Source organism: Rhinolophus hipposideros (genome assembly GCF_964194185.1).
Source record: "Rhinolophus hipposideros genome assembly, chromosome: 13".
In the NCBI taxonomy this organism is placed as follows: Eukaryota; Metazoa; Chordata; class Mammalia; order Chiroptera; family Rhinolophidae; genus Rhinolophus; species Rhinolophus hipposideros.
The window spans coordinates 7741731-8318446 of NC_138059.1; the positions used below are offsets into that span (position 1 = coordinate 7741731).

Here is a 576716-nt window from a genome sequence, read left to right on the forward strand (position 1 = left end):
AGTGCCCGTCACACCGTAAATGTTCAGTAAATGTTAAGTTGCTGATGGGTTGAGCAGACCAGAACATGATCTGAAAACCGTTTGCAGGAGCATTGCTCGGGGTGTGTGGCCCATGTCATTTTTCCAGTTCTGTTACCTACTTTACCTCCCTTCTTTTCTCCCACTGTCCAGTTCCCGTCTTTTCCCTGTGTGCCCTTGGCGGCTACTTGAAATGTTTTGCAACTCAATTTTCCCAACTGTAAAATGGGTGTAATCGACTTGACAGAGCTGCTGAGCAAATGAGACAAGGGAGACAGTCCAGAGATTGGATTTGCCAAGTGCCACGCCCTATGCACATGTTACTCGTGACTCGTAACATCTTGGAAGCAAACAGACTTGTGTGTTGAACGGTGCCCCCCCACCCCCCAAAAAAGACATATTCAAGCCCAACCCTCACTACCTGTGAATGCAATCTTATTTAGAAATAGGGTCCTTGTGGATGTCATCAGGTTTAAGATGAGGTCATACTGGATTAGGGTGCATTGACTGGTGTCCTTATAAGAAGAGGGAAATTTGGACACAGAGACAGAGAAGGTCACATGACATGGGACGTCGAGCTGGAGGGATGCAGTTATAAGCTAAGGAGCACCAAGGATTGCCAGCAACCATCGCAGGCCAGTAAGAGACCAGGAAGGATTCTTCCCTAGAGCGATCAGAGGAAGCACTGCCCTGCAGACAACTTTTGGACTTTGACCCTCAGGAACTATGAGGGAATAAATTTCTATTGTCATAAGCCCCCAAGTGTGTGGTTATTTGTTATGGCGGTCCTGGGAAACTACCGTGTTTCCCCAAAAATAAGACCTAGCTGGACAATCAGCTCTAATGCATCTTTTTGAGCAAAAATTAATATAAGATTGGTCATATTTTACTATAATATAAGACCCTGTATAATATAATATAAAGTAACGTAACGTAACGTAACATAATGTAATATATATAATATAATATAATATACCAGGTTTTATATTCATTTTTGCTCCACAAGATGCATTAGAGCTGATTGTCTGGCTCGGTCTTATTTTCAGGGAAACGGTAAAATGGAGGGCAAGGCAGCTCTTACTAGTGAAGCCGCCCAGAGAACCCACGGTGGTGCACGTGCTGTTGACTAGGCCCCTCCTTGCCGGGCTCCCCATCACATGAGCCCCGGACTACACTTCGGCCAGCAGCAGCACACCGGGTCATATTTTTCCTTCGGTGCTGTGTCTGTCACACCGTCACTGGCATGACAAGCACGAGGCAGCGTGCCACACCAGGACCTCAGCACAGCAGATGCCAGACGGCACAGTTGCTGACGTCGCGGGCTCTGTGCCAGGGGTTGTGTGTGAGCAAGTTTAGTGGCTGGTGCCCTTTGTTTAGTTGCAAAGGACAAAAATGGAAGAGAACCCATCCCCAATAGAGCCGAGTCTCTGCATGGTGCTTAGAGTTCCTCAAGCCTCAATGAAAATGAAAAATTACCTCTGATGTCATCAGGGCTGGAGTTTCATCTGTGATTAATGAAACCCATCCCAAAATCAAGCTCAGAGGAAGGAGACTTACACAGTCTTTTTTTTTTTTAATAGTAAAAGAAATTATCCTACTTTCCCTGGGTGTGCTTGCCCACCTCCCTGCCTATGTCATTCTATTCCTTTTCCTGAAAAGGTCCGTCCCCAGGCCCAGATTTAATCCAGTTCAAATGCTGCCTCCTCCGTGAAGCTTTCCAGGATCCACTCCACCCAGAGCCAGCTCATAGATTTGTGACACAGCTCCCTGCCCGCAGAAGAACCCATGTTTGGGTTAATGCTCTACTATCCTCATCTTCAAATTTTTAATCATTTTGAACAAGCAGACTTGCAGTTTTTATTTTGCACTGGGCCCCCAAAATTGTATAGCTGATCTTGATTCTGACTTTCTCCAGCCAACCAGAGCCATCCTCGCCCCTCTGGACCCTCAGAATGCTTTGTGTCTGGGGAAATCTCTTCATTGCTCATTCAATGAATTATTGTCAAGCACCAGTTAGGGTGTCAGATACCGTTCTAGGCAATGAAGATTCAGCCACGAAAAGAACAGGTCTGCTCCCTACTCTTAAGTAGCTGACAATCTGGGGTGAGGGAGACACAAGAAACCAAATTAAATACAATAATGGCAGGTTCAAAATTCCTTATTTTTTTGAAGTAACCATCAATTTCTGCTTGTAATTAATTTCTATACACTTGCCACTCGTCTACTAGTAATATTTCAATAGCACCTGCAACAAAGGCCAAAATCCCTAATTTGGCTTGCGGGTGGGGTCTGTGGGCCCTAACTCCCCCACCCTCCGCCTTATCTCTTTCTGCCCTCTCTGGGTCTCTCCAGACCTCTGGAGAGTGTGTTTCTGCTAGGGCTGCCATAACAAAATACACAGCCTGGGTGGCTTAAACAACAGACATTTATTTTCTCACGGTCCTGGAGGCTGGAAGTCCAAGGTCAAGGTGTGAGTGGGTTTGCTGTCTCCTGAGGCCCCTCTCCTTGGCTTGCAGATGGTCTCCTTCTTTCTGTGTCTCACACGGTTGTTGCTGGTGTGTCTATGTACTCCTGTAGTCCCTAGCTGTTCTTCTAAGGACACCGGCCCTATCTGATTAGGACCCCACCCTTATGACTCATTTAAAGCCCCTGCCTCCAAGTCATACTGGGGACCAGGACTTCAGCATATGAATAAGGCCTTGATTTTGGCTCAATGACACTGATTTGAGGTTTCTGGTCTCCAGAACGATGAGAGAATACATTTCTGTTGTGTTAAGCCACTGATATTGTGATTATTTGTCACAGCAGCAATAGGAAACGAGTACACCTTCTAATACCCACCTACCCTGGGGCTGGGTACCGTCAGACTCGCTTATGACCCCATACAACCTCAGTTGTTGTTTTGGTTTTTTGTGAAAGGCAGACTGCCACGTGCAGCACCTCATTTGGATGTGTCTGGAGTCTTGGAAGCTTGACTACCCTACGTTCTCCTACAAATGGACCTTGAGAGCTTGTTTGGAGGTTCTAGCAGGGGAGTGCAGCTACTCGTATACCCTTGACCGAGAAGAACGGTCCTCTGCCCTATCGGGGAAGATCGTCCTCTTCGACCCAGCTCACAGCTTCGGGAGGGACACACATGGAGCGGTGAGGGAGGAAGGGGACACCTGCCTAGCCAGCCAGATCAGCCGAATCAACCCTGGCGATCAGTGGGGTGACATGTCACAGACAGACCGCCCTCACGTCCACAACCTCAGTTTTGGCACATGGGTAGGAGGAGTCTTCTTGAAAGCCATTCCTACACCTGGGCAGCCGGTGATTAATTTACTACATAGGGAAGTTACCACATAAATACACCCCAGCAAATGAAAATTCATGCCCTACTACTCATGGATGCCCAAGACTTTGTCAGATTCCCACAATTCTCCCAGCTTCTCTTCAACACTATCTATCGGAAGGGTAAGGGAGAGAAATCAGAATGGAAAGAGACCGCTGTCTTAGCGGATGGCCATTTCAAGCTCTTCCTTTTGTAGATTTTATAAAAATATATGAGCATAGGATGTTGCCACACCCCAGAACTTTGCAATGGGTCCTGAGGCTGAGGCTTCCATAGGTACAGGGTGAATTCACCCCCACCTGCCGTATCTGTCACACGTCTCTTTGGTTATGTGCCAGGACCTTGTCTAGAGGCACAAGGGTAGAAATGGGACCTGCCAGGGCATCCTTTCACTAACCCAGGTGAGAGGTGATGCAGTGGGGTGGGGAAAAGCTCTGTGTCTCACACGGTCAGGCCCTGGACGTTATTTTGAAGGTCACGCCAATAGGATTTCCTGAGGGAGTGAATGTAGGATGTGAGACAACAAGTCAGGGATGATTGCACATTTTTGGTCTGAGCAGCTGGAAGGATGTGTTGCTATGAGCTAAGATAAGGAGGGTTTAACGACAACAACAAAAGTGTCATCCAGTGTCCTACTTTCCTAGCACGCCCATAACAGGAAAGCCCTCTACATTCTGAGGCCCAGGGGAGAGTCCATGATTTGACAGGAGATGGAATCGTGTCTGTATTTCTTCTTCTCTGTGTTTCTTCTTTTCCTTCTTCTTTTCCTGGAGGCCTTTCTTTTCCCTGCTTCTTCTGTTTTCCCCAAGGAAACACCTGTTTCTCGCCACTCCAGAGGTGATACTCTCACCTCACACATGATTCCTTGCCCGTTCCCTGGCTTCTACCTTTAAGCACCCAGTGCTTAATCAAGGCTGCAAACTGTTCTGCTGTGTCCCCATGGAGTGGTGTAGGGGAACTTGGAGGAGGCATCCCAGCACTGAGTATGCTAATTAAGTGGCTCAATCCTCACCCACAACCTCGCCCCCCTCCTTCTGTGCCACTGACAGCCGGCTCCTCCCACAGACTGCGGGAAAATGAGCTGAAAGCTCGAGGGCCTGAAATGCCAAAATCTGCACTCTCTCTGCCGTGGAGTCTGGGAGCTGAAATCCTACAACCACAGCAGCAATCCCATGTGGATACTGTGTGTGCGTGTGCACATGTACCTGTGTAAGGATGTGTGTACATGCGTGCATGTGTGTAAGCCTAGCATCATTGCCAGTTCCTGGGGCTAAACCGTATTCTCCACTGAAACTCACAATATATGATTAGTGCATCTGTTTCCTAGACTGGCTGAAAGCGCTTGCTTTGTTGAAGCTACTTCTGAACTGAACGATAATAATAATCTTGACCATGATATCTACATCCCCTGCCTGAGTGGGTGCCAGTGTCACCATTTTACAGATGAGAAAACTGAGGCTGAGGTTGCCAGCTGACTCTTTCCTGGCTCTGGTTTTTGCACCTGGCTATTTGCTCTGCCTGGAATTCTCCCAAATGTCTTCTGCAGCTGGAGCCCTCATCCTTCTCATCTCTCTCATCCTTATCCTTCATGGCTCAGCTCAAATGTCACCTCCTCCAGGAAGCCTTCCTTGACCACACTCTACAGTAGCTCTCCCACCACTCCTACAGTAACTTGATAGTAATTTCTCTATCAAATTACTCTACTTTCTCTATCAAATTACTCTATTTTCTTAACAAAATTCAACATGATCTGTATTGTCATTTGTTCATTTGTCTACCTGATTAGGGTATATCCTTCCCCTCCTGGAAATAAGGTCCTTGATGGCAGAGGGCAGCTCAGGCAAAAATTGACCAAATGCACTTAGACCAGAGCCGGTTGTCAAAATACTGCAACACTTCCGCACCATTTGATAAATTTACCCACTGTCTCAGCCTCCTGAGCACTCTTCCTCCCCCAGAGCCCCAGGGACTTCCTCAGGGTCCAGCCGCTAAAGTGTTAGCACTGCCTAACCAGCAGTTAAAAGATTTAATCCCTGGAGACATGCCTGAACTGGGAGGAAGCTGAGAAAAGACCCTGCAGGGTAGAGTCCGGTTCTTTCTTATCTAGGAGCCTGAAAAGGTAGAGCTGAGAAGGCACTGGGAGCAGCAGCTGTGACCCAGGAGCAGCGTTTTCTGTTTCACAGAGATGAAGGTGATGTGGAGTAGGGTGTTAGCTCCAAAATGGAAACAAGGGGCCCCATTGCAGGTGTACTTGGGAGGTCAAATAGGACAAATCTACGAGAGAGGAAAGTGTCCAGGAGGACTTGGAGATGTCTGATTCGTAGAACCAGAGAGATGGAGAGAGGAAATTCCAGAGGGGCAGCTTCGGGGTCCCTGAAAGCAGATCTGTCTTTCTGCTGATGAACTAATGGCTGCTGTTAATACGTAAAAGAGAAACAGGTACCATGTGCCTCAGTGGGACATTCACAGCACCGCCTATGAAATAGTGTCCCCCAAAAAAAATTAAATTTAAAGTTAAGTGTCCAGTAGAAGGTTTGGCAGTGATGGATATGTTCTATAGTCTGTACGTTATTACTCACTGCGGCAACAATACCACAGGGGGCTACCGAGCACCTGAAATTGAATTTAATTATTGTGTGGCTACTGGCAACTGTATTGGAAAGTGCAGCTCTCGCTCAAACACCAATTTATGGGAAATACGGAGGAAATAAACGAAACCATGGGCAGGCAACCAGCGAACTCCAGACAGGAGAAATTCCACAGAAGCAAAACAAAAGCACGCTTTCTTCTACAAATAAATTGCAGTGGGTAAAAAGGAGAGAGGCTGAGGGGGAATCTTGGGATGTAAAAGACAGTTAAAAAGACGTATCAACCAATCACAATGTTCGGTCTTATCTAGATCTGATTCAAACAAAAGAATTAGAAACAAAAATACAACATTTGCTAAACAATGACAATCGGAACCCCACCTGTATAATTGATGATATTAAGAAAATATGACTCCTCCCTTTTTAGTGTGACAATGGCCTGGCGGTTGTGTTTATTAAAAGTTTTTATGTTAAAGCGATACATACTGAAATATTTATGGGTGATAGAATATGATGCCTGGCGTTGGCTTTAAAATACTAAGGGAGGGGATGTGGATGGTGGTGGGAATAAGACATAAGTTCATGGCCAAGAGGCTGCGATGGGTTCGTGGAGGTTTAAGAGACCATTCTGCCTTCTTTTACGTATGTTAGAACTTCCCCATATTATAAAATTAAATTAACAAAACTATCCTACCCCCACATAAAACATGTTTTAGGCATCATCTTGCCCAGCCCCAGGGGCCCCCTACGGCTGTGCGGCCACAATTGCCATTGTCCCATCCCTGAGCGCAATAGCACAACATTTGAGAGACAGCCCTTCCCTCCAACTCCTTTCGGTCTTGTGAAGGCAAAATAAAGCTTAAGGGAAGGCACTCTTATTTTGACCGGTCAAAAAACCCCCACTTTTACCTTCCCCGCAGCGCCACCCTCTCTCTTGCCTCTTGCATGTTCATCTGGAACACCCTGTCCCATGACCAGGCCGAGGGGAAGAGCAGGTCAAGCGAAACACAAACTGAGCTTAAGCAAATTCAATAAACAGAGTTACTGAGATTCCCTCCCATGCAACTTAATGAGGGGCATAGACTTGTCACCTTTCCCCTGCAGTGATGCCTGGCCATATGTCCCTAAAGTACTAATTAGGATACTGACTAACACTCTTCAGCCACATAATCAGTGGCTTAAACAAGACAAGAGTTTGTCTATCTCTCACTTGGCAGGAGGCTGTCAGGGAAGGTGGGTTTGTCTGCTCCACGATTTGGTCCAGCTACCTGGACCAAATTTGGTCACCTACCAGGTAGGAAGCACAGTTTGGTAAAAGCTGCTCTAAAGTCCTGCGTCAAAGGGACACATATGACTGGGGGCTGTCAGTTTCCACTCATCCGTGGATCTCAGTATTTAACATATTGCAATCGTTTCCTGGCAAACCCCTTGTCTGGGACATGCTGTGCTTTGCACATAATCAGGACTCAGAAACTATTAATTTATTTAAGTATATGTGTGTCTGCAAATATATAAGTGTATAGACACATAAACGTGTTTACGGAGAGATCCCTTTCAAAACAGCATATGGGAATCTGTGTAACATACCTAAGAATCTGAAACAAGGGAAGTGCAACTGAAAACTGCTCCACTGTTAAAGTTATTCCTCCTCCAATTACACGTGGAACAGAAGCTCTCCACATCTCCAGCGACTGGTGTCAGGGTTTCAGTTTGTAGCCCTCATGGAAGAGTTGTCACACTCTCTGACCATCCTTTTTAAGTCTTCATGCTCCTGTTTCTCAAACAGTGATGTCCCTGGGCTCCCAGCCCTAACTTCTTGCCTCCTCACCACACACACTCTTTGTAGGTTCAGCCACTCCTGGGGCCTTGCTTACTCAGCCCCTGCATGCCCACGTCTCCCCAGGGCATGTCCTGAACCCAGACCATTCCCCCAGAGTTCTCTCGTCCTGCACATACAACTGCCACGGTCATCTCCACACGTGGGAGGTCTTTCCTCAGAGTGCTTCCCTCCTTGGGGAGACCTGCTTAGCTCTAACCTCATTTAACCCTGGCCCCGCTGTTGTGGCTGCTCGTGGTCGCTTGCGGGTCGTGAAAGAATGCACGAGGCAGGTCGAAATACAGAAGGAAGATTTATTAAAGTCAAAGGAGGGTCGGCTGAGCAGAGTCTGCTGGAAACTACTGCCGAGTCTTTGTTTGGTCTCAAGTTTTATACTTTCTAACCAGGATGTAAAGTGCTGAGGTCGGCTTTGTCTGTTGGGGTGGGGGGCGCAGTTAAACTGGTTATCTGCAACCTTTGCACATGTTATGTAGATTTAAGTTGGAGCCAGGAGTGGATGTCCCACAGGTGCAAAATCTCTCCCAAGTCACAGGGCCAGCATGGCCGAAGTAAACAGAACCATTCAGGCGTGGTGGGAGGGGAGGCAAGCAAAGAAAAGAAAGAAAACTTTCTACAAGTCCCAAGCTAAATTACCCTTGTTAAGTCCAATTATACCAGAGGTCCAAATCTCAAAAAAGATTTAGTGCCACCATTACAATCCCCTTGTCTTCACACCCTTGTTGTTTCCCCACAGCCTCTTGGGTCTGGGGTTCTGTGGTACTTGCAGCACAGCTCAAGCTCTGCTATCTTCTGGGTTGTCCACTTGGCTCTGGAGAAACTCATGCATTCTTGATGCTGGAAAGGCCGCCGCTCAGCTCCGCTCCCCCACTCCGAAAGGTGGAGGGATTGGAGGAGGCAGGCTGCACCATGAGCAGGTGGTCAATGAGGGAAGGAGATTTCAGGCTCATCACCTGGCAGCCCCCTCCCCACTTTGTGAACACCTCCACTTTGGCTTGGGAACCCAACACCCCACGTTCCAGGTGGAGCCGCAGAAAAGGCTCAAGCACTGCAGCTCGCCGGGCAACAGTTGCAATCGTTAGGCCGGCCACTTTCCAGACGTGGGACTTTGGGCAAGTTACTTCATGTTTCCATACCTCAGTTTCCCTATCTGTGAAATAAGGATAATATTACACTAACTACCACATGGGGTTGTAGTGAGGCCTGAATGAGTCAATGTTTGTAAAGCGTTTAGAACTGTGCCTGGCACATAGTGAGTTCTTCATTTATGTTCGTTAAGTACACAACAACAAAAACAAAGCAAGCAGGTGTTGGTGGAATGAACAAAAGAGTGAATAAATGAAAGAATGAATGCAGCCTCACAGACCTGGGTTCTCATCGCAGCACAGCCATGGTTTATGCTGTGTGACCTAAACCCTTGATCCTCAAAGTGTGGTCTGTGGACCAGCACCTTCCCTGGGAGCAGAATCTCAGGCGACAGCCCAGACCTACTGATCAGAATCTGTATTCCAGCAAGATGCCCAGCAAATCTGCAGGCATGATAAAGACAGAGAGGGAAGTTCTGATGCCCAATAGTGCTCCTCACGGGCGCCCCCACTTCCCTGTACTGTGGAAGGGGCGGGTAGAGCTCCATGGCTCCGGGGGGCCCTTCCGGGTAAGAAAGGCTGTGGGCTACAGAAGCTGAGACCACCATAAGCCTTTGCCCCTCGCCCTTGCTTTCCCATCATCCCAGTGGAGGGTTTCAAGGGAGTTGGTCTGCTTGAAATAGACACAGCCCCGAGCATGGGCATAGCTCACTCTGTGGGAGTCACTCCCACGTGCTCCGTGGAGAATCAGCTCTTCTCTGAGCGCAAAGCCTGGGAGCAAAGGGAGCCAACCCTCTGGAGCATTGGCTTCCCAACTGGTCCTTGAGTCTTTGGTCTTGACCTTCAATCCATTCTCCACACTGACCCCAGAGTAAACTGTCTACGGCAAGTCTGACTGTTGTCTCTGCTCATCTCCCTCCAGGGGCTCCCCATGGCGCTTAGGCTCGAGTTCAAATCCCTAGCCCACCAGTTCTTTCCCAACCTGACTCCAACCTACCTCATAGCCTCCTTCCCTCCACTGCCTCACTGAGACCTACTAGGTGGCCACGTGGAACCATTGCTATGCCCCTTCTGGGCTATGGCCTTCCAAGGATAAGATTTGAAGAGCAAGGAGGAGGGAGGAGTTCTAGGAGGGACAAAGGCAGCAGAATCATGAGGCTGCAATATGGTGGGTGTATTCAGGACTCCACACCTTGGATGTGCAGTGCTGATGGCCCTTCCTTCTGTGTTTCTGACTGACAAGCTCAGTTACATCCTTAAGATCCAGCCCTGCTATCCTCTCCTCTCCGAAGCCCTTCTTGATCCATCCAGGGAGAGGTAAAGCTCCCTCCTTCCTCTGGGACCAGGAACATTTTGTGGTACATGGCAGTGTCATTTATTTACACGTGGCTCTTTCCTTCACTGGACTATTGAGGCAGAGACTGGATCCTCAGATTCTACACTGGTACTTAGCATGGTGTGGGTGCCCGATGTTTGCTGATGTAATGAATGACTCCATCATTTCCTTCTTTTGTATCTAAAAATTCTATATGCCCCAGGAGATAGGAGTTAACTCAAAGCACGACTCTGGACAATTGGCATATCTAAGAGGCCAGGGCCTAAGATTCATCTAGACCAGCATTATTATATAACAGATGTGAAAAAAGAGTCCAGTGACATGAAGCAACTTGCCCACCATCACACAGGCCTTTCACGCTACACCCTGAACCCAACTCTGCTCTCAGGTTTTTTCCCCTATTCAGTGTCTTAAATATATATTTTTTTAAAGCAACATATTCCCATGGTTTTAAAAAGTAAAATACTCTCAAAATGCGTATAGTAAAATCAAATTCTTGCTCCTTTCCCTGATTCTCAGTAACCCATTTTTTTTCCTTTAAACAGGTCATGGCTGATTGTTAATATTCGTATACATTTACATATATTGTACATCTATTTGTACAGACATTCTGCTCACATATATGATATTTACCACCTTTTACTCACAATAACAATAACAACTATCGACCAGAGTTTTTCAAATCAGGGATCATGGTGCCGGAACAGGTTGTGACATCAATCGATTTGGTCACTAGACGTGTGATCTTGTTTTGTTTTGTTTTTTGTTGTTGTTGTAATGACAAAGAATGAAATAGAATGAAGTCGAGGGGAGGACATCTCATATAGGAAGATGAACTATTGTTTCATGAGGCGTAATTCGCTTATAATAAAAATTCACTCAAATTTTTAAGTTTAAAATGTGATCGTTTCAATAAATACATTAAGTCATGTTAACCACATCACAATCTAGAGATGAAACATTTCCACTACTTCAGAAAATACCCGGACATCCCTTTAAAGCCAGTCTCTTCCCCCACCTTTAGCCCTGGCAACCGCTGTTTTGCTTTCTGTCATGAGAGTTTTGCTTGTTCTTGTTTTCCTACCTATCTGTAAATTCCATGGTAGCAGGGATTTTTTAAATCTGTTTTATTCACTGTTGTCTCTTCAGTATGTAATTCAGAGTTTGAAAACATACACATTACTTAATACTTGTTGGAAGAAGATGAATGAATGAATGAATGAATGAATGAATGAATGAATGAACGAACCAATTTGTGATGTAAAATATAATTCTCATGGTGGGTTATGACCGAAACGTTGGAAGTCCCGGTTGTAGATGATACCAGAGAGTGAGTATATTTGGGAGCTTGTTCCATGTCATTATAGAGCTGTCACGTTGCTTTTAAAGACTGCAGAGTATTTGTCTGTAAGAGTGTATGCATGGTACTTCCTTTAACCGGTCCTCTGTTGATATACATGTGTGAGTTATTTCCAATCTTTTTCTGCTAATAACATCCTTGTACATGTGTCACTAAGCAAGTGTGTGAATGTGTGTGGAAGATAAATTCTGAGACGTGATATTGCTAGGTCAGTGGTTAGTGCATTTTTTATTTTGAGAGACGTCGCTAAATGGCCCTGCAAAGAGGTTATGACAATTGCACGCGCACAGCAATGTGGGAAATTGATTTTCCACCCTTAATGTAAGCAAATGTCTTCATTTTTGCCAGTTTAGCAGGTGAATGTGGCATCTCACAGCAGTTTTAGTCTGTGTCTCTCTTTAGCAGTGAGACGGAGTACGACCATTATCTATTCTCCTATGAAGTTGGAACTCTCTGCTCATGCCCTTCGCTTTTCTTGGGGGGAGCGGGGCTATTATTAGTCTTTCCTTATTCATCTGTAGGAGTTTATGTCAGTTTTCAGAAATTAGCTCTCACGTGTTTGAAACATTTTTTTCCCAACCAAGTTTGTTGCTTATCTTTTGACTTCACACGGAATTCTATGGTTGATCATGTTTTTTTAAGTGAATATCCTGGGTGTTGTGAGTACAGAGTCATATTTATATATAAGAGCAGCCTCCTCTTCAATGTTGACTTATTTCTTCCTCCTTCTAATCACATATATAGCTAAGCCTTGTGACAGTTGTCTAATAGTGACAAATGTCATGTTCCCAACTTCAAGGGGACTCTTTATGGGGTCATGGTTAAGCACGTGTATGTGTGTGCCCTGTTGTTTTTACAGCTGGGATGGAGGGGGGGGTCGGTGATCCCAAGGAACAGAGGAAAAGCAGCATTGAGCAAAGTAGTGGTGAAGCTTGTGGCTCCAGCCCAAGTACCCATAGAAATCTTCCCATTCGCAGGCTGTCCCCCTTTCCGCACCATGGCTGCTCACGCCCAGGACATCACCTCTCATCATGAAGGCTCGCTGGGGCTCTGAATCTAGTCCCAGCCCTGCCTCTGTCATCCTGAGCCTCACGTTTCTCATCCGCAAAGTAAACTAACACAAGCCTGCTCTGCCTACCTCCTGGTATGGGCGTGGAAACCACGTTCTGTAAAGAGCAACACAGCCTGGAGGAGTTCAGGCAGCTGATGGCACTCCAGTCCCACACATTGTACTTGACATGCTGACTTCAGCTCTCCAGCCAGTGGGACCTGAATGGAGTTCTGTGCATGGAGAGAATTACTGTAGCACTGTTTTCCTTTCCGCCGTATCCAGGAGTTACACAACAGGCTCCGAGGACCGGGGTGAACCTCCCTGATTCTGTAAGGTCTTGGCTCTCAGCCCCTGACGCAGAGCCCTGCACTTCCCAGGAAAGGAAAATAAATGGTCATAGAATTTGTGATGGGCGCACTGGGGCCGCCAAGGGCAGAATTGCTTTTTCCAGGTCAAGCTGGTTGAAAAGAGCCTTGACAGTTGTGGGCAAACACTTGCTGCAGCCCATGTCAAGGCCTGTCTGCCAGGGAGGTAGTTCCCATACCGTGAACGGGTATCTGCAGGGCAAAGGACAAGTCTGTGAAAATCTAGGCAGCCAATTCCAACTACCAGATGCATTTTTCAAAATGCAGTAACAAACCCCATCTATTGGGAGGGGGAAGAGATGTGGACCACCGTTAAGAGTGCAAAGGTCACTGTCCTTTAGCAAATTGATAAGGAAATTATGAAAGTCATTCATGGATTCATGGACAAGGACGTGAACAATTTCCAGAGGACACAGCCAAGAAACATACGAGTTTTGTTTTGTTTTTTCCCTACCTTCCTTTTACGTATTCACAGTTGCTCAGTATTCTGCAAAGAGCATTGCTACGACTTTGGCAGTCAGAGGAGAATTATTTTATTAATCTAGACAGCTATTTCGAAAAAGACCTCAGGCATCTCCCTTGCCGTCGTGTTCTCCAACCAAACAGCACCGGTTGTGCATTCCCACGTCAGAAGCCGACAGATACTTGGCACGTAGACTAGGAGCCACCCTGGGCATGGAGGGGAGGGCCGTGATGGGGGCACAGGAGGAGACAGAGATGCTGTGAGAGAAAAGAATGGCGGTTATGGGCCGTGAGTCTGCTGTCAGATGCCCAAGGTTTATGTACCAGCTCGACTTGTCCTGTATCTTGTGTTCTACAAACATTCAGCCAGGCCGTCTGAGGGTCATTACCTTGTCTATCAACTGGGGGCAGGTTTGTTGTGAGAAGTCACCACGATGATGAAGTGACCATGGAAAGGACCCAGCACAGTGCCCAGCACATGGTAAGCCTTCATTACATGGAAGCCGCAATTTGCATGGTTATGCTGATGGCAGAAGGCTCCTTCTGGAGTAGGAAAGACCACCATCCGACGGGATTTTCATCCTCATCTCCAGGATTTGCTGTGTGGCCTTGGGCAAGTCACGTCACGCCTGGGTCCCAGGTGGTCTCTGAAGCCTCTTCCAACCTGAACATTCTGAATCTTGTTCTGAGACCGTCCCGGTTGGCCTGCTCTGGACTCCACGGGGTCACTTCTCCCTCCTTCCCAGTCACTACCCTCTCTCTCCCAGATGAGATGCCAGTAACATGGCACCTTGCGAAGATGCGTAGCTCATAACTGAGACTCTGAGGGTAGGAAGCTCTCACCGATGGGTCCTCCCTCTCTTCCCCAAGGAAGCCAACTTCTTGTTTGGGCCTCTCTGCCATTTCCATGGAGACAAGGGACAGAGCACGGTATTGAAAAGTCCTTCCTTCCGGAAAAAGCTCCACCCTTCCCCTGGGAGCCCACACTCCAGTGACTCAGTTTCCTGGACCCACTGAAACCAAAAGGGATTTTCCAACTCAGAGGCCTGTGGGCCATTCTGGAGAAAGGAAACAGGGCCAGGTGACCCTTTGAGGTGACGCCCTGGGGACCCAGTCCAACCCAAGTGTGTCTCTGCCTGCACCCAGCAGTCTTTGCCTGGATGACTACAGATCCCTCCTCTCCTGCAGGTACCTGCTAGTTCTTTAGCTACAGGAGGAATTTTCCATAATCCCTGCTCTGGGAGCGAAGCCCTCAGGCGCCAGAGGACAAAACGTCACAAATAAGTCCTGGAATGGATTGTCTCTTCTGTTGGCGGAGCTCAGACTATTAGTGGCACACACACCCGCTGGACAAGGCAGGCCTCGTGTCTGTGGTGCTGTTTCCAACGCCCCATCCTGACTCAGCAGCCGTGCCCACCTTTGGCCTGTCCCCAGGCCAGCATCGTCATCTAGTTGGACGCTCTCCTTGCTTCTCCGCTCTGCACTGCTGGGCCTTCCCTTAGTGTCAGCCCCTCAGATGCCTAGGGCCACTGTATCACCACTGGGAAAGGGAAAGTGTGGGTATTGGGATCTTTGGTTCCAGTGTCAGTTCTGTCACTTACTGTCTGGGTGATATTAGGCAAGTCATTTAATCATTTGAGTCTCCATTTTCTCACCTGTAAAATGGGAGTAATACAAACTGCATCAGAGTTGCATGTATTCAACAAATGCTTCCTGAGCACTTCCTGAAATGCCCAGCCTAATTCCAGGTGCTGGAGATACCATCAGGAGCAAAAATTACCTGAATTCTTGAGCATCAACGGAGATGACCCTTGAAAAGTACCTTGTGGACTTTCCTCTCTAGCTATAATGGAGTATTTTGTATCACACCAATACTCCTTCGGAGAATAGCTATACAATCTGTGTTAAAATACCAAAAAAAAACAAAAAAAACAAACAGTTGTTTGACAGAATAGAACAATGTTTCTTCAACTTTAATGGACATAAGAGAGCTTGTTAAACCAGTTTCCTGGGCTTCAACCCCAGAGATTCTGACTCAGTAGGTCAGGTTCAGGCTCATGAATTTGCTTTTCTAACAAGTTCACAGACCATGCCAGTGCTGCTTTCTAAGGACCACTCTGAATTACGCTGGCAGAGGAGAACCACCCAGGTACCCAGGATTCAAGAGGCCGAGAGGCTGGAGAGATGCATCTATCCTGTGACGAGCCTGACATTCTCCAGGGCTTTTCCCTTTGAGGTGTCAGCCCATTTTAAAGCCCTGAGATGCTGAAAGATCAAGCGGAATGCAGCTGATGAGAGCATTCACCAGAGTTATGGAACTTAGGAGAAAATAATTGGAGATCCATGCTACATAGATAGTCAGACTTTGAGGAACCAATATCCTGGAGAAAAATTAACTGCACGGAAGGGAGCCCAATGTTTCCAGGTGGACCTGGAAAGAGTCCACCTTCTCCCTGGGGACACTTTCCAGGTCCAGTTTCTTGCTGCCCAGGCCCTCTGCCTCCTGCATCCTGTCTGAGGATCCCTCACTCAGGGTCCCATCCATCTGTGCACAACCCTGAAGTGGAGGGGACTTGCTGCCCCATGGGGTGACACTTTAGACAGAAGTTTCTGGATAAATATGCCCCCAAGGAAGGGTCCTGTAATGCAGCCTACGTGTTTCTTTAGGGCCCAGTCCTGGGAATTGAGCAAACAGTTTCACTGACGGGTGATTAGTATAACGTTGCCGTCTTTTGTGTCCTTTCCAGAATGCTCGCAGATTTCTGGTATGCTTGGTGGAAAAGTAAGACTTCCTCGCTGCTATCACCATCAAAATCCGCCTGTTTCACATAACAGTAACAGCAAATGGCGACTTAGTTCTTACTCTGTTCTAATTTATATTATTAGTGCTTTGCACATACTCACCCATGGACTCTTCACAATAAGCTTACGAGGTACCCATACTACTCATTTTAAACATAGGGAAACGGAGGCACAAAGAAGTTGAAGAATTTCCCCAAGGTATCACAGTTGGTAAGCGGTGGATCTAGGATTCGAACTGCAGAGTCGGCTTTCTGAACATCGACGGAGCTTCTCTGAGAATCTCTTCTTTATTATCACTGTTAAGGAAGAGTTTTCACATCTATTTCATTATCTGAGCCTAAACAGTATTCCTGTGACATATACGTGGGGGACATAGTGATACCTCATTTTACAGATGGGAGCATTGAGACCCAGAGAATATTAGGGAGCGTCCCAAAGTCCCAAAAGCTAGCAAGCAGCAGAAGTGGTACCAGTAAACACAAAACAACTTTATTACCATGTGTCATGCACTCTGCTGAAAGCTTCATATGAGTCATTCATTTTAACTTTCACATGCGTGGTCCATTTACAGGAATCCTATAAGGTAGTTCTTAGGTCCCTCGTGTTAGAGAGGGCAATGCCAAAATGCAGAGAGACTTAGCAAGGTGACAACTAAGGTGACGGCTTTAATGAGATACAATTCAAACACCATCTAATTCACCCATTCAAATGTGTGCTTTCCTGGTTTTTGATATATTCACAGAATTGTGCAATCATCACCACAATTAAATTTAGAATGTTTTCATCACTGGAGCTCTGATTTGAACCCAGATCCACCTAGGTCCAAAGCTTATGGCCTTAATCGCCACATTGTATTGCCACCAAAATGCCAGGTCAAAGCTGCATCCATGATACAACCTGTCTCTCAGATTGTAAGCAACCGCTCCAAGGTCTAGGCATTGATCAAGACTGGCACAATTGCCCATTACCATTCTTCCTGACTTCCACAGTAAGACTACATTTCCCAGCATCCTATCAGCTAGTTGTGGCCATGTGACCAAGTTCTGGCCAATAGGAAGCAGAATGGCCAATGGTACAAGAAGTGATGTGTGCAATCTCCAGGTTATGACTTTAAAGGGAGGGGGCATGGCCCTTCTTCCTCCATCTCTTCTGCCATTCCCCTGCTGAATGTGAACATGGCTGCAAGCCGTAATGGATGCCGCAGACAAGCAGTACCCTGGAGGTGACAGAGCCACAAGAGAGGAGGAGCCTGCGTCTCAGTACTGTGGAGTTGCCACATTCGCCTTGAACTGCTTACACCTGAGAGGAGCACATCTCTTCTTTAAACCATTCACATACTGGTTTCTGTTTAGAAGTCAACCGTATATTCTGTCATGAAGAAAACACAGCCCCCACTCCACAAGGCAGAGTGTGGAAGGGAAAAATAAAGAGCTTGTGTCTGAGAGGAAAGGAGGAAAGCAACGTGATTAGCAGGAATAAACCAAGATCCACTCACGTCCCAACAAGGAAACTGATGGAACCCTGAAGGGAGGAGTTTGCAGTGTAGAGAATATGATCAACTGAATGGCCCATACATGTCTCCTTGACCCTTTCCCGGGCTGGTTGGAATACTCAGGACCCCCAGAACATTATACCCATTACAATATGTTCAGCTGCAAGTAAGAGAAAAACTTAAGAGGAACTAAAATATGAGCATATCCACTGCTTACTAAAAAATTCTAGAGATAGAAAGTCCAGGGATGGTTTAGCCGTTGACATCACCAAAGATCAGGATGATTTTCATCCTTCCACTTACTAAGGTCATTGTTCATTCTTAAGCTTGCCACCTCGTGGTGGCAGAATGGCTGCCAAAGCTCCAGTCACCATGTTCTCATTGGGCACCAAGGCTCAAATTGGGGGAAGGGAGAGGCTAGGGGACAAGGCAGCAGGAAAGGACTTTCTTATTTATTCTTTCGCAGAAGTCTCTTCCCAGCAGATATTTTCTTACATATTAATGGTCGGAACTGGGTCTTATGGCCATTGTTATTTATAAAGGTAGTGGGGAAAGTGAGTATGTAGCTGGCTTTTTAAGTCTCCATGGAGATTATGGGCAAGGGAGAAAGTTTTGACATATCGTAACACTTAAGGAAATCACAGATGGATATTTTTAAGTCCCTGTCTGGAGTCCCTTTCTCCTTCTGGGTCATCCTGGTTAAGAATGAGGCCTGGGAACCAACCAGATATTTTTAAAAACAGTTAATTTATTGAGATACAATTCACATGCCATCCAATTCACTTATTTCAAGTGGACAAGTCAGTGGTTTTAAGTATACTCACAAGCAAGTGTATTTTTTTTTACTCTGTGTGAATGTGTGTGTGTGTGTGTGCGTGTGTGTGTGCACTGATGGTGTTTGTGAGGAAGGCAGGAATTACATGCCCAGGGCTCATACTGCCCCATGACCTCGGGGCTGCTGGTGTAAATCCACTGCATATCTCAAAAGCCCTGGGGATGCTGAGCATTTCTGTAGACGACATGCTTACCGAGATGAAATGACTTGCAGATGATCGGTTTGCAACAGAGACAGGATCTCCAGAATCTAAAGAATGAATTCCTTTCTGGTTATGACTCTCAGGGCCAAAGGCCAAACAATAGTCACTCAAAGTTCTCCTTGATCTGGCCCTGGTATGGCTCCCAATATGTTTGTCTAAAATGGCGTCTTCACATGCTCCCAAATGGGACTTGTCCCTCTACCTGTAATGAGCCCCCTTTTCATCTTCATACGACGAACTCACCCACCCCCTGGCTAACCCTCACGTCGCCTCCTTTTCCACTTGCAGTATAATCCAGACTCCCTCCTGTGTCCATGGGCCCCTGTGTGCTGTGGCCCCACCTGCCTCATCGACCACATCTCCTTCCACTCTGCCTTCTCTTCTCTCCAGCCACACACACCCAACGCTCATTCGTCCCTCAGGGCCATTGCACTCGCCACTCCCTCTACCTCAAACTCCGTTCCTCCAAAGCATGGCAAGCTTGACTCTTTCTTAAACTTCAGACCTGTCCTGATCACAGATCTAAAGTAACCCCCTCTGCGCTACGCATGATGGGTGGAGTCAACCTGGTACATTTTCTTCATGGCGCTTATTTTAGCCAAAATTTCCTGTTCATTACTGGTTGCATTTGTTTTTTCATCTGCCCCCCTCCCCACTCCTAGAATATAAACGCCATGAGGGCACCCTTTTCTGCCTTATTCAGTGTTACCTGTGTGTCTCTAGCATCTGGCAGAATTCGTATTCCCCTAACAGGCATGTATTTGCTGAGTAAATGACTGAGAAGCTCGGTTTAGGTGCTGTCCACAAAGCCTTCGCCAATTCTCTGAGCTGGAATGAATCGCCCTCCCATGAAAGGCAAAGCCACAATCTCTGTCTCTCTTGGTCCTTAGCACCTTCCCCCTGTGAATAGCCTGGGCAGGGATTTATGGGTGTTTTTCTCCTGCCGTGACCTTGACTCCATCTAGTGCCATGCCCGATTCATCTCTATCTCCTGCCTCCTCCCAGCCCTTAGCAAAGCGCCTGTACACAATCCATGCCCCATCAAAGCCGAGTGAGCAGTGTTCATTGTTGTCATGGACACCGAAGGATAATTGGGAATTCTGTGTCTGTACATATCAAGCTTGTCACTCCATTCAAAATTACTATGCATTTATGCAAATATGATTTCCAAAGATGAATATTGCTGGGCAATAGAATTAAGTAAACACAGGGCTCGGCTGGCAGGTTGTTCTGATGATAATTTTCTCCCCACATTCAGCATAATTGGATGGCTGCATCTGGGTAGTTTTGCACCAGCTCTCCCCAAAGGAGGGTGATTAAATGCAGAGAAGGTGAAAATTAAATGCAACAATCATGTTAGAGGAATGGGAAAATGACAGATGTCACAGGGTCCCTATGAGAAAGCAACGCAGAGAGGGACTTTTTCGGTGTTGATTGGAACTTGAGTTTAAGGCGCTTTAAGGACAGTGACTTCGTTTCCCGTCTTGTAGGTTTCCACAGCCTTGAGGTTGCATTTAGCTGGTCTGCATTTTGCCAGTGTTCCGTGGTGCTTTCCTGGTATATGGAGATCTCACCACTTATTACTTAGCAGTGGATGGACTGCGAGAATGTTTTTGCTTCACAGGAGAAACACAGCTCCCTCTGGCACCCACTGTCCGCTGAAGTCTCAATTCCCACTCTTCCCTGACCCGCACGGGCATGTTTCTGCCAGACCACGGTACAGTTTCCCAAACTTGCCGTCTTGCGTGATGGGGCCATTTGGCCATTTGCACTCCAGGCTTCTTCCCCTGGGGATGCTCTCTGCCTACCGCCACCTCCCCCATGCTTCCACCAGGTGACTTCATACTTACCCGGCCAGGCCAACTCCAGCCACCCCTCCTGAGTGAGGCTCTCCCTGAGTGATCGGCCCCTCTTTTGTGCCTTCATTAGATCTTACTCTTGTCTCCGTCACAGAAATTGTCACCTTGAGTTGTGTGAGTCTATCAGCCTCCCCCACCAGACTCTGAGGTCCCGGAGGCAGGGACTTAGTTATATCCGTAGCCCTCATGCCTAGCACAGCGCCTGGCACACAGTAGATTCTCACTGGATGTTTGTAGAACACAAGATATAGGACACGGGTCAAGGTGTCGGCTGCCGCCCAGGAGAGCAGAGTGGGCTCAAGTCCTCATAGTTTCCCTGGATCAGTATCCTTCTCTAGCATCTCTCTGTCTCCTAGGGTCTTCTCTATGCTTGGTCCATCGCCGTATGCCTGCCAAATCCTGGGTCTAACAAATGTGCACTGAATGAATGCGCCTGTTTCTTTAAAGACCCAAATAATAAGGCAAAGGCATGGTTGGCATTTCTTGGAGACAAGTTGGAGTGAGGATGAGGTCTGAACGTTTAGAAAAAAGAAACACTCCAATCAGTGACGGGGAGCTCTTGGGAGCTCTGAAACCTGCGGGAAAAGGAGGAAGCCCCCCTGCCTTAGGGACCTCGCTGATCACTTAAGGAATTCCTGCCCCAATGTCCTATAAGTGTTCTGTTCCGCAGGGCTCAGAGTTGTATGTGAACCTCTCCCCTGCTAAACAGGGAGCTCTGTGAGGGCAGGGACCATGTCTCAGCCAGTCTGTCCATCCTCACTGCTTACTTAGCACAGTATGGAGATGCCAAATAAAAGCTGGCTGAATTAAATTGCTGAACTCAGGTGCTTAGTGATTCTGCCTCACCTGTCTCCAGACAGGGCCTTCTCTGCCAAAGCCAGCAAGATCCTTGTCACACATCCAAGGTCTGAACACATCCCTACGTGGTTTGCAAGCAAGCAGGATAATTTGTTGCTTGTTAGGAGATCTTGTCAGCCTCTTCTCTATGGAGGTGCTGTTAAAAAAAAAAAAAATCTTGGCAGAAAACAAACCCAATTGGAAGGAGCTTAAGCTAGAGTCCAACAACTTCTTACCTATATCTCCAAAAATTCAGTGTAACAACAGTTGCAGGTCACTGCCATCTGCCCTTGCCAATAGTATAATTAAATTAGCTTTGTCAGTGACTACTGGCCCCGATGGACCTTGCAGAAGGAAAGCCATTCAATCGAGTAAGTTTAGCACAGGATCCTGTCATTTGCAGCCACCACCCGGGCTTTTCTTTTTTTGTTTTTTGTTGTTTGTTGTTTTCACTATCATTTCATGAGTACCGTGTGCTGTAGTTATAAGGTGGATGCTTTAGTAATCCTCATTTTGAAGCTGCAGGATGAGGCCCAGAGAAGTCAAGTAACTTGCCCAAGGTCACACAGCAGTCCTCACAGTCAGCATTCACAATGTGCATGGTCAGGGTCCCTAACCATTACATGCACTCCCCAAGCTCCACCCTGACTACTAGGCTTCCCAAGTTCTGATCCCTTTCTTCCTGGTAAGAGGTCATGGTCTTCAGAGGAAGGGGTGCTCTAAGAACATACGGGTGGAAAAACATCCCCCAAACCATGGAACATGTAACAGAGCAGACATTAGGGTTTCCAATCAGACACTCTTTGCCACTGCCAAGGAGTAATACAAACAGAGAGCATTTATTGCACGCTGAGCAGGTGCTGTTCTATTATTCTCCATAATTCAGTGAAGTGGGTAACATTATTATCCGATTATACAGATGAGGAAACTGAGACATGAAGAGGTTAAGTAGCTTGTAGGATTTCAGTAATTGAGCAATTCTTTACTGAGCGCTTTCCATGTGCAGGCGTTTTTCCAGGAGCTGGGGAAACAGTGAACAAGACAGTCGGGAACGTTCCATACCCATGCTCTTTGTATTATAAGCCCACATGCCTGGGATGATGATGACGGTGATGACTACAAGTACTGCTGTTTATTGAGTACCTACTATGTGCCAGGCCTCAGTCTGCTCAACTATAACATGGGGCAGGTATTGCCTACCCCATGACATAGAGTAGGAGGAGGGTATTATCTCTTTTAATCCTTAGACAAAGTCCGTAAAATAGGATGGTGCCCATTTTACAGTTCACCAGATCGCAGAGTCGAGTTTAGTCACTTGTCCCTCCCTGACCCATGAGTCCCAGGGCTCCCATGCTCCAGGGCCCAGTTGAAATCACATCTCACCTGAGATGCCTTCCGTGATTCCCCCAGCCTGGCAACCTCGGGTGCTTCTAGATTCTTAGAGTGACAACTCTGTGAACAATCAGGCACCTGAAACCAGAGGAATGTAAAAATGTATGAGCCCATCCTTGTGAGAGCGGGCAGAAGGTGTAGGTAACAGCTGCAGCTCGTTTTCACAGCCCCCTCCCCAAACCCCCACCAACTGGAAGAGGCTTTAGGGTTTCAGAGCTGCAGTTTCTCTAAACTTCAGGGCCTTCATTCTTCGAATGACAATAAATCCTTTATCTGGCTGGATATGCAGAGCCAAACCCAGGTGAGATTACTTTCTTGGGAAGGTAACTTCACTGCATGACATTGTTTGTCACCAGAAAGGAATTGGGTGTAGCCATCACTGAGAACACGGCCCATTGTGACAAACTCGGGGCTGTTCTCATCTACCCTGACACACCAGAGAACCAAGTACTTAGGCATGCCCAGACCAAGATAAACTTCAGGAGAGCCACACAGCCCATCCACGGGACCCAGGGACTGGAGCCTTCTGCCTAGACGGATGCCTTTCCTCACAGTCTTTCCCTGGGAAACTCCTATGCTTCCTTCAGATCCCAGATTAAGGATCACGTCCCCTGTGAATTTTCCCTGACTCTCAGAGGCAGATTCAGTCCCTCCTTCCCTTGTGTTCCCAGGGTACCTTATTCATATGCTCATTAGAACGCAATCCATATTATATCTGAACGGCAACATGTATATACTACTCATAGTTATATTTCTTTTTAGACTGTGAATTTCACAAGGAGTTAGACCTCCTCCCCCTGTGGTAAACGTCCCCTTCCAGGCCCAACTCAAATGGCACCTCCTCTATGAAGCCTTCCTTGATTTCCCCCACTGCACTTTGTACAACTTTCCACCACAGCATTGGAGCCTTGGTGCGTGCGTGTGTGTGTGTGTGTGTGTGTGTGTGTGTGTGTGTGTGTGTGTGTGTAAAATGTGGTGCTCCCTCTAGGTTTTGAGTTCCTCAAGGGCATGATTGTTTTATGATTTATTTCTGTGTCCTTGGTTCCTCATCCAGTTCCTGGCATGTAGCTCCTTATTTGTTTAAGGCTACTAAATCCTGGGGCCCATATGGCTGGTTTCTGGGTCTAGATAAATTGAAAGAACCACAGTCCAGCAACCAATGTAATGAAAAGGAATCACATTCTTTGCCAAACTACCTTCAGGAACATGAAAGAGGGTACAATATACAAGTATAACATTCAAAACTCCTTTCCTCTCCTCCCCAGTTCTCTCCTATTCTGGATTGTTCTGGAGCCTTTGCTTGCCAACCCCACGTCCCCTTTCCCCCCACCACACACACACAAGCGTAATGTCTAACGTCGGCCTGTGCAGCTGGTTCTCCCTTTTTACCTCCTCAGCCTTCTCCTCACCCCACTTCTCTCTCCCCATTCTTCAGTACATAGGTCAGCTTAGCTTTCCTGCCTGCTTTTTGTTCCCTCTCCACTTCAAGCAACAATCCTTTCTCCTGTTCCTTCATATCTTTGGTATTCTGCCTCTCTGTACGCATGCTCCCATTTTTATACTGTTCCCCAAGTCGAGGGAAGAGGCTGGCAAAATCCTCCCTGGGAAGAAGGGAAAAGGACTCAACATGAATGAGCAGGTAGCTGGGGGGCCACGCCAGGGACCACATGTGTTTATTGACTGGATGCATGGGCTAATCTACTCATTTATCCATTTAACACCTATCCATAGATTACCTACTGTAAACCAGATACAGGCACAGGGAACAGACCTTGACCGGAGGAATGGGTGGAAATCTAATGTGATAAGGTACACTCATCACATGTTCTTTTTCCTGGGAACAGGCTCACTGTATATTCCCAACCCTCTGGGTTGTGGGTTATTCTCTTTTAAGCAAAAATCCCAGTGCTGAGAGCCCCCATCTCCATTTATTAGATAGGGAACTGAACTCAGAAAAGTCAGGTAAATTACTTAATGTCTTTCAGCGAGAAAATAGGGGGAGTGACCAGATGGCTCAGTTAATTACAGCGCAAGCTCTGAACAACAAGGTTGCTGGTTCAATACCCGCATGGGATGGTGGGCTGTGCCCCCTGCAACTAAAGGTTGAAAAGGGCAACTGGACTTGGAGCTGAGCTGCGCCCTCAACCACTAGATTGAAGGACATTGACTTAGAGCTGATGGGCCCTAGAAAAACACACTGTTCCCAATATTTCCCAATAAAATATTTTTTAAAAATCCCTCACTACAATATTAGAAAAAAAAGAAGAAAGAAAATAGGGGATCCTGGGCCTCTGATTTTTACCTTAGGTTTCAGTGAAGAGATTGTTCTGCTTGGAAATTCACGATGGAGCCCTTCGGCCCATTAACTGCTCAGTGCAGTTATTTTAGGAGCTGGTTTGAGCCAAAAGGCCAAAATTGAGTCATAATGTGAATATATGAATATAATTATAACAACAACGATAGCGACTATTCACTAAGCGTTTGCTATGTGCTAGGCGCAATGCTATACCCTCTACAATGCATGACCTCATTTAATTCTTTCAACAGTCCTGCAAGATAGATATTATAGACAAGGAGACTGAAACTGCAGGGAGATTGAATAACTTGTCCAAGGTCACACAGGATAAGTGCCAGAGTGAAAGTTCAAACCGAGGCCTGTGGGATTCAAACTACTGGGCTCGTGCCCACAAGAGTGAACTACTCTCCATCATCCAAGGTCCCCATTGCCGCTCAGGGGAGGTTCCAGGGTGCTGTGAACCAGGGTAATCTTTCTGGTCCATAGTTTATTCCCTTCTCTACTTCCTACCACCAATTGCTCCGCTCTCAAACACACACACACACACACACACACACACACACACACACACACACTAAAGGTGGTGACTTAGAGAGGAGTTGGAGGTAAAAGAAAAGATGCTAGCCATTGGTGACTGAGAAGCCACAAGCTCCCATACCGGAAGATACATGTTTTAACCTCAGCACCCTGAACAGCTCCTTCCCACCCCTGTGTGTCATCCGTGCCCTGGGAAGCCCCTGCAGTAGGCTCCACAGCCAGGGGACATCTCCGGGGCCTCCTAGGACCCCACTCCATTCTGAACCAGCCTGCCCTTCACTTCATAGCCTCTGCCCCAGTTTCCACCTCGCGCCCAGCCTCTGGATGGACGCTCATCCATGCCTAGGCTATTGCCTTTGAAATGCTGCTTTTCAGCCAGAGCTGGATAGAAACAAGTGGGGCCTCAGGCAGGCAAAGCATCTCGTGCAACTTCAGGTAGATATTCTTTAAGTATTCATTCAGCATTTATGTAAAGAAAAGGGGTGGTGGGCGAAAAGGGCTGCTGGAAGCTACCCCAGCCTGTCCCCCATTCTCACAGCGATTTGGCTTTGAGCGTGCACAGCCCACTTTACAAAACCAGAGCCCCCACAATGGACCCAGTCTCAGCCTCCTTGGAGGGCAGTTAGCAGCCCGATTAGCTTTTGGGAGGCTCACCCCCCATAAGCATCTTGTTGAAATACTTCTAACACTCATGCACTGTATTCTTCTTCGAAGGCGTGCTGGAATCATTGTTTCCTCCATCTTCTTATATCTCCAGCATTGGCTAGTTACGATTTGGTGTCTGGCCAGTGGATTCCCTCCTGCCTTCTCAGCTCTATACTGGGCCCCTAAGCTGGTCCTGCCCACCCCTAGGCTGAGCACAGACTTTTGGGGTCCTCACCCAGGTGTAGGAGATCCCAGGTTTAGCAGAAAGGGGGTTCAGACAGTGTTAGTCTCACACTGTTCACGTTCCTATAATGCATCTTCTAAGCAGTGTGACCATGCAGTGTGGCAATACTTCTGATTTTTAACCCCAAACGGTTACTGAATCAGAGAACAGCTTACAATCAATGGTGTCTTGGAAACATTTGTAGCCTCAACTCATAGATGTCACTGCACGACACACACCCCCAAATGGAATTATTTTGTCTCAGCTCCTTCCCCCCAGCACTTTCTGTCTGCCTCTTTTGTAACCCTTGTCAGGGGGCATCGTCATTGTGTGTTCCTTTGTGTCTCCCCCACGAGACAGCGGGCTCCTCAAGGGCAAAGGCTGTCGAGTTCATTGTCATCCTCTACGGCCAGCCAGTGCTGTGCCCAGTGCCCAGGAGACACCGAATGCAATTTGGTTAAGTTGGAGAGAGAGTGAATTCAGATGAGTCATCTAGGGGAAACACTTCAGTCCAGAGGCTGTTGTTACCCCACCCCCACTCCCACTAATCAGGGTAGGTAGCAATGTCTCTCTCTCTACTGGGGTTCAATGCATCTGCCTTGGAGTGAGATGGCCCAAGCAGATGATGGGTTTCCAGGGAAACTCCCAACCCTGAGATTCTGCTGCCCTCAAGGGTCCCTTTGCTAAGGCCTTGGAGCTCCCTGTCTGGCCCCTGCATCAAGCTCAAGGTCAAGAAACCCAATGGGGGACTCATACTGGAAACCGAAAGGTACAAGATGTGCTATGGAGCCCTTGCTGGCAATTCTGTCATTGATTATTCCGCGTCAGGTTTTCGGTAAGGTCTTTGGGGACTTTACTCCAGCCAGATGACCTCATGGGGAGTGAGATTTATGGCCTCTGGAGTGAGAAGTAAGGCTATGAGGTAAGGAGGGAAGAGAGACCTATAATTATGCATGAAACTGTAAATTATGCATGCATGTCTCATCCCCATGCCCCCTAATGAATCAGGCTGAGGAGGAGATGTGACAGTTGCCATTTTGAAGAAAAAAAAGGTATGAGAAAATTCGCCCGCCAACTTGTCTCTTGTTGATAATTATCCTGTTCACCAACATATGCGTCTGTGTCAGATACAGTGAGTGGCATAGAGGAGGCACTCAACACATTTTTGTGGACAGAATGAATGACTGACGATTTTCCCACATATATTATCTCTTTTGACGCACATAACTCTTTGAGGTAGACACTAATATATTAGTTCTCTAGGGCTGCCATAGCAAAGTACCACAAACCGAGTGGCCTAAACAACTGACGTTTATTTCCACACCATTTTGGAAGCCGAGAGTCTGAGATCAAGTTGTCGGCAGGGTGGTTTTGTCTGAGGCCTCTTTCCTCGGCTGGTGATGGCCGTCTCCTCCATGATCTTTCTCTGTGTGTCATGTCATAAATTCCTCCGTAGAAAGGCTCAGTTAGACTGGATGAGGGCCTACCCTAGCACCCACATTGGGACCACTGTCACCTACTGGTGCAAGACTTCATTAAGCACCTGGAGAGTTTCAAACGTTTCTCAGTTGGTCTCCCCGTCAACCATGGTTTCCTCCCTTTTTCCCCAGGTCTGACTGGCCAGGTTGGTTTGGACTAGATTATGAAACACTTTGACCATGAATACTAAAAGGTTTGGCTCTTACCTTACGGCAACAGGGGGATCTTGTCAGGTTTTAAGAAGGGCTAAGTTGTTTTTCTAGGGACATAACATCAGGAAGCGGAAAGATGGAATAATCTAATCAGAAAGACCAATAATGAGAACTTTTCTTTTCTTTTTTTGGACACATGATCATCTGTCGGTGGTTTCCTCATTTGCCAAAAAAAAAAAAAAGAAAAAAAGAAAGAAAGGAAAACCTGGGGGACGGGGCTGAAAACAATATTTAGCCCTAGTCTGGTTGGGAGTCTCAAATGAGACAGTTTAGGTACGAACTGTAAAACTGTTTCCTCTCCAACGAATGAATTGGCCACCTTTTGGGTGACGGATGTGTCTGCCCAAGATTGATGCCGACTGGAACAGCTGAACAAAGGCGGCAGGAGAAAAGGTAGGAAAGCCAGTCTGATTCCAGAGACAACACATCAGCCGGACAAGCTGACACAGAATGCAGTCGGCCCTGGAGACAAGGGCCCTTCCCATAAACCCCACTAAGTCTAGGAGCAGCTCCCACAGTGCACTACTGACGTGGCCACTCAGGCACCTCCAGGCTGCAGAGGCAATGGGACATGAGTTCTCAAGGACACCTAGACTTCAGGGAAAGGTGAGCAAAGACAGAACTGCCCCCCTGACGTCCGCATTTCCAAACTAAGAGGAAACATTTGCACCCACCAGGTCATCAACAAATCACAAATTGCTATCTGGAAAACAAAACAAAACAAAACAAAAACAACCCAATGTCAATGTCTCATTAATATATTTCAATGAGAAGCGCCAGGAAGAAATGCTTTGTTTGCTCCTGTCTAATTTCTTCCATTTTATGTTTAAATTGAAATACCTAATTATACAATTATGAATCATCCTGATTCAAATAAAGTTCACCGAAATAATTTCCTTAGTAACATTATCCTCCCATATACCTGCTATCTTCATTTCATTACGTGTTCTTCTTCTGCTAGAGTCTAAAGATCTAATTGTATTTTTAACGTGTCCCATTAAACCAAAATAACAATTCTGCTACAATAACCATCATGAGCTAGTCAGTCCTGACTTATATTCCATTTTGAAATGTCATGCTTTTTTTATGGTTGTTGTCCCAACAGAGTTTATAGCTTTTGCAATTAGGCAGCCTTGTAAAAGCATGGTTTTAAATGATTTTAATGTTTCAAACTAACTGAGCATTTCATACACCAATTTCCTTTGCCTTTTTAAAAGTAATAATATTGCCTTTCATGTAACTTGGTTCTGTACCATTGACAAAATACAATCACATTTGTTGTTTTATTTGATCCTACTTTCCAGACCTAGGTCACACGCTAAGAAGGGGCTTAGGTCATCAAAAAAGTGTGAAACTCAACCAAACGCGACTCAGGCTAACATGATGCAAAAAGAATTTATTGGCAGGAGAGCAGACCGCTCAAGGACCAACAGGTAGGCTCGTAAACATGGCTCCAACAGCGGGTTGGGACCAAGAGAGCCTGCACAGCTAAGAGCACAGGTATGAGCTTGTCACAGCCAAAGACTAACTATAGTAGAGCCCCCAGGACTGCCAACCCGGGACGGAACCCAGGCTGCAGGGTTTTGTTTTCTTTTTAATTCAGGTACAACTTAGAGTTAAGGACACAGCGCTTACGTGTACATCTCAAATACGTCCACACTTGTGTAGCCACCCACCACCCTGTTCCAAAAATAGAATAGTTCTAATACCTCAGAAGACTTCCTCATGCCCCTCCCAGTCCATCCATATCCCCCCTAAAAGGTAATCACTTTTATGACCTCTATTATTATTGATTAGTTTTGCCTGTTTTTGAACTTTATATACATAGAACCGTACAATATCTACTCTTTTGTTCTCTCTCTCTCTCTCTCTCTCTCTCTCTCTCTCTCTCTCTCTCTCTCTCTCTCTCTCTCTGGTTACTTACAGTAATAGTTCAGTTGTTCTATTTTTTCTTTAATTGCAGTGTAAGTACTCAGTTGTATGATTTTACCAAAATGTTTTGTCCATTCCATTTTTTTATGAACACTTGGGTTATTTCTAGTTTTTGGCTATGGCCAGTTATGCATTTGTGTTTCTCTAAATTTGTGTTGCATATGGCTCCAACAACTCTGTTTTCGATCAGTGGAAAACAAAGTCATGATCAGGGTTTCAAACTATAATGAGAGGCCAGTTCTCATATCTTGGTATTAAGCACATACCCACACAGACCAAATATATCAATAATTACATTAAATGTAACCGGACTAAATAATCTAATTAAAATGTAAAGGTTATCAGGCTGGATTTTAAAAAAAGCAACTATGTACATGCTACTTTCAAGAGATACACTTTAAAGAGACAGAGAAATGGAAAATAACAAGATAGAAAAAGTTCTCTAATGTAAACAACTCACCAAAAGAAAGCTGGCATATCTCTATTAGAATCAGAAAATATAGATTTTAGGTCAAGAAGCATTTCCAAGAGATAAAAAAGGGATGTTTCATAATGAAAAAAATTAAATCCACCAGGAAGCTATAACAATTCTAAATTTAGAAGCTTCTAATAACATAGCCTCAAATATATATAAAGTGAAAATTGACAGAACTAAAATGAGAAAGAGACAAATCTGTTATCATTGTGGGAGACTTTAACATATACACAGACACACATATCTTTCCTTACTATGCGTTTCTTCCTCATTATGAAAAGATTTCACGATTATTTACATTTCAAAGGTGATCCTAAAATTTTTAAAGAAAACTAGAAATGTAAACACTTATACATAGTATTTATCACATTTTAAAGAATTAAGCAAAAATGAATACAAGCTATAATATACCATAACCCAATGGTCAGCTGAGGTCATCTGTCTTTTGAGATGAGCTAAAATCGGCCCAAGTCCCCATCCCATATGTGGTGAGAAACCCCATGTCCCTCCCAGTAAATCCAGGGCTTGTGGGGGGCAGCATTCCACTCTGATGGCCCAAATCTGCTGAACAAACCCCCTCCTATCTCATCTATATTCCCTGATCCTTGCTCACCATCTTGTGTTGTATAGTTGTAATGAAGCCCTTTCCTTAATAAATTTGGACCTCAGTTTCCCTCTCTGTAAAGGAGGAAATTGAACAAAACATCCAGTAACAATGAATTGTTGGTGTCATACTCAGGCAATGAGACCTCACCACACATGTGCTTCTAGGAGGAAAGAGCATAAAATGAGCCCAGGGCTCTGAGGGACTGTCCACAAGCCAGGGAGCTTCAATGAGGGAAGCAAGAAGAAAAGGTCTGGGGTATGGAGGGGGGTGGGTGAGATAGGAAAGGGGTCATTGGTAGCTTGCAATGCCCACCATACACACCTTTTTGTTCTGTTGCATTTAAACATGAAATCATTTTGCAAGTGAGTTTTTATGTGTGATTCTAATAATCTATTCCTTGCTCCTAAGATGCCATTGATTGTAAAATCTACCATTAATGTAGACATCCCAGTTTTCCTGATCTCCTCTTACCCTGCTCTACTGTTTTTCTTTTTTTTTCTGCTCCATGGACCTCATCAGCTCTAATCTATTATGACACTAATTTTCTATGCTTATTTTTCCCTACTAGGATGTAAGCTCCACAAGGACAGGATTTTTGTCTCTTTTGTTTATTTTATTTTATTTTCTGTTCATTAAGATATTCTAAGCACGAAGGATGGGGGCCTGGCACATAGTTGGTGCTCAGTAAATATTTGTTGAATGAGTGAACCTAGGTGTTGTTCAATAAATCCTGGATTAATATAAGAATCAGTGGAGGAATGGATGGATGGAATGATGCTGTCACCTGGCTTACTGGGTACCACTTTCCAATTAGAGGTACCATGGAAGCTCATTCTACACTTAAGTAAAGTGAGGCACAAATGGGAGTTGATTTTGCCAGAGTTCAAGAAGACTGACTCAGAGACCACATTCAGAGAAAATAGCAAATCCAGTAGGAAAGGAACCATGTCTCTCAATCTGAAAAAAATATGAGATTCACCTGCTAATCTTTTTTTAGCATTTGCCCTCAAGGAAAACCTTGTTCAACTTACAGTTCAAAAAAAAAAAAGACTTCATGTTTTCTACCAATATCTGTTGGATTTATTTTCCTAACTGAAATCTGGTTCATATATAATGGAAAGGAACAGTAAAAGATAGGGGTGAATGGAGAGCAGTGGGTTGGGTGAACTACTGGGGTTTAATACAAAACATAATTTCTTAATGACTTGTCAAAAAAGATATTTTGAAGTGTCCAGATACATTTCATGAAGCTGCCTAACTTTGTTAGGAATTTTTTGGGGGGTATCTCAGGAGATTGGATTTATTCCTGGTTTTAATAGCTTAACACCATATCTCTGCTTAAGCAGGTTTTTCCCTATTGGGTCTCAGCTTTCTCATCTGATCAGAATGGGGGTTGGGAGCACAGGAAACATGTTAGATGATCTCTAGGGTTTCAGAGCTGTGCTTGGATGGCGATCACACTGGTCTGACTTAGTTTGTGTCTTAGAGATCAAAAATGGCAAAGAATTCTAAAGAGGCTTCTTCTGTTCATGCTTGACGGCCTGTGTTTGGATTTGGGGTGACTGATGAAGAATGAACGGACAGGAACCGCTTGAAGCCATTTCTTGCGGCCAGCCCTGCAGAAGGGGCCTGCAGCAGGAGGGACTTGGTGAGATAAAGGCATGAACAGAACTGCGTGTTCAGTTTGCGGCTTTGGGGGGCCACAGACATTCGTCTGGGCAGGGCTCTGTGTTTTGATACCTGGTACTGGGAGCCGTGGCAAGGCCAGGTACTAGGGGGGAGGACTTCAAGGGCAGAGGACGGCCACAAAGGGCCCGGAGTGGACAAACCTGAGAGGCCTGTTTAGAGCCTACACGAGACCCCCCTTGGGGATCCCAGAAATAACTGGGTCAGATTCTAAAGGGAAGGAGGTGAGATCTGGCCAGTGAGAGCAACCAGCCTGTGAAATCTGAGACTCCACTATAAATGCAGTGAGGACTAGACAAATTCCACATGCAAATTATCGTTTCAAATGAACGAAAAGATATGAAAACAATTGAAATAGCTCAGTGGCCGCTCAACGTGTAGTAGCACACATAGGTATTTCAGACAATCTGAAGTTTTAACTTCATTTGTTGATTGCACTTTGGGCTGACGTAGGAAGTATGTGGTTAAACAGGCTGACTTTGGTTTATAGCTAAGTTTAAAAACATAATGGATATTTGGATTCATTTCAGAATTCAGCAAATTTGGGCCTACATTATGGAAATAATAACCCTGCTCTTCTCTGCAACTGGTCAGATGCCATCTGGAGAATTTATTTACTTCTAAGAGCCATGTTTTCAGAGGACATTAATAAACTGCCATGGAGTCAGACAAGGGCAACTGTGTGGAGAGAAGGATCTAGAAATCTGTTATCTGAGAAATTGAAGAAGATCTGGGGAACACTTGGGAAGGATTATCAGAACTGTGTCTGAATGTCTGAAGAGCTGCTAGATGGCAAAAGGGGCCGGGCTTGGCCCTGTATTGTTCCAGAAGGTAGAACTTTAACCGTAGGAAGGAAAGTTAAAAGGACAGAGGCCTTGGCTCTATTTAACAAAGAACTTTTAATCTGATTCTTTCCTCCAAGGAGGCTGGAGTAAGCGGGGAGCTGAGTCCTGTGGGTCTGTCTGGGGCAGGGTCTATTAGATGTGGAAGTCTGGGGCAGACACAGCCACGGGGGCAGAGCCACGCCCAGTGTTCAAGTGAGAACAGTGCCAAGACCACAGGCCGAAATGGAGAAGGAAATGGGAGAGGGGCCAAGCCTCAGGAGCCAGGCAGAGATAGATGGGGAGCTAGCAGCGTTGGCCCAACCTCAGCTGGCCGTCACCCGTCAGTGGCTTTATGAAATATATGTGAAGCCATTATCTTAAAGAATCCAAGTTATAATGGAGACCATGAGCTGGTCCCTGGCGAAGCCGTTGTGTCAGGAAACGCTCGGATCCTAGACGTTTTCAACAAATGCCTAGTGACCGTCCATCCTTTCACTGGTTCCATTTTTAAATTTTTTTTCACTGGTGGTAAAATACACATGACATAAAATTTACCATCTTAAATTTTCTTATGCTGTACCATTTTTAAGTCTCCATTTCAGGGGTATGGAGTCCATTCACATTGTTGTGCAACGATTACCACCATCCATCTCCAGAACTCTTTTTACCTTGTACAGCTGAGACTCGGTCCCCATTAAACAATAACTCCCCATTCCTCATTCCCCCGAGCCCCTGGCAACCTCCATCCTACTTTTTGTCTCTTATCAATTTGACTTCTCTAGATACTCATGTAAGTGGAATCATACAGTGTTTGTCTTTTTGTGGCTGGCTGATTTCACTTAGCGTAACGTCCTCAAGGTTCATCCACGTTATGGCATGTGTCAGGATTTCCTTCCATTTTATGGCTGAATAATACATACATATATGTGTGTGTGTGTGTGTGTGTGTGTGTGTGTGTGTGTGTGTGTGTGTGTGTATACCATGTTTTTTTTTATCCACTCGTCTACCAATGGATACTTGGATCGCTTGGATTGGACCTGCTGATCCCAAATTGGCTCAGTTTTGCACCGGGCTCTCTGGTAGACACTGAAGTTAATATGATGACTTATAATTCCCGAGAACCTCACAGTTACTTAGGAGTGGGGGAAAGGGGTGGGGAGGGTAGTGTGAACATGGCAGATATGTAAACAGACTTTAATAACAGCTTTTGAATAATAATAATATGATAAAAAGTCTGTGCAAGACATAGTGGGAACAGAGTGAAGGGAGACATAGGTTCTGAGCATGGCGCAGAGACTAGGCTGGGTCTTAACGAGGAGGTGTCTGAGCTGATGAGGTCGATAATGACTAGAGAAGCTGTTTGGAAAAACGTGTGTTTGAAGTACCTTGTAGCCAGTGGTTTCCCAAAGCTGGAACAGTTGCATCTAACTCCTTGGGGCAGCTTTTAAAAAAGATTGGTCCCATTTCCTAAGGCCAGAAATTCTGATTCGGTGAATCTAGGGTGGCGGGCAGGAATCTGTGTTTTAAACAGCGTCTCCTGGTGATTTTGATGTATCATAAGGCTTGGCAGGCTCTGGGACAGCAATAAAGGTCATTTGGTCAGGTTTGCATTGTAGATAAACCGCTCTGACCTCACTGTGGAGGGGGCAGGGGCAAGGGCAAGGAGTCAGAAAGAAGCCAGTGCCAGGAAAGTAGTTCCAGACCATTAGCACAATATCCCATGGACTGGAGATGCTGAAGACAGGCATCTAACAAACAGTGTGTTCCTTCTATTCATTCAAGTCACATTTGGTTATTTGTTACTTGGACTAGACTATTTGTTACCTGGACTAGACTCCACTGAAAATCCCTTCCATTTCTAAGATTCAATAGTCTGTTGGTCGTGTTGGGGGATGCTTTGACCAATAGAATGTGGCAGAAATGAGGTTGAGCCTAAGCTGTAAAATGCCTCGCCGCTTCCTCTGTTGTTCCTCTCAAAACTCTGCTGCTATGTCAACAAACCTGCCACAGGATGAGCAACCACATAAGACAGAGCTAAGCCATTTCGGCTCACCTGGAGATGAACACAAGGGTATGAGGTCAGGGGAAATGTGCCCAGCTGATTCCAGCCAAATTGCCAGATCTACAGAACTAAGGGCCAAATGGTTGTTGTTTAAGCCACTACGTTTTGGAGTGCTTTGTTATGCAGCAAAAGCTAACTGATACATTCTCTTTGGCCCTAGGGATTTTATGCGGCTGTTCCCTCTGGTTAAAAAACTCCCCTCCCCCTTAATCTAATTAACTCTTATTCATCCTGGCTCAGAAAAGTTTTTCCTGATGGTGATTAGAGAAAATCCCTCTGTTTTGGGCTCACATTGCACTTTTCAGCTCTCTGGTAGCATGGCGGTAGTGGAATTTTACATTTATCTGTGCATATTATTTGATTATCGTCTTTCTCCCTGGCTAGAGTCCAGGAACAGTGTCTGTTTTGTCCACCATTACATTCCAGCACCTAGTACAGTTCCTAGCACATAGTAGGTGCTTACCAAAGATTGGTTGAATGAAAGACTATGTTATAACTCTGGAGGAAACGAGCCATTGGAGGTTCTTTAAAATAATAACCCTCACACCAGTCCTCTCCTCCCACTGCCATGGGAATTAAAAACTAAGCTGCTGTATGACAATGTGTTTTGTAGTTTCTAAAGGACTGTACCAATGTTAGTTCTTCATTGTGAGTGTTATTATTCTGGGTGGCAACCACTGGCTTTGGGGGAATCCTCTTGATTTCTCATTTCCCTGAAATGGCCCCAGGCAGTTTTCTAGCAGCTACCATCAGCTAGATAAGCAATTTATAGTCTGAAAGTCGTGCCAAGATTTAAAACATGGATATGTAAATATCTGTCACTGCAACCTAGCAAGTAATCTCCAGGCTTGTTGGTTAATTGCAGAATTTGGTGGTAGTGACAGTAAAGTTGAGTTCAGTTAAGGACTATTTATGAGACTACCAAGGGAGGATTTTCGGCTTTCTCTGAAACAATCGGCGCCAACTAGAGGAACTTTTATTTTACAGAATAAATCTATGGCTCAGATACACCATAAGCTCCATAGATTGGGAGTCTGCAAACTCCTTGCCCTATTTTGATCCCCAGAGCTCACTTTGCAGCCAGAGGGCATGTGGCTAATGGTGAATCGCTCCAAAGACAGAACCTCCATGTGCAACTTTTCTGAGCCTCAGTGTCTTCATCTGTAAAATGTACATTATTAATAATCCTACCTCGTAAGTTGCTTTTGAAATTAAATGAGATAATCACTGGAATGTGCCTTTGGAATCATTAGAACAGTGTCAGGCATACAGTAAGCACTCAATGCCTTTTAGCTCTTTATTGGTTATTATCATTGTTACTGTTATTAACCCGCACCCTGGACAAGGTACCAGCTTGAGAAGCCTGCTCTGAAATCCTCCTTGCCCAATTCGGCTTACGCAGGAAGCGCGTGGGTTTTGTCACATAGCTTATGAGTGATGATGTTCCACAGTGTACAAACATTCATCCATGAGACATGGGTTGAGCACACAGTGTGCAGTGGCACCCTGATAGGTGCTGGGTATGTGGAGGTGAATAAGAGAGGCCCTGCCTTCCGGGTCTGCAAGGGGAGAGAGGCAGTGCACTGCAGTAACCGCTCCAGCAGCATTCATCCCTGGATGCTATGGGAACATAGGTGAGGGGCCGACCCTACCCCAAAAGGTCCGGAAGGCTTGCTCTGGGCTGCTGAGCATCCCGGGTGAAAAAGAGGGTAAAGCCCTTATTAATTTCACACAAAAGGGAAAAGGGCCTTTTTTCCTTTAGAGATTGTTGCAATGACTCACTCGTCTGACCCTTTTATCACAAAGCTCCATTATAGCTGTAAATGAAGCTTTTAAAATTAATAACGTAAGGACGGAAAGCATTTTCACTGATGCTCAGCATCTCCGGAGGAAATGCCATTGAGTGTGCTTCTTACAGGACCCTGGCAGGTTCAGCCTTTGCAAAGAGGGGGTTTCATTAACACTGTGATGGGAAAGACCTCATCACATCTCACATTCTTGTGACCTGGGCTCAAGTATGGTGGCTCCAGGATTGACAATGACTAGATATAGTATGGTGGCCAGGTTTTCAGGGAAGAACACCTCCCTGAGCATTAGGAAAGCTGGATTCTGTCCCTGCCCTTGCTGGCCAGGCATGTGCCCCCTGCTCCAGTCATTCACTTTTCTGTGAATTGGCAAGGTCAACTTGAGAACATTGAACGGCTATTCACAACTCAGGCAGGGAATCACGGCTTACCACCACATACTTCTGTCTGCTTCTCTTCACTGCCTCCTTCTCTGGCTCTCCCAACTGGAAAAACAAACACAAACAAACCCAAATCCTCTAAGCTTCGTGTCCCTAGGCCATCTCTCTCGCCTCCATTATTCTGTAGCTTGAAAAATAATAATAAAAAATGCTGATACTACAATTAAAAGAAAAAAGTGAATATTATGTTCAAGCACTTTTCTGTGGCTTAATTCATTTCATCCTTACAGCTTTATCATATGTGTACTTTTATTATCCCTATTTTATAGCCAGAAAATTGAGGCTTAACACTTTTAAGTTACCAGGCAAAAGTTACACTGTTAGTAAGTAAGCCAGATTCAACCCAGGCTACCAACTGCAGTGAGTGTTGGTGTGAGCAGACCGTACCTCCCTTTCTTACCTTCCCTCCTCTTCCCATTCTCCTTCCACATCTTCTCTGCACCAAGTGTCTCCAGGTGGCCTGATGAGGAACCTCTCGTGGTAGACATTTGTTTGGTTTTGGGGCCTAGTGTCCATTTCCTCTTCCTAAAAGCATTCGGTTTCCTGTGGAATTACCTCTTCCCCTTTGGCTCTTGTCCTGTGGGACTGAAATTAGGATCCTTGCCTTCTCCTGGCTAAGGGACAGGGGAGTGACGCAGGCTGGAATGTGGATTGTAAGCAACAAGGTCATGGAGGCTGGAAGAGTTGGACATTGTGTTCAGTCCATCCAAGCAGGTGCCAACAAATTCAGTAACCAAGGTAAAAAAAAAAAAAAAAAAAGATTTAAGTGCAGTATTTTTAAAAAAGAAAAATTAATGTCAAAATTCCAAGATAAAAACATATCACAGTTTTAAATAAGGACAGGGTCGGTATTGCTTGATTTCCCTTTTGCCGTGGGCTCCAATGTGGCTCCACCTGGCTCTGCTGAACATTCCCTGTCGTGGGCCCCCTGTGTCTCGCCTTCCAGCCGTCACATCCTTGTCCCCTGACACTGATGGATGCACGAGGGTGTGTAGGCTGTGCATTTGCTCATGTGGCCCTCTCTTTATGAAAGGCCCTTTCTTCTTCCATCCTACCTTGCTGCCGAACTCCCCCTCCTTCATTTAAACCTCCCTTCTTTCTAGCTACCCTCTCCACTGGCCAGGTCGTCGATGTCCACAGCCTGTTGTCTATGACGCATTTGTGACATCCATGTCTCCAGGCCCCAAATTCCAAATGCTTGCTGGATTTCACCTGGGCCAACAGAACCCCATGAATATTACTAACTATAGTAAGTGACGATTGGGTGCTGACTAGGTGCTCCATACTGAGTCAAGAACTTCACATGGATTAATTCTTTTTATCCTCTCCAAAGCCTCATTTTACAGAGAAACAAAACAAAACAACTATAAAACCAGCAGAGTGACCAGGATGTGAACCCAGGCCATCTGACTCTGCAACTGGAAATAGGTGCGTCTCCTAAAAAAAAGAGTCGTACCTTTTAAGCAACAATATTAAAGTGATGCGATGTGAGGAAAAGGTATTAGGGCAGCAGTTCTCAACTGGGGTGATTTTGCCCCCCCCTCCCCAGGGAACATTTTGCCATGTGTAGGGACATTTTGGTTGTCACAGCTGGGAGATTGCTACTGGTATACAGTGGGCAGAGGCAGGATGCTATGAAACATCCTACAAAGCACCAGAGGTCCCCACAACAAAGACTTACCCGGTCCAAATTGTTGAGAGGACCAAGGATGAGCAACCCTGCATTCGAGAAACTGCTATAAAGCAAGACTGTGGGAAGGTAGCAGAGGTCTTTGGCTTTTTAGGTGTCCACTCCCCCACTCACCAACTGTGCAGATCCCTCTGTCTCCCCCTTCCCACCACCCTCAAGCCTACCACCCCCTCCTCCCCAGCCCAGGAAAGCCATAGACTCCTACCTGCCACCCACACTGCCTTCACAGCACAAAGCAAAAACAGGAACTCATTCTCTTCCTCCTCAAAACCCTGCTCTCCCCTGCTCTTTTTCACGGTTAAAAATACCACCCTCCTCTTCGTCCTCCTCACAGGTGAACGCCATTGTCCCCACCTGGCATGTTCTCACCGCCGCCCCCCACTCTCGCTCCAAGCATCAGTCACCCAACTGTGTCTGCTCTGGTTCCCAAGTCTCTCCTGCTCACCTTCCTCCTTCCTCCTTCCCTAAACTGCTTGGGGCCAAAACAGCTTCTTATGCTGTTTCTTGTCCAGTGATGAGGCTGAAGTCACTTCTTATTCATCCACATTGCCATGAATGCATTTCACCCTGAGGATGAATGTCCTGAGGAAATAAAGTAGGGGGATGTTAGGAGCCCACCTAACTCCCAGCCTGTACCTCAAGGACAAGTTCATGCTGGAACTAGAGAGCTGTGTACCTCTCCGTCTGGTCCTCTACTCCCATGAAAGAGCCTTCCTCTAGGCCAGGGCTTGTCCCTTCCCACACCATTCCAGATCCCCTCACCTCTCACTCTCAGGACCCATTCCATCAGTGACCTGGCCCTTCGTCTTCATCCTCTCTCACTCTCCTGGGACCTGACATCAACCACAGATGCTCATTCGCCCACCCTCTTTAAAGAACCCCCCACCTTTACCTCCCACTAGCTAGATGGCCACGTGTCTGAAGAGAGTTGTCTACACTTGCTGTCTCCCACTCACTTGTCAGCCCACTGCAATCTGGCTTCCAATCCCTCCACTCCATTGAAACAGCTCTGGCAAAAGTTATCAGCTTCCTAACTGTCAGATAAAATGACACCTGCTTTCCAATCCTTATTTGATTGAATTTGCTGGGGGCATTAAAGTGTGTTGGCCATCGGTTCCTTGTAGAAGCAGTTTCGTCCCTTGATCCAGGTTTTCCCTCCACTCCCCTTTGCTGACCACTCCCTCTCAGCCTTCTTTGTAGGTACCTCTTCCTCTGCTACCTGTGGTGTCCCTCAGGGTCCAATCCTGATCCTGGTACCTTCTCACTCTCCACATTCCCTATGGGGGTTCACCAGCAGCCTGCACCCATAGCTTTGACTCCCAAGAAAGGCAGCAGGGTGATGATTAAGGGTCTGGACTCCAATGCATAAAGCTCCTCTATGCAATGTTTGGCCTTGGACCAGTGACTCAACACTCCTATGCCTCAGTTTCCTCAACTGTAAAATGGTACAAAGCTTTTTAGTCTCATCACTTTCCATTTCTAATCATACACCATTTTTTCAGATCATGCTGAACCTTGTAGCGTTACCCAAACCTATTATGTTGTCATACTCGGTCTTAGCTCAGGCACTTAGGGGTGCCTGGTCAATATCTGTGGATAAATGAGTAAATGGTATCCTGGATTGGATTTCTCCAGAAGGAAATCTTGAGGAAAGGAATTGGGTGCAGTTAGGTTATTTGGGAGGTGATTGATCCCAGGAAGAACAAATAAGGGAGGGGGAAAGTGAAGCAGGGAAGAGAGGAAAAGCATAGGGAGTTAAGGAAAACGTTGCTGCTAGGGGCGGCTGGACTCAGTTCCACTGGGGATCTCAGAGGAACTGTGTTGGAAACACTTTAGAACTGTTCCCCCATAAGGATGGGAGGTGGGGACATTTATCCACTGAGTGTTTGGGGGCTGCCCCAGAGCTGCTGGGCACTCGCAGTGTGGGCACGGTCCCATAGCCCTGGAGAAAGGTCCCAGGCAGAGAGGACGAGAGGTGTGCACTTCAGGTAGACAGTTCCTTGGTCAGATAACACAAATCGCAGCTGCAGATGAGCTCAGAGGAGGGTGCAGGGGACACAGAGCTGAGCTTCACCAGCACACGACGCTTTTTGCTCTGACTGGCAGGCCTGTGCCCCCTCACCTAGCTAGCTAAGCCCCACTTCTTCCTTGAAACTTAGTTCAAGGGCATCCATTTCTTGGCTGTGGTTTCTAGGCACCTGCTACAGGTCAAATGCTTGTGCCCCCGCCCCTGTTATGTGTTAAGATGCTAGTCCTCAAAGTGACGGTCTTAGGAGGTGGGGCCTTTGAAAGGTGATGAGGTCACGAGGGTGGAGCCCTCGTGAATGGGGTTAGTGCCTTTATAAGACCCTGGGGAGCGCCCTTCCCCTCACCCCTTCTACCACGTGAGGACACAGTGAGAAGATGGCCATCTGTGAAGTAGGGTCCTCACCAGACACCAAATCTGGCCACACCTATGTCGGACTTCCCTGCTTCCAGACCTGTGAGAAATAAGTGTGTGTTGTTTAGAAGTCACTCAGTCTATGGTATTCTGTTACAGCAGCACAGTCGGACTAAGACACCCCCCACAGTGCTGACTTCGAAAAGCTTCCCATGCTCCGTGCAGCCCCAGGACGCCCTGGACAGACGTCTATCCGAGTTAGCAGCCTCTCTGTCTGCTGTCTCTCTTCTTGTCTGTCTTTCTTAGAGAGCAAAACCAGTTTAGCTTTGCCAGTCTAGTGCCCAGAAGGTTTCTGAGCACACATAGGCACTTAACCAAGGCCTTTCCATGAATTCAAATCCACCTTGCCCAGGGCCCCGCTGAGAGTAAGTGGTCAATAAATGTAGGCTCCTTTCCTTCCCCTGCCACTCAAAAGAGTTCACCATCTGACTTAGGAGAACACTCACGGATGAAGCATACAATGCAATAAATAGGTTCTTTAAATGAGCAGAAGTGCTGGGGGAGCACAAAGGAGGGAGCAATTAACTGGGACTGTACCAATGAGACTGTAGTTATGCCGTCTGACAGTCTTAATTACTTGTAGTTTCCACTTTCCAGAACCACTAATAGAGTCGTCTGGTGCTCCCTCCATTACACTGGCCTTTCCCATTGGAGAGCCTCTCTGCCAAAGCAGAAGATACAGGGAGCTAAGGGGTTGAGTGAACCTGCAACCTGCATCTCGTTCACCCCTGTCATTCACTTGACGTGTCTTTACTGAGTCTCCTATGAGCCAGCACTGTCTTTGGCACTGGGATCCAGGAGTGATGGAGACACTCTAATGCAGCTTTCCCATGCAAGGGGAGACATGATAAATCGGCAACCAGATCAACAGGAATGCATTAATAGTGACAAGGGCTATGAAGCTATGAAACAGGGCACGTGATGTGCGGGAGAGCTGGGGAAGGAAGTATAGCTGCAAAAGGCAAATAGATCAAATGGCTGGGGAACCATTTGATCAGCTGGCTTTTGAGCTGTGAGCCGAATGCCAGTAACAGCCAAGCAGAGATTCTTCTAGGCTGGGGGAACAGCTGCTGCAAAGGGCCTGGGGCAGGACCCTGGACTCCTGTTGCCAAGTCCCAAGCTTGTTCCGCCGCTTCTGACCCCTGAGAAAGAGTTGCAGAAAAGAGACAAGACTGGTCCTAAAATTGATGTCTGGTCCTTGGAATAGGGGAACTGATACCTACCTTTGGGTTCTCAGCAGGTTCATTTCAAGCTTTGGTTTTCACTCAGGGACATGTTGTTCCCTCTTCAAAGTCTGATTGGGTTTCAAAGGAATTTGAAATACTTACAGCAAAACCACCACGCTGCATCCTCCAGGTAAAAAAACCCCAAATGTGGCATTTCTGTGGGAAACCACAATGAATCACTCCCACTGGCCGCCTAGCCCAGGCCTGACTGGACAGAGGTTTACTTTGGTTTTCTCAAACTCTGTAAAGTCTCTCCAGACTTTTTCACAAACCCCCACAGTGTCCTGACTCTTAGGTTAAGAGCAAAATTCTCAGTTCTGTGAGGTTTGCTGAGTTTCAGATTTCTCCAGGACGGGGTCTGCCATAGCCACTAACCTTTTCCTCTGCAGAGAGCGGTTTCTGAAATGCTGCAAAGAAAAATAAGCACTTGGTGATCAGGAGGGAAATGAAGTTCTAAGGCTTTGTAAGTAGGCATAGATGTGCAGGGTACACACTCCACGTGTTAAAAACCCTCCTTTCTCTGATGTCACTTACGGGAATAAGGACAATCACGGCTATCATTTACTGGAGCATGTACAATATGTCCGTCCCCGCCTCAACTTTGGGTTTCCCAATGAAACCCACGAGGGTGGTTACTACTACCGCATTTCACACGAGGAAGCATAGACTCGGAGAAGTTAAGTGACTTACCCCAAGGTAACAGCTAGAAAAAGGCCAAAGCCAGATTCCAACCTGAGTCACTGTCCTAGTCCTATACTACCCTGACCAGAAAACTCCTGGCCCCTGGCACTTGGGCAAATTTTGAGGAAATGAGCAGAGCGTTAGCAGTGAAAGGGGGCAGCCAGGTAAAGGCATTTCTTTTATTGAAAATGCGGGAAAGGGCTTGGTGCATGCAAGTTCATCCTCTACTGGATGGGAGAGAGGCAAAGGCCCTTTGCTAAAGTTGGGGGCCGCAGAAAGGCACCTCCCAAGGCCAGCCAAGAAAGGGGGCAGCCAGGTAAAGTCATTTCTTTCATTGGAAATGCGGGAAACGGCTTGGTGCATGCAAGTTCATCCTCTACTGGATGGGAGAGAGGCAAAGGCCCTTTGCTAAAGTTGGGGGCCGCAGAAAGGCACCTCCCAAGGCCGGCCAAGGATTTACCCGGACAGACCCCGCCGCTTCCCCCCCTGGGCAAGGAGCAGGCAGGCCGCAGGGGGAGGAGGGCGCGGACCCCGGCCCGGCCTGCTCACGCGCGGCCTCGGGGCCCCGCCGGGTGTGGGAGCCCCCGCCTGCGCGCCGGCCGGCCAAGGGTTAAGCGAGGCGGGAGCCCCCCGGCGGAGCCGCGGCCGGACGGGAATGCTCAGCCAGGCTCCCGATTTCCTGCCGAAGGGTTTGGGTTTCCTGCAGCCCGCGCCCTCCGCCGCGGAGCGGGATCGCCCGAGCCGCGCGCGCCGCTGCGGCCTCCGCCCCCCGGCACATGGTCGCCCGCCCCTTCCTGCGCCGCGCTCGCCGCCCGCGCCTCGCCGGGCCTCCGCCGCCGCCGCCGCGGGCGGGCACTGAGCGCTCGGCACCCCGGCCCGCGCCCCGCGCCGCGCCCGCCTCTCCCCGCCTTCCTCTCCGGGAGCCGCGGTCGCCGGGCTGCAGGAGCCCGGGCGCGGCGTGTGCGCCGTCGCCGGGGAGCTGGCGCCCAGCCCGCGATGGAATAATGCCCAGCGGCCCGCCCGATGCCGGTGAGTGGCGGGGTCTCTCCGGGTCGTCGGCGTCCCCGGCCCGGGCCCCTCGCGCAGGGCTGGGCGGGCTCCCGGCTGCATTCCCGGGGAGGGTCCCTGTCCGCGGGGAGCGCGCGGGCCCCGGCCAGCAGGGCCCCGGGAGCCCCATCCCACGCGGAGGCGCCCAGGCGGGGCGGGGGGACCGGGCAGCTCCGCGCGCCCTCCGGAGAGGGCCCGGGACGGCGCTCCGAGGGGCCTGGCCCCAAACGATGGGCGCCCTCCTTGCGCGGCGCGCGGGCGCTCGCATTGTCTCCCTGGCGCCGCGGAGGAAAGTTCCCCGCCGCGCCTGGGGGGGCCGGCCGGCCCCGGCCTGGATGGGGCGCTGCCCCTGCAGGCCCCAGGCCACTGGCTTAAAGCAAATGAAAGGAAAGAGGAGGGAAAAGAAAAGAAAGATTCCCACTGGCGGCTTGGCGTTTGCTCCGGGGAAGACGGGGAAGTGGCTTGTGTGTGAACGCTGGTACCGTTTGGGGACCTGCTGCATTTTCTGAGAGCGACCCGAAGTTGAAAAGAAAAAAACAAGAAACTCGCCGGTGTCTGGTGTTCTGCGTGCGGTTTCATACATCCCGAGAGTTCTGGGGCATTCCTGAAGGGGTTTCCTTTACGAATTTATTCTTCCACCAGGCAGGGGGATGGAGAGCTAAGTCCAGGCTTTCGTTTACGTGACCCCAGCTTTACCTGCACTAATCAGAAAGAACAAGAACTTTCTCTCCCGTTTCCCATAGACTCCGTTGTGCTGTCTTGGCGAACTTGATTCTGGAATGACAGCAAGGTTGGGGTGCTGAGGCACGTTTGGGACTGTAAAACTTAATTCAGCATTGGGGCCAGTGTTATCTCGATTGCAACCTTTCCCCCAAGGCCTTTCCATTTTGCAATTGGAGGGCCAATGTGAAGCAAGAAGATGCAGCTCTTTTGGAAGCATCAAATCGTAACAGTTTAGAAAGAAAAAGGATCTCTGGGAACAACTGTTTCAGTCCCTTCTTGTACAAATGAGGCTGGGAGAGGGGCAGGACTTACCCAAGGTCACTTGGCCAGTCTTCAGACCCCGGATTCAGTGCTCCCCTCACTATGTCAGCTTATGGTTTGTCAGCCATGAAACATTGGGAAATATGTCTTCTTTGCATTTTAAGCACACCCGTTTTAGTGCCTTCTGCGGTCTGTCTTATCTGTTATTGCTGCTATTTTTGAGATATGCAGTTACCTCCAATTGCATATTTAGAGATAAAGAGTTAAAATAAATTTCCTAACCCTTGCTGCTGTTCAGCCACTGAAAGGATTTGGAATATAAAATGGGTGGCTTATTACATAGAGAATTACTTTTCTCCCTCCCATTCTTTTGTGAAAAATAGAAACTTCCGAGTCCAAAAAAAGGGCAGCATCTTAGCACATAATGTGCCGTATGATGTTCTCCAGACTTGATTTTCAGCCCTCCTGTATCTTGTGAGCTAAGCAGCCCATCTATTTTCCTCCTTATGAGAGCTTCGAATGGCTGGTTTTTCATTTTTAGTATGTGATCATGTTGGAAAGGACTTTTTCGCAAGCTTGCCATTTGGTGAAGGAAATTGAAATTCTCTCCACCTCCCCAGTGCTTACCAGCTACAGTGAGCCAGATTCTCAAAATCAGTCGGAGCTTTGCAGGCCCCAAAATGAATGTGTGCATTCAAATGGGGCCCTCCCTCAGCCCCTCAGGAGGACCCACCTCCCAGCTGGCATTTCCACACTGCGTCCAGGCTGCTCAAGTCTAGAGGAAAGAAGGGAACCCATGTTACTTGGAACAGTGCTGTTCTTGCATTTTTCCTCCAAGTTCTCAGTTATGTTTGACGGATCATGACACTCATTCTTGTTTTTCCCTCCTGTGTTTCGTTCTCCCTCTTCTCTCCCAGCCACTATATCTGGCATGGGACCCAGAACAAGCCTTTTGTATGGGATGCAGGAATGATCCCCAGGTAAAAAGTAATGACGATGACAGCTAACATTTACTGAGCACTTGTTGTGTACCCCAGACATGTTACCTCCTAAGAAGTCTCAAGGAAGAGAGGGAACTCCTTTGGCAGCCTTGCCCAGAAAGGAGGGCACTTTTCAGATTCATCTGTAATTGAGTCATGCTTTCATTCATCCAGTACACGTTTGCTAAGTGGCTTCTCTGTGGGAGGTGCCAATCCTGCAAAGATGAATAGGACTCTGTGTCCAAGGCTTTCTATTTCCAGCCTCATCTTTTAGTGTCAGCCTCACACTTTTCTCTTTTAATTAGTCACTTCAGCAAACCTGGGTTGAGCACCTGCTCCATGCTACGCACTGTGAAGTACCAAGGAATGAGATAGGCCAGGCCCCGCCCTCATGGACCCAGGAACTAGGCAAAAACAAAGAAGCAGGTAACTTCCAACAAATGAAGGTTGTGATTCTTATTATCAAGGAAACACCCAAGGGATCAACATCATGACCAAAGTGAAGCGGGGTGGCGCTGGGGGTAGTCCTAGTTTTGCTACGGAAAAGGCCTCTCTGAGACTGAAGAGTTCAGAAGGAGCTGGCCGGGCAGAGAGGTTGCAGGGGAGTGCCTCAGGCAGGCGGATCAGAATGTGCAAAGTCCTCTGCACAAAAGAGCTTGATGTGTTCCTGGGAGTAAGGGAAATCAGAGGGGTCAGAGTGTAAGGGAGCGATGGGGAGAGTGGCACAAGGTGAGGTTTCAGAGGGAGGCAGGGGCCAGGTCACACAGTGGGTTCTAGGTCATGTTCGGGAGGGTCCCCCACCAGTACAAAGAGAAGCATTGGTGACTGTAGGCACAGGAGTGGGATTAGATTGACTTTTTAAAAAACATTTTTTAATTGGAGAATATTGGGGAACAATGTGTTTCTCCAGGGCCCATCAGCTCCAAGTTGTTGTCCTTCAATCTAGTTGTGGAGGGTGCAGCTCAGCTCCAAGTCCAGTTGCCATTTTTTCAATCTTAATTGCAGGGGCTTAACCCACCACCCCCTGAAGGAATTGAATCGGCAACTTTGTTGTTGAGAGCTGGTGCTCTAACCAACTGAGCCATCCAGCCGCAGCTAGATTGACATTTTTAAGAGATTACTTTTACTGCTTTTACTGATCCTAGGGGGCAAAGAATGGAAAGCAGGGAGACCAGTTGGAAGACTATGGCACTAATCCAGCAGAGGTGATGGGAGCTTAGAACAGGTTGTTAGCAGTGGAGGTAGAGAGAAGTGAGTGTAACCTGGTTAGATCTTGGAGATAGAATTGATGAGATTTGGTGATGGATTAAGTGGGAACAAAGAAGGAGGAACGACTATGGTGACACCTGGGTCCCAGCTTGAACAGCTGGGTATTATTTAGGAAACAGGGAAGAAGACTAAAGGAAGAACATGTCCCTGGAGACAATCAGGTTCCATATTGGCCATGCTAAGTTTGAATGTCTACGTGGCATCCGGATGGAGATTGCAGGCAGAGCTGGACCTCAGAGGAGAGTTACGGGATGGAGACACTAATTCAGAAATTATCCATAGGAAGTGGAGCCACCAAAGTGCTTTGCGGCACACATCCTGCCATCTCATTTCTCTGAGGGTCTGCTTAAGTGCTTCCCCCTGCCTGGGACATTTCCAGGCTCACTTCTACTCATCTCTTAAAATATACCTGTGTTCCTATTTCCTTGAAGATGCCTCTAGCTCTCTCCCCCACTCTCAGATCCCTGTGTTTACCTCCATGCTAGTGTTCAATTGATGTTAACCTTTTTAGAGTACCTTGCACCTATGAAGAACTTGGTGTGCACCCTGCCACATGGTAAGTGCTCAACAAATGTGAGCTGCGATTATTATTATCATCAGTGATGGGAGTAGTAGACAGGCGTATAAATAAAAATCACTTAATATTAGAAGTATAGTGATAAATGGTGTATTAGTTTCTTCTTGCTGCTGTGACAAATTACCACAAAATTAGTGGCTTCAGCAACACATTTATTCTCTTATAGTGCTGAAGGGTAACAGTCTGAAATGAGTCTCACTGGGCTAGAATCAAGGTGTCGACAAGACTCTGTTCCTTCTGGAGGCTGTAAGAAAGGCTGTTTCCTTGCCTTCTGTAGCTTCTAGAGACCTCTTGCATTCCTTGGCTCATGGTCTCCTTCCTCCACATTCAAAGCCCATAGTATTGGTCTTCACCTTAGTCTTTCTTATGCTGCCGTCTCTCTAATTCTCCCTCCTGGCTCCCTGTTCCACTTTTAAAGACCCTTTTGATTACATTGGGCCATCTGAATAATTGAGAATACTCTCCGTGGTCACTTTAAGGTCAGCTGATTAGGAACGTTACTTCCATCTTTAGCCTTAATTTCCCATTGCCATGTAGCCTAACACATCCCCAGTTCCCAGGGATTAGAACATGGACATCTTTGGGGACTGGTAAGGGAAGGTGTTATGGGAGCTCTGGGAAAGACCCCCTCACCCAGTTGGGGAGAGGAGGCCAGGGAAATCTTCCCAAATGTAGTGATGCCTGCGTTGAGCTCAGTCTCCACTTGTGTCCTAACTTTCCTCCCCAAATGTATTCCTTCATTGAGTTTTAGTCATTCCTTCATTCATGCTCTTCTCCACGCCCGGCCGTACATGAGGTATTGGAGCTGAGGATTCATTTCACTGTGCATTCTTTGGGCTGCAGGCCAAATTGTGTACTTTCAACTGAGGGACACTAACTTGCCTTGCCCTGTCTCATGAATAAATGAAATTCACCCGTGAAAACCCTCTTCCAGCCCACTCCCCTGCATGTACCCCCAGGAAACGGTACGAGCACGAGGGCTCGTATTCGCTTTAAAAGTCTACTGTGGTTGATTTCCCACACATCATGAATCCCAACACATATGCTGTTTGTATAGCTCAGACTTTGGTTCCAGAGCCACAGCTAGTGTCCCCAGCCTCAGCCAGCCCTGTTCCCAAAGCAGGCCACAAGAGAAGTCAGGAAAGAGCCTGTGGTTCGATCAGGACCACAAATTCCTCTGAACCATTAGAGGGAAAAAAATAACTCAAGGGCCTGGCCAAGTGGTGTGTGGCAGGTGGCCCCATCTTCTGGGAGTCAGGGAAACACACCATGATGTGTGTAGCCATGTCACCGAGAGGGGGTAATTAAGACCAGGTTTCGAACATCCTCTCCATTATGTGGAGAAAATGGGCTTCTGTCTCAGCTACTCCCCAGAAACAGACAGCACCCCAAGACCTTAAGCACTACCGAGAGCCTCGTGAGCTCTGTTGGCCACCAGCGTGCTGGGTGCAAAGAGACAGAGGTCCCTTGCTTCCTGAGGTCCCACTGCCACCCTGTTCAGTGTCCATCCCTTGGAAGTACCACGAGCTAGCTCATCCTGTAATATTTTTGGCGTTTCCTCTTCCTTTCCCGCTCTAAGGCAGGAAATGCAAAAGTGCACGGTTAGAAAAACAGAGAAGTGAGCAAGCAACATCTCTCCAATGGAGGGATCTCAGTTGGAGTCAGGTTAGACTCGGGATAAAGAAGATGGCCCTTCAGTGTTTCCCCCGGATGTGGTGGGGAATTCTGGAGAATCCAGCTGGGTGCAGAGGTGCAGGCCACCCGTGGGCAGAAGCCGGCCTGCGCCTGCTTCTGGGGAATAGCTTGCATTTCCCTCCCGGGTAATCATGAGTTTCCCACCAAGGCTTCTGCCTGTAGAAAACCCTGCCGGTGTGTAGCAATACGGGGTGCTTGTTTCATTGTAGTTTTGCATCTAAATAATTATCCTTTCGCATAGAAATGCAGCACGTGATCGAGCAAAAGACCATGATATGTGCAACTTGCCCTCAAATGGTTCAGAAAAGAAATGATACAAAAATTATATATGTGAGTGAGAATAAAAAGAGAAAGCAAATGGAATAAAATAGTAGGTGAACTTGGCCTAGGGGGCTTCTTTGTACTATTCTTATTCTTGAAGTTATTCCCAAATAAAAAGATTTTTGCAAATTCCAAAAAAAAAAAAAAAAAGTGCCTTTGTCATTGTGACCTTGATAAATCCAAGATGGTTGAGTGGAATGGTCGGTGGACAGGAAGCCAGAAGATTCTGGGGTCTACTATGGACCCCACCTGACCTTCTGTTCTTGCAGTTTCTGTACTGAACTGAGGTAATGTAGGAAAAACATCCCACTCAAGTTCCATAAATGGGAGCATTATTACGACTGTCTTGTATGGAAATGTGTTTGCTCAGATGGTTGCCTCACCTGCACACTGAGCATCTTGAAGGGGTTGGGTGGGGGGCGGGGGCTCTCTATGTCATTCCTCTCTCACCCTTGTGCCCTCCACATACAAATGGCAGGCATGGTCCAAGTGCACTGGCTTCTGCTGCTCGGTTGGATTGCCACGTTTGTTGAATATTTTCATCGTGGGGCTTTTGTTTTTAAGGACGACATTTCACCTCTCGAAATTCTCTTTGGTTCTCTTTCAAATCCTCCTGGCCTTTAATCCTTGAGTCTTATTCTTTTGTTAGAGTTTCTCATTCTTACTTCATGTCTTTGTTTTAAACAGGCTGACATTCTCTTTCAGATTGCCCTGTGATGTTAATTCTAGAGATGCCAAATCTATTTCCTGCACGTTCCCGTTTTTTTGGGGGTGTGCTGGTTCTGACCCCAGGGAGTCTCACCTCTCCTGGGGAGCAGAAGTGGCTCTGCAGAGTGGTTTTATTTAGCAACAGCTGAGGCCCCAAGCGTTTCCTGGGTCCTGGACAAGTTTGTGTGGTACTTTCTAGGTCAGACTTTTAATCCCAGACCAGCCGTGTATGTTTGGCCCCTACACCTATACCTAGGGCTTTAAAGTTTGCATAGGCGCTTTTTTCTCCCCCATCTAGACCCCGAGGCAGGCAGAAGCTTTCTTGCCATTTCTCTGGACTGATGGGAAGAATAGTTCAGGCCCTCTTTCAGAAGAGAATGGGGTCCCTTTGGGGTCCTGGCTTTGTAGAGGGAGGAGCTCTTCTGTTATTCGGGTAGACACCAAGTGGAGACCAGCCAGCCCAATACATTCAGTCTTGTTTTCCAGACTAGGGATAGAAAGAACATCTACAAAAATGTAAAAATTGCTGTTTTGAGACTAGAAACCAGAACCAGTACCAGAACAGTAGCGATAAAAAGGTATGATTCAGATCAGCAAGCATTTACTGGACGCCTTCTGTGTGTTCACCATGCAGAACGGGGGTGGGAGGGGGGGTGGGGTGGGGTGGGCTGGGGTGAGGAGGATGAGGGTGGACATGGGGTAAGTATTAATAAGAGCCGGGCCTTCAAATGCCTGTTCATTTTTGTAACCCCCAGCACAGAGAAGACAATAAATGTTTAGGAAGAAAGGACAGGAGAAAGGAAATTTATATGCATAAAGAAGACAAATACTGAAGTACGAGACAGAATACGATGATGAAAAGTAGTACTGAGCTAAGATTCAGAAATCCAGAGGTCTAGTCCAGGAATTGGTAATTGACTGGTTATGCGACATTTACTTGTAGCTACGTATAGTAAAATAAGACCAGGTCTTATATTAATTTTTGTTCCAAAATACTCATTAGAGCTGATTGTCCAGCTAGGTCTTATTTTTGGGGAAACACGGTATTTGACTTGGAGCTGACGGGTCCTGGAAAAACACACTTAAATAAAAATAAAAAGTAAAAAAAAGAGTTGGGCATTTGGGAGCTGAGCTGGCTCCTGTCTCAAGTGATGTTCTTTCCTCTAGAAGTTCCCCGCTGGCACCCCACAAATGAGGGCTGAGGACCATCGTGGGATGGGATTTGTACATGGCATTGTCTTCCTGACCTGTGACCCGCTGTCCTCTGAGGCTGCTCCTCTGGATCTCTCCAGGGGTCTGTCCTTTGGCCAGGCCACTCTTTCTTTCCTGAGGTGATTTGGTGGGTGGCAGGGACATTTGTCATGATGCAATGGGAAAACCACTGGTCTTGGAATTCATAATAATAGTTAGTATTTATTGTGCATTAATACATGTCAAAAGCAGTTTCCTATATGAGCTCATTTAATCCTCATAATGTTTATGTAATAGGCATTATTTTTATCCTCATTTTATACGTGAGGAAACAGAGATGCAGAGAGGCTAACTTCCCCAAGGTCATATAGCTCATAGGTGGCAAGATTTTAAGTAAGGCGATCTGTGTTCAGCGCCCACACCCTTGACCATGAGGCAATATTTCCTCTAAAGACTTGAATTTGAATTCCATGCCCTAATTCATCTTGTGTCCTTGGGAAGAGGCTGCCCTTAGCCTTTCTCTTAGCCTTTCTCCTGAGCTTCCATCTCCTCTTCTGTCAATTTTGTAAACACATGCGGGTTTTCTAAAAAGGTGTTAAATAAGCGATATACACAGAAAGTGGCCAAGTACCGGGCACATAATTGAGATTGAACAAAAGTGAGTGGGTTCCAAATGGGATAAGGGTTCTCATTTGATGATCAACAGGGAGAGGAAACAGGAAAGAACTAATTCAATTTAAAGAGGCTTCATTGCACAGACTTGCCTGCCCATCCCGCTCTATGCCAGGCACTAAGGATGCGAAGACGAAAAATGAAGGTTCATGCACTAGAGTTTCATTGGTTAGTGGAGAAAGATGTGTAACTGTTTATAGTTTTGGACCAATGTCCACACCATAGGAAAGTTAGAGAGGAATAGCCATGAGTGTGCAGGGAAGGGAGAGAGTGACCCCAGCGCGATGGTCAGAGAGTTTTGTGGAAAGAGGTGCCTTTTCCAGGAGGGGCAGGATTTCAGTAAATGGAGAGAGTGGGGAAGGGTCATCAAGACCGAGAATAGCTGGATCAAAGTCTCTGTGGTAGGAATGTGCTGATTATTTTATTTTATTTTTTTTGGAGGTGTCAGGAAAACTCTGAGTTAAAATAGGGCGGCATCTGGGGTTTCTCTGGAACGCAGCCATCCCTGCTCTTTCCTACCCCACCGCTGTCACAGAGCTCCAGACCTAGAAGAGCCAACTGCGGTATTGTTTATAGGTGTTCCCATAATAGCCTTTAGCGAGTTTCCTGTCCTAGGACAGCTACTTCCTCAGACCTAAATAGACCAGCAGAAGGGCGGGGATGTGGGATCTTTGCGTGTTATACTCTGAACGGTGTACTTGGGAGGCGAATGGGTGAGGAGGTGTCGCAGACTGTTGGTTGCATATCAAACACTATTTCCCCTTCTTCCTTGAGGACAGAACGCTGCTCTTCAGAAGTCTACCTTCCAGGGGCTTTCTAGAAGGTCAGTCCCTACCCCAGGGGTGAATCACTGTGGTCCTGTCCCTCTTGACAGTGAGTGACTGGTTTAGGCGTAAGCATGTGACACAGTTCTAGCTATGAAGTATGAAGGGAGGGACATTTGCTGAAGGGGGATAGGGAAAGGTTTCTCTCCATCTTCGAAAGAGATATTTGGAAAGAACCAGCCTCTCTTCTGCTATGGGCCGAGTAGGGTTGGCACGTGATACCCGGTGCTATGGCAGCCATCATGGGAACCTGAGGGGGCCTTGCTTAGAAGCAACACGTTGAGGAGGTCAGAGCGGAAAGATGAAAGGAACGAGACACTGAACACCCTACCTCAGACTATTTTGCGTTGAGTTTTCTGTTACTTGTAGCCCAAAAAACATCTTACCTAATAATACACGATGGGACGGCCACCTCACATGACGTCTGATGATTCTGGGTCCCCTGCACCCTTCCCCACTGCCTTTATGCATTAGCCCAGCACCCTGTTTAGTCCACCACCACCAAATCACACACTTGGACTTTTGCAGTCTTGACATTTTTTCCGACCTGAATTGCCCTTCAACCACCTTTCCCACCTACCAAAAATCCACCTTATTTAAAGTATGGCTCAAATGCCCCTTCTCTGTGAAGCCTTTCCTGTTGTAATTAACTACTTTATTCTTGGAGTACCCATAACATGTGTTGCCCTTCCCTTCCTCTCTTCCATCCTCCCTTTTCATTCTTTATTAAGTGCCTACTGTGTGCCAGCTGTTGTGTTGCACACTGACACCACCCTTTATGAATAGGGGCAGACGTGCACAGCAAATTGTGAGCCAGTGTGTTTTGTGTGGTCATATGGGACCATAAGCTATCACCAGGAGCTTCTGCAGAGGTGCCTGACCCCACCTGCAGGGAGAGTCAGAGACTTGTTGTAGGGTGCAATCCCTGAGCTGAATCCTAAATAACGAATAGGAATTAGACCTAAAAAGAGGGAAGGGAAAGGAAGGAACTTCTAGGTATAGGGAATTGCCTACACAGGGATGTGGATGGTAGAAATAGCATGGTTTGTGATGGAAACCAAGTGACTCATGTGCCTGGAGCCTAGGGTTTGAGGTGGGAGGGATGCAGCAATGCTGGAGGGGAAGGCAGGGGCTGTATTCTGAAGCTTGGACTTGGAGGCCACTGAGCCACTGAAGACTGAAGACGGGGGAGTGACGTGACATTTGTCCTTTAGAAAGATGGTTCTGGCTGCGTTGCACGGAATAGACTAGGTGGATGAGGACGAGCCCTGGAAACAGGAAGGCCATTTCGGATGGTCTTGTAGGCGCCTGGGAGTGAGTGGCCCCGGAAATGGAGAGGGAAGATATATGGGTGGTAAGGTGGGCTGGCGTGGGGGTTGATCGGATGAGGGGCACGGGGAAGGGGGAGAGCTGGTGATGACGCCGAGCTTTCTGGTTTGTTCATGAGGCTGAGTCATGTCTGTGTCAGGCAAGACCCCTACTTCCTGGGGGGTCTGGACAGCCCCTAGAGTGCTGGGTTCCAAGCTTCAGTGCAAGATGGGGACAGGAAGAAGCAGGTGTCCTGCTCTTCTTTCTTCTTTCTCCTCCCACAACTTCAGCTCCACTGGTTTCTGTTTAAGTGGAACAGGAAGTGCCGCTGTGATGGGCTTTTCCTGGTGTCCTAGGTCTGAGCCTTGAGGAGATGGAACACTTTCTGAATGCCTGTTGTTCATTGTTTTCCTTCGTTGTTCTCTCCCAAACCAGACCAGTCGTGAACGAGACTATCCCACCATCTCTAGTCCAGCCCCGCTGTGTGTCCCCACAGTTCCTGCCTCATGCTTCCTCCTCCATGGGATCTCCCGAGTCACCTGGCCTTGTCCTAACTCACTGCCCTCCCCTTAGTCTGTTCCCCACGCTGATGCCAGGGGAGCCTCCTGAAAACTTCAGGTGGGGTCACCGTCCTGCTTAACAAGCTTCTGACCTCGCCTAAGCCTGGGTGGTCAGATGAAGCAAGCAGCCTGGACTCATCAGCTGCTGGCACCTGGGGTCAGCCTTGGCTCCCAGTTTACCGGCCGAGTGCCCTTGGACAAGTCACTTCACTTGCTGAGCCTGCATTTCTCCACCTGTGAAATGGGGATGAACTGAGTGATACATGAGTCAATACATTAAAGTGCCTGCCTGATACACACAGACAGACAGACACACACACACACACACACACATACACACACACATTTTCTTTTCCCCTGCAGTCTTATTCATCTCAGTGAATCCTTAGTGCCCGCTCCACAGTAGACCAGATGCGTATTCTCTTTTAGCTCAGAGTTGGACAATTTCTTCTTTGGACAAATTTGAGAAACTCTTTCCAGTTGTCCTATGAGGACCAAAAGGAGTGGGGCCCTGATGCTCCGGGAGGCCACGTGGAGGAGGAAACGGAAATCAAGACCCCAGCGTGGCGTCCTGACTCCATGCCCTGTGCTCTTTGCATTGGTCACCCCCGGCCTTCTGGGCAACCATGGGGCAGGTCCCAGGGTTCCGGAACGTATCGTTCTGCAAAAGGGTGGGGGCCCGCCACACAACTGTCATAGACAGCAGCAAAGTCAAGCGTTTGCATAAGCAGGGCCACATGCATCAGTCGGCGAAGTCTATATGTGTTTTCCCGAAAGAATCTTAATGTCCATAACATATGTATGTGTGGGGTGTTCCCATCCTGGAACACGTTGGGAGCTGGCTGGGGTAAGTTGAGTTCAGCGATGATATTTTAAACTTCCAGTTTGAAGGAAGTAACAGTGCTGAGCATTTGCAGATGGGGATCGTGTTGGAGCTGAAATAGAAAGCCTGCAGAGCGTAGTCGTCTCATCCATCACAAACAGAGCTTCTGCGGTGTAGACGACTGGGTCAGAGTTTCGATCCTGGATTGAGGTTGCGTCCTGACTCCGCCTTTCGGTGGCTGACCTTGGATCTTGCTGACCTCGCGCAAGTTCCCAGCCTCTCTGAGCATCAGTTTTGCTACTTGTCAAATGGAGAGACGTAGACTCCTGTCTCCTAGGGTTGTGGGGACAACTCCATGCGGTGGTGGTGTGTGGGGAGCAGTGAGGATGGCACCTGGCACACGGTAACCAGCAGTGGAAATGATTTTAGGGGGGGAACTGTGTCCTCCAAAAATGCTGTGTTGAAGTCCTCACCCCAGTGCTTTGGAATGGGACCTTATTTAACACTAAGGTCTCTACAGACATATTCAAGTTAAAATGAGGTCACTACGGGGGGCCCTAATCCAGTCTGACTGGTGTCCTTATAAAAAGGGGGCATCTGGACACAAGAGACCAACATGCACAGAGGGAAGGTGATGTGAAGACACAGAGAGGCAGTGGCCAGGTGACTGGAGTTGTGCGTCTCCAAGCCAAGGAACGCCGAGGAATGCCGGCAACCACCACAAGCTAGGAGGAGGCCAGGACGGATTCTGCCCAGGGACCGCAGAGAGCCCATGGCCCTGCTGACACCTTCATGTCAGACTTGCAGCCTCCAGAACTGAGAGGGCATACAATTCTGTTGCTGTAAGCCACCTAGTTGTTGGTAATTTGTTATGGCAGCCTTTGCTAAGGTGATGAAGGAGAAGGAAAAGAAGAAAAAGCATCATCTGACCTAATCACTGACCAAACAGCTGGCCACACGTGTTGGACCGTAGGTGGGCTTGTGGCATTGAGTCAGCTGACACGAGCCCGGGTATGCCTTTCAATGCTGTATTCTGGCCGTGCTTCCAAGGGACATTTGTGGAAAACGTCCTTGATGTTAACCTAGGAGCCAGAGATTAGAAGTCAGGGCTCCAGTCTCACGGGAGAGGTACATTGAAGGAGCCGTCCTCAGGAAGTGAAGTGACTTTCGATCTGTTGCATGCGTGTGTTGAGAAGGGGACCCAGAGAGCAGACAAGGGACGGGGCACTTTGGGGCTGAGGGCAGAGACTGGCACAGCCCAGAACAGTAGCCACAGCCACCGGTTTGTGCTTGGGGTTGGAGAAGCGTGTGATGTGGTAGGATGGTGGGGAGGGGGCGGGTGGCCGGGGGCCTGGAAACTGGAAGCACCTCGAACCTGGAGGAGTGCACAGGGATAAGATGGGGAAGCACGTGAGCCTTGATCCTGCCACCAGGAAGGTGGGATGTGTAGCTCTGTGGCTCTGATGCTCCTCCTTTATATCTGACCTGCTGTCAGCCTCCCTGTGCAATGCCTCGTGAGAAAATTCAAACCTTAGGGGAGAAACCCCAGGTTTTAAGGATGGAAAGAGCAACAGGCTGAGCCCGTTCACATCATAGAGACAATGTGTTGTGGTAGAAAGAACATCAGCTTGGGCATGAGCTAGTCCTGGGTCAGAATCCTGGGTGGGAATCTGTGTCTCTTGCTTTGGGACTTTGGGCAGCGTACTTTCTCTGAGCCTCAGTTTCCCCACCTTTCCGTTGGCACTGTTAACATCCACTGCAGGGTGGAGATTAGCATGAGATCATATTGGACAAGTTTGTGGCACCTGGGAGGCCCCAAATAAAAATCAGTTCTTCCCCCACTTAACCCTGTTTACACATGCCACTCAGAATAAGGCTCTGTGACGCTTGTCAAACCCAATCATCCGAGTGGGAAAGAGAGAATTGCCATCTGGAAAGGCCTGCTTTTCATGGGAGCAAATACGCTGTCGCTAACAAGAGGTGCTGGGTCCCTGGGAGGAAAGGGTGAGTGGCTGGGGCTCCTGGGAGGCCGTGGTAACTCTTACCGGCAGGAATAACCCTGAGGTCATCAATGTTCTTTAGTCACTTAAAACATCGCCAAAAGCATGTAAAGGTTTCTGAGCTCCAGGTGGCTTAAAAACAGCCCCTGCGCACAGCATAGCCAAGCTGTTGTCCCCGTGACCTGCTCAGCTGACGTGCCCCGTCCCCACCCGATCCTCTGCTCCCAGGCATTCTCCTCGTGACCTCCTCTGCATCGAGCTGGCTAGAAACGTGGATATTTATGCCACTCATATTTGAGTTCCCATTGCATATCAGCATTATTCTAGGGGCTGGGCGGCAGCTGTGAACACAACAGAGAAATATCCCTGTCCTCATGGAGCGTAATTCCAATTGGGGTCACAGACAACAAACATTAAATGTGTGGAGAAAAATTCACCAAAAAGGAGCCTGGGGAGGGCTGAGGGGCTGTGTACTGTCAGAGGGGGTGTTCAAGGAGGCTTTCCCTGAAGAGGTGACATTTGAGTAAAGATACAAAAGAGCTGAGGGAGTGAGCTTGTGGCAGTCTGGGGTAGAACAGAGGGAATAGCGAGTGCAAGGGCCCTGGGGTAGCTGCCAGTGTGACTTATTTAAGGAACCATAAGGAGGCCAGGGAGGCTGGAGTGGAGTGAGTGATGGAGAGTCATTGATAAGGGGAAAAGGTGATGGGGTGGGGATGAGGGCATGGTCTTGCTGGGCATTTTGAAGACTTTGGCTTTTACTCTGAGTGAGCACAAAAGCTCACGGAGGGTTTTGAGCAGAGGCGTGATATGATCTTGGCTTACCTTTTTACCAGGATCCTGACGTCTGCTTTATAGAGAATTGGTTCAAGGGGTCGAGACGAGAAGCAGGGAGATGCTTGGTAGGCTGCAGCAATAATGCAGACAAAAAGTCCAAAGATGTACTTAGGACAAATTCCTAGAGGTAAAATTGTGGGGACAAAGGGTAGGCACATTTTAGTGTCACCGATATTACCAAACTGCCTTTCAGAAAGGCTTATCAATTTAATGGCTAAGAGTAGTTTTTTGAGAGTGCACATTTCCTCAAACCCATGCTGGTCCTGCACATTTTCATTTTTAGTAATCTTTGCATAGCTGATGGGCTGAAGATAAGTGTTGCTTTGGTTTGCCTTTTCTTAGTATTGAAAATATTTTCATCTCATTATTGGCTATTGGTTTTCTTCACTTATTAATTGTGTACATCTTTTGCTCATACCTTTACTTAGTATATTTATTTTTCTTGCTGATTTGTGATAGTTCTTTTTTTTTTTGTTAGCAGTTGTTTTATTTTATTTTTTTATTATTTTTATTTTTTTAAATTAAATTTATTGGGGTGACAATTGTTAGTAAATTTACATAGATTTCAGGTGTACAATTCTGTATTACATCGTCTATAAATCCCATTGTGTGTTCACCACCCAGAGTCAGTTCTCCTTCCATCACCATATATTTGATCCCCTTTACCCTCATCACCCACCCCCCACCCCCTTACCCTCTGATAACCACTAAATTATTGTCTGTGTCTATGAGTTTTTGTTTCTCATTTGTTTGTCTTGTTCTTTTTGGTTTATATACCACATATCAGTGAAATCATAGGGTTCTCTGCTTTTTCTGTCTGACTTATTTCACTTAGCATTATACTCTCAAGATCCATCCATGTTGTCACAAATGCTCCTATATCATCTTTCCTTAACGCCGAATAGTATTCCATTGTGTATATGTACCACAACTTCTTTATCCATTCATCTATCGAAGGACATTTTGGTTGTTTCCATGTCTTGGCCACCGTAAACAAAGCTGCAATGAACATTGGAGCACACGTGTCTCTATAGAGAAATGCTTTTATATTTTTGGGGTAGATACCCAGGAGAGCGATTGCTGGGTCATATGGTAATTCTATTCGTAATTTCTTGAGGAACCTCCACACTGCCTTCCATAGCGGCTGCACCAGTCTGCATTCCCACCAACAGTGTATGAGAGTTCCTTTTTCGCCACAGCCTCTCCAACACTTGTTACTATTTGTCTTGTTGATGAAAGCCATTCTGACTGGGGTGAGGTGATATCTCATTGTGGTTTTCATTTGCATTTCTCTGATGATTAGCGATGTTGAGCATTTTTTCATATGTCTATTTGCCATTTGTATATCCTCTTTGGAGAAATGTCTCCTCAGGTCCTCTGTCCAATTTTCAATTGGGTTGTTTGTTTTTTTGTTGTTGAGTTTCTCTGATAAGGGGCTAATATCCAAAATATACAAGGAACTCATGAAACTCAACAACGATAGTTCTTTATATATATGAATGTTGCCATATATACCTCTTCGATATCTTATTCTGGTACATATTTCTATTGGAGATATTCTGAATTATTTGGAGAGAACGAGCAGCTTATATGTTGTTAGACTGAATATTGTGGAAAAAACTGTGACTGAAAACAAAAAACTTAGGTTCACATCGCAATGTTAGCCCAAACCAAGTATGTACCCTTCGGACCACTATTTTCCCCTCTCAGAACCTCGGTTCTCCCATCTGTATAATGACAGGGTTGGCTAATGGTATCAAAATAAGAAGAATGCTGCGATTTTATGATAATTGCAGCACTCGTGCTCAACCTGTATTTATTTAGTATCACTGGATTTTAGATATTATGCAATGCTTTTATAAATATCCAAAGGTCATAAACTAAATAGAAAGTGGCATAGCTATGGATTATAATCATGTTGCAAACTGACGTAAGCCAGTTGGCAGTTTAGTTCTGCTTAACGTACTTTCTCACATAGACTTGGGTTCTAGACTCGACGTTGGTGACAGTTATGACCTCAAGCCACTTCTGGACCACTTTCCTCATCTGTAAAATGAGGGAGGGGAAGCAAGGGACAGTGAGGTCGTCTCCAGCTCCATCTTTATTATTCCTCCTTAAGCGTAATAGAAAGACGCGGTTGTGAGGAAATGGAGGCGTCAGCCTACTACCGGACCTGCTTGAGGCCCCAGGTTTATCTGTGGATTGGAACCCAGGCTCAGTGCCTCCAAGCTGCTGGCTCTTTCCCTGTGTCCAAGCCGCTTTATGGACAAGGAACTGCATCTGCCATGATGATTGTCTGTCACCGGGCCCTACGTCAACAGTGCTGTGATTCCCCTCCATGAGGCTGGTCTGTGGGAGAGAGTGTTGGGGACACCGGGAAGGAGGAAGGATGAAGGTTACAAGGGAAATGTCTGGATTTCTGAGGACAATGGGTGACTCTGGGCAGAAAGAATTTAGAAGTCTCAGAGAAGCCTAAGGTAAGTGAGAAGGCAGGAAAACATACTGTGGAAGAGAGAAACTCGGGCCGGGGTGCAGGGCCCAGGAAGTGCCTCGGCCAGGAATCAGATCCTCCAGGTTACCTTTGTAAATTAGTCTGTAAAAAGCCATGTTTCGAATCCTCATTTATGCTACTTCCTGTGTAGTTATGACATTCTCATATTTAAAGAAACATTGCCTAATATCTGAAATTCAATGATGCTAGATAAATATAGGGGGGTCAACCCTACCACCATTATCATGAAATCATAGGATTCTTTTCTTTTTTTACTTTGATATCATTAGCCAACCCTCTCATTACACGGATGGGAAAACTGAGGTCCAGAGAAGGAAAATGATGTATTTGTTTAAGCTATTGAATTTGTGCATTTTATTCTTAAATACCAAAGCTCAAGGGAGGCTGAGCTGGTCAGTATGTAAGAGGAACCAGCAGCACATCCTCCCCTTGAATGAGAAAACCAGGCCTCATGTGGAAAGTGCTAGCCCAGGTCATGTGAATTTTTCCGTATAGTCAACAGTTATCCACAGCTGAACAAGGCCGGCTGTCACGGTCCGACTCCATGTTCCTCTTTGACTACTCCTTTCACACTTGCTCTCTCCTCCTACCCCACCCTCCCTCTTCCTCCGCTTTCTCCCTTCCTCCTCCTCCTGCCCGCTTCCTCTTTCTCCTCCTCTTCCTCTTCCCTGCAGCTTTTGTTCCAGCTTTTGTGCCACCCTCCTCACACTTCACTTCCTGTTTCAAGCCCTCACACCTTTGCTCAGGTTGATCTCACTGCCCCGAATGCCTGTAACGTTCACCTGCCTGAACACCTTCTGAACTTGAGTGTCTCACTCTATCTTGTACAGGCAGCATTTGAATGACTTCTTGTGTATATACGAGCTGTGATCAAACAATACGGTGAATGTTTAAATAAAAAAATGTATTACGGTAAAAGACACGTTACCATTAATTCCCCTCAAAATACTCCCCCTTGCTTCGAACACACGTATCCCATTGTTCTGCCACTTTCTGAAGCAGTTCTGGACGTCCTTTTGCATGAGTGTCTTTAGTTGCACTGTCGTGGCTGCCTTGATGTCCTGAATCATTTTGACTTTGGGGAAGAGCCAGAAGTCACATGGCGCCAGATGTGGTGACTAAGGTGGGTGAGGACGCACCGTAATGTTTTCATCTGACAGAAATTGCCACATACCAGAAGCGATCTGTGACACGGAGCGATGTCATGATGGAGGATGATTTAGGGCACACTTTAAAACACACCTTCTCTTGACCATCGCTCACGCCCGACTGACTGCACAGAACAAGTTGAAACTTGTCACACGCTGTTCCTAAGGTTCGATGCGCCACCTCCCGTGGTGAAGACCCCTGCCTTTCCCTTGGATGGCACTGGGCAGCATTCACTGTAGTTTTTGATCACATCTCGTAGGTACATATTGGTATAATAGCTGTAATGATAGTAGTAGCTAACTTAGTCCAGCACTTGCTATGTGCCAAGAACTGTGTGGAGCGCTTTATGTTTAATCCTCACTTATATTTATCCTTGTCTTGTAGATGAGTCACTGAATCTCAGAGAAGTCACTTGCCCAAGGCCACACAGCTGGTAAGGGGCGGAGCTGAGATTCAGGCTGTGGCAAGCTGGTGACAGAGGCTGTGTGCTCAACCGCTGCATTGGATGTCCCTCCTTTGGGGCTGATAGCAATTCTCCCAGGGAGAGATTATTGCCGCTGAGGGAGAGTCATCATGTGGTGTTAAGAGGAGTGAATGAAATCAACCCTTTGAGCTCCACCTGATGTTCTCGACACGTCTTACACATTCTCCTAAGTTAATATCGCAATAATCCTACCTCAACCCAATGAAGTTGGTATTTTTAGCCCTATTTTACGGACGCGGAAACTAAGACTCCGAGAAGCTTAGACGCTTGCCCGAGGACACCCAGCTGGCATGGGGTTGAGTAGGTATGTCAGTGAGGAAACATCCTGCTGTAAAGAACAAGATTGGAGTCAGTGAAACAAACAGTGAGGAAATGCACTGACTCACATAACTAGCCGTCCACGAGCTGGGGGGAGTGGACGGTCCTCGTCCCCACAGGACACACCGCGCTCTTGACTTACGATAATTCCAGGAGAATTTCATACAGGGATGTTTCTAAAATTGAGGTCAAATTGACATAAAACTAACCATTAACCATGTAAAGCATACAATTCAGTGGCGTTTAGGACATTTCCAACGTTGTTCAATCTCACTGCATCCCCCAAAGGAAAGGTAGTCCCCATTAAACAGTCACTCCCCTTCTCCCCACCTCCGAGCCCCTGGCAACCACTAGTCTGCTTTCTGCCTCTATGGGTTTAGCTGTCCTGGACATTTCATATACGTGGAATCATACAATATGGGACCTTTTGTGTCTGGCTTTCACTAAGCATAAGGGTTTTCAAGTTCATCCGTATTGTAGCAGGCATCATGACTTCATTCGTTCCTTTTCGTGACTACATACTATTCCATTGGATGGGTAGACCACATTTTGTTGATCCATCCATGTGTTGATAGACGTTTTAGATAGATCACATTTCGTTGATCCATCCGTTGATAGACGTGGATTGTTTCCATCTTCTGGCTGTTGTGAACAGTTCCGCTGTGAACATTTGTGTGAAAACCTGTTTCCAATTCTTTGGGGCTATGTACCTATGGATGGAATTGATGAGTCACCTGGTAACTCTATGTTGAACTTTTTGAGGACCTGCCAGACTTTTCCAAAGTGTCTGAACCATTTTATATGCCCCCCCCCCCGGGCCCCCTAGCAATGTAAAAGGGTTCTGATTTCTCCGCATCCTCACCAACACTTTTAGTGTGTGTGTGTGTGTGTGTGTGTGCGCGCGTGTGTGTTGTGGCCCACCTAGTGAGTATGGAGTGATACGTCATTGTGGTTTTGATTCGCATTTCCCTCATGACTAATGCCTCTGAGCATCTTTCCCTGCATTTGTGGGCCACAAAAGGTATATTTGGGAAGGTGTGGGCATGTGTGGGGAATCTTCAGGGATGATACGTGGCCTAGCGGCTCCTGTATCAATCCTAGTTTGAGGGCTGGGGAGGGAACAGTTACGGGAACCTGGAGACAGCAAAGGTTGTATGTGCAGGGGCCGTGAGCAGAACTGAAACTTCAGTTGAGGGTGGCAGCCAGTTTGCAGTGGTCTGCAGAGGGAGTGGTAGGGGGATGGAGCCCTCATTTTTCCCTCTCTCCCATCTCCCTGTTGGCTAAAACCACCTTGCAAACCAGATTCCTACCCAGGAATCTCCTGCATTCTTAGTCCCCAAGGGTCAATTTGAGGGGACATGGTGGGATCCAGACGTAACTTCTGTCCTGGGAGCCCCAGCTCCATTTTCCTGAAGTTCTTCGGATCTGTTCTTTGTGTGGCTTCTCCCTGAGACTGGCAGTGAGACCAGCTGCGGTCTTCTGGGTTTTACCTCTCCATTGTAACATCTGGAGGAAGAGTGAACACAGCATTTCCAGAAGCTCTCCTAGCAGATGGAGAAAGAGCTTTCCCAGAAATCTCCAGCTTCAAGTTTCATCGACCCAGCTTGGGTCACATCGTGCCCTCCTCAACTAATTTACTGGCCAATTACTTGGATGGTTTTGAACCAGTTGGGCCCACACCGGAAACTGCAGGAATGTGCGCTTCCTGGGAGAAGGGGAATCCCGTGTGAAATCAAGAATGAGGAAGGATGCCTGGCAGAAACCCACAGCGGCCTTCCCTAGGGCTTCCTTGGAACATCTGTTCAACTAAAGCCCACGCTTTTTCTGCTCCACCGCCCACCATGCCCAGGGCAAGACCTAAAGTGTGGACTCAGGCTCCCTGGGGTTGTGTGTCCCTGGCTGCTGCAGGGCTGGGTCATGTGGGCAGCGAGCCATCTCTCGGTGGTGTGGCCCCCTCATCCCTCCTCTGAGCCTCATCCATAATAGCCATTCTAGGGAGTGAGGCCCGATTCCATCAGAGCCTGAGGCCTGAGTTCAACGAGGAGTTCAGGAAACAGGATCTTTTTGTCGATTTTGACACAAAAGACAGAATTTTAAAAACTTACCTTGTTATAGGATACCATATACAGAGGGTGCCAAAAAAAAGGTATACACGGTTTAAGAAAGGGCAAAACTATCAAAATTGTAATACTCAACATACACCGATAACAAAAGAGGAATACAAGTCACGTTTGACTTCTGCAATGACAAGAGGTGCTCACAGTGGTTCCCATCAGCGTCCAGACACTTCTGATGACGGCAAACTGCTGCTTGAGCAACGTTGACCAATGTGTCCACTTGTATACATGTTTTTGGCTCCCCCAGTATATGAAATCTTCAGCATCGGCAAATCTACAGGGACAGAAAGTTCACTGTTCCTTGTCAAGAGTGGGTAGAGGTGAAATGGGGAGTAACTGTTGATGGTATGGGGTTTCTTTGGGGGGCGATGAAAATATTCTAAAGTTGATTGTAGTGATGGTTGCATGACTGTGTGAATTAGATTAAAACCATTGGACTGTACGCTTTAAATTGGTAAATTGTATGGTATGTGATTTATACCTCAACAAAGCTGTTACAGGGGAAAAAGGACATAAAAGCTTGGTCGCTTCTGTTCTCTTTGTTTTATTTAAAGTTGAAGATGATTGGTACTGTAGCCGCTAATAGTAAAAATGATCTGTAGTTTACACCGTGTTTTCTTTTTCTTCCTTCCTTCCAGTCTCCTTCCCTCCCTTCTCTCCCTCCTTCCTTCCCTCCCTCCCTCCCTCTCTCCCTCCCTCCCTCCCTCCTTACTTCCCTCCCTCTCTCCCTCCACCCTCTCTTCCTCCTATTCTCCCTCCCTCCCTCCCTCTCTCCCTCCCTGCCTCCTGCCTTCCTTCCTTTTCTCCCTCCCTCCCCCACCGGCTTCCTGTGGATATGTACCCCCCTCTCTGTAACCTGTATAGATCTTGTGGATGTGACCCAGCCCTGTACCCATATGGGCATGTGAGCAAGGCCTGGCCAGCCGAGTGCTCCAGCATCCCCCCCGCCCCCCAGGTTGGTTCAAGGATGTGCATGCAGTCAGAGTCAACCCTGAGCCTTTTATTAGACCTGCTGAGAAAGAGGCTTTCCTTCTGCAGGGATTGCTGAACCTGAGGGCTAGTGGCCCCCTTGGGGCAAGCCCGCTTGAAATATCACCCTGCACCCCTCCAGGGACGCAGAGCCAAGAGTTGGGGAGTAGCCCCTCCCTGACTACAGCCTTTGAGCCCCAGAATCTAGCCACTACATTCCTGCCTGGACTTTTCCTTTTTGTCAGCCCGTGGATTCTCCCCACCTTTTTATCCTTAAGCCGGTATTTGTTGGATTTGCTTTCTCACAAAGTAAGTCTAGGCGTGGCGTCTGCAGACTTGAGCTGTCTTGGCTCCCACGATTTAGTTGATCCCCCTTTTCCACCCCGATCCCAGAACCGTGAGAGGGCACCAGTCTTTCCTCTCCTATCTCTTGTATCAGAACAAGCCAAGAAAACTGCTTCCACAGAGGAAACAGACTGACGCTGGAATGTCCTGACCCAGTACATGAAGTCTTTGTAACGGCCCAGGACGGGCATCTGGGGACCGCCCAGTGGCCTTTCCGTGCGCCCACAGGGAAGGGCCTGGAGGCCTCCTGTTTGTGTGCAAGTGTGTGTGCTGGACAGGCATGTGTACTGGGAGCTGCGGCCTTTGTTTCTGGCATGAGGTCCCCTCTTTTCTTTCTTTCCATTTTGGCTACATATTGTAAACCATTTGAGTCATTCTCATGCAGGATTTTACATGTTTGTAACAAGGGGGAGGGGCCCATGTCAGCTCAGGCTGCCATGTGGCCAGAGCCAGAAGTTGCTGATGCCTTTTCTGTTTTGTCTTCCCGGCTCCCAGGAAATAGGGTGGTTGTGGGACCGGGGTGTTGGGATTCTTGTGTCGCCACTGAGCCTGTAAGGAGCCAGTTGGACTTTCCATTAGGTGGTTTTGTCTCCAAAGCCAGTAACCACGGTCCAATGGGACACTGATATTCCCCGCTCAGACTAGTTCTTGTGGTTCTTTGTCCTTCGGGGAAGAGAGGGTTGGGCAAGGTGGGAAGCTTGGACTTCTAAGACAAGTTTGGTTCACACCTGGCCCTACACAAGGCTCAGGACAACCTATATTTAAGACACTTGCAAAGCAAAAGGCTTCAGGAAGTTCCATGCCCTCTAGCTGGTGTTGCCTGCTTGCCAATTGGACTCCGATAGGAAATGAATGCGTGCCTGGAAAGTCTCCGCGTGACGGTGTTTGTTTAGGCGGTCATTAATGAATTCATTCAACACACATTTGCTGAGCCAGACACTGCTCGCTGCAGGACCTTCTGGTATATCCCAAGTCGTCTTCCGAAGAGTAGGGATGGGAGGTGGGGCTGCTTGGCTTTGCGTACAACTCTGTCGTGCCCGAGTGCGAGATTTTCCAGGGACCTTCCACTTTAATGGGCATCCTAAATTTGGGGACACTGAGTGACGAAGGAAGTGAACTCAAGCCTCCACTGAGTCACCGGCATCCAGGCTTAGCGCCCACCACACCTGGGAGACAAACCGCTGTGGTATAGAATAGATTCAAGTCTGACTCTGGAGAAACTTTCTTTTCAAAAGGAGTCTTGGTGACATTGTCTGATCCTTCTAGGTTCACAGGCACTATCATTGCTAAGAAGGAGGACTGAGATTGCCCCAATAGGTGTGTCCCCTGGTCACAAGGCTTCCTAGGGTAGGGCTCAAAGATAGTTTCTCTAGGGCTTCCTGTTCAACTGGCGGTGATAGAGGGAGAAAGGTGAGGTTAGAGCCCATGAATGTCTCCCTATAGTTTCAAAGGGACCCCAGTTTCCCATTTTGATAACTCCAGTAGAAATCTTCATGATGTTTCCCGTGTTTGTTTTTATCTCATTTTCATCATGTATTCAGTCCACAGATATTTATTGGGCATCTGTGAAGCCTGTTTCTTCGACATGTCAAGTGACTATTATTGTGAGTCTTAGGTGCAAACTGCCTCTGCCTTCAGGAAGGAGGTGAAGCTAGTGAGTCAGACACTGTTCTTCCTTTTCTGTGGCACACTGGCCTCTCCCTCTTGCAAAGCCATCTTCTTCCAGGGAGCCTTCTTTGACCGCACCTGCCGCTCTGTAACCATTTAGCAAATACTGCTGGGTGCCTGCTTTACATCAGCCCCAGCACCAGGGCCTGGGGGCTCAAGATGGGAGATTAGAGGAGAGTCAGTCCTGGAGGAACTTCTGGTACTGAGTGTGGCCGTGGGAGCAACGTTAGCCTTTGTACATGGACGTTTCAGTATGTGCCTGCGGTTGTATCAGTGTGGCATTTGCTCTTATTTCTTATTCTTGGGTATACTTACTGAGACTGTAAGTCACCTGAAGGGAAGTGTCAGCCCATCAAAAGGTATTTATTGTGTTCATTCAACAAATATGTCATTCATTTTATTCTTCAACTACACATCCTGTCCTAGAAATTGGAACCCCTGCGCCCTGTTGGTGGGATTGTGGAATGGTGGAAAACAGGATGGCAGGTCTTCAGAAGTTGAAAATAGAACGACCACATGATCTAACCGTTCCACTTCTGGGTATATATCCCAAAGCATTGAAAGCAGGATCTCAGATTGGTATTTGTGCACCCCTGTTCACAACAGCCAGGAGCTGGGAGCAACCCAAATGTCTGTCGATGGATGAATAAAGTAAATGTGGTCCATACACACAATGGAATATTATGTAGCTTTAAAAAGGAAGGAAGTTATGACACATGCTGCAATGTTAACCTTGAGGACATTTGGCTAAATGAAAAAAGCCAGTCACAAAAACACAACTACTGTATGATTCCACTTACCGGAGGTATTTAGAGTAGTCAAAGTCAGAGAAACAGAAAATAGAATGGTGGATGCCAGGGCCTGGGAGAAGGGAACATGGACAATTGTTTAATGGGTATAGTTGTAGTTTTGCGTGACGAAAAAGTGCCGGCGATCTGTTTTTATTACAATGTGAATATACTACTGATTTGTACACCTGAAAATGGTTGAGTTGGTAAATTCCATGTTATGGGGTCTTCTTAACTACAGTTAAAAATCTGTAGAAGTACATGCATCTGGTTCTTTAGTGCAGACTTATTCTAAGTACTGAGAATTTTCTGGTGAACAAGCCAGACAAGGTCTCTCGCCTCATGAACCGTCTACTACAGTTAGCACCTACCACATGCCAGGAATTGCACAATGGCCCCAGGACTTAGCTGCTGACTATCCTGTCTGCGTGGATGAGGAAGTGGAAACTGAGAGGTGAAACAACTTGGCCAAATCCCCAGAATGAAAACCATATCCAGGGATGGGAGGCCTGAGAACCTGGAGCAGGAGACCAGTCTGCCTGGCTGGGCTGGCAGCAGTTCAGAGACACTGGGCAGGGCCTGGCTGGTGCAGGGCGTCTGGCTGGTGCAGGGCGCCTGGGAGCTCAGTGCAGCAGACACTGTAACAAAAGTATCAGGACATGGTAGGCGGGGTCAGCGAGCATTGGCCCAATGAAAGCTCTCTTTTTTCAGGCTGTGGCTTTGAACTTGTTGTTCTGTGCGCTCCCTCCGAAGTCCCTGGTCCTGTCTTTTCCTTCTAGTGTTGCCCCATTCATCCCTCAAAACCTGATGTGTACCACCTCTCCGTGAAACCACTCTGTGTCCGATCCTCTACTGTTTCTGTACTTTGTCCAACGTCCATTGTTGCAGGGACCAGCAGCTACTGATTCACCTTTCTGCCTTACACTGCAGGAAGGTGCCCTGTGACATCTGTTGAACTGTTGTAGGAATGAATAAATGAATGAATGAATGAATGGAAGGCAAAATAGAAGAGAGAGTCAAATATGTACTTCATAGTTGTATAACTTAATGGACATCCATTAGCTTTTGTTGCCTGTGGAATGCCACGTGAGGAAGTCCCTTCCTTTTCTTATCAGAAGTACAAATACGCACGATTCCAAGCCTGGGCTTTCTGAGCCACAGACAGATGGAAGACTGTGGGGTGAAACCTCATCGGGGGGGTCTGTGTGCTTTGATGGATTCTTTGGGTGGTCTGAAGAATACTTAGGCTTCTCATTGCTCACATTTATAGCCTTCTGAGGACCAGAGGCAGTCCTAGGCTTTTAATAGGTGAGATTTGAACATTCCCGAACTATACTTTCTTCCCTTTGATTCTAAGATACCTGTGATTGCACCATACCTTCTTGCCATCACAGCATTGGAGGCGAAAACAGAAGTTCTGCCACATTAAATTTCGTTGATAGTAAGACCCAGTGTGTCTCAGAAATGGCAAAATGTGAAACTGTGGCTGTCACCGAGCGGAAGGAATAATGTGATTACAAAGAGTGTTGTCACGTTGGGCTGCTGGGTGGGTGATGCTGATTGGACCTTCTCCAGGGAGTCAGGAGTGAGCTTGAGTGGCGAGGCTGGTCTTGCTAGCTTGTCACAGGTTGGTTTTTGTTTTTCTTTTTTTAGTTCTAGCACTAGAGGAGAAATCCATACAGCAGAGGCCTCTCTCCTGAGGCGGCCGTCGCTCCGAAAGGCTGATGGGATTTGTAAGAAAGAGGAGTCTTCTGTTATCAGACAGACCCAGGTTCCACTTACTAGCTGTGAAAACGGGCAAGAGGCTCATCCTTAGAGCCTCAGTTTCCTTCTATATAAAATGGGTCAATAATAAGACCTATCTCCTAGGGTTGTTAAGGGGATTACAGAAATTATTCCCTGCATGGTGTCTGATACAGCAAGCATGCAATATATGCTCGCTATATTTTCCTTTTTCAGTTATTTACTCTATCAGAGTTGTCTCCTCTGTAAAATGGGGTTCATAGTGACAGCTGTGCTTCCCACTGCTTGGGGCTGGGGGAAGAGTCAGGGTAACTGAAGGTGGCATGGTGGCTGGTGACTGCAAAGGACTTGTGTTTCCCAGCAGCGGGGGCTTCCTGCAGGGGGGTGAATAGCTTTCCGTGCAAAGCCCTTTCCATCCTGGTACCCTTTCCCTTGGATGGGGTGGGGGCTGGGACATCGAGTGAGGTGCTGCTCCTGGAAGGTGACTTACAGGATCGGTTCTGTACTCCCTGACTATCCCTGGGGCAGTGGCAGTGGACGACATGATGACCAGTTACAGGAACCATGTCCACAGTGCTGGCTTTGCTGAGAGGCTGCGGCACCAGGACCTTAGGCTGCTGACGTCCTTCCTAGTTGTAGGTTGTCACAGCGGTGGCAGTTGTCCACCACACCTCTGCTGTATGCTAGCACTTTTCACATGCTCATCTGGGGGCCGCACTTGGGAATAGCAGTTCCCTGGTACTTCCAGCCTGCCCCTTGGTGGCCGAGAGCGAGCTCTCAGGCCGCAAGTCTCCGGGGTTACTTCAGTCAGATGCACTGGGCATTTCATAGATGTGTGGCCGTCATAGTCTATGGCCTTCCCCATTTTCCAGAAGACGCAGGCTCAGAGAAGTGACGTCCGTCGCCCATGGATCACACAGCAGTTAGGACGGAGAGCCAATGAAGGAGTGTCAGGCTCCCTGCTCCAAAAGCTCTCCTCTTTCCGTGACTTGGGAAATTCCCCCGGCACTGGGCTGCCTGCAGCTCCCTTTTCCTACTCAGCGAGCTCAGGGGAGCAGCCGCACAGATGGGTGTGCCCTCAGCGTGCTCGCTGAGAGTAAACACTTAAAAGGACCTCGATCGTACTGGGAAAACAATTGTTAGCACAGCAAACCCTAGGCACCTGCAGATTTCACATTCCCCACTTGCACAGCTTCCCAGGGGACCCTGAAGGAAACGTGTAATTTTGGACCCTGCAGAAGCAGACGGGGTTGAGTCTGCTTCTGTGGCTTGAGGCGCAGGTCACGGTGGCTGGTGGATGAGCCTCACTGGCCTCCCAGCACACGGCTGCCAAGGTGACTTCGGTTGTTGTCTCCTTGGGTCACTGAGGCTGTTTCTCTGCTATTCACTTATTTTAAGATGCACAAAATTCTCGGGATGCAACTTTTGTAAATGCTGAGGATTTACTCGTCCCCTGTAATACGCAGGTTCCTATGGAACCCAGTATGTTGCCTTTTCCTCATCACCCGTGAGGGTGTTTGATTAAAGGTCTGATTCTCTTCACCAGCAGTAAGCAGAGCCCTGGCCTTTCGCTAACCATTGTTATATCCTTCACATGCAGCCTAACAAATATTTTCTCAGTGAATGAATGGAAGAATGGATGCATTTCCCCAACAGAGGCGTCACATTCCAGGACACCTGTCGCTGAGGGAGGGGAGGAGCATGCAGTATGCACGTACTCCATGTTGATGAGGCAGGTCCTGTGACTCTGTGTTCACACCCAGGTTAGATCACCTCGGAGGGGTCATCCTGTCCGTTGTGTGTCAACCTGCCCTCCCACCCCACTGGACTATCAGCTCCACCTACGCCCTTTCACTTCCGCCCTGCCTGGCCCAGCGTGCAGTCCACTCAGGGAATAGGGTGTAAGGCCTGCGATCCCAGTCATCGTGAATTCATCATCCAGCAAGGCAGTGGTTCTGGTGTTTCTGCTCACGAGCCCTTCATATGACCTCTTCCTGGGAGAGGAGAGGCCCAAACCATCTTTGATGGGTGTTTTAACCAAGGACTGAGGCAAGAGGACAGAGCAAAGGTTCAGAGGCGTAGGCATTGTTAGGTAGACCACCTCAACCTTTCTTGGCTTTCTTGGGGGTGGGCTTCTGCAGGGTCCTATCTGCTTCCTTCTATATTGCACCTTAAATTGGGTCATTCTGAGAGGATAGAGTCGTAGGATCCGCCTGTCCCAAACACTTGCTGGTACACAGGGGCTAGAGTGATTTGGAGATTTAACCTGGCCACAGGTGCACAACTGGGGGCTCCTCTGGGCAGGGAGGGACGTAGCACTTGTTGCTTGCTAGTGGATATGAACACTGAGAGACCTAGTAATTGGTAGGGAATTCCCCACGACCAACTCAGATGATCCTGGCTTTCACCATTCGACAATTGCCGCAGGAGAGGTTTGACTTAACCTGCTTGAAACACTCAGACAGTAATGCAGAACAGGATGGAGTCAATGCTAATCCTTACTGCTTTGCTTAGTGTAGTGAGTAGAGAGCCTTGAATGCTGAAGTCAAGCCATTCCAAGTTTGAATCCTGAACCCGCCACCCCCAACGAGCTGTGTGACTTGGGAAATGTCACATCACTTCTGTGAGCCTCAGTTTACTTCTTTGTCAAATTCAGAGGATCACAGTTCCTCGCAGGGTTATGGTGAGGATTGAATGCGATATTGCATGTGCCAAGAATGGGTCTGGAACGTAGAAAGTGCTCCAAAGGGGATCAGTGTTGTTATTGTTCTTATGACTGCTGGTAGTTGTAGTTCTGTAAGAGGTCAGAGCTGCATAGATTGTTGGGCTGGGAAAGTTGGAGGACGCTTCCTGGACGAGGGGGAATTTCAAGTGGGACTAGACAAGTGGGGCTTTGACTAGCTAAGAGGAAGATTGGCATAAATAGATGTCAGGCTGTCTTCTTTAGGTCCCTGATTTTCTGAAGCACAGCTTCCATAGAACAGGAAAGAATCGCATCAGGAAACAGGAAAAGTGTTTGCTGTGATATTATGGGACTAACGAAATCGTCCAAGCTGTAGCCAGCCTCGGCTGACTCAAGAGTTCGTAACGTCGGCTATAAAAGAACGCAAATCCCAACATCTGTGAAGTCTCTTCTATTGAACGAAACTCACCTCCTATTGGGGGATTGGCAGGAAAGAAGGGCTTACGTGCCACACGGTTGATGTCTCTTATTCCCGCCCGGCACGCTGGAATTGCTATCCTGACTGACATAGTGGAAGTCACAGAAGAGCATTTCAATGGAAAAGCAGAAATGTGGGTGGGTAAAAGAAATGCGATGCTTGACGGTCATGAATTCCCGCTCACTCTAGCAGGTAGACACTTGAAAGCATCCGTCACTGGTGACAGCGGGAAATGAGAGGTTGCAGAGGAGAACACAGGTGTTGGTGTCACACGTCCACTCCTCTGACATTTTTATTGAGCACTTATTTACAGATGCTGTGTGTTCCTACCCGTACTGTGTGTGAGAGCATGGCCAACGACGCACAGATGCCCCAGCTGCCTTACCCCCCGGGACGCGCAATTCTGCGGTGTGTTCTCCACTCTCAGAGGGTCCCCAGTAGTGGGGTGCTCCAGGCTCCCGAGCTCCAGGCTCCCGAGCTCCAGGAGCTCCAGGCTCCAGGCTCTTCTCCAGGCTCCCGAGCGGTAACGAGCTCCTTCGCCTCTGAGTTTCAGCTTCTTGTGGGATGGTTGTGTGGATGAAATGAGACAGTGTCACTACCACCAGAGCTAGTTACCATGGATTCACCGAGCCCTGGGACGCAAGCATTTTGCTCAGGGCTTTAACTATGTGATCCTACTCATTCTCGCAGGCGACTGTAGGAGGCAAGTACTTCACTTCTCCCGATTTTAAAGATGAGGAAAGTGAAACATGAAAGGATCAATAACTCACCCAAGAGCCATAATCTGAGTTCTAAGCCAGGTGCCTTTGTTCTAAGGGCCAATAGTAAGCCAAACTGTTAGAGTACAGGATCTAGCAAGGAAGTGGTTGTAGCTATTATTACCACTACTTTTATTACTATTATTACTATTATAATTATTGTTATAATGCAAGCTGCTCCCTATTTGTTGAATTAAAAAAAAAAAAAACAACGAATGGGTGACTGATAGTTCCTTGAGATCAGGAACAGTCCCTGTCACATGGCTGGCACAAAACAGATATCTGTTGAATGAGTGAATGAATGCAAAATGGAACTTTTCGTAGTTACTGGTAATTCCCTGGTTCTAAGAAAATCTTGTTAATTGAACGGCGTTATTTGGTTCGCCCTTAACGAAAACCCGTCGCCGAAAGGAAATCGCCTTAAAATCCTAACGGTATTTGTCCCTGGATGTTGGGATAATAGGAGATTTTAGTGTCATGTCTCAATACTTTTTGTGATGGACCTGAATTACATTTGTAACTGGAAAGAAATTATCTATGTTTGAACAAATGGCAGTCTCAGAGCCTAGGTGGGTCCTGAGCTGACGCAGTGTGGGTGAGATACCAACTGGTACGTAGATACTAACCTAATTTGAGTGGGCTCACAGTCGAGGGAGCAGGATGTGAGCTGCCTTGGGGGTCACCCCTCACACAGCTCTTTCACATACCAGCCTGGAGGTTCATCGAGTGACATAGGCCAGGCTAAGATTAGCAGCTTCGTTTCACAAACCAAGGGACCTAAGAGCCAAAGGACTCACAGACCAGGGCGGGGCTCTGCTTAGGGACAGAGCTGGGTTGGAACTCGGGGCATGCGTTTGACACAAAGCCCAGGGGCCTTTCCACTCCATCCTGGAAGCCTCTGATGCAGACCCATTAAAGGAAGTGGAACCCGGTGCAGGTGAGTTGGTGGATCGGGGACGTAGGTGACAGCTGGGTCTGAGTATCTGCAAGACCCTCTTTTAGAGGGAAAGCCTGTCTTGGACTTTCTGAGTCGGACAACCTGAGTTGGAGTCCCAGTTCTGCCACACACTCTCTGGGACACATCATAGCATTTCTCTGAGCCTTGATTTTCTCATCTGTAAAGCTGACCCAGAAAGCTGACCCAGAATCTCGCAGCACTATTGTGAGCGTCAGATTGGCACCAAGTAGGTGGATATTCTGCAAGAGGTAGCTTTGCCGAGTGTCATCGCACCTCTGCTGTGTGCTGCATGGCTTTCATTTGTCCAACCCTTGTTGATGCTCATTGGTGTCCATCAGTTAGTGTTCCCGAGCGTGTTTGCCACGTAACAGAAATCTCAGAATTGCAGTGACTCGCTTGACAGCAGAGACTTCTTTTCGTGCTCATGGGTCTATGGGTCAGCTGTGGGTCAGCTGATCTAAGTTGGTCTAGGCTGGTTCAGGCTGGACTTCCGGTGGGGCTCAGATCTGCCTCGTATGTCTTCCATCCGTCTGGGTGCAGACTGAGAGGCAGCAGCGGGCTAGGGAGACACACCCTCCTCGTGGCGCATCACAGGAGTGCAAGAGGGAGGGACTTGGGACCCACCCGTTGTCACGTGCATCCACATTCCATTGGCTGAACAAGTCCGTGGGCCAGTCCAGAATTGAGTGGGACAGGGAAATAACCAGCACTCACTGTAGTGGGAAGTGCTACATAGTCACATGACAAATTCAGGTCGAGAGGGAAGAGTGGGGAGCAGCAATCCAGCCTATAGCCTGTCGCAGCTTGTATAACACACTTGGGATGATGCAGGCAAGTTGAAGAATGGCCTGAGAGAAGCATTGATTACGCAAGGAACAGGGCCTAACTTTTCATAGACGTGTGACATAGAAGTTGTGACCAGGAGGCGAATGTTACAGGAAGATCGTGCTCCGATGCTGAGGGAGAGCACATGTTTATTCCTTAATGCCAGTATCACACTGTCCTGATTACTGTAGCTTTGCAGCAGGTTTGGAAATCGGGAAACGCGAGTCCTCCCACATTGTCCTTTTTCCAGGATCGTGTTGGCACTCCTGAGTCCATGACGTTTTCATAGGAACTTCAGGAGACGGTTGTCAATTCCCCATCTAATTGAAGTGTGTGATTCAAACTTCCGAATGATTCAGTCCATTTGAAGGAAACGGTTCAGCCATTTATCCGACAAATATTCATGGATATTGTGCTGGGTGGGCCCTGTGTGATTGACGCTGGGAGACCCCAGCGAGCAAATCCAAACACCGCACTCTTCTCATAGGTTATAATGGAATCAAATCAACAGATGTGATGCATTGTTCACATTAATGAATATACAGTGAAAACCTCAGCTCTAGTGTGTGATCTAATCGGGAGAAGCAGGAAGAGTTTCCCTGAGGAAGGAAGATTTAAGGAAGTACAGGAGTTAACTAGGCAAAGTGGGTGAGTAAGGAAGCCTGCCAGGCAGAGGGAACAGCATGGGCAAAGGCCCTGAGGCAGAAGGACCATAGCAAGTTCCAGGACCTGAAAGAAGGTCTGTAGCAGCGAGCTTGGGGGGACCAGAAGAGGCCAGGGAGGTGGGCATGAGTCGGACTATGTCAAATGATTTGGGTTTTTATCCTAAAGCACTAAAATGGAAAGATGGGGGGGGGGGTGAAACAACCAGATATTTGTTTTAAAATTTTCATTCTGCATATTAGCCCATTGTAAGATGTGGACACCATTTGGATCTGGATTTTTTAAAAAAACTATGGTTAACTTTTTTTTAAACATTTATGAGACTATTAGAAATGTGAACATTGGATTTTTGGTGACTTTGAGGAATTTTATTTTTTGGTATGGCAATGATATTGCACTTACATTTTTATAAAAGGTCTTATCCTAGGGATACATGCTGTCCTACTTACGACTAACACGATAAGATGCCTGGAATTTGCTTTGAAATAATAATATCGGAGGGAAAGAATGAGGGTGTGTAGGGGGTAGAATTGATTATGAATTGATGATTGGGGCTGAGTGATGGGGACATTTGTTCATGACACTCTTCTCTATTTTTGTGTCTATAGAATTCTCCATAATAAAACATAGAAAAAGTAAAAGGTTATTTGTAGCTTTAGTATGGGGGACCAGATTTCAGAGGGAGAAATGATGATGAAGGGAGACCGGTTAGGAGGCAGTTGCAGTGGCCCAGCTGAGAATGATGGAGGCATGGTCCAGGCCGGTGTCAGGGGAGACGGAGAGAGAGAGATGGATTGAGAGATCATTAGGAAATAAGGGAGATAAGAAGGCGATGGATTGGATACAGGCTTGAGCGAAACCGTGGTTCAAGAACGTCCCTCATGGTGAACACACAATGTGATTTATAGATGACGTAATACAGAATTGTACACCTGAAATCTATGTAACTTTACTAACAGTTGTCACCCCGATAAACTTTAATTGAAAAAAAAATATGCTTCAGTTTCTGGCCTCAGATGTAAGTGCTACTCTGAGCTAGGGATCCCTGGAGAAGTACCAAGCATGTCCCTTAGCTCATCTTGTTTTCACAGCCCCGCCTCTGTTTCCCCTCCGTTCTGCAAATATTGAAGCTGTTCCCTTACATAATACCTTTCATCCAAGACGTCCTGCGCTCTGTGCACTCAGCAATTAATTAAGCTTTGATATGCAGGAATTAATTAAAATCCTCTCTCAGGTTCAGAGGGGCTGGCCTGAAATTTTCACATACATCTCCCTCTTTCCTGAGGCTGCTGGGGGAACACCTCTGCTTTCCATTGGACACACCACGGCAGGTGTCTGTCTGTCTGCCTATCACACTTGTCAGCACACTTTAATTTCACGTTTCAGAGCCCAGGTCTAGGGAAGTTAATGACTTGTAAATTGCTCCCCAAATCGAGCTAGACATAGAAGGCAAGAGGATTCCTGAGCCCTTGCACAGATGCAGCGATGGAGATAGCAGCCCCAAAGTGGGTTGCTGAAATAGTGGCTCTCTGGCTTTATCCCATCACATGCCTGGACAGCCACCCTGGGGTGTAAGAACATTCCTGACGAGGGTGCCGGCCTCCAAAGGCAATCACGTGTTGGTCTGAGACAGTGTTTTCTGCCCAGTCCCACTGGATGACTCTTGTCACCTTTCTTCCCGCCCCTGCCCCCATCCAGGTAATTTTCTGATGACGGCTAAGACATGAGATCTTCAGCCTCCAGGCTCTCCAGTTTTTCGTCAAGAGATTCACTATGGAATCGGTGAGTGGTCTTAGCCCATCTTGTGCAGAGAGCCCAGTCCGGGAAATGTGAGGGGATTCTTGTGGGGGTGGAAATGCACAATTTGACAAAACGCAAGCCCTCGTATCTGACCAAAACACCGTGGCTGTGAGTATTAGGGGGGAACAGATCGCTGGCATTTGTGGAACTGTAGAGTTTTCAGAAGTGACCTGTCTCCTTTATGCAGAAGGAAAGGTGGCGGGTGGTGACACCAGAATAAAGTCAGGAATAGCAGCAACTGTGACACCGCCAACAATAATAGGCCTTATTCTGGCCGAATGGCTTTGTAGGAATACTCTTCCTTCAATCCACCCCAGGTAGAAATTACCACCTTCATTTTATAGATAAAGAACTGGCCCAGCTGGATTTGAAGTAAATTTTTCCTGATTCCAGGTCTCCTGCCTTTTCCCCTGATACTGTCTTGCCTCTTGGTAGGAGTCTGATTTGTCCCATTTTGCAGGTGGGAATACTGAGGCCTAGTATAGGGGCACATGATGGAGTCTAAGGAGTCTGCCCTCAGTGGGTGGAGGTTTGTGTTAGAGGACTATACAAAATTAGACTGGGCAGGAAGAGCCATGAAAATTAGGCAGAGGAAATGCATAGAGTCTGCGACTCTTGAGGTTGCCAGGGTGATTGTCACAGGGTTGACGTGCTGTGGCTGGCATTTCCCGGAAGTCAGCTGTGTGGCAGAAAGAGTGGGGGTGCGGGAGGGGGTGGTTGACTCTTAGCTGTGCCACCGACTTTCGGTCTGACCTCAGGCAAGCCATTAACCTTCTCTATGTCTTCTGTCTTCTTATCTTTGAAAGGGGGGCGGTGTGTGTGTGCGTAATGTTTATGTTTCAGGTTCTTTTGTGGAGATCCGAAAAAAATGCATATGGTATCTTCTATAAAGTAGGCACATAGAACACTGTAATTATTCCAAATTTCAGGGTAAAAGTAATTTTTAGGGATAATTAGAACAGCAAAAACGTGCAGAATGTGTGGGAGAGCCGAGAGGCTGGGAGCAGGGAGACAATCCTGACAGGCTTTGGTGTGACCCAGACACGAGGTGACAGGGGACTGTTACGACCTTCCAGGATAAAGGAGGCTGTGCCTGCTCGTTTTCATAATTTGACGGTTACCTGAAATCCTGTTTTATTTTGTTTTGTTTTTAAAATCAGGAGTCCGACACAAAGGTGTCTTTAGGTGGTAGGAATTATAACTGCAATAACTCTGTGTATCACTTAGGGTGAGGTTTTGCTATGAATGATATAAAATCTGAAAGAACATTGGCTTAAAGAAGATAGACGTATATTTCTCTCTTAGCGAAAAGTTCAAACACACAGATGGTCCAGAGCTGCTACAGCTAGCTGTCTGTTAGAGACCTCGGCTTTCCTCACGGGTGGGTGGAGGGACGGCACTGGGAGGGAGCATGCAGCGGGCTCCTGAGGTTCTGCAAAGGTTCTGTTTCCTGACCTGGGTGCTGGTTTCGTGGGTGTCCACCTTCTTTGAGTGGCACCCTGTGACACAGACAATTTTAAAAATATTAAGTCCTCACTGAACGTCATCAATAGGGTTTGCGATTTTCAGGAAAGCGACGGAGAATGAAACCAGTTTTACCGCAAAGCTAGTTGATCTAAAGAGTTCAGTGTCTACAGCATCTCCTCCGTGTTATACGGAATGACATTATTTGGGGACCGGCTGTATTTACATTATATTTCAATAAAACCATGTGGAATGAGGAGGTGGTACAGCCAGAGTGAAACCTATCCTCCTGGGGCTTTCTGTCTAGAGCAAAAGGAAAGACGTGACCAGCCACTGGGTGAGGCTCAGTGTGGGACACCCTGGGGCCACAGGAGAGTCACGTAAATCCAATCACAGAAATGACAGAGATGACCATCTCTCCACCGACTCTTGGTAGGGAGAAGAGTTGCAACATCCCTAGGTAAGCTGGTAGGTCCCATACGGGCTACACGGGAAAACAGAAAGCTATTTCCTGTTCGCTGTTAACCAGCACTGAGAAGGGGTCAGCTTTTTTTTTCCATGTGTGTCACTGTGACGGATGTCAACTTCCACCTAGTGTCCATGGAGCAGACAGGAGTTGGGACTTGGAGTTCAGTAGACGAGAAAGAGCACAGCAGCAGAGACTTGCTACATTTTTCAAGACATTAGTCCAGGGACCTCTGTTTAGTTATTAAAATGAATGAATGAATGAATGAATGAATGAATGAATGAATGAATGAATGAATGAAATCACACACACATACACCCCTAACAATGCAGTTGTCACCCTTAGGAAATCTCAAGTCCGGGGGCTTTAAGAACAAGACTTTTCCCTTTTTTCACCCCAAATGCCACCAGGACAGCGGGCGGGGGTGGGGGTGGGGATAACAAATGGAAGCTGAATTGAACTCTGAGCCAGCGGTAGAAATCAGCTGGCCTTGTTCTCAGGGTTTTTCTCCATACATAGAAACGAACTGACCTAAACCTCAGACCCTCCTACACCAAGCCCAAGAGAAACCTCTGTGATTGCTGGCCCCCTGCCTTTGCAAAGGTCAAGGCAGACGCCCTGTCATTATCATGCCGCCAGCTGTCATCCCAAATTGAATTTCCCTGAGCACAGCTGATGTCCCTTTTTGGCTGCAGGACAGGGGTCAGGAATGAGTGCTGCACACGGACGGGAAATGTGTCCCTTGAGCTGAACACAGAAGCGCTGACCTCTCACCTCTGAGCTGCATTTCTAACATTGTTGGAAGGGTTGGAAAGCCTTATGATTTCTGGATGTAAAAGGAAATGTGTTTTAGAAAAACACTCATATCCAAGTTCTACCGTGAAAGCCCTTTTAATATAATTGAAGCTGTTTAAAATTCAACAGGTTATTCCAGAGCATCAGCCATTCCTCAGTTAAATACATAAAATTAGGAAGTTTCTACCTGGACCGAGAGTCGGGAAATTGTGATCCTTTTCCTTCCCTCCCTCCCTCCATTTATTTTTTTCCTTCCTTCCTTCCTTCAAAATTTATCAAGCGGCTACTGTGTATCATGCCCTGTGCAGAATCCTGAGGTAATAGCTGCGTAAGACTCATTACAAAGCCTTCCTGAGTTTATCGTCCATTCATTTTAAAAAGTTTATTCTACACATGTTTACTGAGCACCTAATTTGCCCCAGTCTTTTAGTAGAAATGAAAGACATAGTTCCTCCTCCTACTGAGTTTATACTCTATTTATTTTTCACTTGCTCGCTCAACAGACTCCTACTATGTGCCAGGGACTGTCAGCTTCTGGGATACCAAGAAGAACAATACATAGCTTCTGTCTTGGTGCTAAAAGATTAGACAATATTGTGTTTGTCTCCTAGAGCTCCACAAGCTCAGTGGCTTAATAGGAATTCATTGTCTCATAATTCTGGAGGCTGGCAGTCAGGTACTGTTGTTATTTCCATTGTAAAGATGAGCTCAGGCAGGATTGGAAAGTTAGTAAGGCCACGCTGCTGGTAAACGGCAGACGTGAGATTCAGTACCAGGGAGTCTGGCCCTGGAACCTGGAATTTTTTACTCATTGCATTATTCTCTCTTCCCTAGGCTGTAAGGAAAGCCTTTTAAGATAAGCCCTCCCCCAGCATACCCCCAAATCTCAAAGCTTGGGAATTATTCTACAATCAACTTAGCTTCCAGGAGGCATTTGATCCAGCTGACCACTCCTTCCCTCTAAAAACCCTGTTTTCTTTTGGCTCCCATGGCAGCCAGCCTGCCTGGATTTCTTCTTGTGATTCTATCCTCTTTCTTGGTCTCTCAACAGGGCACCCCTCATCCCAACCAACCTCAAATGTTTTTGCTGTATGCTGACTGCTTCCAAATTCTATCTCCAACCTGTCCTCTGATATCCAGACTTGATTATCCCAAATACCTAATGAATGTCTCCATTTGGAAGGATAGCAGGCACCTCAGACTTAATATAGCCAACACGGATTTTTCTCCCCACTTCTCCTTCATAAGATGTTATGCCTGTGCTTAAAACACCCCCTGCCCACGGGAGTCCACATTCCTTACTATGGACTGTACCGGCCAACTCACTCGAGCCGCTGCGTCCTCGTCTGCCCGCACCCCGTTCCCTCACCAGGCTGCAGCCGCTGGCTTCTTCCTGTGCCCACGCTCGGCAAGCACTGGCCGGGCTCAGGACTCCGCCTCATGCTTCTGTGTCTGCAGGGCCCCTGCCTCTCCTGCCCCCCAACCCTCTGCTCTTCACACGAGTCCTGGAGTCTCAGCTTAAATACTGTTTCCGCCGACAGATCTTTTCTCACCACCTCATTCTTTCTGTGTTTTCTTCCTACCCCTTGGAATGATCTGGAATTACTTGTGTGTTCCTGTGTGCATGTCTGCCACCCCCACAAGACCACATGCTCCTGGCAGACAGTGGTGATGGCCGTTGGTCCACTAATGTTACCCCCGTGCGTGGTACACAGTAGATGTTGAGTAAATACGTGTTGTGGTTGAAACCAAATCAGTGGCCCCTGCTAAGTCAATCATGAACATGAAATGGCCAATTCCAGGCCATTACTCATTGAATCCTTTCACGGATGGGCAAGGCGGTCCTCATATGTGTATACAAGTATTGAAAATTGGATGGAAATTAATCAACAAAACAAAAACAAACTCATGGATACAGAAAACAGATTGGTGGTTACCAGAAGGGTAGGGGGGCGAGGAGAGGGTGAAATGGTAAAGGGGGTCGAATGTATGACGACGGATAGAAACTAGACTTTTGGTGTTGAATACCCTGTAGTGTATACAGATATCAAATTATAACGTTGTACACCTGACACTTATATAATGTTATTAACCAATATTACCTGAATTAAAAAAGCAGAAAGAAAAAAAGAAGGAGGAAGGGAAGGAGGGAGGGAGGAGGGGAGGGAAGAAAATTGGATGGGACCTGGGCTTTTTTATAGACCTTGGTCTCTGTTTTCACATTTCTCCTTGCCGGGTCATCCAAAATGTCAGGACTCACAAAGATGAGGGAAAACAGCAGCCTTGGATACCCCGTCCATGTTAAAGTTGATTTGATTTGGGTTTAAAATGGAAACTATGAGCTAATGGGTTTTACAGAATTGAGTAGAGAACAATTTTCTCTGTTAAAGAAAAAAACAACAAAAAACAATGAGAGGTGGACCGCTGTATGTGGGTGATCACGGTGCCAAAAGCTCCCGAAAGGGGTTCTTTGCAAATATTTGGGGTTTTGTGCTCTAAGACAACTACGCAGGCCTTCCTGAGATCTGATAGCCACCATGGCAGTGACCTTGCGTCCAAAGTGAGACTGTAGCCCCTGAAGTGCCAGATGACTGGTTTTGACTGAGCCGCAGAACTGGAAACAGAGCTTTGCAAAATCACTGCAGACAGGTCATGAGCACGACGCCACGGTCTCCGCTGCTGCTGATGTTTCATCAGCAGCGAGGTAATTGACGGGTCGATTTCCCGAGCCACAGACCATGGCTGAGGTGAGTCTGCTTTGAGTTGCTTCTCCAGCGTGAGGTCTGGCTGTCAGAAGTTTCCAAACAGTGTGAACTGGGTGAGTGGGGAGATTGGAAATAGAGTTTGCACCTGTAAACGTGCGAGTGGGTGTGTGTCTGCCGGGGGCGAGGCTCTGTGCTCAGGCGTGTGGCGGGCGTGCTGGCTGAGGCTGCTGTCTGAATTTCCTGGTGGCTCCCCCTCCACCCACCCACCCATTCTCATCACCGGGTGAGGGGGGGCAGGCAGGGACTCGGCGCTGTGGATCACATCATGAGGGCGTGTGTTTCCTGTATGTGCCAGCACAAGTTCAGGTTTGGGTGCTAGAAACCCAACTCAGGTTGGCTTAAGCAGGAAAGGGATTGACTTGCTCACGTGGCAGAGGAGGTAGGGGATGGGGGGGGCGCGGTAAAACCTGACCCCAGGAATGATGGGATGCAGAGATTTGGTCTCTTTCTTTTCCTATCTGCCTTCCCACTGAGTCTGTCTCCTGCTGCCTCCTCTCAGCCTTGTGTTCCCCCTGCACTGGCTTTCTTCTGAGGTTCTTTCTCCATGTTGTGGCTTCGAGAAGCACCCGTCCTCCAACTGCCTGTCTGACAACCCCAATAGATAAAGAGCTTTTCTTCCTGGGAGTTCTAGCAGACGGTCTGCATTGATTCCCATTGGTCCCACTTGGGTCATGGGTCCTAGTCACGGTGGACAAGGTGCTTCTGACTGGACAGGCCTGTGTGACCACAACCGTGGGGGGTGGGGGGATGGGGGTAGAAGGTCGGCACCGTGGGAACCACAGGACTGAGAGCCCAAAAGGGGACTTTTCCCAGTGGGAACTTGGAGTCCAGTCAGCAGAAGAAGGGGCCCTGATGCTGGGAAGGCAAACACGCTGTGCCCAGGCCACTAGCCAAGTAGCTGGAGCTGAGGAGAGCCGGTGGCTCAAGTTTCAGTCAGCTTCCTTAGGGGGGTTCAAGAGTCTCTGTCCTGCTTCGGTTCTTTTTTTTTTAAGTTTCAGATGTACAAAACAATGTAATAGTTAGACATTTACACCCTTTTACACCCCTCACAAAGTGATAGCCCCCTCCCCCAATTTATTACCCCTGTGACATCGTATACAGCTGTTACAATTCCACTGACTGTATTCCCTCTACTGTACTCCACATTCTATGACTATATATATATGTATATTAAATTATAGTTGACATTCCACTTCGCTTCAGGTGTACAGTGCAGTGAGCAGGCATCTACACCGCCCGTGGAGTGGTCTCCCTAATAAGACAAGTGTCCATCAGATACCCTACAAAAGCTTTACAACATGGCTGGTTGTATTCCCCAAACTGTCTTTCATATCCCGGTGGCAATCTTGTGGTTACCGATTGGGCTTTCTAATCTCCTCACCTTCCCCCTTATCCCCACCGCCCTCCCAGCTAGCAACCCTCAGTTTTTCCTCTATGTCTCTGAGACTGTTTCTGATTACTTAGTTCATTTATTCAGTTCTTTGGATTCCACATATAAGTGAGATCGTATGGCATTTGTCTTTCTCCATCTGACTTATTTCACTTGACGTAATGCTCTCTAGGTCCGTCTATATTGTTGCAAATGGTAAGAGTTCCTTCTTCTTTATGGCCGAGTAATACTCCATTGTATAAAGGTACCAGTTTCTTAATCTAGTCGTCTGTCGATGGGTATTTCGTTCTTTTAAAGGAGCCTCCAGCACGCCTCCGTCGCCAGCAGCACTGGCTCACCTCTGGGATCACTCCAGGCCACGCGCGAGTGTGCCCGTAGTTGGCCTCATGTGTCCTTTCCTCTCCCCTGACCATCTTTGGTCAGCTCATCCCACTGGATCAAGGACATAATTTGGCCCCCGAGCCCCTGCCTTAACCGCCAACCTCCTCTGAAATGTAGGCCTGGGTCTCTGCCCCCAGGGGTTGGGCACAGCAGCCCTATATCCTGTACCTTTATTCATTGGAGCAGCATCTGTCTGGCAGGCAGGGGTTTGGTCGGTTGAGAGGTGGATCCAGGAGCAGGTCACTTGCTGCTTCCCGGGCAAGTGCTGTGACACTGGGGATATCCCTGCCCTCGGCTTCCCTGTCCTCAGAGAATTGTTACACACACACACACACACACACACACACACACACGCACACGCACTCGCACACACACGTCTGGCCTACCACTGCTTCACTGCATCTCCACCGCCGCTCACCTCCCCTCCAGCCAGACTTGAGTTCTGTTGGTGCCTTAAAGAACTCCATTCTCTCCATTCCTGGGGCCTTTCCATACACTGTCCCTTGGCAAGAGCACACTCGGAGTCCCCCTTCCTGTTCTTTTTCCTAGTTAACTTCTACTCATCTGAGTCTCACTCAAAGGGCTCTTCCCCCGGGAAGCCTTCCCCGACACCTCCTCCCAACTCAGCCAGCTTCCTGACTGTGCGCGTCCTTAAACCCTTGAGCAGGTCCCCATGTTCCGTGTGTGTGTGTGTGTGTGTGTGTGTGTGTGTATGTGTATGTGTGTCAGAGCAAGAGAGACAGAGAGAGAGAGAGAGAGAGATTATAACTTCCATGAGGGTGGGGACCATCTCAGCCTTCCTCACCACTATCCATAGCTTCTGGAATAGTGCCAAGCACATAGTAGGCAATCAGTAAATGTTGTTGAATGAATAAATGACCAGGCAATGGGGAGCTATTGCGGGATGTGACAAGTGACAGCATGACTTGCCCAAGTTCCCAGACAATAATAGGCACCTCCATTAGAAGCCCACGCCTTCTGACTCCCAGTGTCCCCCTCTGCCCAGCAGTGGGGTTCTCTGAGTAGCGGGAGAGGAAATGGGACTATTATGACACAGAATGAATGCTTGTCTGCAGGCCAGGTTGTAAATTACATAGCAATATTGACAGCTTTGGTGTTGCATCTGAAAAGTTGTAATTGTCCTGTGCTTCATGCTGGTCTGTCTTGTGCGTGGAGGAGAAAGCGGTTTGTGTGTTTACTTTCATCAGAGCAGATCTTGCCTACTGGTAACTTGAGGTCATTCCATTTCACCTGTCCCGTCTGGTTTGAGTCTTTGATCGCTCTTGGAGCACCTTTACCCCATTTGGTGACCTGACGGAACCTGGAGGAAGCATGATGAGACATTGACTTACCTCGTCATTAGCACATGTAATCAGAGGACAGCGGCTCGCCCTTCCCAGGGCCTCAAATACGGGTAGAGATGAGAGTGACCGGTGCACGAAGGGCAGTCTTCACTGTGAGCTGTAGGAAGGGCAGGTGGCCAGTCCTGGAGGGGGGAGCCAGGAGAACTCGGTCCTCCTGTGGTATCCAGATGGTGAGATTGGGCACGTCCCTCCACGTCTTTGGGGGAACTACTACTCTGTATCAGTTGGGCATCTTTCAGTGGCAAGCAGTGGACTGGAAGGAAATGTCCAAGGCTAGACCTGGCTTCAGGCACTCCTGGATCCAGGTATGCTGTTGGGGTCATCTGGACTTGGTCCCTGTGTCAGCTAGAGTACTACGTATGTAAACGTTGGAGAGTCACATGTCTACCACCTCCTCACTCTGTGACCTTGGGCACGCCACTAACCCCTGTGAGCTTCCATTTCCTCCTGCAGTGAGGATTAAACAAGCCACTTCATGAAAGCACTTAACACAGTGCCTGGCACATAGTAGGTCCTCTTGGCCCGACCTCCTCTCAGCTGGTTTCATTCTCGGTCAGGCTTTCTTCCCTTGATGGCCACAGTGGTTCAAGGCTCACAGCCTCCTGGTTTCTCGTCCGCTTTAAAGAGAGGTTTTCTTTTTCCCAAAGCAGTCACGGACATGGACATGGATCTCAGGCTCCCTGCCTGCAGACACGTGCTACCAGTCAGGAAGTGTTCCTCCAAGCTTGGGGAGCCCCTTGACGGAGAGGTCTGAGAAGTGAGCAGCCTGCCTGCCAGATTGGGCAAGAACGGAGTGGGGACCAGACTGAGGGTGGGATGTTATTTCCAGGGGAAGATTGAATCAAGAGCCTTGTGAACCTTTGTTTTGTGAGAGAAGGACACTAGTAGAGAGGGTCGCAATTAATGTGTGAAGGCCACAGATGACACGCTCTTCCATGCCTCTGTGCCTTTGCACATGCTGTTCCCTCTGCCACAAAGCCTTACCCACCGTGCACACTCCCATACATCCCCCTAGACCCAACTTTTCCATGAAGCCCTCCCTGGCCAAAGCAGCCACCACCACCATCCACCCATTCCTCTGTCATTAATTGCTTTTCCATTTTGAACAAGCATCTATGGGGTGATGGACCTGTGTGCTGGGAATACAAAAGAGATGAAATCACAGTGGCTGTGTCAGAATCCATTTGATCCTTCCTCTCTGCTCTGTTTCTTCTCTATCCGAGCAGTTGGTTGTTTATTCGTTTATTCAACAAATATTTATTAAGCATCTTCTCTGTTGCCAGGCATTGCTGTAGGAGCAGACAGCGGGAAAGACAGTAAAATCAATAAATACAGTCATCCCTGCTTATCTGTGGTGGTCATGTTCTAAGACCCCCAGGAGATGCCTGAAACAGGAAAGTACTGAACCCCATTAACACGATGTTTTTCCCTATACAGCGACACCTATGATCCAGTGTATTTATAAATTGAGCACAGTAAAAAGTTAACAATAATTAATAATAAAGTAGAACAATTATAATGATATACCATAATGAAAGTTATGTGAATGTGGTCTCTCAAAATATGTTATTGTACTGTACTCACCCTTCTTCTTGTGACGACATGGGATGATACAATGCCTGCATGATGAGCTGAAGTGAGGTACTCAGAGTGGTACACAATTCAAAGCTTATAAATTGTTTATGTTAAGAATTTTCCATTGAGTAGTTTCGGACCGTGGTTGACCGCAGGTAAATCAAACTGTTGAGGGTAAAACTGTGGATAATGGGGGACTACTGTAACAGCCACCTTCCCGACATCTCCTCGGCTGAACCCAACTGGAAGCTGGAGGGCCAAGGAGCCCTGTGGTATGTTGGGAGCGGATCAGGCCCCTGGGATCCAGAGCAGGGTAAGAAAGGTAGCAAGTGGGCACGGCGGGACACCTGCACCCTCTGTGATTATCTGTAGACTCCTTGAGGGCCCAGCTTGGTCTTTCTTCTACTTAACACCTGCAGCACCTCACAGAGAAGCCAGCAGGCTGTGGGTCCTCCTCGTGTCTGCCAATGAATAGATGACGAACGACTGATCTTTAGTAAAAAGGCTCCTACTGCAGGGTCTGCTTGTCGATGATGTGAGGACTCAGGATTCTGAGTGTGTCTATGTGTATCTGTCCGTGTTATTTCTAAGGTTTGTGGTAGGGAAGAGGATGGCAGGAATCCTTCCAATCCTGAGACATCTGCTTCTTTGCAGTGGCTCTTGGGAGACTTTTCACACCCTTTCCCCCCTGTGAAGTTGGATGTGAAAGTGGAAAACAAGACTTTATTTTTTTTAATTTACGGAGCAAGTGAATACTGCACTGATCTCACACTGGCAGCATGCAGCCACAGTTACTGAGATACGTGGGCCTCGTTTCAGCCTTTGCCTGAATTCCTGAGACAAAAGAAGACAAAGCAAACCCCAGTGTAGAGTCCGCTGAGACTGGACCCGTGGGGCCGCTGTGCCCAGCGTGAGTGTCCAGCTCAGCCCTGTGGCCACGTTTCCACACCCCCTGGCCAGCAGCCCCTCTCTGTGCACATTGAAATCATCTGAAGAAGAGCATCCAGCCAGAGAGCGACAACCTGAATTACGGCGAGACGTGCGTCTGGGAGCCCACATTTGCTGGGTTAAAGGACCCACAAGGAAAACTATCATTTCAGATGGATTATAATCCTTTCGATTTGTGAGTCATGTGTGGATGTGTTTGTGTCTCTGAAGAGACGAGTACGAATAGGTTATCTCCCCTGCTCCAAGGACATCAGATCAAGGAGAAATTTGTCTTCCCATTTGTTGATTTGTTTCTCACGTATGTCTGCAGGGGTGATGCTGTCGACAGCTGATATTGAAAAACAGTATTGGCTTTGAAGTCACACAGACCTACTTGTTAGGACGTGGGCCAAGTATTTAACTTCTCTGGGTCTCAATTTCCTCATCTATAAAATGGGGATCATCTTACATCACAAGGTTGTATAAGAAGTAAAGGAAATATAACAGAGGCAGAACTCTACTTGCCTGCTCTTTCTATTACATGTTTCAAAACCCTCTGCAGTGAAACCAGAGTAAGAAGACTTTCTTTATTTTATTTGTTTGTGATACTTTGCGTCTTCCTCCTCTGCTCCCCAACTCCTAGCCCCAGCCATACCCCCGGGGGCCTCTCTCCTCAGCCAGTTCTCCAGGGTCTCCCTGTCTGTGGTCCATCCTGCAGTGACCAACAGAGTCTTACCCAGGGAGGGTGCATTATGGCCTGAGGACTGTAGAATCCGAAGGTTTAGACCCCGGAGACTAAACACTAGTCAATAACCATAAACCATCCCTGGCGTTGGCCTGGCTCCTTTCTGCCTGAACCCCAAAGTGCTCACCAAGGAAGGCCCATAGCCGAGACCAGCAAAACGGAGCAGTTAGGAAACCGGCGGAGTAAAGATGCAAGGGGTCGGTGTGTAAGGCAGTTGGTAATGGGGTTCACTGAGGCCAAGATCCCAAAGCTGAAGGTGCTTAGGGACAGATCCTAGAAGCGGACCTCAGGTGACTCTTGAGCATGGACGTCTCTTTTATATTTTGCCTTGAAGGTCATCCCAATTGCCTTGTGGATGGGGGCCCAGTGAACAGTTATGCCTTTATCCTTAAGGGATAAATCACTGTGGCTGTTATCCTCTTTGTATGAAAAGAAGCCTAGATGCATTCGGCTCCTGCCATTTTCCAGGGCTGGGGGTAGGGGGTGTTAGGTACCTCCCATGGAAGCTGGTGTCGATGTAAGAAACGTCCAAACCTGTAGAGAAGTTTAATGAGTTTACTTGAACCAAACTGACAACAATTGCCAGGAAGCAAAATCTCAAGGGATTAAGAAAATGCTCCAGAGAATGGCAGTTTTGCAGCTTATTTTATACGTTAGAATCAAAGGAGGAGACATGAGGATGGTTACGAGATATCCATCGGTGGTAGATTAAGGGGGTGGGAGAAAGCAAAGTAGGGAAATCTCTGAGATTGGATTAAAAGTAAAATGGAGAGACACATACTTTTATTTACAGTGGAGGGCACAGAATAGTGAACAAGTCACATTGTACAGCATATAGAAATGGTGTGCGGGATACAAGATAACAGTGAGGGATTCTGTGGTCTCCTGCTTTGGTGTGGCCGTCTGTGCCCAGATGATTCCTGAAAAGGGTTATTCTGACATTCCAAGGGTATGTTACCTTAGATGCAAAAAGACAATAGACAGGCTCGCTTACAGTAAAGATTGACCTTTGTCAAGGAAGCTATAGGCCAAGGACGTGACTACCGGCCATGACCCATTTTCAGTTAGGAATTTTTATGTTTAGCCCATCCTATGTGGTTAATTTCTGTCTGAGTTTGTAGGACCTACCATGCAGGCCTCCTCTGAATTGACAGGTTTAGTTCTGGCCTCGTTTGCATCCACACTTCCCTTTTTTGGTTATAAATCCAAAGGATACGTCGAAGGCCAACCTTTTGGTTGGCTCATGTCCCACAGTTCTAGGAAGACTCACTCCTAGAGAGTTTTAGTGTCATCATTTGTCTTGCTGAAATGGTGGACCATCAGGGATGGAACAAGACCATGACCTTGGATGGCAGTTGAGGCCGAATATTTTTCGAAACGCACGGCAGGTAATTGGGTGGCAGTCAGGTCTTAGGGGCTTTCCCTGAGTAAAAAAACACAGTGGATCATTTCTAACCTATAAGCCGTCACTATCCAAGTTTTGCTGTCTGTCTTCTGTATTTTGCATCTAATATAATATTTACTTATAGTTTAAGGGCACACCGTATACTTGTTCACAATGTGACCATAAAATGGGTTCCCATTTACTAGTGGTGGTGTGATTACGATTATGATTATGTGGCCTATCTACTTTCCATTGGAAGCACTCAGTGTCATCCATTATTCATCTGATTTCTGCTAGGTGTGCAACTGGGAACTGTAACTCTAAGGTCCAGTAGGGGCCAAGGCTGTAAGAACAGAATGATGTAAATAACAGTTACCATCTAAATATTTCTAGAGGCCAGGAGGACAGTAAGAGTTTCATAAGTAAATTTCCTGTGCCTCAGCAGCCATTAAAGACGACCTTTTCTTTTTATAGCCACTTTAGCTTCTATCTGAATTAATATACTTAGTAGTGTTTGTTTCGATAGGGAGTAAGTATAATTGGATTCGAGTATTTAGATATAAAATTCCCTTTTTCAATATTTTTTTCTACTAACCTGCTACAACTTCTCCTGTCCTTCTCACTTTGTCTCCTTTTCCTCATTCAGAAATAATCAACTTACTGGGACAAACTGCTTCCTTTTAACTTCTTTCAAAAATACACCCACATCCTTTTTTTTTTTTTTTTTTTTTTGCTTTTCTGCAATAACATTCCTTCTAAATTTCAAAAGGCAAACCATAAAAATAGTATTATTGATAATATAAAAATTATCTTATATACCTTCAGCAATTATGAACAGTTGGGCTGTGTGAGTATAGGGTTTGAGAAAAGCCTAAAGCACAAGTATAACTACCATTATGACTAAATATTATTAGCAGACAGGTAAAGACGATCAAACAAATGGTTATTTTAAGTTCAGTATCAATTATGTAGGTAGACAGTCCTTCTTGATGCCTTGGGATAGCTGTCTACCCCTGATGTCGGCAGCTTGTCACCCTCGCGGAGTCTTTGATGCCCGCTGTAGGTGGACGTGAGTGTCAGACAGGGGCAGATGTCCAGTCGTGGGTAGGCACTCTTTTTTTCTAAATGAGAAATGTGAATCCTTGAGTTAACACCTTTAAGTTTCGCTGCCATCGCTTAATTAGTGATACCTGATAAGTCCCTTCCAATGAGGTTGGAGAGAGTCTCTAATTGATGTCTTCTCCAGTGCACAAAAATCTCCTGGTTCTGAGTCGTGGTTTGAAGTTCCGTCTCCCATGAGCACACAGAAGTGAATCAGTTACTGATTCACCACTTTCTTTAAGCGGGCTGGTAAGTCCTTGATGATCACGTAGAATGTCTCCTTTTAGTGAGGTTGGATCATATGTCCTTTCATCCAGACATGTAGTGTGACCAATGGCTAATGAGGAGAAAGGCTGTGTTTATACCACAAGGAGTATATCTCAGATCGAGAAGCACTGTAAGGAGAGCTTTTGGCCAAGAGAGATTAAAGCCTTCCCAGTTGAATGTATCCAGTTGATTTTTAATTGTACCACTTGTACATTCTATGAATCCAGAGGACTAGAGTGATAAGTCCAGTGAAAATGCTGTCAAATAGGCCAAATATTACAAATGGATTGCCTTATTTTGCATCATTTGCCCAGTGAAATGAGTCCCTCAGATGCTATGTAATTCACAGGGGCTTCCCCAATTGAGGATTATTTTTTTCCAGTAATAACTCACCTATCATTAAGGCTGTTGTTCTCCTGCAAGGGAACGTCTCAACCCAGTGAGACAACATACAAATCATGATTAACATATATTCGTATCCTTGAGATGGTGGCATGTGGGTCAGATCCACTTACCATACCTCAAATGGTCCTAAAGGAAGTGGGCAATGTTCTTGGGACCCATGGAGTGATGTTCCAGGGTTATATTTTAGACAGATAGAACATCTGCTATACACTTTATGAGCTACAGTAGGAGATTTCAAGTAATACGCTTTACTCCATGAAATCATCTTTCCACGACCCCAATGCGTTCGCTCCTGTACATGCTGAAGTATAGGTAATTGAGCCCCTATAAATAAGATTGGTTTCTGGTTAGGTCTAAGCTACATGTGTTTGGGTCAAAGGTTCCCCCTTTTTTGTTGCCCTATTTTCTTTTCTTCTTCTGTAACCATCCACTGGAATTGTAAAAGAGAAGTCTTTTATTGATTTAATAGGGAGAGAAGAAACATTCTCAGGTCCGGATTATTGGGCTGCTTTTTGTTGTTTGTCTAGCTGTAGTATCAGCTAAGTTATTTTCTTTGGTTTCCATGGTGGCAGCTTTAGAATGTCCTGGAATGTTCATAATTGCCAATTGTTCCAGTTGCTCTGTGACCTCTAAGAACAGTGTAACCTGTATTTCACACTTTGTGGGCCGCCCTGAGGAAGTTAAGAAGCCTCACTGCTTCTCTAACATTTCTAAGATATAGCAACTGTCAGTGTAAATACTGGCTATTTGATCTTTGGCCGATTGACAAGCTCCTGTTAGAACAGTTAATTCAGTTGGTTGGGCAGACCTTATTCGGTTACATACAAACCTTCGATTTATGTTGAGGAAGTTATTGCATATCCAGCTTGGTAAAGTCCCTGTTCATCTTTCAAGTGAGAACCAGTAAGGGTTTCACCAGTAAGGGTTTGCTGCAAATCGTTTCTAGATTCAAGAAGGTGGTCAGTGAGGAAAACACAATTGTGGGTGTCGTCATCCTGTAAAGAGGGTAACAAAGTTGCTGGTTTAAGACTGTTCCTATCGAGTTCATGTAAGACTAGGCGCAGAAAGGAAGAGTAGTTCATAAGAAGCCAGTGGACTGACAGAAGTCTTGAGTCTCAGGAGAGTTCAACGGAGGTTGAACAGAATTAGTAACATAGATAAAGGAGCACCTATAAGTATTTTTGTTTGTTTGCCTAACATGACTGTAGCAGAGATTTCTAGTGACATTGTGTAGTGGGTTGAAGTGTGCTGCCTATGGGATGAGCTCCAAAGGGCTGTCGTTTCGACCCTCTTCCGTGCCTCGGTTTCTCTCCCCAGCTGTCTAGTCCAACCGTGAGGACTCAGAACACGAGGCAACCAGCCTTTATGGGCGCGTCCCCAGACGAGTCAGTGATTTAATTACAGGCTGTGTTGGAATTCCCTATGGGCCTCTGCTCATTTTGAGGAGTCCCCTCAAACAGCTCCACATAGATTCTTAATCCCCTAAGAATACCTGAATTTCAAGCTGGAGTGAGTAAATGCCCCTTGTCTTAGCTGCTGAACAAGTTCAGACTCTCATTTATCCAGCAAAAGGTTTTGTTCAGACTCGCAATAAGCAATTCCAGTTGAAAAGCCAAGATTAAAACCCAGCCAGCCATTTTTTTTCCCTCCTCCTTTCCCTGAGTTATCTCAACGCTTGTCCTTAGCCTGGGTTATCAACCCTTAACGTTTAATTCCACCTCGAGGATTTTTTTTTTTTAAAAAAGCACAGCTCAAATAAAGTCAGGGCCTCTTACCTTAAAACAGGGAGGTCCAGAATTCCAGGAAAAACTCACCCAACTTCACCCAATGCAAAGCAGGCCCGCTGGTGGGGCACAGTAGGCCCCCGCTGGTACCTAACAGTGAATCCGGATCCACAGGGTGGTCCTGGGTGGGCTACTTTGGAATCCTGCCAACTGTACCAAGTAAATGTCGACATAAGAAACATCTGAACCTGTAGAGAAGTTCAATGCATTTATTTGAGCCAAACTGACGATAATTGCCGGGAAGCACAATTTCAATGGATTAAGAAAATGCTCCGGAAAACGGCAGTTTTGCAGCTTATTTTATACATTAGAATGAAAGAAGGAGTGGTGAGGATGGTTATGAGAAACCCATGGGAGGTAGAGGAAGGGTGTGGGAGAAAGCAAAGCAGGGAAATCTCTGGGATTGGATAACAAGTAAAATGGAGAGACACTTACTTTTACATGGGTGAGTACCAGATAGCTAATAATTAACATTTACAGCACATAGAGATGGTCCGCGGGGAACAAGACAGTAATGTGGGATTCTGTTGTTTCCCATTCTCGTGCGGGTGGGTCTAGAAGAAGGGATTACTCTGACCTTCCAAGGGTATGTTATCTTAGATGCACAAAGACAATAGACAGGCTCACTTAAGGTAAAAATGGACCTTTGTCAAGGAAGCTACAGGCCAAGAACGTGCCTACAGACCATGGCCCACTTTTAGTTAGGAATTTTTATGTTCAGACCATCCTATGTGGTTACTTCCAGTCTCTGAGTTTGTAGGGCTGGCCCTGCAGGCCTCCCCAGAACTTGTCAGGTTTAGTACGTGGCTCCTTCTTCGTCCACACTGCTTACCATGGCACAGGCTAGGATTCAAATTCTGGTCCACATGACTCGAACATCCTGTCCCCAGCAGGAACCAGGTGACGATGAAGCCAATTTGCTGAGTGGGAAAATAAAAACCTGTCATTTATTAAAATCAACAGGTATATAAACTTGTTACAAAGCAATTACACTGTATGCCTAAATAATATCACCACTATAGACGAGAAACTTGACCCTAACTATAAATGCTTTTTTGCCTTCTGAAGAAGAGCCTGTGGGAACATGATTCCAAAACTTTGCAGCCTCAAGGTAAGTAATAGAAGGATTTAGGGTTTAAATACGAGAAAAGAAACGCCTGCCCAGATCAGATCCATCCCAGGTCCATGGGAAATTGGTGTCCTTTCTGTCTGGTGGCCTTCTATTGTGGTGGGGTTGAAAGAGAAGTGAACTTGGAGTAAGAAGAGCTGGATTGAAATGCAGACACAAATACTGAGTAGCCACCTGCTGGTGGGGAAGTTCCTAACTTCCATACCATTACACTCTCTTTATAGCGCGTGTTGAGGACAAAATGAGAACGATTCAAAAGCACCAAGTCCCTTGCCTGCTGTATCCTATGTGCTAAACATACCAATTTCCTTCCTATTTTAATCTGTTTAGCTTCTTCCCACGTAAGATTGGTTGATATTAGCCTGCCTCTGTTATGAATATATATGCGTTGGAATCAAAGAATTGGGCAAATTGCATTATAAAATATTCGAGTCAGTGGAAAAATAGAGGCATAAAATGCCTAACAGTCAGGACCACAGATAGGCTGGAATACAAGTAATAGGGGTGGAAGTGTAGCTATGTATACCACGTGTGGTATAGAGTTGTTACTTTGAAACTGCAGATTTCTTCCTGAGCTTTTATACATGTATTATGATATATATTTATACAGTATTTCTGTGAACAGTATTATGTGTCTTTTGGTGAACGTATGTGTGCATTTCTGTTGGGTATATACCCAGGAATGAAATTGTTGGCTCATAGTATTCTTTGATTTGAATTGACATCATTAGAGCAAATAATAATTATAACAACAGTTTCCTGGAAAACAATGAAGATTCACACACAGAGCAAAATGTCAGTTCTTTGGATTGAGTGGACATTTATGGGAGACAGACGTTGTATTTTCCCATATATTAGCTTATTTAGTATTCACAGCAATGTCGGGAGCTGTCATTAGCCCCATTGTAGAGATCAGGAAAGTTGAGTCTTCTGCCTCACACAGCTTATAAATGGTAGTGTCAGGATTTGATCCCAGGTCTTTTGACTCCTGATCTGTGTTCAGGTTGGCCATCGCTGTTTTCCTTGAGAGATTTGCATTTTCTGCAAGTCTTTGCATACCAAATATTTTTTACTTTATATTATTTTTGGTCTGATTGAAAACACCTGCATCTGCCATGGTGCCTAGAATACAGCATCATGTGTCAAACCTCTTGGTTAGAAATGTTCATCATTTTGAATATCCCTTCTTACTGAGACTGGCATCAGTTGAGCAGAATGGTTTGCCCTCATTAATAGACACATGTATTTAGAATTTCTTGTTTGTGGGGATGTGTGTTAGCAAATTTCTATTTTTTTGTTCTGTTTTGTTTTGCCTTCTTTGTAGCCCCTTCTCACTCTTCCCAGCATAATTGCTCTGTTTGGTAAAGGTCTAAAAACCAGCTCACCAAACTTGTTAGAGTCGAGTGTAGAGTATGAAAAACAGGGGCCAGGTGAGACCTGAGGGGGTGTGCCTGTTATGAAAATGCATGAGTTTTGGGGCATGGATATTGTAGAAATGAATTTGGTTCCCTGGGGATCTGTGTGGTTCACTTCCTGGTTCCTGTGTTCTACAAGGGTAAGATGGGTGCGTGTGTGCGCGTGTGTGTGTCCACGTGCATACATGTGCACTCTTAGAGAAAGAAAAAGCAGGGTAAAAATTCCACCCAAGGTCTCGAGAAAAGACTGTAATGAGTTTTAATCTGAATTCTCGCTTGTAAACATACACAGAATGCTGCCTATACTACAAAATAATAAAATAACAGTAGAATTTTTTACCCTCATAAAGATTTGGGGTACTAGCTCTAGCCATCCAGGCTGTGTACAAAAGCAGATAAAGCTACAGGAAAAAAACTGTGTGAAAAAAATCGTTTCTTCCTCCAAATGTTTTGTCCTCACTTATGTCATTGTGGCGTGAATTCTTAACCCTAATGAGAAAGAAGGGTAACCAAAGAAAACCCATTCTTGACTCAGTAATACTGTACCCACCTGCTGTTGGGTTATAAGCAATACATAGACTAATAAATATCACATCTATCTTATGTAAAAAAATAAACAACAAAATTGTGATTCTATTTCAATTGTGGAAAGGCCACTACCATTTGTCTTTCTGGCAGGGAAAATAATTCTGGAATTTTAAATGATTGCCATGGAAAGACTGGGCAGAACATTGATTTTAAAGCAAAGAATTGTTTGAGCTTATCATCTTGCTTCCTGTTTGGAATCTGCCCTGTCTCTTCTGTCTTAACCAAATTGTTCAAAGGTTGTGTAAACAAATTTGCTTCTTCAGAAATCCACTCTGTGGGAGCCTGTTGGCTCCTCTGTGGCTCTATTTGTATAGCAATTCCTGAGATGACATTTACGTGCTTATCATATGTATTGTCTGTACTTGGTAAATTGAGACCCGTCTTTTCAGGGATTCTAGAGCTTTGCAAAATAGGCCTTGGTGACTGTCTTCAGAATAATTCAATAGACTCTCTAAGCCTCGGAATATAGAATCTAAAGCACAGAGGACAAGTTGGGGAAGATGAGTCTGATAGAATTCTTCTAATTTGACCCCTTCTGATATTAGCTATTTGGGGCTCAGTCTTAGTTGGTTTAGCATGCTCACAGGCCCAGTGTATATAAGGTAGGATTAGATTTCAACTGCTTGTTGAATCGTAAGAGTTTATGTATTTTATATACCAGCCCCTTATCAGATACAAGATTTGCAAACATTTGCTCCCATCCTGTTAGGTGTATTATCTAACTGACTCTTTATAATAGTCCTGTGAGGTCGAAATTACTATGATTCCCATTTTACAGATGAGGAACCTGAGGCAGTGAATAGCTTGTCCAAGGTTACACATCTACTAACTATGAAGATGGCACAGGAACCGGGAAAAGACTAGCCAGGGTTCTTTTTAGTTTTGTTGGTAGAAACCCATCTCAGACCAGCTTATGCTAATAAAGAAGTATAGGGAGGTGAAAGGGCTGGAGTGGAATCAGGCTTGGGATATGTTCTGCAGATCCAGTGATCCAGACGATGGCATGAGGTCTCTCCCTCCTCCATCGGTTGCCATCTTTCAGATAGCATCCTTCTGAGGCAAGCCCTCTCACATGTGGCAAAAATGGTCACTAGTAGCCAAAGGCTTACACAGTGCTATGAGTTGGGCCTTCTAGAGAAAAGGCATACTGTTTTTTTACCCTAGATCCATATCAGTCCTCCATAAAGCTCCTTGATTGGCCTTACTGGCGTTTAATGCCTATTGGAATACCCATCGATGCTGCTTTCAGGAGTCTGGGATACTCTGATTGAACAGCCTGGGTCCAGCCGTCTGGTTGGGCATCATATGATTGACAGTCTCTAGAGACAGTCAGGGAGGGGGTAGTTCCTAATAGAGTTGAGGTTCTACAAGGTCTGTCTGAACTGCTAAGTTCAAGAGGCTGAAATTCATTGGGGTTAAATAAAAGTTAATTCCCCAAACCAAATATTAGGAGAAAAGACAGTTTGTTCACAAAAGAAAAATGAAAGATACTGAAAATAATCATCTCTACATCCAGTCAACACTGAATTCTCTGCTGTCCACTTAAACGTGGTAATTTTATAAATTAGTTGTATAATACCTCTAAATCTCTAAGGCCAGAGCAAAAAGACTCATTTTTCAACAACAACAACAACAAAAAGCAAGGAACAGAAGCTAGATGTATTTATCAGAAGGTTTGCTAGCAATTGTAGAGGCTTCTTTTTTTGTTGTAGTTGTTTTCTTAATTAGAGCCCCTAATGTGATTCAGAATGCTCACATCTGAGAAAGATGTTAACCAAATAGCATATGCTAAGAAACTCTGCAGTAGGTGGGCAATTTTGCTTTTTCAAATAGAGCAGTGCCCTACATTTGACATAATCACAGAAAAATTGTGGTATAATACAGCTCATTGTTATGTAGGTTCAAATACATTTGCAGGTAAAATCGTAGTTTTGAAAAGCAACAAGTGGACACCGTGATCGATTTGTATAAATCTATCCTGAACTGATGACCTCCAGACCATTGTTGGCCTGCAAGTAAGTCCTGAGGCCGAACTGGGGGCCGCATGGTGTTTGGGATTGGTTGTAACACTGATGTCCAAAACAAATTGATCGAAGTGTAGGATGTTATTACTGTGGGACCTCAGAGAGCTTCCGCCCCAGGCTTCTGGGATTAACTACAAGAAAAACGAGGCCAAAGAAGGTGAGATGATTTGGCTAAGGAAAAGGAGCTGCCCCCCCCCCATCATGCCACCCCCCCCCCCCCGCCAGTATTTCATGGTCCAGCTCCATGCAGAAGTCACAAATAGCTGCCGTTAGGAAATTCTTCTTCTTGAGTAGTGTTTCGGATGATCAGCAGTTTTGAAAAGTGCTCATAAAAATAGGTCTAACTGGACTTTGGGCAAATCAGAGAGAGCTCCATACATAAAATGACCATTTTTGGACTTTACATTCATCGGTCACATATTTGAAAGACACGTTTATTTTCCGTTTGAATTCTTTGAGCCTTGCGTCAGTTGCCCTGAAAATTTATATATCTGCCTACATGTGAGGCTAAGGGCTGTATCCTATGTATCTTTTTGGCTCCTGAAGAGTCGAGCATCGGACTTTCTTTAGAATACAAATAGTGATATTAATAGCTAACAACCATTGATCATTTACTATATACCAGGCAGTGTGCTAGGCATCTTGCATGGATTTTTCTCATGTATACCTCACAACAACCTTATGAGAGAGAGAGAGAGAGAGAGAGAGAGAGAGAGAGAGAGAGAGAGAGAGAGAGAATCTTCTCATCATCCTCCTTTTAAAAGTAAAGAAACTGACATTAAGTAACTGGCCTAAAGTGAACAATCCCTAGTAAGTGGCAGCGCTGGGATTTGAACCCAGGGTCATCTGAATCCAGCCCTCTCACTCTCGTAACCACTGGAAAGGTTATAGTGCTGCTCAGTGACTGGAATGGAACTGAACTGATGGGTTCCAACCTAACACTCACTGGCGTATGCCCTCAGGCCCTCAGGAGACAATGATTTCACATCGGAAAATGGCCAAGGGGGAAAGAACTTGTCAATCAAGAGAGGAAAGTGGATTTGGCCAAAGGAGAAATTTCACCTATGCCGTATACATGTACTGTACGGCTGCCCAGGGTTGGGGGCAACTTGGGTTGTTTACAAAAATATGACCGACTCCCAGTGTTAAGGGTCACAAAACATCTCTCTCCTTATTTCTCCCACCTTCTTACCTTTTATAAAGGGGTTCTTAAGGAAGGACAAGGGGTGGGATGGAAGGATTTAGACGATCCACCCACTGACTTCGCCCTCAAGCTCCCCAGCTTCATTGGCTTTGGAGAGCAGGAAAGAAGAGGAAAAGACAAGAGAATGAAAAAGGAGGTAGGCGGACCACTCCAGTCTCAGTGACCTCATGGTCTTCTTGCTCAAAACTAGGGCTGTTGGTTAAGTGAGCCTGTGTCCAATGTTATACGGTTACAGTTTTAAACAGTAGACAAATGTCTGTATGCATTCTGTGATACTAGGAGGCAAAGACCAGTATAATCCGTTCTGGAAAGGGCGTTCCAGGTAGTTTTCTGAAGACAAGGTCTTGAAGCCCTTCCTTGAAATGTAACTGAGAAAGGTGGAGGAGTGGGAAAACTCTTGGTGGCCCTGGTTCCCCACAAATCGGCCAGGGAATGCCAGAAAGTCATTCTACCACTTGGGCATCAGTTTCGTAAACAAAAAAATGAAAGGATTGGAAACCTTTCATTGTCCTTGAAATTCTTTCTGGGCGTTGTAGCTTATGATGTTAGATAATGGAATTGACTCTAGAACCAGGATTCCTCTTTCTGGTTCTCCTCTCCTGATTCTTCTCATACCCCTCTAGCTGTAAATGTTCATTCATTCATTCATTCATTCATTCTTCCTTCCATCTATTCAATAATTATCTCTTAAGCACCTGGGGCTCTGGGAGTATAACAATGGATGGATAAGCCCCTGGTCTCAAGGAGCGCACACTCTACCTGGAAAAATATAAATATCTGAAAAATGGTGCCTTAGAAAATGGTGTGATGGAAAAGGGTCAGAAAAGAGGCTTGTTCTCAGCCTGGAGATGGCACAGAAGTGGGCATGCTTATGTGGGATAACTAAACTGAAAACAAATTCATCCCAAAAAAAAGAAAAGAAACTTGGATGTTTTAGAAGGTTTTCTTGTTTTTCGGATTAATTTCTTTGTTGGTTTCAGAAATAAACTAAGATTTAAAATCCCTCACTCCTATCGAGTGCAAGTTTTTAGGAATCCCATATCACACCACACTTTTTCTTCACTGGAGGTTGTTTTACTTGTGTTAGAAATGATGTAACTCATAAAAGGGAGTTGGTTCAATCCAAATCACATTTATTAGGGGTTCACAGGGGACCAGTACTAGGCAGTATCTTCTGTGGAGGAGAAAAAGCCTGCAGGGTTGAGATTCAGACTGTCTGTGAATAGCTGTTCTCCACTTATTTTCTGTTGACCTTGAGCAGACTGGGCAGGTCTCTGAGTTCTCTTACATAGGAAAACATAGTGCCTTTCTAGGCCACTGGGGGGATTTCAGAAGGTGGTGCCTGCCAAGCCTGGCCTCCAGGGACCTCCTGTCCCTCCCTTTGGGCATGTGGGTGACATAGAGAAGGATACAGCCTAGTTCCCCCGGCACCCTTGGGGATAGACAGTCTGTGTGTTTGGTCATGCAGGATACTCAGTAGGAAGATCTGAGGTCTGAGCCGAGTGCTGCCACTAACAGCTATTTGTCACTCGAGAGGTTCTTAGTCTGTCCATGTGTACATGATCTGAAGTCCCTCTGAGTGGTGCCAGCATTCTCCAGTGGCTTCTACAGAGTGAGAGGTCCACATGAAGACTAATCCCAGCAGGAGGAATGGCCCAGGAAAGCGCTCTCCTGACCAGACAAGCTTGGCATTGGAGTTGGGCTTGTAATGAGTTACCCTGGAGGAAAAAACATCACACAGAGGCTCTAACAGAAAATTATCCTGGGGCCGTTGGACCCATTGTCTTGTATGAGCATGCAGAGCTGATCGCATGAAATCGGACTGGTCAGTCTCGCTCTACCACCTGCCAAGGTGACCTCTACGCTTCCAGTGTCCCCCATGTATGAAATGTACATAATACGGCTGGCTACCTACCTGCTCGTACATGGTTGTCCTGAGGACTCAATGAAGTTGTGCCCGCCTGCCGTGACTCAGAAGAGGGCAGCGCCTCTAGGCACGGCAATGGTTAGTTGACATTATTATTATTCTTTTACAGGACGGAACAGAAATATATTCCTGAGTTCATTCAGTTGATAGTGACACTTTGGATTCTTAGTCTTCTGGGTTCCCAGTTCTCTGCCCGACTCTTTTCCTACGTCAGCCATGGGAAGGAACAGTGAGAGAGCAGGGAGGTAAAACAGAGTGTGGTTTTTATCTCTCCTCACAAACCATGTTCATGTTCTTTGCTTCCTGAGAACAGTCTAGTGGCTTTCCTTGGAGTATTTAAACTGAGTACATTTGGGACTAGAATAGGCTCTTTTTTTTTTTTTTTTAAACATGAAATTGCATGAGTGCAGTAAGGAAGCACTCATCCAAGGCACATGGAAAAAGTGAACTTGAGCTTACGTAGAATATGGCAGCAGGAGCCTAGCAATATAATACATGGAGCCAAATTCATCCCTTCCTCCCCCCCCACCCCCCTTCCCACCCCTCAGCGGGTTCCTTTCTTCTACGGTTTCACTTAGATGATAGAAAACGAATTCATAAGTTATCAGGTGAAATAAGGAAATGAGAATTCTTTCTTTGGTTGCCTGGGCTGGGAAAAATATCTAACAGAGTAGCATGACCCGAGGTATAGTCAAGAGACCAATTTGGCAGGCAGTGAAAGAAGCACTGGATTTAGTCTGCCAGACTCGGGGACACTAACTTGCGGTAAGATTTCATTGTGTCTCGGTTTCCATTATCGTCCTAGTTCCATATTGGGACTGTCACGTGAATGAATTCAGACACTGCATATATAACAACCCGTGCAGTGCCTGGCCTGGGGTAGGAGCTCAGGAAGTAGGATCCTATACCTGAGTAGCCTTGGGTTTCTCTCTGGTAAATCTGGGATAATTATACTTACCTTATGAAGTTATCATGCAGTGTAAAGGTGGATATGTGTGTCTAAAATCTATACTTAGCATAAGTGTCTGGACAAAGCAGATCTCAGTAAATTGGAAGGAATCTCAGTTTTTGGAAGGAATATCCGAATTTATATCTCCAGATAAGGTTTTCAATATCCCATAGTGTCTGAGAAGTGTAGTCTACTGATGCTATCTCAGATCCTGCTAAGCACTTTATGTGCCTTGGCTCATTGAATCCTCAGAGCCCTATGAGGTAATTACTACCATTGCCCCCATTTTGTAGATGTGAAAACTGAGGCTCAGAGACATTAATTGCTTTAACAAGGTCTAATAGCTGAGAGAAGGTAATTGCATAAATAAGTTCTAATAGCTGCTATGTGGCAGAGGTATGAGCCCAAGTCTTTCTCATATGAGAAGCAGCCTATAATTGCCCTGCAAAACAAATGCCCTGTTCTATCCTCTGGAAGTTGTCTTGCTCAGAATTTCCTTCTTTACGGGACCTATTTTCTGTAAAAATAAGGCTTTTATTTTATGTCCTCAACTTCTGATCCCAATTAATATTCATCCTATTTGACCCTAGATACTGTTTGTTTACTCCCCAAAATCCAAAGCCTTCACTAATAGATCTGACCTCACAAAGGATATTTATGAGAAAAGCGAGATCTCTGAAGACGATCCCCCAAATCCCAGAGCCCAAGCATTGGGAATTGCTGTGCCGCCTCCCTCTCCCCTCCCCCTTCTTCTTTCCTCCTCCAGGTGGCGAATTTAGAGACACATCTGAGTCTTGGAATGAAAAGAGATACATTTATAGTCATACTTCATATAAAAAGGGTGTTCAAAGGGAACTAACACTGGTTGATTATTCACTACCGTGTTTCCCCGAAAATGAGACTTACCTGGAATTACTATAAGACCTGGTATTATATTATATTATATTATATTATATTATATTATATTATATTATATTATATTATATTAATTTATTATATTATATATTAAAGACCCAGTCTTACATTACAGTAAAATAAGACTGGGTCTTATATTAATTTTTTTTCTTATATTAATTTTTGCTCCAAAGACGCATTAGAGTTGATTGTTCGGCTAGGTCTTATTTTCGGGGGCAACACGTTATGCATCAACTGCTTTATCCACATTTCATTTTATGTCACGTAACAACCTGTAGCGTAACTTTATCATGACCCTAACTTTACAGGTGAGAAAACAAGGCCAGTAAGTGACAGAGTAGAGATTCAAACCCAGGTCCATGGAACACAAAGCACAGTCTCTTCCCACATGACCCCATCGCTCTGTCCCATGAAGGAGTGAGGGGCCTCTGATGAGTGCTGTATATCCATCCCTTCAGGGTGGGATGCTGGTGAGCACAGTTGATCAGAGCACCAATAATTCCTCTTGGTTTCCTGTGCCCAGAGAGCACCCCAAACTCCCCACCACACTGTCCTCCACCCCTGGTACGTTTTCAGTCATCTTGCAAATGCACCTCCTTGGTTGTTAGGCAGATGGGTGAAAGTGATACCTACAACTGGAAGTATAACTTAGCCAACTCCCTGATGACAGTGGGGTCAATAATGCCACCAGTGTCCCTGAATAAGCCGCCACTATTTTTACTGCCTCTTTTCAAGGAGACAAAAGGCATCCTGCAAGGACCAGTGGCTTATCCCAACCAGTGCTCAGAGTAAGAAACTGGCCTGAGGAGGCCAAGGGTGGTGCTAAACAGTCTGATGGGGATTATGATGATGACAAAAGATGAGGCGTGCTGGCACACACAAGTGTGTGTGTCCTGGCTCTGGAAAGGATGATGTATATTTCTGAGCAGCTCCCCGCAAAGAAATCCAGCCTTTAAGTTTTGCCCACTTCAGATTCTATTCGCTTTCAGATAATCCAGGAATGGTTTTCAGGGTATTTGAGAAAATGAGAGGCACAGATGGTTTGCACTGGGGCATGGTTTCAAATTTAAAGAGGATTATGGCCATGAACCCCAGAAATGGTGGGTAGAGGTGTGAACCTTTGAAATTCTAATTGCAGACCAGTCTGAGGAGGTATACACTTACTGGGGCACAGTATCACATTGTTCACATATTCCTTTCTTGGCCAGAGGAAATGGGGAGGAGGAGCAGATACATAACAGTCTTCAAATGAAACTGAAACAACCATTGATGGCAGCAGTGTGGGCCAGGGCGAATTCAGGCAAGGAAGAAATCCCCTGCTGTTCACCATCACAGTTAGCTCAGCTTGTTGTAATAATCTTTATTCCCTGCATCTGTAGAGCTGAGGGTATATGTAGGCTCAGTACCCTCAGTCGGAAGAGATCTGTACAATCAGTGTGACACACCCACCCCTTTATCTTATAAGTGATGGCACGGAGGCCCAAGGTTATTGGGCCCAAAGCCCATCAGTTATTAGGAGAGAAAGCCCTGGAATCCAGAGCTCCTGGAATGGAGTCAGTTATTCACTGACTCTAGGTTTTTAATAATGGTTCAAGTTTATGGATCCAGACACATAGAATGGCAGGAGCTATCGGCCCAGCGGAGGAGACAGGTATTAGATGACAACTTAGAATAGAGGGAAGAACAGAATAAATGCATAATCGAAGTCTAAATTGATTTCCAGGCTAGCGGAAGGCCTCCTTGGAGTGGATGGGTCTTAGCGCTGGCTGCTCCCTGGTGTAGCATGGGGTTACTGAGGCTCAGAGAATTTATTTAGCTCAAGCTAGGAGGGGCCATATTTACTCCAAGTCACAGAACCTCCCAGATGCAGGATGACTTGGTTAGCAAGTGGAAAAAGAGGTAGGATTTTCTTCTGGATGACTCATACTCCAAAAGTCTGTAATCTGTCAACCACCACGCATGAGCCAATGACCTTCAGGTACAGATTCACCTGCTCTCATGCTCTTGCCATCTGGCTGTCTCCCCAGAACCTCGACCAAATGAAACTTCTAAAGTGTGAATGAGGAGAAAGGGGGTGACTGTTTATTGACTGAGTTTTTAGAAGGCCTCTCAACACCTCACTTGGCCAGAGGACGGTCTTCCTTCGCTTACGTGGCCTTATAGAGGCCTCTTTTAGTTAGCTCAAACACTTGCCTACCTGACACTGATGAGCAATTCACTGCAGCACAGTAAGTTCAGAACAAGCCAACACAGGTAGACAAAACACCGCAAGGTCTCACAACGGCTTTCCTGTGCACAAAGCACTTTCTCATCCTTTATCATTTAACAGCCTTGAGCGGTTGGTGCCCTTAGCGTCCCTCTTCATGTGAGGCAACTGAAGGCCAAGATCCAGCAGCCAATGGGGTATCAGTAGGACTCACCTTCTCATTCTCTTTTCTGCTCAAGATATCATCTTGTCAAAGAGGCCTTCTCTGAACATTTCTTATACTGTATATAGTACCACTAACGCTTTCTTTAGATGACATATTTATTGGTTTTGTTTCCGTAGTAGAAGGTGGTACGCTCATGAGAGCAGGGGCATTATCATTACTGAATTGGTGGGGCACGCAGTAGGCCCTTAGTAAATATTTGTTGAGAGTAAGTGAGCTGATGCATTTTCATTTGACAACTACTATATGGCTACTTCTCTGTGCCAGGCCCATTGCCAAGACAAGGTCTCTGCCTTAGGGCACTCCACTGTCGCTGGGGTTGGGGACCAGAAAACAGACTGTAACCTTCCAAGATGGCAGGAACTCAGTCCTGGGGGAGGCCACAGGGCCAGCCTTCCGCCCTAAGGGGGCTCATTTGGGAGATGAGTTTTGAGGTGGCTATTGGCAGCTCCAATTACAGGAGCCAATGCGGTGGTGCTCCCCAAGGGCCAAGCTTTTTTTTCTTTTTTAAATCAATTTCATCCGCAATCAATGGTGAGAAATTAAATGGATTCTTTGGACTAAGTAGCTTGAGCTAGTTAGAAAAATAGCCATCTGCCAGGGCCGAGGAATGAGCAATCTGTTGGTACTTTTTCCGCAGAAATTGGCATCTGCTTAGCCTTGTACACCATTTGTACCTTGGGAGGTGCGTTTTACATCCCGACCCTCGTCTGTCCTCCAGGTTACCAACAAAAGAAAAAGTGCAAATGACAGATCAGTAACTTGTAGGAAAGCAAACCCCTTTGGTCTGTCTTCACGTAGCATTTTGGCGACCTAAGCAAACGGCACAAAACTAGCCTTTCGGCGGCGGTGAGCGCCCCGCAAAGGGAACGAGAGCGGGAGCCAGGCGAGCAGCTGCGAGCGCGGGCACCCCGGCTGCTCGCTCCGGCCCGGAGGCGGCTCTCCCGGCCTGGCTTCCTGCACCCACGCGAGACTAAAAAAGATCGCGCACAACTTTTTTGGGCCCCCTTTCTCGCCGAACCGTGGCGTAAAGAGCTCGCTCGGGTCAGCGCTCTGGGGGCGGCCCCCGGCGCGCGTCGGAAGGTGGCCCGGGAGGCCGCGCGTAGGCGGGGGCGGGGCTGCGGGCTGCGGGGGCGGGGCGGGGCTGCGGGGGGCGGGGCGGGGGCCGCGGTGGGGGGCGGGGCTGCGGGCGGCGGGGGCGGGGTTGCGGGCGGCGGGGGCGGGGCGGGGGCCGCGGTGGGGGGCGGGGCTGCGGCGGCGGGGGCGGGGCGGGGGCCGCGGTGGGGGGCGGCGGCGCGTGCGCAGAGCACTTCCTTGTTTGTCCCCGTGACTGTAGCGGGAGCGCCGCCGTCCGCCGCCCGCCCGCGGGAGCGTGTGCTCAGTGTGTCCGTGTCCCCGCCGCCGCCTGTCAGAGCGTCCGAGCGGGCAGCGCCGGCTGCCCCGAGCTGCCCGGCCCGAGCCCCGGGTGTCGCGCCGCCGCGTCCCCCGCGCGGCTGCCGAGACGCCGCCGCCGCCGCCGGCATGAGCCCAGGGAGGCGGGTCCCCGAGAGCCCCCTGCCGTGCCCGCCGCTCGGAGTTTGAAGGGCCCCGCGCCCGGCGCCGCCGCCCGCCTTCCCCGCCCTCCCGCCCTTTCTCCTGCCGCCGCCGCCGGGGACGGGAGCCGCGCCAAGCCGGGCGGCGGGTGGCGGGCTGCGCGGGGCGTTCATGCGCCTCCGGGCGGCCCGCGGCCCCGGGAGCCTGCGCCGTGACTCACCCGCGCCCCCGCCTGTGTCTCGCCCCCCTCGGCAGGATGCCGGACCAGATCTCCGTCTCCGAGTTCATCGCGGAGACCACCGAAGACTACAACTCGCCCACCACGTCCAGCTTCACCACGCGCCTGCACAACTGCAGGAACACGGTCACGCTGCTGGAGGAGGTAGGTCGCGGCCGCCCGCCCGGGCGCCCCGAGGGGACACCGCGGGGGGACACCCCACCGGCTCCGTCCTCAGCCGCTGCCTGGCGCTCAGATCGTCTCGATGTCTGAGCCAGGGAAGCGGAGGGTTTGGGGGGCTGGGGTGCCACACCCCCTCCAGGACCCCCGGACACCGCTCCCAGGCGACTGGGGGACCTCGGGTGCGGAGCCCCCTGCCCGTTTCCCCGGGCGCCGACCCTCGGGCGGCGGCGGTGGGGAGAGGACTGAGCAAGGTCTGGACCCCCCCGGGAAGAAGAGGGAAGTCTTCTCCCTGTCTTGCACCCTCCGTGGGGACCTGGCAGTTTTCTCTGCGCTTTCCACATCCTTGTGACCCTGTCATAACCCGCAAAGTAGGTAGTGTCAGGTCACTGAGGGCAGAGGGAGGAAAAGCAACGTGGCCAAGGTCACCAGCAAGGCACAGGGAGATGGTCAGTGAATGCACCTCTCCAGGGCCTGGCGAGGCAGGCTTAGCCGCATAGGCAAGGGCGGTGGAAAAATCCTGAAGGAATGAGAGGGAACTGGGGCTGGGACTCAGGATTCCTTCCCTCTAGTCCCTGGTGCCTAAAACCCTGGATGGAAAGAGAGATCTGTGTAGACAGGTCCCCGCACGGCTGGCCTCAAGCGAGGGTGTGGTTATGCTGGAGGCTGCTGTGCCAGCAGGACCAGCCTGCCGGGCACACAGAAGCTGTGCGGAGAGACCTGGGCCGGCGCTGCCTGGAAGACTGGGAGAGGCCTGGCTCTGCAGGAAGAAGAGCTCCTCCTAGCTAGACCCTCCAGGGAACTGTTGTGGGTGTCTGGGGACAGGGCCAAGAGCATATCGATTTCCTTTAAAATTTTAAGTGAATTGGTGATAGGGCGGGTGGTAGGTAAGGAGGAGCTCACAAGTCCCAAGAGCTGCTGGACCTCACTGAAAATAGGACATTTGCCCTGGAACTCGGCACCATGTGTAAGTGCCATAAAACACCACTGCCCTCCAAACAAACCGAACCCAGTTCAGCTGAAAAAGACAGCATTGGGGGAAGTTAGGAAGGTAGATCTTTTTTCCTCTGGGTGGATTATCATGTGGTTGGTTTACTTGAGGTTTGGGGAGCTCTTTCTGATTGAAGCTCCCCACAGCCAGCCCTCTGTAACGTTGAGAGGCTTGGGCTTCTGTGGGCAAACTGCTTGTGACGTGGGGATTTGATACTCACTCTGCAGACCAGGTTACATGCAGAACGGGTATTCTGAAGCATCGGGGTGCTAAATGTTAGGAAGGGAGAGATTTCTGTTAGGCTTCGGGCCCCCTCTTGCCTGCCAGATGCTGCGAATTAGTCTGAACCTTTTATGTCAATTGAGGATGCTTCTAGAGTTCTCTCTGCAGTTAATGTGGGGTTATGGAACTGAATTTGGAAATTCTGTTGGAGAAGTGTCACCTAACTAGGTTTGTTTGAAAGCCAGAGATACCTCTGTCTCTCTCTCTCTCTCTCTCTCTCTCTCTCTCTCTCTCTCTCTCTCCTTTTTTTTTTTTTTTTTTTTTTTTTGGTGAACTGTCAGTCTGTTGCACTATTGACTAATGTTCTGGATTAAATGGAGGTACCGGTCATTCCACCCCATGATGGCTCTGTCCTTTTGATTTCTCAGACGGGGAAGAAGGGGAGGTTGGGATCTGTGGAGCCACGTCCTCTCTAGGACCCTCATCCATACTCCCAAGTGGATGGGGGTCGTCAGGTGTGTAGCCCCATTCGCTTAATTGTGATAAATTGGGACGTGCTGATATTGGAGCATTTTCCATCCTTTTTCTGTGCTAATTGTATGTGCCTCTAAAGGATGTGACAGTGATTAGACTGAGCGGTTGTTTTCCTTCTAGATGACTTCTTCAGTGCCTGCTAATAGAGCTGTCAGTTATTTTAACTTTCCCTTTCTGCACATTCAGATAGTGTTACTGTATTCTGTTTGGGTGGGGTATGATAAGAGTAAGTAGTTTGGGATGCTATTTGTAGGGGTGTGTGCCCATATTTTGCAGCAGTACTGGAAGATAGGATTAAATGTTCAGTTATATGCAGCTGCTCTTGAACTTGGCTTGAGGTAACTAAATTTAAAAGCAAATGCATGGGATGCAGTGTGTGTGTGTGTGTGTGTGTGTGTGTGTGTGTGTGTGTGTGTATGAAATGTTATTTTGCAAGGTTAGGTAGAAAAATAGATCCAATCATAATACAAATGTGGTTTCCTATGAACTTGAGGAGGAACTGGAGCCAGGCTAGAAGTTCAAAAGTGTCATGTTAGAGGACACTGATAATACTCATATTCTCAAAAATGTAACAATAAATGTTTTCCTCAGAATGGCACAATAATTTTGTAATTCTTTTTCTGAACTTGAGGACAGTGCTGGTCAAGAAGTCACTGTACCCAGTCTGTGTCTTTTAACTCTTGAATCGTGCCATGAGGTTGGACTCATGAATGATTGCCTTTCGCATAAATGTGAAATATACCCTTCAGTTTCTTGTTGATAACCACCACAATTGAATTTTAATCTTCCCCAAAGCTTACATATATGGGAGGGGTACATTATTATAAATATCTTAAGTGGAGCAGAATTCCGTTCAGTTCTTAAAAAACATGGAGCTTAAGGTCATTGCCTTCAAAATAAAGGAAAAGTTTTGGGGCAAACCACAAAATCTTGTCGGCATATGCTTCCACAAATGAGCTACTTGGAAACTTTAAGATTGCTGTTTGTGTTCCCTTGTGGTTATTCTTAGGAATAGAACTTTTGGGTACTTTTTGGTGATGTGGGAACTCAGGAATAGGAATTACTCTGGGCCGCTTGGAATTCTTTCTTTTTAAAAAATCTTTCCTAGTTCTAGTAATTAAATGTCTTCCTGTTCTTTTACTAACTAATTTGCTCTTTGGATTCCTGATTACCATGCGTAGGTACCAACTGAAAACCTATATTAGATCTCTAAGCTTGGAACCCCAAATTAACCCACTGTCTCCCTTTTGTTATGTGGCATTGGCAGAGTGTGCTGTGCTTTCCAGATGGTGCTGTTATTGAAATCTTTCTGTGATGAGTACTCTAGGAAGTAGGTCAGGAATATGTGGTACAAGAGGAAAGAGTTTACTTCTGGGCTTCACTTTTGAGGGCGAGGGTCTCCCAGGACTCTGAGAGTTATGATGTGGCTGGCACACAATGACGGGCTTCCTTTGGGAAGCAGGGATGGATTGGCTGCCAAGGTTTCATCCTGGTGTGTGAGTGTTTTCCAAGCAAGAAGCCAGTGTTTTGCTTATTCAGCAACCAAAGCACACTGACGTGTGCTGTTTTCCTCGTGACCATTTGGTAGTTACGAGCAAATGACTGGGAGGCTAGAAGACAGAGTTTTCCCAAGAAGGGAGCAAGGAGGCATTCCAGCACCAGTGTTGGGGTGACAGGAGGAGAGACCCCATTTAAAGGCTTGGTGAAAGGGAGAATTCAACGAAGGTTTGCTTGGTTATTTAATATCGGGCCAGCGCTTTATCCTTGGTGACGATGGAGGAGGCACATTCGGCCCGTTTATTGGGCAGCTGCTCTGTACCAGCCCCAATGTGGGCACATGGCATGCATGATCACACGTAATCCTCACACACGCTTTAGGAATGAGGGACAATTATTATGTTCACTTTACAGAGAAGAAAATCGAGGCCTGGCCATGGAGTGATTTGTCTCCAGGGTCAAATGGCTAGTAAGTAAATGGAGTTAGGAAATCCTTAAGCAGTTAAGACCGAAAACAGACATGCTAAAGGTTGACAAAGACCCATTTCAGTGGCTTTGTAGAGAACACATGAGACGTCACTTTCATTGTACCTTCTAATTCTGATCTCATGAAACAGAGGGACCTAAGCTCCTAAGTGGCTTAGTTTTTCTCATGTTCACATTCCAGGGCGTTCTTAATTGTAATACTTAACTATGCTCCTTTCCTCCTGTGCTTTCAAAGATTTGGTTATGGTTTTTCAGGTTCAAATGTGGGAGCCTATTTGGGCTTCATCCAGGAACCGCATTCACTCAGTGCATGTGTTGGGAGCAGCTGCTATGCCCAAGTCACTTTGCTAAGCCTGGCCGAGGTTCTGGGGTTGTCATCTGGATCGTGTCACGGAGAAATACGTGGTTTTCGAGAAAGAGATAAATAGGACTGTCACACTTAACAAGGTAGAAAGGGGCAGTTCATAGGAAATAATATAGGACGTTAACCCCACTAATACAAGCTCGATCACTCAAAATACCATCCCGTCAGAATGCACACTGTCCAGTGGCTTTTATGTGCCCAGCAGTGTGCTAAGCCCTAGGGACACGCCGGCGAACAGCCTGCCCTCAAGTGCACAGTCTGAGTTTTCTTCTGGGGGTGACATTCAAGTATGGGCCCTGCTTTAGATCGTGTGGGTCTTAACATAGGCGGGTGACGTGCTCAGTCCTTTCTGAAGGCAGAGCAAAGTTTGGCTAAACGAAGAAATGAATGAAGGTGGGGAGTGTCGATTCATTCTCAAGGCCTCTTTCATAATAACAGTAGTTAGCAGTGATTAGTGTTCCTACTATGTTCATACTGTCACTAATGCTTACACTCACCCCACTGTGACCATCGGGCCCCTCTTACAGCAGTTACGTCTTTTTGCCCAAGGTCACACCAATAGTCATTAGTGGATCTGGGAATGAATTCCATTTCTATGGCGTCTCCACGCATGCCAGTCAGACTTCATGTGTGTTTCCTTGCTCTCCACGTAAATTTTAATTTGTAGCCATGTTGTTTTGGGGATCGTCTTCCATGCTAATGACTAGAGGTCATCCATCTTTAATAAATGCTTTTAGGCCCGCCGGTGGTGTTCTGTGGAATCTCAGCCATAGGACCTCTGTGGCCAGGGTTGGAGTTCGGATCTTGTTCATCGGCTCGCAGTGTTCCAGAACGCAAGTGCTTTACTTCTCTTGAATTCTGAAAGCTGATGACCTTAATAGGAAGTACTTCTTCATGTAGCAGCTGTTAAACTTGGTCGTAGTCTTAAAGAAAACCGAGTCTCACGGTCGGTCCTGTGCAGAGCTGAAGGTAGAGGAAACGTGTTTTGTTTCTCCCTGATCGCTGGATAAAACAAGAGATGAATGAGCTTTCCCTTGACAGCACCGTCCACGCAGAATTCTGGGCTCCGGGGCCCAACTCTCGGACCCAATCCACAGGCACTTAGGGTGAGGGTGTTGGACATAACCAGCAAAGGCCAGTGAGTGAAGAATACGTCTGCCTGCAGAAGCAAAGACAGAAGGAAACTTGCTTTATGTACCAGGACTCATGTTCTTCCTAAAACAAGGCTCAGACCTGTGAGCGGGTGTCCTAAGCTAGTGTGCTTTCCCTTTAGGTACCTCTTTGGGGTTTAAGCATGTTCTACATCTGCCATCTAATAAAACCCACGTCTGATAGCATTCTGTCATTATTTTACATACGAATAAACCAAGGCTCAGAGAGGGGCGTTAGGCAGGGATTTGAAGTTTCAGGGCGCCTGACCCCCAGCCCCGGCTCTTTGCACTCAACTCTCCAAAAGGCTGTGGAGCCTGGTTTTATTGAGGGGGGTGGTTGTCTTCCAGTGCTGCTCTCTAGAATTGGCTTCCAAGTGTGGGGGGGTGGGTGGAGTGTGAACCTGAGTTTAGGACTCTGATCCCGCTCGCCCGTCTGCCGGGTCTCACACGACATGCTGTGATGCGGTGTGACGTCCCAGCAGGCCTCCCTGACGTGGGGCTGAGAATCTTTCCTCAGAAGCATTTATGGTGTTGCACAGGCAGACCTACCGAGACCTTTGCCCGTGTGTTGGGGCATCAGGGCAGCCTCAGAGATGGTTTCCAATGATCTAATGCAGTCGTTTGGGGACTACTGCCGGACTTTGGCCTCAGCCATTCCCACGTGTGTTACTTAAACATGAGTAAGTGATGGGCTGGTGATCACGGTGCATCTAAGCCTTGGTTTCCTCATTTGATAAATGGCGCTGTTCTGAGTATCACAGGAGATAACTCAGGTGAGGCACTCCCTCAGGTGACTTCCTTACTGGTAACCGTGGCCTCAGGAATGGCAGGGTCTGACCAGTCACATTCCTCAGCCCTCCTGTGGGGCGGGAGGAAGGAGGTGAGACGCATTCCTGCATGGGGAGACGGGCAGGGCTCTCTCCACTCTGGACCAGTGGCAACATTTGGGTTGGTTCATTGCAGCCCTGTTGTCTTCTGCTGTGTGTCCGGCAGAAGTGTCAGGTCACTGAACCTTCCTGTGTCTTCCTTCCCTCACGGGGAGTATACCTACCTCTTAGTGAGTCAGTACATGTGAAGTGCTTAGAACAGTGCCGGGCACGGTAAGTGCTCAGCCCATGATGGCTTGTATCCTCATTGCTGTTTCTATGTATTACTTTTGGATTAGACCCTTGAATGTGTAGTTGTGAGGATGAGACTTGGTCGACTCATTTCGGAAAGGTGGTCAGAGGGGATCAGATGACACAGCCAGCTGTGTGCTTTCGAGGACCGGGATGGCGGAGGCACAGATGGGGCCAGTGGGAGGACTGGTGCAGCCCGACACACTGAGCATTAGGGGTCACGGTCAAAGCCAGTTTGATCTGAAACAGACTCATTTCAGTTGTACTATATACTCAGCCCGTGGGGGGTGCCGCTCTGAAGTAAGGGGACCAGTGACCAGTGCTGCGTCCTCCGACCCAGGCAAGCTCCGTGCTTCCTTGTGTCACCGCTGATTCTGTTTCCTTCCCCTCTGCCCCCTCCACTGTTCATCACAGCCAGGACAGTGCTGGCCCTTTGGATTCTTCTGGGGCTTTGGGGTAAGGAGCCACTGTGTGTCACGTAAGAAATGCCGCTTATCTGATTGCAGTTATTTAGGGGGAGGGGGAGGGGGAGCAAGTGTGCCTTGGCCCTGACTGGGGTGGAATGGGGCCGCCTGGTTGTGTGCTTTCCTGATTACAGCATGAAGCACTGAGACCACAAGGAATTCGGGTTTGGTTTGGAGGCAGGCGCCTTCAAGTGAAAAGGATCTATCTTTGAGTGTGCGTCTCTGTGCGCCTCGTGACTTCTTTTCAGTGTCAGTAAAATGAATGCTAATTATTTTGGGGGCAAGCTTTAGGTCCAGCCTGTGGGCACTCGATCCCACTTGGTCTGAATGGATTCGGGAGTCCACAGCAGGCCCTACCGGCCCAGAGCATATGCTGTGCAGCCCTGGGTCACAGGGGCCATTGGTGGGCACACGGAAGAACCTAATTTTAGCGCCAAGGCTCTGGTATAAGGTTCCCGAAAGAACTGGGATACATGTCCCTTTGACAAGACAGCACCCAGTTTAGCCACCTAGAAGCTAGGAAAACAAAATCAGAACCTCATGTGCCAGGGAGGTAAAGCCCAAAAAAACCAGTTTGGTGCCAACAATTACAGAAAGCTGGGCTGGCTCTGTTGAGCCAGGCCATCCCTTTCCTCACCAGATGTGCTTTGGGTAGAGGAAGGTATAAGCTCTTTCTATTATTAATACCGCCTGGATGTCTTATATTTCTGTAGCATTGTGCGTAGAGGCTAGGGCAAGGACGGCCACATCCCCAGTGCCCAGCCTGGCACCTGGCATGATGACTATATTATTATGAAATGAAATCAACAGCTGGGAAGAGCCTTCGAGATCATGTACTCCAGCTCCTTTCTGTGGCTGAGGACGCTGAGGCCTGGAAACCCCAAGGCCCTTAGACTCCTTTGTAAGTAACAGGTTCCACCCCGCCCCTACAGCAAAACAAAAGACAGCCAATTCAGGCAAAAAGAGGGTTTATCGGGAGGGCTTCTGGGGGTACTGTATGGAACATGAGTTGCAAGAACAGAAGGAAATGAGGACGCCCTCTTTTGGGAAACGGCAGAGCATGGCAGCCCTGGTTCTCACCCCCACACCAGCTAAATCTCGGAGGGAGGAGCAGATTGGCCCACCTTGGGGCAGGAGATCACTTCTGCCAGGTTGGTGGGTTACCTGATGGGCAGGGCTACGCCCTCCCCTTCAGCAGGGACTGGTGGTGATGGTGGTGGTCTTCAGAGAAGGCTACGAGGGTAGGGAAGCACCTGTCTGTCCACCCAGATCACCCAGCGACGCTGGGACTAGAGCCCGGGTCTTCTGGCCCCATCGCCTTCATCCTCTTCTGAGGGAGAGCCGTGTGGGGAGGACCGTGCCTCACGGGTGATCAGGAGAGCCAGTGGGAAAGGAAGGCAGCTCCAGGCCTGGCCCCCGGCAGCCCTGGGAGGATATGAGTTCCTCTGCCCTTCTCTCTGCAAGTGTCACCTCTGCCTCACCCCACTGCTCTGTATTCATGTAGAGCACTTTGAAGGCCGTGGTCAGAGCGCTGTGCTGCTCCTTGTAGCTTCCCTATGTGGTCAGGAAAGACCAACATTCCACAGATGGTGTGGGCAGAGAAGAAGCTCCTCGTTGCCATTTAAATCCACAGTGATGACGTGGTGCTCGAAAATAACCTCCATAGATACCAAGGATGGATGGAAGACTCTGCAGGGGAAGTAGGCTCTTGTGGGGGAATTCTCCCCGTGCTGAGGAGCAGCAAATGCTTACAGGTCTGACGAGTCCTAACAGCTTTCCTTCCAAGAAAGTGGCTTCTCCACTGACCCGCTACACACCAAATAAAGTGTGAGCCTCTTCGCTGTTTTGAAATGTGGGGAGTCTTCCTTTATGTTCATTCATCATTTTTTTATGAAGCCCATTTCCTTTTCCTTGTAATGTTTATCATTCACATTAATAGCACTTACATAAAATTAGATACTCCTTATTTCCAAAAAGTGCAAATCAAAATAAGTATTCACTGCTGGCCCAGCAGCTGCTGCTGCTTTCATAATAGTAATATTCCCCGTAGTGCAAGTGAATGCACCATGAAATATAATGATGCCAAGGCAAATAATGCTGCCACCGTCTCCAGGCTTCTGCATTTTGTGCATAAGACTTTGAACAAATTCAGAATCCGCAAAGACTACAGCTAAGCACCTGCTCTGTGCTGGGTGCTGTGCTGGGTGCCCTACACATATCATCTCATTTAATTTAATCCTTCCAATAGCTCTGCAGGGTGGATGCTGTTTCCCCATTTTACAGATGACAAGCTAGGCTTTAGAAAGGATTCAGCCCAATCCATGCTCCTTCTGCCTCAGGCTCGTCCTCAAGAAAAAAGGCATCATGTTGTGAATCGGATGGTGATGAACTCGAACCATCAGGACGTAGGCATCAGCTGAAGCCTGAGATACTTAGGTTAGCGCTGAATAAGAACTGTGTGACAGGGTATTAAGTACCAAATGGATGGCCACGGAAGTAGCATTCTTTTTTCTTCTGATTTTAGGATAATTTTGTCATTGATTGGCTAATGAACTAAATTACGTACTTATTTATGTTCCTACATGTCTTCGCTTCAGTAGATTTAGATTGTAAGTACCTGAGGGCCATGGTCCCTCCCCCTTTTTTCCTTACCTAGTTGGCACTCAAAATTTGACTAAAATAATGAAGATTATGGTGAAACTGCACTTGATTTACATATAATTGTTGAGGGCATAGCTGGTGAAGGTTTTCTAAGTACTGCTGCCCACTCCTCTGGACTTTAGTTACATGCCTACCAATTGCACAGAACATTTGGAAAAACCCTCAGTTCCCAAATTTCCTGAAGGTCTTGCCACAGATTCATGGCCAACCTGGATGCCGAGCCAGCTTCTTTTGGTGTCTGCAACCTACAGCCTTTCCCTGGCTTGGCCGTTTCAGGACGGAGAGAACTCTCACTTTTGTGAGTCCTGGCCCTGGACTGAGTACTTGACTCGGTATGTGAGGGTGATTTTCTCACATCACCCAGCTAGTATGTGATGGGCCAGGAAGCAAACCTAGGTCCCTCCCTCCACTGCCCCTCCCCAGGAAGACTCCTGTTAGCCTTTACTGTCTTGGTGGAAATAAGCGTGCACACACACACACACACACACACACACACACACACACCCCACGTCTGCTAGTGGGAAAGGAAAACATATTCCCCTCCTGATTTTGTTTCCTTTAAGTTGAGTGGGAGGTATTTAAATTTAGGTAATTTATATATGCAGTCTGGGACAGCCAGTGCGTGACGTGGTATAGGAGGGATTAATGAGAGCATTGGTATTTCGAAGAGTTGGCCTTTCTGATTTTCCTTTATAAATGGTAAGTAGTGAATCATGATTTTATGAGCAGTTCTGCCCTGGGGTTTAGTCTCCAATATTTTTGTACTCTGTTACAACAATTTTCAAAGTGCTTTCCTATGTATTATCTCATTTTATCCGACTTTGTAAGACAACAGAGCCGCCATTTCCTCATTTGACAAGACAAGGAAACAGTCTCAAAAATTAAAATGACTTGTCAAAACTCACAAGACTGAAAAAGTAGCATGCCGAAGCTTGAGGTCGGTTCTGCCTTCTGGTTCCTTGTGTTATGTTACTCCTCCCCGCCCCTGCCCCCGACACGCACAGTAACTCACCATCTGAAAGAGATAGACCTGTGAGATGTTTTGTTAAGTAATTTTTAACGTAAAGAATACCTGCTGAATAAAAAATATCTATGACTTTTATTACTGGATAATTTGGTAATACTCTGCATTATTAGATGCCCCCTGTATACACATACACCTTCTGTAGTCCCTTTTTTCCTTAGTAGCTCAGCCCTTCCAGGAGTTTTCTGACATTTGTGCGTGTTTCTGTTTCATTTGGTTTGTTTTTAGCTTTCACACTCGTATACAAAAGTAGAGAGACCAGAATGGATCTCCACGTACCCGTCACCCAGCTTCCACAGTGGTCTGTCTGCTTTGGCCAGTCTTGGGTTCATCTCTACCCCCACTCCTGATTGCTCTGAAGCAATCTCTCATATTTCCCAGATATCATTTCATTTCATCCGTAAATATTTTAGTACGTATCTCTAAAAGATAAGGACTTGGGAAGAAAAACCTCAACCACGAAACCATGATCACATCAGAAAATGAACCTTTTCTCAATACCGTTAAATATATTCAATGTTCAGATTTCCCCAGTTGTCTTTTTTTAAGTACGATTTGTTCAAATCAGGATCCAGATGAGTTTTGTATGTTGAAATCGACTGATACATATTTAAAATTTCTTTCATCTATGGGTACCCCCCTCTGTTTTTCAGTTTTTTTCCCCCCTTGTAGTTTGTTGAAGAAATGAGTGGTTTGCCCTGAGTTTCCCAGAGGTTAGATAGTGTTGGTTGTATCTTTCTGGTGTCATTTAACATGTGCTACAATTTTTAACATACTTTTATTCCTAATAATTTTTTTATACTGAAAAATAAATGTATTGTCTTTATTAAAACAAACAAACCAATCAACCTAGGGAAAGCATAAAAAAGAAAATTCAAACGTCATCTCTAATGCCACCAGCTAGAGAGGCAGTCCCTAGTGTCACTTGCCGTGTTTCTTCCAGATCTGTCTCTGTTCTACTTATTTTCATTTCCCACATCCTGAGCATTTCCCCCATCATTACAAAGTCTTCAGGAACATTGTATTAATGGTATTTCTCCTTCCCTTAAGTTGCCCCCAACTGAGAAACAGTTGGCTCAGCAGTTGCCCCAAAGGAGAACCCCCTGTTGAGGAGAGAACAGTAAAATATTTGAATACATCTGTTACTATCTTCTCTAGTGATGATAGATTCCTAGAAGTAGAATTATTGGGCCAAAAGCCAGGTGTAGTCACACATTTCTGATGATCGTCGTATTGCCAGACTCCCCTAGAAAAGTGGTCTGTGCTACGTTCCACCCCCAGCCTCGGGCAGCCTGGGAAAACACTTTCCACACGGGGACAGCTTAAAATTCACAAAGAAGAAAGTTGGGCTTTGGCTGTGCTGTTGCCCTCCTTCTCGCGCTAGAAGTTACCGTCGTGAAGGGGAACAGGAGTGAGCGTGGGTGTCTGCAGGCTGCTCAGTGGCATGGAGAGCTGCAAGCCGATGTCATTAGTGTCATGGGGAAGTGGGCAGCTCTGCCTAGTCAGCCCGCCAGCCTTTAGTGGTGACTTCTCACCAGGGAAGTACATTACAGGCCTTCGCTGCCTGAGTGAGGAATACAGAAACAGCATTTACTAGGAGGAGGGAGGACGTGTAGAAAAACAGACGTGGAGCCTGTGGGACCCCTGGGCAGGGTGGTACCTGAGCCTCAGGTAGCTCCCCCGCTTCTTCCCTTGCTGCCTGGACAGTTCCCCTTGGCTGGGCTACCTCTACAGGAGTGTCTCCAGGACAGGAAGTCCTTTGGTGTGTTTGCAGATCCTACTACTGCCACTTCATTCACACGTGGGTGTGAATCAGCTAGCTGGATTGTTTCCTACCTCACACTTGGCTGAGAAGTGGGGTGGGAGCGGTCTTGGAGAGGGGGCTCCCCTAGAAGTGAGGTGAACCAACGCCAGCCCTGGCCCTTGGGAAGGAGAAGCGGAGGAGGAGAAGGTATGAAAAGCAGGTTGAACTTCTCTTTTAGGAGAATTGGCACATAATTTTTTTTAGAAGCTAAGTCGTATGTCAGATGACCTTTAGCTGGCCCTTGTTTAGGGAGCCCCCTCCCTTGTCATGTTACATTAGGAGACAGTAATGAGGTTTTCCTGGGCCAGGACGGAAACCCAAGCACTACAGGTGTTCTGGGGGACTTTCTCAGTCCCACAGGTTTCAGAGAGGCCGTTCCTAAGTCTGAGGTTTCCTCTGAATGTGGTGGGTCTTCGCTCTCGTACGGAGGTCAAGCAGCGGCTTTCTGGAGCTTTTTTCCAGAGGGATTTGAACTTAGAGTAGACTTTTCGTCAGTGTTGACTCCTGGTAGAATGTCTGGGTTCCATGCCAGGTACTGTACATGTGGTATCTTATAGACTCCTGGAAAGTAAAGTCTTAATTTCATTTTGCACACGAGAACATTGTGTGCAGAGAGGATACGGTGACTTGACCCAGGCTTGTATGCGGGGGGGGGGGGGGGGGGGGGAAGCTGGAGTTTGTGTCTCTAGGGCCACAGTCTTTCCATGGTGGGTGCCATCCTTCTCCATTCTCTTTGCCCTTTTAAGACTTCCTGTTTCTTCTCAGGGTTCCAGGACATTCCCCTGCCCTCCCCACCATGATTGTCCTGGCTTAGGACCTCTGTCTTCCTTGCCAGCGTCTGCTTTCGGTGAACTCTCCTGGAAGAAAATCTCACCCGTGATTCTCTTAAAGGTTCTAGGGCCTGGGAAGGGGTTACAGCCCTCGGGTTCCCAGGGCTGTGGGTGCTTCTGACAGTGCACGAAGCTCTGACCCAACAGCTGTGGGCTTTCAGGCTTCGTGGGGAGGCAGTCGTAGGTGTTGAGCATGGGGGTCCCCTCACGCCTTCCAGTGTAGCTGGCTGCTGCCCCCATCTCTCAGTCCAGTGAACCTTTAGAAACAATGCCAAGATAAAGTCATTGCATAATTGAGTCTTTGCATCAGCCACAGGAGGAGGGTTCTCAGGTCTCCGTGTTACGGATTTTGGAAACACAGACGCGGAGAGGTGCCAGGCTCTCAGCACACTTTACACCCGATCCTCACAGCATATCTGTGACGTTCATACTGGAATTTTCACATGAGGAGCCGGAGACTTGGCAGTGGGCAGTTTCCTGGCTCAGGTTATACTGCTGAAGGGAAAGATCCAAGGCCCAGACTAAGATCTGTCTGTCTGTCAAGTCTCCAGGGCTCTGCTCTCCATTGTCCTGCTTGCAGTTCTTACCCAAGATCCCACGGCTGCGGTGTGATCAGGTCTACTCATTGTGCTGGCCACTGCGGGCATTTCACCCAGACCTGCTCCTGCAAGCGTGAGTGATGGGCAGGAGCTTGGCATTGTGACCGCTGAATCATCCGTCCATTGGGTGGGAGCAGCGTGGCCTTCCTGGTGCCATGCACCGACCCAGGCGTGCTGTGGGTGGTGGGTGTGCTGCACTCTGGAGCTGGCAGGTGAGAGTTCAGCGCCAAATTCACTTCCTGCTGAAGTGCATCACTTGACTCAGTGACTCAGTTTTGATCTGTTAGCACCTCCACAACCATGTGGGATTACTAAATCATGCTAAATGTGGGTTAAAACAACAAGAAAAGCGCACTGCATGATTCCCCCTCCCCCAAAACCTAGTATTTTACCATGAAGCCCTCGGGAAGTGTTTCAGCATTCATTGCCGTGCTTGAACAATCTCACGAAGCATTCAGGAGCCATTCTAATATTATAGCCACCGTTTGTTCAGCTGCTCTTGAGAGCCTACTACTGTATCGAGTTCCTTAGGTATTTCTAATCCTTAAAACAGCTTTGCAGGAGTTTCTCCACTTCACAGGGAGAGAATACATGCTCAGAGAAGATAATAGGTAAGTGCTCAGTTTGTACACGGGTATGTGGTAGGGCTAAGTTCCAAACCAGACCTGTTTGTCTCTTCCATGTCACACTCTTCACTGCCTTAGGTATTATAGCCTGTTACAAAAAAAGGAGACGTGAAATGAAAATTCTCGTCTTTAAATTCATAGTTTAAAACTATGTACACATTTTATGCATTGACTGTGAACTCCACAAATATTATTCATCAGACATTTAATTTCTTCTCGCGCTCTTCCCCCCTAGACACGTTACAGTGTGAAGGGAGACAGAATTGCTCCACACCCAGCATAAATTGTTACCCAGGGTGAGTTAATTTGTGTTTATTTCTGAAGCGGCAGTGGTTGCTTCCTGAGGGCCTAACCTCGTTTGACTCTCTTGTTATGGGATAAATTGCTATGTTAGCCTGTCTCCTGACTCGCAGAGAAGACCGAGTGGCCTCTCACTCCCTGGGAAGTTCCCCTTTGTCTTGGAGCCACCCGTTCTTTCTCATGACTGTGTAATGCTTGGCAAACAGTGAATTACTTCGGGTCACTCCCTTCTCCAACCAGCTCTGCCTTCTCTTCACGTGGAACCCACTGTTTGAGATGTTGGTTCCGAGTCTGTCGCTTTACTGTCTTAAGGATGGGACTTTGACTTATTCATTTGTTAAGCTCCAAAGCCCAGGAGCCAGTAGAAATAACCCTGTTTGAGTGAAGAAACGAACACAGTCATGCATGTGTGCGTGTGTGCGTGTACTACACACACACACACACACACACACACGCACACACGGTGGGGCGGGGGCGGGCGTCTTGAATTTAGGCAAAGGTGAACCATGGGAGAATCGAGACTATGGAGAGTCTCGGAAAAGTGGTGTCTGTAGGACTGACCAGGAGGAGCGTGGGGAGGAATTTCAGGACTTGTAAGAGTTCACGGGGAATAACATAAACTTGGCATTTTCAAGCCTGAGGGAGCCTTCGTGATTGTGGAGGTCAGACACCTCATTTTCCAGATCACTGAGATTTCTCACCAGCTCCGAGTTGGTAGCCACTGCCCTGTCACGGTGCAAAGCCAGGCAGAGCTCTTTAGTGCGTTTATGGGTCGAAACACTTAATTGATCATCGTGCTGTGTTTTATGTTTTAAGTAATTGATTTTGTGTTTGAGCCCTGGGATGGTTTTGCCAGGAAGGAACAACAATTTTAAAAATTCTAGAAAGTAATCAAAAAGAACACTGCCTTCAAGTAGAAGAGAGTTGCCCCATGCTGCCCCTGTGACAGCCACGCTTACCGTCTCTGCTCCTCCTTCTCCCCCACTTCCCGTTCTTAGTCGGCACCTTCCCCTGTGGCTCCTCTGCTCCATTCCAGATTACTTGTAAATGTGCTGACTCATGAAACTTGCTCTCCACAAAGACCTAGGTTATCTGTCCACATCTTTTCTGCAGCAGTCCTTTAGCAGCTGCAAAGGTTCCTGGCGTCTTACGTCTGTCTAGCATCTTACAGTTGACAAAGAATTTCGGGGGGTGTTATCCTACTTGGTGAAGTATTGGTGCAGCACCGATAGCTCAGAGAAGGTAACTCGCTTACCTCACAGAGGGTGAGTGCTGGGGAAGCGTTGATTCCTGGTGAGATGACGAGGGGGCCCACGGATTTTTCCCTGACAAACACTGTGTTTTTCTTTGAAAAGTCTCCCTGACGAAGCATCTATCTGTGTCTGGTAAGCATACCTAGAGTACTTGAATGGGAGGATTCATTTCCCACTCTCCCAGGGTGCCCATCGACTGCCAAGGTTGGGGAATAGGTACCCATGGGTCCTTGGGTATTTCTGTCCCCTGTCTCCAGCCTGTGAGTTTGATGGTCAGGCCAGGAGGCCCAATTCTGGAGCAAGCTCTCAACAGAAGGAGCCCAGCCACCGATGTCCCTAGGAAATTGCCGAGGAGGCCTGGGATTCCTTAGAGCCCCATGCTGGCCAGAGCAGCAGCAGGGTGTGAGCGCTGGTGTGGCGGAGGAGGGGGTGAGGATTGCCCTCAGTGTGTACTGAGGAAACGCAGGCTCACAGATGTTGTGCAGTCAGAAGGTGATGGAAGCCGGGCCTCTGCTAGCCAGCGTGCACATTTTCCACCACACCCCCTCGCATGCTTTTAACAGTAGAAATGAAAAAATTCCACAGATGTGCATGACCCGCTAGACTCATGGGAGATACAGCAGAATGTTTGCTGGGGTGACTGTGGACACCTAAGCCATTTGGGACTAATGGGCTCATGGGCTTGGAAGGGGCCCTGTCTTTATTTTCCCGACACGCATCTGCTGTTGCTGCTCTTTCTTACACACTTCTTGTATGCGAGGTACTTGGAGCCGCTAATTTTCATGGAGTGCTTGCTGTGGGTCAGATGCCATTCTTAGTTAGCTGCTTCCACTCACATAAACCTGACAACCACCATTTACGGTAGGTGCCGTTCAGTGTCCGCCACTGCCCCTTACTAACTGTGCTATTTGGGGCAAGTTCCTTGATGTCTCTGTGCCGTACATACCTGCTCCCAGCTCACCTGTAAATCTGTGCTTTATTCTCACCTGAGGTAACAGCTGTAAGGCACCTCGTGCTCTACGTGGGCACACAGTAAATGGCTCGGTACACATGGTAGCTGGACACTCTCACCACCCCATGGAGAGCTGGTTCGCACTGGCTGTGTGCCATTGCCCTTGTTGTAGAGGTTCTCAAAGTGTGCTCTTCGGGTCTGTGGTGGTCCCAAGACCCTTTCAGGGGCTCCGTGAGGTCAGAACTCCTCCCATAATTACTCCAAGGCAGTATGTATTGCCCTTTTCACTCCTGCAGCGGAGTTTCCCAGAGGATACAGGTGTGTGGTGATGTCCTCTGACAGCCAGTTAATTTTGTGTTCTTGAGTTTGGAGCATTTCCTCCGTTTCCATTTCTCTTGCAGCCTTCATCAATAGATACTGCCCACTTTCAAATAGTAGCAAACCTCTTTGGGATCTTCCAATTGTTTTAATTGGAAGAACTAAATTTTTAAGAATTAGTCTCAGGAAGGGGTCCTGAGACTCAAGTTTGAGAACTGTTGCTGTCGGGCAGAGCCGTCCACAGCGGGCCACCTCCCGGGTCACTGGCCGGCCAGTGGAGGAGCCTCGCACGAATCAGGTGTCTGCCGTGGTCTGAGGTGCCCTCCCTGGGCAAGGAACATCCGGGCTCTTTCCCCTAGTGAGGGGCCACTGGACGTGGCAGTCACCCTGACCTCCGTGTACTGTCCATCCCACCACATCTGTTCCCCGTTCTTTATACCAGGGGACCTTTGCTTTCTCTGGATGCAGTGGCTTCAGCTTGTCTTCCTTGAAGCACAGCATCTTGTGTGTGTGTATGTGTGTGTGTGTGTGTGTGTGTGAAACACGTAATTTCAATTAACACATAAAGAATCTGAAAACAAAAGGACTGGGGTATAGTAGAGCTGGATTCCTTCTGGCAGCTGTTTTGCAAGAGTTGTTCTCAGACTGAAAATAAATTAGGAATTGAGGAGTCAGCGATTTTCTGAAGGAATTCAGTGATACACCCATGAGATGAAATGTTGGACATTGCAATTTTTCTAGTGATTTTCATTATAGAACTTCAGAATTCTTGCATTGGGTGCCTTTGTCCTGGTATGCAGGGTAGAATTTTAATGGCACCAACTGTTCTTCCAGACTCTTTCCTTTTTTCCTCCTCTTCTCGGTGGTGTGCCGTGAAACCATCACTCCCCCCCCCCTCTTTTTTTTCTGGTCTGAAATTCTTCTGACAAATATTGGAAGTGTGGACCACAGAGGAATGTCAACCTCCTTCAGATAAGAATGGGTGGTACAGGATCTCAACAAAGCGCCTTCTAGCTCTGACAGTTGATGCTCCTTCTGGATGAAGCCTTTTTGGATGCTCAAACCCTTTCCCTTGGCAAAATCAAGGCACCCAGCACCTTTGCTGATTTACAGGCCTAACTTTGTTGAGACGAAAACTAGACTGAAATCTGCAGAATAACTCTGTCTTGCTGGTTTTGTATTTATACTTACTCAGTGTCTATTTACAGAGCACGTGTGGCTCATTAATTATTCATTGAGTGAATATATCAGTCAGTGGTCTCTTTCTCCAAGTCGGGGTCAGCCTGAGACTAGGGGAGCCCCCTCAGAGTGACATACTCATTCAGCAGCTGGGGCCTCAGAGAAAGAGAGGTACTAGGACTTTATCTCTCTGTCTTGCCCGAGGCAGTTCTGCTCTAGCCCTAAACTTGCTTACTTCACTCAGTCCAACAGGCCCTCGGGTTAAATGTCTCCTTCTTGAGAAGGCGGCTTAGTGACATCTGTTAATCTGACATGGTCCATAGAGCTCTCACCATCTTACACTGAGAAACCGTCACTCCGTGCCTCCCAGCTACACTTAGAACTCCTCTCAGGGAGAACACGAGGTGTATTTTTCTCCGACTAGCTATTTTACAAGCACATTGTAGTGCCCCATTTACATTTGTGCCCCGAGCACTGGTCCCGCCAGCATACCCTTGTTTTGGGTCAATTCCAGGCAGTTACAGCAGGGTACCATGTGTCTTCCTTTCTGTTTACCTGAGTTCCTTAGTGCAGGAACTCCCAGCCTGTGTAGTCACAGCCCAGCACCTTGTCATGTAAACTACTGGGCCACAGCATGGACCTAGAAGGAGCAAATGTGCACGTATGTTGTTTGAGAGCACTGGCCCGCTTCCAGACTTTGCTCATTAGCAGCCCAGTGCCAGGGAGTTGATCTGATTAGCTGTGTGGCACCTTGGAGAGACCTTGACCCTGAAGAGAAGAGATAGGACGGCAGGAGGTCTGTCGTGGCTCTCATTTCTGGGTGATTAGAGTTGGGAGGGAGCAGATCCTAGAGCGTCTGCCACCAGGGGTTTGGGCCACAGTCTTGAGGGAGAAGGAGAATTCTGCATTTCTGTAGCCTCTTTCCCATTTCTGGAGGTCTGTTGGGGTATATCTCTATCTCTGTATCTCACATACACACACACTTTTATGTCTCTTTCTGATCCTAGTGGCATTGTGTTTAGTTATCATTTTAGCGATGAGTATATTCAGGGAACTGTGCAAAGAGCTTTAGTGTAAGTGGTGGGGCGGGAACGTAAATTCTCCTCTCTTGACCCTGAACTTGGTGCTGTTTCCATTACCCCAGGACTGAAAGCCAGAAGGGAGAGCAGACAGCTATACCCTCCTCCCCCGTCCCCCAGTGCAAAGAATGCCTGTTGGGGTGGTAGGGAATGCTCTGACCACTGAGTCATTTCCCTGGAGCTGGCCTTGTGAGTTAAGTTTGCTGCCATAAGTTTAGTCGCTGGGGCATCTATGTGGTTGGTTTTTCCAGAAGAATATAACTGGTTTTGTTTGTTTTTTAAGAGCCCATGATTTCATATTAGTTAGAAACACTGTAGACTTTTCCTGTTCTGGTGCCAAATTGTAGTCTTTGATAAACAGAGAAGCTGTGCATTTTGTGTTTTTATTGGCTGTTAAAAACAACCTTCATCTTTGATAATGTTTTCAAACCACCCACAGGGCATTTTTCAAGCCCCTTATAAAGTAAGAGGGAAGCTCCCCATGATAGTCCATTTATTGCATTAATTTCAGATGCGTGCTATTTAATTATTGATGTTTTATTGAAGGCTGGTTTGGCCAACAGAAAGCAGCAGCTTGACTGGGAAGAGATCCTTTTGTCCCTATTGCTGGGCCAGAACCGTCAATCAGTGTCCTCTGTGACCTGCTAGCTCGGCGACTGCCTCTCAGAGTTGGTCGTGAGCTCAGCTTTTTGCCATTTTCATATCTTGAGATGTGAGGGGATTTTTGCCTGGACTGGAAATGTTTGATAAAGAAATAGTTCCTCTTAAATGTTCTCCCGGGGTTTCACTGGTGTTTTAACATTGTTTCAGCTGTCCTTCTGGGTCTCATGTCTGGTTTGGATGCAGAGTAAAGTGCCCATCCTTTCTGCCTCCCTCACATCTTTTACTGAGGATGCAAATAGCTCCTTTTTTTTTATTTTGGTTTGGTTTTGGAAACTAATATGGGAGTGAGGACTGTCAAAAAGTGCTATGTTTCTCCTGGGTTGGCTTTGTCGTGCCTCTCCCAGGTCATCAGAGTGTCGCAGGTTTTCCGACTCCGCCTGTGGTGTCCCATGATAGATGCTGACACCATTCGTCCTGCCTCACTCTTTTATTCTTTCTCCTACGTGCCGTGTCTGGTACATAGCAGGCATTCAGCATGCATTAGTTCCTTTAGTCCGTGGCTTCGTCCTCTTACAGCTTGCTTGAAGGTGTTTTGTGGACCTAGACCAGCGTTTCTCAGACTATAATGTGCATACAGTATAATCACCTGGGCAGTTGGTTAAAATGCTGGTTCCGACTTAGGAGGTTTGGGAGAAGGCCCAATGCTCTGGGACTTGTTTCTAACAAGCTCTCTAGTGAAGCCACTGCTGCTGGTCCAGACCACATAGCTCACAAGGATGAGGACCATAGACCTGCAGCCATGCACACGTACACACGCACACACACACGCCCTTTGGATAACTCTGCCTTCTCCCCTACTGTGATTATTAAGTATGAGGCAAGAATCATTGCCTTGGGTTGGTCGATCATCCTTCCAGCCATCATTTATCTAGAGCCATACAAGTGGGGGGCCTGATTGTTTTCAGAGGGCTGTTTCTGAGGCTTCTTTGTGCAGCAGTTTAATCCCCGGTGTCCGTTTCTGGTGGGCAGTGATAGGAGCGGAGTAGTCTGCATTGCACGTCCCTGTCCTGGACCTGCATTCCCCGTGTCTCCCTGGGAAATCTCATCTCCTAGCAATCATACTTCATAATCCTTACGGTGCCTGGAGTTGGCACTTCTTTTTTTTTTTTTTTAACATCCAGAAAGCGTATTGCCAGTCATTGGACTGACTCAGCAGCACCATAAAAGAAATAATAGTTTCCGTAACAGTTTTACCAGCCTCTTGTTTAGGCTCACCCTTGCAGAGTGGTTACCCTGATGTGTTCACAGGGCTTGCTCATGAGCTGTTTCCCAGCTGACCTCCGACTGTCTCCTGCCAAAGAGCATCAGGAGTCACACCAGCAGGGCGGGGTGGAGAACACGTCCCCAGCCACCCGGTCTGCTGTACCCTCTGTCACCAGGAGAGGCAAAGGCAGGCCCAGAATCTGCCTCCCAGCTCATTTCTTTCCATCTGTTTTTCCTCCTGGCTGGTTGTATACTCTCCACACACTGATGATTTCTGGGTTGGATCACAGCCTTTTCTATATTCCAATGTACATAAATAGGGCAATTCCTACGGTTTCCTTTGCCAGTTCTGAGTGGAAGTAAGTGTGACCAGCCATGGTTTGCATCTGACGGGCCTGGGTTTGGATCCTGGCTATGTTGCTCACTGTTGGTCAGTTTACTACACCTCTGCATGCCTTGGTTTCTTTGAGCCTTAGTTTCTCCATCTGTAAAATAGGGCTCCTTCCCTGACCTCGCTGAGTGATCGTGAGGCTAAAATGAATGAGACTATTTAAATGCCTGGTGGGTCTGCGGCATGCTAGGGGTTCACTCGGGTCGTTCTGGTGGGGATGAAAATGGTCGGTGCCATCAACTGAAGAGAAAGGGGACACAGCCTGACATAGCGGTGTGCAGGAGATGACGCTCGTGGTAGGGGGGGAAGTGATGGGCAGGAAGCATGCCTTAGCTCTCGGGACCCCAAGTCACTCTGGAGGGTGGAGAGCACAAATCAGCCATCTTTACGCTTCTCTTGTCAGTGGCAGAGCAGCACGTCCAAGAGAGTTTGGGGATGAGAACGACCACGGGACAGTAGTGAAGGAAAGGAGAGAAGCTTGCTCTTCTGAAAGGGAAGCGTGAAGAGGTGGGAAGGTTTGTTGATTAATGAAGGACTTTGTTAGTGGGGTGATTGTTCTTCATCACGTTGCTCTTTTATATTAGTAAACGGAGAGCTGTCGGTATCTGAGAGAGATACTCAAGTTTTCCAGAGTCTGAAAAGAGACTCCTGCCGCTGCTGTAATATCAGAAGTGCTCTGAGTAAAGTACAGGGCTGCCAAAAGTGTGAAAGGAACAGGAAGTCACTATGCACATGAAATACGGTATATCTTTCGTTCCTTTTGTGCTTTGTTTCTTCCAGATTGTTAAGTCAAAGTTTATTTTGGTCACATGCTATATAGCTAGACATCATTTTTAAGCCATCAGAGTGGTGGTGAGGACTGTGAAATTATATCAAGATAACTAACCCTCTTCGCTTCATGGCATGAAGTTCTATTCAAATTTGGTTACTCTTCTGGTTTAAAAGTGAAAAACAAAAAACACAGACCAAATACCATATTTCTTCAAAACTAAGACTTAGCCAGACAATCAGCTCTGATGTGTCTTGAGGAGCAAAAATTAACATAAGATCTGGTCTTGTCTTTATTATATTATATTATTATATTATATTATATTATATTATATTATATTATATTATATTATATTATATTATATCCGGTCTTATAGTAAAATAAGACCAGGTCTTATATTAATTTTTTGCTCCAAAAGACGCATTAGAGCTGATTGTCTGGCTGAGTCTTATTTTGGGGGAAACATGGTATGTCCTCTCCTGAGCTGTAGCTGACTATGAATGGAGGGGAGCTCAGGTCTGCAGACTTCAGCCACTAATGAATGAAGAGCTGGAGTTTATGACAGCATTTTATTACATGCTTTTCTCGTTCCGTTCCCCAAGAAGCAGACTCGATACACCCGGTTTTTGTTACCTGGAAATGAAGGTATAACTGTGCGCTTCAGTAGCTTTCTGTGGTTTCGGGGGTAAGGTCCCTTCTCTTGAGCAGCCACACCTTAGAGTCCCCTGCCCCTCCGCCTGCCTTTCTCTCCCGCTGCCTGAAGGAGCAGAAGCAACTTGAAACCCTCTTGCTGTTTCATGTTTGCTCGTCTGCCCCCTGGGCACAGGAGCAGCCCTCCTCCTAGGCTGAGCTGGTGTCACCTCAAGACGCCTCTCCGAACTCTTGTTCTCCGATCCTCGTCACTGTGCACGCCTGGCCCCGAACCTGTGGGGCTTCCTGGGACTTGCCTGTGGCCCTGGGTGCCTTCTGTCATCTCAGCTGGCGTGGGAGCGCACCACGCACGTCACATAATGGGCCCCCCAGAAATATGGCTGAGTAAATGAGTACATCGAATAGTCTGTGGGAGAGTTTCGTTTTATCAACACGATCAGTGAAAATATTCATCTTTTGGTATTGTGACCTTTCTGTTTCAGGATGGGAAATGCCCTGCCACACTTATTTTTTATATTATAATAGCAACGCCTATTTATTGTAGAAATAAAGAAGAAAATAAACACCACCTCTAATGCCAACATCTGAAGATGATTATATTAACATTTTGGTGTATAATTCTTTGGAAAATGACCTTTTCAGTAATCCAACTGGTGCAGATGGACGAGAGGGCTTAGATGAGTGGTAGGTAGAAAGCTGGTCTAAAGAAAATGTGTCATTGTCATTTCCTTCACTTGAGGTCTGAGGGCCACTTTTGCAGCACAGAGCATGACATGGCTTGGCCTCTAGACAGAAGTTCACTGTGAGAGACTGAACTGTTTTGTGCCAGAATCTTCGTGAATTGTTACTGCTGCCGGTTCTTTCTGTAATACGAGTACGTTTCCCTTAGACAATTCGTCCTTTATCACTTTCCCTCTTTTAAAAAGTATCCCTCTCGAGCCACCATACATTTCTTAGATTTTTATATAAAAATATCTTCTAAAGTAGTTTTTATAAAAATGCAATGAAAATTGTGCCCCTGGTGCTGTGTGTGCCTTCAGGGCCCGGACAGCCATTGGCAGGTTAATGGGCTTCTCCCAGGTGGGCACATTCATAAAGATCACCCTTTTACCTGGAGGAGGTGAGAAGGGAAGTAGAAAGTAGATGAGGGTGGGATTATCTAGGGAAGCAGGCTGTTAATTCTACTCTCAGCCATGTAGAAGGAAAAAACCCCGAGTTTTTTGGTAAGAAAAAGAAACGTTCTTTTGCATTCTGGAATACTTTGCATTTCTATTGATGTCGCATTCCATTTTGTATTGGGAATTACAAAAAATTTTCTTAAGTGTTGAAATAAAGCTAGTTGTTCTTTGTATTATATTATTTTTTTGACTGGACAAATAGCAATAACATAAGCTAACCTGCAATTACATAATCATAAAAACTAGTATAAAAGTGGTTATTTAGGGGCGGCCAGGCTGCTCAGTTGGTTAGAGCATGAGCTCTGAACCACAGGGTTGCCAGTTCGATTCCCACATGGGCCTGTGAGCTGCGCCTCCACAACTAGATTGAAGACAGTGAGCTGCTCCTTAGCGGCAGGTGGGGCGGCCTGATGGCTCAGCTGGTTAGGGAAGAGGGAGCTGGAGTGTTTTTCACTCAACCCATGGCCAGTGGTGATGGTGGTGCAGACCTGTGATTCAGTCTTCAGTAAAAGTACCTTTAAAAGGCAGAGCAGTAGCAGGAAGTAGCACAAACAGCTCTGACGAATCAGATTGTTTCATCAAAGTTGAATGGAAAATCCCAGATAGCGGTTCTGAAATTTTTACTTTCTGATCCAGCATGAGAAGTAAACAGAGAAGCTTCAGAGAGCAGCTCTTGCCCATGGATTTGAAATAGCAGCCACAGTACTGTGTTCTGTTCTCTGTGTACGCCTTACAACTGAGTGTGTTCCGTCACACTGTCTCTGGATGTAGGGGTTCTGAGAAAGCAAACCTGGACCTTGAGGCCACTGAAATTTTCAGGGGCCCACTCTGGGGTTCTTTGGCTTTGGGCCTCCATCCTCCCACTCTCCAGCTTTTGTGGATTCTGATCATTCTCTCCAATTGCTGTGCACTCTGTGTGTGTGTCTAGGTCTGTCTGTGCATTGGTTTCTGTGCCTATGTGTGTTTTAAATGCTTTGATGGTACTTATTCTCACCATTGTTAATAATAATGCTAACAACACAATCTTGAGGGTTCGGCACCTCCCGAATGGGCACCGGTCACTACGGTAAACCGTTTGCATGTTTATCTCCAGCATTTCTCATAATAACCTGCTGGCAGCCAGCGTTTACAAACGAGGAAAGCAAGGATCAGAAATGACATAACCTCCCCCACTAATAAAGGCAGAAAGGAAGGTTGCGTTTCGTGTCTGCCAGAATCAGCTGCCTGGGAACTTACCCACCAGGTTTGTAACCCTAATTCCCTCCAACCCCAGTGTAAGTTGTTGTCAAGGGCAACAACTGGCAAGTTGAATATTGGGAGTCGCCAGTTGGAGACAGGCTTTGAATGCTAACTAGCTGGATGCAATTGTTTTATTTAGCATCTGGCTCGGTTTCTTCAGCTGCTGCCCAGAGAGGTGAAGTAGACGGACCAGTTGACATGGCCAGTAAGGAATGCCTAGAGCCAGTGTGTTTCCCTCTCCACACTGTCTGCTGGAATCCTTGCTCTGGGCCTGGCATCTCCATTATGGCTCAGACGAGTGGGTCTAAGAGCAGATAACTGACATCGGAACGTCAGCTAACCTCGTAGCATGTGGCGCTACAGGTGGTGATAGGGACCTTCCTTGCCCTTTCTCCTCAAAGTAGCCACACCCCTCATCTCTTCCTTAAATAAGATGCCCTCCCTTCTTCCCTAGCCCTGGAGTCCTCCGCACTTACATTTAAGATGAGCTGCACTGAAGGTGCACCTGCTGGGTCCTCGGCCCTTTACTCTGTCTGTTCTTCACATCCATCTGCTGGGGAGTAGTCTGCCCTTAATTTGTACCTCGGGAACGTGAGCGTTGGAAAGGCTTGTCTGGCCAAGGTCACAGCTAACTGATGGCACAGGCGGGTTTTGAGCCCACATCCTCCTGATGCCAGAGTCCCTTTTTATCACACTCTACCAAAGGGAGGGTAGAAGCGGCAGTGCGTTTGTGTGTACCTTCAGGAGTACCCCATAGCACTGTAGGATTGGGTTCAATGGATTCTTCATGGATTCCTGCATAGCTTTCAGTTTGAGGCACTTTTGTAGGCTCAGAAAAGATTGTGTGAAACAATAGGCAGATTCCCAGAAGATGACAAAAGATAACCGTGGATTTATTTGCTAGAACCCTATACTCTCCCCCTGTCTGCCATTCAGACATATGTACACATTTAACGTGGGAATGGAAAGTGTGCACCATCATAAAGCGTGCCCACAGGACCAATTCCACGGGGCAGCATAAGTCTCCAGTGCTCAGGAGGGCTTCACATCAGACTAAGTTCGGTATAATTTGATCCCAACCTTTGAGTACTGACTGTATGCTGGCTCTGTGGTGGGTGCTGAGAGGACAGAGACATGAATTAGATATGATTTCTGCCGAAAAGGTGTTCAGCGAGTGAGGGTTAGGGAACGGTGCAGGCTGGGCTCTGGTCAGTGCTGGACCAGAGCTCACATGGCGCTGGGAGTGCGAGTGGTTCCAGCCGGAGCGATCTTAGAAGAGCCTTTCGGCCAGACCGTGAAGGATGGGTGAGGCGAGGACAGCCTTTGCGCAAAGCCCCGAGGTGGGAACGTGCAGGGTGGGGAATAGGGGTCAGGGTCCCCGTGGCGGTGGTATTGGCTTTATTTCAGGTCTGTTCAGTTTGATTTGATGAAGCAATCAATCTCTCTCTGTCTTTCTCTGTTAAATGCCTTTTATGTTTTATGTTTTGTTGGGATGTATGTGGGAGAGATTCATTTCCAGCTGGGGCCAGCTGCAATGAAAATGTCCTGTTTGACAAATTGAGGAATTAGATTACAAGCATCTCTCCCTGAAAGCTAGGGCACGAGCTGTAACTTCAAACGTCCCTCCCTTTGGGGGCAGGACAGGAGGCAAGTGGTGATTTAGGCTTACTGGGTGTGTGGACTTGAAAATTACTTGGAAAAAAAAGAATCGGGCTGTGTGGCTCCATTGATGAACACAGACGGGTCGTCTCTGAGTCATGTGGGTTTTCTCCAGGGAGAACCAGCATGGCGCAATCCGAAGCTGCCCCAGTACAGACGTACAGCATATCACGGGTGGTCGTAACTTTTTTACTGAAAGAGGGAACACATCTGCATGACGAGTTAGTCCCTATGTTAGAGCTCTTTTCTTTTTCTTAAAATGTAAAAAGGACTCTCAACTTTTTAAAGTTTGAAAACACCCGGACTTTTTAGTTAGCTACACATATAATAGGGGCCAGTGACATACTTGCCTCGGAGACCTGGTGTCAGGAGACCAGTGTCCCTTGTGGAACTTAGAGCGGGCCGCATAGCCGTCCACCCAGGCCACTCTCTACATCTGTAAAGTGAGGGCCTTGGACCAACCGACCTTCAAGGGCCACCTCCACAGTAGCCCCTCGGAAGTGGAATGAGTACCCCCGAGGTCCTGGGGTAATGTCACAGCTGTGTGCGTTCTCACGGTGTGAAGTGAAAGGAACCAAGTCACAGTGTGAAGCGCTGCAGTGTCCTCAACTAGAGGACGTCCAGCCACGTCGCCCCACAGCCAGATGCCATAGTTTGAGAGCGGTGACAGAGATCAGTGTGGTAACAGAGCTGGAAGTCATTTTGTAGAAGTGGCTCGGGGAACTGCTGTCGTGTCACCCACAGAGGTCGCAGTGATGGTGGGACGGGGGACGGGGGCATGCTAGCCTTTGCACAGCTGGAGACCTCCCATGCGCTAAGTATTGGCTTCACTGTAACCAAGAGCCCCCCACCATCTGCTCTGCATTGACGTGAGGTTCCTCAGAGAACAGCGGGGGCCTCAACAGGACAACTTGAGAAGATGCCATAATCCGCCTATCAGAAATCTGGTCAAGGAAAGGATCGCCCTGGTCGTCCGGCTGCTAGTGTAGGAGGCCTTCCTCTTCCAGCTGTGAGGAGTCTGTCCTGAGCCAGAACTGGGTCGTTGGGGTTTACTGGTTTCCGCCCTCACACTGCCCGTCACCCTCATGGAGGTGATTTGGTGTGAAGTTCTGTGTCAAGGTGGTGTTTGTGCCCAGGGCCTACCACAGACGGCAGATGCTAGAACTTCTTTAGTTTGACAAAATTACAGATATTTTCCCTCCCTAATTCCAAAAATTAATACAGACTTATAGTAACAAAAATCATGTAAAGGTAAGTCTCCTTTCCCTGCTTTGAAGACCGTTGGCCACCGTATCACAAGGCACAGTGGTTAAGAGCGTGTAGGCTTTGGTCTGGTTGGCCCTGGTTTTGAATGTCTGCTGTACCACCACGTGCTAACTGTATGAGTTGGCTCACGGTCCTTTTTGTTATAAATCCGTATGTCGTGGTCATCTCCTCACCGATCATGCTACCAGTCTCAGGGACTTTTTATGACAGGAGATGAGAAATGTGTGTAAAACACTTACCTCAATGGCTGGCACGTAGCTTAAGGGCCCAGTAAATGTTAATCGGCTGGAAAAGCGGTGGTAGGAGTAGAGTTAGTGGAAGATAATAAACCTCTGTGCATGTGAGGTTTTTTCCCAAAGGTGGGTTCCTATTAAGTAATCTGTTTTAAAACTTGCCGTTTTCCTCTTAACATTATATGTTGAGCATTTCTCTTAATGTCATCAGTCTCCCAAACCATCATTTTTTATATCACCTTTGTTGAGATAGACTTCGCATAGCATACTTCATCCATTTAAAGTATACACTTCAGTGGCTCTTAGTGTATTCACAGGGTTTTGCACAACCAATTTTAGAACATTTTTCTCACCCTCAAGAAAGCCCTGTATCCATCAGCAGTCACTCCCCATTTTCCTCCCATTCTCCAGTCTCCCCGAATAATCTATTTTCTGTTTCTGTGAATTTCCTTTTCTGGACATTTCCAAACTCTACCTTGTAATGACTGCACAGTATTCTGTTGGTGGATATATCCTCATTTAGTAACCGTTCCACTGCTGCTGGGCATGGAAGTTGTTTTCATGAATACAGGTCACATTCATATTGGGCATCGGTCACCGTTTCAGTAGTGTCACCTGGGAGGCATGTGATTAAGAAGGAACGTGAAGTCTTCACCTGTGTGGTGCTCCATACGTGCTAGTGCTGTGTCTGGTGCTTCTGAGATTGCCAGGAAGACCCAAGCCCGAACCTGAGCGCCGCTGTCACTCCTCTCTGAGGTGCCGTGGTGGCTGTTCAGGGGACAGCCGCCGCCATCGACAAGGGATAGAGGGAAAGAGTAACATACTGAGCAAAATTGTTGGAAGGCAGACCAAGCATGGGCCACAGGTGTCACCAGCTCGTCCAATGGTGCCACAAGGACAAATCCTAGTGGCACCGGAGTACAGGGAGAATTAGTCATTACATTGGCACAGTAAGATAGAGCCACTTGATGCCTGCTTCTGGGGGCATCCGTCCACTTCTTCCATCCAAGTCATGCTCCTGTGATGCAAAGACTGGTTGGGCCGTGGGGAGGGCAGCACATCTGGTGTGCCCGTGTTTACAGGGCGTAAGTTCAGATACTCAGGAAATAAAGAGCTCCTGAAGTAGGGCCGTCTCCATCTCTGAGTCGACGGTGGAATCGTTTTCGAGTCTCAGGGCTGGGACGTGCCGTGGAGACATGCACGACGTTCATGCTTGAAATGTCGGCGTTCTCATAGGAGAATCTGTTTCAGCACATTTGCCATCTGGTTAGCTTACTATGTTCAAGTTTCGAGCGTTTACGTTCATTCGTTGTTCGTGGTGTTTTCTCTGCCCTTTGCTGGCCTCCAGATGGACACACGGTTAATACAGTTTGATTGGGGTTGTGTCGGCTGTTCAGGCCTCTTTCAGGAAAGATGGAAAGCTGTGGTAACAGGAGCTGAGCGGTGTCGCACTGATGACCATTCAGGCACATTGGTTTGTTCCGGGTGTGCGTCGAAACCTGGATTAGAGGTGGAACATTTCTCGAGGTATTTCGGCTTCTTTGGACTTAAACTGGGGATCCCAGTGCAGCCTTGTGTGTTTTATAAAATAAAGGAATAGAAGTTCTTAGTGAAGTGTGGATCTTGCAGGCAACTGAATCCCCAGGCTTCGCAAGCAGGCACAGGGGTGCAGTCATCGTAAAAGCAAACCCCCTGGCCTTTTCTGTCCTGTGTCAGCGAGTTGGGCTTTTCTCATTCCTCAGTCCGCAGCTGTAAAGGCTGTGCTGTGGGAGGGAGGCCGGGAGGCTCCACATCCCACGTCACATGCCACCTGCTCGGCCTTCTCTGCTTTCCCACAGCACCCCACCGTGTTCAGGGTACATGCTGTGGAGCTTTGTGAGCTCAGCTGTCAAGCCATGTTTTACAGGTTTCAGTGGCCTTTGCTTGGCTTTTGCAGAGCTCAGGGTTACAGAGTGGACTCAGGAGCCTGCTCCGGCTTCATGCACTAGTTGCCCACATTCTGCTGCCACTAGCGCAGGGCTTTTTGCTTTTCAAAGGGGTGCTTTAAAACGTGAGGGGTTAAGATGTGGGCCTTGTGAATGTTTGCTACAAGAGCCTTAACCATCTGGATAAAACAGATGAAGTTGTAAATTCCACTGAAATTTCATAGCCCTCTTCAAGTGTCCATAAAATCAGAGGCCTGTATTTTCACTGATTTTATGAATTATGCCTCTTCAATTGACGGAGAGTGAAATAGGGTGTAATTAATTCTAATTGAACACCTCTGAGTCATCTAGTGCACGTGCCAGCAGCTCCTGGTTATCTGATGTGCTCGCTCCATCCAGGTGATTCCCTGAGACACTTCATGTCACTGAACCTCCGTTGCCTCTCCTGCAAAACAAAGGGGTCAGACTAAGAGCATCTTTAAAACCTTTTAACTGGAGCTTTTTAAAAATTACTTTTCTATAAGTGGATGCCGCTCTCTAGTTGGCTGTGGGATTCAACCTCTTGATTCCTACCTGCTTCCAAGATTGTCCAAGGCCCTCAGCCGCTCGCTCTCCCAGACCTGCCATGTGCGATCCCTGGGGCTTCTCATTCTTCTGGAAGAAAGAAGCCAGTCTAGTATTTCTGGAAGCAAGAAAAAGTTGATCCTCGCTGGATCGGGTGGGCCCTCTCCAAACCAGCCAGACCTCCCCGATTACAAGTTCCCAGCCCTTACAGAACGCTGGAGTCTGTTGATGGCATGAATGACCCCGAGGGTTTGGTCAGTTGGCATCTAGCAGCTGGCGGGGTAGAAGGAGGATGGCCTAACATGTTTTTGAGCCTCTAGAGGAGTCGGCGGTGTGGTAGTGTAAGGAAATCATGGCCGCTCTGGGAGCCTTGGGCAAGAAAGGAGACGCTGGGTGTTTCTGGGTCTTTACTGAGCCAGATAAGTAGTTCGTATGCCTGGTCCTCTGTTAGGCCTTGGGATATAACGATGAGAGCAGGCCCTCTGGGGCTTCACAGGGGACAGGGGAGATACCTACCTGTGCTGAGTGCCCAGCATGGCGCTCGACGCTTTCCGTACATACAAGTATGTCCACCTAATGCTAACACAGCGATAAGCAGGTCACAGCAGTGTCCGCAAAGGGCTGCAAGACACATGGAGGGAGAAAGCGTTCTGCCTGGGGATGGGGAGTACGAGGACAGGGACCGGAGAGGAAGGTAGCAGAGGTCCCACGTGGCTTTTTAAATGAGGCAGCAGTCTCAACCTTGCTACACATGGCCTTGGAATGGCATTGGAGTGACGTTCGCTTTCCCATCCAGCAGTACGGGGACCACTAGTGAATAAGAATCTATGCCTCAAGAAGACATTTGTGTAACAGGACGATTTCACGCTGCTTTTCCCATGTCTCTCAGTGTTGGCTACAGCTTTTAAAGGCTTACTTGTTGTTTTCAGAAGGTGGGCCAAGATGCTCCTTGTGTCTCTGTGCCAGTGTTTACAAACAGCAAGACTTTCCACTCATCTTTCTCAAACCCACTTCCCTGAATGCATGTCCAAAGCGTAAAATCATGCTGGCGTTTGCTTCCGAGTTGGGAGGCCTGCCCTCCACGCGCTTGGTGATGAGCAGAAGAATGTTCTCGGTATTACAATGTCCTCAGGAAGAGTGGTTGGTTCTTGGTGTTCACAGGGACACCAGTTTTCTTCCATCTCCGTGCAGCAGTCATGAACGCCTCTTCTTTGGAGCCGATTCCTTGATACTCTCTGTGGAGTCCATGCTGGTCTTAGTCTGTCTCATCCAGTTTGATTCCACAAATGCCTACTGTCTCGTGAAGTCTGGGTGGTACTGGCCCTGTGCATGTGTCAGGTTGGGAGAAAGCCCAGCACAGGTGCTCTGTTCTCCTTGGCCTGGAAATGATCTCTCGCCACTTCTCTACAACATGGGTCTTTGTTTCTCTCTCTGTGCCCTTATCACGTTCTGCTCTTCATTACTTATTTATATGCGCGTCCAGTCTCTCCTACCAGCAGCTAAAGTCACCTCAGCAAGGACTGTTCCGTACATTCTTCACGATCCCCAGCTTGAGGATTTGCCCTAATGCGCACCCAGTAAATATTTGTTGAACTGAATCAAGATATCATTATTTATTTTGAGCTGAGGCCTCCTCAAGTGCAAAAGGAATTGTTTTTAGAAAGGTCAATATTTACTTTCTCCTAGCCAATGGCTTGCCCTCCCCCCCCCAGGTCTATCTGTAGATATGTGTCCCATCTGTACCCTGAAGAATGTGGCGGCCTAGAGATTAGGATACGAGGGGAAAAGAGGCAATTTGGGATGAGATCAGTATAGTACTACAACAAGACGCAGCAGGGACGCAGACGGCTGCCTTAACAGATTGTAGGAACGCTGTGGGTTTTGCATCACGACCAGGAGGAGTCATGCTCAGTTACAGCATTTTCATAAACGGTATCTGCAGAGAGACTTCTTGGTGCTAAACTGGAGCGTGGATTTCTCTCTCCCAGGTCCCTGTGCAGTCTGTCACCGCAGCACACCCCTACCTAGTCAGTCTTCCTTTATAAGCTGTTCCCTTGCATTTGGTTTTGTTTCTGTGTTTCCCTTGCCGCTTCTTCTCTTGGTCATTTTTCTCGACAAGAAACTCTGGAGATTAAGGACTTGTGTCAGCAGGAGCAGCCGCAAGACAATATTTGTGATTTGCTGTCCCGACTCAGGACTGTCTGCTGAATGTTTTCAAAGCAAGTTCAATTCGATAGAGAAAACAAGGAAGTTAGATTTCAGACTTAGTTTCGATCTTTTAACCGTCTTCTATGATCCCGGCACTTGCACATACATTATTTCATTTTGTCATAAAAATTTATAACGGAGAACATTTTGCGATTATTAAGAACCTTGCGTCTCATAGTAGGGAGTGTGTTCTCTGGGGGTTTTGTGATAGACTGGAATGAGATAAGTGATAGAGGATAAGCATGGTGTATCTTTCTGGTGCATCGATTTTACTCAAAGATTGGGGGTGGGATAGTATGGGGGGGCGTGTAAACTTCGGTATTTGAAATGACCAGTTATTACATAAAATTTCCCGGGTGAGAGACCAGAGAAACAGGCTGACTACTCCGGCATTGCATCAAGAGTTTTCTAAGGAAACTTACATGCGAGGCACATCTTGGGCAGTGGCAAGGACCTGGCAGGCGTTAAGTGGTTATGTCGGCCAGGGCAGGATGGATGGGGATACTGGGGTGTGACACCCCCCCACCCCCGCATTAGGGAAACCGCCGTACACACTTGCCCAGGGCAGGGCAGGGGCCTGTTCCAGGAACCAGCACCGGGAGGGCCGCGGTCTCTGAAGGGCATTTACGGGAAGCAGTCTCTCTTCTGTCCTGGATCTCGCTGTTTGCAGCCTCAGGGCCCAGTGGGGTCCAGTCATGGAACCTGTCCTCCTCCACACCACTAATCATTTTCTATTGAACCAGTCATATTTAAATGAGAAGAACATAGAGGAGAATGCAAAACATGCATGAGTATTGGTGACAAAACAGACTCTATTAGGATTATGGATTTACATGCTTTCGGATATACCCCCTGACTTCTGAGGGGTACTGACAAGTGGAAGAGCTGCAGAGAGACCCTGGTCTTGTGGGCCCCTCTGTCGTCGTCGTGTAGATGAAGACACTGAAGTCTCAGGGTTCACATCCCTGTGGGCTGAGTGGGGCTTGCACTCCCGAAGCATTGGTCGTCTTTTGGCCCTTGCCATGTTGCCGGCTTCTCCTTGCCCTTCAGAGCTTTAGTGCAGGGGCAGAAACCTACGTGGAAGCTCAGGTGGTCCAGTGAAGCTGAACTGGAACGTCAGTCGTACTCACAAGTGGCATAGCACCATCGCCAAATGAGGCACAGAGTGGGCTGTGAATGCCAGGCCTGCAGCTTGCCAGTCACCTGTCTCTCTAGCCACTGGCGCTCATACTGTATTCCACGGTCATCCATGCATTTTTGCAGGAAATTGACTGCCCTTTGGGAGACTTAATTAGCTACTCTTCCAGGACAAGATGGCTTACTATGCCAGAGATTAAATTTATGTCTTGTAATCACAGAATTTAAAAATTAAAAGGGTTCTCAGGTCTCCTAGACCAGCGTCCTTTTTCTTTTTTTCATATGTACATGGGATGGGATAAAAAGTTTTCCTCCAATTTCTGGTTTTCTCTATTTGAAGTCAGACAGGTGGCTGGCCTGTGGGTTGTTGACCTGTCTCGCTGTACAGAGGACTGGGCATATTGCTCTGTCTGGCCCAGTGAACTAGGGCAGCGGTATTGATGTCTGCTGACCTGATCGTGGCTCTGGGTAGGTCATTTTACTCTTTTCCATAGATAAATTCCACTTGCACAGTGGCCTGTGAGGAACTGTGAGAAACCATGAGTTTTCTCTACCGTTTTATTATCTGATGCTGAAAGGAAAGATACTTGTTCCTGGTAGTATGGAAAACTAGTGCTAAGGTAATTATAATGTTCTTTTTAACTCTTCCTGCCTCATATAGCCTTAGTCTTCTCAATATCTAAGTCTCGGTGTCAGGTCTTATTTCTCTCTTTCTCTCTCTATTTCTTAGAATCACAAATCCTAGGAGCATGTGACATATGCTCATTGATACTCCAATTCAGCAGTGAAACTAGACTGCTTGAAAGCCACGATAAATTTGGTTTCTGCTTCAAATAAAATATGTTGACTTTTCTGATTATAAAAGGAATGTCTCCTTATTATAAAAATATAGAAAAATATGAAGACACTTGGCATACCACAATTTTGAGAATTCTAATAGAATTAGCTGGACAGGACTGTCGCAGTTTACTTTTGTATGCATTCGGCAGGGTAATAGCTGAGATTGTACACATGCAGTGGTTACTGTACGAAGTAGTTACGGCTCCATGTTATATATACAGCTTTATGGTCTGCTTTTTGCACTTGTAAAGTTTTTTTCCTTCCCTCATTAAAAAAGTACCCTCTGTTTTAGTGGCTGCATAATATTCCAGTGTGTGGCTCTCTTCTTTATTATTCACGTTACTGTTCCTGATGTTGGTTTTCCCCGTTGGCTGTTACAGTGCAGACCATCCTCTGCTCTTCTTTCTGGTGGCTCCTTCAGGAAAGGACCTCAGTTGCTGGGCTTAAGGCTTTTTTGACCCATTGCCAAATGCTTCCCAGAAATGTTACGTCAGTCCCACCAGTAGGGTACGAGTGTGTCCCCTCTCCATGGGCAAGGCAGGCTCTAAGGCCCCATTCTTAGGGGGTATGAATATTTGCCCTGTCCTGGGTTGCCCGGTGTCCCCACACACGTGCCTGCACCAAAAAGGCACACTGCTGAGTCAGGGCCAGGGGACAGGTCATTATCACCTTTTACAACTGGCTTCTTCCTCACCCCCATTGCCTTTCAGTTTTCATTCAATAATAGCTTAGTCTGTCCTGGAAGCGCCAGGAATTTTTCTTAACATACTTCCCCCACCCCATACCGCCACTTTGCCCTTTTTTAAAGCACAGAAATGGCTCTCTTAAAATTAGCGGCCACTGGGGGCTGCTTGTGGCTCCGTGATCCGCCGTGAGAGCAACTCCAGGGAGGTGCCATTCTGTGTGTGGTTCTGCAGGCTTCCTCGCATCTTAGCGTTCCTCACCAAGGTGCTCCGCGGCCCTCCACCCCCCCACCCCCCCCACCCCCCATGCAGTTTCTTCTCCATGTAACCACAGCAGTTGCCACAGAGGAAGTGAAATTGTAAAAACACTTCGGAAGACGGACGGTGGTGCTCATTGTAAGAGCGACTGCTCTTAACTCCTGGTAGACTGTGTTCATTTTCTGATAATTTCCATTCAGATGCAGCAGGAGCCTGGGCTTACAATTCTCCTTTTAGGTTGCTTAGAGTCTTCCCTTCCCAGCTGCCCTGAAGCTGCTGCGTGTTGCCTTGAAGAGACCAGCCGCCCTGCTCGGCCCTGCCCATCTTTTTCATTGACCTGCTCTCCCTCTGGTTGGTTTGACTCAGTGTCTTATTTCCGTGGTGGAGAAAACGTTTATTCAAGTGTTTGGTGCTTATTGAAATTAGACAGACACGGGCTGATCCTCAACCTGATCACGTATCAGGTGTTGTTGTTTTTTTAAGTTGAGGTGTATTCGACATACAACATCATGTTAGTTTCCTGTACAACATCACGATTCAGTGTTTGTATACATGGCAACATGACCAGCACAATAAATCTAGTGACAAAAAACATTATCTTTTCTTGGGATCACATACCAGTTTTAAGACCTGGTTAAAGGAACCGAACTTGGACTTGCCCTGTCTGTCAGGAAATGACGGCCCTCACTGGGCAGCTGACAGGACTAATCAGTCTGGAGTGTAGAAAGTGCACAAAGCACATGCTGAATGTCCTAATTCACCTTCGGTCAGCTGCCCTGAGGTAGTTTGTTTCACCTGCGGGCCCACTGTGTCACGACGAGGATAGAAGCAGATGCTTCTGAAAATGAATGCCTGCCACGGTGCCCTGCAAAGGACGGTTTTCATCCTCATACCCACCTCTACCTCCTCCCGGGTCCAACCCCACATCACAGCAAGTGCTGCTCAGCAGAAAAACACCATCTGGTCCATGGATTCCATCAAACTCTCAAATGCTTTGCCTTTTCATCTTGTAGAAAATTAGCAGCCACTGGGGGCTTTCTGCACACATTGGTGTGCAGAAGCCAGTGGGCGCTTTCTGCACACCCATTTGCAAACAATTTCCTGTTCCTTATTTTAGCTGTTTCTGTAAAAGTAAGAAGAGTGCAGCAACCATTTCTTCACCAGTCCTTCCACAACTCTCTCCCCCACCCCCATTCCTTCTTCCCCATATAAGAGGTTGTTTCTTGCTGCTCTGTCAGTGGACAGCTCATTGGTGCTCTAGGAAAGGGCTCCTCATCTCATGTTCCTCTCTTCAGCCAGTTGTCCATGTTGGCGGTAGTCACTAGACCGAGATGGTGGTGGTGGCCTAAGAGCTCAGGAGCGAGTGTGCAACTCCCTGGCTGGCTCACCAATTTATTCGTCCCTTTCTCCATTCATTCAGCGACCATTGGTTGCACTTCTGCTCTGTTCCAGGCACTCTTAGCACCAGGAACACAAGCAGGGTGGCAGCAGAATCCCAGGCCTCAAAAGCTCACAGTGAAGTTCAGTGGTTTCGAGACTAAGTGCAGTCAGCGGGGGGAGGTGTCAGGATTGCACCTGTCCGGGTTCTGGTGCAGGCACAAATGTTAGACTTGCCTCTTCCATTGGGGGAGCAGCCTGTAAAAGCCTTCATGTAGGACGTGGGCTCATCCTGCTTCACAGAGGAGCTCTGACCCCTTCGCTCCTTGCTTTCAGTTCTTCTGCCGTGGAATCGTAAAAACTCAGGGACTGAGAGCTCGGCCCTCTTCCTATAGCAGTTGAAACCCTGACAGTGGTTAATGGCACTTTGGTTTATCACAGAGATGTTTTCTCTTCCCTGCAAGGGCCAGTTCCTCGTGTCAGATTTTGGCTGAGAAGGGGGATAGCATGACCATGGGGGCTGTATGGTGTTAGCATGATGGGCGGGGGGGCGGGGGTGAGACTACAACAAACCCTCACTTGCCTGGGTCTATTCTCTTAAATGGTGCATGAGGAGAAACGCCCAGTTTATGCGCATTTTTCTAGATCTTGTTTTTCTTTTTAACATATTTGTGGTCCTTTCCTAAAAGGTTCAAGACGTCTATAAAGATACAAAAGAAAACGTGAGAGATGAAACTAAAAGCAAAATAGGAACAAGTCTGAAGGTGTGTCATGAACCAAATGAGAGTAGGGCCTAGAATATTCAATAGGGTGTCCTGTACTGAGAGAAGATTGGGAGACTTGGCCTGCAGTCTCTTTGAACCCTTCTTAATTGCCGTGACGGAGACCCTGCACCTCTGTGTTTCATTGTTTGCCTTTGGTCCTATTGGCCTAGAATAGTAAGGGTTAGGTTGAGCTGCATAGTACGTGAGAAAAACCAGAAACAAATAGAGAGAGGCTTAAATGTGATCATATATTTCTCTTGCACCTAAATGGAGTCTGGACTTAGGCCTGGAATGCGAGGTCTGGGGCGTATACCCTGAGCGTATGGGCGTACCACTTCATATTTCTAGGTCGCGGCCTCCCTACTGTACAGTTGGGGTAGACACAGGTAGTTCTTGGACCATTTGTTACCTGTGCAAACCTCAGTTCTCTCATCTATAAAATGGGCATAATGATCCCCACTTTGCAGCATTGTCCAGATAAAATACACTAGGTCAGCACTATGCCTGACAATATAGCTGGCGCTTAGTAAACGTTCCATCTTTCTTCTTCTTTATCTTCTCAAAGTGTTTGGAGAGCCTTGTAAAAACATGGTGTAGAGATTAAAAATGAAAGTCGAGGATGTCATGATCTGCACACCTTGCCCACTCAGTAGAACGGTGTGGGGAGTGGGAATGCAGGAGCAAGCTTACCTCTGTGACCCAGACAAGGGCCTTGCCCATGACTGCTCTGAAAAATGCCTTCCCTGATCTGCTTGAGGCTGCCTGCCATCCAGGGTGACTCATTCCAGCCTTTCATTGAAAATGTTCCTCCCCAGGCAGTGCTTTCATTTTCTTCCTTCGTTTTTTGTTTTTTTTTGAAATGGGAAAAAAAATCTAACCTTTATTTGTATCTCACAAGGAACCTCAAAGGTCATTTAATTACCAGCACACAGCACTTTTAAGTTCTCTTTCTTGCCCTGCTCCCAGCCCCATGCTTCTCCGTCATGCCCCCCTCACACTCAACCCCATCATAAGTTCTGCCTGAAAACTGTCTTCCTTCAGCTTTCTTTTTTTTTTTTAATTAAATTCATTGGGGTGACATTGGTTAGTAAAATTATCTAGGTTTCAAGTATAGTGGTGAGTACTTGCTTTTCAAATGGACTTCCTTTCACACTGAGTTGGTGGTTGAGGGGCTGCCCGTCGAACCTCGAATTGGACTGCAAAACAGTGCCAGCGAAGCCAGCAGTCTGCAGGGCTGACCTGAGCGGGGCGAGAAGGAGAGCCCGGGGACCAGGACGCTGTGGCCAGCGAGGTGGCATTCCCTGTACAGGGGGAACTCTCCCCATCCCAGGGTCCATGCCCTTACCCTCTGCAGAGACTGTGAATTGATCAGAGCTCATAGTGTTCACTCAGGAGTTTTTCAGTTTACTCAGCATGTAGACAGTGTTTAAGGGAACAGTTCATAAGCTTTGAATATTCTGGGACTGAGAGTTTTGGGTGGTGCAGTTCAGTTTTTCTTTTCTTTAACTGAAACCTCTGGTTTTCTGTGAGGGCACTGATTATGTGTTCTGCCACCTAACAGTTTCCCATTTGCAAACTGCATCTCCAGGGTTGGGCAGCGTAACTGTAATTTGAGAATACCACAGGGCTAGTCTGTTCCTCTGCAGATAGAAGGTAAATTTGCATGAAGGCACTACTTTAAAACAGTTTTCTTTGATCCCTGATTGCAAAGCAAACTAGCAATTTCCTTTCGAAAGCAAGAGATTTGCAAGGAGGGCTCAATTTATATGTGATCTCACTGAGAGCGAGTGCAGCAAAGATGAGAGACAGGGAGTGGACCTTGTAACATTTTTATTTTAAGGTTATTTTATTCTTGTTAAAGGAGGCAATGGATTGGCATGGCGGCTATACTTTATTTGGGAGACCCACAAGGCACTTTAAAATGATCTGTAGGCGTAAGGTTTTTTACTCATCAGTCGTCACTTGGCACCCAAGGAGTACCCAGGCCTTTCTCCCTTCCTCAGTTCTCTGGTTTGCAAGGTCAGTAGTTGTTCTCTTGCCAGGTCCATCCAATTTCAACTTTAAAGAATGGCCTTTTCGAAACAGGTAGAATCAGCCAGTGGTTCCAAACTTTTGTGTACATTAGAATCTCCTGGAAGGCTTGTTGGAGCCCATGCTGGGTCCAGCCCCAGAGTTTGAATCAGGAGGAGGTCTGGGGTTGGGCCTGAGAACTTGCATTTCTAACAGGTACCCAGGTGGTACTAGTGCTGCTGGTCCAGGGACCAAGCTCTGAGGGCCACTGAAATAAGCAAAGCAAAAAGTCAACAGCTCATTTCCACTGGGAAGCAATCACTGTATGAGGCTCATCAGACCATGTAAGAGGATCGACTCTTAAAGCCAAGAAATAGCTAACCGCTGAATATTTTAAGTTTGAAAAAGACGTATATGGATTGGGTGGGAGAGGCCACATCTCTCTTCAGCCTCATTCTGAGGATTCGTCCACCTCTGGCTGTTTTTGATGGTCTGTGTGTTTGTTTTCATTCCCCCCCCCCACCCTGTGATTTTGGCAGAACTCACACATCTGTACTTATGTCTATAATTAAAATATATATACATTTTTTGGAAAACATCAAAGTACACAAGGCAGAAGGGGAGAATGAGCCCCCTGGTATTCAGCGTCAGCTTTAACAAGGATCCACTTAGCCACCTGTGTTTCATGGGTGTCCCACCACTTTCCTATCTGCCCCAACTGGTTCTTCTGCAAGTTCCAAGGGCATCATTTCCCTGGGAGTGGTGCAATATGCGTCTTCTAAAAGTTAAGGACTCTTTCAAAACTAACCATAATACCATTATCATACCTAAAACTTAACAATTAATTCCTTAACATCATTAAACATTCAGTGTGTACATTTCCTCAGTGGTCTCAAAGGTTGGTTTGTTCAAATCAACATTCAACTAACAGTCATCCAGTCCTTTTGATTGATACGTCTTTTGGGCTTCCCCTCCCCACTGCCTGTTTTTCCTTAATAATTTATTTGTTAAAGCAGCTGGGTGTCCTGTCGTGTTCCCCACATCCTTTGCTGGGATTTTGCTGATTGCATTCTTGTGATGTTTAACATGTTCCACTCGTCCTGGATTTCCCGAAACAGATCTAGAAGCTTTATCAGATTCAAGTTTTGCTGTTTTCTTTTTTGGTGGGGTGGGGGACAAAAGTACTGCATAATTGATGTTGTTTACTCACATCAAGAGGCTTTTAATGTGTGGTGTGTCCATTCTGATCCTCTTTGATGCTAAAATTGACCAGTCAGTTCAGGGGTGGTCAGCCAGTTTTGTGTGGTTTTTTAAATCTAATGTATCTTGGTTTAGCAACTTTCAGGAGGAATAAAATGGAGGGAAATGTGAGGTGTATCATCTGGTAATTTTACTTTCGGTGTTTGCTGCTCTAATGCTCTGTCCTCCGCCCAGGGTCATAGTTTCATTGTCTGTGCTGTTTTGTTGAATTAATAAAGGCTTTATTCTTACATTTGCTTCATAATAGTATTCCATCCTCGCAATAGCTACTTTGAGTGACTGGAACTTTGTTTCAGGTGCATTGGTCCAGTGCTGTAAACTATAGCTTGCCATGACACAGATGCCTGGAATAGTGCTGTTGGGTAGCAGAGGTCAGGAACCTACAGGCAGTACTGGCTAATGACACACGCACACGTATGCGCACAGCTGTGTACAGGAGGTCGGCACTGTTCAGTTGTGTGGATGGCCAAGACAACCAGTGGAGTATATATGTTCTGAGATCAAGGTAAGAACAGATCTGTTCAACCTAGGCCCAAGGCAGAACACCACGGCGTATTTCTATGTAGAATTAGAGTCAGAGGTTGATGCATAAATGTTACAGTGTACGAGAGGGAATGCTGTTGCTTTTACAGTGTGACGAAGCATTATTATTTTAGGAAGGAGCTTTAGTGCTCGTCTTATCCAGTCCCTGCGGCCGTGAGAGAGGAAGGGACTGCCTCACGACCACACACTGCATTCCTGTGCCCTGCTGTGCAGTGGCAGAATCGGCCTGGCCCAAAGCGTGTCTCCAGTTATTAATGCCTGTTTATTCTTGCCGAGGAAAAGGCTTCGTCCTTTCCGCAGGTACTGAAACTTCCTCAGAGCTGCAGAGGCCTAGCAGCAGAGGTAGGCGCCTCACGCCATCTGAACTTGACCCAGGCCACTTGAAGGGGAAGCCATTTTGGCAGGTGAGCTCCAGTGGTGTTGACGTCCCAGGACATTTAAAGACAGAATAACAAACTTTTACAGTCCCTGAAGGCGTGGAAAAAGAAGCCGGCCTGTCTCTGTCCTTCAGCTCAAGGTGGTTGGCAGGATCAGGTGCCGTGTCACTGTGTCCCCTTCCAGCTGAGGCTGGAAAGAACTAGAGAGACAGGAACTACCCCTGGACGAGATAGGAGTCAGCAGCTTGGCTGCTTTCTCCTCTTTGTTGGGCCATTGTTTCTTCATACGGAAAACCAGTGGGTTGGGCCAGTTGTTACGCTGTTCTGTCTTGACCGGAAGCCCTGTGAGCTCTGATGTGTTGTTCAGCTTCTCGGAAACAGTTTTCATACATATGGAGTTAGGAGACTGGACTGACTGATGCCAGTTCAACATTCTAGAATTCCATTTATTACACACACACGCACACACACGCACGCACACGCACACACACACACCCTGCAAGAAAATAAGGTGAAGTGTTTAGTAATCCCAGTGTTTGCAGCTCCTGCCGCCCCGTTGTTAATTCTCCTTCTCTGGCCCCAGGCTTCCTTGTAAAGATGATCAGTTTAGAGATCAAAAAAAAAAATAAATGAAACTGCGAAAATGGCTGTGAGCTAAAATATTTGCTTTTATTGTGATTTTTCAGTAAGAGTGTGAGAAATAATCTTGCAAACCATGAGGAACGGATGACGCATTTGTTGGGACTGGAGGAGGCCCAACAAGTAAGTCCTTCACTTCGTAAGTGTTGGGCTAAATTGTGAAATAAAACAGGAATAAGGCACACGGCAGCCAAATGCCCTGTTTCCCCAAAAATAAGACCCAGCCGGACAGTCAGCTCTAATGCACCTTTTGGAGAAAAAATTAACATAAGACCCAGTATTATTATATTATATTACCCAGTCTTATAGTAAAATAAGACCAGATCTTATCTTAGTTTTTGCTCCAAAAGATGCATTAGAGCTGATTGTCCAGCTAGGTCTTATTTTCAGGGAAACATGGTAGACCATCTTTATTACTGGGAAAGCTTGTGCTGGGGCCTGGCTCCTGTCTGTGGGCACATCGACTCCTAATACTGAGCCCCAGGATTAAAAAGACTCATCAGCTCAGCTGCACCGGAGCGGCAGAACAGGAGGTGAGCAGCTCACTCCCCAGAGGGAGGTGAGAGGAGACGAGATCAGGCCCTGGGTGCTCAGTGTCTCCTTTCCTCTTGCCAGTTACTGCGCCTCCCACCTCCCGAGGACCCAGTGAGTGTGGGAGCAGGAGGAAGGCAGGGCTGGCTCACCAGGGGGGTGCCCTCCCGGAAGGAGACATCTGGCCAGAGTGCAGGAGCACCATTGGTGTAGAAAGATGTGGGAAGCAGTCTCTTCCGGTGGTCTTCCTTGGTAGTGTGTGCAGATGACATGGTTTCCGTCCTATGAGCTGATCTGTGTTTTCCTAGCACAGTGATTTTAAGTTCCTTAGGAGCAAGGTGTTAAAGGACGCTGCCTATGCTAGAGTGACAGCCACCTTTTGTTGGGCACCTTTTCCATTTAATCCTCCCTTCAGAACAGGTAAGTAGGTGCCCCAGTTATCCCCATTCTGTAGATGAGAAATTGAGGCCCAGCGAGGTCAAGCAGCTGTCCACAGATTGCACAGCGAGTGTAAATTGAGGCAGTCACACCGTTTTCTTCCATTCAGACTCGGATTACATGCTTGTGTTGTCCTGTTATTTAAATCTAGTACCAAGAGGCCCCAGGAAGGTAGCTGGACTAGCGTCGTGCTGAAGCCCAGGGCTAGGAAGAGGCCAGCAGAAGAGGTGGTCTGAGGTGGTCCCTCGTGGCCTCCTCGTTATGTGAGCTTCGTGGCTAGGCCGTGAGGACAGATGGATGTACACTGATTCCAGCTTCTACTCCCTACCGATGGCACTGGGGCAGGACCTGTGCCAGGTGCTTTATATGGATTGGTCTCTGAAACATTAACACGGTAGTGTACCTCAGAGGGGCTGCTGGCAAGGCCCCTTGCTCCACCGGTGAGCCTTCCTCTTGGACCGAAGCACTGTTCGGTGTGATCTGCTGAGACGACGTGAATCTTAGGCCTGAAAACGTCTCTGGCACAGAGCATGTTCACCATCAGAGGCAGGCCCCGTGGGAGTTGGTGCAGGTTGCAGTGTTTTCTTTTGAAACCAAAATTCCAAATGTTTTTCTCATCCTCCTTTTAATGATGTCATATTCTGTGTAAGTGGTGTTAGATGGAGTTTTGTTCTGGTCTGGGGAGTGTGCAGGCCCCCTTGCACAGGCACCATTTGTGTCCAGGGCCAGGGGCTCAGCACAAAGCTCCTGCAGTGGTGGAGGCCAGCTCCCCGAGGCGTCACTTCCATCTTTATGAGGGTGGTGGTCAGGGAGAGTTTAATAAGGTGAATGCATAAGAATGTACTTGGATGTACATGTTCCAGGCCAAGTTCAGATCTGCTCTTTCAGAGGGAGTACAATGAATAGGAAATCCCTATGGGTCATATGTAAGTTGCCATTGTTTAAAAATGTTGCCATTGTCAGCTGGAGTTGGTTGTTTGTGGGGGTTTTTTGAAAATAGAATTTTACCTAATGTGCCTTATGAGCACTTGGCTTAGCAGCCTTGCTTTTTGTAACTATTTGTCACCTATTGTATATATTGCTTATTTTGCCCTTTTAAAATAATGGTTTAACAAATAAAATTAAAAAATGCACATGCATTGAAAAATGATTAGGAAGAGAGACAACGCAGTGTCAGAAGAGATTGTCTCTGGGTGATAGAATCGGTCATTGCCATTTTGCTCGTACGTTTTTCTGTGCTTTCCAAAATTTCCTTCTATATGGATTATTTTTTTTTAACTTTATAAAATATAGCCACGAGGAAACTCTTGAACATAGACTAAAATACAAGGGAGAGAATTTCAAAATCACCCTTGATTCCACCACCCGGATCACCGCAGCTGGCTTTTTGGTGTACTGCACTGTCACCAAACTGTACTTGCAGTCTGAGCAGCGAATGTGCTTCACTTCCTGGCCGGCGGTCCTCTCCCTTTGCACAGGTTTCTGACAGTCTGCCCTGGTCAGTATTGTCCCAGAACGGCTGTCCTCCCCACATAGGTGCCCCTGCCGAGGCTGACAAGCCTCCTTCACAATGGACCCAAACAGCAACCTCCCCAAAGAAACACTATCCCCCGTTCAGTTGGTCTTTTTACCCCAATGAATACAGTGTGTTCTCTAGTAAAGTGTAATCTACACACTGTGCTGGCAGCGTGTGAAGCTTGTTTATTTATAGTAAAGCTCAAATGTATAAGGAAACTGGGACGGTTTCTGCACTGAGCCCATTAAGAAAATTTTCTGTCTGAGTGTGGGCAGAATTTAAACAGATTATTTCCTTATTTCCTTGAACAGGCATGAAGCAGCCCCGTTTCACATGCCTGTTCAAGAAAGTTGTCAGAGACACCTTTTTCTCTCTCTTTTTTTTTTTTAACTGAGAAATATGTGATTTGGTGATGGAATCTATAAATACAGTGACCCATTTTTAACTAGATTGCGGGTGTGCTTTTCAGCAAGACTTTGTGGTTGAGCTAATGAAATCTTTCAGAGATGATCCTCTGACCCTCCTCCTCCTATCGCTACTGCTGCTTTTATGAGTTAATTGCCTTTGTGGTTTAATTCACTTCGTGACACATCCATCACCGTGAAGTTTACACTGTTCACCCCCGCCTGTCCTCCTATTTGCTTGATGACTCTTGGGGTCAAGGAGAGGTTGAGAGGTGGTTTGATGGTATTAAGAATAAGTGGTTGTTTTGTATGGGCAAATCTCTTTTGTTTAATTAAAACAGTCCTTTTAATTTTATGTAGTGCATTCAATCTACATCCGCCTTCTGATAATTTTCTGTTCCGTAATACTTTGGAGGCTGAGCCTATAGTAAGCTTTTTGTTTGTTTGTGGAGCATTGGCGTTTATAAAATCCTTTCATATTTATTCTATCGCTCCACGTTCCCCTCCCCAAAACCCCACCATGGCAGGTACCATTATCCTCATTTTGCAGACAAGGAAACTGAGGCAAAGAAATTACAGGGAGAGTTGCCGAGTCGTTATGGCTAGTCAGTGGCCGAACTGGTACTGTTCCCCTGAACCTGGACAGTTAGGGTATTTAACACAGACCTTCTGTTTTGTTGTTGTCTGCTATATTGGGATAACCGTAACATTAACATCTTCAAAGTCTATCTGAAGACTCGTGTGGAGTTCTGGATTTTGAGATTTTCAGCTAAACCTGGGAAATTGGTTTGGTCACATCTTCCTTTGTTGTGGACATGGCCATGAGTTCATGGGGCAGTACAGCTGGTGATTCACAAATGATCAAAGTCCAGTTTGGGAGGAACCAAAATCTGGTTTTACTTACTTCCTTTGGAGCCAAACTCCGTTTGCACTGAGTTTTTCCGTTTCCCCCGGTGGTGAATGAGGCATCAGGAATTTCCAGATGCACCCCAGTGTAAGTAGTAAGTCTGCCTGAGCGTGCCCCTCTCTGCCCCTCGGTGTTTGCGTGGTGAGAGCTACCCCTCTTGGCACAGCCCTCCTGGCTACCCCTGTGCCTGTCACACCTGACGGCTCATGTCACCGCATCCCCGGCAGCAGCTGTGCTGCTGCACTTCCATCTCTGTGGGTTCCTTCGCGTCGGCCCTGCCATCTGCTTGCTCACCTCATGGATTCTCCTCACGAAGGGTGGTCGGTCCGTGTGCGGTCTCACGCCCGAAATACTCCCTCGTACTTGACGAGCCATTGCCTACCTCTCCCTCAGACTGTATGCGCTGGGTCAGCGCTCCTCTGTCACTTTATGGACACTCGTGTACCTGTGTTTTAGTACTTACTCCATTGAAATGTATTGCTCACTTCATCTCCCACCCCACCCCCCCACCAATCAAGAGTGAATTTCTTAAAAGTAGGGACTGAATCCCAAAGCAAACTGTGTGGTTTTTAATATCCTGTTTCCCCGAAAATAAGACCTAGCTGGACCATCCGCTCTAATGCATCTTTTGCAGCAAAAATTAATGTAAGACCCAGTCTTATTTTACTGTACTATAAGACCCGGTATAATATGATATAATGTAATGTAATGTAATACTGGGTCTTATGTTAATTTTTGCTCCAAAAGACGCATTATTACTGATGGTCCAGCCAGGTCTTGCTTTCGGGGAAACACGAGGTAGGCACGCCAAGAGTGGATAATCCCGGTGCTCAGCCGCTCACTCACTCCCGGTGCACAGGAGGCGTCTTAGGACATGTTAGCTGAAGGGCGAAGTACGAAAACTCGAAGGCTAGCCTGCCAGCCCTTACCTCTTAATTTTCTGCATCTGAGTTACCAAGGGGGATAGATTATCTGTGACAAATGTAGGGAGCCCACTGGCTCCCCTTCCTTTGACTATGATGGTTGTAGACTCCTCTCCCTCATTCTGCACGTTTACTTGTTAGTGGATATGTATTGAGGGAGTTGAAATTATTTTTTATGTCTGTCAAAAAATGTGTTTAAACAATTAAATCTATTGCTGTAAAGACCACAAAAATGACTTCTAAATAATCCATATTTGAGATTTCCTCCCTTTCTTCCCCCACGACGCTAATGCTAACTACACGTGATGACATCACGTTTGTTTCCTCAAAGGATCTTGCACTTACTGAAGTTTTGCTTAAGGTCCCACCATAATTTTTAAAAGAGCATTTGTATCTTATTCCAAAGGGTTGAGTTATTTTTGTATGTTAGACACACATGTGGAATCATAAGTGTACAACTTTTAGTTCTGTTTGATTTTCATTTTATTTTTTGGGTAGTTCACTCTTTCCCTCACGTCTGCCTGCATTCATTCTTCTCATTTTCATCAGAACATGGGTTGGTTATTTTTGAGTTTGAGTTTAGAATTGAGAATCTATTTTTATCACCCAATTGGAGAAATCACTTTAGCATCTTATATTTTGAATTGAACAACTGAAAATCTTAGCTTGTGGAGTGTCTTTTAAGTTAGGAGTAGAATTTTGAAGCTATGACTTGTAAAACTTATCATTCAGATGGATAGTTACATGTGCTTAGAATCTTTCTGTACTAATTAAAGAAGCTTGTGATAGCATTACAAATTCAAGAATGCATTGCTAGGAGTAAATTGAGGTGAGGATTTAAAATGCGTGCATTTCCTAAGTTAATTCTGTCTCAGGAAATAGAGACAACTTTTGAGGGAGGAAGCTGCTTACTGAAGCTGTGCAACTGTTATTTCATCTCAAGTGTATTTTAATACTAAAGTTAAAAAAATCCATTTTATGAATTTGGAAAGGCAGCTTACTATATATAGTAGGAAGAGGAAGCATTTTGGAGCCAGAAACACCTGATTTCAACTCTGCACCATCACCACTTACTCCTCTGTGACCTTGAACTAGTGTTCCTACTTCCCTGAGTCTTTGGTTTCCTCTTTGGCAAATTGGTGTGGGAATTGGGAGCTGGGGGTGTTGCTCCTGCCTCACAAGCCTGTTAAAAGATACAGTGAGAGGTGGAAGGGAAACATGTCAGCTGTTGAGCACAGCACACGTGTATCTGCAGAGGGTGCCCAGAAAACGTAGACACATTTTAAGAAAAGAAAAAACTGTATTAAAATTGTAATGCTCAATATATACCGATAACAAAAGATGAATGCAAGTCATATGTATACATTTTTGGCACCCCCGGTATGTGTCTTTCCCATGGAGAGAAGGTTGCATTTTGGGTGTTGGGGGAAAAAAGGAAGTAAGAGAAGAACCACAGGAAAGTGACAGGTAAGACGTGACCAGTTTGGTCAGGATTTCCAGACCCGTCTGAGCCCTGGAGACAGGAGCAGACCTTCCTGGTCTACCTGGTGTGGCTTAGACCTAAATTGAGCCCTTCAGAATCCTGTGTGCCTGCCCTCAGCCAACAGCGCTCATTTGGAGACCATCTTTATTTTTGGCCACAGGATCCAATAAAAGTTTGTGAGCTTCAGTTAGTTAAATATTTTTTCGCAAACACTGACTATGTGCATTTACTCAAGAAATATGAAATTGTAGCCTTTACCGTATGACGGTCAGTTGGATGCGGGGAACTGCAGCACTTGGAAGACACAGACGAAATCCCGAGCTCCTCAGAAGACACTTTAGAGGGAGACAGACAAAGCAGACAAGGTAAAAGTAGTTCGGCTGGTGACAACTGCTGTGAAGAAGAGAAACAAGGTGACTCAACAGAGCCAGGGTGCGAGGGCTTCGCAAGAAAATCCAGAGACACCCCTGTGTGTCTAGTGCCAAAGCAGGGTGGCTGGATGCAGTGAGCAGCAGGTGTCCCGTTTTGTTTGGCTGAAAGACTTCAATTTTTAATTGGAGGAGAAAAAGCACCATAGAGATAAAACAGAGGTGGAGAATATAAAGAAATGTTTCGTTACATGGTCGGTGCATTACGAGTGCTGACAGATTGAAGTGGTGCATTGGAATTTACTGCAAGAGTGTTCCCTCAATATATGTATGAAAGAGCCTTCCAGTTCCATTCCTTTCATCCTTACACCTGCTAATTGAATCTCATGCAAAGAGCTGGCTTGCTTCCTCGTGCAATAAGGTTATTGGCCTCCATCTCTTGGTCTGTCTTGTAAAATGTGTACAAGGAGATGAAGCACCAGCGCTGCTCAGACCTTTGACCAATTGATCATGTGAATCCTCAGGGGCTTTGAGCTAATAACAGTGGGTACGGTTCGGTCTTTGCTTCTGAATTGATTTGGTGGTTTTAAAAAAGGACATCTATCAAAGGCTAAAGGGACTGTCAGTATTGGGGAGAGGGGCATTAAAACGAAGCCATTATCTAAATGACTGGTGGAAGGGAGTCACGTACAATGTCCATTCACACTGAATAATAACACTTTTAATAAAAGCTGACACATAGTAAGTCCTTGCTCTCTGCTCGATTCCCTGAAGTAGTACCAGGCCTTTATACACCCAGGTCTCCCGAGCCTCCCGAGAAAGCCATCAGGTTGGTATTATCCCTGTTCTTCAGGAGAGAGGCCTAAACCTTCACTAAGGAACCTCCTGTCCTCAGGTCACGTGGTGGGTCATGGTGGCCGAATGGAACTTGGAGCCGGGTCCTTCCGACCCCAGAGTCCACTGAATCATGGCCGGTAATGGCTTCTTCGGTTGATGTCGGGACTGTAAGCCAAGGAGCCTGAGGGAGTGTTGTCTGGGAAGGAGAAGTGAGAGATGTGAGGAAGGAGGCCTCGAAGCGGAGCCCACGTAGCTAATGCAGGGCCTTGAAGTAGCTGCGTGCGGGCTCCTGGATGTGAGGTTCTCGGTACCGATCCTTAGGGTACGGCTCTTAGGGAGTGGGGCAGGGGCCCTGAAACAGCAGATAGTGAAGTTCATTATTGCAGTGTCTGTCTCCGGGCCTGGCTGCCACCTCTGGTCCTCTGTAGCCCCGAATCTAGTGCCCCCGGCAGATGGCAGCTGATCTGGGTAGAGACTCCGGTGTTTCTTTCCAGCGCCAGTGAGGAGCCTGCCCTCCCAGTCTGCTCTTCCTGTTTCCTTGAAGAACCGCTGGCAGTGTGGCTTTAAAAGCCAGCACTTCTATCTGTTTGGGATTTTTGCCTATTCCTATTTAGCATGTCTCTCTCATCTCTTTTAACTATGGAGATAACTGTTCGCAGTGGAACATACTCCGTTTCTGGGGGAAATGACCCCCTTACCCCCCAATAAACACTAAAGCAACATACACCTCACCTTATCCCCTCTAAAGTGGGGTGTTTTTTTTTTTAGCAGACTTCGCTGATTTCCATTATGTTATTTAATCTTCAGAGAACTTTCCTATATAAGGTTGGTACCATGCCTTTTTACTGGTTAAGGTAAACAGGTGTGTGTGCACAGTTTTTCACATCTTGTGCGGATGAGTGAGTGTGTCAGTGTGTGTATGCACGCACGTGTTACACATAATGTCAGACCTCAGCCGTGGCCTAATTATTTCCTTACTTTCTCCACTTTTGGAACCTCAGCTCCTGGAGCACAGAGATTGTGAGTGCGTGTTTGAGTCCTTACCCGGTAGCAGGCTCTGGGCTCTGGGTGTTGGGAAAAGGCCTCCGCCCTTCTGGAATTGTGGTCTTCTCATGACATCTCTGACCCAGTTGTTCCACTGCTGCGAACTTGATCCTGTCTGTAGGCTTTGTTTAGAGAAACTTCCAGACTGATGCTAGCAAAATCGATGAATAGAATACAGCAGACAACAATGCATATGTATCGACATGAAGAGATTGTCCTGCCATGTTAAAACAGCAGGTTATCAAACAATACAGGAAGGAAGGATCGTCCCACGTTACGTTCCTATAAAGAAAAAAAAATTTTTTTTCATTTTATTGGGGAATATTGGGGAACAGTGTGTTTCTCCAGGGCCCACCAGCTCCAAGTTGTTGTCCTTCAATCTAGTTGTGGAGGGCGCAGCTCAGCTCCAATTCAATGTTTAGTTGCAGGGGGCACAGCCCACCATCCCATGCGGGAATTGAACCAGCAACCTGGTGTTGAGAGCTTGTGCTCTAACCAACTGAGCCATCCGGCCGCTCCCCTGGCAGCTCAGCGGCAGCTTGTCTTCAATGTAATTGTGGAGGGTGCAGCTGACAGGCCTATGTGGGAATCGAACTGGCAACCCTGTTGTTCAGAGCTCTCATTCTGACCAACGGAGCCATCCCGCGGCCCAAAGAAACGTTTTAAATGATACACTAAAAGTTTAGCATCCAGTTACCTTCGGAGGCTGGTGTTTAAAGATGATTCATTTTTTTCATAGTGAACATGTAATATAGATTTAATCAAATAAAGAAACAGAATGAGACCCTCCTGCCCTGGAGAATCATGTACATAGCAGTGACCCGACCATTCAGTACAGCGGATACTTTTTCATTCATTCCACAATCATACATGGAGTGGCAGCTGTATGCCGGGAACTGTCCTAGGAGCTCAGGCTGCCACAGTGAGCACAACAGATAAACGTCCTAGCTTCCTGAGAACATTTTTCTAGAACACAGTTTATCCTCATTTCTGTTTTATATTGGAAATGGGTATAAAATACTGTGAGGTCACAGGGAAGGAGTAGCAATGCCTGTGGAATAGCGTCACCCCCGATTTGCATTGTTTGCAGAACACACTATTTTGTTTGTGGGTGGAATAAAGGAAGCCGCCATGTTCAGTATGCACGTTGAGAGAAGGAGGTTTTCTTCAACCTACTAGTAGGCATTGGTACGTGTCACTCCATAGTTAGGATGTGGAGGAGGATAGCCTAATTCATTATGCAAGCCACTTACCATTAGGATAGTCTGGATAAAATATAAGGTGCTGTTTCCTGTCCTGCCCTGTGTTTATGCCGCTTCCCCAGACTTTCCTCCACACTAATGGGCTTTTTGGCATTGTCTCCTCAAATGCATCACAAGGAATGGATTTCTCCACTGAGAAGCCCCATTAGGGCTCTGGCAGGCAGGGATTTGATTTAGCGATAGTGCTGCATGCTTCACAGCCACAGGATGGCACGGAGGGTGGGCCCCTGTCCGTCCTTAAGTGAGGCAGCCGCCTTCTGAGAGATGAGTCACTTCTCTGACAGATGCCGAGGTCTGGACCGGACAGAAGGTAAAGCCCTGGCTGGTGTCTCCTCCTCCGTGTCTCAGCCAAAGCGGCCAGCCTAGGGGCGGGCTTTGATTTTAACGATCCAGTTGTTTAGAAAGGGGATAAATAAAGCAGGAAAAGATGTTTTGTTTTTTAGAAATTACCCCGTTTCCCCAAAAATAAGACCTACCTGGACAATCAGCTCTAATATGTCTTTTGGACTAAAAATTAATATAAGACCTGGTCTTATTTTACTATAATATAAGACCAGGTCTATATAATATAATATATGTAATATAATGTAATACTGGGTCTTATATTAATTTTTGCCCCAAAAGACACATTAGAGCTGATTGTCTGGCTAAGTCTTATTTTCGGGGAAACACAGTATAGTGAGGCTTTCTGCTGGAACAGTGGAGTCCAAGTTCCTTAACCTTCATTGTCTGTTCCAGAAGCTGAGAACTTGCCATACCTGTCTGGAAAATGCAAGGACTGGTTCCCTACCTGGTCTGTCTGCCACACCCCAGACCAATGAGATCAGAAACTCAGGCGGAGAGGCCTAGATGGCAGGATTTCAGAGTGCCCTGACGGAACTTGTGCACTATGGCTGTACCGGCTACACGAGGCAGAGTTTGTCCTTCTAAAAATGAGAAAAATAGGGGTCATGTAAAAATGTTCTCCCTTCCTCAAAAGGAGAAACACATGCAGAGTGAGAGCATTTAGATGTCCAACTTGGTTTGATGTTAAACTCCCGCAGTTAATGAAGGCTGAAAGCCACATCTGTTGTTTGCCTGTTTCGCGGCCTCATCACTGGGAAATTCTGGGAACTTGCAGCTCTTTTGTACTGACTGTGCTGTGTGTGTGTGTGTGTGTGTGTGTGTGTGTGTGTGTATGTGTGAATTTCTCTTTCTTCTTCTTTGGCCAAGAAACTGTATGTGTTGTAGCTTGTTTGTTTTTCCTTCTTTGTTTTGGCTAAATTGTTTTTCAAGGAACTGCCTGACTCCTCATTTAATTAGCTTCCATCTCCTGCATATGTGGCTCATTTCACAACCCACCCTATCTACTGGTTTTCTCTTCCACAGGCAAAGATGGGCACAGAAAAATATCTACCTAGTCTACTTCTACTATCCTGTTTCCCCGAAAATAAGACCTAGCCGGACCATCAGCTCTAACGCATCTTTTGGAGCAAAAATTAATACAAAACCCGGTCTTATTTTACTATAAGACCCGGTCTTATCTAACATAATATGAGACTGAGTCTTATATTAATTTTCGGTCCAAAAGACGCATTAGAGCTGATTGTCTGACTAGGTCTTATTTTCGGGGAAACACAGTATTTGTTTTTCTGAAGCACATTATTATGTCTGATCTGAAAATGGAATGATTTTCAGTGTTTTTTTAGTAGGAATTTGTTCTCCTCCTCTGAGCTGCCTTTGATGCCACTGCTGTTCCTTCTCATTTTGAACTTACTCTGCTCTGGAAAGTTTCTACAAAGCTTCCATCTTCTCGATTACTATCTCTTTAAATCCTAAGTCACTTTGCATTTTTTTTCCCCACTGTTGAAGTGCCTCGTGTAGTCTGCCTCTCTGTCTTGTCACAGTTTATGGGGAGTGACAGCAGTGTCTATTTAAATTATAGAGCAGCCCAACCCATGTGTGACTATTTTCTAGCAAACGTCCTGTCTGGAGATGCACCCTTTAAAAGGGGTGGGGTGGGTGTTACGCTGGCACACGACGGGGAGCGCGGTAGACGTGGTTTGCTAGTGATGTCCAGTCACGAGCGTTGCTGGGTTCCTCTGTGACCTGCTTTACATCTCAGCCCCCTGTGCGCACAGCAGCACTAAGACGATGTTCTCATTGCCGACGCCTCCAAATGCTGAGAAGAACTAACCGTTTTCCAGGGTCCCTGGGCTCCCCAGGGTGTCGCATGGGCACATCTGCACACAGCACGATGCGTGGTTCACAGCCTCTGGCTTTGCGACTGCATTGGCTCCCGTCTTCACCGGGCTCTGGGCAGGCGTGCGGACGCACAGATGTTTAGCCCCCGTTCAGCCTCTCCTTTTAATCTTCATTTTACTTGCTCTCTGTCACCACCTTCCACAGTCCCTTCAGTTAGTTATGAGACCGCGCGTCTCATCCACAAAGGTTTTCGTGCGTCTGTTTTCTACAGTTTGTACTATGTGCCAGGCACTCTGGGTGCTGGGTGCTGACTCCAAGACAGATGTGGTTTCTGCCTCTCTAACACCTGTAACCTGGTGGGGGAAACAGACACGTAAACAGGAATTGAAACTGCAGTGTGGGAGGTGCCGTGAGGGGAGAGGGCTGGGGTCCTGGGAGTCCCGGGCAGGGGACCCTCCTGGTCCTCTGGGTCAAAGGAGGAGTTCCAGAGGAAGTGACACCGCAGCGGCAACCTGAAGGACAGAGGTAGGGAAGGACCATGCTTGTTACAGCTGGAGCATGATGGAGCGAGAGGAGGGTCATGGGGCTGGAAAGACAGCAGGGCTTTACCCTGAGAGCCTGTAGGGTTTGCAGCAGAGGGTGGGCACGCTCTGAGTTTCCTTTCAGAAGGGTCACTCTGCCTGCCCAGTGGATCTGTGAGGGCAAGCTTTTGCAGACTGTTAAAGGTGACCCACTGAGAGCTGTTGGTGGCCTGGTCTAGGAAGGGGAACTGGGTGGAAAAGGCTGGAAAGAGGGACTCAAGAAATATTTAGCCCATGACTGTTTCTGATGCTTGGAGACAAAACTGATGCTTGGCCCCTGCAAATGTGGGCTTGTCCTGCCGGCCTGTGATTTGGGGTCTTCGCCTGGGTTTGGGGTCATGTGCAAGGATGCACATTAGCTTCCCCTGATGAAGACAACTTTGTGGATGCAGCCACTGTCACCTGTTCCTGTCCTGCTCTTGGTTTCCAGATCCGTGGGCTAAAGCACTGGTGGGCTGTATGATATCCAGCATCGTTAACGAGCTCTCTGTCATTTCGTTAGAATCCCAGAGTCCAAGAACGTGGGAGCAGAACGAGTCCCTAAAGGTCCTCCCACCCAAAGCCCCCGCCCCATGTTTTAGCAATGCCGACGAAAAACGTCCAGCCTAGGAGAATGTAAGAGTTTATTTGAGCCAAACGGACGACAACTGCAGGGAAGCAAAATCTCAACGGATTGAGAAAATGCTCTGCGACATGGCAGAACGTGCAGCTTATTTTATACAGAGAATCAAAGGAGGAGGGTTACATGAAATCCATTGTTGGTAGATTAAGGGGGTGGGAGAAGGCAAAGCGGGGTAAGTCTCAGGGATTGGATAAAAGTAAGTAGAAGAAACAGGTACCTCTTTTACACAGGTGGGTACAGGATTGTTAGTAGTTTACATAGAGATGTTAATCGATGGACAAGAATAATAATGAGGGATTCTGTACTTTCCTGCTCTGGTCCGGAAAAAGGGTTACTGACATTCCAAGGATGTCATTTTAGGTGCAAAAACACAATAGACAGGCCCATCTAAAGGCACAGATTAACTTTATGAAGGAAGCTTTTGGTTAAAGACAGGACTTCCTACCACGGCCCACTTAGTTATGAAATTTTTTGTGCTCACGCCATCGTATGTGGTTATTTTCAGTCTCCTGAGCTTGTCAGGTTTAACCACTGGCCCCTTTTCCGTCCACAGCAGTGAATAGTTGGTGGCCCAAAGAAGGGAAATGACGTGGTCACACTCCCCCAGAGAATCAGCACTGGAACCAGACGTTTCATCTTCCACTTAGGTGATACTTTGGGCTAAACAACTCCTTGTCCGGACAGGTTGACTGTAGGAGTGTGTTTTACTTCTCCCGCTCTTTCTTTCTCGGCTGCAATGGGCTGGTTTAAAATTCTGTGGCAGGTACATCAGTCAAAGCAGGTCTTGCGCGTGCCCTTCTGTTAAGGTCCTGGGCTTCTCCTGAAGGAACATGGTGTGTCTTCTGGCTGTACCCTACCTTACATTGTTTTTACTCCATGTGTTCTTCATCTCTGATCCTGGATTCCTCTTTCTTAAGCCCCTTGGTGGGAAGGTGGTTTGCGGGGTGGGGTCAGGGAGCAGCAGGACTCTGGAGGCTTCTCTAGGAATGTCCTGTGGTGAGGGGTGGTCCTGCCGTATTTCTGTAGGTAACAGCCTGGCAGCTAGGAGCCTGGGCTTGAGTGACAGATGGGGTTTGAGTCCCAGCTGTGCTAGTTGCCCACTGGGCAAGTTGTTGTTAGTGAAATAGGGACAGTCATAATTAATTAGACTGCAGATTTCAAAAGAGAATACACATTAAGGAATCCGGTACAGTGCTTGGCACATAATCAATGGTCAATAAATAGTAGCTGTGTTTCCACTGGATTTTTCTCTCTGTCCCTTGACTGCATCTCCCAGAGCACAGACTTGACCACGCGCCTGTCCACCACCAGCTGCCCTCATAGCGCGTCCTTGGTGAGATTTCACGAGTGTGGGATCTGTTTGCAGCCTTCTGAGTGATGTGAACTCTTCTCTCTCTCACCCTCCCTGAACAACTTCAGTTAATGTTGAAAACTTACCAGACAGAGGAAACTAAACAAGACCACTGCAGGGAGGGGCCTAAAGCAGAGGAAGGGACAGAATATGTGTGCCAGCAAGATTTCCCGGCTTTGGAAGCGAGCTTACGTTTTTAAACTTTTTGTGTAGCCACCCTTATTGTCTGAAGAGACATGAATGATTACAAAGAAAGGGCTTTTAAAAAAAAAGGCCCAAAAGAAATGAATTCTGTGGTGCAGAGCCTCCAGTCCTTACGAGATGCAGGGTCTCAAAATGGCAGGAGGTTAATATTTGAGGCCTGAACAAGGAAATGTAATGAGTGACCAGCCTCTCGCTTCCGCTCAGCAGGCTGACAACATGGGCTCAGCAGAAGAGACAGGAAGGTGAAGGGGGGGATCGTTTAAATAACACAGGGATCCGGCTTCCCATTCCCCCACAGAGGGAGCATGACTTCTGTTCAGCAAGCTTTTCGCAGAGCTAAGGGTGACTCACAAACAGTGACACCTGTTTTCCCTACAGAGAAGCATCCAGATTCAAACGTCTGCGATATCTGGTCTTCAACCAGATAGATCTCCACTTAGCAAGAAGCACCGTCCTCAGAGTGGGGAGGCGGGAGGGCAGCTGTCCCCTGAGAAGTCAGTACCCTGAGTAAGACTTGTGCATAGAAAAAGGTCAGGTTTTGACAGGTCTGAGGTTCTTCCAGGAGGAGACGAGCTCCCAGGAAACCACTGGGCTGGGGTTCCAGAAGTGAGCAAGGCGGCCCTTTGGCCCATTGCAGGAGAAGCTGGCCATCCCCTTGATTGGAGGTATTTGGGGAACTCAAAGGCAGAGCTTTGGGAGGTAAACGTGGGACAGTAGAAACATTGTTTTTCTATTTCATATAGTCCAGCTCCTAAACTTAACATTGTTGACCGAAGTGTACTACAGCCAGGACCTGGTCCAACAATGTTCCTGAAATCTCAGTGAAACCTAGTTAAGGACTGATTTTGAAAAATCGACTTGTGCCACAGCTTCGTGTTGTTTTTAGGAACCTTTTCTAAAATCGGTGGCAGCACAGATTATAGCCTAGTGTCAAGTCCACCTCTTGCGCATCAGCCAGTTTGCAGCTTTTTGCAAAAAGCCTTTCTGCCCCCACCCCCACCCCCCCGTTTGGGGGCTTCCTGGGGACTGGGCTCGTGTGCTTACTTTTTGCCAGATGTTTCGTATACATTATCTCCTTTAAACCTCGCGGTAAGTACAGGTGTCGTGATTCCTGTTTTATAACAGAGGGAAGTGAGGCTAGGGGTTTTTATGTAGCTTGCCCAGGGTCAGACCTCCTGTAAGTGCCAGAACTTACAGTGGCCAGCTCCGTCCAAGTTAGGAGCCACTGCTCTTTCCACACTGGTTCCTGGGTAATCATTGTGGTCCAGTCTTTCCAAACAAACCAAAAAAGAAAGAAGTTTCCTTCAGGGCTTTAAACCCATCTGGAAGAAAATTTAGGACATTTTTAATATTGCATTCTCAGTTACACACAGGCCCTATCCACGTTCCTATAAATTGCCCTTTTCATCATTTTGACTTCTAGATCTGTCAATTTCAAAGCAAAAAAAAAAGGCATCTCATCTTTGTAATGGCTTTTGTTCCCTTCCAAGTTAAACCAGCCACGTGTAGTTTGCCTCAGTAATTGGACTGTGACTCACACTGGATGGAGTTGGCCTTTTGCTGAGTCGACTTGTGTTAAAGTCACTCTGCTCTCATCAGCCAAGTGAAGGGCTTGTCCCTCGTGGTGCCCTTCCCACTGCAGCAGCCAAGCCGGGGCCCCGAAGAGCGGGCAGAGAGCTCAGGTCCAGGGGACGCCCACGGTGCCCTGGTCACTTCAGATGCACTACACACACCACAGGCATCGTCTCTCGGCCTCTTTCCAGCATCCTCCTGAGGTGCTGCTGTCGTCCTCGGGGTACAGGCACGGAAAGAGTTGAAGGAGGTAAGTGGAGTTGGGCTCCAAACCCAGCTCTATTTCTACTGCACCTCGCTTCTGTGTGTGTGACAAGCGGCCAGAGAGGTTGAAGAAGACAGGGCCTCATGGGGTGCAGATGAGATGAGTGAGACGGCTGGGGACCCCAGTGCTGCCTCTCTGGGCTCCCATTTCCTTCCGGGCTCCATCACCTAACGCTTCATGTTAGTCCTGTGAAAATCTCAGCAGTAAGGAGAGAACTAGTTCCAAGTCACAGAGCTCTTACAGTGGCCCACGGCGCTTCGTTCTGGTGACTGGGTGGAAAACCCCTCTGTGGTTGATAAGAGAGAAAACCTACTTGTAATGGCAACCGGCGTTTCTTACGATGCTGTGCTGTCCTATTTCCTCATCTGCAGTGTGTGGTATTAATACCTATTTCATATGGTCAGTGTGAGAATTGGGACGTGAGATATCATTGGGGTCCGGCACCCGGTTGCCTGAATGGCCGGTCATAGCTTTGTCTGAGTGACCGTCACTTCTCAGGACCTGGGCCGTTGCAGGCACGTGCGGGGCACACATTTGGGAATACTGGTGATTGCTGACTTAGTCGCCCTTCACTGTCTGTACAGAAGTGTGAGCGCCAAGCCTTGTGCCAGACAGGGAAGACATGTATCACACCAGAGCCTTTGGAAGTCTCGTGACATATATGATCAGTTACGCAAATAATGCAAGGAAAGTGGCCCACTGATGAGCGGTGGTCAGGTGGGGACCTTTGTGGTTATCAAATGCAGAGCCAGCTTTAATTCCCTGGGGTGGGAGGCCCTTAAGGGCTTCTAGCGTTGTGTCAGAATTGGACCTTATATTGTCATTCTAAGCTGGGCTTGACCTGAAAATGTCTTGTCACCACTCTGTGACTGAAGGATGATTTAATTTAATGTGTCATGAGGCCTTTTGGTTTGAGGAAATGACGGTTTGCTGGGGAATAGGGGATGCGTGTTGGAAGTCAGGAAAGAGCCAGAAACTGAAGTGCTGCCTCGGGTGGGTGACTGAATCCACTCTTACCTGGTGGGGCAGCTGATCATTGCTTTGAAAGGGGCTTGGTGAACCTCTCTGTTTCTTGCTACTCCCCATGGGGTCAGGCGACCAGCAGTATCCAGCATCACTGGCTCTTAGAAATGCTGAGTCTGAGTCTCCGCTCTCCATGTGTTGATTCAGATCCTGGATCTTAATAAGATCCCCAGGTATTCGTGTGCAGTGTGGACAGCAAACTTTAAAAAAGAAAGGTTAGTTCTGTAGATGTGGAGCCTAGAAATGAGAATATTCTACATTGCTCTGGACCCACTGAGTGTCAGTCGTGCAGGGCTACCAATTAGGTTAGTTTTTCTCAATTTTTAATACTTGCCCAATATTTTAAGCAATAGAATTCCAGAATGCGCTACTGACTACATAAAGGCGCATGATTGCTGATGGAAACAATAGTACATTAGAGTTAAAAACCATTTTTTTATACATCCTCTCCTCTGATCCCACAGTCTTGTGATATAGTCTCATCTCTGCTGTACAGATAATAAAACTGAAAGCAAAAAAAAAAAAAAAAAAAAACTGAAAGCAGAGTGAGGTTGTGTGACATGCCCAGAGTCACACAGTGAAATCTGTAGCAGAGTTTGAACTGAGGTTTTACAGCTCCAAGTTCAGAGCTTGCTTACTTTTGTTTTCATAATCTAAATGTTTCCTGATTGAGCTATCGTCCATCAGTGCCCTTGCTTTTGTGTAGGCGGACTTGTGCCCATCGGGGACACGAGACAATTGTAGGTGGAGAAGAATCTGGACCAGGAATGGAATTCTGCAATCGTGGACTTCTGGGAAGTTCTGTGGCTGTTTCTGATTTAGAGCCTGGAACAAACAGCAAGCCACTTCCTCCTACCTCTTGTCTTAGATTTCTTCTCCAGCTTTTCTGTAAAGCCCAGTTCAGAGGACCCCCTGATCTGAAACCTTCCCTGGGGTGGGGGACAGAGAGCTAGTTACTCAGGTTACTCCCTTAGTGTTTTATTCATGTTTCTTTCACAAAGCTGATCACTATACCTTAACTTCCTGTCTTATTACCCACCTACCCAGACAGCCTGTAAGCTCCCTACAGACCTAAAAAGAGTCCTGGTCACCATTATTTCCCCAGAGCATGGCTTACATTGGTCCTCCATACATGTTAAATGTATGAACGCACGCATGCATGTGTGCCTGATCCAGAGTCTGCCCTTCGCCTCCCCCAATTGTCTGCTTTTTGTGGATTTTTAATAGCATCTGAAAATGGGGACAGACTTTTAGTTTGACTCCTCTTTGGCATCTTTCAGGAAAGCATTTTGAGGATGGGGAGTCTCACTTGGGGTTTGAGGATGATGTGGTCCGTTACAGTGAACAAAGCAGCCTCGTCTGTGGCTGCTTTCCTGGGGAACGCTTGCTTGCATGTTAGCTTTGCTCAGTGCCGCCTTGGAGGCAGTGGAATGTGACAAGTGGCATTCTAGGAAGCCCAGGAGTTACCAGGCTTTTCCACAGTTTAGAGAGCTTTAAGCTATGGTGGCTGGGGAACGAATGAATTCATTCACGTCTGGGAGGATAAGTGGGAGGGACTCTTACTTCCTGCTAAGTAAGTGGGGGCTTTGGCTGCTCTTTTCAAGGTGTGAATGAAATGTATTCATTTATTCGTACCATTTATTTATTTACTCCTTTATTCTCCTGTTCATTAGTCACACTTCCTTACCCCTTCTTTTGCTCTCTCCTCCCCTCATCTCTGTTCTCACTGGCACCCTATGGGAGATAGGAAGGTAATGAGTATTTTTGCTGTGTAGGCCTTGCCATCTCACACCTTCCAATTTTCTTTCTCAAGGACGTTGGGGGAAGTGGCAGGAGATGATTTTCTGCAGACCTTTTTCCTTAATGAGGACAGTAAGTCTTAGAGTACAGCCGTGTTGAGGCAGACACAAGGGGCAGATGAGCAAGAAAGTGTTTGGCTCACGTCTTATATAATTATCCCTGGGATTAATAACTTGGAATTTCTCTCTCTCTCTCTCTCTCTCTCTCTCTCTCTCTCTCTCTCTCTCTTTCTCTCTCTCTCTCTCTAGCGATTGGCTTCCTGGCTTCAGCACTTTTTTCTTGGGTGTCAGTCCTGGTTTCATTGCTGAGTTTTTTCAGCAGGAGCATTTGACATTCACATTCTGAAAGTGTTCTGTAATGTTTCCATCACCACACCACTTCCCTCGTCTTTGGCTGGAGGGGTATGTGAATATATACAAGAATCTGACGTTCATTTTTAGCTTCGGCAGAGGCAGGCCCCAGGGGAAACGTCAAGATAACTGGATTCTTGAAATGGTAACTTGGCAACTCCTTTCTCCTGTTTCTCAGCCTACAAAATGCTCTTTGGTTTTAGAAGATAAGGAGCTCCTACTGGTGAAGGTTTTGTTGGAATGATGTATTGGAGGCATGGAGCCCTGGTAATTCCCACTTGGTTTAACCCAGCCACTAGGAGGGGAAGTTTGTTTGACAGGGTCCTAACACGGGTCCTGCCTTCCTGGCACGAGGAAAGGAAGCAGTAACATCCTGTGTGTTCAAATGCACGTTCTCTGGTGGCTCCAAGCACCTGCAAGGAAAGAGGCCCCTCTGTAGGGATCAGAAAGGGGGTTGGGAGTGGTGGAAAGGGGTTGATATTTTCAAGGGCCTCATAAATGTGACTGTAGCCTGGGAAGAATGGCCGTCATTGGAATGTGGGATAGCTGGGAGGACTGAAGGGGTTCTTTATGAAGGCTGACGCCCAGCCTGTGTGGACGAGACGAGCCTGGCCGATCGCACAGCCCTCACTCAGGTATGCTCCTGTTTTTAAGAAGGCTTCCTCAGCCATGCCTGTGAAATCCCGTGGTTAAAAGCTGGGAAGAAAGAAGAGTCATATTCCCCCTCCCCCCCGCCCCCAGGATCTCTAGGTGAAAGTGGTTAACAGGTATTTGTTGAATTGATGCCCAGACCACACTTCTGAATGCCCTTTTCCCCTTGACCTTGGAGGTGATGTGTGAGAGCTAGCCGAGCTCTGACAGTGCACAAGTACAGGTAGGACACTGCAGCTCCAGATACACGTTTCCCGCTGGACATTCTCAGGGAGGTCATCCCTGTCCGCCGGCTGTGTGTCCCCACAGAACTAGCCTTTTTATTCACAGCCCTTTCAACAAGGGATGTTTTTCTGGAGCAGCTGTTGCACACTGGAATTATTCCAAGGGGTAAGTTCTGGGGAACTAAACTGAGGAGCGTCGTCCTTGAAATCAGATACTAGATCCAAAAAGGTGAGAAAGAGATTCAGAGTCCCAGCTTTATCAGAAAAAGCCACAGATGAGAAGTCTCAGGCAATTTCCAGCTTGGTTGAGGAGATAAGGTTCCCACATTTGCATTAATTAGCACTGACTGAGCTGGCAGTGAGTCTGGGGCTCAGCCTGGGGAGAAGCGTTCTGGGAGGGCTGACACGGGGGACTGGAGCGGAGCTGGAAGCTGGGCTTTGGGACACCTCTCTGCTGCTCGCTGCCCACTGTCCGACTGGCTGTGGGGGCCATTGGGAAGAGGGACCTGGGTGGGAAGAAAGTCATCGCCGAGACCTAGCGGGACCACAGAGTGCACAGGCGAAATTTTAGGGAAATGTCAACTCAGTCTGTCAAACCTTCCCTTGGTCCCTCCTGTACGATAGGCTGAGTGTGAAGGGCTGGGCACAGAGGTGACAAACACAGACATGGCCCTGTTGGAATTTACTTGATGAAAGGGCACAAATTGCTAATGATGCTCTGGAAACCGTGTCACGTCTGTGCCCTTGACATAATCTCTCGCTAGTAGTTTGTGAGAGAGGCTTCGTTTCTAGTTTGCACATGGGAAACTCATGTGAAGGCTGTCTGGGGGATTTGTCCACGGAGCTGGGCGTCAGCCCCCAGCCCTTAGTTTATGTTCTCATCACTGCATTAAACTGTTTCCCTCGGGCTGGAATAATTAGCCTAACTAGGCCTCCCCACCAGACCAGTTTACCTCCCTTCTCAAAGATGGATGATGGATTGATGGATGGCTGGCTGGCTGGATAGGTAGACAGATAAGATTGATTAAACAGGGTGCTCAGCAACATGCATCAGAGAAGGTGTGACTGAATGAGTGTCACCCCACTGTGTTGGCACTTACTCCGTTTGTTCAAGGTCTTACTAATCTGAAGTGACCTCACCTACCCATGTTGAGGAATATGATTATTCCCCAGCATGCTTCAGGTGGCCCTTCCATCCCTCTGTACTTTCGTGCACCTTAGCCGCCTTGCTTGATCAGGTGCTCCTTGGGCAGGACATGTACTGAGACCTGCGAGGCACCGTCTGTGACCTCTAGGTGCTCGCGCAACCAGCCTTGTTCGATTAGAATCAAGCTATTCTGCTTACAGGTCTCCACTTTTCCTGTCAGGCCGCTCTCATCCCTGTTTCTCCGCCTCGTTCCTTGGGGCCCCATGACTCGAGTGCACGCCCTGCCCTTCTCCGAAGAACACCCTCCAGGGGCTGCCTTCGGACTGGCCTCCGGGGAAATCCCTCGAGCGCCCGCAGCCCTTCCTGCATCTGCATCCCGCTGCTGTTTCCGGGGAGGTCTGTGGTGTCGTGAGCCCTTTCCCCACAGTGTGGTTCTGGCTTACCTGGTTGGTAAATGGGTGCCTGGGGTAGGGTTCCCTGAGGGCATCCGTGTCATTGCAGCATGCTGAGCACATGGACGTGAAGGCTGTTGGCTCCTTTGTGCCTTCGTTTAGACAAACACTTTTGAAAGCTCAGCAAACATGCCGCCTGCTCAGTCCGTGAAGGTGATGGCGGCTCACCCGCCCTGAGCCCTTACCACGCATCAGGCTGCGTTCTCGCTGCTTTGCTGCTGTGAGTCGTCGCAGCCCTCCCAGCAGCCCTCACGTGCAGAGCAGGAAACCGAGGCAAGCACCGTGAGCGTCTTGCTCCAGCAGGATTGAACCCTTAGAGCCCCTCTGCAGCCACACCACCATCGGTATCCGAACGAGTTGTACCTGCTGTGACCCTCGATTTTATAAATGGTGGTGATTGGTTTTGTTAATACCAAACTAAGTGATGAGCTTCACCGGTAGCCTGGAAGTAGGTTCTTGGATACACAGTGAGAGAAACATCAGTGAGATGCTGGCTTTATTTTCAGTTCATTGAGAATCACTTGGGTCAGTTCATTTTGTAGTCGCTTGTTATTGGGGCCCCCTTTTCGTTTTACCAAATCCCATCGTGAGTGTTGGATAAGACCACAGCAGCCATCCTGGTTTCAGAATCTTGCTCTGCCCTTCCATGCTCTGACATCTGGAGTAAATTACTGTGCTTCTCTGAGCCTCGTTTTTCCTCCTCTGGAAATAGAAACTGGCCAATTTCTTGTGAGGTGTGAGGGAGCTGACACACGTTCTCTTCCAGTTCCTGGCATGGTGCGGTTCTCAGTGACCAGCGGCTAAGAAGAATAGATACTTCAGAAACCTGTCATTAGCAGGCCGTGATTTTGTCAGTTAGACCAGAGCCTGAATTATTTATTCTATCTGTGCCACGAAGGCCTTGGCTACTAACTTTGTTTGTTTGGTTTTTTTAATCAATATTTGGAGCATTGTTGGCAATTTTCTCAGCAGAGATAAAACATCATAAAGTTGCAGCAGAAGTGGGAGGCAGGAAACCTTGCACTGTGATATGCATAAACAAAGAAAGTCTGGCTGTTGCCTATGGAACACAGAAACTGATGTCAGCTTTATTCCAACTAAATCTGAATGCCAGATTGACACTGATCGCGAATGCTTTCCCAGAGCTTTCAGAAAAACAAAACCAACCTGTTGTGTTTGTTTAATTTTCCGAAGACGTCAGGGTTACAAGTGACTAGGTATTTTAGCTGCTACACAAATGGTGGCTCGTCTCCATTTCAGTAATGAAGACAGTTTATTTTTTAAAGATGTGTCTTGAGTGGATAAATATGATTATAATTACATTTTTCCTTGGTTTTATTTAGACCACCAAAACTGATTCTAGTGATAAGATCATTTTGTTTTGGCCGATGTACCTAAAATTCTCTTCATTCATGAAATTCCATGTTCACTGGTGTTCACAGGCTGGCACTGAGTCCATTTCTTTCTTTTTTTTTAACTTAATGGTTCAGAACTCTTTGCGCATTCCATTTTTACTTGTGTATGTTTCTGGAAGTTCTATAAGGCAGATAGACTGTTTAAACTTGTTACTGGTATGTCCTAATATTTATTTTGCCAGTCCTTTCCCTTCACGCTTTCTATAGGAAAAGGGGTGGGTTGCCAAGCCTTCCTTTTCTTTTTGGTCTAGTGGTCGCTGAAGTAATGCACTCCAAAGTTCATAATCACGAAGACTTGAGTGTTAAGAACCAGTAGGGCCATCACTGTTAGAGACCGTTGTTAGAGACCGGTCTTTACATTCTTGGGTCTTGAATAGAGTGTGGGGTGGAGAGGTTTGCCAGTTGCCTTTCTCAGGCATTGGGACTGGTCTCTGTGGGCAACCACGCACTTGTGGTGAGCGGGCGAAGCGGGTAGAAAGGAATGATTCGTTTCATTACTTCCTAAGACAATCACATTTTCTTTATGGGGAGGTGGGACTACCAGGAGAGATGTTTTATTCTTTGCAAAGCTATCATTCCCTGTCAGTGGTTGCTAAGATACTGATAACTGCATTGCTAAATTACCCCTCCCTCCCAGTGGTTGCGTCCTACATTTCAGTCTAGGTGTGGTCACCTTGGTTCGTTGTCATTGGTTCCCAAACATAAGCAGAGGCAGGCAGCCATTGATCTTGTTGTGCGGTGACGCTTGTCTTCATAAATCCCAACTATACTCTGGCTCATCATCCCCTTTCACTTTATTGTCAGCCCGGCTTCCTCAGAAAACACAGCTCACCTTACTACCCTCCCTAAAATCTTTCTTAGACTTCACATCACCTTTAGGGGAAAGTTCAGTTACCACAGTTGGGCTCCCGTTTTTACCTTTCTGGCTTCAGTGGAGCCTCATACCCTGTGGGCTGAATTACACTACAGTCACTTGAATCCAGTGACGTATACAACTTAAGCGGTCTGGCTATCTTTAGGATGCTTATTTGCCCAGTTGTTATTTTCTCCTCATTGCTCCAGAGCTGTGAGATCTTGGAGGATGATCATTACATTTCTGAGTCTTGTGTATAGAAAACTCGTAAGGCACTTTATAGGGCCCCCAAAACTTTCAGGAAACCCTGCACCTTGGATTGGCGACCTCAGTCCCTTTCCGGAGATGGGCTCTGCCCGTGACAATCCCTGCCCTCCACATCAGTGAACGAGCAGCTTAGGGACGAGGTGATGGGGGTGAGTCTGACCGCTGTCCTGGTCATGTACTCAGTCCCATGAGGTTGCCATCCACACCGTCATGACATAATCCACTTGGGGGCTGTCCATTCGTTCCTTATGGTTTCTGGTGATTTCCGACACTGGATGAGCCTCTGCTTGTTTGTCCCTGGGCTCCTCAAGCTGCTGTGCTCATGAGAGCTTCTCGCTCCATCCAGACGTGGGTTTCTCTTCAGACGTGGGATCCTACTTTAGGAGCCTTAGACTCTGGGGAGTTCACCATGGCTTTTCTGTTTGGACAGCTGTGGGCCCTGATTCTGTTTCACCTGTGGAACGAGATCTGCATTCTTCTGCCAGGTTTTCAGTCTCCTACTCTCTGACTCTTCCTCCTACATCCAGTCTCGCCTGTGACTTCCTTTTCTTACCGGCTGGTCTCTTTCTGCTCCCAAACCTCCTTGCCTTTCCTTGGCCTCTCCACTCCTCTTCAGCCCTCTGCTGCTTGCCAACTTTTCAAGCTAATCCCAGATCCCATGTTCTCTGCAAAGCACTCCCGACGCCAGCCCCCCCGATAAAGTTCTCTCCTCCTCCAGGAATTACTGCAGGTTCACTAACTAGTGGTCCTCTTGCCACATCCAGGCCACAGATGTTTTCTGTGTTCCACCAAATTTGACCTAGTTTCTGTCATTGAAATTTCAGGACACAACACTTAAACACTGGATTTCTGGCTTGTTTTGAAAAAATCAGACAATCTGATAGCACTGCACCCTTTCCCGAATGGCAGAAGCCAGCAATGAATTAGTGGCTGCTTTTCTTTCATGACGAATGTTGTCCTTTTGCCCCAGTCATACCCTCTCCCTGTTACCATAGACCCGGCTTACTTTCTTACTTACATTATCTTCCTGGCTCCGGTACATATTTGAGTTTCTGGTCCCTTGGTTTCTAGTCTGCTTCAACTTCTGCTGCTCCTCTCTTCCTATTTTCAAATTGTTTGTGCTTCTTTGGTTTTTGTTTTGATTTTTAATGAGAGTAGGGATGGCAGCTTTGTTTTTAAATATAATTTCCCCAAGAGTGTCCATACTCTGATGGGTAGTTACTTCACTAATCAGTCATTGATTTTGATACTTTAGCATAAATGCCATGGCGGACGTGCATGGGACAACAGTTTATTCAGATTTACTCTACTCTACCTGGTATCAGCAGCATTTGGAAACCTTGGTAGCCTAAAACCATCATGAACAAATTCCATCCCACATGTCTCAGCATCTCTGAGGCCAGGCCACAGCACGGACCATGGAAAGTGGAAGGGAGAGTGGTGGAGAAAGAAAGGAAAGAGGGCCTTCTTTTTTAGTCTTTAAGCCTTGATTCCAGCATCAGCTTCTCCAGAATGTTCTCTGGTCCAATTTAAATGTGTCCCTATTGCATCCTCACACAGCATTTACTGAGCCCTTCGTTTTTCAATTAAGTGCTTTTGTATACTTTATGTCATTTAATCATTGCAGCAGTGTTATGAGGTAGCAGCTCTTACCCTGTTGTACAGGTGTGGAAACTGAGGCAAGAAGTTAGGTGATGAGTTTCCTAAGAAGGTGTTTGAACCCAAATTTGTCTTGATTCCAAAATCTGAGGCTTTAACCACTCTTCTGAACTGGCCCCACTATAGCATATCCCTCTGTACTGATTGGTCGCTATGCTTTTCCCATCCATGAACTTTGGAGGTCAGGGAATGATTATTGTATCCTCAGCCCTTAAAACAAGAAATGTTTGGAAAAGGCAGTATGTACATTCATGGTTTTTTCCCCAACTTACTTGTAGATCTTTTTTGCCTCTCTCGTTAAATTCTCATGTGGTCCTATTTGGGAGTAGACTTTTTTCCTTTAGGCAACAATTTGTATTTTAGAAAGGGGAAAGGCACTTAAACATTCAGCCTTTCAGTTTGCCAAAACGGGATCTTACACTTCACAAGGCAGGATCGATGAATATATCCACACAGAGGACAGGCAGCACCAGTTTATGGCAATTGGTAGTCCTTAAGCAGTTTTCAGACAAGATTGTTAAAAATGTTTTGATTTGATTGTTAAAAATGTCTTGATTCCATTGTTTTTGCAAGTAGACTAATAATAAGTAAGTCATTTTGGAAAAAGGAAGGAGTAATATACAAATGGAAAGGAAACTTAGGGTTTGACTAATATATCTAAAACTATGAAGTCACTGTGTCATTTTGTTTATGTTTCCCTTTTTTCCTGTTTGGCAAAATAAGTGAGAATTGATGATTTGCCAGATAGATTAGTGAATCCCTGGAATACGGTATAATTGCAGGATCTTAAATACTTCTGCTTTGACAGTGTGATCAAATTGGATTATGATTAACCAATGCTGCAAAACGTGGAGTGTATATGAGACACCGAGTCTCAGAGGAAAATGAGCTGGCGTGCGCCATGATCGTGTGTCTCAATGTATTTCCCACATATCATTGTATAGACATGGCTCAGAGTAGAAGGAATTAGGTTGCATTAAAAAAAAAAAACACAACACTTTTTTTGAAAACTTCTGATAAATCTTCCAGTCTGAACGATGGAACCAGTGTAACAGTTGTAGGTTCACAGCCCAGGACTTTGAGATTGAAGCCCCTGTCCTCAGAAAGCTCTGGCACAATTAAATCGAGAACCAAAGATAGTCTCCCCCTCTCCCATGGTGACTTTCAAATCCAGTTAATAAGTAAACGTCAATCTTTCTATGGAACAAAATCCAGAAACAGTGATGGTGTTGACCATAAAGAGATGTAGGAAAGCCAAAAGGCAAGAAGAAAAGACATCAATGGTAAGGAAACATTTGGGGTTAGTATCAGTGTCACTTTTACAAACGAGGTGATGAGTGCGTAGAGATGAAATCACCAATCCCATGTCGTACTGCCCCAGGTTGTCTGACCCTGTCCCTTTCTCTGGTTCAGCACTGCCACCAAATAGAATGTATTTCCTGTGTCTATACATACACACATAGTCGACACCTGTTTGTTATTTGGAAAAGTAGCACATTGTTTGTTATGTGTTGTTTGGAAAAAGTGATTCTAAAAATGCACGCATTCACTCACCCACTCTTAGACAAACGAGTGACTGTTATCCCAAGTGTATTCTGGGTAACGTTAACTGGAATGATGCTCTTAACACCCAAACACAGCGGACTGACTGACGAATTCACATTTCTTCGTTTTTTTGTGTGTGTTTTTTTTAATTTCAATAAAAGTTCAAGTGTGGTTGAATTCTAATGTAGTCAGTTAAATTCACGTTTGGTATTCTTCCCAGCTCCTAATGAATAATTCTGAATTTTTAAGCAACTGGATGGTTTTTATTATTTTATTACAAATTTTCATTCTTACACAGAATCTCTGATGAGTATGTATGTATCTCTCAACTTGCTGTGGCCTTTTATTAGCTTGGATAAATAACTACCTCTCAGAGCTAGAAGAGTGCATTAAAGTGTCTCAAGTACATTGCATGAATCATTCCATTCCAGATCCTGGAAATGATGGGTTCTTACTTATCATAGTAGCCTGTTTAGAACTCCTTCTAGTCGTCATGCTGATTTGTACAGACTTGGTTGTCAAAAGATGCCATAACCATTATAATTAGACTCTGTCCACAAAATGCTCAAGGTTCGGCGGAAATACAGTCACCTCATTTTTCTAGACTTGTGCTCTAGGCCAGAGGTCAGTTACCGGTTTTATGCCGATGGATTCTTCTCCCATCCACAGATGAGGAATAGGAAGGTAGAAAAGGGACAGCAGGGAATATTAGAAAGAGCACTGGTAAAATAATCTCTCTTCAAGTCCAACTACGTTACTCACTGGCCTTGTGGACTGGTTCCCAGGCGCCTTGATCCCTCTGAACCAGGGGTTCGTCGTCCACAAAATGAAGGCAAGAACATCAGTTCTGCCTGTCTCTTTTTTATGACAAATAAAATAAGGAACATATAAGTGCCAGTGTGAGATAGTCTATTAACAGTGGACAGTGACTGAATTGAGACACAGACTCATGTTTCTAACCTGGTCCATAGTTGATGTTCCCTGAAAGTGTGTCCCCATCTCCTCATTTAGCCTTAGGTTTTGTATTGGTTGTGGGTTCAAGTGGGATCCACGCAGCGTAGGGTCACTCTTCCTTATGGATGCCCCAAACTATTCAGTGGACCAGCTGCCCCTTCCCCACCATCTGCCTCTCCTTCCCTGTGTTCGTTTCCCCTTTTTCTTTCTCTCTCCGCTGCCTCATCTCTTACTCTTTCTGATCTTTCTTATTTCTTACAGAAGTGTTCCTTATGGAACATTTGTAGAGTTGAAAGAGATCTAGAAGTCATCTCGTCACTTCTATTTGTTTTATAGATGAAGGAACTAAGCCAGGAGGTGAGTTTTACTCAGGAGCACACAGCTAACAAGCAGCTAGGCTGATGAACCCCATATGCTGTTTTGAGAGCAGACATGTTTTGACCACACCACACTGCTTTTTAAATTTTGTTCTCATGGAATGGGCCTCCCCACCCCCATCTTAAAATATGGTGAACTATCCCCACTGAAGTGGATTTCTGACACCTGCCGGTTGACATTGCCCATGGTGTGAGCCAGGTCCTCCCCTTCCCGGACTGTCACATTCAAGGTCCCATCTGTGGGGGACAGCTGACACCTCCTGCAGAGGAGCAGATTGTGGCAGGAGGTGTGGGTAGCTTCAGAAACTCTAACGCTGGGTGTATGATTCAGACCTAACAGGTGAAATTTCCTTTGCCTCCCCCACATATTTCTGGGCGAAAGCAACCACAAAGTTCAGAGGAAGGTGTAGGATTTGTGTATTTCTGTTCATTTTTCTCTCTCAATCTCATTGCAAGTCAGGGACTGGAGGTTTGGGCGTCCTTCTTTTACCTGACAAGCAGATAGACCAAGCATCAGAAACCTGGATCTGTTCTACTCCTTCTTAGCTGTGTGACCTTCTGAAAGTACCCTCACCTAACTTTCTCATCTTTGAAATGGGTGTGAGAGCTCCTGCCTTGTTTGCCTCAAAGGGTGGTTTTGAATCAACTAATAGATGAGGAGGGTCTTTGTAAGCACAGCAAAGACCCTGTAATTGTGAGGGCTTTTTTAGTATATGTGCTGCCGAAGCGAGCACTGTGAGGGCTTTTTTGAAGAGACCTTAAAGCAGGCGATGAGAGACCTGGGTTTGAGTTCCGGTTCTGCCCCCAGCGGTAACTGGGTAGGGTGAAAGGATGCTGAGTGACCCAGAAACAATCGCTATCTCCCCTGCGTTCCACCCCTGTGTATTTATATTTAGCAAGGATATTTCATGCATATGGATTAAATACTATAGGAATTGTTCTGGGTATTTTGTCCTTTATCTTCATCTCTTTTTTATCATGTGTCTCAGTCTGCTATGGGTACAAAGAAAGAAAAAAAAAAGAGAAACGTTCATTTGCATGGAAGACTTCTGCAAAAAAAAGAGAATGTTTTCTCATTGGCAGATATTGTCTTCATGTGTTTCTAATGAAACAGAAGCCAATCGGTCTCTGGTTTATTTCTGTTTCCACTCTGACATTGTTGATGTCAGCAAAAAATGCAGTTTGTTTTTTGGACCGGGTCATATTTTCTTTTTCCATTTAGCACAGGAGTGGATTCTGCCTGCCATGCCCCTCTAAATTAATAAAATAATAAAATAGATCTTGAATGTGGGATGTGACTGCGGCTTTCGGTGGTCCATTAGATCCATGCTCAGGATCCAGGCTCAGAAAATTCTTTTGGAAATGCTCTAGTAACTACAGTGAGAAGCATGCGTAACACTGCCTAATAATTATTTACTCGGCCTCTTCTTGCCATACTAGCTACTTAATATGACCATGTTTCCCCAAAAATGAGACCAGGTTTTACATTACTTTTTGCTCCAAAAGACGCATTAGGGATTATATTCAGGGGATGTCATCCTGAAAAATCATGTTAGGTCTTATTTCCAGGGAAACACCGTATATGGAGTTTAGGAGCCCAGAGTTTCAGGATGTTAGTGGTAATTTACACACATGACCATGGCCCTTTGATTTCTTTTTTTCAGGTTTTCAATACACTCGTTAGATCCCTTCTTTTGGCTCCAGGAAATAAATATTTGGCCTTATTGAGAACCAGGATTTCTTCCTTTCATTGCTACTGGTTCTTTTATTGGCGCCGTTGAGCTCCACCCAGATGAGGCAGGCTTCCTGCCGCTCCTTGCACGTGTACGAAGGCCACTTGTAGTCTGAGAACTGAAGTGCCACATTCGGTGTGATAGCCTCACAACTGCCTGCAGCTCTCAGTCGTCAGGCACAATAGGAGCCGAAAAGACAGTTCTCTAATCGGGGGACACATTTGGAAACTCCTATGAGAAATCTCACAGAGATCATTTCTAGATTGGAGCTAATGGTTGCCCATTTGTGATGTTTCCTAAAGCATTTGAAAGTGCATTTCTGTATCTGTACTTCCTTTCTTCTCACCCATCAGACTCTCCTTTGTGGTGCTGTTGTCAGATTTTGAGTACTGTGACACCAATTTTGGATTTCTGTCCTGCGAACACTTAGTAACTCATTGCTTACTTTGTGTGAGTGTCCTTTTGGTTTTTAAAATTTTTTGTTTCTGTTTACATTTTAAAAGACGGGAGACTGTCTAAACATCTTTTCCACGTGGCAAAAATGGAATTGATATTTTGAATTTGTTTTTGTTGTGTTGAATTGGATTTCCTGGTCCTTTCATCTTGATTCCACTTTATCTTTTTTTGTTGTCTTAAACGCATTGACCATAGAGAGCTCCGTAGGGTGGCGTACGGTCGTGGGTGGTTTTCTCTTGTTGCCTGCAGACATTGTCTCACGGCCTCCTCGCATCCATGCTACGAAGTGGTTGTTACAGGCAACCACCTTGGAGATGAACAGCAGACTAGACGACGCAGCCAGTGTGGTCCTGTTGGGCAGCTGCCTGCTCCTCGGTCACACTCAGGACCATGGCCTGAGGTCCTCGGCCAAAGCAAGCGTCCTACTCAACATCCCGCTTGGAGATTCTGATCCGGAAGGTCTGGTGTGGGGCCCAGGGGCCCGTATTTAAAAGCACTTATAATAGGATGAGTGTGAGGTGGAGGGCTGCAAGTGGGGCTCAGGCAGGCGGGGCTGCAGCTGCCTTTAGCCAGCCGGGCGTCACGTAGACAGAATCACAGTTGAGGAATTGGGAGGAGTCGTTCCCGTTTTGGGGATGGCGTCTCTCAGCAGCAGGCAGTCCTTCCACCCGCTGCCATGGAGTCCTTCCTCTCTGCCACTGCTCCTGGCACTGGCCATGCATGTCCTACTCTTTCCTCTTATTTCTGCTCCTTGCCTCCTCTCGACTCAGTTTTTGCCTCGTGGTTGAGAGTCACTCATGCTGCTGCAGAGTTTTCTCGTGTGTGTGTGTGTGTGTGTGTGTGTGTGTGTGTGTTTCCATTTGGCCTTGTCAACCAGTGGTGATTGGCTCCATGTCAGCGCCAACGGGAATTCCCAATTTGAGGTGTGGTGGTGAAGAAGGAAAGTTTATTCAGTGCAAACAGCTCGACTAGGACACAGCACAGCTTTGGAAGAGCATGGCTGTGAGGTGGCCCTGAGGCGAGGTGAGGCTAGGCAGCTAGACAGCCCCGCTCTGCAGCCTTCGGTGGAAAGGGAACGTGCGCTCCCTGAGCCAGAGGGGAGCTGACTTATATAGAGGGAAGTTTCCACCCCTCGTCCCTGATTGGTCTGTCCTCATGCAAATGAGGACTCCAAATCTTCACCGTTTGATTGATCCAAAAAGCTCTGTCCTGATTGGTCAAAGTGGAGCCAACCCTGATTGATGGCTGAAGAGGCTAACAGGGCTCTAGCTGCCTGGCTGTGATTGGATAGGGAAAGTCCCGCTCCTGTCCGTTGAAATGTGATGCCAGGAATTCCTTTGTAAGAGTCGGCGCGGTCGGCAGGAGCTCGGCGCAGGCGGGCACGTCAGTCAGTGCTCGCCTCTCCCCCAAGTGGGGCTCGCCCGAGAGCGCAGCGACCGCCGGGCTCCGCGTTTCCGTTTGAGTTAGCCACGGAAGCCCGTCTCGGAGCCGTATTCCTCCTCAGGGCTGGTAGGCGCAGGTAATCAAGTGCCATGTGCTTTGTTCTTGTCAGTCCAGGTCGGGCCTGCACGTCGCAGGTACTCGTCCCTGCCTGGTGAGGGTTCAGTGGGCGTGCAGACCGCAGAGTCCCGCTGTGGGCGGGGCGCCGTCCCCGAAGACCCGGGGTGGGCCTGCCCAGGACGTCTGTGAGCGCGCGGCCTCGCCTCTCCCCAGGGCCGCTGTCAGTCGCACAGGTCACCAGGTGCGTTGGCAGGGTCACTGTTGGCGTAGCTGGGTGTGACAGACCCCGAAACAGTCCTCAGTTCGGAGAGAATCAGGAGTCACGAGTTCCAGGCCAGTCCTCGCGCGGCCGCTTACCTGTTAGCAGTGTGATGGGGGGCAAGTGCCAACCTTCCCCGGGACGCAGCTTCCTCCCTTGTAACGTGGATGCCGACACCGCCTTTGTCACCGTAATAGCGGGATAGGTGTGGAATCGCTTTACAACCTGTTACACAAGTAGACTGTTGCTCCAGGGGGAGCTGTACGGTCCCCCCTCCATTTTCCTCGTCCCTTTCCCCCCAGCTTTATCGAGATGTGATTGGCATATAAGGTGTGAGCTCAAGGTGTACAACACGGCGAGTTTTACATGTGCTTTCATCGCAGGATGATTACACGATGCACGTAGGTAACACGTGAGTCGTCTCACACGGTGACAGCTTTTTCGGCGTGGTAGGAACCTTCTTGTGTGTGATATCTTTCGGGGTGAAGCCTCCGCTCACCCACAGGAGGTCCTTGTTGGAACCCTTCTCACGCTCTTCCGAGAAGCTCTCTCTGTGGAACTCCTCTCTGTCCTTGATCACCCTTAGCATCCCTTGTTCCTGGAGCCCTTGATGAGGCCCAGACATTTTTGAGGACATTCTCTTTTGCAAAAATAATGGCTGGTATTGCCTTCAGCTTGTTGGTACCAACGTCCTGTGTCCCAGTTCTGTTCTTCTGGTCTTCATGAGGAAGATAAAGTTCCCCACGTACCTTCCACTGGAGAGTTAGGACAGAAAAGCCAACAAAATAGGTCTGTCTAGTCCCTGTTATGGCTCCTTTCATAACCACTTCACTTTTAGAGTGAGCTCTGAGCTCTGCACGTTCCCTGTTGAGAACGCGCGCTCTGGCTCCTGCGCTGGCCGGGACGGGCCGTGTGTGCACTAGCAGCCAGCATGCCCCAGGGGGACTGGTAGTTGAGAGGGGGGTATGGCCCTGCGGTCATCAGCCGAATGTGCCTGAGTGGGAAGCAGCCCCAAGCCGTTACCGCTGCCTTCTAGTAACCTCTGCTAAATGAATTAGTGGGCTTTCCGTAGCCCTTGATGACCAGTAGAAAGCCCCACACGAGCTTCATTTGCTCACCCATTTACTTCCTTTTGCTGGGGCCAGAAATATAATTCGATATGTGGGACTCTCCCAGCTGTGGGTTTCAGAGCACTTGGATGAGAGGGAGCTGCCGTTTGTTCACTGTCTTTCGAGTTCCAGGAGCTTTGTGTCCTCTCTGATTTCATTCTTTCTAAAACTCTAGAGATGGTTATGGTTACCCCTTCCTCTTTTACAGATGAAGCGACAGTTTAAGAAAGTTAAAAAAAACTAGCCTAAGATCACCCAGTTACAAAGTACACGGTCAGTGTCTTAATATGGAGCTGTGGTCTCCAAAGAGTCTGCTCCGTGCCTCACCCAGCGGTCTCTGTTCCAAGTTAAGAGTAGGAAACGGGGTCGGGGAGGGAGAAAAAGAGGTTCATCCTCTATGTCTACCTCCAAGTGGGAGGAAAGAAGAATTACAGAAGGCCCAGCTAAGAACCCATCCGGTCCTGTGCTGACGCATTGGGGTGGGCTTTACGAAAAGCGTATGACTCCTTCAGTTCACTTCAGCACACATCTGCTCTGTGCCCGGGACTCTGCTAAGGAAAAACAGTCCACGGCCACTCAACTTGTCTTGCTCCCAAGGGTACGGACTGTGTTGCTCAGACTTGAGTGAAATGGAGTAGTAAATCATCAGGGGTTGGTGCCCAAGGCCCCTCCCTGACAGGGAATGCTATTGGAGGTTATCAGAAGAGAGGCATTGCCGTATCAAATTGACATGCATCGGCACAAGTAGGGGGTAAGCACCTCGTTCCGTTTTCCATTTAGGAAACTTGAGCACATTTAAGGTACATGATGGTTCAGGTAGACGTGCAGCTTCCCTCAAAGATTTTATACATTCTAAATATAACAAAGTGAAAAAAAGAAAAGAAAACCCAACAATATGGCACGCAACTGTTGTACCCAGGAGACGGGAATGGTAACCTATGTTCGGTAATTTAGGAGTAGGGATAACCAGGAGAAAAGGTGTCGTTTCAGTGGGGACCGTTTCCTAATGATAGAAACTCCCAATAATGAAAGCAAGTTCAGCTTAGTCGGTGATCAACCTAATGGTTTATCGTTTGTTGAGTTCCATGTTAAGAAGCCATGTAGCATTTATCACATTTCTGAAAGAGGCAAAAAGAGAAGACCAACAAATACAGAGATGGGGATTGGATGGTGTTGGAAGCTAAATTTCAAAGTTAGATGAGTAGCCCCAGCAGCCCAGCTCAGCATGTAGAAAGAGAAGAAACGCTGCTATTGATTTTGGCTTACTACTCTCTTTCTCCTTGAGGTGGCAAGTATTCTTTTTACCCAAACGGCATACAAGTAAGGTATAATTTCTTGGCAAAGAAAAACAAATTCCTTGGCGTTACGTGGCATACAAGGGATGCAGTGTCTTCATAGCACATCGTTAGAATGTGTATTTTATTTTGTTTTTTTAAAGAGCAGAGCGAGGCTGAAGGTGGGTGTGGGATAAACTGCCCCTTTCACAGGACCTGTGCTCAAGGATCCCCTTACGTCTGGGTCAAGGGCACTTGTCAGTATGTGGCTCCTTAATCCTTCAGTCTTTAGTGCAGCCCCATTCCCGAATGGCAGGACGGGAAGCTGGGTAAGGAGGGACAAATCACAACCGGCTCTGATCAACGACGACAACGGTGTCTCGGGGACCAGGAGAAACAGTTCTTAAGGACAATGCCCCTAGCCAGCATGAGTGCCTGGGAAAGAGACAGTGATTTGTTTGGCCAAGCAAATTGCTGAGCACTGTTCTGTGTTGGTGACTCATCTGTCGCCATGAGAGGCATGACTCTTTGGGTCATGCTTATAGGAAAGTTCTGTTTCAAACATGAGAGATTAATGTGAATCCCTTAGGAAGAATTAATGTGAGCAAACCAGGGAAATGGCATTGAAAAATAGAGAGATACGCCGGCGTAAAATTCGTAACTCCTGTTTAAGCATTGTTTATTTTTCCCCCAGCAGCTCCTACCTGCTGGACAAAAATAACCTTCATGAGGTACTTCTGTGTGGGAGAGGGTTTGTTTCTTTCGTTTTGTAAAACTCAGATGTCATAACCAATTGCCTTCCCCCAGAGACACGTAGCGAGTGAAGATCTGGCCTAGTCAGGTTAACGTCTATGTCCTTCTGCATGTTTCAGTTGATAGACTCAAATGAAAAGCTTTAAATATATTTTTAATGAAAAGCTTTAAAATTTAATTTAAAGCTTTAATGAAAATCTTTAAATACATAAGAAATTTGTCTGTACAACTAGTTACCCACTGAACCTTTTTACTAAGGGAAGTTATTTCTTTATACTTTTACTTACAGAGCCTTGTCTATGTTAGACATCATAAAAATTGAACTGAAAGAATGTTAAAATCAGTAGTCAAGGGACTTTATAAATATTCTAGTCTAGATCACAGTGCATTAATGGGTCATGAAATGAATTTAGTGTGATCCTTACCAAAAAATGTTTGATCTTACTGGAGGGGGAAGCCTAGGTCCGAGTAGGGGAAGGACTAAGCCTAGGTCTTTTGTCTTAGATGTTTGATTAACTTCTTATATTTTGAAATAATGCCTCAAAATATTGTGATTCTGGGGTGCTTGGGACACATACTTGGCCTATTCATTTAATCCAGAGACCAGGTAATGCAACAATTAAAAATAATTCTGCTCTGATGTGAATGCAGAGGTCCTGTCTTATAACCACTGGCCCCTGTCTTTATGCACCTTTCAGTTTTCCCAAGAGAGTGACTGAGCTGGTAGTGACCCTGTCTGGGTGGGGGCCTATCTTTAGGGAGCAGAGACGCCTGGTGCGCAGAGGGAGAGAGCCAGTCACACACAGTTATCAAAACCTGCATTTTTCTACATGAAGCTGAGATGACCACCATATCGAGGTGAAAACTGGAGAAGGGACGTTGAGAGGTGGCACATACAGTTGATCTTTAAACAGTGCAGGAGTTAGGGTGCCTTATTTCCACAAAAGTTCAAGTGTAACTAGAGTTAGCCCAGCGCATACAGGATTCCCAACCTCAGAGTTGACCTTGAGCAATAAGGTTTGGAGCTGCATGGGTCAGTGAAACCCCATGGGGGATGGGGGAATGGTGTATGTGGACCTGCGCGGTTCAAACCGGTGTTGTTCAAGAGTCAGCTGTATTAGCTGAGCTGCAAGTTAGCATGTTGGCACACATGTTTAACATTCTTGTTTCTTTCCTGCTGTTGACCTTCCAAGCGTGTGTGAACAGTCATTTGAACTGTCACTACCTGTATTCCCAGGACATCCTGTTAACAATTTTTTTGTACACTTCCTTGCAGCTAGAGGTATACTCAAGGTCACACAATGGCTATTTTATTTGGAAACCATATGACAGAAATCTGCATTGGCATTCTATCTCTGGCTGTGTGGGTAATTCTGAAAAACCTCAGATTTTACTTTCAAATTCATCCACAGCTAAACCAAACTCTGCCTTTTTCCTAAGTCTGAAGAATGCATCCCAGACAAAAGGCCAATTTCAGTTGACCTTAATTCTCCCTCTGTGGCATTCCTTTAGTTCTGTGTGTTTGAAATTCAAGGCCTGTTCTGGTTTCAAGTACACTGTTTTAAAAAGTCTAAAACAGAAATGTATTATTGGACTGCTAATGCCTCGTGGAGGCCAATAACGGTTTTATGTACAAGCCACAGTACTTTTTTTGTTAGTGGTTTAAGTGCCTTTGACTGTTCCTTCTTCCCCTCCCCTTTCCCTCCCTCAGGTTTCTTGAATCATGCTAAGTAACTTGATATTACTCTTGTCCTGCATAATGTAAGCTAACATTGGCGAAATTGTTGGGGGAAAGAATTTAGTTTAACAAACAGTAGTGTAATTTTGTGGAGACTGCAAATGATTCTTGACCTGGAGACATATCAAGTAGCCCAAATACCGTTGTGTTTTTTGTTTATTTTTTGCTTTTTGATTTTAATTTAGTATACCATGTAACAGTGATGAATTTTTTAAATATTTGTAAAGATCACCCACCATCCCACCACCATAACCTATTCTTAGTTATTTCCATTCAGTCTTTGTGACTCGCACACATTGTTCTAAACAATTGCTACTTTGAATTTTGCTTTTGAACTTTAAAAACTAGCATAGATATTGCTCTCTAGTTTTGCCATCTTTGTTATTTTTAAGGGCCGTATAATAGTACCATCAAATAGATGTTCCTTAATTTATAAACTACTTCTATGTTTATAAACATAAAATGATTGGGTCTGCATAGATTGCTTGCGTTTTGGCTGAGACCGTCGGTGCAGTGATCCACTTTGAGTCATTAGCCTATTGAGCGCTCTCCTTGGGATCGAAACCCGCATTTTCTACATGAAGCTGCGGTGATCTCCATATCTAGGTGACACTTGGAGAGGTGACTTCAGTAGGTGGCATGTAGTGCGATTCTTCTTTTGGAACTTGGTCTGCCATACTGCTTTAAGATGCCAAAGCACTGCTGGCCACAACGTGTAGAGCCACGGTTTTTGGGAAAATTGCTGTTTCGGCAGCTCTGGCCAGCTCAGGGCTGGTGGCTTACTGGGTTGAGAGAGAGAGAGAGAGAGAGAGGGAGGGAGAGCCTTCCCCAACCTCTCCCGTAACACACACCTTAGCAGGGGGTTTTCCCTAGGAGAAAAGTCTACTAGTCATAGCTGAGCTCACTGCTCTCGGGAAGGAAATGTATCCTACCCAAAGATCCCTCAGGTTTTCCCAGCACACACTCCCTTTGCACCCCAGGGATTCTAGTCCCTTAGCTTCTCCTTGCCCATGCTCACCCCTCTTTCTTAAAATATTTTTTCTTTCCTTTGATGTCGGAGAACATTTCCCCTTGAAAGCCAGGTGAAACGTCACCTTCTCCGGGGCGTTCCCGCTGACTTCCCCGAGCACGGCTTCTAGAGCCTGTGGTGTACTCAGCCACCTTACGCTGTCATTACGGTTCATTTGTGCTGCACCAGCACTGTCACCACCTGGCGTGTTTCGGGCAGGAAAGGGTTGACCTTTTCTCACGTTTGGACTCACAGAGAAAGCCAAGCACATTGCTTAGCACATACTAAGCACTTAATAAGTTCCTGAGTGAAATGAAATATTTGTGTGCACCAATAGCTATGTAACAATTCAAGAATACAGTTACCGTGCCGGCCCGGTGGCTCAGGCGGTTGGAGCTCCATGCTCCTAACTCCGAAGGCTGCCTGTTCGATTCCCACATGGGCCAGTGGGCTCTCAACCACAAGGTTGCCGGTTCAACTCCTAGAATCCCGCAAGGGATGGTGGGCTCGGCCCCCTGCAACTAGCAACAGCAACTGGAACTAGCAACAGCAACTGGAGCTGAGCTGCACCCTCCGCAACTAAGACTGAAAGGACAACAACTTGACTTGGAAAAAAGTCCTGGAAGTACACACTGTTCCCTAATAAAGTCCTGTCCCCCCCCCCCAAAAAAAAATACAGTTACCTTAGTAAAAATCGGAAGTGGTTCAGATTACCATTGTGTTCCAGTTTTGAAAAGGGAGAAACTACACAGGCTGGCATGTCAAAGGTGGTCCTGGGCCCAGTTCTCCAAGCACTGCTGGTGTCGCACGGGGCAGAGCATGCAGAGGGCAGTCTCACGGCCCAGGCCGGTGGCACCCAGCGCCACCTTCCTGAGGAGCTGAGAGCCCTGCACCAGCCGGGGACCCATGTCCACTTGCACAGGTGCTGGGTGATCCCAGGGTTGTCACAGGCCCTGCAGCGTGTCCCTCACAGGTGAAACGTGGAAGGGGCAGGGGAGATGAGGCATCAGCAGTTTCCCCTCACGGTTTAGGAGACTCCGTTTAGTCTCCCTGTCTGGCTGCCATTCCTCATCTGATTTGCCATGAGGTTCAGCCCAGCCCTGATTCTGTGAAGTCTCATTGTCTTTTTCTCCCAACTAGAGGTGGCACTCAAGAAACAGCATGTGTTTGTGTCTCTGTTTACTCCATACCGTGTCACGTCCCGGTCATGGGACCGACCCTCTGCCTTTTCCAGTTGTTGTAGTGGTAATTTGTCTTCTCATCAGTTTTACCAGGGGCTAGAATTCCACAGCTGTCACACACACAGGTGTATATAGCAGCAGGAGCACGTATGGCAATCATAGGACTGCCTCAGTTTCCTTGTAGTATATTAAATAATAATGTCACCTTGTAAGGCTGTTAAAAAAACAAGATTGATGATCTTTATCAAGTGTCTCTGTGCCTGTCTCTATGTGTTATTATTACGGAAAGCGCATAGCTTGATGAATAAGCCTTTTGCTTTGGAGCAAGACATTGCTGAACTTGATTCTCTGGTCCTGCTATTTAATACCCCTGCAGCCTGCAGAGGTGTGATACCTACGGGGCCACTCTGAGACGTAAGTGAAGTAACAGAGAGCAGCATTCCAGTTAGGCTCTCCAGAGAACAGAGCCTCACTTAACTCACTGGAAAGTGCTGACGGTGGGTGGGGGTGAGGCCCAGGACACCTCCCGAGCTCTCAGTGACATCTCCTTTTTTCCATGTATGCGTTTCCTCTTCCTCACACTTGCCTGGCCTGCACTTGCCTCTGTTTTGTATTTCTTTTCTCTACTGCTTAGTCATCGTTTGTGTTTCTTCAGTAAGGCTTACATATCTCGTCTCTCATTGCCTTCCCTCCATCGCCTTTTCTTTCCTCTTTTCTATTCAGATTCCTGAGAGGGTCGGATCTGCTTGGCCCAGGTCATCTTTCTTTTCTCCCAGCACATCCTGGGTTGCTGGGAAACTCCTGGGTTGGCCTCCCTTCCCTGGTCCGGTTTGCAATAGCCAGAGGAAAGTGTGGTCCCTTGCTATAAATAAAACCTGAGATGGGGTTTTCTAAAGCTAGGTGTTGTGATCAACACACACAGTCAGACACTGTCTGCCAAGTAAATGGGAGCTCTTCATGTTAATAAACATGTTTAAGCATTTGAGGGGATCTTTTTCTGTGTTTCCATGTTACACAAAAGCGGAAATATTGTTGAGGCAAAGGGTTAAAGATTACTTTTGGTTCCAGGAACTATTTCTTCTCTCTTGATGCAAGGCAGACCTCGGGTTGGAATGTAACAAACTCTGGTACAATGAGTCAAGACTTCCACTGGTTTGCATTTTTCATTAGCGTGTCATTCAAGGAAATCCTGGCTTTTGGGTCATGGAACAGGCCTCTCTGTTTATCCTTCTGCAGAAGTAAAAAATTTGAAGCATTTCATAATTCATCTGAAGATAAACTTGTGTTTGAGGTCTGTTCTCTTAGAGCTTTTTTGGGGAATTTTCAGTGGAACCTATTTTATAAATATTTTCAAAATCTTGTGATAGCCTTCATCCCAACATGGATTGTGGGAAGTGAGGGGTTCTTACAGTCTAAATATTAGTTAAAGACATTTGAGAAATGAGGAATTCCAACTGACATTCAAAGACTACTTTCTTCATACTTAATAAAGAATTATTTTTCATCCCAAGTATTTAATGAAAAGGACAGTGAATTAACCTTCTGTGACCTGTCCAAAATCCTACATGTACTCTTTTTTTTTTTAAAGCAGCACTGAGAACATGAAGACAATCTATGAAATACATTTTTTTTCCTCACATGCTGGTTGTTAGCTAATGAGAAAAGTATGCGTCGTTTATATTGTCTGTGTCTAGTAGTTACTTTTATTTTTGGAGCTTACAGTCTTTTTATTTTGGAGTAATTGGAAATTTCTTTTTTTTCCCCTTTTACACCTGTTAGCCATATTTACTGATGCATTCTGCAAGTTATTTATTGTGTACATACAACGAGTAATAATTGCGATTGTTGGTGGGGGTCACCTATCAGTAGTTATGGAACTAAAACAAAACCTAAGATAGGGAAGGAGGGAGCTCAGTCATCTTGACTATAATCCTGCCCCCTCAGGAATCTCCCCACCCAAAGTCCCCTGCCTCTTCACGCATAACGCTTGCATGAACTCTTGAGATTTTATTGTGAGTCAGAGATTCTTACTTTGTGCCAACTACAGGTACTTCCACCTAGGTGGTTATCAGCCTCTAATTTAAACAGACCGGAGTGGTTATTAGACATCCCATGTATGAGGTCTTCCGGGCAGCCTTTTCTCATAATCAGAGATAACCCTAGGTTCCCCCAAGCCTTCCCCTCCCATCCCTACCCCCCCCATGCACCCCATTCCAGTATCCCTCCGGCATGCCATCTCTCTACACCTCTCCTTCTAGTCCCTTTCAAAACTTAGGAAGGGTTGACTATTATGGGTGATGAGGTCATCATGTTAGGTGAAAGTGGCATGAAAGCCAGCAATACCCTTGAAAATTGCTTAAGAAAATCCCATGTTCGTGGCTACCACATTCACTGTCCTGTTTTTCTTCTCGTTCTCTGTTTTGTTCATTTGAGCACCGGAGAAAGTGGTTGGCTTGCCTTTGGGAAGACACTGTAGGAATGCAAATCCTCCCACCCCCCTCCCTCTCCCCGTTCCTGCCCATTATAAGAAACTGAAATGTATGGAAGTCATGGGAGGCAGTGTGGCATAGCTAATTAGAGCGAGAGCATGACAAGATAATGACGGTTCATTAGTTTGGATTTTAAGAACAGCATTTCTAATTTATGCTAATTTTGCTTGAAATTTTTGTGTAGTCATAACCAAGCCATGAAAGGCCTTTGCTGGATCAGAGCCCTGCTGTCTCGTGTCTCGTTTTGCCCATCTCTTCCTTAGATACTAGCTTCAGAGTGGAGAGAAAAGTCAGACAGCAGCAGAGTTCTTGTGTCCAGGGCGATTTCACTGGAGTCTCACAAAAGGGGTCTGGCAAGGGTTTAAAGTGAATTTTAAACACTTAAGCATCTACTTTGAGGTTTTCTTTCCATAGCAGCAGCTCATGAGAAATCACTTCAGTTATTGGCTGAAATGAAAGGGGACAAATTTAAAAGGAGTAGAAATAGGAGAATGTTTGGAGCTTGTTGGGAACAAATAAAGACTTTGGGGAAAATCCCAAGGGAGAGTTCTCTGATATTTAGTAATCCCAAAGCATGGAGGAAGAAAATTCAGCCCATTTTAACGGGTGAGTCATCCCTTCATTTCTCTGAATTACGGGCAGATTGTTATTTCTTAAATTAACTCAGGTCATGAATTTTGTGAACCATACTCTGTGGGGAGAATTTTTTTATTTCTTCCTTACCCCTAACCTTCAAAACATTTTTTTTTTTAAATTCCATAAGTAAATGGACAGATGCCCTTCTGGAATTTATTTTTTAAGTTGATGGGGAAAATAGAGGAAAGGCTCCCAGGCCACTTGCTCCAGAATTGAAAAAACTTAAACATGAGAATTGAAACAAGGGAATTTGGACATTTCTTGGGGATTGTTTTTAAGGACAACATCAACAAATCGGTCAACCATCAGATATTACGTGTCTACCATGAGACGCCAAAACATTGCCATAAACAGCCGTAATTGCATGGACTTGCATTCTCACAACTAAAAGTACATTGATTGAATACCTGCTGTTTCCCGGGTACAGTAATACCTCCTGTAACCACCTGCTGCGTCCCTGACCCTCCCATTAGCTGTGACATAGTGTGATGAAGTTCCCAAGTCTAAGAGGGCTTAGGGGACTTGTACGAACAAAATCATTGAGAGGCAGAGCCCAAAATCAGAGCCAGGTCGTCGGGGCTCCGACGCCGGTCTTGTTTCCACAACACTCACGTAAAACAATTGCAGACCAGAGACAGACATACTCAAGTGCTGAAATATGTCCACGGGACTGGATGAGGGTGGGGAATGTGTCAGGGAGGTCTGGGAGGCTGCACGGCTGGACTGAGCGTGTAAATTACCCCAAATAGGACGGTACATTCGTTGTGGTTTGACCGGAACTGGGTTTGCACCACTCGTCTGTTCGCGTGGCCTTGTCACTGGGTAGTGAGGGAGCTGCTTGTTCCCTTTTGAGAAGTGGAATCCTTCGGAGGATGTCTGGGGCATCTAAACAGTAAGATGTCCCTCAGCATTGTACTAAGTGGCACTGTAGCCGCTAGAATGCCTCTGGAAGGGGAGGAGCTTTCCTTGAGCCTGTGCCTTCGTCACTGAGCTTGGCTCACCCAGGCGCCCTGAGTGCCCACTGAGCCGGCTGCTTGACAGAAGAAGCAGCACGGGCATTTGGCAACAATTAGTTTTTATAAAATTATCGATTATAAGCTGGGATACTTTCATAGAGTCCTCCAGCTCCATTTTTTTTTAACATCGGTATTTGAAGTGGAAACCACTTCTTAAACCATTAATATCCCTTTAATTTTCCTGCCAGCAGTATATTAAAGAATCATTCAATGGAAATCTGTCCTCTCCCTTTACAATATAACTCCATCCACAAAATGTAATTTAATAAAAGCTTTTATATGTATTTATCAACACGATGTTGAATTTTCTTTATCATTCCTGCCTTCCAGCCATATTTTTTTTCTTAAATATTTTCTGAAATTCAGTACATGCTTTGCTTCTAGGTGAACACAATTTGCCTTGGTAAACTGACACCAAATGTCACAGTAAATTTTTTGTTTTTAACTTGCTTAGTATGTTAACAAACAAAATTTTCTGAAGTGTTCGTTTTGCCAGTAAAGCAGATGTCCTAAGTGCCTTGTGAGGGGAAACACCAGACCTGGGAGAAATAGCTCCTTTCATTTGCTTTTACAACGAAATATGTTTAAGGTGATAGAACACCTGTCACCAGAACAATTTTTTAAAAATTAACTTTTGATTTGGGAGACCTGAGTTTTGAGACAGCATTTCTTACTCAAGTGGCATCAGAATGAGTCACGTAGTCTGTCTCAACCTGCATTTATTTCCTCAGAGGAAAGATCGTGATACTATTTGGGCAGTGGGAGAAATCAGTTGCAAAACAGTGAAAGGGAGAAGAAGCGACCAGGTGTTGTTTTATTTTGGAATAATGTTAATATCATCTGTCACCATCCTCCCTCGTTGGTGGTTGTGTCGGTTGCTGTTAGATTGGTTGCTGCTGCTTAAGACCCATCAGCATTTGGGACAGTGACCTTCTCAACCGAGGACAGTGGCGTCGTCTTCTCTCTGTACACAGACAGCACACACTCCCGGGCTGCATTCTTGTCATGTCTGAATCGACATTGCCCCCAGTGCCGTCCGTATGGAAGACACGTACGATCTAGTGTTCATTAGCAGAGCAGTGGCTGCCAAAGTTCTCTGCACCTCATCTGTAAAACCTTTTTGAGCATACATTCCATGTGCATATACATATGGACACACATATGTATATCCTTCTGTACGATACTGTGTGATGACACAACATTAACAAATACAAGCGGATGTCCTAATACTTTTCTTCCCACTCTGCGTGCACTGTCTGTGTACATTCCAGGGAGACTGCCAATCCACAGAGCCCGTCTGAGTAGATGGTATCATATCTCCACATCCCTTTGCTCTTCCTTCCGTAGTAGTGCCTCCAGCCATGTAAAAATGATTCTTGCTAACTCTACCCCTTGGGAACCTTAGAAAAACATGAATCAAAGTACCTGCACCTCCACACTCTAGCTAATGTTTGTTGAGAGTTAGCACTGTTCCAGGTACCACGCGAAGCACTTCATTTACCTGGTGACCTCCCTCAATCCACAGAACTCTGTGAGGGGTTACTGAGGGAGAAACTGAGGCACAGCTGGGTTACCTGACTGGACCAGGTTGTGTAGTTAGTAAGTAGTGGAGCTAGAATTGGACCCCAGGTAGTCTGGCTCTCAAGCACCATGTTGAAATCCCAGCCTTTCGTTGGCAGTTACGTGATTCTCCTTTTTAGATAAAATTGTGTGATTAAGACTAAGTGGCTACAAACCCTCAGTACCGTAGTTTGAATCATAACATCACGGCGCAGACATACAGGTCTAGTGGAACATTATAGCAGCTCAGAGCTGCTAGGAAGCTAAAAGGCTAATAACCAGCTCAATGGTTCCTGATCTGTTTGCCAGCAAAAATGGCTCTATTACAAAGTAGGATAAATTTGTGATCAATTTTAAAGATCCTGAAAAGATGTGTCTCAGGCATCTCCTTTCTGGTCTGGGTTCTCATTCTTTTCAGGAGCTCTCATTGTGATACAAAATGGAAATGGTGTCTTCGTGACTATTTTTTGGCCTTTAAATACCTGGTGGTACCTATAATTATTATTTTCCTAAGAATGGAGCTGAAATTGCCTCAGGATGAAAGAGCCATGGTGCTTGTGGGTGGGTGTGCTCCGCCGAACTTTAGAACTACAACAGAAATTAGGGTTTCACAAGGTAATTGCTGTGATTACAGTTTTCTTTTTGGCCCCAGACAGGAGCTCTTGAAACACAATATTCTACTAATTTTTTAAATGTGCAGTTTGCAAGGCAACAAGGAAATTACTCAGAGTATGTACTAGTCTTCATTTCTCTTTGAAAGTTATCTTGTTGGGTCTCTTGCAATTGCTGAGGAAACAGCAGACGTTGAATATATTACAAGACACTGTTAAAAGGCTTTAAATTTTTAATACTAGATCAACCTTGTGATATTGTATAAGGAAATTATTTTAAAGGAAACCTTTCCTACTCATAATGGTCCTAGCTAGCAATCACTTTTAAACATCTCTGTGTACCTTTCTAAACTTTACATTTCTATAATAATTCACATATTTATAACATGTACTTTTACATTTTAAAGAATGGTATTTCATAGTTTTTGCACATATCACATAACAGACCCTTAGTAAATGGCAGTCCTTATCCTTTCTAATTGTTGCAGTCCTAATTTTCAGTGACCATATAATAAGCCCCCCTCCTATTTGTTTCATATTTTACTTTGCCATTTCCCTGTTGTAGGATTTAGATTATTTCTAGCTTTTTACATGGTAAAAACTGGTGACATGTTTTCTAGTGTCTTCTTTTTCTTTATTACTGAGGGAGTGGTGGTAGTTTTGATAGGATTTATCAGGAGTGGGGTGACTGTGTCAAATGTAAGAGCATGTCGTGAGTTGGATACAATTTGTCCTGTCCATCCATTGCGACTAGTTCTCTGAAGCCTCTCTATTCATTGTTTTTATCATTTTTCCTATTTTTTACAACTTTAGAAGGATAAAAAAAAACCACTTAAGTATTGTTTTACTTGGAATTTTAAAATTACCAGTGTGACTGAAATTATTTGCATATGTTCATTTTCAATTTCTTGTTTTAATGTCTTTTGTCCTTATTCTTCTGGATCTCTATGGCAGCAAAATAAGAATTCCACATCCTAATTATATGTTACAGACGTCAACTTTTTTCTTTTTGTTGTTGTTGCAATTTTTCCCTCCTAGTTCTTTTACCTCAGTTTTGTTAAAAATTGATTGAAGCCATTTATCTTTTTCCTGATAGTATCTGTTGTTGACACTAGAAAATCATTAGACCTCTTTAACTCGTATACGTAGTAGATTTTTTGAGGTTTAACTTTTTAAGATTTTTTTAAAATACAGAATATCCTGTATTGATGTCCCAACATTGTTCTACAGATGTGCAAAAAAAAAAAAAAAAATCTGATTTTAGTTAATTAAGTTACTTTAATTGAGAATTGCTGGGTTCTAAAGTTATACATGTTTTTAAATTATCCCAGTCTTTGGTATTCTGATGTGTGTTTCATAGCCAGAAGAAAGGCATAGTTAGCATATGATGTGTTTTACAAATTTGTTATGGCCTCTTTTTTTCGCCAGAATACTTTCCAGCATCTCTCATAAACAGTTTTCTACAGTTCACGGTGTGGGAAATGCCACTTTAGTTCATTTCATTGTTTTTTAACAATAAATCAATCTTTTCAACAATCAGTTTTTTTTCACGAGAAACAGCCCTTCGTTTTTAGTAATCAGCTTCATGCAAATGTATAGCTGGGGTTTCTTGGTCTCCTCTGTCAAATTAGGTCTGTCTTTCTTAATAAAAAACACGGCTTAATATGACCAGACCTGCAGTCAGCAGCAACCCTGAGGTTTGTTGTGGAGAACACCCCAGAGACCTAAACCTGAAACAAAGATATCACCCATGGCTTAGAACTTGTATTCATTCCCTTCCAGCTTCTGTCCTCAGGAGCTGGGAAGTGAGCCACCTGCAGAAAGCTTAGTGTTTGGCATACTTGGGCATGATAGGAAGTGGAATAAAACATGTTTTTTAATCAGAGAGGCCGTCGTCAAGATGTGGCCAGAAAGAACACAGACCTTGGAGTTAGACTTTCCGGGTGAAAAGTCTGGGTTTGCCATTTCCTAGTTTTGGCCCTGGACACTTGCTCTGACTCAATTTCTTTATCAAAAGGCATTATTTGTGTTTGTTTTATATGCTTGATAGAGCCTTTGAATACATAATTCAAGACGAAGTTTTCAAAACATTTCTTGGAGGACAGAGGATGTAAAAAAGGGAGACAGGAGTGGCTGGGATTAGAATCTGAGCCCAAAGTGTCGTTTAGTCTTTAAAGTGCATAGAGACCTTACATGTAAGGTCCTTTCCCAGGGCCATTCACTGTGGATGCCAGTTGTGTTACTTTTAAAAAAATTAAAATGTCTTTCATTTAAAACAAAAACCTAATATGCTAAGAGACCTGAAGCAGCAGCATAATTTCCTTAGAACTTGAAAATGTTTGATTTTCAGAAAATCAGAGCCAGAGAAGACTGCAAATTGGTCCAGGCTTCCAAATTTACAGATTAGGAAACTGGGAACCAGTGATGTCTGAGGGGCAGAGTCAGACTGAGCTGCCCGGTAAACTCCGATCCTGCCCGGGGTTTTTTCTGTGCACTGTGAACGTCTAGATTTCTTGGTTCCAGTGTAGTCTTGGGGTGGGGTCAGAAAGCTGGCGCTACAGGCCCGGGGAAAGGAAATGAATGCATATGTAGTATCTTAAAAGATTAATAGCTACCATTTGTTGGAGATAGAAATGTAAGGGAAAGTCATTATGGTAAGTGCTCTCCTAGCACTAGGGGACGTAGAGTTTTTCTCAGCAGGAAAGGGGGAGGGTGTTGCAGAAGAGATGGTGGTGACCCCCGTCTTGAAGGTTGAGCACGAGTTTGTAAGATTGTTAGGAGTTGATGAAGAAAAGGCAAAAGACAGAAATAGTATTGAGAAAAGAGAGAGTTTATAAGCCGGAAGCTGGGTTTTAAAGACAGAGAAAGCCTAGCCTGGCGTTGGTGTGGAGGACGAGCGTGGGAACAGCTCGGGCCTGTGGATCTGGCTGGGCACGTCCGGTCCTCAAACCAGCTGCTGGGATGGTCTAAGGGCCGCCACAGCGAGGACTGGCAGGGCGTGGTGGTCCGCTGGGTGCAGAGGGTTACGCAAGAGGAAGGAGACTGGGTCCCTGTCTCCTGCCTTCCTCCCAGGTCCTGGATGGGCGTGGAGGGGGCCGGGAGTAGTTGGGAAGGAAGCGTCAAGTTTGGGGTGTGGTCCTGGAGGAAGAAGTGCATTGAGCCAGAACAGAAATACTTAAGAGAACTTTTGTTTGTGAAATTGCCAGCTCACTGGCTCTTCCCTCTCCAGTCTTGCTCAGTTACCTTCCATTCCCAACACATCAGCCACCAGAGTTCTTTTGAAAGTAAGGACGAATCACTTCTTTTTTGTTTTTTGTTTTTTAACACCAGTGGCTCCGTATGTCCCTAACCATTGCCTTCAGAATAAAAGCCAAACTGCTTTCCATGGCCATTCCTCCCTGCACAACCTGGCCCCCTGTCCATCTTTTTATCCTCCATGCGGCCCCGCGCGGCCCCTTGTTTCGGGTACCGGGGCTCCTTGGCACTTCTCAACACCGAGCATACCTCTTCTCAGAAATGTTGGTATGTCGTGAGTTGTTTTCTCTCTTCTACCTGCAAACCATCTTGTCTTCACCAGTACCCCCACATCTAGTGTGGACCGTGGCCTGTGCGGGGAGTGGGTATTCGTGATGGACAGGCTAGTCTGTGGGTGTTCCTCCCCGACTCCCTCACGTTCCTCAGTGCGGTCTGTACACTTGGGGACCTTTCCGTGGGCCAGAGTGGATTAGAAACACCAGGCTGAGAAGCTAGTCCTCTTCTTAAGATAAACTCCTATTTTCTTTGCTGACCCCAACGCAAGCCAACCAGTTCTTTTCAAAGAGTTTTCCACCCATCACTCTCTGTACGTTTTTTCAGCAAGTCATTGACATTTTCAAGGCATCTAGAGGCTTTCACAAGCCTGTGTGTCTCCGTGTGTCGTCGAGATTAGTTATTAACATTAAACCTGTTTCTCTGTTTGCGGGTGTTCATGTGCCAGCCGTGATGCCCAGCCTCGGTGTGTAGGTCTCTGAAGGCGGCGGGGTCCGCCCTGCCCAGGGTGCTCCTGAAGCTCAGCGGAAGCCATCTCTGTGGTTTGGACTAACACCTTCCCGCAGGGCACCGTGGTCAGCCGATGGGCCAACGTGCAGTGGTGGGAGGGCAGCGTGGCTGGCACAACCCCGGCCCACTGCAGGCTGACCTCTGCCCAGTTTGCTTTTGGGACCCCTCCCCCTCTGTAAAGAGCTCCTTTAGGTTTTCTGCTCCTCTTGAACCCCTTGTCAGAGAACTCCTGGAATGGAAAGGTAAAGGGCATGGGAGTTGTTTGTCCAGTGGCCTGATGACGGAATCCTTGGCTGAGTTTGTGTTTTAAAGGGTCCTGTGTCCTCTAGACCCCACTGTGTCAAGTTGGAAGGTTAGAGAGCACAATGCTTACGAACCCAGGCGTTAGGGTCGGGAAGCTCTGTGTCTGACGAGCTGCAGGATCGAGGGCCAGTCTGAGCTTCAGCCTCTTTTATCAGCAAAATATGGGTAACAACCTCCTTGTAGGTTAGTGTGAGGAGTAAACAAGATCTTACGTATGAAACACATTCGTGTTATTTTTATCATCATCATCGAAGTGGGGAGAAGAGAGGTGAGAGTTAGCTAATGTAAAACTCAGAGGGCGGTTAGAAAGGGAAATAAGGGAAGAAGGAAATACCCGTGTGTGCTGGGATTACGTGAGGAAGGCGTGAGCATCCGAGAGGATGGCTAACATGACCACCGTCACAGGGCCAAGCAGGAAGGGACACCAGGTCTCCCGGCCTCAAAGCGTGTGCTCTAAGCCCCAGCATCACACTTTTCGAGGTGGTGCCTGGCTCCCCAACCAGACCCTGCTGCTTCCAAGTCCGGGCATAAACAGGAGAGTTGAAGGCTGGACCTGTGAATAGGTGAGAGCTGATGCTGGAATATCGGTGACCACGTAGAACTTTGAGCACCCTGGTAGTAACTGGTGCCAGTGGCCCAAGGCCAGCAAGGGTTGTGGCCTCCAGGTGCAGAGAACAAGCTTCACAAAGCAAAGCAGCCGCAGCTCAGCCCTCAGACGGGTGAGGTCTCATTACAGAACGCGTGGAATGCTCTGCTTCTTTATGACGACAGGTTGGACTTTGAGTCTTGAAGGGGACAGGTTCCACTTTCTCTGTTCACAGGGCAAGAGGCAGGGTGGTGTGGCAAAACGAGGACTGAATAGGAAAGCGTCCCAGGCCTTCTCCTCACTCATCGTGACCTCTCTACGAGGGCAGTTACTTCCTGTCTGGGCCTGCTTTTCTCATCTGCAGACGAAGAGACAGTGCGAGTGGGGAGGCAGCCCCGGTGCATACTGGAATGGAGTTTTGTGAGGCTTCCTTGGCAGCCTGAGAGTGGTGAATGGAGGGCAGGGTGTTCACCAAGACCTAGGCCTTCACAGGGAAAATAAAGTGGTTTCATCATTGATACCTCATAGATGTGGCTGACTTTTGAAAGGCAGGATGATCCCGGGAGATGCAAAAGTGAATATTTCTATAATATGTGTCACCCAACTCAAAAATCTGTGCTGCTGTATTCACCTTAGCTAAGATGGTGCTTCCTTCAAGTGATGGAATAAACAGTTACGTTTTTAAAGTAAATCGCACGTAAGAAATAAAGAGCGTTTTGCGAGATCCAGTCTTGTTCTGTAACCTTTAATTCTCGATGCATTTAATATAGAGGCAGGTTCTTTGGACAGCTGTGTATTGCACCGCTGCTCTGGGCCTGGAATCGTTCCTGCACGCAAGCTGTGTGCACGCCCAGCGGGTAGTGTGTGCATACACAGGAAGGTGGGCTCTTGGGAGTTACCGTTTTATGTGGTACCTTTTCTTTGGCTTGGAAAGTTGACGGGTTGGTGGTATTTTCTTGCATGGATGGAATGGTCCTTAGAGTCGTTCAGGATGTCGTTCAGCAGTTGTTCAGCCCCTGAAGCTGCTACGTTGAATCTTTGCTATAGATCTGAACTGTGAAGTAACTTGTCGAGTGGGGCCAAAACCCTGTGGAGTTTAACATCTACAGACCTTTGCTGACTGTGGGTTACATTTCACTCCAGGTAACCATTCCGCTATACGTAGCAGACATGAAACATTTCTGATGGGAGTCTGTATGAATATAGGAGAACCTGAAACTTCAGGACACATTTTATAGTCTAAAACAGCACAAACAGCTTAAAACCGGGGTTTGTGGATGACCTGTCAACTTTCCATTTTTTGGCTGCATTATGCAAATCAAATTTTATTTTAGGTTGATCATTTCCCCTGTTCATCAGCCTCATTCGATTCATATTAATCTTGAAACTAACAAACGATAACATCTTAACCTCTTCCTTTCCTCTAAGCTGCTGCTGCCTTGTGACAACCCTACTGTAACTGCTGGCATCCTGCAGCTGCCACACAGGGTGATTCTCAGCGCCCCAGACTTCAGCTTCATAAATTCATGGGGTCTGTGCTTCCAGCGTTTGAGCTACGCTGAAAAGAAAAGGGGGAAGGAGCAGGCTCGGCCCCTTTCGATTGGGGACAGGTTTGAGAGAAGGATTTCAGTAGAGAGGTCAGCTGTTGCAAAAGCACTGAGGTGGGAACAAGCTTGATGGGTTCAGAAAAACTGTGGGTGTGGATTAGACATGAGTGGTGGAGAGTGTGGGAACAAAAGTCAGGGGTCGGGGGTGGCAGGGCTGGGTCACATAGGGCCTTGCAGGCAGCAGTGAGGACCTACATTTTACTCTAATCACAGTGAATCCTTCCTCTTCCCTCCCTCCCTCCTGGCCTTCTTTATCTTCTTCCTTCTTCCCTCCTTCCCTGCTTGTTTTCCTTTCATTCGATTTAGCCAGTTCTTACTGAGCATCTCCTATAGGAAGAAAGAAACAAACATAAGTATTATCCTTTGAGAACTTTCAGTTGATTGCGTAGGGGAAGAGACAGAGGTACCTGAACACCGAGAGGGCAGGGGAAGAATGAAGTGGTACAGGAAGTGTGGATACAACCCCAGACTAGCAAGGATTACTATTTTATGAGTAACTTCTTTCATCCATCTTACCAAAAGCAGTACCAGGCTTCCCATTTACTATTCTAGCAGAGGGTTTTATGGTGGTGTCGCTGTGGCAGGTGGAAGTAAGGGGCATGCAGCTGGGAGGCAGGTAGGTGCGGTATTGGGTTTGCACACTCAGGCTCATGCCTGTTGCAGGGTCCCGTGTGTGCCAAGCACAATTACTGTAGGAAGAAGTGAGCGAAGGACGTAAAAACCCAGATTTGATGATCCTCAGGGCTAATACTCACTTGCATGGCTCGCCCAACCCCCCTCTTTTTTGAGGCAGTGGACATTTTTCATTGTGGCTCTCTCTCCTGGCACCTTTACTCACAGTGCCCTCTGTTACCACATTGGATTGCCTTTGGGGCTTGTTGCTGGTGCACAGTGTCAGTACACACATCCGTGGTCTAGGATGGGGGGCCTTCGGATGGACAGATAATGTACTGGTTTGGCTGTGAGGCTGCAGGAGAACTTACATCTCTGCTTCAGCCTCAGGGAATGTGGAGTTAGGCACCCACCCCCTCCTGCAGCCTGAACCCCTGGCTTCCCAGTCCTCCCTGCGTGTGCACACACACACGCATGCACACACACACACGCATGACTGCTCAACAAGCTGAAGCCTGGAGCAATCAGGGCCTGAGCCAAACAAGGCAGAGTACTCTGCCCTTGTTGTTCCTGTTAAAGGGTTTACACGTAGGTGAGTATTTGCTTTGTGGTGGTTATGGGCCAAATGCATCTATTAAACTGCAGGTTTAAAATTACCTCTTCAAGTGCGACTGTAAAGTAATAAAATGGAGACACTCCCTTTTTTTGCCTGAGTAAAAGCTCTTTTCATTGAAGAAATCACTTTGCTAGCAGGAGTACTTGTTTCAGCGATGGTTTGCTGTCGCTGCTCCAAATAACTAGGTAGTTTCTCTCTCAGAAGTACCTTCCGCGGTCAGGGTAGTGATCGATAGCTGCCATGTTTTGAGCACCTGCCCCTATGCAAGGCTCTGTGCTGGCCATTTCCACGTGCATTCATGTGCTTAACGCTCAGCATGCCTTGTCCCTCGGCATATCTCCAAAAATTCTACGCTGCCATTGTCATCCACTGTTTGCTTTCTCCGTAAGTGTGCACATAAGATTTGGCTCCAAAGACTTAGGCTTAGTGTCAAAGCTCTCATCTACTCCGAACAGGTAAGAGCAGCTCTTCCCACTTGAATATGTTGACAAGAAGGTGCCACAGACATAGAAAGTAGTTCTAAAACCCATCATCTTAATGAAGCATAACAGTGGTGTCGCCGTTGCTCGTTTGACACAAGTATTGTGTTTCCATAAAATGGTTTTTAGGAAAGTTGTCGGAATAAATAACTGTTTACAAAACTTACTTAAAATGTATAAGTTCTGCCTAGCCTATTAAACAGTTTATACACTCATTTACTCTTTGGCTATTCAAAACTCTTAGGGGAAAAATTATAGAGCACCCCATTTTCTAAGTTCAAAACTTGACTTGATTCAACCATTTGCAAGGCAAGTCTTACTCTGCGTACCTTTCTGTCTTGTGGAGCTGAGAATACTCTTTGTCCCTCGTTACTTCATTTCGTAAGCATTTTTGAGCATTTGCCATCTGCTGGGCACCGGGCTTGGGAATTCAGCCGTGAGCAGGTAACACGGGCCCCTGCCTTCTGGAGCTTCCATTCCTCTAGTGGGGGAGACAAATACCATAAAAGTAAGCATGTCGCCCAACCGATCATTTCAGGGCGTGGTAGTGCTGTGGGAAAAAGAGCAGGAAGTGTGTTAGAGTAACTGGGTAGGCTGAGGTGTGTGCCGACCTAGAAGACCTCTCGGAGGAAGGGGCTTTGAATCTGAGGCCTTACAAGAAGAGAGCCAGTCATCTGAAGCGCTTAGAGAGGAGAGTTCCGGGCAGAGGGATCAGCGAGTGCAAATGCCCGAGCTGGGCACAAGCATGGCCGGATCCCCGTACAGCTAGCTCCGAGACCATCTGTTGTGCACACTGCTCTGACCGGGGGGCACCATTCGGCCTGGAGGGTATGAAAGGTTCCATGTCCTACCCGGAGTGGCCTCAGACTCTAAGGAATCTTTCATCCTCATGTCTGGTTTGTTATCATTTGTGCTGAAGCCTCTGGTTGCAGCTCTCACAGAATGCTTCTGGCAGTATGGTTTCTCCATCATTCTCCATCTTTGCACCATGTGTCTTCTCTGTGTATTCAGATGACCAAACTTGGTAAGACTAGGCACAAAATAAAAGTCACAAGTTCCCCATCAAGGTTGGAAGTGCTTCTCTAGGTCAACGCCCCTGCTCTTTAGTAACGTGGAGAATGTGAAGTTGCTGTGTTGCAAAATTTTAAATAGGGAAGATGTTATTCTATTATTAGAGATAAGCCTATTCTCCTGGGTTTGTTTATTTGTTATTTTATCCTTTTTCCCTCTCTGCACCTCTCTCACACACCCATACCCTTTCGAGTTAACTTCAGATGCATACTTAAAAATGCGGGCAGTTGTAACAGACTTTCAGTGGGTCGAGAGGTCTCATAATGTGACAGCCCGTATTATCTGCCACTTTTTTCTTTGCCTTTATTTAATTTTACATGGACGACATTTCGAAAGATGTCACTGCAGGTGTTGCTCGTCTAGTGGCTGAGGGAATGGCATGCTGTAGCACGTTGAGATGTGTTATTTCTGGAGGGAGTCTTGTTTGATGGAACGACTGTCCCTGCACTCTCTTAAACACAGAGCCCTTAAAAGTCCATTTTACTTGGCTTCTTTTTGCCAGTGGCCAAATGACACTAGAGTGTCAAAAGAGAAGTGTCGCCCAGACTGAACTGTGACCGGGAGCTATCAAATGCAGATGTTATTAATAACCTTTAAATGTAAGGGTGTGAACTTTACACGCTGTTAGTCTATAGATGAGTTGGTAAAAATTCAACATAAATTCTGAGAGTTTTCCTCAGAAAAGGGTGAGAAAGGGGAAGCAGATCACCGCAGAGGTCTTTCACAGCCCTTGGCTCATGGGGAGGCGTGAACTCTAAATACGCATACACGTGAGTGCCCACTCATTTCCCTTTGGGTAGGCCCATCCTTACATGGCCATCACTCGTGTACACAAATAATGTACACGAACTGGTACATTATTTTCTTTCAGAAATAGATCTTTTTTCCTTTCTCAAAAAAAATTAAAGAAATGGTAAGATCAGGAAGAAACATGGGCGTGCTTTCCAGAATGGCTAGGTGGCGGGGTTGAGTAAGCAGACCCTGGTTCTTACGTGATGTGTGACACTTGGCAAGCTGTTTTACTTCTCTAAAGCCCAGGGTTTTTACTGGGGTCAGGGGGAGGAAGATGGCAATAATATGTATATAAAAAACAAATGGTGGCTATTATTAGGATTATTTTGTAAGAGTCCTTGCCACAAAAGCAGTTCATCAAAGGATAAACCCATTGTATTCAGCCTCTTACATTTCTGCTTATTTACACATACTTGCATTACCTTCTTTCCCTTGCACACTCCTCACAACCTACATGTCTTGTAATTTCTTAACTCAGATTCGTCTCGGAAAAATGGTAACAGCCCCCCCACCCCCTTAAGATGAGACTCTTCTGGTTTCCATTCATTGCAGGTATCTTTGGGAGGCAGGACAGGGTCACTGCTCGTGGTTAGATTAGGTTCAGTTGTCAAGACTTGGGTTCAAATTCCAGCTCTACCACACTGGGCAACTACAACTTTCTAAGGCTCTGTTTCCTCATCTGTAAAATTGAATTTAAGAGTAATACTTATTTCATAGGGTTTTTGTGAGAATTAAGTGAGGTAATCTCTAAGTGATTAATCTCTAAGTGAGGTAATCTCTAAGTGATTACATCTAAAGTGATGTAAAATCTAAGCACCCTTTACAGTTCATGCTAAGTAAGCACTTATTAAAATGTTATCTTCCCTCTTCTCTCTAAAGTACAAATCTCAGATCTTTGAAATAACTCAAACTTGGTCTCTTCCCCGAAACTGTCTCATAAAATACAGTTTCCTTAAGTGCAGTATGCAGGGTCCCAGGTGTTACATGAGATGATTTGAGGTACTAAACAGATGAGCATTTTGTACAGTTCGAGATGCAGTCATTTTCAGGGTACCTGCTATATTAACGGTATATGATCCTTGTTTTCTTTACGGTAGCTCTTTACGATGTATTTACATCTAAACAGAATGCAAATGGATTGAAAGAAATATATTAATTAGCGATGCAGGTAGGACGGGGCTGTGAGAAGATTGGGGCTGTGAGAAGATTGTGGAGGTGGAATGTCAGTCGTGGCCACGGTGGAAACAATGTTAGACTTGCAGCCTGAAAACTGGTTTTTAATCCCAGCGTCCCATTAGAGTTGGGATTTGGTAGACATGGGTGTGCAGGGTGACGTTAGCACTTTGTGGCTCTGTGACTTTGGCCAAGTTAGTTGATCTTTACCTCCTTCTCTCCCTCCTTTCCTACAAGTATTTGTTGACTGGCCTACCTGAAAAATGCAGATGCTGCTTCACAGGGTTTCTGTAAAGATGCAATGCAAAGAGAGAAGGTACTGAAAGCATATGTATCTTGTCCACTTGGTATCTCTTCTATACCAAGCTCATGTCTGGTGTGGTAAGTACTCAGAAAGCTGTAGTTCTTGGGATTGCGAATGACAGAATCCCAACTTCAGCTAGCTGGAAACCCGAGGAATTTATTGTCTTGTGTACTCGGTCTACAAGAAGGTGAGCACTGGAAGCGAGGACTCAACTCAGATGCCACCGGGACCCTCTCCACCTCTTTTCTCTAGTGCTCTGTCTCCATTGACATCATTGCATCTGGTCAGGTTCCTTTTGCACTGCTGGAAACAGACTGATTGGTGGCCCCCAGGCTCACCTCACCAGAAAGGGACAACAGCACTTTGTGATCTCTGTTCCCAAGCCCGGAAATCCTAGGAAGGACCCTGAACTCAGCAGGGGTCAGGTGCCCACTTAGCCAGCCATGGGTGCTCAGAGGATAGGAGCCAAAGGAAAGGGCAGCACGTGGGTGGACCCCATGTTGACAGCGTCTGGAAAGACCATTTTGCAAGAGATGGGGAACAACTACCCCCTTCAACTGCCTGTGGGCTCAGGGAGGGGAAGTACTTCATTTACCGCTGTGGGCTTCAGTGTTCTCATCTGAAGTGTTGAGGTTTAGGTGATGTCATGGTGGTCAGTGCACATTTACTGTTCATATATGCACGTTTATTATTAGTGCTGTTGTTGCTCCTGCCCTCCGAATCTTGACACACCATCCAGGGTTTCCCAGCCTGTGAATCGCTGATCTTTGGGAGCAGAGAGGGGCTCGAAGTTATTTTAAGAGGTTAGGGCAACGTCCTGTATGTATACTGTATTGAAAATAGCCCCTTTTAAACTTGCTTTTGAAGTGTAATACACGTTCTGGAAAAGAGTGCATATGCTAAATGCGCAGTTTGATCAATTTTCACAGTCAGAACGCGATTGTGTATCCACCACCTGGATTAAGAATCAACACTGACAGGCCCCTAGACGCCTCCCACTTTAACACAAGTAGGTTGATGTGTTGATTCATCATGTAAGAAATCCTTTAAAAGCACCACCATATCACAGTAGCATTTCCATGCTGTGCTTTGATAGGAAACAATATTAAAATACAACTGGCATTATGTCATAGAATTATTTTTTTTTCACACTGCAAGGGATCCTCAGATTTAAAAGTGTTGGGAAAAGCTCTTCAGGTCACTCTTACTTGTTAATAAACCCATAAGTGTTTTCTTTCTGGCTGAAATTAACCATTAGGTGATAAGATGAGCTTTGTTCCCTGGGTCTGTGCATTCATACCTTTCTCCCTTCCGGGTTTGCAAATTCTCTGAGAGGAGGCCTGGGTTCCGATTTCCTAAGTGTCTTGTGTTAGGATGACAACTGACTGGCAGCCCCATTACCCACGTCACTCACGGCTTTATGGAGTGACTGCGTTTATCCCGAGAACAGAACTACTCAGATCCTCCACTTCCAGCCTCTGCAATGGTTCACTGTTAATAAACATGTCAATTTTATATTGCTGCACTACTCAGCAAAACAAATGCAGTTACAAATAGGCTTTTAGTTTTTAATTTACCGATTTTTCCAATGTATCTTTCCCCCTCTGTTTTTCTCTTTTAGGCTCTAGACCAAGATAGAACAGCTTTACAGAAAGTGAAGAAGTCTGTAAAAGCAATATACAATTCCGGTCAAGGTAAGTAGTTACCGAAGCAGATAACATGATTTATATATATATAAAGTCTACAGTTTTCTCAATCATTTGTAAGATATTAAGTTTATAGAAGACATTGTAGAAGTAGAAGAATCAGTAGTTCAAAGAAATTCCATTTTTCTCTTTTATTCTGTCTCTTCTATCAGTCCAAACCAGTTACTATTTCCAAAGTAGAAAGAAGAAAAAACATTAGTCGCAGTGGGTTTTAATATACATCTAAAAACTTCGTAGATGTGGGATCACTTTGTAAGGAACATAAATGTCTGACCACTATGCTATACACTTGAACCTAATAGAGTGTTGAATGTCAGCTATGATTGAAAAAGAAAATTTTTTTTTTAAACTTAGTAGAATTATAGGTAATTTTGCCACAAGTGACATATGAGATGTTTAAAATCTCTTTGTGTAGTTGGCCAGTCTTTTCAGTGGCCACAGTTAAACACATGAGGCTCTCTTCTTTCTGAAGTGTACCTGTACACAAGTGAAAATGAGTATTGGTGACAGACATGGGTGAAAGTTAGACAGGAGAAGGGGGCAGGCAAGGAGATGGAGCCCTGGACAGGCCTGCCAGTTAGAGACTTGTCTTGTGGCCAGCGCCAGGTAACGTGTAAGTAAATTTTAGCTTTGGTCTAGCGACTTTGTCATCTTGGGGACAAAAGTATGTTGTCAGTGGATAAGAAGAACGAAACCAAATTAAGAGAAACCATGGGGAACCATGAGAAATGGTAGGTTTGAGGGCTGCAGGGAAGGAGAGGCTTGGAAACAGAAAAGGAGTTTCAAGGACTCTGACTCACATCTTTTGTTACCATTATTGCAGTACCCAATCACTTACCCAGAAGTCAGGTCTGTAAGCAACCAGTTGCCTGTAACACAGCAGGAAACCTGAGGGGAGGGCAGCAGGGTCTAATGGAAAAGGCTCAGGCTTTGAAGTCAGGCAGGTGTACATTTGTCCTTGCTCTGCCTCTGACTGGTAATGTGACTTTGAGCTGCTTACTTCATTTTTGTGGACGTCCATTTTCTCCCCTGTGAAACGGGTACCATGGTATTACAAGGTTATGCAAGGGATTTAATGAGCTAATATCTATAAAGGGCCTACCACCTCATGGGAGGGAGTTCAGTAAATTCCATATGTTTATATAAATTCTGTATTTTATTTATATCCTCAATGGTCATAAAACTATAGAGCTGAAAGGCACGCTGAACAGGGCAGAGTGGACCCTCAGATACTGCACAGTCTGCCTCTGCTTGTCATCCTAGCTTTGTCCCCACTTGTTAAAGTCAAGTGAATTATGTAACTTCCCGTGAATCTTAAATTGCTTCATTGTAAAATGAGAAAATAGTAACTGATTTGCAAAGGCTTGTCTGGGCTGAAAGAGGTCATATTTAAGGACCCTAACAAACTGCCTGCCACGCAGGTAGTAGGTGCTTTACACATGGTAGGTGGAGGGAAATGGCAGCGAGAGCAATGGCATGGGTTTCTTCTCCACGTTCATGCAGTCGCTCTACAATACCATTGGGCCAGTCTAATTTTATAAAGCACTTCATGAACCATTGTCTGCCTCAGGAGTAAATGTCAGCTCTCCATAAGGTTAGGGTTTATGCTCCCGGCTCCTGGCTTGTGAGCCCCAGAAGGGAGACTCAGCTGTGAGGCAGCGCCACGTTTACTCTGCTCGGGGCTCCACGGGACTCCTTTTTTCCCAAGTGTTCTTGCACAAGACATATTTCCTTCCTTTGCCACAATGGCCACATCAGTTAGCAGCTCCCACAAAGATGCTTTCCTGGCAGGGCTGTGCTGCTTATTCTTTAAAGGGTTCCCTTGGTCACAGCTGTCCTGGATATGGCAGAAGGGAGCAGTTGTCCTGCGTGTGTGTAAGGTGGGGCGTTCAAGGGGCACATGCAGAATTTGGTTTCCATTTCCTCCCTCAGACTGTTCTCTCCTTGTGGTTGGGGCCATAGATAACTGAGCTTTGACCACCGGCCACCCCCACCCTGGCCTGGATTAGCTCTCTGGGTCTCTGCTATCTAATAGCCTAGCTTCTAGTCCATGTATGGCTTTTTAAATGTAAATGACTATTAAAATCAAATACAATTTAAAATTCAGTTCCTCGATCTTACATAGCCATCTTTTGAAGGCTCAGTAGCCACATGTGAGTAGCTCTGCAATATTGGACAGTGCAGACACAGGACGTTTCCATCATCGCAGGAAGGTGCTTGGCTGCTGTAGGACGTATATCCCATTGTATTATAACCGTTGGCCGCTCTCTGTTACATTGGACCGGTGAGTCTCAACCTTGGCTGTTCCTTACAATCACCTGAAGAACTCTTAAAACACACAAAAGCCAGGATCCGTGAGGCCCACATGCCAAGAACCATTCCACAGTAGGGCCCAGGCATCGAGAGCAAAACAGCAGTCCTCCCCAGGTGATTCTGATGTGTAGCTGCCATCCAGAACCGTTGTCCGGGCCTGTCAGCTCCTTGCCGAGGGCTGGTGCTATGTCTTGTGTGTTTGTCAACATCGTTTGTTAGTTTGTTCAACAGATACTCATTGAGCACCTGTTACCTGCTGCTATTCCCGGTGTAGGTGTATTGGACAGGTGAGACAGAATCTCTGCCTCCATGAACTTGATGGTGCAGTGGGAGGGCTAGATGGCCATCAGCTGATCACAGCAGAAAGCATTTATGATTAGGAACAGGACAGTGCTGTATACAGGAAAGCTTACAGGGTACAAAGGGAAATGACGACAGGGACCTGACGTAGCTTGACGAGGATGCTGCGGGGAATGCCTCCCAGAGGACATGGCATTCTCTGGGTCTTGGTGCTGTACCTACCTAAGCCAGCAAGCCTCTGAGATAGGTTGCCGCTATCCCCATGTCATGGTGACGAGGCTGAAGGTTAAAAAGCCAGACTTCACCAGGATGTCATACCGACCAGGTAGTGGAACGAGAGCCTGACTCCAGCTTTGCTGCTCCCAGCTGCGCCTGCCTGTCTTCTACCTGACACATGGTGGGGGCTCAACGAGTGTGGAAGGAATTGCTGCTTGTTGGCTGGATAGGTCCCTGAGAAGCTCTCTGTGAATGGCTGTTAAATATTCACTAATCGTGAATATTCACGAATGAACGGATCAAATGTAACCTCCCAGCATTGTAAGCCATGGGATGATTTTGGTGGTTTCTGGATGGCTTGGACATGTGGGGATAAACTCAGGTCTCCCAGACTGCTGGGGATGGGGGTTGTGCAGTCACCAACCGCCAGCGCACACCCAGGTTTGTGGTCAGCTTGTGTGGGCAGCGCTAGGACATTTAATTCTGAAAACATAGCTAGAGGAGGAAAACAGTGGTGTTGCAGACCTTCCCATGATACACGCACGCTCAGTGGATTCCAAGCTGTTCCCCGCCAACGGCTTTTGGCCTCATCCAAAGAAGCCACAAGAGGCTGAACCCTGGGATCTGTTTCCCAGTGTGTGTTTTCATAATTTTCTTGTTTTCTCACAGTGCTTAAGTGACATGAAACCCATTGATGCTTAAGGAGCATTTCTGTGTTTCTGGTTTCAGATTACCAGCCCCCCCACCCCAAGTCATTTGAAAGATGGTTGACAATGGTGAAGGGTCTTACTCTTAAAATGTATTTATTATTTTTACACATAAGCTTTATCGATACCAATTAATAAACAGTATAATAACAGAAATTTTATTAGAAAAACAAATTATCTCCTTTAGTAAGTCCCTTAGGTTGAAAATGGCTTTGGGAATCTGTCTCTTTCTCTGCCGTGTATGAGGACATTTTAAAAACAAAGAACTGAATTCTGTGAACTGCTTGGGTCAAGGGAAAATTTTCCCAGCCATTCAGATTTTCTGTATTGTTTCTAAGTGTTGAAGCCTTAACGTCATTAATCTGTGAAATATATTGTAATTTAGAAGGTGTGCCTTTGTGTGTGTCTCTCTCTCCTCTCTCCCTCTGTTCTTCTCTCCCCCACCCGCCGCCAGTATATGTTTCAAAAGCCAGTAGTTTCTTGAACACTGTAGAGGCTTTAACATAAGTTGCCATCTTGGACACTTTTTCTTTCAAAAGATGGAATTTAATTCTCTTCCTCTTGACCGTGTGCCAGACTTGCAACTCTTCTAACGTACAAGATGCCATGTGGTTTCCAGGACCAGTTCATAAACGACATAGCTTCCACCTGAGTCCTCCCCCGCCCACCCTACCTCCATCATTGGTTTTGGAGGAAGCCCGCCAACATGTTGGGAGGCCACTCAGGCAGCCCTGTCGTCAGGGGGTCTCCCACCAGAACCCACCACGAGCGTGACTCTCTTGCCCCTGTCAGACCCCCAGGTGACTGCAGGCCTGGCTGACATCTCCTCCCGGTGTGCGGGTCAGAGCCCAGGTCACAACAGTACAGGTGAGAGCTTCTGCCCTTGCAAACGGGCATGTGCCTGCCTGTCGGAGGCCCGGGGCCGGTCAGTGTGTGTCTCGCGAGAGAGAAGAGCTTACTCCTTGTCGTGCTGTTAAAAAACAAAGTGTACACACTGTACTTCTGTAAAACGCAAGGACGTATTCATAGAAAGCAGGGATGTACCAAATTTATTGTTCTGTCAGATAACTTAGTTGAGTTGAATTTGTTAATCTTTCTGAACAGATTTATTATTATTATGTAAACACACACGTGTACACTTTTCCTTAGGAGTAGACCTAGGATATTCCTGCTTCAGTAGGTCTTTTCTCTGATATTTATTTTTCACAAATCCAAATGTGTATTTTATTATTATATGGCAGCTTCCAGGATTTATTTAGAATACATTTTGGCTTATGAGTAACATGTGGTGCCCCCTAGAAATCTATAACATTGTTATTCTGAAAGTTGGGACTCTTAAATCCTTTAATTTTAGTGAATAAAAAGATGACAGTGGTATGTAATTTGATTACAAGCATATGGAACGGAAGTTTTATTTCCAAAATATGGCTAGATTGTTGTAAACAGTTCCACAGCTTTTTTTCACTTACAAAGAGAAAGCACTTGGCTTTCTCATTGCCTTGCCTTTTATTCCCCCTCTTTTCAGGTAGAGTTACACAGTAAGTAGTTTTATAAGAACATTTGTGTTTTTCAAGGCAAAATTAATGTGATGTTCGCCCCAGATTTTCATTTTGCTAATTTATCTATTTTAAGAAACAGCTCATGGTATGTGATGAATTCTAAGATTTTAAACGTAAAATGTTAAATTCATCAATTGCTAGGAAGTGAATGTTTTTATATCTAAGTAACTTCATTTTTCCAGCTTACATTTTGTCAGATTTAAAGATATAATATGAAATGAATTGTAACTAAATTTGGTAATTAAGTTTGGTGTCTTACCATGGTGTCTTTTTAATCCTGTTGTAGTCAGTGGGGAGAAAAAGTTTCTTAAAACGAATAGATAAGAGATAGAATAAATTAGAATTGTAATAGAAAGATAAGAAGCATAAAATGTCAAAAGTCTACAAAGACCAACTGGTCTGTGTTTAGGAAATTTTATATTGTTTTTTTAAGTCTGTGGGGTTTTCTGTTTGGTTTTTTTTGTTTTGTGTGGGGTTTTTTTGGAATTAAACTTGTTAGTAAAAAAATAATTCTAAGCTCTCAGAAGTAGAAGGCTTTACGATTAGAATGCTGTAAATACCTTTTGGTGATAGTGGTGATTTGAGCAAAGTCTACAAATTACTTTGGGCCCTCAAGGCATTTCCCATTCTTGTGGGTCCATTGTTAACTCCTCCTTAACAGGTGAAAACAAATTGATATAATGAGTTCCCTTAGAATGGTCAAGGAAGGAGGCTTTTTCCAAAAGGGAGCATACTTATCCAGGAGAGTATTATTCCTCAAATTATGTGGGGATAAATCCGAAGGAATTTAAAAAGCTACCTTTAGAAAATTGAAATCTCTTTCCAGAATAATCTTACAACTCCAGGCTCTTTAGGAAGTTCCAATTTTGTATTCAGGCTGTTGGTGCAAATATTCTGTTACTTGAAATCAGAAGCTATGGGTGTGTGTGTGTGTGTGTGTGTGTGTGTGTGTGTGTGTCACATTTCCTCCGTTTTGCTGGTCTGGAATGAGTGCTCTTAGTTTTAAAATGAGTTAATTTTTATGATGTATGCTTCCATCTTGACTCAAATGATGATTTAGCGTCTGATTGGTCACCAGGGAGCATTTTGTCAGAGAATACTTTGAGCAGTTGTTTCTTCATTTCTGAAAACGGGAAGTAGTTTCTACCACGTTGGACTGTTGTGAAGAGTAACACACGTGGTGCAGGTACCCAGTAATGGTGGTAGTGATGATGACCTTCATCTCATCAGCTTGAGGCTTTCCGAAATAGTGGGGAAAATTCCAAAGCAAACTGTCATCTTAGATCCACTACCACGCAGGTACATAGCAGGTGCTTCTCCTTGTCCCCCCACCACCACCTCAAGCTTCTGTTTTCTCACTTCTCAAATGAGACAGTAATACCTACCTTGTTGTGAAAGTTGGAAAGGACATATTTAAAATATGCAGTAGGATACTACTGGGACGTAGTAATCATCAGTGTAATTATTATAATTACAATTAGCTGCAACAATTTAATCAAAGCTGCAAAAATTTTAGCCAATATTTTCTTCAAATTACTTATTTGTTCTTATATTTTTTCCTTTTCTTTCTAGGACTCCAGTTACATTTGTGTTGGACTGCTTGATACTGTCCCACAAGTCATTGAGACTTTCTTTATTTTGAAAACTCTTTCTTTATTTTGTATACTCTGTGCTTCAGTTTGGATAATTTCTACTTACCTGTCTTCAGGTTTAACAGCTCATTTCTTCTGCAGTGTCCAGTCTGCTATTAGTTTCAGCCAATTAATTTTTTTTATCGTTCATGAAATTCTTAATCTCTTCAACCATTTAATTCATCTTTTTCTATGGAGTCTTAAAAATATTTGTGATGTTTATTTTCAAGTTGTTCTGTACTAAATCCAACATCTGAGTTACTGTGGTTCTGTTTGTCTTGACTTTTTTCTCTCTGTTGATTTTCGGCTACATTTTTTCTGTTTCTTTGTGTGTCTAGTAATTTCTGTTTTCATGGTAGACACTGTGAGTTATATATTGTAAAGTCTCTGTTTTTGTTGTCTTCCTGTGAAGTGTGTTGTGTTTTATTCTAGTGCACAGTTAAGTTGCTGGTGATCACCATCACCTTGATACTGTAAAAGGCTTTCTTAGAGGATGTTTATTTTAGTTTTGCTCGTAGTCCTAGCATGTAGCCCTTAGTCCTACAGCATTCTCCATACTCTGAAGGCATGATCCTTCTGGGCTTTCAGCACAAAGTTTTACAAAACCTTCCTAACATTGTGGGACTTGAATTCCAAACGTTTTCTTTAGCTTTGGGAAGTTGCTGAAATCTGCTTCACTCTTTGGATGTGGTTTTCTGCTGGGCCCCTTGAAGTATCATTCATGCATATATGCAGTTCGGGATCAGCCAAGGGTTTCAAGGGAGAATATATATGGATTTGAAGGCTCTTCTTTTCTTGACTTTTTCCTTTCTAGAATTTCCCCCGTCAATTTCCAGGTGCTATAGCCACCCCAACCTCTGACCTCTGACACCTCTGCTCAGTGAAAAGCCACTTTCTGCTTGAGTTCTGATTTTTTGTCCAGTGTGGACTGAGGTCTGCCCAGAGGTGAAAAGCCAGGTAACTGTGGTCTTCTCTAGTGTGGTTCCTTTCCTTGAAGGGTAATATCCCCTCCTGTTTCTGCCTGCTTTTATTTGCTTTCCAGTGGCTTCAGACAATTGTGTTTTATATTTTGTCCATCATTCATAATTGTCAATGACAGGAGCATTAGTCTGGTACAAGTTACTCTGGCAAATTATCCACTTCAGACCTTTAATTATAAAAGTTATATATGAGCAATTCATTTATCAAGCCTTTCTTGAGCATGTAGCTAGCAGGGATTGACAGAACACTCTTGGCTCACCCCGAGGTGACTATTTCAGGGTAATTGGACTTGAATATTTGACAGTATCTGTAAATGACTTAAGTGTCCTCAGCTTGGGTTAGGGAACCTCGCATGCCTGAATACAGGAAATTGGCATTTAATTCATTTAATCAAAAATGATTGTTAGTGCTGGAGAACGGAGTGGGTCATAGAATGAGAGGGATAAACAGTGATTTCTGCACTCCTGAACTTGCAGTTCATTGTAAAGTAAATGTGTTTACCTTCCAGTCTATTTACCTTCCAGTCACACTTTGCGGTTAGGTTTTAAAGTTTGCATGTATAAGTGGAGTCAAAACAACCCTTGAAGATCCTTGGATGGCCTGTAAAGTAACACTTAAAATATAACTCATTTGCTGTATTTACAAAGTATTGGCATTCCTTTAGGAGCCCTGGTATTACGCGCGCGCGCGCACACGCGCGCGCGCGCACACACACACACACACAAACACACACATATACACATGCAGTCATTAAAGCAGTCACCCTTAGTCCAAGGAGAAGCTCCCACTGTGAATAGGTGAAGAAAGAACAGATTGGCACCATTGCTCATGCCCCCGCCCCCATGCTTAATGAGTTGGGGGGGGTTCCCAGTGCTATTTGCATTGTTTTTCCTCTCTCACTCTTGTTCTTTCATATTTACTAAGTTAAATCTCATCAGTCAAAGGCACAGCTGTGTGACAGCATTGTGGTTTTCAGTCCTTCCAGACTAATCCTTTTAGTGCTTACATAAAGATTCAGGTTCCTGACTAGCTACAGTTTTCTTTGAGGGCCACTTTTGTGCCTTAAACAGACCCTCCTTGACAATTACAGTCAAGATTCTACATCCTGTCCATACCTTGCTGCCTCTTATTCCAAATTCCATTTTGACCCCACTTTTGGATGGTTTGTGTCTCATCAAACTAGGATTGTTTGTTCCTGTATGAAGTGTTGCACACACTGTAGCAGAGTCTGGAGGAATGCAGGGCCTTCAGATTTATTTGTGTGGATGGTATTCTCCCCAGGTCTACTTAAGTCCACCATCTTTCACATGCCCTCCTGACCACGTGGAATCTCGCATCTGTGAAGCAGATCCATCACGGTTCTTCACATGAGACACCATCTTAAGGCATGCATGCTCTGTGATAGCCTCTGGGAAGCAGTCATGCGTGTGTCGAATTCCATTTGTGGTTTGCATGTGGACGTGAATTTTAAAGTGTCTGTTTCTAGGACTGATAGGGACTGTACAGCTGAGTCGTTAGCCAGAAAGATAACTACTTATTGAATTTTCTGATGCCCCTTTTGGGGATAGAAATCAGGCAAGTTGGTATTGATTCTGAAGTGTTTATCATGGATAATCATTGCTGTAAGACAGAATGATTAGGGGTTGATGGAGGATGGCTTTGCATGGCCAGTTTGTCACTTGATTCACAAACAACAGAAGGATATTCTCAGATCTTCCATGCCTCCAATAATTGATCAAATATATACTTTTTCTCTACGGAGACTTGCAGGGGGCGTCCACTGTGAAATACCTGGGGCTGATTTTTCTAAGTGGCATTTTCTGTTTGTTGGGGTTTTTTCCCCCGCTCATTGTGAAAGTATAATGTATATTAGCACATTTGCTATAGAAAATTCAGATGAGCTAAAAGAAGTATTAATTAGCCATGTTTTTTATTTTTTAAATTCTATTCTATTGTGTATTCTGAATGACAGGGGACATGCTCAGGTGGCTCCCACCACATTTGTGCCCATTCTCTTTCTTGGCCACACTCAGGGTGATGCCTTTTTCAGGGATTCTGAGGTGGAGAGACCTGTGTTGCTGTTGCGCTTGGGGGTGTTGCATGCTGCCTGCACGGTCAGGGGTTGGAGCAGTTCTGCTGAAAGCGCAGGGGCTCCCAGGCCTGAGAGCTGGGATGTGAGCTCTGCTCTGGCCGGAAGCAGCTGAGTGTTTCTTAGCAAGTCCCTTCAGGTCTCAGAACCTCGGTTTTCTTATCTCTGATACAGGGAAGGTGATCCTGACCTTGTATGTTTATGAAATGCTGGTTCTGAAATGAGAGGAAGATTCTTCTGCAGACCTAAGGGGGAATTTGGGGGTCCAGCAAATAATGCCTTTCCCTACCCAGGACCTCGGCTGGAGACGGCCGCCTGCGCCTGTGGGTCTCTCCTGTCGCGTGTGCTGTTGCCTTCCCTCGGACTCACTGGGCCCTGCACCCATGGAGGGCGAGAAGGTTTTGTCTTTAGATTCAGCTCATGTTTTCTCTGTGATCCTGGCGTTCTGGGGGTCATGGATCCCTTTATCATCAGAGAACAATAGGCCTTCTCCTCTGAGTTTAAAAAAAAAGAACTTGCAAGGCGGAATTTTTCAGTCAATTTTAGAGGTTTTTGGAACCCCTGAAATTGAGGTCAGGACTACTGATTGCTACAAATAGTACATAATCTATGCATATACTCTGTATAGTACGAATGCATAAATAAGTCGTTAAATAAATAAATAAGCATTCATTAGAAATGTACACTTTGCCGACACGGGTGGGTGATCAAACAGTCTGGAGAGCACATCCCTGCCCGGGCCAGGTCCTATTCTCGGATGCCTCCTCAACCCAGTGAGGTTTTCTTTTCTAATTATTTTACACATCGTTTATAACCAAGAAGCTAAAGCTCAGAAGGACTACGGGATGTGCCCACGGCCACAAGTCTAATGACTTAAATAACCTTTGGACCCCAGTACAAGTGCTTGATGAAACTTCTGAATTAAAAATAAAATACAGGGGGCGCAGTTTTCAAATGCCACCTATTTAGGAGAAAGCTCGCCTCCCCTGGACGACGGCAGTGAGACCGTAGGAAGCTGGAGTAGTCCAGGAATTGGTTGTTTGCTTTCTAGCTTGTCTTCAAGGCCAGATCTCAAAGCATTAACATTACCGAGCGAGCCATCAGCAAACCAAAGTGTGATGTGTATTTTATGTGGCATTTTGGAAGCCTGAACGATGGAGCCAGGAAAAAGAACATTTCTGCTTCTACTGCCATGAAGCAAAGTTCAAGTGCCCTGTAAATGCTGAGTAATCGCCCTGCCGGGCGAGCTCTGCGGGCATCTTTTCCGGGGGCTGTTAGTTAATGGATTTGTCAGTTGCTGTGGAAATGGGAGTCTGCATGCTGCGTTTCCAGATAACAAACTCCCTAGAGACTGGGGCAGATTCTTACAAAGTCTTGGCTGGAACTTTGGAAGAACAAATCCAAATTCAAAATGACCCTGAGAAATTAGAGGAGTGAATCATCCAAAGTGGCATGAAGGAAGGCAATTATAAAATAATAAAAAAAAAGTGCACAGGCCTTTTTGCCTCCAAGGATGTTGCCTTTCATCTTAGCGGTAAACCCGTGCAGTGAGTGGTGGTGGGAACAGATGAGGAAACTGAGGCCAGGGAAGTGAAATAACTTGCTCATCATAAGTACATGTTGTATCTAGACCAGCGAACGTTGTGTTTAAGAAAATGCCGTTTGTACATAATGAAATTATGTAATTTCATTAACAATTGTCACCCCAATAAATAAATTTAAAAAAAAAAAAAAGAAAATTCCATTTGGACTATAAATCCAGCCCTCATCCGCAGGGAGCATGATGTTTTCAGGGTCATCGGGTGGGTGCTGCTGTTTTATGGGGTGATGTGGCCCAAAAACCTGAGCTCCACTCTGACCAGGAGTAGAGGGCAAGGTTTTTATAAACTTAACCTACCAGTCCTAGATCCAAGACAATGAGCTCTGGAGAGAACCCCACGTTAGCCCCCCTGTAACTCTGCCCGCTCGTGCAGACGCGAGCTTCCTGACCCCGGGTACTCCGTGGCGCCGTATGGTATGCTGCCACCTCGTACTTGGCCTCTACCTTACCCCAGGGCTACTTGTTAACTAGCTGCTCATTCTTTACGTCTCTGCTCAGTTATCCTCTCGTGAAATCTAACCTGCTGCATCCAAGTTTTGCGACATGTTCATTTATCAGATCTTAACTGCCAATTATCAGATCTTACAATTGCCATACTGGGTCAAGTTCAATGAGCAACATATTTTCACACAGGGGAAAGAAAATCAAGTTAGAACTCTTCCTCCTGCCGTACAGATAAATCCATTGCTGATGGATTGTTTAAATGTTAAAAAGAGAATAAAACTAAACTAAATATTAGAAGGTTTAGGATATGCTTTAACATTAGAACCCTTCCTCGTATTATATAAACAAATACATTGCACTAGATTGAAGATTTAAATGTGTGGGTTTTTTTTTTTAAATAATATTAAACATTAGAAGGTTTAGGAACATAATAAGCAAGGCAGGAAACCCAAAAGTCTTTTGAGTAAAGATTGGAATATTTAACTACTTGAAATTTCAGAAGTTCTGTGTGGCAAGGGCACCACAAACAACGTTAAAAGACAAATGGGAGAAAATATTTGCCACACGTATTACAAAATATTGCTATCGCTTATGTAATTCAATCTTACAACCTGATATGAAAAGACAAGCAATGGGAAACGACGCCAAGTATGTGAACAGGCAGAAAAGGAAATGTGAATGGACAATAAAAATCAGGATACGCAGGCTTACTATAGTCAAGTTTTTCACATCCATCTGGCAAGAACTTTTGAAAAATTTCTATGTGCTGGTGAGGTCACAGAAAAGTAGGCTCTTTTATATTTGCGTGGCTGTTGGGGATGTGAATTGCTACAGCCAACCTCTTTGGAAAAGTTCTTGGCAATATTAATCAAAATTTGAAATGTACAGCCTACCCCTCAACAATTCTGCTTTTATAAACATATTTTCAGAGATAAAGTAACAGCATGTAAGAGCTTGCGTATAAGAATAGTTACTGCTTTTGGTGGCAAAAACTGGAAGTCTCTCAGGAGAAGAATAGTTATACAAACTGTGATATTGCTTTGGAATATAATCACAGTTAAAATAATTAGATTTAATTGTACTGAATCTCTTGATCTTTATTCACAAGGGAAAAAGCAAACCATGGTCTTATATATAATATCCCATTGGTGTTTTTTTTTAAGTGACAAAAGGGAAGCAAAGCACTATACTTCTGTGTGTCTGTATGTTTTAAGCATAGAGAAATGCTGTATGTTTTAAGATACCCTCGGAAGCATTCGCTTTGCACACATTTCAAGGAGAATGGGATTGGAGAAGGTGAAGGAGGAAATAATAATTTTTATTTTTATATATCTTAGTGTATGAGTAATCTTTGTAATTTTAAAAAACAAACGGAATTAAAATTTTAAAAGTGTGATTAGTGCTACAAAGTATGTGTAGGCTAGAATAAAAGCATTTATCACTTCCCCCTCTGTGCCAGCGCTGTAATTGATAACTCGTATTACATGGCTTTACTATTGCAGTTGCAGCTCATTGTATTTTATGTGCCTGGCACAGAGCCAATGCTGAGTATTTTTTGAAGGAAGGAAAAAGACTTCTTCTGAGAGGTTTCACTGCACACCGAGCATTTTACTGAGCATTTTGGTGCCTTTTGCCAACTGTGCCCACCCAACGCTGGGACCTGGGTGCACAACAGAGAGATAAAGTTGGGAACCTGGGCATTGCAAGAGGCTGAGGAGAGGAGTGAACCACAAGCTTGTCTGGGAGGTTGCACGTATACTTGACCTTGAAAGAGGCAAGCTGAGGCCTGGAACTTGTGACGGAGCTTGGCGGACTGGAGAACTTCAGCTGGGTTGTATGACTAGGATAATAACCCATGTCTCCAAGCCACGCTCCGGGGAACTGTGCTAAGCCCAGGAAGGTAAAATGATAAACACAAGTTGCTCTGGACTCTTGGCACAGAAGAGAACGTGCATAAAAACCCTGGAAAAGGAGCGAGGCCCCCAGGAAAGCATGTGGGAAGCTAAGGAAGTGAGATTACTTTGGAGTCAGGGATGGTACCTCACATGTCATAAACACCCACCTTAGGCCAGAAACTGGATGAGGCACATTGTATGCTTTTCTCATCCAGTTCGTGTAATAACCTTACTGGTAGGCACAACTGCAGCTAAGACGGCGGAGTCAGAGATCACGTATCCATTGCCCTTTAGCCGCAGCTGGTCAGGGGAAGACCTGGGGTTTGATCCACATCTGTCTTATATCCTGGAGCCCTCCCCCAAATACCATGATATTCAGGTTACACCGGAATTAACATCACAGTTTCAGCCCTAAGTCTCAGAGTGAACGAAAGTGATAAAAGTAAAGACATTTTTAGAGGCTCACCGTGTACTTGACAGGTATCATCTATCACGCTTCACGTAGGCCACGGAGGCCCACAAAAGTTCAGTGGCTTTTTCAAGGTCACATAGGGCCAGTCAGGACCAGAGGGAGACTCTCAGCAGGGACCAGGCCACTGTCCCTCCGCCACACGATGACGATCCCTCCGTGAGCATCAGGTTGTGCCTCGTCAGGTTGGGCGCTCGTGGGAAGACTGACTAGGTGTGCCTTGGAGGCCCACACTCATGCCAGAGAAATAGTCTGTGTGGGTTTCTAGTCTTCTCTGTGGGTGCTACTGCTTTCGCCAAAGAGTGTTCGTGTTAATGACGACGTCTTTACTCCTTAGCACACCCTGTAGGAGTCGGCCGGGTAGGTACTATAGAACTGTTCTGTAGATGAAACTGAGGCCCCCGAGAGCCTCGGTTGCCTGACCAGGGTCACAGGGTAGTGAGTGGCTTGAGCTAAGACCTAGCTTTTCAGGTCCCTTGATCATTCGACATCTGGCTCAAATTAGAAGCCTTCTAGGCGTTCCAACACTCGACCAAGCATATTGGCTAAGAGCACAGGCTCTGCACTCGGTGCCTGGCTGTGTGACCTTGGGCAACTTGTTTAACCTCTCAGAACCAGTTTCTGCATCGATAAAATGGGGATAATAGTTGTGAGCATTGACTGACTTGACGTAGGAAAAATACTTAGCACAGTTGCTGGCACGTGAAGTGATCAAAAATTTTGGCCGTAATTGTTGTTGCAATTAATAATTGTTAATTATCGTTGTTTTAATTTTCATTGTCTATATTGTGGGACAGGAGGTGTTTCTTATTCCCCCAGTTTCCTAGGTGTTTATCATTAAGCCTTTCTGGCAGCGGATTCCGGTCTCCATGACGGTCTTTTCCTGAGTCTGTCAGTGGGAAAGGGCGGGGTTTGGAATCAAAGGAGGGCCGGGTTCTAATGTGGATTCTCCATTGAGTTTCACTTTCTTACCTAGGAAACAACGGCCTTGCAGGAGCGTAGGATCTTCCCCATGATGGACCCCACTACACAGTCAGTGCTTAGTGTTAATACATGGCAGCCGTAGTTACGGCGACAGAATCAGAGGTTGGGTTGGCAGGCCGGTCGGGAGGTTTTCGGAAAGGTTCCCAACATGATAAGGTCTAACGCAGGGTGACAAGTGGGCAGACACCCTGCAGAGAAAGGCCTGTTTCACAGTGGCAGTGGTCCTAAAGATTCTGAGGAGGGTCTCGCTGGAGAACAGACAAGGTATTTTAAAGAACATGGAACTTGAATATTCCCGAGGCACTTGTCATCGCCAGCCCCGAGGAGGGTCCACTGAGTGCTGTCATTGGCTTCAGAGTATCGCTGGGAGCCTCTGCCCCGGGGCCACCCCTGGCCGACTCCACGGTGCTGGCCCGGGCTGGGCAGCCTGGTGCCATCGTCATTCTTGTTCTTGTCATTAGAAACACTTACGAGCGTAGGGAACCGTGCCGTGTCCCACTTCATCTCCACGAAACCTCTGTGAAGTCAGTATCATCATTGGACACGTCGCACAGCAGGGGACGATGAGGAACAGAAAGTTGACATTGGGGGACCCCAGGACCACGCCCAGTAAGCTGTGGACCTGGAATTTGAACAAGGTCTGTCCCACTTTAGGAAAAGGGAAAAGTCCCCAGCTCTGAGACCAAAAAGACTTCAGTTGAAGTTCCCCTATTTATGGGCTGTATGACCTTGGGCATGTTTTTTTTGTGTCTATACAACGAGGACAATAACAGTACTTACCACCTCGCTTGTTAATAAGAGTGAAGTAATGTAGATAAAGAGCTAAATGCAGTCACCAACACATGCTGAATTCTCAACTAACCAGCTATTACCACTGTTATTACTGGGCGAGTAAATCACTGCTTAGGTATCGCCCTGGGGGGGAAATGTTGGGACGTATGTAAAGGCCCCTTCAAGCTGCGTGGAGCTTTTTAAGTGCTTAGTATCTCTAAGTTATCCGGCCCAAGAAATGCCAGCCGCTGAAATCACGACTAAGTGGCCCTTTCAGGTTCAGTTGGTAAAACTATATTATTTTGTTCCCTTTTCACAACTGAAAGGAGTCACGTAGCTCTTAGAATTATCTTATGTTCCACAGCAATACCGTGAATGCCAGAAATTCCCTACAAATATTTGAAAAGCTTGGGTCTCCATAATGAATGGATCACATTTCCCTGTTCCCTATTCTTGTATTCAATCTCTATTCTCACCTGCTTTCCCCAGCCCCCACTGTAGCAACCTCCCAGAAGTCTTCTAGCACTTGAATGTAGTAAGATCTTAACACAGCGTTATCTTGCTCTCTGAAATGTCCTGAACAGGTCAGGCCATTTCCTGCCTCGTGGGTCCCTCTCATTCAGTCACACCCAGGCCTGTGACAGGGCCCCTCCACCCCCCCCCCCACCCCGTACCACCAAAGCCCTTTATTGTCCTCTTCTTGTCTGAACCCCTGAATTTACATTCCATTCAGATTGCTTCCTGGACTCTGTAAAGGCCCTTCCCTCCTTCGGCCCTCACTCTGTCCACCAGAATCATGAAGCATTCTGTAATACTTTCTTCGCTGGTTGGTGGGTACACGGATACTCTGTTAGTCTAAAGATTTTTACGTCATTTGAAATATTTTATAATTTGAAGCAAACAAGCCAAAAGCCTGATAATAGTGTTTTATTTACCACTGAGACACTTTTTTTGAAAGCACTTGGAATGGCAGCTGCATTCTCTTTTTGCTGGGCTCCAAAAGCAGGACATGGGCTGCTTGTCCTGCACCAGGTGGGCTGTGATTCTGAGTGTTGAGTGAGGCTCTTTGGCCTCCGACAGGAGGTGTCAGGGGTAGGTGCAGCTGAGGAGGGAGAGCAAGCACATGCATACTGTCTGTGAGCTGATGAGGCCTTTCTTTTGCGTTTTGCTGAGCCACTTCTCTGAGTGAACTTGGGCAGTAATCAGAGCTGCGTCTTATCTTTTTTAATATCTCAGCCTGAAATGCTGACATCCACTGTAGGCATTGTGAATTTTTAATGTGGTGATGATTGGAAGGCTGCTGGGGCCTCATTTTGTTTCACTGGACTGCTGTGACACTTATTTCCTGTGTTGCATTTCGACTTCCTTCCCCAGTTCAGACTCTTTTTTTGTTTCATGAGATCCATTGCTCCCGCTGGGTTACTCGGGGCCTGTGTGAGAGTGACATGTGTTAAAATTTCGTCTCAGTTATTGAACAAGAAGGGAATGCTTCTTAAGTTCCTAAAAAAGAAATCAACAAATCCACACCAACAGCTGTTTACTGAACTCCAGCTTCAGAAGCCTAGCTTGCTGAAAACGTTGCAGTGGTTTGTTGGGTAGAGATGCAGAGGTGAGCCAGAGGCGATCCCTGCAGCTCATGGTCTGGTGGCTGGGAAAGGTCTGCGCTTCACACAGATACGATGTGATGTGCTTGGAAAGTGGCGCAGAAGGGGTACAGAGAATTCTGGGCAAGGAAGGGTCATTGCCAACTAGGGGACGGCTTTATAAAGGAAAAGGTGTTGAATTAAGCCTTTAAAAAGATACGGTTGTGAGAGAGGGGATTTTGTTAGACACGTATTTGTTCGTTTATTCCTTCAGTAGATATTATACATCTACCGTGGGCTTCCCTGCAGATGTGTGCTTCCCTGTATGTCGCGGCAGAGGGAGAGAGGTGGAGAGGTGAACACCGGCATTAGAAATGCCTGTGCGTGACGGCAGTACCCATCACCTCCACGCACGTGTCTTTGGTTCGGCGCAAATTGCCTCCCATGCCTTATTCCTTCCAGGGTGTGGGGATGTGCGGTCCTCTTTTTCCATAAGCCTGCAAGAACTGGGAACCTAGATGTCCGTGACGGTGGTAGTGTCTGCTGTAAGAGTCGCAAGATCTGATGCACCATTTTATAGGCTCCCACTGGGTGCTGTGTAGAGAACAGGCTGAGGGAAAGCAAGAGCTGCAAGAAAGAGACTCCGGCAGGAAGGTTCTGCAGTGATCAAGGCAAGAGCTGATATTGGACAATAGTGATAGCCATGGGGATGGTGAGATGTTGTCCGCTGTTGGATATAATTGAAAGGTGGAGCCAGCAGCGTTTGCCAGTGAATTGGATCTGAGCCATGAGAAAGAAAAATCAAGTGTGACTTGGTGGGATTCAGCCTGAACAATTCTAAAAATGTATTTGCCATTAACTGAGATGTAGGGGACAGCAGAGAAAGGAGGCTTGGGGGCAGCATCAAGGGTTTGTGTCTAGCACGTTAAGATCAAACATAGTTATCAGGCATCCTCGTGCAGATACTGAGGAGGCAGTTGATTCATAAGTCTGTATTTCAGGGGTGGGATCTGGGCTGGGGATGTCAGCTGATAGGAGTTATTAAAAGCTGTGAGTTTAGGGGACATCCCGAAAGAGTGAACACTGAGAAAAAGAATAAAGGCCCAAAGCAGTCAGGGCTGTGCCACGTGATGAGGTCACATGATGGGCGCCTAACAGGGACAGTGGAGAAGGTCAGCCATGAGGTGCGAGGACAGTGAGGAGAGTACACTATCCTGGAAGCCAAGTAAATAAAGTGTTTTCACAAACGCATAGACACGGACAGCAGTATAAAGGTTCAGTGGAGAAGGTCAGCCTAACAGGGACAGTGGAGAAGGTCAGCCATGAGGTGCGAGGACAGTGAGGAGAGTACACTATCCTGGAAGCCAAGTAAATAAAGTGTTTTCACAAACGCATAGACACGGACAGCAGTATAAAGGTTCCCAGAGGGGAAGGGGGTGGGGGGCGAGTTCAAGGGGGTAAATGGGGTCAAATATATGGTGACAGAGGGAGATCAGACTCGGGGTGGTGAGCACACAATGCAAGATACAGGTGACGTATTACAGAATTGTACACAAAAATCTATATAATGTTATTAACCAGTGTCACCCCAACAAATTTAATTTTTTTAAAAAGAAAGTGCTTCAAGGAGGCGGGAGTTGTGATTTATGGAGCATTTACTCTTACGAGAAGCTTTTGTATATATTGTCTCAACTCATCAGCAGCACAATCTTGTAAAGTGTAAATTTGCTCCATTGCATAGATCAGAAAACCAAAGCTCAGAGTGAGGACGTTTGTTTACAAATATTTGATTAATACCTCACATATGCCAGCTGGGATTGTAGCCATAGAAGATGAAACACTAAGGTAGCCGCATGCTCCTAGGTGCGGTGAAGCCAAACTCAAGACCCAGCTCCATCCTATCCTCCCGGCACGCTTTGCACCAAGAGCTGGTGTGAGAAAGCCCTGGGACCTTAGACTAAATTGAAGGAAATTAAATTAGAACACATGGATTTTTCGTTTGCATTCCAAGATTAATTTTCTAAGAATTTGCCCCTTATTTCCTGATCATCATAGTTTCCTAATTGCTTGAAAAGGTGCTGATAATTTGACCCCTCAGCCAGTGGGGAGTCCGAGGAGTCATTGAAGCTGAGCGAGCTGAAGCCGTGGTAGAGAAACGGGGCACCTCCTTCGGTAAAGACTGAGTGAGAACTTCCAGTGCTCTGCTGAGCACCTTCTGGACATGTTCAGTAAATAATGGATGCAGTTTCTCTTTGCTGTCCTTGGAGAGTGTCTGGTGATCAGTAGTTATTCCGAATATCTCATCACTGTGGCAAATGATAGCTCAGCCTCCTCTTTCTTCTTCTCTTCTAGACCATGTACAGAATGAAGAGAACTATGCACAAGTTCTTGATAAGTTTGGAAGTAACTTTTTAAGTCGAGACAACCCCGATCTTGGCACTGCTTTTGTCAAGTTTTCTACTCTCACCAAGGAACTGTCCACGCTGCTGAAAAATCTGGTAAGCCGTTTCATATGGGACTTTGTCATGACAGCCAAAAGGCTTTCTCGTCTAGGCATGGAGTCCCGTGTAAAGAAAATACCACTGTGCAGTTCCTAGAATGTGTACCTCTGACCCAGCGGATAGCAGGGTGGGTAGATTTATTGAATCTGAGAGCAATGGGTTAACCTGAATTCTTTTCCACATTCTACCGCTGTTTTGTTTTTGTTTTAGGAAATGTTTAGCAACTCTGGCTAGTTGAAAGAGGGATCAGGATTTCTGTGTCAAACAGACCTGTTCCATCCCACTTGTGTGAAGATGATTTTGATCCCCAATTTAAAAATAAATAACTTCTCCCAACTCCCCACATCCTTTTAACCACCTACCAAGAAGAATATTTTGAGATTTAGGGAATCTGTGATTGCAGAAGTAGATGGCAAGAAGAATCCCCCAAAACCTGGGACACTGGAAGTGCAGGCCTTAGGAGGCAGACTTGGGGCGGGGGTGCTATTTGCCAGGCAGTGTTGTCTGGGTGTCGGCAGACTGTGCCCCCCTCACACTGTGTCCACTCTGTGTGGCACTACCACCCACACTTGCCTGTGGGGAATTTATTCAAGTTTCTTTCCCCCAAAGTCCCAAGAGATGGGGTACAGGGAGATTGAAAGGTGCCCAAAGGAGCACTGTATCCTGATTTCCTCAGCCTTCTTCTCCCGCAGTCTCGCGGGATTGCATCGGTGCTTCCTGTAAGGACCCAAAGCTCAAACTCAACATGTCGTGGCCCTGGGTCGGGTACTCGTATCAGATAGGCTTCTTGGCCTTATGCGCGAATCTTGTCACAAATCGATGTGATAAATGGCTGGCTTACAGATGAATACGCCCTCTTAGAAATGAAAACTAATATCCCATAGTATGGTATAGTAACCTGAATATTTGACTAATCAGAATACTCTTCCTTTTCCTATCATACCGGATAAATGTATGTGGATATGTGTGTCTTCCTGACAATTTAATTCTAATTAGTGGTGTAGGCCATTGAGTTAGTCTCACTCAGTGACAACTAATCTTAAAGATAATGAAGGTTAAAAATAGAAATTGGTCTTATTTTCAAAAACTTGAGGAAGGATAACTTTGAACTCCGCGCCTACATATTCCTACGCTTTGGGGTTGTTTTGATAAACCTGTAATATTTCTGTACGTTTTAAATTATTTAAGCCTCTTATTCAGAAGGGGCCTCTCATTTCTCCCTCTTCTGGGTGTTGCCTGCCTTTTGCTGGTGGCGTTGCTCAAAGGGTGGAATGGTGGGAAAAAAGGAAGTGAAAGCCTCTGACAATTCACTTTGGTAATAAGCAATAAAAGGCTTGCACGGGAGGAAGCTGTCTTCTCTGAGGTAGGTGTTTCCACAGGAATGTCTTCCTGACACCTCGTTTCCAGGAGACCAAGTGTATTTGGGTCAAGTCCAGAGCCATCATGTGCGCGTTTCCTGGACCGTCCCGTTTCTACCCTTGCCTACACCGTGCGTCCCTCCCCTCCCTGTATCTGCCAGCCACACCGGTCGGGGCTACTCAGGCGTCACTCATTGTGCATCTGCCTTCTGCCCTGCAAAGGCCACTGATACTTGCTGCACACTCTCAGAACTTGTACGTAATGTGTGGATTTCTTATTTAACAACTTACAGCAATCTCCCGGTTATTCTCTCTTTAACCCAGATGAGGAAACTGAGGCACACTGAGATTATGTAACTTGTTCGGGCACGCTACGAGGACACAGATGTGAGACTAAACACTCAGTCTCTGCAACCACCGTCTTTCCCACCCGACTCCACCTGCGCTGGGGGTCGTCTCCTTAACTCGAAGAGGTGCCCATCTAGCTATTCCCCTAACCATACCCAAGCTGAAGGCCTCCTTCTTCCGTGTCCGCTCCCCTGTAAGGAGTAGAAGTCTAAGAAAGATTTAACCTTGCAAGAAGACCCGGCACATTTAATTAAAAATATGAAAACAAGCATTTCCCCTTTGAAGTGGGAGCAGGTAGAAGAATCTGTCTGTACTGTAGTTGGTTACTAAGGGAGTGCTATTCTGATTGAATAAAGTCAGTCCCAGGAGGGTGTAGGACCTGACAACAGCCAGCCGCTTGCTGCTTCCCTTTTTTGTTTTTCCAGGAAAGGGAAGACGGGGCTTTGCCTTGGAGCAGAGGGTGCAGAAGAAGCCAAGCCCCCCAGGGAGGGAGGGGTTTCTGGGTCAGCTTGCAGCGCGTGCAGTCCCAGGCTGAGGAGTTTAGGGGCGCACTCCCCCTTGGAACATCCCCAGGAGAACCAGTATTTCTCAGAAGATTCAACAAAATTTTATTCACTTAGGTTAGTGAAGGCTGGAAACATTAAGCAAAAGTGGGTACAGTTGAAATTTAGAAAGTAAGATTTTAAAAGGACCCTTTCACATTTTTTAGGTGTTCTGATTGTATCCCCATTTCAACCAGCAAATACCAAATGTCTGTTTTATTTCAGTCTATAGTAATTACTGAAAAATAACATTAAGATAATTAAGATATTGCTTACAATGGGCATTGTAATCGTTTATATTAAATTCTTACTTTTATTGAGGAAAATGAAACGGGAGATTTTGGGGTCAGTTGTAGCTTTCTATTTTTGACTAACTACATAGGGAAAAACTTGCATTATTTGTGTTTGGGAGTTTCTGAAGGGTTGGACCTGAGAAATACCCACCCACTGAGTGACGGCGACTCTCAGTCACCATTTAGGTGTTTTTCGGAACTTTCAGTGATTGTGGAAGGAATGATGACGGAGTGAAATGTTCTGTGAAAACCCCCAGGAGCTGCACAGATGTTGGCATTAACAGCATACTGGGCTGAGACTGCTTTTTATTCACCAGCTTCTACTTTTAAACTGACAACGTCTGGACCGCAGAGAAGATTTTCCTTGTTGCTGATTACTTTGTACCAGAGTCAGGGTGAAGGTACCTGCTTCGCTTACTGCCCGTTGCCTCCACATCCTAGAAAATGGTTTTGACCTCGTAGTTTTTTATCTCGTCATATCAGAGAGAGAGGCTGGGAAATGGAGGTGGTGAGAGGAATATGGGTTTGGGTCTCTGTCTGACCTGGAATCCTAGCTCCCAGCTTGCTAGCTTTTATAGCCTTAGGCAAATCAACTGATGTCGAAAGAATAGTATCTGTTTCTTGGGAGTGGTGGGACTTCCTTGAGATCACATACAAGTCCTTAGGCACAGTAGCTGGCGCATGGAATTGGCTTTACAAATACAGCCAGCTTTTATTATCATGTACACCTTCTCATTTGATCTCTATGGCAACTCCCAGTGCAAAGGCAGCATGTATAGAAAGCCATCTCAGATAAGTGTACCGACTCTCCAAAACAATAATCTGCCTGGAAGTAGCGGAATTAGGGCTTGAGCTCATCTTTCCTGACTACCGATCAGATCCTGCAGTGTTTCCATGAGCTGCCCTCTCCCCCAAGTTACAAAGTGATGACCTTGCCTTTGTAGACTGGAGGCTAGCGACCCACCGGACATGACGCCAGGACCCTGTACCAGCGGTCATCAGACTCCTGTTTGCATTCAGCTGGCACAGCACTGTCTTACCCATTTTTCCCTGTCATTTCCCTCCTCAGTGAGTTATGGCCTATTGGAAAGAGCAAGTGTGGTAGCCAGTAGTTTTCGGCTTTTTGGTCTCAGGACCCCAATCTTCAAAATGCTTGAGGACACCGAAGAGTTTTGTTTTGTTTTGTTGTCTTCGTGGGCTATTTCTCTCCATACTAACTGTATTAGAATTTAAAACTGAGGAAACTTGAAATCTAGTGTTTTGTTGCCGTATGTTGTTTTGATCGAACTGGACAAAAAATACACAGCCTCCCACAGGTCTATATATTGGGAAGAAAGAGGAGTACTTTTCAGGTAATTATCGATATTCTTCTTTGATACGAGGTCAAAACTTGACGAGTGGTCGTTTCTTAAAAGTTGGTAGCATTATGAATCGAAATTATATATAAATGAACTTTAAGGATTCGGAAAGCTGACAAGCTCATGGTGACAGTACAAGTTTTCCAGCATTTTACCTTTTCTCTGAGAGCTCGCCGTGACAGGCTTACTTCATTCATTTTAGAGAAAATACCAATACCCAGGTCTCAATACCAACCGTTTGTTGGTCATTCTTTCAAGAAAAAAAATGGTGTTCCACGCAGAAACTAACAAACAAAACCGGCCAGTTCAGCTTGCAACTCAAAAGTCTGCTTAAGTGCTTTTTCTCAAGATAATCATCACGTTTTGTTTTGCCTTGGAAGTATCTGTGCGTACTTTGTTCACCGAGTAGTATAAAACAGACATACTGAAGGGTATATAATCAAATGAGTCAGTCTTACTGTTTCATCTCGGGCGTTCTTATATGAAATTCACCTTTTTTTTTTTTTTAACTGCAAGAACATGACCGTGAAGGTCGTGGTGACTAGTTTGTGACAATGCCTTGACTAAGGCACCAGCTCTTTCACCTCCATTATTGTTTGTACTATCAGTGCAAAAGTGAAAACAGTGCAAAAGTCAGATAAAGCCTTAGTGTTACTGAAACTGCTTTGACCTTGGGAACCTCGAGGGGCCTGTGGACCATGCCTTGAGAACCACCAGTATCAGAAATCAAAGGCTTTGTTGTGACTGCAGCCCCGCCAGTGAGGGGGTTAATGTTGCCTGACTTACAAGCATGAATTTCCTCCCTGGGAGAAGGAGAAAAAGTCCCTTCTCCACCTACCCTGTCGCGTGTGTGAGGTCACATCGTATCACCCACGTGACAACGTCTGCAAACTGTCCTTGAGTCACACACAGTGGATTGTTATGGTATTAATAGACTACATTAATATTAATAGCCACCGCAGCGGACTTTATCTATGTATTTTTTTTCCTTATAAAAAGAACACATGCCTCATGGGGAAAATTTAGAATACAAAGAGAAAATTGCAGTTTCTCGTTTATGTTTCCCTATCCATTAATATCGGAGGTTTACTTTTCTAGTGTGGTTTTCTGCATGTTCCTCCCTCCCCCTCACCCCCCGTATATGAAATCATGTGTCCCAAGCAACTTTGTATTTTGTTAAATTTCACTTAGTGTTGGCCTTAGAGCATACGCACTTTGCCTGCTTGGGACAAGTTATAGACTCGGAAGCTCGAGAGACTGACTTTCCAAGAACCCATGTGATGGCTTCTTCATCCTTGGTCGTTCAGCCCTCATGGCACCTGCAGTCTCGTCCACTCCGTATTGGGAGAGCCAGTGCTGGGACATCTGCTTGGTGGGGACCCAGGTGCTGGATCCGGAACAGGATCAGGGCCTTGCCTGTCCAGTGGGACTTCCCAAGTGAGAAGGTCTTTTGTCTTTTACTTCATGTTCTCTCTACCACTGTGGGCTTTTGACACCTCAAAATGAAAGGAGTGACTTTTTAATAAGAGAACCTTGCCATTTGTGTATTTTTCTGACGAAAGTCTAAGTCATCCAAAATTATAGAGATGGAGAACAGACCAGTGGTTCCCAGGGGCTGGAGAAGGGGGAGAGGGTGTGCCTGTGAAGGAGTGGCCCAAGGGAGTGCTAGTGTGTTGATGGTTAGTTCTCTCTCTTGACTGTGGTGATGGTAAACTGTCATGGAACTATACACAGGCATACCAAGAGAGCATGCAAAAACCCATGGCATCGGAGGAAGGTCTGTGGCCTAGCTCATTGTCTTGTGCAAATGTTGATTTCTGGGTTTTGATCGTGTACAATACACAGACAGACAGACAGACAGACAGACAGAGAGATGGAAGGCAGGCACGTGTAAGATGTTACTGTTGGGAGTAGCTGGTTGATGGGTACAAGGGACCTCTATTATTTTTGCAACTTTCTGTTGAGTCTATAATTGTTTTCAAAATAAAAAGGTTAAATATATAAATCATCAAAGTCTGGTCAGGGAGAGAAAGGGGGAAATCTTTAATAATATAGTTATCGTTATGTAAAAACTTCAGTGTGTAACAAATGAACAGACTCTCACTTCAGACCTCTGATCTGTAATCCCACTTGCGTTTCTCTTGTATTGGTTCTCTAAGTCAGTCTTTCTCCGACTTGCGAATTCCTCCCTCTAGTCGTCTTTTGTGCGGTCCCTATTCCCCAAAGGTGAAGTGTGAGCTGCTGCTTCCTCCCAGAAGTGAATCTGGCAGTCATGCAACGAGAAGTCTGGAGAAGGCTGCCACTTAGTGGTGACCAGGGAGATGTGAAAATGGATGACCAATTTCATCGATGTTGTTCATAATGTTTTTGTGCTGAGGTTTTAAGTGCATAGGCTTTTATGTGAGGTACCTGTCACAGGTCTGGTTCATGGTATATGCTTAGTAGAGCGTAGCATTTAAAAAGAAATTATTAGAAATATTTCTATAGTTGGCTTACCAATCTCTCTGAGTACAGCCTTCCTGCAGTTAAAGACACCTTGATAATCAAAACCATCTCCAGACATAACAAATTATTCATCATTCCTGGAGAAGAGGCTATTTCTTATTTCCATGCCTTTTTACCTCCTGTTCCTTCTACTTGGAATGCTCATTAGTAGTTAATGTGTTCATGATAAAGACTTTCTTTCCAATGCTGTTCCCTTGTTTAAAAAACCGGGAAAATCAAGCAGAATGCCCTTGAGGTTTAGCTGTTTCTAAGTATTTTTTGTTACTCATTTGATTAAATATACAATACAAAAATTATGTTCAATTTTTTTTTTTAACCATTTTAAGGAAAGCAGTAAAACATGGCTTGTTAAATAAACAGTGCTGTTCTATTCCCAGTGTCAGGCCATCGTGGCCTCTGATCCTGGCAAATACGTTAAGGAGTCAACAGAGAATTGCCTCCATTTAATTACCAAACCACAAAATGGGACCGGAAAGGAGTAACTGGTGGATTGAAATAGATTCTCAGTGGGCAGAGGAAAACCATCTCAACCATACCCCAAGAGCCCCAGTGTAGCAGTAGTTTTAGAAAGTATATGTAAAACCTCTTTTAAAATAGTACCCAGAAGGGTTGTAGCCCAGCCAGGACTCTCCAAGGCTCTGGCTTCTTCTCTTCCCTGAGCCTTTGGAAAGTTCTGTAGCTTGTATCAGAGCCTGAGCCTCCTTGAACAGTTAGAGGGCAGTTATTGCTTCAGAGCTGTTGAAGCAAAGATTTCTCCAGCTGCATAGCATTTCCTGTTTGCAATCTGACTGCAGGGTACTGTGGTTTGGGTTGAGGGGGTTATTTTTGGTTTTTATTTCTCTTCTTTTCTTCCCCTTCAGATGAGAATAGCTGGAAATGTGCAGGTTGGATCTGGATTTTGAGCAGATTATTTCCTCAAGTTCTGCTTTGAAATACTAAAACATGTAGAGAGCATGGGTATACTCAACAGTAAATTGGGAGCCCCTGGGTGCCCTGGATTATATCATACATTTAAAAGACCTCATCTTTTTGCAAAACTTCCATCATTGGAAGTTTTTAGCATTTGATCTGCCAGACATCCCCTCATGTCCTGACATGCTTCATTGCCAATTCATAACGTAGGACCTTTCATGAAATGAGATCCATCCATGTGGGTGGGAGGGTGTGGGTAAGAGGGAAGTTTTCTTTTTCCCTCTGTTAGAAAAGTTGCATATGTTCACTATAAAAATTTCAGAAATATGGAAAAAAATAAATAAGAAAGATCATTATATAATTGTGACTTGTAACTGTTAATACTCATTATAATACATCCTTTGAAACAATTTCAGAGATTTATACACAGCGATACTGTGTGTGTGGTGGGGGGGGAGGTGGAGAGAGAGAGAGAGAGAGAGAGATCTAAGTTCACAATCTCTTATCCAAAACCCTGGGGTAAGATGTGTATCAGAATTTAGAATTTACAGACTTCAGAAGGGTGACAGTGTATGTGCCATATATTATATAATACCCCCTCACCCCCCGTGACTTCTCAGCAGGTCCTCCTAAACACAATTTTATCTCTGCTGTGAAATATGTGAATATTTACATGAAGTGGGATAAATAAACACTCTGAAGAACCCCACCTCAAATCAGAGATTCCCACCAAATGAATTCAGGTCAAATCAGGTTTTGCTGCTAAATAAGTTGTTTTCTTTCTTTTTTTAAACAAACAACCTTGTCACGTACATACATCTGTAGCCTAATTTACACCTCACAACCGTACCAGGTCATAGCCATAATGAGTCCTATTTCACAGCTGACAAAACTGAGTCCAAGTGCTGAGTGGCTGTCAGAGCCCACTCAGACCCCCGTGACCATGCCTTCGAGCAGCCCATGGACTGCCTCTCAACAGACACGGGCTTAGTACAAAGTTTACTTTTAATGTAGTTAAGTACAAAGTATTGATGTAAAGAACAGCACGTGAAACAGTGGCACAGATGTTGCAAGAAGGAAGGCAGACCCTGTTCTATGGTAATTCACAGCCTTCTGTCTGCATGATCTTGGTTCTGGAAGCCTCCAGAGTCCCTTCTCCAGGCCCAAATCTGGAGGCTCACTGGAAAGAGCAAACGCAGGTATTTTCCTTGGCTAAGAGAATTCTGCCAAACTCAGCCTCACACTCCCTCCTTTGACCCCTTCCACTTCTGCTGGATTTCCCATTGGAAATCCCCAGCGTGGCCTCTTAGCCTGGATTCCGCCATTCCACCTACCACCTGCTTCCTGTTAAATGTTCCATCTTGGACTGATTTTGGATTCCTCCGCAGATGTGGCCTCTGACCTCTCCTCACCATAGCCCTTTGTCAAGGCCACTGGGCTGCTGTCAGCCAGCTCCGGGAGCACGGATTAGTGAGGGGAGCGTGGCTGCGCTTTAGCTTTGCTGTAGAAGCCAGGAGGGGGCTTTCACCATGTCCCCTGCCTGAGCATGTGCATGGGCCACATGTTCTGGATGGAAAAGCGTTCATTACATGTAACCCGTGGGGATGTCCGGTACACGTGTGTGTGTGAAAGGCTTGAAGGCATCCTGTGACGCAGAGACCTGTCCAAGTCAGAGACCTTTTCCTATTTCACTGACCGCACACCCTCTTGTGGTATAGGAAGCGGTAACTTCCCACGGAACCACTTTGAGAAACGCCGGCTTCGATGTTTTGCTGGACGATCCATTTCAATTATTGTGTTTGTTTGTTTTCATGGTATTCCATTTCACGCCTACACATGTAGAACTTATTTCTTATTTACATTTCAGTATGCAATTTCTGATTATTTAAGCTGTCTGCTTCTGTACACGTTGCCTCATTATTTTAGATTACACCTTTGTGTAATCTACCTTTCGGTTTAAACATGAAGAAACGGCCTCCTGATTCCATCTTGAGCTAGTAGCTTACTGCATCTTCCACTGAAAATGAATGGACCCTTTTATTGACTTCCTGCCCAGCCGTGTGAAGCAATTGGAAGTTCAGAGAGCCAGACGAAGTAGCCCGACTTTGAAGTCAGATAAAACTGAGTTCAAATCTCTGTTCCACTATTTCCCAAGCTAGGTCTCTGGAGGCAGATTCACTCACTCACTCATCCAGAAAGCAGGGATATTAAGAACGGCATCACCAAAGAGAGATCCTTGAGCTGAGCCATAAATGTGTAGTAGATAGTCATGAAACTATTCTTTTAGACTTTTCAAGGCTCTTCTCCTTAAAGAGAAACATTAAACAGCGTTCGGCATTGGTTGATACACTTGGATTTAGAGAGTGAGGTGAAAAGAAAGTCTATACGTCAGTATTTGAAAAAAAAGAAAAGACTTTCTAAATCGTGGCCTTGACTTCAGCCAGCAGTTTTTCAGGTGTCCACTCTGTTCCAAGCTCCATGCTAAGCTTGTCTGATACTCTGTTTAAGAGACTGCTTCTGCAGAATATTTTAATAATTTACACGAAAGTGCTACTTAATTTTATAGAGAAAGATGGGCATGGGTAGAGGGCCAGATTCTCTAAACTTCCTGCTTTTTGTTGCCCACAAGTAGAGAAAACTTACTTGGGTTTCCTGGCATCAGTTGGCATCACAGGTGTAATACCAAAGAAGGATGGCCTTGAAATATATCACGATGGCAAGTGTCGCAGCCACCGTTTAGGTAAATTCTTTGACTTGTAAACTCCCGTGAGGATCAAGTGAAGTGACCGTTGAAGCATGAAGGAGTGGACCAAGCAGACAGAGGGGGGCTGTGCAGGCACAGGCATCAGTAGATGTCTCTGTTTTCTTGTGAGGTAAACGAAGACCGTGCCGTCTACTCAGAGGCATCGCCATGTCCTCCCGGGATGTGGTGAGCGCAGTGTGCGTGTCGATTTCCTTTATTAGATTTTTAAATTATGTTACAAAAGTGCTTCCTAAGTACAAGTTTGTTGTAAAACATACAATGTGCGATAAAGATGTTAGGTGAAGGCAAAGAAAATGTGATTTGATATCACTTACAGCATGGTTTTGTTCTAGTTTAAACATAGCAAATTATACATGACATTGCATGGAAATGAAATTAACGGTCGGAAAGTTGACCGTGAACTAACTGATTAATCATTTCAAGCAGAATAAAGAAATCCTTAAGGTTGGGATGTCTTTTTTTAACCAAAGCATAGCTATCTAGGCTTTTTTTTGGGTTCCTTTTGCTTTTCCATTCATCTTATAAAACTTAGCTATTCTCCCTTTTCTTATAATTACCCTCAAATGAAATCAGATGCCGCGCGTAAAGCTAAGGAAAATGGTGCTTTCGTTTCCACTCTTGATGTAGGAGATGGCGTTAAATGTAACCCACCATTTACTTACATTGACTTGGCCAAAATATAACTGCATTATGTTACGTTATGGAAGTCTCGTATTCCCCAATATTCCTACACCTACCCATTTTTCTCTGTAAAACTGCCAGTAGGTCTGTGCTTTGCACTTGAATTCAGTCTAGTCGGTTCCTGATGCCTTTAGCATAATGGTATGATTCGATTCCCACCTTTCCTTAGGTCTTAACCAGATCTCCCAAAGCATTCACTCACTTCTGTCCATTTTTCAGGGTAATGATGTCTTAGACCCTAGGCCAGTGATTTCTACTTTCTGATTGTAGATCTTCTTTTCTCTCTAAAGGAACTTTGAACAGCCATTAGGCTAAGGCAGTGGTGCCCAAATTTGACCTTGCATCCATTTTCTCTAGAAAGTTTATTTAAATGTAGGTCACTGGGCCCCGCCCTCAGCATGTCTGATTGGCTAGTTTTGAGATTTCATTTCTAACAGGTTTGCAGATGGCGCTGATGCTGTTTGTGGCCTAAGGACCACAGTTTGAGAACCACTCGTAGGGATTGTCATTCTGGACAGAGATCCAGAATTCCCTAGGGTTGTAGAGAAGCTGTGATTTTGTTCCTTCAAATTCACTACCTAATTATTTTTGCTTTTATACATGCCATCTGGTTTAAAACATGGATTAACAAATCAAACAAGTTGAATGAGAAATGGGCTGCTGGTTGATTATATCGCCCTCTTGTGTTTCTGTGTCATATTTCTTTTTAATAACTTGCTGAATACAAACATAATGCCAGCTTTCATCTGTGTTGGATTTGTACGTGCCCTCAGCAGTAGGTACTCTTAGTTTCCCCTCAATGTGTAAGCAACCAAATAAACTAAAGCTTAATTTAATAGGTTAGTTACCGCTGCTAATAACGGTTTATTCATATATGTAGTGTGTTACAGTCCTCAAAACTTTCTGCTGTCTTGCAAAAAGATAGGCCGTAAGTGGTTCATTGGCTTTGGCGTTAGACCCAGGTTGTGGTTTGACCCCTCCACTTAACGAGCCACGTGTGTCTGAACAGATGACCAGTAACACCTTGCAGGTGACAGGAGCAGCCAGCGAAGCATGTACTCACTGCGAGGCGACAGCTTCGTTGGTGTTGCTTTTCCCTGGTCCTCTCACACCAGCATGGGCAAAGGTGCTGGAATGCCCATTGTAGAATCAGGAAACCGGGTCAGCAAGGTGAAACAGTTAGCCACAGTCACCCCAGGCCCAGGGTGATGAGTGGCCACGTGCCTCTGGGATTTTCTCTGTATCATAAATACCCTGGGAAACGGCTGATGACAAACGAGGCCCCAGTTTTAAGTAGCTCAAAGGTGGTAAATAGCTCTCTAGCGCGTGAAGGAGTTAACAGTCTAGACAGAATATCTCTTTATGCCAGGGAAGTGTCAGCTTAACTGCTGGGAGCTGGCTCATTGTTTTAATTAGATTTTTCCAATGTGTTGAGCACGTCAGTGGATTTGCATTAGCCTTACTTTCAGCGAAACTTTCTGTCTATAGAGGGGAAGGAAAGAGAACCAATGGGCGGTGAAGGGAGAATGTCAGAATGAACGCAGATGACAAAGCAGGCCAGTTACATCCTCGTTAATTGGCACGGTCCCGTATGCAGGCCAGTGACATGGAGGCACTAAGCCAGGCTATGCTGCCCTTCCTGCCCGCACACTGCCACCTCCCTGCCCCTCTCCCTGAGCTCCAGAGGGCAGCACGCAGGCCCACCCAGGCATGCCAGAAATTACAGGACACTGTGACCCACGGTGCCTTGGCCCCTGTGGTGGGATCTTGTCAGTCAGAGAACAACACAGGTGAGATGCCGCCTTCCAGAAAGGAAAGGTGCGCCATGAGCCAATAAACAAATGAACATGGTCGTTTCATTTGGGGCTGTGTGTGTGTGTGTGTGTGTGTTTATATCCACAGAGAAAAAGTGTCCTTCATCACCAGCAACCGGGATGACGGGGGCTGTTGGACTATTGGTATAATGTCTGGTAGTGTCTAAGCAATTGTAAGGAGTAAGGGGTTATTTTTGTCAAAGCCAATATTAATTACAGTTTATTTGCTTAGACAAGTCACTTTTGCCTCATGGAAGGACAGACCTCAGCTTCCTCCCATCTGATTTATTCCCAATTTCTGGCTGGGCTGGATGGCTGCACTCATTGGGGAGATAGCCTGTCTGTAAGGGAGTAGAGAGCAGTTTGTTTGGAAAGCAGATAGACTTACCACACCTACACATCATTCCCGAAGTGGTTTTTAATGTGTTGTTGGCTTAATAAAATGGAAAAAGATGTACTTTTTCAAACGTGCTCTTCCATCTCTTGTCATCTGGAATCACTTAAAGAACTTACGTTGATTCAACTTTATCATGAAAGGAAAGGAAATGTGTGGGAGGCGAGTAAATGGGAATAGAGTCATCTATACAATTTTCGTTAAAAAAAAATGGAAAATAAGTCTATAATACATAGGAAAGGCTTTTTTTAAAACCCATGTAAGATAACAAAAGTGCCACAGGAAGTTTGTCCCCCCGTATTATTATCGTATCATGCTGGCGGCGGCACAGTACCTGTGGAAGCGCCTTGGTTACACGTCAGTTTTGCTCAGTTTTGCGAGTCTTGCTCAGGCCATGAAAGGGAGTCCTGGAAGGATTAGAAAATTTTAAAAATAATTTTTAAAAAACAGGAAAATGAGGGAAATCTGTCAACTGTGAAGTCATGCGATTCATCTCTATCACAGAGCAATACCTTAAGATATCTGAGAAAATAGCTTCTGTCTCCAAGGAAGGAAATTTTGTTTTGCCCCTCAGTAAGTAATCGCTACACGTTTCCTCCTCTTGAGATTGGTCTGCTTTCTCTGTACCTTCTCTCTGTATCTTTATAATGGCAGGTAGTTACAATTCACTTTTCACTTGAAACAGTCTTCTTTGCCAGTTTTTCTAAATGACCCTCCTTTTTCCTGAGAAGTAAGCTGGGAAGAGTTCGTAAGTTTTACATATGTTTCCTGTGGCCTTTTCTTATAGGCTTGTCATTTGGGAAGATTCTGGAGTTATACTACACAATATTTTGCCTTCTTGGTTTCTCATCAACCCCCAAGAGTATGTATGTGGATAACCACAGAGAAATTCTTAATTCTTGGGGTTTTCCATCAAGGCAGCTACAGCCCACCACCTCCTGCCCCATGCCTGACCACGATGACAACACTGAAAGGGTGAAACATGTGTCATGTGTTTGTTGTGTGGTCAGTCCATGACTTTGAGGGACTTTTCCTTCCAAACAAGCCCCCCCATTCAGTACTAACCACAGAATTTCATAATTCTTTTATTGTTGTTTTTCTCATACAGCTTTCAGATCAAGGTGGCAATAATATTATGGGTTTAGGTTTTTTTTCCTGCTTCATTTCACAAAGGATTTGAGGCATTGGGGACTAAACATTAGAAGTGGTTCATAAGCTCTGTCTTTTCATTTTTATTTTAATTTTTTTAGAATTTTTACTTTTTTGAATAAATAGTATCGTACATGTTACCAAAACTTGAAAAACAATGCAAAAAAATACAGAGTAAAAAGCTGCTCCCCCACTATCTCCCCTTGCCCACCCAGGTTCCATCCCTGACAGGAGCCAGTATCAGCAGGTTTCTGTATCCTTTCAGAAATAATTTAAGCATAGACATATTTTTTCTTATTTTTTTTAAATTTATTTATTGGGGTGAAAATTGTTAATGAAATTACATAATTTCAGGTGTACAATTCTGTATTACATCATCTATAAATCCCATTGTGTGTTCACCACCCAGAGTCAGTTCTCCTTCCATCACCATATATTTGATGCCCTTTACCCTCATCTCCCTCCCCCCACCCTTTTTTCTTATTTTTATATTAATTTTTGTACACAATGAATACTGTTTTATACTTTGCTCTTATCACATCACTTATCTTGGAGGTGTTTTTAAAGTTAGACATAAAGACCTTTCTCATATTACAGCTGTTTAGAGCTTCCATAATCTGTTAGCCAGTCCCCTATTGATAAGCACTAACCATTCCATCACTGTAAACAGTCCTGTAGAGAACCTTATACACACACGATTCTGTACTTCCTTTACTCTGCATGTATTTATTGAGCCTCTACTCTGGGCTAGGCCGTGTTCTAAGTTCTGGAAATACAGCGGTGAACATACAGACCTTACTGGCAAAGAGCTTTCATGCAGACTGGGGACACAGCAAACAAATAAGGAAACAAGTACATCTATAAATGGTTGGGGACGTTTCGTTACACCATTCGTGAGGTGCTGTGGGAACTTCTTATCTACATCAATCAGCCTGCGGTAAAGCTGGTTTGTTATATGTTCCTTCTCTTGAAGCAGCAGAGCCTATCGATGATGAAGTGAGGACTTGCTACAGAGTTGGAATCTCCTAGAACACAAACTGTAAAACCCTCTCAGTGCATCTTTTGCCCTTGCCCACCCCTCCCTTGGTGTCCCTGCCACCCGTCTCTGCACTGCGTAGCAGCTCCATCTCATTCCTCTGTAGACTCTTCTTTGTACCGTCTTAAAGTCAAGGAGACACTGGTCACTGCCTCGGGACACTGGAAAACCACGCACCCCTGTTGCAGACGGCACTTCCTAAATACGGTTCTTTTTCACAGAACCTGGGCACTAAGGATGCACTCGGGAGCAGGCCCGCTGAGGGCCTGCCCGCCCTGAGCTTGTGTCCTGGTGGGAGAGACCACACACATTCAAAGTTAGCGATTTCAGACAGTGGTGAGCGCCAGTGCTATAATCCCCTCCTTACTCTGCCGGAGGCATTTGAAGGAAAGTCGAATGAAGACCTCCCATCCCAGCAGGAAACAAGGAAAGTTCTATGATTTGAGGAATTACCTGTGCACGTGTCCATATGCTGCAGCACGTGGATCCGCTCACAGCTCCCACTCCCACTGGCCGCGGACGGGTCCTGCCTGGTAGGCGGGGTGCCGCGTGCGAAGCCCTCATGCAGAGCCCGGTGCCCCCGGCCGTGCCACCCGGCCCGCGCCAGCGGGGCTCGCTGTTCCTTGTTAACTCGTTCCTTGTTAACTTGTTAACGCTCTCCTTGTTAACTCGCCTCATCTCTGCTTTGTTTTTCAGCTCCAGGGGCTGAGCCACAACGTCATCTTCACCTTGGACTCCTTACTCAAGGGGGACCTGAAGGGGGTCAAGGGAGTAAGTGTTGGAAACTTGACTTTCACTGTAACTTGAAAGGACGGATTGTTTTCTTCTCTTTGAAGATCATAGTGGTACTTGTATTGGAAAGGCTCTCTGAACATTTTTAGCATAAAAAGTGTTGTTAGAAAAGGATCTTCGGGAAAGACGTGCCACTTCACATAATGTTACTGGCTGAGCGAGAGGGTTGGTGAGAACCTGAGTGGTGGGGGGGGGATCTGCACCTGGGTCTTGGTGCCCCCTGTGTACCCCCATCACCCAGAACTGCAGGGCGCTGCCTCGTCCACGTGGCCAGGAATGCCCGCCCTCCCGACTCCCTTACGCCTCTCCTTGTGGGTAATAAATAGTGTGAAGTGCATGCAAGTGTCTTGTGTAACATTTCAAACATCCTATAAAGGAAAGCATTTTTGCTAAGATGTTATTTGAAAATGATTTATTGTCCTTTAAGCAAAACTACATGTAGTTGCAATTTCAATTCCATTTTTCCTTTCCTAGGATCTCAAGAAGCCATTTGACAAAGCTTGGAAAGATTATGAGACAAAGTTGTAAGTGGCCTTTTTGTTTTGTTTTGGTTTGGTTTGGTTTTTGTTATGTTGTCGTGAGTTTCCTAAGATAAAGAAAAGGTGGAAGCAGGACAGAACCCTTAACTAAGATCTTCTGGACAGAAAACTGGTTTAGTCCATGCTCGTAAGGGCTAACAACTTTGAACCAGTTAGAAGTGGTTACCTCGCCGTGCCGGTTATCTGGAGGGAGCTGTACTGGTGCTGTCAAGTATTTTGGCATTCACGGCTCACATTGACCATCAGGTTGTAGGTCTACGACTGGGGCAACTTTTCTCTCGTTATAGTCAGCATATCGCTTAGACCATTTACACTTCTAGACAGCACAGCAGTTGGGAAATAATAAAACTGTAGCGAGTGCTTGTGACATCTTTCTTCCTGCCCAGGCCTGTGGGAAGTGTCACGTGCGTGACCTCCTCACCCCGACCCCAACCGTGGGCAGCTTTCGCTATGTGTTCATAGATCAGGAAACTGAAGCTGGAGAGGCTCAGGAGCTTACAGAAGATCATGACACCGTGTGACCCCGGAACCAGAATGGGCGCCCTACATGATGGGGTTATTGTGAGGGATCAGGGAGGTAATGCACGTGGGACACGTGGCGTGGGCCAGCTCCCGTCCTACAGCACGGGCCACACCACGTTCCGTAATCACCGTTACTCTGTGACATTTGTACCACCGACTGTGGGGGCGATGGGAGGAGAAGCGTTTAATGAAAATCGTAGCTGTAACCTTGGAGAACTACAAACGGAAGAGAACAAAAGCATTTCCGTAGGTGACAGTAACAGCAAAGTGAAAACACAAGCAAAAGAAAAACACTTAAATCTTTTCCTCCCAAACTACTTTCATAATTGCTTGCGTAATATGTGCATTGTTGGAGACTTGCTGGTTTAGGACTACTTTTTGAGCGTTGACAGTTATAAATGCAACGGAGAACAAAAAGACCCTCACAGTGGTCAGTGGATGTAGAATGCTGCATCATCCCGACTCTCTCTCTGAAAGTGGGTCCTGACGCTCATGCTTGTGAGCTGAGTCCTCGTCTGCCCAGAGGCGGCTGCGTGCACCGGGTCCAGGATACAGCTAAGTAGTCGTACTTACTAGAGAGGAAGGGCGGCGGTTCACAAAAGGGGAGAAAAACATTTTGCTCTGGATTTGTTGTGGAATGTATCTCCTCTGTAGGACATAGGAAGGACAAAACAAAATAAATGCTTTGTCAACTGAAGTGCGACCAGTATTGGCATATAAAACTCTGTATTTATATAAAAATCTGTGTGTTGGTTGAAGACCGCGTAGTTCCTGGTGGTCAGCATTAGGAGTGTCGTAGAACAGAAAGCATGCTAAGAGGACCCAGGCGCTCTTCCCAGCCCTTCTCTCAGAGGCTGTGTGGACTTGTCTGAGCACTTGTCTGTGTTGTCCTCAGAATCTGAACGTGGTGCGTTTATGTTGTACCTCATGATACAGGATTCTCCTCCTAATGAGGAAGGGGAGAGTGGATGTGAAGTAGGCAGTGAGAAACACTGCGTGGAAACACGCAGCACATAGTCCTCTGCCCAGCCCTTCCTACCTCCTGGTTTCCCTCCTTTTTCCAACTCTCACCTGTCCCTGGCTTGTTTGTCTCCACGTTCCTCAGCACTCGCTTGCCATTCTTTTCTTGGTTCATCGTGGTGTGTGCTGTGGTAGAGGAGGATTTGGCTCTCTGGCAGAGCCACCACCCCCATCCCTTTTCCTGCCACCCATTCGTCCAGTATGATGCGTACAACAATTTGGTTAAGCCCGTTGTTCATGTTTACATTTCCGTGAGTGTAAGTATTCATTGCCAGTCTCCATGATGTGGTATGATGGAATTTCCATTCTTATAGTGCAATTTTTTGCTTTTTCTTACTGAAGTGATTGCCTCCTTTCTTCATTTGCTTAGGTCTATATGAATCTTTTGTTGAATTTCTACCTGTTCCAACAGATGTCCGACACCTATCAATAATATTTCTGTTTCGAAAATACATGATATATATTATTAGAAATATTAGATATCTTTAGCATTAAATTCTCTGTCAGGTCCTTTTGTCTCCTGGAGACGTCCTTCCAGAGCCCTTCAGATCAGTGCAGCTGTCATCCTGGGGCTGCCCCCGAGTGGTAGACCTCCTCCTTCCTCTTTCCAGGTCAAGTACCACATTTGCTGACACAGTACCTCCTGTCCCTTCCAGGGAACAGCTCTAAAGGGGGTAAAATTTTCAGGTTTTGGCACATCCCAAAATACCTTCATTCTGCCATCACACAGAATGAGAATGTGGCTGAATGTAAGGTTCTAACTTCGTAATCATTTTCTCAAAATGTCAAAAGCGTTACTTCATTGTTAATGAAAAAACCTGATGCCGCTCTGATTCCCATTTCTTTATCTATGACATGTTGGGGCTTGGAGGGGGGAGGTTGTTGTTTATGTTCAGTTAGAAAAGGTTGAAATATTCTCTTTATAAAAGATTTTACCAAGTTTCTTCATGTGCCATGGGGTGTGCATTAACCTATTTGCAATTTTTAGTTCTTCAGTTCTGAAAAAATTTCTTGCAATTCCTCTTATCTGTTTGTTTCTTCTTACTTTTCTAAAACTCCTCATCATATAATGTTGGACTTTCTAGGTTGTTCTTATAATTTTCTTCTCTTTTCTGTTCTATTTGTCTGTGTTATGTTTTAGGTTATTTCTTCAACCTTTCTTTCCCACTGTTTCGGTTGACCGTTTTTTGTTAGCCATCATATTTTAAATTTCTAAAAACTATTTTTCTCAGTTGGGTTTTAGTGTATGTTTTTTGGTTTGGGTTTTTTGTGTGTTTTTTTTCTTTTGCCTTTTAGTAGTTTCTTTTCTTGTTTCATAGATGCACTATTTTAGCTCTCTGAGGATTTGGTTACATTTTATGAAATTTTTCTGCTCCCTTATTGCCACTGGTTCTCTACACCCCACCCCTACTGTTTTTTAATTTGATCTCTCACTTTCATTTTGGAGCCCCTTCTCACTTTCATTTTGGAGCTTTTACTCCTTGACTGCCTGTTCACATTGCAGAGTATGGCACCCAAAAGTTGATTGAAACGTCATATATATCAGCAAGGCTGTGTCAAGAAGGCAGTGAACTGCCTCTTTAGGTTTTAAATTTTAGGATGTCAAGACAGCTTTCCTATCAGGAGTATTTTAAATGTCAGCATCTAGAAGTCTGTCTTCTGGGACCATTCAGTTCCCTCAGCCCCTTGTCTAGCAATTACATATGATAGCTTTCTTTCTGGGAGCTACACAGGCCAGGAACGCAGGGAGCCCTGTCATTTGGGGTGCAGACTTTCTCCTTTTAGACCTCTTCCAAATGTTTGTACAATTCTCTCTCATCCTTTTTTGCCTCCAGTTCTTGTCTTTGGGGCGTTGTATTTTTTTAATGACTTTTTCATTTTAGTGGGATTGCCGACGAAAGAAGAAATAAACACATGCGGTCAAGTCACCATGCTAACCCAGAAGTCTATTATTGCCATTAAGTTATCTGGCCCCTCTTCTCAAGTGTCTGGAGCGTCCTGCTTTTCTCCCCACCCAGGCCAGTAGGGAGAGAGCTGAGGTTTAATTTCTTTCTGGTAAAATCACTACAGTCACGCCTATGTGACTGCCACGGTGACATGATGAAAGAGCTGCTTAGACATAGCATTTGTGTATTAGGGTGAATCCCAACCAGAGTTTGTAGTGTATTTTCCATTGACTGGGTTGATAGGTTGAATTTCCACTGTTTGAATAATAGACAAGGATATTGGCTTTTTTTGGAGCGTGATTCCCCCCCACCACAATGCAAAAAAGAAGAGTTGAAGCCTAAATCAGTTAGTCTTTGTATTCACAACTCGAAATGACAGGCTGTTTCTGAAATTAAAAGTCTGTTTTCAAGTCAAATGGATTTTTGGAAAGAGGGCTGTGACCGACCTTTGGTATTATTACAGGGGTGTCACCTATCCCAGCCAAGCATTAGCCTTGGGTTCTGTGGGATTAATGTGGGGCCTCCTCCTTATTTTCTGGGTCCCTCTCACCCCCTTCGCCACTGAAGAATATTTTCATAGGATTCTAAATTATAGACTGAGATTTCTCCCAGTCTTTATTTTGTTCAATCCAGGAGCAGGTGGTTGAATGATTAAAATAACTTACTAGGTATGGAAACAGCCTGGGTTTAGAGAAATACTGGAATTGACCTTTGACTGACTTGTGAATGTCCACAAAGAGCGACCCATGACATTCCTTGTCTCGAAATAAGTCTCATCACTTGTTGATTATCAAAATATGCCTCAGTTCTCCAACTTTCTCATTCTTTGGCCTCGTAAAGTACTTTTCCCAAGAAAAAGTAAACGGTCAAAATGTCTTCATGCCAACGAACGTTTAAGAATTTTATGTGACTCCATCCCTGTGTGAGACCAAAATTAAAACCTGAGAAGTTTCCTAGGTGAAATGCCATAGTGTGCATTTGTTGTCTTTGAAATTAAGAGTTGATTGCTGCTCCTAACTGAAGAGTTCCTGCCTCTTCACTCTAGTAATTAAGAAACAATGAAGCAGCTGTCATTGATGGAAAGACGTGTGTGTGCGTTTGCGTGTGTTTTAACGATGCCGTCTGCTCTGATTACAGTACAAAAATCGAGAAGGAGAAGAGAGAGCATGCCAAACAGCACGGCATGATCCGCACAGAGATCACCGGGGCCGAGATTGCTGAAGAGATGGAGAAGGAACGACACCTCTTTCAGCTCCAAATGTGCGAGGTAAGAACGGACCTTTCAACCTTTTGCCTAGAATTCCATTCACTGTCACCCTTCGTGCCAGTCAACAGTTTTTATGCTTACAACCAGGCTGGGTGTGACTATTAAAGGAAGGGCTGTTTCTTAAGGTTCTAATCTCCATTTTTCTCCAAGCCTTTTGGGACCGGCCGTTTCACTGTTGTCTCATACTTTGAGCCTTGGTTCTATGGGGCTCTTTAAGCCAAAACAGGATTCTTTGGTGAGAACTTTCATGTTGCTTGTGAGTGACTGTGGGGAAAAATTGGGGGTGTGGGGTAACACTGGTGAATATTAAGTTTTACTGGGACAGGTCTAGAGCATGTTTTTTTTTTAACCACGTGTCCAGTTTGAGTGAAAGCTTAAACGAAGTAGTCATTAAGAAAAGTCTATGAATTCATGAAAAAAAAACCAAAATGCAATGAACAGCATGTTGCCTTAGAGCAGTGGTTCTCAAACTGTGTTCTGTTGAACACTGGACTCCTTAACCTGGAGACCAGCCAGTTTTTCTTAAGTTTTTTGTTTTGTTCTTTCGTCATAAACTTCTGGCTCCTCCTTGAATTTGTCTGCTCACAAACACTTCCACACAATAAAATGGGAACAAGAAGCAAACAATAGCAACAGAAAATTTTAGCCAGTCGTGAAAATCAGAGCCAATAGTGTTAGCACATAAACTAATGGTGTGTTATTTTTATTCTTTCATTGTTTCATAACAAACATTCTTTCTAATTCACCTGCTTGGTCTAAATGTCCTAGTATCTTATGGCACTTTCCTTGAAGAGAATACTGTTTGACTTGTTTTCTGCCAAGAACAGGCCCTCTCTTTCGGGTTCTGACCACGTGAAACCTGAGTTTGAGACCCTCTGCACCAGAGGAAATAATTATTCCAGAATGCTTTGCTGTGTCTGACTTCTGTTTGTCTAGTAAACTGATCTGAAGCATTTATGAAACGCTAACACGCTAACCGGTGTGTTTTATACACTGTGAGTGTGCCAGATCTGCCTTCCCTAAATTGAGCTCACACTGTCTGAAGGCCCAGGAACCTGTGCAGATTCACGACTCGTCTGCTGCCACCCACACAGAAGCAGGACTGAAGAAACTTGTCTGTAATGATCAATATCCAATTCTGTTTTATTTCCACAGTATCTCATTAAAGTGAATGAAATCAAGACTAAAAAGGGTGTGGATCTGCTGCAGAACCTTATCAAGTATTACCATGCACAGTGCAAGTAAGTGGAATATGGTCTTCGTGATTGTTATTCCCACCCAGGCCCCTTCCCTACGCTGGTTTTCTTAATTTTCTCTTTTCCTGTCTTCATTTGGTCACTGTATATAGTGACATAATAACTTCCACAGCCAAATGATACGAAGTAGTATTGTCTTCCATCTTCAGTGTTTTCTATAAACCAGTAACTCAGTTCAGTGCAACCATTTGGCTACTTGAAAATGCTGTCTCACTGACAAATGCTGACATTGGCCTCAACAGCCGGTGGAGCTCTTGTTACAAATACTTGAGTTCCTGTCACCGAAGAGGCCTTCTGTTTTGTTTTTTCATCATCTAAATGAAGTGAAATGAAATAATTTCAGCACTAGGAATACCGTGCATTTCTACTTGGGTTCCTTTCTGACTGCTGGTACACGTTGAGAGAAATTCATTGTTCTATACCGGCCCCATTTTTGTTTGTTCACATTGCAGAGCTACTTTTTTATTATGTTTGAGATCCTATGGTACCACATTTGCTTATTTGCTTCTTGTTTACTTCCTTATTGGGTGAGCTTTTGTCGGTTTTCTGGTAGAGTGTTTATGGGACATGCACAGGCCTGAGTCAGACAGATGGAAGAGTTCAGATCCGGGCTCTCCAGCTGGTGACCACATGAACCTTATCAGCCTCAGCGTCCTCATCTGTCGAGTGGGGTTCTGCTTCGTAGACCCACCTCGGGTTTTGAGAGAACGTGCGAATTCAATGAGATGGTCAGGCATATGCAGGGCTCAGCCCAGTGTCTGCCACACTGAACGTGTTTCCTGCCATGATACTTCCGAGTGGCATTAAAACCATCCATCCACGGACTTTATTGTACAGAGTGTTTCCCTTCAGGACCAGCTTTTTAATGATCCAGTTGTTGTTTATGTAAATTTGATTGAACTCTTTCCCTCTTTTCAAAGTAAATTCCACCTTGTGCAAATGTGTTTCTGATATAAAAATAATACATTTCAGTGGAAAGAGTTTCACGTTGAAAACATAATTTCACCTTTGGCAACCTCGCACTGAAGACCCGGACTTTGGCTTCGTAGTGTAGTGGGGCGCGTGGCAGACTTTGAAATGGGCTCTGCTGGTCCCTGATTGTAGCTCAGGCTGAACTTTTTCATCTTTCATCGAATTTAGTTCTCTTAGAAATGAATCATCACTTTGAATCTTCTACAGAAATAAATGAATCTCTCAGTCATCTGTTACAACACTTTGGCGGCAAATCAGATTTCACTTGATTTTAGAGATCTCTTTTGATCTTAAAGTCTCTAAGTCAGTAGAGCAGAGTTTAACTTACGAAACATGAGTTTTCCGAAATGTAAGATGTTTTGTAAACTATACATATATTAGCCTTTGTTAATAAAGGTGAAAAAAAAAAGACCAACTCTAACCTGTATAGCTAATGCTTCTTCCCTTCATTCTTCGCTTTTTCCCGTTCCACAAATATTTATTAATCTCTTAACAAAAGCCGGGTACTTTGCTAAGTTCTGGGGTAGAGATGAAACAAGGCTTCTGCCCGCAGGAGTGAATTGTCTGGTACAGGAAGTAAGTCAAGTTTATCACTAATCAAAATGCGGCTGGGAAGTGACTGATAACAGGGGGCATCAATAGAAGGAGAGACTTCTGGCCAGAGAGACTAAGGAGGGCTCCTTGAAGGAGGCGGTGGCACTTGGGATTGGACTTGGCGGATGGCTAGCATTTGGCCATCTTCCCAGGGCAGGGAGAGATCAGCAGAAGGAAACCCTCCACACTGCAAAGTTCCTTGCGTGGGGGAGGTATTCAGAGCCATCCTGTAGTAGAACTGGGTTATAATGGACTTCAGCTCCGGCAGCCCCATGGTTGAACCTCAGGAACTCCATCATGGCAAGAAGCCAGCCTCGTTTTCTTTTGAGGACTGCTCTTTATTCTTTCCTGCTTCATTCAAGCCTTCTACACGCTTTATAGACATACAGTGGACCTGTAAAACGTCCTGTACATAGATTTAAAAAGAGGGAGAGTTTTCTTATTCTCTGTACTTCCTCCAGTTCCCAAAATGATTTTCAGTACAAAGTCAGGTGTTGCTCAAGAGGGAACTTGCCCCAGTAATAGCCTGGGTAGTCACAGCACCTCAGGGGCCAACTGCTAGAATGGAAGAACAAAGGTTGCGGAAAAGAAGAGCTTTTGACTCCTTCCCCATTTCGGCTCCCCCACACCAGTTACTCTTCACCTTCAAACACCAGCAGTGTCAGTAACACCCTGCTTTCCAAACAAACATTATCCTGGTGCTCACCCACTCCTTTTAGCACCTAGCGAGTATCGTTATGATCTGCAGAATAAAGTGCACTCACAAACATTACTGTATTAGCCTTCATTTTATACATAACGATAGTTAACATTTATCAAGAGCAGTCAGGAAATTGTAGCTCAGAAAGAATGAGTAGCTTGCCCAGAGTCACATGCATTTATTTAATAGATGTATAATAAACGTGTCAAAACAAACAAAGCACAAGAACCAAAGAGAGGAAAAACAGGTAAATTGGACTTCAAAATTCAAAACTTTTATGAGTGAAAGGACACTATTAAATGGAAAAACAACCCACAAAATGGGAGAAAATGTTTGGAAATCATTCATCTCATAGGAGGCTAGTGCCTAGAACATGTAAAGAACTCTTACAACTCAACAACAAAGAGATAAACAACCCAGTTTAAAAATGGATAAAGAATTTGAATAGCTATTTCTCAAAAAAAAAGAAATATAAATGGCCAAATGGCACGTGAACCAAATGCTCAACATCATTAGTCATTAGGGAAATACAAGTCAAAACCACAATGTGATAACCACTTCATGGGATGGCTATAATTAAAAACAACAACATAATGGAAAATAAGTCTTGGTAAGAATATGGAGAAATTGGAACCCTTAATACACTGCTGGTAGAAATGTCAATTAGTGCAAGTGCTTTGGAAAACAGTTTGGCATTTGCTCAAAAAGTTAAATACCGAGTTATTTGATATGCCGATCCCCCTCCTTACAGTTATACCCAAGATAACTGAAAATGAATATTTAAGCAAAAACGCCTTCACGAGAGCTCACAGCAGCATTATTCACCATAGCCAAACTGGAAACACCCAAACACCCATCAGCTGATGAGTGGATGAACAAAATACGCTGTAGCCATACAGTGGGGTATTTTATTCATCCAGTGAAAGGGAATGAGTATTGATCAATGCTACAGGTGGGTGAGCATGTAAAACATCATTCTACGTGTAAGAAGCCAGACACAAAAGGCCACATATTGTATGAATCCACTTAAATGACATGTCCAGAAAAAGCAAGTCCGTTAAGGCACAAAGCAGATTATTGTTTGCTTGGGGGTAGGCAGAGTGGGAGAATGGGGAGTCACTGCTGTAACAGGTACAGGGTTCCTTTCAGGTGTGATAGACATGTTCTCTAAATAGATAGTGGTGACAGTTATACAACATGGTAAATATACTGAAAACTACTGAATTGTACTTTAAAATGGTAAATTTTATGTTAACAGGAATTTTATCTCCATTTTAAAAAATGTTAAAAACAACAAAACTAAAACAAAAGCCCATGCCCTCGTGGAACTTACAGTGAGATGGTGGCAGTGAGTGTTGAACCCAGGTCTCTAACTCCAAAGTGCGTGCACTTAGTATGTCAGGTATTTTGATTTGGTAAGCCCAGCATTGGACCTGGACAGCTATATTCTTACAAGTCTCCATACATGGGTCTAATATACCACTCGCTACGGTTTTTTTGATCTGATCTGTCAAGTTATAGCTGCAGTTAATTGGTACTTACACTACCCCCTGTAGATTCAGATTCCTGAAATACCACAGGACACACAGGGGATGTATCTGGAGAAAATGTCACCCTGCTACCTACCTAGATAGCTGCAAATCAGTACGTGACTTAGTCAAAGCCTGAAGCTTGGCTATCAGGATTTCAGAAGGGGTTGACGCTGGATTTGTTAAGAGGTCACTTTCTTTTTTGATTTGATTTATAGTGCTGTCCTCTGTCTGGTACTCCAGGATATCCTAACTTCTTTTGAAAATAACATTATTATACTCTCTGAGCCTTTCAGCCTTTGGCCAAAGAACACCTGTGTCTGAGCCAAGCAGAATATGTGATAAGAGGTATCAGGGACAGTCTCTTGTCTCTTTTTTGAATTATAAGCAGACAGACCATAATGTTTTCCTTCCCCATTGTCGTGAGGACCGAATGACTAGCAACTCTGTCAGGACAGAAAAGGTTGTGCTTCATTGTAAGGAGGGTGTGTCCTGCCTGATGAATGGCAGACCCTGTTAGACACTCGTGAGCTTGCCCTTTGCAGCTGTGTGTTACAGCCTGTTGGTGGCAAGGGGAGGGTTCTGCCCATCAGTTGGCAACTCACGTTTTTGTAGCACCCTATGGCATTAAAATATGGTCCTATTTATTTCAATCTGCTTATTTAAAAAGTGAAGCCGATCGTGCTGTGTCCCTAAGGCCAGAGAAATACTGAAGCCCATTTTGCTGGCCTGAGGCCATGCTTCCCTATGCCTGGCGTCTTAACATAATCCCAGCTCTCGCTTGAATGCTCCAAGCCACATGCAGCTATTTCCATTTCCTGTATAAGGACACTGAGATTAGGCCATTATTCAGTGGCAGAGTCAGGATTTGGACCCAGATCAGGTAGGACCCTGACTTTTTAATTACGTGTGCTCCGGCAACAGAAAATCTTACACTCAAATCCCAACTCTGTACTTAATGGCTAGATGACCCTAGTCAAGACCCCAGACCTCTCCTGGGCCTCAGGATCCTTACCTGTCTCACAGGTTAATAATATTCATTACCTGTTTTGTTGGATTCTCGTGAAACTTTTATAAAGGTATATTCGATGAATTGTTCATAATAGTGAGTGGCTGGCTCAAAGTAAGTACTCAATTACATGCTAGCCGTCTTTATTATTATTATTATTATTATTATTATTATTATTATTATTACTGTTAATCCTCATCATCTATTTTCAAAGGTCTCATTACATTTCAATAATTTAGAGAGAAAGTGGCTAAGAGACAAGTGGGATGTCGTGGAGGTGATTTCCCCGTCTGCCGGCAATGCTTACATGTTCCAGTTGAAAGATGGGTCATCAGAACTAACCCTTGTGCTTCGCTTTCCAGTTACAAGGACACTTTTATCTGTAGTCGCTCATCCACTGCTCCTTGAAGCTAGAAGACGTCCACATTTGGACATGAACATGCCCAAGGTTACCCAGTCAGGTTCAGAGCCAAAATCGGATATGCTTTCAACTCCAAAGCCCACGCGTCCCCCTGAACCAGAGCCCCTAACAGAGGGAGGAAGGACCCCGGGACACAGAGCCCACTGCCCTGTGGGTGGTGTGGCGGCCCTCAGGCCCATCTGGCCTGCTGCTGAGACTGAACCTCCCGGAAGGGAGGATCCAGTGCAGAGGAGAGGGGTCGCCAGAGGGAAGTGCAGTTGGCAGCTTGTGGCCTTCGCGTGACGTGGCATTACTAATGCCTGTCAGGACTGTTTTGTTCTCCCTACTCCTGTGTCTCACCGAAAACTAGAAGTTGGCCCTAAAATAACTTTCTGAGGGGCTCAGCTCGGCCGTGGCCTTTCAAGCTAGACGTTGATTCTTTTCTTTAATTTTGTTCTGCCTCAGAAATATGTGATGTCTTTTAGAAAATGTATAGAAAATGAGAAAGAGAAAAAAAACTACAATCTTACTCAGATTACTGGATTTATGTATAGGATTTGTTTACAAAAATTGAATCATACATTATACGGTAGATTAAAATGGTTCATCATGTCGATATCTCTTAGCCCATTTGTAATGTAATGAAGAATTTAACTGTGGGAAAAGAGACTTGTTTGGGTCTTTCTTCAGGAATTTCTTCCCCATCCATCTTGCTTTCACCCCTGATAACTTTTCATTTTTATCAGTGCCATCTCAAACTAAAGCTGCCCTTTTTCTCCTTACAATGTATGTTTTACAGCATCTGTATGCTGTTCAAATATCAATTTGCTTCTTCACGTTCAATGGACCCTTCTGTGATTATGGAACCATTGATAATCTTTGCTGCCTCACATGGTACCCACCAGCCATATGTCACTTGTAGCGTGGCCAGTAAGGCTCCATGAACTGAATGCTACATTAATTTTAATTAAATTAGGTGCGTTTCACCAGTGGTGAACATTGTATTGGAAAACACAGATCTAAAGCATTCTCATTTAAATCCATCTTTCTTTCTTAACATGGTGATCAAATTCCCTTCAGGTTGAAAGTGAAAATGAAACACCTTTACAAAAATATCTTCAAGGAATTCGTATCCCCCCGGGAAGAAAATAAGTCCTTACATGATAAACCTCTGGGGTTCCAGGGACGAAAAGCAATGTTTACCAAGCACATCCTAACTCCCCAACACTTAGCTGAGTGGTTTCGTATATGCTCTCTGTATCATTCTCCCCACTTAATACCAATAACATGGGTAGACGTCAAGCGACTTGCCAAGGTCCCATAGATAGTAAATCCTGGAGCCCAGGTTCTAGGCCTTCTTCCTCTGACCCCAAAGCCCATGCTTTTTCTATTGTAAGAAGTCCTGACAGCATCCACCTAACATTGAAGTGTTCTACCTTCAAAACCGTCCTCCAGAAATTCTTTAAGTGCAGTATCAAAGCTCACAGTTGGTTTTGTGGTGATTAACTTTGTAGCCACACACTTCCCAGATTTGGAGGACGCTGGAACACGGGGACCTGGGGGGAACTGAAAGAATGCGGACTCTCCTCCAGGCTTTATTTCTCGTTCCGTCCCATCTCTCCTTAGAGTGTCCAGTTGGACTTGATGATACCCCACTGGTTAATGTGTCTGTCTTTCTCTTTTGAAGTCAAATATGGCACATCCGGGAGGAATTGTACTATGCGTGGGAGGGCATACACATGACGACCTCACTGCGTTGGGACTGCAGGGGTAACGTGGCAGTGTGCGTGTGCTGTCTCTAGCACAGACCCAGTGGTGGCCATAAGGGATCTGTTGGTGCATCTTTGTAAACGACTGAAGTCAGTTTTCTAAATATTTCGTGTGGGTATAGCGGTACAGAGGAAATATATAAGTACTGTCGGATTTTTCATGTGATTATGGTTCATTCCGTTTTGATACTGCTAGTAAATGTCTGATGTTTCCTATTGTAGTTTCTTCCAAGACGGCTTGAAAACAGCTGATAAACTGAAACAGTACATTGAAAAACTGGCTGCTGATTTATTTAATGTAAGTTCTTTATAAAATACATGCATTTGGATTTGCTTTTGTAGATAAATATCAGTACATATGAAATTTGTGTTAGAAGAGTATTAAATAAAAGAAGACAAGTTAGGTGATACATCAGTGTAAACCTAAGGCAGATAAACCTTCAGTTTAACTCAGAGAAGTCATCAATGATCGAACCTTCCGGTGTTTGCTTTGGGGAGCATCAGAGAGCAGGGAGGGGAGCATATAACCATTGCTTCTAACTTTCCCTTTAGGTTCAGAAACATCATGGGTACCTTTCAGTCAGCAATTGCATAAAGATAGTTTCATCAGGGAAGGAAAAAAATTAAGTGACTATCTCTGAGTAGGCTGTTTTTTGATTTTTTTTGTGGCTTGTTTTATATTTTCTCTCACTATATTTTCTAATATCTCAGTTTTGCTTTTATAATAGCAAAATCAAAAGGAAAAACTGGTATGAAGAAAAAAACAAAATGCACGTGTATAAATGTCAACCTTGATTCCCATAAACCACTTGGCAATGGATAATATTAACATGATAATGGCAATGGATAATATTAAAAGTATATGTTTTATCAGTGCAACTACATATGGTGAAATAAGGTTTTGGAATTACAAATAATATATTCTTATATAAGTTCAAAAATACATAGCTGTGTATTTTTTTCTGATTTTCTTTCCATAGCTAATACAGTTCAGGGTGCAGTAAGTTCTAAGTGATTTAAAAAAGCGGCCCAGTCCCTTGCCCTCCTGTCGTACTTTGTAAACCTTCATACATGCATGAGCCCGTTGGATCCTGGCCCTTCTTAGGATTCTGTCCTAGCGCATTTAATCCCATCATGGTATCCCACTACCCCTCTTCAAAAGACCATAAGCAAATGACTCAGTGTTATTTCTCAACTTTATTTAAAATGGCACTTCAGAGTTAATCGTCTAGCTGAGATGAATTATTTAATAAGAAAGCATATTGCATTACTCACTGATTTCAGAACTCACTGGTACTTTTCGTAAGTTGAGAAAAGTATGCCTCTCGTATCAAAAATGAGCCCGTGTGAAGGATTTCATTGAGTAAATCAACTTATATCATTGAATGGTTTGGTAAGTGGTATATGTGGATGAATTATATGTAAATATGTAAAAGACACATGACAGAAGTGATTTTTTTTTCTCTCGTAGATAAAACAGACCCAGGATGAAGAAAAGAAACAGCTAACTTCACTCCGAGACCTAATAAAATCTTCTCTTCAGCTTGAGCAGAAAGAAGTAGGTGTTCTGTATGTTTCCATCAGGACTAACTATGTAGCAAGGTTGCTTGTGATGGCCTTTGTGTTTCCCGATATGCAAAACAGGTATCTTGACAGCTTCCTGCCAGGGTCCTTGTGGGGACAGAGGAGAAAAAAGATACAAATGAGTACCTACTGCATTGCCCAGGTTAGAAACTGGGTGTTAGTTCCTTTTCCCTCCTTATAGAAAAGATGTCCTTAAGCCCCAACCTACAATCCCATGACTCTAGATTTTGCATCCTGGCTTTGAAGATGTTTCAGGAGTGTGTCCTCTCAGGCAGTGACACACTGCCCCAATCTAAAGTGTCCCCTTTAGATTGTCTCTGTCTTTCCAGGCAGTCAAAGGGGGCCTGTCTCATTTTGCCAGGGAAGTAGAGAAATAGTCTGATGCAGAATCCTATAGAAATTTTGCCCCCCAGTTAGGAAAATAAAGATGAGATCGTCCTTGGATATTGAAATGGAGTATACAATGAATGGTAGCTATTAGGTAAATGCGGTACAGATCCTAACTTGTAAATCTCATTTGTTCATTTGTTGTTCAAGCGTTTAATTAGTACCTGCTATGTGCCAGCAACTGTTTTAGGCACTAAGCTTTAGCCTTTTCCATCAAGGAGCTCGTGATCTGGTAGAACCGCGAGTCAGCCATATGAATAAGCAGTTGTACCGAAAGTGGTGTTGATGCTGTAGGACACACATTGGGAGGTGGCGTGCAGAAAAGACAGGAAACCCGAGAGACTCAGTGGTACCCTGCTAAGGGTCCGGTGTCTGACGCTGGAAAAAGTTAAAAATCGAGAGACAGGTTGGTAGAAAGAAAAGCAGGGTTCTTCAGAATGCTGGCATTCTGGGAGCATGGCGGACCCCTGTTCAAAGGCCATCTCCCTGTTCCTAGGCCGGTCAGAAGGTTTTATAGGTGCACAGGAGGAGCAAAGGAAAGGGGGAGTCCTTCAGGCAGGTCTGAGGGCCAACATCCTCCCTGGGGTCTGGTCTGTTTTAAGATAATGTTATCCCAGCCACCACGGCCTGGGGCTTTATGCATCACCAGTAAAAACCGGCAAGGAGTTGCAAAAATGGATTCCTCCGTTCTGGGTGCCTGAGGAGTAAGAAATTGTCCTTTTCAGTCTGTTGACTAAATGGATTAATGAGGTACTGTAGACTTAGGGAACAAAATAAGTTCTCGAGTCCGTCAGTGAGTGGAGATACAAAAAGAAAACAGCTGAATATCAGGGTGGATCAAACTGCATACTAGCTAAGTCTGACTACAGCGAGCTGTGAGGTGACTCACACTTCAGAGGAGCTAAGTCTGTCTGCGTTACTGATTCCCCGCATTTCACCCCTACATCAAGAGATGCAGAAGGGTGCTTGGCTTCTTCCACAGGCTACAGTTCGGGGCAAGGCGGGTAGAGCAGCGTGAGATGTGGTTTCTGGGGTGCAAACGCAGGCCTGATTACAGAGGACCTTGGGTGCACCCTGACTTCATGATAAAAGGATAAATTAAAAAGCGAGCACCACGTGTTTCATGGTGAATTAGTATATATTATGAAATTAGTATATGGAATTTAAGTGCATTGTCTAAGTGCAATATTTAATAATAATTACATAAAATATAGCATTTTTTAGTATTGTAGTTGCTCGTGATATTATCTCACAACGGCAGACTGACCATGTGTAAAGTCCTAAAATTTCTGAAAGGGGTTCATGAGTCAAAACAAAACAAAACAAACCCCTTTAAATGTGCACAGCCCTGCACCAGCAACCCTGAAGGTCGTCTTTCCTGAGTGAATCTAGCCCTCTGTTCTTCTGCTTCCAGTTTTTACATACACATTGGGTTTTGGAAGGAAAGAAAGCCTTTCACACCGGGCCATTGGTAACCTGTGGACGGAGACATCAGAGGCCAGGATGATGTCTGTACTATGTCCCCATGTCTTCCAGTGCCTCAGCCAGCGTCTGCACCAGGCTCTGAGGACTCCTTGAGGGTGCTTAATTGCTGCCGTACAAGTCGTGGGAGAAGTGGTCTCCTTTCCTTGAATGATTACTCAAGTGTACAAGCAATAGGAAAACCCAAATCCAGAGGGTAGATCTCTGTCTGGGGAGAAATTTGCAAGGTTTTGTTTACTGACCAGTATGCACTTAACTACTTCCTACCTTTGTTTTGTCACACACGATTACCTCCTTCCTGTATATGGAAGCTTTCTTTAAAAAAAAGAAAAAAAGAAAGGAGGGACCATTACAGTTCCTTTTTGTTTTGTGTAGAGACTGATGTATTCTGCTCAGTGTAGCTAAAGAACAAAGCTGCCAATAAGCCAAAAGAGTGTGCACATGAGGAAATGCACGTGATTTGATTTAACTTTATCCCAAATTAATAAATGATGAATTTCCATTAGCACCATGTCCAGTGTCTTTCACAAGTAAAATCGATCTTTCACAGCATGCCTTTTCCATTCTCATGCTGTTTATCATCTTTCCCTGCAAGATACGTTGAGAAGGTAATGATTTTTAATGACTTCCATTAAATATGAATGGAGGCTATCTACCTGAGGGTTCTCCCCATACAGCTCCTATTCCAGAAGAGTGTAAGGTCCTCTGAAAAATGAGCTGAGAAATTAAAGCACCCAACAAATCACTGAACAACCTCACGCCCACTAGCTTCTAACTTGACTGTAAATATGATCCTCAGATTTTTCATAAACTCATTTTTTCTTGTCAAAATAAAATTCTTTGTTGACTTTTGACAGATGTTCTATGAAATTAATTATCTTAAGCTTTTATTATAGCGTAACCTCCCAAAAGAACTATTTGCTGCCTAGCTATTGTTAGGGTTAAAAATATTTTTAATGACAATATCCATAAATCCTTCCAAAAATTCCCTTTTGTTTGAGTCTCAGTAGCCATTATAGGGTAGTTTGCAAATTGTTAAGAGTCTGCATTTTGTTCATCTCTCTTCACAGTATCTGGCACATTGCCAGGTGCCCAAAAGCTACTCAGGAAATATTTAGTAAGATAAAGCAGAGGACTTTTTTGCCCGCTCCATTCATACCTTACATTAGAGACTGGAAACTTCTCTCATAGAGTTTTAGTTTTAGAGTGGATGCCAGAAACATTCACCGTTCCATTAAACCAATGAGTGTGTAATTGCTTGCAGTTTAAAAAGATTGGAGGTTTTACTCCTTAATAATGCATTTTACATGTTAATAAGGTTTTCTAATAAGCAAGTCAGGTAATTTGTACTGCTAATAGAGACTGGGATATTGAACTAAAAAATAATACCATAGTTTTCCTTCTATAGCTTACATTTCTTGGCTCACATCATGAAATTTCCCCAAGGTTTCGTTTTACGTTCATTGTTCAAGTCTAGTTGTATATATATTTTTTTGCCTGAATGAGTTTCTCATTTGCATGTCTCTTTCCTGAATACATATTGATTTTTATTATGCTCTCAAAGAATTCAGAACCTATTTCATTCCTTTGGTTTTATTGTGTTTTTAATTATTATTAGTGTTAACAGTTCCCCAAGATTGGTACTTTCTCAAAAAGGAAAATCCTCTTTTTATTTATCTGGCGTGCCCTGCTAAGCAAGCTGAATGACCGTCATTCCTCAAAGTATGGAAATCATAAATTATATGACTTTCTTAAGCCATCAAACTCATTAGTAATTTAGAGTTTTTGATGCTAGACTTCTGAAACTGCACTTGTGTCCTACTCGGTTTAATGGAATAGACTTCTGAGATCAAAGCCAAGATTTGAGTCAACTGTAAAAGCACATTTGTCTGACATAAAGCACAGCCCATTTAATCTGCTTGTTATTCAAAATTTAAAGTTTAGGCTTGCAATAAATACGTGTAAGGAATATCTTGATGGTAAGTTTACAGAATGTAACAGTTTTAATAGTTATCAACATCCAAATTCTTGTTAAAAAATATAAGTAGTTTTATTTTTTAAATGTAGGTTTTTATTTTAAAGGTTAGCAAAGGGATTAAGGTTAGTGAGGCATAATTTTAAAGCATTCCAACAGGCTAAGCATTATATGGCCAGATGAAGAGAAGTTTAGTTTGATGAAAAGGTTTTCAACGAAGAGAGTTATTCTTTTAAAAAGAATTGATATCCAAGATTTTAGATTTCGTTTTTAATGTTTTGAGGAGGTAGAAATGTAGCAAAGATCCCTGAATCCAAATCCATACTTGAATCATTTTTCACGCAGTTTTACTGGGTTAAAGCAGACAGCTCCGTGGACTTCTTTTATCCTACCTCTTCTTTTGTCCCGTGCATCACGCAATTCTCTAACCACACGCTCATATTTTCTGTCCTAATTGTTCTTTATGAGTGTTATGGCCACTTACCGCCTCCTTCCACAAAACCACGTGTGTCCCCGCTGTGGTCCTGTGGATGTCACTGGAGGCATTGGGAGAGGAGGTTACTCGCTCTGCCCACCTGATAGGTAGTACGGTCCCTCTGTCATACCTCCGTCCAGCAAACATGGATGTCCCTGTCGGGGAGGGCAGAGTGAGCCAAATTACTGTGGAGTTCCAGGCTGGGGGCCCTGATTTGTTTCAACAGGAGGGAATCTGGCTGGTTAAAGACAAAGAAAGGACTCCAGTTAAGAGATTGATGAGAGTCCGTATCCTCTTCAGAACGAGTCAGTTTGCCTCTGAAGTGTACAGTCAGCTCCCAGGCCCCCACTCAGAGAGCAGGACTCAGACGGTTGTGTCCCTGTCCTCAGTGCCTTCACAGTACCTGGCTTTGAGGTGCCCATCACATGGAGAACAGCCTCACGGAGGGGCGCTGTCCATCTGAGGGCCACAAAGAGACCACCTGACCTTGACGGCTGGCTGTGCAGCCCCATGAGGAGATAACCAGCGCTGGTTTCGCTTCCCGCCTCCTCACCATCACATGTCAAGCGTTGTTGATTAACTGGATATTTTTATTAAGTTCTCTTCCCTTGGAAAAACAAACCAAAAAGAAGCCTCCTAAAACGTGTGGCTCTTTGTAGATTTTCTAAGTCATTTACTTTGGGTTTCACTGAGGGGTTGATTTCCTGCACGCACCCTGGGAGGTTCGTCCACCATTTTTTCTTGGTGAAACGTGTACTCGTGTTGATCCACTTAGCCGTTTCTCCGTTCTTGCTCAAACGACCTGAAATTAAACTTGGTGAAGGTAAAGACATTTTATTGTACCAAAGTTTATCATGGTTATAAAGGGGTGTGTGTGTGTGTGTCCTGGTATTATTATCTTTACAATGATGTTTTCTCTGCGTGTTACAAGTGCTTAAATTATGAACGATAAGACTATCCATGAAATTAACTATATTTTCAAATGTTCTGCCTTTTTTCTCTGTTGCTCTTGCCCTTCCTGATCGAAGTCTAGGAGAGTAAGTCAATACTTTTCGTGAGAATGCGTTGTCCTACTTCTGTGTCTGAAGCCCCACGTTCTCGTTGTAGAGTTCAGCGTTGTCAGTTTATTTCCTCCATGTCTGCACCTGCGGCTCGCCCTGCAGTCCTGCAGACAGCAGGAAGTACGAGTGGCCGGTCATGTTCAGCTTGTTTGCATCTGTGGTATTCTGTGGGCCCGTGTCACCCTTGTCATTCCATGGTACACTTTTCACTGCACTAGAATCATCCTTTTTAATTAAAAGAATTGGTGTAGGTTTACTTTACAGAGGACTAGGTAATTACAGAACTTAAAACAAAGAATTTTATAACAGTTCTAGTACCCCACTTAGAAGGTGTGCTTTTTACTGTGGGTGCTTTAGGAGAACGTGTGAAGGGAGAAGAGCTGTGCCTGAGGGAAGAGCCCACTCCGGTTGCATGAGCTTGTTTTGTGGCCCACTTCCCCTTTTCCAGCCGTCCTTGGGCTTGCCTCTGCTGCCAGTGTAAACTGGGCTGGTCCTAGAATAGTCTGTCCCTGCAGTGTGTCAGGGCGTAAAGCCGGGTTCTGAACTAGACACAGCGTACCTGGACCCCAGGCCCCAGCCCTGCTTCCAACTTGCTTGTGACTCTCGTGATTGTTTACCTGCCCAGATTTCTCCTCTAAAACAAAGGCAAGGACCTGATGGACAGCTCTTAAAGTCCCGTAATTCTCTCAGCCCAGACCAATGGGCAACGGCTCAAAGGCAGAACAGAGTCAAGGATTTGAGAACTGTCTCCAGCATTTGTCTCATGTGTGGTTCCTCTTTTGTAGGACTCCCAGAGCCGGCAAGGGGGCTATAGCATGCATCAGCTCCATGGCAATAAGGAATACGGGAGCGAGAAGAGGGGATACCTGCTGAAGAAAAGTGATGGGTACGTACGTGCCCATCCCAGTGCCCCTACGTTCGCGTAGCATACTGGCTGGGTGTCAGTAGCCTGAGAACTTCTTCCAGCCCCTCAAATAGGAAAACACACTTACACGTTTCCTAATGCACTAACTTCAGACCCGGAACACACTGGTTTTCCTCAGGTAAGTGTGAGAGTTAAGCTAGTGTCTTCGGAAGAAGCAGTAATTGTTTTATGGTCCCTAAGTGGCACCTGTGAACCTGTGACGTAAAACATGCAATTTTAGAAAGGCAGGAACTGAGCAGAACATGAAGCAAGCAAGTGACTTGCTGACTTCGTGCTCTCCCACCTCTCTGATTTTATTCGTTGTAGTATTCTCTGCCTGGGGTGCCCAACTGGCCGCTCAGACCCCAGCCTTGGGAGTCAGCCTTGACTCTTCTCTTTCCAATTACATCCAGCCAATCTAACAACAACCTGTTCCATTTCTAACAAGAAATCATTCATTTCTTGCCGTCTCTGCTGCTCTAGGATGAGCCACTATCCTCTGTCCTTGGCTGTTTCAGGAGCCTCCTGACTGGTGTCTGTGCCACCCGCTCTGACCCTTCTCCATTTCATCTCTGCACAGCGCTTGGAGTAGGGTTTGCAGAAACATAAAGCACATCAGGTCACCCCACGCTTCATGCTCGGCGGCTTCCCATCGCATGTGGGCTCTCGCCCCTGCCTTTCTCTCCTGTCGCATCTTCTGCCATTTTCTCCTGTGGTCCTGCCACACTGGCCGCCTTTCTGAGACCTGCATAATTAGAATCATGGTTACTCACTGCACTAATTGTCATTCTTTATTCAAAGAAAGCTTCTTGGTTTCCGATTGGTTGCGGATATGTGCTCCTTGGCTTTATCTGAGTGAGATGCACGTGTTGTTTGTGATGTTTTCGTTTGTTTGTTAAAATGACAACTATGCCTCCTGTCAGTTTCTGGGTTCACTGTCAGTTTTGCTCATCATCCTTTCATGCATACAACAAATACCTTTTGGGAGGCGTGCTGGACGCCAGGCACTGTTCTCGGCTCAGAATAGCACGGACGAAGGAAATCCTCGTCCTTTCAGAGCTTACATTCTAAGGGGGGAGACAGACGATAAAGAAGGAAATACACTGGAGGCAGATGGTAACAAGTGCCATGGAGAAAGAGAAAGCAAGGCAAGAGATACAGGGCATGTGGGGGTGGTTCTTGCTGCCCTGAGGGTGGTCAGGGAAGGTTTGCTGAGGTGGTGTTGGAGTGAAGACCTCAGGAATTGAAGGAATGATGGATAACACCTGTACCCAGAGCTTCACCAGAAAAAACTCCACGTTCAAATTAATTCTGTGTGGCTCTTTCCATCCTTCAGCATCATCAAATCAGAATGTTCCAAGTTTATCACTTATAGCTACTTGTGAATGGTTGGGCCACAGTTCACTCTCCCAGATGAATCGCGACCAGTCCTCTTACATGATTTGTCTCTGAAAGACCCGTAAAGGAGAGGTGCACAAGTTACCTAAAAGGGTGTTCATCCCCACTCGAGCCCTGAACCCTTGAGGCAGCCTCACCCCCTCTCTTCCCTGCAGACGTCTTGAGTTCCTTTCTTAACTTTCTAAAATCTAGTTTTAATGACAGAAGCAATTGATTCATGCAGCCTTCTTATAAAAGAGTCACAGGTGTGGTTAAAAAGTCCTTCGCACACGCCTGACGTAGGTCTGGGCCTTTCTCCCAGAGAGGTACTTTGTCGTGTGGTGTGCCCCTCCCAGATGCTCTCCTGGATGGTTTTATCCACATGTTTATATACCCACAGGAAATTAGAGTGCTGTTTTTATATGTCAGAAATTTTTTGAGTTTTTTTTAACAATATGACATCATACCCAAATTATCTTAAAAGAGGTTGCTTTTTTCAATCAACATTATGCGTTAGCAATCTATACAGGTGAGCACATATATAGTTACTTTAATACTCTGTATATGAATGGAACTGGAATTCACTTATTCTTTGTCCTGTTGGTAGATTTCTGCTATTTCTGTTGCTTCCCATTTTCACTATCAATAACAGTGCTGTCATGAGCATTCCTGGACAGGCCTACTGGTCTGGATTAGCTTCTACCTCGGATAGTAAAGGGCAACCGAAAGTTTCTGGTGTGTGTGGTTTTTTGGTTCGGGGGTGATTCTGTTTTGTCATGATGGTTACACATGATACTGTAGCTGCATGTCTTGTCCTGGAGAGAACCCGATACTATATCTGCTTGTGTTTGGCTTTTCTCTTCAGGATCCGGAAAGTGTGGCAGAGAAGGAAGTGTGCTGTCAAGAATGGAATCCTGACCATCTCACATGCCACAGTAAGTGTGTCTGGTCCTTTGCATGCTGCACTGCTGAGGGCTTTGTCCACAGAGGCGGGAAAGCAAACATGTGGTGTCCCCAGCACTGACATGTCCCCCTTACGTTTATGTGTGGAGTTGCGTCCGATCGTTTCGATGTTCTTTGCCTGGTCCTTAGGTGTCCTGCCTTATTCTAGAGCTCCACCAGACCTTTTTGGCGTTTGTCCCCTCAAACCAAGTCAGGTATCCGTTTATAACCTTATCTTTTGGGAAAAATGGGTTGTTCTGAAAAACCTAAAGTTCTCTGAATTATCAAGATGACAGAGGATGTTCTTTGCATAAAATAGTAATATAGAAAATAAAACAGTACATGTAAAATAGGGTCAATCTTTTTTTTTATTGTTACTATTTAAATTCCTCAGAAAGTCCATTAGTATGTTAAGGAGTTAAAACGTAATACATAAAACAGCGGAATAATAAAATTGTCTCAGTTTGACTCCCCTTGTTTTAGTAATCAAGGCAATTTAATAGAAAGTAGAAAGTAACTGAGCTTATTAACACATACTCTTAATTCTTTTCTAATTGTTGTCAGTAAATGTACATATACATGACATACTTGTAGTTGATGCTTATAATCTACCTAGAATTTTTATTTCTTTGTATCATCCATTTCCAACTAAAAATCCTGTATTGACAAAATCCATATACTTGTCAGAAAAGGTTTGGTGTTGGTGGGAGTCAAAGACATGCACAGTAAAACCCGTGATGACGATTTTGCTCTTTTAACACTAGCAAGAAATTATTTTTTATAATGGAAACTGTATCAAGTGGGAACAGAAACGGCAGAGTGTGCAAGAGTCTTTACAAAGGTGTGTACCGTTTAACCAGGAGCCCCAGCTTGGAGAAGAAGCTTGTGGGTAAATTTCAGTATCGTGCCAGGTGATGTCCTCCAGATATGATAAGTGCTACCAGGATAGTAGAAATGAGTGGTGAGCATTTCTTATATGGGCAGTTTTTCATTATTCACTGTCAGGTTTAGATTTCCCTCTGTTGGGGAGGTAGGAAAGTACCACTTACTAGGCATTTCTTCATGCCTAACACTTAATGAAATTTATTTTACCTCCTCCTCCCTACAGACCATGTGGTAATCTAACCTTCATTCCACAGATGAAGAAACTAAGGCACAAAGAAGCTCCATGACTTAGCCAGTAGCTGGCCGAGTCAGAAACTGAAAGTTGGGTCTTTCTGACATGAGTCCATATGCCCCTTCTTATTTGCCTCTCTTCCTGCAGAACCCATCATCTCAGTAGACGACACGCTCCCCAGATTTTACCAGGGCCTGTGCCTCTTCCTTTCTCCAGCCTCCTCACACACCTTGACAATCACAAAGTGGTCAGTACATACCTGTGGCCGGGCCCTTTCTGCTAGATGATTGCATGCATCTTAGGGCATTATTGGCCTTTATGGGACTTGAGGAGTTGCGTCTTCTCCATCCCTTGTCCCCTGCAGAACCCTTTGGTCATTCCTTGGGTCGTCAGCTTCCCTCAGCCCAACTGAGATTTTCTTTTAACTCTCATGCCAGTTGTGACAAGTCACCCATCTGGTACTGGAAAGCCTGCCGGCAGAATTAGATGGCTAATCGCTGTCGGCCGAGAACTCATTTATTCAGCAGTGTCATGTATTCAGCTTCCCCCCTGCCACGTGCTGCCCGAGGCATGTGGTCGGCAGGTGCCTGGATGTGGTTGTGGACCAGGGCTTCAATCAGCACGTGCCTGACATTGTCCGACTGGGTTAGCCGAGTTGGGTCTACGTAGTGTGACCCTGAGTTGGGGCTCCCTGGCGTGTGAGCAGGAATGTTATTACAGTTCTCCTCTGCTCCCAGGAGTATTCTTCAGGTTGAATAGACTAAAGTGAACACTTCCGACCATTTCACTTCATATATGAGTAGATCGGGACTTTTTAGTCATCGAATTGCTGTGTGTTCCCTCTCTCCCTCCTCTCCTCGGCTTCCGCTCTCCCTTTTTCTTTCCTGCCAAACACATAATTGTAGCCACGCCAACGATTTCCATGCTTTCTTCAGGCTCTGATCAGCAACACGTACCACGCCAGCTGCACGGTCAGTGGCTGTGCGAATGGACTGTGGCGTCTGTCAGATGGGAGTCTGCGTCCCAGCTTTGCCATTTACCACATGACCTTGAGAAAAGTACTTGTAAAGATTCTGTTGAGGATTAAAGGAGATAACGTGCTGTGTAGGGGGCACTGCCATTAGTATTACCTCATTGAGTGTCCTGGCAGTACGGAAATCTACTGGCACGCAGCCTCTCCTGCTGCAGACATCGGAAGTCATGGGTCCACTGCTGCCCCCAGCGCAGCTCAGGGGAAATGGGTTTCTCCATCGACCTTCTGATTCCCTGCCACTGATTGGGGTTTTCTCTTCCCCACTTTTCGCTGGCTTCGGGCCACACTCTTTTGCTGCCAGTTACATCACTTGGAGTCACGTTCCTGCTCAGAGGAAAGCTCTCTAGCCAGCTTTAGCTGGCTTTTCTTGACTGATTTACTATTGATTACTTAGAATCAGGTTGAAAATCAAGGCCAGCAGTGTCCTGGGAAAACAAAAGGAATTCAGTGATGTTCAGAAAAGTGGATAGAAGAGCCTTTGTTGTTAGAAAACTTAGGGCCTTTGTTTGGGACCCCTGAACACCTAGGAATTCCTCCTGTGTAAAGGGCCCCAATCAGTGTCACTTTGCAAGTTGTTTTTAGCAGAGTGACTCGGGGAGTGTTGAGCACGGTGTGGATTAATGAGCTCCGGTCTGCTGGGTTGACCACCCACACGTGATCTGCTCCAGGGCCGTTCATCTCCCCAGCTACTCGAGGAAGAAAAGTTTCTGTGTACACCTGCAGGGTTTGCAGCCATCCCTAGAAGATTCATTGCTTTTCATGTATCTATTCAAAGACATACTTTTTTTATTTACTTTTGAAAGTAATGCATCACTGTGGGAATCAGCGTTAGTGAGAATCTCTTATTTGCTAGTACAATAAACATTGACAGCAGCTTCCACCTGTGGACCATCTAGTATGTTCTAAGTGCTGTATAAAATGCTTTCACTTCAAAATACCAATTCTAACAAATCTATGGCAAATATTTTCATCAGCCTCAAAGCTTATGGACAAAGCAGTACCCCTTTTCTGGTTCCTCTTTGTCTGTCTAGGGTCCTTTCCTTCCATCTGCATCTCTGTGTCTTCATGCCCTGCTGCCCTTCTCTCCCCACACTGTCCATGCACATGCTTGCAGAAGATCAGGTCACCCTCGTGTTCTGTCTGAACCTGAGTGACGTCATGGGTGTCTGTCCCAGGGGTGGTGCATTGTAACAAGAAACACTGCCTTCATCTAGAGAGAGGTTGAGAACAGTGGGATTTTATGCATCAGCTATGCAGACAGCTTCAGAGGAAATATTTGGGAAATAGGAACAGTAAAAATAGTCATTAACATTTATTGGGCACACACATTCTCCATACTAGGTGCTTTACATGTTTTCCCACTTAATTTTCATAACATCCTCTTGAGGGAATTTGCTATTACCTCCACTTTAAAGGGAAGAAGTTGAAAATCATATGACCACCAGATACTAGAGCCAGATTTGAATCCAAGAGCTTGAACCGCAGAACCTGTGCTGCCCCCCACTTGGAAATGGGGCACCAGGCATGTGCCTGCATTGCCTGTGGAGACAGCGTTACTTCCCGTCTTTGTGATGACAAGACTTGAGACTCGGAGGGCAAAGTTGCTTGTTCATGGCTCCATTAGTGGCTGGCTGGGCCTAGACGCAAAGCAAAGTCTGCTTGCCTCCAAAATTATGGTTTTTCCTCCATTCTACCGTGTACCTTACAGTCCGAGTAGCTGCCTTTGTACATTAACAGAATATTGCATTGCTCCAGGCTCACCAGTGGACGCCTCAGTCCCCAAGTGTGGCTCCGTGAAAGCCCTGTACTTTGTGACAGTCCCCCATTTAGGCCTCAGGGAGCTTTCTGGGGCCCTTCTCTTGGCGAATCCTCTGGAATCACAAGGGTGTCACAATGCTAGTGCTGCCTAGGATTTGAGGAATGGCCACATAAATCTATCCTGCTTTCATGTCGGGCAGAGATGAGAGGAAACTCCCACAAGGAGCTTGTTTCTTAGATGAAGAAGGGAACGTGAAATTGGAAAATTGAAATATAAAAGATGGGACAGATCAAAAGCATTTGCCTGGCAGCTAGGGGTGGGGGCTGAGGTTTGTAAGTGGCAGACCTGGCGCAGCACGTGTCATCCTTTGGCTTCCAGTGTGACTGTCATTCCAGCGCAAAGTGAGCGGAGTAAAAACCTCAGTGATTTAGACCCACAGATTCAGAAAGCTCATCCCTGAAGTTACAGCATAAAAACACTAAAGAATATTCAGATTTTACAAATTTGAAGGTATAAAGCAAGGGACCCATGGTCTGAAGTCAGTGGGTTTTCACGTTACTCCCCGCCCCACACCCTCCCCTGCACAAGAAATCACGGGTTCCTCAAAAACGTTTTCCTAACATTCTGCCGCCCGTGACCTTAAGGCAAAGTCATTTAACCTTTTTGTGCCTGGGTTTCCTCACCTGTCGAATGGAGATGATGACAGTGGTACTTCTGTTAGGGTGCTTGTGAGGATTAAATGAGTAACTTACATGAGAGTTAGTGCCCCGTACAAGTGCTGTGTGATCGTCAAGGTCACATTCCTGCCCTCATTTTGGTTAACTGCCATTGGTATGTAAGGAGACTAGAAGCCGGTCATAAATTTTTGCCTCCACAACTCACTGCCCATTTCATTGACGAAATGTAAGGAGCATATTTTTTTAAAAGCATAGTCCATAGCTCTGATGTTTTATCATCAAATTAATGCATTTTGTACAATTATTCTAAGAAGGTTTTTGGTTTATGCATTCCTGTTGGGTAGCAAGACGTGGATTAAAGTGGTTGGTATAGTTCAATAGGAAGTGTGAGTTTAAAAGTTCTTCCTATGCTGCTTGAACTCTACCTACTGGCAAGTAGCAGGCACTCTATAAATGTTTGTAGAAATGACTAGATGAGGGAACATCCGGCACATTTCTCAGATGCAGTGATGTCAGCCCCACCTCTTATCAGGATCCCCGATAAGCCCTTTTTTTCTCTTTTTACATTATAATATGGTTTAATGTTGACTCTAGAAAGTAAAATGACAAGTTCCTTACTGCAGTAAGATTTTCAAGAAAACCTCCATTTGCAAATATATCTTTCTTACACATACACACATTCTGCCAGCTGGGAATCAATCCTCTGGTTCAAATGGCTGGGAGGTTTAAGGGAATTCAAAGTCATCCACACTCTGGGATGAATTTCCTCAGTTAAGTGATCAGTGAGCTCCCCTAAGCTGACTGAAGGGTCACCAGAGGGATGAGGAGCTTTCATTGTGGCCGGTAATAATTATGGAACTTGGAACACGTCAAGAATGGGTGGGATTTCTCAACAGGAGTATTCAGTGATCTCTAGGGAAATGAGGGAACTGGCCACTCAAGGGGCAGGAAGAATCAAAATGGGAAGAACAAGAAAGATGTTTTCACTTACTCCGCAAATGTCCCAAGGGCTTGCCTTTTTAGGGAACCGGTGGGAAACGAGAAAAGCTCTAGACAGACATTGGTTCAAATGTCGGCTTTGCTTTTTACTTTCTGTAACACGGTGGTCAGTTTACTTTCGTCTTCCTGACCCTTTGTTTCCTCATCTGAAAAATGGGTACAGTAACAGTACCTCACTCATAGGGTTATTGCAAGAATTAAATAATAAAATTTATATAAGGTACCTAGGCGTTTAGGTGCCCAATAAATGAAAACTGTTCCCTTGCTTCTAAGTAAACCAAGATGCTTTCCAAAAGCCCGTAGTTGTAATGTACTAAAATTCTGGAGATAAGATCTGTCTGCAGTGGTCAGTGTTCATTGTGCACCTACCTTCTTGCAGTGGGTTATGTGGTTATTGACTGCCTGCCAAATAGGTGTCCCACTAGAGTATAGCAGGTGTCTAAATAAATATTTATTGAAGGACAGTGAAATGACCATAATCTGAGCAGCTGTGTTCCAAGCACTAGCAAAGGAAGTGAAGAGAGCTTTGTTATTTTATTGTAACCTCTTTCTACACAGTAGGCTCAGCCTGACTTGGTCCGGCTTATTTCCCATGTAATTAATGATGTACACTTCTTGTTTGTGACTCTGAGCCATTCAGCAGGAGGATGGGGGGAAATCATTTCATTTCTGGATGCTAATTCCAGTAGCAGCTGTTTTCTGCTAACAGAGAAATATGGCTGCACTAACAACTTTACACTCCAGCAAAAACACTTCATGGTGGTGCGTGCTGAGCTGTGAAGGACCAGTGTGGTGTTTGTTTTCTTTCAGGAGATGCAGAAACATGAATCACAATTGACTCATTCCATTTCCACATGCACGTCTCCTAACAGTTCGGATGAAGGGCCATCTTCTGTTTGCAGTGGCAAAGCATCATTCTGTCAAAGGGATAATATCTTCCATCACTTCTGTTCATGGAATGTGTCCAAACCTTCCCTAGTTGAAGCTTTTTCAAAAACCCAAAACATGAGGATCGGTTTGCCGTGACTGTGGTGTGTGTGTGTGTGTGTGTGTGTGTGTTGAACACATCTGTGTATATTGTTCATTAAAAAGAAGCAATTTGCCCAACAATATACAAGACCGGAACCAATGCATGGTTTTTTTAAAAAGCAGACCTCTCACACATGCACACACATATCTTGTTAAAATTAAGGTATGAACGGTGATTGTCCCTGGGATTACCACGTAATGTTCAGTTTCTTCTTTGTGCTCTGGGTCTCCTAGTGTTTCTTCCATGAATACTCATTATTTTCATGAAAAGTAAAATCTGTAAAAGGACAGGCCTTCGAGTTGCAGGGAACAGCCCCAAAACTCTTCATTTTTGAAAGGTGTCATAACTGCATTTGGAGAAAGAGCACTTGCAGCTTTTAAAAGAGGTTTCGGCAGCCGAGCCTGCAGAGACGGTGCAGCCCTGCCCTCCACGGGCCGTTCAGGTGCGTGGCCAAGGTGGTCCACACTGGAGAGACACTTCCTGGGGATCACTGATTAAAAATCTCTCCCTTTAGCTGTGTCCGAGTCCCCGGTGCCCTCCGCCAGCCAGCTCCCCGAATGCCCAGCTCCTTGGTCACTTTCTCCAGTTAGCTCCCTTCGGCAGATTTGCTGAGCTCCTGGGACAGGAACGTACATTCCTCAGTGCCACATGTGCCCGGTCACGTCACTGACTGCCCCATGCCCTGCCCCCAGCCCCCAGGTGCCCACACCTGCTCCTCACTCCTCCCCCTCCAGGTCCTCATCTGAGTGGGTGCTACCTGTGGGCCCTTGGTGCCCTTGTGAGCTCAGGCCCAGGCCCCTCGGGCGCCAGGCCCCTTCCTGGTCCCTGGTCAGGTCTGTCCCAGAGCTGCTCGATGGCGCGGACCGCATGCTTTTCACGTGTGCTTAGAATGTGTCGGCTCACAGCTATCCCGTCAACGGAGCGAATGAGTGGGTATTTCAAGTAAGCGTCTAGAATTTCTCGTTTCATCAATTACGGGAGTAAGTGATTGGGGAAGAATCAAATGACCTGAGAAGATATTAAAATAGAACTTAATCTCGGGCAGCTTTGCTCTCTGTATTGCTAACCCTCGCTCTGCTCAGAAGGAGATGTTCTCACGTGCTGGCGCTTCTGCTGTTCCTGGGATGTCCTGTGGCTCTTCCCAAGCCTGCAGTGCCCGGTGGAAGCAGAAGGAGAGCGGGGCTTCGGTCCACTCACCTGGTGCTGCTGTTTCCTGCCTGGGGGATTTCAGGAATGTTAGTTAACCTCTCTGTTTCTCCATGTCTTCATCATAATTAGTGAAAGAAGCTAAAAAGACTCCCTCACAGGTAGTCCATGACATGGTATATGTAATGTGTCCATTCATTTGATAAATATTTATATATTGGGTGCCTGCTGTATGCCAGGCACATTTTAGTGACCAAAACAAAACAAAAATGTGCTGTTAGTGGGAAGAAAGACCGGAAGCAAAGAGTAGTAAGAGTCAGGAAGCTGGGTGGGAGGGGAGGGTGGCCTAGCCAGGAAACGCCCTCTCTGAGGCTGTGCTGATTAGGGCAGACCGAAGGGAGTGATGGGCTGAGCGGGGCATGCAGGAGGTGTGTGTGTCAGGCCAGAGGTCATGCCCCTCGCTGCCCAGCAGAGGGAGCAGCAGACAAAGAAGCAGGAGCTGAAGTCAAGGAGCCTGGAGGTCCTGGTGCAGACGGAGGGTTTTGGCCGCAGCGTGGTAGAACTCATCAACAGGAAGGACTCAGTAAATACATGTTTCCTCAGTTTATTTTTTCCTCCTCTTTCCTTTCCTGTACTTAAACAATATGAAAGCGTTTTCTAAACTGTTCCACAGTAACGTAGCCCAGGGAAGTCACTTAGCCTTACTATGTTTTTAGTCTGCCAAACCGCCTTATACCTTCTTTAATCAATATACCTATCAATTAGTACTAAATTTCAGGGAAGAACGCTAACATCTGAAATTACTGTTATTACTGTAGTGATTCCTGAGCCTTCTAGTGCCTGGAGCCTGGGACTTTGGGTGGGCGCACTCCTCCACTGTTCTGTGTCCCTGGCTCGGTCCTGGCAATGTTAGCTGCTTAAATGGTCACAAATTGGGTGTACTTGGCTCCTCAGTCGCCTCTGGAGCGAGGGGTCTTTTGTCAGGCATCTCACTGGCATTTGGGGCAAGTGCACTATGTATAGACAAGATGTGTCTGTCAAGCGCAGTCCGTGTTGGGCGGCAAACTCTTCACAGGGAACTTGACCGACCGTCCGACGGAATACGTATCACGTGTCACCATCGCCGAAGTTGTGGGTCAGTCGTGGAATGACTCAAACTCTACAAAACCCTTATCATTTAATTAGAAGCATTCTGGGAATATGTTTTGAAGTATTTCATGCTTAGAAATGAGAGGTGAATTGTCCTGTTTAATTTTCCTGAACTGGAGTCTGTTTTCCTGTTTTAAGATTTTGTGTCTGTTTTGTATCGTATTGGCTGCATCTGTTGGTAAAGTTGTTCAGACACGTTGGAGGAACGTAACATAGATTTTGGAAGAAAAAGAAATCATCCAGCTAACCGTCTGCCGCATTCAAATGTGGATGGTGTCTAAAATATTGTCAGTTTTTCAAAGAGATTTCTCTACTTAGGTTAAGAAACTTGAACCCTCTTCTTATACACAATCAGCCTAAGCCTGGGAAGCTCTCCCTTGTGTCTGAGTCAGCTCTTCTACATTTGAGGGCCTTTCTTCTTCTTCGTCGTCGGTGCAAATGGGAAACAGCTGCCTAGCTTCCCCTCACACAGCCCTTCACGTACTCGAAGATGGTCATTAAGTCACTCCCCAGCCTTCTGTCCTCGGGGACTAAAGAGCGCGTTAGCCCATCTTCAAAGTTCCCTTTTCCAGCCCTTTAATCATCTCTCCATCTTCCCTAAGCTTTCCTACGTCCTTCTTTAAATGTGGATGGCAAACTGGAACAGTATCCAACGGAGAGCCATTAACTGGGATCGCTACCTTTTCAGGCTGTCAGATGTCATTGTCATTCATGTGGAAAATCCAGTGATTTTTGTCAGCATCCAAAGCGGATGAGCTGCAGGACAGATAGTGCCTCTTCCGGGGGGCCGGCCTAGGTGTGTGGTGCGGCTGCCACATTGGCGTCTGTGGCTTTTAGCAGCGCGCGTTCCAGGTGTGTTACAGGAACCAGGGCGTCGCACCTGACCAGCTCTGCAGGACAGGAACCCTTTCCAAGGAGAGCTCTCCTTACAGGACTTGACTTCTGGTTTCTAGGGCTAAGCCAAATGCACGTTCAGTGAACATGAAACCCCGCAGCTCTCTCACTTCCGTTCGCACACAGCTTGCTTGGGAACAGATAGCTACAGGACAGGGGGCTCGTCTTCGCCATCTAATCTCATGGAAACCAGAGAGAGGAAGATCTGGAAAACTGTCCAGAGAGCACAGGAAGGCAGACAGAAATTAAGTCCCCGTTGGCCATCTTGAGAGCGTCTGGACTTTACGCCGTCGCTGCTGTTCAGGGTTTGGACTGCGACCTCACCCTACCTCCTCTCCTTCTGTTTTCCCTAAAGAACTTACGTTGCTTGGATGGAAATGCCCTTGGCGTGGGGATTTTGAAAATCCTGACTGTCAGTTGGGCATACACGCCCTACGAAGGCGTTCCAGTGCTTACTTCAGCGGGTTTCTGTGGAAGCCGAGCCCAGCCCCAGCACGCAGACATTCCCCTCCTTGTGAGCTCCTGCAAGCGAGCAGACATGCTGACGTCAGCCTTTGGCCAGCGTCTGACCTTGGGCAAATGCAGGCAGGAGGGCAAGAGAGTTTTGACAGGCATGATCAGGTGGCAACACTCCATTTAGGGAAAGCCTAACTTGGCATGACTGTCTAGATACTACAAGGTCTGTATGGATTATATGTGTGATGAAGCGATTTGTTGATAAGTGATGGGAAATCCTGGCTAAATTTTTCTCTCTCCAGATTTTGGGGCTCATTAAACTAGATCTCACGGTTGGTAATTGCCCTTGTACTTTTGAGAGGAGTAATGTAAATTTCACATTGCAACCAAAACCTGGGACATTGGGTTTGGGAGAATTGATTACTGGGGTCTTTGTGAATGAATGGATAAACGAATGAAAGAACGAATGAACAAACGAACAAACTCCACTACATTTTACAGCAAGACACAGTATTGAGAGTGCCAGCTGTTTGTACATGGATATGTGTGGGTTCCAGAAAGGTGCATTTCCAGGGACCATGCCCACTCTTCATTGAAAGGTGGATTTTCCTGGTTCCATTCCAATTAATCCCCATGATATTTATGCACAGTTAAAAGACATTTGATAGGTCTCTGAAAACAATTTTTTTCTTTAATTAAATTCAGAATCCTGGTTAAATAAGACTTTATCAACTTGCCTGCCTGAAACGACACGCCTGCCCCACAGGGCACTGACCCTGTAGGTGAGAGGGACATGCTCCAGGTAACTTCTTTTTCTCTTTGTTCTAGTCTAATAGGCAACCGGCTAAGCTGAACCTTCTCACCTGCCAGGTTAAACCGAATGCTGAGGACAAGAAGTCTTTTGACCTGATCTCACGTGAGTCCTTTTTCTCTCCGAATCAGTTCCTGGGGATTCTGGCGGCTGCACGTTTCCATTCTCTGGGCGTTGGAGCAGCAGCTTTGCCAAGCAGATCCCTCACGTCTCTTAATTCGCACTGGGCCCACCAGCTCACAAGGAGAGCACAGCAGTGTCAGCTCTGACGTTCAGTGGACCAGAATCTCCATTTGTACATCGAACTAGACCAATGCTTGACCGTGATATATGGCTTTTTCCCCTTGCACAGCTTTTTCTAAGTGCATTCCCATTTCTCTCCTAAGTCTGGTCTTGGGTGTGAGATCGGCATAGGTATTTTGTCGGAAATCCCAGGTGATTCCCAGGTATACCTGTGGTTAAGAAGCACTGCGGTAGATTGGGAGTGCAGGTGTGCAGCTGTACCTGTACAACTGATTTGCCCAGAGTTTTATCCCCTCAAAATCGAGCTCTTAAAGGAAAAATCATTTTCTTGCTCCCCAGAGCAGCTGCCTTCCAACTCCATGAATCGATGGCACTACATTCCATCCCTCTCGTACTCCATGGGTCAGAGCATGCTTTTCTCTTGGGCGAGTATGTAGGGACCCACCCTGTATGCCCTGTATTCTCAGTCTTCAAAGAGTTGGTGGCAGGAGGAGGCTGTTTTCTTCTGGGCGGGTGGCTCCCTGTGCCTACACTGGTCCCATGGGTGCACTTAGGACCCTCACTGTAGCTAAGGGGACACTTTGTGACAGCCTTTCTAATACAGTGACTGCACAACACTCTGCAATCCCACTGCACTGCCTTTCCGTGGGGCAGGCTGGCAGCCTGATGCCTGCTGTGTGTGTTGCAGGCACAGAGTACTTTTCCTGCCCCTTCACATCCTCCTGATGTCGTCGTGTGAATGAAGCCCAAACACAGCCCCAACCCCAAAAACTGACTTGGCCCTGAGACTCTGCACGGAATCTGAGCTGAATTCTGGAGCAACCGTTGTAGCTCAGATTCTACGTGATGTTTATGACCAACAGATTTCTCGAGTTATTAATGAGAACTTGGATTTATAATGTGATTTTAAAAAGCCAAGAACCCCTGAATTTCAGGACCTGTAGGTTATTAATAATAGTCATCAGTCATTGAACATCTGATATGTATGTGTCAGGTGTGTACCCTCACAAAGCCCTACCAGTTGCCTATTTTACAGAGAAAACTCAGGCTCTGAACTCTGTGAAAGAGCTTCCCTTGTGTCCACCTGCCCCAGCTATCCATCCGAGTGAGGCCGCTCCCTCTGACCTGGGTAGCAGCTTGAAGATGACCATCGAGCAGAAAGAAGTTGAGGCCTTCTTCCCGAAGCCTAATTCAACCAGAAGGCAACCCAGAGCTGCTCTGTGGGTTATGAATCATTTCTGAAAAGGAAATTATTTTGTAAAGGAAACGCAGTGAGAGGCAAATTGGAGTTGAACAGTGACATACTGAAGTGGCAGCTAGCACTCCCGTTTGTCACCGAAATCCATTTCATTGGGTGGGACCAGTCCCCCTTCCCACTTTGTTTTTCAGAAGAGGTTCCAGACGTTTGTGTGGTATTTGCGTTTATTTTTATTTCAGAAAAATAGTATTGACAAGGTGAATTTGTAGCTGCTAAAACAAAATAGTGTAACATTAAAATAATACTAAAATCCTACTTTTACTGTGGGCTTTTTTCCTTAGGAACTTTCAAAATTTGCATTGTACCTGAAGGTATTCTGCTTTCTAAGGTTTTACTTTTTTTTTTTTCTTGTTTGTGTTGTAGATAATAGGACGTATCACTTTCAGGCGGAAGATGAGCAGGATTATATAGTGTAAGTAGTTTTGAAATCATGGCACAGGGCACTTCTGTCCTGCACAGTCTGCCTCCGCGTTTTCTTTTTGTGACTGAGAACCACTCCTGGGGCTTCCACATGCTTCTCTCTCACCTCTGGGCCTTCCCACGTTGCTCTTCTCTGTGTGAGGTGCCCAGTGAACTCCAGCCTCACCCCCCACGGGTTTGCTCCCTCCTCACATCTCCTCGGCCTCTTCACACCCCTCCATGATCCCCTGTTCAGTCTGAATCCCCTAGAGAACGAGAGCTTCCTGAGGGCGACTCGTCTGGCAGTCACGTCGCCTGCCCGTAGGAGGGGCTTACTCAGTGTGTGGTGGCCAAGTGCGTGAGCCAAGCCACCTGGATCCTTAGCCACATGTGACTGAGAGGAGCAGGACAGCCTGGCCCTTCTGAAGGGATGGTGTTGGCAGGTACCTCTTGTGGGCTGAGATTGGCTCCGTTAAAGGGAGCCTGGTGTGGGAAGAACTGCGTTGGGTGTCATTCTGTCCTGCGTTGGAATCCTACCCTCACCTGACCAGGTGTGCAACTTTAGGCGGCCCCCTTTTTTAATATTGTCCCTAATCCTGAGCCATCTTCATTTCTTCTTCCTGTAATTCGCCAGGACTGGGGGAAAAAAAAAAAAAAAAAAAAAAGCAGTGTGTGACCATGACATCGTCAGCTGCTTGAGACGGGGGACGTTTGTGTGAAAGCTGCCAGTTAAACATTTTGGAGTGTTCAAGTTTTTACATTCCCTTCCCATCAGTGGCACACAATAAGTACTACTATTTTCCTTCCTTAATTATTTCCAAAGAGCCACAAGTTCTGCTCGTAGCCTTTCTCCTTATACTTACCCCTTTTCTCTCTCTCCTCTTCCCGTTTCTCTTTCCTCCTGGAGAATTTTACTCTCTCTCCACCTTTGGGGAGAAATGATAGGGATCAGAAAGAGTAAGGAACGGGTAGAAAGGATGTAGATTTGGGAGAAACAGAGTAAAAACAGCTGAGAGAAGGCAGGAGAGATGAAGGGAAAAGAGGAGAAAGGTCTGTTGGCCATTCATTCATCTGAGTATTTAATGACTGCTGACGGTGCCAAGAGCTATGCCAAGCGTCGAGCACACGTACATGTGAAGGTGAACAGTCGACCCAGAGAGAAGGGCAGGTGACAGAGGGGACAGACGAGGCAGGTGCTGGGGACACAGGCGAGGGGCGCACACCCACCCTCTTGGGGTCCTGGGGGTGTTGCTCACAGATTACTTCCGAGAGGACGGTGTGGATGGGTATAAATACTGTGCACTGTGGGCCTAGAAGCAACAGGAAGGAAGCGATTGGTGGCTACATGTTATGGGCATGTATGGATTTTTTAAATCCAGTAAACTCAAAGTGACTTTTAAAGTATTAAAATGTAATTACGTCTTATTTTATTGCTTACCATTTTTTGTATGTGTGTCGCTTTAAAATCATTTAAAAGTCTTAGTTGTCAGAAGTAGTTGCTTTGGGTGGAGACACCCTTTTGAAATGTAGCCATTCCACTCCACCACATTTGAATTATTCCTCCACATAATTAATTGTCCTTTCAGTATGTTTTTTCTGTTTATCATGACACAGTTTCTTTCTTTGTCGTGACCTCTTGAGTAAAAAGCAAAAACAGCATAATGGGAGGAACTCTGAAAAAAAGGAGTCACTGGAAGTGTTTTTCATCCCAGGCTGACACCGCCAGTCCAGCTGGAGGACCCTGGGCAAGTCAGTTAACCACTCGAGTGCAGGGGCCTCATCTGTAAGGCATTACGTTACGGGCCCGCGCTTGCTGGAGGGTTCTATTTCAGAAATTCTAAGTACTTGGCACATAGTGGAAACTTATAATATTACATAGGCAGACTAGCATCATGCTTGAGGAAAACCAAATAGAGACTGCGGTCAAAGTGAAAACTTCAGTAATATTAGTGCCACTGATAAAATGTGTGATAAAAGTGGCGGGTTCTGTTGAATCCAATTTCTTAAAACTGTTTTCAACAAAACGATTTCTGGTTTCTCACGTGAGATTAAATGGTTGAAAAAAATGCCAGTTAATTTGAAAGGTATTCAGTGACCACCCCCTCATTGCTAGACTGTTGGTTTTGAGGTACGGAGTTTTGTGCCCCACAGTAGAAAAGCTAAGCTGTGAACATGCATTTTCTCATAACGTGCTACAGGTGAGCGCCCTCTGGAGTCAAAGGTGTGACTTGCAGGTCACACACTCCTGGTGATTTGGTTTGTCTTTTAATTACCATGGCTGTCTCTACTACTTATTCAAAACCTTTTATAGATAGTCCTTTGTTTCATATCCATTTGATCCTACAAGACACCAAACAACTAGAGACTTGGTTCTGTCTGAACCTCTGTATTTTCTGCCAACAGTAGATATTAGCTGTCTATGCAGTAGGTGGGAACACTGCGGTTTGGAAACGTTTTTCTTTTTCTTCTTAAAAAAATAACTTTGGCTTATTTTCCTTATTCATGAAAGAAATACAAGCTCCTTCTAGATACGGAAAATTACAGAAAGGCAGGCACAGAATCAAGCAATCCATCCCTTTTTCCTACAGAAAATCACTCAGGGACAAACAATTATTAACATTTTGTGAATTTCCTTCTAGCCTTTTCATTCCCCAAAGAGAAATATAATACACACATACATTCAAATTTGGGGTTATGTATCCTACAACAATTTTCCCTGTTTGTCTCACGAAACTTTATATTGTGAGCTTTTCCCCAATGTCATTCAAAAATTAGTTCAAAACTTAAATTTAAGTAACTATTCCACTTTGTGGTTATTTCATGCTTTATTAATCAACCCCCTGTTGTTAGGTACTTAGGTTGTTTTATGGGTAGCTTGGTAGCAAAAGATTGTTTTGTTTGGTGCATATTGTGGTCGTACTGCGTATATAATTTTAACAGCCTTCACTTTTCATTTCGTACAATAAGTGTCAGCATGTTTGCATGTTAATATACCTTTTTCATAATCACACATTTTCGTGGCTGCTAATGAAGTATCCCGTTCATTGTCACTAAGTGCCCTCCCTCACTGACATGGCCTTCCAGAGCACAAAGGCCTTTTGCTGAACTCGTTCCTGCCTCCTCTCCATTTCCCACCAGTTCTTTCTCATGCCCGCATCGGGCTGGTCGCTCTCTGAGTCCTCTTCATTCTGCCATTGCCTTTATTCTGTCCCAATGCAAATGCAAGCGTCTGTATATTCATGCAAGTCCTCAGGTTGCTGATCTTGACCTTGCTCATTTCTCCTCTTTTCTCATTTGTGTTGCTTTCCATTGTTTAACGCTCTCTTTCCTCTAGGTTTAATTTCTTTCATTTTTCCTCACTTTATTGCTCTTTTGAGAGTGGGGTCTTTGGGGGGATTTCTTGGTGAACATAGATTTTTTTTTGCAGTGATGGGAGGAAATAGTGGCCATGCCCTTACGTCTCCTTCCTCCGGTTTTTGACAACAGGTGGATATCAGTATTGATGAATAGCAAAGAAGAGGCCCTGACCATGGCCTTCCGTGGAGAGCAGAGCGCCGGGGAGAACAGCCTGGAAGACCTGACAAAAGCCATCATTGAGGACGTCCAGCGGCTCCCTGGGAATGACATCTGCTGTGACTGTGGCTCAGCAGGTATTTGTCTCCACATGGAGCCAGCCGGCTTGTTAAACACCCTTCTCTGCCTTCAGAATATAAGTGAGCTAGTTATTTAAAAGGCTTCTCTTCTCATGGACACAGACGCACAGCCAACACGTATTCTCAACTTGAATGGCCCCACCTCTGACTGCTTTTACCCACGCATTTTTTCTACCTGGAAAGCTCCCTCCTGCTCTCCCTGTTATCACCTGCCAAAATGCTACCTTTCCTAGTGAGGACCAGCTCAGTAGCGCCATGGACAGTGCAGAGAGAGCACTGGACATGGAGTCCGTCGTCCTGATTTTGAATCGGTCACCAGCCTGCCACAGCCTGGATGACCTCATGCTAAGTCCCTTTACTATTCTGATCTTCAGTTTCCTCATCCTAAAAATGGGAAGATAAACCTCAGCTGGTAGGAGGACTTAACACAACGGTGTGTGTGGGGCCTGACACGTTACTCGCCTTCCTGCTTAGTGAAACGTCTCCAGCCTTTATATCAACCCCCCCACCCTCCCACCAAGACTTCTGTTTTCCAGTAGCATCTGTATTACCTAGGTTTTGGCAGTAGCTGACATTTATTCAAGCTTATGTTGTAATAAGGACTGTGCTAGTTGTTTGGCTTATATTATCTTCCTGAATCTTCACGTTAGCTCTGTGAGCAAGACGGTAATATTATCCCATTTTACAGATGAGAAAACTGGGGGACTCAGAAGCTCAGTGACTTGCCTCACGTCACACATAGAGTATGGGTCAGGGCGTGGATGCAAACCTGCTCCTTAAGCATTAGAATGCGTGAGGCTTTACTTGTGAAAAGGGACTTCTCTACACAGCATGCTCTTAGCACCTCAGAGACACGTCACGTTTTCTACTGTGTGTGTGTGTGTGTGTGACAGCGATTCACAGCGTGAAGCTATGGCACAGGAGTAGTGAATACTTAGGTGTTAACCAATGGAAAAGAGGCTTGCCACAGAGAGAGAACGCTACAGGTTTTGGCAATAGAAACACGTGTTCCTGCTACTGTTCTGGAGCCTTTGGGATTGCAGAGAAGGCTTAGATCTCTGAAAGAAACATTGGCCACTCAGTATTCACAGCCAGCTGTTACCAGGAGGTGCTGTGGGGAAGCCGTAACCGAGATGATGGGTTAACGCGAGTTGTAACTTAGAGGCTAGACATGACTGCAGAACCCAGTCCCTTGTGAGCTGTACTTACCAGGCCTGTCACTGTCAGAGGTACACCTCTCGCCAGGCCCAAGGATGTTTCACAGGACCTTGTGGAAATGGCTTTCTGACATCTCAGAAAAATAAAGAACTTAATTTTGTTTTCAACTCAGTATTGAAAGGAAATTTTTAAAAATTGCTCTTCACCATACTTTGCTCTCCAACAAGCTACTAATTTTTTATAATAGCCCTTCAGATAAACTGCAGGCATGCATTTCTTCGATTTAAATCTTTCCCTTGTAATTGTTAAAAAGTTTTACTGCTATTCTACCTTCCTCTGTAGTTGGCACACTAAAATTAAATATCTCGTTTGTTCATTGTCTTTCCACAGAGCCCACCTGGCTTTCAACGAACTTGGGTATTTTGACCTGTATAGAATGTTCTGGCATCCATAGAGAAATGGGAGTTCATATTTCTCGCATTCAGTCTTTGGAACTAGACAAATTAGGGACTTCTGAACTCTTGGTAAGTAAGTAGTGACCTGTACTTTAGAAGAAAATTTTAAGTTTATCGTCATAAATATATTTAATATATTGCTTTGAGGTTTTTGTTCCTGCTGAGTACAAAGAACTATAATTCCTGAATTTAGTGAATTTGCATAGAGATTTAAAATGTAAATTTTGTGGTATGTAATGTTGACTATTTCCATTTCCTGTTTGAAGAACTGGTGAATCATACATTTCTGTAATTAGTTCAACTAAACTGGCTCTTTTCTTCTGGGATGGGCTTTTTTAAAGAGGCTTGTTTTCTTTTGGATTTAGGTTTAGATGATTCACTATGATAGCAGTAAAGGGAGTTAGGTGTTGAACTCAACTTGTTCACTTTTCCTAGGGGCTTATGTTATTCACAACAATGTAATACTGTTTTTACTGTTTGTTTGTAAAAATACACATGAACTGAGAGTGGCCTGTTAGTTACTGTCATAAAACCAACCACTTCCTAACCTGTAGCTTCTTTAGGCAATAAGGAAAAAAACTGTGTAAAGGTGTGGTGCTTAGCTTTATAACATGGGAAGGGTTATAAACACTCAAAGGATTTATAACCCTACCCTTCCCATCATGATTCAGCCAAGTTTGGAGCTCCATCAAGTCCAAGTTAAATTGGTCCCCACGATATACAAATAAAGGAGGGGAAGACCTACATGGCGTCTCCTGTAATGCCTTGTGGTCGTAAACCCTGTCTTGTATAATATGAACCCTGCTGCACTTATTAGAAAGTCTTTATACTAACAGCGAGAGTGTAGGAGGTAAAATAGGGCTCCTCCTCAGACAGAAGCCTCTTGAGCAGAACCTGACTGAGCCTGAGGCTCCAAAAATCTGAAAGCCTAGCTTACCACTAGCCTCCTCTAGAGAAAAGTATCCAAAAGTCAGGGCAGTCAGCCCCCCAGCCAGCAACCTTTGTCATCTGAACGTCCAGTAAGCAATGATGGCCTGTCTTGTTTTGTATGAGCCCCTTGTTTTAGGAAGTATTAAGTTGGTGCAAAAGTAATTGTGGTTTAAAAGGTTAAAAATAATTGCAAAAACTGCAAGGATTTTTGCACCAGCCTAATAAAATACTGATGAAACTCACTCCCTAATCGCTGCAGGACTGTAAAAAAGAGGCTTAGAGCTAACAGCTGAAACTTCCTTCTTGAGTATGGAAATGGCGTCACTCCATCTCCTTGGCTTGTATTAACGAAACCCAGTTTGACAACTAGAAATAGGGAGAGTCCATATCCTAAACACTTGCCCCGCGATAAACTCAAGATTTTTCTCTCCAGAGACCCGATGGCATGAATGTTTCTTAAATTGTGCATTGATCCCAAAATTATCTGAATGATCAAAGGACAAATTTTCTTGGAAGGGTCTTGAGCCTAGAAGCAAAATGCTTGCTGGGGGCTCTTTTTTAGTTTCCTGCCACATCTTAATTTGTATCCCAATGTAAAAGACTCCTACATTCTTTTCTGTCCCACAAGAGTAAATCTGCTCAATCTAAAATGAGGCATGATGGTACTTGCAAAACTGTTGATCATTAAGCATTTAACCTGGATTCGTATGTGAAACCTGCTGTGTCTAATCTCAGATAATTTGTGTATATGTGTTAGGACTGTACCCTGGTCTATTCTAGCATTTATCACACTGTATTTGTAAAAATTATTGGTTTTCTTCTCAATGGTCCTGCTAGCCTATTATTAGTTCCTACGGGAGGGAGCTAAGTGCTCAGCAAGTATTTGTCGGCTCTGTGGATGGATGGTTTGTATTCTGAGTTAAATGAGGAAACGTACATATTCAGAAATCTCAAAAGCAAATTATAAGAAACTTTTAAACAAGTAGTAAGGAGTTTGCTATGTTGTGTTTTGTTTGTGTTACAGCTGGCCAAGAATGTAGGAAACAATAGTTTCAATGATATTATGGAAGCAAATTTACCCAGCCCCTCACCAAAACCTACCCCTTCAAGTGATATGTAAGTACTTCTAATATATTGAATTCTTTACCGTTCTGTAATTGTTCCTCTACCCTCCAAAAAAACTTCTTAGTGGTTATAGTATTTTTCCCTCCAGAAGAAACCCCACGATGAGGAAAAAGCAGAGCACAGAGGAGTATTTTGAGATATATTTCTGGAACGCACAGATGATTTTCACCATTACCTTTCCCTAGGGTGTTGCAGCTGCTCTGGAGCATAAATCTTCATGAGAACGATTATCTCTAAATCATGGCATGTTGTGATAAATAAGAGACACACAAAAGCAGTAGGAGATGCCTATCAGATTGGCAAAAGTCCAGAAGCCTAACCGCCCACGCAGCAAGGCTGTGGGGAAGCAGATACTCTCGTGTGTTGCTGGTGGGAGTACCAAGTGGTCCACTCCTGTGAGGAGCCAGTTAGCAATATTGAGCAGTGACAAACGTTATCTACCTTTTGACTCAGCAGTCCCGCTTCTGGGGCTTTTTCCTCTTCCATAATAGAAAAAGATTAGGAACAAAGCGAGTGTCCATCTGTAGGCATCTGGTGAAATAGTTGATGGTATAGCCACACAACGGAACACTGCAGACGTAGAAAAGAATAAGGATGCTTCTTATATCCTGCTTCGGGCCGCTCTCCGGGATTACTGTTAAGTTAAAAAAAAAAAACACGGTACAGAGCACTGTACGAAAGAGACTGCGTTTGGGGCAGGGAAGGGAGGATTTGGGCATGGGAACAGTTCACCTATCCCTCTGGACACAGACAGTCTGTCCAAACTCAGGAACTGAAATGTGGGTAGATCTGCTGATGAATCCCTCACTTTTGAACTCCCACTACTCACTGTCTGGACTCAGACACCAAATAAGTTTGGGCAGTGAAGAATACATAAACATATACATTTATCAAAAATAGTGTCTGCTTGAAGAAGCACTGGAAAATACACCAGAAACTGAAGTGCTTACTCGGGCGGGGTGGGGGGTGTGAGCATGAGACAACTCAATGCACTTTGTGATAGCATTTTTATTTTAGAATCATGTTAATCTTTAAACCTATTCAAAATTTTTCACATTGAATTTACACTTAAAATTTTTTGAATACTATGGATGAGTAGGAGGAAAGAGATTGAATTTCAGGGCAGCCAGGTGGCTCAGTTGGTTAGAGCACGAGGCTCAACAACAAGGCTGCCGGTTCAATTCCCACCATGGGATGGTGGCCTGCGCCCCCTGCAACTAAAGATTGAAAACGGCGACTGGACTTGGAGCTGAGCTGCGTCCTCCACAACTAGATTGAAAGACAACGGCTTGGAGCTGATGGGCCCTGGAGAAACACACTGCTCCCCAATATTCCCCAATAAAATTAAAAAGAAAAAAAGATTTAATTTCAACTCGAGTGATCAGGGAAGGCTTTGTGAAATAGACGCCCACCTAAGTGTTTTGTCAGCCCCTCCTTGGTGGTTATTCAAGCACCAGATTTGCAAAGCACTAAAATGTATTATGGAGCTCACTTCAGGGAACATGCTTTTTCCACTCTGAAGTCAAGAAATAAAACCTCCCAGTAGGCCTTTTGGCGATTGTCTTTTTTTTTTTTTAATTCATCACTTGCGTATCACACGTTTCCTCTGTGCTTCCTATCGTGTTTAATGGTGGGCAAACAGCAAAACACGAACTAGATTCCTGTCCCCATGATACCTGGAATCTGGAGTGGAAGATAGGTGGTAACCAATCAATTAAACTGTATAGTCATTGTGGTTAGTGTCACGTAAGGGAAGTCAGGGATGTTGGGGGCGTATCTAACACCCTGATGTGATCTGGGGGGGTCTGGCTGAACAATAGTGTTCAAGCTTCGTCCTAGCACAGAAACTGCTTGGATGTCTTTTTCACACTAAGGAGCACAAATTACAGAGAAATAAGGCTGTAAGGACAACTTTTCAGAGCCTCAGCTTCCCTACCTGTTAAAAAATGGAGTTATGTCAGATGACTAAAATCTTTTCCCCAAAACTCTGAAAACTTTTAATTGGTCTTTTAGAATTGTTTTAACTCGCTAAATTTTTCAGTTTCTTTCCATACTTATGTGTCTGAGTTTAAAGTGGTAGCAAATAGCAGATGTCTCAGACTGTCACACAAGGCAGAGAAGAAATCTGCTAGGATCTGCGTGCCCATTAACTTTGTCACTATACGTTGCCCACACATACTAGTAAATACATACCAGTTCTTTCATTCTGTCCATATTGGAAGAACTTGGTCAAAAACCTGGTTTGTTTGAATGTGGAAAAGAAGTGTCATAATTAAAATAACTCTTCTCAAAGAGAACTGGTTGTCAGAAAAATGTCAACCTTTCGTAGCACTTGGAAAATTTAAATCCTTTGTTCGTATTGTGCTGTTTTAGGACTGTCCGGAAAGAATATATCACTGCAAAGTACGTGGATCATAGGTTTTCCAGGAAGACCTGTTCCTCTTCCTCGGCTAAACTGAGTGAACTGCTGGAGGCCATCAAATCCAGGGACTTACTTGCACTAATTCAAGTCTATGCAGAGGGGGTGGAGCTAATGGAACCACTGCTGGAACCCGGGCAGGTGAGGCTTCTGAACACCAAGGATAAAAAGGAAGGTGGAAAACCCATTGACAAGCTGCCTCGTTTTATTATAATGAGTTTCTAACCCATTGAGTGACCATGTCTGAATCAGGACAATTGGAGAGTGAAAGGGAGTGCTGTTAGCTGTTAATAATGCCTGTGGGGTCCCTGATGTAAGCAAAGCTGCCCTGGGCAAAGCAGGACATGTGACCTCCCTGTTGATAAGTTATTCTTGCCTTTTTAAAGGAGCTCGGGGAGACAGCCCTTCATCTTGCTGTCCGAACTGCAGACCAGACATCTCTCCATTTGGTTGACTTCCTTGTACAAAACTGGTATGGTGTTTGTTTCCTCGGACTATGCCCCGTACGTGAACACAAACCAGTCCTATTAATGGCCTAGCTCAGGAATCGGCAAGCTTTTTCAGGGAAGAGCCAGATACTGTTTTAGACTTTGCAGGCCATGAGACCTCTTGTCACAGCTGTTCAACTCTGTCCTTACAGTAGGAAGGCAGCCATAGACAATATGGAAATGAGTGTGTGTGGCATGTTCCAATAAAACTTTATTTACAAAAAAACAAATACGGAGCCAAATAAGGCCTGCAGGCTCTCGTTAGCTAACCCCTGGCCTAGATAACTGTAAAATCCTGTCTCCGTCGCCAAAACCTGCTTCATTAGCAGAGGCTAAAAGGAGACTTAACAGTGCAGGTCAACAGGATGTGAGTTTTCATTGTACATAAATTTATTGTAAGACAGCAGTGTGTTTGGCTGACTCAACAGCTAATTCAAATTTGGGACATACTGATAGGAATATAATATTAAAATAAACACGCAAGAGATTTGAACTTGCTATTTTCTTTATTGGGTAGATCTGTAAGTCACAGAAACTGGAGCTTATCCAAAGGAGAGCAAAAGAAAATGATGAGGGGATTTGAACCTACATGAGGAACGGTGCCTGGACACAGCCAGACGCTCTCAGTGTCCAAGCCCCTGACTTCGAGCTGTACTGGTTAAAGAGCGTTGGCTCTGGAGACACTGCCCGTGTTCAGATCCGTGCTCCATCATCCGTGTCTTGATGATCTTAAAAACGAGCACGTTATCCTCTCTGTGACTCAGTGTTTTCACCTATAAAATAAAAGTTATAATAGTATCTATCCCGCTGGGCAGTTGTGAGGATGAGATGAGCTAAGACATGGAAAAGCTGTGAGAGTGTCTGGCCCCTGGGCACTCAACACATGCTGCCTGATTGTCATTGTGTTGCTTATAAATTTGGGTGTAATGTTAGGAACATAATTTTCCTCGCTTACAAGAAATAGGTCTGATACGACTCAGCTGTTAGAGCAGAAGTAAGTGGTTAACCTGTAGTGTTAACGGTATAGCATACGTAAGTCATTGTTCTCTAAGAAGAATTCAATTTTTCAGTGGGAACCTGGATAAACAGACAGCCCTGGGCAATACCGCTCTCCACTACTGTAGTATGTATGACAAACCGGAGTGTCTGAAGCTTCTTCTCAGGAGCAAGCCTACTGTGGATGTCGGTAAGAGCATGGCCAAGTGTCTCTTACTAAGTATAGTAAGAGCATTTGTTGGCCAAAATTGAGGCTTGCATGTTGCATTATAATTTGATTATTATTCCTTGCCTTTCCGAGATACATCCTCAAAAATTATGCAAATTTGTTTCCCCCCTGTTTTAGTTAACCAGGCTGGAGAGACTGCCCTCGACATAGCAAAGAGACTAAAAGCCACTCAGTGTGAAGATTTGGTAAGCAAACATGGAAATGGGGGATTTGCTAAGACATTAACTGCCTTAAAATGTCATTCTTAGAAACTGGAATTCGAGATAAAAGAAGCAGATGCCTTTTTTTTTTTTTTTGAACATTGGCTAAAGAAATTCAGAAAAGCACTGTGGCTATTACATTTGAAAAAATGATAAATTTGTCCACCTGTCTTTTGAGTACAGTTATGATATGGGAGCTGAAAGGCATTTAAGAGGTATTATTACCAGGTGGGCTTGTGGGTCGAGGTCATGCTTTTTATTTGCCAGACCATTAGGCTTTTGCCGTAGCTTAATAGTAAAGAAGAATTATTTAGGAGGCCAATTCCAAAAATTGGACAAGTAAAGTTCAAAGTGTAATAGTTTTTAAAATGTTAAACACACTAGTCTCCCCTCTCCGTTCCTCTAAACGTACTCACTTTTTTTTGATCCCACTAGTTCCTGCTTATTACAACTCTGGGCCTTAGCATAGTACGATTCTCTTAACCATGGGAAAGGATGAAGTAGGAAAGATGAGTTACACGCCCTTGACTTTCTGCTAAGTGCCAGGTTTCAGGCCAGCAGTTGTACTTGTTCATTCTTACAAGACTCCCTGTTCCTGTGGGTGAATAAGGAAAGTGGGGCATAGGTTGAACTGGGACTGTCCGACTTAAAAGGCCCACCTCTCACACTCTACTCTGATTTTTTGCCCTTCCAGCCAAGAATTTACAGTTTTGAGAGTCATTTTAATCATATTTAAGAAAGCTGTGAAATTCGGAGAGAAGTCAGGTTACCAAACTGAAAAAGGCTATGCCTGTAATTCTTTGCAATTTCTCTTGGGCCTGTCTTGTGGCAGCCCAGCTTCCATAATCAGAGTTTTGCCTATAATGAATGCAGTTTCTGGTGGTTAATTTGAAACCAGGAATCAGGTGGGATTTGCTCAGTGTTTCTGTAATACTGGGGTGTTTGGCATTTAAATTAAAATGGTTCTACCCGCTGTGACTTTCAGCTTTCCCAAGCTAAATCTGGAAAGTTTAATCCACGTGTCCACGTGGAATATGAGTGGAGCCTTCGACAGGAAGACATGGATGAGAGTGACGATGACCTTGATGATAAAGTGAGTGGACAAAACCCCTCTGAGTTTTTTAGTGCTTCTAACTTTTCTGCACTGGGCAGACGAGACCCATTCTTGGTGAGCTTGCGTCTGGTCTTATGACCTGGTGGACCAGGGCCATTTTCTTTGCTCGAACCAACAGGATGTGTATACATAGAGAGAGAACACGGATTGATTGTAAGGAACTGGCTCAACACAACTTGTGAGGGCTGACGAGTCCACAGTTTATGGGGCACCCAGCTCCAGAGTTCAGGGTACAGTCAAGAGTCTGGAGGCAGAATTCCTTCTGGGTGTGTATGTGGGGGGCGGGGGGTCCTCAGTCTTTTCTCTTAAACCCTTCAACTAATTGGATGAGTCCCACCCTCATTATGGAGGGTGATCCCCTTTACTCAAAACCTAATTGAAATGTTAAACACATCTAAAACAAGACCTTCACAGCAACACCTAGGATGGTTGTTTGACCAAACACCTGGGCACCATAGCTTAGCCAAGTTGACAACAAACTTAGCCATCAAAACAGATAATTAGTAAATAACAAGTGGTCATTCATTAAGTACTTAGAGAGATGAGACAGCAGTCAACACGGTTCCTGTGTCACCTCAGCGCATCTTTACCAAATGCCCACTGTGCCATTACTGCCCCCATGTCACCAAAGAAAACTGACACACACGGACTTTGCAACTTGTCTAAAGTCTCAGAGCTACTCAAGGGTCTCGGATCAAACCTAGTTCTGTCTGACTCTCACAGATACTGAAGGTCATGCATGCATTTTTCATCGGTTGTATGTTGAGCAGGATGTAAAGAAAGGTCAAAGATGGTCATAGATGGGTATCCTGAAGGCATTCACCACTTTGAGAGGAGACAAATTATAATACAGTAGGTAACCATGATAATAAGAGTTTGGGGAAATTCCTGAGAAGGGCTCACAGGACAGAGCAACTGGCTCAGCCTTTCCAAACAGTGAAGCCCTTATCCAGGAAGTACAGTTGGAGATGGGTTTCCAAGGGTAGGGAGGAGCTTGCCAGGCAGAGAAGTGGGGAGGAAAGATTCGCAGCACAGTATATGAGGTGGCCTTCAGGGCGGTTTATGGAGAGGCAGTAGGCCAGGTCAGGAAGGCGCCGTGAGCCAAGTTTGTCCTTTGGCTTCATCCGCACGGTCAGAAGCCAACAGAGATTTATTATTGGAAGATCGAGGTTTCTTACCAGCTCAAGCGTCCGTGTGGAAAATGGGCTAGAGTTGACAGAAACTGGAACCGGGCTATTCAGGAGGCCAGTGCTTCAGTGGGAACTGGTGAGTGCACTGGGAATGGGTGCGAGGGACATGTGTGAGCTCTCCCTGCAGGACCCGGTGGCTCTGGATGACATGAGGGTCCGAACTTGGAAAGTTGCACGAATGCTAAAACACCAAGCGTGCAAACACATGGGACGCCTCTTAGGCCCCTGGAAATGGTTTGGAAACCAAGAGGCTGGGGTTGGACTTGCAGGTCTGAGCCATCAGCCTTAGGTGTCAGTCAAAGCCAGCGGTGTGGATGTGATGACCTTCTAAGAGGACGTAAAATGAGGAGAGAGGAGAGTATTGAGAACTTCAGCACTAAATGGGACATGTACATGGTCAATTGCAAATAGGTGAAAAAACTGTTCAAATGTCGGTGAAAGTGTCCTGCGCAGGGGAGGGATTTGTTGATTAAAGTTTGACTCTAACTGTGACCTCATACTTCTGAAGAACGCTGGTCCCTGACCAGTGGCTCCCTAACGGGACCCTGGTAACAGTGACATGTCTGCACCCGTTACTGTGTCGTGGCACTCAGGCTGTCATTGCGAGGCCTGCCTGCAGGGGTCCTCTCCACACCTGACGTGCCGTCTTGATGATTGTCTCACCCACTGCACTATTATCTGTCTGCCAGCCCAGCCCCATCAAGAAAGAACGCTCCCCAAGACCTCAGAGCTTCTGCCACTCCTCCAGCATCTCCCCCCAGGACAAGCTGTCCCTTCCAGGACTCGGCACTCCACGGGACAAACAGCGCCTGTCCTATGGCGCCTTCACCAACCAGATCTTCACCTCCACAAACACAGACTCGCCCACATCACCAACCTCAGACGCGCCTCCGCTGCCTCCTAGAAACGCCGGGAAAGGTACGGGCTTTGAGAGGGGCCTTGTGACTCCAGCCTCAAGCCAGGAGTCTACCCAGCTGTGGGGGGAAACTTGCAGGGTGCATGGGAGTTGCAGAGGATGGGAGGTGATGCCCACCCAGCACCGCAGCGAGACAGACGGTGTTGTGGGCACTCTGTGCATTCTCGTGTTAACCTCATGGCAGTCCTGTCAGGCATGTGCTTTTTATGCCCATTTCACAGATGAAGAGACTGAGGCTTATGGAGGGAGAGTGACTTGCACAAGGTCGCATAGCTGATAGGTGGTAGAGTTGAGAGTCAATCCAAGGCCCACATAGGCGCCAAAATCTGTGCTCTTTCCTCTCTAATATGGGGTGGAACTTGAGTTCTTCTTTGAAAAGTTACTGTCCTCTACACTGAAATGCCTCTCTTCTGAAGACGATAGCAATAACAGTGTAGTTAACAGTTAGGAAGCCCTGGAGGCCCTCAGCCCGGCACGTCTCATTTCATGTTTGCAAAACGAGGCAGGCATGACGACAGCTGCTGGCGCCGTGCAGACGAGGGGCTGTGGTGCGGAGGTGCTGAGCTATCGGCCTGCGGTTCTCGGCGATTTGGGATGCTCACCCAGGTCCTGTGCGACCGGAGCCCACCCTCCCGTGCTCTCCGAGGAGCCGTGACCTGGGGCAGGATCTTACCCAGAAGCGGGTTACTAAGCAGTGTGTGGTCACGTGCCCCGCGGGGCTGTGATGGAGGGTGGATGGTCCCCCACCCTGTTCTGTGGCAACAGAACATTTGTCCTGGACCCTGAATCCATGGAAAGTGCCCTGCTCAGAAAGTCAGTGTGTTCCCTCCTGGACAGGGACAAATTGAGGCACAGAAATGCCAACATGAAAGGGTCACCCCAGCCAGGGGGGAGTGGAGGGGTCCCCAGAGCTGTAGCTTCCGGTTTGTCCTCAGCCAGTACATCCAAATGCAGGGTTCCCCCTGTGTGCTCGGCTTATGCCAACACAGGTTTCCAGGGCCTCTCGGTACACAATGCCATGCCTATTTGAATCACACTGGGGCCATTTTCTGGGAAATGTGAGCTTTATTCAAAACAGTGTTTTTTCAGAGCTTATTCTCCATTGAAATGGTGTTATAAATGGGAGCTGTGTTCTTAGCGAGACCCCAAATGGCCTCATCGATCATAAAATAACAGAGAAAAGTTGTATTAAGGCTTCGGTATGAATGGTACTCATCAACGATAACCAGTGACCGTAACAGTAACAGCACGTGTAAGCCAGAGGTTTAGCCCACCAGAGTGTTTCTTACTGGTCCGTACATTATCCTAGCACATACCTGAATAAGGCATCCGAATCCTTTTAACCCACTAACAAGCCGAGTTGCAGGCCTGGACTGTGGAGGGTTCCTGTCCCCTAACTGGCTACCAGCATCGTAGTGGAGACCTGTCTAGAAGTGCAGGGTCCATACCTGTTCAGAAGCCTCCAGGTAACGGAGAATCTTGACAAAGGTCTATAGGAGAGAATGACACCAGAGTCCGGGGGCCAAGAGGCCCCCTCCTCTCCCTTTAGCCCTTTCTGTAATTTTATCTCAAGGGAACACAGAAACCCATAACTAACTCAATGCCACGCATCTGTCTCCTGCCTTGAATAAATTCTAACTAGCTCTTTACCCAAAGCCCAGAAGACAAAGACCAAGTTTATTTAGTGAGCCAGCTGCTGAAACAAATACTCAGAACTTGGCTATCACAGACGTGGTCAGCTAAGGATAGACTCCCCCCGCCCCCCCCAAAAAAAAATCCCATAACCGAAAAAAGAAGTCCCTCCCTACTAAAATCAGAGTGTTCTTCCAGGCTGCACACATTAGGCCATCAGATGGGAGATTTGGCCTTACACTGGTGAGACAAGTACAGCCTTCTCGTGACTTTTGTAAGGGACTTGAAACTTGAGCTATTCCTGCCACTATTCCGTTTGGAAGGGTGCTGATGTTTAGGATGGAGTTCTTAGAAGACATTGTCGGTGATCAGCTGGTGCTCTGTGCAGAGATAATGTCCCCGTTTTGTAGCCCATACATTTTTTTCCATTTCATTCTGTTAAACTGATAAGACCCATTTGCGTAAAAACAAGGCTGTCTTGAATCTGCCACCCAGGTTGCTTATTTTCCACAGCAAGTAAAGCAGAGGTCTCTGCTTGCAGCGAGAGTCATTTTCACAACCGTGAGGGTGGGAGTCTGAAGGATGATGACTTTTGGGAGGCAGAAACAGACACTCACGATCAAACCCCACTAGTGCACCAGGGGAATGCAGAGGGGAAACGGAGAAAGAATCTTTCTGAATCCAGCTCAGGAAGATTTTCCAGCAACTCCAGCTGCCTCATCAAAATGCAAGGATGTTTGACTTAAATTGTCATCAAGCAAAGCCCCCTTGTGCTTGAGCAGGGTTCTAGTCACAGTTGGAAGACTCAGCAATTCAGAAGTGCAGACTCACCACCGCCTTGAAGCCTTAGACCCCTCAGCAGATGTGAGGTCCAACGAGATTAAATCGAAGTTATAAATTTAAGCCTGCATGTTTCTCACTGGTGCTCAGCAGCTCCCCTGCCCCCACTTTACGAGAGACTAGCCGTTGTTCAGGCTTGCCAAGATTGGTTTGTCTTTCATCTTTAAGCTAACATTATGTCACAGAACTTGAATCTAGAAGGATGCTGAAAAATTAACCCAATCTGCAACCCATTAGAGAGATGAAGGAGCTTACTTCAGGTCACACACTGGCTGAAATAGGATAGAAAATTAAAATGGGCCCTAGGACTTTCAAGCCGGATATTTTAGTTTCTTCTTTTCCGTATGGAGAAAGATGGTCCATTTCTGCCATGCCCACCTCATGTAATTGTCATCAGAATCCAGGGACACAATATACGGAGAAAGTAGCTTGGAAAATGCATGGCCCTGAACAAATGTGAGAGACTCCTGTGGTGTCAGGCAGTGACCCGAAAGATGTTTCTAGAGTCTGAAGGATGTGAGCAGCATGGTGCTCGTTCCACAGAACAGGTCCTTGAAAACAGATATTACTTGCTTATGGTTTGTTTGATTTAACTTTTTTTAAATAAGTTTAAGCGATGACACAAATTGCATGACGTTGAGATAGTTGTGGAGATTAGTGAGGACAGGAAGCATTTAAGCTCAGTGCCTGGCACGGGTAAGTGCCCCCTGGCAGGTATCACTGCTGGCACTGGCGCCCTGACTGCTCAGCTTTGAGAAAGCGTCCTTTCGGGAATGGGGGCTGCGGGAAGTCGCCCAGGTCGGGTACGGTAGCAGGTGCTCTGAATCCGGAAACCAGCGTGATGTCGGCTCCGTCACTCAAAGAAAGGATTTGTTAAGCAGATGAAGCATAAATCCCATCTCGAGAAGCTTATTTAACCGACTTTTTCAAGCTTTGAGAAACACGCACAACTGATACGCTAATTACAGTTCATTTTCATGAATTCAGGAAATGAGTCCCGTAGAATCGAGTGTTCCAGAGCCCCTCCGAATACATGTGAATACCTGCAAGCATTCGTTCTGCACGTCACACACGTCTTCCACACGAGGACTTCCTCCTCAGTCAGACCCTCGCCTCGGCCTGGTAACCTAGCAGGTGACGTGCACAAAAGCAGCACCTACCGAGGTACCTGCCGTCCCGAGGCTGCAATGGTGTCATGGAGAACATCGAACCAGATGCCGCCCTCGCCTTCCCTGTAGGTGGAGAGACTACTTACCCTCGTCAGTCAGAGAATCCAGGTTGAGAGCATTGTGCTCGCTAAGACAGATCAATCTGCAAAGCCAGACCACGGCTGCCGGGGCCGCTGGGAGCCCCTGGGCGCCAAACTCAGAAACCTTCTCTCCTTTGCTCCACGCAGCAGACTGGGGTTCCTTCCCCCAAAGTGCTCATCCTGTCCCTGTCATGGTCTCATTGTAACATTTCACTGATCTTGCTGAGTTTCAGGGTCTTCATCTGAACAATAAGGGTTGGCTGTCCGCCTTGCCGGGTCACCGCTCAGAGACCGTGAAATGATGTCTTTAAGGTGATAGCTCGTGGCGGGTCTTCAGGAGACAGGAGTCTGTTCCGTCCTAGTGCCCGGGTCCTGGGGGTGTAGCGAAGAGTGGGGAGGGCGCTCCTGCTTCTGAGCTGGCACTCCGGTGGCAGAGGGGACAGGGACATGTGCCATCTGGCAGCGGGGTACACTGTAGGAGGTGCTTGGTTCAAAGGTTAGAAGAGAGTCAGGAAGTCTTCATTTCACTCTCTCCCACTTACGTGGCGGAAGACCTCAAGCCCCAGGGCTGTGGGTGAGCTGTCCTTGACCCCTGGCCTGGGTGGGGCGAGGGGGGCGGAGGATGCCCCCCCCTTCTGTGCTTGTGGAGTGAACAAAGCACAGCATAATCAGCGGGTCAGAAGGGGGCGCACACCGAGCCAGGTGCCATGGGGATGTGTTAGCTGATTTGCTGAGTCTTTCCCCAAAACGTCGGCAGTGTCATGGCCAGACTCAGCTTGGAAGTCTGTCAGTGAGAGAGGGCCGAGGGAGGAGTGGAAAGGCAGCAGACTGCCTCAGGATGTGAAAGTGGCCTCACGCCGCCAGTGATTTGGTCTTGCCTCGGAGATAGTTCCTATTAGCAGTCTTATTCATATACTGGTCACTTTACAGCGTCCTGGAATTTTCTCATCTCATGGGAAGACAGCCGTTTGAGTGGCTTGATTTTAAAGCTTCCCATGGGCCATTGCCTTTTATTCAGGTTTGATGTTTTTTCCAGCCTTCTTTGATCTGTCTCCTCCAACCCTTTTTATATCATGACACATCTGTCACCTTGTACTGACCACCTTGCTGGCCAGGACCGTGGCTGTGGTTTTTGCCCTCAGTGGTGGCTGCTGGCACAGGCTCAAAACTTAGTTGCCTGACTGCCAGGGTGTGGAAGGGAAGCAGAGGACATCCGTGTGCTTCTTGTGGATGAGAATGTGTGTGTCATTGTTAAAGAACCAGCCCTAAGCCACTAGAATCCCCTTCTCTCCTCTTGATTATCAGTGTCCCAGAAGGAGGTGGAAGGAAAGATAGCAAGTGCCGTGTTCTCTGTGTGGTGCTTGTCACTCAGGCGTCACACCTGCCGTCTTGGAATCCTGACTGGCTCACTGCTGGCCCTGTGGTGTCCCTCCCACTCCACTCCACCTCACCTCGCTGTGCCTCTTTCCCCATCTGAGCCTGGAGGTGATAATAGCTCCTTCCTCTTACACACACAGTTCTTCCCTAAACGTTCTCTGTCTTTAGCTACTTTTTAAAGTAACACACATTTTCCATGCTTTTAAGCTCCATCCTATGAAAACCATTAGAAAATGGTAACATTTTCAATTTTCATTTGTGTTGTCCAGGGTAGTGTAACTTATGTCATTAATACTTATACGAGTATATGACATGTTGGAATATGTACCTTATGCAGTTGTTGTTTTTTTTCCTCAAAGATCATCAGGATAATTTCTAAAGGTGTCTTCTGGGTCTTGTTTTTACTTTAACATTTCAAAGGTAACACATTTATTTGATCTCCCAGCATGGAAGACCTCTGGGTTTTCTATTTTACTGAAAACCAAAGATGCAAGGACATTGAAAAAGAATCCTTCTAAATAACTTACCCCACGAATTATTTCCACAGACTCGTATGAGTGCCCAGGATGTGCCCTAAGGAAGCTGGCAGCCTAAGAAGGAAGAGTATTTAGTGCCCTTAGGTCTTGTGGGGGAGCAGAGATAGGGCAGTGGTCCCGGGGCACAGGGGGGGATTCCAGGAGGCTTGGGAAGAAGTGACATTGGAGCAGACCCTTATCGGATGAGGGTGGGAAGGGGAGGAGGGGACGGGATTGTCTGAGACCTCTAGCAAGGAGGACGTGGTACCACTCACAGGTACCACTCACAGGGTGCGTCAGGGCTGCGAGCCCAGCCTGCAGTCACACAGCTGTGACTGGCCAGTGTCCTAGCGTTCTGAGTCTTGGGGTCTCTTTACCCTGAAAACAGAGGGTCCTGATCGCAGTACTACTTTATAAGGCGAGTTCTGGGTAACGCGTGTAACACTCCTGAGTGTGGGGTGAGGCTCTCCATGCTCTCAGTAAGTGGTAGCTGGAGAAGTTAGGAAATGGAGGAGGGGATTTGAAAAGCATGCTGATTATGATTTTAGGAATGGATTTTTTTAAGTTTCTATATTTAGATGTAGGGGAATAATTTTTCAGGGCAGTTTTTCTGGGCTTAAGTGGTTAGATTTCCTTGTTGTTGAAGATGGAGTCCTATCTTGGTAAGGTTTTATTCAAACTACTCCTATAAGAATATGTTTTCCCAGCAGGGAGCTTTGGTGAAAGAGGAAATACCAGTTCCTGGGAGGGCCTCAGGAAGTAGCTGCAGCCTTTTAAGAGTAAATGGCCAGGCCCAGGAATCCAGAACCAGGGCTCCCCTGACTTCTAACATGCCGTGTCCTCAGGTGCCTGCGCGCTGACCACATGCTGGGCCCACTTGCTGTGACCCTCAGGGGCCTCTCTACGCTGATGACATTAAGGTGTGCCCAAGGCAGCACAGCTCAGGGCTTCAGTGGGGACCATGGGCGGGCGTTGAAGGTATGGCAGGATGTCCAAATGAAGTGCCCCAGAGGCTGTTGGAGATACGGACAGTGAGCCAGGCGTGTTGCCCCCTCGGGAAGAGCTGGGGGTCAGCTATGAGAAGACCTACTAATGTAACTAACCTCAGTGTTATTTATAGTAGCTTTGGAAGACGAGACCTCTACTTTTAAGAAAAAGAATTAGAAGAGAATTTGACATAATAGCCATATTAGTGGCCAAATGCGGTTTGGGGCGTTTTCTCCTTACTTCCACAGGCCCTGGCAGAGAAGTTTTGCGGAAAAAATTGGCTCTTTGAGTCTTCTCCCCCACCTATTACTCTTGCCTCCCACTCCTTTTTGAATTTGTTTGATACTGTTTATTCTTTTTCTATTTTTGTTTTGTTTTAGCTTTCTTTATCCTGCCACGATTGCTTCTTTCCTGTCTGAGCCAATACTCAGAATTATTTTGCATAAAACATCCCCTGTAGTGCTGAGAGACTATTTACTCATTTTGCAAGTCTTCTGAGCTCTTTAAATCTTAAAAAAAAAAAAAATAAATCTGCTTTTCTGGAGTCTAATGTAGTGTTCTTCAACCTTTTTATACTCATGCCCTTATAGGCAAGATTTTGGGGCATCTTCCTTTCTGTAGTTTCTATTACAAAACAGCAGGTGGGTTTCTGTGGGTGTCTTCTATGAAATTAGATAAAGTATGAAATATTCCTTTGCAAACTTAACCGTCTCCCCTTATGAGTTTTTGATCAGGCTGTCTTCCTTAAGAATCAGCAGCCTTGAAACAATAGAAATAGCAGTTTATTCATCCCTTTATTCAATATTAAATTACTAAATTCAACCTACTATACACCAGGCCAGAGAACAGCCTAGCGCTAACAGAACCTGCAGCCCGGTGAGGGAGACAGGCCATAAACAAAGGCAGATAATTATAGATTGTAATCACTGCTGATACGAAGAAAGAAGAGAGGGAGAATGACATGGGGGACAGTAACGCCTTCATTTTTGTCAGGAGGCGTGGTTTTGCTTGTTTTGTGGCTTCAGGACAACTCCAGCTTCACGGTGACTCCTGAAAGTGTGTACATACACAACTTTGCTCAGAGACTTCGCTCTGTTAGCATTTTGTCTTCAGCTGTTTTTGTTTCCAGGCCGGATTTGGGACTGATTGAAGCACCTTTCAGACGCAGTGCCTCAGCAAATCCCTAGGTGGCGATAAAGGTGAACTTGCTGGAGAATCTCCTCGTTGTCTATTCTCTGTTCTAACTTTCCAAGGGGAAAGTTACACTTCCTAATAGTAAGCATGTGTTGTTCTCGTGTGCCAAGTGCAGGAAATGCTGTCCCGGCTTTCAGGAATAGCAGCATCGTGTGACGGGGTAAGCACCTCACTGGCCAGAGACCTGCCTCGTAGTCTCAGCTCTACCCCTCGCGGCTATGCAACCTGAATCACACCTAGCCCCCACCTTCCTAGCGGCAAAATGGGGACCTAATACCTCACCCACACACCTCACGGGATTGTTATGAAAGTGAAGGGGACTAGCATCTACGAGCTCATTTTGAAAAGTACAAAGCACACTACAAGGTCAAGGCTATGCTAACAATGACGGTTGCGACAAAAATAAGGTTGTTTCAGAAATTGCAGTGACTGGTGCCATAATCAGGCATTGACTTGGGGTTAAAGGTAACGCTTCCATCATGTATCCCATCATAGGACTGAGAGAATAAATTACATAGCTAGGGCCATTTCATCCGAAAGCAGATGCTGATTTTACTGAGATTGACAGTATTTACTTCCGAGAGGAAGCAATCTTTGAGAAACAACGGTATAAGTCGATGTTGGCACTGCGCAGTCGTGGATAATGGGAAATACCAAAGCTTATTTCACCAAGGAAGGAGGCCAGCAGTAATTAAGCTCCGCTTTTAATATGCAGAATATAGAAGGCTCTTCCAGAGCCTCTCGGGATCATCCGGTACCTACGATCCTGTGTTAACTTGGTGTGGCGGTGTTCTTAGCTTTCCTTTGTTTCTTTCCCTTTTTTCATTTTTTTAAATGCTTGTGGAAGCAGGTGTCCATGAATAACACAGTTAAAACATAGACCTGGTGATAATCGTAAAGATTGTATGTCAGGTGGACGGTTAGCTCAGTTGGTTAGAGCACGATGCGCGTAAGACCAGGGTCGCCGGTTCGATCCCCACATGTGCCACTGTGAGCTGCGCCCTCCACAACTAGATTGAAAACAACTACTTGACTTGGAGCTGATGGGTCCTGGAAAAACACACTTAGTAAATAAAAGTTAAAAGAAAAAAAAGAAAAAGATGTGTTTGTCAAATTGCCCAGCACATAGTGCCTGGTACACACCAGCCATTCCAGCGTCACTTTGCATAAACAAAACTAATGACATATATACTCCTCTCATAACAGCTCTTACAAACAAATCCCATTTTTTGTTTTCTTCAAACATTTGTTCAAAAAAAATCAAAACATTTGCAGTAATATTGTGTATGTGTGTGTGTGTGTGTGTGTGTGTGTGTGTGTGTAATAATAGGATCACTGCTATCCTGTCTTTACCACTAGAGAAAGTTGAATCTTTTTTGAAATCTATAGAAATCAATGTCCAATTTGTGTAACTTGTTCAGACTTTGAATATCATGTGCTTTATGATTTCTAGAATAATTCAGAATCGGAGGAAAAAGCAGTTTTTGGATTTCTCTTTTTTTCTAAGTAACTCTTTACTTTAGATCCTTGATTATCTATTGTCATTTAAAAAACAAAAGCAAAAACCTACAGGCAAAGTTTGCTGACTACAAGGAAAGTTGTAATGGAGAGAAAAGTCCTAGTCTGTGAGCACTTTCAGGCTGTGGCCCATTGAGGCTTCAGTCTGTACTCTGTCCTCCATTGACTTTGGTGGGGATGCCTTGTGCCTTCTTCCTCCATAGAGTTTGCGATGATTCCAGCAACGTATTGGTGTAACATGGGTGTGTTTTATTTTTCCCGCTGCGCCTGAATGACCTAAACGCATTAGCATTCCATGTTGACTGGCATTTTGTTCCTTGAAAGCACACACTCTCCTGTGTTGTAATTCCTTTTTTTTTTCCCACTGGCAGTTTTTTAAAACCCTATTTGTGAGTTCCTGGATCAATGGAACCGGCCGTCCCCAGACTTCTGCTCCTGTCCCTGGGTGTCGCAGCACGTCTGATGTGTGGAAGTAACTGCATGCTGGCTGTTCTCTGAGACTGGGACTAACCTTCCTGCCCCATTCGCTTCCTTTCTAGGTCCAACGGGCCCACCTTCAACACTCCCTCTAAGTACCCAGACCTCTAGTGGCAGCTCCACCCTATCCAAGAAGAGGCCTCCTCCCCCGCCACCCGGACACAAGAGAACCCTTTCCGACCCTCCCAGCCCACTACCTCACGGGCCCTCAAACAAAGGCGCAGTTCCTTGGGGTAAGTCATCCTAAAGTCAAGGCCAGCGCTGCCCGGGGCCGGGCAGTGTGTGGGGCTCAGTGGGCAGTGGACACGTAACATATTCAGCAAATGCACCGGATTGCACACCCGCTGGAATGTGCATGAGTATGACCGTACTGCCTCTTAAGGCCAGGAAACATTTTGGAAAATATTGAGGGCCATTTAAAAACTGTAATAATAATAATAATAATAATGTGCTGAGCATTTTCTGTGCACCAGACACTCTGCTAATCAGCCTTCCCCAAAATCTCGTTGAATCACAGTAGCAACTCTGTGAGCTAGATACTGTCAGCCTCATTGACAGATGAGGAAACCAGGCCTCAGAAAAGCAAGGTAATTCATTGTGCTCACAACAGCCAGAATGGTTTTCTTAAAAGATAAAGTAGACATAGTCACTTCCTCACCCTGCGGTGCAGATAAAGGCAAACTGCTCCCCCCAGGACCGAGGCGGCCCCGCCTGGGCTAGCTCTTATCTCCCAACCCCTTTACTGCCACACAAGCCTCCTTTTACTTCGTGGGTACAGACTCTGTCCCTGGGGGGGCCGTCCCCTCCCTGCACATCTGCCAGCCCTTGGAGAGGCGGGCTGCCTTCGGTCCTTCTCAGCTTGCATGTGTGTCTCCTGGCTCTCCTCTCTGAAGGCACTTCCTCCCCACCCATTTCCTTCAGAGCGCCTTATCGCAGTCGAGAAGTATTTCGTGCTGGGTGTTTTGGTCTCCGTAAGCTCCAGAGAGCAGGGGTCTTGTCTGTCTTGTTCTCTGCTGTGTTTACAGGGCCTAGAATCAGGCCCCGTGCGCGGCAGGTAGTCAGTGATCACCTGTGACCTGAGCCTGACTACAGATCATTTACTTCCACCCACAGGAGCGTAATTGCCATCTTTGTCTACCTTTTTAGTTCATCACAACTCTTCACTAGTCGGTCAACAATTTAAGTCAAGATCGGAGAGTCTCCCCAGCGCCCAGCAGGGTCCTGGCCCCCGACGGGCACGCAGAGCTTTGCTGAGTGAGCGAGCTAGGTGGCATGTGTCACCTCCTCCTTTCAATGAGTTTCGGTGTGGCTTTTTTGTTTGTTTGTTTTTGAATCATAACTGGTAGGTAAATCAGCTGAATGCTTTTCAAGGCCTCATCCAAAGCCCGTACCAGGTGTTCCAAATTTTTGGAAAAAGCCATCCTACCCTTTGCAGATTGCCACACCTGTCTGTCACCTGGCCCAGATGCCACAGTGTGTGTGCAAACGTGTCTGTGTGTGCAGCCATTCCCTCAGTATCATTATGTGCCTGTTGGTGGGACTTCTCAATCCACATGCTCACGGAGCTCACGGGCTCGTGAGGGAGATAGGCGGGTAAGGGGCTAAGTAAATGTTCTTCACTGCGAGGCTTGACATATGACCCAAGTACTTCGGAAATGCTGGAAAAGAGCGTGTCAGACGGTACGAGTAGGCTGCTCAGAGGAGGGGACGTTTGCAGTGGGCGTTAAATCAGTTCCCGCGGGAGACAAACAAAGGAAGAACAGTGGGGGACACGGCACAGGCACATATCACCCAGTCGGTCCTGGTGTTTTCAGAGGCTGCAATCCAGGGCCTTCGTGTCCCCAGACTTCCTCCAAAAGGACCTTTCCCGGCTAACATTCCATCGACAGTCACAAGTTTCCTGCGCCGATTTTCATACCACAAATCACAAATTAATCTTCTTTTCCAATTTCGCTAAACTTGGAGCCTCTGTTTAGTCACTTCTTATCTTTGTAAAGGTTATCGTGCCCGTATTCACCTTACAGACGCAATCGGTTTAAAATTAAATTGACCGAGTTTCTGTTTTCTGACTCAGAATCATCTCTTTCTTCGATGTCTTTCACATCCTCAGCAGCAGGACTAGCAGCTGGTGTGTTTCTGTTTGTTTGGTTTGGTTTTTGTTTTTTGATTTTTTTTTTCTGTCAATGGGGGCATTCTGTCACTAAAAAAACAGAGTTACTACTTTACGATAGGAGTCAGTGCCAGCAGACAGGGACCCAGGAACATTCGAGTCTCCAAAGGTGTGGGCTCGGAGTCGTGTGCTGGTCTCTCACCAGCGAGAGCCTCCCACCCTCAACCAGCCTGGAGGGACAGAAACCAAAATCCGTCCGCACCAAAAGTGACAGTTGTCCACATGACAGACTTTGGTGGTGGTCACTGACAGACAACCCCAGAGAGTAATCCTGGGTATCAGGGCCGTTCCGCTGTGCTGGGGTGTGTGCGCAGATGTGAGACAGACACAGGTCAGTGACAGCACGTGTGCACCCACAGCCGACTGCTCGCCAGGCAGGTTCAGTGGCTCTGACCCTGGTCGTCGTGCTCTCTGTCGTACGATCAGTGCTGGCTTTTATTTCTGCCTGTCTTCTGTGAGCGTTGTATTCCAGAAGTCAGAGGCAAGGGCCAGGCTGGGCATGGATAAAACACGTGGGGCTTCGGACTCCTAGGCAATACGTGCGGTGCCTGCAGCTTCCCTCTGCACCCCGCTCTCCACTGCTCCGATGTCCCCTAGGCTGCCCGGAGACGAGGACCTCTGGACTGTCTGCGATCAGGACCAGGGCCCAGAGGGGCGACACCGGCACACGAGCTGTTACAGGCACAGCCCGTACTCTCCCCAGGCCTCACTTGCCCGCCCCTGAAAACAGGACATACCTGTCATGTGGGAGTACACAGATTCCCGGACCGCCTTCTTTCCCCTGAGATCTGAGCCTTTGCTCACAGTATGACCTCGCCGTAGAATGTTCTACCCTTTTCTGGTAGTGCTTAGTCATCTTTCCGGATTTATTCTCCAGGGATCTGCTGAAAAGGCCTTTCCCAGTCCAGTCCCACCCCCACTGCCACTCTTTGTTCCCCGGCACAGGATTGTCACAGCGGTCCTGTTTGCCTCTGACTTTCCCAGGGCATTGTCATCTCCTTCCCGGGGCACGTTCCTTTTCTGTTCCCGCAGAGCAGAGTGCTCCTGCGTAGGTCCTGTGTCACAGGCCTGGATTCTCATCCAGCTCTACAAGTAGCCCTGTGGCTTTCAGCTTCTATCTTTGAATTTTTTCGTACCTCAGTTTCTCCAACTATAAGATGGGCTAGTTCACAGTGCTTGCCTAATTCTCAACCACAGTCCCACAGGGTGGGAAACGCTGGGAGCTCTACTTGAAGGACACAGACTTAGAAAGGTTAAGTTATCTGCCCAGGTTCTCCCAGCTGGCAAGTGGGGCGCCTGTGTCCCTGGCCCTCTCCTTGCACGTGACGGCTTCCTGATGCCGGCCGTTCCCTGTCTCGGAGCCGTGTCTCTGCCCGTGAAGCAAACATGGGAGAAGGTGCCTGGTGCACTGTGCCTGGCTGTGGTCCTCATCCCATCCCATCTGCAGCACGGAGCCCTGCTGTGTGGAGAGGGCTGCCCTGGGCCCTCCGTGCCAGAACCACAGCGTCCACAACACCCAAAATAGCACAGGCATCGCATTACTGAGGGCCGTACTGGGATGAACGCAGCCATCTGTCTCGGGATGGCGAGGGCAGGCTTTTGATCAGAAAACAGACAGGTCTGTGGGCAGGTCTGGGTTTTGTGGGGACTTTGATTTTTGAAGTGGCATTTCATTAAATCTCACCTTTGGGGATAAAATCGTTTGCTTAAACCTATTTTGAACAGACCAACACATATTTTAACACAATTTAAATAAAAATAATAGGGAAATGAGGACAAATGGAGAATAGAGGTAGCAAAGAAACAAAGTCCAGGAGTGTGATCTCTTCCCTAAATAACATAAAATTACATACGGTGGCTAAAACTAGGCCCCGGATTTTTAAAATTGATTGATTGATTTATTGTTAGTTTCAGCTGCACAAAACAATGTACCAGTTAGACATTTATCATTTATATCCCTCACACAGTGACAATCCCCCTCCTCTCTGACATCGCACACAGGATAGGCCCCGGTTTTGGCACTGAGGTTCCTACAGGCAAAGGCAAGGGAAAAATACAGCTAATTATCAGTTCGTGGCAGCCATAAGATTAACCCTCTTCTCACACTTGAGAGTCTTGTAATTAATACCCGAGAGCAACTCCCCCAGGACCTCCATCCACCGGCAGATATTCAGAGAAGTATTTACAGCGTACATGTAGGAGAGCGTAAGGTGCCCTGACTGAATGTTCTGGAAATCACATTCCTCATCGTTGGCCACTGGGACATAAAGTTATATGAGCTTCTTCGTGGAAATAGTATTGGCTTATAAAAGCCTATGGTTAATATTGGCTTATAAAAGAGCCTTCTTCTTCCTTTTTCTTGGATTTTTTTTATGTATTTTCATGTCCTCTCCCCCCACCCCATTTTGCCTGCAGTCCTAGAAAGAATAATGGCTACTGCCATTTATAGATTGTTTGCCAGGTACCAGGTGCCGTTCACTTGTTATACATTATTCTATCTAGCCATCACAAGCATCCTATGAAATAGGGACCATCAGTGTCCCTACTTTACTGATGAGGACACTGAAGCACAGAGAAGTCAAACTTGTATCAGTCACAATCCAGGGACTTAGGAGCTGGCGTTTGAACCCGTTTCTGACTCTGAGGCTCATGTCTGTTCCAGAAGACTCCTGGAGCCTCTGTGCCAGTCACTGCTGGGCCAGCGCTCACCTCTCCTCCCACAAACTCTTGGCCTGCAGCTTCTGAGCTATAGTAAGTGACCTCATGTCTTGGCCACGACTTTTTCAGTTGCCTGCCAGCATCTATCTTCAGCTCTCTCTGACACACATCTGTGTGATAGGCTAGAGTCCTTTTCCAAATGGCACGGAGAAGAAAAAAGAATAGAGCTGCTTCCATAGTTTTCCTCCTGCCTCCAGCACGCTCCTCTTAGAAATGTTTCTAAAGCACGCTTTTATCCCCAGGCATGGCAGGTGGCCTTGGCTCACTAGGAGCACAACAGACCACAGGTGCTGCCCACCCAGGTATGTGAGAAATCAAGCTGAGGGCAGAGAGTGGCTGAGTCACCACGGTTGGTCTGCATTCAGCAGGCACTGCTGCGTGCCAGGCACTGGGCTAGGCAGTGGGGTTCCAAGATGAACAAGGCAGAGTCCCTATTTGTGAGATGCTCACATTTGGAGCAAATCATCATCATTTCTGTTACTCCCCTCAGAGAGCTATGAAAGATGCTAATTACCACCTGTGTCGTGCTCCCTGCGGTCCAGCCTGTGCTCCACACTCCAGAGTTTCTCTCTAGTACTGCTCATATCCATCTAGTAGAATAGGTACTGTTGTTCCCATTTTATAGATGGGGAAACTGAGGCTCAGTCGCGGGAGCCACGTTCTCCAAACTTATACCCGCTGGCCATGGTACATCTGGAATTCCAAACCATCGCCTCTCTGGCTGCAGAATCTGCACCCTGAACCAGCCCTCTTACCAGTGGTTGTAGGCGCACAAGCGTGAGGGGGTGATCGAGCCTGGCTGGGGAAGAATTCTCGGGTATTGACCTGGGAGATATTCTTTGAAACTTGCACAGGAATTCACCACAAGTGGAAGAGGATAGGTAGGTGTGTCAGGGGGAAGGAAGAGAAGGGGCAAAGTTACAGAGGCATAAAAACACACACTGTCTTTGGAGGACAGAGCTGTGTCGTGGAGCCAGAGAGGAAGTTTAAATGACATGGACATTTGGGCTGTGGTGTCAGGCACAGCCTCTGGTAGGAGGGCTCATCTGTGTGACAGCGGTAGGGGCGGCCACAGGCAGAGCCAAGGACCAAATTCTGCAGCCCTGATGGTCTGCTAGGTATTTAGTCTCACAGGTAGCGAGGTTCAGAATCACCGGTTTGGGATGTTTCCTACCTGGAAAGGGAATTCGCGGATGCCGCAGCTTATTCCCCAAACACAGGACTGTCTTGGACATCTGATTGTTAGGGTTCATTGAAGTCTGAAAGTAGAAGACGTGATGTGCAGCCCGGAGGTGCACACAGAGCACCGTGCTGAGAAGAAACACCCACCTTAAAGGACGTCGCGTGGGGGAGTTTCATGAGAGGTTGCCAGGGAAGTGCTTCAGCATTAAGTTACAGGCTTGTGGAAACACTGATGATTAGAAGGAATGTCTCACTAAAATCAAACGGGATTTGAAAGTCTGTGGCCTGGTAAGGCCTACTTAGCTTGTTCCTTCTCGTAGCGAGATGGCAGAGTCATAGAACGTGCTGTCCAGGAGTGTCGTCCTGGCACTCGCCCAGCTTCTCCCTGCACAGGGGGTCCGGTGGGGTGGGAGGTGACGGACTGGTAGTTTAGCACAGACCCTGGCTGCTCAGCTTCCTGTCCCACCTCGGGCCCTTACAGCTGCTTGACCTCAGGCTTTACTTATTTCTCTGTGTGTTTCTTCCTTTGTAAAATGGAGGGCGATTGTATCCTATATCTTGTAAACGTAATTACAGTGAGGTACTTAGCACAGTCCCTGACACAGTAAGTGCTCAGGAAACGGCAGTTGTTGTTAAAAGTTTCGACTGGGTAATCACGAAAAGCACGTCGACGTGTGGTCAGGATTCCAGGCGAATCGTTGAGCCGTGTGACCTGCCTCGTTTCCTCATCTCTAAAACGAGGGTAACGGCTCCCTCGCTGTGAAGAGGGAAAATGTTAGGTGGCCGTTGGTGCCACGGGGCAGACACTAGGTGGGGAGCGTGCCCAGCCCTGTCCTGGTTCTGAGCCTCCCAGCCAGCCCTTTCCTAGTGCTCCCTGGCAGACGTCATGGGCGTCCAGGCAGGGGAGGAAGGGGCCCTGCCGAGAAGGACGCTTGGAGATTCCAGAGCAGTCGTTGGAAAGGCAGCAAGTAAATGGACTCGAGTCTGAGAGACAGCTGCAGGTTCCCGGGTTTTACCTGGGGGCCTGGGCAGCTTGGCCTATGACTGCCCTGCCCGCCTCCCTCCGGGACGGCTCACAGGAGAGCCCACTACTGTCCTAGGTAGTCCTCCTACCTCCTCCTGGACAAAGTGCACGTGTCTGGTTCTGCTGCTCCCCCATTAGAAAGTGCTCCACTGTTCAGGTGCCATGTCCCCCGCAGAGGATGTTCCCTGCCCCCCTGACACTTTCCTCTTCACAGCACCCAACACTAGGCAACGTCGTCTCGTTCCACGTCGTTAGTGTAGTTCGTACGTGTGCACCTCCCCGTCCAGATGGTAATGCGAGAGCATTGACGTGTTCTGTGCCTTTGTGCCTCCTGCCCCACGTGCATGCCGGGCACGTAATAGGTGCTCAATAAATGTTCGTGTTTGAATGAATGACGAGTGAGTGACTGACAGAGGGCCTTGCCCAGCAGCCGGCCGGTTGTCACCACCCTGCTGAATGCACGCACACCACGGGGGGTGTGTTTCCTCTGAGTCTGGTGCCCAGAGCGCAGCCTCCTGGCGTGGGAACCTCTGGGTGAACTTACACACGCTGTCCTGCGTTGGGTCTTTTCAACTCCTTTTTGGAACCCGAGGGGTGTCTGTCTGCCAAGTCCTGTACCCCCTCCCCCATATTCCATTCCCCTGTCTGAAGGTGCACCCTCTTACCTCTGGTTTTCCCTGTAGGTAACGACGTGGGTCCGGCTTCGACAAATAAGACTGCAAACAAGTTTGAGGGACTGTCTCAGCAGTCCAGGTAAGCAGTCCTACTGGCCTGTGGGTGCAGTGCCCAGAATTCTAGCGGTGGGTCTGAGCAGCAGTCTGCCGCGAGTGTGGCCTGCTGGCTGGTGCTCGTTACAAACTAAATGTTTACGCCCAGTTTGCAAACACCCCTTGTTGCTGTGCCAGAATCAACAGTTCTCAGCTGGCACGGTCTGCAGACCATGTTTTTGAGTATTTCTCCTCCATCCAGATTCCAGGTGGGAACGGCCCTCACTTCCCCGATGACCACAGCGTCTGTCGGAATGAGTTGTTGTTTTTAATTTTTTAGTTAAGTAATTTTGTTTCTTTACTGTCCCTCTTAATTCTGTTTTGCAGTTGGGGGAATCAAAAGATAGTCCTCTGGGGAATCCAATAGCCCAGAAATTTCCAAACATAAAAATATGACTCTTTCCAAGTTCCCTGTTTGTAAGATTTTTTTTTCGGCTGGGCTAGAAGCGGCGTTGCTTTCTTCCCTCCTTTCATTGAAATGGGATACTTTGGAACGTCTTCTATGGGCAGCATTTATCCAGTCCCGAAGCAGAGGATTTTCTCTAGAGGCACGATCCAAGATAAGGAAACAAAGAGCCGCTTCCAGACCCAAAACCTCAGGGAGAAAGAGTCAGCTGGTGTGTGGGGATTACTTTCCAGAGTTCATCAAAGATAAAAAAAGACCAGAATCCTCATTTCTTTCAATGCCACTATCTTGTTTAGTCTGTACAGCCCTGTGATACAATAGGCTCATTGCCGTTGTGCTGAGTTTTATAGCTGAGGAAAGTGAGCCCCGAGAGGTCAGGTGGTGGCAGATCTCAGAGCTGGACTCAAATCCGAGGTTTCCAGACTCCATGTCCCCGGTGTCCTGCCTGTCATCTCCGCACAGTCCCCTTCTCTCAGCCCTGCTCTGGGGACTCAAACTGCAGTTCTGCTGGCCTGCCTCCAGAGGGGGGAAAGGATCTGCCGTGGAGAGAGTGCCCACAGAATGTGTTTTCCATGAGACCAGGCCCCCCGTGGACACGCGTGAGCGCAGCACCACTGGCAGCAGTGGCCCCAGGCTCATTTCCACAGGAAGAAGCCCAGGCCCACACGCACACCCACACGCACACACTCGCACACACGCGCCTTCTGTACCAGGCGTCTCTGAACCTCCACGCTTGGCCTCAGGACCTCACTCAGGAATAACCACCGTCCTCGCATCGGTAATTGGCAGGCATGCTTCCCTGAGAAAATTCTGAGGCAGGCCTTGAGAAGAAACACTCCCAGAATGTCCACAGCACAACCCGCTGGTGTTGCTGTTTCTCGTTTAGTAGTGGCTTCATCTCGACCATGTTACCCTCCAGTCACCCAGAGGCAGTGGGGCTTCAAGTGAGCTGAGGAAAGAGCAGTTCAGACCAAGGCTGCCATGGCCGCCAGGATAGAGGACGACAGACCATGCCTGTCATCTCTCTTTGACTCAGTGTTTCTTTGGTCGGTTTGGCTTTTCCTGTTCTTTTCAATGCAATTAGGACAAAAGGGGCAAGAAGCCAGTTCTTAGGACATCAAAGGACAGAAGAGAAGAGGGGCTCTGGGCAGATACAACTCAGGCACTGGCCGCTGTGCTTCTCGGGTCTGCAGTGCCCGTGTCCTCTGAGACACATGGTAGCCTCTCGTTAAAGGAAAACAGGGTTCCCGCTGAGAGATGCCCCCTGCAGCACTGGCATCTCAGTGGTGGCAGGGGCGTGGGGGTTAACATTTGATTATTCAGAGGACATGGCGCGGACTTCCGTGTGGGTTTTCCCTGCTCGTTTACACAGCCTCTGAAAGGAGGGGAGAAAGCTCACGGCGTGGAGGTCTGAGACGCCAGCTGTTCGCGTGGGTCCAGCGGAGGGCGTGAGCGCTGTGGGATCTGGTGGAGCTGGGTGTGCTTTTCCGTGTCACCACAGACCGGCCTCGGGTCCAGCCCAGTTTCCTCGTCTGAAAATGGGGACAGCACGAGTTACTTGCGGGGTCACTGAGATGAGTTACTTTGGGACACAATCTAGTGTGCCAAGGACTTCCATCAACGTTATTATCTCAGGGAAAAGGTTTCAAGAAGAGGAGGAGTTCAGCTTTGTTATTTAGAAATGCGCTTTCCTCATCCTTCCCCAGCCAGGCAAACTCTGAATTACGGAAAACAGACTATAACTGTTTGCTCAAGAAATTTTTAAAGGGTTTTGAGTTAATTCTGTAGACGCCTGTGATGTCCTTGAATAATCTATTACAGCACCTTTCCATCCTAACTTACTGTAATTCTTATTAACTAGCACTGGATCTGCAAAGACTGCCCTCGGCCCACGAGTTCTTCCTAAACTACCTCAGAAAGGTAAGATTTCTCTTTCTCTTATTCACCTGGAATTACTGTCACTGTGCCCTCCAAGGGGACAGGGATTCTGTCTCTTTTGATCGCTGCTCCACTCTAGGTGCCTGGAGCGGCTCCTGGCATGTAGAGATGACCAGTAAATATTTGTTCCGTGAAGATATTTTACGCACTCAAGCTGTGCGATGAGGCTAAACCTTACTCTTCCTAAAAAGCACAAGACTCTTTCAAAAGCTACTTTATTAGAGCCCCCAGGTACCGTTCCTTGACCTTTAGCAAACATATTCAGAGAGACCTGGGAACCAGTGGCAGCTCTACCACTTACTAGCTGTGTGGCCAGGGCAGGGGACTCGGGAGTGTCAGCAAGCTTCTGATTCCTCACCTGTACGTGGGGCAAGAATACCTGCTTCCTGAGGTTTTATAAGCGCGAAATGAGATCATGCTTCAGAAAGCCCCGAGCTCGTAAGTGGCACAGAAATCCTTCCCTGGGATGGCACCTGTCGTGCAAAGTCAAGACACCCATGCTCTGCAAAGGACAAGACAGCAGTGTGTAAATGCTGCTGCTCTGCCAAGCTGGGACACTCAGCTCTTTGACCAAATCTTCTTCAGTCCTGACAGAGCTCTATGTCTGTAAGACCAAAATGTCCGTGGCCTTATCACAGCAAAAATGACAGTGCTCCCTTGCTTTCGTTGCAGGGCTTTAGCTTTAGCGCTGCAGGAGCCATTGGCTCATTCTGTCCGTCCGCACTGGAGTGGACAGGCCTGCCGGCTAGGGACAGACAGTGAGACCTCTGACCCCAGGAGTCAGGCGAGGGATCAGCGGTGGGAAGCTGGCATTCACCACTCTCCCAAGGTCATCAACAAAGTGACACATTTGGAGGAGCGCTGGCTGGCCAGGCCAGGCTTCTGTGTAGGAAGATGAGGGAAATCAGCCGACTGCCAATTCATTCTCTGTGGCACACAAAGGAAGGTTTCCCCTGCGTTTACTGAGTCTTTATCTAAAGTGGTTGTGTTGTTTGTTTTTCTTTTAACCTTGGCCCAGAGGGCTATCCTGATCTCACAGCGGTTAGGGCCAAGTTTCCCAGGCTGTCCCCCCTTGTCTGCAGTCTGCCCCCCTCCAGTTCTGCACCCTTCACCCATTGGTGCCACGCTGCCGTGAATCACACCCGCCTGCGTGTCCAGCTCCCTTCCTCTCACACAACCCCAATGATTCTTTGTCCCCACTGGGACCTGCCGTGACTGCTGCCACCTTTTCACTGCCCCACATCCCCTCGTGTCCTCCTCCTGAGCCAGCGTCAGTCCTGACTTGCTCCCCCCTCTTTCACGTCCTCCTGGGTGCTGTTCCACTCCCCTGGCTGCACACCTGGGTGCGGCTGCAGACGTGCACCGTCAGGATGGTGGTCCCGCCCTGCCTTGAGACCAAGCCGTCCTCTCTGCCTAATGTCCCTCCCTGCAGAAGTACACGCTGGGTAGTCCAGTTTCAGGGGGGTGTTTGCTCGTCTGCTCTTCAGAGTTAAGAATGCAGTTCAGAAAGGACTTTTAACTGGAGAGGGGGAAACACCAAACCAAAGAGGGGGAAATAAAATAAAATGCCAAAGGTTGGGCAGGCTCCCACAGAGGAGAGACTGTCTCTTTTCTCATTTTGTTTCTTCTTATTTAAAAGTAGTGTGTGTGTGTGTGTGTGTGTGTGTCTATATATATATGGCCATTCTAGAGGATTGTAAAAAGAAGAAAATACCACCTGAAGTCTTATCATCAAGATAGACAGTTGGGTATTTCCCTTTAGTCTCTTTCCTGTGCTTGCTATTTGTTTTAAGTTTCCATTTAAACTGATTTTTTTCACATGATACATCAGAAGCATTTTCCGTCATATCAGTGACATGACAGTCGCACTTTTCCTGGCTGCCTAGTGTTCCCTTGTCTGGCACCATGATCTGCAAAGCAGTCTCTGCTGCTGACCATTCGCATCATTTGCAGTTTTTTCACTAAGCAGAGCCGTGCTGAACACGCTAACACAGATACCTCGCTGCCTGGCTTTAGTCTGTTTTTTTTAGGATAAATGTCTAGAATCAGAGTTGCATGTTTTGAAAGTTTGGGCTGCCCAGCTCTTACAGCTTCTGTTCCCTGTAAATGTGGCTTGCGTCACGTCTTTCCAGCTGCACTGCCTTAGGGGACCCCGCAGTCGTCCCCCATCACTGCCTGCCTCAGACTTCTGTTTGCCCGATTTCAAACTTGCAAGAGAGGAATCCGATGGACCTACTTTAACTTTTTGGCTGAAACTAGAGGGGCCAGCCCATGAGCAGGATGCCCTTGAATTTCAGGTCCTTAGGAAAGGAGGGGGCTGGGCAGGCCGTGGCTAATACAGCCACGTACAGCTTGTGATGGTTTACAACACTGGGATGTATCTTTCTTTATTTTACTTCTTTAATTTGAAGAATATCTCTTTATGAATGAGTTGTGTTTTGGGGATAACAGTCTTTGACCCACTCAGTGTGCCTTACTCAGCTGTTTCCTCGCTGAGCACATACTGTGTGCTTGGCCTCTGCACCAGGAGTCAGTGTTACAAGAATAAGGAAAAATACAAATCCTGGCCTCAAGGAACCCTGTCTAACAGTCATGATGAGAGTGCTCTAGTATATTACTCAGAGCCAACCAGGCCTTGATGGCAATTGTTTCCATATATTAACTCATTTGAGAGATGAGGCGGGTGAGGCACAGAGAGGTTGTGTAATTTGCCCAAGATCACACAGCTAGTAAGCAGTGAAGCCAAAGTTGGCTGTGTGTCCCTAGTGTCCTGAGTTCTACTGGACAGAGCTTTGCAGAGAGCTGTGGGAACGGTTCAGCAACTGTAGCATGCCCACGCTGTGGAGTACTACGCAGCCATGCAAGAGAATGAGGAGGAGCTGACTTAGAAACTGTCCCAGACATATTAAGTGGGGGGAAAAGAAAGTCGCAGAGAATGCATATATTGTAATCCCATTTATGGTTTTTAAAAGATATATTTATGAGTACACTGCCTCTGTGTAACGGAAGGGGTGGCGGGGGGTAGGGTGGTGAGAGGAGTAACCTCTTCCCTCTTCCCTTATGTAGTACGGGAAGCAGAAAATGTGGGGACCTAATGATAAATTCTGATACAGCTACAGAATGGAACAGATTAATGCAACATTAAAAACTATGTGCTGCTAATAAAGAATTCTATTAACATGGTAAAGACTCTTAAAACAGTATATAGGTCAAAGCAGAAAAAGTATTATCTGTGGAAAAGTCATGAAGAAAGATATTATTTTAAAATGGCTACATTTAGATGGTAGCCTTGTGGAAAACTTTTGTTTTAACTCTGTTCTTTCCAGTTCTCTCTATTCTGTATTATGTTTGTGGTTATGAGTGTTTTTTTAATTCTGTATTAGTCTGGACATCCTGTTCTTATGGGACTGAGGCATAAAAGCCTTCCAGGCTTCCAACTTCTATCCTTTTAAACCCAGGCCGTCTGCGCTGGGGTCTGGCCGCTGAGCTCCTGTCTGCCAGGTGCTCCCAGGTCGGTTCTCTTCAAGGTGACTGTGACAGGAGGAAACGTTGCGTCCCCACCTCGTGTTCTTTTCCAATGACCTCCCTCTCTGTGGTTGCTTCCCACAGTGGCACTAAGGAAAACAGAAACCAGCCATCATCTCTCCCTAGACAAAGCCACCATCCCACCTGAAATCTTCCAGAAATCATCACAGCTGGCAGAGTTGTCACAAAAACCACCACCTGGAGAACTGCCGCCGAAACCCACCGAACTGGCTCCCAAACCCCAGTTTGGAGATTTGCCACCTAAGCCAGGGGAGCTGCCCCCCAAGCCCCAGCTGGGTGACCTGCCCCCCAAGCCCCAGCTCTCAGACTTACCTCCGAAGCCGCAAATGAAGGACCTGCCTCCCAAACCCCAGCTGGGAGACTTGCTGGCAAAATCCCAGCCAGGAGATGTGTCTCCCAAGGCTCAGCCGCCATCTGACGTGACTCCGAGGCCACACCCTGTGGATCTTTCCCCAAACGTGCCTGCCCGAGATGCCATCCAAAAGCAGGCCTCCGAGGACGCCAACGATCTGACGCCCCCTCTGCCCGAGACGCCTGTCCCGCTGCCCAGGAAGATCAACACGGTGGGTGGCTCGCGCCGGTGGTCAGACTTGTCACTTCTGCTGCACCCTGACCCGCTGGGAGGCTGTGTGCAGCTCACTCACCTCACGCGCTCTGGGGCGTCCTCGTGCTCGGCAGGGCCTGCTGGTTAGGGCCCCAGAGTGTGGGCTCCAACAGCCAGGCCTCGGGACCTGCCTGCCATGCCCGCTGTAGCTGCGTGACCTTGGCCGGTTCCGTGCCTTCTCCAAGCCTCAGTTTCCTCATGTACAAAAAGGAGCTAATACGGTAACCGAGCTCCTGGGCAATTCATGCAGTGGCGGCTGAGCAGCACGTAGGTGGCACCTCGTAATCATTGAGCAAGTGGACACTCTTACCCAGGATCCTTGAGGACGAGACTTGCCCTCCTGGGGTCCCAGGAAAGCCTTTCGTTCCCCGTCTGGGTTCTGGGAGGCCTCTCCCTCAGAGCTGCTCACTGCATCTTCCTGGAGGAATTGGAGGCAAAGCCCAAGGAGACTTGCACAAACATAGAATTTGGCTGAAGTCTCACATTCCATCATTTTCGTGAAATGCTTTCTGCTTTATAATATATCAATTTTATTTTAATACAAAAATGCTTTATCCAAAAACAGTTTATTTTGTTCAGGTGATGCTCCAGGAATATGCATGTGAGCCATTTGTCCTGCCCACGGCAGCACCCCCACAGGGGCAGCAGCACCCCAGGTGGAAGAGGGCAGTTTTGGGGGGTGGGGGGAATGGAACCATAAGGCCTCCCACTGTGCGTGGCAGCCCTGCCCCCACTCACATTTTATTACAAAAAAACGATGTGGCAGTAAAAGTGGGTCACTTCAGCACCAAAGAAACAGGAGGAAAAACGCATCCTCCCACATCCAATACGGTTTGCTCTTCGTGAGGGCAGCTCCCGAGACCCCGGGCACCACTCTGTCCTTGACAGGCACACAGTTCCAGTATGTGCCACATGCTTTGCAGTTTTGTGATCTCCCTTAGTCCTCCCCCTTATAAATAGTCACACCTGACTCTCCTCGGGTGCTCAGAGTCAGAGCTGAGACAACTAAGACCCACCACCATGGCCCCAATTCTGCCAGCCTCTGAGACCCCACCCACCGAACCCCGGGAACGGGACTGCAGAAAGGAGCGGGATTGTCAGGGCGACTAAGGGAGAAACCAGGGGACAGGGAAAGTCAGTGGACCCAAAACATGTACAAGTGTAGCTTTTTATTTATTTATTTTTTTATTGGGGAACAGTGTGTTTTTCCAGGACCCATCAGCTCCAAGTCAAGTCGTTGTTTTCAGTCTAGTTGTAGAGGGCGCAGCTCACTGGCCCATGTGGGAATCGAACTGGCAACCTTGGTGTTATGAGCACTGCTCTCTAACCAACTGAGCCAACCAGCCGCCCCAGAGCTTGCTGTGTTAATTACTAATTATTTAATGAGCTGAGTGCTAAAAACATTGTATCGAAGGTGATTTCTCCATTTCCATCATCCTGTTTGCAAGGAACTGGAAGTACGACAAGTACGACAAATAAAAGTCCAAGTCAAATGGATCAAAATGTACGACTGTTTTGGGGAACTGCCTGGGCCCTGTCAGCCCCGGCTGCCCTGTTCAACCAGCATGTGCTGACTGGGGACTTTGCATGAGGGGCCTGAGAAATTTGTTTATGCTGCACATTCAGCAGCAGAAGCTGCACATTTTGCTTTACATCATGCTTCCCCAAACCATTTTTAGACTCTGCCGTCATCTCTGTGAGCTGCTGTTGTGGGTGGGGGAGGGCAGAGCACTTCGTGCCTGGCGAAGCCAGGTTTTGATACCTGCCCATAGTGTTTGCGTTCTGATGAAAAGAAAGGGTGACCCCTGCTCACTGATGCCAGGCTCCATCCTGATCCTAGCGGAAGGGAGAAGGGCTGTCCTATCTTGAGATGACACGGTACACGGAGCGCCTGGCAAACACGCTTCCCCCTTTCCCAGTGGAGAGACTGAGGTGCAAGAAGGCTCCATTGTTTGCCCAAGGTGAGGGTGTTCTCTTTCCCCTTCATTCTCTCCTGGCAGCTAAAACCCAGTTTCTTTCTTGAAGGGCAAAAACAAGGTGAGGCGAGTGAAGACCATTTACGACTGCCAGGCAGATAACGACGACGAGCTGACTTTCATTGAGGGAGAGGTGATCGTCGTCACAGGCGAGGAAGACCAGGAGTGGTGGGTACGTTCGGGCCCCGTGCTGGCGGGGCGTCCCAGCCGCTGAGCTGCGGGGCGCTGCCCAGGCCTCCCTTTTCCTGGCCTCCTTTTTCCTTTCACTGCGTGTCTTCTGTCACGGTGTTGCGTGCTAGAAAAACAACTGTGGAGCTTGGAAACTGGGTCAGGAGAATTGACACTTGGTGTTGCTATACCCGTTACTGTACCACAACCTGTGAGCTGTAGGCTGTTTCTGATTTTTAAATGCAAAACGCAGCCGGGGAAAGCTAAGGACGGTAGCTGATCAGCAGGCAGTCAGGGTGCCGAAGCGTCTCTGACCCCGAAGCCGGGATGCTTTGCTCCCTGCTCCACGCTGTCCCAGGCCAGGAGGTGGAGGCCGGAGCCCTTTTACCAGCATCCGCCCTCAAGCTCCGTCCTGAATCCATGTGCGATTCTCTCTGTAAAGTGGGCACGAGGCCTTCCTCGTGTGATTTTAGGAGAAGATTTCATGAGAATATCTGTAATAACTCCTTTTAGAGGAAAGCCTGCTGCCCAGGTGTCAGGAAGGGAAGGACACTGTCCTCGCACAGTGGCTGTCTGGACATCAGGCGTCCTTGGAAATGCCCAGGAAAAGCTCCCTCCTCCCCAGAGGGACCCAGTTTCGTCTGCCAGAAAAGGGACCTGTGGTTCGCAGTTGGGCCAGCAGACGCTGCTCATGCTCAGAAACACTTGTGTCGTTGCACACGTGTGTACAACATGTGTACACACACCTTTGGCTTGTGTTCCTTTGGGCTTGATCCCACCTGTACAAATTCTGCTTGGACTGAAGCAGCAGTTCCCAGCTGGGGGCAGTGTGGCCCTGCAGGGGCATGTGGCAGGGAAATTTTGCTGGTCAGGACCTAGGAAGGGTGGTGCTACAGGCATCTGGTGGGTAGGCGGGGACGCTGCTGAACGTCCCACAGTGCTTACGAGAGCCCCACAACATGTCTGGCCCAGACCTCGGGAGTTCTGAAGCTGAGAAGGCCTGGACTGAGGTGGACTGGAGCAAGCCCTTCCTGTAAGCGGAGGCTTCCACCTCTGAAAAATGGGACAGCAGGAACCCTACCACACAAGGCTAGGAACTCATGCCTGATGTCAACTCAGACCCCACGATGTGGGTCGGTGAGGTCTTACTATTAACTCCACTTTCCAGATGAGAAAACTGTGCCCAGCCACCTTGGGTGCCCTCCCAAGGTCACAGACCTGTGAGGAACGGAAGCAGCCCTGGGCTGGACTCCGTACTGCTCCAAGTGCGCTCTGCGTTCAAGTACTTCGTGGAGGGAAGTGAGAGCTGGCCTGGCTCTCAGAGCCACCCTCCTCTCTGTTTGTCACCTGAAGCCAGTGTGCATGTCTTGTTTTTCCCCTCAGGATTCTCGTTAATGCCATTCATGCTGACATAATCGAGATCATTGGAAGCTTTTTGCGGGTAACCATGGATTACAGGCTTAGGCAGCAGGCAGTAACCTGGTCGCAGGCCACAGTCAGTCTCAGACCTTCACAGTCGCCTTTCCCATAAGGCGAGTTCTTGGCACAGAGCAGCCCTTTCCATACGTATAGTTTTTATGTAATCTCACAAGCCTGAGCGAAGAGATTTTTTTTTTAGCCCCATTTTACAGACAAGAGGCTTAGCAAGCTTTATCTGAGGCCACCCAGCAGGGAAGGCTGTCGAGCCCCCTGGTTAAGAGCACGGACTCCGGAGTCTGCGGCAGTGTGACACTGAGGGCAGGTCATGCCGCCTCCCTGGGCCGCTGTCCCTTCGTGTATAAAATGAGGGTCTAGGAATAGCGACCTCGCCCAGTTGCCGTGCGGGTGTAACGGTGCCAAATGTGTCGTACTTTCTGTCCTTTGCCATTTTGTCATCGTCGTGTTGTGATATAGTTCGTTACCGTTCGCTCTCCAAGGGTCACCAAAGGGTGACCAAGGGCAAACCCGCATTCCCTCCCACTCTCCGGGAAAAGTCTGGGTGCCCGCTGACACACCGGGCTGGTCCTAGGGCGCCTGCCAGCTGCCTGCAGCCTGACGCCTTTCTTTTCTCCCCCCAGATCGGGCACATCGAAGGGCAGCCTGAGAGGAAGGGGGTCTTCCCGGTGTCCTTTGTTCACATCCTGTCCGACTAGCGAAAAACAGAACCTCCTGGCCGTGCCCCTCCTCCATGCAAGACTGCTGCCTGCACCCACTCCTGTGCACAGCGTGTACATAGCTGCTGTTACCGAATACAAAACCCGCAGAAGGACCACCTCCAAGGGGAACGCAGTGTGCGCCATAGTACCCTGCAGTCCTCCGCCTTCGCCCATATCAGGGGAGCCCGGGACCCCACGTGCCCTACTGCTTTGCTGAAGTCACCCCTGGCATCTAGCACTTACATTCCCGTCTGTGCTGTTTTCCAAGCAAACAAAAACAGGAATATGGGAACTGCTGGTTTTGCAAATAGAGGTGGTCTCAGCAACTGCTGAAAGGCATAGAATTGACAAAGCAGTATTCTCAGCCATGGTACTGAAAATGCAACATTAGCAAAGAGGTAGGTTCTGTTTTCCAGGTGAAACTCTTGGCTCCATGACAGGCCAGCCTGTAGGTACCTGTGTGCACAGAGCAGCTACGAACACCTATTTTGGTGTCTATCACAGAAAAGTGCTCAGTTAAAGGTCAGTGTTGCTCCTTCCCCAAAACTTTGGTGGCATTTTTCCACTGCCCACAGCCTCATGCAGTGGTTTTGGGGTCTGAATATTTTGCTGAAGGAGTAACACTTCCATTTGAGCACTTTTCTGTAATAAACACCAAAGTCGGTGTTTGGAGCTGTAAACTGCACACAGGTACCTACAGGCTGGCCTGTCATGCAGCCAAGAGTTTCACCGGGCAAAGTATTTGCCAGCAGTACCATGGCTGAGAATGCTGCATTATTAGGAACAGAGAGTCAATTCTATGCCTTTGATGGTTGCTGAGACCACTTCCGTTTGCAAAGTCAGCAGTTCCTATATTCCTGTTTTTGTTTGCTTGGAAAACAGCACAGACGGGAATGTAAGTGCTAGATGCCAGGGGAGGCTTTGGCAAACCAGTAGGGCACGTGGGGTCCCGGGCTCCCCGGATACGGGCGAAGGCAGAAAACCACAGGGTATTTACAACACACACTACGTACCCACTTCTTTGCTAATGTTGCATTTTCAGTTGGCGCAGAAAACTAATATTTTTAAGCAGATAATCTTGCATTGAATGAGAATTGTTCATCCCACAGAAGCACAACTCCCAAACAAACCTTTAGGAAAAGCCGTATTTAAGAGTCAACGCTCAGTGGACATTAATTTGGTTCTGCTTACGTGGTTACTCTGAACACTTTGACAAGCCACCTAATTAACAAACCTTGCATGACAGACCTGCAGCATATCAACTCTCATTGCAAAATGATTTCAAGCAGTTGCTCCCTCAACGTCACAGCACTTCTGAATTCCACACTGACAAGAACATCAGGGACCGGGCAACGTCTGGTGTGTAGCCGACAGTGTTTGCAGCCTCAGGACTTATCGCCACAGTGGTGTCAGGACAGGAAGTCACCATCCCAAGTTACTTAGTGACCCGGTTCGTTCAGTTACACATTTTAAGTGACATTAACGAGCTGTCCAGTTTTGTGGCCTACAGTATTTTCCACTGATCTCAAAATAAACTGTTTATTTTTAAAAATACAAAAGCTAGCTGTGTAAAATTACATGGAATCAATGTCTGTTCTTTTTTTTTCCCCCCCTTTAGCAGCAACTTACACAAACGCATTTTTCAATACCTTTTATTTTTGTCGGGTTTCGTCTTTCTGTTTTCCATCAAGAATCTGACTTCTCTCTAACCCCGCTTACTGTGGGAGGTAGGAAAACTAGGTATAAATGCTGGTCTTGGTTGAGTTTAGATCTGTTCTTAAACTCAGAGAGCCACTACCTGCAGTTTTGTACATGATATAGTATTTTGAAGGTATGGAACCTTATGAAAAAAAAGAGCTAATCAATTCTTTTTTCCCCCAGAGGGGAAAGTTATGTTCTGCAAATAATGTGTGTCTTATTTTACTGTTGAACAGCAATTGCTATTTATTTTTTTATTGCCTAGAACTTCAACATGATGTATAGGAATCCCGTAGAGCCTCTAGTGAAATTCCGAGTCCTGGATGGGACGCGCAGGCGTCAGGACACTTGTCATTTCACATGTATTTAATGTGAGTTTTTCCAGGACCGTATGTGTTAATTTCTTACTTTTTTTAATATTTAAAATTGCTTTTAAATAAACATACTCTCAGTTGATCCCAAACATCTGAAATCAGGCCATTTTGTGAGTTGTCCACGACACTTCCGTTTGGAGGAAATCAAGACTTCCCTTGGCTGTGCTTTTGGGGGTATCAGTAACACAAGTCATTCTAACTCCAGTGTAAACGCTCAGAGCTGTGGAGACATAAAAATACACGTCAGTTTCCTCGGCTTACAAAACGGTCCTCAGCGTTTTGCTCCCCTCCCCCCATTCCCACTCCCACCTCACGGCCCCCACTTCGGGTCCTATTTATGTGAACAGGGCAGGAAGAAGAGGGGGCCATGGGGGCATGGAAAGCTCTTAGGCGACAGACCTAAGAGCTGTGATGTGTGTCTGTCACGTGGCCATGAGTCCTGGTGCTGCCCTGCAGTGAGGGGACCCAGGGGCAGCACCTACCTGCGCGTCTTCACCCCATCCTCAGCAAGCCAGTGAGAGGGAGGAACGCCTCGGCTTCACAGAGCTTGAACATGAGGCCAATTCATGACTGCGCAGGAGATGGCATGGCTGGTGAACGACCCAGTCAGGAGGCTGCCTCATCGGCCTCTGTTCGGATTTTCAGCCACACGGAAGACAGTCCCAGTCACGAAATTCTAGCCCGAAACAGTGGTGGAAAGCTGCCCAAGACTGTGGCATTGAAGGTTCTGATGTTGGTCTCCTTGTTTCGTGTCTTGAAAGTGGGTGGGTTTTAACACCTGTTCCCACTGAGACAAGGTAAACTACATACCATGCTGCCGGGTAAATGGCCTTGGGCATGGAAACCGGGGACTGTCAGGATATTTCTAGGAGAGGCTGACGTTATTATCTGGATAATTCAAGCAAAGGAGCCGTCAGCTTTCCATCTAATTACAGAATGGTACTGTGTTGGCATTGTTTTAAGCCTGGAACAGTATTTGTTTGAAATGAAGGGACTCACCCCATGAAAACAACCCCTCCCTTCAGGATGCCCCCCCCAGGCCCTCTCACAGCCATGCTAGTAACCCAAGCTGCCCTGATCCCTCTCCCTCCGTCCTTTGAGCACTTAGGGTGGGTGGAGTGTTTCCCGTCGGTGCCTTCGGTCTGGGAGGCGAAGTGGCGTGCTCCAGATCATAGTAAGTAACGTTGGCAGCGTGAGCCCAAGTCTTTGTGGCCTGGACAACGGCCTTTCCCCACCCTCCCTCCCCACCTCTGCTTGCTTTCTCCCCATTCCTAACCCCGTGTCTTCCTACCCCGTGTTTTGTCTTCCCCATTCCCAGGATGTGGGGGTACATGTAGCAGCAGTGGGTGGTAGTGATGACAGGTATTAGGCTAATTCCACCAATTGTACTTTGCCCCCGCCCCACACACGCTCTCATCTGTCCTGAATGGCAGTCTTATTTCCCGAATTTGCCCTATGAGCGTACTTGCGAGCGAATGGGCTCACCTCCCTGGCAGGGGTTTCTGGCTGAGAACGTGTCCCCTCCCTCCCACAGTGATGGATGCAGCCCAGAGCTTGGCGTGAAGGTTGGGTCAGCTAAACCATGTCACCTAACCCTAAACATTCTCTCTGTGTCGGGACAGTACCAGGCCTGTGGTTGCTGTACCCTCTGTCCCTGACAAGGTCGCAGGCTGGAGAGGGCTAAGGACCATTACCATGAGGCTCACCTGGCAGGGAGCTTCCTGGAGAAAGGGGGATCCAAAGGCCTGTGTGGATTGAGCAGGTGAAGGCAAGGAAGTGACACAAAGGCTAGTGGGACAGTGTGTGACATTCCTGAGACATCTGGAGCGGGGAGCAGCAGACTGAAGACCCAGCAGGGCCCCTGCAGAGGAGAGACTGCTCTGTCTGCCCATGAGGCCGACTCCAGCACTGACGACCGCTGACCTGCACGGAGAACTTCAGGTGGGCATGGCATCGGCCTGAGGGCTTGATCTGCCTGTGCTTCCGTAACTATGAGGCGGAACTATTATTGTCCCCATTTTATAGTTTAAGAGACTGAGGCTCAGAGAGCTTAATTAACTTGCCAAAAGTCAAGTTGCTCGTGAAGAGCAGAGGCTGGACTGTAGCCCTGAGCTCAGGACCCAGGCGGCTCCCAGCCGTGACCTTGTACTGCCTCTGTGCTGCTACTGTGTTCCCTGGCTGCCCTTTCTGAGAGAAACTGGGTCAAAGCTGGCCTGGCCCAGCCTTCTGTGGACAGGTCAGCCCGCCAGGGAAGTGTAAACCATGAAATGCAATGAAGTTTCCCATTCAGAGAAGAATTGATGGCATCTGCCAGAAGGGCCTCACGACGAGTGTTTCTTGGACGGCTGCTCTGCAGTTGGGAGCCAGAGGTCGGGCTGGCACGCAGGGTGTCCTGCTGCCTGTAGAATGTGATCGAAAAGGAAGTAGTGAGTGACTGAGCGTGTCTATCTGAGCACAGGAGCCCCATAAGCAAACGTTGAAACACATAAGCTCCTGAAAACAGGAATTAAAGCTCAGATAAATACAGCTGTTTTGCGGAAATCTTACCACACAGCAAATCCTACTCAGAGGCCAAAACTACGGTATGACCTTCTGCAAAAGCTCCAGGGAAGGAGCCTCGCTTGGCTTCTCACTTCAGCAGACAGAATTTAAAATGTTGCTTTTTAGGTCCAAGCAGGTTTGAGGATGAGAGATGGCAAACATGTCATCTGCACGCTGGCCTGGAACTGCATGAGAGCCAGGCTTTCACATGTGGCAGTATCATCCTCTTTATTAAAATCAGATTCCTATGCCCTGTTCCTGGACACTAGGAGTCAGTTTTTTGTCTCGAAGGGGCCTAGGAATCTGCATTTAGCCAACATCACCACCCCGCCAGGTGATTCCTATGCAACACAGGGGGCACAGGTCCCTCCTGGACCACTATTTAGCCCCCAGAAACCTGGGAATGACCCCGCAAGGGAGAATCACTCAGAATCTAGCACCTTCCCATGATGGCAAGACCCCTCCTTATGGGCTCGTCACTCAGTGACCCCACCTGTTGTCACTTTCCTATTACGTTAAAGTGCAATGAAAAGGATACAGGATCTGGAGTTCCGCAGCCCTAGTTCACCTCCTCCCTGGGCCACTTAGCCGCTAATGTGTCCAGAAGACATGCTGAGAGGCCATCGTATGACCAGCCTGTCCCGGTACGACCTGAGGCCTGCCCCTTAAGCTCTGAGCCTCCAGTCACCTTAGACGCACCACTGACTGAGCTCGGAGGTTATGGCCTTGCAGATGTGACAGTGTTTGGTAAACCTGCCTGGCACCGTGTGCCCATCCCTGCAAAGCTAGATGTGCGTTTTCCCAAGCTCAGCTACCGGCTTCTTCAGTCCAGTGTGAGCCAAGATGCAGGGCCCGGGGCTTCCCGTCACCTGCAGCACAGCTTCTGCCCATCCCTAAGGGTGGCAGCTTTGCTGCCTGGCCGGTCCAGCCATGGCCATTTGTTACCTGGGCCCAAAGGGACAGGATGGTGGGAGATTAAGAGTCAGGCTTGGGACTCAGAAAAACACGGGCACTGACCCTTAATCTCTTCAAGCCTCTGTTTCTTCCTCTGCCTAAATGGATAATAATAGTGCTAATGTAGAATCAGTGTGAGAATTAAATGAAGTAATTAGGAGGTGGGGCGTGGAAAGTGCTTACTTAACCTAGGGGTGGCTTATCGTAGCACAAAATCACTATTAATTAACAATGCTCTCTCAACAATGACAGGAACTTTAAATGTCACCTCCAGTGACAAGTGAGAAATCAGAGACACCCATCTACTCAATGCTTGGCTGGCAATCATGGGGTAACCACATGAAACCTGGTAAAAGGATCTGGAAGATCACCTGCTGCTGAAAAGGGGGGTGGTGTTAACATGGGGAACATGACGTTTTCCAAGGCATGGGGGGGACCCACCCTGAGCAAGGGTCAGATCCGGGAGCCTCTGACCCGCATTGGCTCCGCCCACTTGTACTGAGCACTGCTGAGTCCCACCCAGTAAACAGGCAGCTGGACAATGGGCCTCTTTTCATGGAGCTGCAGAACCACGGTTCACAAGAACACATTGTCTGAATGTGCCAGCTTCGTTCCTGGTCAGCTGAAACCACTTGGAAAACTCAGAGCCCAGGACTCCCCTGCTCCAGCTCCAGAGACCAGCCAACTACTTCCCTATCTGGGGCTCATTTCAAGGCTGCAGAGCTGTCGGGGCAGCAAGTGCACCGGCTGTCTTGCTTTCCCTTCCAGACTCACGTCAGTGGCCTGGGGTCCCCTTTCCCACCTATAACCAAGACCTAGTCTGGTCTGCGCCAGAGCGGAAGGTGCCAGGTTTGTGAGTCAGCTTGCAAGGCGAGGGAAAGGAGAGTCAGGGAGGAGGCTAAGAATAGGAACAGAGTCCAAGTGCAGTTGGCTGAGAATCCGCTAAACTGACCACGTGCAGGCCCCATGAGCCACAGACTCTGGAGTCGGAATGTGTGTGTAAGGCCCAGAGAATATACCAGAGTGTCCATAGCAGGCCGATTTAGAAGAGTGTAGACCTGTAAAGTACCCAAATGTCCATCAACAGTAAAATGGCTGTACAAAGTGGGGGTTATCCACACAACGTGCACAGTAGTGTGAATGAACACTATACAACCACACACAACAATATGGATGGATGTCACAGACATTGTCGAGTGCAAGAAGCCAGACTCAAAATAATCCACTTTTGATTCTCCATAATGTACAAAAAAGGTAATCTATGTGGTTACACATCAGAATCCTGTTTGTCCAAAGGGGAACCTGAAGGAATGCTGGGTGGAGAACTTTGGGGGTGCAGATAACTGTTCTATTTCTTTCTCTGGGTGCTGGTCACACAAGTTGTATTCAGTTTGTGTCAATTCATTGAGCTGTTCACTTCTGATTACACTTTGTGTGTGTGTGTGTTATTCTCAGTGGTATACTCATAAATGCTTCACCAGCTCTCAAATATACACATATGTACCAGGGGTGCCAAAAAATGTGTAAAAGTGGCCACCTTGGTCAACATTGCTCAAGCAGTAGTTCACCATAATCAGAAGTGTCTGGACGCTGATGGTAACCACTTTGAGCACCTCTTGTCATTGCAGAAGGCAAACGTGACAGGTATTTCCCTTTTGTTATCAGTATATATTGAGTATTACAATTTTAATACAGCTTTTTCCTTTCTTAAAATGTGTATACATTTTTTTGCACTCTGTGTGTGTGTGTGTGTATATATACATACATATGTATGTATGTATATATGTATGCATATAGATATCACCCTTATTTGTAGCATTTGCCAATTGCCATGGTGTAAATTTTTCTACCGTGGCTGATTACAAGCTACCAAGATGATGTGGCTGAACACCGATTGAACTAGCTCTAGCAGACCACTGGTTATACTTCAACAAAGCTTTTCTTTTAAATAAAGTCTGCTAACATGCAGAGGGGGAGACTAAGCCCCTTCCCATCTAGCTACCTGCTTAGACCCTGCTAGCAACACTTGTCACCTACCTCCCCACCTCCCTACACTCTTTAAAAAAAAAAAAATTATGACAACTTTATTGCAATATAATTCATCTACCATACAATTCACCCACTTAGAGTGTACATTTCTGTGGTGTTTAGTATATTCACAGAATTGGACAAACATCACCACCATCAATTTTAGAACATTTTCAACCCAAAAAGAAACCCCATACTATCAGCAATCACTTCTTCTTTCCCCCCAACCACTCTCTCTTGGAAAATGTCGTGTAAATGGGATCATACTGCATGTGGTCCTCTGTGACTGGCCTCTTTTACTTAGTGTATTGTTCTCAAGGTTTATCCATGTTGTAGCACATGTCAGTATTTTGTTTCTTTTTATTGCCAAGTAGTATTCCACTGCATGGATATACTCATTTTTTAATCCACTGATGAGCGTTCAGGTTGTTTCCACTAGTTTGACTATTTTGAATAATGCCACTAGGAATATCTGTGTATACGTTTTCATGAGGACACCTGTTTTCATTTTTCTGTGTGACGTCAGATAATTAGGTTTGCGAACTCATCCTAGAAGAAGTGCTACATCCCTCACTGCTGAATATCACTATGGTCACCTTTGAAGTACTCCCCTTGGGAAGCTATGCACTGATGCCAGTGCCTAGTCCACCCTTCAAAGCAATTCTGGAACTTTTTCTGGAATGGCCATCAGAGCTGTCGTCGTATTACCCTTGATGTCCTCAAAATGTCCTTTCAATATTTCCTTTATCTTCAGGTAAAGAAAGAAGTCACTGGGGGCCAGATCAGGTGAGTAGGGAGGGTGTTCCAATACAGTTATTTGTTTACTGGCTAAAAACCCCCTCACAGACAGTGCCCTGTGAGCTGGTGCCTTGTCGTGATGCAAGAGCCATGAATTGTTGGCGAAAAGTTCAGGTCATCTAACTTTTTCACGCAGCCTTTTCAGCACTTCCAAATAGTAAACTTGGTTATCTGTTTGTCCAGTTGGTACAAATTCATAATGAGTAATCCCTCTGATAGGAAAAAAACGGTTAGTAACATCACAGCAACAAGTCCGCCAACTGAATTGTCAGACCTCTTGTGTATTCCTAGGAATTGAATTGCTGGGTCGTAGGGTAACTCTGAGTGTGAACATCTGAAGAATTGACAGACTGTTTTCCAAAGCAGCTGCACCATTTTACATTCCCACTGGCAGTTTGAGGGGTTCCATTTCTCCACATCCTTGACACCACTTATTATTATCTGTCTTTTTTATTAGTATAGCCAGCCAAGTGGGAGTGAAGTGGTGACTCATTGTGGTTTTGCTTTGCTTTCCATGTAAGCACTGGCTATTGGTGTATCTTTGGAGAAGTGGCTCTATAGAACCTTGGCCCATTTTCAAATTGGATAATTTGTCTTTTTGGTATTGAGTTATAGGGGTTCATTTTGTATTTTAGACTTAGGTCCCTTATCAGATGTATGATTTGCAAATTTTCTCCCATTCTGTGGGTTGTCTTTCCCTTCCACTCTCCTGGACATGAACGTGTCTTTAAGATGATGGAACTTTTGGGAATCACAGATCCCAAAGCCTTCAAAAAGCCAGGCAATGAGCCTAAATATGGAAGGTGGCCTTTGGTTTTCCTCCTGTAATACTGTCGTGCGGGCTCAGCTGAGCATTTCTGTGGCTTCTGGAAGCACAGATGTGGGCTTCGGGTTCTCTGGCCGTGGGCTCAATGCTGCCTGTCCCCCTCGGAGCTGAGGGAACGTGGGCAAGTCAGCCGGCCCCTCTGAGCCCTGAGTGTGCTTGTCCAGGAAATGTGGATTCTATCACTGTCCTCACAAGGTGGACAGAGAACAACTTGGAACGTGTTCCAACAGGCCCTCCTGTATCATTTTTGACTATGTGTACATTTTACTTTGATAAATAGTTTTAAAAATAAAATGTAAGACCTATATCTGATATAAATTAAGGGCTCCAGAATGATAATCCCTCCCTCACCCGGCTGTTTACACCAAAGAGCCTGGCACAGCTCCCTCTGCCCTCAACCTCCAGAGCCCTCATTGCTCATAGCTGCTTTTAGTAGAGGAAGCTTGTGCCTGCTTCCTCTTAGGACAGTGGGGAGGGTGGCAGGGCTACATACCACTGCTTTTGCTTTTTATTATTAAAACAGAGATAAACAATTGTCCTCAGCTTCTGGGACCAATAAGAACTTTACCAACAATTGAAACCAAAAGAATGTGTCGTTTCACTCTCCTTTCGAGAGAAAACAGCTCTTTGGCCCCATCAAGAGTTTCTCAGTCTCCCCCACAGCACACAGCACCCCACCCTACAGAGTGGGAGTCCCGGTGGACCTTCTGTGTTCCCAGGGCCTTGGGTCTGGTCACCCCAATGACTCCCATAGCCAGGTTGCAAAGTGGTCTGGGGGAGCGCGGCTGGCGGTCTCAGATTCTGGGGGGCCGCGGGTCTGATGGTTCTAAAGCCAGACTTCCTTTAACAAACAGGCTTCCACGGGGGTCACGGACACCCTGCCAAAGGCTAAGCTGTGTGTGTGAAAATAAAAATGAAACTCTCACAGAGGTTCCTCATCTGTACCCCTCGGGCCTCTTAACGGTAAAGTCACTCCCTTCCATGAGTCAGGCTGAGAAATGCTGGTATCATGATAATGCATCACCTGCTGGGAGAACTCTCCCTACAGGCAGGATTCTTGGGGCACAGACACACCCAGCGGGCAAGGTGCTGCTCCCCAGTGCCCCGTGATGCCTTCGGAGGCACGAGGTCCTTGGAGCCCCACCCAGAGCAGCGGCACCCCCTGCTCCCCTGCCAGCCAACCCATTAGTCTCTGCCCAATATCTGCATCTCCGTTTTTCTCTCTACTTCACATGTGGGGGAAACAAAGAAGCTTGAGTGTGAAAAATGCACACCCAGCAACCCAATCTCTGAGATTCTGAGTCAGCAGGTCGGGTGGAGCGGGTGGGGCCCAGAAGTCTGTACTTTCAGCAAATCCACCCAGGTGACTCTGAGGTGGGTGGTCATGGACTGGCCTCTGAAAACTTTCACATATTTGAGGTTTGTTTTGTTTTGTTGTTTAAATCAGAGAAGTGTGGCTATTAAAGCAAAAGAAGCACTTAGGTGGACTGGCCAGGGCACAGCCTGGCCTCCCACATTGCTCGTCAGAGGCCCCTTATCACGCTCCTGGCCCCTCATGAGCTCCTGCGGCAGGTCCTAGGGCTCGGGTGGCTGACCACACATTAAACTCCTAGTAGGCACCGTCTGCGTCCGCCCTTCCTGCTCCCTGCCACAGTAAGCACCTAGTGGGGCGTCAGGTAAAGTCCTTACATAAGGGGGGCACTGAAAACCTGACCCATCCACCAAAATGACACCAAGAGAAGAAGGGCAAGAGAATTACAAGAAGTGGTCGTCTTTCCTTCTGACCTAAGAGAGGGTATTTGAAAACAGTCTCTGCTCTGGAAATTGAATCCAATTGATGTGTTATAAATAAAATCCTGTTTGTGCCTGCATCTGGTGAAAAGGGGAGAAGGGATAAGGAGGGGCAGCCCTGGGGGCAGCAGGTGCCGGAGAATTGGGATCCACCCACTGAGAGCCTGGCTTCTGGCCTGCGTGGCTGCGGCCAATGAGATGAACTTGGGTAAGCCTGTCCCCCTCTGCGTTTTAGCTTCTTCATCTGGTAAACGGAATATGCACCTTAGCCCATATCCTGGCACTGTCGGGAGCACCCGTGTGTGCACATGAGTGTATGTGCTTCTTGCACAGACTGACGGTGTCCCCTCAGAATTCATATTTGAGATCCTAACCCCCAATGTGAAGGTATTTGTAGGTGGGGCCTTTGGGTGGAGCCCTCATGAATGGGATTAGTGCTCTCTTAAAGGAGACCCCGCAGAGCTCCCTCAGTTCCTCCTGTCAGGACACAGAGAACAAGGCCCTCTTCAGAAGCCACCAGACACCGACCATGCTGGTGCCTTGATCTTAGATTTCCAGCTTCCAGAACGGAGAGAGGTACATGTCTGTTGGTTAAAAGCCACTCGGTCTACGGTAGTTTGTGCTAGCAGCCCACACAGACTAAGACACTTTATGTGTTAACTTCTGAACATGGCAAATCACTGTTCTGTTAGCTGAGACGATTCTTCCCCTCGCCTCACTTTCTGGAAGGTGGCCGGTCTCCTGTTGGCTACTCAGAGGCAAAGTCAGGGCTGGGGGCTCCTTCTCTAACGAGCTCCCTCTCGCTTCCCCTCTGGTGCCCTAGGGAACTGGGTCAGAGCTTCAGGATGCTGAGCGCCACTAGGCTGCAGGAAGATCCCTGTCCTGCCACCTTCCAGGGCCTTCTGATCCCAGAGGCTTCAGAAACCTGCTCATGGACAGGGCGGTGGTGGGATCTCACGGTCCAGGGCCGTCAGAGTCGGCTGGACTCCCTGAGGATGTTTGTGCTCACTCAGGAGGTGTCCCCAGGCCCAGGGAAGTCCAGGATTTGCCCACGTGTTTCTTCAACGCTTACTGTTTGCCGGGCGTCCTTCTAAACACTGAAACTATCTTAATGTGTTGGAGCCTCAAAGCAACTGTATACAATAGGTTTCATTATTATTTCCACTTTACAGATGAGGCCACTGGGGCTTCGAGAGTGTAGTCTCTATAACAAATGACCACCAACTCCATAGTTGACAACGCGGATTTACTCTCTCACTGATCTGGAGGTCGGAAGTCCACACCCAGCTGTCATCAGGACTGTGTTCCTCCTGGAGGCTTCAGGGGAGAGCCCGTTTCCTAGGGTTTTCCAGCTTCTAGAGGCCATTCACATTCCTTGGCTACAGCCCTCCATTCTCCAAGTGTATCACTCCAACCTCTGTTTACGCTGTCACACTTCCCTTTTCTGAGGTTGACCCTCTCACCACCCCTTATTATAAATTGTGATTACCTTGGGCCCATGCGGAAACTCTCCCCACCTCAAGATCCTTAATCATTTCTGCAAAGTCCCTTTTGCTAAGATAACGTATTTACAGGTCCCAGGGATAAGGACAGGGACCTCTTTTTTATGGGGGGAAGGCATTAGGCTTTATTCTGTCTGTCACAGAAAGCTCAAACAACCGCCCCCCGAGTCACACAGCTGGAGAGCAGCCAGTCTGGGTCAGATGAGGCCCAGGTGACTTGCTTCCTCAAACCACTTGTGACGACATGCTGGTGATCTGTGTGCTCCACCCAGCAGCTCAGAGCAGCAGGCAGGCGGGCTCGCTCTCCGGTTCCCCTAAAAGCACCCCCAGGCAGCTGACTGCCTGCAGCCAGCACCAGCTAGGGAGGCAAGCTCCCAGGTGGCCCCCAGGTAGCCCTGAGGAATCACAGCCTTACTTACCAGGACTCCAGGTCTCTAACCCCCTCCCAGCTTGACGCAACCTCTCCCAGTCCAGAGACCCATCTTTTTAGACTCCCATCCCATCCTCTTTCCAGTCGCCTTGCTTTCTTTCAAGGAACATTCACTGTGCAATTACTATGCGCCAGGCCCCAGGGACACAGAGAATAATAAACACCATCTGTGCCTGTGTGGACCCTCAGAGTTGAGTCAGCAAAACCAATGCCCACAGTATTTAAAGAAAGTAGTTTCCAGGGAGGGGGGCAGTCTAAAGGATAATAATCCTTTTGGCAATACATAAGAGGCAGAAAAAATATTAATACACTGACCAAAATTCCCACTATTGGGAATTTTTCCTGAGAAAAATAAAAGATTTGTACTATGCTGTTATTTTAAAAATACATGTGACTAGTTAATTATGGTACATCCACCCAATAAAATAATATGTAGCCACAGAGAGAGAGAGAGAGAGAGAGAGAGAGAGAGAGAGAGATAACTAGAGAGCATGCAAACGTGCTTTGGCCCAATACAAAGGGTGCCAATAAAATGTATACACATTTTAAGAAAGGAAAAAACTATTAAAGTTGTAATAATAAATACCGATAACAACAGATGAATACAAGTCACATGTATACATTTTTTTAGCACCCCCGGTATATGGTGTTTCAGGGCATACACTGACACCCACCAACGGGAATGACTGACCAAGGTAAGGTGCATCCTTACAATAGAACACTGATAGTCGCCAAAGAGAAGAAATGGGAAATTCTCCATATGTCAAAAGAGAAGGACCTCCATTACATACGTGGTTTATACATGGAAAATTCTGGAAGGATTTGAGTGCCATCGTTCTGAGGCCAGAACCATACATCTGCACTTTTCAAAATGTGTATTATATATGTATACACATACATATATATATCATATGATATACATAAAATATATAATTAATTGGTGGTGACAGGTCTTGGCATAACCGCTTTGGGAAGCAGGTAGTACTATGTCATAAATCTGAAGCTACCTACCTCCCTAGCTACTCCACTCCTGGGTACAAAGAGATTCTTTCGCATCTGTGCACAAGGAGATGTGGAACAGAAATCCCTGCAAACACACTTTTTAAAAAAGCCAAATATTGGGATAACGCAGATGTCATCCACAGAAAGCATGAACAACTGTGTTAAGTTTAGACAGTGGAATTCTCCACGGTGCTGTTCATTCTTAGAACGAATCAGCCAAATTTTCAGGGTCCGCTATGTGCTGGGCACTGTTCTGATACCTGAAATGGTCCCGCTCTCATGGGGCTTGCCCTCTGATGGAGGGAGGTGAGGAATAGAGCTGGAGAGACAGGTTTCACGTGCTGGGGCTGAGCGCTGTGAATCATAAATGAATAGGCCTGGGTTACGTGCAGTGACAGGAATAAATAGTGTTGATCAGAAAGAAAGTTGCAGAAAGAGTCATAACACTATATGAAGTTCTTAAAAATCTACATATTTGTTTATGCATACACAGGGATGATGAATCCCGAACTCAGCCGGGTGGGGGGGAGATTTGACACAAACATGGCAAATCGTCCAGCCCTGACGGAGTGTGTGGAGAAGGTAGAACCAGAGTTGGTCCCTGGAGGAAAGGATATGACACACCGGAGTTGGGTGGCAAGAAGAGGAAAGGACGTTCCAAGTGGGAAGAGCTGCCTGAACAAACAGGCGAGAAATCGTAGGTTGAAACGCTTTCACAACTTGAAAAATGAAAAAACCAACCTGTTCCCCCCCGCCCCGGCCCGCCAAGCAGAAGCTGTGGTCCGGATGGCCTCCTTTCTGCCCTCTTCCACTCCGTGCTCAGCCCCGTCTGGGTCAATTTGCTCATCTTTCTCTCTTGTCTGTCCTTGTGCAATGTTAGCCCACGGTTGGTGAGAAAGTACATAGGATTCTCCATAAAGGACAGTCTGCATGAAAATGCTACAGCCCCGGGCTCAGGAAGGTCTTGGCTGTATGAGTTCTTTCAGGAAACATTTACAGAGCAACTGCTGGGTGCCAGGTGCCACGCTGGGTGCCAGAAGAGGACAGACAAGGTGCCTACCTTCTTCAAGCTTACATTCAGTGGAGGAGACAAATAAGGAAAACACATAATACCTGATAATAAGTGTCATGGAGAATACGAAACAAGATAATCTGACAGTGACTCGTGTCATTTGTCATTCCAGGGTAATCTCTTAGAGGCCTCTTTTTTTCTCAACAAGGTTTAAACTGAACTTTTGTCTATTAAAAAAAAAAAATGTGTTTCAGGCTTATGATTCTCTTTCCCCAAAAGAAGAGGGAATTGAGGTGACAGCAGTGTTGCTTTCCCAACTGTTTCTTGCCGGAAGGAATCACTTTTTCTCTCCTTCCGAAATACCTGTGCAATGCCAAGAACGTGACTTTTCTGAGCTGTGTTTCTCCAAAGGTAATGTGTGTTCGTCCCCTGTTCTTGCCACAAATACGAATGCAGGAAGAAGCTTCTTTCTCTCACCAATCGGGGCATATTCAAAGTTTCACTTTTTAAAAAACTGTTGAACAAAAAATATCAAGGGAGAGCTAGGATGATTATAGGAATCTATCTCACTGTTACTTTTTCAAGGCTTTTTTTTTTTTCCTTTTAAGGATAAAGGGCACAGAAAGAGTCATTCATTCTTCTTTCCAGAAACGTTTCGTGCACACCGTTCTGTGTCGTGTTTGGTGCTGGGATGTGAGATGATGGAAGATACCTGCCGGTACTTGGAGTCCCCTGGCCATTGGGTCCCCAGAGAGCCTCACTGCGTGACAGAGAATGACAAATGCAGTGAGGGCTGCACTGTTATAGAGTTCAGGGCAGCGCAGAGATCACTTCCAGTGGAGACAACGAAAGCACACTCAGGGGAGCTGGTGGCAGTGGAGCTGGCTCTGCAGGCTAGAAAGGATTCCCCAAGGAGGTGCAGAGGCTGGGGGCGTGACCTCTTCTCTCTTCTCTCAGGAATTACTGTCCCGGCTGCCTAGTGCCCAATGTCTCAAAACAGTATTTTCTCCATTCTTTTTTTTCAGTTGTTTGAGGCTGGAGGATGAATCCAGTCCCTGTTACCCTAACCTTGGCTAGAAGACCCCCCCGCATCAGTTTTCATTGGTGAAACCTCTTCCCACTGGTGATCCCTACCATCCTGTTATAGTGGTCTCCCAGTGACTCGGTTACTAGGTATCCAGAGGTGAACTTGAATTCTCGAATCAGTCCTGTGATGGAGCTAGCCACAGGCTGAGTCTGGAGACCACGTTCAAGTTCAGCTTCTGCTACTAAATAGATGACTTTGGCATGTCACTTCGACTGACGGGCTGCCATTTCCTGTGCTGTCAGATGGCAGTAACCTTACCTGCCTCACCTCACGGGAGTGGGGGCACGAGGGTGAAAGAGGATGTGTGTAAAATCCCTCTAAAACTCTAAAGCCCCCACCAATTGTGAGGTCTTTCTATGAGCCGTTTCTACGGGCTCCCGTTTCTATCATCCAAACAAAGCTGGCACTCAAGGAATAGTTTGATAGTAGCTTAAGCAACTTACAATCGTAAGTGGAAATGAGAAGCACTTACCATGTATTGAAAAAAATCGTATGTGTCAGAGACATGTAAATTGTGCAGATAGATTGGCATTCATCTTTCTAAGATTGCCTGTACCATTTGCCATGCCTTGGTCTTCATTTGCATCTATAACCGAAACTTTCGCTTACAGATCATTTTTCTTAGAACCCTCAGGGGGCTTTTCCTTTTGCATGAGTGTGACAGAAGACTAGTTCTTACACATGTCATTTTGCCTCCAAACAGTGATAATGAAAGAAGAAGAATGACCACTAACCTGGGTAATCTCCTCGTGCGCTGTGTGCCAAGCTAAGGACTTGAGAGGCGTTATCTTGTTGAATCCTCACCAGGGCCCGTGAGCTGGACTGTGGTCATCCCCATTTTACTGATGAGTACACTGAGGCTTAGGGCATTTCGGGAGTGAGTGCCACGTCCTGTTTCCAAAACCTTTCACTTTCAAAGCAAATCACATCAGATTTTAAAATAGCCAGAACCCTTCCAACTAGAACCCTCAATTAACTCTGCGTGTGTATGCGTATGTGTACACACATGTACATGCATGTGCACATTTTTTCAGGCCCCGTCAACTTCAAGAAAAAAGAGATAAATGACCAAGTGTGTGTTACGTGCTATTGAGTCAGCTTCGACTCCTGGAGACCCCACGAATGGGTGACATCCACGTGCCCTGTCCTCACACTCCTGCTTGCTCCTGGAGACTCAGCCTATGGCTTCTTTTATGGAGTCAATCCATCTCATATTTGGTCTTCCGCTTTTCCTGCTGCATTCTATTTTTCCCAGCACTATTGCCGTTTCCAAAGCACCCTGCTTTCTCATGGTGTGTCCGAAGTGGGACAGCTTCGCTTTTGTCACTTTTGCTTCCAGTGATGTTTCAGGCTTCATCTGCTCGGGGACCCACTTGCCCATCTTTCTGGAGGTCCAGGGTACCCACAGAGCTCTCCTCCAGCACCACGTTTCACATGAATCCATTTCCCCCATCAGCCTTCTTTTTCTTGTCTGTAATGAACATGTATTACTCTCGTAGTTAGAAAGAATAACTCATATAAACATCCTCCGCTCCGTGTACGTGTATGTACATTGGTGTGTGTGTGTATGTGTGTGCGCACACACACCTATGCTTGTGGACCAGGTGAGAGAGACATTTAACGCATGGAAAAATGACTCATATTAAATTTAGAAAGTGGCGCTATTTCAGTGTCATCCGAGGGGGACATTTCTGTCCCTTATGATGTAGGGCCATTTATTTTCTCACTGGGTATGTCACTGATACGAGATCATCCCTCCACATAATTGTTTCTGGACAATGAGAGTTGACCCATTTCTACAGCAATTCCTCCATAGATAACATTTCACAGCAATGTCTCTAAAACAAATCACATTTCCCAGCTTTTCCTGAGGACTTAGGCTCTTCGTAGAGTATGAAAGGCCAGTTGCTCCCTCCATGAAATGACCCCAGAGCGTTTGCAGTATTTTCACTGTGCCCTCTTGCTCTCAGTGTAATTGTCACTTTCTCATGTACCAGCGACAAGCCATGTATCCTCTTCACCACACCTACCACTACCACGCACAGTGTGCAAGGATGAGTGAAATTCCTCTTGTAAGTGTTCTGATGTTTGGGCAGGTCCAAGGCACTAGGATCCAGGCAGTGGTCTCCCCCAGTACGTCTCTGGTTCATTTCCCCCATGGGCCCATGGTTTGAAAGACCGTGTATACCACAGAGTAATAACAACAACAGCCTTTTATTAAGCACCTTCTGGGTGAATTTCCACCATGCTATCCCACTTGGTCCCCACAACAATCCTATGGTGCAGATGCCATCGTCACCCCATTTTATGGAATGAGGAAACACGAGGCCCAGAGAGGTAAATACTTCTCCCACGGTCCTGCAGTGGGGAAGAGCTAAAGTCAGCATTTGAAGCCAGGCCTCTCTAACTCGACCCTGAGCTTTGCCACTGTGCCATGCTCTTATTTATTCCCAGAAACACAAATTGCGTTATAATAACAACAATACCCAAAGTGCATTATTCAGTACGAATTCCTTGTACTTAGAATTGTCAAAGGATCACTTATATAAACGGTTGCTCACAAGGAGTTACAGCAAACAGTTGCTAAGAGTCTGACATCTTGGGTCCTTTGTGCAGCCCTATTGTGGATATATTGGAATACTGAAAATATACTAACGGTCCTTCTCATTAGCTTCTCCCCACCCCCCGCCCCACCACACCAAATTTTTCTTCCTTCCTTGTTTTTAAATTCAGGTGAAGTTCTCATAACCTATAGTGAGCCATTTTAAAGTGAACAATTCAGTGGCATTTAGTACCTTCACTATATTATGCTGTCACCACTTTTATTGGGTCCAGAATATTTTCATCACCCAAAAGGAAACCCGGTATTCATTAAGCAGTTATTCCCTATTCACCCCTCCTCCCAGCCACTGGAAACCATCACGCACTAGGTTTTGAAGCCCCAGGTTCTTCGTGCCCAGGTTAGGTTCCCCATTCCAGCCTGAGGACCAGCTTTCTCTCCACCTCCCCAAGTAGGATTCCCCCCCCACCCCCCCCCACCCCCGCGTGAAGGGACTGCCTGAGCCACCTGCAAGCCCCCTCCAGGTGGCTCTCTGGCTATCCAGAACAGAAGCCTCCAGTAGGCTCTGGCTCTGAGCCTGTTAGTTCTGGATGGCTGGAGGTGTGGGGACCCTGAAACTCAGTAGAATGTCACTGAGTTTGCCTTTATCCGCATGCGCTATGGAATCTGCTTAATTGCAAAATGCTAACCAGCAGGACAAAATTCGAGTCCCAGTGTCCTGTAAAAAAGCAAACACTTAGCAGGGAAATGCCTATTTTTGAGGGGCTTTGGCCTCTATGATGGGAAAAGCCAGGAACTTTGAAAGATGTGTGGACCGTATGTGCTGTGTGAGAAGAGGATTCTAAGCTTGAAACTAAAATGTGCATGCTCTTTTTATAGAATACAAAGCGTTAAAAATTCATGCTCTCATGCAGTCTTCCCAACAGAAGATAACATTATTCCCATTTCACAGATGAAGAAGTCAAAGGAGTCAGAAGTTAAATGACTTGCCCAGGGTTGCACAGCTAGAAATTACAGGCAGGGCTTCCTGACTCCAAAATCAGTGCCCTTTACAGGGTGCTAGGTGTTATGGACTGAGTATGTCCCCCCAACTCAAATGCATATGTTGAAAGCAAATCCCCCATGTGATTGGGAGGTGGGGTCTTTGGAAGGCCATGCTGGCAGAAACTTCATAAATGGGATTAATGCCTAAATCAATCAAAGAAACCCCGGAGAGCTCCCTCCCCTCCTCTGCATGGGAGGACACAGGGAAGAAGGCTGTCTGTGAACCAGGAAGCGGGTCCTCACCAGACACCAACTCTGCCGGCGCCTTGATCTAGGATTTCCAGGCCTCTAGAACCGTAAGAAATAAAGTCTGTTGTTGAAGCTCCCCAGTCCATGGTATTTTGTTACAGCGGCCTCAACAGACTGAGACTCTAGGCTCCTACCTGCCATTGTTACGGAAACAGAGCAGGTCACTGCAGTGGTGACTTCTCCAGCGTTCCCAGGCATTGTTCCCAGGTGTCTATTTGCTTGAATTCGCTCAGTCCATCAGGACCTGACTGAATAAGTCACGATCAGAGACCGGAATCACCCTCTCAGCCTCACAGCATCCAGTGGAGACACATACATATGAATTGGACTTCTCACTGCAGGCATCTCTGAGTTCCGTGGAGTGCAGGGTAAGCGCCATCCAGACCTTGCCCTCACCTTCCCTTTATTCCCTGCTTCTGAACCCCCCACATTCATACTCGGTGTTACATTCACGCCAAAATGTTTGCAGTTCTCAACCATGCCAGAAAGTTCCTTACCCCTATGCCTTTAACAATTATTGTGTTGTTAGTAACAACAATGGTGATAGCTCTCTCCTGGGTCCTACTAACGTGCGAGGTTGTACGCGTGTGCTATTTCATTTAACCCCCCAAGGCCTAATGCAGTAGTTATTGTCAGTCCCATTTCCCAGATGAGCAAACTGAGGCTCCGAGTGGCTAAGTGCTGGGCTTTGGAGCCAGACAATCTGGGATTCCACCTCTCCCAGCTCTGCCACTATCTAATTAGAATGACCTGGGGCAAATTCCACCTCTCCCAGCTCCCGTGTCTTAGTCTTACGTAACACTGAGCATGATGAACCTGCTTCCTGGGGCTATGGTGAAAATTAAATTAGATGAGCACAATGTTTGGCACCCGGTAGGTACTTCAACGATGTTTGGAATTATTAATGCCCATTTCGTAAGCGACCAAGAAAGAACCTAAACTGAGCTCAGCTCTGTCTGACTCCAAATCCTCTTCCTGCTTCTCTCCTTGTTTGTCGTTGAAGAGCCAGCTGTTTCACACGTCGTTACTCTACCCCAGCAAGGTGGCGCCCTCTTTGAGGGACGAGAGCTTTGACGTCCAAACAAACTTCCAGGTGTTTCTGTTTTCCCACTTTGCCTCTCAAAACTTTGAGGCAGGGTTTTTTGACCTCCATCTCCTGCTCTCTTTGGTTGCCTCCCTTCCAGGTTGAGTACACACCCTTCCCCACTCTGTCCCCTCTACTTGCTGTCATCTGTGCTGCTTTTCTGCAGATACAGTCACACAGCACCCCAAGTCCCCCTCAAGACCAGGAGCACCTTGGAAATGCTGTTGGAATCACATCATCTGGGTGCCCCCCAGCTCCTAGCACTGGGCCTGGACAAGAAAAGGGCTTTGGACATCTTTGCTAAAGAAACGAATGGCTTATAATCAGGTAAGCGAGCAACTCAATAATTATTCGAGCACATCGCAACCACCCGAAAGGACCCTCCACACATCCGAGACAGCTGGAGATGGAGGGTGGGGAGACAATGAAAGCTTTTCCTGGAACTCTTTTGATGCTCTGTTGGAGGCCAGTGGAAAGACACTTTAAAGAACATTGTCTATAGTCGTGAGAAATTTGGTTGAATTTCAAGAAAACAATAGGATGGGCTTGAGGTCTGAGGGCAAGGCAGAAGTATCTCCGTTTCCTAGGCATGTCCTGTTCCATGGAGAAAGTGTATTCTTTGCCATTATAGAGAAGGGGAAAGGTGGGGTCCTCCCTTATACCGGAAGCTGGAATTATAGTGAGGAGCTTGTTGACCGGGAATTTCTGCACGAAAAGTGCTTGGAGAGCCCCTTAGGCTAGCCAGACAGTCCCTGCTCCCCGCCTTCATTTTCCCTCCCGGCCTTACGCACCAGCAGACCATCAGGTACTTTATTGCCTGCTCCCGCGACCCCCTCCCCTGTCGCCCCCCGCAGGGACTTTGTTGGGGTTCCCAGCTGTGTCCCCAGGGCCTGGGACAACCTGGCACTTAGCGGGCCCTCCGTAAACGTCTGTTGAGGGCTGAAGGAATATTTTGCACGCACAGGCTCTCACTGGCCCGCCGCGAGCTGGGCCAGGCCGGGACCAGCATCATTGCCACCGCACAGGTGAGGGGGTCGCGCGGCCAGACACGGACCCTGCTGGCCAGAAGGTCGCGAGGCTCGGATTCGAGCTGGCGCCCTGCCCGGCACGCGACGACCGGGGCCATCTCCGCGCCTCGCCAGGCGGGCGACGGGCCCCCACCCTGTCCCCAGGGCAGCCCGCGCGGCCGCTCGCCCCCGGCGGTGACTGGCCCAAGGTCACCCCAGCCCGGGCCACTGCGCCCGGCTCGGGAGCGCACGGGCACGTGGGTGCCGGCCACCCCCGCGCCGCACCCGCGGGTTTTGGGGTGGGGGGCGGTCCCGGGGCGCCGCGCGCGCTGACGCGGGGCCCACGGTGCGGCGGGGACCCGGCGGGGGGAGGCGCGTCGGCCGCGTCCTCCTTTTGTGCGCGGCGGCCGGGCCCCGCGAAGGTGCGCGGCGCTTCCTCTTCCTCCTCGCGGCGGCGGCGGCGCTTCCTTTTATAGTGATTTCTCGCCCGACACGCGCCGGAGCCGCCGCTGCTGCTGCCGCCGCGGCGGGGGCCGCTCGCAAACCTGTGGCGGTGACGTGGGACCCGCCAACCCGGAAACGGCGGCGGCGGCACCGAGGCTCCTGCGCGCCCGCGCCCGGCTCCCCGCGCTGCTCGCCCGGCGCCAGGTACGTGCCCCGCGCCGCCCGCACCGCCCGCTCCGCCCGCACCGCTCCGCCCGCACCGCCCGCTCCGCCCGCGCCGCCCGCTCCGCCCGCGCGCCTGGGCGCCGGTGGGTCCCCGCGAGGGCGCGGGTGGGGGCGCGCGCGTGCCGGACGCGGGGAGAGGGGCGGGGGCGAGCCCCCGCTGCGGCGGGAGAGGGGGTGCTGCCGGGGGGGGGCGGGGGGGGCGCCGGAGGATGTGCCTCCGTCCGGCGGCGGCGGGAGGACGCGGGTGCGCGGCGCGGGGCCGCCCCGGGGGGCGGGGGGCCTTGGGGGGGCTGTCCCCGCTCAGACCCCTCCTGCAGCCCAGGTGCGGGCGCGGGGTCTGACCCCCGGCCACCCCCTGGCCAGCTCCCACTGGGGGCTCGGAAGGCCAGCCACTTACAAGAAGGCACTGCAGGGGGTGAACAAAATCTGCATGGGTCTCAGGACTTCCTCCCGGGGTAGCCACCCGCCTCCGTTTGAGGAGCACTTCCTCTTTGCCCTTTATTTTCATCGTCTTTATTTCTACATGGAAGTTCAGCCCGAACGGTGCATGCCCTTGGAGCCTGCAGGGCTCTCTCAGGGCTGTGTGTACCCACGCACGGGGTCTCCAACCTGTGGCCTGGCTTGGGGGTGAGAGGAAAGAGGGAACCTAGGGTTTCCCTGGCTTTCAGAACCCTTGGGGATGATCTTTGATCCCCGCGCTGTTGCAAGAAATGGCTTGATTGGGAGGATTGAGCGGGAAGCAGGCGCCGCTGGGGAGTGTCACAAGCACTTGGCACCTTCGTTCTAATTCCTGGGCCTGCCACTAACTGACTGTGTGACCTTGGGCAAGTGGCTTTCCCTCTGAGCCTTCCACAGCTGCCAGCAAAATGGGCTGCTTTGAGCTGGGCCCAGAGAAAGTGAGTGTGGATTTCCTGAGCTGGAGGGGCGCAGTAATGGAAAGTGTCATTGTCAGTCACCTTCAATTTCTGCCTCCCCACCATCTAGAAGGCCTGCCTGGGGCACAGGGGAGGTTCTCCGTAGATGTTTGTGAAATGATTAGGTGGATGTGAATTTTGAGAGGTAACTGGGTGTGGTTCCACGGTTTGGTTTCCTTGCTCTGTCACCTCCATCTCACAATCCCCAGAGAGCCACATTTTGCTACCTGGGAGCTGTGTAATCCACTCCCTTCCCCGGGAGCATTATCTTGTGAAAATATTGACTCCTCGTGAAAAGGAGCTTACACTCTGACTTGAGCCTCTCCCATTCTTGGAAGATTGCATTTGGTGGAAATGAAAAGGAACCATCATTTTGATTGTCACTGCCAGATGCCTGGCCTCGGCGGGGCAGCCAGGGCTGACAGCTGGGCTGATTTCCCAGGCCTGGGGCTTCCTGTAAACGTGGAGGAAGCTGGGGAGAGGTGGGTTTTCTCTCTTGGTGGGACATGCAGAAGTGGTTGATGGGCCTGGGTTTTCTTCCTGGGGAGGCACATTGTAATTTGCATTTTCTAGATCCTTAGTAGACTTTCAGCATGGGGAGGACCAGTGTGTGCTGCAGCAGGGTAGGGTGCCTTAATGCAGTGGGGCACTTGGAAATGGCCTTCAGATAAAGGCCCAGTACGTCTTTCTTCCCTTCTCTTTGGGAAATTTTCAAGTAAATTTGCTTTCTCTGACAGCCGTCCCTTCTCTTTCTTTCTCCGGTCCCAAAGGCTTCTGTGCACCTCTCTTAGGATTCTTAGCTGGGTTTTTTCACCTCTGGAGGGCAGAAGATGAGCCTGAGGGCTATGTCATTTTAAGAGGCAACAGCAGGTAGCTCTCTGTCGTGGCCAGTTGTAGTTTGGGCACTTGACATTCATTTTTAAGACCTGGAGTGGCCATGGTTACCTATGAGATCTTTTTCTCATTTGACAAGACTTAGTGAGAATGCAGGACTTGGCCCAAGACCTTCAGCCCGTAAGTGGCAGATTTAGCCTCCTTCCTGTAGACTTTGCTCCCATCTGAACAGCCTCTGTATTTCCCTGGCACCTGGCAGGCTGTCTGACATATGCTAGGTGCACGGTACATGTTTTTTGACAGAAGGAACAAAAGAGTGATGGTTTCCCCATCGCTCCTTATGGAGGTACATTCTGTCTCTACCTCAAGGTCAATGCACTGGCCTGTAGGTGACCTTGGAATCGTCCTCTGGTGGTTCCTCCCAAGTGTCTCTAGATTCTCCATTGTGCAGTCTCACCTCAGGATCCAGGGACCGTGACAGGAGGGGCTCCTAAGGGACGCCAGTGTCAGGAGGTGGTGGCCTCATGCTCAGCATTACCTCTGTCTCCTTGACTGCAGAGACCACATTCCCGTGGCTTTGGCGGTCAGGGACCTGGCCATCTTTAATGAACCATCTTCCAGCGAGCGTAGTGGAGGCAGTGTTGTGTCAGTGGAAAGTCGGATTTAAAATCAGTACACTTTAGATTTTAAGGCTGGCCAGGAAGCCTTAGAGAGGTCACCACCCTCTCGTAACCCTCTTTTCCTCATCTGTACACTGCTCCCCTCCCCCACCATCCGTTCTCAAGGTTCCGAGTAAGAGGACAAGATCCTCAGTCACACCTCCCTCTTCTGCTGTTTGCGTGTCACCGAATTTCTTCACGCTCAGAGCCTCAGTATTCTCACCTGTAAAATGGGACGATGTGTCATAGGGTTGCTTTGCTCCTTCTGAGAGTGAGTGAAGCCCTTAGCACAGGCCCCCGATGAACGGCCCTCGTCATCATGACTGTCATTATCATCAACAGTAGTAATCGCTGTCTCCTCAACTAGAGTACAAGCACCGCAAAGGCCAGAACCACTTCTCTTTGTAAACGTGGAGCTTCTCGAGAGAAGTCAATTGAGTGGGGGAGGAAGAAGGCTGACTTTACTCTTTTTCTCCTTCCCAATTGGGGACATGTGATAAAGGCCTGATGAAAAAGGAATCATTGTGATCCTGTTTTTCATCCATTTCTGCGGGTAAAGGGTCTTTTTTCCTCTCTCTCATAAAGTCACCTCTTCATGGGCTGATGACACTCGTTTCATATCGTCTCATGGTGTTCACATCACTCCTTCCAGCTTTCAGCTGAGACTTGGCTCCCCCAGGTTCTCATACAGAAAGTTCCTGTCGCTGGGTAGAACTTGGGCAGTTAAGCCTGATGGTCTGAAAGGGGGTGATTGGCCTCAGCAGGTTGAAGGAAAGATAATTGTGTAGCCAAGGATACGTGAGATTAAGGGCAATTGTATTTTTCTCTCATCGTTGTCTGCTTTTAGAGGCAGCATGTGTATGGGTTTGGGGGCCAGACTGGCTGGGGTCACATCCTGGTTCTGCTGCTTACTCGGTCTGTGACCTTGGGCAAGATGCTCACTCTCTCTGGGCCTTCTTCATCTTTTAAATGAGGAATAAATAATTGCCACCTGGAAGGGTTGTTGTGGCGATCAACCCAGAGGTTGTATAGAGCACAGGGCATGGCACATAGTAGGTGCTCAGCAAATATCAGTTACTTCCCTCCCCACCCCCGCCAGGCTCTCTCTGACCCACCCCAGTCCCGTCGTCCTGTCCCTCCACTAACAAAGCTCCACTTCCCACTAAGAATTGAGCCCTTGGCTGGAAGAGTCTTCCTAGATTCAAGTGCAAGCCTCCATGTTTTCCCCACCCCGTTGTTGGCTGGCTGTTGTAGGGCAATTGCACTGAATGGAAAGATCATGGTCTCAGAGCTTGTCAAGAAGAGTAAATTGGGGACTCATTGAGTTTACGTTCTCTCCCATTGATTTTTTTTTTCCTTTCTCCTTTTCAAAGACTTACTAGCTGCCATCTGCTCCAAGGGAAGGAGACATCATGTTCATAAATATATAAATAATCGAAGTCGGTGAGGAGATTTATTTAATGAAGTGTTGCTGAGAGTGATTTTTATAAATATTTAAGATCATCTGAAACCATTAGAGGAATTGCAGGGTTTACTAAAAAGCTGAAAACGCGTTTTGGAAAGGTTCCTTCTCTTTCCACGTTGAATAAATGTCAGGCGTAGAGAATGAGGGAGGGGAGATTCTGAGCATGGACGCAGGGTCAGTGAGGGGCAGGGGGGCCACCAGTCTGTTTGTCTCTGCTGTCAGAGGTTGGCAGCTGTGCAGCCACTATGTATGGGGGCTGGTGGGTGGAAGGATGAGGGTAGCCAAATCCACAGAACCAAGGCTGGAAACTAATGTTGGTTGCAAACCCACATGTTTGAAAGCTGCCTGGGCTTCCTTAATGCTCAGAGGGCCAGAGGGTAACACGTGCCAGGAATCACCCTGGCGGCTGCACCCTTCAGGTCCTGTTTGTGAGAGTCAGTGGCAGGCTTCTAGAAGGTTCCTGAGGTGACTATCCTTTGGCTCAGGATGTTCTGTGTTTTCCTGAGTCCTGCTAAGGCCCACAAGTAGGAGGGCTTCTTGATGGTCCAAGTGAGGGAGGAGGGATTTTGGAACACTGCTTCCCCAACTGGAGTGTGCCCCCAGATCTCTTGGGGATCCCCTTGCAGGCTCTGAGTCAGCAGCCTGGGGTGGGCCGCGATCCTGCATTGCTAACACTTTGCTCTGCAGTGCCGTGGTTTGTTGTCCACACTTTGAGTAGGGAGAATTCAGAGGTCCCCAATCCCCTCAGTCATTCAGGACCGGAACTGACTGAGGACGTGCATTGGAATATGTCGCCTGAGGTTCCCGAGGCAGCTGTCTGCTTCATTAGTGGAGGAGACAGCCATGTCAGAAACATGTATGATTAAAAGATGGAGGCCCAGAGCAGGCTACAGTGAGAACACGGAGGGCTGCAGAGAGAGGACAGCCTCCTTACCCTGCCAGAGCTGCCTAATAAGCCCAGCAGGGTGCTCTGAACAGTTGAGGTGGGGATGGAGCAGGGAGTGAAGAAAGAGAAGCAATATGAGTCTCACAGGCCGCCACATGTGACTGTGGTCTGGAAAGAGTGAGTGGGAATCTCATGCTCAGAGATTCAGGTTTTAGGTTTCCAGTACTCTTACCAGACGAGGGAACTGGGACCCAGAGACGGGAGCATCTGGTCCAAGAGGCAAAAGCAGGCCCAGAACCCAGGCCCTCCAGCTTTTAATCCGGGCCTTTCAGACGGCTCCACAGTGTCTGCCTATAAGCCCTATGGGGCCATCCTAAGTGCCAGGCTCTAAGGGCCAAGGGGCTGTTGGGGCTTGATGTCCTTCCCCAGCACAAAAGGTACCTCTGCCCCTACCTCCCTTTGGCAGGAGACTAAGACCTTCCATCCACAGTGAAAAAGAAGGCCCAACATAGGATAACTGACGGCTTTGAATTACATACCGTATCAGGGACTAATGGACTCCTCTCCTCCCTCGCACCTCGGAGAAGTAGGGAGAAATGACAGTGAGGTGTAGTCATGCAGAAGAGTTAAGGAGGGGAAGAGGCTTGGCCAGAAAGAGGTTGGAACGCTCCATCCTTTACTCATGTGCTTCATAGAGTCCGTATAGAGTCTCAGGCCACTTGGAGCTCTTTGAAATTTAAACCCAACAACCACTCAGCAAATGCTGTCACACTGAGGAGCTGAAGGACCCTGTCACTGCCACTTCAAAGCTGTGTGGCCTTGGGCAAATTGCGACACCTTGCTGGCCCAGAACTGTCAGGGATAAAGCTGGGCTAATCACACCTGCCTCTCCCGAGGCTTTGGAAGACTAGACGAGATAATGAGCATAAAAGCTCCCAGCGCAGCCTCTTGCAGAAACACCCCTTCCCCAGGGACATAGTGGGTGAGAAGCGATTGTCCCATGCTAATTTCGGCCAGGGCTCTCCCGCTGGCAGAGATATGGGGTATGAATTGGATGGGAGGGTAGGTATGTCCTTAAGATAATTTCAAACTGCTGCTGAGGCTTTTTTTGCAAATCTGAAGGCTGGAGTTGGCCCCTCTGGGGTTCTCCTTTGCAAGCGGATGGTGGCAGGGTGAAGAATGGTGACCTTTGGGGCCAGGTACATCTCCGTGCACACTTGACTCCGTAACTGTGGAGCCTTTTGCAAATTCTGCATCCTCTCCAGGCATCACAGTGCCTGTTCTGTAGCTTGTTGTGGCTCTTAAGTCAGAAAATGGCTGAATATACCTGGCTTAGGGCCTGGTATCTAATAGGTACTGGGTAATTCGAGTCGTCTGTCCACACGGCCTCAGGGGCTGGGGCTCGGGAGAGGAACCTGTGGGAGGCCTTTGCTGCCCGTTTGTGCACCGGCCCCAGCTTTGCTCAAAACCAGAGTTGAAGTACAATTCAGAAGAGAACGTGGAAGTGAAACTCAGGCAATAACATCCTAAAATGTCTGCTCTGCTCCCTTGAACTCTGGCTTTGTGTACTGCTCTGCGCTCCACAGGCGCCAGAGACCGGCCAGGGTGCGTACAGATCAAACAGGCTTGCGAACGAAAGCCAAGTGGTATTTTGCAGTCATTTCTAAACACGCCTTCATATCTGTCGAGTGTTCAGTTCATTGTGGAGGGATCGGGTCCATCCTGCTAGTCAACAACAGTAATTAAGTGAGGGAGGCCTACTATGTGCTAGGCCCTGTCATGGGTCCATGTGGGGAGTAAGAACTCTGTCCCACGCCACCCCACACAAGTCCCTAAGGGCGCGAGCAGCTTAGAGTGGGAAGGATTTGGGATTTGTGTCCTTGGACTAACCCAAGCCCGGGCCCTCTAGGTCCTTTTTTGTCACCCAGGAATTGCAAACGCTTTGGGACTAGGTTTGGAGATAGCATAGTAGGGAGAGTCATGGGCGAGAACAGCTGGTGATTGAAGGGGGAGCGGGAGTTGTGAGTGAGGCCGTGTTTCTGACCCTTTGTGGAGGCATTGCAGGCCCAAACAAAGCGTCCCTAATTATATACCTCCCACAAACATCATATTGTGGGTCTTTGTGATTTGGGGTGTTTTTGTTGGTCTCCCCTGTAATGATCATGACTTTCCCTTATTGAGTGATCATGTATAATGTGTACTTTGCGTGTTTTATTTCTTACTGTCACAAAACCTCTGTGAGGCAGGTACCATCATCCCCATCTTACAGATGAGGCAACTGCAGGGACATAGAGGCTAAGACAAAACACACAGACCTGGCGTTCAAACGTGCCACGCCAGCCTCTGTGCCCACCTGCTGTTGTACCCCCTCTTTCGCAGGAACCTCGAACCTAACTCAAAAAATTGCCAAGGAGAGTTGTCTAGCCAAGCGCATGCGCTGCTGCGACTGGAAGCTGCAAGGAGAGGGCGGCCGGTGGTTTTCTGGGTGGGCATCTCGGCAGCCATCATTGCCAGCCCCTGCCGGTGAACGTGTCAACCCAGGAAGTTCAGAATTTATAAATGACTCTTGCAAGTAGATGCCTAGGGCTACTTTGAGTGGTGAGGCCTTTGGTGAATTCAGTGTGAAACTGACTCACGCTATGAATGTACCTCTTGATGCGGTTGGTGTTGGGACGTGTGCCATCCTATACGTGACTCTGCTTGTACCCTCCCCAACGGAACGATTTGGAGGAAAGAAGGGTGCTGTGGGTTCATGCTTTGCGGGAGGAGGGGGGGTTGAATTTCAAATGACAATCCCAATGTTTGGACCCTGGTCCTTGTAGACTGGAGAGAAGAAGGTAGATACAGGATGAATACCTCCTGTAGTCAGTCTTCCTCCTGTCCGTTTTCAATGTCTGAACTTGCCAGAATATTCTATGCATGTGTTCCCTCTGCCCGGGTATTTCTTTCATCTGACCATGACTTGGGTATGTGTAAGCTTTCTGGATGGGAGGGTCAAAAATCAACATTTTTAGCAGGCGCTCTGAAGTGATTTTTTTTCCTCTTTTTTTTTTTTTAATAGTGTCAGGTGTGGAAAACAATGTACTAGTTAGACATGTACACCCCTCACAAATCTACCCCCTTTCCCCAATCTGCTACCCCTCTGACATCGTATATGGCTGTTACAATTCCATTGACTCTATTCCCTATGCTGTTCTCCACATCCTGTGACTATATATATATATATTAAACTATAGTTGACATGAAGTGGTTTTGATGCAGTGTCTCCGGTGAGAGGAACCCAGTTAGAGAAACTGCCCCGTGCCGTCATCTTTTGCCCATGGACGATCTGCTTCTCACTCTGGGTTGATGGGTGTAAGAAGGAAAGGACACTGAACATCACCTAGTCCTGTCCTTTCCGGCCTTTTTCACTCACGGCCCACACAGGAAACAGAATGTGTAAGGCGTGGTTAGAGGCTGGGTAGTAAAAGAGGAATCATCTTCTAGGTAGCGGTGACAGCCAGGGGACCACCCGCCCAAAGAGCTGAGGACGTCAGCATCTCACTCAGCACAGTGTCACCTCTTCTAAGAATCCCACTTGGGAAGCTGATTTTCATCCAAGGTGGAAACCTGTTCAGCCAGCCAGCGGAAGGAAGCCCAGAGCCCCTCAGGAGTTTGAAAATCACCTAGGCCACTCATTGAAAGTGAGGGACCAGGCCAGGGAACTGAAAGCCTGCTAAGGGTCGCATAACCAGCGCGTGGCCAGTGAGGAGGGTGACTTCTGTGACCAGACAGCCTGTCCTGGGAGGTGGGGTATAAAGCCATGGGGTCCACCCCGGGACTCACCAGCCTGGCAGGCCTGGTTTCCTGTTCTGATCCCAGACTGATTCTCCGCTGGTACCTAACAGATGGTCACATCCTTCAAGACCCAAAAGCACCAAAGGAAAAGAAACCTTACACGGCAGTTACATCTTAGTCACCAAATCTGGAAGGCGGCACAGCAGGAAAACACACATTGTGAGAATGATCAGGACATTCTCTTGATTCGCCCCTGCAGGAGTGTTTGCATACACATGGTTTTGGGTATGTGGTGCTGTGCAGGGACCCATGTGTGTACATGTGGCATTCACAGTGGTGTACGATATACAGTCAAGTGCGAGGTATAGTAACCCTCCGAATAACACAAATTCAAATAAATGCAACAGGCAAAATGCACTTGTCCATTAATTTAAAGTTTCTAAAATTAAAACAAAAAGCGTTTGGCTCTCTGAGTAGAGTTGAAATAGCTGAATGAAATGAGCGTGTGCTGTAATTCTATTGTATGTTGTAATCCACAGAGGGTGTGTTTAGAGTGTGCGGTTGTCCTGACCCAGGGGGTGACATATATAACATGGGTAATTATTCCAGGGTCTCCCCTGCTTGAGTGTGATTAACTTTGGAGAGGATTTTTTTTTGGGGGGGGGGGAGGTCCAACTGTCCAGTGTGGGGGCCCAGTGAACAGGAAGGACGCAATCTCCCTTGGCCTGGTGAGGCCTGACTCCCTCTTTTTTTTTTTTTTTTTAACAAAAGTAGTCTGTTTGGTCACAACAGCTCCTGGATTTATTTAGGACCGTCTGCCTGTCCTTGATCTTGCACATGTCACACCTGTGGCTGAATGTCCCTTGCTGGAGTCTATCCGAAAGGGCCTCCTGGGCCCACGGGGGACCCCAGCCTTTGGAGATGGCCCACCTCCCTGAGGCCCTGACCCAAGTGGAACTGTCTCTTTCCTAAGCAGTGTTTCTCAAAGTTTCGATGGTGAAATGCAGGGGAAGTGTAGAAAGACGACATTTGCATATTTCTGACTTTAACCTCGCAGAAATAAATGAAGAATAAACAAGTTCTGACCTTTGGAGTGTCCCCCCACCCCTGTTTCCCTAGAAGCCCCTCCACCCCACCCTCACCCTCCGCCATGATCATGACCCAGAATGGGGTTGGAAAACCGTCTCTCCAGACACAGTGATCTTTCTCTCAAGACCTTGGACACTTAAAACCGAAAGAAAGGAAACCTGATCGTTCGTTCTTGATCCTGTTACAGAGCTGTTGGGGCAGGCGGTTGGGAGTATTTGTGTTCAGCTTGAAGCTGACTCTCCTGTGCATGTGAGTGCCCACTCTACAAGGGAAAACCCTGAGGTGCAGCGTCTGGAATGCTCCACAGAGTTTGCTCCAGAGCAAAATCCAACGAGTGCCCTTGTCCCCATCCCCATAAAGTCACCTGTGTCTTCTCGCTGGTAGCCAGTGGGGTCCTACAAAGACCCTTCTGGGCATTTTTTTTGTCACGAGCCAATTTATGTCACGAGTCATGAAGGTACTTGTGAGCCTCAACCCAGCGAACCCGCTCTGGGAAGCTCTCCTAAGGAAAAAAGTAAAACAACGGACAAAATATTGCTCATAGATCTTCAGCTCACTTCTTTGTATAAACACAAAGGAAATTGGAAATAGCGTAAGTGTCTGACAATCACCGAGTACTGCAAACAGTTATGCTGTTGCCACTCAAAATGAGGGCCAAAGAGGCTCGGAGGAAACTGAGAAAGCACTCCTTTGCAGGAAAAAAGCATGGAAGGAAATACACAGCAAAATGGTGTCAGAGATTGTGGTATGCGGACAGGAATGTGGATGATTTGCTTTTCCTTTCTCTCTTTTACACGTTTTCTATAATGTGGCTCTGGTACTTTCACTCCCTTCCCCTCTTCTCTCCTCATCTGTCTTCTCTTCAAAGAAACCTAGAACTCTCCTGTTTCCAGGGAAAGAAAGAAACCAAAGTTTAGATCATTTCATAAATGGTATACAACAAAACAGACCAATTACTAAAACTTAGGTCTGGGTGTTTCTGAGATTAAAATGCTAACAGGCCTGATACATAGGACTATAGGACAACTACCTTGTTTCCCCAAAAATAAGACAACCAGCTGGACAACCAGCTGTAATGAATCTTTTGGAGCGAAAATGAATGTAAGACCCAGTATTATACTATGTTATGTTATGTTATGTTATGTTATGTTATGTTATGTTATGTTACATTACATTATATTATGCTTGGTAAAATAAGTTTTTTTATTTTACTTATAGTAAAATAAGACCGGGCCTTACATTCATTTTCCCGCCGAAAGACACATTAGAGCTGATTGTCTGGCTGGGTCTTATTTTTGGGGAAACACGGTAAGAAAGACAGCTAGCGATTCTTTTTGTTGTTGTTGTTAATCTTGGGGGGGAATATTGGGGAACAGTGTGTTTTTCCAGGACCCATCAGTTCAAAGTCAAGTCATTGTTTTCAGTCTAGTTGTGGAGGGCGCAGTTCAGCTCCCAGCCAAGCTGTTGTTTTCACTGTAGTCGTGAAGACTGCAGCTCTCTGGCCCATGTGGGAATCGAACCGGCAACCTTGGTGTTATGAGCACCGCGCTCTAACCAACTGAGCCGACCAGAAGCCCGAGCTAGGAACTCTTGAATAGAAAAGCTGTTATGGGTGGACCAGACCCTCCTAGGCCTATGGGAAGATATTATTGTCACCATTTGATAAATGACGTAACCTGAGGTCAGAGAGAGGTCATGTGACTTCCAGAAACACTCTCTTCAGGTTAACAGCTGATGGAGTGAAGATCATCTAGAGAGACTGAAATACCAGTAACACTCTTCAAGTTCTATGGACATTGTTTGCAGGGAAAGGTAAGATGAATGACAGCTACCGATTCACCTAGCGAAAGGTTTTCTGTTTGGGTGACAGTGTCGAGGTTAAGTGTCAAAGCAGAAGCGAACTTCAGGTTCAGTGGGGGAGCTGCTGTCCTGTGTGTTCCCAGTGGAAGATAGGTAACCTTGTGTGCACAGTTATCGGTCCCCTGTAACACGTCCTCCTCCATGTGACCTCTGTGGAGGAGAGGGACCGCTTGACCTGTGCTCTGTGGCAGGACACAGGGGACAGAGAGAAATGCATGCGTCTGCCTTCTTAGAAACCTGTAAGAGGGCATCTTGATAGGTGGCTAAGCTGTAACCATACACGAGATTGCCAATTTCCAGACAGTCTCTGTGGTATTTAAAATGCCATTTTCTCTCGCGTTCTGTGTCTGTCATGCAGCTTTGCCTGCATTTTGGAGAGGTTCTGATTCAAAACTCTCCAGCCATTTTTTTAAGGAAGGCACAAAACCCCGAAAGGTACGTGCTCCGCAGGTGCCAAATGTACCTTTGATGTATAAAGGTATGAATTCATTTTCTGCTCTGGGTGGAAAATGGAAATTGCAGTACTTTCAAATATTTCAGACGCCAAGATTCATAATGTGGATGTGTGTGCACACGGGTTTCTATGATTAGATACGAAAGAGGAACCCATTTTTAGCATCTCCAGTGGGCGTTTATTGAGTGTCCAGAACATCCCTTTTTCCCTCCCATTGCCTCCAGCTCTGTTCTCCTGTCCAGCATCTGGGCTGTCTGACCTTCTAGAGGAAGTGATATGCAAATCAGGCAGTCACGCTGCTCTGGATAATGAAGGAAGAAATGAAGCTGCAGGGACTGTTGCAGGGCCCTGGGCTGCCCCCGCTGAGTCATGCATGGCCCACCCCCTCGACGTTTCGAGGGTCAGAGGAAGAAAAGGAAGGACCAGAACACAGAGTGAGAAAGCTGCTCATGACAGAGGTTTCCCGTGGCGTACAGCATCTCATTTAAGCCTCAAAACCACCTGGAGAGATGTAGTTCAGAGCAGCAAATCCTTGATGGCAGCCGGCCCATCCGGTGTTAAGCAGGGCTGGTAAAAGGCAGCTCCAGGGTTTTAATTAGCCGAGGGCGTGGGTGTCATCTGCTCGCAAGGGCTGCAGGGACCCATGGGCCTCGCCCCTGCAGTGTGTACCCAGCTCTGCCATTTGCTTTGAGCCTGTCACGTGACTTCACTGAGCCTCCTTTCCTCAGGCAGTCGGAGGATGCCCTCTGTGGTATGTCTTCTCCCACCTCCCTCTTCCAAAGACCATACCCTGCAGGCCCTGTCACCTGGTGCCCTCCCAGAGGGGTGTGGCTGCTCTCTGGGGGGGGGTGTCTTTTCTAGATCTGTCCCTGTTCTCCTGTGCCCCCTTCCTTCCGTGCCCTTCCCTCCCTCCCCCACTCATGCTCAGAACATGGGACAAGCCTCTGTTCGAGTGAATAATTGAGAACTAACTCTAGGAACAGACGGCTATGAATAGATGTGCTGGAAGAAAGCATTTTGGCAAGTTTGAGCTGAGCTGAGTATTGTTGGTGATGAATTAAAGATGAACTTCCTGGCTCTCTGTTCTACTTAGCCTTGACCAAACACTACGTCTTGAATCTTAAAAAAAAAAAAAAAAAAAAAAAAGGAAGAGAAAAAGTCAGAAAAGGGCTTACATGGCAAATATGATGGAAAATAAAGCCTAAGAACAATACCATATAGTCATAGAGTGCTTTGTGTATACACCATGGCCTCATTCCACTCAGCATCCCCCAGCCCAGGTACTGGGTCTTTTTCTGTTTTAGGTCCATAGGTCAGGTTCACAGTCGGCCTTGCTCCAAGAGTGTTTGTAGAAAGAGTGCCTAATTCTTTCAGAAAATTGAAGCCCAGAGAGGTTGAGTGACTTGCCCAAGGCTGCACAGCGGGCCAGGGTCAGAGGTGGGACTTATTTTCCTAGCCTCAGCAATTCCTAACCTCCACCTGGTGGGCAGAGGCTCTGCAAGCTGGCAGAGAATCCAAAAGTCAAAAGACAACAGCCCAGTTCATGAAAAAAGCATTTACTGAGGCCTTGGCTCTTTTTTATTCTGTGCTCTCCCAATGAGTCTGTTCTCTTAGTGACCACATACAATCTCATCCCTCCCCCTTTTCCCTACCTCCCCCACCTGTCTCATTTGTATGACACTCACTGGGGTTCCTCCCAAGACCCTGGAAGCCACCTGGGGCTGTTATTCAGTGAGCTGAGAGTGAGAGTGCAGCTTGGGAGTGGGAGCTGGAGCTGAAGGAAAGAAGACATTGTCGTGTCCTCCTGTCCCCTGCCCCCCATGAGTGAGGACTCTTGCTCTCTATTAGATGGTCTCCAAGTTGGGTCTCCTCTGGACCAACCACATTTCCTTGTTCAGCCTCTCCTTTTTCTTATCTGTAGAAATGGTCATTCACCACACTCATCCAGAGCCCCTCCTGTGTGCTGGGTACACACTGGGAGTGCTGTTTGTCACAGTAAATGCTGCCCTTCCCTTCAGCCAGCTCTGGGCAGTGTCTCCCTTGGGTCCTATGCACCTCCAGACTCTAAGGACTGTAGGAGGCCTTTGGATGAGTGAGCTGCAGGTACACGCCCCTGGGGAAGCCTTCTGCATCCCTCTCCCCGCTCCCTTTTTGGGTCCAGTGGGTGAAAACCCTGCCCTCCGTGTTTTCTCCGCCCCCCTCATTTTCTACAAGCATGCATTAAGCATGAACTGTGGGCCAGGGTTTGGGTTAGGTGTCCTAGTAGTGACGTTTGCAGGACACAAGCATTGCTTAGGGAGAGTCCTGGGAGGAGATGGACATAAAAACAAATCACTGTATTAATATGCAAAGTGTTCAAGTTACGAAAAATTTAAAACTTTCAAAGCAATGATATACCTTGTGGGTGGGGGTCCAATCGTATGTAATAAAGGTATAAAGAAATGCACAGCGGTGGTAAATACCAAATTCTGTATCGTTCTTACCCTTGGGGGATTGCAGAGAACAATAGGATTGGGGCGGGACACCCAGGGGACTTTGTATTTGCTATATTCCTTAGGCTGGGCTCTGGGTAGGAGAGGTGGTTTTGTGATTCTTTGCGTACTTTTTGTACATCTAAAATCTTGCACAGTAAAATTTTAAACATAGAATTGCAAGCAAGAGGTTATTTGGAGACGCTAGCCTGGAGGGTCTCCAGCCAGATACAGAATTTTCTTCTCTCTGCATATTTAGCTGAGTACAGGACTGGGCCAGGCTCACACAGTCACTATGTGTTGAACTGAACTCTGTCAGGAGGTGCTGGGGAGGGCTTTGTAGAGAAGGTGACAGTTTCCACTGAATTTCGAAGGCCAGTGCTGGGAACAGCATGTCAGACAAAGGGGAACAGCATGTACAAAAAACAGGCAGGCAGGCCAGCATTCAAAGAACTAGGAAGTGTGAATGGCTGTATGGGCTCAGCTTGGAGCAGTCCATCAGCGTGCTTTGTTTCTGATTGTTTATACGCAGAATGGCTCAGAATCCAGGTTGGCTTGGAGTTGCCTCAGGATAGACTCAGATATTAAAACCAGATCAGTTTCCAGAGAGGGCTTTGATGTTGACCAGGGCCTCAGCATTGTGAGATTGGTCCCAGCCCAAGGAGATTGGCTTCAGCCTCAAGTGCAGAAAGCCGTGGGTAAACCAAGACCGTGATAAAGGAGTGGGACCTGCAGAGTGCCAAACTGGTGACAAGGAGTGTCTTGTACAGAAAGGAGCCCAGGTCGCCATTGGCTGATGTTCAAAACTCATCTGGGAAGCGGCTGCCTGCTTCGAAGAGGGGAGGAGGCAGGAAGGCCAATCTCTGTGTTGAGTGGCTTGGGGAATAATGTATATTCAAGATCGTTTTCTTTGAAAACATTGCAAAGCCAATGAAACTCCCCGGGGGAACCAGATTAAAGCAGCGATGGGGAATTTCATCAGTGTTTAATCAAAGACATTGACTGTTTTCTGGCCTCACTGCTTGCCCTCCCATTGTTGTCTTCAATTGTGGAATCTCGCTCATTAGGGTTTCATTAAGGCTGGCCCTGGGCGGCACCCCTCATTTTCCCCTTTTGATCTCTGGGAAGGCATCTGGGGGGCCCCGGGGGGTCCTTGGGGCTCCTTGCCATCTTTGCCACTCATGTTCAAATTCAGGCCAGACTCTCCCATAATTCAAAAACGAGCTACTTCTAACCCCAGGTTCCTGCCTGGACTAAGGAAGAATGTGGGTTACAGGAAATTGTCATTGGAAGGGCCTTTGTGCAGTTACAGTGAATGTTCTAGAAGGGAGCAGCCTCAGCTTCGGACACTTCATTAGGTGCCTCTTGTCGTTGGAGGGCAGGTTCTTCCAACGAAGTCTGTCCCCAACTGACCCGCAAGTCCCTGGGACTTTGAAATGCAGTCTTGATGAGCTATGTGACAACCCAGTGGCAGGAGCTGGGAGGGAAAACCACATTCGCGGCACGGTCCTGAAGAACTTAGCGTGGATCTCTCACTGGGGACCAATTAATTCTGCAGGAAGCTACGGTTTACATTTTACCCTGGAAACTCAGGCGCTGCACACATTCACACGCCTTGGCTCTCAAAGCATCTTTCCTGCAAGTTTGTTTAATCACAGTCATGGTTGAAAACGCCCAGCGTTTCTCCGTTTTTATTAGCTAGTCCTTTCCCACATTTCATCTGCTTTCTCTTAAACACCTTTTTTGGGTCTGTGTTTATAAACCCTCAGTAAACACAAATCTTTGACTTTAATTAGGAAGCCGGCAATGGCCGGAAAAGGAGACTCATTCTAACTATTTCTCATGCACTGTGGATGTTGGAAGGAGAATAAGTCAAAGAAGGGGATCCTACATTAGCTAATAAGGTGACCTGGGGTGACGAATTGTGTGGTCTGCCCCCCAACCCCCCGCGCCCCGTCCCCCAACAGGCCATGCATGTGTCCTGAGTCTGCTGAGATTCTATGTTGACATTACCTGCAATTCATCCATCCATCCATCCATCCATCCATCCATCCATCCACCCACCCACCCACCCACCCGTTCACCAAAGGGACACCCCCTTTTTGTAACATTTCATGATTAGACCTTCAAGGGCAGTGACAATGCCTGTGTTCATTCCAGCTTCTCTGCTTCTTAAAGAGAACATACCATAGGTGCTCAGGAAATACTTGTTTAATGAATAAATGACTACCCGATGTTCCATTATTAGGAACCCATTTCTCTGTTTTAATCAAAAGACTTCTATCTTCAAGGGCGTCTTATAAAAATACCCCAGGGGGAGGGTACAGATTGCATTAGGTCCCCCCAGCAGTAAGTTGACCACAGGAAGAAGGCAGATGGAATTCTGAGGTCCCTGGGGAGCGGGAGAACCCAAAGTTGGCCAGGCTGTGGAGTCGGAACTGGAAATTGGTATGAAGAGAGTGGAGTTAGAGGCCCAGCTGCATTTATTAGCCAGAATGGTTTGGGCAAGTCACCCAAGCTGTCTGAGAATCTAGATGCTGAGGGGGGAATGACAATGCCAGACATTTACTCTTAAGAGTCTTACCTGTTCTGTCCCCTTGGTTTTGGTTCTCGATGGCCCCCTGTTCTCCCAGGTGTTCCCACTGGTACTTATAAGATATTCATTCTGCTCTCACTATGTGCCAGGCCCCGGGGATGCAGTGGTGTGTGAGGTCCATGAGTCCCTTTTTCATCTCAGCCAGGGAATTTAAATCAAAAGACAGACAGCAATGATTCAGGGTCCTGTGCTATATATAAAGAAGCGTGAGGTCCTGTGGGCCTATTGGCCGGGGTTGGGGGGGGGGGCAGCATCAAACCCAGCTGGAGAGATCAAGGAGGGCTACTCAGAGGAAGTGGCACCCAAAAGGGTAGGGGCTGGGCTTTATTACTCTTTAATTCCTACCTCTGAGCAGAGTACCTCATATAACAGGTGTTCAGTGAATGAATAAGCGAATGTATGTAAAAGTGTTTTGTGAACCAGAAAGTGTCATGCAAATGGCAGGTGTTGGTAGTATGATTTGTGGAGTGTAGGGCAGGGGCACCTAAGATAAACTTTATCAGCCAGTTTCCTGAGGACCAACGGTTGCCAAGAGCTAGGAGCTGCCCTCGAACACAGCCAGCGGGGTGACAGACTCAGCCTCCTACCCACTCAGGGAAGCCGACTGCCCAAGGCTGGAAATTTTTAGCCAGCCCAGTAGCCAGCAGCCCTTCCTAAGGGTCCCGATTTGGACATGCAGCTTTGTCCTCTGGACAAAGCTGAGGGCTGAGGGCTGGTGGCTAACTAGGAGGTGGGTGGTGGGTGGCTCACGGTGTGTGTGTGTGTGTGTGTGTGTGGAAACGGAGTGGTGCCCAGCAGGTATACCTTCATCTCTGTACCCCAGTACCCAGCACACGACCTGGCACGTCTGGGTCTTGGGACAGTTGACAGAATGAATGAGTGAACGAACTGTAGATAACGGCAATTGAGTTATCCAGCACGTAGCTGACACCTAGTGTCTTTTACGGGGCAGGAGGAGAGGGATGCTTCTGGAAGTGACCTTTTGCTGCTACTACTGTAGACGTTTTGCAATAGCAGATGCTTGAGGTTCTGCTTGACACTTCTTTCTGTGGTGAGAGATGAAGAAACACTTCCTTTGTGCACACTTGGCTGTGGGGCTGTGTAGACACACACAGAGGCCTCGCCCCCCCCCCCCCCCCTTCCAGCAACCTGGGAACCTCCGAGCCCACTCTGTGGGGCCAGTTATGGTGTGAGGGCTCATGGATCTACAGCTATTTAGTTCTACAGTCTGGTGGGTGGGTGGGTGCGTCTCATGGGCACTTTCTGTACTTTGGGGTGCTCCGCATCCTACCCGCCTTCCTGTTTAGGGGAACCCCAGTGTGTAGGGCAGAGCTCTGCCTCCCAGCAGGGAGACTAAAGTAGACCAGACATTCTTCCTTCCCGCCTCCGGGGCTGGGGCACCAGCATACAGTCTCCGCGTGGCCGCGTGGCCGCGTGGCTTAGAATCTGGCCTGAGTGCCACAGTGAGGCAAGGGCAGTCGGGGTTCTTCAGAGTCGAGAGTCCTAAGCACATGGCCTCGGCACATTCCCCTGCTGCCCAGTCTCCATTGGTCCTTTATCCCAGCCTGGTTCTCTAGCCTGTCTGTCGATTCTGGGAGCGGCCCGTCATTTTCTCATCAAATTCCTTTCCCCCATAAAATAGTCATAGCCGACTTCTGTTGTCTGTAATCAGTCACCCTGACTGACACGTGTTGCCGAGGCCATAGTGAGGGACCTTGGCGCTCCTCTGTCTCCCGCCTCTCTTTTTGGGATGTAGAAACCACCCAGCCTGATCCCATTCCTTGAAGATGGAATCTGCTGCAGTTGAGGTCAGTAAACATTGGGTCACCGGCTGTGTGTCAGGCATTGTGCAAAGCAGGGGGATTCAGAGATAAAGAAACTGTAACCCAGCCGCTCAGGGCTTATAGTCCAAGGGGGAGACAGGCACATGATTCTACTCAGCGTAGTGGAGAACAGGGGCAGGGAAGTGGGTTCTGTTTGCACAAGGCACTCCTAATCCTGACGGGGGACCCACAAAGAAGAGGTGACACCTGAGCTGAGGTGAGCAGGGTGTAAGGAGTTAACCAGGCCACATGAGGGTCCAGCACAACCAAGCCAGGGAGAGGACAGGTGTTACAGAGGGTGGGAGGCCGAGGGTGGTAGATGGTCAGTCTGCGAGGGAAGGCAGAGAAGCCCAAATCTGGATGACCTGTGTGTCAGGGGATAGCAAACATTTTCTGTAAAGAACCAGGTGGTAAGTTTTTAGGCTTTGCAGACCATATGGTGTCTGTTGCAACTGCTGTACTCCTCCATGATAGCGGCCCAGCCGCCAGAGACAACACATCGATGACTGGGCATGGCTGTGTTCCAGTAAAACTTTATTGACAAAAGCAGGTGGTGAGCCTTATTTGGCCTGGGAGCCTTATTCGGTCTGTGAGTTGTAGTTTGCCAGCTCCTGTTGTACACCATGCTAAGGAGTTTGTACCTTACGTTGGGATGATGGTGAATAGATGTACTTCTGGTAGCTGATAACAGTCAGCTCACCTCAGGCCAACTCAGCGAGGAAAGCGAATTAATGAACATGTCTAACTGAAAGGTGCAAGGGTCGGGTGGGCTGCAGGTGGCAGTTGATCTGGGCCCTGGCTCGTTTCTCTGCTCTTCTCTCAGCTCTGCTCTCCTGTGTGAGCTTTGGCCTCAGGCTGCCTCCCTCATGGCGCTAACATGGCTTCAGCAGTTCCAGCCTTCACACCTACCTCTCCTCCCTGGTTCTTGTGGGCCCAGCTTAGGTCACGTGAATATTCTGGGGCCAATCCCCAGAATGAACGGGAAGAATGCTATGTGCTCATTGGCTTAGGCCTGGATCCCTGCTTCCTTGAACTACTCACTGTGACAAAGGTCTTAGGACCCGGGGACTGCTTGCCTTAGGCCAGCCAGGGGCTGCCCCTAAGAGAGACATGGTCAGGCCTGAACCACGTGGCTGCTGCCCAGTGGGAGAAGGTAGAATGAGTCCACGCATGAGAGGATTGTAAGTAGAAGAGCAATGCAGCCAGGTCCACGATTTCTAGTAAAATCACTCCAGTAACCTTGTGGAACAGAGCCAACCTAGAGGCAGGGTACCTTTAGGAGGTCGTTTCTGAGACTGGGTAGCCAGTGGGCAGGCAATGGTGCTGGACATCGGAAGGAGAGAATGAATACGTTTGAGAACTGTTTGGGGGGTGGTATGGCTAGGTCTTGTGACTCATTTAATGTGTGTGAAGTCCACTTTAGGGAGGGTGAAAGATAAAGTTAGCAAGAGATGCCAACGTCTAGCTTGGTAGCTGGTAGAACTAGATGAGGACACATTTACAAGGGAAGATGTTGGGCAAGAAGAACTAGAGGGGCCGTTACACAAGGGCACCCTTCCTTGCTCACCCCAGGCTGGCCCAACAGCATAGTCTCCATTTTTTATTTTTAGAGTTTAGGGGCGGCCAGGAAAAGTTGTGTTCACGTAGAGGAAAGGTTGTTTTTCCTCCTTACCCTGCAGTCCCCTCTGCCTTGGCTGCCAGGAAGCTCAGAGCCAAGTTTATGTTTAATCACAGAAGATATAAGCAGTATTTGCTTTGTTTCCCCTGTTATTTCCTTTTTCTCTTTATTATCGTCATCGATCCTTTTTTGGTTGCATGCTCTCTCAGATCTCTTCTAGAAGGAGGCAAGCTGTAAACAAAGAAATGATAAAGCAAGGAGGAAATAAGGACATTGTGGACCCATGGCTCTGAATCTCTGCCCCCTTTCAAAACTACTGGTCTGAGTTAAATTCTTCCAGTCTGTGCAATGCTGACTGCTCTTGAACGGGAGAGATTTTAGGCTCCTGGAGGACAGGGCCTATGTCCCTTTCATCTTAGCGTTGCCGGCATTTCTTATCACAGTGCCTGGTACATACTAGGCGCTCATTAAATGTCTGAAAAACGGAGCGAATCAGTGATAGCAGAGTCATGTGTTATCTTTCCGAGTGCTGTTCAAGGGTGGCCAGTAGGGTCACTTCTCTCTCTTTGACAAGTGGGCAAGGTGCTGGGGAGGGGGGGGGACATTTTTCACCTCCTCCAATTTGTTCTTCATATTGCCCCCTCCAGATCTTTTGAAAATGTAGATCAGATCGTACCATCCCTCAGCTTACAACCCTCAACGGCTTCCTGTTGTCATTTAAAAAGTAAAGAAAACCCAAGTTCCAGAGGACCAGGCAGCCGCCTGAGCTCCCTGCTGCCTCCCTGCCCTTTCTGGCTGGCCGTAGCCCCCTGCCTCTTTCTGTTTTCTGGAGGACTGAGCCCTTCCCACCCTTGGTGCGTGCTGTTCCCTCTGCCTGATATCGTATCCCTGCCTCTTTGCAAGGCAACGCCTCTTCCTATAGATCTTCTCTTTACTCCATCTCGACACCCTTTTCCTTCCCTCCAAAGCCTTCCTCTCCATTAGTGGGTAGTGTGTGCGGTTTGCACTCCGGTTTATTAGGTCTCCCCGCCACACCCCTAAAGGCAGAGACCACATCTGTCTGTTTATTCACCTCGGCCTCTAGAGCCTGGTGCGAGGTCCGGCACTTGTAAGTACTTGCTCAGTCACTGCTCACTGAACGGAGCTGGGCTGGCCATTCATCCTTCCAACCAGGACTGACCGAGCACATGTAAGTACCAGGCCGGCATTGTGCTCCGCCGCAGGGAAGCAGTGAGAACAAAAGAGGCATCGGATTTGCTCTCCTGGAGTGTTCATTTCAGCTGCTCAGCCTGTTCTGCCTTTTCACCATGTGTTGTTCCTTCCTTCCTATATATGTACATATATGAATACATGTACACACACAAACATACATAGCTATATATGAAATCGTCATTTACTGAACACCTATGTTCAAAAACATGCTTTACACACGTATATGAAAACAAGCATTTCTCGAATACTGACAGTGTGCTACAACTAAAAACCTGTTTATAGACATAAAAGGTGCACATGCAGAAAAAAACTAACAAGCACCGACAGTGTGTATACACCTGTGTGTACGTGTGTTTACTGAACACCTACTTTGTGCCCACGCTAGCACTAGGGAGAACACAGACTGGTAGAAGAGATGGAGGAGAAAACACCATTTTCGCACGAGGGCGTCAGGCCTGCTTCTAGAGAAGGGAGTCCTGCCTGCTCTCCTCTGTTACCTTGATAAGGACAGTCTGGCCATCGTGCCTGCCAAGGGAGTGACTCAGAGTGGCTCCTTATCTATTGATTTAGGTGCTTGCCTAAATCAGAAATCATCTGGGCACTGACTTACTTCGGGTTCTTTGAAAACAATCAATGAGATGGAAATTTCAGGACATCAAGAGACTTAGTTCTCTGCAGGCCTGAAACTTCTCTTTTTCCTTGGAATCGACCATGGAGCGTGGGGGGAATCAGGCTGGGGGTGGTCAAGTCAGTGAAAACTTAAGGGCATCGCTCCCACTCTCCCCTCATTGCCTCCCTCGTCTGGAACTTGACTAATTCTCTGGGTCTTCTTGCCAGGATTTGTCATTCTCTTGCCCCATTCCCTCCTAGGTTTTGAAGCCAAAATGAGGACATTTTTAATTCATTTATGCTGCACATGATGTCCTAGGACAGGGTTTCCAAGGGCTGCTTTGGCGGTGGGAGTTCCAGACAGGTCACCTTTGTGAGCCCTACTTGCTGGCCACACCCTACACTGGCTCTCTTTGTGTTTCTGTAACAGCGTTATTGAGGTATATGGTAGACAGACTAATGGCCTTCCCAAGATGTCCATTTCCTAATCCCCAGGACCTGTGAATACATTACCTTACATGGCAGAAGGGACCTTACAGATGTGACTAAGTTAAGGATCTTGAGATGGAAAGATTTTCCAGGTGGGCCCATTGTAATCACAAGGGTCCTTATAAGAGGGAGACGGAAGGTTCTTAGTCAGAGAAGGAGGTGTGGTGATGGAAGGAGGGTCAGAATCAGAAACCTGAAGATGCTGCACTGCCGGCTTTGAAGATGGAGGAAGGGGCCACCAGCCAAGGAATGCCACAGCCCTCAAGAACTGGTTACCAGATTGTCCCCTAGAGCCTCTGGAGGGAGCATGGTCCTGCTGACACCTGACCTGCAGCCCAGTGAAACCTATTCTGGATTTCTGACCTCCAGAATTATAAGATAATACGTTTGTGTTATGTTAAGTTACTACTACACGTGTGGTACTTTGTTACAGCAGCAGTTACAGGTTGACTTTATGTATCATAAAAAATCCATTTCAAGGGTACAATTCAGTGATTTTTGAGTTGCTTTACCAGGGGGTACTGCCATGAGCATAATACAGGTTTAGAATATTTTAATACAGTGTTAGAATATGTTCATCACCCCAATAGGATCCTTCATGCCCACTTACAGATAATCTCTGTCCTCAGCCCTAGATAGCCACAAGTCTACTTTTTGTCTCAGTAAATTTGCCTGTTAAACGTGCCTTTGGGGTTTCCCTATAAGTGGGACCACATAATCTGTGGTGACTTGGGCTTGGCTTCCTTTACAGAACAGAACATTTCCCAGGTTCATCCACGTTGTCAAGGGCTTCAGGACTTTGTTCCTTTTTATTGTTGAATCATATCACGTTGTGTCGATATGCCACATTGTTTCTCCACTCACCAGTTGATGGACATTTGGGTTGTTTTCAATTTGAGGCTATTATGAATAATGCTGCTGGGAGGATTTGCGTGCAAGTCTTTGTGTGGACATAGGTGTTCATTTCTCCTGGGTAGATACCTGGGATTGGAATTCGCTGGGTTGTGTGCAGTTCTGTGTTTAACTCTTTGAGAAACTGCCAAGCTCTTTTCCGAAGCGGCTGCGCTATTTTTCATTCCATTAGCCATGTATGAGGACTCCCCCTGCACTGGCTCTTAATTATCCGAGGATGGCGGGTAGCAAAAGGGACTGAGTACACACCTGTGTGTATGCACACCCATGCATGGGCACATGTCTGTGCATACGTGAATACCTGGAGAACATTTTCAAGGTACTGTTTCCACTACCTGTAATTGGCTATAGCAAGAGGTAAAGAAGAGGCGAAAAGCTGCTCACTTTTCTGGACTTTGAAGAACGAAGCAGTTCTGGCAGCTTTTCCTCTGTCCCTCTCCCCATCCCCAGTATAAGCCTCACAACGAAACACATAAATAGTCTATTAAGGTTCCAGACCCATGATCCTTAATCCATCCTACATTCTCTTATCCCCGGGTTTGTTTCGGGTGTTTGCCGAAAGTTCGGATTTGGGCATTGGGTGAGGCCTGATATTGGTGCTTGTAACGTACACAAAAAATGAGGCAGAAAGTTCAGCTCTGAAGACACTCGCACGAGCCTGGGGCATCACTGCCCATGCCTTTGTTCTTTCCCCAAGCAGGTCTGGCACCACATGGGCACACACACCACCCCTCTCCCCCGGTTCCAGCTTCTGCTTGTCAGTTCCGCTTTTGCCCTCTTTTTTTGAGCAAGTCTAGACTCCTCACTGAGAGGAGGCAGGACTGGGAGCAGACACAGAAGGTTCAGTCCGGAGGCGGATGATAGATGTCTACCTGGAAGGTAGCCCTGGTGGGGCGAGGGGCCCTGACCCTGCCATGGGGAGGGGGGCGTGATTGGCAGGGATGAGATCCAGATGGAAAGCCTGGCTATTCAATCCAGACTCAGTGGGCAGCAGACCCCTCTCTCTTCCTCAGTGACAACAGTCAACAGAACACAAGCTTAATTTTGAACAGAGATCAGGAAAGGAATCTTGCAGGCATCACATATTCTATTTATGACAGCATGTGGGACAGGGCCATAGAGACTGCAGTGATTTTAAATTCCATTTGATCCCATGAGGAAAAGAGTAAGTAATTGTATGGTGCCTGCCGGAGGTTTCCGGGCCTTTGAGGAGAACCTTGACCGTGGGACTTCCGGACCACACCTGGATCGCCAGGTAGTGGAGCAGGAGCCCGGAGCTGACAGGGCCTTCTGGGCAGCTGACCAAGGCGCGGTCAGTCCCCGGACAGGCAGGCAGGCAGGCAGCCACCTAGGACCTGACCCTGCACCGGCGGGGGTGTGGGCGGGTGCTGTGGCCTGGGCTGAGCCCCGTCTCTGGGGATCTTGGCTGTAAGTTGGGCAGTTGATGGGGGACAGACGGGGAAAGACCAGCGAATCCGAGGTGATGACCTGAGGCCGCAGAGTGGCCGAGCCCTAAAGTGAAGCTCGAGGGACTCTGTTCAGGGGATGGTGTTCCTGGCATTTTTGAAGATGAGGAAACTGAGGCTTGGTGAGGCTAAGCGACCTGTCCAAGGCCACACAGTGAGTGAAAGGAGCAGCCAGAAATTCAAACTCCAGGCTGTTTCTGAAGTCACTGTCACCTTGTAACGTGTCTTTCCTTTAGAGGTTAATGAGATATAAACAGCACCATACAGCACTGAGCCATGAATGAAGGTCCTCGCGACAGCTTGCTGGGCCCAGGAGAGAATAGACGTTTCTACAGAGTCACCACGGCCGCCAAGGAAGTAGGGCCTGACTGCCTTTCGTTGCACAACCAGCAGCTGTTACCATCTGTGTTGCCAGTGTTGGTCTTGTTTACGGGCAGTCGAGAGGGTGAGAAACCACATGAAGTCTAAGGGCTGGAAGGCTCCGGTCGCTCTGCCAGAAAACAGAGACCCCATTTTTCAGACACCAAGTGAGATGTGCAAAGAGCAGAAAATGTATGCAGAACTGCTGTGTGGCTTCCATTTTTCAGTGAACATGTATTAATTAGGGTTGTAATAAAATATGTCAACAAGCAGGTAAATTTATTTACAAGTGTTAGAGGGGGAAAGCAGAGAACCTGGTGTTTGTCCTGGCTCCCCTGCCTCCTGACTGTGTGACCCTGGGATGTCATTTCACTTCTCGTAATCTCAGTTTCCACTTCTGTAAAATGGGAAGGTCGTAGCAGAAGATCCCTCACATCTATCTAGAAATTAACTCTCGGCACATTGCAGTTATAAATGCTGTCAGTTTCTGTTCTGTGTCAAGAGACGTTTTATCCATAGACTTTTTCCTATGGTTTTGGGTGAAATTTATGCAGGTGGCCATTTTTCAATGAAAACAGGTGGGGAAAAGCTCTATTGTACATCACAAAGGCTTAACTTAGAGCCTCTTTCTGTCTTAGGTGGGTCTTAGAAGGTTCTGGGAGGACCTTATGGTTGTCATTGGAAGTGGGCTGTGTTTATGAGGTTCTTTCAATGGTTACATCACCCCTATGAAGAGTGGGGCTTTGACCTCAGTGGGCGGGAGTGGATTACAGAACATATGCGTGTGGTGGGGGGATGTACGGAGGGGGTCGCCCTCTTCCTCAAAGAGGTTATGGTGGCAACTGGGATGGTAAAAACACCTACCGTTTGGAAACACTGTTCCTGTGGGTGGAATGTGTGAATGCCTGGGGCTGGGAAAGGTTTTGTCTGTGTGGTTCTCCTCCTGTGGAGGAAACAGGTCGTAGGGGCCAGGTGATGGCACCTCCTAAGCTGTGTGAGAGGGACTTGCATGGCCATCGGTAAGTAAGCAGTGCAGAGCGATTGAAGGCTTCATGTGTTGGAAAAGGTCACCAGTGACAGTGTGGAGGGTGAGGGACTGGAGTCTGGGCTCCACAGTGACAGGCCGATGCTCTGTGGGCACAAAGCAGAGGGCTTGGGGCCTGGAGCCAGCCTCCCAGATGCCATCAAAGCCACCAAGTCAGATGCAGTGGCTGCCAGGGCAGGAAGTGGGGCCTGGTAGCAACCAGCAGTTTCTCATTAACCCATTGAGGATGGCATCAGTCAGTGCTCTGGCTGGCAGGTGGCAGAAACCAAACTCAAAGTAGCCTGGGTTAAAAGAATTAATAATTTACTATGTTTAGTCACTAAACAGCCAGGCATGTCTGGTCCAGAGGCCCAAACCAATGCTGGCTTCTATTTCTTGGCCCTGCTTTCCTCCCTCCCTATTTCTCAGGTGGTCTCTCCCTTTGAGACGGCAAGAGGCTGCCAGCAGTTTGCATTCAGGCCTACATGCTGTCATGTTAACTACCCTGTGGGCTGGGGCAAAGGTACCTCTTTCCAGTGGCTTCTGCCTAAGTGCTAGGAAAGGCTGTTATTATTGGCCAGTTAGGGTCCCATACCCATTCTCGAATCTCAGGAGGACTCTTATGGCCACTTAGGGTCACATGCCTGTTCTGGAACCAACTGTTGGTTCCAGAAGGTCTGTGCTGAGTGCCCTCCCCTAGGTAACATGCTGGTCCCTGGAGCACATGAGAGGAGGGTTGAAGATGCTTCTGTAGGAAACCTGGGTGCCATTGCTAGAAGGGGCATGAAAGCTGGGCAGGCAAGATTGTTGGGAGCTCCGTGCTAAGTTCCTTTTGTCCAGTTAGGGAGACTCCTGCCTCACTGGTGACCTGAACGTGATGGAGTGAATGTCCTGGAGGGAGGCAGGTGTGGGGGTTCTGTGGCCTGTCCCTCGGTGCCACTGCCACATGAATCAATCTCTTTCCTCCTCTCCCTCTCCTTCCAGCAAACATTGGTGGTGATACCTTGTCCCTCCTCTGAATCCCTCACAATTTTGTTTGCACTCTTCATGCCCCTTACCCGTGCCCAGGGGTGGTGGTCAGAATATTTAACATTGGGCACCCCTTAGAGTACTTTCTGGAAGCCTCCACAGTGCCTGGTGGTAACTCTTTCCTTGCTGGGTCCTGGGGGAGGTCTGGCAGCCGTGGAGGAGAGCCACTTAGGGAGAGGGCTCTGCACAGCAATTATTTCCCAACCTGTTTGAAGTATTTCAGTATTTTAACAACTGGTGCAGCCGTGCTGGTGTGAGGCAGCACTTCCTGCTGGTTTGAAAGCAGCTTTCAGGGTGGGGCTGGAGTAGAATGTTCCTTGCTTCCATCCATCTCTGCCCCTGTGCACACGCACGCCCTCCCATGATGTTCAGTGGGCCTTTCACAGAGTGAATGCCATTGATTTTTGAGGAGGTCGACTGAGAAAAGCAGGGGAGACTGCTCTGGAAATGGCGGCTTTCCCCTCTCAACCCACACTGTCAGCTCGCCCTGTGCAGTTGTTCAAGGCTGTTCCTCTGAGGTTTGTCTAGGCCACCTCTGCCCACACGCAATCTCTTTGCACCTGAGCTTTTTTTTTTTTTTTTTTTTTCCCTGCGAGCAATTCAGGTTTATAGGCCTTGGAGAGTGTGCAAATATTTGATTTTAATTAAGGAAGTCTGGATTGAGGAATAGAAAAATGTACTTCTTGTTTATTATTTCTGGGAGGGGCTTGGGGGGCAGGGTAGGGACGACATAGGGTGCCCCCAGCCACATCATCAGTCACCTGGTCCTCCAGGGTGGTCCAGGCACCCAAGAGGAGAGGCCAGGCCAGGGGCCGTGGGGTGGGCCCAGGGTGGCCTGTGGGGAGAGAAGGGGGGCAATAAAGCAAGAGGCTGCACACCTGGGAGATTTTCGGGAGCCAGAATCTGGAGCGTGCAGCAGGTGATGAGAAGGATGGTGCCTGCCACCCAAATACCTACTGTGCGTTAGGATTCCCTACTGGCTGGGGTGCTCCTCGGATTGCCCATCGGACTGATCCCTTGGACTGATCTCAATATCCTCACCATCTTTAGTGACATATGATTACTCCCATTTTACAGCTGAAAAAGCTCAGCCCAGAGAGGTTATGGAATGGATTCAAGATCACCCAGCTGTTAAGGGGCAACCGGTGTGTGTCAGGCTCCAAAGTGTGCAAAAACCACCTCCCTGTGCAGTGCCCAAAGGTGTTCTTAGGGCACCCCTCCCACTGCATTTAAGGATAGGTGGGGTCCTGTAAATGAGAGCCTTAGAATATTAAATGAGATTTTATCCTGACTGACAGAGCCTACATACTGGCTGTAAGAGGAAGAGGAAAAGGTGTGTGTGGGGGGGCTGAGGGTGGGGGAGGCCACGGTCAGCAGCCTGAGGCATGGGGACCAGAATGAACCCAGGAGCCCAGCGTTCCTGCCCCAGCCCTGCGGGCAGCAGCAAGGGGCTTTGGCTGAGTCATACCGTGTCTCGGAGCTGGTTTCCCCTTTGGTGAAATGAAGGCAACCACCACAATAATAGCGTTTATTGTGGGCTTTCTCGGTGTCAGCAGCAGCCCTGGGACACCAGGACAGAGAGCTGCATGGATTAGGGGTCTGCCTTTGGGTGCTCAGCGGTTAGTGGGGAAGGACCCTCCCCACCAGTGCTGCACAGGAGACCTTGGACCGGAAGGTGCTGTGCCAGTGGGGGGGTGGGAGGGGCGCTGCGGGAGTCCCAGCTCTGGCTTCGGGGCCCTGCAGCCCTCCGCCTGTGGTCCCTGCGGCCAGGGGGAGGGACCCATTAACAGGAGGGCTCCTTCCTGCAGCCCTCAGAGTGCTCCCGCCCGCCGTGCCCCCCCACCCCACCCTTCCCCCCACCCCACCCGGGGCTGCTCTTCAGCATCGCCTCCCAAGCCTCCGGAGGGGCAATACCGGGTCCCCAGCTGTGCAGCGCGGTCACCTGGGAGCTTGCTGCAAACACCGACTCCCAGTTCGGGGGAAGACTGTTTTTAAAAAGCTCCCCGGGTGATTCTGCAGCGCAGCTTGCTTCTCCCGGGACCCACCGCCCCTTCCCGCCGAGGGGATGGATTAAATTAGGGCCGGGAGAGGCTCCGGAGAGGGTTCTGCCGCAGGGGGCTGCGCAGCCGCGGCTTCGCTCCCGCCGCGTCCCGGCCCCCGGGGGGAGCAGGGGCGGCGTCCCTGGCAGGTGCGCGGGGCCCCACGCCGCGCAGGCCGCGCTCGCAGGCGGTCCCCGGGGCGCGCGTCGGCCCCGGCTGCCGGTGTCCGGTGAGGGGCGCAGCGGAGCGCAGCAGGGACCCCAGGCTCCCCCGCCTCCCCACTCACGCGACCCGGCACAGTACCCCCTCGGTACCCAGTACTCCCCTCCCCCTCCGCCGCAATCCGCCAGGTGGCACCTTCTGAATGAACACGGTGACAGCTAGCTGCAGGCCTGGGACAGAAATCAAGGCAGGGTGGGGAGCCCCGCTGGACAACCAGGGCAGTGTAGAACCTGAATTCAAACCTGACGGGTTGTATCTGGTTGAAATGCCCACTGGTGCTCGGTTCAGTTCAGAATCAGATTTTATTTTTCCCCAGCATTTTGACATAGACTGAGTTTAGCTGCTTCTAAAGGAATCCTAATTTTTGAAGCTCTGCTACAGGCCAGCGACATTCTGAACGTTATCTCATAATACATTTCTAAGGATAAGAGAGGAAGAAGCCAGCCTCCCCAAGAAGTTGGGGACACAGTAGCTCATGACTGGGTCAGGATTTGGATCTATCTCTGTCTGACTCCTGTCTGACATCCTTGTTCCCAGAGAGGGAGTGGGGTTCTGTGTAGGTAAAACTGGGGCTGCGCTGTCCAGTATAGTGGCCACCGGCCACAAGGGGCTATTAATTAAAATGAAATAAACTCAGTTACACTACCCAGAGCTGAGGTCCTCAGTGGCCACATGGCACCTGCTGCTGCTGTATTGGACGAAATACTTCTATTACTGCAGAAAGTTCTATTGGACACGCTGAGCCGGAGGGACCACATGGCACAGATAGGGCACTGGGGCCAGGCCTGTATGGCTGAGGAAGGGAAATTGTGAGCAGGCTGTGTGACCCTGTGAGTGTCCATCACTAAAATGACCAGCCGTCCTGGGTTGCTCGGGACTTGCCTTGCAAAAGCTGGGAAATCCCCGGTAACCTGCGGTGAGTTGGACCATCTGGTTCCCTACACAGTTTTCATGTAGATGTCACTCCTGCGCTCAGTTGAATAAGTGATGGCATCATTCAGGTAGAGTGGGAGGAGTGCTCTGAGAAAGGGAAGGACTGGGGTAGGAGGTCCCCAGCAGGGGCCCCCATCTAGACTGAAGCCTCCTGACAGGGTACACCTGAATTGAGAGCGGACACCTGGAAAACAGTTAACCAGGTGAAGGGTTTTGGAAGGTAAATGATCATCCCGAGGTAGTTCGGAGTTGGGCAACTTGGTAGCTGGTTCTGATTCTGCTGTGATCTGATGGTCTGACCGTTCTCTCACTTATGAAATCAGGCGGTAGACCAGATACCCAGAAATGATATTCGAGACCTCTACCCATGTCATTTTTTCAAGTAAATAATGGTTTGTCTTTAAAGGCGGCTCATGCTTCTACTTGAGTGTTTGATTATCGGTTCTCTGTTATTTCAGAGACTCCATCCTTACCTTGCTCTTCTGTGAATCAGCTTCTCTCCAGTTCTCCACTTTAGGAAGGGTTCGGGCGACATCACAGGGTTAAGGAACTGAGATGGTATTAAGTCTGACGCATTGTGCTATTCAGTACACAACAGTTTCTTTCCCCGCCTCCTTCACTTCCTCCTCACTCACCTTCATCTTAAGTTTCTTAAATCAATGGTATGCTGAACTGGACTTCTTGAAAAAGGAAGAAGACCACCTAGTATATAATATAGTATACAACAATAATTAATGTTGTTAACTTAAAGAGATGATTGGTTAAAACTTCAAAATTTTTTTATTTTGAATGTTTACCAGTATGTTAACTACCCTACCTATGTAGTCTCTTCCTTTCCCCTAAACTATCTGAGAATTCTTGAGGTTAAAGGCAGATGTTTCACTTGGGCATAGAGTTGCAAGTACTACATTAAAAACATTTTTTAAAATTTATAAGCAGTAGATCATGATACTATGGAATAATTATTATAAATAGCTAACATTTATTGAGTATTTAGCACACATTACCCACTGTTCTGGGAGAAAATTTCATTACATAAGTGATTAAGGATTGTCGGAAATACTGCAGAGCTCTTGTAATCGAACAGGATTATGGGTATAAGTTTATAATTTTATTAACAGGGATAGAATGAATCACGGCTAAGCAAAACCAGCAAATGGTAAACAAGCCAATAAAATTACAAGATGAATTCGCTGAAGAGGAGGAGTAATTACTTGAGTTATATTTTTTTGTTTAATTAACACTTATTAAGTGTCTTCTGGTAGCAGGCACTGTTAGGTAGTTTTACATCTGCTCTTTTATTTAATTACAATGGGTTCTTCCCTTCCAGATCAGATTTCCCGTGGGCTTCCTTTGACTAATGAGTTATCCTAGCCCAGTCCTGAGTCCCACTTGTGCATTACCATTACCTGGGGAGCACTGGAAAACTATGGTGCTGGGCTTTCATCCTGTGTCAGACAGGCCACTTGTGCGGGGCTGGGACCCAGCAGTAGTAGTTTTAAACGTTCTCCTCCCTCCTCTGTGAACTCTGGGTAAGCTGGGGTGAGAACCACTATGCTAGACTGACTATTTGAGATGTTATTTCACTTGCAGAAAAAATATTGACTGAAACCCCTCAGCAGTAAGCAACTTCGCAAACTTCAGGAGAAGAGCTTGCTATGGCAGGTAGAATTAAGTAAAACACCTGTTTTCCTTTGTTTGCTTCCTATTAACTGGGACATGGGAAGTGTCAGAAGAGTTATTAAGTGAAACAGGCTAGAAAAAGTTGGCCTAAATGTCCCAGACACAGAATTTCCAGATGTGCTTAATTTGTCATCTGGGTTTTGCTGTGATATTTATGAGAAACATGCCAGTGACTTGCATTATAAGTGGTTTTTTTTTTTTTTTTGAAGAAACGATTCTAAGGAGCTTCTACACTAGAGGTAATTCCTTTTAATGAAATACATATTATAGGCACAGAGTACAGATCTGTGAATAAAAGAGTTTAAGAGGACACAGAGAATGATGGAGGGGTTATAGGTTGAAATGGCTTCTTTAAAAATAGTCTTTGATGTCGTAGTAAAGTTGTTTAATATCAAAACATTAAAAAATATGAAGGAATTAAGTGGTTTGAGGAGCTGAACTTTTCTTTTAAAATTGTTATAGCCTTAGATCACGTAGCAGGGAATGGACCTAAAACAATGATCTTTGATCAAAAACATATCCAGTCCCTAAAAAATTTCCTGGTTATCTTCGTAAGTGGATTTGCATCAATGGGAACTTTTGATCTTGCCTCGGAAATCCCAGGAGTACTGAGGGTGAGGTGTAATTGGTGGTTAGATAAAGGAAAGCTTCCATTAGACCTGCCAACATTAAGCATTTCCTCCTAAAATTAAGCAATGTGTCTGGTAGAGGTGAGCAGATACCCTGCCATTTAAGAACATTGTACCCTTTTAAAAACATTGTATTGCAATTGCTAAGAGACCTTGGGCAAGTCGTATCATTTTTTTGGACTCGGGGTTCTTCATGGGTGTCATGAGAGGATTGTCAGTTTTCAGTGACACTGAGCCCCAGATGTCGTCTAGAGAACACTGGAAAGGAGAGTTGGCAGGACTTTGGGTCTGTGGGTCTCCTGCCCTGGCCTCAGACAGAGCTGCTGTTTTGGGGAGGGTTCTGTATGGGTGTTCATTTTCGGAGAGAAAAATATCAATTCTGCATGCATGCTGGAGGACCTCCTATGCATGAGGCATAGTACCGGGTGCTGGGGCCACCAGGATGACCAAAACACAGTGTCAGCCCTCAGGTAGCTTACAGTGTCCCGGAGGAGACAGGGACACAGATAATGCTAGCATTTCTTCAGCTAGGTCAGGGGCTGGGTGGGAGAGGGGGACAGTCCCCTCAGAAGACTGATTGTGTATATGAGCCCTGGGTGTTTTTTTTTAGCAATAAATGACAAGCAGAGGACAGCTCCCTCCTTGAGTCACTGCCTGGTCATTCCTGAGGGGAAAAGAAAGAGGAAGGAGGAGGGCCCACGTGGGATGGTTGGGACTTCCTTATGCCCTGGAGTGGACTCAGGGACTTGGCATTCTGGTGAAAGGGCTGTCGGGGAAAGAGGATGGTCTGGGCTCTCAGAACCAGGTAATCAGGCCTTAGGGCTGGGAGGGACCTCGGGAGGTCACCTAGTCCAGGCAAGGAACCCTGGCAAGCCCGCCACCTACACAACCAGGCCTACGTGGCCTACCTGTCTTCCCACCTCTTGTGCTTGACCATGTAACCCAGCACCTTAGCCTGCGGGCCTTTGCACGGTGCTGTCAATTCCACGTGGGACCCCTCCTGCCTCGGCTGGGCCAATTCTGATTTGTCTTTTAGTTCCCAGCTTAGACATCACCTCGTTGGGGAAGACTTTCGTACTCTACCCATCACTTTCCCTCCCATGCTGAGTCATGAAAGACCCTTTTCTGTGACTGTGCAGCAGCTCCTGCACTCAACCCTGTTGTATCACTTTTTCACTCTCCATTATAATTGCTTTTCTGCCTGTAATTGTCCCACTAATCAATGAGAGCCCCTAGGTGGCTGGGGCAGTTTCATTCCTGGAATTATCTCCATGGCCACATGCTTACCACATCACAGGTGCTCTGTAGGTACAGTTTTTGAATGAACGAGTGTCCTCTCTTGGCAGCAGAGCCTGCAGGAGCTCAAAGAGGTTCAGTGACTTGCCGGAAGTCACATATCTCAGAGACCCCGAGCAGGGGATGGAGAGCATGCTGTGAGTCTACAGAGGAGAAAAAAATCAGAGCCAGTTTTTAGAGCCATAGTCCAGGTTCTCTCTGCCCATATTGTGGAAGTAAAAAAGTAGTCACCCTTGTTTTGAGATGACCACTTTCCTTCTAGGGTTGCTGCACTCTTGGCTCCTGGGTTTATCTCAACGTGGTGCAACAACCAGCTTACTCTTCATGTTCTTAAAAGAATTCAAGAGTTTTGTGAAGATGCATTGGTGTACTTTTTCTAATTTCTAGGACTTTTGCCCAAGGCCCTAACATTTTTCCCAAGGGAACAACTTGTCCCCATTTTCTATTTTGTAAATGTGGTCAAAAAAAATCAGAGAGGAAGGAAAAAATCCTTTATGTAACTGGAACACATAGTGGGAGGAGTCAGAAGAACTGAAATCGTGTTTCTGGGCATTGGTGTCTGTGTGTGTACGTGTGTGGGGCGTGTTGCACACGTTTGAGGACAACTTGTGAGTATACTGCGATGGTTCTTACATCTCTTCTTTCTTTGGCTGCTGAGCAGTGCTGTGATTATTTTAAAAGGAATTTTAAACCACACTCATGCAAACAAAAACAACAAAAAGAAAACCTGTGCCGGCAAACCAAAAGATTGCTGGCAAAAGCCACAGAAGTGGTTGTTGGAATGATCAGCTGATAGTGTTTTCCCAGCATTCAAACGTGCTCCCCAAACCTTTTGTGAATAAAATGAGGCAGGTTAAGTGGCTTCCGGTCGTTTCAGCAAAAGAAGAATACACCAATGCAGCTAAAGATCTAATCAAAATAAAGGCCAGCAGAAGCCATGCTGTTTCTTGTTGATGCAATAAGAGTGTCTAGACACTGCCGACCTTGATCCCACCTTCACACTAAATACTGGTGAATCTGTTTAAATGGGATGTCTAGCTATTGTTTTTATGAAAACTCTCTTTGATTCGTAAGTTTTTGTCAAAATCTCTCTGTAAGATTTGAGGGTGCTAAGGGTGGTGAAATGTTTGTTTTCCTTTCTCTACAGTGTAGAAACCTAAAGCAGGAAGTGACTCAGGGGTAGAATGACTAACACCAGTTCAAACTCAGGTTGAGCTGGGCATTTTACTGGGACCAAGACTTGCTTCTAGAGCTCAGAGTTCCAGCCTCCTTTATCGCAGATTTCCAAATCTGAAAGGACACCCCGGCCCCACTCTCCATCCCTGGGACAAACACGGTCCAACCAAACTGTCCCTCAGTCATGGGAGTTAGTTCTGGAACTTTGCTCTTTCCTTACTGTGCAACCTTCAGCAAGTTACTGAACTTCTCTGAATCTCCATTTCTTTATTTGTAATACATAAGACTATTGTGAACATTAAATGAGAAAAACGTTTGTGAAACGTGGCTCTGTGAGCTCTAATAGTCTGAAGACATGGAATTTGGAGTTGGTATTCCCAGACTAGCTGTGGTATGGGAAAAAATAATGGCTAGGATTTATTGGGGGTTTAATGTGTGCTGAGGTCTGTTGTTACTTGATTAATCCTTGTTGTAACTTTGTTTTACAGGAGAAGAAACTGAAGCCTGGAGTTTGAGTAATTCATTCAAGGTTATCAAGTTGGTAAGTAACAGAACCTTATTTGACCATGGCTGTCTTGCTTCAGCCCCTGTGCTCTCAACCACTTCACTAGGAAGAAAAATTTAAGTGGATGGTAACACTAGGCCAGGACACAGATTTCAGTTCAGTGCCTCTGTTGAAATGAGAATCTATATGCATTCTTTCATTCACTCCATGAATATTGAATGAGAACCTGCAAGGTTATCAGGCCAAATATTAAATTAAACAAGGATTATCACTTTGGAGGGAAGAAGACACTCCCAGCCTCTAATCATCCGTAATAGTAATAATAATAATAACTAACATTTATTGAGACTATTGAATAGCAGACCCTCTGCTAAAGGCTTAGTCTGAATTATCTGTTTAACTTTACAACAGCCCTAGAAAGTTGACGTTCAAAGAAGGGAAGTAAATTGCCCACATTCACTCCATTAGTAAGTGGTTGTCTTAGTCCGTTTGGGCTGCTGTAACAGAATACCATAGACTGAGGGCCCTGTAAACAACAGACATTTAATTCTCACAGTTCTAGAGACTGACAAGCCCCCAAATGAAGGTGCCAGCAGATTTGGTTTCTGATGAAGGCCTGCTTCCTCATTCCTCAATGGCCAGCTTTTTGCTATAACCTCATGTGGCAGAAGGGGCCAGAGAGCTCTCTGAGGTCTCTTTTATTAGGGCACTAATTCTATTCATAAGCCTCCGCCCTCATGACTCCATCACCTCCCAAAGGCCCACCTCCAAATGCCATCACATTGGGGGAGTAGGTTTCAACATATGAATTTTGGGGGGACACCGTCACTTGCAGAGATAAGAGTCAGTAATCCCATCCAAGCCATCTGGCTTGAGAGCCTGTCACCGTAACTATTGTAAATGTGTCACTCTTGTAAGTCCCCTCATAGAAAACCAATTCTGTGCACTTGGTGCTCTCTCTCTCTCCCCAGAGGGCACTTCTCTTTTCTGCCTCTTCTTTCCCTAGACGTCCTGGTTTCCTCACCACCCTCCATTCAACTGACTAGCATCGGGAGAGGTTTAGCCGTAGAACGGAGATCAGTCGGCAGAATGCTATGAGGCCGTCTCTCATGCATGCTTTCCACTTTTATTTTGACTGCGGAATAACTGACATACTGTCATATGCACCAATTGTAATCCTAGAGCTTGAGGAATTTTCAGTATGTCACTGTCATCTCACCACTACCCAGATCAGGGTACGCAGTATTTCCATCATTCCAGCAACTTCCCTCAGGCCCCTTTGCGGTTAGTCCTGCCCCCAGAGCACATCACTGTTCTGACTTACGGAAGTCATACTTCTTATCACATCACAGATTCCTGCTTCTAAGTCATCCAGATCCAATTATACTTGCTCAACAAAAACAAAAAGTAGAGATAAAAATAATACTTTCAATGGCGTGGGTGATCTTGTCATCCCACCCAACTGGCGTCTCTCTTGTAGCGAGTGTAAAAGAGAGACGCAAATCTGCTGTTCCTTCTGTCGGTCTTTGTTCATGTGGCTTTTTAGAGTGCGAGCAGCTTGTACCATCGATTGTGTTTCTCATATTTATAGATTTTAACTCTCATACAACAAGTTCCCGACATCCAAGCTGGCTATTTCTTCTGGTGCTCAACCGAAGATACCAAATGCTGAAGTAGTAATAAAATGGGCTCTACTCTGTCAGTCTCCATGTGTGAGACCTTACTATGGGATTTTCAAGGAGAATTTCGACTCCTTTCAATTTTCCTATTACCCGCTGACTCTAGAAGTTAACCCTTGAGTCAGATGCTCTTGTGATGGGGACAGTGTAGGTAAGTGGTGATCTTAGATTTGGTGTCTGGGAATCACTGTGGCAACACGATGGACTACGCCGATTTGTGTGAGTCCTTCCTTATGGGAACAGAGAGTTGACTGAAATATAAGAACGATACCCTGGGGAGCTCATCAGAAAGGGAAGTCCATGAGTGTCAAAAATGCAGAGAGAAATCTCAGCCCAATGGTTATGTAAGCTGAAGCCATAGGCAAAAGGCCCATAGGCTTTTGCACCCAGGAATAGGCAGTAGAGTGTGGAGTGTTAAGGTGTGAATGCCACGGTGGGTCTAGAAATGAGACCTGGGCCCAAGGTGGAATTGAGCATCTGGAAGTCTAAACCATCACACTTCTTCATGAAAAGGGACTAGACAAACTCTACTGTCTGGAGAAACAGAGGAAGCTTGCCTTAGTGGGAAAAAGTCACAGCAACAAATTAAACACCTGGGGCTATACCATCTGTGGTTGTGGAATCTATATTATTATTGTCTATGAGGTATAAGACCCCTCAAGCTGAGAAATTAACATAAAAACTGGCCTAGTACCATGGAAATCCCTAGCACAAACACAGAATCCCTTCATTGGTATATTTGAACAACCCTGACTTTACAGGATGCCCACAGACAGAACTGCCTTTTCTGATGATGAGTTCACAATTAAATAATATGAACTATTCAGGAAATGAACTACTGTGAGTTGAAAGTAAAAGAACCATCTAATTGAGGCTATAAAATAGGGTATTTAAAATGGTTAAAGACTAAAGATGATATCATGAATGTAAAAAAAGATGAAAGAAGAGTATTTGAAAGCAACCAAACTGATACGAAAAATAGTCATTGAAATTAAAATCCAAGAAAAGGGTGAACTGACGAGACATAGCTAAAGAGATAATTAGTGAACAGGAAGACAACAGGAATAGTTGTTAAGCTCTTCGTGTATGTCAGAAACTGTTCTGTGTAATTGCATTTAATCCTCAGAACAAAATTATAAGGGAGGCATTATTATTATCATCCATGTTTTACAGATGAGGAAACTAAAGCACAGTAGTTTAAGCCTCTTGCCCAAAGTCATAAAGCTGGTAAGGGACGGAGCTGGGATTTGACCCCAGGCTGTCTAGTGTAGCCTAAAGTCTGTGTTTACAATTACTATGGAAAATTGTCAAGAATAATCACTAAGCAATAAAGAGATAAGAGTATGAAAGAATCCAAAGAGGAATAGAGAAAAGAATGAGAGGGTACTACTTGGGTCAAAACAGAGGAACTAGGGGAGAGACAGTATTAGAAGACAGAATGATTAGATGTCCCTTCAGATCTTCTCCAGTCCTAGGTTCCAAGAATTTGTGACCATATCCAGGGTGGAAATTTCCCAAGGAGGGTGGCAGAGCTTCAATTTCCACTGTAGTATGCATTGATGTGCTAATATGTTTGACAAAGGTCTCTGGGGTAGAGGGGAGAGAAATCCTTACTTGGAGTATCTGCTCATTTCTATGGTATAAATACTTCTACCATGACCAATTTCAAGCTACCAACATGATGTTGCTGAACACAGAATTGGGAAGAGATGTGCAGTCAGCTCTCTTGAGCCGGTATGAGCCAGCTCCAGGACTCCGGTGGCTCTGACATTCATTCAGTTTTAAACTCTGATGTCTGGGCTGGGAATTCAGGGATAGAATTTTCAGGAAGTAGTAATGTCATGTGTGATGTCAGAGGTGCAGGAAGAGACAATGGGTTAAGAGTGGCTCTCAGCCTGGCCTCTTTCCATTAAAAAAAAAAAACCCACAAAAAACATTTTGTGAATGTGGGTGGAGAAACCAGCATACTAATTACATTATTTTTGTGACAGTGAAAATGAGTACCTGTTTGAAGAGCAATTTGGTTATATCACGTAACATTTCAAATGCATGTTCCTGTTGACTGTAGTTCCACTTCCAGGATTTTATCTTACAAATCCCATCTTTCCTATAGTTACACATGTGTATGCAGACGTGTATAATGTATTTTCATTGCAGCCTTGTTTGCTGCATTTCATTTGCAGCAAGACCCAAATGAAATGTACGCCAATTGGGGATTGATTGAATGAATTATGGCATATTCTTACAGTAGAATACTGGGCCACTGCTTAAAATAGGAATGATCTCCATGTTACATTCTGAAGTTAAAAAAAAAAAAAAAGGCAATATGTGTAAAAGTGTCTGTGGTATATGCCTAAAGTAAAAAAAATAGAGGGAGGTAGAAGTGCTTATACACACCCACCCACACACATACACATGCTTGATTACGTGTAGACTGTTGCAGGAAAGGCACCAAGAAAGAAAGTCATTGTGGGGATACTGTTTATCTCGTGGCAAAAAGGGACTGTGGGTCTAGGGTAGATGGAAGATACCTTACTGTATATCCTTTTATATTCTTTTGAATCTTTAAACATAAGCATGAAGTATTGTTTGCGTTAAAAACAAACTAGTTAACAAAAAACTTCACTCTGGGAGCTTTGAATAGGAAAGCCCTCTTATTTTTGGAGGAGATTGGCAGGTCTCCATGGGGTTGCTAATCTCCAGCATTTACTGAGCATATGCCAAGCGCCAGGCCCTTCCGGTGTGGTCTGGCCTAGTCCTCGCAGGCCCATACCTGTAGGTCTCTCCATCGCTTGGCTCTGCCTGGACCCTTGTAGTTGCCTGGTCAGTATATGATAAATGATCAGTGTAGTATATGATAAATGAAAACCCCATTTTCAGGAAGAGGAAAGTCTCTGTGACAAGTCACGTGGCATGCAAGTAGTGGAAGTGGAATTCAACAGCAATTGTAAAAGTGTTTTAGAAACGGGTAACCCAGCTTCTTTTTTAGAAATTCAAGTTATTGGGAAGGCATCTCAAGCCTTTCTCTGTCCTGCCACTACTCCCTTTGCACCTCTCTTGAGACTACATGGAAGGGTTTTGTCAGTATTAACTTTTCCAACTGTAAGAGTCTTTGCTCTGGAAAATCCGAGCTGTGTTTCTAGACCAAATCAATCACTGATGTGTTCAGACACAACAAAGGCAAGGAGAATTTGTCCTGTGGTGTCCTCCTTTTCCGACTTATTTTATCTTCACAGCTCTCCTGTTGAGTGTGCATTAGCAAAGGTCTAGGAGACGCTAGCTCTGTTCACGAGAAAAGACTGACCTTCAGGGCCTTTCTTAGCAAAATAGGTGTTCGCAGAGGTGCTTGGAGTGTTGTTCTTGTTTTCAGCAATGAGCCACATTTTTAACCCATGACGAAATGTTTTATGGAACATTTCTCTCTCCTTCTCTCCCTTTTTATCGTTTGGTAATAAGTTCAGTAAATAGGTTATTCATCTTGAAAAGGCTGTTCTTATGAGGTTGTGATTTGACGAACAGGAATCCAAATGGGCAAGAAAATGGGAGTGAAAAGTTACATTTATAGAATCAAAAGCACAAAACTGACCTGAGTGTGATTTAAGAGTGTAACATCGCCTGTAACATTCCGATGAAATTCTTTCAAGTGAGGGCGTTTTGACCCTGGCACTTTGTGTCTCTCCCAAGGCTATTTTGTGGGCTCATTCAGAGCACGCCCTAAAGCACTTTAAGTGTCACTTCCTGCAGTACAATGTGGGATATAGGGGTTTTAGTTTACTGGGAGATGAATGTGTATCAACAGTGTTATCTTGACTCCCCCAAACAGTAATTCTATCTTCCCTGCCTGAATGCAGATATAGAGTAGCCTTAAATGCTGTTTCTTGTGTGAGCCCTTTCCTGACACCCCTCCCTGTGCTCCTATTGCTCTGTGTATTTAATTAAAGCAATTATCTTAATGGCCTTCAATGATCGTATTAATAGTTGTTTGTAGCTATGTGCACATCGGACTGAGTGCCAGGAAAGATGGCATGGATCTTGTCGTTTCATCTGTTCATAGCCATTGCGCAGCATATGTCACAGCACTTTAAATTTCATTAGTCAGGATTCTTGTGACCTCGAAACAGAACCCCAGCTCAAACTGGCTTCTGCGGCAGGGGATTTGCTGGTTTATGTCGTTGAAAAGTCCAGCGATGGAACTTAAGGCATGGGGGCTTCAATGATGTTGCTAAGGCTCACAAAGTTTTTCTCCATCCCTCAGTGCTGTCTACTGTTTCTTTTTGGATGCTGGTGGCAAGATGGTTGTCAGCAGAGGGGAAAAAAGGCCACTTTTCCAACAGTTCAACAAAAGTCTCAGAATTGAGTCCCACTGTCTTGCATTGGTCTTCTCTGGGTAACATGCCCCTCTCTGAACCAATCCCTGTGGCTAGGTAAATGCAATGCTCTGATTGGCCATCCTGGCTCAAATGCCCGCCCCCTGAAGAAGCTGGGGTAGGGTCTCCACCTCCCAGAGCTCAAGGATTGAGGATGAGGGAAGGCTGAGGTTCCCCCAAGAAAATCTAGGAACCATTTGTGTATGGGGGGAAAGGGGTAGGCAAAAGCCAGGATATCCAATATAGGAGGTGTTTAATCAGCCTTCACTCGATGAATGAATTCACAGATGAATGAGCAAGGGAAAGCATGCTGCGGAGTCTGTGAGCTGGTTACATAATACCCAGAGTAGGGTGTTAACAGATGGAGCCTTTGCAGAGAGGAGGGATAAAAGAGAGGCTTGGAATCAAGTCATACAAGGATGGCATTAAATTAGCTGAAATATTTAACAAGAAATAGGAGACAGAGGGGACATGTAAGAGCTGCTTCCAAGTGTGTGAAGGGTATTACTACAGATGGAACATTTGCTAGGTCCCTACTTTATGTCATAGGTGCTGGGGTCGACACTTGGATGTCACTCCACATTTATTTTCATTTTATTTTTATTAGGCGGCCAATTTACGTTCATTATAGAAAATTCAAAAATGTCCAAAAAAGAGAAAAAATAAAAGTCCTCCTGTAATCTTACCACCTAGGGCTCACTGATATTAATATGTTGGCAGATATCCTTTGGACCTTTTCTCCCTATTTCTAGCTGCATTTAAAATATATGTTTTAAATTTAATCTTGATAATTGTGTTTGTCAGAGAAAGAAACTGTGGCTCAGAGAATTTAAGAAGTTGTCTGAGATCCCAGGCCTGGACCCTAGACCTCTGGGTCCAGAATTCAGTCCACATCTGTTAGGCTCAGAAACCCGGTCTCATTTCTGGGTCTTTGGTTAACCTGCGCCTTAACCAGTCTGTGTACTAAGAGGGTTTCACTCCAGGTCCATTCTGAGAATCTTGATTCCATTACTCTTTGTTTATTCACTCACCCACTTTCATCTAAGAACTCAGGACATTTTTCACCGGGTGCTTTTTCGGTGCTGGGGGTAGACCCGTAAATGAGGCCAGGCCCCTGCCCTCCTGGAGCAGACGGTCTAGCTGAGTTCCACATCACCTGTAAATAGTTAAGTCAAAAGTCTCTAGGGATGTGCAGATCTGTGACATTGCTAATTGCACTTGTCCCACAACTCTTTTAGGAAGCAACCAGCAAAGCAGAGAGGAAGCACCATAGCCAGAAAGCTGGACCGCCTAGTCTTATATATGTCCTCTGGTGTGTGTTGAAGGATGGGAAGCTCAGAGTATGCATTCCCTGTCCTTATCCTCCCAGGGCTGGCTCTGCTGGGTGACGGCGGGTGGGGAGTGGCCACCACTGTGTACATAGGATGACCCTATTTTCTGAACCCCAGATCAGAACCTATGGTACGAAGCAGGGTTAGCCGAACAGGAGGGAAACACATATTTCCTGAATGCAGCCTACCCTGGGTGCTTTGACATGGCCCCCTTGCCCGGGGAGATAGGTATTATTGTCTTGCTTTTGGAGGGGCGAGCAGCAGGGGGAGCTGTGATTTGGGCTCAGGCTGATCTGATGGCTCCAGATCTTAGGAGCTTCTAACTCATGCTCCTCTGATGCAGACACATCTGGAGAGTAGGGCGTTAAAAAGTTTTGAAACTCCTGGTGATTTGGTAAGTTTCATTCCGTTCACTTAGTTTATATTGAGGGCCCGTGTCCAGAAACTCTTTTAGTTCTGAGGAGACCAGGTGACCAAGATCGATGAGGGCTCCTGCTCCCCGGGAACTTGAAGTCTGAGCTAAATGGTTGGAAGAGTGATGATGTTTCTGCACAGTCCTTTGCTCGGTGATTCATTCAGCCACACAGGAGGAAGTAGTATCAGTGAGGGTGCTTGAGTGCCAAGGGACAGATAACCCAGTTCAAGTTGGATAATTAATAGATGCAGTTGAGTGGTTCCCATAACCAGAAAGGAGCGAGGTACGTAGGTTTCAGGCACATTTTGATCAGCACTCTGGCTCCATTTCTTTGTGATGGTCTGGACTCTGCACTTCTCCATTGCCTTTGTTCTCAGGTTGACTGCCTTCAGACCGTGTTTCCTCAAAAATAAGACCTAACCGGAAAAGAAGCCCTGGCATGGTTTTTCAGGATGACATCCCCTGAACATAAGCCCTAATGCATCTTTTGGAACAAAAATTAATATAAGACTGGTCTTATTTTCGGGGAAACACGGTAGTAGTGAGGGGGCTGCTAGCAGGCCTTCTCCATTGTTCAACGCCAGGAGACACTACATATACTGTGCATGCTGTACGAAGTGTAGAGGAGAGATGTTTTTTGTTTTTGTTTACTTTTATTTATTTAAGTGTGTTTTTCCAGGACCCATCAGCTCCAAGTCAAGTAGTTATTTCAATCTAGTTGTGGAGGGCGCAGCTCACAGTGGCCCATGTGGGGATCGAACCATCAACCTTGTTAAGAGCACTGTGCTCTAACCAACTGAGCTAACCAGCCATCCCCCAAAGAGAGATGTTTAATGTGGTGGTCTGGCTGCTGGAAGCTCTTAGACCGTATCTTGTTTGTTCACATCCAGAGGGAAAATAGCTTGTCTTTCGTCAGAGCCATTGAACAAAATTTCTGAGCTTCACTTTGGATAATCATAGGACACGCCTCTATCTCTCAACCCATCATGGTAGCAGAGGAAATGGGCTAACACTGATTGGCTTAGGCCATTCAGGACCCACCCCTGGAATTGGAGATGAGTGCTAAATGACTGAAAGATCTTGCTTGGTGGGAGAAGAATGTTGAAATGACAACTACAGTGTCTAAGGGGGCAGCGTGTAGGATTTCGATATAGAAAGATAAGTAGGCACTGTCCCTCCTCTTTAAAAGCTCATGTTCTAGTGAGCTTCCTGAGATTTTTGGCAAGGATCAGAGGAAGGGCATTTTATATTTATAGAATGCTAGGCAGTTGCATGGTTTCTCATTTAGTTCTTAGGATATCCCTCTCTAGTATGTATTTCCATTTTATAGATGAGGAGACAAGTTTAGAGACGTTAAGTTGCTTGCTGGCAGTCACACACCTAGGAGGAGAGTGAGGTGTTCTGAGGCTGTGGATCTCACATTCCTTCCTGTCCTTTTTTTGATGGTTGTAGACAAAATAGACTATTACCAGAGACCCTATAAACATTCGCCTAACGACTCCTCTATAATAAGCGGGGCCTTGGGAGTAGTTACTGCTTTTCATTTCAAGCTTTTATTAGAGAAATCATGCCTGCTTTTTTCTTTAATTCTCAAAGAGAGGAAAACATTTCTCTGAGGTCCAGGTAAGCAACCGATAATTGAATGAGCTTCTGAGAAAAGCAGAACCATTGTCAACTCAATGCATCGGAAGGCATGGTTGCATTCAGATAATTTTACAAAAATGCTTTCTCTCTCCTTAAGTAAGAGAGTAACTATTATGTAATCTTACACAAGGCTTCTTTCCCTTGGGCCCAACTTAACTTGTGTGTTCAAAATACAGAACACATTTTTTGGTTAAGAGTTTATGGAAAGCCAGTACGATTCCTAGACTAAACTGCCAAAACAAGGGCAAGCAAGCTGGATTTTCTGGTTTTCTCCAGCCAGACTCCACAGACGCATAAGTTCCAACAGCAGGAGATGATTTGCCAAAAACCATTTGTGTGCTGGTGGCAAGATGTCTGTGGTTATACTGTCCCCTGCACCCAATGTACATACCTTGTATTTTGCATACCTTGTATTTTGCTGCCAGGTGACAGAGCACTATTTGTTCTCAGTTCTCCTGGCCTCATTACTTCCATCCGGCAGATGTAATTTCATCCTGGGAGAAATGAACAGAAATGGGGAAATCAAAATGGTGGTTGGTGACATGTTAATGCATAAGGTTTTCAACTTAGGAGCTACGCTTTTTGAATTCTTGTGTCTGCTTTTCATTTGTTTTGGTTTCAGGTTGTTACTGATGATAATGTATTTGCCTATCCAAATTTCTATTAATTTGTCCACTATATTTTGAGTCTTGGGGGTAGAGAGTTGAGCAAAGCATAGTCTTAATTACTAATAGCCTTCAGTGGCCCTCCTCTAACCAGATATCCTCCCGGTCTGTTCCCACGGGTATCATTTTTTGGTCCTGATTTACCCTGGGCCTGGCAAACTTGTTAAACTGGACCTCAGAAAAGGTGTGAAGTGAAAGAGGAAATGAGAAAGGCCTCAGGGTAAAATGCATAGGCTTCAGTGTCAGGTAAAACCCAGAAAAACTGGGTTGCTGGGCTCATCTTGTTGACCCTAGAGTGTGACCACTGTGGCGGTTATTAGGCCTGAGATTTAGGGCCTGATTATTATTACCACAGCATAATTTAACTCACCCTGACTGATGTGACTACCACTCTCATGTCTCTCACGGAGACGGTAGGATTCATGGAACTGGGAGCAGGCCAGTTTGTGTATATGCACGTATGTGTGCAAAGATATAGATATAGATATAGGTACAGATATATAAATATGAATCTTGCTGCCTCAATGGCAGTGCTTATCAAACTTATCTGCATATCAGAGTCATCTGGGGATTCTGGGGATCTTTTAAAAATTCCAAAGCTAGGGCTACCCTCTAGATGGATTAATTCACCAACTTTGGGGGTGGGACGTAAGCACTACTAGTTTTTAAGCTCTCCAGGTGATTCTAGTATGCAAGCAAGGTCAGGAACTACCTACCGGTCTATGAGAAATATACTAATGGCAACATTATTTGAAGAGGAGGAGGGATGACGGTGATGACAGTGGTACTAGCTGCCATTGTCATTTACCAACGGCTGCCTCTATGCCAGGCTGTATCCTGGGTGTTAACAAACATTGTCACCTCTCATCCACACTGCAGCCTTGCAAGACAGCTAGCTCTCTAGGTGGCTGAAGAAGGAAAAGAGGAGTCGTGTCTTTTAACCTGATGTCAGTTACAGAGTTGTTTAATCCAGATTGTCAAGTAACAAGAAAGATGGAGCTTTTGGGCTCCTCTTGTTGACCCTAGAGTGGCCATTGTGGTCAGCACTGGGGCTGAGATTTCGGGGTTGTTTGTTACCACAGCATAACCTGGCCCATCCTGACGGATGTAACCATCCTTTTAATAACCACAGTGGACTCCGGAGTCGATATGCAAAAGGACATTTTGCAAACTTATAAATTGAGGGTGAGTTTATTTTGGCTTGTGGCTTGGAAAGAGAAATGAATGTAGTAAACCATGCTATTAATCTTGGGTTGGTTGATTCATCCATCAAAATCACTCTGTGTGTTTCAAGGAATCAGGGTAAGTCAATTAATAAAACATTGCCTTGTGTTGCTGTAGCGCTTTTCTCAATGGGGTACACGGAGCTAACCAAGCCTCATACCATTTGCTAGTCTTGTGGACACAGCCTAGAAGGACTGTCAGGTGTAAGTAGGGCTGTGTGTTACCGTAAGGTTCAAAACCGCAATTAAGTTATGTTGAAACATTTAGCCAGCATCCGCAGAGATTCCTGCCTGGGGTGTTGGTGTGTAGGTAAGAGTTTGGCCGGAAGTAAGAGAGTGTTGGGAAGCGTGTTCACAGCAGAGAGAACAGCATGGGCAAAGGCACAACGGCGGGAAGTAGTATTTATAGGAACTCAGTAATCAGTTTAGTATTACTACCAAGAAAGAAACCATCCCTCATTCTTTTGGGTGATTGGGAAGTCCCAGGAAACCTGCATTTCCACTTGGTTCTTCACCATTTGGCACACGTCTTTTAATACATATATTTTTTAACTTTGGAAAAGGTTTGTGGGTAATGAAGGGCCAAATAAGCATAACGCTTTAATTGACCTCCTTTACCGGAAAGATCACACCAGATGCTATACCAAATGTTTATCTAAACTCTATGCCATATCTTTTCTTCCATAGCCCCTAAACTCAAACCTGTGAGAATTTAAACTCTTTCCACACTCTTAGATCATGTTTGACACCACCAGTGTTCTATCTAAAGCTGCGTATTTCAACTATGGGGTCACACAGCTAGTGACCTAAGCATTTGGGCTCCTTTGGGAAGATTTGCATTTCACCTCCCGCCCTGCTTCTCTGATACCTTGTTTCCAGGGCTATGGCCACGTTGGGGCTTCAGCGTAGGGTTAAGACCCTCGGCCTGGGTTAACTCAAGCTGGACTGATGCCATCTCTTTCACCAGCTGTAACTATTTGAGTGCATACCTTGTGCCAGGCTCTGTGCTAGCCCTGGAGATACAGTAGTGATAGAACAGCATGGCCTCTGCCCTCATGGAAATACAGGAATCACCATACAATTACAACTGTGTACAACTGTCATTCCCGGAGACATCTCACAGCAGGGATCTAACCTGGTTTGCTCAAAGCTCCCTCCCTCAGGTGAAGCCTCTGCCCTCACACGCAGGCATCACTTGTTCCTGAAGTCACATGTATGGATGCCTGCCCTCCTTGACCTGAAGTGGGGTGGGCAGGTGGGCGCAGGCAGCGAGTGCCCTTGAACCCCCGAGCAGTTCCTGCTCTTCCAGCCTGCTCCACCAGGTGGGTATGGGGAGGCCCTTCCTTGGAGGGGTGTGACTGTCGCTGCTGAAAATGCCTAGTAGGTAGCTCTTTGTCTCCTGAGCCACACAGTGAGCTGAAAGAGCTGAGCGTGCCCTCTTGGATTTTTCTGCAGCTAGTTCATCACAAAAGGGGACAATGGGCTTTGGGCTGCAAACTGCTTCCAACATCTGTAAACCCCATGGACCAGCCTATCTTGCTCTCCTCTTGGGAAAATCATTGCCTCAGGGCAGGGCTTGGGAGGGAAAAGTGAAGGCATGCAGAAAGGCTTTCTTTTCCTCTTTCTACCATTAAAATCTTGGCAAGAAAACATGATCTTTCTTTTGGTTGCCTGTTATCAGCAGCAGATTCCCAAACTGAACTCCTAGACATCATCCTGGCTTCGTCATACGTCAGCTTTTTCGGCTGCAAACAATTTTGCTTCTCTCTCGTTCTCTCTTTGTTTTGCTTTTCTTCTGGGACTCTAATAACTCCAGGTGGTGAATGGGCGGTGGAGAGTACAGTTCTGTAGAAATACAGCTCTAAAGCAATACAAACTCCGAGAAAAAAAATGGGCAGCTTGTCCAGAGGGAAGTGCTGTATTAAAACATTTTTACCGTTATTGACATTGAAGAAACCTCCCCTTTGGCATAACATTAGGAGATTACTTAAATACTTTATGGCATAGCTACACAGCAAAGTAGTATATAGCCTTTAACAGCAAGGCAGCTGAAGCACCATTATTAAGGAAAGGTGATTAAGATAGATCGTGAGATGAAACACAGCAGGTTACAATTCACTATATGAATGTTTTATAGAAATGTATGCATTATCTTTCTATAGAGATGTAGAAAAACCATTTGGTAGGATATCCATGTGGTGTAGGAGGTTGGATCATGAACGTTTATATTTTCTTCCTTTTGCTTATCTGTATTTTCAATTTTTCCCCCACATTCAACATGTATTTCTCATATAATCAGGTGAAAAAAAGGCATAGGAGTCGGGAAGCTCCCTTTTTTAAAGAAACCATTCCATATAATTATTGAGGGTCTCCTAGGAGGTGGGTGGGCACAGTGACAGGTGTTGGAATGGGCAAGAGAGCCCTGGCCCCTCCCTTCACAGAGCTGATGTTTTAGTGACAGGCTGTTTTTGTTTTTTTTTTTTAAATTTTTTCAGCAAAAACGTTTTTAAGCTGAAGAATAAAAATAATGACAGGTTGTGATAACTGCTGCGAAGGAAGAAAGCCAGTGACATACAAGGGAATGGACTGAGGGAGGTGGGGGTCTGACTTAGGAAGGGTGATGGGGGGACCCCTTTGAGGAGGGGACCCCAAACCTGGAGGTGGGGTAACAGCCATGGGAAGTGGCCAACGTGTTCGAGGCACAAAGCCTGTGTGCACTTCTTTCCTGCGGGTCAGTCAGAGGGCTGCCCACTTGTGAGCAATGAGTCACATTTGGAGATGGAACAGAGACTCACAGATAGATCTCCTAACTCTGGGGAAATATGGCTATCAGGATAACTTGATGGCTCCTGAGAGACTGGTTAATGTTTTGCTAACAGGAGTGTGTTGGGTTTGAACGGTTGGCTTTGTACTTTGGTTCTTTTTGAACAGCGGCTCTGACGCCATCTTTCAATGCAGGATTCCCGGGTCTCCTCCCCTGTCCTCTTCAGCATGTGTTCAGCTCACCTACTGAATGCTCCTCCACACGGCGTGACTCTGGAGGCTTAGTCCTTAACCTTGAACCCCTGGCTGTGGAGGGAATGTTGGGGAATGTGCCTCTTTCCTCAAGGATTCAGTATTCATTCATTCCTTAAAGCGGAGGAGGGGAGCAATTCAGGGGACAGAAGTCCCTGAATGCTAGATTGAAGACTAAGACGGCACAGAGGCAACAAAAACTATATTCTAGGTACTTAAACATATTTAAAGAGCACATTTGAGTTAATGATGGCAGTAACTATTCAGAGTTCTAAGGGCAATTTGGCAATACAAATCAAGAACCATAACAACGTTCAGATCCTTTGACCCAGTAATCACAACCCAGGGAATTTATGCTGAGGTCATCGTTGTTTTAACAGGGAGAAACCAAGACAACAACCATGTCTATGACAGCAGGAATGCAGTCAATAATGGCATAGAGCTTTGGGCTTTTGAATGTATTTTCCTGTTCAGTATTTATGAGAGCTTTGCAGCAGTAATGTGAAGTAGGTTCTTATGCCCAGTTCACAGATGGGAAATAGAAGGTTGGAGAGAGCCAGTGAGTGGCCCTGGTTCACTCTGGCAGATTCAGCTTCTGAACTCAAGCACACGTATTGTTGCCTGGTGGGTTTGCTCAGAAACTCAAGAAAAGGGTGGGACTCAAGGAAGCATAAAGAAGGGACCAAGACTGAAAATAATTATTGAACTTACTGTATGCTGAGTTCTGTCCCAAGTATTTTACAAGTCTTACCTAAGTTAATCTTTACAACAAACTTGTGGGGAAACTGAGGCTCTGAGACGTTGAATAACTTGTATAAGTTGTAGAACAGGTTTCAAACCCTGGCTGGGCTAGACTCAGAGCTTTGAGGTGGTTTTAGCTCTGTTCTGTTGCCCTCTGTTTCACAAGAATGCATTGCTAAGGGAATAAATGGAAGAATGGATGAGGGGTTAGGCCTTGACAACTAGCTTCCATAGAGAATTAGACATCAGAATTCCCATGGTTGGCAGGTTCTTCTTCAGAGCTTTGCAGTTTCTACATATTATAGTTACTCAAGCCTCTCTCTCTCACGAAAGTTGCAGCCTTGAGGCCACACTTTTCCATTACCCTTCACCTAAAGGCTCTCTTTCCTCACTCAACTCATTCATTGCAAAATGCCCAGTTGAATGAGTCTAGGGTAAACCAAGCATGCAGGGTGTGGACCTTCAGCAACTAAAGGAAACTGAGCTATTTCAATATGATGAAATACTCTGCAGCCATTAAAATGATAAATGTGACTGTAGAAATATGAAAAAGTATTGGGAAATAGTTGCACATTATCTGAAGATTCCAATTGAAGCAATGTGCATTTACATGGATAAAGTTTAGAAGAGAAAGATTGAAAACTGAGTAAAAGTTTTGGGATTGGATGGTGTCACCATCCAGTTAGTCTGCTAAGCTAGGAACCTCAGGGTTGTGCCACTCACTTCCTGTGTCTTCTTCTCCCAGATTCAACTAGTCACAAATGATGTAGGTTCTACATCATTAAGTATCTTAATTCTGGGGTCCATTCTTCCTCTCCGTGGCCAGTTTCCTAGGCTAGGCTCTCGTTGTTTCTCACCTGGACCCCACACAGCTTCACTGGTCTGCTGACCTCCATTCCCTTTCCCACCGTAATCCATATTGGACATTGTGATCAGAGTGATCTTTTGTAAGAGTGATCTTACAAAACACATCTGATTATGTTACCTTGCTTAGAAGCTTCTATTGTTGCCATCAGGAGCCAAGTTCAAGGTGCTTAGCATGGTGTCTGAGGAGGTCCTTTACAAGCTTACCACAGCAGTCTTACCCCCAGCATGTCATGAACTCCACTTCCTCTGCCCATGTGCCTTTTCCTCTCTACCCTTCCTCCAACTCTTTTTTTTTTTAAATTAATTTTTTTTAATTAAATTTATTGGGGTGACAATTGTTAGTAAATTTACATAGATTTCAGGTGTACAGTTCTGTATTACATCGTCTATAAATCCCGTTGTGTGTTCACCACCCAGAGTCAGTTCTCCTTCCATCACCATATATTTGATCCCCCTTACCCTCATCACCCAACCCCCACCCCCTTACCCTCTGGTAACCACTAAATTATTGTCTGTGTCTATGAGTTTTTCTTTCTCATTTGTTTGTCTTGTTCTTTTTGGTTTATATACCACATATCAGTGAAATCATAGGGTTCTCTGCTTTATCTGTCTGACTTATTTCACTTAGCATTATACTCTCAAGATCCATCCATGTTGTCACAAATGCTCCTATATCATCTTTCCTTAACGCGGAATAGTATTCCATTGTGTATATATACCACAACTTCTTTATCCATTCATCTATTGAAGGACATTTTGGTTGTTTCCATGTCTTGGCCACCATAAACAAAGCTGCAATGAACATTGGAGTACACGTGTCTCTATAGAGGAATGCTTTCAGATTTTTTGGGTAGATACCCAGGAGAGCGATTGCTGGGTCATATGGTAATTCTATTCGTAATTTCTTGAGTAACCTCCACACTGCCTTCCATAACCCTCCAACTCTTGAAGACCATGCTCATCCTCTCTGATGCCTTTACAGCTGTCCCAGGGAGAGTTGGTTCCTCCACCCTCCTAAATTACAACGAACCAGGCTGTATTGTGATTGATTGTGAGGTTAGAGCTCTTCCTGTCACTAAATTCTGAGCCCCTCCAGGGTAAGGACCACATGTCTTACTGTCCTCCACCCTAGACTCTCAGTATGGTACTTAAGACATAGTAGGGGAGCAAAAATGTGTGTTGATTGAATGAATCAATGATGGAGTGAAACCATTTATTCTTTATAATGTTTTAAAGTTGGTTCGGTAATAAATAAAAATTGCAAGGAAACCAGCATTTAAAGAAAGCATGAAGATCTTCTGAAGTTTACAGAAGCAGAGTCAAGATAGTGTGAATGGAGAAACAGACAAACTGAAGTTGACAGATTGGGTTTGAATCCTGGATCTGTCTCATACTGAACCTTGGTTTTCTCATTTGTGAAATGAACACGATAATAGTGCCATATAGAACGGTTGTAAATAGTACCTGTAAGGTGGTTGTAAAAAGCAGAAGAGCAAATGCAAGTCAAGGGCTCAGTGCCGTGCCTGGCATATAGTAAGGACTCAACAACAACAACAAAATACTAGCAAGCCACAGTGATTAAATCATCACTGAGAGCCTGGTGCTGTTATGCAAGCATCCTTTTGCTTGTTTTTTTCACATACAACTTTGAAAGCTTTGACCTCAGCCGTGATTACATTCATGCAGAATGGTGAAGGAAGCGTTGTGGAAGAATAACTTCAGCCCTTCCCTTAGGGTCTTGTTTTCTGTCCCCTTTTCCCCATATCTGACATGGGTTAGTGGTAGAGGTTACTCGTGAACTCTTGCACAGGCCAGGAATGGGTCGAGGGCTGCTAAGGAGAAAGGTGCCCCTGAAAGGGACTCCTCATCTGGCTCATGCTATTTTACTGTTACCACTCATCAATAGACTGTTTTCTTCTTTGGACTATGAGGTCCCCCGAGGCCAGCATCATGTCTATAATGCTCCCTAGAGATAAAATTAGGACTAATGAATGAAAATTGTTAGGCATCAGATTTCTGCTCCGTGTAAAAGAACAGGTTCATCACAATTATAGAAGGTTGACAACTGCAATAACGAGCTTCCCATAAGTGGAGATATTCTAGCTAAAATGTGTGATACTAATGTGTTGAGGGTACTATGGAAGAGATTTCTGCTTCTGGTGGGAAATTGGGTTAGAGGTGTGTGGTTACTCAGAGCTCACGGGGCTGGGCACGTGTGTGAACTTTTCCTCTGGTTCAAACAGAGGACAGTGGGTCCACATGGACTAGAGTTATTTAAGAATGTCAGCGTGTCAGGCAAATGGACCAAAGTTCTTGGATTGTGAAGACTGTTCTATCAGCGTCAGTGTTTGTAATATAAATATCAGTTCCCTCAGTTTAATTAAAATTGATGATTATAATATAGTATAGAACCCCCAAATCATCCCCACATGATACCCTAAAATATTAGGGTAAAAGTCTGAAGCTTAGGACTCTTGCCCTTCGTGTCTGCCTTGAAAAAGCCACCTAATCGCTCTGTGACTCTCTTAACACATTTCTGTGTAATATGGCCAATACCATTTGGTCTCTTTGTAATTCAAGAGGAAGACAAAAGGCTAAATAAGGTAAAGGCTGCCCTTCTGTATTTGGGGCAAAGAGTGATTTCTTGGCCACATATGGTAAGGCCCAGATAGTTCCCTTGCATCCAATTTGATTGGAACAAGGGTTCATAAGCAGGGTTTTTTAGACAGGCTTCCTGGATCGACAAAATCCCCTGAAAATGTATGCAAATTTGTGTGCATATGTGCATTTTCCTGGAGAGAAAAGCCCATACTTTTATGAGATTTTTTCAGTCGGGCCCTTGACCCCAAAATGTTCAGAACCGTCTCCATAGTAGTGATTTGCTCAGCAGTCAAACTGAAAACATTCCCCCAGAGGAGGTAACACTGTAATCATGTACACTTTAGTGTTAATGAAAAAATCTGACGGTTTCATAACCGGATTGGGATGAGCTACCTGGAGCTACATGGGATGTTCTGGTTTTCTATGTAAAGAGGGAGCAATTATGTAAGAAGAGTGAAAGGGGAATGAGGGGAAAATGAAGAGGCTGTGCCCTCTGCCATCTCCAAGCTCTCTGTGCATCAGACAGTCTTGCACAGAGTAGACCCCAGAACAAAGTCTCATTTATCTGAAAGAGATACGCGTGGCACAGCACAAGTCTCAAGTGGCGCGTGAGTTCTGTTCTCAGACTGATCATTTAACACCTCCCCAGGGCGTCTCCACGATACCATCGCAGGCGATAACGGTGCGTGTCTCGGCTCTGGGGAGCCTGCCAAGCCCATCGGCCTTGTCTGGGAGAGTGAGCGCAGCTCGCTACCTGGGTCCCCCACTCCAGCCATCCCAGACTTGGGAGTGGGGTTTGGGGATGGGAATGTGCACCCTCGCTGGGTTCAGCACAAAGAGCCCTGGTCTGCGAGTCCCGAGCTCCAGTTCCTACCACGTCCGAGCTCGGTGACCTGAGAGGCACGTCACCGCCACCTCTGAACCTCAGTTTCCCGTCTGTAACCGGAGAAGGCTGCCAGCTACAGACCCACCCAGATATCATCTCCGCCCGGAGGTGCGGCCCCTTTAAGGAGGGCGGGGGCGCGGAGGAGGTGGCCGCGCCCCCTTCCTCTTCCCAAGCCCGCCCGACCACCTGTCTCCGGCCTCGCCCCGCCCCCTTCGGGAGGGGCGGGGGAGGAGGGGGCGGAGAAGGATCTACCTTGCGGGGCGGGCGCTTGGCGCATGCGCAAGGCCGGACAGGTCCGCGGCGCCCTCACTTCCTGGCATCCCCCCTCCCCCTCCTCGCCGTTACCCTGTACATCCGGGTCACTTGCCCTCCCGGATCGGCGCCGCCTTCGCCGCCGCTGCCTGGCTCGTCGCGGCTCCGCCACAGGGGCAGGTGCGGAGGGGCTCCCGGTCCGGCCGCCGCCGCCGCCCCGCTCCGGGCCCGGGGCTCCCCCTAGCGCCGCCGAGGAGCCGCCGCCGCAGCAGAGGAGGGCGGAGGCGCGGGGCTGAGAGCCCGGAGGCTCGAGCGGAGGGTGAGCGATTCCTCGGACCGTTTGCTCCGCTTCCCTCGCGCCCCTCGCTCGCCGGCGCGCCCGCCCCGTTTTGGCGGAAGGCGGGGGCGGCGGGGGCGGCGGGGCCCGGGCGGGCTCGTCCCCGCGCGGTGGGCCCGCCCTCCCGGCGCTGCGGTGCCCCCGCCGCCCGGGCCCCGCGCTCATTCATTCGGAGCCGCCTCCTCTCCGCCCCTTCCTTCCACGCGCGCTCGCGTGCCCTCCCTCCGCGGACCCGCCGCCCCGGGACCCTGGCCCCCGGCCCCCGCACGTCGCACCCCCGCGCGGCCCTCCCCGGCTGCTGTGCGGCTGCCCGCACCCACGGCGCTGCCCCTCCGGCCCGGCCGCCCGCGTGGGAGTGGGGGTGCTCGTGGGCGCCTCCCGCCGGTGCGGCCCCGTGCGACGCCGTCCGCGCTGCGGGACGCCGGCCTCCATCCCCGGCCCCGACGGGCCGCCCAGCCGCAGCCCCGGGTGTGGTCTCGGCGTGTTTCCAACACGCGCGGTGTCTCCCGTGATTACCCGCATCCGTGACTGTCAGGCCGGGGCGCGGGTGTGAGTGTGTGAGTGAGTGTGAGTGTGAGTGAGTGTGTGAGTGTGAGTGTGTGTGAGTGAGTGTGTGAGTGTGAGTGTGTGAGTGTGAGTGTGAGTGTCAGTGAGCCCGAGAGGGACAGGCGCGCTCCCCTTCCGGAGCAGTGGCCGTGGCGCGTTCATTTCCCCGAGCGCCGAATCCGGCGGGAGACGGTCCCCGCGGTCCCCGCCGTCCCCGCCCCCTCCGGGCCGTGCCGGCCTCGCCCCGCGACCCGCGGACGCCGTTGGTGGCGGGGCCGCCCGCGCCCCGTGTGGCCGCCGCAGTGCGCGTCCCGGGGCGCGGGAGGCGGTGACACGGTGGCCGCCTGACCCGGCCGCGCCGCCACGTGCCGCTCGGACCGCGCGCAGGGCTGGCGTCGGTGTGCTCCCCGCGCCTCGCGTGTCGCTGGGCCCCGCCGCCGTCCTGCTGCTTCCTCTTCGCGTGGCAGGCGGGTCACTTGATTGTGCCTTCCGGGAGCCTGGGAGCCTGTCAGCGCGACACTCCCGGGGGGTTGTCCGCGGCTCCAGGCTCGTCGGGCCCTGCGGGGTGTGCGGACTTCACTGCAAATCACTTTTGACTAATGGACCTCGAGAAAAATCCGCTGATCCTGTTAATTCCTGAATTGTGTTTAATAATAGACACAGAAACTTGGTGCCTCGCGCAGCTCGGTGATGGGGCTTCTTCGCCAGCCCGTTTGGAAAGGGTTGCAGTCATCTAACCCTGCTGGCCGGCATCCATGAAATGAGACGACAGCACTTTTTTTTTTTAACGTGACATTCTTAGTCCATAATATAATGAACGCCCAGGGAGGCTCCTAGTGCATCTCCCTGCGCAGGAGTGTGATACAATTGCGAGCAGTATTGATACGTTTTCTAACAGCCCTCGTGGGGAGCTAGGTGTTAAAAAGATACTTGGCTGCTTGTGCGTGTTAGGTTTGGGACGACCGCTCCAGCAGTGCGGTTCTTAAGTCATGGTCAAGATTTCATTGTCTTAGCAGAGCTCTTTTGCTAGATAATATATATTTTTTTAATTCCTTAAAACTTTAATAGTTAATGTCGCTGCTTCAGAGGAAACTCTTGCTTTGTAAAATGTAGGACATGTAATATGAATTGTAAATTATTTGATAATTGAATACAGGCTAGATTTTTCTCTCCTAAAAAGCTGGTTGATCAAAGGGAGACATGATTAATAAATTGATTCTAGTTGCCCCAGCAAAAATATAATTTCAGATGCTGAGTAAAGCTAAGTGAATGCAGTTTATTTCTGCTACATTTACAGGTGACGTTGAACATACTCAAACTTAAAATTCGTTTCTCCAAACTTTCTCCCCAAAATGAATTAAAAATTGTATGTTAGGTAGCATCGCTCTTGAGATTTGGCTCAGATTTGAAATGGCCGTTTCCCTTTACTTAGTAAGTAATTGAGTGGAGTCCAGAGGGAGGCTGCTTTGATTTTACTCCTCGTTTCCTTGGGGAAAACCCTGGACTGACACTTGTGCCAGCTTCCTTCACTCATTAAGTATTGATGCACTCAAACTGCTAGGACCTATAATTTGCTCTCTCACTGTTTAAGGAAAACAATTATAATATTTGGAAATATGCTATTGTTAGTGGAATGCCCACTATTATTTTTGGTCTCTCCTTTTCAGTTACTACCCCAGAGTTTAGCACAGTGCCTGTCTGTTACACAGTGGATACTTAGTAAATGTTTTGAGAAATTGAATGAATGGCAAGGTCAGCGTTTTTTTGACTAGAACATCATTTTGTAATTATGTGGCAAAAGTTTTGGAGGAAGTTGTTGCCCTCAGCTGCAGTTTTCTCAAGTTGCTTGTAGATTTTGAGGATTGTTTGATTATTTAAACTGCTTTGAGATCTTTGGGGAGAATGTACAATAGACTTGTCTTTTTGTGTTAAGCTCACTGAATGGATTTGTTCTTAGAATGGATATTTGATACATGTATCTTGTCAGCATTCATGAACAATAGTTAGGATAATTCCTTGTGCATTTAACGTTTCTAAAACTCATCATAAAAATTCTTGATTGTGTGAGCTCATCCTATGTTATGACCAGTTCATTAAATTAGGTTAGTTTTTCAAGGAATATTTTATATAGCAGAAATGGAAAGCATAATCCAATAATGTGACAATGGTTACTTAATATTTTAGTGGTGATACTGATGATCATGTTAATAGTCACTAATGTGGTTGTTATTACTTGCCTGGCAGTTTGTTCTAAGACATTTAATCTTTATAACAACCTTTTTTAGGTAGGTATTAATATTCCCATTTCACAGACTAGGAGACTGAGGTTAAACTAAAATGACACAGCTACTATGTAATAGAACTGCGTCTTGGCTCTTAATTATGCTGTAATAGTGAGCACCAACTACCGTGTTTCCACAAAAATGACCTAACCGGAAAATAAGCCCGAGCATGATTTTTCAGTATGACATCCCCTGAACAATAAGCCCTAATGCGTCTTCTGGAGCAAAACTTAATACGAGACTCGGTCTTATTTTCGGGGAAACACGGCCAAGTTCTTTATAGACATTGAGTTAGTTTTATGACAGCTCTGCAAAGTGTGGGTTAATTCCTAACTAGCATTAGGAAAAGAAGGCTCGGACAGCTTTGGTAACTTGCCCACGTGCACTCCCAAGTAGGATGAGGAAGGCTGGCACTTAAACCCAGGCTTCTATGACTTGGAGTCTTTACTAAAATTCTGTTTCAAAGTACTAATTTAAGGTCCTATATTTGATATTATATATTTAGAAGGCATACTTAAAACAGCACATCTCAAAATTTTTCAGCTGGCACGCAGGATGGATAATGCCCACTTGTTATCCAGGATTATAATTTCCTGTTCACTAGCTGTAGCTTCACCCCTCTCCCACTCAGGCAAGTATATTGGAATGCAAGTGAGTGACATTTGTAAAACTATTTAAACAAGGAAATCATTCTTAGAATTTTGATTCTTTAAATGTACACATTTCTTGTGGCACATTGTACATCCTGAAAGTGGTAACCTGGGTGAGAATGGCTGTTTTCAAAGACATTAGGTGATTTTGTTTAAATAGAAGACCTAATGCAAAGATATATTTTTGGAGCTGCTTAATTTATTTTGAAAATATAATGCATAGTGGTACTGTGGTATGCAACACTGTGAATCTTTCAGCCTTGTGCAGTTATTTTCTGTCATGCGAGTAAGCTCTACTTGATGTATTCTACTTGGTGCATTATATTTGGTATGCATTAAATCTAGACTAATGCAGACACTTCCACTGTGTCTAGACTACTTCTTGCAGTCAGAAATTGACATGTTCTCAGATAATTACACTGAATACTAATTTAGGTCAAAACAATTTTAGAAAACACTTGCTATGAAAACATTGTGACATATTCCCAGATATTATTATTTGGGGATTATCTGTGCCTTTTCTCTGTTATTAGGGAAGGTGCTGATTTAGATGAATTGAAGGTGCTGATTTACATGAAATCTGAGATTTACTGGGTCTTGAAGTAGACTTTGTAGTTGGTTGACTTGTACTCTGAGAGATTCTAGTCATTGTAAACTTTGAATATGTGTGTACAAAAAAAAATGCATTTAAGTCCTGATTTGCTTGTCCGGTAGTGGGAAGAGTCTCAGTTTATCTAGAAGATGGGAATAATAATGCCTCTGCTATGTGCCTCACAATTCTCTTGTGAAATTTTTATACTAATTTCAATTCAGTGTACTTGGGGAGGCAGAATATTATTTTATTAAAATGGCATTTTTAAGTTGAATGATCATTACAATTTTTTTGCTTTTGATCATCTTTCTTTGACACCTGGCATAATACTTGGTATATGATTGCCATTAATCATCCAAATAGTTATTGAGCACACAAGCAGGGTCATATAACGATGAATAAAATGTTAGTGGTCCCTCCTTACAGTAGAATCGAAGAAGATAAGAGAATAAGACAATGTGAAGTCAGTGCTTTGTGTTCCACAGGCACGTAATCTTATGAGTCGGGATAAAAGCCCATGTTGTAACGCCATCCAGACTAAGACCCGGGGAGTGGACCAGCAGTCGGGCAGGCAAAAGGGAGAACGCACTGGTGTGGGAGGAGGGAGAGGCAGAAGCCTGGAGATGGAGGAGGTCATGTGCATTTGAGAAACGGACGCTGGTTGTGTCTGGCAGTGTAGGACGGAAGGAGGCACGGGGAAGAGGTCACCCTAAGTCAGCTAACTGAGGCTGGCTGCTTGAGTCAGGTTAACAAGTTCAGGTCAGTTTGGACTGAACGCTGTGAGGAAACCATTCTAGGATTTTTAAGTGGGGAGAGTGAAACACTCAAGTTTGTCTTTTCTTTTTCTCTCCCTTCTTCCGCCTTCCCCCCGCGCCCCAGTCCGGTTCCAGCCGTTGTTTCTCAGTCTAGTGTGTAGGACCCAGCTCCCTGGCCCGTGCTGGTATTAGGAGCCTGTGCTCCCCCGTCCCCGGCTGAGGCAGTCGGTCGCCGGTCGTTGGTCGGCCGCTCCTGGCAGCACATGGTAGCCCACGGCGGCACACAACCCGCGGCAGCTCACGCCAACCTCCTGTGCACGGCAGCCCAGGGCCAGGGAGAGCCGTTGTCCAGGATCTTAGCTGTAGAGGGTGCAGCTCACTGGCCCATGTGGGAATCGAACCAGCAACCTCAGTGTTAGGAGCACAACGCTCCAACCACCTGAGCCACCGGGCCCGTCAAGGTCAAAAGATTGTTCTGGTGTGGCCGGATGGCTCAGTTGGTTAGAACGCCAGCTCTGAACAACAGGGTTGCCAGTTCGATTCCCACGTGGGCCACTGAGCTTTACCCTCCACAACTAGATTGAAGGACAGCTGCTTGGAGTTGATGGGCCCTGGAGAATCACTGTTCCCCAATAAAAAAAATTATTTGGAAAAAAAAAGATTGTTCTGACAGCTTTTGGAGACGGGAGTGAAGGTGAAGTAAGATGGAATACAGGTAGTCCAGGAATTGATGGTGATCAGGACTCAAGTATTGACAACGGAGGGATGATGTTAAATCTACAGGAGGTGGTGATTTACTGGGTGTGGGCGCCACTGAGCCGGTAGCTTTGCTTCCAGTGGCAGAGTAGGGGGCAAGTTTCCCCAAAGGGCTTGCTACTGCTCCTTCCTGTGCAGTTGACGTGTTGCTTGGGGCTAAGGCAAAGTCAGATACGTTCTCAAATATGCATTTTTAACTGGCGCTCCACATTATTGGTCCTTGAGTATGAGTTGCCCCACCTCAGAGGGGGAATATCACGCTGGAGACTCCTGAGGCCTCCGTGAGTGAGCCATTCCGTCTTCACAGGAGCCCAGTCGCAAGCTAACAGCTGCTTTATGAAAGGGGTGTGTCTGATACCGTGGCAGGGAGACAGAGTCCAGAACTCGCAGGGGCACCTCCCTTTGTCCGACGTGCCAGTCCGTGAAATCACGAATCACAGAGACTTGTAACCCAACATTGTAACCCAAAGCGCTGTGGGCCCCGGAGGTACTAGCACTTTCCTATGTGCAGCCCTTCCTGTTGGTGAGAATCCCCTGTGGCACTTACAAGATGAGGAAGTACAACCTTATAACGCGTCAATTCCTACTGTACGGCAGGACGGAGAGACAACAACAAGAGGACATTGAATTGGCCCAAAGAGCCCTGCCCACAAGTCACATTCATTTCCCTTTCCTCCTGTAAATCCTGCCCAAACCTTCGCTGAATCTGGGTGTCCCCTTCCTCCACGAGACCAGATAGGATGGTGCCTGTATCCAGGAGAGCCTTACACCTTTGAGTCTCTCTCTCAAGTTCCCTGGGCAGCTGCAGAGGGGTATGCACCACCTCCTGTCCCTCTTGGGGGTCAGGGAGACCTCAGCCCCATCCCTTGCCATTTTCCTTATCTATAAAGCAGAAGAGCTTGGAGGTGTAAGCAGGGAGGGATGGAGAGGGGGGCACAGAGGAAGAGAGCAACTCTGCACCAGTAAACCAGTCACTTTGGTCACTCCCTCGCAGTGCAGCCAAAAGAACTTCTAATACTTTCGGTCTGTGTAAAGCTCTGTACTGGCAGCAAGGTCGTCATTACGTACACAGTCTGTTGTAGCTTTGGGGACCCCTTGGCTGAGCAGCCACAGCCACGTTGCCTTTTCCCTGGAGACACAGGACTTGTTGTTTGGTGACACATCCTTCCTCTGCCAGCCCAGAGGGGAATGGACAGCCAGTTCACCCTTTGGGTGGCTGATGTCAGTCCCACTTCTCACTGCTCATTTTTTAAACATTAATTCAACTATCCATTAACAGGCAGGACAGTGGGGGATCTTTATTCCCACCTTCTCCCCACCCACCACTAGGAGAACTCTCTGATCCCAGGATGTCTTCTCCTTTTCCAGAACTCTGCCTTTGGGGGCCTTTATCTTCTCTTCTAGAAAGCCAGGGCTCTGTCAGCCTCCCATCCGTGGTGCCCAAACTGTCTAGAACCATGACGGTCTGAGGTCTTACCTTCCTTGCAAGCGAGTAAGTTACCTGCCTCATTTTCCGGGGTGTTGGGAGAAGGCACGAGACTCCTGCGGAAGAGACGAAGGACAGTTTATACTCAGAATGGCAGTAGCCAGACTAGCAACATTTGTGCTGGTTTCCGCATCCTTAGGTGACATGTGCGCACAGAGGGCTGTTATTGGAGAGAAGCCCTGAGTTTAGGGAACCCAAATCTTTTGTAGTGAACAGTGGTGAGCCTGCCCTTTGCTTTAGAAGACACGTTATATTATTTTACTGGACAGTAAGTGTGCCTGCCCTTTGCTCCAGAGGGAAACACTGCCTTATATTTCAAGACTGTTTGCTGCATAGGTAGATAGCCTTGAAAACAGTCCAGAGCAAAGGGCAGTCGGTACCTCTGCTTGCAACAGTTAGAAAACATAGACATATGGAGAATTGCTTCTTAGCATATGTAATTAATTACACCTCAGGAAAGCTGACTGAAAAACAGTGCCTGGCCGTAGTAAGAACACAATACGTATTACTACTGGTGTTCATTTCCTTGATCTATTTTTTGGGGGGCAGACCTATATGCAGTGACTTTGGTGGGATTTTGAGATTTAATTTTCTCCTCCAAGGCAGGTTGGTAACTAACATTTACTCAAGAAGAAATGACTAACATGTTCAGACATCTTGATTTGAACTGAAACATTTGTGGTCTTTTACAAATTTCAGGGTCATTAAATGAAAATTAAATATGAGAAAACCACCTTGGGTTGCAGTGTATGAGATTACTTTGCTTTTGTTTATATCCGTCTGCGTACAGTTCTCTACTTAAAATTCTGGCAGATTCTAGCAGTTAATTATGAACAACATTTTAAAGTGAAGTTTCTTTTCCTTTAGATCTTGGGACAATGTAGAGTTAGGGGAATAAGAGAGGTTAGGGTAGTAAGGTGGAAGGAGGTTTAAAAAAAATTGCAATTTTTCATGTTTATATTAAGGGGGGAGGGTAAGATTCCACTTTATCAATTAGCATCACCTAATTCCTCCCTTCCAGTTATTTTCTGTAAATAAGCATTTGAAAACTATTATTTTGAACATTTTACTTATTGAAGATTATTTGTTACATTTGAACTTGTTTTGACTTAAGTATTTAATGTGTTCTAGTATTACATAAATACATTTACCAAGTTGTTTTTAAAAGTACAGAGAAGTCAGCTTTATGTATTCTATTTGAATTACAGTGAACATGAATGTACAGACTTGGAAATGCAAAATAATCTTTTAGCTATAGTGGCACTAGTTCTGAGTTGCTTGCTAATGGGTAAAAGTGGGTTGATATCTGAGAATCAAGGGCTGAACCATTTTAGAAATAGTCTTTGATAATTGGGAGTTCCTGCATTAAAAACGTGAATATATTACACTACAGCTTTTCCTTTTTATTTATAGGACAGTATGTTGAAGCAATAGTCCAGCCTGGGGTTGGCAACTTTTTGCAATGGGTGTGCCAAAGTTCCATTATAGTATGTGTCATGGGGACAACTGGTCAGTGTTCTGTCTTTGATGTGTGTCACTGACCCCTCCTTAGTAGTCTATTAGCTTATTAAATATGTGTCTTTTAAGGACTTCATTTTAGCTGAGTTTCAGTGTTTTTTTTATAGTTTTTAAAAATAGTTTATATTGTTTTATTAAAACCGAATTTAATTTTTTAAGCCATTCTCAGTTTGCCTAGGTTGGGTAAGTAGATAGCTTATGCATTTAAGTAATTTAAAAAATATTTCAGCACTTCAGAATTTTTCCTTGTTGAAGTATACAAGCAGACGTTTTGTGAAATTCTTTCACTGCGTCAGGCCTCTCAGAGCCCTTCGAGGATCTTATTTGGGCCTCATAAGTAAGAGGTGAATTAACAGGTTTTTTTTAATGTGTAAGTAGTTTGCAGTATTATGGGAAACTGTCCTCAAGTCATAAAGTAGGGCTAAACAGATGCTCTAAGACAAGTTATTCCAGGCGATGTTTTCCCCTGGTAGCACGTTACATTGCACATCATCTTATTAACTAATTGAATATTAACCTAATTTTTATATGTACCTTTCCCTCATCCTCTGTAAAGTGGAAACTGTAAGTAACCCTTTCATGAGTTAGCTAACAGTACTGGAAAAAAAGACTGCCAGGAACTAACTATTCGTTACTTAAATAGTAGTCAGTAGATTGAAATATTTAACGTGTTCTGGTATTTCATAAATACATTTACCAAGTTGTTTTTAAAATTACAGAGAAGTCAACTTCATTTATTCCATTCATTTGGGTTAAAGTTCAGCTCCTTGCTGGATTTCTATCCAAAGAGAGTTCTGGAGCAGGCTTTGGAGAGTTCTGTCTTTTTTTAAATCCCTGGTATAAGAATGTACTGAACATGGACCAGTTTTGAAACATGTTCATTAACCCAGTAAGTTCCTTGTTCCCTGTCATACTTCATCCTCATTCCTACCCCAGGCACTTACCTGCCTTCTATCTCTATAGATTTTCCTCTTCTGGGTGTTTCTTATAAATGAAATCATGTGAGATATAGTATTTTTGTGTCTGACCTCCTTTACTTAATGTTTTTGAGGTTCCTTCTTATTGAGTGTATCAGTAATTTGTTCCTGTTTATCCCTGAGCAGTATGGATAGCAATTGTATGGATAACACCACATTTGGTTTATGCATTTACCATTGACGGACATTTGGATTGTTTCTGCTTTTTGGCTATTATGAATAGTGGTACTGTGAACATTTGCATGAAAGTATTTGTATGGCCTTAGGTTTTCATGTATTTTGGTTAGACACCTAGGAATGGAATTATTGGGTCACGTGATCAAGTTGTTTAATTTTTAAAGAAACTGCTTAACTGTTGTCCAGACTATACCATTTTACATGCCTCCAGCAGTGTATGAGGATTTTAGTTTCTCTAAATCCAACACTTGTCTTGTCCTTTTGGATTATAACCATTTTAGTGGGTGTGAAGTGCTGTATCATTGTGGTTTAAATTTGCGTTTCCCTAATGACTAATGATGTTGAACATCTTTTCAAGCCCCTTCCTTCCTTCCTTCTTTCCTCCCTCCCTCCCTCCCTTCCTTCCTTCCTTTGAAATGTCTGTCATATCTTTTGCCCATTTTTAATTGGGTTGTCTTTTTCTCGAGTTGTTTAGAGTTCTTTATATGTTCTGGGTCCAAGTCCTTTATCAGATACATGATTTGCAAATGTTTTCTCCCAGTCTGTGGGTTGTCTTTTTATTCTCTTAATGGTATATTTTGACGTGCAAGGATTTTGAGTTTTGGTGGAGTCCACGTTATCTTTTTTGTTTGTTTGTTTGGTAAGGATCATGATTTTGGTGCTGTGTTCAAGAAATGTTTGCCTAACTCAAGCTCATGAAATTATACTCCTACATTTTCTTCTATAAATTTTATAGTTTTAGCTCTTACATTTAGGTCTGTGATCCATTTTAAATAAGTTTTAGATACAGTGTGAGGTAAATTTTTAAGTTCATCTTTTTGTGTATGGATATCCAGTTGTCTCAGCACATTTGTTGAAAAGACCTTCCTTTTCCCCGTGGAATTGCCTCGGTAGCTTTGTTGATCAGCTGACCATAGATATACGGGTTTATTTCTGGGCTCTCATTTCTGTTTCATTGATCTACATGTCTATTCTCCTTGCCAGTACCACATGTCTTGATTACTGTAGCTTTTCATACCATATTTTAATAACGCAAATAGCATTCTTCTTGTAAAAATATATGCTCATATTTATAAAAAAATAAAACAATAGAGAAAAATAAAAGAAGAAATAAAGATCACCATTTCAGCAGTCACTATTTTGGTGAGCATCTCCCCAGGCGTCTGTGCCCTTCCATGCGTGTTGTACGCGGGCACACATGCCCTCCACAGTGTACATAAAGACACATCAGAGTTTGCCCACACTCATTGTTCTGGTGTACTTTCTGAGTGAATACGCTTATTGTCAGCTTTAAGAGAGGACTGATTATTTTCTTTCTTCAGGCACTTCTGTAATCCTATGAGTTTTAACTGACATAAACTTCTGAGAAGAGCTAAATTCTTTGGGCTAAGAACGATGAATGCTTTTTTATTGGTAGCATGTTAAATGGAATTCTCACTTCATCTGCTGAAAGATGACTGTAAAGCAAATTTTTAAATGTGTGCTTTGTGAATGGATGGTAAAATTATGTGTGAAACTTTAACAAAATAATCCCTAATCCATTTTTAAACATTTGAAGTTTCCATAAATATGCTCTTGAGTATTAGATTAATTTTTTTGGCAGTTGTGATAATGAGTGTGGAGCCAGTAAATACATCTGTGTGGTGATGGAGTTTTATTTGCAGTCATATTCCCTACTCGATCTTGGTTTTATCATAACTTTGCTCTTTGTGAATTCAACCTTGTGACCCTGATGATGGGGATTCCTGAGCTAATTTCAGTAACGTTCATGAAACGATGGCCAAACCCTGAAACACCTCTGAGTGGAGGTCAAGTCCCAGAAATTCCTGACATTCACATTTTTCTTGTAGTATGATTTTGTATGATGCATACATGGTTTAAAATCACATTTAGAGGTGTAAACAGCTATAGGAGACTGTGCAGTTTATACTTAATTTTAAGATTAGAATTTCATCTCTGGCAGTGGGGAGCCATTACAGGTTTTGAGTTTGGGGAGTGATATGAGTCAAGTTTCAGACAGCCACCCTCATCTTGGAAATTTGGTGTTTGCAAAAGGCATGCTTAAACTGTGTAGGAAGCTGGATTGCTTAGTGAAATGATATGAAGGAGATTGTTTGTACGAGATTTTAAAAAGTTAAAATGTGAAATAAATTTTCAGATGACGAATGGATTCTTTTACAGAAAGCAAAGCAGTACACCACAGTGATAATGATAGATAACTGTGTGGTGGGATTATGGATTTTTCTTCCTGCTCTTTGTGGAAAGTTTAGGAAAATCTTAAATATATTATGCAATAAGATGTTAAAATGGAACTCTTTTATTCTGAATTTGGCCCTAAGTCAGTAGATGCACATTTCTAAAGTGAGTTGTAAGAACACCATGGTGGTCTTGCAGAAGAAAGAGCCAGAAAATGGATCTTGTGACTTCTCACACCTACTCCATCTGTTCGTTTAAAAAGATTCAGGAAGTTGGAAATTAGAAGAGTTTTTGCACTGAGTTGTTGGAAATTGGGAAAAAGTTTTTGAACCAAGATGTTGGTGTACTAGGAGTTTCCCCAATCCCCTAATCTCTGTGTCCTGCACCCCCCCCCCCCCCCATTTTGGAGTACTATCCTCCAAGTACAGCTGCTTTATGGTAACCTTGGAGAGCTTAATATGGAACTCATGCATTTTGGGGGACACAGTAAATGGATGCCTATCTCATGCCTGGGTGAAAGAGGGACTGTCTGCTCTGGCTAACAGCAAAGTGAGGTTACCATGCAGGTGGACTGTCCATCCTCCTGGAATTCTTGGGGGCAAGGGTGCATGGTTCCCACAAACCGGATGTGCGCCACTAGTGAGTGAAAGCACGAGGATCAGTCAGGGTGGTGTGGTGCGGAGGGGCAGGAATTAATGCCTGGATTCCCAGAGGAGGTGCATTGTTCTGCAGGGAGAGGTCTCCAGGGCTGGAGTGGTGAGAGCGTCCACAGAATCCCTGAACGCGTTCTCTGACAGATCAGCTTTAAACGCTGAGCCAGGAGAGCGTCCATGCCCTCTAGTGACAGTAATTGCCCCACCCAGGGTTTAAGATGCCATGGAGACGGGTGAAGCCTTGTGGTCTTGTGCCACTAGGGCGAGCCTGCTGCAGGCAGAGCTGGGACAGCGGGAGAAGCGGTAACCTTGAATGAAAACGTTTGACAGTTATGTAAACCAGATCTCTCAATTTCTAAACTCGGGTTGTTTTGGTATCTTGAAAATGACCAGTCATAGGCTTGCCTGAAGAAAAGTTCAGGGACTTGAGGTGGACGAAAGTTGCTTTACTGTTACAGCCACAGGTTCTGCTTATGGTTACAACGAGTTTTCTAATAAAAATGTGAATGAAAGTGAATTTTTATAAGAATGTGTCCATCAAGGCATTTTGTCATGAAAAAAATGTCATCAGTGTTGGGACCAGGCAGCTAGATCTGTGCTGAGTCAGATCAACCCTTTTTAGCACTGGCAAGAGGTAAGGAAACCAAGTTTTGAGGTTTATTTTCCTCATTTTTATAAATACAGGGCTTTATAAGCCCTACCTTTTATCAATAGGGTGTCATCACCTGTTTTGTAGTATTTTATGAAAAAATATTGTGGTCTGTGGCAAAATGCGTGATACACAGTAGGTATTCACAAATATTAATAACCTTCTCTCCTTCACAAAGTGTCTCCTTAGTTTTAAATGAGTCGTTACTCTCAGCATGTGTTTTGCTTCTGCTAGACACAGTCCTCAAAAATACCAAGTGGGTTAGCGGATGAAGGGTGACTGCAGGGTGTGTCAAGGCTGTAAGACATGGGAGGTTTTAGTACAGCTGAAAATTGCACTTTTGATTTGAAATGTGAAAGATTTTCAGAAAGACTAAAAAGTGGTTCTACTTACGTATTGGTTTTTAGTGAGGAAGCGTACGAACTACGGAGCTAAAGAAAAGGGAGGTCTGGGAGGGTAATGTTTTTGTGACTGTTCTTGGAGCAATTTGGAAGGTATGAAACAAAAAGGAGACATCTTATTGCAGAGAAAACACCTTGTAAGAACTGTTTTTGACTGATCCATTTTAAAATGGTGTTGGTATTTTGTCATCTTTTCTTTCTGCATGTTCTCTTATACTTTATCAATGTTCAAATTTTATACTTTTAAACTTAAAATTTTATTTTTCATGAATAGGCACCTCTTAATGTATCACAAAGCTGGTATATATCGTCTTTAATGTCATCGTATTTTTATTGTTTATAGTATACCTCAGAGTTACATTTGTAGCATAGTTAAGTTTTGCTTATTTGTAGGAGTGGGTTTAAATTAGGAGGGAAGTTGTCGTTGGCTTTCGATTTGAGTCCAGAATATTCTTCATCATTCATTCGAGGGTCTATGGTTGCAAGTTGTAGAAACTGACAGAGTAATTTGGATGTAAAAGGAATTTTTGGGGAATGATGGCAGGTAGCTCACACAGTTGGTAGAATCCATGTTCAAAATGAGCAATTAAAAGAGGGTGAACGTCAGGAAAATACTGCTTAGATTATGTTGCGGTAACAGTCTGGCGGGGGCACTGTGACACTGGTCTCTTGTTGCTGTCACTGTGAATGATTTCTCAAGTATCCCTGGTCTTTGGACCATTCTCTCAAGATAGGAAGTTGTGGGGGTGAAGGTGCAGTATTTGTGGGCTGACCTTTCCTGACCTCCACGCTTGTGCTCCATTGACTCTCCAGGTTGTCATTTGGAGGCCTTCAGCCTGGCAAATGGAACGTGGCCAAAACTGAACTACTGTTTTGTAACCCGGTACCTGCTGCTTCCCATCCAGGCGGGTTGTCTTAGAAGTTGTTCCACAATTTGGATTTGTCTGTCTCATGTCTTATTATAAATAGAACCAGGTTAAACATATTATCCTATGTAAGTATTGTAAATATTGTTTCACATCAGGAGACACATGATATCTGTTAATTTTTTGGTGATACTAAGTGGGAATCCCTCAATTAGGGTGGTGTCTGCTAGTTCTGTCCATTGTAAAGGGACATTTCTCCCCTCCCTTTACCTCTCCTTCCCGCCCCCTTTTTCACTCGCCAATCTGGTGAGGATCCACATCCTGGTTCATAGATGGCTGCCTTGTAGGTGTGTCCTCATGTGGTAGATGGACTAGGGAGCTCTCAGGGAATCCTTTAATAAGGGCACTAATCCCATTCATGAGTGCTCTGCCCGCATAATCTAATCACCCCAAAGGCCCACCTGGTATCATCATCTTGGTGATCGGTTTTCAATATTGTAATGGGGGATGGGTGGGGCACAGACATTTAGTCTATTTTAATTACATTTTCTCTTTTAATTAGTAAAAAATCTGTAGTATGTTACTTTAGGACCTTGTAAATATATGGTTCCCCCAAACTGGTCACCTAGTAGTTTAGCACAGGAGAGAGTAGACACTAATAATAACAATAGCTGTTAATGTGTTTCTGAATAATATCTGTCAATCGTTATTAAGAAGTTAAGGAACGAAAAACTCCAATGTCAGTTTCTAATACAGTAAAGATAAGTAAAAGATTCATTATCATAAAGCTCAAATCTTGAATAGTAGCTGATTTAATGAACATTAATCATTCCCTAATTTGGCATTTAAAGGTAATAATTGATGGCTATTTTGTATAATTGTATGGCCAATTGTATGTTCAACTTTTTAAAATAAGACTAGTAACGTCTGTACAAGAGGGTACATTAGGAAGGAGGCTGGATGTACTGGCTAAAAGAAGTATTGATGATCTGTTAGCTTCAGTGATCAGTGCTTTCCCCTTGTGTGTCATTTAGTATAGACCAGGGGTGTCCAAACTGCGGCCCGCGGGCCAACTGCGGCCCGCAATCCATTTTTTATTGGCCCGCAGCAAAAATATATTTAGTTTACTTAAATAAACCAGGTGAGGCAATACGTACTTCACCTGGAGTGAGTGGCCAGGCTGTTTGTGTATTTTACCGCATGTGGCCCTTGGTGAAAAACGTTGAAAAAAGTTTGGACACCCTGGTATAGACTATCAACAGTTTTTTTCCATATTCATAGTTTCAGTATGTACAGAGTTGTTTTTTTTTTTTTCCCCTTTCTATTTTTACTGGCAACTTTTAAAATGTTTTCCTCTTAATTCAAGGAAGCCAGGTCTATTTCCAACTGCCGGAAAATGTATCATGTTAGTATGATATCTGTTGTTCTAGATAGAATGAATTCCTAGAGAGTAAATTAAAACAGAAGCTATACAGTGAAAGCTAGAATGTATAGATACTCTTACATTTGGTAGAAATTAAGTGAAAAGAGGGAAAGTACAAGATGTACAGATTTCTGTAAGGTTTTAGTGAAAGAGCAGAGCAATAAATGGTAAAACAACAAGGATGTTATGAGTTAAAGTTTTCAGAATTAATTTTATCTACTTACGTATTATATTGAAAATTTATTTTAAAATCATATTGTCTATTTTTTCCCAGTCTAAAATATCGATAAAAATTACTGATGATGTGAAACTATTCGTAACCCAATCAAAGTATTTCAGCGATGCATTCATTCAGTTTGTGTGTATCTGTTAAAAATCATTTGAACTAAGATGTTTAAGGCTGTGAAATAAAGGTTGCATACTAATTTCTTCTCTATATAGCTTGAAGATGTTTCATTTGATTTGCTTCCTATTCTTGTGTTTTTACTGTTTTGAGAATAAAACTCTCAAAAACACTCTTTTGAGTCTGTAGTACAAAATAGTATGTGTGCATGTTGACAGTGATTTCAGAAAATTCCTTCTTACTACGTAAAAAGGCAGCATGAGGCAATATATATATATACACCAACATTTGGAAATACTAAATGTTTTCACTAAATCATCTCTGCAAAACCTCTAAATGTTAGGAAAAACAAAGTTCCACTAAAGAATTACTAACTCTTTTGAGAAATTAATTTATATGATGTGATGCTTTCATGGTTGTGTGAATCGATGTTTTTCCTGCTGAACCATTAGATAACATCTGGCTACTAGTGGACATTTCATTCTTAGGAAAAGCCTGTAAGACATGTAAGGTAGTTTTAATAAGAGGGGAAGTTTTAATACCGTGTTTCCCCGAAAATAAGACCTAGCTGGACCATCAGCTCTCATGGATTTTTCTTTATTTATTTTAACATAAGACCGGGTCTTATGATATGATATGGTATGGTATAATATAATATACTATATCATATAATACCTGGTATAATATAATATAAAATAATATAATACCGGGTCTTATATTATTTATAACTTATATTAAGGTCCGGCGGGGTCTTATTTTCGGGGAAACACTGTAGACACAGAAAATAGCCATTTCATCCCAGGATATGTAGCATGTTGGACTGTGTTTTAAATATAAAGCTTTAACACACAAATATACACTCTTTGATCATTAAAGAATAATTTTTAGAATCATACGTGTTCTTTTTTGGAAGTGTTTCCCCTCCTTTGGTTTGTACATTCAGGCTTGAAGAGTCAAAATCTGAAATTATCTAAACTCCAATACATAGAAATTAAGGAAGGGAAAACAGATTTAAGTTCAAACGTGTATAACAAATGGGATACTTCTTGAAAAAATTAGCTTGGTTTTGCATTTAGTGGGACTGAAAAATCCTATCCGTCTTCTGTGGGATTCTTGGTGTTGCCTCAGTCTCAGTTGAACAGTCTTTTCTCTGAAGGGCTTTTGTGTTCATCTGTTACTTACCCCTTGTTAACAATCAGATGGATAGCATTTAAAATACCTCTCAGGGTGCTTGCTTCGGCAGCACGTAGATTAAAATTGGAACCATATAGAGAAGATTAGCATGGCCCTTGGCAAGGACGACACGCCAATTCATGAGGTGTTCCATATTCTTGGGTTATCACTTTGTGAGGGGTGTAAATGTCTGTTACATTATTTTGTACTCCTGAAACTAATAAAATACCTCTTAGAAGGAGAGAATATTCTCCTTTTCCAGGTTAGCCTGTATGTTCATAAAAATCCTTAAAAAATTGTTTTACTTAATTTAAAGCATATGAAAAACGTCTTGGAAGTTGTTAGTGGTGATGGTGGTGTTTTAAACATGACAAAGCAAACTCAGCCGTCATCACTTCTAGCTTTCTCTGACTCTGTCCTCTAGCTGTAATTCAATTACTCCCTCATCTGTTTTCCCGTAGCAGTTTATCCACAGAAGCCAGTAGAGCATTTTACTTAATTGCTCCGTCTTATGATTTCTTCACATGTCATCATCGCAGACTTTGAGTTCGGGAGGGCAGGGCTCGCCTCACCCAGCATTTCATACCCTGCCTGGCCTATAAAATCTGCCCTGTTGGATGTTCTCTACTAATCTTTGTTGCATTGCTTTCAGGAAGCCTTTCAGAACATTTAAAATTACGTGACAAAGCATTTTTTATAGTCATTTACAAATCTATCACTTGGTTGCTACCAAGACAGAGATACCTGTGCGGTAATATCACATATCAGATAGACAGTAACTCTCCCACGTGGTTATCTGTGCTTGTAATTTTGTCAGCCTGGAAAAACCATTATCTGTAACACCCTGGTGATTGTTCGAGTATTTTATTTAAAGTCCATTTTATTTTTAACAGGATAAATTAACACATTTTTCTGAATTTTATCAGTTATCTATCTGTATATTGATCTCTCCTTATCGCTCATTTCCCTAAACATATCCTTTTATCGGAATAACCAGTCTTTGGGGCCATGCCTCCAAACAGGATAAAAATCGTCTCATTTCCTTGTATCAAGCACTGCTGGTGACACAGTAAAGATTTGAATCATTGTCAACACACAGAAAGTCCGTAACACTGTGCTGCAGAAGCTGTTGGCGTTCTTAGAACCACAGGGGTGGTAGTAACAGCTCTTACGCAAAGGGGGTGTTGTTGGCCTAATGTGACAGGTGAGACCTGGAAGGTCTGCACAATGTATGGAATAGGGGCCCCTCGTTCTTTTGAGTCACTCGGTCTTATGAGTTGGTATTTCTGTCTACAGATGAAGAAATTGAAGCTTTGAGGGACTTAGGATTCTTGCTCAACGTTAAAAAGCTAATGTGCTCTTTCTGTCAAATTACATGTGGATCCCTATTTTCCTAGGAAGATGATTAAATATTTGTTTTTGTCATAGAACTCTCTGGAATTATAACAGGAGGCATGGGGCTGCTCTTTGAAACGGACAGGCCACATGTGAGTGAGGTCTGTGATCCTGGTGTCAGGACATGCGGCCCTGGTTTATGTTATGTGGAAGCAACACGAATTACCTTCCAGATCAGCCAGATTTCGCCAACTATTTCTCCAACTTTAATGATATGTTAAGGATTAAGAAATTTTAAGAGTGGGGTGTGTGCGTTTGATTTTATTAGTGGGTCCTAGTTTTCCTTTGCATGTGTTGATCTAGTATATGAAGTAAGGTTTCTTTAAAAAATTGCATAGGTGACTCAAAATAAAGCCATCTGCATTTTGAATTTTGTGATACGCAACTCAGACCCAGAAGTTTGCGAACATGTTGCAGTTAAATACATGCTTTTGTAGAACATTATCTCAATTTTTGGCACTTTAGTATTTTGCTACTGAACACTTGCCTATGTTATGTATTTCCAGCAATAGGAAAAAGTAGCTATGGCAAATTAAGGTGTGAATTTAGCTTTGGGACTTTGCATTTTCCAGCGATGGACTGGTCCGTGTTTCTGTTACTAGCAAGCGACATTTTCAGAGGTACTCTGCATTGCCACAATTGTAGATGGACATTGTATTCTTTGCTTTCAAAAGAGACCACTTTCCTATTGTTTATATAGGTTAGATCTATTGACATTTATGAATTTTTTACACAGATTAGATCTATTATTATTTACTGTGAAGTAACAGTAAACAGTCATCTGCTTTCTTCCTTGTGTTGTTTACAGCAGGAGTGAGCATCGTTTCCATGCCTTGGCCAATTGTCGTACTTCTGTCTCAATTTGGATGTTTCCAACATTTTGTCCATTACATTCTCGATGTCATGAGATATATCCAAGATTCCTTTAATGTGACTTTTTGCTTGTGTGTTTTGCTGGTGTCTGGGACATCTTCACCCGTTTCATCGTAACCGCTTTCCTCATTCGTGTTGCGCTTCACAAAGCTTCCTTGACTGTACCTTTCGTCTCCCGAGGGGCCGCAGTGGCAGCCTTCTCACAGGCAGCCATTTCGTGGGGTGTAACTGCATTTATGGTCCATTAGAATTTGACTTCCAGTGGTACCACTTTTGTTTCTTTATTGCTCTTTTACCTTTGTTGGCAATTCCCTGTTTGGTGATCCATTGTTGTGAAATATCACGTGGGTTTGTCCCTGGGAGACACGGTGCTAACACAGCCACACACTTTGCAGCACGTAAGAAGTGTCGTGGCCGATCGATCCCTGGCAGACTTCTTCACAAAGTAGCCATGTGATTAGTCACTGGTAGTGATGTGAAAGATTAGACAAAACTGTAAAGCTATAAAGCCTCCTGTACTGTCAGTGTCTTCATTTCTCATTACGTTTTAATGAGACAACTAGACATTTTAGGAAAAAAACGTATTCGTGGGTGTGGTTTAGGCAATAATGACAGTTACGTTTCCAAGAGCTGATGATGATCGTCTGAATAGAGCTCTTGCCTCAGGCTGTCCAGTTATGTTGCCGTTTATTTTTTAAGGAATCCTTTTTAATTTTATAGAAGATAGTGGGGAAGTAGTAGTCATTCTACAGTTACATTTACGGAAAGGACTATTGTAACCATTATTACCTGAACAGAATGTTTTCCTGAGAAATACTTCTCCCCCCACTGCTCACCTTCCCTGCCTTCATTTCCCCTCCATCCCCCCACTCCCCTTTCTCAGGACTGTAGGTAAGGTACTTAACCCTTTAAAGCCTGTTTCCTTATCAAGGAAAAGAGGCTCATCATTTTATCTCCCTAGATTGTTAGGCTTCAGGGAAATCATGCAAAGTGCTCACTTAGCACAGGCTCTCAAACCCAGTAAGTCCTGTGAAATGGCAGCCAAGTAGACAGAGGGATATTTTAAAAACACCGTGTCTGGCTTTATCATATGCATTTATATATTGAGTGTCTGATCCAGGAAATTCAAACACGACAGTGGTCCTCTTACAAATAATTAAGGCCTTGGTGAAAAAAAATGAGAAAGGACTAGTTTTACTATGCTGGAGAAAAAACTAGTTAACCTCATTAGTAGTTCAATAAAAAATGTTAAAGAAGGCACTGTGTGTGTATGTGCGTGTGTGTGTGCGCGCGCGCATGTGCGTGCGCGGATGCTTTTTAAACAGTGAAGTTCATGTCCAGGATGCTTTGATATTGGCCCACGCACAGTTTTGCTGATGGTGTAAATGGGAACATATCTTTGGAAGGCAGTTTGGCATTAGGTATCCAGACCCCTATGTCGACTAAAGTATTTTGTTGTTTCATCGAGGGTTCGTGTTGGTCACAACGAGAATAACAATGTGAGGCAGGGCGCTCACATTGGCCTCTGTACGAGTGAGCCGCTTCTGTGGGTATGTCACAGTGTGGGCATGTTGTGTCCGAGATCGGGGTGGCTTTTAGGGGTCAGGGCCTGTGGCCGTGTCTGGGGCGGCGCTGCTTGGTGGATAAACCCACCCGGCACCTTCCACACGTCATGGCCTCACTGGTACGTCCAGCTGTTCTGTCCAGGCCAGGACAATGTCAGAATAGAGAAACGTGTATATTACTGTAATTTTAATATTAAATGTTCAACAAACTGGCATTTCCACTAATTTTCACATAATCTTGGAGATGAACTGATGTTTAGATACTTTAAATAAGGAGAAATCTACATTTTACAAATAACAAAACAGATGCTCAAAGAACTTAATAATTAAGTAGAAACTTAACCCAGGTCTCATTCCAGAACAGCGTTCTAAACCACTTTGCTTATGTTATATTACATTGCTTTTTATTTAGGGAATATCAATTTTTCTCATATATATTGACTGTTTTGTTTTAGAAATTATCAAGATAAGCTTTTCCTCTTGATGTGATTTTATTTATATTTCCATGAACTATTAAAACATTTTGGATTTCCTGTATTTTTAATTTTTGTATGATTGGTCCTAGTATCTTTCCATTTTAAATTTAATATAGTACTTCAAATTACTCCTCTAAAGATAAGTAAAGTGTTGTTTTCTATATTTACGACTGATTTATTTTGAGAAATTCTAACCCATCTGGAATGAATAGGCTGAGAAGGTTGTATTTCAATTTTCTTTGGGATTATTTCAGTACCGTTTATTTATGTTAAGTAAACTTTTCTTCGTTGCCCTGTGATGATTACTTTATACATTCCTCACGTGGAATATGCTCTTTGAACCTTCTTCCCTTTTTTACTTCTTGAAATCCTGTTTATTTTTCCAAATCAAAGTTACCGGAGCTTCATAAAATCTTTCCTAATACCTGCTTTCCATGCTTAATTGCCACAGCACTGTCTGGGGAGATATTTCTCTTGATACGTCATTTTTACCTTAAAAATTTTTTTACAGTAAGAGTAGCTGCTTTTAGAGAGCACAGTCCTTTTCATCATTGAGTCTCCTAGGGTACCTATTTGGGTATTGTATACATAATAGACTTTCTGATAATATTTAGTATTATATTTTTACACATCTATGCATTTGGACCTATTGTGATTTCTCTGCTCTCTTCTCCTGACTACATGTATGTAACAGTTCCACACAATTTTAATTATCAATGAGTAGGACTGATCCTTCTCATCTGTTCTGTTTTTCAAAATATTTTTGTAGAGTTGCATGTTTCTTTTTTTCTCAGATGGATATAGAATAACCTTTTCAAGGTCTTAAATTAAAACGTAGATACTATGTTTGTTGGAATTATATAATAATGCACTTTTATAATGTTGTTTGATCTGGAAACATGTCAATAAGCCCTTTACTTCAAGTGCTCTTTTCAGTTTCTAAGATGGCTTTTAAGATTGCTTTGTGTATGTCAAGGGGAACTTAAACAAATTGCATTCCATTAGATTTTATCAGGTACCCAAATGAAGAAGGAATGCAATCTAGGTAGCATAACCAGTTAGACTTGCTACCATCATTTGAAGTACTACTGCAAAGCTGTCCGTGTGATTGACAGAATGCTCTAAAGTCCTAACTCTTATGTTTCATGTTTTGCTGGAGGCAAATAAATTTTAACACTTAATGTGAAGAACTTCTAGGTTTGTGGATATCTGATTTATATATTATTTAATAATCACTATTTATGACCTGACATTTGATTTCTAGGGGTAAAAACAATTATAAATATTTTATTAACCTTGATTTATGAAGAATTTGGGTAAATTGAATTTCCTCCATGGTTTTATGCAAGTGGCACTGGTTTTTCTCCTGTGGTTTATGAAAGTATGAAAGTGGCCAGCCAAGCCACTTGTTTTGTTTATTTTTGGGTGGCTGCAGTCGGCCTTTGGGAAGGAAGTTTTTCTTTGGCAGAAAAAGCAAAAAAGTGTTTATTCCATTTGTAATAACATTGATCCAAGAGGAGCTTTTGAGGAAATACAGAGTGGTTAGGTTTTGAACGTAAGTGGCTCCTATTTATCTCCTGATAGAGAAAAGGAAAAGATTAGGATTAATAATATATAAAGTATAGACAATACAAAGTTCTAGAGCGGAAGTTACAAACTGGTGGTTCATCGATGAAATATAACCCTCAGACTGTTTCTTTTGGCCTATTGAGTGTTTCTAAACGTATTTAATTAGTAGATAACATGTAAAAATTGTTTTACACGAATATCCAGCACTGGATCCCCTGCGTTTTTATTTAGCATGGCATGCTGATAGCACCCTTTAGATTAAGCATGCACATTTGTGTGCCCTAGTCTGCACTTCTAACTTGGCTCCAGCCAAGCCCCCTGTACTTTTAACTTTGCAACCCCCATTCTGGGGGTTCTTGAACACAGAAGTAATAGTGGGTCTAATACTAATGCAGCTGAACCCTCAACTTGGAGTTAACAGGAGACGGAACAGTCGGCATGACGATTTTAGGTAACGAGTTTGTGCGGAATAGGGGGTGTGTGAGAAAGTAGTTGCAGAGGAGTCCAGGGTTTTTACCTGAGCAACTGGAAGGACAGAGGTGCCGTCCACCGAGATGGGGTGGCCTGCAGACAGAGGAGGTTTGAGGGGAAAAGATGAGTTCAGTTTCAGATGTGTTAAGTTTGAGGTATCAGAAATCTTAGTGGAGATACTGAGGAGGCAGTGGTATGCGAGTGTGGAGTTGGAGAGAAATGTCAGGCTGAATACATGACATTTGAGACGTACAGAGGACACACAAAGCCCTGAGATGAAATGAGACCGAGGGCGGAGGCCCCAGGACTGAGCCCGAGGCATGGCAGCAGTTGGGGTTTGGTGGAGGAGGTTAGGTGGAGCAGCCTTGCAGATGGAGATAGGGTGCAGGCAAAGGAGTCTGGTGTCCTCAAGGACGAGTGTCTTGACCTGGTTTCACCTCCGAAGCAGAGCCTGAGACAGGGCCTTTCTTTCTAGGCAGATAATTTATTTGGGGACCTGTCAACAGGAAACAAGTTGGAGAACTGGAGCAAGTGAAACGGGAAGGAAGGAAAGTCAATCCAAGGGTCACTACTGACCCAGTGCCTTCTGCGCGCAAGTAGGGCTCGGTCTTGAGAAAGCCCTCTGAGAAGGCATGAAGAATATGACTCTGGGTGGGAAGAGGGGATAGTTACCTCCCAGATCCCAGCTGGCATTGGCCAGGGGGTACCCACTGGGTGTTTCAGCCTTTGGAAGACAGTGTGCGTGTCCGGTCCCTTACCATCGAGGAAGGCAGTGAATGCCCCATCCCCTCGAGGTGTTACCAGGCGCTGTGACCCATGGGGGTTGTGCACTGGTTAAATCCAGGACTTCTTTATTCTAGAATAAATAATTAGGGAAAAAATGATCATATGAAAGTGATTAGTCACGTTGGTCATACGCATGTGTTGTGAACTAAACTATTAATACTTTGTTACAGTGGCTGTGATTGCTGTTAATTGCAAAGTTAAAACAAACTCATTTTGATGATTTAATTTTACCTAAAATTGTTTTAGGCTTTGAAATAGTAAAACCATTCCTAGAAAGGACTTTGTGGTTCACTTGAGTTTTGCACAAGTGCCTCTGGCAAAAAAGGTTATAGTCACGGACTATAAGGGTCTTGGTACCTGTAGCAAAATTGACTTTTAATAGTACATTGAAACTGAATGAACGTAGACTGTGATAAGAGTATGGAGATATGCCTCTTGATAATTTTAGGCTCCTGTTACAAGAATAAGGAATTGGTAATTTTTTCCCTTGTTACTTCTGCTTCACAAGCTGTAATGAGAACTGTGTACTTTTCTTGGTACACCTGTTATTAGTCTTTGAGGGTCTTGAGGGTGACAACTAGGGTGTCTTATCACCTATGGGTGTTTTCCGGGGTGTAACATAATGTCTCACTCTTAGTCCGTCCTCTGTAAGTGGTGTTGAGGTACTCCAAGGACACACACACACATACACACACACACACACACACACACACACACACACACACACAGCATATACATGTGACAGCATCCATGAACTTGATTGTTAAAGTTAGTTTTAATAAAATTAAATTTGTTTTGAAGTACAATAATGTTTTAGACTTTCTTCCTTTTTTTCTTTCTTTAGACAGATAGAGGGACGAGAACAGAATCACCAGCACTGGCTGAAGGTAAATATGTCTTTGGGGGAAATGATTATTCAAATGCAAATGAAAACCTATGATTTAAATAAAAAACTCTATTGGCGAAACATAATTGAAGGAAAATGTTCTATACATAATGTTGAACTGCTTACATGCCTGAAGGAAATACCCTCTGTTGTTTAGTGTCTGGCTTAGAATACTAGGAAGTAATGGGGAAATGTAAATTAATTAGAAGGGTTTTTTTTTACAGCTTTCTTGCAATAGGAGAGGTATGTGTTTTGGTTTTTAAAAAATTTCTTTTTAAGTCATTTTAGCTATCACGAGTATGGCTGATTAGAATAGATCTAAGCCATATTTCTAGAAGTTTAAAATAGTGATTTATTTGGAAGCCAGAAGAGAAGACATTACATTCTTAATTCTACAAATTATTGGTTTTAGTCCTTTTTAAAAAGTCTTAGAAGAACACAACAAAAAATAGTTACGTTTGAAGGATCCTGAGTACTTAATAAACCTTTATAATCCTGTAATTGTTTTAATTATAACAACTTAGTAGGTATTTGAAAGTGTAATTTTTCTGTGGACACTGTGTTCTTCGAGTGAAAATGAAAATGGTCAGTTTAAAGTCCTTTCAGTGTTCTTCCTAGTTACAAACAGATACTTACATTTCAAAACTTGCCTGTCATTTTATTAGAACGGACATGACAGTTAGCATGGTGGTCCTTGGAATTGTCATCACCTCCCCTGCGCTGTATGTGACAGTGCGGGAGTCCCCACCCGTTCTCGGTGCCGTGGACCTCTGGTAATCTGGTGAGGTTTGTGAATCCCTTCCCAGAGTCATGATTCTAACGATGATTCATGATTTTATGAAGTAAAATACATAGATTAAAAAGGAAACCAGTTATATTGAAATACAGATAAAAAATACTGAAAATACAAATTTTTGATAGAGGAATATATATGCTTCTTACGTTAGAAAGTAAACTTTGGCGACAATTCTGCTAAGTATTATACATTTAAATAGTGACAAGTTTGCAGTAATTATAATGTAACATGAAAATACCTCTGATTTCTATTGATGACAGATTCACAGGTATTTCTAGCACTACTGTAATTTGTTGCCTATCATCTTGGTTGAAGAAATTACTAAATTTCACATAATGGTTAGTGAACAGGTTCGTATCCAAATTCATAGGTCACTGAATTCTTTCTTTAGACCCCAGATTAAGAATGCCTGGTAGTGAAAAATCAGCTAGACCTTTCTTTCTCCATTCTGTTTGAGTAAGTGTAGTTTTTATGTTCTGTATAATTAATCCTAAATAAGCATTCCACATCCACACCTTAAGAAATATCCTAATGGAAATAGCTTTGAAGAAACTTCTGGTTAACAATCACAGAAACAACAACGAAGTCTGTGGGAAAGGGAGTAGAAGATAAGTGAAGCCTTGGAGAATGCCTGCCTCCAAATAACTCACCTTCTACTTGAAGGAACATGAAATACACTTGTAAAAAATAAAGTAGTTTGAGATGCCAAAAGCTTATTAAGGGAAATGTCATAACTAATTGCCATAGGAAGGCTGCACATAGTAAGTGCTCTGATGCTTGTGTTATGGAAACAAGCCAAAAAGGTCAAGACTTGTAAAAATCAAATGTTTTTCAGTTGCTTTGGTGGTATGAACTATGCAGTGATAATTTGTCAGCCTGTTAGGAAGAGCCTGGAATGTGTCACTAAATTGAATATTTGTTCAGCACCTTGTAGCTGACTACAAATAAAAGGAATGGTAGAGCTGTTGAAATTTGGTTGATAGCAAAACCAGCATATTTGTTTTGAAGGGGACATGGTGGGGTATCTGACTTCTGGGGTTTTTTGGTTATGGTACTTGATCTGGCACCGATGCCATATTTTAAAGATGTTCTCAAAAGTTGCCCTACCAGGGTCATTGGATGATGCCTCATTTTTAAAAACTATTTTGCTGCTTTTGCCCAAGTCACCAACTTTCTCTAGCCCTCCATTCCTTCTTTTGTAAAATTAGAGAATTGAGCTACATGATTTCACAGAGTTTCACGACCCCTATATGTTCTGGGCCCAGATTTTCTATTTTTTCTCATTCCCTTCACTTCTTTCTCTTCTCCTTTCTCCCTACTAGCAGCTTTAGACCAATGGTGAAAATAGTCAAGCTGGTTAAGCCAAGTTAAGCGATTTGAACTTTGATTTAAGTAAATAATTGCCTTTGTACGTGCTATGCGAAACTTGAAAAGCTATAGTTATTAGATAACACACTTAGTTCAAAAAAGTTTGTATAATATCGGCATTCTGCATTTGGTTTTACTTAAAGTCCATTTAAAATTAATATACTCCATTGTAAGAAAACAATGGATTACCTCCTATATTTTGTTAACCAGGTTTTTCTTTGTTTTTGTTTTTGGGTAAAGCAGCTTTTACACTTTTACTTAATGAAAGGTATCAGGCCTTGCCACTTGAAAATGGTCATGGAATGTAATTTTTTTAATTGACTCAGGGAATCTCTCTCTACTCTCCAACTGAAGTAAAATGTTTTTAAAAATACTACAATGAAAACACATTTGGTTATAATTACCATCTCCTGCAAGATCAAAATGTAATGAATGGCCTCTGCTGGAGTCTCTAGCATTATAAGAGATACTGATTTGTAAATGTAGAAAAATTATTCAAGTACATATCTTAAAAATTATGATTACCAAGAAAGGAAAACTGATGTGTTTTTGTGTTGTTTGATTATGATGAGCCTGGAGGAGTTATGTTTTAGAGAATGATTTTAATTGAAGTTCATAAACAAGAGAAGTACTGGCTGTGCCCTGGTGCAGTTTCACTGTGTAAATTCCTTTCCTATGCCAGCTCAAACAGAAAGACCTGACAAATGGCAGAGAAATATTTAAGGACATTTGTTAGTTACCATCTGTCATCTTTTCTTAGTCATCATTTTTTTTTCCTTAAATTGTTTTTCTCTTGGAATTTTATTCCTAATTTAGAAATTTTAATACTAGTACTGAATTAATTTCTTTCAGAAACGATTGAAAAAACTTTAACTCTTTTTGGATGAATTTTGTGTACTTTCATTTATGACTAAAGAAGCAACATGGCATAATGGTTAAGAGAACTGCTGGGAGCCAGATTTGTGTGAGTGAGAATTTCATCTTCATTGTTTACCTTGAGCAAGTTACTTAATCCTTCTGACCTTCCGGTTGCTCAGAAGTAAAATGAGGATTGTAATCCTTACTAACCTCATAAGATGGTTGAGGATTTTATAAGATAATGCTGTATATATACTGCTTAGCATAGTATATGGCACACAGTAAGGTCTTATCCGTTGACTTTTATTTAGTACTTATAGCAGCCAAGACCCTCTGGAAGGTGCTTTGGATACAAAGGTTAAGTTATAGTCACACTCACGGAAAAATGGTTCTGTTGCCGTTAGTTCCTTTAGTCTATAATGTTTTAAAAGGTCCTTATGAGGAGTATTTCCTAACCCCTTCTAAACTTCATTCTCTTTCAGAATCTAAATCCTCATAATTATTAGACAGGAGATACTTTGTACTTTTACATATGTGAGTGAGTATATGTATATAGTCTGATGGATAACTCTCTTTAATATATTTAATATATTTAAAGATGTTTCCATTATTTAATGGGTTGTCAGGTGGCATAGGGATTTAGTTTGGTTCCAGGAGACCCATGAGAACTGGGATCAATAAGGAGAAATTAACAAGTGGGTGAATTTCAGCTTAATACAAGCTGTGTGTGATTCTTGAGGGCAAGATTCACCTTGGATTAATTGTGCCTCATTTGATCATTGGCTGAAGTTTCCAGAAAAGTTTCTAAAAGTCGACTGAAGTCTAAAATCTACATCATTTGAAAACAAAATGACTTACTCCTTGGGTATAGTCATGCAGAGTAAGTTTTTAAACAGAAGCTAGACAACTGCTTGGCGTGGATGTTGAAGAATAAATTCATACTAAGGGTTAGATGGTTAAGCTTCGGTGTTCCATTTTAGCATATGTCTGAATTTGGGCTGATATAACAAAGTACCATAAATTTATTTCTCACATTTCTGGAGGCTTGGAAGTTCCAAGATCAGGGTGCCAGCATAACTGGGGTCTGGTGAGGGCCCACTGCCATCTTCTCACTGTCTTCACATGGTAGAAGGACAGGGAGTTCTCTGGGGGTCTCTAATTCTAATTCTACTCATGAGGACTCCACCCTCAGGGCTTAATTAACTCCCACAGGCCCTATTTGGGTGTTAGGATTTCACCTTATGAATTTTGAGGGGACACAAACATTCATAGTAGCATGGATAGTCCCTTCCTGGTCTCAGATTTCCTTATTCATTGATGATCGTATATTAAGCCATTCTGCTTGATGTTTTCCACTCCTCATTGTGACTATTTCCTGTTAATGTTAAGAGGAGACCCCAATCCATCAAAAAAAGTAAGGGATACCTCACTTGAGAGAATACTTTACCTTTTAACTCAAATCACGAGAAAAAGAAAGTAGAAGGATGAATTGTAAGAACCTCTTAGCCGGTTCCGTCATAGAAGGATAACTAGGATTGGTGCTTATTCCTGTATGATAACTCCTGGCAGATATCCTTGAGTGTATCATTTACACAAATGGAAAAGCCGAACAGTTCTGTTTATGACTACATACCTTTGTAGTAAAAGTTCTTAAATGTGTTCGGAAAGGAAACAAACTTTTAAGTACTGATGATATTAGGAACTGGGAGGAGAGGAAAGTTGGTTGGGGGAGGCTGGGATGGTGAACTGCACAAATTAAGAAAGGAGGCATCTGAAGCAAATATGGCAAAATGTTACTGCTTTATCTGGGTGGTAGAATATGTGAATGTGATATCCTTCTATGTTTGAACTGTTTCCTAATTGAAAGAAATGGAAAACAAGAAAGAATCAGCCCCTTTGGTTAGGTGTTCCTTTTTCTGTACATTCATAGTGTTGTTTACATGCTTTTCTGTTTGAAAGCAAGCCACGCTTTTTTTTCTGGTCTCTTCCAGTTGTCTGTGAATTTCCCAGTGCCAGATACTCAGTATCTGTGCCAGTGGTTGGCAGACAGGAGCTAAGGAAAGGTTGTTTGATTTAAAACAGCGATAACCACCACCAGGCACTGTTCACACTCAATGTAGAAATGTTCAGGTTTGGTAAGGTTTTTATTTATTTATAGTAGTGGTAAGGTTTTTATTTAATAGATTATCAATGCATTGTCGCATGTGCATTAGAAAGAGTTGAAGTACCTGAATGCCAATCCAGTCGTTTTTTGTTGAGCATCTTTGAAGGAGTCACATGTATTCTTTGAACATCAGAGATTTTACGTTTTAAAAACTTTGAATTATTGATACATACAAAAGAATATATGTACCTTTATTTGTAAATTTAAAAATCTGAAAATAAAAGTCTCCCATGAATCCACCAGTAGTTGAGGAACCAGAATGTTACCCAAACCTCTGAAGTTGCCCCGTCCTATGGCCCTCTCTCTCTAGAAATAACCACTATCTTAAACTTTCTGTTTATCATTCCCTTGCATTTTAATATGTATATTTTTAAACTTTTACCTTATATGTGTCCATATAAATTTTTCATGGATTTCAAAATAGTGGTAAGTTTTAAGAAAGTGAATTCAGAATACTGTTTTTAGTCTAATGATCATATTTTTTCAAGAAAAACCTTCATAACAAATTCTTGTAAAATTGGTAATTTTGAGTTATGCTATTTTCCCCTCCATGTTTCCATCATACACCCTTCTGTATACACACCTAAGTTACTTACCTTGGACCTTGTACTAGCCCTTCTCATACCCTGTGTCTGTACCTGCTGGGAGACATAGTAGGAAGCATTTCTTTGCTTTCTTGTTCTAAATTGGCAACTGAGGCAGTAATTTGCATTCCTGGTTTAATTGTTAATGGCTAGAGCACAGAAAAGTACTAATAATCTTCGAATCAAAGCCAGAGATGCTGTGACAAACTGATACAATACTATTTTATTATGGTTCACTTCCATTTAAGGAGCAGTATTGATTGGTCTCCTAATTTATTGTATTTATTGCACATGGCCAGGCATTCTAGTAAGTCTTTTATTTAAGATGGCTTAAATAAGATTTTTCATTTTAAAATACTCAATCTAAGTATATCCACTAGATGTCAGCAGTAGGAAAGATGCAGTGTAACATGCGAAATCACAGCAGAAGTAACGTGAGAGATTCAGTCTCTCAAGAGAACAAGTAAACTGTTCCCTTACAGTTTCACTGTAAGAGACAATTAAACTGACTTGTGTAAAGTTACATGTTTTGTGATAGAATCAAGAATAGAAATCATCTTCCAATTTCCATTCCATTGTTCGTTTATGTCACAGTTTTTAAAGGTGAGTAACCTAACTCCATGTAATTACTAGACTGATAAAATGTATCGATCTCGACGTGCTTCATGGGGAGATTTTCGTTCTGCTTTGGTGCTATTGTAGCCGGGTACCCAGTCAGACCAGGATCCTGCTTCTCGTCCTTTACATTTTGCAAAGGAAGGAGAATCAAAGGATCACTTTCTTAATAGCTACACTAGTACCTGATGATGATAGATGATAGATTAGGTCGTGTGAGTAAGGTTAAGGATTAAGCTACTGTCTAGAACTTACTGTGTATCAGTCCGATTTCAACCAGGGAAGCAGAAACCTTGCTGGTGTTGTGAAACAGGGGATTTAATATATGGATTTATTTACACAAGTGTTGGAAGCAAAAGGAGGAGGCCGAGGTCTGAGTGTTTTTACTCACGACACCTCTGACACCAATTTTGAACTGTTTTCCAATACCACTTCTGACACCAGATGTGTGAGGTTTTTTTACCCCACAGCAACCAATCTTCCAACTCTCTCTACAATTGATTTTGATTCTGACACTTAACTTCATGGAGTCAGTGCAGACCCCACAGCTTGAGGGCTCAGTCTCATAAGACTGCTCGCCTCTCCAGATGCCAACTGCAAGTCCAAGGCCTTCTGTACTTTGATCAACCAGCTGTGAATTGGGGGTTTCCATGACACCCCTCTCAGGTTCAATAATCTGCTGTAACGGCTCACAGAACTCAGGGAAACACTTCACTTCCTAGTACCATTTATTATCGGGAGTTTATAAAGGATACAGATGAACAACCAGATGAAGAGATACAGAGAGTGAGTCTGAGCACAGGAGCTTCTGTCCCCGTGGAGTTTGGGGGTGCCACCCTCCTAGAATGTGGACGCGGTGACCAACCTGGGAGCTCCTCAAACCCTGTCATTTAGGAGATTCCACTGTGTAGGCATGACTGATGATACATCATTGGCCGTTGGTGGTCACCTCAGTCTTCAGTCCCTCTCCCGTCCCCAGCGGTCAGGAGATGGGGCTGAATGTTCCAACCCTCTAATCATGCCTTGGTCTCATTGGTAACCAGCCTCTATCTTGAAGCTGTCTAGTGGCCTGCCAAGAGTTACTGTATTAAAACAAAAGAGGCTCCTGTCCCCCAGGAAATTCCAAGGGATTAGGAGCTCTGTGGTAGGAACTGGGGATAAAGACCAACTACATATTTCTTATTTTATCACGCAAGGTAATTTAGATGTTAATAGTCACCACAGGAAGCAAATACCACTTCTAGAGCTGGGGGAACAAAAGGGAAGAGGTGGGTTAGGAGGAATTTAGGAGGTCGGAGGAGGAACCCGGAATCTGGAAGCTCAGGCCTCTGCAGGGGGCCAGGCACTGCACTGCTGCTCAGAGTTTCACAGGAAGCTGGAGCCTAGAGCCAAAGCTGTATTTTGCTGACAGGACCTGCAAAACAGAAAGAGGGACCCTCTTTCTTCCCACCCTCCAGTATCGTCTTAGTCCTTCCCATGGATGGAACCTAATGAGAAGTGAGCTGACAAAGTAGTCCAGGAAATGGACTTGACAGCGTCTTAGACCCTACGTCCCAACGCAGATTATAGCAGGACAGGCTTGGGGGTAAGAGATGATAGAACAAGCATCACAGTCCACCTGTGCAGACTACTCAGCGTTCATTTATCCACGTCGATTGACGTTCACCCATAACATTTTCATGCTTCCTCTCAGAGTCCTAGTTCTTGGATAGCTTGTGCTCAGACTGGCCAGGGGTACAGGTAGGAGGAATAAAACCCTATGAATGGAGAGCCTAGGAGGGGATGTTAAGTCTCCTTATTTTATCAAGTTCAGTGGAACCAGGAGTGGGGAGAGAGTTGACGTCCTGGGAGCTCAGGTTCGACTTATGCATGTTTGCCATATACGGTAGATCAGAAAACGGGAAGAGCAGGAGGAAAACCAAAACCTGGGTAGGCCTTGACTGAATAAGTATTTGTTGCCCAGTCATTGTCATTGTGCTAGAACAAAAGATGCTATTTAGCAGTTCCTCTTTTTGGGAAGATGAGGGGAAAGAGAGAAGTGAAGCAAGTGTGAGAAGGTTGGCGTATGAACTACACTTGTGGGGGGATCAGTAGAGCAGATACCTAATGGCAGGAGAATCATTGCAGACACTCTGTGGGCAGGCTTGTTTGAGTTCGTGATTTCTCTCCATCATCCTGGCACTCAACTACTGGTGGTTTTCAACTGCTTCCATACAGTTAGTACGTTCAATTCCATCAGCTGCCGTGTTCCTAAGGTGAGTTGCGGCCATATCAGAAGCTGAGAAGAAATTATGATTATACCTCTCCTTAAAATTATTGTGTACCTACCTGATCCTTCAAATAAAAGAAGTGCCACTGGACCCCACCTATTTACGGTTAATTCCACAGGTTTTTATTGAGTGTTTACTCTGCGCTATGTTGAAGATTTGCTTTGTGTGTGTGTATCAGAGGTACACCAAATACACTGGCCAGTAAAGTCGATATTCAGCCAAGGCCAAAGCCGAAAAATCATAAAATAAACTTCTCAGATACATTAATCTGAAAATTCATCAAAATGTAATGCTTACAGTGTTAATCTTAGTAGATTTTGAAAGTGTGACATATTGAAAAGTTTTTGTTCTTACACTGTTGTCAGCTGCTGACTTATTCCTGGAATCACTGCTATTCATTTGCAATATTCAGTCAACATTTGCTTTCAAATGGTGATGTGGCAGTTTCATGGCAGTGTGGTTCTACAAAAAGACTTGTGCAGTTTTTGAAGAACGTGATACGTGAATATTTTCAGAAGCAGATGTGCTGAGATTGTTGATACCATGTGAATTTTTTTTGAAATTTCTACTATTTTAGCTTGTACTTGATGCCTTATGCAATCACTTGAGAAATGTTTATCCTCAGACCTTAGGTCTAGAAATGTGGAATTGAGGTTATGTAACGAACGGGCTTTCAGGAAAGCAGCACCGTGTGGATTTCTGCCTGCCTTTCAACTTTGCATTCGCCTCATCGCAGTATTTTCTGTGTAGTAGCTTGACTAGAAGGATCTTTTCAGTATGTGTCATATAATGTTTCTGTAATTGCTGTCGTAGAACACATCAATTTGGTTAACACGTTCCAGCAGGTGAATTACTTTCTCTGAAAGAACCATTGCTTATTTGTAATATTTTTTGTGTTGATATTGTTATTATCTTCAGAGTACAATATTAATACTTCTGTATGTTAAAGCAGATTTTTAAACACGTGATAGCTGCTTGGTTGAGTATATAGCATAGCAACTCCAGAATCTCTTGTATATCTGGTAGTTTGTCTTTGGAAGGAGAATTATAAAAATGATTCACTATATTTTTTGCTTATGCAAAATATTGTATTTTGTTATACAAGTATTACATTATATTATAATTAGTTTGTAAACACACAGCTGAAGGATGCGAACAAAATGTAAGCTTATGATTCCTCAGTGCCTTCTGGCCTTCATCCTGTATAATTCCATTGTCCGTGAAAATTGCATCATATTTTTTATTACTGATTTTCTATTCTGTTACTATTTTTTCAGATGCACAGTACATGTTGTATGAGAACCAGACATTTCTTGGCAGACAAGTAAAGCAGAAGCATAGTTGAAATTCCATATTAACCCACCATCTTGTCAATTTTAAAGGCTTCCATTTGTTTCTATAGGTGTGAATGTCTGAAAAGATAGACAAATAGCATATTTAATATTAAGTAATATTTTATGCACAACAGGCATATAATTCAGGAACATTTTATAGTAATATGTTTTCTAGAAAACCTTTCTGCCTAGGATTCAGAAGTTGGATAAATATGAAATTTTTTTTCACTAAAAATGATTGGCCATTTCTGGTGATCATTTTGATAAGTTTTTTTTCACATTCACACATTCTTAGGCACCATAAATTGAAAGGTATGGAATTGTATTAAAGCATTCTTATGAAATCTATTGTTTTGAAGTTTTCTTAGAGAGAACAAAGTATGTTTTTGGTATCTCCTCTTTAATATTGGGTTGGCGCAAAAATAATTGCGGTTTAAAGGTGCAAAAACCTCACTTACTTTTGCACCAACCTAATACTTCATCATATATCTTCGTATTCTTCATTCACTTATCTGTGTTGAAGATGATAATGGATATTGGCTTGATTTTGGAGTTTGTTCTTGTAAAATTTTGAGGGGGGCAGAATTGACACTTTATTTTTAATTCTTTTTAAGAAGATCTGAAGAATTCCCAAATAGGACTTTTGTTTTGTTTTGTTTTGAGGACCTGTGGTTTATTTTGTTTAATGTTATGAATGTTGTTCAGTTTTACAAAGATCAGAATTATGCAGGCTAGTCTCCATTCTCATTTATATTTTGGAGCCATATTTATGGCTGTGGAAGGATATTGTGTTATGTTATTCCTCAGGTTTCTTAGCAAACCGTAGACTTTCTTGGTATTCATATCGTCTCAGTTTGTTTCCCTAATTAATATTTCAAAAAGTCGTAATAGTTGTACATAAAATTTGTGGCTGTTACACAGAGAGACAGACAGACACTGACTGTTTTCATTGATTTGACGATTTGACTGGGGGAGGCAGTGAGCTCTTTCTAAATTCAAAGGCCTTTTTTTTTTTCCAACTCGGAGTTTCCAATTGTCAGTATTTATTTTGGTCTTTCCTCTCCCCTCTTTGGAACATTCCTATGACTTCACAGACCAATTTTTGTTTCTGTGTGTTTTTAATCATGCAGCGATTCGACAAATATTTGTGACTACCAACGACACCCCTGGCATTGTTCTAGGACTTGGGGATAGCGTAAGATACCAAACAAAGCCCCTGCCTTCTTCAAGTTCACCAAGCGGTGGAAGACAGGTAATCAGAGGAATGGGTGTGTGTTAGATGATGGTAACCATCAATTTGGGAAGGCGATAGGAGAGAGGGAAGAGAGAGAAGTGGAAGCTCTCTCTGAGGTGTTCTAATTGATCAGTGATCTGAATGCCGTGCAGTAGCTTGTCCTTTGAAGATATGTGGACAGAGCATTCTAGGCCAGAAGTAGATGTTTCTTTTTTCTTTTTTTCCTGGTAAAAAATGTAGTGAGATCATTTCTTGCATGTGAGGACAGAAACTAGATGGTTGGAGGTTTGAGGAGATTAAACCTCCTTGTGGAATGGTCACCTGGGAAAGTGGGAGAGCAGATTGACTGGAGTAAGATTGCCTGGCAAAACAGGCTGTACTTCTTGTTTGTGGTCATACATTTAAAGTAGTGATTGTTTCGGGGGGGAGGGGGAGGCAGAAGGGGGAAGCTTTGCCCCCTAGAGAAAATTTGGCGTTATCTGGAGATGTTGGTGCTGGGGTGATACCCAGGTGTCTAGTGGGTAGAGTCCTCGATGCTGCTAAATGTCCTACAATGCACAGGGCCGCCCCTACGACAAAGAACTATGGCTTCAAATGTTAGTAGTGCCAAGTCAGAGAAACCCTGATTTATAGTGAAGCTACTCAGTGTGTTGATGAGTTTCTCTTCCTTCTCATCTCACACCCAGAAATATTTATTAAGTTTATATAAACTGGACATAAAAAAACAAACAAACCTGACACTAACTAATAGAGTAATTCAGATTGTATTAAGCATATTGAAGGAATAAGTTGGGTGGTACGATAGAAATTAATGGGGCAGGGGTACAACTACTACTGATAATATTGGCAGCGAGAGCCTGTCTGAAGAGGGGGCATTTGAGACGAGACCTGAAGGATGACGAGAAGCCAGCTATGGGAATATCCTTGAGATTAGCATTCTAGGCACAGCATTATAAAGCCCTTGAGTTTAAAAGAAGAGATGAAGTAACAGCATCTCTGAGGAATGTTCTAGAAAGAGAGAAGAAATAGTATATTAACTATAGTGTATAGTTGTGTTTCTTTTGGATTCTATTATTCTAATTAAGGAAATGTCTTTTCAAATGTTGTGTGGGAAAATGGTCCGGTCCAATATATTAAGTGCCTTTTGTGAACTCAAAAATACATTCCACAGACTACCGGCCAGGAAGAGTGTGTTCCTTTCCAGATAAGTCGCCAACTTTGAAACAAACATGTAACATAAGAAGAGCTCATTGTCACAAAATTGCACCAGAAATATTACACACACTTCAAGTAAACTATATCTGGTTTCTGTGTATTAATTTCATGTTAAATTTCTTCTTAGCTTGCTTAGTAAATATTTATTATATTTAGCTTAAATCCAAGGGTTACAGTAAAAGTTATTTGAAAGAGAATTCTTTAGCTTTCACCTAAATTCAGACTTTAAGACGTGCAATTTACTATTCTAAATGACAATATTTATCATTTATTTTGAAATAGTGCCTCTAAAATAATCAGTAGTATTTTGGACCAAATTGTGTATAATCTGAAAATCTTTTATATCTTTTGGTGTCCTTTATATCAGATTTATTTATTCATCTGACACTTAGAAGTCTTATTAGTCAGAACTCTTTTAGATGCAAATGACTGAAACAAATTTCAATTTAGCCAAACAGGTAAAGGGGAAATTGGTTGAAAGAAACTAGAACATCTTAAAACCAGAGGAAAATCTAGCAACTTAAACTGAGGGAAGTGGCAGCTGGAATTTGGGAATAAGTGGAATCAGAAATTAATGCTTTTAGGACACTTTCTGTGACTCTCCACTGCAAGTTGGCTTCATGTTTTGGTGACAGACTGGCTTCCCTGTGGCAGGAGATACATACGGCGCCACCGCCCCCGAAGCCTCACACTCCACAGGTTCTGCTCCTGGGAACAGGTTCCGGGGTCAGGCCCGGCAGTAGGCGCCAGCAGACTGCCAGGCACGGTCTGGAGGTTTGTTTGGCTTCTCTCCACCAATCTGTGACTTTATGAACCCTCTGCAGTAGATGTGTGTTATTATTTACATTTTATGTGTGAGAAAAGTGAGGATTCTTGACTAAAGTCACAAGAATGCAAAGTGCAGAGTTGGCTTTGAACCAACAGAACTGACAGTTAGCCACTATGTCATACTCATTGAAATCAGTCACACCGGAGCGACGGAAGGTTTGGTTTCCTTTGTTTTTGGCTGAAGAGTTAACTATGCGAGACCAGGATATGGTTTTAATTTTTTTGTTTATCCTTATGAAAAAAGATACGACAATTGATGATACCATAATGGACTGTTTTCAGGTCTTTGAAAAATTCCATGAATTTCTGTTCAAGGACACACACACACACACACGCACACACACACACGATGTATGTTGTCTGCACAGCGTCTGTCTTGTGTGCTGTATGGCAGAGGGACTTTATTGGACCGCATTGTATTACCAGAGGTTCTCAGCCAGGGGTGACTTCGTTTCCCAGGGGACATTTGGCAATCCCTGGAGTCATTTTTGGTTGTCACGACTTGTGTGAGGAGTTGCTGCTGGCATCTAGTGTCCACAGGCTGAGGGTGCTAGTAAAGACCCTAGCATGTAAGACAGCCCCCGTCAGCAGAAGACTTAGACAGCCCCCACTTTTAACAGTGCTGAGATTGAGAAGCCTGTGCTAGGTACACTGGGCCGTTTGCAAACTGAGAGTACATTTGGGAGGAAGAAGCAAGGAATTCTAAATCTGAGCACTTGTGGAGAGTGAGTAGGTCCAAACCAAGTGTGAAGCAGGGTGAGGGGTGCAGGGTCACATTTGGCTGGGCCGCCTCGAAGGAAGGACTAAATAGTGAAAGAAGTTTGCAGAAGGGGATGGAGGAAAATGCCGCAAACTTGGCTAGTTTTAATATTTTCCCTGAGGATCGACTGCGTGCAGAAAGTGAAAAGGTAAGGAAACCTGATCTCCTTTCTCCCACCCTCCTGTGCTGCTGATGGTCTGAGGATTAATTTCAGGACAGCATTTCAGCATTGTTCTTGACAAAAATGGGCTACATATAGGCTTTGTGATGTATTCTGATCTATAACATTGAAATTGATTGATGAATGGAAGACTGGTTTGTAGTCAAAGAAATAGGGCTATTGCTTTTTAAAAGTTATATTGTGATTCTTGGGCTACAGTGGTAACAGCCAACATTTATTAAATGCTTTCTGTGTGCCATATACCACGCTAAGTCAGTACTTAATCTCATTGAACTCTTGTAATAACCCTTTAAGACAGTCACCATGATTATGTATATTTTACTGATGAAGAAAATGAGTTCCAGAAAGGTTAACTAGCATTCTCAAGGTCAAACAGCTAGTAAGCTAGAGTTGTGTGTGTGAGTCTATGAGACTTGGATCTCTAAAGCAAATAACTGTTACACATATGCTATTATTTCCTCTTTGGGAAGTTTAAAGTTAGGGACGTGCCATTGTCAGGGGACTAGGTGAAGGAGAGGGGGACAGCACAGCTGGCCAGAAGGCTAACTCTTTTCAGACTTCTTGTAATGGGGGTGAGTAATAAGGTGTCTTCTTTCATTGATAAAAAAATACTGTTCTTTTTATGTTTGGTTTCATTTATATTTGCCAGCAGTTCCATGTTTAGTGAAAAAGCATTGAGATTGGGGGAAGGCAGGAGAGATTACCTGTGATACCATACCAACTTCCAGGTTTGAACCTGGTGTTCTGACACCACCTTTCCCCTCCATCCTCACTGAGTCATAGCAAATTTGGGGGCAAGATTGGTGCCAATACCTTATTTTCACTAGTTTTTCCTCTCCAAACTTACTAAGTTGTGGTAATTGCTGGCACCCTTTGTACTGGTTTGTTATGTTAATTTTTAAGTTAAATACTTTGTTTGGTTATATATAGTTGATGTTGTTGAATAATTTATGAGTTAAATAATTAGAAGTTTGATTAATCTTCAGAGTATAGATGATGTAAGAAATACTGGTTTATGTGTGGTAAAATTTTTAAATAGGTCATTAATTGATAACTCCCTTCAGTTTTTAATGGTTAAATGTGGTTTGAATACTGTCTTCCTTGTATTCCCAATAGGATTTGATCTGCAGAAGGAAAATATCCCTATTATTTAAAAATAATGGTCTTAATATTTACTTATTTGAAAAAATCTATTTTGATGTTAATTTAAATTGAGGATATATGCCTCAAACATTTTAAAGGGGTAACATTAGCATAGGTTAATCAAATGTAAATATTGCAAGTTAAATGTAAAAATCTAATAATCTTTTTGCAATTTTGTTTATGTAACTTTTTGATATGTGGAAAAGAGGGGTGAGAACTTAAACTCAGAGCCAAATGTGCTTTTTGTTCCAAATTTTCGATGCCAGAGCATATAAACCTGCACCTGTTGGTAATTATGAGCAAGCCAGCCTTTGCCGAATCCCAGGCCTCTGCTTAAAATTTTTTTACTGGAACTAAATGATGTTGCCATTTTTATTTTTAGGTTTGCTGGCATGGGTAATCTCATTAAGGTGCTAACCAGGGACATAGACCACAATGCAGCACATTTTTTCTTGGACTTTGAAAGTAAGTCTCTTTAGCCCTTCACGGCTGGTGCACAATGGTAAAGGTGAAAGATTAATTATACTCACACCACAGTGAAGGCCAGCCAGAATATTTGTTAATGAAATATGGGGAATCAGAGTTTGCATGATTTTTTCCTCAATCGTAGGCAAACATCACCATCATATGTATAATTCTTTAGTTTTTCATTTGCTAAAATCATGTTGAGTCTGTAGCCAGTGCCGTCCTTTCATTAGTCCATGAAGCAAGCGGCCTTATGATGAGCATTCTAACAGTATGCCTTAGTGACTATGCTTATAATCCTGCAAGTATTTTATAAGAAATCAGAATTGTGCTGCATATCCAGAATCAATACTGCAATAACCTCCACCAATTATTAACAATCCAAATTTGGTTAGAAATATACACGCTTTATTTTTAATGGCATACAGGAAGTAACTTTAACATTCTGCTAATTTTAAGATAAAATGGCAAGGTGAGCTGTAGCCCCGACTCTTGATATTTGGCTTTGAAATAAATTGTTTCCGTGCAATATTTTAAACAAGATTACCTGCGAATAATTCTCAATCAGAAATTTCTTTTTCAGAATACTAGCACTATTGGAATACTTAAAGAATCTTTCATTATAAGGCCATTAATGAACCTTGTCTTGAGAACTTTGCGAAGAATTAGAGCAGCAGTTGTGCCACTGTGTACAGGAAAACCACATTTCCCCCCTAGGTCCTACATACCAACACCTTGAGAACCCGGTTTGCTGCCTGCCAGAGCACAGTCGGGGTAACCTGAAGGATGAATTCATGGCCTAATGAACATTTTCCCTGTTACTATTTAAAGAGTCAATTTCAGATGTTCTTTTTTATAAAGGGATATTTTCTCTTTTCTCATTCTTGTCTTGACAGGTACCTTAACATGGGGAATCTTCTTAAAGTTTTGACATGCACAGACCTTGAGCAGGGGCCAAATTTTTTCCTTGATTTTGAAAGTGAGAAGATGATTTTATATCTATTTCTGTTTGCCTGCAGTAGACTGCGTTTGTCTTGCACTAAATGAATGTTTCCACTTTGCCATCTTCTTAACTGCTTTGCATGACTGAGCTATGAATTGTTTTGAGTAAAATTTCTGGTGCCTTCTAGAACTGGAAGTCAGTTTATAGAGTAGATTGTGATAAAATGCTTTTATTTGAATTTTTATAAGAAATTCATATCTCTTATTGGACATTATTTTATAATTTGAGATCTTTAATGAAAACATTTGAGATTCTCTAATGAAAACATTTTTACGAAAAATTTTAGTGGAAAGGACAAATGCTACTTCAAGATTTATTAATAGAAGCAATATTTGGGGGAAAATTATGGCAGTTGAGAAAAATTAACTATTAACTCTGTGTCTATTGAAGTATTTTAATACAAATCTGTTCATGAAGGCCATTCAAAGCTCAGTAATTTGGGCATAATATTAAAAGGTAAGTGTGAACCTTAATTATTTAATCTTTACAGATAATTAATTTGAAAAGTTAAGAAACTCATTATATGTACTTCAGGAATTTATTTTTTCTAACTAAAAACAAAAATAATGGGTTCACAAACCTTTAAGTAATTTGCCTTCTGTTTGTTTTATGTTGCATGACCTATTGTAATATGGTCTAAGAGTGGCAGGTAAGTGTCGTTTCACCCCCATGCATGTTGAAAAGCTTTTGCCCTTTTGGCTGTCACTATTGCTTTAGCTTGTCTGGTTGTCAAATTGAGAAGAATGATAGTAAATTGATGTTTTAGTGTGAATGTTGCTATTTTTAACTGATCATTAGAAATTGTTAGGAAAGGGTGAAGAGAGAGCCTTTAGATTGTAAATCACGTGATCCCCTTTGTGTTATCACCTAAGAGTAAAACATTTGCACAGATTTTTAAATACTTAAAATTTAAGACCTTTTCTGATTTTAAAAACAAAATAAACAAATCCCTTAAAATAAATACCCAGAGTCACTGCGTTTTCCATCAACTTCAATTTATGTGCTATTATGCAATTCATTCTACTTTATGAATAGTTTATGTATTTCTGTCTTTAAACCAGGATAGTTCATAGGAACACATCAATTTATAGCTTATCTCCATTTTATGGAATAATTTATGGTCTCTGATATTTTTCTACTTTTATTACATTCCTATAAATGTTCTGTTACAGTTTGGGTGCTGTACACAGCTAGCAAAGAGCAGTGATGTCAATATCAGGGCCATCATAAATTGCTGGATTTTTAGGGGAACGTCATTAAATGAATATTGGTTTTCTTGACCCTTCTCAACAATTTAACAGTGCTGCTTTAAGTGCATGTTTAGCATGAACTTGAATCTGCTAGGGGATGTTGAGCAGATTGCTGACTTGACGATTATTCTTTCAGATGAGGCAACTTACATGACAGCTGTATTTTAGTTTATTTGCATCTGTTTCAAACTTGGTCTTGTGTGTTTTTCTGTTGTTCTGTCTCCTTTTTACTCTTTGTCTCAGATCCCTTACATTTGCAGAATCTTGGCTTTTGTACAGTCAGGATCCTGTTCAAGACTTGGCACTTGATCTGTGTATAAGCCTAGCGTTATGTTGCGGTCAAGTGAGAAGCATGGATTTACCGTAGTGTGTAAAATATTATTTGGTCTTGGTTTTCCGGGGGAGGGGAGGGTTGGATCATCCTTAAAATTTAAATCGCTAATTTAGTGGCAGGAAAAGGTGAAAATTGCTAAGGACAGCAACAATAGCAATAACCAGTAATGAAGAATTATATATAAAGTGCTAACTTCTTAAAGGCAGATATAAATTTAAACTGGTATTTGTTGCCTGTCAGCCAATGTAGAACTTTTGGTTTGACAATTACTGGTATACTGGGAAAGAAATTTAGTGAACACATACTGTATACTAGGCCAGAGTTTACCCGTTATTTCTTATTTAGATTTTAAAATACGTTTTTTTTTTATGCTAACATTAGAATACTCTTAATTTTATCTCTTCCATTTGCATCTTAATCTTTTTTCTTTTGCTAAAAGTTTACCTTATCATTAGGATACTAGGGTGAGTGACCTCAGCCCATCAGATGGGTCCTCTCTCAAACTGTTTTATACCAGACTCTGAATTGCCAACAGTTTATTCGTCAGTTCCTTATGATTGTGGAGAAAAAAGCAACATTCTTTTTATTGAAGTATTTAGTACTCCGTTATCTATTTTTAGATGAAGAGTAATATTCAGGTTACCAGAGTAATTTAGTTTTACTATTTCCATCTTTCTAATTGGTTAAATCGAGCGCAGTGTATCTATCTCCATGATTGGGCAACTGTGGAAACAGTTCCGTACAGCTAGATGTACTGGCGTTTTGCATCAGGTTGTATACAAACTAAGTATTCTAGTACATGCCTAGTACAGGATTTGGTGGAATCCTGTGGTTTACACAACGAAGACTCGATCTTTATTGTAAATCATTACTCCCTTTACTTACATGTGCGCACACACAAGTGCTGTTTTTCACTTCAGTTCAGCGCACATTTATGGCTTGCTTCCTATGTGCCAGCAAGTAGGTGCAGGGCATGCAAAGAGAACAAAGGTACAACATCTGCCATTTGGGAGGTCTCAGTTTAGTAGAAGAGATAGAAATGAAAATTAATAATTTTCTTTACATAATTTACATTCAAGGTATAGATCAGGAAAGGATTAACTTTAGCAGTGAATAGATTGGGCATCACAGAAGACTTTTCTGATAGTGACATTTGAGTTCAGCCATGGAGGGTGAGGTAGAATGTTTCAGGCTAATTTAGTGAAGGGCATTGTAGAAGGAACATGTACAGAGGCCTTAAGGCATGAAGTGACAATCCGTGTTTTCATTGTTATCTATTCTTGAGGTACTAGAAAGAGGGTCTTTTTCCTAAAACAAGTTATATGTATATGATAAGATTTTATTTTAAAAATAATGGTTCAGTTAAGATAAAAGCTCAGAATTGCCCCATGAAATTGGGCAGCAGTTATGCCAGTGACAGCATATAAAAAGCACTGAATTGGGGCCTGTATAACCTATTCTAGTTCTTGGAGCTTCTTATTTTATAATGACATTGTTAATTTATGGCATATATACATGTGTATATATGTATATACATATATATTCACTAAATTGTGGAGAAGAGGGATTTTGATTTATTTTTATGTCCCTGCCCAGTCTTAGCCTAGTGTTTTGTAAATGAAAGAAGTTCAATATTTGTTAGTTGATCTTGATTTGCTTATCTTCAGTTAGACCAAAGTAGGAGAGTAAATACAGGTGAATATAGGTGGGTATTTGTAAATTAGAAATAGATTCTCACTTTCTCTGTTTGTTTTAGTGCCTTTCCATTTAGTCATACATTTTTGCCAGTTCTTGTGTCTTTTGTGTTACCTGTCCTCCCCCACCTTTTACAAATATTGATACCCACTCTTATAGTCTAACTTTATTTTTCCATTGTACCTCTTGCATATTTTCAATTGCTTTTGCCCTGTACTTTGAAATGTCTTTATTCTGGTGGAATTTTCTTATAGTTATTTTTCTAAAATGATGCAGAACTTTATTTCTTCAGAGATAAAAATGCTAATAGCCTCCTTTAACTCATGCTGGAGGCATATTTTTATATCTGTACCTTCTCATTCATTCAACAAATACTTATTATAGAAAATCTACTAGATACTGAGTTTATCTTCTCTACAGTGGTATTACTGTACATTGAGGTCCCTGCCTCCATGAGGCTCACGGAGACCGAGTGTAAATATTTACTGAATGAATGCAGGATTAAAGCAGAAAGACCTCTAACCTCAGTTAGCGTTTTTATGTGAGTTGCTTTTTATTTACTTTTCCTTTTGTAGCTGATCTTTGCCTCCTTTTGTACCATAACAACATCAATTTTAGCAATTATTTTCAGTGATTCTTTTATAGGAAACTGGTATGAAATTATTAAAATATTTTATCTTCAAACAATAAGAACAGCTGAAACGTGCTGTCATCTCCCTTGAACAGCTTTAAAACTAAGTTTGATGAGTAATCACTGCCTACTCTGTAGTAAATACATTATTTTGCAATCAAACGAATGTCCTTTTGTTAGCTGGCTAAGTGGTACGTTTTTCTTCAAGTAGTAACGTTTTCCATTCGTTGCTATGAAAAATCAAAGTGACAAGTCTTGGGTGCATTATATGATACCATTTTTTGAAAAAAAAAAAAAAAAAGCTTTCTTTTATACAGTCTTTTCCCCTCCCTAGTATTTCACCCTTTTGCATGACTTGCTGTCAGTAAAATAGTGCCTACCTGTCTGCTATTTCTGTTTGTCTTCATTTCTACAGCAGTCTTCAGCAGCTTTCAAAATTATAAATGTGACTTTCCCGTGACAGTCTAAAAAATGTTTAATCAGTGTGGTGCTGGGTATTTTTTCCACCCTTAGGGGAAACTGAAATCTTCTTTATTTTTAAATTTCTTGGTACTTGTTAAATCTTTAATAATTATTAATCACTTCCAAGGTCTATTTAAGTCTACTTGATAATGTATCTTTGTATGTAAGTCTCTGTCACATTTTCTGTTAACAACTAGCCACCACACTAAAAATACATAGTTTAGTATTTGCAAACTTTACAAAAATCTTTTGATATATAAAAGTCAAGATACTGTCTTCTGTCATGAATTCCCTCTTCATGAATTTAAACTTTGATATGTGTTTACTCTGGATGTATGTCTGTAGTCACAATCCATATGAAAAAGTATAAAAATGCTGTTTTTGCATGTAAAAAGTATTTTTCTCTACTGCACCTGCTGTAAGTATAAATGTTATGAGGTGTCCTTTTAAAAAAATGTGTGTCTAACTATTACTTTGGAGAATGTGGTCTGGCTAAATGTGAAAGGATTTTACTGCTAAATGACGAACTCTTGATTTTTAAAAAATCATTTAGCTACAATATCACTATTTGCTCCCAGTAATACCTTTGTAGCTTTGGATACAGTCTTTTTAATTTTTCAATTGGCTCCTCTTGTATAATTATTTCATCATAATATTTTTATTAAAAAAATACATGATTTTTGAATTTGAAAAAGATTTGAAAAATAAGGGAACAGATTGGAGAATACAGATTCTTAAGTTGGCTTTGCACATAAATGTTACTTTATTGTTTCTGTAGTACTATTTTAAGTATGCTGAAATTAAAATTTGGTACTATAATTGATTTTAAAAAATACGTGGTATATTTTTGACTAGCTGGCAGGTTTAATAGGTGGAATTGAATTATGGCTTGCCCCAAGTGCAAAATAAAGTTACAGTTTTTAGGCATCTGGACTCCTACTTTCATGTATGCACGAAGTTTCTTTAATTTTGTAAGGAAAGGAATAAATCAATCACTGTGTATTTGTGGGGAGGTGGAAAGGGTACAGAAAGAAAAGTCTAGGTACTAGTTTCATATGATTGGTAAACAAAAAGATTTATCAGAAATGTTAATTCATATTATACATTTGGTCTGCCTTCCGTACCCTCATAAGAAAATTTTAGCCGGGAGGAATTCTGCCAGCATAATTTTTCTCTAAAACATTAAAGTAATCATAATGTTTGTCATTTTAAGTGCTTAATGCCTTATCTCTAGTATGGAATGTAGCCTAGTTGGGAAGACAACCTCTGTTTCCTCACAGAACACCCATTATCCTCCAAAAAATAAAATTATTAAAAATAAAAAGATTTATCCTTACAGAAAGAAATGACCACAATATTAAAAACAGAATTTCTTTTACCTGGAGTCCAGCAGAGAGAAATCCAGATTTAGTCATGTGCTAATATATGTTGTGTGGCTAACACTGCAGGTGGTGGAAATGCCCATATGTTTGTGTTCCTGATTGTGCTTTTTGTAACTATAATTTTCCCTTCATGTTCTCTCACTAAACCTCAGGGATGTAGGAACTCAGTTTTCACTTTAGTATTGAAGAATTTCACTGATAATATTGTGGGCTGAAAACTGGGTAATATAGGACTTTATTATCTAGTCATTCTGAAGCTGTTTCATAATTTGAACCTCTCTGTGCAGGGATCTTGACCTTATGTTCAGCAGCAGAGAAGTTCAATGGTACAGAAAAGAGGAGCATCAAAAACTGTTCTTTCAAAAAACTTTTTGATTTTTTACATCGAAATTCAATCATTAAAATGAAGTTTATAGGAAAATAAAGTCGCGTTAAGTGTTAAACCATCGATGAGCAGTTATAGTAGTAAGACTTTTCTGTTGCATTAAAATAGACCATTACTGATGAATTTATAGTCGTTACTCATCGTGATGAAAGTAGTAGAAAAAGTGATTATGCTATCACAATTTAAATTTTGAATTATTATGTTGGTGCAAAAGTAATTGTGGTTTTTGCATTTTTTTAAACTTTTAAAACCACAATTACGTTTGCACCAACCTAATATAATTTTCAAATTCATTTACTATACCAAGTCATGATTGTAACTAATAAATAGTAACGTTTGGTGTTCCCTTGTTTCTTTGTGATATTTACAAACTTGAGGCTGGTTATTCAAGTGCAGAACCATGGAAAAATTATCAATCTTTTCAAACGTGCAAAGTTTACACTGAATGAAATGTTAATCATTTTTAGAAATTTGGATTGCTTAGAGTTATACATGTACTAAAAAAAAAAAATCACGTGACTGTGAATTTTCTTGTGCTTTCCTGCTATTTAGATGCCCAGCCTACAGAGTCTGAGAAGGAAATTTATAATCAGGTGAATGTAGTGTTAAAAGATGCAGAAGGCATCTTGGAGGACTTGCAGTCATATAGAGGAGCTGGCCATGAAATACGAGAGGTAAAACATACGCATTTTCCATTAAACTGAAATTTTCATCTATTGTTTTCTATACTTCAGAATTCTCTTACGTATTAAATATTATATGTAAAGGAAGAGCACTTGCATTATTTTGAAAGTGGTTGCAGTGATATAAAAGTAAAAGGAAAACTGTGCTACAAATAATGTAATTTGCATATATTAAAAATTTTGTTTTTGTTTTTGGTTGCTCTCACACCTGAAATTTGCAGTTTCCATGGGGAACTATTTGTCCTTTGTTTGGAGAGGAGGAGAGAACAGAATTTTCTTTGGCTTTTTTCTCCCGCCAGTCTGTTTTTCCCGCTCCTCCTAAGCGTCCTTGGGGAAAGCTGAAGTTGTCCTTGAGGCCTGCAAGCCCCCGACTCTGTCTGATGACTTGATACCACAGAAGCGTTCGGTGTGGACCACCTCAATTTTATTCTCCCCAAGTTCTGAACTTACCAGGTTTCTTTCTGTCTACCTCTTTTTCCATTTCTTCTGTGTTTCAGAAGAAGCTGTGTCTCTACTTCTTACCAAGACAAAGGCTTTTCTACCTTTGTTTGTTCTCCATCTTCCTCTGGAACTTGATTCTTTTAATCAGTTCCTTCTCTTGCTTACATCTTTTGTTGTTTTTCTCTTACTGACTTCTTTCCCTCCGCATATACACATACTCAGCTGTCCTGCACTACTCAAAGAAACACCCGAGCCCCTTTTTCTCATTACCACATTTCTCGAAGGCATGGGCCAGGCTTTGTTTCTTCATTTATCCCCAACTCTGCTTCTCTTACTATTCTTTGTAACTAATTGTGCAAAGGCTAGCAAGGATCAATCTACAGTTCATATCCAACTCAGTTCCTCTAATAGCGTTTGGAGAATAGTGAAGGCAGAGTCAAGTGCAGGCACAGAAGAAGACAATTCAAGAAATGTTTTGGGTTAAGGGGACACAGGTTTTGGTGGTTGGCTGGATGTTTAATGGAAAAGTAGAGGAGTTAGATGATTCCATGTTTTCTAGTTTAGATTAGTTGGTGGTATCATTAACTGAGGGAAGTGACATCATGTGAATTCCTTTTTTACCTTCCCTCTCCTGTACCCGACTGCTTCTTCTGGAACATCTCACCCATGTACCCGTCCTTGCCTTTGCTTTTGTCTGGCATATGCACCTTCCTTTTTTCTTTTCCTGTTCAATTCCTATCCTTTCTTCAAATCGCAATGATCGCCTACTTCCTCCTCTTACTCCTTTGCCCTAGTACTTTGCACATGTTTCCTATATGGTAGCCACCAGGTTTTTTTTTTTTTTAAAGAACCATCAATATTTGATGTTTTTCTCTCCTCCACTGTACCTCCAGCTTGAGGAGAGTAGACCTGGTTTTTCACTGACCTTTGTGTTAGCCGCAGCTAGTGCAGTGCTTTGCAAGCAGTTAGTAGCTGTTGAAGAAATACGAGAGTTTTAGACTAATCTTGTCATTATCATTAGTTTAAATAAAACTTTAAGATTTCAATAAATAAAGACATGTAACCATTTCTGTGACATTCAGGTTCTCTAAACATTTAAACATACTTTGAAAAAATCAAACATTTATGGAAGTGGAAGATTTAAATCATTAAGCAGGATCCTAATTTACTAGTTGATAAATTATTCTTTCCCTACAGGTCACACCAGTTCACAGGTTGTTCTAAAAATGTTTCATAGTTTCTCCGTGTTGATTATTTGTGCTGCTATTTCTTTTAAAATGTTCATCAGTATTATATCATTAAGCTTCTTTAAAGTTTGTTTTATAATTGAATTCTAATCAACTGGTTACAGTTGTCTCCATAAATAGTAAAGAAAAAAATGCCACTACCTATTTGATTTTTATTCCTTTCTTTTTCTTTCTTTCTTTCTTTTTTTTTTAGGTAGAACTCTTAGAATTTTTTTAAAACTTCCTACGTGGAAGGGTTTAAAGGTCTGCTTCTGTGTGGGCAGGGTTTTCCCCAAAGTCTTGATGTTGATGTAATTGAATGCATATAAGATTCAGTTGTAATCTTCTAGAAGAGAGTAAAATAAACTGAAAGTTTATATAGAGGTTATTTCAAGGAGGGCTTTTGGGGCTATGAAATCTGGAGCTCTTTAATGCTATAACCAAAGATTGATGTTCTTTATAGTTACTAAGTGGCACTGTGCTTTCCTGAGGAGATAGAAAATGTGGCCACATACAGTTCACTCATAGTGTTCCATGAGTGGTCATGTGGGAAAGTAAATGTTTCAAAGTTAAAAAAAAAAGAGTCATAGAAAAATAATACTGAAGAACACTAAAAAATCAGTAGGAGAATAAAAATCAATGGTAAGAGATTCACCTTTCAATGCTTTGAGACTTATTGTAAAGGTACCATCGTTAAACTGTTGGGTAAAGGAATTAAAGACAGAGAACTAGGTCAATAAAAGAGATATATATGTAAGCTAGCAAACTCTTTTTAAAAAACAGCATTTAAATCTTTTGTAGACAGATAAATGTGTTGAAGAAATTTTCACTGAGGAATGTATATTGATGTTTGGGTTTAACTATATAAGCAGAAAAGATTTATGAATAGTAGAAAACCAATTTAAATTAAGAAAGGAAGGTACAAATAAAAATTGACTATATACCAAATATACAGAGAACAGATACAACCACCATAACTGTCATAGGTCAGCATGAAGACTTAGAACCCCTCTGCCTGTGAGAAAGCGCTGACAGTAGAAAAAAGTTCAGGTTTGCTAATAAGCACACATCACTGTCAAGAAGTTTTACTGTATACAATAGTACATTGTTAAAAGCTCAATATTGATTGGTTTGTGAAAAAACAGGTTGTCTTAATCAGTGCAGAAGGTATTGCCAAATGGTTGTCTTTTTGGAAGTGAGTCTGGCAATGTGTTGTAAAATAAGATCTATAAAATTATTTGTACACTTGCATAAGCATCTTACATTTTTGAAAATAGTCTCCAAAAGATGCTATTGAATTATATATATTTTATTTAAATTGCATTTTATTAAATAGGACTCTTAATAAAATTAGATTTAATGTAGAATCTATTAAATAAGCAAAGCTTATTCTCTAGGAGAAACCACTAGAGATGGAAATAAGAACTTTCCACTAATGTTTTGATATATCTGTTAACAGTTTCACCAGTTCTGAAAATGAGTTAGACTACCTGCTTGGTGACAACCTCAGCTTTGACGTTTACAAGTGCTCTTCTGCCTGTTGGGCGGTAGTGGGTGCTGTACCAAAAACATGATCGAACAGCAGTAAAACCGATGTGAAATCAGGAGAGGAATCAGAGTTGTAAGAACCGTAAGGTGTCATAAAAGAGCAGCCAGTCTTCAGTTCTAAATCCAGGCAAGGCAGAGCCAGGAAGTAGTTAACTCGTATCAAATTATGAAAGTGGGTGACATTTGCTGGAGCATTTTGATATTATGACAATGAGGAGATACTTAGAAAATCGTTTTTAGATCCTTGCAAGAAAAGTTGGATTGGTTTCTCTAGCCAAGAAAATAAATTAGAATTTTTTATCTACTTGCTCATTTCCTGAATAATAAATAAAATAAACAGTTATTTACTACTTGCTATCAAACATTGCTGAGACTGGGCCGAGGCTAAGTGTTTTTCATATACATCAGGATAATGTCCCAGTTCCTTTGAAATACTCACATTAATATAATGTGAAATAAAGATTGTCATATGCTGTAGTGTCAGATTGTCTTTACCATGAAAATACTTCTGGATAGTCACATGCGTGGGATTCGCTTCAGACTCCTGTGTTTAAGCGTCATTTTAAAAGGTTTATATAAAAAAATCAAGAAAATTTGAATATAGTGGCAGGGTTATAAAGCACATTGCTTAGGCAATATATAGCCCATTTATTTAGTTTGTAGCTAATTTAGTCAGGGCATCCTCTGAGTATCTGGTTTCAATTTTGTTTTGCTTTCTTGTTTTTTGGTTTTGCGTAGATGGAGTCAGAATACTAGTGCCTTGGGGAAATCTAAACATGTCAGTACCTCCTGATAATGTTTATAGGGGGCCCCCGAACCCTGGCCTTGCTTAGGAGTTTCAGTTTCAGATGGTGTGTTTTGATTGCTAGAAGATGTTAGAGGAGGCAAACCAGCTTGTGGAAAGAGCATTAAGTTCCATAAAAGGTTAAGAAAAGCAAAAGAAAGGTGAAAGCAAGAAAAGAACATTTCTTTGGAAATAGCTCTCTATGTTCACAAAATATTGCCTGGTGGTTTGAATGACTGGGCCTAAAAAGAGGCATACTCCTATTTATATTAAGGTCTCTAGATTATGGTTTATTTTCTCCCCTTAACAAATTTGCAACTAGTTTTCACAGTCTTATTCAGGAAAACCCAAGAAAACGTGGACTCCAGAAAACGATTTTAGTTAGAGGGAGTTGGTATGACAATTTTTAGGTCACATATTTCAGGTTGATTTAGATCTTAAGTGTTTGGTAAGATTCTTAAAGCTACTTTGGACCCTGGAATTTGAATTACTGCAAGTTTCTTAGTCTTTTCCCAGAGTTGGTATGTTATTTCATTTATTGCCTTCCTTTTTCGGTTTCTTTTATTCCGTTATAATAATTATTTGACAAAGAACTACTAAGAAAGCCTGTCTGCGGCATGGGGAACATTATAAGATGGTTTCCTTTTATGGTTCTAAAAGGTACCAAGACATAATACATTCAACAACCATATATTGTGTGATTTCTTATTCTATTATATCCATGTCCATTGCAAGGTTAACAAGAATGTATTACAGTAGGTTTGTTGTATCTATGGAGTGGAGAAGGCCCTCTCAGCATTCCTTTAGTCGGTATTTTATAGATTATACTTGGGTTTCTGACTTTTGCTGAAACCTATTTTTTAATGTAAAAAGTATACTTTTGTGATTTTTAAAAATCTTAACTTTTTTTCCCTTTGGATTTTGAAGGCAATCCAGCATCCAGCAGATGAGAAGTTACAAGAGAAGGCGTGGGGTGCAGTTGTTCCACTAGTAGGCAAATTAAAGAAATTTTACGAATTTTCTCAGAGGTTAGGTAAGTTGAAAGTCTTGTAATTATGACTTCCCTAGTGAAAAAGACATTTACTGACACCAGAAGTAATTTTTAGCATTTTTATATTCACATTGCTAAATTTATATGTTCCATAGCTTGTTTGACTATAAGATTACAGCACAATCTTATCATCCCTGTCAACCAGGTCTTTATTTAGACCATTCTCCCTGACAAATTATGATTTCCACAAGGAAATCTCTGATTTCATTGCAGTCTAAAGGGCCCTAGTAGGAGAAACCACTTGCTAAGATTTCTCCCCAGTCTACCCCAAATCCTTTCCCAGTTGTGGAAACTAATCCCCAGGCCTTTGGATTATTTAGATGTTCGTGTTCTTAACATCATTGCTGATTATGAGCAGTTCATATATAAAACTGTACAAGATGAGAAATAGCGAGCTAGTGATACACCCAAAGTTACCGACAGAGTCATTAAAGCAAAAAGAAGTCAAAACCATTCGCTTTTTCCTTCACATGGGAAAAATAACTCAGGTTAGAATTGTCTTCAGTGCAATAGTGAGCAAAGTGGGATCCTGTTTCTCAGAGAAGGAAGAGGCAGAGCAGGTAAGATTTAGCCATTTAGCTGCTGTGTGATTTGAAAGGTGGAAATTGGAGGGGCTTTTCTGTGTGAAGTTGTGGCCGTAGAGGAGGGGTATAGATGCATCAGAAATTTGAAACATTTGAATTGAAGATCTGGACCTGCGTTTTATATAGTTTTGATGTTTGAATCTAATAAACGTATGCTACATGAATACAAACAACAGTAGAAAAATCACACCATAAAGTGGAAGTCACAGTGGGGGCTTGTAGCTAAATTTAGACCTGGGATGTGATTTGTTTGGCCCACATGGTTTTTAACAATTCCTAATTAGTTGTCAGGTTTAAAAATTGGTAATTACTAGTTTCAGGTGGACAGCACAGTGGTTATACATTTATGTAATGTGTATGCAGTTTTTCCCTGATTAGGCCAATACCCTCCTGGCGCCATACCATACAGTATTGACTATATTCTCTATGCTGCTCTCTACGTCCCCATGACTATAGTAAATAATGTTGAATGTCAGCTGTAACAACAACAACAAAAAATCAATAATTTTTAAAACTTGGTAATGATTTGGGTTTGGAGATTTGTTTTTAAGTCTCTGTTATTTTGAGAAAATCAGGAGCTTAGACAGCAGTTGATTCGCTGACCGGCCTCAGTCGCCCATGCTGATCGAGGACCATCTCTGTCCATCAGGGCACGTGCTTTCTGTTTGCAAGAGGTTCCTCGCGCTTCCTGGTTTTTCTTACGTCTACGTCTTGCTTTCCATATTCTATTATATTAGCTGCTTGCCATTGTGTTCGCAGCTTTTGCTTTAAAGGTGAAGTTCTGTGGTTGTTTTTTTTTAAAAGCTATGCTTTTAAATAATGGTTGAGATAGAAATGTTTTATGAATTACCCTTTTCTCCCTAGAAGAAAGAGGTGTACTTTATTTTCCCAAGCACGACAGCTGGTTCTTTCACACTGTTTGCCTTTCAGTCGTGTTTCTCCAAAGTCTGTTGCTTTGTGGCTTCAGAGCCGAGGTCTTTTAATTGTGGTTTTCTTCACTTTTGCAGATTTAGAGTTTTTCTGGGGCTGCTAGTTCCTGGCTGCATTTATAGGTAAATTGCTTCAGGCGCTGCTCAGGTCTTCAAGCTCATCTTGGTCTGTTAACATTTGCCAGTAAAAAAGAGAATAATTGTAAAATAGACCAAACCAGTCAGGCTTACGTGTTTTCTTATATCTTAACTATTGGAATTAAAGCAGGCTAGTGGTATGTGTTCTGTCGTGGGTGCTGTGTTCTGTTCAGCAGAGGGCTGTAGTAACAGGTAATAGCAAAAGGCTGTTGGTGTTCAGGGTGTCGTGTGGGAGCCTCGATCCTTCTTTATAGTGCTTGAGGGGCTTCCGTAAAATGCTGAGCGAAGGACAAATGTAAGATCTGATGGCTTCCTCCTCATCTCTTAGCCAGTAACCTGGTGAGTTGTTGAGTGATGTCCCCAGTGTTCTGGCTGAAAGGACGCGTGCATATCCTTGCTTGCATGTGACAGGAGCACAGTGTTTGTTGAATGGATGAGTGAGTGAAGGATTAATGAATACACACATCTGCCGTATCAAATAACGGGTATTTAGGAGGGGCAGTCACTGGATTTTAGGCTCTGGAGGCGTAACGGCCCATGTCTGAATGCTGGTGTTTGTCGGTCACTAGCTGTGTGGTCTTGGGCTCATCGTTTACATTCTCTGAGCTGTAGTGTCCTGTCTGGAACTCTAGACTGTTGAGCCCTCTGCGTTACGTCCAGTACCTCTCTTGTCTCTTCTCTTCTCGCCTCACTGTTGAGCCAGAGGTGAGGATAAATGCACTAAATACACAGAGGCCTGGAGGCCCTCGGAATCTTGCAGTCTCAAGGAGAGGGTTGTACAGATACCCCGTGGGCGCACTCCAGAAGAGGGACCTGAGCCCTTGCCATTTGCGTATTTATAGAGGGATAGGAAAGGGATCACTTGACTAATTTGGAAGATGCTGAGCTCTGTCATAGGGCTTGACCTTTCTGGCAGCTTCGTAAGGGAAGGTCATGTGACCGGACAGTAGATAAACTGCTTTGTCTCCCCTCAGTCTTTCTCCCCCTCCTGGGCCTGGGGCTTATGGTAGGGACCATCTCCAGAGATCATAACGAGGGAGTTTCTCCAACATGTTGACTTCTTTTCACTGGGTTAAATTGATCAAAATTTGTTCCAAAGGTTCCGGAGTGCCCATAGTAACTGTGGTTGTGTGTCTTGGCTGTCTTAAATCCCCCAAAGTGCACATCTTTTGGGTTCTCTTCTGAGGATTCAAGGACTGGTCTTTGATAGTAGGTGGGTGGCAGTTGCTCTTGTCTCTAATGGGGAACTTTCTGCAGGGCCCCCTCTTCCTAATCATCTAGTCGTTTCCCCTTCTTGCTCTGCCTTGTGGACTAATCAGTCTATACTATTTCTCCCAGATGGTCTGTTCTTATATTGGCTTCTGCACTGGTCAGTGTATCATTTAATTTCTTCCAGAATGTAGGGCTTAGTGGCCCATTAAGTTTCTCTTTGTCATCTACGTTTTCTAAGAATCATAACCACATGGTTTTGTTTTAGGAGTTTCATCAGAGAGACCAAACCCTACATCACCTCTTCTTTGACCTCCCTTTCTTTCCAACTCAGGCAGAGACTTGGACCACCACTGGGGATCCTCTGTCTCTGATTGTCTCTTGACTCCGGGCATTGTAGGCCAGTAGGACCGTCTCATATCAGCAGGCCCCCAAGGCGAGAGGCATCTAGCAGCCTTCTCACCTTGAGTGTTACCGCTTTTGTGCTAGGTCTGCCACTGAGGGCTTCAGCCATTCATGGACACAAGTTTGGTAACTATGGCCATCCCAACTCAGCCAGGTGACCTGATTCCACCCCTGAGGTGGGGTGGGGGTCTTCCATCCCCTTAGCAGCAAAGTGCTTTGACCGCTGGAATTAACCCTGGACCTGATACAATTTAGGAAATGCAAATGTTTTTGGAGCACTCTTGTTTTGTAACAGTTATTGGTGTGTTTTTCTTTTTGTTTGTTGTTTTTTCCTGTTCTCATATCTCTTGAACTTTGCTTTTCACTTGTATTAACATTGACACATGAAATGAATCTTGGGAGAAATAAACTATTTTTCAAAGTAACCAAAAAATGTTTTCCCTCTTAATTGACCTTTACATCCATGCTTGCACCTCTGTAAAATGTCCATACGCCTACAATCCTTTCTCCACACTGCAGATGAAGTGGAGTATTTAAATGCTAATCTGATATCACTTCCCGGCTTGAATACTTTGTCCAGGGACATTCGGGTGACAAGGCCAGGATGCGTGCTATGGCACACATTGTATGCGTATTGTTTTAGTCTTGGATCACGCTCTTCCCAGCTCAGGAGCTGGCTCCCTGCCCTGACACTTCACAAACTTCCTTTTCCCTGGTGGACACTCCAGTCTCAGCCCAGATGTCACTTACTCAGGGAGGCCTTTTCCTGAGTCTTTAACTGGGTGAGGCTGTAGGTTTATGCCTTTCTATTGTACTGTGTCCTTCTTCACACACATCACAACTGTAGTAATTTCTCTTCTCTCTGTATAATCAGGCTCCATGTGGCATAGGGAGCATGTCTACTTTCACCTCTGTTTCCCTAGTACGTGGCACATAGTAGACAGTCAAAATGTTGTTTTGACTTACTATTAAAAGGTGATAATTACAATTTGGAGTTACTGTGTGGATGACAAATAATGTCATGACGAGCCTAGCTCAGTACTGGCACATAGCAGACACATGAGAGGACATATTACTGGTGGCAGCAGATTAATATTTATAAGATGACAAAAGGCTAGGAAGAATGTTGCCTTGATTTGAGAAACTATTTATTATGGTGGAAAGAAGAAGGCTGCAGAGTCAGAAACACCTGGCGTTTACCAGCTGTGCCTTTGCCATCTGACTCTTTGAAACTCAGTGTACCCCGCTGTGTCACCCATGTCAGAGTTGAAGGTGAAAGTTAAGTGGGAGACCAGGTTCAGCACACAGTATGGAAGTCGGCTCGCAATTAGGTCTTCATAAATAGTAGCTGGTATTTTTGTAGGTAAGGGTTGATGATCTGCACGAATTTATTATCATTAAGAAATATTTGTGTATTAATCTGACACTTATTTGTTAAAGTTGGATCACCACCTAATTCTGTAAACTGTTGTTTTCTCTGAATAGAATCTAGCGTGGTTTTCTGATTCTGTAATCTAACTGAATATTTTTATTTCTATGATTTTTTTTTTTGAAGTGAAATATCAGTATATCCAGTTTTAAACCCAATATTAGTCTGGCATTCCAAAAGTAGCACTTATTTCAAAGGGCCCGTTTTACTTATGTAGTAAATTAGAATATTTATATTATGATCCTGAGATGCCACGTTCTTAAGAAACTCAGAAAGCTAATTATTAAATTTTTGTTTGTTTTAGTAGCTGAAAGAAAGCAGTTTCGTATTTATAAATAAACAGCATATTCAGAGTGTGAGAAGTTGGTAATTCAGTCATAGCCACAGACAGATTTTACTGTGGATGGAATGCCATTGAAGAAGTTACTTAGCGTAGGTCAAAGCAACGCTGTGTTGAATGGTGAAAATACGAACTGTGCCCTTTGATTGTGGTGGTAATTCATTCAGTTTACATTGGCATTATTTTGAACTTGGGTTTATAGAATTACAAAATGGAATGAGTCCATGTAAGGTTTTTATTCTATTAAATAGTGTTCAGTTTGAGGGATTGTATTTAGATTTTTAAAGAGATCTTAACTTTTATGAGAATTGAAATTGTAACATTTATAAATTGCTCACTTTCTAATAAACAAATGTCAGGGAGAAATAAACAGGTTAACATTTTAATCTTTTTCCTTTAGAAGCAGCATTAAGAGGGCTTCTGGGAGCCTTGACAAGTACCCCATATTCTCCCACCCAGCATCTCGAGCGAGAGCAGGCTCTTGCTAAACAGTTTGCAGAAATCCTTCATTTCACACTCCGGTTTGATGAACTCAAGGTAGGATTTTCTGCTGGCCCTGACTATATGAAAATCATGAGTTTTTAATGAGCACTTGGAGGAAATGCCTGGAGACCTTGTGAAAGGTGTTTAAATGCTGCCAGATGGTGCTTAGCAAGTATGGAAAACTGAATTTAAAAATTACAGCAGGTCTTTTGATACATGCATAGCAAATTACCCAGTATTCTGTCTTCATTTCACTTCATTTAAAAAATATTTCTAGAAACAACAATGTTGACCTTTTCTGATTTTCTGTTCATCCCCAGTTGATTTCTACTCTCTTTTATATAAAAATGTTAAAATAGTTCCTCTTTCCGCCCCCATCTATTTACCTACCTACCCACTTACCTACCTACCTGCCTACATACCTGCCTCCCATTGTTAGAAGGAGGGCGTGTAAAAGAAACAAGTGCTAGGTTTCCTTTCAGGAGACCTGCATCGCACTTTAGTCCCTGTCACAGTAACCAGTTAGAAGGCAGGGCCTTTCATTTTTCAGGCCCTTGGGTACCTCGTCTAGAAAATGGAAGAGCTGAATTCCTAACTTCAACATTTTATGAATGCATCATAAACAACTATTCTCTTTTATAACACTTTGAGCACAGATAATTTGTATAGAACATTTTAGTCTGTTTGAAGGTTGACCATATATGCATACTTTTATTGTAATTCCAAAACTAGTACCTACAAACTCCTTCTTGTTTTTTGTTTATTTAGTAATACTGTTTTTAGACAAACAATCTTTTAGTATATTACCTGAAATTACTGCAAAGAAGAAGGGAAGCATACTGAGCGTGACTAAAAATTAGTCTGTATAGTTTTATGTGTTCAGTAAAGACTGAGGACAGTGTTCCATCATTTAAGTGTCAAAAAGCCAGTTTGCATGATAGCGGTTTTAGTCATTAAAATGGTATTACAAATTGGGAGTGTTACTTAACGAGTTAAAAACTGTACTTAATAGATTTTTCATTTAATTTTTACACTGTCATTTAGTACATAATACATTTTTCTTTCATAAATGTCTTCTTTAGATGACAAATCCTGCCATACAGAATGATTTCAGCTATTATAGAAGAACATTGAGTCGTATGAGGATTAATAATGTTCCAGTAAGTTAATGCTTTGAATCGGGGGATGCTAATAATAACTCATCTCTCAGTTCCTTCAATTTATTCTTTTATTTGTTCATTCATTCTGATAAAGTTAAAGCTAGTAATTAATTTAGTAACTATGGGCAACCACAGCTGTAGGAAGAAAGGGCAAAATGTAGCAAACCATATTGTGTTTACCTTTTTCCCTGCTTTATCCTTTACATTCCTATGACTACTTCAGTAAGATTAGTTTTTGTCTATATAACATTGATACTTAACAAATTTCTCTATGTATTCTCATTTTAATGGCACAATAATTTTGTGAATTAGTGGCTATGAGTAATTTGTCCCCTTATTCCTAGAATGGAAGAATCTTGGAGGAAAGTTGGCCTGGGGTAGAAGTGCTGGCATCAGGAGGGGAGAGCGAGGTGTCACCTCTGCGCCTGTCCTGGCCGGAGGGCTTCTCTGTCCCATGGCTGGCACAGCATGTCTTCTGCTTTTTTTAGGCTTAGGAGCCCCTGACTCCCCTCTTACCCTGTTTAATACGCTTTTCTCCCCCCGAGGAGTCAAATACCATATGTAAAACCTGAACTAGGAAGAAAAGAAATTATCTTGTTCTTTGGGTATTTTGAGAACCTATATTGTGTGAAAAAGAGAGAAATTTCTAGGACCAGCCCTGGCCTCTAGTAGGTAATTTAATAAAGAAATGCCATATAAGTATGTAAAGAGTGGTGAGTGGGGTAAGATTTTAAGAAAATACCAAAGGAAACCATTTTTTCCCCATTGAATATTTTATGAAGTGGTTGCTCTAAGACAGGCCCTGGGTTGGAGAAAAGATTTCTCTTCCATGAAGCATCTGTTACTTGCGTCAGTGTGTGGTTTTGCTTAGACCAGTTTCTGCTCTGAGGCTGACCTATCATCTGTCTTTTTCATACTTACCATGTAAAATAAAATAAAAGCAAAACACCCAATCCTCTGTTGTCACCATCCTGCCATCACTCACGGCCAAAGACATTCAGGTTACCTTTGTATCATTGTCTCTCACTCTCAGTTATTGTAGGTAAATCCAGTCAATGTGAAGTGAAATACCTCAGAAATCTCTTCCTCCTCTCATCTGCTGATAACGTCTGTCCCAATTGAAAGCCTCGTTCTCACTCTGTTTGGCAGTAATTCTATAGTAGTAGAACTCATTTTCTGACCTATAGTCTCTGTTTGGCACAATCTGCCCACTGTCATCAGCTAACTTTCTTTAGAAAATTGACTTGTCATTCCTTTCTTGTGACACTTGAAGTGCTCCGTCATCACGTACAGGAGGACTTAAGCCAGCGTTTAAGCCTCTGCAGTCCGACCCTGACCTTCCTTTCCAACCTTACCTTTTACGAGGTGCTACCACATATTACACTGAATACATTGAATTACACGGAGTTACACTCTTCCAGGTCATTTGAAAATGTGCTCTTTCCCTCTGGCTGGTTGGCATACCTGTATACCTGCCCATCGTCACCTGCAAGAGCCTAACTCTCCTCTGAGTCCATTTTAGTTTCTTCCAGTCTAACGTAGTCTTCCTGTCACAGCGCTCTCCCATCTCCACCTCTCAGCGTGTCACTGTGGGTCCTGTGCGGTCCTGATGGAGGCAGCGAGCGTGCCGTGTCAGTCATCGTCTGTCTTCCAGGCGTTTAGAAAAATCCCTGTACACAGAAGGCAGCCCGGCACCATTGCATTTAATTGCCTAATGGCATATAAAATATTTTTTTAAAGTTGCTTGACACCGTTTTTAATCTTTCGATTTTTAAAGAATATTTAAGTATTATTTGCACTTGAGGGTCTAAAGTGTAATTTGAGAGCGTTTATCAGATTAATTTAGCAAGCATTAGCACTCAGCCTTGGTCCTTTTATAAATGAGATCACATTTAATAATTTATGAATTGATATCAAGTGCTCTTACTCTCTACACAGGCAGAAGGAGAAAATGAAGTAAATAATGAATTGGCGAATCGAATGTCTTTGTTTTATGCTGAGGCAACCCCAATGCTGAAAACCTTAAGTGATGCCACAACAAAGTTTGTGTCGGAGGTAAGCACCGCCTAGGACCTTCTTCTCTGCATTGGTCCTCTTCTGCCTGCCTGCAGACTCGAGGAGCGCAGCGAGTCCCACAGCTCAGTGCCAGCGCTAAGCGATGGGTCCCCAGACGTACACACTGCTGCCGTCCCTCTCCGAGGCCCACAGGTCCACTTCTGCCTGTCTGCGGCCTCCCTCTGGGCGGGCAGTATCGTGACCAAACCAGAGTCATGATAGTTTTCCCCAGCCCAGGCCTGTCTCCTGTCTTCCCCCTCTCCGTTCGTAGTCCCACTGTACAGGCATAGCTCGCGTTACTGCCCCTCACTTGACTGCGCTCCACAGATGTTGTTGCATTTTTCTCAATTGAAGGCAAGACCCTCCACCAGCAAAACAGTATGACTCGCTTTATTGGCGGTGGTCTGGAACTGAACCTGCAGTATCTCCACAGTATGTCTGTGCAAGAAAATAACTTACGCTTATTATCCTAAATTCCTTTCTTTATCTTACCCGCTACATCCGCTCCATCAGTCTTATTGGCTCTCCCTCCCAAATAGGTGCTGAATCTGAAAACTTACCTCCTCTCTTGCTGCCTCTCCAGATGAGCCCACCACCCTCTCCCCTGGATTACTGTGTTCATGTTTTCACTGTTCTTATTTCTTCCACGCTTGCCCCGCTATAGTCCTTTCTCCAAAGAGCAGCCAAGTAATCTTAAAATACAAACCACATTCCCTTCCTCCTCTGCTTAAAATGTTTCCGGGGACTTCCCATCACCCATGGGACAAATCCACATGCCTCACGGCCTGTGAGGCCCTGTCTGCGTGCTGTGGTTGTCCCCACGTGTCGGAGTGGCAGTGCCTCGGGAGGCAGGGTCCCGGCTGTCTACTCGTAGCTGCAGCCCCGAGCTCAGAGCGGGATCTGCCGTCCACTGTGCATTTTACACAATTAAGAGTAGGAGCCAGGTTTTAAAGTTGCTAAGTTTTTCATGTTATGCTAGGTTTTAAATTATACTTAAGTAATAACTGACACTTTTACTTGTTTTGTTCTCCATACACTTTTACAGAATAAAAATTTACCAATAGAAAATACCACAGATTGTCTAAGCACCATGGCCAGTGTGTGCAGAGTCATGCTGGAGACACCGTGAGTATTAGCTGGTCTTTTCTCACTAACAGTCCTCTTGAAGTGGTTGTCCAGATATGACAGTGTCATATTTGGAAGGTGGGAATTAAGTGTATCCCAAATAGCCAACGTTAACAAATGAACAAAATTAAAATAATGGGGCAGCTTAATGGAACTTCTGGTTAAGAATAAAGTACAGTTGGTTTCCGGATACCTCTGACCAGTCAGACTAACTTAGATTCTTCATAGTGGGGATTTTGTGGTGCTTTTTTTGGAGGGTAGGAGAAGAGCTTTAAAGCTCTTTGGGTTTTGCTTCTCATAAACTTTCTCTGTCCCTTTTCACTCAAGAACCTTGCCTTCTGCTGGAGCGCTAGAGTTAGTCTTCTGCCTTTCCCTTTCTCTCAGTCTCAGTTCTCAGTCTCCATTGTTTTCAACACTCACCTGAATTCTCTTCTGGGTTTCTTCTCTCTTAAGCCACTTGGGATGTATGACAGTGTTTTCTGGCTGGATTTTCCTATCGCAGGCAGAAAGAATCCCTCCTGGATTCCTGAGTGACATCCGGTTTTACTAGATAACTTTGGTCTTGTGGAGCCTTTTACTTTCCAAAGCACTATTATATATGTCATCCTATTGCAAAACCTTATGAAGCAACAGGGCAGCTATTCGTCATTATCACCCCTCTCCTCATTTAAGAGAGTGAGGTCCTCGGAAGTGACGCGACTTATGCCCAGTGGCCGACCCCACTCGTGTTCCTGGGTGGATGTCCTCATCCTGGTTCTGGACTCTTCCTGCTGTGCCATGCTGCCTTCTGTATAGACAAAAGTTCTCTTTCCTTTTCCCCAAATGAGAAGAATATGGTTGAATTTTAGAAAAATTTAAATCTAGTAATACAGGAATGTGTTTAGATGAAATTAGCCCCTAAATAGCCGTCGTACTTGCTCTATTAAGCTAGTGAGGTTTTTTCTCATATGGTGATTTCTCTAAAATTGGTGTGTGCTGTGCAGAAGGAGTAATACACCAAGGTGCATACAGACCAGAATATGGGTGGTAACTGCTCCACCCGCATCATGGTCTGGGCATGTCCTTGCAGAGCAGAGGGGTAGCACCATGTCAGTATCCCTCTTAGAGACTAACAGGGTGCATCTTGCAGCATCCGCTGAGAGTTGAAGCAGCTCATTAATTTTTGATGTGCCTCATCCATCTGTATCTTTTGTACTCTCCAGGGAATACAGAAGCAGATTTACAAATGAAGAGACAGTGTCCTTCTGCTTGAGGGTAATGGTGGGCGTCATAATACTCTATGACCACGTACATCCAGTGGGAGCATTTGCCAAAACTTCAAAAATCGATGTAAGTTACTTTGTTTTATGTACTTCCCGTTATGTCCGTAAATGGAAAGCATAGGCTTTTATTTACAGAGATGGCAGGCTGCGCTCTGTCCCAGAACTCAGTTTTGTAGTCTGATGGTGGGTTTGGGCTGCCTGTTCTCTTGCGGTATTTCTTACAGCCTGTATACAGGCTGAGTAGGATGACTGAGGGTAACTGTGCTGTATGCAGGCGGGTAGGATGACTGAGGGTAACTACTGTATACAGGTGGGTAGGATGACTGAGGGTAACTGTACTGTCTTTCAGGGTATCCCTTGTAGGGTAACCTCCTACTCGTAAGTGGTGCTTGTGCACATTTGGCAATATAAATAATCAGATACAAGAGATTTTGTATAATATCCTTTCACTCCTTTGGCCAAAGGCTATTTCAAACAAAAGATTTATTTCCAGATGTACATTAAAAGTCAGTAGAGGTGCTCCAGTGAAAAAAGTTGAAGACTACCTATTTTCCCTCCTCTCCCGAATCATAATAATTTGTGACTATAGCCCAGGTTTCTCTATTTTGTAATTTCTTTCTTTACCCTGTCACATCTCAGAATTATAACCCGTGTTGGTGTGAATTTTCCTCCAGTTTCCCTCTCACCGCTAGTTCAGGCTCTTGGTATTTTCTATCTAGATTACTGATTGCTGGCCAGTCTTCCTGCCTTCATTTATATTCATCCAATGTAAAGAGAGATGAGTTAACATTTATTGAGTGATTACTGTGTCCCAGGAATTTCACATTTGTTCTCCCATTTAACTCTGAAAATACTCCTAAGATGTAGGTGTTATCTCCCCTTTACAAATCGAGAAACTAAAGTTTAGGGAGATAAAGTAATATAACCGCTCGTGAATGGCAGAGTCAGTTTTGAACCCACACCTCCATGGCTTCCAAAGCCTGTGTGTTTCTACTGTGGCATGGTTTTTCATAGTATTCAGGCTCATCTTGCTTCTGTGTCATCTTCATTGAGTCATTGGGAACAAGCCTTTGCCGCCACCCCCATCAGTTCCCAGTGAGCCCTCTGGTTTTCAAGGCCATCTATAAACTCCTCTGTGCGAGTCATCTCAGCTCCACAAAATCCTGTCCTCTGCGCGGGATACACTGGACTACTTTTGTCATGGCGTTTGTCTGCCTGGGAAGCTCCTCGTTTCCTTGCCAGCATGTCCATTCTGTCCTGCAAAAGGCTCCTCCATACCCTTTCCAGGAAGTCTTCCCTTAGCTGACCCTGAGTCTCCTCCCTAGTGTGGCTGTGCTTCTTGTGACTGATTTGATTCTTGAAAAGTTGTGTTTGACTGACAAACTGAAAATAATAACACTTGGGTAGATGTTTATTCCTGTTCTAAGAACAGTTACATTTCTGGTGTGTAACTTCTTCTGAGTTCGATAGTTGTGCTAGTTTAAACATGACTGTTTCAGAAGTGAATGTTAGATGCAAAAGCAGATGTTTTACCTTTTCTGTTTTCTTTTCTCTTTAGATGAAAGGTTGTATCAAAGTTCTTAAGGACCAGCCTCCGAATAGTGTAGAAGGTCTTCTCAATGCTCTCAGGTGTGTATATCCACACGCATGTGGGTCAGAAAGCTAATGTGGACGAGGGTGCGTCACCGTGCCATAGCACAAAGGATATGAACCTACAAATTCAACTCAGAAATGCAAAGATCCCATTTTGCTTTCAAGTATTGGTTACAGTGTTTGTACGAGGTGTGTGCGCGTGTGCGCAAGTGAGAAGAGCAACTTCACTTTGCTGAAGTTTGGCTTTCACTTTTTGCCCCTCTGGAAGCCAGGGTTGCTTATGTTTTACTTTTTAATGGAAATAGTATATGCTAATTGTAAATAAAGTCCAGAAAACAGAAAAATTTAAAGAAATTGTGAACTATCACTATTTTGAAATAAGCCGCTATTAACATTTTGGTAAATATCCTTCCGGAGTTTTTTCTTTACACTTGTATATAGTTATAGCTCTATATAATAGTTATCTTTTTACAAAACAATACCATACAAACTGTTTTATAACTGGCTCTTTTAATATAGTGATTACATTTCTCAAATACAGATGTCTATTATTTTTGTGTATTATAATGGAAATAAGGCAATCATGATTTGATGTCTTTTCTCAGCTTGAACTTAACTTGATTGAGTTAGTAAAGCTCCTAAAAATGTTGGAATATTTTCAAGTGAAAATCTCAGCACATAACATCTTGACTACAGAGATTTCATTGGTGGTATAATTTCCATAACATAAAAGATGGTTTTCTTGTTACTTGATTTTTTTTGTGTGTTTAAACACAGAAATTATATGGCCATAAAAATACATATTTAGTGATTTTTCTGGGGTCACAGCCCATCTTGGTTGTTCTCACGGAAGTGCCATGTAGTTCACATAATGGAATAAAACGATTTCCAGTTCAGTATTATATTCCCCATGTTTTGTAAGCTAAACATCATTACTTCTCCGGAATGCTTAGTCACCCCAGGACGTCATAAAGCAACATGTAAGTTGTGTCATTTTAGCTGAGTGGAGCCATCAAATAATTTTATTAAGGTTACGGGAAGTATTCCGTAAACAGTTGGGAGGGCTCTTCTAATTGACCATCAGATGATTATAGAGAGATAATAGAACAAGAAAAATCCTTACAGTGTCCAACTCTGTCAACCACAGGCCTATCAAAAACCTTAAGTTTTTGGAACTTTTTCTCTCGAGGTTTTTCGTTGGTTTTACCAATATTGGCGGTATTGTGCATCTTTTGTACTTGGTGCCTTTGTGAAGACTCCCCGTGTCCCTGTCAGCCTGGTTTTTCTCCCAAGCCCTTTTCTTTCTGGTGACGAGACTTCAAAGCCGGCAAGTGACAGGAATCCTTGTTTTAAAAGTAAGAGGTGATTGAGGTCTAGTCTAGGAGGTTTTGGTGTTGCTTTACCTTGAAGGGACTGTGCTTCAAACATTGATTTAAAAACCCAGAGCTTACTTGTATCTCTCAGAGTTTAAAGGCGATTCGGTCTCTTTAACTTCCGAGTTAGGGCAAAGAAAGGCAGTGCTGTGAGTGAAAGATGGGGAGTGGCTTTTCTTTAGCGCCCCCACGGCAATCTGTGTTTGAGGGCGAGGGGGAGAAAAGCACCATTGAGGCAAGAGCTGCCTGCCAGCTTTAAGTTACTTTTCAAATATATGATGGAAATTAGAAAATAGAAGTGTAATTTCATATATGTAACTATTTCATCTGTTCCATAGCTCTGTGAGGTAATGGTGGGAATGGAATGTTGGCGGTATCTCCGTTGTACAAAGACTTAACTTTCAATTCTTGAGGGACCAGAAGAGTATATATTTCATAAATGTCAGAATCTGTTTTCAAATTTGGGATTTCACTCTTGAAATCCCATATACATGATTCTGTATCATTGAGCCTTAGGTTTGCTATGTGATTGAATGTCAGTGTGCTTTGGAATCTTCTGGATGGATATGAAAAACGCAGGTTCCCAGGTTACCACCTGCAGATTGTCTTCATTAGGTCTGGGGTGGGGCCCAGGCAGCTCATTTTATAAACAAGCACCTTCGCTGATGTAGATTAGATAATGCAGTACTTTGAGAAACGCTGCTCAAACTAAGTCAGCATAACCCTTGAAGTGTGCTTCACTGTTTGTAATCCCAAAAGTACCATGCGACTGTTAATTGTTATTTACCCGGCTACAAAATGGAACACATTTGTGCTGAATTCTTTTCTTCTTTAGGAAATAGCCAGTGTTCTGAACTGATGTTCACTCCTTTTCCCTCAGATCCTTTCCCTCAGAGCCAACAGTTAATCACCAAAAAAATTTTAAAAGGGGAGATAATTGCAAACAGATATGTTGTTTATTTTGGATGCTTTTCTATAGTAATTATATAGTACCTCCAACGTAGGAGTATGTGATTAAGAGAAAGCAACAAGGCATGCCTGCATTTCACATGTGAAGAAATGGAACCAAATGCCTTTGATCATAAGAGAAAGAAAGCTAGAACTGGGAATTAAGGTTCAGTGCTAGGTAATTACCTTCTTTATTACATGTAAGAGTAAAGGTAAATGAGAGTTGCTTTTTTTCAGTAGAAAAGTCATTTACACATGGAAAAGGACCTTTTTTTTGTGCACCAAGTGAAATCAGACCATACCTGTTCATACATTATTTTCGCGTACACTAGATGTTATTGTCCCTTTCTTGATAAGTGTGGTGATGCAGTGCACCTGTGGGTTCGCGCTCTCCAGGAGGGTCTGAGAACACCCCCCCCAGAAGGAGTGAGGGCGAGCTTGTGTCTGGCTGGGAAGGAAAGCCCTACAACTCCTGAGTGTCCCCCCAGTACGTTGGTGAGCAGCAGTACTTCCAACTACTGAGCAGTAGACGTCTAGTTGTGCACGTGACTTGACTCTTCCCACTGTCCAGTGCATAAAGGAGAGGGAAGATCCTTACTTGCTGGCATCAGGAAGGTTATGTGTAACTTTGTGTACTCTGTGTGCACTTGGGAAAAACAACAGAAAGCTTAGTCATTGCTGCATCACCTATCACACTGTAAATACTCCTGTATGCATTTGCCTTTCAGCCTGGCTGCTTCCCTTCTTGACTTCCTAATGCACACATGCTGATCGAGCACCTATTATACACCAAGGGTGTATAATAGGAGAACAATTTGGAAGGGACTTCTATGTAAAATTGTAGAGCATAGCAGGTACTTAGTAAGCATATCTTTGTCTCTTTCCCTCCCTAAGCATTTACTTGAGTTCAAGTATTCAGTTTTTAAATTGATTTGAAATGAACCTAATAAGAATGGAGTTTAACACAGAGAGACTATCTCTGTGTGTCTACTTAAAATGATACATTCCTTAAATACAACTATATATGTGAAATTATTTTAAGGTAGATTAACTGATCCCACATTAAGTCCTGTCTGAATTATAATACCTTCAAAACATATCCCACATTCAAGCACCGAGCACCTATTTCCATTGGTCCTGACATGTCCAAGCCTGGGGCACCTGGACGCCCCTGCAGCCCCATGGCCGGTACCATCTGCTCCTCCCTACAGATCTCCCTTAGCAGCCAGGGATCCTTTCAAAACATACATGAAATCACGCATCACTCCCCTGCTTCTTACCCTCCACTGGCTTTCGTTACCTGTACAATAATCTCCAAACTCAACGATGGCCAGCAGCGTGCGTCCGTGTGACCTGGTTTTCCCGGTTTCTAAAGCCCCATCTAGTGCTGCCCTCCTTTGCTGTGTCATAGTATATAATTATCTTCTCCCTCTGCTAGCTTGTAAGCTCCTGGAACTGGGCCTGACAAATAGTAGGCTTGCTTATTGAATTTCTGCTATTAAAGGAATCCTATGGTGAATTTTCTCATAGAATTCTTAATTTGTATTTACATACTTACAGCAACACACATCTGCCTGAAAATAACTGCTCCTAGAGAATTGAAACATTTTGGGGGAGGTGACAGAACTGTCTCAAAGACAGAGTAAATATAGCAGCAGTCAGCAAACCTGTTTATAAAGGGCCCGAGTGAGCAAGCGTTTTAGGTTTTTGTGGGTCTCCTGGTGTCTGTCACAGCTACTCACAGTGTCGCAGTCACATTGTAGCCAGAGGGTAACCATAGAACACACTTAAATGAGTCAGTATGGCTGTGTCTGAGTAAAACTGAAATTCGAATTTCATGTAATTTTCACATTAATAAGAAGTATTGTTCTTCTTTTGATTTTTCCCACAACCATTCTAAAATGTAACAATATGCTTAGCTAATGGGCCATACAAAAGTAGGTGGTGGGTTGGATTTGGCTCAAAGACTACAATTTGCCAGCCCCTGAGGTGGAACAACAATAATTTTCTCTGAGTAAGAAGTTAAGGTCCAATTGTTTACTTTAGAATTTAACCACAGTGTTTCAGTAAGGTAGTTCTAAGTTAAACAGCTATTGGAAATTCTGTTTCAAAGGTGGTAGGGAGGATAAGCTAGCAGAACCCAGCAGGGTTACAGCTGGAATGAAAAGGCATGATTTTGTGAGAGAAGATCTCAGCTTGTCACAATTACAGAATCTGATCAGATAATGTTTTCTTGTTTGTTTGTTTGTTTAATTTCCCCAAATTGGTATTTTTCACTTTTAGGTACACAACGAAACATTTGAATGATGAGACTACCTCCAAGCAAATTAAGTCCATGCTGCAATAGCACTTCCGGGATGAGCTCCTGCTGCAGGCAGAAGCCCTGTTCTGCAGTGATGAGGACACGGTTTTTAGTGATTGCAATTACGATCTCATTTACTCTTGCTTTTTATTTCTGTCCTCTGTTCCTCTTCCCTCTTTTTAAATCATGTTCTTGTTCTTAAGACTTCTTTTCTGTGCCAAAACCAGTAAAGTTCAACTCTGAAGGGATGTTGTCCTTTCAAACAGGCCATCTAAGGCAGCTAATTACGCATTGCATTGGGATCTCTACTGAGAAAAATTCTGTGACTTGAACTAAATATTTTTAAATGTGGATTTTTTTTGAAAACTAATATTTAATATTGCTTCTCCTGCATGGCAAAACTGCCTACTCTGCTATTTAAAAACCCTCAATGACTTTATTTTCTACTGCCGCTTTTTTCATGTGCAGCCAAAATGAAAATGTTTAAATTAACTGTGTTGTACAAATGGTACCCAACACAAACTTTTTTTAAATTAGTAAGACTTTTGTTTAAAGTTTTAAGTTTGCATTTTGACTTTTTTGTAAGGATGTATGTTGTGTGTTTAACCTTTATTAACTAACGTTAAAAACTGTGATGTGTGCGTAGAGTATTACGTATGCATGTTCATGTTTAAAGAATGGCTGTTGATAAAATAAAAATCAGCTTTCATTTTTCTAAGTGTGGCTTGGTTTACTGATATTTTGGTTTCAGGCTTCCAAAGCTTTCCTCATGTATATTTTTATGGAATGCATGTGCACACATAATTTTCCCTTGTTTTAGGTCAGAGCTGGCTCTTTTAAATAGTATTTTTCCTCATTATTGTCTATGTACATCGTTTTAATTGCTTTTAAAATCTCACTAAGTGTGGTAACGACAAGAACTTGTCGTTAACTTGACTTTTCTTTTTGCTTTACTCTTATATGGATGTAGTGCTAGAAGGAAAGCTACATTCTTGCTTGGTGTATGTTTCCCAGGAGCGAGAGGATAGCAACAGAAGCAGAGAGTGGAAGGAAGAACAGCCCTTAATACTGGGAGGAGAGTGAGTATGAGAGGGACTGCCCAGGAGAAGTTGGAGGCTATGACCTCACTAATGGGAGAAAACTAGCAGGTTTGTTATTTTAAGGTCATAAAGCCTTCATTGTGGAATCTAAATGTGCTGATTGGGAGAAACAGCCTAAAGGTTCTCTAGTCCAAGCTGGTGGTTTAATGAGAAGAGTATCTGATGTGATGCCACTAAAAGGGGTAACAATGGGGGAACTTCCTGAAGGCCTCGTAGTACCCTTCACGGGGGGAGCCCCGCGGGCCTCTGGCCTCTGGCTCCTGCCCTCCTACTCACACCCTGCTCTCTAGTCAGGCCCAACTGCTTGCTGTTTCCGTTGTTGCATGCGGTGTCACACTTCCATAACTGTTCTGTGGCTCCTTTGTCTGTCATCTCCCTCATGTCCATCTGACAAACAGCCTCTCCTCTTTCGAGGACCAGCGTGTGTCACCCCCTTCACAAAGCCTTCGGGATGAGGTTAGCCGTGTCCTTCCGGGCCCCTTCTAAGAGTGTTGTCCTGGGTTAAATTGTGAACCTCCCAAAGGTAAGGCCCACCCAGAACTTGACACTGTGACCTTACTTGGAAAAAGCGTTTTTGCAGATGAAATTAAGGATCTGTAGGAAAGACCACCCTTGATTAGAAGGGGCCCTAAATCTAATGACAAATCCTTATACAAGGAAAGGAGGGGGAACAGACGTAGAACAGAGGCCATGTGAAGATGGAGACAGAGACTGGAGCTATGCAGCTACGAGCCAAGGGACCAAGGATTGATGGCAGCCACCACTCATGGGCCAGCTGCTCCCTCGGAGCCTCTGGGCAGTCAACCCTGCCGACATCTTGATTTCAAACTTCCGGCTTTCAGGACCGAGAGAATACACTTCTGTTGTTGTAAGCCTCTCGGTTTGTGGTCATTGGTTGTGGCAGTCCTTTGAATCTCACCCAAGTATCTTGTCCAGCACCTCTGCTGTTTGACTGCACTTGTGGGCATCTTCTCTGACCATGGAGAACTGGAGAGGAGCCATGTCGCTCTTCCTTCAGTGCCTGAGGACCTTGCACAAGCACCCGAGTGTGGGTAGGTGCCACGTGAATGTGAGTGGAGCGGATGAATCTAAACAGTAACGACAGCCGCCACAAAGTCACACTGCAGTGGCCTCTGCAGGTGGCACATTTCACGCTCCGCATATTGGGGAACAAGTGGGGAAATCTCTGACTCTACACCAAGGGGTTAGCCAACTAGTCTGGGGGCCAGTCTGCCCACCCCCCATTTTTGTACAGCCTGTGAGCTAAGAATAGTCTTACATTTTTAAAAGGTTGAAAACAACCAGAAGAATGTTCCGTGGCATGTGTAAAGTATATGAAATTCAAATTCCAGCGTCCGTAAATAAAATTTTGTTGGAACACAGCCTCGCTCATTTGTTTACATGTCATTTTTGGTGACTTTTGCGCCACGACAGCAGACTGGAATTCTTGTGACCGGGGCCATATGGCCCTCCGAGGCGAAAATGTTTACTGTCTGGCCCTTTACAGAAGGAGTTTGCCGATCCCTCCTCTAGTTACAAGAGCAGGTTAATGTGGGAACCTAGTGTGATAGAAGCACAGTGCTCAGAGTGATAAAAGGAGCCATTTCTGTTGCTAGGAAGTGAATTTCATTTCACGTCTAACATTTGCCATTCAGATAGCCACTGAGAACAAACGGGCGTCTTCTCAGCTCCTGAGTCTGATCTCGATTTGTAATGTGTGTCCTCAGGCTGAAGGATTATGGGGCTGCCTATGGGCTCCTCAGGGAAGGGGCAGGACTGACCTGTAGGAGCTGCCCTGCTAGTAGTGGGAGGGAGGTGTGACCGCACTCTGTAGGTCAATCTCTCGGTCACTGTAAGCCGGCCCTCTTTCACCCCTTACCTGTAAAACATTCAGTCTCAGTAGCTCCTCATCCTACCTGAATCCTTGTGCCTCTTCTTCGCTGTATAAAGTATTCACGACGTCATGTCCTTCACCAGCTACAGCCACGATTATCTGTTCACCAGCACGCCGTTTCTACGGTCCTCAGCCTGGACGAGGAGACCTTTTCAGCTGTTTCCTCACTTTAGAGATGGATTAAAAAGCACTCTGGACTATTTTAAGATCGCTTTCAATACTTGAGACTTGTAAGGATAATTAGCATTTGTGCTCAAGCCCAGGTCTGTTGAGTTGAATTGTCATTCTGGCTCCATCTGAGAGGAGAATAACTGCATTCCGTAAAGTCTTAGTAAATAATCCCTTACAGAGCATATCTCAAAATCGTGACGTACGTACATTGGGATCATAGAAGATGTAATGGGAAGAGCTGTGGATTCAGACTTCTTTGGAACTATTTTCCTCATCAGTGAAAGGAGAGAATTGAGACAGCTCGCTAATGTTTGTGCCCATGTTAAAATCCATGTCTTACACATACCGTCTGCAAAAGGCAGCAGTGGTGTGAACAGTGGTGTGAACGGGTAAAACATGGACTTCAGACTCAGTGGGAATTGGGATGAGTCTCGTGTCCTCATTTATAAGATGGAAAACTCAAAATACCCACACCTCTGCAGGGGCCCCGAGGATTATGCTCGATCGTGCCCATAATGTCCTGTGCACATAAGTGCTCAGTGTCCATTGTCTTACGGCCATCGTGACATTTGACCATATTCAAACCAGCACTGTAGCCTCTCTCAGGTGTCGTGTCCACTGACATGGTTTTCCATTAACCCGAGAGTAGTCCGGCAGCCATGCCAATTCTGACTGCTTTCCTCAGCCTGGGAGAGTGTTGGGCAAAGCTGCACAAGTGAACCCTTGAGGGATCCTGGAACTGATAAAGGAGAACGTACCGGGTGGTACCAGTAGTCCCAGGTTTCTAAATGGGCAGGTGATGAGCTGCATATTTAAAACAGAAACTAACAGTTATTTTATTAAACACTAAGCTCCTGTGTGACGGTAACCCTGCTGCAGTGAGTGTTTACCTTTATGTCAGTAAATACCGGGTGCCAAAAAAAAGGTATACAAGTGGACACTTTGGTTAACGTTGCTCAAGCAGTAGTTCGCCATCATCAGAAATGTCTGGACGCTGATGGGAACCACTTTGAGCACCTCTTGTCATTGCAGAAGTCAAACGTGACTTGTATTCATCTTTTGTTATTGGTATATATTGAGTAGTACAATTTTAATACAGTTTTCCCTTCTTAAAATGTGTATACACTTTTTTTGGTTCCCTTGTAGTAAATAAGTACCTTCCCGGAGTCCACTGCGTTCTAGAACTAAAGATGGATAGCCGGTGGGGCCTTTGTGGAGGTGAGCAGCGGTTTCTGAGCATGTAAAGATGGCATTTGGGCAGAGAAGTCCATTTGGGCAGAGGAAGTCACATGAGTGAAAGCAAATGCTGGCTTAGAGTCTCCAGTATGTGTGTGGCCTGAAGATTGTATTGACACAAGAGACCAGGCAGGCTCTTTCAAGTACTGCTTTTTGAAAAATTCCTAAATAATCTGTGGTTGTAGTTTAAACTCATTCTCACATCTGATCTTTTATAAATAACATTTGTTTGTTTTCCCCCCTGGATTTTCACTTTGTCCCACACATTCTGAAATGTCACAAGAATGTGTGTTAGTGCGGGCTTGTTTCCATCCATTTGTGCCAGGTACCTGATCAGCTCTTTTAAATCTGGAAATTCATATCTTAGTTATGGGATATTTTCTCAGCTTATTTTGATGATTTACTCTCCATTTGTGTGTGGGGGTGGGGGTATGTGTGTTATTTGAGAACTGGTTTTATCCAGATGTTAAGCTTCCTAAACTGTTCTTCTAAATTTTTTCTCTCTCTTTTCATCTTGTGATTTTTTGCTCTACTTTTTGGGGAAATTTCCTCAACTTTATCTTCTAATCCTTCTACTGAGTTTTTATTTCTGTTATGTCTAAGAGCTGTTTTTTTTGTTCCCTCGGTGTTCCTTTTAAAAGAGCAACCTGTTACTGCCAGCATTAACCTGATACCAAAACACGTGAGGATGCTAGAAGAAGAGAAAATTACAGGCTAATATCCCTGGTAATCATAGATACAAAAATCCTCAACAAAATCACACCGAATTCAACAATGCATTGAAAGGATTGTGCACCACAATAAAGGGGGATTTATTCCAAGGAAGCAAGGATGAGTCAACCTCTGCAAATCAGGTGATATTCACATTAACAAAGTGAAAGAGAAAAATTATGTCGTCTTGAGGTGCAAAAAAAGCGTTTGACCTTCTCTCCCTATGTGAAGATAAGAGACAAATGTCTGGCAAAGCGACTGACGCAAAAACTGACTGTCTTCACCCTCTCCCGTTCACCTGGATCCTTCCCCATCACCTGACGGCAAGATCAGGGCTCTGCCTTCTCTTAACCCTCATCCAAGCGTCCCCCTCCAGTTGTGCCCTCTTCCCACCCGCGTCCCCCTGAGCCAACATCCTTGAATCTTCTACACTTAATGTGCTCCCTCCCTCTCTGACATCCACTCCTCAACCCACTGCAGTCTGTCCTCCATGGAATTTACTCCATGTCACCACAACTACCATGCACTTGATTATTCCTTCCTTGGAGTTCTTCTCCGTGGATACTGTGACACCATAATCTGGGGGGTTTCCTTTTATGGGATCATTTCCACTCTGTCTCCTCATGGGTTCCCGTCCCCTGTCAAACATAGAATCTTGGTTATTCGGCAAATCTCAGACCTTCCGACGTTTTGTCCATTAAATTGAAGAAATTACCCAGGAAGACAGCAGGTCTGGGCGTAGACAAGTGAGGGAGGAGATGACAGGAGAGGAAGACAATTGGCAACAAGAAGACAGCCCTACTGGAGGAGGGAAGAAGCGGATTTCCTTCTGATACAGGCCGTTCTCTAGTGCCCGAGTACATAGCGACCACCCCAGGTGCTTGTTTGCAGGTTCCATGCCTGTTTTGGACAACATGGATGGAACTCAAGGTATTACACTAAGTGAAACAAATCAGACAGAGAAAGACAAATACTGTATGATCTCACTTATATGTGGAAGATGAAAAAATCCAAACTCAGAAACAGCGTAGAACGGTGGTTGCCAGGAGCCACGGAGTAGGGGAAATGGGGCGATATTGGTCAAGGGTACAAACTTCTCATAAGTTCTGGGGAATCTAATGTCAGCTAGGTGACTGTAATTAATAAGACTGTTAGATACTTGAAGTTGTTAAGAGTGTAGATCTTAAATGTTCTCACCACACACACAGAAGGTAATTATGTGAGGCGATGGAGGTGGTAACCTAATTGTAATCATTTCTCAATATCCAAGTGTTTCAAATCATCACGTTGTATACCTTCAGTAAAGCTTAGGAAACATAAAATAATGAAATGCAGGTTCCAGGTTCTTCTTCGGAGTCTGATTCAGAAGACAGAGAGTGAGGCCAGGGTTCTGAGGTTCAATGAGCCTCCCAGCTGATTCTGATGCGAATCTGCCACCCCTGGCCTGGAGGAGGAAGTCTGGGGGCTGTGGGTGTGGGGACGTGTGACTTCAGCAGACAGTCTTGGCTCTCCTGACCTGGCTTCTTCCCACCCAGATGTTCTTCACATCGCAGATGATGATAAGCAGAAAACCTTCCCAGAAGGTGAGTTCCAGAGCTGGGCAGGTTCTCTGCCTGGACCTCGGGCCCCGCTGAGCCCTGGCCCCCATTTGGGTGTTAAATAGCCTGTGTATTTTCCCAACCCCAAACCAAGGGTGCCCTAGAGGCCCAGCAAAAGGGCTCAGTACTGTCACCAACCGGAGGGAAGGTGAGGTAAGTTTAAAAATTCGTGGACAATGGTGGTGGTTGCAACTTGACAAGGTACGGTCTCCCTGAAAAGTGACTTTTGAACAAAGCCTTAAACTGAACCAAGGGGGGAGTGAATGATGTAGCTATTTGGGGGGAAAGAGTCCAGGTTGAGGAAATAGCAAGCACTAAGACTGTAAAGGAAGAAATCCCTGGCATAGGACAGGTAGTATGAGTGAAAGGATTCATGGGAAAGTGAGGACAGGTTGGCGTGGGCCATTGTTGGTCATTGTCGTGACTGTTTTTACTTGATGTGGGATTGGCGGCTACTGGAGTGGTTTCAGATCACCAGTGAGCTATCTGATGTGTCTTTTGAGAAGATGCCTGGGTTTGCCGTGCAGACAACTGACATAGTCAGGCAGCAGGGGCTGAAATAGGGTCTTGTGAGGAAGGGAGTGCAATAACCCAGGTAAAAGGTGATGGTGGGTGGGACAGTGGGCTGGCATTGGACGTGATTAGAAGCGACCAGTGCTGAAGGAAGAGCCAACATCTGCAAAGAGTGGTGTGACTAGGTCGCCCCCTGTGGCTTCTAAGTGTGACACTCAGAGCGAATCAGAAAATGGCTATGTATCCTTCAGAAAAATTAATTCTGAAATGGGTTGTTAGGGAGTGAGGTGGGCAAGGGAAATTAAGGAGTGATAGATGTTGAAGAAGTAAGAAGGTGAGATGGAGGAACCATGAGTCATGGCGAATAATGGGGAGCTGGCCTAGAAAATTCCAAGGGAAAAATTACAGATACGTTTGTCCCTGTGCTGTCAGTGTACTTGTAAGGACAAGCTTATTTTCCATCTTTAAAAAGTGTATTGTTGGTCTCCCCCCATTAATGCTAAGCTTGTGGAGTCGGCAATTCCCTCTTACTAACCTTTATGTCCCCAACACTAGAATCCAACAATGTGTAGAAATCGTGGACCCAAAACCTAGGAACTGTAGCTGGCAGACTGACTGGCTCTGTGAGGGGATAGCTCTGAGAAGCTTGAAATATTCTATGTAAGAAGGGAGAGAGAGTGCGGGAGAGAGCAGAGACCAAGAAGCAACATGGTAGAAACTTGTAAGACCTTGGAGGGAGAGAAGGAATAAAAGGGGGAGACAGACAAGCAGGAGTGAGTCAGGAAGGAGCAGGGTGGGGCCTGAGAGAAGAGACCTGCTTGAAAACCTGTGAACAAGGCCAACCTGAAAAGATAACTCATGGAATTTTCAGTAAAATAACATGTGCTGTACAACGGCCACTGCCACCTCAGTTTCCCTGTGAAACCTTAGGTAAACCGACATCACTTACTCTTAGCCACTAATGCAAGGGGTGTAGAGCTTTCCCATGATGTGTGCAAAACGAGAAGACTTATGCGTGGTCTGTCAGGAGCCACGCCATGGGGCTATAGCGACAACGCATGGGTGCCGGTTACATACTTGGCAGAATTCCTTCAAGAAGGAATTGGGTGTTTTTCTCATGCTTTCCGGGATTGCCATCTCCTGAGCAGGATGCTGTTTTCAGTATGGGAGGATCAAGACTCCTACATGTTGGCTTCCCCAGATTCCCATTTACAGCCTTCCTCTGGGGTGTTGTAGGGTGCTTCAGGATGGAAAACGAAGACATGGGAAAGGAAAGCTATCAGCTGTTTATGATGATGATCTTGGTTCTAAACCTCATCAGTTCTAAGCCCAATCAAAAAAAAAAAGTATCAGGGTTCATTGGACTCACATACCTTATCCCAAACGACTAAGGTACTTTTCTTTCTCTTCTAGAACGTCCAACAGCCGGGCAGGACCCTCGGAATGTTGGTGTGTGGCAGAGTGGTGTATGGAATTACAATTTATATTTCCAGTGTATTGTTTGTACAATGCAAATTACAGAGAGTAAAACTCAATTTGGGGAAATCTTTTGATCTGGTGGTGTTGATGCAGAAAGCACAGCTGTGAGTTTTGTCCCAAATGGCGTGGATATCAGATTCCCCCGGTGGAGAAAGTCAGGTGTGGGATTTGATGAGTATCGAAAGGAAGAAAAAAGTGAATAAATGCGTTGTGACATTCGGTCAGCTGCTGTTTTGAGCGTCAGTTCTGGGATATTACAAAAAACTTGCAGGTGTGGCCTTTCTCTTCATACAGTATGAGCCTTCCCCTTCTGTAGGCATTTTGCTCCACCCCAAAGGCTACAGCAGTAATTACTACTGTAATTGGAAAGAGCATGGGTTTGGGGCCAGTTGTTTTTGTCCTTTTAAAAAAAAAAATCCTCTTTTTCTTTATCATTAGAGATCCTTGTAAGATTGGGTTACATCATACATGCACAGTACTTGACACACAGGAGGTGTGAAAAACGTGAATTCCTATTGTACAGAGGCTCTGCATAGGCTCCTGGCACTGTAGCTGACTTTGTCTTGAAGCTTATTTCTACCTTTCTCGCGGAGGCATGGTTGTGTTTTACATACAGTGTGTTTAAGACAGAATGAGCCAAACATGTCATTCCAACAATTGTTCCTTCATGAACGAACCCATGAATTAAAGGCTTGTTCAGCCAGTCTCTTTGTGTCAGTAACAAACACTCTTAGCTTCTGGAGAGCTCTATTTATTCTACTCTTGGACCGTCTAGCAGATACATAAACGATGCCTAATTCTATTCCTTAGACTTCTGGCTGAGAAGGATTTGACAGCTAAGATTTCTTGATCCAGAAGTCAGCCCCAGACCTGGTCTCCTGGAACAGAATGCTTATTTTTCCCCTCGTATGCTTATTTTTCCAGGATATTGCAGTGGAAATTGAGTCAGGGACCTACAGATGGAAAAAACAACAACAGTGAGCAGAGCCACATTTATGTGTTCTCTGGAGTTTGTCTGACAAACTCTGCTTGACATCAGGAGGTCGAAAGATTGCAAGGAGCCCTACTCAGAACCTTTCTCTAGAAGACGAAACAATAAACAACCTGGTAAATTCTAACTGGGGTCAGGGGATGAATAAGAGAAGATATATGGTCGGAGACTGAAATGTTCAGGATGGGTTTGTGAAATGAGTAGAGGTTTGTTTTGTTCGTTTTGTTTTTAATTTGACAACTGCCCCTGCCTCCCCGAAAAAAAATCTAGCACTTCTTCCTAAAGTTTTCTTTAATAAAGGAGAATTCCTGATAAGCATGGAGGCTAAGGGATGTATCTTTCATACATTTTTTTTTCACCTATCCCTCCACCCGCTCCCCTTTGTCAACCCTTAGCTTATTCTCTGTATCTGTATGTCTCTCTGTTTTGTTAATTCGTTTTGTTTTTTAAGATTCCACATGTCAGTGAAATCGTATGGTATTTGTCCTTCTCTGTCTGACTTATTTAGCATCATACCCTCTAGGTCCATCCAGGTTGTTGCAAATGGTAAGATTTCATTTTTTAGCGCTGAACAATATTCCATTGTCTCTATGCACCACCTCTTCTTTACCCGGTCGTCTATCAATGGACACCTTGCTTGCTTCCATATCTTGGCCATTGTAAATAATGCTGCAATGAACATAGGGGTGATACTTTATCCAGGTCCAGTCTTGGAAAACCTTCTTTTGTCCCTGTTCTTGTCTATTGTCCACTATTCTCTTCCATGGTCCACACTAGACAGAATTGAGTCACATCTGGGCTTTTATGTGAGCGAGCAGTTGAAAATCAACCACTCAAAGAGTGGTCAAAAACTGAATTGCATACAGAATTCCCATTCTTATTTGCTCAGCAGAGAGCAATTTAAACAAATTGCTCTCATTCTATCGGGTCTGCAAAATGCCATTAACACTTCTCCTAGCCAGCTATTAAATATTCAGATTCATGACTTTATCTATGTGTAGGTTTCAATTTTCACCTACACACAGATAGCTCAAACATTTTTATCTCCAGGGCAGTTTTCTACTCTGAGCGCCAATCTAGATAGCTTTTCATCTCTTCTTGGATCTCAAAATCAACATGTCTAAATATGAATTCATTTTCTTCCTCTTTCAACAGGTCTCCTTTCAGTGTTCCCTTACTCAAGAAAATGGTGCTACCATCCATCCAGTTACCCAGGCCAGAAACCCAGAAATCTTTCTTTAACTCTCCCCCTTCCTCATGCCCCCATAAAAGCCATCACCAACCCCTTTTGATTTTATAGCATCTCCTCACTCATCGTCCTAGTGTAAGCTGCCGTTATTTCTCACCTGAAACGTTGCCATAAATGGCCTCATCACTAACCTGTATTCACCCACTGTTGCTTCCTTTTAGACTGGGGTCTTTCTGTATCGCAGACCTACTGAGTTCACTTCCTTCCTTAGTTACATTCTCCATAGTTTATTGCTGGTGGTATTTGGGCACACAATTGATTTTTTTGATACTGATCTTGTATGTAGCAACCTTACTGAATTCTAACTATTGTGACCACGATGTCTTTGAGATAAACAGTGTCATCTGTGAATAATAACAGTTCTGAGGTTTCTTCCAAATCTTGTACTTCTTTATTCTTTTTCTGTCACTGCAATGAATACAACCTCCAGAACATTGTTGAACGGCCGTGGTGGAAATGGACGTCATTGTATTATTTCCATTTTTAAAGGAATATTGCTAGTGTTGCACCATTTATTTGGTGTTTTGGTGTAGAGTTCTGATGCATACCATTTTCACTTAAGGACTTAAGGATAAAAGTCCCTAAATTCCTAATTTGCTAAATTTAAAAAAATCATCAATGGGTGCTGAATTTTACCAAATGATTTTCTTACATTTTCTGCAGTGATCATATAGTTTTCCCATTAATGCATGTGAGTTACAGTAATAGATATTTTGGAAGTAAGTGATCCTTGCTTTTCATGGAATAAACACAACCTGATCATAGTTTTTAAAAGACCTTTATCGATTGAGTTTGCTAATATTTTGTTTAGGGTGTTTTCCTCCTGAGACTCTGAAAGCTTCATTATCTCAGAAATTAGCAGAACATTGGAAAATTGGGTGCTTCTTAGGTAGCTATTACAGGTTTGCTAGTAAGGAAACGTGTAAGAAGATACCTCTTTAATTTAACATCTCTACTGTTTGACTGCCAGACTGCTTGCTATCATTCATCAGCCCCCTTCATGAAGCTAAAGAAACAAGTAAACTCTGAAAACCCTGGAATATTAATTTCAACCCCTTTGCCAACCTAACCTTTTCTTAAAAATATAGGCTTCATTATTTAGAGCAGCGTTACATTGACAGCAAAATTTTTGAATAAGTTTTTCTAATTCTGAGAATGCCTTTGGTATTTTAATGGGGGTTGCATTGAATGTATATATTTATGTAGTAAGGACATTTTAACAATATCTATCAATCCTTCCAATCCATGAGGATGGTATAAGTCTTCCATTTATTTGTATCAGTTTCTTTCTTCAATGATTTCTGTTTGGTTCTTTTCTATGATTTCTAGCTCTTCATTGAACTTACCATTTGTTCATGTAATGGTTCTTAATTCCACTGAGTTGTTTGTCTTATCTTGTAGTTTGTTCAGCTTCTTAAAACAGTTATTTCAAATTTTTTGTCAGTCAATTCATACATCTCCATTTCGATGGGGTCAGTTCCTGGAAGAGTAGACCCTTGTTGATATTGTTTCCCTGATTGTTCATGCTCCTCGAGATCTTGGTGGGCTGCTGTCTTCACATGTGAAGAAGCAGTCCCCTTTTATGTCTTTACCAACTGGCTTTGGGAGAGAGGCCTTCACCAGTCAGCCTGGTAGGGGTCCTGGGGGTCTCTCAGACCTTTCCTGTGGATGCACCGGCTCCACTCCTCTTGTTTCCTCTTGCAGGGGACATCTTAAGATTGTATGCCTTCTCTCGATCCAAACAAAACCGGTAGGGGCTGAGAGCACAGGCAGGTTTCCTGAAGTGTTCCAGGACGCACTTTCTTCCAATCCAGAAGAGTTGAACCAGTTGTGTGTGTACTTGTGCACAATGTACATACAGAGCTTGGCACCCGCCCTCAGTGGGGGTGCACATGGGGCACTGTCAAAGGGGGGAGGGGCCTGGGGCATGCTGGGTGCTAGGTGGGGGCTCCCCAGGGGATTTGTCTTATGAGGTTTATGGGCAGGCCTGTTGGTGGAGTCTGGGAAGCAGTAAGTAGAGCCTGTGGCCCTTTGGGGAGGTCGGCTCCCGGGTTGCTGTGAGCCCTTCCCTTTTTCCCTGCTCTAGCTGCCCTCAAAGTCTTGAGCCATGTCACTCATTCTCAAAGTTTTGGGTGGATCAGAAAAGAAGCGGGCCTCTTGAAAAGAACCTTGCACGGCTAGGAAAGGCAGGTGCTCCCCGTGCTCTCACTTTCTGCCCTGGGAGAACTCGTGGGCCAAGGGTCAGTCTTGACCCTGACCTGTGCTACCTTGGAGGAGAGCTGATGTGCGTTACGTGAAACCGTTCTTCTTCCAGTCCTCAATGCCTCTATCCTTGGATGTTCTCTCCAGTGAGGTGCTGGGGCTCTCACAAGGCTACTCTTGTGTATGAGTCGTTGTCAACATTGGTGTTTCTGTGGTGGGATGACGGCTGAAAGTCCCTGTTTTGCCATCTTGCTGACATCATGCTTTGGAGCGGAAAGCGTTTAAAAGCAGCATGAGTGCGTCAGCCAGGTTGGTGACTGCCCATGGAGGGCTCCTGACACCTAGGAGAAATGCTGCACTTTATGATGTTCTCGTGATCACGGTCCACTGAGTACCGCAATGCAGGCTTCTGGGCTGTTTCCTGTCACCCTCTCACGCCTGTCTCTGTGAAGGCTCCACTCTTGTTTTATTTCAGTCACAGCAAGATTGTATAATATCTTCAAAGGCACAGGTTTGCAAGACTAAATACAGGTGATTCACACACATGTAAGACACAGTCCTCCAGGGGATGATTAAACCCTGTACAATTTGGCCAGTTTTATCTTCACTGTAGTGGTATAAGAAAGCACATATGCTTAATGTTTGGAAGGGAATTTAGCTCCTTTTTGTCACTTCCGACAAATGAAGCAAGTGCTCATTGGTCCCCCTGACCTGGCAGGCACTCCCACTCTAGGTATCTCATCTCTTGTCACTAAAGATCATCCTGCTAGAGAGTTATTCTGGTAAGATGTAGGGCCCCTGTCCGCTACTAACCTGGGGATCATTTGCATACCTATGCTACTTCATTGTACAAAGGCCCAGCTCTCTCTACGACTGCTCAAGTCCCTGTCAATATTCTGAATGACACATACAACCCATTTAATCTCATCTGTAAGACCCAACTGATCCTTGTGCTCCCTTTCTATCTGTTTCTAGAAACATGCCCTCCATGTTTGAGAGAACTAGCAAGAAATTGGTCAAAGAGGTTGGAGACCAAGAACCGAGGCCTGTGAACCACTCCTCGAGTGCCACCAAAACACACTGGGTTTCTGTATCACGGAAGAGGCCTCGCTCACTGTGTTGGGAACAACCTGACGTTCCACTTGCTGTCCCCCTCACGCACATCCTCGAACCAAGTTCTTCAGTCCCATGTATTGTCAGCCAGGGGTACAGGAGGCAAGCACTGAGAAACAAGGGTGCAGATGGAAGGGGTGCAGGCTGGAAGAAGTTTTGAGACACCCGCAGGCAGGATCTGAGGACAAGCCTTGCCTAAAGGCAAGAGGTGAGGAATTAAGGTTCTTTGAGAACTTACTGATTATTAACCCGGGCATATATTCGGTCATTTAATTCTTAGAGCAGCCTCTTGAGTCAGGAATATTATCCCCATTTGACATAACAGTAAGATACGGTCATGAAATAATTTATTCAGAGTTACATGCCTGGGAACGGGTAGAAGCAGGACTCACCCCCAAGCCTGTCTGGCTCCAACTCGCAAACATTTGGTGCTTCCGTGAGCTGCCTCCTGGGGCTGATGGGTGATGTGCCTGGAAAGATGACATCGTGGGTCTCCAGTACCTGGGTGCAAGTGACGTCATCATTTCCTCAGGGTAGGACATTATCCCTGTTATCCAACCCATGGGTGGATCCCAACATTTGTTCTCAGCAGGAACGTGCACTTAAAATCTTAATCGATGAGTTAGCTTCTCGGTTGAGAGATTTAATTAGGTAGGAGAGTTGGGGGCAAACTTGGATTCCGTCATTCCATTTCCCAGCTGTCCTACAGTGAATTCTTGGCTCAGCCTCAGGCCACCACTTCTGTTTGCAGACACTGCTGGGGAAGGACCGTTCCTCTTCCGTGACACTGAGGTGAAAAAGCAAAAGGCACACCTGAGCGGGAATGCTGGGGCAGAAGTGAGCTTCTCAAAAGATGCTACTTGTTAACTTAGTTTTCAATTGCTTATTTCCTCACTCACGGCATGATCCCTGCCCCACTAAATATGTTCTAGGGCAGGGGCTTTTATCTGTCTTGTTATTACTCGATTCTGACCACAAAATAGCATGGTCATGGATAATTGCTGCTTTGATAAATGTTTGTTACACAACTAATGACTATTCGTTGAACGAATGAATGTGTGAGTGAATACCCAGGAAGAACGGCAGCTTCTGGGATGTCGTTTTCCTCGTTCTGAGCCTTGGGAACAAAACCTGCTGGATGCCTCTTTGCCCACAAGGGGAGCCCCCCTCTCCCACCTTCCTCACCTCCTTTGAAGGTCTGTCCAGGGTTCACCCAGGAGGGTAACAATCTGAGACTTGAGGGAGGATCCAGAGATCAGAGTGATTCTGGGGGAAGAGGGATGACTCAGGTTTCTGCTGGGAGGGGAGATGGGGTCCCGGTGTGGCCCGGGCTGCATCTCCCTCTGGGGAGCAGGCCCAGTGGGCATGAGGGTCTCAGTTTCCATGGCAACTCCTGCAGAGAGCCCCCACAGTTCTGGAATATGGGAATACAGGTTTGGGGAGCTCGGCATCCCAGTCACACCCCTGCTTTACTCACACGGTTACCACTTGCAAATCGCTCCCCCTTTCTCTCTCCATGTATGTATGTGTAAGTTCCTATGTGTGTACAGACATATGGAATACACACACACGGCACATGTGTGTATACATACACCATTCCAAATACCACTATTCCACAGGGTAGATATGAGTCTCACTGTTTAGCAGCCGAGGAACCAATACTCAGGGATTTCCAATAACATGTCCGTGGTCTCACTGATCACAGGACACGACCAGGATGTGACTCCTGGTCCCCTCGACTCCAAAGCTCTTGTCCTTTCAGTTACCCTGCGCAACCCCTGGTTCTTGGGACAGAAGGTTCTCTCTTCCTACCTCAAAGGCTGACCTGTAACACCGGGGACTGTTTCTTCCAGGTAAGGAACATCCTAGAGTCCAGATTCAAGAATGCCTGGACTATCCCTTCACCCTCAAGCCCGAGCCCCGAACCCCACTCCAGGGGGAGGGTCTGGCCATCACCTGTGGCCTGGAGATGGAGCTGCATAGCCCCGGGTAAGCCTGGGATCTGGAAACCAAGAAGCCCCTGTCTGCCCCGTATGGGACCCTCTCGGTGTGGCAGCAGCTGGCTGAGGCCTGAGCCCTCCCTGGTGGGCAGCCAGTCCAGACGGGTTCATTTCTCTTCTGCTGCCAGCAGCCACCAATCTATTGCCTATGCCTATGCTCTATTGCTCTATTGCCTATGAGTTTGTGTGTGTGTTTTTAGATTCCATATAGAAGTGACATACAGAATTTGTCTTTCTGTTTGACTTATGTCGCTTAGCCTAAGGCCTTCAAGGTCCTTCCATATTGTCACAAATGGCAGGCGGCTCTGGCCACAGGATGGGAGAACGGATTGGCAGTGAGGAGAACTTGGAAGAAGTTTCTCTAATTGTCCAGGAACTCGGTGGTATATTTTAAAAGGTAGGAGCCAGAAAAGTGGGTACATTTAATTCTTGTTTAAATAGATCCCAGGAAGACCTTGGGGATACATACGTATATTTTACAACTCGACTGGCATGTAGGATCATCACATCTTTGGGATTCATCTGCTGAATGAGTGACTGGAGAAACCGTCTCATGAATTTCCAATGTATGCCAGACGGTGGCAGCATTGTCTAACGGCAGGAAGCGGTCGGTGCTGCAGACACTTTATTTGCTTTGGGACTTTTCGAATTGAAGGTAGTCTCCCCTCTCCCATCTCTGCTCGCCTCTCCCCCACCCCCACCTCTCCCTTCCTCTCCCTTTGAGCTTCCTTCCCGCTGCGTTAACTTGAACTAGACTGGGAGAAATGGGGCAATGGCAGAGGGGGTTAACACTGGTTTCTTTTTATATCCTCAGAATAGAAGCATCTTCTTGCAACACTACATTGACTGTATTAAATGACTCCCTCAAAGATCTCTGGGAGGTAAGATCTGAATTATGGGGAACTTAGAGCTATTTTCAATAATTCAGAAAAGCTACAACGTGGTAAAATGTCAACGGCTTAGGCCAGGATTATTACAGATACTGTGATAAATCAGATTGTCTCATGCGAAGCCAAAGCAAAAGCAGATCCAGTGTTTTAAATAGCTCTTTCAATAAGCAGGGATATATTATTGCAAAACAAATTCAGCCAAGCAATTAACTTCTTTCAAACTCTTGGAACCATAGTCAACACATATGAAGGCAGGGCTGGTGAAAATGTGGGGTTTCAGGGTCTCGGTGGAAACAGCTGGTCTTCAGGTAGGAGACTATTGCGATTGGTTAGCGGGGAGAGCTGCAAGGATCTGGGTTTGGAGTCTGACCGATCACCAGCTTTGCAACCTCTGGTAGGTAATTCAAATTCTCTGAGCTTCATTTTCCCCCTCATTTTCTTGGGTTGTTTTTGGATCGAATTAAATAATGTCTATCAAGAACCTATCACAGTACCTAACACATCGTTGATACTCAGCTGTTCTCCAGTGAACTGAACAAGGCGAGAGTGACGTTACGTTTTAGAAGCCTGCTGTGTACCTGATACTGTGCCCCTAGGGAGACTCAAAAGAAGGGCGCGAGAAAAGAAGAGTGTGACTCTCTGGTTTGGGACATTTAAATCACTATTTAAAATTTTTAGATCTTCAGGAATGTGGAGTTAAGTAACTGGGATTCTGGCGAGATACCGCTTTTCTTGCATATTTTAGTTTGTGGTAGAGCACACAAGAGCAGTTGTTAGAAAGAACAGCGAGCCTGAGTGGGTCTTTGCATTTGAGTACAGTTAGCCCTCAGTGATCTGAGGCTGGCCTGGAGGGCAAGGCGTGCTTTTGATCGGCCTGCCCTAATTGTCACAGAGGAAACAGGACAATGACTCGCTGCCATCAGTCGTCTTATTTCTAAGGAGGTGTGTAACCTGCTCTAAATCCGAGTCTCATAAGGCAAGGGAGCTAGGGAGTGTGTGAACTTGAGTGGGGGGTGATGTTGGTGCCCCGTCTTCCTCTGGAGCTTTCTTCAGGCCAGCAGAGGGCAGGAGAGCATGCTCCCCACCTGCTTCCCAGGTGGGCCCGGAGCAGAGGCAGGAGGTGGTCTTCCAATCAAGACAGCTCACTTCAGAGGTATTGAAGGCTTATCTTATCCAACTGACTTCTGTCTGCGTGAATTCCTTTGATGACCTTGCTTTGGGAGGACCTCAAGAAAGTCCCCAAGTGGGATTTGTCCCCCATCTCGGATGCCTGGACTTGTCAGGCTGTGTCCTTTGTTGCTTGTTCTTACCCTGGATACATCAAGGCTTTGTATTCCCTCTGGAGGCAGCTCCCTCCCACCCCAAATAAGGGAGGCCAATTATGCAAATTCTAACAGCACTTTTTTTTTTTATGATTTCTAATAGTTTCTTTTAAAACTAGTTATGCTGTTCAATGGTTCTTTGTTTAAAAAGTCTCTTTTTTAATTGATGAATCAGGCTCCTGTTTCTGGGTGTGAATCTGTATGTAGAGGTATCCATACAGGATTGGGGACAAACTTGTCATTAAAGGAGCCGTTACCCATTGTTCACTGAGTGCACATAAGATACAGGAGTGAAGAACAAGACATCCTCAAGTCTATGTTTTAATAAGCTGTCATCTCAAAAAAGGTGGAAGAAGATTATATCATCTGTTGCATAACAAAGCGCCCCAAAGCATAGTGGCTTAAAACAGCAAACATTTGATTTATATTTCCCTGTTGCTGCAGGTCAGGACCTTGGGAGTGGCCTCAGCTGGGTGGTGCAGGCTTGGGGTCTCTGGTGTGCTCCCAGTCCAACGTGGGCAGAGGCCACGGCCATCCGAAGGCTTACCTGAAGCTGGACAACATGTGTTGAGGGTTGCTCTCTCACATGGCTCTTGTTCCTTCTCATGTGGGCCTCTCCATAGACGGCTTGAATGTCCTCTGACATGGAGGGCAGCTTCTCCCAGAGGGAATGATAAGAGAGAGCTAGAGACAGGGAGAGGGAGGAGAAAGTTTCCATGCTTTTCATGACTTAGTCACACACTGCGAATTCGGCTATATTGTATTTGTTAGAAGTTAGTCACCAAGCCCAATTCAAGCTTCAGATCTCGAAGGGAGAGGTACCAAAGAATTTGTGGACTTATTTTAAAACCACCACAGAGAAGCATATCTATGTTTTCAGACATTTTCTGAGGTCATGATTCCCTCAGCATGCAGAAGCAGGCCCTTGTGCCCACATAATTATTCATTCATTCATTCATTCATTCATTCATTTATTCATTCAGCAAATATTTATCAAGTACCCACTACGTGCCTGGAATCAACATTCCTTTCTGTTTCTTCACTGGGACTCTGGAAAGAGTAAAACATACTTTCAACTTTCCTTACAAATTTGAAAGGCAATTTCCTAGAGTAACCTAGAATAGACCAGGTAAGGGTGCCCTCCAAGCAATTACTAATGAAGAGTGCAGTTGCACTCTATTCAAGTATATTCTGGGTCGCCTTTTATTTTGGAAATTCTTCTGCTTTTGTAATGGTTGCCTAGCAACCAGAGCTTTGCTCAGCTCACACCAGGAGTGTTTGAACAGAGTGGCTCAATAGCATTAAAATTCACCGGGTTTCCCAAGCAGCAGAGAAACTGCTGGATGCTGCGCTCCAATGGCTACCTGGCAGTGCAGAGGGTGGGCATGGAGGTGGGAAGAGCCTGCAAGGAGCAGAGTTTGCCTGGGGGGGGGGGAGGGATGAGCATACATGGCCGGTCTTTCTCCTTGGAGACCACCAAGAATGACACAATTCGTATCTCAGAAAGGATAACATCTGTTTTCAAATGTCCTTGCCGCGAGCTTTAGCAGCACTTGTGTTGAACCAGGAATGACACAGAAAGTAGAACATGGCTTGTCTGCGAGGAAGCCCCTTGTATCTGTGACCATTCTACAGTTTCAGGATTAGATGCTATACATTTTAGGGATGGTGGCACATAGATAACTCAAATCCAGCTGCGTCCCAATTTGCACTAACCCCAAACAAGAAAACCTGATTAGAATCCTCTCTTACATGTTCTGAAATCAAGTCAATCCAGTAACCACCTGTAGAGCACATGCTGTTGGCAAGACTCTGTTGAAGTGCAAAAATGAGTGATGGCTGGCCCCTCCCCTTCATTCATTCAACCAGTAAATATTTATTAGGGGTAAACTTTGCCACGTAGTCTGCTAGGCACTGGGCTGTAGACACAGATAAAATGGCTACATTCCCTGTCATAGTACTACGTTCTAGTGGGGCTCGTGACATAATGGGCTAGAGGGGAAAACTCGAGTACCCCTCCTGGGTAGGAGAAGAGAAATGTGACTCTGATAGGTGCGTGAGGATTTTGACGGCTCTGCGGAAGCCCAGAGCCACCCAGGTGCTCGTTTCTGCACGCTTGCTGTGAATGTCATTCACGGGGTACGGCGGCTTATGTAATAAACTGGTGTACAAGCCTCACCAGCCCACGGGGTCCACCTGGTCTCCAGGAAGTAAAAGCATAACTCACAGGGAGTAGGTCATGAAAGTTTCGCCTCTTTCTAAGTCCCTCCCTCTCATTCAAGGAGAGCTCTGTGATTTCTCACCGTGCTTGTAAATTGCCATTCCCGAACTCAGAAGGGCCTGCAGTGGGAGCCACTGAGGGCTTGTGAACAGAGGAAAGAAATGATCAGAAGTGTCTCTAAGATGAATTCACTGACAGGGACCAGAGTTAACTGACGTGGAGTGAAACTGGAACTAAGGAATATAGTTGAGTTATGCTGGACAGAGGTCTATCTATCTATCTATCTACCTACCTATCTATCATCTATCTTGCTGATTAGCATTCCTTCCTATTTGGGGCCATCATCTCCTCACTTTTGCTTTGGGGAAACATCCCTTCCATTCTTCGTCATTATGACTTATGTGGGGCTGATCTAACCTCACCCCGGGCTGGTGGTTGAGGTCTGGCCAATGCAAGGACACACAGGGCATTATTTTCAAACCAAGCATTAGTTGTTACAGAATGCTTGCTGGAACCCCCCTTCCAGTGGGGTTGCCAAGTGATGGATGTAAGCCCAAGGCCTTGTTGCCACTGCACGTGACTGAGAGTAAGGTCACCTCAGGGCCCTAGGGCAGAGACGTGGGCAGTGATATCACTGATGCTGAGAGCCTGGATCCAGCCTTGCCTGAAACCCTATTTCAGTTACTTTAGCCAACAAATTACACTCTTCATTAAAAGCTTGGGATTTCTGCCATTTTGGCAAAAAGAGCCCTTGCTCCTATGATAGAATACTTAAAGCAGGTGATCTGTCGCAAGGCTTTAATCCAGTAAAATAATTGAAATAGGAAAATTTTGAGAACTACAAGAGAATATGGTGGATGAAAGAGAGAGGGAGGAGGCCATCAGATTTAACTTCTTGTGCCTGGTGATTAGGAAGATGGTGGCGTCCTTCACTGAAATAAGGAAGTTAGGAACCTGATCTGGAGTGAGGCAGAGCTGTGAACTCCATTGTAGCTCTGTGGAGTTGGCATTGTTGGCTGGGCATCCAACCTGGAAGTTGGAAATTCGCAATAGAAGTTCAGGAGAGAGACAGTTTCTAAAATGGGAGGCCATAATTAAAAACAAAAATGTAATGAGTGAAATCACCACGGGAGAGCTCGGGGGTGAGAATGTCTCCGTCTGCTCGGGCCGCCATAACAAAATAACGTAGATTGAGCGGCTTAACAGAAATTGATTTCCTCACAGTTCTGAAGGCTGGCAGTCCAAGCTCAGGTGCCAGCTAGTGAGGTTCCTGGTTTGCAGACAGCCGTCTTCTTGCTTTTCCTAGGAGCCTATGCATAGAGAGGCAGAGAATGGGACAATATCTTCCTCTTCGAAGGACACCAGTCAGATTGAATTAGGACCCACCCTAATAGACTCATTTTAATTCAACTTCTGTAAAGGCCCTATCTCCAAATAACTTATATTCTGAGGTACTGGGGGTTAAGACTTTAACATATGAATATTGGTGGGGGTGAGGGCAACACAGTTCAGTCTGTAACAGTGACCAACTTAAAAAAAAACTTGACAAATAAGATTATACCAATAACAAACAACATGCATGAACAGAAAATTTTAATAGCATACAAAGAGGAATTTTGGAAAAATGTAATTTACCTTATGGATGCTTTTTGCCTTGGATCTTACCAACTGTAGAATTGTCTCTAATCAATAAATGTTTGCTGGTTATGCTGTTATTCATTGAATATTTTTATTTAACTTGACTCCCTTATTTTATTTGAAGAAATTTGAACAAAAAGAATGTATGTGCTACCATAATGGAATATCAGTGTCACTTGCCATATATAGATGACAACAATAATATATACATATATATACACATACATATATATACACATATACATATATATATAGTGAAAATAAGACATTATGAGATTCTTTACTGCTCTCCAGGCACTGGCGTGAACTATATTATTTTGTAACAGGTCATGCCCTTTGGGAAATGCGAATTGAATAGATGGACAGATGGATGTATGGATGGATGGATGAATGAACAGAAACAGACTGTTTCTGTCTCTTTATTCATGGCATAAAGGTGTCTTGAGTCTCTATTTCCTGACAGCACAGTGATCATAGGACAGACGAGGGATAGGCTCTGGTGGCACTGTCCTCTTGCAGTTCATGTGACGGAGTGGAACCAGCCTTTACCTGAGAGCATGTAGTGATGGGGCAAAAGCTGGGGTAAGAGGACACCTAGAAAAGAGGTGCCGTGGAAAGGTCGTTAAAGATGCAGGTTGGCTGCCAGCTGGCACAGGCTGTCCCCTTATTGTAGCGTGCTGGGCTTCTCCTCGTCAGCTTGACCTCAGCTGGAATGGGTAGTGTGAGCTGCTTCTTGTGCTGTGTTTGGAACTACCTCTCAGGAATAGACCTGTCTGCTCCAAACATCTTTACTTAGCATTGAGTGAGAGCCCGACCTTTCCCCACCCAAGGCCATTACTTCTATCAGTGGCCGCTATGTGTGCTCTTGGCCAGAATAAATCCCCCCTGAGCAGGGCCAGTAGATCATGGGCTCCATCATTTACGGCCTATAAATTAAAGGGTGGCTAGCAAATCTGGATTCTGTGTCTGGCTGCGCGCTCCTTAGATACACAGTGTCACTCTTTTCTTGGAGGAAGGTGGGGGAGGCTGTTTGGTTTCCTTCGGAACCTCCTGAAAGGCAGTCTTTACTGGCTATGGAAATGCCTTCACCGCATGTCTGTTTGTTTGAGACATTCTGCCCTAAGCTCATTGGCTCCTTGCTCTTGTCTCTCTCCCAAGCTGTCTGGGCATTTAATGGCTTGGGTGGTACGCTCTCTACATTTCCAAGGGTCCTCAGTGGCAGCAGAATACGCTATTAAAAAAAAAAAAAGCCCAGCACACCCAGAGTGTTTGGGGTTTCATCACGGCAAACACTGGCTGTCTTCAGTGTTCGGGGGTTGCATTCCTGAGACAGGGTGTTCCCCTCTTTCCACGGTGGCCACAGAGCTCCATTGATGGCTGGGACCATCCCATCCCTGCTCCATGAGAGACTCGGCGCCACTCTTGGGGCTCTCGTCTCCCCGCTGCCGGCCCTCACATCATTTTTGACAACAGACGCATGCCTGTGGAATTGTAGATCTCAGGATGTGTTGACTTGATAGAGAGACTGCTCTCGGAGACCTCTCTGCCAGGGCCATGTTTTGGAGAATTGTGTTGTCTCTGTATCTGGAACTAAGGTGTTATTGTGTAAGCAGTCCTTCGATGCTTCCTGATGATCCAGGAGGGGTGGGGAGAGCATGAGGGAGGGAGCCTGTGGCCATCACAGGGTGACAGACACTGTACCAGGTGCGAGAACCCCACCCTGACATTCCTGCCAAGTGCTCACCCAGCTGCAGCCTTAGGAAGCCTCTCATGCTGCCAGCAGGAACCTCTTAGCCTCACCTAGGCCCCCCGCCCCACGCTGAGCTCTCAGGACCCCCCCCTCCCACAGCAGGAGCGTTTTAGAAAGTCGAGATGAGTTGAGTGAACCTATATTTCAGGTCCCACTTGGGCTGCTCCTCTCGTCCCCATCTTTTGCCTAGTTACCTGGTATGAAACCATCCTGACACCAGCCACGCACCCCTTCCTTACTCTCTGCCCCCACGTCCTTGTTGTCATAATGGAGATACTTCCCAGCCCTGTCTTGCCTCAGTGAGACCCTGTCCCCAGGGATTATAGCCTTGTCCCCAAGCAGCAGCCCAGGGATTCAGTTCTGCTGGCTGAAGGTGGACGTCCTAGAGTAGGCTTGTGCGTCAGACGGTAAACTGCTCTCCATTTCCTGTTGCCGGGCTCTGTCTCCCATGGCTGGTAGTGACCCTCAGCTAACACCTACCATTAGTGAGGGTTCCCTGCCCCAGAGCCCGCCTGCTGGGCGAGACGCCTGCCTGGCACTTGGAGCTCAGTCCGTGCACAAAACGTTTCACTTCAAATCCTGACCCGTCTGTGTCATCCAGCTGTAGCTAATCAGGAGCTTCCTAAGCACCGACTGGAAATTGGGAATGAACTGAGATGGGAACTTGATTGAATGGCAAGATGTGCCCTGTGTTAAATAAGTAATATGCCGCAGACACGCTGCTGTGCTCTTTCCAATGGATCAGAACCCCCAAAGCCTGAGCTAGATTTATTATTAGTAGTAGTAGTAGTAGTATTCCTGTGTTCAGAGTACAGGCACAATAGCTGGAGTACCCGGATTGAAATCCCAAATCTGCCGCTTTCTAATTGGGTCCCGGATAAGCTGCTTTGCCTCTTTGTGGCTCGGTTTTCTCCTCCATGTGCTGGGACTACTGATACTCACTCCAATGCTGTACGTTTAAAGCATTGAGAACAGTGCCTAACTAGGCCCAGAGACGTTGAGTCGCTCGCCCAGCAACACACAGTAAGTTGTAAAGTTGGGACTTGCACAAAGGCCATCTGGCAGTAGGGCGCCCTGTTCCTCTGCACATCTCTGCCTCCTTCTCAGCCCTGAAGCCCGTGAGTGAGCCTGGGGAACGCCTTAGGTGGCAGGTCTTTGCGACAGCCGCGTGCCTTGCTTTCACCGATTTTGAACTCGTCACCTTTCATCTGTAATGTCCATGTTATTACTCTGCCTCTCAAGAGAAAAACAGTGTCTGGTGTCTTGGTTTAGAGGCTGGCGTTGGCGTTGGGAACCCTTGTATCTGGGATCAGGCGCCACTGGTTTCCAGCTGGGTGAACTCAGGCAAGCTCGCAGATCTCTTCCTCCTTCCGTTTCCTCATCTGCACAAGAAAGAGAATGAGATGCACCTCGCATCACTGTCCAGGACACCAGTAGGAGTGGGTGTGGAAGCCTCTTGTCAGCCTCCACAAGCGTCAGCTTTCTCATGTGGAACGTGGGACAATGATACCTGCCTGTGAGAATGAAGTGAGAAAATCCACCACGGAACGCAAGGAACAGTGCCTGGCACACATGGACTACTCAGTACATGCTGGCTGTCATTGTCATCGTCCCTAAGAGGTCCTGTGCAAACCTGCATGAGAATTCGGTTGCTTTCTTCTGATGAAGGCTTTCGGCTCTGCCACCCGTACCATACCCTCCCCTCCTGGACAGATGTGTGAATTTGCAAGATGGTTGCCCAGCGTTAGCACATGGAATATGGCTGGGAAGCAGATTTTTCCTCTGCCTGCAGATAACTAGTCTCCAGGGGGTCTCAAACCTGTGACCCTGTCTTCATTAGCCATGTGAACTGGCTGGCCCAGTCTGCCCTTGGTAATAATTCCTGCCAGGTCACAAAAAATATCTTACCCCATGAGCCTTGGGTTAATACCAACCTTTGACCCCATTCACTTAAAAAGTAATAAGCAACAGAAGCAGCCATTCATTTATCCAGCAAACATTTATCAAGGGACATTCTTGAGTTTCTTAGTTCACCGTGACTCAGCGTGCCTGCTGCCCACTCTCTCAGGCTGCCGCATTCTTCCCGAGATAAGAACAAAGTCAGGTATCTAAGTTCCCTTGTATTGGGGCCATTCATCACCTCTTCTCTTCTCTCCACACCCAATCGAGTCAGGAACTCACATTAAAAGGGCTTTGAGCGGATGACTCTGAGAAAGCCCAGGACCCCGATCCCCTTTCCTTTATGATGCCATTAGCAGGCTGATGGGTGACGGCCGTGTGAGGAGCCGAGCACTAGAGAGCCCGCTGACAAATGCAGAACACATGTTCGCTGTCACGAGGATATGGCACTTCCTTTCCACACGCAGGTCTGCTTAATTCTGTTCAGTCCAGCAAGTTTTGGGTAAGTGCCAAATTGCTCATTCATTCAACAATTCATTCATTCATTCATTCATTCATTCATCAAACATTTTTTGAGTGTTGTATACAAATGCTGTACCATACTGCATACTGGGCTGGAAACAAAAGAAATCTATAATGCGGTTACCCTGCCTGTATTCTAATGGGAGATACGATTCGCATTTGCAGAACACCCAGAAAAGAAGTACATGCAGAGGAGAAAAGAAACAAAAAATTACTTCATGGATCATTCGTGCCTTCATTCATTTAACAAATACTTATTGATTATCAACTGTGGGTCACACGTTATGCTAGATGCTGGCACCCAGAGATGAGCAACAGAAACATAGTCTCTGCCATCGTGGGTACCTGGGAGACCACCCTAGACTCGGTGATCAAAGAACGGCACGAGGAACCTGACATCTTAGGACAAAGAGAGGGGACAGCATGCACAAAGCCCTACCGTGGAAAAGAGATTGACATTTTTGAGGAGACGTTTAGAAAACAGGCTAGAGGGTTTGGAGAGTAGCAGTGAAGGGGAGAATGACAAGAGGTGAGACGGGAGACTTGGGAAAGGGCCAGATCCAGGATTGCCTCACAGGCCAGGACGAGAGTTTGGAATTTGGGTGGGAAGCAAAAGGGAACTGCTGAGAAGGTTGGAGCTGGGCACGGTTGTAATTCAATCTCCTGTGTGTCTCTGATGTGTCAGGTTTTGTGCTGAGGACTCTCATGTTAAAACACACGAACACGACTGTGAGTTTAGAATCTCGCCCACCACTCTTCGTCCCTGTCTCACAGTAGCCTTCAGCCAACGGAATGTAACCAGTCACTCTAATGAGTGAGACAGAAAAGCATGTTCCTTGAGTGTTAGGAGGTGGAGTTTCAGGGAGAGCTGGAGACACAAGCTTTGCGATGGCCTAAGACTGGAGTGGGGCCTTTTGGGTTCAGAGAATGGGGAATGCATTCTGAACAAGGAAAATACAACAAAGAGAAGGAGGAGGGGTAAGGAAAACAGGGGGCTCCTTCCTCTCCCTCCATCCCCCTTTCTTTTCTTTTTACTCATGTTACCTAATGGAACTGATATAACGTTTCTACGGAGCAGCATTTTTATGCCTATTTTCCGATGAGGAAACTGAGGGCCATAAAGCCCAGGACACGCAGCCAGGGGGTGAGAGGACTCCTGTGTGCAGTGGAAAGGGTTTTCCCATCCAGGCGGTGTACCAGAGAGAAAGCCAACAGTTGTCCTACAGCTGAAGAAGGTTTTGCTCCGGAAGAGGAATTTTAGCCATTTTGTCTGCTGTTGGTTGAGGCTGGTATTCCAAGTTTCCACCTGGCAATGCTTGAACAAGGCCATCTCATAGGAGGAGACCCCGACTGGCTGGTCCCATGTAACCCCAGTGCCTCTCCATTTCTCTTCCTATGGCATCTCTCACCAATGGGCATTGAAACACCCTTCTAAGCCTAGGACTAGAATTGTCCGGGCTCTGAGTCCTGGTGAGAGTGGGAATGTTGTCTTGGCTATTTTTCCCTTTCTAGAGTCAAAGAGGTTATGTTTATTGACCCTGAATCCAGATTTTTCTTTATGCAGATCCCAGCCCCATCGAGAATGAATTGTATGACCTTCTCTGCCTTCATGCTCACATCTAAAAGCTGGGGACAATGAAGTCCGTGTATTCTGTAATTGCTGTGAAGGTTCAGTGAGCTCACGGATGGAAAGTGTGTTTGGTCCTAGAACTCAGCAGGTGCTTCTGAGCACTTGCTCTCTCCATGGTGGGTGGTCCAGCCCTCCCTCCCATCATAAGGACATATTCCCTCGGGTAAGGATGAGGTGGCCTATGGCAATCCGCAGTCCCCAAGCCCTCCTCAGCCCCAGCTTGTTGCCTGGTGGGAGGATGACAGAACTTGGAGTGTGATCTTGGGGTCCAGCATCTCCATCACACCCTCGATGCAGCCACAGGGGGTCCTGGGCTTTCTGAGGACACGCGATTTCCCCAGGGAAGGCTCACTGTAGAATCTTACTGCCCGTAAGCTGTAACTCTAATGTCTGAGAAATAGTGCGATTACTGGGAAGGGCCCTGGACCAGGAGTCAGAGATTTATATTCTCGGTCCAACTCAGCCTGGCCACTTTCTGGGATCTGGGGCAAATCACTCAATTCTGTGTCTCACTTTCTGCTCCTGTAAAATGAGGATAATATCAACCACTCTCTCCTGAGACCATTGCCAGGATCAAACGAAAGTAAATGTGCTTTGAAAAATAAAAGGAGGAAATTAGGGAAGAAGAAAGGGAGGAAAAAAGGAAAGGAGGAAGGAAGCAAGGGAGGGAGGAAGGAAGAAAGAGGAAGGGAGGGAGGAGGGAGGAAGGGAAGAAGGGAAGGAAGAAGGAGGAAGGGAAAGAGGAAAGAAGGAAGGGAAGAAGGAAGAAAGGAAGGGAGGGAGGAAGGGAAGAAGGGAGGAGAGAGTGAAGGAGGGACGGAAGGAAGAAGGAAGGATGGGAAGTGGAAAAGGGAGCAAAGAAGAGGGGAAGGCACACAACCCAGCTTCCCCTTGGCCCTCCTCTTCTCCTGGTTCCGGCCCTTCCCTTGGGGCCGGCAGTGGCCTCAGCTGTTCCATGACTGAGTGAGAACAGGGCTGAGTGCCGCGGTCGTGGCAGGGAGACCATTAGCAGCAGTGATTTATTGCAGGTCAAAGTGCTGCACTTCTGTGCCCATCACAGAAGCCCTTGAAGCCTCATGATGAATTAGGGACCAGGTACTGTAAGGGGAGACGCTGGGGCTGGGAGCAGCGTGGCAGGAAGGGCAGAGCTCAGGCCGAGGGCACAGGACAATGCGGATCTCATCTTGGCTCTAGACTAACGGCCACCATCTTTGGGCAGGTCACTTCTCTCCGGACCTCGGTGTCCTGTCTGTGACATCAGGGGGCCCAGCACGATGATGTTCTTTGTGTGTGTGGGGTGGTCAGTTCTTCCCTGCGCTTACCTTATTCTGGGCTCATCACAAGTGAATAACAACACCACCCTCGTATCCTGCTGCATCTCTGTCTCTTAGAGGGGGCTGCCTCTGTTAACCCCCTTTCCCTTTCAATCCCAAGTCTGTCACGGAGTCGTTGACACACTGTTTCATGTTTTGGGGCCTTGCCTCTCTCCTCCCTACAACCAAATGCATCTGGCCCCATTTTTTCTGAGCATCTCTGAGAAATGAACTAGAGAACCTTTGTGCCATCTTGGGGTGTTAAAACCTAACTTCTAACACTGAGTTCTACAGGAGACAAAGACACAGATTAATTACAAGAGGGATGTCTTCACTTCCCTCCTTAGTCACAACCGATTTAAAATGTTAATTACACATTCGAACCAACACAGCTCTAAGATGGAGTAAGTAGAATGCCCAGTTTTCTACAACTTTAAGCTAAGACCAGAAACGTCAAACAAATGTCCTCCTTCTGGAGGGGCTGACTTGGGCTCCATATCAGACGTCCACGACCATCTATCCATTTTCTCCTGCCATGTGGCCTCCTTCCTTTGCAAACTCTGGAAAGCACTTGTGTGTTCTATTTCTCCTTTCTGCCCGACGACATAATTTGGGGACACCTGAGAACTTCTGGAGGCCTCCTGGCCTCTCTTCTGCCATGGTTCCTTGGTGGGCAAGGAGTGAGCCGTGATGATGAACCTCATTAGCGTTCACCTAGCCTGGATGAAAGGCACTTAGCCTGGATGAGAGAGACTTGAGTCAAATGAGGAGGAAGGGACACTGGGGCCCAGAAAGCCGCAAAGAAGAAGACAGATTTCCCCCACCAGGAAAGACAAATTTCAGGGAAGGGTGATGGCCTATGTGCATAGCTGGGCGAGTGGAACACAGGGCAAGTTTTGCTCTCGTGTCTTGTGAAGTTTAAAACCCGAACATGATAGCCACACCCTGGGCTGTTAAAACGAAGATGCTGGAGGCTGGCCCGGATGTGAGGGCAGAAGCCAGGAGTTCTGAGAGCAGGGGGCACTAGCACCACAAGCTTGCATTGGTCTGAAAAAGGAGGGCTTTGAGGCAGGGCCCTAGAAAAGGAGCGATGCCTTCCAAGAGTGGTCTGGGGACGATCTACCTAGAACGTCACCTGGGGAGGCCTGGTAAACATGCCTCTGCCCTGGATCTCTGAAATCAGTGCTTCTTATGTGCACGGAGGACTTAAGGACTAGATGTGAAGCTGCGAGGAGTAGCTCAGCATAGGTCTTTTCAGGGCTGTGTGGTTCAGTTCCATTTAAACAAACAGGCCCAGGACAGGACTGAACTTGAACGCAAGCAGAGCCCTAAGTGGAGGAGGTTTCAGGCCTACGCAGGCTGGGAACAGAGGGGCTTTTGACCCTGAAGCGGTCTCTGACTGTCGCAGATAGCACCCCTGCAAGCCCACAGCGCCGTGCCTGCCACACACAGTAGGTGCTCTGAGATGTGTGTTCCTTCCTCCACACGCGTGCAGGGAGGCCGCTGGCTGTTTGCGTGTTGGCCTGATTTCCAGCGGTGCCCAGTGCTCGGGGGCATTTGTGCAGACCCCCTGGCTCAGGGTGGCCTCCCCTCAGCAGCTGTGCGGCTTCCCTGCCACCCCTTCCCACACCCGTGCCGCCCCCAAGTGCCGCTCTCTGTAAACGTCCCTGGCCTCCTTCCAAGTCTCTGTGGTCGATACGCCTCCTCCTGAAGGACGGTGCTTTGGGGAGAGGTGACTTTATCCCGTTCCTCAGCTGGGCCCAGCTGTTCCCAGCTTGGGAAGGACCCTTCACTTCCAGTTCTTCATCTGTTCCGGGATAAACCTCGCTGCTCACTGCAAGGTTTCTAGACCACCCAGGACTCGGGGCCTTGTTGCCAAAGGCCCTGGAGCTGTGGTTGGCGCTGGACGCCGTGATGGGGAGGAGACGCGGGGGTCAGAGCATGGGCCTTGGGGGACTGCGGCTTGGATCCCGGCTCTGACTAGCAGGCACCTTGACACCTTGATCCCTGGGGGTCCAGCTCTCATGCACATCCTGGGGACGGAATCACCATTTCCACAGGTTCTCGTGAGGGTGAATGAGGTGGTGTGTGGGCCTGCAGTGCCTTGGGTCTGTCTGGACCCTGGGGAAAGAGGGACGGTACGGGCTATGACAGGCACGCCTTGGAGACAGGGAGGTTCTGACGCCCCAGACCTACGCAGTGAAGTGAGTGCCGCAATCCAGCACGTCCCTCCAACGTGTGCTTTCCTAGTGCCCACTCAAGTCACGTTTACACTACACCGTCCTCTATTCAGTGTGCAATGGCGTTGTGTCTAAACAATGTACATACCGTGATGAAAAACTACTTGATTGCTAAACGATACTGCCCGTCCTCTGAACCGTCAGCGAGCTGTGCTCTTGCTGGTGGAGGGCCTGCCTGGATGTGGGCGGCTGCCGGCTGGTCGGGGCGGTGGTTGCTGCAGGGGTGTGTGGCTCTGGCAATTTCTTCCAATATGACACCTGTGAAGTTTGTCACATCGATGGCTCCTTCCTTTCACGAACCATTTCTCTGTAGCCCGCGATGGTGTTTGATAGCGTTTTACCCACCGTAGAACCTCTCTCGAAACTGGAGTCAGTCCTCTCAAACCCTGAAGCTGCTTTATCATCTACATGTATCTAGCATTCTAAATCCTTGGTTGTCACTTCAATAATTTCCACGGCATCTTCACCGGGAAGAAGGGAGCTGATGGACTGGCTCGATGCAGGGTTGCCACTAGTCTTCCATTCGTAAAAAAATGCGGTATCTGTGAGGAGCAAAACAGCCAGGCTGCCTGGGCCAGGATGAAAGCTACACTGTTAGATGACCGGGCGTAGACGGGGTCCAGAGGGCAAGACGGGGCTTTCCTTCTCAGCCTGACAGCCGTGACTTTCCCCTTCATTCTCTCCCTCACTGTCCCTGCAGTGCCTCTCTCCCCACCAAGAGTTCCATCTGGTTCTTCTTTGACAGTGTTTAGGGTGAATGAACCACTTAGCTCGTGGAAGTCCCTTCTGTAGCTAGAAGTGGGGCAGAGATGGAGCGGGGGTGGGGGCCCAGAGGGGAGGAGGCTTTGTCTGGTCCAAGAGTGAATCTGCTGTCACACAAACTGAATTGTCGGCCAATATGGACTACCTCTTGTTGCGTAATTCTAGTATGTTATTGTAGTAAGAAGGCTGCATTTTCCTTCTTCTTCCCCAAACACCCGCCCCGAGAAGACTGGGAGGGATGACAAACTCCCACAGTCTCATACCACGTCTCCAGGGCCGCGCCCCGCAGCCAGCACTCGCTTGTTGTTGTTATTATTGGAAGCAGTAATAGTGGGGGTGGTACACCCAGTGGGCATGTGAAGGTTCTGAGCTTGTCTCGCTAACATTCAGGGGACGGGTGAGGTGGCGGTGCATTGCAGACGGATGACAAGATGGCCCGAGCAGAGGACACTCTCAGCCAGGGGGGTCCCTGAGTCTCGCAAGGCTGAGTGAGGTGCCTCGCTGGGTGGAACTCAGGTTATCAGCAGGTCACGGTAACAGAAACCAAAATGTTATCTCTGGAAACACATGGAATCTAGGTTGTCAGTCCCAGCCTCTAACAGCAATGAGAAGTCAAGTACTTAGAAATGGACAGTGGCCTGTGTACAAGTGGAGAAAAGTTGAAGACGTTAAATAATCAGCTCTTTTGTGGGGAGAAGGGAGGGCACTGTATTTTTCATGGGGAGAGTGATATAACTGTTGAGTGTCCACTATGTGCTTTTGCAGCTAACGCTGGAAATAATTATGTTTATTTTAAACGTGGAAGAGTGAGGCTCAGAGAGGCTAAGGAAGTTATCCTAAGACACTCAGTAATGGATAGAGGCAGGATTCAAACCCCTGCTCTATTATGCTGTCTTTCGAAAGGGACACATGGTAAGGGCAATGAGCTTATGTTCTTATTCAAATCATTTGTTTTCCATTGTTGCTGTGAAAAATTGCCCCAAACTTAGTGGCTAATAACATGCACGTACTCTTTTGTAGCTGGAGGCCAGAAGTCCGAAATGAGTGTAAAGTGGCTAAAATCTAGGTATTAGCAGTGTTCCATTCCTCCTGGAGGCTTCCTGGCTTTTATTAACTTCTAGAGGCCACCTATGTTCCTGGATTCATAGCCAAGGAAACACATCACATCACCTTTTCCCTCTGCTCCGGTCATCACCTCACCTTCCTCCACCTCTGACTCTGTGCCTCCTGCCTCCCTTTTTATCAAGACCCTGGTGATGACACTGAGCCCCCCTGGGTAATCAGGATAATCTCCTTCTCTCCTGATCCTCACCTCAGCCACATCTTCCACACCACTTTTGTCATGTCGAGGACCTGACGTCTTTGGGGCCGTTACCCTGCCCACCACCGTATCCAAGGAAGGTTTCACATGCGCGCACTCGCAGGGCAATCTCCTCCCCGTTTAAAACCTATAACTGCACCGTTCAGTACAGTTATTACGTTAGAATGGAGACCCTGGGGACTTGCCACAGGATAACAATTCCTTACCTTCCCATGTATCTGGCACCGTCACGTCCTACTCACCGGCCTCATGAGGTCAGCCCCATGGTCACCTGCGTTTTCCAGGCACAGAGACGTGTCACAGCCTGCCCCACATTACTCAGGTGGGCCGTGGTGGTGGGCGGAAGCCTGGCTGCCTGGTCCCAGAGCCTGCACCCCACCATGTCGCGGTCTCCGTGCTCTGAGCTCCAGCGGGACAGAACCTGCATCTGTTAGACAGACTGTCGTATCCCCCATGTGTCCATATGGAGCCTGGTCACAGCCGGCACTCAATAAACATGCTGTATCAATGAAAGCATAGCATACCGGAAACCAGGGGCTTGCTAGTTTCTCTGAGTGGCGTCATTAAGCAAGTTAGGTATAGTCGGGAGACTCAGTATCAATCCCTGAATGAAACGAACTGGTGTTTTGACTTTCCTTGCCAGGAAGCAAGATATTCACCTTTTTCTCTTTGACCAAAAGCTGCTATCATCTGATTCTGGTGGCTAATGGAGTATCTAGCATGACGCTCCCCTAAGACGAGGTCAGGTCAAGGCTCATGAACGTGCACCAGAGACTGGAGACCCAGCCTTTTCAGTTGGTGGGCAGCGAGTGTCCTTCAGCCTCGTCTCTCTCTCTCAGCCTAGACTGTGCCATCTGCCTGCCCGGCCGTGCCAGTTTTCCCCTGCCTTCCTCCCTGGCTGGAGGCAGCTGTGAGACCCACATCTGTTTACGTGGCTGCGCTCTGGGCCCAAAAACATATTAGTCTCAGTGCTTATGTGAAACCAAGCCCAGGACTTTGGGCTTTAAGCTCATTTACTGTTTGAGGGTCTCCCTCCTATATCCCTGAGGCTCTCAGTGGGTAATCGATGTGAAGAGAGAGAATAAAACACATCTCACCTTCGAGCCACAGTCAGAAGATTGAATGTGGCCATGCTGCAGGGCTTCATAGTGTGTGGAAGCAGCCCGGGGGTCTCCTGGTTGGGGTCACAGAAGTGGGTGAGGAAAACTCCTCCAAATTTATTCTGCCCGTGGGGTCTGACAGCAACTCTTGTCTTCCCTGGTAGGCTTTGCCTGGCCACGTTTCCAAAGTTTGAAGATGCTAATTAATCACACGCCTTTTATTATTCTAAGCCTAGAACTAAGAAATTGAGAAAGGAGACAGGCACTTAGCAGCAAAACAATCAACGTACTATCAAGACCATTGCTGCGATGTGAACCCCAAATGATTATCTGTTTGGAAGCAAAGCCCTGGATCTTGTTTGGTGAACCCGCGTCTCACCACACTGGCAGCAAAGCTGGGCCCCGGCCTTGGGGTTCTCATTCCCATCCTCAATGGGGTTTGGACCCCTACATTCCCTGGTAATATGTTTGATGCTTAATTTTTTGTGGCCATGGGGGTGGTCCAGTGTTTAATGGGGAAGGGGGTGGATGCAGGCAATCGGGGTTAGGTCTGGGGTCTTGTAAAAAGCTCACGCTCTATCGTCCATGACCAGCAGATGGCGATAGCACCACACCTAAGAGGCCTTCGCTCTAGTGCGTGGAATGGCCATCTCCTCCCTTTCCAGAAAGAAACAGATTCTGTTTTGTCCTTTGAAAACCAGGGACAGAGCTTTCTAAAAGGCAGTATCGTTCTAAGGCTTTAGGTAGGACTGAAAAGGAACTTGAAGGAAACCATTTTGTCTTCTTAGGCTTACGCTCTCTTTTCCTTCTGCTGAATTCAATAGTATCTGTGATGCCTCCCTCCTTCCATCCACCCTCCTTTCCTTTTCTCCCGTCTTCCTTCCCTGTGCTGGCAGCACTTTTTATTTAACACGTGGAATTTTAAAACAATGTAATGTACATTAGGAACCATTACACGTGTCGTTGCTAATTGCACAATGTCATTTCAAAAAAATGCCTGAGGGAAAAAAATGCCCAGAAGGAACTCTGCCAAAATGTTAATAGAGGTTTCCTCTGTTGGTGGGTAGGATCTAAGTGACTTTTTCTTGTTGTATTTTATTGATTTCATTTTTTAAGTTACCATATAGCAAAAGTGACTTGTTTTGGTGTACAGTTCTATGAATTTGAGCATATGAATAAATTTGTGAAACCGCCGATAGCTGCTTTCCCCCTTACCAGGCCTTCTCAGCCTTTGCTAATTCTACTTTTCGGCACATACCTTCCTGCTCTCCTTACCTGGCTTCCCCTTCTCTGAATGCCTCTGAAATGCTGGTGTTTCAGCTTTCTTTCTTTCTTTCTTTCTTTCTTTCTTTCTTTCTTTCTTTCTTTCTTTCTTTCTTTCTTTCTTTCTCTCTTTCTCTCTCTCTCTCTCTTTGTTTTTAAATAAGGACTCTATCCTGGTGGTGTTCTCATCCATTCCCATAGATTCTGTTAGTCACCTTCATACCAAATGGTCCCCAAACTGTATCTCCAATCCGGACATCTTGGTTCCAACACAGATCCATTTCCTCTCATGCCATTTTTTTTTTTTTAAAGATTTTATTGGGGAAGGGAACAGGACTTTATTGGGGAACAGTGTGTACTTCCAGGCCTTTTTTCCAAGTCAAGTTGTTGTCCTTTCAGTCTTAGTTGTGGAGGGCGCAGCTCAGCTCCAGGTCCAGTTGCTGTTTTCTAGTTGCAGGGGGCGCAGCCCACCATCCCTTGCGGGAGTCAAACTGGCAACCTTGTGGTTGAGAGCCCACTGGCCCACGTGGGAATTGAACCGGCAGCCTCCGGAGTTAGGAGCACGGAGCTCTAATCGCCTGAGCCACCGCGCCGGTCCCTCTCATGCCATTTGGATATCACCTGGATATCCCATAGGTAACACCAACACTGCATGTCACCAACTAAACTCATTTTCTCTCCCTGTTATGGGTGTGTCTCTCGTGCACCCCAAATCTCTGTTAAGGGTGACCCGGGGAGCATGGTCTCCTGAGCTAGAAACCTTAGCGGCATTTTTATGCTCCTTTTCCATTGCCCCCCGCATAAATCAATGGGCAAATCCTGGTGTGTTGTGTTTTAGGCATGTCCCTTGACTCATTCCCTCATCTGGATTGTCTTTTGCCCTAATCTGGGCCCTTATCTTATCTTGCCTGGGCTCACCTTTCAAACTTGAGTCTCTTACCCTCTGGTTTCTCTTCTGTCTCTGGTCTATCCCTTCCACTGCCAGCATAAGCTGCAACAAAAACACAGATAGGATCATTTCATTCCCATGTTTAAAATCTGCCAGAGCCCCAGGATGGCATCCAAAGGCTTCCCGATGACATCAGAGCTTTCACAATGGTTCCATGAAACTTTGCCCATCCCATCTCCCTCTAGGCTCTGGCCCAGTGCTAAGCGTCGGCTCTGTGACACTGACTGGGACACCCCAACCTCTCCAGGCTCTGAGAGTCCTTGTGCTCTATTATCAATAATAGTTCAAAATGACCTCCTCTACTCAGCTGTTCTTGACCACCTCCGGAAAACTGAATTGCTCTTTCTTTTGGGTTCTCCTGCATGCTGACCCCTGGGAAGTGGGACTTATTCCCAGAAGAGATGGTCAGAATCTAAAGGACTTGATACTATGAGGAACAGTCAGAAAATAACAGAATGAAATAAAGATCAAACGAGGCTTGGAATAGGAAAAAGGGGAGGAAAACAAAGGTTTAAAAACCGGAGGGGATGGTGGTGAGAGCTAACACTTCTTATGTGCCCAAGGTGTTGCATGATTTATCTTGTTTGGCCTTCACAACAACCGAGAGAATCTATTTTTCAGATTAGGAAGGTGCAGTTCAAAGATTTTGAGTAACTTGCCCACAAGAACACTGTTGGTGTCAGAGCCAGTTTTGTGTGAGTCCAAACCCAGTGAAGGGACTTTCCTTGCAGGGTGTCCCTGACTGACCAGGCTCTGCAGGGAGCAATTTCTAAGTCAGAATGTACCTTCCCTTCAGGGAAGGAACATTGACATGATTAGATTAGACCGAGCAGTCATTTCGAGCAGCAATCTTCCATGGTTTCTGGCATTCAAAGGAAGCTTCTTCCACACAAACCCTCTAAAAGTCCTGAGCGAGGAAAGATGTGAGAGCTCAGTGGGGCGAGAGTGGTTGCTGGCATCTGGGGCCCAACTTTCTTCCTTCTCAGTGTGGAACAGAGAGCAGGGTGACAGGGTCCACTGGTGAGAGCAGCTCTGGGTCCTACCGGAGTCACTCCTGGCACATGATGTGGGTCAGTAGAACTTTGGGCCCATCTATGTACAAGTGCAATAATAACGTAAAAAAGAAAACCAAAAACTAGTCCGCCTCCAGGAGGGCAGGAGAATAGGGAATAGAAACCCTCTGGGCAAGGATTCAGGAGGCCTGGATTCCAGCTCTGACCCTCACTAGCTCTGTGTTTGAATCAAGAACTTCATGTCTCTGAGCCCGGGAGCCCCTCTTGGTTAAATGTAGGTCATAACGCTTACCCCACACAGGAGGATTTAATGAGAATACAGTATTTGTAATCTGTGAATTTCATGTCTGGTGCCCCCAGTAGCCTGTGAACTCCTTAAGGGCAAATGGCCAGCTTCTCCCTCACTGTATTTCTTTTACATAAAAATAAAGGAACAGCTATGATACCATGTAATAAGGGCTTCATAACTCTTAATAAATCTAAAGTTTTCTCTATAGGATTCGGAAGATAATACTTTCTATAGTAATCATTCATTCATTCATGAATCAATTCATTTTTTCAACAACTATTTTTGACCACTGACCGTGTACCAGGCAATGTGTGGGCTAATGGTAGACGATGCCGGAAAAAACCAGCATGCCCCCCACCATCATGAGACTGGAGTGGACTTCCAGGAAGGAAACAACCAGGGAAAATGGATGCATGTATTGGGAAGAGGGGCAGAAGTGGGTTTGTGGAGGGTGGGCAAGGAAGGCATCTCTTAGGTGGGCAAGGAAGGCATCGCATCACAGATGAGACCTGAGGGACGAGTAGGAGCTGGCCAGGCACAGAGTAGGGATGGAGGGGACATTCTAAGCAAACTTCATTCTAAGGGCGTTGTTTTGATTCCACTCAAGGGAGATCTATTCGGAGCTACCTTTTAAAGAAGAGAGATTCACAGCACATACTCCAAAAGGAACTGAAGAGTAAGGCTCCTGGCCCCAGCCAAGCTGGAAGCAGAGGTTTTCAAGTCATTTCACAGCATAAGGCATCAATACAGCTGATGTCGAGGTCCCCCGAGGGGTCCAGGGAGCCGGAGGTCTCTGCCAAGGGTCTTGGGGCCATGTGCAGGGGCTGCCAATAACAAAGAGACGTCTGTTGTCATTTGGCCTGTCCTCCACCCTGGCCCAGAGGCACTGCCACGCATTTGACCCCGTCCTTCTGCTGTGTCTGTGGGAAGACCCCCACTCCAAACTGCTTCAATGGCAGGAGGCGATTGGGAACAGCTGGGAACTGTTGTTAGCTTCTGGCAACGTCCTGGAATTTCTTCCTTGTGGATCCTGTGCCCTTGAGCTGCTGGGGGGCCCTGACTTGACCTGAAGTTGAACTTAGCTGGAGGGTCCAGGGCTAGGAGTTGCCTCCATGTCAGCCCTGATAGCAGCATGAAATTGCACAATCTTTCCAAGAAAGCCAAGGCTGCCTTTCTAGCCATTCCTGGGATAGGAGACTATCAGAGGCCACGAATTCTGCAAATCCATTCACGTTTTCCGAGGGCAGGATGGTGCACGAGCGAGTGACCAGATAAGACACTCGTTTTTTTGTTCACAAACACCCGAAGGAGGTCCCACATGAGATAGCAATGCTCCTAGTGGGGACCGGGCAGAGAAGGGTGGCTTCAGATAAGATGCTGGTTGAGGACAATTGCCGTTTTCAAGGGTGGAGACACAAAACATCCGTTACTGAGTGTGTCCAAGGGTGAGCTTTTCATTCACAGAATTGAAGAATGGGGTGTTGCAGCACTTCTAGTCTTTTTAAACACAAGTAAAAGGAGGCCAAAAGAGGGGTAGCATTTTTTCCTAGGTCACACAGCAAGTCCGAGGGAAAGTTCTGTGTCGAATTTGGAACTTTTGATACGAAATCGTTGCATTTTCCACTGTACAACCACTTAATTTCTGTATCCTTCTGTGTTGTCTTTCCTCTCATCTCTCTACATATTTATTCATTGACTAATCCATCCATCCACCCATGCATTCCTTTATGTATTTGCTCAGCAACATTTATCAAGAATACAATGAGGGCCATGGCAGCTCCCCAAGGAATGGATACTATAACAGGGCAGACACCTATGAGTACAGAGCACAGGGACCAGCCAAGGAGGCTGGGAGAGGCAGACATGGGATTATCACGTTAAGAATTCATGTAAAACGCCTGAAATCTATGTAATTTTACTAACAATTGTCACCCCAATAAATTAAAAAAAAAAAAGAATTCATGTAAAGATGGCTTTTGAACTGAGCCTTCAAAGAGAAAAAGAGAATGGCATTTGTCAAAGAAGAAAACAAATGCCTCAGCACTGCACACCTCCAGAGACAGCATGAAGGATGGCAGGAAGACGTGCAATGCTGGTGCAGTGCTGGCACCAGAGACATGAATTCTAACAGTCCGTCCATCCAAGCCAGCAAAACACGCTTTATGTCTTCAGGGGCCATCCTTGGGGCTGGGTAGGGTGGGGATGTCACGATGGAAAGGTCTACTCTTTTTCTTGAGGACTTGGTCGTCGAATCCACGTGGGGAAAGAACCACGTGTACTCAAATAAAACAATAAAAGGCAAAACTAACCCTGAACTAACGTTGTGAGCCTGGGATTCTTGCCTCACTCTGTTATTTACCTGCATAGAGTGTCCGGGCCTGATTTCCTCACCTGTGAAATGGTGACACTAGACCTGCGCTCCTGTCCTGGTGAAAAGAAGCGGGCAGGTCCAGCTTATTCCTGATTAGTTGTGTTACCATGAGAAGGTGTTTAATGGCACTGGAACCCCATTCCTCGTCTGTAATGTTGAAGCAATAAGAACCATGTCCCAGGAAGTGGGAGGACTTTCTAAGAGCTGTGGGTAGCTCCAAGCACCCTACCTGGAAACGAATCCACCTTCCACAAATGCTCATTCTTTGCCCCCCCACTCCCGGAATGCCATAGAGTTGATTTTTTCTCGTGTGTGGGCAGAATCAATAATATCCTTGTAATAGGTAGTGCCCCTACCCCCCATGAACTCCAGGGTAACCTCACGTGAATTTCTATATGGTGAGTCTGGAGATTCTAGCAGCCGGGCCTGGGGCCTCTTTCCTCACGTCCTGGCTTCCTCCTTGTAGTAGGTCGTTGGACAGCCCTTCCCCTGGACGCGTGAATCTTTTTCTAGAGATGCACAGAAGGTGACAGGCATGAACACAGACTGTCCTTGACCTTCTGGGGGAAGAGACAGCTTCAGACATCCGGCCTCAATCCTCTAATGAGGACCTGTTAGCCTTTTTGTGGGTCCGAAGAGGGGTTTCCTGGCGATTCAACTCAGCCACAACCGGTAGCCACTACTTTTCTCAAATCATTCATCCGATTTGTTGCACTGTTCCTTCTCCCTTGTCCTCCTGTCTCTCTCTCGTTTTGTAGTCTTCCTGCCACCTTCCACTTTGCTCAGGCTTTTCAACTTCATGCTTTGTTTCTGGCTCTAGCATTTGCTTGGTTCTTCTTTCCTCCTTCCAGCCCATCCTCCTCCCCACAGCTTGAGGGAAAGCGGCTGAGGGGAATGCAACTTGGGTAAAGGGGGTCAACTATATGGGAATGGAAGGAAACGAGACTTTGGGAGATAAGCATGCCATAGTATATACAGATTTCGAATTGTAATGTTGTACGCCTGAAATGTGTATAATGTTATCAGCCAAGGTTACCTCAATACATTTAATTGAAAAAAAGATTCTTTTTACTCCGGTCACATGATTGCAGTGGAAGCACAAGATGAAAAGGACTCGAAGGGTCAAGGGCGCTGCTGCCCCTTTCCTGCCTGGGCTTTGTTCTTGTGGAGATCCACTCTGCTCTCACTTTGTGTTCTTTTAGAAAGGACAAAACAGTTGTCCTTATAAAATTATTATTATTTTTTTAATAGAAGGGTCAAGTGCAAAGACCTGCCATTCAAGGCAACGACCTACTGAATGAAGCCTTTTCAGCTTGTCCACAACCACCTCTTTCAAGTCTAATGGGGTGACTAAGAGCATGGACTTTCTTTTTCTTTTTCCTTATTTTTAAGTTCAAGTTTATTGGGGTGACAATTGTTAGTAAAGTTACCTAGATTTCAGGTGTACAATTCTGTATTTCATCATCTATAAATCCCATTGTGTGTTCACCACCCAGAGGCAGTTCTCCTTCCATCACCATATATTTGATCGCCTTTACCCTCATCTACCACCCCCACCCCCTGACCCTCTGGTAACCTTTATTTACGGTGGCCAAGACATGGAAACAACCAAAGTGTCCTTCGATAGATGATTGGATAAAGAAATTGTGGTATATATATATATATATACACACACAAGAGCGTGGACTTTCAATTCAGACTGTGTTCAAACCCTACCCTTGCCACTTACCAGCTGTGTGATCTTGGGCAAGTCACTTAACCTCTCTGGACTTCTGCAGCCTTAGCTATACATGGGGAATGATTATACTTCACACCCCACAGGGTTATCGTGAGGGTTAAGTGATGTGACTGGTGTCAATTTCTTAGGACTTTACCTTGCGTAGAGTGTACTCAATATTACCCATTCTAGAAACTGCCATCCTAACAAAATTTATCTCTGGTAATGGCTTTGAGTGTGCTTTCGATGTCCCTGCCTTTTATTTCAGATGCTTTTTTCACCTGCCTGGAACAGTGTCTCCTTCCTTTTGGCTGTATCCAGATCCTCCTTCAGGAACCTCAGGAAGTGGCTCAGGCCCTCATTCCCTCTCTGGCTTCACAACCGAGTCACTGAGGGAGGTCACTTGGCTTCTCCGGGCTTAGCGTTCTCCTCTGGGAAGTGGAGACTTTTGCACAGCCCTCGTGGAATTGTTGAAAGTGAAATGCTCAAACTCTGGCAGGTAGCAGGTGCTTAATAAATGATAGATACGATTACGCCAAGTCCTGCTAGTTCTTCCTGCCTGAACTTCCCCTCTGAACTCTTCCAGGAATTACTAATTCTACAGTTTATCTGGTCACTCATTGACCACATAGTACTTTGTATCACTTCTTAGGTCTGGAACGTGTTGCCATGTAGCTTTTCGACTATACTTAGTATCCTCCTGGCTATGGTGCGGATTTCTTGAGGGAAGACCCTACAGGAACATTTCTAACTTGACTGCAGTTTACTGAGTCTTCCCTCCATGCCAGGGGGCGTGGTGGCATTCACATTTTCTTTGTGGTACATCGGCCTGGAGCAGACCCGGGCTTTTAGGCCTCAGCTCTCTTGTGTTTGTTTCGTTGCGTCTTTAGCTTTGTGTGCAGACGTTGGCGGACACCATTCGCTGGGTTCAGAGCTGGGTCAGTGCAGATAACGGCTGGTTCTCACAATGGCGTGGTGATTGTTGGCTGCCTTCTCCTCCGCGTTTTCTTCTCGGTGAAAACATGTGCCTTGCCATTGTGTTCCAAGAAACATTTCAAGAGTCCTGAGCCCCGGACGCTTCCTCACCTGAGATAAGGCCTGGGTGTCGGCTCTAAGGCGGGAAAAAGGTACACACAGAGGAAGAGTTCCCAGGGAATCACGCCACCTCTGGCAGCAATGGCCTGGAGACTGGGATGCCTGGGTGCAGGGGAGAACCACCCTCACCCCCAGAGGAGGGGCTGCCGGCACTGGCTGGGCAACCTGTCCCTCCCCAGGCATGGAGCTACTGAGAGGAGCAGAGGCATTGCACCTGGAGAGAAGTGCTGGGGCCAGTGATGGCAGCACCCGGAGGCCTCGGGCTGTGGCTGCTGGAGCAGACGGGCCCTGGACAAAGTCCAGAGTCCAGGATTCTGGTCTTGGCTGTCAGTCCCTCGCTGAGTGATCCAGGCATGGCACTCGAGCGCTTTGGACCTCAACTTTCAGCCTAGAACGTAAGTATGTCACATCAGTGGCGTAAACATTTGTTTTTCAAAACATCCATCTCAGAACACTTTCGTTTTGGACCATAATAGAATTGCATACACACCCCAAATTTATAAACCAGATCAAAGAGCAGCTCTGTGTGAAGGAGGTGGGATTTCCAGGGTCCTGGGCTTCCTCTTGACTGTCATTCTGTTACCACAGGCACCCCCCCAAGGCACATCCGTGCAAACCTGGCTCCCCCCACATACAGTATGACCCCGTTGGGCTAGTTCCACTCAGCTGGCTGTTCCAGGTCTACTGGGTGGCTTCAGGGGTTTGCCCTGTCAGGACTGCGTACAGGGGTGAGAGGCAAAAGCTCACCCACTATGCCCCAATCACAAACCCACCAGAAAGGATGCTGGTCTGGGTGCTGGTTGACTATCAGTCACATTTTTTTGTATCAGAATCATATGCAAAGCATTTTCAAAATACATTTTTGGGGTCCTATTTAGATTCATTTGGATAAAAGGCAGGGGCTATTATTTTGAACAATGTCCACAGGAAACAGGTAAGGGCATACCCCTTAAGCCACCCAGTAGACCTCAAATCAAAAGAATAAACAGCCTCAAATCAAAACACTAAAACCTTTATTCTGGGTCTTTGGTGGGGTGAGTGGCATCCGGGAGGAACGGGCAGAGTGAGAAGGGACTGGGGTTACTTTGAGCTTAGTCAGGGTGAGAATAACACCAGCTATATTGGAAGTACTTATTCTAGGGTAAGTTCCATGCTTAATTGTCCACGAGATGGTACAAATTAGTTTCTTAGGGCCGTTTTAACAAGTTACTACAAATTTAGTGGCTTGAAGAAAACCCCCAGAAATTTATTCTGTCATATTCTCGGAGGCCAGAATCTGAAACCAAGGTGTCAGCCAGCAGGGCCACACTCTGTCCGAAGGTTCCGGGGACAATCCTCTTTTGCCTCTTGCAGCTTCTGAATGCTTCCAGTGTTCCTTGGCTTGTGGCTGCTTCACTTTGCTCTCTGCGTCTGTCTTCATACAGACTTCTCTTGTCCCTGTATCTTTCTCTTAGAAAGACACCTGTCACTGGATTTAAGGTCCACCTGGATAACCCAGGGTGATCTTGAGAGCGTTAACTAAGTACATCTGCAAGGACCTCTTTTTCAAATAAGGTCACATTGATAGGTTCTGGAGGTTTTTAATGTGGACATATCTTTTTTTGGGCGGGCACCTTTCAACGCCCTACACAATATTATTAAACGTGTTGTAGATAGGAGGAAACTGGAGTCTGATCCATAAAGGTAATTTGCCCAGGGCCACTTGGCCGGTGGGTGGCAGAGGTGGGTTAGGACTCACTCTCAGGGCTGCTTTACGCTCGGCGTGCTGCAGAGCATGGTGCAACGTCCGCGAATACGCCAGGCCGATGTGGGACAGTTCTCGGGGTTCCAGCGTGCAAAGCTTGGCTATGCCCACAGAGTATGCTCAACGCTAGTCTGTTCCTAGGTAGGTGGTTCTTGATCTGAAGTTCCGGGGCCGGGAGGGTGGAGGTGGCGAGCTGATGTATCTCCCCACTTGGCCTTTGCACAGTGGAGCCAATGTTGGACAAGTGAAATAGAATGCCTGTAAGCAGATACTGTGCTCCTACGTCCGCGTACCTTTGTAGTGGCCACAGTTTACGGGTCGTGGAAGTACGTAGGCGCCATGGCGAGGGCTGTGTAGGAAGGCAGAGCTTCCTCTGAGACACCCAGTTCTCGCCTTCCGTGCAATCTACTTGAGAGACTCACGTCTGTCACTTTGCCTTGCTTCCCCAGTATGTAAGATGGGGTTAATCATACTCACCCTTCCTACAGCTCTCGCAGGGGGAATTTCTATGTTTTATTGATTTAGGGGGGTCCTGTCTGAAGGTGGGAGGAAGTAAAAGATAAAATTTCCAAGGCCCTTCCAGCCCTAGGGTTTGAGGGGAAAAAATTTAATCATGTTTTACACCACCAGATGTAAGCACGCATTGTAACTGGGAGGGCAGTGTGAAACAGAGGACAAGCATGCTCTTTTACTTCAATTAGAGCAAGAAATGCTGCGGAAACCTCTGTTCGAAGGATGGGAGTTAGACAAAAATCCCTTTGTGATGTGTGGGGATCTATTTCATGGGAATGGGGCCTGTGACTGACGTCTCAGAGGAGCCACTGGGAGTTAGGAAGACCGTGGGGTAGAGAGGGTAGGAATTAAGGGGGGTGAAACATGCTGACACAAAGAAGCGTTCCCCAAAGTTCAGGCTCTGAAACCTTGCCACAGCTGACTTGGGAGTGTGAGATGGTCTCAGAATGAACAAAACAGACGTCAGGTCCTTCGCACTCATCAATTGATGGAGGCCTCTGTCTGGTAGATGGTAGAGGGATGCTCTACCAGGTCTATCAGGTCCCATACCTTTCCCACTTGTGTCGGACTTGAGCTTTGGAGTCCGACACACCTGGGTCAAGTTCCTCCATTGTCACTTACCAGTTGTCGACCTTGTACACGTTCCTTTAGCCTCTGAGCTCCCAGGTTCCTTGGCTGTAATCATGATACTGGTACCTCCCTCCTCATGTGAGGAGTACATGAGCTAAAGCACGCAAAACACTTACACAGTGCTTGGCACTCAGGAAGTGCTTCGACTTTCTGATTAGACGTGTGAAATCTTATCCCCCTTGCTTACGCAATGTGGACAGTTTGGAAAATCTCCAGGTTGGGGCGGGAGAGTCCCTGTGCTGTTAAATGACAACTGCTTTCAGTATTTCCAAACGAAGGTAACTTGAACCTTGATATTTTTTGATCAAACACTGTAAGTCAAGGCAACGCTTGGTGGAACATCAGAAAGTCCTTGTTTTGTGTGGTTGTGGGTCTCGGGCAGGGTGTTGGACTGCCTCGGCTTGCCCTGACTTCCTTCTACCCCTTTGGTGACTGCTCACAGACAGACCAGCTCCCAGTCATCTGAAACACCACTCAGAAGGCAGGAATTCACAATCCGTTCCAAGCTGGAAGTGACTTTCATGTGATGGGGCCGCACCACTCTGTGACTCTGTAACTAATTCTCCCGGCCCTGGCAGCTCTCCAAATTTCTGGGACGTGATCCATTGACCAAATGACTTCAGGTCAGGGTCATGAGAACACTGTATCTGGAATCTGGCGAGAGAGCTCCCAGCATGTGAAGAATCCAAGCCCCAAGTTGCTTTATGTTTTTTCCCCCCCTACTGTTTTCAGGCAGCTCTTGTTAGGTAAGGAATATACAACCCTCAAAGTTGAAAGCATAAAGTTTAGGTAAAAAGAAAAAATAAGAAAAATATCGGAGCTGGAACTCGATGACTGAAGAGATCACTGTACGTGGCAAATGTTTATTTTTATATGAACTGAACTGCCTTCAACACGTTTTTGTGAGCATGTTTGGAACATTCATCGCTCTCAAGGTGGCCTTCTAGAAGGAATATTGCCCTGCAAATCCCAAAGCCGGCTTCCAGCGCTAGCTGGGCTCCAAACTGACTGTGAAACTTTGAGCAAACCTCCTGACTTCTCAGGAAGTCGGTTTCCCTATTTCTAAAATTAGTTGGCTTCAGTTTCCTTCCCTATTTAAAATTCTCTGATGTATTTTCAAGTGTTAGATAAATTTGCCGTTGAGAGATCCATAAAAGAATGTGTAAGGGTCTCTTACATTTGTACAGTGCTCCGTTGTTTCATCTGCTGCTTAGACCCTTCTGAGCTTGGCAGATTGTGTTACCCCAGCATGGAGATTAGGAAACTGGGGCTCTGATAAAGTGAATGTCATGGCCATGACATTTTGACTAGCAAATGGAGAACATGAGATTAAAACCCAGATCTCCCGATTATCTCGTCCAAAGTTCTTTCCAGTCTTGACATGTAAGATTGGTGACAGAGCAAGAAACCATCTCCAACCATGACTGGTCTCAGTCAGAGGCAAAATTCCACTCAAGGACTTCCAGATAATGGTCATCAGTCACTTCAGGTGGCTCTTCTTAGGTTCTCATTTGGAGCCCAGTTTATAATAAAATGTGCTACATGTTGAAAGTGCAGATTTCCAAGGTGTTATCACCAGGCCTGCAAAAGGCAACAGGAGTGTGGAAGGAGGAGCTTCGGTTGGAACCCAGGCAGTTGGGCTTCTCTACTCCACCATGAAGCGTTTGCTCATTTACCTTTATTTTTACATTCTTACAGTGGGTGACAGAAGACCTAATGTTTAGGATACTCAGTACATTTATTCTCTCGCTCTCTTCATCTTAATCATTGGTAAATGGAATATTTGGCGTTTGTAACAAATGCTGTTGGATATAGGAATACTGAAGCTAGAAAGATGGTTGTAATATATTGCTATGGGAAACAAATGATACAAAGTTGTGTGCTTTGCGTAAAACACAAATTATACAAAGTTTGTGTGTTTTGTATAAAAATGCAATATAGCATAAAGAGAGGAGGATTGTCACATGTGGGTTGATAATGGTTTTTCTTTACATGGGGGACCACAAATACTTTTCACTTCATTCTCTTTTGCTTTTCTACTTTTTTTAAATATATAAATCGACCATCTGTTAATGCAGTAATTCATTTTTAAAAGTTTTTTTCTTTTAAAGGGGTACAGGTGATGATTCTGTTTGATTGGGGGAAAAATTAGATAAGCAGTTTACTTCCAGGTGGTTGTTGAAAAAGACTGATTCCCAAATATTTTCAAAACAGACATACATTGTGTCCTCCCCACTCATTGCTAATTAACCCTCTTTTTGTTCAATGAAGACAGCCGCTCTCAGCTGCCTGCCCGTGGGTCAGTGGGACTGCCAAGCGCAGTTGGGGTCCGGACACCACATCTGCTGCTTGCCTCTGCCAAACAGCTGTGTTCTGAGCAAGCACCATGATGACAGTCACCTGCGGGAAATGTGGGTCGTGGAGTTGGTCTGCAGGCTGGGGGACAAAGGGCTGATGGTTCTGCTCCAACAGGTGGGCCAGCCAATGGAGAAGGCACCAGAGCAATGCCAAAAGAATGTCTGTTGCTCTTAGTAATGAGTGAGGGTGCCCCAGCTGTTGGATAAGACCCTGGGCAGGATGCTGTCGCAATTTGGCGGTGAACCCACAGTCCATGGGCTGAGGCTTACAACACAGAGGGTCCTGATGGGACTTACCCCTCATGCTCTGTTGTGGGGCTGGAGAGAGACAGACGACAGAGACAGAAAAAGGGGCACCAACTGAACACACATCTTCACTGCTGCTCCAAGGGGCATTTTGGTCACACTTCTCTCAGTCTTGTCAGGAGCAGAGAAAGGTAACTTCCTTTCCTCTCCGTAAACAGTGGCTCCCCCAAACTGGAAAATGAGATAACTTGATTTCATACGTGAATATATATTTTAATCTTTGTATTTAAAGTGTACTTCTTTTTATGCTTGAGTTTTGTTTTGCAGCAAGTGATATTTTTCCCTTTGCGAGAGTCACAGCGTTCTTCTTAAAGTACATTGATTTAAAGCAAAAAAGGGGGTCGCTTATAATGTTATTAATAACATAGTTAGAATGTGGAATTGGCAAGAATCTTTAAAGTGTGATGCAAACAACTGAAATGTGGGCAACACTATTCTTCACTGTCCTCAGAGCTGACAGATTCTGTCTTACCTACCCCCTGGGGGAATATCGGTCAGTGGCTCCCAAACGTGCTCTACATTGGAATCACCTGGGGGTGGCGGGCAGGGGGCTTCAAAAACTACTGGTGCTCATTTCCCACCCCTAGAGATTCTGATTTAGTAGGTCTGGGGTGTGGCCTCGGCTTTGGAATTTGTGAAAGATCCCCAGGTAATCCTAATGGCCTACACATGGGAACCATAGCCACAAGCAAATTCCGTGCTGCCCCTCGCCCGAGTTTCCTTATCTATAATATGGGGTGGTGCGTGTCTACCGAACGGGATACCCCTGTCCCCCATGTTCTTAAAGCAATAAGCAAACACCTTCAAGGGAATTGTTCAACACTTTCTCCCTGAAAGGGCCTGCTGGACAGCATGAGACATTTGGGTTATAGAAAGAAATATCAGTGAAGGTCTCGTCTGGGGCTGCTGGTGCAAAAGGAAGAAGGTGGAACAGGAAATGGAGAGGAAAGGGTTGCCTCGCAGAGACTCCTTTTCTCTAAGCCAGAGTCCCTGATGGTTCACATTTGCAGGTAGAAAGGGTGTGAGATGGGGCAAAGCTAAGATCTAGGACACGTGGGCTGCCATGGGCTAGAGGCATGTTCTCGGGAAAGACCCTTTAACGCTTTGGACCTCAGTTTCCCCATTTAGACGATGAGGGGGTGGGTGAATTGGTCTACAGGATCCTTTCTGTTGTGCCTAAGGAAGTTTACGAAGGCTTCCTATCTTAGCTTTTTGCCAGCGGGGATCCCAGGGAAGGTCAGTAGATGGCAGTAGAGGTTTTTGAATTACAATTTTAAGCTTACTCGCCCACCTGATTTCATTCTCTCCCTCTTGGCAATGCTGGGAATGCAGCCCTGAAAGTGTTCTCCGCTGCTGAGCTCAACAGCTGCTGTCTGAATTTACTCATTTGTGAGACACAAAGGGGCACCATTTAAAGGAGCAGCATTTCTTAGGAGTTCCCAGCCCGACTATAGCACACGGTACAGTGGGGTCATGCCAGTGCTCAGAGCCCCGTTACCTCTTTCCTCTCACTCCGGTGAGACCTCACCTCTGTCTCGTATTTGGCACACATTTCTGCGATGATGAATGCATAAGGGAGCCTGGGATTAAGGGAGGACTTTTGGCATAAGGGAGAAGAAACCTGGCCCACGTTTAGGGCAAACCCAATTTCAGGGAGGGACTTACATTTGCACATTGCTTTCCGGTCTTAAAGTCATGTATATATGTTCATATACATGAACTCAAAAAACAACCCCTGAAGTTGGTAGATACAGAATTTTCAGTTTCCTTTGCCAGGTGAGGGAGCTGAATCTCAGAGGGAATGGGAAGGTGATTTGTTCCATGTCACCCTGCTCTAAGGGGGTAATCGGAACTCAAACTCAAGTCATTTGACCCCTTGGTCCAGTCCTGTTTCTATTGATTAAGGCATGTGGGCTGACATAGCCCACTATGGGCCTCCTGAAAGTGCTTGTGTGTTACACATCTGATAAATCTTCATCATTCACTCACTATATGCCAGGCACTTCACCATGTTTTGGAACACAGAAATGGAAAACAAATAACTACCCGGACATACTGCTTTATATGTTCCAGGAACTATTCTAGTTCTAAAAATTGCCACTTTCATTCCTCATTGGTGTTATTTGAACCCAACTTAGGGGTGAAGAAACTGAGGCACAGAGAAATTATGTATCTTGCTCCAGATCACACAGGAAGTCGTGAAGCTGGGATTTAAAGGAAGGTAGGCAGTCGTGTTCTTGCGCGATTTCTTTAGGAAAACAGTTTTATTGAGATATAATTCGCGTAGTCTACATTCGCCCATTTGAAGTATACAATTCAGTGATTTTTAGTTTATCTGACCGGAATCTGCAAAGCCCACTGCAGTGAATTTTAGGACAGTTTTCATCGCCCCAGTAAGAACCCCTGTGCCCATTAGCTGGGTGGTGGGTTCTTACCTGCGATGCTCTGTCCATGTCCATGGAGGAAGCACGGAGAGGTCTACTGTCTCCCATGCCTCCTTCCGGCACACAGACAAATGGTCACATCACAACTCAATAAACACGATGTGAGTTGAGGCCCAAAGAACAAATGGCCTACAGTGTCATACAGAGCTTCAAAGCGAGAACTTGTGCATAGAAAGGGAGAGAGAATAGTTTTCCGCACAGGGCCCGAGTTTTCTGTTTACAGCAGAGCTGTCGATCGACGCATCAGATACTCCTGAAAACTAGAAGGACTTTCACAGAGGCGATACGTAGAGAGAACTTGTAGGCCAGGAGACAGTTACTCTGCTGTTATAAGATTAGCTGAAGACTCCTTTCAGTCTTTGGGGGAACGTAGTGGGAGGGCGAGAGGATGGAGCGCAGGGTGGGGTAAACAGAGGCAGGCTAGGAGTCCCGAGTGCCTGGTGTTTGGGCTGTCATGGAGACACTTGATTGGTGTCCCTGTTATTCCCAGGGTCTGGTGCTATCACCTTTTCTAGCGATCACGTTTATGTAGGGTATGCTTTACCATGGAAGTTACAGAAACTTCAGGGAGCAGAGACCCAAGGAGCCCACAGCTGGGTTTTCACTTGCTCCTTGTATAGTCCCGCCTCAGCTTCTCAACGACGATGGTGTTTATGGAGATCCGTCACAGCTGGCTCAAGACCCAGCTCCTAGGAGAATCATTTCTGGGAGGACCGTGGAGACCGCATTTCAGCTTCAGGAATGGCAAGGAAAGCACAGTTGGAAATCTCAGCCTCAGAGCGTCACCGTCATCGTAATACCTGCCATTAATGGAACGCCTTCCAAGCGCCAGACGGTAAGTTATGGATGTTTTCATTTCTTTCACTTAAAGCTCATGATAAACCTGAGAGGCTCCCATTTTTACACCTGCTTTAGTGGAAAGGAGGATTGGAAGAGGGGAAGTCATTGGCCCAAGGGTCATATGGTAGAAAGCGGCAGGGGTGGAACTCTTACCGGGGTGCCCAACTCAACCTGGTTTGTCCGGGACTTTCTGGTTTAAGGCTGCAAACCCCAGGCACCTCTGTTCTAGGCAGAGTGGGGCGGTTGTCAGCCCAACCTGCAGGTCTGTTGGGTTCTCTCTGCTGTGCCGGCCATGGCGGTGTTGAGAAGTTTCCTCGACAAATCTCTTGACAGCAGTCCGTGGTTTGGGCTCCCCTTTGGGACATGCCTGCTCCCTCCATATCTGTCCCCAAGTGCCTGCTTCCTTGCCTGCTCAGAGCCTTGTCTCCTCCCAGCTGTTTCCTGACTCCTTTATGGCCCACTTGCTCTTGTTTTGAGTCAGGCCCTTTACTGTTTATCTGTTTGGAGCTTCCTCCAAACACCCGGCCCACTGCTGGCTACAAACCATCTGAAGACCTGGGCTTGATGAGTTCCAGCTGAGCCACCTCCTGGATGTGCACTGCAAACCACCTCACCTCCCCAGGGCCTTTGCCTGCCCATCCAGGGCTGGGATGGCAACTGTACCCACCTCTCAACACTGTCATGTACTTTAACGGAAATGCAAGATGTGAAAATTGATTTAAACCCGAAGGGCACTGCAATGTTGGCGGTCATCACTGTTGGGTGACTCTGACTTTCCCTGCCTACCTCGGGAAGGATAAGTGAGTTCTGTGCCAGTGTGGACCCGACGTAGCAGAGGAGGTTTTGTTCCTGATGGCCTGGCTGCCTGTGGCTGGTGTGTTCTAGGTTTCTCCTCTGCATTTGGTGGATTTAAAAACAGGGTGCCTGAGAAGTGAGTCTGTAGACTGCTTAGTCTTGTGTCTGGACTGGCTTCAAGCTGGAAAAGATGGTTGGAACCATGTGTGTTCAAGTCAGCCGTCTAGACTCAATATTGAAACACTGGCTGTCATGGAGGGGACCCTGCAGGGTCTCTGCTCCCGCTCCCCACATAAGAACGCAGCATATGGCTAGGCCCAAAAGGAACACCCACGGAGCCATAAGTAGGGGAGTCATACTACTATATTCTTGCTGGTAGCTGGGTTGGAGACCCAGGAAACAGGAGCCACACTGTCCGCAACCCACCGTCCTAACTGCAATCCACTCTTGCCAGCCACCATCTTCTTGCTAGCCCCCATTTTTCCTGCTAGCGTAGCCACGGCAGTTATATGAGTGGCCAATGGCTCACTGGTTACAGCTGACGGCCAACTAGCCACAGCTGATGGCCATCTAATCACAGTTGATGGCCATTTACTACCTGAGCCAGCACCTTTCTATATGAGGCCAAGAGCCTGGAAACTGCTTTCTGGAGCTTTGTCCCCACACTGGCTCACAATACTGTCAATAAGTATTTGTGGCATGGATGAATCAGTGAATGAATGTGACAATACATGTTGGAGAAGTGGTGGGGAGAACATTAGAATGGGAGGGAAAATTGCTTTGCAACGTTAGAATATTCAATGCAAAAAAGCTGATTTTTCACAAACCACCTTAAATCTTTGCTAGAACAAGGGGGCTTGTGAAGAAATACATTAAATAAGTAGTGGCATAATTTACGTGGCTCCCTTGCCTTTTCTTCTCTGCTCTAATTCTTCTCACTTTACCATCTCTTTGCTATGGTCATTTCCACCCTAATCCCATTCTGGCTGTTCGTATCTTGTCTTCAGTTGAATGCACATATGAGCCATTTTGGTTGTATTTATTTTAGAAGTATTTAAGTAGCTTATTTTTCCCCCTCTCCAAAGCAATTGAGAACTCATGGCCATTTTCAACTACTTCTGTTATCTCATCTTATCTCACTGGTTACTTTTTCTCAGTCTCCTTTGCGGGGTTTCTTTTTTCTGCCAGGACCTCTTACATTGCGAGGCTTGAGGCTCCATACCTGGGACCTTCTTTCTCTATCTGTGTGCCATTCCTTGGTGATCTCTTTATTCAGTCTCTTGGTTTCAATTATTGTTTATATCCTCTGACTCTCAGATTCATATCTCTGGTCTAAACCTCTCTCCTGAACTTGTGTATTCAACTGCCTACATGGCATTGTCACTTGTGTTTTTGTCTTATTTGTTTTGTGAGTTGATTTGGAGAGTTTATTTTTAAAAATATTTTTATTTTTTAGTTATAGTTGACATACCATATTATGTTAGTTTCAGGTGTACAACACAGTGATTAGACATTTATATAACTCACGAAGTGATCACCCCAATAAATCCTGTACCCATCTGACAACATGCATAGTTATTACAATAGTACTGACCATATTTCCCATGCTATACTCTACACCCCCATGACTATTTTGTAACTACCAGTTTGTACCTTTCAACCCCCTGCCCCCTTCACAAATCCTTCCATCCCTACCATTTGGCAACCATCAAAATGCTCTCTGTATCTGTGAGCTTGTTTCTGTTTTGTTTGTTTATTCTGTTCTCTAGATTCCACATAAAAGTGAAATCATATGACATCTGTCCATCTCTCTGACATATTTCACTCAGCATAATACCCTCGAGGTCCATCCATGTTGTTGCAGATGGCAGGATGTCATTCTTTTTTATGGCTGAGTGATATTCCATTGTATATGTGTGTCACTTCTTTTTTATCTGTTCATCCATTGATAGACACTCAGGTTGCCTCCATATCTTGGCCGTTGTAATAATGCTACAATGAACATATGGATGCCCATGTTCCTTTGAAGTTGTGTTTTGGGTTTCTTCGGATAAATACCTAAAAGTGGGATTACTGGGTCCTTTTTTGTCTCTTGTTATAGTCTTTGTTTTAAAATCTGTTTTGTCTGGTATAAGTATTGCTACTCCAGATTTTTGTTTGTTTCCATTTTCATGAAATACCTTTTCTCATCCCTTTATTTTTAGTCTCTGTGTGTCTTTTAACCTGAAGTGAGTCTTTTGTATTCAGCATATATAAAAGTTCTGTTTTCTTATCCATTCAGCCATTCTATCTTTTGATTGGAGCATTTAATCTATTTACACTTAAACTGATTGTTGATAGATATGTAGTTTTGCCATTTTTAATATTCATTTTCTCCTCCTCCTGCTCCTCCTCTCTGCACTTCCTGGGCTTATATGTCTATTTCCTTTACCAGGTTAGGGAAGTTTTCCATCATAATTTCTTCAAATAGGTTTTCTATTCCTTGCTCTCTCTCTTCTCCTTCTGGTGTGAATGTTGGCATGTTGATGTTGTCTCTGAGGCCTCTTAAATGCTCCTCATGTTTTGGATTCTTTTTTTCTTTTTGCTGCTCTGATTGGATGTTTTCTGCTACCTTAGCTTCCAAATCTCTGATTCACTCTTTTGCTTCATCTCATTTACTGTTGATTCCCTTTAATGTATTCTTCATTTCAGTTATTGTATTCTTCATTTCTGACTGGTTCTTTTTTATGTTTTCTGTTTCCATTTTTATGTTTCCCATCTCTTTGTTGAAGTTCTTCCCAAGATCACTGAGCATCCTTATAACCAGTGTTTTAAACTCTATGTCTGATAGATTGCTTGTCTCCATTTTATTTAGTTGTTTTTCTGGAGCTTTGTTCTATCTTTAAATTTGGGAAATGTTTCTTTGTCTCCCCATTTTGGTTGCCTCCCTGAGTTTGTTTCTATGTATTAGGTAAGGCTGCTATGCCTCCTGGTCTTAGTAGAGTGGCCTTTTGTAGTAGGTGTCCTGTGGTGCCCAGTGGCACAATCTCCCTGGTCATCTGAAACGGGTGCTCCAGGTGTGTCTTTTGTGTGGGTTGTGTGTGCCCTTTTGTAGTTCAGCCTTGGTTTTTGTTTGCACATCAATTGGAAGGATTGACCTTCAGGCTGATTGTTATGAAGATTGGTTATGACTATAGTGGAGGAACTGTTATGCACGGGCTGATGCTACAGAGCAATATTCACTTTAGCAGGGCCCTGGTACCTGCCCAGTGTACCCTTTGTGTGTGTCTTTTATTGAGGTATTCTGGTGGTGCTCTGGTGTGGTCTAAAGCTGGCCAGCAGGTGGGTTGGTTCTGAGGCCTCTTGGGAAGGGCTCTGTTACAGGCCAAGTTCTGCCACTGCCTGTGACTTGCCCAAGGTCACTTGGTATGAGCTGCAAAGTGATCTGCAGATGGTTGCCACTTGTGCTGGGATTAGAGATGCCTGGGAGAGGCTAAGTTGTCACTAGCACCAGGTTTGGGGCTGTTTTTAAATCTGACATATGGAGCACATCGAGGCCAGATGCTGCTTGTTTGTGGTTTGTGAACCTTTGAGAGATTTTAGGAAAATCTTCAGCGTGAGCCAAGACAGGACATTTATGCAATAAAGAACACTGGAAATGGCTTGGGTGGGCTGCAAGTTGTGGGGGTAAGATCTCAGGGAATCACCAGGCAGGGGGGATGGTGTTAGCCAATTTGATGGAGACTCAGATATGGCACCCACTTAAGACTACACACCTGGTGGGGCGAGGGCTCAACAAAGGACAATGGCACCTGTCCATACTTCTCTCTGGGCAGCCCTTGCTCTGAAGCCAGACAATTCAGTTCCTCCCTGTATGTACCTGGCACCTTTTGTGCTGCTGTCCCAGTGCTAGAGCTCAGAGTGAGTGAGTCCATCAGCAAGTAAGTCCATGCCCAGGACCTTTAAGAGGATAGTCTGGGATTCTAGTCTCACTTAGGCACAATCTCTGCTAATTTTCACAATCAGAAGTTATGAAGACTTGTCTTCCCAGCACTGGGAACTGGGGAGCCTGGTATGGAGCTGGGACCCCTTGTTCTTTATTTCCTGCATATCAAAATACAGATTATGTCACCTTTTAATATCAACAAATCAGGAATGTATCCCACCAACTGGCATCTTAAATTCAATGAGATATGGTATATCAAGGATTTGGCCATTTCTCAGCCCTCCATTGCTAACATTCAGGTCAAAGTCACCATTGTCATAAATTGTCTTCTGATGACTGTCATCATTTCTGGAGTCGTCTCCGTGCCTCTCCCTTGATAATCCATTGTCTATTGTAAAATGATAGGTAGGGTGACTCTTTTAAAGCATAAATTAGATCAAAACCTTCCAATGACTTCCCATCTCATACAGAGAAAAAGCTGGTGTCCCGATAATGTCCTAAAAGGCTCTGTGTGACCCACCCCTCTTTCCTTTCTGACCTCATCCTTACTCCACCCCTCACATATGCTTCCCCCACCACACTAGCTTCGTGGCTGTTCTTCAAGAAATTCAGACATGCTTCCTTTTGGACTTTTACAGTGGCTGTTCCTACTCCTTAGAGCTCTCTTCCCTTAGACGTCTGTTTGGTTAACCCCTTTATCTCTTTTACGTTTTGCTCAAACATCATGTTATCAACAAGGTTTACTTTGACTCTCCAATTAAAATTGCAACTGACCCCTTACCCTATTACTTATCTCCCATTCTTTGCTCTTTTTTCCCTATAGCACTTATCACCTTCTAGCATGCTTTACAATTTACTTATAAATATCTCTCTTCTCTTCCAGTACAAGAATGTAAGCTTCACCAGGGCAAGAATTATTTTGTCTGTTTGACTTACTGATGTATCCCAAGCACCTGGAGGGGGTACTCATAAATATTTGAGTGCATGAATAAGTTCCCAATTCAACAAAAGCAGCAGTAATCAGAAAATTAAAAGTCAAGAATGCAGCCTTGTCGGAAACAGGCCTGCGTGGTGACTACAACCAATGTTTTCCCTCTCTCCCTTTCAAAATGAGGCTCCCAAAGCTGAAGCTATTATTGCAAGCAGCCGTGGGAAGAGGGGTGGGAAAAATAGCTCATGAAAAATAGCTAAGTCAGTGTCTTTAGTGAGCTTAGGTAAGTCAGAAGCTGGGCGGCCATGTGTGACTTTCATTAATCATGCTTTTCACACCACATCAACACAAGTGACGATTTTTGTCTGTACCTCCTGCCTCCAGTGCCATGATATATAGCCTGAGAAGAGTCCTGGGCACTAATAGTTGAAGAACCGAGAAAGATAAATGCTCATGTCCTGGCCTGTGAAGGAAGAGTTAATCATAATGAAGGGTGGATGAGCAATGGAAACCTGCACTGGCTTTGGCTTCCCAAGCCTGCTCTGGCTGTTGTCCCCATACAGGGGTCTAGTGACTATTATCCCGGAAGAAGAAATGGCATGTATGCATAGCTTTGTGACCACTTGGTTGCATGGCTCTTTGAGAAGTCAATTGGAGATAAGGACAGATGAGGACAAAGTTATGAGATTAGGCAAAACAGTGAGATTCAGAACCCTTTCTCCGTGCAGGTTCTTTCTTTTCTTCTTCTTCCCACCCCCCAAAAGGTCTCCAGATCAGAGTATGTTATAGATAGAGATGAGAACTTATATCAAGAGTCTCATTTTGCCATTTCCCCACATCTTTGGGCAAATTTTTATTGATTCTTTTTAGTTTTCCCCATGATTTGTAAAGTGGTAATCTCTTGTAGCTGTAGAGAATTTTAGGTATCACAAATGGCTTTAACAAATGGCTTTAACACTTCTCAGCTAATATAAGTGTCAATTCTGTAAGGTCAGGGAAGATATAATTATCTCTATTTTACAGATGAACCCCTCCCCACCCCCCAAGATTCCAAGAATTCAAGCCATTTGTCTGAGGTCATAAGGCTAGTAAACAGCAGAGATGAAATTAAAAAAAAAAATTCAGCTCTTTGTTTCATAGCTCTCTAAAATGTCATGGGTCTCTTAAACATTCAAATCTAACTTATTGACACTGAAGTAGAGTACAGAATAACCAATGATAACCCCACCAAGGAAAGGAAGGGCATAACAATACTGGTTTAATGGAAGAGCCGAATCCTGAGTTACACCCCTTCATTCATTTTGCAGTGTTTTCTTTCTTTCTTTCTTTCTTTCTTTCTTTCTTTCTTTCTTTCTTTCTTTCTTTCTTTCTTTCTTTCTTTCTTTCTTTCTTTCTCTCTCTCTCTCTCTCTCTCTCTCTCTCTCTCTCTCTCTCTCTCTCTCTCTCTTTTTTTAGCACATGCTTTATGCTGTGAACTATTCTAGGTATTTGAATTTTAGGTCTTATACCAGCTGAATCTTGAAATATTTTGAGTGGTGGGGAAGATCTTTCAAGTCCTGCAAAAACGAACCATCTCACATGGGTATTTATGTGGTCAGGGAACAAATCCTAGAGCATCTGTCATTCCCAGAAAAAGCCATGTCTTTGCTCATGCTGTTCCCTCCATGTGCAATGCTCTTCTCTCAACTGGCTGCCCATCAACCTCTGCTATGCTTTGAAGATTCACTTCAAACACCACCCCGGGATGACATCTTCCTTGATACCATCCCATTTCCCATAGAATTGACCACTGTCAACTCTTTGAACCCTGAAGACACTGTCATGTACTTGCAATCCTTCCTGACATTGGTTATGCAATGTGTGCCTCTACCAGATGCAGACGAGCCATGAAGGGTGCTCAGGCTGTGAGCATCTTGAAAGAAGACACAGTATCCATTCAGAAAATGCTGTAGAGTGTCAAAAACCAGAAACAATCCAGAGACAACCATCATTAACGTTTTCAAATATTTCATTATATCACTGACTCACACATACTTAAATATATTATTTAAGTATGTGGCTTTATTTCCTCAGTTCAAACAAAGATGGGATTTCCCCTATATTTTAATGCTTCTTGAACTTGGACATATTTTCCAACCAATATTATATTATTATTAATATTATAGTATTTATCAACACTCAAATTTGATATTAAATGGATGATTAGTCTTTAATTGCTACCATCTAGAATTGAGGGAACACTCTGTGTGTGTGTGTATGTGTACTGTTCCTCTCCAAATATGTATGTAAATATAGTATTTTCTCAACTCTACATATATGTATGTATGTATGTATGTATGTGTATATATAGATATGTGTATATATAGATATGTGTATATATATAATGTATATATATGTGCACTGACCACATAATATTATGTTGTGAGCATTTTCTCATGATAGTAAATATTCCTTGAAAACATAAGTTTTCTGTTTTAAATTAAAGTTTATTGAGGTGACAATTGTTAGTAAAGTTACATAGATTTCAGGTATACGATTCTGTAATACATTAGATCTCATATTGTATGTTCACCACCCAGAGTCAGTTCTCTTTCCGTCACCATATATTAGATCCCGTTTACCCTCTTCTAGAGGCCCCCTCCCCCCTTACCCTCTGGTAACCCCTAAACTATTGTCCATGTCTATGAGTTTTTGTTCCTTCACTTGTTTGTCTCGTTCTTTTGTTTTCAGTTATATGTACCACATATCAGTGAAATCATATGCTTCTCTACTTTTCCTGTCTGACTTATTTCACTTAGCTTCATAATTTCAAGATCCATCCATGTTGTCACAAAATGGTACTATTTGTACTATTTGGTACTATTTCATCTTTTCTTACCACCAAATAGTATTCCATTGTGTATATATACCACAACTTCTTTATCCATCCATCTATATCGAAGGACATTTTGGTTGTTTCCATGTCTTGGTCACCGTAAATAAAGCTGCAATGAACATTGGAGCACACGTGTCTTTATGTATAAATGTCTTCAGATTTTTGGGGTAGATATCCAGGAGAGGGATTGCTGGGTCATATGGTAATTCTATTCGTAATTTTTTGAGGAACCTCCCCACTGCCTTCCATAACGGCTGCACCAATCTGCATTCCCACCAACAGTGTATGACAGTTCCTTTTTCTCCACAGCGTCTCCAACACTTGTTACTATCTGTCTTGTTGATGATAGCCATTCTGACTGGGGTGAGGTGATATCTCATTGTGGTTTTTATTTGCATTTCTCTGATGATTAGTGATGTTGAGCATTTTTTCATATGTCTATTTGCCATTTGTATATCCTCTTTGGAGAAATGTCTCTTCAGTCCTCTGCCTGTTTTTCAGTTTGTTTGTTTTTTTGTTGTTGAGTTGTATGAGTTCCTTGTATATTTTGGATATTAGCCCCTTATAAGAGGCACTGTTTGCAAAAATCTTCTCCCATTGAATTTGTTGCCTCTTTACTTTGTTGATGGTTTCTTTTGCTGTGCATAAGCTTCTAAGTTTGATATTGTCCCATTCATTTATTTTAGCTTTTACTTCCCTTGCCTTTGGAGTCAAATTCATAAAATACTTTTGAACCCAAGGTCCATAAGTTTAGTACCTATGTTTTCTTCTATGCAGTTTATTGTTTCAGGTCTTATGCTTAAGTCTATGATCCATTTTGAATTAATTTTGGTACATGGTGACAGATAGCAGTCCAGTTTCATTCTTTTGCTTGTGGCTATCCAATTCTCCCAGCCCCATTTATTGAAGAGGCTGTCTTTTCTCCATTGTACGGTTTTTGCTTCTTTGTCGAAAATTATCTGTCCATATTTATGTGGGTTTATTTCTGGGTTTTCAATTCTATTCCATTGGTCTATGTGTCTGTTTTTCTGCCAATACCATGCTGTTTTGATTATTGTTGCCTTGTAGTACAAGCTAAAGTCAGGGAGTGTGATACCTCCAGCATTGTTCGTTTTTCTTAAGATTGCTTTGGCTATTCGGGGTCTTTCGTGGTTCCATACAAATCTGATGATTTTTGTTCTATTTCTTTAAAAAATGCCATTGGGATTTTGACAAGGATTGCATTAAATCTGTATATTGCTTTGGGTAATACGGCCATTTTAACTATATTGATTCTTCCAATCCATGGGCATGGAATGTCTTTACATTTCTTTGTGTCGTCTTCAATTTCTTTCAAAAATGTCTTATAGTTTTCAGCATATAGGTCTTTCACATCCTTGGTTAAGTTTATTCCTAGGTATTTTATTCTTTTTGTTCCAATTGCAAAAGGAAATTTATTTAAATTTCTTTTTCTGAGATTTCATTGTTAGTATATAGGAAAGCAATGGACTTTTGTTCGTTGATTTTGTAGCCAGCAACTTTACTGTATTCATTGATTGTTTCTAATAGCTTTTTGGTGGAGTCTTTAGGGTTTTCTATATATAGCATCATGTCATCTGCAAAGAGTGACAATTTAACTTCTTCATTCCCAATTTGGATGCCTTTTATTTCTTTCTCTTGCCTGATTGCTCTGCAAAGACTTCCAACACTATGTTGAAAAGCAGAGGTGATAGGGGAGCGCCTGTCGTGTTCCTGAATGTAGAGCAAAGGGCTTCAGTTTTTCACCGTTAATTATGAGATTAGCTGAGGGCTTGTCATATATGGCCTTTATCATGTTAAGATATTTTCCTTCTATACCTATTTTATTAAGTGTTTTAATCATAAATGGATGTTGTAGCTTGTCAAATGCTTTTTCTGCATCAATTGATATAATCATATGATTTTTGTCCTTTATTTTGTTTATGTGATGTATCACATTGATGGATTTGCAGATGTCGAACCAACCTTGTGCCCCGGGGATGAACCCCACTTGGTGGTGATGAATAATCTTTTTAATGCATTGTTGTATTCGATTTGCTACAATTTTGTTTAGGATTTTAGCATCTGTATTTATCAGAGAGATTGGTCTGTAGTTTTCTTTTTTTGTGTTATCTTTACTAGGTTTTGGTATCAGGGTAATGTTGGCCTCATAAAATGAGTTAGGGAATATTGTCTCTTCAATTTTTTTGGAAGAGTCTGAGCAGGACTGCTATTAGATCCTCTTTGAAGGTTTGGTAAAATTCACTAGTGAAGCCATCTGGTCCCGGACTTTTGCTTTTGGGAAGGTTTTGGATGATTGATTCAATTTCCTTACTGATGATCAGTCTATTTCGATTTTCCAATTCTTCGTGATTCAGCCTAGGAAGGCTATATCGTTCTAAGAACTTGTCCATTTCTTCTAAGTTATTGAATTTGGTGGCATAGAGTCCTTCATAGTATTTTTGCATGATCCTTTGTATTTCTGTGGTGTCCGTAATAACTTCCCCTCTTTCATTTCTAATTTTGTTTATTAGTATCTTTTCTCTCTTTATCTTAGTGAGTCTAGCCAAGGGTTTGTCAATTTTATTAATCTTTTCAAAGAACCAGCTCTTTGTCACTTTAATTTTTCTATTGCTTTTTCATTCTTTATTTCATTTAGTTCTGCTTTGATTTTTATTATCTCTCTTCTGTTGATCTAGGGTTTCATTTGTTCTTCTTTCTCTATCTAGTTCTTTAAGGTGTAATGTGAGGTTATTTATCTGGGATTTTTCTTGTTTCTTGAGATAGGACTGTAATGATATAAATTTCCCTCTTAAAACTGCCTTTGCTGCATCCTCCAAATTTTGGTAGGATGTATTTTCATTGTCATTTGTTTCTATGTATCTTTTGATCTCTCCTCTTATTTCTTCTTTGACCCAGTCTTTCTTTAAAAGTATGTTTTTAAATCTCCACATATTTGTGGTTTTCCCTGCTTTCTTTTTGCAGTTGATATCCAATTTCAAAGCCTTGTGATCAGAGAATATGCTTGGTATGTTTTCAGTCTTCTTAAATTTGCTGAGGCTAGTTTTATATCCCAATATGTGGTCTATCCTTGAGAATATTCCATGTACACTAGAAAAAATGTATAGTCTGATGTTTTAGGATGAAGTGCTCTATAAATGTCAATTATGTCCATTTCATCTAATGAGTCATTTAGGGCTGCTATTTCGTTATTTATTTTCTGTTTGGATGATCTATCCATAGCTGTCAATGATGAATTTAAGTCCCCTAGTATAATTGTGTTTTGGTCAATTTCTCCCTTTAGTTCTGTTAGTAGTTGCTTGGTATATTTCGGTGCTCCCTGATTGGGGGCATAAATATTGATGACTGTTATGTCTTCTTGTTTATAGTCCCCTTTACCATTATGAAATGTCCATCTTTGTCTCTTGTTATCTTTTTCACCCTGAAGTCTGTTTCATCTGATATCATTATGGCTACACCTGATTTTCTCTGGGTACCATTTGCTTGGAGTGTCAATTACCACCCTTTCACTTTGAGACTGTGCTTGTCCTTATAGCTAAGATGTGTCTCTTGGAGGCAGCATATGGTTGGGTTAAGTTTTTGATCCAGTTTACTACTCTGTGCCTTTTATTGGTGAGTTCAGTCCATTTACATTTAGGGTGGTTATTGGTATGTGAGGATTTCTTGTCATTCTATCTTTGGTTTTCTGGTAAGACTGTGTCTCCATTGTTTCTTTGCCTTTTTGTTGTTGTCTATTATTTCTGTGTGGTATTCTATCAGTTCTGGATTTTATTTTTTTCAGTTCTGGATTTTTTTTTTTTTTTTTAGTGATTACCATTAAGTTTATGTAAAAGAAAGTTTCATATTTAGAGTATTCTATTTTCTTCAGCATGTTCCCATATTCCAGTTCAGGCCTTACTCTCCTCCCTTTTATGTTTTGGTTGCCACAAATTATCCCTATTTATGCTGATTGAATAGCCTCCTTCAGTATTTCTTTTAGTGCAGGTCATGCATTAGAAAATTCCCTTAGCTTCTGTATATCTAAAAAGGTCTTTATTCCTCCTTCATATCTAAAGGATATCTTTGCTGGATATATTATTCTTGGCTCATAATTTCTCTCTTTCAATATTTGAATATTTGATTCCACTCCCTCCTGGCTTGTAGAGTTTCTGCTGAAAAATCTAATGATAATCTAATGGGCTTTGCTTTGTAGGTTACCATCTTCTTTTCCCTGGCTGCCTTGAGGATTCTTTGTCATTAATTTTTGACAGCTACAATACAATGTGCCTTGGAGAAGGCCTGTTGGGGTTGAGGTAATTAGGTGTTCGATTTGCTTCTTGGATTCTAGGATCCAGTTCTTTCCACAAGTTTGGGAAGTTCTCATTGATTATTTGTTTGAATATGCTCTCTGTTTCCTTCTCTCTTTCTTCTTCTTCTGGTATGCCCATTATTCTTATATTGCTCTTTCTGATGGAGTCAGAAAGTTCTTGTAGAGTTCTTTCATTTCTTTTAAGTTTCTTCTTCTGTCCATGTCATTTCCAGTTTTCTATCTTCGGTGTCATTGATTCTTTCCTCCATCTGGTCAACTCTACTACCTAAGTGGTTATTTCATTCTTAATTTCTTTTATTGAGTTCTTAATCTCCAGAAATTCTATTTGGTTCTTTTTTAAAGTTTCAATCTCTTTGGTTAAATGTTCATTTTGTTCTTTGATTGTGTTTCTGAGTTCATTAAATTGCTTGTCTGTGTTTTCTTGCATCTCATTGAGCTTTTTAAGAATTCTCTGTCAATCTTGAATTCTCTGTCATTTAAGTCATATATTTCCATGTCTTTAGGTTCATTTTCTGGACACTTCATTTTCTTTCTGAGCTGTGTTGTTACCTTGGTTATTCATGGCAATTAATGATTTATTATTTCTCTTCCTAGACATCTACAGAAGTGTGTTCTGCAACAGGTTGATAAAAAGAGGTCTTTCTTTTGTTTTCCAGTAGGTGTTGGTAGAATGTTTTATTTTCTCTCTGACTGCAGCTTTTTATTCTCTCTCACACTGTAGTGTTATATTTTTTCTGCACTATTCCAGCTTCTCACACAATGGGGGGATTCCCTGGAAGGCGGACTTCTCCTCTGTGAACAGTGCGCTTGGTTCTAAGGTTGTCGCCTCCATGGGGAGATGTGGAGAGCTTCTGAAGTTCCAAAGCTCTTGCTGCACCAGATTCAGAGCCTATATAATTCAGCAGCTCTGTTTACTCCTGCAGGGATCTGCCCAGATAGATGGGGACAGGGGCAGGGTGGGTTGTGAGAGGTGGCCCAGAGCAATGGCGGTGACCACTACCACAGCCAGTCCTGTTTGCATGTCTCCCTCCCCTTTGCCAGAACTAGTTGGGCTGCAAATCTGTGTCTGCACACCACAGTTCTCTGAACTGCAAATATTCTGTACTTTTGATCTGACACTGCTACTGTTCCGCTTCTAGCACCAGGCAGGTGGGGGTGGGGCGAACTCTGGGAAGGTAGGGAGGGGGCTGCTAGTCTCAGTGCCTAAGGCTTCCATTCTCTGCTCGGCAGTGAGGGCTTAAACCACCGTTTTCAGCCTTCTTCTCTCAGTCTTTGCTCTGAGGTCTCTGCCGTGAGCGTTGGGTTCAGCCGTGTTATATGCTGCCCCCTCAGCCCTGTGGGCCATAAGCGGAGCCCTAGTAGTCCGAGTTCTTCCCTCTCCCGCAGCTGCGGTAGTTCCGGGATGCAGCAAGCTCGGAGCGCTGAGCTATGTCTGTGTCCTGCACCCGTGCTGGTGCTGTCCCATCTCCACGCTTCTCCCTTCCCTCCCCCCCCGCTCGTGCGATTCGCCACCTTTAGGTGAATTCAGTAGTGGACCTCTTCGTCTTGCCTGTCTGCTGTGCGGGGAGTCCTTTGTGGAGTTATACTTGTTCCATTAGTTGTAAATTCCTGGGGAGATTTCCAGAGGCTCACCTCACGCCACCATTTTGAGGATGTCATCCAAGCCTTCTCCAAAAACATAAATTTTAATAGCTGCCTAGTCTCCTAGTCTATGGATGAGTCACACATTCTTTGCTTATTGTTGGCTCTTTGAGCTGTTTCTAGATTTTTGCTAATATAGGTATTCTATGATGAACGTCCATGCGCATTTATCTGATTATATCCTTCAGATATATCCTAGAAGTAGCATCACTAGTCCAAAGACAAACCTGTTTTCAATTGGCCAGTCCAGCACAGATTGTGTAAGTGGCCCTTGTCCAGTCCCCCGGCCATGGTCCACTGCAGGGCCACCTTTGAGGAGCCTGGGAAGAGAGACAGATGGTAGTTATAGGCCCTTGGTTACTGCCTGAAGACACTCAAATTTTCTTTTGCAAAAAACACATCAGCAATTTTAAGATATGCATTCAGTCTTTTACAAAAGATGAAATGAAAAAGTAAGATTTCAGCAAAACTGTTGCATGGTGACTTTATCTTTGAACGTAAGTTACTTGAGCTCTGAATGCTACAAGCTCAAAAATCATCCAAAACTCTGATGTGAAACAGGTGTGAGACTAACCCATCCATACTGACTTGGACCAAAGAAAAATAATGAAACAAGGGAGCAACTTAGGTTTTAAAACAGCATGCCCCATTCCAGCTTTGAAACATTAATTGAACACCTTCTGTATGTCATCAGTGTGCTGGTTCTGGGATCGTGATGATAAAATCCAATTTGTACCTTCAAGAGGCTCAGAGCCTAATGGGGGAGTCAGAGTTGTAAATATATGAGTTTAATGAACTCTCACAATTGTTTTGTTGGCTTTACAGATAAGGGCCTGGGCAATTTGGAGAAAAAATTAATTGTAGATGGGAGTAGAAGAGGTTTAGGGGGAAGCTTGAGCTGAGACTGGAAAGATAAATGAGAATCTAACACATAGTGACTTTTGAAAAAATTTGGTTTTCTCACGCCTTTCTTCATTACCAGTACCAAACACTCCCTTTATAATTTTTACAGAAGGCCCAATTATGCTGTTTCCAGGGAGGACACTTCTAAATTCTCCATCATATTAACACTTTGGCCTGGGGGAAATGCAGACCAAAGGTGTCTGTTTTAGGTTGATCAATGAGCATAAACCTGCGCAAATCTCAGAGGCTGCGATGACACTGATTAAGAATGGCTCCTTCTTGCAGGATGACAAGATGGTTCCTTTCTCAACTTATTTGTGTCCTATAATAATTCAGTTGTGCTAAGAAGACAGAAAGGGAGACGATAACCTTCTGGAAAGTGCCCCTGAGGTGTTGGGAGCAGATGTGACATTAGTCTGAATGGTTTAATGAGGCAGCGCTAGGGGCTCTCACCCAGTAATTTACTAGGACATTGATAAGACCTTCCTCATTCAGAGGTCACTTATCTGGCCACATTGGCTATGTGACAAACATCTGAGAACCAGGAAATGGGCAAAAAAAGACACAGAGATGTCAAAGGCAATGTGAAAAAAAACCCATGGAGTAGAGCAATGCACTTTCTGGCTTTACAGCAGAACTTATTTTTTCTTACTTAAGAAACAGTTTTAACTTGATAATCTGGTTTTCTAAGACATAGCAGATTAGATGCAGACAATTAAAAGGATGAAAAGGAAGGGGGTGCAAGGTTCAGCTCAGGCAAGTTGCATAAAATCCAGAGACCCTGACCAGTAAAAGGCCGAGAAAACTCAGTACGTGGCCATCTCATGGCCCTTCATGCAAGGATGACAGCGTGCTACAAGTTGCTAATTCCTCTGGCTCTTAGGGTGCAATGAGTGATGACCCTTGGTCACGAAACAGGACTGCAGTGATGGTAAATGTCCTCAGTTTACAAAGCCAAGAGAGGTGAGACCTTTCCCTTCCAAGGTAGCGAAGATAGTCAATTCATATATATATATATATATATATATATACACACTTTAATTTGGAAAATCCACTCATTTGAAATGCCTCTTTCTCGATACAACTACGCTAATGAAGAGTCTCAAAAGGCAGCCACTACTGAGGGGCAAAGCAGAAATCATGTTTTAAGTGAGTCTATGGAGCAACGAATGCACAAAGGGGGTAAAGGAAGGAAGGGGGATGTTTGATATAAGCAAGTGTGAGTAGAGGTCAGGTCATGGAGGACTTTACATGACAGGGGAGGTAATGCAGGGCATTAGCAAGGGGAGTCAAGTAGGCAGCTAGACAGTTTAGGAGAAGCCTTTTCCCCATCACTGGGCAGAAAGTCGCCTGAGTGTATGAGACGTTTGAGCGTCGTGTTCATTCTCCAGAATAGCTCCTTTATCCGCAAATGGAGTGACTACAGGCCCACCGGTTTCTGCACTGTGCCCTGGTCAGTGAATGGAAAGGATTGGCTAGTCACGTGGGTACCAGAGCATGGAGCTCCATCCATTGCTGGCACTATCACCTTGGATAAGACATTTCCACCCTGGGCGTTTCCTTTCGTGATCTGTAACATGGGGACCACAATCCCTGCCCTTCCTTTCTCATGGGACTTTTGTGAGGATCACATAAACACAGGGTGAAAAAGTGCTTTACAAAGAAAAGTACTCTCCTTTTTCTTTCCCCATAAAAAATACTTACTGTAGTGCCAAGTACCGAGCCGGGCATAACACACGTGTGTGGCAAACAGGCTTGACTTACTGAAATGCTACTTGTCTCTTAGGTTGGATAATCTTGGTTTGTCCTCCTCTATTTGCTCTGCTCCAGAAGACTGAATTCAAGGAAGTGTATTTCCTGGGCTCCCCTTCTCTCTAGTTTCTGGACGGGTTTTGCCAGTGGAAGGACCTAGCAGGAGACCAGAAGGCAAGAGAAGGAGAGAAGCCAGGGTTTTCAGCCATGGTTTGGCCGGAGCTCTTTTCTGTCACGGAAGTCTGCAGCTCCTGTTGGATGTCCCCTCTCCCATGCTTTAACGCTCACCAGATTTTGGTAACCCGCCCTCTTTAGGCCTCAGTGTGTCAATGACTCCTCAAACTGTTTGCTAGTTCCTGGGTCCCCTGCCCACACCTTTGAAAACAGACCCTTCCTGAACCTCTTCTATTTACTTCTGAGCGTTTCATCTGTCTTGTGGCAGGACTCTAGTCCACACAGATGTCATTGGTCTTTGTATAATATCTGAGTTGAAATTCACGGCAACTGCTTAGAAGGCTTCTTTTGTGGTTAACCTTTCAACCAATTTGGGGCTTCTGTATTGAATCTTTCGATTATCCCTAAGTCCATTAGACAGAAAATTTGTGCATCTTGTGTTAAATGCCCCACCAAACCAAATTGCCTTCTCTTCCTCTTAAAAATTATTTTCAATCAACTTTATTGAGGTGTCAAGCCCATGCACGAAAATGCATCTATTTTAAATATACAGTTTTATGAGTTAAAAAACATGTATATGATAGTCAAGGTACAGAACAGTTTCCTCACTGCAGAAGACTTCCTCGTACCCCTTCCTGCTCCATCCTGGCCCTACGCCACTGCTGATGTGCTTTTTCTCACTTTGCAAGCGATTCATATTAATAAAATCTTACAGTACTTGCTTTTTTGTGTTTGGCTTCTCTTGCTTAGGATAATGTTTTGGAGATTATTCCATTTGGTTGTATGTATCAGTAGTTCATTCTTTTTTTATTGCTATGTGTTCGTTCATGTACCCATTGATAGGCATGTGGGTTCTTCCCAGTTTTTGTCTCTTGTAAATAAAGCTGGTGTGAACACTCACGCAGGTTTGTGTGTGAACATGTTTTCATTTCTCCTGGGTAAATATCTAAGAATGGAACTGTTGGGTGGTATGGTGAACGTATGTTTTACTTTATAGGGGAAGTACCAAATCGTTCTGCAAAGTGATTGTACCATTTTACACTCCCACCAGCAATGTGTGAGAGTATTAGTTACTTCCTTGTCAGCACTTAGCGTTGTCAGTCCCATGAATTTTAGACATTCTAATGCATATGTAATAGTGTCTCTTTGGGATCCATGACAACTAATATGTTTGAGCATTTTTTTTCATGTACTTATTGGCCTTTTATATATTTTCTCTTGTGAAATGTGTCTGCTCAAATATTTTGCCCCCTTTTTCAATTTGGCCGTTTTGCTTGTTATTGAGTTGCAAAGTTCTTTATATATTTCTGAATCCAAATCCATTGGCAGATATATGGTTGTGAATATTTTTTTTTCCAGATTTGCCTTTTCATTATTTCAGTGGTGTCTTTGAAAAGCAGAAATTTTAAATTTTGATGGAGTCTAATTTATCAGTGGTTTTCTTTATGTTTCATGTTTTCTTTTTTCCTAAGAAATCTTTGCCTAACCCAATGCTACAAAGATTGTTTCTTATGTATTCTTCTAGGAGTTTTATAATTTTAGTGTTTACATTTAGGTCCATAATCCTTTTCATATTAATTTCTGTGAATGGGGGTGTGGTAAATGTTCAGAGTAATTTTTTCCTATATGAAAAAATATCAGGTTGTTCCAGCACCATTTGTTGACGAGACTATTCTTTTACCATTGAATTACCATAGCTTCTTTGTCAAACATGAATTAATCAGTTCAAGGATCCATTTCTTCACTCTCTATTCGTTTCCTTTGATTTCTATGTCTATCTATCTTTATGCCACTGCCATTCTGTCTTAATTACTGAACTATAAAGAACTGTGTTCTTTTTCAAAATTGCTTTAACTATTCCAGGTGCTTTGAATTTTCATATAAATTTTAGGAGTATTCTGTCAGTTTTTACAAACAAAAAAAAAGCCTGCTAGGATTATGACTGTAATTGTGTGAATCTATTGATCAATTTGGGAGGAATGGCTGTCTTAAAAAATATTGAACCTTTCCATCCATGAACATTGGCTTATCTCTCCATTTCAATATCTTTTAAATAATAGTTTTCAACGTACAGGGGTTGCATATAGTTTAAATTTATCCCTGTGATTTCATGTTGATGAGACTATCATAAATGATATTTTAAAATTGTATGTGAAGTTGTTTGTTGCTGGTGTATAAAAAAATCAATTTATGATTTCTTTTTGAATGCTAACCTTTTAGCTGCGACCTTTCTAAACTCTCTTATTACTGCTCATAGCTTTTTATTTTTATAGATTGCTTAAGATTTTCTTCACATATGATTAGGTCATCTGTAAATAAAGACAATTTTACTTGTTTTGTTTCTTTCCTTACTTTATTGCACTGTCTGTGACTTCTAGTAAAATGTTGATTAAAAATGGTGAGAGCAGACACCATTGCTTAATTCCCAAATGCAAAGGTAAGCCTTCAGTCTTTCACTATTACGTCTGATGTTAGAGTAGGCTTTTCGTAGATGCTTTTTATCTACTTGAGGAATTTCATTCTATTCCTAGTTTGTTGAGAGTTTTTATCACGAGTAGGTTTTGACTTTGCTCAAATGCTTTATCTATACAAATTAAATAGGTTACATGTTTTTTTCCTTTTTTTTTCCTGTTGATATGGTGAATTGCATTGGTTAATTTTGAATTTTAATGGAGATTTGGATTCCTGGGATTGGTAATTTGTGCACTCTGTGTTAAATTCCTATCAAACTGAGGTCCTGACCCCTTTGTAATTCAGCTCTTTGGGTCCCTACAATTGCACACATGACGTGAAATGCTGCCACTTGATATGAAAGAGATCAGGTTGAGTCCGGTACTTCTTCTCATTGTCCCCACGGCACTCTATTCTTACTTTGAGCAATGTACATTTTATATCCAAATTACAATTGTTACTTTCCTTTTTTACTTAGTATCTTCCCTCATTGGATTTGAATTTTCTAAGAGCTAAGGCTTTGTCTGTTTTCATTTTGGTAATCCTTGTTCCAAATGCATGCTAACATTAAGAAGAAGAATTGCTATAAAGAGGTGCTTTGCCTCTGTTACCTCTAATTCTCCCAAGAACCCCACTAGGTTGGTCTTCTTAACCCATTTTGCAGATAAGGCTCAGAGAGTTGGAGTCCTTTGTCCCAGGGCACCTAGCAGGTAGGCACAAATCCATCATTTGGAGCTCACTCTCTTTTCCACCTTGTTGCAGAAACTCTTACAAGGAAGGCTATTGAATAATTATTTGTCTACTGACTGGCTGAATGAGTAAATGAATGAATGAATGAAAGCAACCTTACCCTCTTTTTTTTCATGAATGGAGCCAGGCTACCTAATGAGAAAAAAGTCAGCTTGGAGACTGGCATGTTGGTTAGGCGTGAGGGAAGGGGAACAGCAGGGGTAGAGAGCACTTGCTAAAAAAAAAGAAAAGGAAGTGTAAACTATAAATTTACTTGACAGGGTTACATCTCTGTGGCTTAGACGTTGGCCACTTCATCTTGGCATGATTATTATATAACAGGAGGATGGAGAAATGGCCGGAAAGTATTGCTTCCTATTACATAACTCGTACTATGTGCCTGACAGCATTTCTGATAATGGGAGAACAGAAAGTATGCCTCCCTCCTAGTGAAAGGCTTCAAGCTTCTTGCAGTGGAATTAGCCTGGTCTTCAGCCGTTTAGAGCGTTAAAGCAGTGACCAATTTCCTCAGAGAACCTCAGGCTGTCTCCCCCGGCCTGTGTCTCCCCCAGGAAGTAATGTCTTATATTCATTCACATTCCGCACAAACATTTTTAAGATCTTCAAAAGATGTGGGCCTTGAGAGCCCAAAGAGTTCTTGTGGAGAATGTTCTGGAATATTTGAGTTTTTGCCACTGGGTCACATCGGTCCCAGATGAGCTGGCCATGTATTTTTTTTTTTTTTTTGCTTTCTTGCTGTTTGGTGATAAGAATTTGGAATTTGAGTAGTTTCTACACGTCTGGTTTGCATGTTTCCAAACGCTGTATGATACGATAGGCATCACCTGGCAGGCTGTGCCCTGGCCTCAGCAGATTGCTCTGAGTTGAGCCACCTTGCAGGTTGGTTAGGTCAACCTTCAGAGCACCCCAACCAACGGTGCTTTCTGTCGGTGCCACTCCTCTTGACCTACATAGATTGTGCCCAATAACCAGCAATTATTCTGTGTCAATACACTAAACCGAACGAACACATTCTAGGCTCCTCCATTGTCTTTCCTGGTGCACGCAATCCTTCAGCAACTTCTGGTGGCTCTGCCACCTCTGAGGTCTGTCTGGAATCCATGGACTTCTTCCTCTCTGCCCTCCTCTCTCCAAATGCAAGCCATCTCCTGGCTTTTCCTCCTTTTGCTTTTGTACCTCTAGTGTCAATTCACCATGTAGTGGCCGGAGTTCGTATTTACCAACTTGTAAATTAAAGCACGCAGAAAGCCCTCCAAACATTTTCTGTTGCCCTGAGAAGATTGCACCTCCTCACTGTGCCCTGAAGTTCCACTCGATTGGGTCCTGTCCACCCTTTGACTTGACCTCCTACCACCCTTGTTCCTCCAAACACACTTTGTCTTCGGCTCTTTGTTCTTGCTCTTCTTACTACTTGGAAATCTCTTTCTCAGGATCCTGGCACGGCTGGTTCGTCATTCTGGTCTCACCTCAAATGTCATCTCCTCTCTTGCTACTCAGTCTAAACTTGCCTCTTATTCTCTCTCTATCCTACTATGCTGTTTTCTTTATAGAACTAACCTTTATCCCCGTACTTTTTGTCTGTCTCCATTTGGTTCCGTGTTTATTGTCTATTTCAGGGGTTGGGAAACTAATGTGGGTCAAATCCAGCCTGCCTGCTTTTCTAGACAAAGTTTGGTTGGGACACAGCCACGCCTACTTGTTTACGTACTGTCAGTGGCTGTGTTGGGCTCCATGAGGATGAGGCTGAATAATTGTGACAGAGAGCATCTGCTCTGCAAAGCCTGAAATATTTAGTTTCTGGCCCTTCCCTGAGAATACCTGAGGACCCCTACTACCTAACCGCCTTGCTTCACTGCTGATTCCCCTGCGTTCCAGGCACGCGGTGATACTCAGTAAATATGTGTCAAATGAATTTAACGAATGAGGGAACACCAGACATTGTGACTGGCTTTGACTCTAGGTACGTATGTCTTTTGAGCCCATGATTCTTGCAGGTAAAAGAGAAGTAAGACAGGCCGTGTGTATGTGTATGGGCACACACATATTTGCATGGCGGGGAAGGAGAAGGCAGGGACACACAAAGCACATTATGCAGATTTTATATCCATACAGAGATCATCATCCCAAACCTGGTTCCTATATGCCTTTGGGGAAAAAAATTCAACCTCTTATGCTCCAGTCTCTTTATCATAGAAAAAGGAGACAGTGAAACGTAACTTTCATGGTTCTTGTGAGCATTTTAGAGACAACACTGCCTGCCACATGGTGCCCAGCCAAGGCTGTGGAGTGCATAGCAGACTGTGCTTAGATTTCTCGAAGAAGTTTGAAGGAACAGAGTGGGGTGGAGCCCCAAGTGCAAACACCAACATTTTGGCAATTCAGTTCAATTCAATCAACTGCCTCAACAGACGTTTCTTAAATGCTTCCTGCTGCTGGGCCCTATGCTATGTCCCAGGAATGTAGGAATTCTCCAAGAAGAGCTTAACAACCCTCAAAAATTGGGTACCTAGTGTACTCAAGGTCAAGTGCTACATGCTGGGGATGCAGAGACAAACAAAACACAGTCCTACCCCTGAAGCCCCCCTCATCTTATAGAAGAGATCAGAGAAGTTCGGCTACCCCACCTTAGCAGTGGAAGGTTATAAGAACCACAAGAGATAGGCAGATACCAAAGATCTAAAGAAGGGATGTGAGCACATCAGGTTTATTTTTAGGTTCGGACAGAGAGTCCTACAGAATTGTCAATCTTTTTTCTTTATGTAATCTCCAGTCCTCTCTGATTTTATTTTTAAATGGCCTTTATTTATATATTATCTATTCTGACGTCTCAAATCTTATGTTGTTTTTTTTTCCTAAGGAGGTGAGCAATAGTAAACTAAAAATATACTAACACAAAGGTCTAATTTTATTGTAGCTTGAGGGAAGATAGGCAAATGTGTAATTATTGGTTGGCATACCATGCTTTGTTTCCTCATGTAGAAAGAAATCTGAGGGGTTGGCTTGGGTGTTAGTTTGTTTGTCACATGTGGCTCAATGAGGTAGGCACCTCTCCATCTGTGTCTTTCGCTCCAGTGTTTATGTATTAACTGAAGTACCAGTATGGTCATTGACATGAAGACTACTGAAGAAAACGTCTTTGTTCAGTCTCTGTTTTTTGAGAACATATCAAGTAACCTGTAAATCCCGTGCTAGGACCTGAAGCTATAGAGATGAACAGTGAATATTTTAAAACTCTGACTTGTGAGCTCATTAAATGCTGCCTACATTTGTTATAAATGAAACAATTAAGAAAAATATGCAAACTAAGCAGTTCTCTTCTTTCAACCATGCTCTGAGCTCAGTGAATGAGACACTAGGGGACGGAAAGACAATCAAAAGCAATCCCAGTCCTCTAAGAGCTTATGGTTTTGGGGGATATTGATCGGTGAATAGTTAATTGCTGCAGAGATATTTATTTATTTATTTATTTATTTATTTATTTATAGTTTTCAATTACAGTTGACATTTAATATTATGTTATGATTAAGAGTAAGTATATTATTGTTCCTGGGTTCAAATCCCAGGTCCGCCCCTGACCACAGGCAAATTACTTACCTTCCACAATCTCAGTTTCTCCATCTGTAACGTGGAGATAATAATGTCTAACAGTGTTGTTGAGAGATTTGCATGAGAAAACAGTGCTTAGCACATAGAAGGTGATTAGTAATTGTTACTGGTGATGGTGGAAGGAATCCTGTGGCACTAAAGGAATATAATGTGGAGAATGGGGTGCTCACTCATGGGTTCTCTACTTTTCAGAAAGGATCTTTCCTAAAATTTTCCCTTGAGATCTAAGAACAATGTTTGCTTAATCTGTATCAGAGCAATCTTCTGTGACATCTATTCACTCATTCTCTCTCCCCACCTGTTTTTCTTTCTTTCTCTCCCTCACTGGATTCTCAGTGGGTCCGATGAGTCCAGCATGTTTCTGATTTTGCCCAATGTGGACATCTACAGCACTAAGATGGCAGCTAATTAAAAAGTTGACTAGCCACTGCATCAATTTCCATGAATAGAGTCACTGGACTCTTTAAATCCCCTCCGATAGGGAGAGGGTTACAGGTAGCATACAACACTCTCTTTACACATTCAACTGATAGAGAGTAATAGTAAAGTATATTAGCTGCAATCATAGTTTATTAAGCTGTGGGAAAACACGATGATTTTTACATGCCGTACAACCGAGTACAATATATTTCTGGCAAGTTATGGATAGGGAAGAGAAAATATATTCAACCACTGGGTTGCAACTATGTGCTAAGTCCTATGGAAGGCACTGAGGCTCATGCAGTAACAGACATTTTATGTCTCCTGCCCTCATGGTAATGAAAAGAGAAGTCTAGTCGTTGTTGGGGGGAAAAAATCAAACAATATTAATTTAATATCTTCTGTGTTGAACTCATATCTAACTTTTCAATTCAATTCCATTCATTTCGGTTTAATTCAATTCATTATTTATTATAACCTGGACTGATCCACTTTGAGAGTGGTCCAGTTAAAGGCCAGGCAGTTATGCCTTTGGGGTTTTCTCAGGGGCTGGAATGGGGTAGGGGAGTTTCTCCTGTGTAAAAGCCAAGGCCAGATTCTTTGGATGGCAAGAGACAAAAACCCAACGACAACAATTTTAGGTCAGAAGGGAAGTTTTGGGCTCATGGAACTGAGGGGAGGACAGCGTGTGTCCAGGCCAGAGATAAGTGGAACATCATCAAGATTTGCCCTTGTCATATATCTCTCCTCCCTGCATGCCATACCATCCCACTTCAGTCTGGCTCTTCCACCTGGTGAAAGACATAGCACTAGGGTCCTACTTTCAATCATCGGAGAGCAACCGAGGTTCAGTTTCATAGTTCTCTAGTTATAAAGTACCAGAAAGGGGCTCTGATTGGCCCAGCTTAGGGCGACTTCAGCCAGTTGTCCAATTCATAAAACGACTGAATTGACTTGCTTTTACAATCGTTCTACGGACAGACTCCTTCTGGCACTCACATAGCGCTTTAAAATGTGGAAGAAAGAGTTTTCCTAAATCTGATTATGTAATGAACAGCTCATCTGATTAAAAAACAAACAATGTATATTCACTCCAGATAATTTAGAGAATGAAAATTTAAACGTACAAAGGAGAACACTATTCAGAAACAACTGCAGGGGTAATTTCTAAAACTCTTTTTATTTTGTAATAATTTTAGATGTACAGAAAAGTTGCCAAGATAATATAGAACGTTTTTATATACTCTTCAACCCAGCTTCTTCTAAGGGTTAGCATCTTGCATAATCATGATGCATTTTTTCAAACTAAGAAATTAAAATAGTACAGTACTGTTAACTAACTCAAGACTTCATTTGAGTTTCAACAGTTTTTCCTCTAATGTTCTTTTTCTGTTCCAGGATCTCACCCAGAACACCACATTACATACGATCACCTTGTCTCCTTAGTCTTGTTGGATTTATGACAGCTTCTCCCTCTTTCCTTGTTTTCCTTGACCAAGACAGATTTGAGGAGTCTTAAGTCAGGAGTTTTGTAGCATGTCCCTTGGTTTGGATTTGTTTGGCAGTTTTCTCATGATTAGATTTCAGGTTGTGGGTTTTGGGACAGAATACCCACCACAGAGGTGACTGTCCTTCTCATCACATCATTTCAGGGGTACGTGCAATCAACAAGACTTATTCTTGATCAAAAGTTTCTTCACTATAGTAAGTTATAATAAGTTAACTATATCTGTCTTTTCATGCTCTGTTCTTTGGCAGTGAGCCATTCAGTCCTGCCCAAACTCCAGGAGAGGGTAAGTAAGCTCCAGCTCCCAGAGTGGGGGGTTACCCACGTAAGGTAGCAAAGGCAGTTTTTAATATACATGTTTCTGACCAACAAGGAATCATACTGCATGTGCTTTTTTTTATACTCTGCTGTCTTCTTTTTAATAATATAGTAGAAAGGATTCCCACATCCAATGTTCCTCTAAATAGGGCTTAAATAGCTGTTCAGTATTTAGCTGTCTGGATCGACCAGAATTTTGATCCAGTTGTTAGTTTGGACACTTAAATTTTTTTCCAATTACTTTTCCTGAATATTAGGGAAATCTGTTATTAATATCCTTCTAGCTAAATCTTTGTACATTAGGTTTTTTTAAAAGGTAAAAATCAAAAGAAAATAGATGTATCAAAGCATATACATGTTTAAAAATTGGGGGTGTATGTGTATGTCAAATTGCTCCCTGGAAAAATTCTGTCACCATTACCTGCTACCTTCTGCTGGTTTCCCATGAGCACCTGGTAGGAATTAGGGAAGGAGGGTGTGATGATCAAACGTGGCCAGGGCTGCCGTTATTAGGGACAGCTTGAGGGAGGGGAGGTGAAGCTGAGGGCTGAGCCCCATCACTCATTCACCAAGGCTGAGATCATTTACTAAAGCGAAAGTTACTACCTCCTTATCGAGCAGAGCAGCCACACAATTTATCCAGTTAAAAATGTCTTATTCAAATATGCATTGCAAAATAAAACATACATACAAAAAAGTACGTTAAACAAATTTAACTATTATAAGTAATTTTAAAGCGAACATCTGTATAACTCTATCCATACTTGTGGTTATGAGGAATGGGAAAACTAATTTCTTTTGTTGAGTGTTATGTGCCCACACATGCCATTGCCAGCGTTCCAGAAATCTACCCCGAGTGTCTCCCAAATCATGCCCCCTTCCCCTGGTGGTAACCATCATTCTTTCTTTCATGGTAATCACTTCCTTGCTGTTCTTTCAAGTTATGCATAAGGTACCTGCTTGGGGCAAAGTACACAAACAATACAGCAGAACACATTTAAAGTTTCTCCCAGCACCCTTCCTCTTCTCGGTCAGGGCTATCCAGTAGAACTTTCTGCAGTGATGACGTATTCACGGTTAACTGTGGGAACCAGGCACCTGTTAATATCGAGCATTTGAAAGGTGGCTAGTATGACCGAAGAGCGAAATTTCACATTTGATTTCATTTCAATTACGTCAAGTTTTCTTTGGCACTTTTGGCAAGGGCTCCCATATTGGACAGCACAACTGTATCTGTTTGAGACACTTTCTCATGTGCTGGCGTACTGGCTGGCTCCTCATGGTCTCTTACCCAGGAGGAAACGTACATTCTAGTGAGATGAAGGGTTGTTCCAGGTCTCCCAGCTAGCACTCGCTGAGGTCCCTTCTTGACGTCATGCCCGGTGTTCTTTCCATGATGCCCTTCTAGGCATCACAGCATTGCAAAGGTCAGCTATGCATGTGATTTTTTTTCTCCTCTTTTAAAGCATTTGTCTCAGCCTACAGTCTCAGCTGGAATTTGAGCAGCCCACTCAGGGTTCTGTGTGGTTTGGTTTCAAAAAGGGTGGGGTGAGGGTGAGGCTTCCCTCCCCGCTGCCAGTGACCTTTTTTCTCTGGGTCTCCATTTCTACGCAGCTATTTTTAAAAGCTGAATTTTGTATAGGCTCATGTTATCAGCCCAGGGATCTTACTTTCAAAATAATCTTTAGCTCCTTTTTTCTTTTGAGATAGAAAAATCAAAACAAAATGGACAGTTCGTGTTTGAGCATGAATTAAGCAGCATTTAAAAAAAATATATCACGGCTCGTGACCTTCTAAGTTTCTATCATCAGGTTCACATTGAAAGAATGCGGACCAGGAGTCACCAGATGAGTCTTGGTGCCCACGCTGCTTTGGTCACATGGAGGGGTCATCTGAGTAACAACTTGGGAAGTAATAGACTCGGGGAGTGCTTAGGGGAGCCCCAGATACAGCATCCAAAACACTTCATATTTATGGATTATATTTATTTATTTGTGCATAATTTCCATGGCTCGTAGCCTGCACTTGGAATTGTCTCCTCCCTGGACAAGAAGGCAGAGAGGGTAACCTTATCCTGGTAACCTTAGCTCTTGGCAAAATCAAATGTGTGTTCTATTGATAGAAAGAAGAAGGAAGAAACAGGAAGAAAGGCAGGCAGGGAGGGAGGACACAGCATCCTAGTTATCAATTAGTTGCTTTCCATACCTTATCTCACACTTATTCATTCCAACTACTAGGTAAGAGAGATACTGATGCACACCCTCAGGCTCAGAGAGGTCAAGTAATTTGCGGAAGGCCACACAGCCACCAAGTCAAAGGGTTTTTAGTCTACTGGAAACTGAAAAAGCTATAGATTTTCGCTCTTATGGCCAAGGTTGTTAAGAATGGGGAAATCAGTGTCTTTGCTGAGTACCTGTGCCCCCAGTGAAACCCCGTGGATGACTCGACAAAGACAAAGCTCTTAGATCATTCTTGCCTGTAGCCCTTTCTCTTCCTGACATTTAGCGAATCTCACATCAGGTTTCTGGGCTGACATTCTCAGGCCTATGGATTTAGCGGGGGAGCAGCTTTCCCAGCAGGCTGAGGGGGTATATTTATTTCACAGAGGCCTTAATAACGTGGAGGGCCCGTCCTCTGAACCATTTAATCTCATCTTTTTCCGAGTTGAGAATGGGCATTTGCCCCCCCTTTAAATATCATCTTCTCCTCCCACTTTCCCCTCATCAAACTCTTTGTATATGATCATGCCAGGAGGGGTGAAGGAGCTGGCCCACCAAGCTTGGGAAAGACTACAAAGAAGGGCTTTGCAGGAGGTGTCCCAGCCCCTGGGTCTTCTGAACTCTGAGGCCTAATCCCCTGTAAGGACCTGAGAGTCTTTGTACACCGATGAAAGAAGTGGGCTTAGAGAGGGGTCTTCTTCTTCTCACCCAGGTTTCTCAGAAGGGCTTGGATAGCTTCTAATGACTAGGTGTGGAGAGGACACACTTAGCTGTCACAAAAATAGGGTGCCGAGAGAAGCTGTAGGGTTCTCATCATTTCGGGTTTAGTCCCCACTCCCACCCCTTTGGAACAACCCCATTCCCTCACCCTGGTCCATTGGTGGAGGCTACAAGAACTGACACTTAGATTCCAAAACCCGTAATGTGGTTCGGAGGTCACAACTCAGAGCCAGAAGGGATCAGGAATAAGTGGCTTCTTTAAAGAAATTTCCAAAAATAAATAGAAAAAAGCAGGCATTTCAAGATAGTATAGGAACATATTAAGAGCAATATACTGTCACACAGACTAGGGTTCGAACCCAGAGCTAATCTTGTTGAGATGCAGGTCTCTCAGTTTCTAGTGAGAATTAGAACTAAAAATCATTAGCAAAGTATAGGTTCTCCCCAAATGGTAGTTCATCCCTAGAATGAATCTGAGTAATCAGCTCACTGAATCCCTCATTTCTTGGATGAAGAAAGTGTGTCCCAGAGAGGGACAGTGACATGGTGAAGGTGGCACAGCAAGTTAATAGCAGAGCTAAGACGAACACACTTTGCTCTGGTCACTAAATTCAAAGTGCCATCTGAAGAGTTCTGTCATCGAAGCCCATCTTTATTCTCAAAGCCGAATTTGCAGTGCACACGAGGTGGGAGAGAGTATCAGGCCCATGCGGGAGACGTAAAAAATGACCACACGTTCCCTTTGGAATATTGTGATCATATTTCTGGATGGTGCTTGTTTTTTGGAGCAGAAATGAAAAACCATAATTTTTAACCCAAGAGCTGACATGCGAGGCAGTTATCACTGCTTGAGAGCATGAAGTGGTGTAGAGACACATTCTGTTTCTCGAAAAAGATAATAGGAATGGGAAGAAAGCTTGACTGGTATTACAGCTGGAAAGGAGCTGTTTGTTTGCAGAGCCTGAGGCCACCAAAGTCAAGGGCCTCTATTTTGATTAGAAATGAATTCAGTATGGATTCTTTAACTGGATTCTTGGCTGTTTGACTGGGGGCGGGTCTTCCATTTTGTATGGTGACTCAGATACATTGCTCAGTCAGAGGTGGTCAGAGACTTTTCTAGAGTACGAATGACAATAGCCATTAATTAATAGATATTACTACAGTGTATAGCCATTAATAAAATTGACAAAGCCCTACCCTTGCACGATCTCCTATAATTCTTGGGAACCTTTGGAAGACAGAGATATTTTTATTACTTATATTTTTCAGAGGATGAGCTCAGGGCTCAGAGGTAACTCACTGTTTCTTTAGCCCAGGAAGTGGCCATGGTAGACACTGGACATAAGTCTCCTGACATTGTGAAAGGCAGTCTGCATACTCACCTGAAGAATGCTCAAGGATGAAGTCAATCACCCCCGTGCTTGCTGCTTGGGGGTCTGAGGGTGGAGAGTAGGATTTACCTTGTGCTTCTAGATGGTAACCCGGGTGGCAGCTGACGGATTTTTCTCTCCATGCAACCAGCCTAGCACCCTTTCTGCCATTTCCTCTCTCTCATGCAAGACAGGGCAGGTATGTGTGTATCCATTCCCCTCAGATGGCCCTTTTGGTACCTGTGGACTCTGAATGTAGCCATAATAATGGAGATTCTTCTCTGCTCCCATTTCCTGCGTCATGGTTCCCTCTTGGTCTCCCTGGGCTTTAGATTTGTTCAATCATCAGTAGGCACTCTTGGCTGACATCACCCAATGGCCATTACCCTCCCTTCCTTGCTAACAGAACTCTGTTTTTGCTCAGGTGTCCACCCTTCGTGGCCATCAAGGGAGGCTGGGTCAGGCTCAGGGAGTAACTCCTCATTGATCTAAGCCAGTTATCGTGGGACCAATCCATTTCACAGTTTTAGTCATGGGCTTGTAACTCACTTTGGCTAATGAGACATGCGTGGTCGATGGCTCAGGGCTGTCTGAAAAAGGTTTTCCTCATTTTCAGGAAGAAACTTTGGGTGTTCTTCTGCTGCTCCTGGATACTGACATACTTACGTGTGATGACTAGAAATATAGCCACCATTTTGGGGACCATAAAGGTGTGAGCCTGAGGAGAACATGCTGAGCATGGCCGTCTGGAAGGTTGGAAGTAACCCAGGTCCCTCACGAAGTTCTTGAGCCACTGAATTAACCAGCCCTATTAACATCCCTCTTCTGGGCATTCCCTTAGTGTTTGAGCCACTTGGATTTTTTTTTTTTCTATTACTTGCAGCTGAAAGCATTGTCACCGATAAAATCCAACGTCCCAATAATCTGTCTACCACCCCAATCCCTTCCTAGGACTTTGCCTTTGATACTGCCATGCTCTCTGGTTCCTGAGACCCCTCTTCTCAGGAGCATGACCCTTGTCAACATCCCAGGAAAAGAGCTGGGAGTAAGGCTGGGGGGATGAGGAATAGGAGGGGAGGGAGCACGCACACACAAAATGCTGCCCTTCTACCATCTTCTCTGGTGTCTCAGTCTCGTGACCCACACCACTGATTTAACATCTTTGCATTTGAAAAAGTGCTACTTTTGGAGAATGGACCTAGGGCAGTAAACATCACTGCCCCTGCTATTTCTTGCCTACTGTTCTTTCAAGGAAACATCTCCCAGAAATTGCCATAAATCCTGTTAGAAGGCGTCCTTCTCCCCTCCCCCATGCACCTTGCTGTCCTTTCGTATTGTGAATTGTAAGCACAGGCAGAGCTGCCCACCCACCCTCAGAGTGCATGTCCTTCCCTGCCGGATGCAGCCTCCCCTGTTTGTTCTGTACCAAGGTTGCTCTTGCTGCCCAACCTCCATTTATGGACCAATGCCAGACCTCTCCCTGCCTACCCTGTCTGGTTGAGCGAATAGGCTCTTATGGACTAAATTACATCCCTCACCCTAAATTCATATGCTGAAGCCCTAACGCCCAATGGGGCTGTATTTGGAGATAGGGTCTTTCAGGAGGTAATTAAATTAAATAAGGGCATAGGACGGGGCTCTAATCCAAAGTAATTGAGGGTAAGGGGGTAGGGGGTGGGAGATGAGGGTCAGGGGGATCAAATATATGGTGATGGAAGGAGAACTGACTCTGGGGGGTGAACACACAATGGGATTTATAGATGATGTAATACAGAATTGTACACCTGAAATCTATGTAAATTTGCTGACAATTGTCACCCCAATAAATTTAATAAAAAAAAAAAAAGAGGAGGAAGAGACACCAGGGACACACACACACACAGAGAAAAAGCCATATAAGGACACAGAGGATAGCCGTCTGCAAGCCATGGAAAGAGGCCGCAGGAGAAACCAACCCTGCTGACCCCTTGATCCTGGCCTTCCAGTGTCCAAAACTGTGAGAAGATAAATTTCCATGGGTTAATTTAGTGGTGTTTTGTTATGGCAGCCTCAGCAAACTAATATATAGGTCATGCCTGGTACCCAGATCTGATACCCAGAGTTTATTGCCAGATTATCACTGAACCCATTCCTTCATTCATCCTTACATTGTACTTATTCATGAGTCAGAAAGGTTGTATAACATAGTATGGGATTTCCCAGTATGTGTTCCATTGAATACTAGTCCTTCAAGATATTCCATGAAGAATGGACTTCGAGGCCAGATAGTATGTAATGTCCCTACTTGGCAAATTCGTAATGTGCACTTTGATATTAAAACCTCTGAGAATTACTGCAGGAGAGAAACTTGTCTCACATCATTTAAGCAGCCATTTACAACACTGGGATTTGACTCTGTAACCTTTGTTCACTACCATCTGTTTATACCCATGAAGCAGGTTTGTGAAATGGGGGTCTTGCTTTTCCAAGCAAAGCCTTGAAAGCCAGACAGCTCTGTCATTTAGTTTGTGAAAGTCAGTTTTTTCATTTGCAAAATAAGGCGAATAGTCCCTGTCTAGAATATTGTTTTGAGGATTCAATAAGAGAATCTATGTAAAGTGACAGCACAGTTATTCTTTCTTTTTGTTGTTTCTCTATCCTCTTCCTTTGTTCATTCATTTATTTGTGAATTCAGTAAGTACGTATTTATTGAGTGCCAACGTGTCCAAGTCTTGCTGGAAATATTCTGTGCTTCTTGATTTTCTTGCGCTCTGAGCAGTGCTTAGGTTTTGAGGAGCTGGAAAAGCTCAAACTACACTTCTTGCAACTTTTTTCCTCGTGCTGTGTTTTCATAAATGGTGACATGTGATTCTGGGACTCCTCTGACTTCTTGCTGGCCACTGGGAAGTCAGGCTAGTTATGTCTCATGAAATGTGTAGGTTCTGTGTGGGCCCCTGGCTTTGCGGAAAAGCGAAACTCAAAACCTCCAGTGCTGCAGCTGGGACCAGGTAGTGAGGTGCCAGGTCTGCACCATCATGCCAATATGAGGTCTGCTCCGTCACAGACAGAAACATACTGGGGGGCAGCTCTGCTGTGGGTCTCTTAGCTTGAACGTTCTTAAAAGTTGAAGGTCTTTTGTAGCTTCCTTTGGCATAATCAAAATGAACTCTTATGAATAGACAATGCTGAGTAAATTCCCCAAGTCGGAAATTACCAACATCGGCAGTTTTACCAAGTACATTCTTGTTGAGAGGCTCTGTGTTAAACCCTTTATTTACACTGCCCCCACTGAATCTTCACAAATGACCCAATTATCACCCCCATTTTATAGAAGAAGAAACTGAGGCACAGAGAGGTTAAGTTGCTTGAGCTACACACCTAGAATTTAGTGGCACCACAATTTCAGTGTGGGCAACCTGACTCCAGAGCAGAAGCTCTTCTTAACCACTGTGGGCTTCTCAATTCAATAAATATCACCTTAAATTTTTAGGTGTAGAAACTGAGGCTGAGAGTGATGAAATAATTTGATCAAGCCACACAGCTAGTAAATGCGAGAGCCAAAACCCGATCCCAGGTCTCTCTGGCTTCATAGTGCTTGTACTTTTTATTGGGGGACATCTCCCTGTTGCATGGTGTACTTGTAACACTTTATATGCGTCATGGACTGATTGGTTGAAGCCTTGAACCAATCCCTCCACTTACAGATGAGTCAGACAGAGTTGAAGTAACTTGCCAAGAACACAGCTCTATTTATGGGAGCCTGGGTTCCAATTCTCCCCTCCTGTGTTGGCCTCTAGCCTGAAAAACTGATTTGTCCTCTCTCCTTCTTGCTAAAGCCTTCTCATCACTCAGATCTCAGCTCAAATGCCACTTTCTTGGCGGGGGTTTGGGCGGGGGGGAGCTTGTCTGGCCCTCCAAACTAGCTCAATACTCCCTTTTGGAGATTTGTAGAGCATCCTTCAATTTTCTTTCTCATTTTTAAATTATCCAATTAATGTGATTATTTTCTAGGTACCTGCCTTCCCCTGGATTGTCCCCATTCTGGGAGTCCAGAGCCCACATGTTGTTCAGGAACACCTCCAGTGTTTAACACAGTGTTTAGCACATAGCTAAAAATGGTAGCTACTATTGGATATAATACATGTATATGACTATTTATATGGTTATGTCTAAATGACAGTGTTATATATAGACTATCATTTATATGTACGTGTGCACATAATATACACACGTATATAAATGATGGTCATTAGGTCTGTTCACTTCCTTCTCATTCACGCATCAATCACAGACCTGTCAGTCAGCATCGTGTTTATTGCAGCTCCCTGATTTCTTGCTCTTGGCCAACACTGCCAATCAATCACCATTCTCTCTTCTGCTGAGACCCATGGGAACCTCAGAATCCTTCTCAAGGCGATGCTCCAGGCAATTAACTACCAATTAGTTGGATGTGGCCCAAGAAATGAAACTTGGCCATCCCAGGTGGGAAAACTATTCTCAGATATTACGTACCATCAGACAATAGTTTTCTGCAAGTGAAATCAACTGAAAAATTTTTAAATACTGATGGTTGGGTATCCCCTTCAAGAGACTATGATTCATTTGTAATTCTAATGGGCCGAGAAGCACGGGCTGACAAAATGGTGTCTGTTCTGGTTGGTTCTTGTCTGGATTCCATTTTCCCCGGTGTTGCGCAATTTCTATTTATTTTCTTCTATGTGTAGTGTGTAATAACTCTACAATGGCAGATTGGGAATTGAAGATACAGAAATATGGAAAGAGGCAGAGGAAAAAGAAAATTCTGCCTGGGAGCATCTGGGAAGACTTCTTGAAGGAGGTTAGAGTTGAACTACTTCTTGAGGTAGAATGCAAAACCAGGGTGAGTCCAAATCATGGAAGGCTTGGAAAACCAGACAAAGCCATATAGAGCCAATGAAGTAAGAGAAACGACATGGTTTACAGAGTTGGTCTTTAGCAAATAAACTTTGGCAGCAAGATGGAGGATGTGTTGGAGAAGAACGATGGAAACTTGAGGATTGGTGCAGTCTCTAGTCTGATTCATGGCGGGTGGACATGGGACATAGAGCGGGGAATCATATAAGTGAATCCGAGGTGGAATGTGATTTTGGCAACATGGGAGAGATATTGAATACTACTCAAGGGAAATCTATGACAATTGTGTACTAGATATAATTGTTTTGCATTACACTGTGAGCTCCTTGGGAAACGATTTGCATTCCTAATCAGATCCAGGTACTGTGTCAAATATTTGACATGGTTCTTCTCATTAACCCTCATGACAATTCCACAGAGTTATGTCTGTGGAATAACTCCACAGAGTTATTTCATGGGTGAGGACTGTCTTGTTATTTCCACATTATAGATGAGGATCCTGAAGTTGGAAATAGAGTTAATAAGTTTCTCAAGTTTACACAGCCAGTAAGTGGCAGATTCAGGACCCAAACACAGATAGTTTAACCCCAGAGCACACGCATTGACTGTAATGATTCTGTCTCAATTAGTGCTCTATTTCAGTGGTTGTCAGACACAGACAATTTTGTACCTCCCACCCAGGGGAGGCATTTAGCAATTTCTGTTGACAGTTTTATTGTCCCAACTGGAGTAGGGGGTTGCTACTGGCATTTAATGGATAGACGGCAGAGATGCTGCTAAAAATCCTACAAAGCCCAGAACATACTCTCTATCCTCTTTCCCTAAGAAAGAATTATTCAGTCCCAAACGTCAATAGTGCTAAGGTCGAGAAACCCTGTTTTATCTCCAGGACCTAACTCAGTGCCTGGCATATAGAAGGCTCATGGTACATGTTTGTTGAATTAAATAAAACTACTGAACATGCGTTCATATTTATATATTTATATAAATTTAAATGTACGTGAATATATTTCCTTACACATATACATTTTTAAAAGCCTGCTGTATTGTCCTGATCACAGAGATTTTACTGTGTGTGTAATCTTTATTTCCTCTCAAATCTGTAACTTTGGGCGATGTTTCTAATTTATCCTATTCCAAGTCTTATCTCCTGTAATTATGCTTTCTCCTGGTTTGGCCATCGGTCCCATGGGTAGGAATTTCATTTTAAATCCTCCAGTTGCTGTACTGATTTAGACAAGATTTGGGGGTTTTTGAGTGTTTTTCTTTCTTGCTCCTACCCCATCCTGTTGGAATTCATTGCATCACCCTATACTTTCCTCACTTGATTACATGGTATGGTTTAGTAGGGGGTCTTAGCAACCACTCTGGGGATGGGCTGCCTTCTCTGGCCCACCAAAGAAACTTCCTGAACATTAAGATCCATGTCAAAGTTCACTGTATAAAGTGGTTGTGGTTGGAAGACTCAGTTCCCATCCAGAAGACAACATATTCCTGAAATTGGGTGGTGTGGGCTCAGAAAACTCTATCCTTTGTTGTAAACTAAATGGGCATTGGAAATCCAACCCTGATTATATTACCCTGTATCAGATTTCCAGCTGACAGCTGTTGCTCGCTCTTCTCTTACTCCCAGCCCCTGATATGCTCTGGGATTTTTTTTTTTTTTTAATGATAGTCTCTTAAGAGCTTTGTTCATTGCCCCAATTCCTAAATTCCACATTTTCAGCCCATTCTGTCATACTTAATTTTGGTGCAGCTGCAGTTAGGGAGAGGGCTACCCAATTGCATGGCATGTTTTAGAAGCAGGGTCATTTTTAGGAAAGAGGTGAGGAGTAGGGGAGTCTTCTAGGTCTGGCTCTTGATGAGGAGGGAGTTGGCTTTTCCAGCGAACCTCCACATCTGGTTGTAGCGGTGAACTGTGTTGATCCAGTCAGATTCTCCAAAGATGAACTAGAACAAACTAGTCAGCACGGAAGGTCCCTCCAGTTTGCTCATACCTACATCTTCACCTGCATTGACCTTCACCTGCATGATCTTTTAAGTTGTTGAACACTATTGTGCGTCATACGTCTAGTGGCTCATAAACACTAGCTGAAGTTGAAGAAATCCTTCAGGACCACTCCCCCACCTATTACTCCAGATGGGATTTTGTATGATACGGGACAGTGGTATCAGTTAGCATGCAGCACGTTATAAACAACAGGAAACAGACCAAACTGAAAAGTTCAGAGACCAAGCTTCTGCTTTAGATGATACTATCATCAAAGACTTGATTTTGTTCTCTTTCTTCTTGGCTTTACACTAAGTCTGCTTCTTTCTTTGTTCCCAAGATGTATATCAAGAGCTCCTGGAGGAACATGTCTTCTTGTCGCAGCCAGTAGATGGAGAAACTTTGCTCCCTGAGGCTTCCCAGCATAAGTCTTGAGATTCATTCTGAATTGGCTAAGGCTGCAGAACGGCCCTGCATCAACTTTCTGAGCCTAAGTTATAAGGTCTCCTCTGGGAGAGCAGATGGAAGTCAGACCGTTAGGAAAGAGGGTGGTGGATGGCTAAGAGATACCCAACCAATGTCCATTCTGAGGGTTATGTAGTCTTCTTGACATTTGAATACCAGTTATCTATTGAAACAACAGTTTAAACGATTGTATTTCTTTGTATTTGAGGAACTCTCTCCACCAAATTCCTGACCCTCTGAAACCCATTCACGACCATGGCCAATGCCCAAAATTCTAGACCTAACTCTTTTTAAAAGGATAGAAAGAGTGACCGAATTTTGATAACACTCAGCTTTAAATCACTTATAATTCAGGCAAATATTATTTATGAACATGTACCTTTAAAGGCACTCGTTCATATTTATTCATTCATATATTCTAATATCTCTTTATTCTTCATTCTTTTACTTATCCATTCATCCCAGTAAAAAAGCTCCCCCCCCATATATTATTAAATATCTGCCATGTGCCATCACTCTGCAGGGTACTGAAGACACAAGGATAAAGAACGCATTGAGCTCAACGTGTCCAAAATGAAGTGAGACAGGCACATAAGCAATTAACAGCCATAAAAATACTTTTTTTTTGGTAAAATGACAAAGCAGCCTTTCAAAACAGCTACTTCCCTAAACTCCAAATCACTGTGTGTGTTTTTTGGGGTGCTGATTTCTATTTCCTTGCGACTTTCCTTGTCTAAATGTGCTCAATTTGTCGCAATCCCCCACCTATTGTGACTGCTCCATTTCTTTTATTTATCAAGGTCATCTTGCACTGTACTCCACAAAATTCGTAACAAAACCGTCTAGTTGCACATGCACGTGGGGTGGCCTTCACAAACATGTTTTATGATGGCCAGAAGAACACTGATTTTTTTCTAAATAGTTTCTCAGTTTCACTGTGGCGAAGACCTCTTAAGCAAGGAATTCTCGATTCTACTGTTGCTGGGAAAATGAAACCTGTACTTTTTTAAAAATCAAATTTAGATTTTTAAAAAGTAAGCTGTTTGCTTCCTTTCTCTGAAGGAAGAAATGTTGCCCTTGTGCTTAAGGGCCTCAAAAGTCACACAGGAAGAACCCCAGTGCAGTGGAGAGGAAATGAGATTTGCAACCAGACAGACCTAAATTGGGACCCCTGATTTGCCATTCACTAGCTCTGCTACCTTGATTCCTAATCTTCGGCTATAGATTCTTTTTCTGTCAATTCCTTCTGCCCAGACAGTGGGGAGTTTCACCTTAGATGGACATGATAGCTTCTGGCACATCCCTTGGGTCGTACCAAGCTTTGGTACTAGTTCGTTTCCTGTCTCCAATTCTCCTTTTCTATTTCTTCCTTTTGACCCAAAGAATGTACTGTCTATAGAAGAATGGGTCATAGGGGTCATGTGGTGTGAGAAAGCTTTGGGAAGGAACTTTCAGAATGTTTTTAATGCTGTCGTTTCTCTTATGGTATAAATGACTACATCGTTTAAAAAAAAAATGAAAACAAATAGGCAGCCAATACAATTTTATCATGAATCAAGTAGGTTGCCATAAAAATGAATATAGCAAATAATGAGCTATTATCCTCTTGAGCAAAGTGATATACTCTGAATGCTCTTCGCCGAGGAAGCTCTCATTGTCCTAGATTCTACCTTAGGGGTTTGTAACATTAGTAGACCAACAAAGAAGTAACTATTGTCATCAAATATAATGAAAGAAAACTATTTATTCAGCAGCCGCTATGAGCTCGGGACTGTGCTATGTACTTTCTGCCCTCACGTGTATTTTTAATCTGCCCGAATAAAATAGCCCAGATTCTTGAACCTCAATGTCAAGAGGAGAATGAGATATTGCTGTGGGCTTTGCAAGCTTTTCTGTTTCATCACTGGTATCCTTAGCAGTTGTTACGGGAAATCTCTCCAAAAAGCCAAGCAGAACAATTCGTCGTGCTTCACACATAATGGGCCCGTTTGCAGATAAAGTTACAATTTGTTTCTCACATGCATTCTGGAAAAATGCATATCTTTACATTGCCCCTTTATGTACCCGGACTTCGACTTGTATGTTCATCACACAAAACCTGAATTTGCAACAATTCTTAAAAAAACGACTCTGCTCCCCATATCCTATGTTTTTACGAGCTACTATTTCAACATTTTTTGACTGTCCTACAAGGAAGACAAATTCCGTGAATTTAGCTATGCTGAAATTCTATAACTTGCTAGCTAAAAAAACATCTCCTCGATTTGTGTATGTCTCTCCTTTTTCTCTGCCACAATTCTGATTACTGGTATTTCTACCCTAGTGTGAGATGTTTTGAGTGCTGACAAGGTAGCAGACAGTTTTGGGTGCTTTATGCAGGTCGCTGCATTTGATCTAATAGCATCTTTGGAGGGAGGACGTTATTTGCAAACCTATCTTCAGATAAAAAAACAGAGGCACGAAAAAATTCAAAACTTTGCGCACAACTTGTAAGTGACAAGAGCTAGGGAATCAAATCCAGGCAGACTGATTCTCCAGCTGTATTGGGCCACTGCCCACTTTTATCACTGCACCATTTATGCAAGAGTTGCCTTACTGGTTTTTCTGCAGCCACTTTTGACCTTCTGGAAATCTCTACCCCGAAGCTTGTTCAAAGCTCATTCTGATCATATCATCTTCTTGCTTGAAATTCCCAGTGGTGCCCACTCTGCCTTCAGCGTGAAGTCCAGGCTCCTTGTCAGGGTCCATAAGGCTCTGCATGGTTTCGCCTTGCCCACCTCCAAGCCTTATTTCGCAGGGGCCAATATTTCTCTTTTAGGTCCATGGCTGTCTGATTATATCGTGGCTTATGTAATGCTCTGGCCTCCCACAAGGGACCCTGCAAATGCAATCTTCCACTACATTGCCTGATTTGCTCTTTTTGTATTCTTGTATTCTGAGTTTCATTCAGATCTTACTGCTAGCGGGTTCTCTCCTGACCTTGGACATCACTGACTCCTTCTCCCCTTGCCTACTTCATACCTCCGTGATCCTTCCTTTCCATCTCCTTGTGGGCTTCTTTCCCCCTTCCTGTTGTACCTCAGGGATCTACCATCCATTCCCGGACTCCCACCCCAACACCCCACCTGCCCATTCTCAACTCAAACTCTTCCTTGGTTAAGCAAATCTATGGCTTAAAGTAATGCTTTTAAAGTAATTTTAAAGTAATGCTGTGGGTATTGCTAAATCTCATTTTCAATCTCCATGCTGGGCTGTATATTCTTCAGTTCAGCTGACTTCTAGATGTCTCCTCTGGAAATGTTTAGAAGGACAGCAAATTCAACACGTCAACAATCTGTGTCTAGTATCTTCTAGTGTAAATTGTCAACTGCTCTTGTATTTTCACAGTAAATGGTTTGTCCATCCACCCAGTTACCTGTTTTGAAACCCCAAGGTCATACTTAACCTTTCCATTTTGTTTACCAGGTCTTTGAGTCTGTCAAATAATCTTTCAAGTGTCTACTGAATATGCTTTGTCTCCTCCATCCCTATTATCTTTGACCTAGTGTAGACATTTATCGTCTCTCATCTGAAATATTGCAAAAACCATCCTGGTGGTTTATCTTCTAGTTCATTTTCCATACTACCCGTAGCAGGAAGAATTAAAGAAAAGAGCTCAAGTTGGTGTGATCAGTATCTCTGAGAGGCAAGGGCACCCCAATAAACTAGAAGTGGCATTGGTAGACTGTCAGTGACTTGGTCATATAAATTCCCCTGACCTAGTCTGGACTACATCACAGAACCCTATGATTTCTATGTTGAAAACGACAACAACAACAATAGAAAAAGCAGCAGGGACAAGAGCTGCAATCATAGAATCCCAACTGATGACCAAGTGATCTCGCTAAAACCTTTCATTTTAGGAATAGGAAAATTGAAGTCTATCTGTAATCTGTCTCTGGTCAGATGGAGAGTTAACGGCAGAATGTGGACTAAAAGGGTATTTCATAATTCCTAGTCTAGTTTTCTTTTTAGCATCGTGGTTCAAGAATGAATGCTGAATTTGAATACTTGGTTCCATCACGTATTGACCTGTGTAATTTTGGGTAAGTCACTTAAGTTTTTTCTGCCTCAGTTTTCTCACTTGTAAAATAAAGAGAATAATAGCACCTACCCCATAGGCTTGTGGTAAAGATTATATTGCTAATACTGCACATATAAAGTATGAGTGTAAAATGCTTACTAGGTAGTGAGAGATATGTGTTAGTGATTACTCGTTTCTATTTCCACTACATCCACTGGCCAATTAAGAGTATTGTTGTTTTACCACCGTTGGTAAAGACTGTTTCGAAAGAAAATGAATAAGAGATAAGATAAAATGAATAAGCCATGAGAGAGAGAGAGAGAGAAAGAGAGAGAGAGAGAATGAATATTTTAATTGCATTATCCAAGTTTTTCTTAGTTGAGGAAGTTTAATTCAGATATCCAAACTGCCTCCTCAGCAGTTTACCAGGAAGGGTGCTAGAATAAATGATCAGCTACCAAGAATAAATCTCTCTCTTTTTTTTACTCTGAAAAAAAGAAATCTCTCTTTTTACTTTGAAAAAAAAAAATCATTAAAAAGCACTGTTATTTTCTTCTTCTTTTTTCCTAACCAACGAAGTAGACATCAAAGTACAGAGTGTTTGACAAGAGGACCAGCTGGTTCCATTCAAGGGCACCTTATGAATTGTTCATTTTTGACAGGGGGAACAATTCATTACGTTTTGTTTATGTAGCGCCTCCTGAGGGTCCATTTCTAAGTAGTTCACAAAGGGCTTGTTCTCAGTGAAACACACTTGTCGTTCAGGGTTCCCAGGGACTGAGGATTGTGTGTGCAAATAAAATAAACTCACCCTGAAGGCCAGTAATTTAGATTAATAAAGAGCTATGTTTATACAATTCCATTAACAAAATCTACATGGCAAGTTGAACCCAAGTTTCTCAGGCCGCACAGCCATTTCTAAACAAGACTTGATGAAGAATGGCAAGTTTGTGGGTATACAGAATAAGGAGAAACCGTTTCGTAGTCCTAAGACCCCTGGGGTGATTTCTGTGACCCTTGTTTCTCAGGAGACCACTCAGAAGTTGAAGCAGCTTGAATTTGGAAGATTCTGTATCTGTAGAAATTAGACATCTCTACCCATCCATTCATCCTTCCACCTTCCATTCATTTGTGTACGTTTGCTTATATCTAGCTCCTCCAATGGAACAGCCCAGGAGAAAACATATCAGGGGTGAGAGACACGTATGTTACATAATACCTGGTAACTTTTGTCTGGATCCTCATAATAACTTTGTGAGACAGGTTGGTCTTAGCTTAATTCTCTCTGTCTTCTAAAAGAAAGGAGACCCAGAGCACTTATCAGGTTTGCCCAAAGGAAAAAGAAGCTCCCATTATCTGAGTACTTATTAGGTACCAGGCATGATGAGAGGGCTTTTCGTATTCATAATTTTATTGGATTGTCTAGAGAATTCTGTAGTGTGTGTGTGTGTGTGTGTGTGTGTTTGTGTGTGTGTGTCCATTTGATA

At 45.3% G+C, this 576716-nt stretch overlaps 3 protein-coding genes across 24 annotated transcripts; all 3 read left to right on the forward strand.

Annotated features, from left to right (window-relative positions):
• The first annotated feature begins 44950 nt into the window (after positions 1-44950).
• ASAP1 (ArfGAP with SH3 domain, ankyrin repeat and PH domain 1) lies at positions 44951-332108 on the forward strand. 4 transcript variants are annotated; one of them, XM_081071137.1, is made up of 31 exons: positions 44951-45141; positions 80062-80145; positions 111345-111471; positions 214511-214583; positions 234490-234635; positions 250489-250563; positions 251059-251108; positions 255749-255878; positions 257034-257119; positions 264330-264405; positions 265579-265665; positions 271857-271957; positions 274218-274287; positions 285383-285470; positions 287230-287278; positions 290752-290915; positions 292467-292600; positions 294486-294577; positions 296960-297146; positions 297392-297477; positions 298564-298679; positions 298836-298903; positions 299904-300011; positions 301912-302140; positions 311990-312160; positions 313074-313181; positions 319705-319774; positions 322056-322114; positions 325742-326241; positions 328308-328430; positions 330484-332108. In XM_081071137.1, the coding sequence occupies exons 2-31, from the start codon at positions 80087-80089 to the stop codon at positions 330556-330558; spliced, it is 3507 nt and encodes a 1168-aa protein (XP_080927263.1). In that variant the 5' UTR covers positions 44951-45141; positions 80062-80086; the 3' UTR covers positions 330559-332108. The 4 variants fall into 4 exon arrangements, with proteins under 4 accessions (XP_080927263.1, XP_080927265.1, XP_080927266.1 ...); XM_081071139.1 differs by lacking the exon at positions 313074-313181; XM_081071140.1 differs by lacking the exon at positions 80062-80145 and having other exon boundaries at positions 45049-45141.
• A 20140-nt stretch (positions 332109-352248) lies between these two features.
• CYRIB (CYFIP related Rac1 interactor B) lies at positions 352249-481477 on the forward strand. Of its 19 annotated transcripts, none has more exons than XM_081070165.1 (15): positions 352967-353196; positions 389231-389283; positions 434693-434735; positions 437751-437862; positions 445854-445975; positions 451446-451528; positions 458244-458365; positions 463301-463406; positions 468859-468995; positions 470024-470101; positions 472040-472156; positions 473202-473281; positions 474484-474610; positions 476102-476172; positions 480741-481477. In XM_081070165.1, exons 6-15 carry the CDS (start codon positions 451456-451458, stop codon positions 480802-480804), a joined length of 975 nt encoding a protein of 324 aa, XP_080926291.1. In that variant the 5' UTR covers positions 352967-353196; positions 389231-389283; positions 434693-434735; positions 437751-437862; positions 445854-445975; positions 451446-451455; the 3' UTR covers positions 480805-481477. The 19 variants fall into 19 exon arrangements, with proteins under 19 accessions (XP_080926306.1, XP_080926297.1, XP_080926302.1 ...); XM_081070166.1 differs by lacking the exon at positions 437751-437862 and adding an exon at positions 450467-450549 and having other exon boundaries at positions 353048-353196; XM_081070167.1 differs by lacking the exons at positions 352967-353196; positions 445854-445975 and adding exons at positions 388076-388174; positions 416220-416343.
• Positions 481478-494882: 13405 nt separating this feature from the next.
• On the forward strand, positions 494883-499799 carry GSDMC (gasdermin C; the record flags this gene model as incomplete). The annotated part of the gene is made up of 3 exons (XM_081070893.1): positions 494883-495093; positions 496870-497005; positions 499673-499799. The coding sequence occupies 3 exons, from the start codon at positions 494883-494885 to the stop codon at positions 499797-499799; spliced, it is 474 nt and encodes a 157-aa protein (XP_080927019.1).
• Positions 499800-576716: the final 76917 nt, after the last annotated feature.

Bases quoted from the DNA above. Each gene is read 5' to 3' on its own strand.
- ASAP1 (XM_081071137.1), top strand. From the start codon at position 80,087: ATGAGATCTTCAGCCTCCAGGCTCTCCAGTTTTTCGTCAAGAGATTCA. The intron at 251,109-255,748 runs GTAAGTGGCCTT...CTCTGATTACAG, and splicing joins AAAGATTATGAGACAAAGTT to TACAAAAATCGAGAAGGAGA. The intron at 298,680-298,835 runs GTAAGAGCATGG...CCCCTGTTTTAG, and splicing joins CAAGCCTACTGTGGATGTCG to TTAACCAGGCTGGAGAGACT.
- CYRIB (XM_081070180.1), top strand. From the start codon at position 451,456: ATGGGGAATCTTCTTAAAGTTTTGACATGCACAGACCTTGAGCAGGGG. The intron at 458,366-463,300 runs GTAAAACATACG...TGGATTTTGAAG, and splicing joins CTGGCCATGAAATACGAGAG to GCAATCCAGCATCCAGCAGA. The intron at 468,996-470,023 runs GTAGGATTTTCT...TGTCTTCTTTAG, and splicing joins TCCGGTTTGATGAACTCAAG to ATGACAAATCCTGCCATACA.